Below are 576,716 nucleotides of genomic sequence, written 5' to 3'. Positions count from 1 at the left end.
CAATTATTACTTCAAGGCATATATGTGGATTCATGGAAATCATAAATTAAAACACTTAAGAAATCATATTTAGTTTAATAATTATATGCTATTACATTCTGATACTCTTTATATATGTTCAGTGGAGAATTTAAGACCCCATGAGAAATTTAGGTAGTTAATATTACTTATTTATGTACTTATTTGATCCATATTTAATGTTATTTTTAAAGCTCAGGTGCTGAGGAAATAGACAATGTTCTGCTTTTCAGTAGCAAAATATGCAAAAAGGGAATAAATATAGTTGGGCTAAGTTGTAGACACCTGTAATTCCATCAGCTTGGGGAGCTGAGACAGGAGGATCACAAGTTGGAGGCCAGCCTAAGCATCTTTGTAAGACCTTGTCTCAAAATGAAAGGGTGTTAGGTATGTAGCTCAGTGGTTTAGTTTAATAATTTAATATTTAGTTTAATAATTACATGCTATTACATTCTAATACTCTTTATATATGTACAGTTGAGAATTTAAGACCCCATCAGAACTTTAGGTAGTTAGTATTATTCATTTATCTGCTTATTTGATCCATGTATAGACTACAGGTTCTTTAGATTAGACAGAAGGGAGTGAAAGGAGGAGACAGTTATGGTCAATTACGGAAGGGTTGGAAAGGAAACAGAATGAATTGGACATTATTACCCTGTATGCATATATGATTACATGACCGGCATGATTCTACATCATGTACAACCAGAAGAATAATAAGTTATATTCTATTTATGATGATGTGTCAAAATGCATTCTAGTGTCATGTACAACTAATCAGAGAAAATTTTTTAAAATAATGATTTAAAAAAGATCTAGAGATGTGGTTCAATGGTAAAACATCCTTGGGTTCAGTCCCTGGTACCAAACAAAATAAATACAAATAAAAATAATGCATTGTATTTACATGAAAGTAGAGTTTTAAAAAGTCAAGTTATCTTTTTACTCCAATTCATTTAAATTCCAATTCCTTACTGAACTGAAAATATGTCAAAATTTTTATTCAACACAAACCAAACATTGTATTATATTTTAAGCGAATTATACACATAATTTCTTACTTTCTTCCAAGAATTTTGGCTTTTATTTTAATGAAAAAGACCTTAAACTTTCTCTATTTTTGTGCAACATGTCAGGTGTTTCAGTGTTATTCCTAGTTAATTTGAATATTGGACAACAGCAATTACTAGTCTTTTCCAAATGTTTATTTTTTAACCATAACATTTTTATTAACTTGTGCCGGTGCATTTTTATTTCATTGAAAATTCAAATATTTTTAATCTTTATTTAAGGGATAAGTCCAAACATTCCCACATGCTCACATTAACAGTAAAGAAGGAGAAATATTAATTGTGTTTATATGCCAAAGCAAACACTCTATGAGTAATTGGGGAAAAAAGAAAGCAAGGAACCAACAAAAAACTCCTACTTAATGTCTAAAAAAATCTGAGTCTAGTCTAAGAGCACGAGAATTTTGTTAGGCAAATTTAGATTTTTATTATAACTGATTTCCATTTTTGTTCATTTTGATATTCATAGTCCTTATTATCTACATTGAAAGCACCTCATTAATATCAACTTGTTAATTATTACTTTACAAAAAATTTAAAATACATTTTTCATTCAAATGTGGCTCTGTAACAAACTATTGAGAGAAAGTCAGTTTCTCAAAGGTTCTTCAACTCCATGTCAGGTACTGTTTTCCAGATCATGAATTAATTGTAAAACTATTTTTGAAACAATTTAGTATTCTTTTTTCTTTTTTTTTTTTTTTTTTTTGGTACTGGGGATTGAACCCAAGAGCACTTAACCACTGAGTCACATCCCCAGCTTCCTACTCCCCTGGCACTTTTTTTGTATTTAGAGACGGGGTCTCACTTAGTTTCTTAGTCTAGCTAAGTTGCTAAGGCTGTCCTTAAACTTGTAATTCTCCTGCCTCACCCTTCCAAATAATTTAGTTTTGTTAGAATTGTTTTTTAGTCAGATACTAAATTTCTCTAGTAAAGAATTTCAAACTTGCATTTTTGTTTTAAAAAATAAATTAGTACACATAAATATATTTTGAATCCCCAAGGTGGCATGTATTTATGCCATGAGTGAAAGCAGTCAAGGTTTTAAAATAATATTCCATTCTTTAATATAAATATCAATTACTTAAGTAATAAAATGATGTATGTGTATAGAAAACAAATAACAAAAAAAAATAAAAATAAAAACATATGTTAATATAAGGACCTAGAACCCCTAACATTCATCCTAAAATCTTTTGGTAGGATGAACATCTGATGTTTCAGAGATTTTTCTGTTTAACTTAATACTGGGTCAAATTCTTAGTTAAAATTTTCAGCTATTATAAAATAAACAAATGAAATTTGATTTCAGTGAATATCATCTCTTGACAATTGTCAAGCTGTTTGTTAGTTGTGGGACCTAATGTTCTACAGTCTTACTCATATTTAAGCATTCTCTATTGATTTATAAAGACTTATAAAGTGAATATCCATTATTCTAGTACACAAATATTAAGGTTTTCCTTTCATATATTTTAGCTTTGTTGAGGTTCATTTTAATATCAGTCTCTGCTGCATTTTTCTCTGTAACCCTGGTCTTCATGTATCCCTGGGAGATATTCCATTTTTTAAAAAAATTTGTTCTAATTAGTTATACATGATAGAATGCATTTTGACACACTGTATCACTGTACAGCACAATTTCTCTTTTCTATGGTTGAACATGGAGCACAGTAACACTGCTAGTGTAATCATAAATGTATATAGGGTAATAAGGTCAATCTCATTCCACCATCCCTCTGATCCCTAAACCCCTTCCCTTCTCACTCCCCTCTGTGCAATTCAAAGTACCTTCATTCTTCCCCCATTATATATTAACATCCAATTATCACAGAAACCATTTGGCCTTTGCTTTTTGGGGTTGGCTTATTTCATTTTGAATAATATTCTCTAACTCCATCCAGTTAACTGAAAATGACATGATTTCATTCTTCTTTATGGATGAGTAATATTCCATTGTATATATGTACCACATTTTTTTTTTATCCACTTCTCTGTTGAAGGGCATCTTAAGGGTTGGTTCCATAGTTTAGCTATTGTGAATTGAGCTGCTATAAACATTGATGTGGCTTAATCACTGTAGTATGCTGATTTTTAGTCCTTTGGATATAAACTGAGGGTTGGAAGATAAAAAGATTTCCCATGCTTTTGGATAGGAAGAATTAATATGGTCAAAATGGTCATCCTACCAAAACAGTTATACATATTTAATGCAATTCCTATTAAAATCTCAAAGACATTCTTCATGGAACTAGAAAAGGCAATCATGAAATTCATTTGGAAAAATAAGAGACCTAGAGTATCCAAAGCAATCCTTAGCAAGAATGATGCAGGAGGCATCACAGTACCAGACCTTAAACTACACAACAGAACTATAGTAACAAAAACAACATGGTATTGGCACTAAAATAAACATGTAGACCAATAGTACAGAACAGAAATAGAATAGCAGTTCAATTCACAATAGCTAAACTATGCAACAGTTTGTACAGTTTGTGTGATAGCTATCACAGAAGCTGTAGTAGCAGCAGCAGAATCAGCAACAGCTGTGATGATGGTAGCTGTGATGATGGTAGCTGTAATTCTGAAGTCTCCTTTGGTTCTCAGCAACACTGGAAATCCCTCCACCCTCATCCTCACTGGTACTGGGACGAAGGCAGGCACTCTGGCAATGATGGCTAAAGAAAATTGTGTAGCATTCTAGCAGGCACTAAGAAAACAATCTTCTGAACAATTTAGTACATTATCTCAAGGTTTTCTACATTTGAAATAGGCCTCAATGGTGCTCATTATTCATCAGCCCCCAGGTGTGGGAGAACCATTGTAGCTAAATTGGAGTTCTGGATATCAGCTGTTATGGTTTTAAGATATTGCTAGCCCTGCATTTATCCACAGGAATAGCCAGGAGTCCCACACCTGCAGCAAATAGGGAAAAACTGATGACTCATTAGTTATTGGCATTGGAAATGACCAAACTTCAGGGGCGCCAGGCGTGTCCTCTGCTGCCACAGCGTCCTTGGGCAGCCCCACGTGTGTGGGGGGAGGGTGGGAGGGGGGCTTGTGGCCACCACCACCAGCTGGAAAGTCCCTGCTGGGCCTGCAACCAGCTGGCGCACATGGCAGCCACCGCTGCAGCTTCATGCACCCTCTGGTGGGGAAAAAGAGATCAATAGCAGCCTTTTGTTGTAAATTTCCCCTGATAGTCCTTCCTCCTCTGAACTTTCTTTCTCTTTCTGACTAGAGTTCCTGGGTTTTTATCAACATATGCCCTAACTGCTCTTGGTTTTACTGGGGTGCCTCCTTCCCTTAGCCATTTACTAACACCCCCTCCGTCTGACCTTCACTAACTTCTGATCCCATATTTCCATAACAAAGACAATACAACACACCAAGACAGACCGAGACAAAAACATACTCTATCAATCTTCTCCATTTTCTTAAAATGGCCATCCTTCCTCTTGCCCTGTCTGCTTCTAGGGAGGAGCAGCTTTGCTCCTGTCCTATCTATTTCCGGAGACGGGCATCTTTCCTTGTCACTTACCCCCGGGGCTCCCCTTATGGGCCACCATTTGCCGCAGTCTGGCTGGGCAAAATAACCAGGGGGTGACAAGCAACTTGTGAAGATTGAAACAGCAGGAGCCGCTTCACTGCAGGACAGTAGAGGTATATATACCCAACTAATTACACACAGTTTAACTTGATTAACATCATCTAGATACAGCAGTCAGTCATTAAGGAATCCTCATCATCTTAATGGTTCACAAACCAGTCCTCCTGGCACACTGCCAGGCGCCATCTTAACTTGGTTGTGGCCCTCAACAGACCAATAAAGTAAAAGTGACAGATTTTCATTCCCTTGATTAGATTAGATTAGATCACAAAAGTTGGAATGTCACTCCCATGGCTATATTACATTATATAAATCTCCATTTTAGCAGCCTAGGGCAAGAAAAATAATCTATCTTGTTGGCCTTAAAGAAGCAAAATTATTTTATGAACTTCCTTGGGTAATTTCTTCATACAACTCTTATTACTCTGTATTATACTTGAGTTTGTAATATCAGTCTTATTTTGATCAAAACTGCTTCAAGATTTGTTGATACATAAAAGCCTAATCTTGCTTAAGTCAACTTGAGTGACTCAGTCAGCACAGTGTAATCCTATTAGTGAAGTTAAAACCTATTGATAACAAGCTTTAATTAACAGAACCTGAAATGTACAATGACCTATGTAGAGAAAGTATGAGCAGCAGGGATTTAGACACTGTAAATTGAAGAAGTGAAACCCCACCTTGTGCGGTGGCCAAGTGTTTGGATTCATTGTTGGTTTCCATGCTGTGATGCCTGGACTCAGGACAAATGGGAGCAAGCATTTGGAAGGTTGTATGCTAATTACTTCCTGTGAGTTTTCTATTTACTAAGTCCACATAGAAGATGGACTAACTGACAAAAGAGCAGACCAGTGTGTAAGTGAAAGATGGAAAAGAACATAGCTATACTTAGAGAATTATTTAATCCTATGGCCTACAATATAAATTGGAACAGAGAAATTAATTTTCATTGTTTTCCTAATCATCCAACAGGTTGTACTTTACACAAATAAAGAGATCTAGAGATAGATGGTGGGATGCTTTGAAAAATCCATGAAGAATTCAGATGCCTTTTATCTTCATGTGCTGATCTCCTTAGCATATGGATTCACTCCTGTTAGTTGCAAAGTCCTATGTTTGCTCTGAATTCCAGGCAGAAAAATAAGGATTGAAAAACACCAAAGGTCATATGCCAGCTGGGTCTATACCTCTTAACAAATTTCCCATTTCTTTTATTTCTGCTTAAATCATGCAGGCTAGAAATGCCTCACATTTCTACCGTACTTGATAGTGCAGCTAAATATACAGGTGCATCAACATGTGGATATTATCATCCCAGATAAATGTCAGATTCTGTGAAGGGGAAATGGTGAGAAGGATCATAGGGAACCACTTTCTGCCAAAACTTTACATTTTAGATTTATCTGTGTATCATAAAAGGGTCAAACTAGAAAAAAATATCTGAATACTCATTCATCACTAAATATTCTTCCTTAGTGGAATAGGTTATTGATGAAAGAAGAGTGTATAGAAATATGAAGAGATGTGATTGTAAATAACTGTACCTGACACCCTCTGCATTACTACTGTTTTCTGCACTTTGGCATACAACACTTCTTCATAGTTTTCCATGCAGTTCTCTAACTCCCTAAATCTAGTTACTTCCAACAGTTGCATTACATTTGTTTTAAATCCCAATTTTGATCCCTCACTTATTGATTGTCTCCTCCAAACTAGTGCTATTTCTCCAACAATTATTTTACACCATCAGCAACTTTTTAACCACTGACTTCACCAAATTATTGTTGCCCTTTTCTCAGGAGATCTCTTTTTTTCCTTCCCAAAGCCTAACATCATCATCCCTTGATTGCCTTCGCTCCTAACTTGCTTTCCCCTCCCTCCCTCACTCAGATTTACATGGAAAAATACCAAGTCTGGTTTAACCTTAGTCTCCATCTCCTCTGGGCCTCACTTTTTCCTAAACCCCAACAGTTACAAACACACTCAAAGAACCTCATCAGCATTCTGACCAGGCTGTTGTAATTTACTTTAGGCTATTTCCCTGGTGACTTGTCTTTGAAGATGATTATTTTAAATTTTTTCTTCTCTAAATCTTTTAACTACTTCTTCTCACTTTTAGCTGAGTACCTACCATCTTACTTCCATGAGAAAGGAGAATTAACACCATCCACAAATCTGCTTCTATACTACTATAAGTCAATTCTATTCAAATCTGCTGGAGATATTATGAAAATCTACAAGTTTGATAATGTTATGCTCAAAGCCCTGTAGTTATTCACAAATGGATTTGTAATTTCTCTCACTCTCAATGGCCAGGGTGGGTGAACAGCTGCTCTTGTAACCTCATCTCTGATCATCCATTGCTCATTCTGCCCTAGGCATATGAACCTGCTTTGTTGGTGCTAAGATAAGCCACATTTTTATAGCCTCAGAATGTTCACTTTTAGAACCCTTATGCCTGAAACACTTTTTTAAGTAATCTTTACATTGAAATGACCTTTTCTCATCATTCAGGTCTCTGTCAAAATGACATCTTTTAAAAGGAGTCTGCCTTGGCTTTGTAAATGACCCTACTTTCACTTGGCATTTTTAGTTCTCCAAATGCCATCGTTTTTCTTCAAAGAAATATCACTACCTTAATCAATTTTTGTTGTTTGTTTGTTTTCTTTCTCTTTCACCAGACTGGAAGTTCAATTGGTGCAGAGACTTTTCCCTCTGATTCAGCAATGTCCTTGGTAGTGCCTGACACATAGTTGGCACTTGATGTTTGTCAAATGAGTGGATAAGAGAGTGAACATTGATAGTAACAATGATGAAGATGACAGGCTGACCCCATAGCTCGGACTCTTCCAAAGGCTTTCCAGGCATCCGTTCACTTTATTCTCACCACTACTTCTGATACCACTAATGATTACTATTTTACACCTGAGAAATTGAGGCTTACAGAGTCTAAACAACTTCCCTCTGTCACATATAACATTAATTCAATAACTTGATACCTAGGAAAGCATTTTCATAAGCTTTGGAATACAAAACCAAATCCCCTGTAAACTGGTTCAATGAGGCAAAGAAGCAAAATAAGAATGCTCATCTCTTCAACTAACACCTGAAGACTTTTCCTGCTAGGAGAGGAAGTGGAGCTGATATTGGAACTTGGAGAAGGATCTTGACAGGGAAAAGCAACTACAAAAACATGTAATGGGATTTTTATCTCTGCACATGGATACCCCCCCCAAGAAAAAAGTAATAATATGTAAATTTATTTTTTCTCATGATAAAATAGATATAGCCTTCCTCTGCCTCTTCTAAAATTTATGAGAAAATGTTATACATTATAAATTTATATCAGTGGTGATCTAAACAATTGAGAAGTGGAACTTGACAAGTTCAGATGGAAGGCTAAGAAAAGTTTTTAGTTCTCTCTGCCACTCTGAGGCCTAAGGCCAATGAGACAAACTCTGGAACATATCCCTGGTTGGCAGCTGTCCTGGATTTTCAGAAGAATAAAAAGATGTATGAAGTAAAGCCAAGTATAGCAGAGGAGTGACATTGGTGCAGATACAAAAATCTTGCATTTCAAATGATTATAGATGCAGGTGACCTTAAAGGGCCATACTACATCATCAAAAGCCCTAACAAAGCTTGGGCTTGGGGTTACTGGTTATTTTTAAAATTTAAAAACTTTTTATTAAGTATGTCATACTTTATGACTTCTCTCATTTTTATAAGAAACATGAATTTGATTATTAAAATTTTGGCAAGGCAACAATTCATATGTAAGAGACTGCAATTTGTGTTAAAAATAACAGATGTGGGATGATGGTTTCCCGAATAGATATAACTTCTTAGAAGAAAAATATATAAAAATAGCAATGTCAGCATGTGAATTTTAGAGAAATAGTAATATTTCTCTCTTAGGTAGTCCATTAAAATTAATTGTACAGAGCTTAATTATTTTTAGCATAATATAAAAACATAAGAATATTTTCCAAGTGAGTTTTAAATATGTTTTTATCATTTTCCAGTCCTTCTTGCTTACTTTATACTAAAAATGTTATTATTTTAATTTAAAATATTTTATACTTATTTTTGATGATAAAATAAACTTTAAGATGATAAATTAATTGCAAAATATCACTTAATTAAAAACACCAAGATAAGATTTTTAAATCATTCCTCTATGCCACCATTTCACAAAATTATGTGAAGAGTGTTCTAGTTGATATTAAAAGAAATGCCTCAAGAAACATTGTTGTATGCAGTTTGGAGGAAAAAAATATACATTTTCTCCTTTTCTAAAGTTGAATATCAATAAAAATATAAAAGAGGCTCATTTGTCTCAGATTAGATATATTTAACAGTATTGACCTCGTATTTTCTCGTCTATCCATTACGTGAAACTGATAACTAAAAGACTCTGTAACTCCAGGTGGAAAAACACACCTCCTCTGTGCCATGCTATCAACAGACTGTAAACCCATCTGGTGATTTTATTTCAAAATCATATCTGCCACTTAATGCTAACTAATGAGCCAGAATCTATCTTTGTATTAACCTATTCTCCTTACCATAATAAAATGCCTGAAGCGGTAAGAATTGAAAATGAAAAAGGTTTATTTAGCTCACTGTTTTGGAAGTTGGAAATCTAAGATCAGGTGGCCTCATTGGTTTGGTCTCTGTTGATGGCCTAATAGCAGATGGCAACATAACAGAAGCATGTGGGGGAGTCAAGACATCACATCACCAGACAGAATACAAAGGAGGCAGTCAGAAAGTCACATTCCGACTTTTATAATAATTTCTTTGAGAAAAACTCAGGGTTCCACGTGAACCACCTTAAGCTGTTCTGAGGACAACTTCTCCAATGATCTCCCTGTAGGCTGTACCTCTTCAAGTTCCTCTCACTTCTATTGTTTCACTCTGAGAATCTAAGGCCTGAACCTTTGAAGAAAACAAAATTCAAACACCACAACTCTATTTTGCAAGAATTGCATCATTATCACGTACAGATATAACTAACCCCATTTAAAACATGGAAACCTGTGCCCTAGAGAGTTTTAGTCACTTACATAAGTGACACAGGTTATGATTGTTGCCTTAAACACAATTCTTATTTATTCTAAAGAAAATTCTCAAAGTGCAGTGTATGTATACTACTTCCTAAAATATGCCCTTTTCTTGTAGTTTGTAAGCATTTTCGTCTACCTGTATTTTCAGATTCATTGTTTCATTAATAACCCTTATCATTCTAATAGTGAGTTATTAGAAAAAAATATTCTGAAAATGTTTCATGTCATATAGACAGAACATGGCACTAGTTAAAAAGGGGAATTAATATTTTTTAATTTATTTTTTTCCAATTGTGTTTTGCCAAATTATATTTATGGGATTCAAAGTAATGTTTTGCTACAAAGCCTCAATTAGACAGAAGTCAATTTTGACCTTGTTTGCAAAATGCTAATTTGTGATATATTTTTCTCTCCAGTAAGTGCCTTCAATAGAAGTGTTTGGGTCTTTATTCCTAAAGTTACATTAATTGAGCTAGAAATTATGCATAATTATATTCTACCTACTAAATAAAGTATATTCAAAAAAGCATTAAATTGAAGGCTAATATAGAACACATTTTATGTATCTTTATTATAAAGATTAAACCTATTGCATACTATTTCTTTCAGGGAATCTTGGAGAGAGTTGTAAAGTTTAGGCTTATGAACCAGTCAAAATGAGGCTTGAGGCAGAACAGGGTGATGTGGGCACACTGGGATTGATACAGAGTTGTTGTGATACATCTATTCAGATACATTCAGGTTTTTACTAAGGACATTGTGAATGAGCCTAAATTTAGTTAAATGATGTAAGACTTTCAGTTTTTATTTCATTCATTTCTATCCTACTTGATTTTTGTAGATACATATGATGTTTATAATTTATGAAAAGTTAAGTGATTTTTTGAAAGATATTAAAACTGAATTAGCCATTGAAGGTAGACCACCATCACTCATGTACTGATAATCTGAAATGAAATTTATTGAAAAAAAATGAAGTAATATGTATATGTCTAAATATTGAGGAAAATATTTAAAATTTAAGAGATTTATTTTGTAATATGGAACTGGGCAAAGATGTTATATAGTAGATGATAGCGTTAAAACTTCTTAATTATCCACTAGTATATAAAACACATCCAATCTTGTAAGTACAATATAACCAAAGCTCTCAAAGAATAATGAGGTCCATCTTCCCTAATCTTGAATTGGGAACTAAATAAACTGTATTACTGAGCTGCCACACATATTGATTGATTCATAGCAATGAAAATAAGATTGGCAGCTTTGAGAAAAAATTTAGTTTTGGCAACTTTACTTTTTGAAATACTAGGTGTATTCTCAAACAATGAGAATATACTTTGTTTTGTTCTGTTGTTGATCTTTCTGAGATTTCCCCAAATACAGGATCTTCACTGAACCTTTGTTGGCCTCGTCCCTGTTCTTTCTGTAGTTACAAACCAAGAATAAAAATTGAATGATCATATATTTACTTATTGAAAATTATGAATAGAATGGTTTTAGATTCTTTCACGTGCACTTAGTAAAAACCTGAATATGTCTCAGTAGATGTGTCATAGCAGTTCTGTCATAATACCCGGGTACCCACATCAACCTGTTCTGCTTCAAACTGTAAGTGAAGCCCATCTTGACTAATCCATAGGCATAAACTGCACTACTCTCTCCAGAATTCTCTGAAAAGAACAGAGAAATCTAACATATAAAGGGTTAAACTTTATAATAAAGATAAATGAAATATGTCCTATGTTATACTGATTTAATGCTTTTTAAAATATGCTTCATTAATAGGTAGAATAACCATTCTGCATAACCTCTAGCTAAACAGATATAATTCAATAAGGTATAATATATAGTATAATAAGAACAGCATCATTATGTATATTTTTTATTTTTTAAACAGACACATTATGGATAGCTGCTATCTACCTGAAGCTGAAATATGTAGGTGTTATGTATGTAAAATATGAGTTAAAGAAATAATGTTGTAAATAAACTATTAGCCTGTATGGAGAAAATGAATGTTTAATTCCTGGACATGAAGACAAAGCAAAATATGTGTCAGATACTAGGGAGGAGGCATAGCATTTATTGTAAGTTGGAATCATTACAGGGATCCATGCTCAACATTTCCTTGAACAAGGAATGAATCTTAATTCTTGCATTGAAAATGAGATCACGTTCAATGAAATTCACAAATATAGACTTGAATGTGTCTAGGTGCATTAAGAAGGACAAGATTTTCACAACGCTGGCAGAGAGTATCATTTTTACAGAATCAAATGTTGAGTGGAACCCACTTATCGAGAACATTGCCTACAAAGATTAAATTCAAAAATCGAGGTAACTATAAAAAACTGGTTAGAAAATTTTATCTTAGACTTTACTAATTGTTTTCTAAATTTCTCTTTATCTTTAAAATAATATTCTTAAAAGATGAAAATTTATATCAGTTGAAAATTAATTCCAAAAACAGATCTATTTTCTGAATCTGGTGTTTACACAAAGTTAGGGGGGAAAAAGGGCTAACGTGATTTAAAACAAGGAAACAATTCTTTGGGTCATAAAAATATCTCTGCTCCTTAGTAAGAAGGTTTGAAAACCTAATTACTCTGTCACTTATGCCCAAGGCTGGAGATGAGATTTCTGTGGATTATTATAATTCTATATTTAGAATTATAAATAAGAGATCTCATCTGTCAGAAGCAGAAAATAAGCCTGACTTGGGGAATCATATGACCTCCTGGTAGTTTTAGTGCCTTCAAACAATGTGTTGTTTATAAAGAGAGACTACAAAAAATAATTGTATAGTTATATATGCTATAAAATTAGGTTTTTATAAAAATATTTTGTGCAATTTGCTGGGAAAAAAAAGTGGAAATGGCATAGGAAAAAAAATCATGTAAAAAGAGCTGCCTATGAGAAAAAGCAATCTGGATTGGATTGAAGGATTAAAATTAAAGACACAAGAGTAAAATAAAAATAGGAAGCAATGTAGACCCAAATTAGCCTATGGAAATTTTAATTACTGGTGCTAAGAGCACACTTGAGAGACTCTTCAAGAGTGTTCAGAAACAAACTGAAGAGCTGAAAATTATGAGTTAAGAGATGGAGGAACAAAGAGCCATCTGGAAATTACAGGTGTGTCAAAGGAGTAATTGAGATACAAAATAAAAACACACTCAAAGTTGAGGGAAATTTTACTGAAAATAGCAGTAAATAGCACCAGGTAAAGAAATTTAAGTGAAATGAAAATTAAAACAGAAAAAAAAGAAAGAAAAGAGAACAAGATATTCTGGTCACTTCTGTTATTTTAAACACAGTGAGCTCAACATCAAAAACTAAATGCTAAGAATGACCACGAAATGCTTAATAAAGTGTTACAAACCTCACTAAGACTCCACACTACAAGAAAAAGTGGAAGACAGGAGCCAGTGTGTGAGCTGCATTGAGAGTTCTGGTGTAGGATACCGAATAATTGCTGGGCAAAGAACCAAATGAAAATTTCAAAGGAGACATTTTTATTGAAGTATAGCATCCATAGAGAAAAAAGTACAAATCAACTTATTTTCTCAAGGCAAAATAAGCCAAATAACTACTAGAATGATCCAAAGAAGAATTTTATGAGCACAAGAGAAACATAGTCAACAACCCAGTCATTACAAACCACAAAGGAAACCTGAGTTGTAATTATCATTGATATTTATTCTTTGTTAAATAATAGAACTAAAAAAATAAACATTCTTTTGAGTTTGAATTTTTTTTCTTAATTTTAGATTTGGGTGATCCATACTTGTTATTACATGCATTTTAGTGTATATCATAAATTAATTATCTTTTGTTTGCTAACAATATTTGGTTTGGGACAAATTTTTGACTATTAATATAATACTGTTTTAAGCACTCTGTGTACCACTCTGTAAGCATGTGTATGCATTTCTGTTGAGTATGTTCATAAAAATAAATATGTGAGATCATCTGAATATGGATATTTTCAACTCTTGTACCTACTGACAATAAAGTGCTTGTATCCATTCACCTTTCTCTCAACAGCACAGGGACATTTCCATTGCTCTAAATTCCCAGCCCCCAATATTTGTTACCGTCATTTTTCCCTCTAGTGGCTGCACAAGACATTTCTTTTTAATTTAATCTGCATTTCATTGATACCTAAAAGTAATTGGAATTAACCATATTTTATGCTTTATAACCGATTTGTGCATTCAAAAGAAGAAATAATATAAGTATACATCCCTTTCTCATTGCATGTATTCTCAGCTTGGTCACTGTGAAAACTCCAATGGCCACAGAAACAACTTATATTCAATAAATCTTGGGTGCCTGTTGCTATTGCTGGGAAGTAGATCTTGAGACAGGACCTAATTTGTGGTACATATTAGCCAACTTGTTTGCATGCTTAATATGTCTGATGACGCTTCCATGGGAGTACTGAAAAACAGTTTTACCAGATCACAAGCTTGACAGACCGTCAACCTCTATGTTAGGGTTATGACCAAGCTACTTGGACACTTACCAAAGATGGTTGCTGTTTGGCATTTAAAATGGGCTTATTATTTGTACCAATTCACATTGCCTGAAATCATGCAGTATTGAATTAATGTCTCTGAATCTATTTCTATTCCAGAATCTCATTAATACAAAAGACATTTTGAAAGATTAGGCTTCAAAATACCCAGCACAATACTTGTGTTTTTAGTATTACACAAAACCAAACTTCCAGGAACTAAAATCACTGCAGACCTTATTTATCACTTCAGTCATTTCAAACGTTGTAAGACCTATAGGGTTATTTTCCTGCTCACTTTATATTCACGCTTTGTATACACACACAAGTATACATCAAGTTTGCTTTTCAGTCTTTGGTTTTATAAGGTTTTTTTTCCCCAATTTTTAACAAGTTTGATGGTGATTATTTAATGTCTTTCTATAAGTCTCATTTTATGGTGATATGGGAAATCTCTATTTGAAAAATCTCAGTTGCTACAGAAGCCCATCTTCAACATTTTCAGACCCCCACCCAAAGCCTTAAGGTTAATTTAATGTTTGCTCTAAGGTGAAACTTAGCAACTTAACCTGGAGGGCCTGAAAATAGAATGGGGGGGAAGAGTCATTATTTTTTTAGTAAAATATTACCTTTGTATATTGCATAACATGTAGGATATGCTCTTTAATTTGGTAAATGTTTTTAAGGGTAGAGATTCTATGTTATTGTAACTGAAACAATCCTTTAGTCATAAAATTTCTGAAATTCTTGCAATATTTTCATAACCACCAGAAGTTGTTTGCCAACTTAATTTTTATTTAGAGTATGATTTTTTTCCCTTCTCAACTTCTTGCAAAATAAGAAGTGGATTTCTGCTAGTGAGTTGAGAATCTATCTGATATTTTATATGGCTTTTAAGCTGTATAACTTAATATTTGAATACTTGATAATTTTCTTTTATTATGTAATTGATAAAATGGTGATGTGTATTAATGTTAGTTTAAATATATGTTTATACTCTCTGAGAATGTGTGGTTTAGTTCATCTAACAGTGTGGATGAACATAGGAGATACTATGCGAAGTGAAATAAGCCAGGAATTGAAAGACAAAGACTACATGATCTCACTTACATGTGGAGTATAAAAACTGTTGAGGTCCTAAAAGAGAATAAAATTATAGATACCAAAGGCAGGTAGAAAATGGTGGTGATGGGTGGCCAAAGAGAGTTGTCAGTCAAAGTATACTAAATTCTAATGATCACAGCATGTTAACTATAGTAAGTAGTAACAATGTGTATTTCAAATTTGATAAAAGAGAATAGTTAAAATATTTTTATCAAAAAGAAATTATGTGAACTGATGGGTGTGTTGATGAATCTTATTTAAATATTCCACAATGTACATGGTATCATAAAATCACATTGTAACCCATGGATAGATACTTATTATTTTTCAATTAAAATAATTTTTAACTAAGAATGAATTTCATTTTCATAATATTTCATTGCATCCTGATTTTGCCTTGTAGAAATAATTGTTTTTCATCTCATAAAATCTTGGATAGCACTTTTTCTATTAATAATTCAGAGGAAAAAATTAAGAAATAGAAATTCACCCTGCTATTGTATTTGGGAGTTGAGAGATAACCTTACACATAAGGAATAGTTTTAATATATTTGTTAATGTCATCTTTTAATAACACATTGTGTTAAATATCACTCAAGCTTGGCAAAGTAGTAGCTCTGAGAAATAAGAAAGTCAAACTACCTGGAAAGTGGTATATTATGGGATGAATAGAACAAAGATGACTTTCACTTTTTTATATTAGAGCTAATACATTTATCTCTCAATACCTGGGCAATAAGATGGTTACATACTTGTAAAATCATAAAATTTAAAATATATGCCAGACATCCCTTAAGAAAACAAATTTATTGAAAGTGAAGTTTGCAAATTGGCCCATATATAGAATTTCTGTGATTTGTTTTGATTTCACAGAAGTGCATGTACTCTTTTTCCATTAATAAATTTATTTTAACTGAGACATAAAAATCTAACATATTAATGCCGCACCATGTGTGGTTTCTATATAGGTAAACATTAAGTAATGTTTAAATCAAGTTAAGCATATATATATGTGTGTGTGTGTGTGTGTGTGTGTCCTCATTTTTCAATTTTTTATGATGAAAACTTTCAAAATTCTTTCTTCTAGTCTTTTGAAATATGCAGTATGTAATTATTTTAGAATGGTTGCTTTACTGTGCAATATCATGCCAGAACTTCTTATTCCAATCTAACTGCAACTTATCACACATATATCAACCTTTCCCCATCCATCCCTCCTTCTCCTCTCCCCAAAAGATAATTTTTCTTTTAAAAAGTAACAAAATTATTAATATTTTCTTTGACCATTGGACCAGATTGTGCTTGAGAACCTGGTTTTGTTTTGAACATTGCTCTTTCAATATATGTATCCTCATTATAGTAAAAGCAAAATAAATTGATTTTTAAAAGTGATAAAATCAGAATATTGGTTTTAATTTTTATATAAAATTCTGATCACAAAATTTTATATAAAATTCTGTTCACAAAATTACATGATTATTAAGAATATAAAACCATATCCCAGGCCATTTATATTACCAACTCTCTATCAGAGAGTTAAGGAAATTATTAACAAGAAACTTCAGAATAGGTGATTAATTTTCCTGGCTAAATGAATATTCAAACAGCAACAATATAACAATAAATGAGAAACTATCTCTTAGTTCAAGATTTGGAACTTAACTGTCCTCTGGCATTACATTCTAAAGAAGCTTGGTTACTATTGTGTGGAGCAAATGGGAAAAGGTGGAACCTTTAGGAGGTGGAGCCTGATGGAAGGAAGTTAGGTCATTGGGGGGATTTCTTGGAGAGGATATTAATATACCAGTCCCTCTTTCTCTCTTTCTTTGTTTCCTGGCCACTGTGAAGTAAAAAGCTTTGCTCTACCTGGTGCTCCCCACATGATGATCTGCAATACTACAAGCCCTAAGCAATGCAACTGACCAATCATAGACTGAAACCTCTGAAAGTATGATGCAAAAATAAATATTTTCCTCCTCCTAAGTTAATTATCTCAGGTATGTTGCACAGCAATAGAAAGTTGATTATCACAGTCACACCTAGTGATAGGGAATACATTTCTCTCCATATTTTTTTCTTAATATTTTTTGGGATACATAAAAGAAGTCAGACAATTTGTCTAAGAAGGGAAAATTGTTGAATATTAAGAAAATATAATGGGCATGAAAATTTATTTTTAGAAAATTTGACTTTGAATTTACAAAACTCCAGAAAATATTTATTGTAAGATGAGATGGAAATAATTGAATATAATTTAAAGGAGGACAACTGAAAGGAAGTAGAGACATTTGAAAAAGTGTGCAACTCCTTCCAATACGGGTAAAAGTGAAGATACAAGATATAATGCCATTATAAAAACTATGATTCATAACTGTAAAATACAAAACTGATAATTTATTACCCAATATTCCATCATTTTCACTATTTCAAATGACATTATGACCTATTTTTATTTGTTTTATTTATTTTATCATTACATTATACAGGTTTTGGTTGTTTTGCTTTTTAAGTTGCCAAGTTTATTTGAGAAATTCTATCTTTACTTAGAAAGTTCTAAATTTTACCAGAATGAAGCTCTATTTATTGAATTATGATTAATATTTTATATACTAAGTTGAAAAACTAGTTTTTGCATTCACAAAATGTATGAAATACATTTTTGAGAGAAAAAAATTGACTGGTAGATTTTCTATCATCAATTTTTGTTTATATATCATAGGAACAAACAAAATCTGAAATTAAGAATTTTACACATTGGGGTGGGTGTGTAGGTTCAGTGGTAAAGCACTTGCTTAGCACACATAAGGGCCTAGGTTTCCTGGTCATCATTGTTGTCCTCCTCCTCATCATCCTCATAATTGTCATCTTCCATATAAAAAAATAGTAAACGTGACAACTTCATTGTTTTTTGTTTGCACTGGTTGTAGGGCTGTGAGCATGTCACTGATACAGTACAGACTGCTTATTGAGAATAAAGTAGGGGCTGGGATTGTGGCTCAGAGGCTCTGTGTTCTATCTTCAGCACCACATAAAAATAAACAAAATAAAGGTATTGTGTCCAACTACAACTAATAAATAAATAAATAAACTAATATTTGTTAAACGTAATTCTAACATGACCATTCTTACCATAAAACTTTGTCTATATTATATAAATTATAATTATGTTTGTTTAACTTTTAAATTTTTTATTGTTTCACTTATGTCTTCTTATAATGTTTGTGTTTTTTTAAGAGCTGGGGATGTGGCTCAGCAGGGGAGCGCTTCCCTCACAGGTGTGTGGCACTGGCTCCAATCCTTAGCACCATATAAAAATAAATAAACAAAATAAAGGTATTGTGTCCATCTACAAGTAAAAAAAAAAGAATAAACTAATATTTGTAATTTTTAGCCCCTCACATTATTAAAAAAAATGATAAAATACTCCTTGTTCTCCTTGCTATAATTTCACAGTGATGTACTTTCTTTGTCATTTTTAATGTTTCTAAGGTCCATAATATTTGTAATACTCATAAGTAATTTTTCCAATTGTCCAAGAATATATTTAATTTTTCTTAAGCAATTAACTTAATTTTCTATAACCAAATGTTTCTGACAGTAGAATATCCATTCTCATTCAAGTAATATTTTGGTTATGTTAGGCTGAATTTATTACCACTTAATTTGTATCTGTTTGAAACAGATTGAATCTAACATCTCAGTGCTGTTATTAATTTAGTGACTGCTATATATAATTTTCAAGACTGCATAAAAATGTTACATAGAATTTTTCTTAGTTATGTCTTTTAAGAAATATATTGTTCTTATAGATTTCAGTAAAATTTTCTCTAAAGCCTTTCAGATTCCAGGTGTTCATCAGTGCTATATGTCTCAGAGGGGAAAATATGTAAGATTATTTTAATCTCCATGAGCAATCATTGAATAATTTACTATATGCTGACAGAATGCAATAATGGCCCATTTGCAAAATCATGCCACCTCACCTGAGTCTTTTTATGCTTGCTTTGCCAAGTTTATTTTCTTCTCTTAGTTTTTTTTTCTTCATTAAACATTTTTAAAACTTAATGGAGGTATAATGATATCTATTTAAAATATACTCAAAATAATGACTTCAATCATGCTACTCTTGCCTCTGCTTTTCACCAGTTTATTATTTTTAGCTCACTGTGGAGTAAGGCAGAGGAGTTCAAGAACACATCCTGAAATAGTCCCTTTTCACATCAAGCATGCCAGCTGCAACAGGGAGACATTCCCCCCACCCCCAAACACCCCTTCTTCTATCTTGCTCTAGTGAGGGCTTTGGGGCCTTCCTGTTTAAACTATTGCAATCTTAACTTTTGCTGGACCTTCATCATCTGTGAATAAAGTGCCCCTTCTGCAACATTCTTTAACTAGAAATGCTGTCACAAATCCTATGGAACTCAAGGCTTTGGAGTTGAATTTTATTGTTTTCCTTTTTGGCACTTTTTGATTGAAGATTCTTATCTTGACCCCAAGTGTTATTCAAAGTAATGTTGTGACCCACTGCCTATTTCTGTGGGTAATCTTCTGACATTAACTTTTATACTTGGTAATTATTTAAACTTTTTCATAGCATAAAAAGAAAATTATAAAATTTAGTAGGTTAATAAAGCAGTAGATAAGGCCTCAGAAAGGTTGCCAATGAGCCCTGGCTCTTCCCCTGGTACACTTTATCCCAAGGAAAACTTGGAATACTTTTTAAAATGTCTAAAATATGTATATATACACATATTTGTGTTTGTTATTGCTTAATTGGTATTATGCACATTGTCCATTTGTCTCTCATAATTTCTGCCCTTCATTTTTTTTTGGATGAAGAAATATTATCAGCATTCTTGGAATATATGAAAACACATTGACAAAACTTTACATTTGTTTAGAAATTTAAAGGATCAAAGCCATATACTATTCATCTTATTCATTTTCCAGAATATTTTAAGAAACATTGTTTTCACTCTGTTGCAGAAATACTCAGTTTTCACTTTAGAACAGTAAATAAAAAATAACATCTCTTTTTGTGAAACATCTGGATTTTTAGAATGTATTGCTTTCACTGTAATTGATAATATTTAGTACAATTCCTGGACTAATTTAAGTATAACTAACAACTACATATATACATATTTATTTATGGTATAGAATGTGATGTCTAGATATAAATATAAGTTGTCAAATGATTAAATCAACTCAAGTAACAAATGCATTACCCCACATACTTACATTTTTCTTTGCAGGGAGAACATTTAAGATCTATTCTCACTTATCTCACTTATATTTTTATTTGTTTTAATCTCGTTTTTTCGGCAAGTTACTTTATTAGTAAATAAAATTTATATTAAAAATAATAAAATATTTACATTTAAATAAAATATTTTGAAGTAATTATATCATTTTATTACATATTTTTATTTAATTAATGCATTGCTAATAAGATTCTCTGGTGTGTCTCTAACTCCATTTTTAAAAGGAATTTTTACATTGATTTTCTTTTATTTAATTATACACTGTCAAATTAGACAATCTCAAATGTTTTAAATTGGTTGTCACGAATTTTGTAAGTGAAAAAGAAAATAAATTTTATTTTTGGAAATGGAACATTTTTTCCCTAGAAATCATCTGTGGTATTTATGATATTAAAATATTATTATAATTATATTTTGTATGGACTGATTGACTCTGAAATTATTCATTCATTCTTCTACATGAATATAATCTAGCCAAAACAATTATTAATTTCTCAGACATTTCTAGCTTTATGTTAATATGTCTTCAATTATCTCTTATTCAAATTTAAAATTCTTGCATCTGTTCAGGAGAAAATTATGTGGATAGCAAAATAAAGACAGCTAACTTACTTCTAAATATTAATTTCAGTTAGTAATATTTCAACTTGAAAACTGTACTTTTTGAGTATCAATGAAGAAAACATTAACTAGAGATGCAAATATATAATTTTTAAATCCTGAAAAAAACATCAACAAAATACTCCAAATAAAAATGTATGAAGGGATAGAAATGTATTAATATTTTCAAAATTTCTAAGATTCCCTTATATACTTGGGTTAATAAATATGGTAAACATATCAAAGCTGCAGTCTTTTCATTATGACCACAGATTTGAAGAAAATTGTTTAAACTGTGGTTTTCTCATAAATGGCTATTCACCATTTTCCTTCTCATTCAATTATTGGTGACCTTTCCTGTTTTATTTTCCTTATAAAAACACAAGGGCAAAAAACACTAGGGCAATACAGACACTAGACTGATAGTGTTAATATTTAAATCTTTAAGCACTTTTATTCTGCTTGTAAATATTTACCAACAATTAAAAATATGTAAAATTAATAACGTATCCTTTAACACAAAGACAATAGATCAATGCAGTTAAGATAACATTTGAATTTCCCTTGTCCACTGAGTTTATTAATACCTAACTGATAACAGAGATAATGACTGATAAAAATTATGTGGAAATTTAGATTAGAATATATTTTAATATATTTGACTCTATAAAGAATTTGCCACTGTAATATTTTTTAAAAAAGGAAATAATACTTGAGATACATGAAATCATTTCTTGATCAAAGATACAAGTTGTCTAATAATTTTTGTTGAAGCTTCAGAAGTAACTTAATGGGGTTGGGGGTAGTTGCAGGAAGACCTGGGAGGTTATGGAGGAAACAAGCTGTGTCAGGGCAGTGATGAGCTCTATTGCAGCTCCAGCACACTGCTGAGAAACAACCTAATCCTGGTGAGGAGATGGGAGCCAGGCAAGTAACTTTCCAATATTGTGATGGAAACTGTTGTGTTTCAGGGCCTGTGGGATATACAGGCATTGAGATGTGTACCTGGCTTTAAAGTGTTAAGTACCTGATTTAGTAGTCCTACTATTGAAACAAAGCTCAGTGATTGAAAAGTTGTTGCAAGAAGTAGCTGTGTTGCCCTGTCAAGTTATAGCTAAGATCCAGGATAACTCAATCAATGAGAGCAGCATCAATGAGTGACCACACAAATCTTCCTAAAACTCAACTCTTTAGAAATTTTTAGAATGGCAAAATAAATAACTTATAAGTAATTGTACCTATAACTACAACTTATATCACAGGGCAAACATTTTGAGATAGAATTTGTTTTAGAGAATGAATGGAAATGCTTAACTTTTGATGTTTACATAATTTTATTTTGTTTCACAGATTTTCTTTCATACCTATAAATATGACTTGCCCATATGTAGACTAATTTTTTTTCTATTCTTTGTTTAAGTAAAAGCTACTGTCAGAATATAAAAGCATTGATTTTTTTTTTCTGTTCAATTGATGAATGGAAATGATGACAGAAAAAGGAAAAAAAAACAGGTCAAAGAAGAGAATATAGAATTATTTGTTGTTGCTCTTACTATATACCAGCCATGGAATCAAGTGTTAAATTCTTTTATACTTCATATCTAGTGTCAGAAAGTTTTATTTTTATGATAAAAAATTTTAAAATACACAGAGAAGAAATCACAACTAAGAAACAAAGACCAGTAAACCCATAATGTTAGCTGTTAAGAGAATGAAAAATTAGAAAGACCAAATAAATTGTAGTTCTACAGATCTACAAATGTTCACAAAATTCTGTCTAAGAGGAAATGACTTTCTTCCCTAACTAAATTCATTTGCTTCCGATTTCAATTTGTTTTTCTATTTATCAAAAAGAGCTGAAAGAAATGTCACTAAAAGTTGCTTTTCTCTGGCAATTAGAAAATGGTGGCTGATATTTTTTCAATTAAATGTTTTGTCTCCTTTCATCTCCTTTCTTTCATAGGCAGATGTGCAGTTTCATTGCTTTTGTTGTTGTTGAGGCTTTGTTTTTGTATTGAGAGTCCTGCTGGCCAGACTCAAGTGACAAAATTAGTATTTATTAGGTGAAAGTAGGGTGAGCTATAATGAGAAAAATAAAGTCTAGGGGAAGGACAATATGTGAATAAATGGGAAAAGTCAATTATGGATCTACCTTTGAGATTGCAAGTTCCCATTTGTATTATTAAGAGGTTATGTACTAAAAATGGAACTAGAGCAAATGAAATGTATTTTTCCTGTGGTGTAATGGTTATACAGTAATGAGAGGCAATAAACTTGAAAAATAATACTAAACAAATATAAAACTAAATGTAATTCAGCCCATGCACACTTTCTTTTTCTCCTTATATGTATTACTATTTCTAGAGATAACTGTATGATAAAGCCCTCCTTTGTTATATGGAAGGAACTTCCACACAAGTTTTATCTCAAAGAGAGAAGTAACTAATACTACTTGAATATGGGGTACAATACAACTACTATTTCATTCAATTTTATAGTAACTCAGAAATGTTCAAATTGACCCTATTTTACTGATAACAAGCCAGGTAGGAGTGATTAAATTATATTCAGGAGGTAACTCAGGAACATCTAGACTCTGAAACCAATTCTATTTTAAAACAGAATTTAAAATAGTGCAACACAGCAATGCTCTACTGAGAGTCAAAAAGGAAATGTGTCATTCATGATAGTTAAATTTCTAACTGTGTTTGCAACCAGTAATAATTTAAACTATTTTTTTCATAATTTGATACCTTCTCTTTCCTATCCATTCTAGAAATAAAATATGCTGTAAGAATAATTAAATGAAACACAGCATTGGTCATTTTTTGCCCTGAAGTAAATTACTTAGTTCTTCTTTCGTTAGTTCCAACACTTCATACTTGGCTTGGCATTTAATTAATCAACATCTGATCTCTATCATTCCAAAATATTTGCCACTGAACTCTACTACACCAACAGACATAAAATTCCAAGTACATCAATCCACTTGTAGTCAACTCTTTCTTTTCTTTCCAACTGTTCCATTTTTAATTAATTCCTTCCTTTCCCTGAAGTTCCCTACAAGCCATTTACATTTCTTAAAGTTCTTCCAGAATTTACAGGTCAATTCAACCTCACAAACTCAAAGAAAACATTCCAGGTTTCCATAAAAAATGACTTCTACTTTTGAAAATTTCAGAAATGGTAAGAATGAAACTTTATTTATGTCCGGTCCATCTGTTTAAACTCCTTCCCCCAAAGGAAGAGTTGTGAACAAATTTAATTATTCTCTATGGCAGCTAATACTCAACTATTTGAAATATTCAATCCAATAATTGTAATAGGACTTACATTGATAGATACTGTTATGGTTTAGATATGAGGTATCCATCAACAGCTCATGTGTAAGACAATGAAACAATTTTCAGAGGTGAAATGGTTAGATTATGAGAAGTATAATCTAACAAATGGATTAATCCACTAATATAAATTCAATTTGTGGTAACTTTAGGTAGGTAAGGTGTGCCTGGAAGAGGTAGGTTACCGAGGACATGTCTTTGTGGTTTATATTTTGACCCTGGTTAGCAGAGTATTCTCTCTCTCTCTCTCTCTCTCTCTCTCTCTCTCTCTCTCTCTCTCTCTCCTTCCTGGTTGCCATGTCTTGAGGTTTTTCCTTCTGCCATGCTATTCCTTCATGATGTTCTGTCTCACTTTGGGCCTATACCTATGAAATTGGGTTACCAAGAACAGAATCTATGAAATTGTGATCCAAAATTAACTTTTCCTCCTATGTATTATTCTTCTCAGGTCTTTGGTCAGAATGAAAAGAATGCTGACTAAAACAAATTTGTACTGCAAAGTGGGGCCATTACTGTAATTATCCTGACCATATGGCTCACAAGACATTTAAGCTGGTTTGTGAGGGGAGGAATTTTGAATAGTTTAGAGAATCAAGCTGGAAAAGCTTTCGAATGTCACCAGCAAAGCTTATTGGGTAATTCTGGTAGGAGATCAGAAGATCAGTAGGACTAGTAGGACTGTGGACAGTAAAGACTGAGTTTTTATTTTTTGTTTGTTTTTGTCTTTTGATTTTTGTTTGTTTTTATTGTTGATTTTATTTCTTTTGTTTTGTACTATGGATTGAACCCAAGGACAGTTAACCACCAAGTCATATCCCTTGCCCCTTTTATTTTTATTACTATTTTTATTATTTTTTGAGAAAAATTCTCACAAAATTGCCTAGGGCCTCACAAATTTGCAGAAGGTGGTTTTAAGTTTGCAATTCTCCTGTCACAGGCTCTGGGAAATAATATTATTTATAATATCTAAATAAAATAATACATTTGAGATTCACTGGTTAAATTTAAACATGATATGTTGCATAGTTCATTAATTTATGTCTGTCTATATTTATGCTTAAAATAAATATAGAAGAAAAATTATATAGTAGTGAAGAGATTCTAGCTAGGTTATATTAGAAATAAACAAGACAAAAACCTATGCATTATTTAAAGAAAAATAATTCCAATATAGTTACATGGTCATACTAGCAATTTTGAAGCAGAATTACTTGACAATTGTTTGGTGACAAATAAAAAGACAAAATCAAGTCTGTCTTGATTAAAATAAGGCACAATATAAATTTGAGTGGAAGACATGGAGTGTGTGGGAAATTATGAACCAGAAGTCATATTTAAGATATTCTATCTCTTTTCCTTTAGGCAAACATGAATATGGTATTATGTTTTCAAAATTATAGACATATCATGATAATGCTCATATATGTTTCAAATATTGGACACATTTCATGGGTAAAAATAGTTTCTATTCCATTTATTTTCATAACCAGGGTAAAATAAATCATTTCTCCTAAAATTATTACCTCATAGAATAAAAAAAATTATGACTACTCTTAATGCTTAGCATCTCATAGTTAGTTTACATCCAAATACTTATTATGGGAATTGACTTTGCAATATGAAATTCTGTTACTGTAGCAATTGAATTTCAAAATCACTGTTGCCTATGACAATTGTTATGTCTTGTGTTTAAACTGAGTTTAAAGTGGTTATTGTCTGAAAATATGTAGTTTGAGATAAAAAAATACAGATATATTTATTAGAATGTTTGAAAGTTGATTCACATTGTCATAAGTTTTAAACAATAGCACTGAGAAAAATTGACTTCTTTCTTGTGATTATTGTACACTTGGCAAAATATATCTGCAGAAATAAATAATAGATTACTTTCAAACATGAAATCTAAAAAAGCACTTTTGAATATGTTCTTGAAATTCCATAAATATGAAGTGTTCTTAGATGTTTTGATATATGCCTTTCATGCTTCCATATATACGAAGTTTCTTTTCTTGTTAAAATATACAAAAATAATACTTTAAAAGTAAAATAATTGGAAATCTTTTATTTAATTTCAATTTATGACATTGTGTGCAAAGAAAACTGTTTTGTGTTCCTGATTCAGAAATAATTTTCCACGTGCTGGACTAGAATTAAAAGCACACTATTTTATATTAGCACAAAAGCAAAATGTATCTGTTAAATTTTTCCTATAAAATATTTAAATTTAATTTTGTTTATAAAGAAATTGAGTATACTTCCAAGTGGTTTCTAAATAGCAGCTCACAAAGAAAGCTATATGAAATCCTTACAATATATTTAAAAGCATACAAGAAATTAGCATGAGTATTCAAAACAAACATATTTAACATCAGTTTGCTATTGTTTTTATTCTAGGACAGATACAATCATAGAAAGCTTTAATTCATTTCTGGGAGTCAGTATTATCTTAACAGAAAAAAAAAGTAGAGCAAAATTTAAAAATGAATTCAAAGCAGTGTTTCTAAGACTTCTATATTTTTCCCAACTAGAAAGAAGAAAAAGATTACTTTTAAAAAGTAGAATTTAGGGCTTAGGACGTGGCTCAGTGGCAAAATGCTTGCCTAGCAAGCGCAAGGCTTTGACTTCAATCTCTAGTAATGACCAAAAAAAAGTAAAATTTAATATTTTTTTCCCTGAAAATCAATAAGTTACTTCAAAGTTGTAAGTAAAACAAGAAATCTTAACTCTATCTTCTTATTTCTTTTGTTAGGTCCTCTCAAATTTTAAAGGCACTGTACACTAATCATTTATATATATTTTAAACACAACGTTGATTATTATGTTAGCAAACCAATTTGCCTATGTTTTTTGCTAAATGTTATTCCACTCATACTTTTCCATTTAATTTTGAGTTAAGTGAGTGAACTACAAAAATATTGATTCAGGTTTTAGGTTCATCATAAACAATATAAAAATTAAATTTAACATGCCATGGTAAATCTATGTATTTTCCTGTAAGCAATTATTATGCATATGTCCCTGAGAGCATTTGGACTTCAGGGATAAAATCAGAATTTAGGATAAGTTTAATTCCCAAAATGAATGAAAACCTAGATATTATTTTTCATTTTTAAATATCAATATGAGGTTAATTGTTTTCCCTGCACATTTAAATAAAATATTTCTTTCTTTTCCAAATTTACTATTTCTTTTTCAATCTCTAAGCCAGTAGGTATATAGTTTACATCTTTAGGTCAGGAGAATAAAAGAACCCTAATTTTCCAAAACATTTAGGAATAAAATCCCAAAACTATCTACTCAAAAAGTAATGAGGTAAGGGAGAAAAGAAGAAAAAAAATGGAAGAAAGAAAAATGTATGAATTTAATTCACAGTGAAATTACAGCAACCATGACAGCACCACAGAATATGACATTGAACTATGATAGGAATGTATCTTGACTTTGCATTTATCTACACCTGTTGCTCATAGTTTTGAATAAGGATACGTTTTCTGTTGCAGGTAGCACATAATATATATCCTTCAGCAAAGGAAATTGATGTTTTTATATTTGTGTGCAGATTACTTTTTAGGTATGTATAATATAAATTGTTTTACCTGATATATTTCAATTTAAAAATTGCCTTTTCTAAGATGAGAACCTAGGTAAAGATGATCATCATTTTTACTAATATTTAACAATTATATATTAGGTAAGAAAATTATTATGAATGTAAAATAGGGGGGAAAAGAAATAAAACTACAGTAATGTACCCCATACCATCATTTCAGTCAGTGGTGGACTACATATACAGCAGCAGTCGCATAAAGATTATAATGAAACTGATAACATAGGTGTAGTGACATTTAAGTGCAATGCATATTCAAGTATTAGTGATGATGCCTGTATAAATAAACCTACTCTGTGGACAGTCGTAAAAATGTAACACATACATATATGCACAGAATATAGTGCTTGATAATGATACTAAATGACTATATTACATCACAGTATCTTTAAGAGTTAAATTCAGGATTTACTCTCTTTTCTCTTACTCAACAATTCTATACGTGTGTCAATTTTGTGCTTCTGCTGATTCTTAGAGGAAAAAAATGAATAAATAGCTTTGCTTTCTGTTTATTGGCATTTTAAATAAAAGATGAAGTCACTTTTTTGAATGTAATTTCTTAAACTTGATATCTGGTATCATTTGTCTGATAATGTTAAGATGTTTCATGAATTCCATTATTTCCATTGTACAATTTTGTCATTAAGTTCCAATTTAGCTTTTTTAAGAATGTGAAAAAATATGGGATGATAGAAGCAAACAATTTTAATCTGACAGAATTGTGAAATTCAATATTTAAATTCTTCATTCAAAAATGAGCTTTTTATTAATAATATACTGAATTGTATGCATTTTGGTGATACAATATGCTATTTAGTTTTTGTTTTTTAAAATGTTGATCTCTAGACCAATTTCATAGCAAAATTCTATTATACTTATTTGAATTTTTCGTATGTTCTTGGGATAATTCTTTTGTAGACATAATCACTAAATTGGCCTTGAAAGAATTAATGGAATTTAATTTTCCTTAGCAGTTTATTCTGGTTATGAAAGTCTGATTAAGTGTTGAGGAATAAAATAAATCAAGTAGATAGTTTAGTCTTTTATAATTTCTGTGAATTACCCACCTGTGGACTGTCAGCTCTATAATAAATAGTTCCTCCCAAATTTTAGAACATAAAATTATTACCATCCAGGAAATGCCAATGCAATAAAAATAAATTTTTAATTATTTTAATGTTTTAAGTGTTCCTTCAATTAAAACCTGGAAATTAATAGTTGGCAAAACTCACGGATATTGAAAAAATGCAATATATTATGTGGAAATTAAAGCAATAATTTAAAGTATATGTTACTGAAGTTTTACACATAAAACCTTCTAAAGGTATTTTGCTTTTACAGAAAACAACTTTTGAAAAATTTTTAAACTTTGGTGTGGAGTGACTGTGTACTTCCTCTCCAGATTTATAATGTTGAAATGCTAATCCCATTACAACTACCAATATTATAGTATCTGGAGGTAAGGTCTTCAGGAAGTAATTAAAACAAGGTCATGAGGATGGAGCCCTCAAGATGTAATTAGCAGCCTAATAAGAAAAGGAACAGATCTCTTGAACTTTTTCTCTTTTTGTCTCCCTCACCCTGACTGTATCCACCAAGGAAAGGCTTATGAGGTCATAGTGAGAAGCTGCCATTTGCAAGCTAAGAAGAGACCCCTTACCAGACACACAAAATTTAAGAGCTATTTTAGTGAACAATTTGGTATGTCAGTCTAGGGATAGTTCTGATGATTTTATCTGTGCTCACTACCTATTCATGTATTTTCCCTCAAATATTTATTGAAAACCATATGCTTATCTGTATTATAGGTTTGGGACATAAATCAATAAATAAGAATAGCTCCATGCTGGTAGAGCACAGGAACAATAAACACTATCCTGATGAATTGATTCACATGGAGCTAAATTCTAGGAAGAACTTGAGAAATGATAGTTCATAATAAAAGGGTTTGGATTGGAGTATTAAAACTTAGTGTTTGTCATTAAAAGACTCTTAGAAAAATCATATTAAAATTGAAGCTTTGTCAATGAAATGTGGGGCTAGACAGTATTTTTAGTTTTGTGATACAATCATGTGCAAAGACCCTAGAGAGTTTCCTCTACCTGTATAGCCAGAAATTTCAGACTGTTTTGATCTTGCATTTGTGTTTGTTGTATTGAGAAACAAAAGTGACTCTTGTTATGCACAGTTCAACTTTAATCAAATTACCTAACTTAAGTCTTCATTTCTGAGTAAAGTAACATTTTTATTCCCTTTAAAGTCACTTCTCAGTTTACTGTGCCAGGATTACAGAGATAGCAAGCAGTCTCCACCCATAAGATCTCCAGCTAGTCCTCATCCCCAAGTTGAGATCAACATAACCTCTCTTTGCTAGAGAACACCTACACTGATAAGCTACCCAGCAATTATACAGATAACTTTCCTTTTTTGCACAAGGAATTTACTAATTTCATTTTCAAGATTTCAGTAAACTCCTTGACATAATTTGAGAAATTCTAGGGCACTGAAAAAAATCAGAGTCCTAAGATATCTTCCTCAAAGCATAGCTTTGTCTAGTATATACATTATATGTTATGCTTTAGGCAAAATAGCTCAACAAAGTCTTTCAATGAATGTGGCTATGGACAGCATACATTTTTTAAAAACTGAAAAATTTTTCAAGATAAAATACATTTGTGTTTTGAAGAAAATGCCATATTTGTCCAATTATAGATCTCTTCTTCCTTTAAACACATTTCAAAGAGACTTCATGGTCTTCAATCCTTACCAAAAAGAAAAATCCTTTGAGATCGGCAGAGTAAATATGCAAGCCAAACTTTATAAACTATAGCCTTTTATCATTCAGGAGAGTAAGAAGGTACAGATGCAGAAAAGAGTCTATTAAGACTCCTAAGTTTTTGTGACATTCCAGATTTGGCATTTGTATCAAACTTTGCCCATGTTAGTAATTAAGAAAAGTGATTCATTTTTCAGGTTCAGAAGGGAGGCAGACTACATTATAGACACTGTCAAATTTATTGGATTTATAAAATAAAATAGCTTATCCTCAGCTCTTTAAATAATTGCACACCTAATTTTACACTTTTTTATGAAAATGCTGCATTTGTTATATTTGAGAATCAAATCCATGTTTCACCTTTCCTGGTAAAGCTTATCAGGGTTTAGGTCACCCAAGTTCTACAGCTTCTTCTTGATACTCTGGAGTCTCTCAGTGCTTTTTTGAGTTTTATCACATTTAATGTAGCTTGTGTTCAATCGAATGTGCCATCTAGATATTTCATGTGCAATGATGTTCTGAAAGTTATCAGCTAAATATTAGAAGAAAATGAATTATATTAGAATGTAAATCATTTCCTTATGGCATAGATTTTCATGACACATAACTTTTTGTGATTTATTTTTCTTTTTAATTTTAGCAGATATTTGAAGGTATAAAAAATGGGGTTTTCTTAATTGTGTTTATTCTTGTGAGCCTAAGCTCTATAAAATATTTGTTATCAATGTCAACTAAGTAACGTTCTCAAACTTAGTGGACCTAAAGGAATAGTTGCTTTTCATGAATCTGTGGGTCAGCTGGGTCTTAGTGAGTATAGGCAAGACTCTAAAGTTAACTTTGAACCAGGCCACACAGGTTGATGTGGCTCTACTTCTCATTCTAGGTTGCTGGGACATCTAGGGCAACCCTGCTTCACTTGTTTGGACTCTTTGATCCATCAGGCTACTGATGTCACTGTTTTTCTTTTTCAAGGAAAGCTGAAACAGTCTTAAAGCCTACTATTAGTTCATTCACATGCCACCTCCAAAGTGGGACGCATGATCTAACCCTGTATCAACAAGGTGATGAAGACACACCTATTGTGAGACCACAGCAAAAATTTTGGTACAATAATCAGTGAAAAATCACAGCCAATCATTCAGTCTGTAAGAAAAATATTGTATTATGCTTAAATGCACATTCTTCTTTGCAAATTCTTTTTTATTGGTTCTTCTTAGTTATACATAACATTAGGATTCATTTTTACACAATTATAAAAGCATAAAATATAATTTGCTCTACTTCAATCCTCAGTTCTTTCCCTTTCTCTTCACTCCTCCCTCCCTCCATTTCCTTCCTTCTATTGATGTTTCTGGTATTAATTTATAGCTTTTTTTTCTTAAATTTGTGTCTTATGGATATAAATGGTGATGAGATTCACTGTGGTAAACTCATATATGTATGTAGGAAAGTTAGGTCAGATTCATTCTACCGTTTTTCCCTTATCCCTCCTCTCTCCCCCTCAACCAGCTTCATCTAGACCACCAATCTTCTATTTTGAGGGACTACCCTTCCCCATTCTTTTTCCTTATTTTGAACTGTCTTTGACTTTTTGCAACAGGCTTATTTTACTTAGCATAGTAATCTACAGTTCCATCCATTTACCAACAAATGCTGTAATTCCATTCTTCTTTGAGGCTAAGTAATACTCCATTGTGTATAAATACCACATTTTCTTTACTAATTAATCTATTGAAGGGCACCTAGTTTTGTTTAATAGCTCCACTATTGTGAATTGTGCTGCTATAATCATTGATGTGGCTGCATCCCCATAGTGTGCAGATTTTAGATCTTCTAGATAGAGATCTAGGAGAGGGACAGCTAGGTCATATAATGGTTCTATTCCTAGTTTTTTGAGTAATCTTCATACTGCTTTCCAGAGTGTTTGCACTAACTTGCAGTCCCACCAACAATATATGAGTATACATATATTTTCCTTATGTTCTCATCAACACTTATTATTTGTTTAAGTCACCTATTTTGCTGCTGTGACTAAAGGACCCAACCAGAACAATTATAGAGATGGGAAGGTTTATTTAGGGACTCATGGTTTTAGAGATCTCAATCCATAGACAGCAGGCTCCATTTCTTGGTGCTCAAGGTGAGGCAGGACATCATGGTGGAAGAGTGTTGCAAAGGGAACCAACTCACATGATGTTAAGAAAGCAGAGAGAGAGATTCCACTCTTCAGATACAAAATATATACCCCATAGTCACACCCCCAATGAACCACTTCCTCCAGCCACACCCTATCACTTCAGTTACTATTCAGTTAATCCTTACTAGGGGATTAGTCTACTGATTAGACCAATGCTATCACCCAATCATTTCTCCTCTAAACCTTATTGCATCATCTCACATGAGTTTTGGGGAGTGCCTCACATCCAAGCCATAACATTATTTTAATTCTTGATAATTACCATTCTGCTTAGTGTCAGAATCTCAGGGTAGTTTTGATTTGTATTCCCCTATTTGCTAGAGATGTTGACTTCTTTTTACATATTTATTGGCCACTCATACTTCTTCTTTTGAGAAGTATCTGTTTTATTTATTAATTGGGTTTTTTTGTTTGTTTGTTTCTTGATGTTACTTTTTTAAGTTCTTTATATACTCTGGATGTTAGTTAGCATCTTATCTGAGAAACAGATGGCCAAGATTTAACATTTTGTAGTCTCTCTCTTCATTCTTTTGTTTCCTTTGCTATGCAGAAGCTTTTCATTTTGATACTATCCCATTTATTGCTTTTTTAAAATTTATTGCACTTTAAAAATCTTGTTAAGGAAGTTGGATCCTCTGCCCACATGTTGGAATGTTGGGCCTACCTTGCCTTCTAGCAGTTGTCGAGTTCCTGGTCTAATTCCTAGGTATTTGGTCCTCTTTGATTTGACCTTTGCTATATTCACATTCTTAATAAAAAAAATGTAAAAACAAAGAAGTATAGCTGAATTTATTGTGAAATGGTATGCTCATAGACATAAATAGAATTTGCCTGTCATAATACAAGTATCTATTATGGAATACATGTGAAGTAGATTGAAACCTAACAGTGCATTTTGTTTATCACCACTGAACAAATAAACATTAAATAAGAATTATATTTCACAATTTCTTCCTGATTTTTAAAGTTCTATAATAGTATTTCTATAAAGCATACTATATACTAAGAATTGCGCTAAACATTTTCTTAGAAACCAAATTAATCTTCACATAAAATGTTATCTAGATATGATTATCTCTATTTTATGGTGGAGAAAACTGAGATGGAGAATTTAAGTAATGTGCCCAGTGGTAAAGATTTGTTTTTGGAAAATACTTTGGACTTCAGGTGCACTTTCTCATGTGTGATTTAGAATGTTCTGGAAGCCATCATAAAACAGTCAAGAAACAGGTGACACCTGTTTTTTTTTTTTTTTAAGACGCCTAGTTCATCACAGGGTCCAGAGCCCTCACCTTGGCCTGTGCAGCAGAAGTCCTAATACCCGAGCATAGGCTGGGGCACATTCCCTTCCCTGGAGCACAGACAGGGCTCGGCTGAGTTGGAGAGGATGTGGGCTGCCATGTTGGGCCAGGAAGCATGGGGTTTAGTCGTTTGGAAGGGGAAGTGGGTGGGGGTGATGTGACCAGTGCAACTTCAAGCCGCACCTCATTTTTTGCTTTTCGGGTGCTGGGGATTGAACCCAGGGCCTGGCACATGCTCCGAAGGCCCCCTACTGCAGCGGGGGTTTAAGAGCTTCCTATGCATGAACTGGGTAACATACAGTTGTGTGCTCATGAATTTTCACAAACTGAACACACATACACCTGTGTAGCTATAGCTCCATCAAAGCCCCAGAAGCACTTTCGTGCCTTCTTCCTGTCACTGTTCCGAAAATGCTTTTTCTTTTAAACATTTTATACTTTGAAGTGATTAGCAACCTACAGGGAGGTGCTGTGCAACTTCGCCCAGCATCCTCCAGGGCTAACACTGGTGCAGTGCCATATAGAAGCCATGTAACTGGCCTTCCGCCTGGATTATTCAGTTTTATGCATGTACTTGCAGTGTAGGAGGGTTCTAGTGGGTGGGTATCCTCACCAGAACTTAGCACTATCATATCATGACGATGATTTAAGGCATTCTGGTAGGTGTATAGTGGTGGCATGTCAGGGTAATTATAATTTTTGTCAATATGGATTAATTTTGACTACTTTAAAACATATATATATATATATATATAACTTGTTTTAAACTTATGAACTCTGCTCATATGAAACATACATTCTTTGCTTATTGATTTTTCTACCTGTAAATATGCTCTAATCTTGAAGCAGTTTTAAACTAATGCCAAATATAAACATTGTTTAAGATAGTACTGTGCACCTGAAACTCAAGAAAAAAAAATGTTTTGAGAAAAGCAGGCAAAATGTTTCCAATATTCAGTTCATAGAAACTACTATTAAAACTCTAGAACAGTTTAATTTCCTATTCAAAAATCAACTTGTTCTTCCCTTAGAAATTCATCTAATGTCTTTTTTCTTGAGTTTAGATATCAATTAAGGGAAATATAAATATCACAAAACCATTAAAGTACTTAGTTAATATGTATAAAGTACCTTCATTTATTTTCATCATATAAGTTCATATCGATATTAGTGAGTTTCATTGACAATGATATATGGATTTAATATTGATTTCCAACATAAAGACATTCTATATTATATATCCATACCAATTTTTTATGGAATTCAATAATATAATTCTGCAATATATCATAAGGAAACAAATAAATACACAGAACGCATAAAGCATTCCATTACATTTTTACATCCTCAGGGGACATAGCAACATCCCACAGTAATACTCAGAATTTTTGCAGAATAAATAGGAAATATTGCTTTCAAATGCTCTATGCATTCATTCACATGGGAGCGCTTTAATTCAAATCATAACTGAATGGGAGGCGTGGGTGAGCTAATGGACACATCTAAATTGTTATCAAATTGGCTTGAACAATTTCTGCAAGAAGCATTTTTAACACTCAATAGTATGTGGAGCTAATTTCAGTCTGACATCCTATTTTGAATTCAGAAGCTTCCATATCATCAAATCTGTCAAAAAAAAAAACCCACAAAGTCAACTCTCCTAGAATATTCTCCAAAGCTGCACTAAAAGTTCTGCTTCAAATTTATTGCTACCATGACAATTCCTATTCTGAAGGTCAGCATAGAGAGTTTGGGTGACTTCTTTAAGAAGACTCGTGCCTGTAATTTACAGAATGATGTGTCAATGCCTAGATTTTCCACTGTGACCCCAGTTTAAGGTGCCAGTGGAACATGCTGATTTTTCCAGGACCCTGAAGACTTTGTAATCCCCAAGAACAGAAGTGCAAATTTAAAAAGTTGAACTGACCTGGGAAAGGAGTAGAACTAGATGGCCCGGGTAAGGATGTCTGCCAATTATCTCCCCACAGACACACTAAGTTGAATACCTGTTCATTCACCAAGTAACCTTTCAAGAAGCAAGGGCACAAGGTGAGAAATCACAGGTTCTGACTTTGTTATAACAAGAACAACAACAAAAATACACAGAGAATAAGGCAGAAAGGGGAGTTGCCTCCACCACTGCTCCCTCAATTCCAAGCAGTACAGCCTGAGGAGGAAGAGACATCGCTTGTTTGGGGGAAGGAGAGGAAATCAGATCCCCGCCTCAATCTTGAAATCCATAACCAGCCATGCCATAGTGAAACCTGGAGCCAGACAGAGCTATATGATCCGCCCCCCCCAACCAGGCAAAGACCCATGGACTGAACCACTGGAACTGCATTAGCTAGGTGGCAAAAATTCGGCCACACCCCCAAATTTGCTGGGTACTTCATTCACTGAGACTTTAATCATTGAGGGAAAAGAACACAATAGTTGGCATAGGGCTGTTTTGGAGTTCAGTGCCAAGTTCACCACAGTTAGAACCAGCAATGTATGGAAACCAGTGTCACTGTATGCAAAATAGAATTCAGAGACAGAACCTCTCCACTGGCCCTACCATCATCAGGCAGAGACCTGCATACTGATGGGGAAGACTCAAGTTTTAGCCTGCATCATTGCTAGCCTTAGATTGGGCTTAGAACACAACCTCCCAACAAGGCCATATATAGATCCTGTAGTTGTGAGGCTCAGGTATCAAGTGTTGATGAGGATGTATAAAAAAAGATTACAAAAAAAAGAGGAATACTTGCATACTGTTGGTAGGAATGTAAATAGGTACAGCCATTACAGAAAATAAGATGAAGCTTCCTCAAAAATTTAAAACTACAACTACCATATGAACAAGCAGTCCCACTCCTGTGATTGAATCCAAAGGCAATGAAACTATGTGTCAGAGAGATATTTGCACTCTCCCACTTATTCCAGTACTATTTCCAATAGCTGAGAAATAGAAACAACCTGAGTTGTGAACCAGATAAAGAAACATGGTACACAGACACAATGAATACTGTTCAGCCATAATCAGGAATGAATTCTATCACTTGCAACAACAAGAATGGAACTGGAGATCATTATGAATGAAACAAGTCAGCCACAGAAAACAAATATCACATAATCTTAGTTATACATGGAATCTAAAAATGTTAATCTCATAGAAGTTGAAAATAGAGTGGTGTTTATCATAGTCTGTAAGGGTAGAAAGGAGGGAGGAATAGGAATGTAGATCAAAGATTACTAAGTTACATTTAGGATCAAGAAACTCTGTTGTGCTATTGCACATTATGGTAACTATAGATAATAATGAACTGTAAAAGATAGAAGAGGGCTAAGGCTATAGCTCAGCAGTAGATCACTTACCTAGCACACTTGAGGTCCTGGGTACAATCCCCAGTACCACAAAAAAATAAAATAAGCTAGAAGAAAATGTACTGAGAATTTTCATCACAAAATAACAAAAAGTTTTGAGAAGATATATATATTGTCACAGTGCATAACATAAAAAAATCATATGGTACTTCACTAATATATATATCTTAAAATAATTTAATGAAAACAAATAAAAAATGGGAAGGAGTATCTCTAACCAGAAGGTAATTCATTATATCCTTATGATCTATTCTGATGGTCTCTAAGGATTGAATCCTGAGATCTTTTTAATGCAAAAAAATAAGTAGAGTCCACTGCCTTAATTTTACACTATTAATTTTCATGATACATAACCAAAAGAGATTTTTGGAAATCAGATTTCTTGAACTACCTTATATATAGATAAGAAGCAGAGGTTCAGCAGAAAGTAGCCTACATGCCATCCCCTTGACATCCCTTAATATATATCAGGACTATTCTATATGAAATGTACATTTCAGTTAATAATACTTTCCCTTACAATCTCATGTTTTCATTATTGATAAAACAAACAGTTTTTCAAACTATAGCATAGCTAAATATTAATTTTAAAATGGGTAAACAAAAATGCTAACAAATTGACCTGCTGAATTTTTTTTTAAAAAAACTTGGATTTTTTTAACTGACAGATAAAATTTGTGTGTGTGTGTGTGTGTATATTTGTATATTTGGTTTGCAACATTATATACTGATGCATGTATGTATTGTGGGATGACTAAATCAAGCTATTTAATGGATGCATTACACACATCATTTTTGTAACAGCGAGAACACTTAAAATCTACATGTAAGCAATTTTCAAAGATTTGATATACTATTGCTATTAACTGTAATCACCATGACACACAGATTTCTTGAACATATTCCTTCCATCTACCTGATATTTTGCATTCTTTGTCAAACATCTCTCCAATGCTTTGCTCCATCCTTTGAATTTTATTCAATATTTTTTTTCAGTCCAAAATGTCTATGCCTTATTTAAATATATAAAATGCTTTTTAGAAAAAAAAACTTTTTGGTTAAAATTGTTAATGTATTATTTCTGACTGCAGCATTTCAAACACTCCATGCTTTGTCAAGTAGAAAACAAACCCAAGTATAGCCAATTTATTAAGCCAAGGATTTAAAAATAAAGGTAGTTTGGTGGCAACATAGTGGAGAAAAATATACTGATAAATGATGTTGCTTCTTCCTGAAAGCCATGTTCCCTAACTATGTGCACAGCTGCTTGAGAGAATTTTCCAGACCTGATAAAACACACAACTCTGTTTGCACCATGTCCTATTGTAATTAGGGCTTACAACACCCTATCAGAAGGAGTGACATTTATGGTTTATTCTATTTTCATTGAAAGATTTACCAACATCAGGTTTTCCTGCATCTGAAACTAATATAAGATCAGTAAGAGCACATTCTTATTCAGAAAAGCAAGCGAAGTCAGAGTCCAGATCACAAGACAGTATGTCTGTTTCCATTTTTCTAGTAACTCAGAAAGACATTTTTTTTTTTCTGATCATGATCTGACATTGGTTTAATTTCGCTTTGCAAGGTAGCAATGACTGTGAGTTTTGTCCTGGGACCCTAGTTACAAATTCCTTATACTATACATAGAAATAACCTGCCTTTAAGAAAGACCAAGTAAATATTGTTTTCATTTAAAGATGCAAAACAATTCCAGAGTATATAGTGATATACTTGAGGTCACAGAGCTAGTTGAAGGTACAACCAGGTCATACCAACTGGTCTATGTCCCTTTATTAGGTCAGATAACTCTTTTACAGTTCAAACTATTATTCTTATAAAGAGACTATAGCTATATAAGTAGTTCTGAGAAATGAAAAATAAAGTATAAAGCTCATAAAAATATATCAGAAAATAAACTAGCCATTACTACTTACCTAGTATATTTCTATAAGGTTAAAAGAAAGATTGGATTTACATACTTTCTGAGATATAATTATAAAATTAAATTTCTAAATTATTTGATTTATCAATTTTTGCTGGGTACCAGGAATCCATGGGAAAAACTTATATTTTGAAAGCATTGTAATCTTGGTATTAATTAAAATAGAGTATTATATTTCTGAAGTATTACAGTCTTCCTAATAGCAGTTACATAATACTAGCCTACTATTTTAATCTGCAAAAAAGTAGAGAGAATGTAGGAAAACAATTAAAAAATAAACAATAAGAGTTTTGACTGTCATCCTATTGGAGAGAGTAATGTAACACACACACTGTAATCACAAATGGGGTGATCAATAATTAAATATAAGACTGTTATATAACTGAATTGTACACAACACACTTTCTTTGAGGAACGTATATTACTATATTGAAGTGTAATGTGAGCTAGAATTCTCCCCACTAACAGAATTTAAGGTAGAGTAAGCAGTGCTTAGAGCACAGGATATAAGATGCTAGTAGCAGTATCCAAGAAAAGCCAATGGTAGCTTCATCCAGTCGTGAAGTTCACTGTTAATTTTGTCTTCTAAATTCCTCAGGGACATTGCTCTGTCAATTATCCCTTCTCTCCAGAGTATCTTGAGCTTCTTATCTGTCCAACTAAATCAGTTATTTCACTTAATAAATATTTTTGCATGCTCCTCTTATGATGAAAGAGACAGAAGGAGGAAAAGGAAAAAGAACAAAGGTGGGGGTGTAAAAAAACCTTCACCAAATATCATTTCCCATTTGTAATATTAAGGTTATTTTCTCTTTTCTGTTAGGACAAAGTCTCCTGAAACAATCTGTTCCCAGTAAGTCCTCTATCACCTTCATTTCCCCATTCAAACTGGTTTTCCTCACTCTTCCATCCTCTGAAATAATTCTGTCTAGTATTGCCAATGACAAAAATACGACATTCACAGCATCCAGAAAAGTCCTCAAGGATTCTGACTTCTGTAATGTATGCTGACCCTTTACTGGAGAGCACTTACTTGTAATCTGAACTTAACTGCATTCTATGTCACCTCTTGGGCTTCTCAATGTTATAGAAAGTCTGCCAATAAGACACACTTACATGATTTTAGAAAGCACAATAGGATGTGTTCCTCCCTCTGGCAATGGCAGCAACAGAGACACTGTGGGCTTTGGCAAACAGGGATATTGGCAAAATGGGCTAGATCCCCTGTCCCTGCACCAGTCAATAGCTTCACAATTATGCATCAGCTGTAATGAAAGCAGATGTTTTGTGCTGTTCTCTGAATTCCAGGGGTCAGGAGCTGCTTCCTGGTATCTTGCATACAGTTTGCAACATCATGACTTTAAGACCTACTGGCAGCTTTACCCAATTTCTATTCTTCTAGACCCTTCAGCAATATAGACAGCCCACTGTTTCCTGCATGATATTCCCTATTGATATAGAGACATACTGGAATTTCTCTTTTCCAATTCTAAATATTGATTATATGACATTTTCTTACCACAGTGGTTTTTAGAAAATATACCCTTAGTGATAGAAATTTGACAGTAGTCCTTATTTAATGTTGTTTTTATAAAACTCATACAAAAATATGAGATACAGATTATAAAATAATAATATAATCTGTATTTGTATCATCAGCACATCATTTTTTTAATTAGGAGAATGATAGGCAAAGGAATCTGATAACAAGAATTAGAATGTTGATAGAGCCACAAATTGCATTGAGCTTTTGAGCCATCAGAAACAACCCTCCACCTCACTTTGAGAAAATCAGCCCTCCTTAGCTTCAACATATATTTAATACTCTCACATTAATCATAATAAACCTTAGTCTTAAATAGATACAGTTCACTAAAGTTCTAATATGTGCTTTTATGCATAAATCTATCTTAAAAGTAGGGACTTGCACTGTATCAGCACATGAGGAATCTGCACCTCGTAAGGAGGCTCCAGTTCAAGCTGCTTCTCAGTCTCAGCTATCCTGAAAACAGAGGTGGCCCACATGCTTTTGTAAGAATATAGTAATATTATCAGAATATTATACTGTAAATATTTTTTATAGATTTCCCCCAAAGAGGCTCAGTCTATTTACTCTGGACAGTCTTCACCAATAAAGACAAATGTCTAGACTTTTCTGAAAACTAATTCTCTATTTTTGATGAGTTGTCAATCTCTCTCTCTCTCTCTCTCTCTCTCTCTCTCTCTCTCTCTCTCACACACACACACACACACACACACACACACAAACTGAAGTTGTGTCAAGATAGCTAACCCACAACTATGTTCATGTTTTCATTTTTATTTTAGAACTTCAGATTTAAGTTGGTGCAATATGATTAGTTCTGTATAATAGAACTAAAACCATATACATTTTTGGAGGACCTCTGTGCCTGATTCCACAGATTAAAGATGGCAGACAATTACTTGAATAAAATGTACCTATAATGTAAACAAGATAAACAGTTTCACCATGTTAGGTACTGATATCTCAAGTTTCACTGTTAGCACAGCATAGCTTCTACATGGCAATCTGCAGCAGGTTATCGATATTTTTAAAAAGCTTAATGGCTGTGACATCGACTAAATGATCAGCAGTGTATAATAACAAAAACAAATATTTGAAGCTGGAAAAAAGGAGATCCATTTATGGCATAGCAAAACCTTTGATCAAACACCACATGCAATAATTTAGAAGGCATATACTAGGTACTAAACTTCTAGAGCCTGTGAAAAAGAATGTAAAAATTAATATTCATTATGAATAAAACTGTTATGGAGGGTAATGGTTTCTAATGCTCATATTTACCAAATTACTATGACAATTTATGAAGGACAAGTTGACTGAATTCTAAGGCAGAAATGAACAGGATCTTACAGGGTTTCATAAATAGAACACTGTAAGATTTCAGGATTAAGAAAAGGTTTTGCTCTTTTATTTAAACATTTAATTCATATCGAGGTAACTTTTGTATATGATAGAAGATTCACGTCCAGTTTTTTTCTTTGCATATCGATATACAAGTTTTCCCACCACCATTTTTTTGAAGATACTCTCCTTTTTCCAATTGTATATTTTTGGCACCATTTTCGAGGATTATTTTAGCATATATTTGTGGTTTTATTTCAGAGCTCCCTGTCTCATTATATTGATCTCTACGTCTGTTTTTATGACAGTATCATATACTATTTTAATAATTATAGCTTTGTAGTATACTTTGAAGTCAGTTCTTTGTTCATTGTGTATAACATTGCTTTTGCTATTCAGTCTCTTCATGCCACACAAATTTTGGGATTGTTTTTCCTATTTCTGTGAAAATTTCTGTTGGAATCCCAATAAATTAGATAGATCTATAGGTCAGAATATTTATTATGGAGATTTTACCAATATTAATTCTTCCAATTATAAATATAGGCTCCCTTTTCATTTATCTTTATCTTTTTAAATTTCTTTTATCATTGCTTTATAGTTTTCAGTGCACAGATCTTTTTTTCACAACTTTAAATTTCTTTCTAAGTATTTCATTATTTGTATATTATCATAAATGGGATTATCTTCTCATTTCTATTTCATATAGTTTATTATTAGTGTAAGGAAATAATACTGAAGATGGCATACTGATTCTGTATCCTATCACTTTCCTCAATTTGTTTATTAGTTGTAACTCTTTTAGTGATGTCCCAAGCGCTTTCTATAGGTAAAATCATGTCATCTGCAAACAGAGATGATTACACTCCTTTATTTCCCATATGGATTCCTCATATTTCTCTTTCCCGCCTAATTTCCTGGCTAGGACTTAAAGAACATTGTAGAATAGAAAGGATGAGAGTGGCCAAAATTTATTTTATTCTTTATATGGATAGCTTCCAATTTTTCACCATTGAATAGGGGATTTGCTATAAGCTTATGATACTTGGGCTTCATGATGTTAAGGTACATACCTCTGTATCTAATTTGTAGATATTTTTGGTCATGTAAAAAATGCCAAATTTTGTCAAATACCTCTCTTTCCTCTATTAAGAAAATCACATGATTTTATATGTCCTTCAGCTAATATACTTCATGAAATTTGTCTCATGTAAAGCAAATAACACAATCAACAAAATGAAAAGGCACCCACAGAATGGGGGTTCTCTTGAATCTGCTGCACTAGAAAGTAGCCCAGCCTCTAATTGCCTTCTCAATTGATGAGTAAGAAGACTTTCTTATTCAAATAAGACTTCTTTATTTGAAACCTGCAAAGTATTCACATAAAGCCAACATCTTACTAGAAAAGCTTGCCTCCTTAATACCTGCCTCTATTTCCTCTGCAGGCCACCAAATTGGATAAAATGTCAGTGTGACTCATCTGGGAAAATGCTCAGCCAGGTAAGTTGACTGAGCACTGACTTTTGCAAACCCAGCGTCAAATTTTTTGAAATTTTCTCCTGAGCATCAAATCAATTGAAAGTAACTTTAACTAGATTTCTAAATTTTCCAAATCAGCTCAAATTCAGCAAATGTGAAATAAAATTTATCTTTACCCTACTGCTCCTCTTATGAATATTAACCAGAACATGGTAAGTTTTTTTTTCTACTTAAACATGAACTAGTTTTCAGCAGTTCATAAAAACGAAAACATGGGACTAAAAAATAAAACTCTGAGCCCAAACAACTTGAGTTCAAATTTTAGCTTTCAAGTCTTTTGGTCTACTTAATCATCTTGCTATGGTTCAGTGCTTAACCACTGAGCTGCATCCCTAATCTTATATTATTTTTCATTTTGAGACAAGGTCTTACTAAGTTGTTTAGGGCCTTGCTAAATTGCTGAGGCAGGCTTTGAATTCACAATCCTCCTGCATCAGACCAGAAGTCACTGGGATTACAGGTGTGTGCCATTATACCTGCATCTTATACCCAACATCTTATTGTAGATTTAAAATATAAATGTCTATAAGTTATTATATCTACTACTTAAAATCTAGTGCATAATATATTCCAACAATTACAACTATATTATTTATTTATTAAATTGGAGACATGAGAATCCATATCAGAACCACAATTATATATTTCAACTTTATTGGATATTTAATCATACTTAAATTAATTGGATAATTAAGTAATCTAAAATTATCTGAAGTATATTAATTAATGATAAAATGATTTTGTCATTTCCACTGATCCAACAGAGAAAATCCCATGACCAGATGGATTCTCAGCTGAATTCTACCAAATCTTTAAAGAACTAATGTCGATACTCCTCAAATTATCCCATGAAATAGAAAGGGATGGAACATTTTCAAATTCATTCTATGAATCCAGTATCACAGTCACACCAAAACCAGATAAGGACATGTCAAAGAAAGAAAATTAAGAACCACTATCTCTGATGAATTTAGACGAAAAATTACTTAACAAAATAATAGTAAATCCTGTTCAATAACATATTAAGAAGATTATGCACCACAGACAACTTGGTTTTATTCCAGAGATGCAATGATCATTTAATATATGCAAATCAATAAATGTAATTCATCATATAATAGAATTAAGGACAAAAATCACTTAATCCTCTCCATTGATGCAGGAAAGGCCTTCAAAAAATTCAGCACTCCTTCATGATAAAAACACTACTGAAACTAGGGAAAGAAGGAACCTACCTCAACTTCATAAAGGCATATATTAAAAAAAAACCCAAAGTCAAAGTTAGAGTCAATGGGGAAAAACTGAAAACATTTTCTAAAAATAATCTGGAACAAGGATGTCCACTATCACCACTCCTATTTAATGTAGTGCTGGGAATTGTTACAGCAATTAGTCAAGAGGAGGAAATAAAAGGCATAAAAGTAGGAAATGATAAAGTCAGATTACCAGTGCAGATGATCCTTTACCTAGACAGTCCAAAAACAAAACAAAACAAAACAAAAACTCCACCAAACAACCACTAAAAATAATTTTAAAATTTAGCAAAGTATCAGATTACAAGATCAAGGTACAAAAACCAATTACTTTTTCATATACCAACAATAAATCTGAGAAGAAAGAAATCAACAAAACAGTTCAATTCGTAATAAGCCCTAACAACAACAAAAAAACAAAACAAACAAAAAATGGAATAAATCTATCTAAGGTCGTGAAATAATCTACAATGAAAACTATAGAACATGGAAGACAGAAACTGAAGAAGACCTCAGAACCTTAGAAAATGGAAAGAAAGCCTCTTATGTTCACGGATAGGCAAAATTAATATTGTTAAAATGGCCATACTTACAAATGCAATATACAGATTCAATGCAGTCCTCATCAAAATACCATTCCTTCAGAGAACGAGAAAAAAAAAAGGTCCTAAAATGTATTTGGAAGAATGAAGAGCCCGGAATAGCCAAAGCAATTTTAAGCCAGAAAATCACTGCTAGAGGCATCAAAATACCAGATTTCAAATTATACTGCAGAGCTATAGCAACCATAACTGTATGATACTGGTATAAAAACAGACACATTGACCAAGTACAGAATAGAGGACACACAGACACACCCACACAGATAACAGTCATCTGCTCCTTGACAAAGGTGCAAAAAACTTACACTGGATAAATAACTGCCTTTTAAAGAAATCATACTTAGAAAACTGGTTATTCATATGTAGAAGAATAAAATTAGACCTTTATCTCTCATGCTGCACAAAAATCAACTCAAAATGGATGAAAGACCTAGGAATAAGACCCCAAACTAGGAAATGCCTAGAAGAAAACATAGAGTTAACACTCCAACTTTCAGACACAGGCAAAAACTTTCTCAATAGGACTTCTAAGTTCAGGAAATAATGCCAAGTGTTAGTAAATGGGTGGTATCATTAAAAAGTTTCTGCACAGCAAAGGAAATTAGGAATGTGAAGAGAGAATGTACAAATGGAAGAAAAATCTTTGCTAGCTACTTTTCTGGCAGAGGATTAATATCCAGAATATATAAAGACTTCATGAAAATCAAAGGGAGATAAGTAAAGGAAAGGAACCAAGAGGTGAGACATGGCAGCTGGGGAGTGATATTGGCCAAATTATATTGTCATATTGTGTGCCTGCGTGAATACGTAACAACAAATCTCATCATTATGTGCAAATATAATGCACCAAAAAATACCTTTATCTTACTAAATCAAGAATACTATTATTACTATTTAACATTTTTAAAGAAATCTTAAAAACAATGTAGTTATTTAATTTTTTTTAAATGGCAAAACTAATGTAGATAATTTAAGTATCTAAAACAAAACACAAAAATATTTGGAAAACAGGAAAAAAATTTTAAATATGAAATAATAAGTCACAAAAATGAAAAATAAAGCTAAATTTATGCAGAGAATATTCAAGTAGAAAAATAAAATGATGAACTCCCCTAATGGAAGCGCATCAGAAGTGACATGGCTCATAGGCTGCCAAGCTGTGCAGCTGACCTACTGGTCCCTGCTGAGCAATGGAGCAGTGAAGAGGCATCCCAAGCGGGTTGGAGAGAGTAGAAGGATGGCTTGAGACCCTGTGAAGCCCGCCATACAGGCTCAGTGGGCTGAGACCCAGGGAACCAGCGGGGAGGGTAGCCAAAGTGTACAGACCTGCCATCCTTCAGCATCCAGGCCTGGGCTCCATATGGGCGCCCCTGAAGAAGCCCTCTCCAGGAAGGGCTGCAGCTGCATCCAATCTCCCGCTTCTTAACCTGGGAAGACAGAATGGGAGCAAGGAAGATCTGAAGTTGGGACTCTGGAATTGACCAATAGCGATGTTCATTTTTAAACCCTAATTAGCATAAGTTCGGACCAGCAGTGAATTATTCTAGAGTTAGAACATAAAAGTAAATGTGAATAAACAGAAGTAATAATGTATAAATATGGAATAAAGGAGAATGTTAATTGCTCTATGTAAAACAGGTAATAAAACCACAAGCCTCAAAACAGAATGATACTGCTACAAAATTATTTGAGTAGAAAAAAATGGATATTTTTGGTAAAATATCTGATTATTGTAACAAAAACATCAGAGAGTGAAAATTATATAAAGATCATATATTTATACTTTTATTAAAAATTGTGAATTTTAGATAAAAATATATATGAATGTTTGTTATCTGAAGCTGTAAAATAGTCTTCCCAAAATAATGATGAAGGCATAAAGCAATAAAATGTACAAATCAGAATTGTGACTCTATATTTCAGTTGTTTATAAAATACATTATAAATGATTACTGAGATCACATAGTTCAGTGTCAGAACTTTTAATATGTGATTGAAACCTATAAAAAATCAGTAATGCAAAAGCACAAGTTTAAGTAATTCAGAAACACCAGCATATACACATAAAGCTAGGATGAAAAGATGAATCACAGAATAGAAAAAGTATGAGGAAATAGATATTGATAGTACTGAGGGAACCATCAGTTGTATTGAACTCTACATAGTGAAGTTTGTTAGTGTTTTATAGTCTAATCAAACAATATTTCTCAACCTCAAGGACTAATTGCTTTTAAAGATCATGATCTTCTATGTGAAATGGAATAGAAAACTGCTTTTGAAGTGATTATATGAGTTGTGCTTACAATTAGAGAGTACTTTTCACATCATATTGTTAATCAAAAATTACTTTCTAGCCAAAGATGAGCATAGTATAATCCTAGTTTATGTGAAAAAACAAATGTGCATATACAGAGGTTTGAAAAAAGTCTTTTTCATTAGAAATATAAACTTATTTGTCTCTGGCTGGTATGATTACTGTTGTTTAATTTTTTAATTTTTCTCTATATTTATTACTTCCTCTTCTAATCTGTTTTGTATGGTAAACCTAGCATACATCGATGAAAGTAAACCCATTTCTGTAGAAAATATGTCATTTTTTTCATTTTACAACGTCTATTTAGTCATTCTTCCATACCTGTTTGTTGTATTCTAAATTTCTTTATTAAAAATTATTTAATTATTATTACAGATTTTTTTTAAAGATCAGCACTATAAAAACTGTGGTTCCTGGTGTAAATGCACCTCTTTCTAATGGTTTTGTTTAGATGATTTGTTCTTCCTGGAATGCGACATGCTATGTCTCAACAGAAATCCAGCTTTAAAAAGCAGCTTGAATGTATTTGTAGAAGACATAAGGGAAATTTTTGTAACTGACACAGCATATTGCTGTCTTTAAAACCAATACCTCCCAAGTAGTTGATTACATACTTCATTAATACTTCATTACCGTGCTAGATTACAAATGGGATATTATCACAACAACTGGGAACTCTATGGGGGCAGAATATATATATGTATTTATATATATATAAAATTCTGTGTAATATATATTTATATACAGAATCCCGATGTTTCCACTAACTAGTACCTTGCCTAAAACACAATAAAAATAAATGAATTCATAACTTTGTAAAAATAATATAATCATTGTTCATCTGCTGGTTATGCAGATCATGGACTGGTAAAGTATTTCAAAGTACTTTCATATTACATTTTTAGAAAAGCCTTAATTAGGATTCTAGTATGAAATTACAAAAAAAAATTATTTTTTTCCTTAAAACATATGCAAGATCTAAAGTTCTCAATGACTAGAAAAAAACATAAACAATAAAAACTTATGGTAAATTTAAACAGTATGTCTTAAATATTCTTGTTGGAAGTATCACATAGTTACTGTCAGTGTTAACTCTTTCAGGTTATCTTTCTTGTAGTTGCTTAGACCAATCTACGTTACCCAGTGAATTGGTGCTTTAGGAATGTCAATAATATTGATTTCAATCCTTGATTATGGAGGACAAACTTTATGTAGGTCAAATATCTTTTTTCTACCAATGCAATATATTAAAAAAATGTTCTTTCTTACACATTTTCAGAGCTTGGAGTTGAGGCCACCAACTAGGCTCACAAATGTAGGTACAGTGCTACATGAAGAGTCAATTTTTGCTGATTAAGGGACCCAATGGATGAAGTTTGATAGTAATCCTTGCTACACATTTAAAAATTAAAAAAAAAACTCTTCCAACTCATTTCTCCATTTCTTCCATTATATATTAAACTAAAGTCAATAATTAGTAGTAGGGTTATTATAGGAAAAAATAAGATATATTTTAATAGAAATTTTGTATAATGGATGTTGTTGGTGCCCTCTTCCTCCTCTCCATGCCTCTGGATCACTTCTGAGAACAGAGCTCTTCCACCTGCTGCCATGTGCTTCATAGCCAAGAGCATACACTTGTAAATCTCTTTATATGATGCCCTTGAGCACTGGAGCTGCCTATTGAGGAACAGCCAGAAATGCTTGGGAATTTTCGTACTCATCTTCAACCTCCCAGAGTGGCTGTAGTCAATTGCTGACAGGTTTGGGATTATAAAAACTCATTTCCTTTTTCCTCTAGGCAGGATAAACTGTGTGATGTAATCTATTCTTTGGAGTTTCCTGATAGATTGGGTTGAATCTGGAATCTCATAAGAAATTACAACTTTGTTCAGCATCTTTCCTGAATCACAGTAATATAATGCTTAAATATTAAAAATATGGATAGCTTTATTTCTGCAAACTAAATCCATAGTACATATTTAATGTAAATGGCTTTCCTGAAAAAAATATTTAATTTAATACATCTTGGCAGTATTATTTTTAGTTTACTAGTGATTTAACAATAAACAATATATTTGTGAGTATTCCCATGTCCTGACTAATTCTTTAGAGCTTGCAGAATTTAGGATTATTATTATATCTTCAGACTTTTAGTCTTTATCTTTTCTTCACATTACAGCTCTTATGTATAAATAATATGTTTACTCAATAGTCAGTAGCCAATATGGTTGTGCTGAAGAGATAAGGTTTAATTTAAAAAAATATACTTCTGGAAGAAAGTGTTCATTCTCACCCTCATTATTTTGGAAAAAATATAAAAGCTCCTCTTGCTGTTTGCTTTCGTCTCTCTTTCAACTAGATTGGGCAGATTTATTTCTTGTTCTTTGACATGAAATAACCACACTAGTCAGCATGTTCAGACGTTTTAAAAGTCTTATCAATTTAAGTTCAATTGCTTTAAACATCTGAAAATTGTGTATGCAGTTATATGGAAACCAGCAGAAACTTGAAAAATCAGTAGTCAGTAGTAAAAAGTTTTACTCTGGGAAAAAAAAGAGATATTAACTTTTGATGATTGTTTTGAAATCCTGGCAAATAATCAAGAACAACTAGTAAAAGTGAGAAAAGCCTACAGCTTTCTCCAATCTATCATTTTAAATGTGACCACAATATTTTTATCGTAACCTGTTTTTCATGTGGGACTTTGATTCCATGTACTAATGGTGAACTCTCATTACCTGAAATGCTGCTGAAATTAACTAAGATGTTAGACTGTTCAAAACCAGTACAGCATTGTGGTTCAAAATGTACGCTCTAGACATTAGTGCTTATTCTAACTTAAAGGACTATGTGCAAGATACCCAACCCTTCTGTCTAGTGATAGAAAGCAATACTAGTCATTTCATAACTTTCATGAGAATTCATTATATTTAACAATATTACCTTTTCAGTATAACAAGGAGGTCTTTGGTGGGTATAGAAATATAGTTAAGGAAATTCTAACCAATCATTTATAGTCACATTTGCCTTTGCTCATTTATTTATGCCAAAATTGCTACTGATTGCATATTACACTTTATATACTCTTTAGGAATTGTGGACCCTATTTCTACACCTTCATGTGTTTAAATCCTAGGAGAGAAAAAAAATGTTAAAAAATAATTATGATTTTTGATTAATTATCTGAATTTTACTGAGTAAGAAAATAAGGAAAACAAGCTCATTTTAATTGGGGGTGTTCAGTAAATATTTCTTAAGAAGTATTTTTACTGTATAATTTATATATTTTTATAAGCATGTACCTAGTGAAATTATTACTATAATCAACCTAATTAACATATCCATGGTATTGCATATTTGTCTTTTTGTATGGGGGATAAGAAGCAGCTAAACTCAACAAATTTCAGGAGATAATACAATAGTGTTAACTATAATCGTCTCCAGAGTCCCTCATAACCACAGCATTACATCCTTGGATCTTTATCTCAACTTTTCCTATTTTGTTTTTCTTTCTGCTTCTATTCAATTGACTTTTAAAATTTTAACATATAAGGGACTATAAAACAGTATTTACTTCTTTGTGTGTGGCATATTTCACTTAGCATAGTGTCCTCTAGGACCATTCATGTTTTCATAAATACCAGGTTTTTATTCTTTTTTAAGACTGTAGGCTGGGATGTAGCTCAGTGGGAACATTTACCTGACATGTGTGTGACCCTCACTGTGATCCTCAGCACTACACAAGAAATGATTGAACGTTATCCCCTCGAATATACATATATTACAATATTTTTATCAATTCATCCCTATGGATGCTTAAGAGTTTTTCCATATCTTGGCTATTGTAAATGGTGGTGCAGTAACCAGGAAAGTGTAGACGTTCACTTAAGATATTAATTTCATCTATTTTGTATTTATACTCAGAAGTGTTTGGCATTTAAGTTTCAATTCAAAAAAATAATAAAGACTCAAAGTACACTAAAGACAATGGGAACAAAGAAGAAGATGAGATTATGCCAGATATGTGTGTCACATGGATAAGATGGTTGGTGATGAGCATAAGACAAAAGACTTCAATAAACTGGGAAATGCTCCTCTAATGCTTATACAAGATGTTTTCACTAAGATTACCTCATGAGCTTAGCAGCACCTCAGTAATATAGATATTATTCTGGTTTTAAGGGTGTGGCTAATGAGGTCTACACAGGCAAAGGATTTCCTCAAGGTTTTGTGATTAACAATCACCAGAACCAGTATTTGAACTTCTCTAATTGTTTCATTTTTTTCTCCTTAGCTTGCTTCTTTGAATTTTCTGACAATTTCAAGGAATCAAATCCTCAATGTCTAAATGCCACTGAAGGAGTACTTTCAACCCACTTTTAAGGAATAAAAGTATATTATTAGGTTCTGAAATGACAGAGTGCTCTGTTAGTAACTGTACAGTGGGCTGCAATATTTGGAAGAATAACATATGGATCGTTTTTACTTAAACCTGGCACAGCCTTGTAAAGAAGTGAGACAGATTCCAGATAAAGAAGGATTCTCTTCCTTGGTCTACTTCCCAGCTCTTTATAGTCTTCTTTATTAACTTCCCCATCTCAGCTCATCACCCTTGGATAGCAAATGATGCCTAGTTCAGCAATTTTCATGAAATTATCGAAACTGAGGGTTGACATACACTTTGAAGGTAAAAAAAAAAAAATCCAGTTTGCTATTTACAGATGGTGAAAATTTGACCTAAGCAATTCAACCATATTCACAAATTAATCTTAGATTGATGAATCTTCTCTATCTTTTTGACAATGTGTTCTATTTCTCTTTCATTATAAGCAAGTCTTGATTTTCTTTCAATAACATTATTAGCAAACTCTATAGTCTTTCTTCTACTGCATATTTGCCTCCTTAAGAAAGACAACTTGTGGGGCTGGAGTTGTGGCTTGGCAGTAGAGACCTTGCCTAGTACAAGCGAGGCACTGGGTTCAATTCTTAGCACCACTCAAAATAAAAATATTACCTGGGTATAATATTTATTGTGGAAAGTTTATTTTCTCTGATAGAGACTAAGAATGATTTACAGAGATTAAAATTTCTGGTCAATTCTTACACTTTTTAAGCATCTCTCTGATTTTTATAGTGTCCAACTACAATTAAAAAATATTTTAAAAATTTAAAGAAAAGCAAGACAACTCTCTTACTATATGAAACTAAATGATTTCATTTTGAATATAAACATTTTTTTCCAAAAAAATCAGCATTATTGTTTTGAATCATAAAAAGGTCCTATGTAATAATATGCTGGAAGGATTATAATACACTAATATTGTGAAGTGGTTGTCACCTAAGTCCAAGAAATATCAATTAGTTTACATGCCCTCCTTGGTTTCTATGGTAATTGTATTATTTTAATCTTTTATGTTTTTCACATTAGTTTTTTAAATTAGTTTAATTTAAGTTTATTGTTTGAGATGGTTTTTACAATATGTCAATCAAATTGAAAATGTTAATATGCATAATTTTCAACCAGATGAGATGACTATCAAAGTAGGTAAACTAATAAGAGAACCAAAATTTATAGTATTTAACATAACTATTCCATTTCTTATGAACAAAACTTTATTAGAGAATAACTTCCCAGGCTATAATTCTGTAGTTGTGTTTTTCTTGTTAGTATTTTTTTTTTTTTTTTTTTTTGTGGTACTGGGAATTGAATCCAGTGGCACTGAGTTACATCCCTGGAGTTTTTTATTTTTTTAAGACAGGACTTCACTAAATTGCTGAAGCTAGCCTGGAACTTGGAATCCACCTGCCTCAGTTTCCTGTGCTGGTGGAATTACAGATTTATGCCAGGCTCTCCATTTATTTATTTATTTTCAGTGTTGGGGGTTGAACTCAGGGCCTTGCACTTGCTATGGAAGTGCTGAGTTACACCCTCAGTTCTGATGTGTGTATTTGCAATTAAAAGGTAGCATTTTTCCTTTGCTTCTATTCATAACTGTTGATGTCTTCAAGGAACTATCACACCCCTTTCATATAGGTGGATTATAAGAAATAAGTTAATTTAGAAGCAATTCTTTACTTATCTGTCTCGCATTTAGCAACAGTCTCATTTTAAAAGTCCCACAGCTGATGAAAGAACCTGATAATGCCATCAAGAATCTAAAATATAATTGAAATTTTTAAAAACAAGAAGCATGTCCTTTATGAACTACTAAGTTAAACTGATTTACCATCGACTGGGTTTTTTTATGCAAAGATCAAAGTGGCCATAGCCAACGGAAAGAAGAGTAAAGAAGTACTATTCAGCAAACCCAGACAATAACTATTTAGAGAACCAAAGAGCAACAGAGAGGAAAAGTCTCAAGCAGCTCAAGAAGGTATGTTTTTTTATCTCATTAGAGACTTCAACCTAACAGGCCTGTGTGTGGGGGTGTGTGTGTGTGCGAGTATGAATTTCTTTCAAAAATAGCCTCCTTTGCGTGAAACTGGTTTTCATGAGTAGTTGTCAAATACGACATTTTCTGCCATTTTGCAAAAGCAGAAATTGCCCACTAGGGATGGAGGGATGCAAGTCTTTCGTAAGTTAAAGATCAGAAATTGGTGTTTTGAGAATTAGCCCTTCAAAACCTATCTTGTGAGATTAAGTTTGAGGATGTCTAAAAACTTCTCATGAAATAGGAAGATAAAAATGTGCCCAACATCCTTTCCTCTATCTTAGGTGACACACATATTTAAGTAGCTTCTTTCATTTATTTCTAAGAAGTGGGTCATCTAATAAATTACACAGATACTCTATCTTCCTGAAGCAGTAAACAGTCTACTCTCATCACCTTTGCTTATCTTGCTGAAAAGAGATTACTTTTCTTAATTTACAACACACAATTTTCTAGGTTGTGAATTTTTTGTTATTATTTAACACATTCTTCAAAATTACTGATCTGTATTTATGAACTATAATTTCAGAATTTCAGTATCAAAATATGCTATCAAAGTCTTGTGTTAATAACAGTGTGGGTAAGATTTTTTACTAAGATTATAAAATAATGTCATCATAAAATATGTAATTATGACTAAACAATATTTAAGAATTATTATTTCTATAAGGAAAGATAAAAGAGAAACATTGGCCAATGGGTTAAGTATTATATAACAAAATATTACTAAAGACAACATTTACATATAATTCAAAGCAAAATAATGAGCTAGAAAATTCATGTATTCTATGATTTTCAAGTCATTGAAAAAATGAAATGTATAGGAAAATGTTATTTTTAAATGCTAAATATTTAATATTATTTGTAACGAAACAGTAGAAATGTGACTTTCATGTCTTTTTATACATTATGGTAATTTCAAATTACTCTATTGGCCAATATGTTGAAAATCAATCAGAGTCAAAAGAAATTTCCAAAAATGGAAAATAACAATTAAAAATCCAAACTACCGGCTGGAGTGGTGGCACATGCCTATAATCCCAGTGGCTAGAGAGCTAAGGCAGGAGGATCACAAGTTTGAGGCCAGTCTGGATAATTTAGTAAGACCCTATCTTAAAATTTAAAAAGAAAAGTGAAATAGATATAGTGTAGAGCACCACTGGGTTCAATCCCTGTAAAAATATAAACAAATAAAGAAATAAATCCCAAATACCTCATTGTTTTCTTTGCCTTAACATTTTCTCATTCAGATTTAGAGCTTTAACTGTTATCTGTAGGCTGATGAATTTCAAGTGGCATTGCTCCCTTAATTTCAGACCTGTGAACCCAACCACCAATGATCTTGAGTGTACAGTCTCCAAAACCATAGGAAAGAAATTTCTCTTGCTTATGATGTTTATTAACCATCCAAACTATAGAATTTTTGTTATTGCAAGAAAAATTTTAAAAAAAACTGTTGGGTTAAACTAACTAAAATTCTAAACTAGACAAACCAAAATTTCTTTCAGGACACATGGCCTTCGTGTTCCAATAACAAACTATATGCCTGCTCCTTCAGGGCTTGTCACCCTTTCCTCTGACTAGATGTTCCCCCTAACACCACCACCGTGTGGCAGTGGATGTTGTACAACAATTTAGGGAGACTGTACTACCGAGTTAGCCAGTCAAACGTTAACGTAGGTGTTGCCGTGAACATATTTAGTAAATATGGCTAAAACTTACAATCAGCTCACTTTAAACAATATTCTTTTGGGGTATCATTCTCTCAGATGAAAACCTTGAGAGCAGAGCTAAGGCTTCGCAGAAGAACAAATTCGGATGTGAGTAGCAGTTTCAGCTCTTGACCAAGAGCTCTAGGTTGCCTTTTAAGATGGCCTGCTCTACCATTTTAGATCTTTGTAGCCAGAACCCCAGTCATGTAAACTAATGTCTTCCAATGACTATCTTAACATAGATCTCCTGCTGGTTGATATATCTTTAACTTCTCTGTTTGAACACAGACTTATTCATGCACTCTTCAGCAAGTATCTCTGCTTTCAAGTTTTACTCAAAACACACCCTTTATTAAGGTCTTGGTCACTTTTTATTATATTTAAGCTCTCCCTTCCCTGCATTATTATTGTCAATTTTGATCACAAAATACCATCTACCATAATAAAGGTCTCATTTTTTTTCCTTGTGCCTGATTCCTTCGTTAGAATACATAGTCTATGAAGTGGAGATTTGTATATATGATTTCTTCTCCTAACATTTCTGAAACCTGCATTGAAGTGAACACATATTTCCTTAATAAATAGTCTATGATGTAGAAATCAGGACAATGAATTGACCCCTGAAATTAAGCCGCTTTTCTCATGTTAATTTATTGATTTGCTTTCAGTCGAGAAGTACCAACGCTTTTTTGTATTTTGTCTAATATATGCTTAGTGATATTATCAATAGGTGTAATTGTTCAGTTTCGCGTGTGAGGTAGTATCAGGGCAATTCAAGTAGGTGGCAAAGCCAGACTGTGACCTAGCCTTAGAGCTATGAGATCTTGGACAAGTCAATGAACTTCCTGAAGACTGTTTCTCTGTTGTGAATACTTATTAAAGTTGTTACAATGAGTACATAAAAATGTATGGGAAATCTTATGGAATTGAAAGCATTGTTAAAAAGATAAAAATTTTGGATATGTTTATAAATATTTTGTTCAGTAATTAATTTCATAGTATAAATCATAGTGTAATAGTTAATAATATGATACATATGGTCTGTAAAGCTTGCAGTAATGAATATCTGTGATGAATACAAATAGATTTAGTACATACTTGTAATAAGATTGGTAGTAGAAAATACTTTAATGCAGTCTCTGAGGTTATTTTTAAGAAGCTTTCTATTTTAAGGATAATAAAATTTTGACACTAATGTCATCTGTGATCTGATAAAGTGTTTTCTATAAATTACAGGTGAGGAGATTTACCCCCAGGTGCTACATGGAAGTACTGGAGACAATGGTAACTCAGTGACTTCATCTGATGTGAAAATGCTTTCTTTGTTGTTATCTCATGAGACTCCTAAAATTGTTTCAAATCAACTTTGGTTCACTATCAGATATTATTTCAACCATTACCCTGGAAATTATTTCTCTTCTCTTCTCTTCTCCCCCGCAACCCCACACATTCCCAAGTCACAATTTTATGCATGTGATCATAGCACTTGCTGTGGTCCAGGAAAAAAATTCCAAGCTTAGATTCAGCTTAATGTCAGAATTTATAAATACATCTCACAACTCTATAATGGCTAAAGATTATTTTGTAAGCACAAGTAGTTGGTATGATTCCTGTAACTCTACTTTGAAAAAAAATCAAAAGTGATTTTGACTTTCTAATTGAAGACTAATATTCTACAATATCTTTATGTAGACAGAGGTTCTAAATCATGGGTAAAGTTTTATAAACACAAATTGATTTGGATTTTGAAGTAAATATTGCATTTTCTAATTACACAAAGAAAATGATGTTAATTTATTGCAACTATTTCAAAATACTCAGTTCTAATTCATAATACTTCCCAAATTTGTTGCCAAAATGTAAATCCCACAATCCCAAATAGTGTACAATAACAAAAGTATATACCTCTTAATGAGATCTGATATCATTGATATGTTTTATTTTCATAGAGAAATGCTTTCTGAAACAATTTTATTAGAGTTCCATAAGACAATTGCAGTTTTATTGTGTGATGTTGAATATACTATATTCTTAATTACTTTAAATCAATGTATTATGAGGAGCATATTTTATTCTTCTTTTAAAAGTTGCAATGATCTCCTTGATACCACAGCCTACCCCCTGCTAAATCTACATAAGTGATAGATTAGAATCTAAGTTGTCAGATCTAAGACAAACATTAGATTGCATTTACAACTAGGTACTATTACTTGTTCTGAAAGGACAAAATAGAATGGCAATATGTGGACAGGCCTTCTCGAGGTCTTGTCATCTCTCATAACATGGCAACCTATAGAATATAGGGAAGTCCATGAACAGACTATATCCGTAACAAAGATACAGTAATTCCATCTTTAGTCTTGAAACCTAAACCTGATGGAAAGATTTGATCAGACATTAATGTTTTTTAGGCCATCTCCTTTCTGCTATCTTTGTGCCAGTAGTAGGTGTGACTGTTAAGACATGATCTTCATCTTCCTAGCTCCATAGAAAGAATGGCATTGAGTAGCACCTGAACGTTAACCTAGCTAGTTTACCATAGTTTTCAATACTAATCATATTTTTAAACCTTGTTTCATTGATTGGTTGTTTGCAATTCTATTTTTCTTTTTTGATACTGGGTATCCAGCCTTGTGCATGCTAAACTCATGCACTATCCCTGGATTATACACTCTAGCCTATTTTCCCAATTTTGAAGAGAGTCCTACAAAATATAAATATATGTTCTAAATTTTTGAATCATAGCATGATTCATATAAACTATGTATATACATTAAAATATGGTTTTCATTTTATTTTTAAGCATATCATAGCTCTTTAAGCATATGTTCTACCAAAAGAGGGCCAAGTTCCTCAGAGTTATCAGTCCCTTCAAAGGCCAGGCTATAAAGATAATAGTGACATAAAAATCACAGGTGTCATAGAAAGTTTAGTGTGCTCAAATTTACTACCAGGAACTCTAAAGCAGAAATTTAACTCCTCTTTCTGAGTTATGATCACAGAGCTAAAAATATACTTTCTAGATAAAGAACAAATGTTGTTTAAAACCGACTGTAAAGGCTTTTCGTGACACTGTAGCCTACTGGTGAAAAACTCTTGAGTTGCTGCTTCCAGGGGAAAAGAAAGAGGGTTAGCCATTGAACAATGGGAAATCCATTCTTATTCGTACTCTGAGAAGAAAATTTATTCTTACATTCAAAGGAATTTTAAAATGACAGTCCCATCACCGGACTGAGCTGGCTCGGGTGATAACACAGATTCGGAGTCCTTGGGTGAGATAAAGAGAATTGCAGCATTAAGTGGCCTGTACGTTGAAACAGACTGCAAACAGGAAGAGTCCTCAAAGAAACCAAGTGATAAATACATCAGAAAAAGGAAAAAAAAATTCAAAGCACATAAATTAGAGGCAGAATCAAAAGGACCTCAATTTGAAGTACAATGTTCATGCCCTTTTCTTCCATGGTGTACCTTTAAAAGAGCCACATAGCATGGGTTAAATTCAGACTCTGACACTTGTTGGCTATTCAAGCCAGATTTCCATAGGGAGTCAGAAAGCTCTCTCAACAGGTTGAACTGAAGGATATTTAAAGAAATCATTTTTTTTTTCAGAGTTGTAGGCAAAGTTAGAAAAGCACCTGGAGATGAACACACATGGGAAGCAGTTATCACATTATATCTGAAGGAGAAAGTGGAGGGCCCAATATAAGATGTAGCCATAAGGCTGGATATTTGAACAAAGAACCACCCAAGAGGAGTGAGGTTGTAGAAAGACACAACCACTGCTAGACTGACTACCCAGCAGGAAAGATGTGGGAACAGTAAAGCATACCTGTGGCTCTTACCTCCACATCTCTTCCCAGTGACACCCACTAGTCAAATTGTAACCCATGGAGTTTCCTCCTGTGCAAGAAAGAACAAAAATGGGGATGGATGGGTGACTTCTGTTGGAAAGTGAAGCATACAACTACTAAAATCAAGGAAGAATTGTATATTATATAATATTAATATAATATAAAAATAAGTAAAACATACATTTGCAAATTTGGGCGGGGGGGAGGTGATGGATAATCAAAATCAGGGCCTCATGCATAGTTGGAAAGCACTCTACCACAGTGCCACACCTCCTGCCCATAATACATGTATTTGAATACTTGAATTCTTAATTAAAACCTATTTAAGCCGGGTGCAGTGGCACATGCTTGTAATCCCAGCAACTCAGGAGGCTGAGGTAGGAAGATCACAAGTTCAAAACTAGCCTCAGCAATGACAGAGCACTAAGCAACTCCGCAAGACCCTGTCACTAATAAAATATAAAAAATGGCTGGGGATGTGGATCGGTGGTTATGTGCTCCTGGGTTTAGGCCTTGATACTAAAACAAACAAACAAAATATATTTTAAAAGAAAATTACATAGCACAAATATACATTGGAGAAAAGATAGCCTCTTCAACAAATCGTGTTGGGAAAACTGGAAATCCATATGTAGCAGAATGAAATTGAACCTGTATCTCTCACCTGCACAAAACTCAAAGATCAAAGGTCTAGACTCTAGGCCAGAAATTCCACATTGACTAGAAGAAAATATACTCCCAACATTCTACCATTTCAGCTGAGGAAGTGACTTCCTCAGCAAGACTCTTAAAGTGCAAGAAGTAAAATTAAGAATCAATAAATAGGATGGTATCAAACTAAAAAGCATCTTTAAACAAAAAGAAAAGAATCAAGAGCAAGAAGAGAGAGCTTAAAAAATGGGAGAAAATCTTTGCTACTTGCTCCTCAGATTCAGCATTAATCTTCAAGAACTCAAAAAAACTGAATATCAAGAAAACAAAAAAAACTAATTAATAAATGGTCAAAGGAATTGAAAAGATGCTTCACAGTGAAGAAATAAGAATGGTCAACAAATATATGAAAAAAATGTTCAACATTGCTTGCAATTAGAGAAATGCAAATTAAAACTCATCTCATTCCAGTCAGAATGGCAACAATCAACATTACAAGTAATAAATGTTGGTGATGATGTGGGGCAAAAGGTACACTCATACATTGTTGGTGGGACTGCAAATTGGTACAACCACTCTGGACAGCAGTGTAGAAATTCCTGAGAAAACTTGGAATGGACCCACCATTTGACTCAGTTTTCCCACTTTTCAAAGTCCCAAAGGACTTAAGAACAGCACACTGCAGTGACTCAGCCACATTAATGTTTATAGCAGCTGAATTCACAATGTCAAAGCCATGGAACTAACCTAGGTGCTCTTCAATAGATGAATGGATAAAGAATATGTAATATACATTCAAAATATATATATTAAAAATGGAATATTACTCAGCCATAAAATATGATGACTTAATGGCATTTGCCAATAAATGGATGGATCTGGAGACTATTATGCTAAGTGAAATAAGCCTATCCCCCCAAAAATCAAAGGTTGAATGTTCTTTCTGATATGTGGATGCTAATGCACAATAAGGTGGGGAGGGGAAGAATAAAAGTTCAGTAAATTAAACAAAGGGGAATGAAGGGAAGGGAGGGGGAATAGATAAAGGAAAGTAGTAAATGAATCAGACTTATCTTTCATATGTACATATAAATATACTACAGTGAATCTCCACATCATGTTCAACCAGAACCCTAGGATTCTAATTATAATACGATGAAATCCATGTTTCTATAAATATGTAAAAATATATTCTACTGTCATGTGTAATTAAAAAAATGTGATGGAGTTAAAATTTGAAAAAATATAAGTTGCACAAAAATATAGCATTTATTTTAAATGTTACAAATTGCTTTAATGTTACAAATTGCTTATGGAGTTTTATGTTAATTAAATAAAAACTGGCATGAGGTCAATAAGCACCAAATTCAGTACAATTCTTGCCTATGGGAAGAAGGAAGATACAGTCAATATTTGATCTGGGAGAGGATATCTGGGAAACTTTGATATGGTTTAAAATATATATTCGAAAGCACGCATGGTAAAATGTTAGGATCTTTAAAACTGATTGGATGATGACTCCCTGGGTTTTTGTTGTCACTAAATATTCTGTGAGTTGTTAATAAAGTAATGTCTTCCAGAGAAAGAGAAAAAGAGAGAGAAGAAAAGGAAAGAAAAGAAAATTACAATGCTAGGGTTTTATTGAAGAATTCTACCAAACATTTAAGGAAGAAATCATTCCAATTGTATACAACCTCTTTCTAGAAAATAGGTATGGATGGACAACCCTCCCAATTGTTCGTGGATTTAGCATTCTCCTAATACCAAAATCAGATAAATACATTATAGAAGAACACTATCAATTGAAATCCATTATGAATACAGGTGCAAAAATCTTCACCAATGTGTTAGCATATCAAATCCTATAATATAAAAATGAGAATAACCCCAAACACATAGGATCATCTCCAAAGTTGAAGGCTTATTCAACATTTGAAAATTAATCAACATAATTCATTATGTTAACATGCTGATATATAATTATTTAAATAGGTGTAGAAAATAGCATTAACAAAGTTAAATATATGTTCATAATAAACAGTAAACTAGGAATAAAGAGAACTTTCTTACATTGGTAAATAGCTACCTATACACTACAACTGCCATCACGCCTGCAGGTGAAGAATTGAATGCTTTCCCCAGAAGACTGAGAACAGTGAAAGCAAAGATATACTCTCACATTATTTCTCTTAGCATAGCACTAGGAGTTCTAGCAAGTGTGACCATGAAAGGAAATGAGAGGTGTTTATATTAGAAAAGAAAAATTAAAAATACTTTTATTCATAGATGGAGTGATTGTTTCCGTAGAAAACCCTAAGAAACCTATAAAAGGGTTCTTAGAACTAATAAATGAATTTAGTAGGGTTATAGGACACAGTCACTGTATAACATCTATATTCCTATATGATAACAATGAATGTTAGCATTCAAATTTTTAAAATATGCTTTCCAATAGCACCAAAACTGAAATATTTGATGATAAATATACCAGATTTTTCTTTTCCTTTTCCCCTTTCTCTCTGAAGAAAATATATATTTTTTATATCTACTTAACTATATTTCTATAGTTTGCCTGCTATAGCTGATGATTTACTATTAAATACAGTTAGACCTTAGTATTAAAAAATGCAAACTCATGGGTCACTTATTTTTTAAGAACTCTAGTTAATTTCATAACAAGTCCTTATAAGGTGAAAACTGCAAACTATGGAGAAATGGAAAAGGTATTTTCAAAGGAACACAATAGGCTACCAGACAGTTCTTCTTGATGTCTTTGCACATATGGATTCTCATTTATTTCATCAGACTTATATTTTTTTCCCCATGGAGAAAAATAAAAACAGGATGGGGAATTTTTCCACGATGTTTGTGAAGCACAGCTATTTAAGACCTGCTAAAAAAAAAGAAAAAAAGAAAAAATTTGATTCAGTGTAGACAGAGTTCAGTTCTGAGCAACTGTTCACTTTGACCAATATCAGCTGTCAGGCTTTTATTGTCTCTCTTTTTACACATTTCTTCGAAACATTGTCAAATAGAACACACTGGGGGTTTTTTGGCTTCCTGATAGACTTCTGTTGAGAACAATGAAAAGGCTATCTCTAGAAGAGGAAATACAGGGAAAATGTTAGCTGCAGACTCAAAGTGTGGATTGCATTTTCTATATTGTAAATATAAAGTAAAACAGATTAAAATGTGTGTAAAACATCAGAGAATAATTACTCAACAAGCATCTACACATATTTATAGATGGACTGTGAAGACATTAATCATAAGGAATTCAAAACGAGAGGACAGATGTATAAATTATCCAAACAGGAATTAGGTTTAAAAATGCACTTAGCAATATATACTACTTCAAAGATTTTTTTTTTGAACCCTAAGAATTCTTAAGTTCAGATCCAGATAACAAATATAATGTAAAAAGTACAGGTAAGAAGCCATGCACAGTAGCCTATGCCTGGAATCCTAGCAGCTCGGGAGGTAGAGACTTGGGAGGAAGATGAAAGTTCAAAGCCAGTCTCAGCAATAGTGAGGTGCTAAGCAGCTCTGTAAGACCATCTCTAAACAAAATAGAAAATAGGGCTGGGGATGTGGCTCAGTGGTGGAGTGCCCCTGAGTTCAATTCCCAGTACCAAAAAACAAAACAACAACAACAACAACAAAAAAAAAAACCTCAAACAGGTAAGAAATAAAAGGCAGCAGAAGAAGAATTGTACAGAAAATAAGTAGAATGAGGAAGCAAGAATAAAAAAAATCTCAAGTGGAGAAAATCTAAAAAAAAAAAAAAGGCAAGGGAAAATTCCAAATGAGATGAAAGGAAGCATATCATAATGTAGACAAAATTAATCAATCTATAGAGAAAATACATTTCAAATAGCATGTTAATAAAGGGCATGTCTGTGTAAATGTTATTTTTGTCACATAACATTTTATTCAGAACAGGATTAAATCATAATTATCCTATTTTTTTCCCTATATGAGGAGTTAAACCCAGGTCTTCCCACATGCTACAGAAGTGCTCTATCACTGAGGTATTTTCTCAGCTCTGAAATGTATAATTATCTCAATAATTATTTTTATACTTATTAGTTATAATTAATCATTACTTAATCATTATTTTTATTAGTTATTTTAAATTACAAAACCAATAATGCTGAACAAAAAGCATTTATGGAAATAAAAACTACACTGTAATAGTACATTGTTAGAGAAAAGTGGAAAAAGTGTTTCATGACTAAATAAATAGAAACAGACTTAAAAAAAGGATTTCTCTTCTATGACCACCATCACCAAAAAAAAAAGTTAGAAACAATAACAAAACTCATGTAGTTTCTTCCTTTCTTGTTCAAAAAATGAAGCTGTCTTCTTTCTGTTTAATCTGGGTTCTTCCTGGTAAATTGAACAAAAGTCTCTCCCATCTTGCTTGTTCTTCCCTTCCTTGAGTTTCAGGAGAAGTGGCTAGAGTGATCACATACAGATTCAACCACACCTAGAGATGGTGTCATTTGAGCAATCCTTTCTAAGAAAAAGAAGACAAATTTAGGAATAAAAATCTATAAATAAGTACAAAAATTAGCATTGTTATTGAATAAGAAAATGTACAATAAATATTAAAAAATAAACTCTGATAAATATCAGAAAGAAAAAATTTGGTAAAACAACATTGTTTAATTCAAAAGTCCAGCCTACCTGCATCATGTACCCTCCATACATATAATTTTGGTGAAAATTTCTTACATCACTCCACTACATGATACTAGTTTTATGAAAAGATTATAGCAAGTCAGTCCAATATTTCTTTCTGGTGTTATATTTTGGTTTTAATAGTTCAGAAATATTCTTTTTGGTTTAACTCTACTGAATTGATATTATTTAAATTTAAAGTCTGGTTGTCAAATTTGTTAAATCTTCTATACATTTATCTTATATGAACTATGACAATGTTTTTGTAGTACTGCTCAAAAAGAAAGTACTGTGCCATCAAACACAAAAAGTTTGCATGATTTATATTTTACACAATTCCTGTATCGTTTTATGTGCTGTATAAATTAGATGTCAAAGCATGGTCAAATGTCTGAGGTATTTATATTGAAATGTCTATAGGAGAAAATAGGGATGGATTCAGTATCAGACAATATGTAGATTTCCTCTCACGTGAAGGTAAGAAGAAAGGACATAGTATGGGTGGATACAAGCCTTTAAGACTATATTGTATTCTGCTGTCAGTTCTATTCTCTACTATCCCCCTCCCCTCCCCTCCCCTCCCCTTTTCTCTCTCCGAAAGGCAATATGTCAATCAATGGAAGGGTAACTGATGTGATACAGCAATCTGTATACGGGGTAAAGTTGGGAGTTCATAACCCGCTTGAATCAAACTGTGAAATATGATGTATTAAGAACTATGTAATGTTTTGAACGACCAACAATAAAAAAGAAAAAAGACTATATTGTAGTTTTTAGGAAAGTTCTGTAAGATTAGGGAGTGTTCAAACCAATTTCCTTATCAGAGAGTCCTGCATTGTCAAGGAATTCTCCTGCCTTTCTGTCCCAGCCCCACACAATCACTGACTAAAAATGGCCTGGAATACTTGAGACCTTTAACTCTGAGATGGATTTCAAAGAGCAGCTTCTGACTCCTTCAGTCAATTTTGCTCACTCTGGTTAGAAACCTGCAGTGTTTTTACAGCCACCACAATTTCCATCAAGAAAAGGAAAACAGGCACATGTTTCATTGTTCTTTATCCTGTCCTTCTCTGTCCCTCTCTTTCCCCAGGCCCCTTCCCTGTATGCTACCTCTGAAATCAAAGAGTTTCTGTTTTATAATATATTAATTGGAAACCAAATAATAGTTAATAGAAATATTCCTAGAAGCAAATACTGCTAAATTGCTTTTTGGAAAAGTGGTAACTTTTAAATACATAATTACATGTGAAAGAGATGGATAAGAACAAATTATATTCCCTTATCCAAATTAAATGTGAACTAAACTTTCTATTGGCAACTTCCCCAAAAGTCCCAACATCAACTCAATGTGACAGAAAGAAAAACGAGTGGAAAGGTAAAACTCACTGAGATTCAAATATCTTACCAGTGTAAATTTTATAAAAATGTGACTATGTGAACACTTTGCTAAGATCCCTCAATAGGTATTGAAAATTAAGAGGCCTGAAGACTAAACTTTATTAAATTAATAGTTAATCCATGTCTGGAATTTGTTACATGTTTAAATTCTCTCTTAATTTTAATATTGAAATAATAAAATATAGGAACCAAAGACACCTAGGCAAACAGGGAGAAACCACTCAACCATTTCCACTTGGGAAATGACTTGAGATTCCCCATCACCTGTCTTGTGTTTAAGTGAAAGGAACCAACTATGATGTAACTTAGACAATTGTTGGAAGGACAAAATGATAAGCTATCATGAAGGAAGACAATGAGTTGTAATTGTGTGGGTGTGTTTGTGTGTGTGTGTGTGTGTGTGTGTGTGTGTAGTAATAGTAGTAGTAGTAGTAGTAGAATGTATAGTTTTTTCAAAGCTCCTGAAAAATGCAATAGGAATATAATCTTTTAAATTATTTATTTTTAAGCAAGTATTTTAAATGTTTGTATGAATTCCTTGATATTTCCCTAAAATGTTCATAGGTCAGTATCTGTATTACTTGTGTTGTTTTGACCTCATCTACTATATTCTACACATATGAAATATTGAAGAAATGGGAAAACTGTGATAGAAACACAAATATTGAAAGACTAAAAAGTAAAATTTAAAAGAAAATATGTGTCATTTGATGATAAAAGTATTTTAAAGTGTATAAATAATTAAAGATCACATTAAAATAAAGTACTTCTGTGGTCAACAGAAATTACATTGAACAAAATTTGATCAATTGGCAGAATTGTATTAAAATGGAATTTAGCAATATTCTGAACCAAACTCTCCCTTCATGCATCAAATATCCACTATTTTTTTCTTCATATTGATACAAACCTTGAGCTCAGAGCAACTTTTGCAATATAAGGGTCATCAGCTGCGATAGTAGTTTTAAGACTACTTTAGGGGAATCTAGAGTAAACCCTCAATAGTAACTGTTAAGGTGATATAAAACCATCTTCCTTTGAAAGTTTAAATAAACTCCCTCTTGGAGAAAGAAAAGTAAGGTGGCTGACCTTGTAAGGCCTCTTCTAACCTCAGGAAAGTACATGATAGAGGAAGAAAACAGTACAGAATTTTGAGCACAAATTCAGGAGCTTCACTTCTATTAGATATTTCCATGGATAGAGTTCAAAGTTCAGAAAACAAGTTGTATATTTAAAGAAGTCCATCTAACAAAATAAGATATTTTTAAAGGATTAAACCTATGTAAAGAAGGTAGATATGTCTCCATTTTTAATGAACAATAGAACAATACTGCACATATCTGTGGCTTATCATTGTCCCTTCTAACATAAGCTAAATGGATGGTTGGACATTTTTCCTAAATAATAATTCACGTTAAGATACTTTTTTTCTGAATATATCATAAAACAATTAAAAGATACAGCAAATTAAATTTCATAGCCTCTATGAATATTTGGTTATAGAAACTAAGGTTTACATTTCCATGAGGTAGATTTTTATTCCAGGAACAATATGCTGATGAGATTGAAAGACCATAGAGTATCCAGTGCATTGTTTACTCATTTTATTCCCGGGGTAATATTTGAAACACTGTTCAATGTACTCAAAACCATAATGGAAGACAGTTCATCTAGGGGACAAAGGATGAGCAAGAGTGATGTATTACTTTATCAAGCTCTGTAAATGCCATTTTGATGGATTAACAAAACCATTGACTACATTAAATAATCAAAACTCTGAAGTATTAAAGTGCAGGATTGCCAATACATGTAAATATTTGAAAATTACAACATACTCATGAGACATTTTGAGTTCCACTCTAGTCAAGGCTCATTTCTGTGGATATACAATTATGTCAGGCTCTTCTAGAGCAAGCAAATGCCTTGGATTAATTGTAATAATGAAATGTTGAGAAACTTTACATAAGATTTCTTAATATAAAATTATAACAATAGGTTGTTATAAATTTATAGAGTCATACTTAAATATATAGGCGGGTATAGAAGTAGATTATCAGTTACATGCATGTGCATGTATAGATACAGATACACACATGTTGTAAGTAATTTCTGGTTTAACATGAATAATGTCTGCCAATTTCAATTTTACTTCTTGTATTAAGGTATTTCAACTTTAAAAGCATTTAGTCATACCAGATATATTTATAAGTAGAAACAAAACTCATTTTCTTATTTCAGTGTAGAAGTAGTTCAAAATCTATGCAGCCATCATCAACATGAATGTATTTGGTTACCGCTGAATAATGATACCTCCTGGGCTCAGAATTTATTTATTTTTTTCTAAGCATCTTTTTTCCTCATTATTTTTACAGGAGATATGCACTGGGACTTAAAGTTGGTTCTCAAAACATGGACTAAACAAAAGAAAGTGTATGGCATATCCCATTTTATGCATTTTATTAAAACAATCCAAAGAGCATCTTTCTCAGAACCTATCCATTATACTCATACCATGCACACCCCAACATGTGCAACCTGCATCCCCTCAAGTATTACTCCCCTCGGTTATTTCATCAGAAGGGATTGTTTATTTTCCATTGGTTAAACTATTTTTTCTTACCTAGAAAGGAAGACTGGAAATATTTTTAAAATGCAGTATTTCTCTGAAAGATCATTCTGCCCAATACAAGCTTGTCTTTTTATCACTGCAATTTTATACCATTTTATATTTACTTCCTAAGCAGTGAAAACTGGTATGGTGTATGCTTTCTTTTTCAACATAGATGAGATGAGATGAAATTATATTCCTTAAATAAAATTCCCAACACATAGAGTAAAACTAGCTTTCCCTCTCCTGAGCTGAACTGAGGTTATATAATCACAAGAAAACTTTACCACATGTCTTCTCCAATGGAGAATTAGTCAAGTCTATTACCTTGGCAAAGAAAGTCTCAGAAGAGGAATGTGCAAAGTGGAGACCAAAATGTTCTGCTGAAACTGAGAGAAATGTCAATGAAATAAATTTGCTCTGAATGATTTCAGGCCAAATAGACAGTGGTTCCAATAGATGCAAAAATATTTAGAAAGTCTTTTCAGTGTAAAAGTTGGAAAATTCATATCTTGGTTTCAATTAACTGCTGACTATACAAAATTAAAAATAAAAAAAGAGGAGAGAAACACAACAAAAGAACTTTCTGTTATTTTCTATCCAAATCTAAACATTGCATGTGCCCAAATCCTTTGGCTTAAAGCAAATGTTTGTTTGGTGAGTTTTTATAGTAAGTTGTAGAATTTCCATATGTTTTAAAAGTTTCTAATATACAGTTAGATAACTAAGACATAAGGATTAAGTTCTACATAAATATAGTAACAAATAATTAGTAGAGTAACTAAATTCTACTAGAAGCACAGGAGCTATCTAACAACCTTGATGTGTGTGAAGAATCTACACATTTTAATAATAGTGTAAGTCTAAATTAAATGGGATTTTCTTTATAGATTCACATTCAGAATTGAACTAATTGTGTATTAATCCTTTAGAACAATAACAGAGACATGGCAAGCATTCAATAGATATTACCAATAATTGAATTTATTGTTATTCCAGTTTTGAACTCTATCTACTCATCATTCTTCTTCTTTTGGAAGAAGACAACTTTTTGGAATACATCTTTCTGTGTATCTAAACCTACTACAATTTTTTAAGCTAAAATCATTTATTTACTCATCCCTTTGCTACTTTCTTCTTCATTCAAATTATTGATCACTGTACTTTGTGGATGGCACTTTTCTGAAGTAATAAGAACATTAATGTAAATATGAGAGAAGAGTAGAGTGCTTGCCTGGCATGTATGAGGTGCTGGGTACAGTCCTTGGGTACCACATAAAAATAAATACATAAAATGAAAGTATTTTCTTCATCTATAACTAAAAATATTAAGTAATTTTTTGCATTAAATGATTTATGATAGAATGTAGAACCCATAAAAATATGGTTTCATAATATGAGACATAGTTTATTAACCATGCTTTTTCAATCAAGTTTTCCTCCTAATAGTAAATTATACATTGTATTATGTAATGGAAAATTTTTTTATCTTCCAATTCTTAACCTTTCTTTGTCTTTCAAGCACACATCCATATTACTGGAAAAAAAAAACAAATAAAATACTATCACCCCTTAAATGACATCATATACATTAGATGCTCTACATGACCATTTTAATTGCTTTGATTTGGATGAATAATCCCTGGAGCTTTCTCTTTCTTCCAATGCCTTGTGAAACTGACTCACAAATAAAACATCCTTTCAAATTAATAAGCACAAATTTAGATAATCTTTCAAGAGATTGATGAAAATATAAGTAAGAGCGTAATTGGAAACCACTGTTCATTAAACTATTAACTTTTTGTTGCTGAACAGTTCCTCATAAGCGTTGAGTTTGACTTACTTGGTTATGCTCAACACTAATCCCCCCACCCCCGGCATTATGTATTAGAGCACTCTCTGAATTATGAAAGACATGACTGTCAGTGGTCCTTGTTTAGTAACCAATAATTGAGCTTCACGTATTAATCATTCCTTATACAATTATACCACAGGATCAATAGAATGTAATGAACCTATCCAGTCAGTGAAATAGTTATAAATTATCCATGTCTGAAACTGAACTGTCTTAATTAAGCTACTAAGATCATTTTCTAAAATAATAAAGATAATATGTATTTTAAAAAATGAATGGCCTCTATAATAAGATCTAACACGGATATGTTCTCAGGGCCTTAAAAAAATAGGGAATTTTCAAATGTCATTTGAAGTGCCTCAGTTCATATCTATCACATAAATATATATTAAACTTCTTATTTAATATTTTATCAAGCATATTAATACATATTTTTATTCCACTTTACCAGATTTTAGAGTAAACTTATAGAAGGTAAGATTTTTATTTTTCCTACTTATATCCTATATATCTACAATATATCATCCAGATAATATTAAAGAAAGCGGAAAGAATAACTGTAAGATCAGTATTAAATACACTAAACAGTAATGTGATTATGCATTATATTTTGATATTATATGAAAGTTTTTTAAATAAGATTTTTTTAATAAGATTATTTTTAAATAAAATTTAAATAAGATTTTATTTTTGAAATAAAACCTATATGATCGTATATTTTCATTGCTCCTGGATAGCTGAATTCAATATAAAGTTCTATTATTTTGTTCATCACATTTTTATACTCAAAATTATCTTAGACCACATATTTAATATAGCTACAAAAATAACTCTGACAGAAATATCTTCATTTTTAAAATTTTCTCTTTACACCTACTTTAATAAAGCAGGTGTAAATATGAGAATTGCAAATGATAGAAGACAAATTTGTATCTGAAATTAAAAATTGAACATTTGAGTGTACCTTTTTCACCATATCCTTACCAAAATTTGTTATTGCCTGTACTCTTGATGATTGCCATTCTGACAGGAGTGAGATGAAATCTTAGGGTAGTTTTGATTTACATTTCTCTAATTGCTAGAGATCTTGAACACTTCTTTATATATTTGTTGATCAATTTTATTTCTTCTTCTGTGAAGTGTCTGTTCAGTTCCTTAGCCCATTTATTTTTGGGGGTTATTTGGTTTTTTTTTGGTGTTAAGTTTTTTTTTAGTTCTTTATATATCCTAGAGATTAACGCTTTACCAGAGGCGCATGTGGTAAAGATTTTCTCGCAGTCTGTAGGCTCTCTCCTCACTTTATTAAATTTTTATTTTACATCCTTTGGTAAGGTTTTCTATTTAAATATTTGTTTTAATTAGTTATACATGACTGTAGAATGTATTTATGCACTTTGATATATCATACTTAAGTAGGATATAATTTCTCATTTTTTTGAGTGCACATTGCAGAATCATATTGGTCATGTACTTCACAAATATACATACATTAATAATATCTGTTTCATTCTACTATATTCCTATCCCCACATCCCCTCTCCTTCCCTCTGCCTAATCTAAGGTAATGCTATTCTTCCCTAGTGTCTGCCTTGTTGTGAATTAACATTTGCACATTAGAGAAAACATTCGGCCTTTGGTTTTGTGGAATTGGCTTATTTTGCTTAGCATGATATTCTCCAACTTCAACCATTTACTGGCAAATGCCATAATTTTACTCTTCATTAAAGCTGAGTAATATTCCATTGTGTGTGTGTGTGTGTGTGTGTGTGTGTGTGTGTGTGTGTGAATGTATCCATTCATCTATTGAGGGACACCTAGGTTGGTTCCATAGTCTAGCTGTTGTGAACTGAGCTGCTAAAAATATTGATGTGGCTGTGTCACTATAGTATGCCAATTTTAAGTCCTTTAGCTGCATCAAATGGTGGTTTCATTCTCAATTTTCTGAGGAATCTCCATACTGCTTTCCTTATTGTGTGCACGTCCAGATATGTAACAACAAATTCCAGTCTTCTGTACTACTATAATGCATCAATAAAAATGTGGGGAAAAGTCCAATTAAAATAAAATTGGACACTTGAAAGTAAACTTAAAAGGAAGTAAATGTGGTTAATACTTAAGACTGTTAAATGCTAAGTGAAATTTAGCCATATTTTATTTAAGGAAATCTTTGGGTAAGCTCTTTATTTAGAAGAAAAAAAATAATTTAAAGATAAACCAGAGTTTTGCTAATATATTCACTGTGTTAGTCAACATTTAATTGTTGTGACCAAAACACCTAATGACAACAACTTAAAGGAGAAAAGGTTTATTTTGGGCTCCTGGTTTAATAGGTTCAGTCCAAGGTGGGCCAATTCCATCTCCCTGGGCCTGAGATGAGGCAGAACTTCATAAAAGAAGGGCATGGTAGAGGAAAGATGCTCAACTCAGGGCAGAGAGGTGGGGAGAAGGGGCTGAATATCCATCCAGAGCATCCCCCAGACACCTTCTTCCTCTAACTAGGTCCCACCTCCCACTACTCCATTCAGATATCAATGAATTTGGATGAGTCCCTCCCTTTCAAATCTTTGGAGTAGTTTGGAGTTTAGTTTTGGAGTACTTTGAAGTTCAGCTCTTCTTGAAAGTTTGGAAAAGGCAGCAATAAAAGTTTCAGTCCTGGACTTTTCTTTCTTGGGAAAATTTTATTATTGACATAATTATTTGAAATTTATTGGTTCAAGCTTTCACTGAGCCTTATGGCTCAGTGTTGCTAAGTTATATGTATCCAAAATTCTTTCATTTCTTCTAGGTTTTCCAAATTATTGGCATGTAATTGTTTATAATGGTCTTTAATATGATTCTTTGTATTTCTTTAGTATCAGGTGTACTATCTTCTTTTCAACTCTTATTTGAGACATTTCTTATGTTCCTTGGTTAGTCTAGCCAAAAGTTTACAAATTTTTAAATATTTTCAAAGAACTTTTTATTTTACTTTTTTTTATTTGCTTTAGTCAATATTTTATTTCTAATTCTGATCCTTGTCACTTCATTCTTTTTATTAATTTTGGCTTGTTTGTTTTCTTACTCCTTGAGTTACATCGTTACTTGAAATCTCCCCTCCCTCCTCCCCATCCCCATATATATGGGCATTTATTGCTCTTTTTTCTCTTAGTAATTGTTTTATTATATATCTTAGGTTTTGGTACATTTTGTTTTCATTTTTATCTTTCATGAAATATTTATATTACCTTGTTGATTTCTGCATTAACTCATTGATCATTCAAAAGAATTCTCCTTAATTTATATTTATTTGTAGAATTTCTTAAGTTCCTATTATTGCTGATTTTAAAATTTTATTTCATTGAGGTTAAAGGAGATATAAATGCTATGATTTTGGTTTTAAATTTTTTGGGCGGGGGTTGTTATTTGAGATTTATTTTGTGGCCTTTTGTTTCTTAAAATATTATGTAGTTTCATCGAAATATATCTAATGTAAGTGGTTTTTAAAGCAGATTACTACGAAATATGCTCGACATCCAAAATTATAAGACTTCTATGTTTAATATGTTATTCAATATAGCAGCTGTATAACAAGAAAAATATTCAGTATCAGAAGTGACAATTTCACATCACATTGTCATTTCATCAGAGATGTTTCATTTAGACTATAAAATAATTAGATCACATTCTGTTTAAATAATTCAGGGAATTTCATAAATGATTCTATAAAATATTTAGAAAATTGGATATGAATATCACGATGCTGACATGGCTACCAGCTGCCAAGGTTTCCAGCCAATCCACTGGTCCCTGCTGAGAAACAGCAGATAAACAACAGCGTGGAGAAACAGCAGGGAAATGGTGGCCCTGGCGGGTTGGAGCACAGGCAACGAACTTGGGTACGATATGTGGTGGGTCGGTGCTGCAGGCGAGCCTAGGGACACCAAAACGGCCATCATCGGCCAGCCCTGCAGACAAGGCTCTGCACAACGCTGCCGCTCTGGATCCCTCAACCCTGCCCCTCCACTGAGCATGCGCTAGTTCCTGCCTTTGGTCTCCCGCTTCCGGAGCAGCAGAGAAACCAACATGGCGGCCCTTCAGAAGGGTGAGTGACGTGAACCACTGTTTTCCCCCAGAGTTTTATACACCTTAAAAAAAAAAAAAAGCGCAATAACAACAACAACAACAACAAAAACCTCTTTGATTCAAAGTACCAGGCACCGTAGGGCAGTTAAAAGCAGTTAGTGTGGCTGCAGGCCTAAAGGCAGGTCTCCAGGCTTACTGGTTGAGGCTTATGCGACCCCCTTCCTCTCCGAGAGACGAATGTTTTTCAAGCTCTGCTTCAGCTTATCTTTATGGAACACGAACCCAGTTGACAGGTCAGTTCAACTGCCTAGTTCTTTTTTTAAATTTCACTGACTTGGCTGGAGGAGGAGGGCACGCTCACCTGTTGTATTTTGAATCCTGAGAGAAAAGTCTTAGTCAGATAGGTCTTTGGCAAGATGTGACTCACTAATCCCCATCTAATGAGGCAACCAGTTTCTGTTTCTCTCTACACTCTGTCTCTCATGAGTGTCACAGATCATGTAGACCCAGTCTTCTTATAGTCTTCGGAAACAAATTGTTTCAGTAGAACCCATGGATAGGGTTATTAGGAATTTTGAGTCCTCAAGTATCTTTTAAGACCCAAATTTCAATCTGGTCCCATCACAAGGAGGGTCTAATTTCCTAGGTTTCCAAAACCTGACAGTTTTCCTCTGTATAATTTTAAAATCCATCAAACAAATACAATCTGGACAAACTCTCAAGCAATTTAAGATAAAATATTTACATCAATCAAATGTATCATTTTTTTTTTCCAAACTGATATCATAAATAGAGACACTAGGAAAGGCTAGGATGTTGTCCAGGGCCCATGACCCTTAGGAACACGTTTTTCCCTTAGTACAACAACTGAGCTCTGAGATGCACAACCTGATCTATAGTACCTCTATGTTGGGGGTAAGCACAATACAAAAGAAACAGTTTCTCCTTTTTAGAGGGAATCACATAAAAGGGAATTTGTGTCATTCATTGGTAAGGGCAACTAATCCAACCAAACCAAATCAAAGATAGGCCTCAATACATGCTCACTCACATTTTTGGGAATCACAGGAGATGAAACTTTGAATACTTTGGGTTAGTAAGAGTAACTAATCTAGCAGGGTGTCATGGTATATGCCTATAATCTCAGTGTCTCAGGAAGCTGAGGCAGGAGAATTGCAAGTTCAAAGCCAGCCTCAGCAACTTAGTAAGGCTGGAAGCAACTTAGGGAAACCATGTCTTTAAATAAAATCTAAAAAGGGTCTGGGGATGTGGCTCAGTGGTTGGGCATTCCTGGGTTCAATCCCTGGTACCCCCAACCCCCCAAAAGAGTGACTAATCTAATCAGCAGGCCTCAATATGTAATTGGTCATGTTTTGAAGATCATAGGAAGCCTTAAGTACTTTGCATTGGTAAGAGCTACTAAATCAACTAGCAGGCCTCAAGGGGCGGTCACCAATGGCTTTAAGGTCCATGGGAAATTGAGGGATGCCTTATTATGGTTCAGACAATGGAGGAATGTCAAGGAACACCTTCTTCCCTTTTGTCTTTCAGATGCATAATGTCCCATTTGGGCACAAGAGTTCATATAATGAGATTCCTTTGATCCTCAATTCCTGAGAAGAAATGCCTAATATTTTTCTGTATTCAAATCTGACCCAAATACCAGTTTGAAGGAGGGGGATAGATGGCCCAGGGGAAACAAACTGTAACACCGTCTTGCAGCTAGATTTGCATGAGCAATTGCCCAAACTGACTTAAGGCCAAAACAGGCAGTGGTGGTGAGGGTGTCATTTTAAAATCCAAACCACTATGAAACTTTCTTGTAGTCTAGGATTCTGTAGAAAGGTGAAGACAAAGGGTAAGGTCTGACTCTTATCCAAAAGTGTACTCTGGTCTGATAGACATTCCAGCTGATACTTTATTAGAGTAATTATGGCCATTTGAATTTTTTGGAAAATTCTCTTGTCTGTTTTGAACTCAGTTTTTCCTGAGTTTTTCTCGGTTTTTGGTCCTAAGCACCTAAATTTATATATATATATATACACACACACACACACACACACACATAATTTATTAATAATATATATGTTAATTTATATTAATATATTTATATATTATAAAAATCCCCCCTATCAGTCTTACTTTATCTAAATGGAGATTTTATAACAGTGGTGATAGTGAAAGTGCATTTGGTGTCCATGAAGGACAAATGACCACCTATACCTTTGATTTCAGTGTCCGCCATGGCTGACAGACTCTACTCTGAATATCCACAATTGCACAGGTCCTCCCTATGTTTAAGGCATAATGTAAAAATCTGTGACAGGTTCTGTTTTAATTTCTAAAGGGTTAAATCTGATAGATAACTGCATAATCTCTGTTCTCTTTTACCTGCACAGATCTAATATCTGGTAAACAAAACTGCCAAACCTTTGTTGCCTGTCTGTTTTATGCACATTTCTGCATAACTGTGTTTCTTATATTGTATCTGTATACATGCTTGTATCCAATTACATGGTACCAGAATTGGCTTGTAGATACATAAGTGCTCATGAATTTAAAACAAAAAAGAGGATTCAAATGCCTTTATTTCGTGTGACTTAAATATAGTGCTAGCAAGCAGGTCAATTTGAATTGTTAAAAGCAAAGATGTCTTTGAAGTTCAATGTCCATTGCTTTAAAGGATTTTTCTTTGGTGGGAATAACTAGACTCGTTTGATATCTTAGTTTTTCATAACTTGGTTTGATATCTTGGTTTTCCTTAACTAAATGTTTTCTTCACAGTTATTAAAAAACATTCAATGCTTATCTACCAATATTTCTTGTTTCTGTTAGGTTTTTTTACTTAGGAAAACTAAGTCTTAAAAGTTAAAGTTTTATTTGTTTTAAGGTCTTTTAAACAATTACTCAGTGACTGGTTAAATAAACAACAGTTATTTTAGGTTATCACAATATAGTCGACACTCTAAATAAGGTAGAGATATGTATACATCTAAGAACTAAATGGTTGAGCTTTTTCTAAGTGTTATGTAAAAATTTGCAAAATTATATCTTGCATAGGTCTAAAACAGGCAAGGCAACCAATAAATGTTTTTTTTTAATATATTGTCCATTTTAAAACTTGGCTTACATCTATTTGCTTTGAGTAATTTTATTACCAACCAGTGCACGTTCTCTGAAGAGGACGGCCATTAGAAGGGGAAATGTCTCTGATGCTTGGAAAGAAAGCCACATATGGTTAGAAAGATCCTGTCCCATCTGGCAGATGGCAGGACTGGTTCCCTTGATCTAAAGGGAACCATGATTCTTATTACGTGTTCCAAAGAGTCACTCCTGACAGATTTCAGCTGACTCCTAACAGTAGATGGGAATAAGGTCAATTTTTGACCAACTTGGTTTTAAAAACTTGGCAGGAGAGTATAAACAAATTATAGTCATACAAGTAAGATAATGTTTTGTAACTTGAGACATACACTGGTGTCAGGTTTCTCAAGTAAGTAAAACTAGGAGGTTATAAATAAGGGTTCTTATATAGAAGTGTATAAAAAAACTCTGCCAGAGTTACAAATTTATTATAAGTCAACTCAAGACCTACAAATCTTCCTAACCTCCTATATAGGTATGATGGATGTATTTTTCACTGATATTGTTTAACCCCTGTATTTCTTCTTCTGAAAGATGTGATGTGGCACATGAAAACTGTAACCAACTTTTCCAAGGGAGCCCCATATTACACAGCTGAAAAAGATCATGCTACCAGTTAACACTAATTAATTCATGGCTCACCATTAACATTGTCAGCAATTCTCAGCTGCAGAGGCCAGAAGCTTGTGCAAAACGCACCTATAAGCAAAAGCAGAGAAACCCCGATTTCAATATTACACATCATGGAATTTAAAAAGTTTGAATAATGTTTTCTTTAGACACTTTTTGGAATAGTAGTAATTTTGGTTCCAGTAATTTTCAAAAATTGATTCCCTCATTTGTAGGAAAATATTACACTTCTCTGTGTATTTGTGTATAAAAGATATTTTAATATAAACTCTTAATATCCATATTGTGGGGAATAGTTGTGACACCATTTTATTAACACTTTAATTCAGGAGGTATTTTCAAACTGATATATAGAAACATAAAATTTGTACTTTTAATGGAGTACCATGTGATAATTTGACATATGTATGCATTGTTTAGTGTTAAAGTTGTATGAAATACATCTATCTCCTCAAAATTTATCATCTTTTTTATGATGAAATATTCAAAAATCTTTCTTCCAGCTCTCTGGAATATGCAGTACACTATTGTTATCTAATCATCCTACTGTGTAATAGCACATCGAATGTGTTACTGCATAATATTTTTGAAAAATAATTTGGTAATGATAATGGCTTTTAATTCTTTTTATATAAAATCTGAAATATTACTAAACCAGTTTGTACCCTTAATGATTTTCTAACAATAACAATTATTTTCTAAGCCCTAAAATATTTTGTATTTCCAGCTTTATTGTTATAATTATATATATATATATATATGTATATATATATATATTTTGTCATCAAATTGTACTACATATATATACATATATACATACTATAATATTCATATACATTTTGAAATGGTTACTGCCATCAAGCCAATTAACAGTTAACAATTCCATTATCTCATATACTTCCTTTTTTAATGTTTATGGTGCTAACACTAAATATCTATTGTTTTAGTAAATTTCAAGTATACCCTTCAGAGTTGTTAACTAATGCTGCACATTAAATCTCTATAACTTAGTTTTCCTAAGTTATGAAATTTGTACCTTTTGACATTTCTTTTTGTGAACCCCCTGTCCCTATTCAACACTTCTGGTTAAGCATTCAAACTTCATAGGGTCTATATATAAGTAAGATCTAACTGTACATCTTTATGTGTCCAACTTATTTTGCTTAGAATAATGTTCTCCAGTTCATGCATTTCATTTCTAAGGCAGAAATCCCTTTTATTTTGGGCATATATACATATATATATGTGTGTGTATACACAATAAATATATATATATATATATACACACACACCACACATTGCCATATATACATATATGTATAGATGTGCACAGATGTGTATGTATGTGTATATATTTATAAACATGTATGTATAGTACACACACAAAAAATGTACATATATACACACAAATATACAATATAACTTACTATATGTATGAATGTTAATGTAATTAATGGGCTTATATATATTAAGTTTTGTAACATTTTCAAATTAACTCATCCATCAATGGAGACAAAGATTATTTTCATATCTTTGCTATGATGAGTAGTGCTATAATGAGTGTATGAGTAAAAATATACTTTTCAATATATTGATTTCATTCCATTTTAATATACACCCAAAATGAATTTACTAAATGTTATGGTAATTTTTAATTTTTAAAAGATATACCACAAATTTATGTTCCACAAAAGAGTATATACTATGTCCCTTTCATTCACATCCTCAAAAATACTTACATTTTGACTTTCTTTATATTTTTCATGTTAACAAGTTTGGGATGATATAATAGTTTTAATATGTAGCTCTCTGATGATTAATTATGTTGAATGTCTTTTCAAACACCTATTGGTCATCTGTACTTCTTTTTTGGAAAAATTTCTATTCAGGTCCTTTGCCTTTTTAAAAATTTGGTTATTTGATTTTTTGGTACAGAGTTGTGTGAGTCCCTTACACATTTTGGCTATTAATTCCTTATCTGATGTATGGTGTGCACATATTTTATTCAACTTGGTGCATTGTCTTTTGGGATTATTTTCTTTAATGTGAAAAAGTCATTTAGTTTGACAAGTAATATAATTTTATTTTTGCCTTTGTTGTTTATGTTTTGACAATCTTTCCCAATGTTCATGATCCAACACAATGTCAAAATTTTCCCTATGTTTTTTTTTTTGAATTTTTACAGTTGAGGTCTTTTATTTAATTTTTAAATCCAATTTAATTCATACAGTGCATATAGTGTGAAACAGGGTTCTAATTTCATTTTTCTGCATGTGACTATCAAGTTTTCCCATTCCTATATATTGATGAGTCTATCCTATTATTGTGGTATGTTTTTGTCATCCTGTTGAAAATAAGTTGACTTGAAAGGTGGATTTATTTTGTGGCCCTCTACAATTTTTTGATAGTACAGCTTTTTATATATCTTTGTAATGTGTAACAAAGAAGTATTATGTTCTTGAACCTTGTTCTTGTTGTCCAAAATTGCTTTGGTGTTCAGGTCTTTTATAAGTCTGTGTGTATTTTAGAATTTTTTTTCCTGCTTCTTTGAAAATTACCATTTGAAGTTTCAATAGAGATTCAATTAAATCTGTTGAATCTGTAGATTGCTTTGGATAATTAATTTCTTTAATCCATGAACACAAGATATCTCTTCATTTATTTTTGTTTTCAATACCTTTCATCATTTTTTAATAGTTTTCAGTGTAATGATTTGGAAAATTACCTCCTTTGTCAAATTTATTTATTAGTATTTTATTGTTTTTGATGCTATTACATATGTGATTATTTTATAATTTGCATTTTAGATTGCTCATAAGGAAAACACTATTCTTGTAGTATGCCATTTTGACTTTGTTATGAGGGCAGTGCTGACTTGATAAATGAGTTAGAAGTGTTTCCTCTCCTTTAATTTTTTTGAAGACTTTAAGAATGATTAGTATTAATTCTTCAGTGTTCCATGGAATTCACATATGAGGATTTTTTTATTGGGAGGGTTTTTACCCAATCTCTATCTTTGCTCATTTTTGATCTGTTGAGATTTTCTCTTTATGATACAGTCTTGATATGTTTTGTCTGTTTCCAGAGATTTATCCATTTTTCTGAAATTATCCACTTTTTTGGATATTGCCAAATTTTTTATAGTAGTTTCTTATAATCCTTTTCATGTATATGCTATTGTTTGTCAACAACTTATCCTCTCCAATTAACAATTCTATTTATTTGGGTCTCTTTGCCATTATTTTTTTGTTTCTCTATCTAGTGGTTTGTCTATTATATCTTTCCAAAAAGCCAGCTCTTAATTTTGTTGATGTTTTCTAATGTTTTTCTAGTTTTTAGATCGTATATTTCTGCTGTATTGTTTTATATTTATGTATATATGTGTGTGTGTGTGTGTGTGTGTGTATATATATATATATATATATATATATTTATTTATTTATTTATTTCATTCTGCCAAGTTTGGACTCAGTGCTCTCTTTTTTTTTTTTATTTCTTGAGATACAAAGTTATGTTTGTTTCAGACTTAAAAATTTTTCACTTTGGCATTTATCACTCTAAACTTATCTCATACATATATAAGTTGTGGTATATTGAATTTCCATTTTGGTCTCAAGATATAGTTTTTTATTTCCCTTTTTCATATCTTATTAACTCAATTGTAGTTCAGGTCTGTATTGTTTAATTTATGGTTTTTCAGATTTTCCTGTTATTGATTACTAGTTTGTATCCTTCGATCAACAACTATATATCTCCTCCCCCATAGAGTCCAGTAAACATTATTCTACTCACTACTTTTATAAGTTTGAATTTTTTAGATTTAATGTGTGAGTGAGCTCATGTGTATTTGTCTTTCTGTGCATGGCATATTTCACTTAACACAATGACTTCTAGGTTAAGCCACATTGCACAGTGACAGTTTTCTTCTCTTTAAAGAGTCAATAACATTTCATTGCTTATGAGTCTTTTTTCAAATTTCCTTTCTATTAAAATTACTCCCTTTCTCAAAATTTATATTGGATGTATTTTAATTTTTATTTCACATTTTATGTAGTTATCTTTTATGAAGTTCCACATTTTATGTAGTTATCTGTAGTTTTGCTTATCCCATTTATTTACTGGCTCATTTGTAGTCTTAAATGTTTTATTTATTTCCTTTTTGTTTTATTTTAATGTTAGATTTTAAACTTATGATTGCTCACATTATCAATACTGTATCTGTTTTACATTCTTGAATATTTTTGCAAAATTATAACTCTGATTACATAACATGAATAGTGGAATAATAATGGAATAATCTGTTCTCATGAACTTGACATCAGGTTGATGTTGGAAACTCATTTACTTTTTTTAAAAATTTTGATTTTTTGTTGTTGGAAATTAAACCCAGAGTGTTTTACCACCAACCTATATACTTAGCCCTTTTAATTTATTATTTTGAGAAAATGCCTTATTAAGTTGCTGATGTTGACCTTGGACTTTCAATCTGCTTTCAATTTGTCTCAGCTTTCTGGGTCACTGAGATTCCAGGCATATGTCACTGAACCCAGAAAATTTATTTTTATTTGTTGGTACAATGCATAAAGAAACTAAAAAAGAGAAGTGTATATAATTGTTCCTTAATGAGCATTTATTTTATCATTCATAGTCTCATCAATATTATTGAAGAATTTCAGGACATGGTATTTTGTTATGTATTGATAGATAATGAAATACTTTCAGCACTATATAGCCATTATTGCTAATAAGGTAGGTTCCATTTCATCACTCACTGATATGAGTACCACATTAAACCCCAAACCAATATCAGTCAGTATGACTACTTTCAAACCAGGGCCTGTGATTGGTTTTCATCATATGGTGTATGATTTGAAAAGGAAGCCAAGCAAGTGTGGATCCTTACTTGTCATCAACTATTCCAAATTTGTTTTCATTGATTTCATGAGCATAGTCGCATTCTGAAGGGTACTATCCTTTTGGGATGAGCTTTGCCCTGAATACTCATATGACAACCAGGTCCTTGTGACTTACACTGTAGCTCCCTCACCACAGGCCTTTTCCTACACTACTATATTCAATACCACCCCTTCAATATTTTTCTTCCCCAAGACTCCCTTCATCTCCACCCTCATTTCAGTGGCATGGAGAGACTGAACTAACTACAACCACTACTGTTTTATTTCTCTGATAAATTAACTGTCTCTCTGTCACTTGCAAACTAATGCTGGACTTTGAATTTCTGATCTAAATACCTAATGTGCAATGTGCTATCAAAATCACAATTATACCAATCTGTGACAGTACAGATATAGATGCAATAGTGTGGTTTTGTCTTATTGAGTGCCCTTTTTCCCCACTTTATTTTATTTTTTCTCTGATGAAATTTTTGAAGTCTTAGCCAAGATTTTTTTACAAATTATTTTCACAAATGATAGTTAAAAAAATGATTTTTTAAAGTGTTTAGTTGAAATATCTGGTTATATTCCTCACATTGTTACCTCATAAGCAGTGGTTTTCACACTAGAATCAGTAATAGTGCATATGAATGATGATCTCCCTGGCATCCCATTAGTAATCTGTATATAAATCTATAATTTTAGGCCAATTTTCTTATTTTCCCTGTTGTGGTATCTTTACTCCTCCTTTAAAGTGTTCATTGCAGGGCAAATTGTGTTCTTTAGTAATCTTCTTGCATTAAGAAAAATCTTCAGAATTACTTAGGTGACAAAGAAATGAAATCCCTTCTTTAGATCACAGCGATGATTACTTCAGCAGTTAGTTTTATCCAAGGGGAAATGGCTCATGATTTATATGTGACATACTTCCTTTTTAATTCATATGTTTAAGACCAAACTAAAAACCCAACCCTGAGTGCAAAGTGAGAATGCGTGTGGTCATCTTTTCTTTGAGGAGGCTTTCTTTGCCTATCGTGGTTATTCCTGTGGTGCACTAAGCATGGATCCTAGACTATCACTAATCCCTCACCAGATTCAGATAGAGTTTGGGAACTTGGCCAAACTTGTCATCTAAAGGTCATCCAAACCTCTGTACTGTCTCATTTGGAGATGAGAGTGTTCTTACCACAAATTGTCCTGTCATGGAAATAAGAAATTTATTATCAGTCATCATCCCTTTTCTCAATGTAATCAAGCAGGTCTTCAAATAATTACATTGAGTTTCTCATTATGACAAGAAAATTGTCATTTGATGATCAGCTTTTATTTTCACTGAGTACCAGGACTATTTATAATTACCTTCCAGCTGCATCTTAACAGAATCCCTTTGTCAATTGACAGGTCCTTCAACTACTTTTGAAACACTGTTGTAATTCATTGCTCAAAGCAATATATATATGTGAATCTATTTAAGCATAGACGTAAATTAGAAGACACACATTTCCATCGAAACTTGGTTTTTTAAAAAATTTTAATTGCAACTTTTGATATTGCCTTTTTAATAATATTTCTTTTTTAAAAATACATCATTAGTAATTTAACATTTTTTAAAAGTTCCTGCCATTCACAAACTTTGATTTATATGCACTTATGAAATCAATTACAGCTATCGGTGGATTTGACTATTGGGGGACATGGGTCATCTCTCCTTATGTAATAATCTCAGATAAGGGTCAACATTTTATGTTTTCTATCAATCTCTTTAAATATCAGATTCTAATAGTGCTAGTTTTTTAATATCTCATTGGTGAATCCTGACTACTATAAAAAAATACATCCCTTCTGTCTTTGATGTTAACAGCTCCTAAGACTCTTTCTAGTATTTGAAAGAACATGCTTTCTCTAGGAGCTATAGCACTGAAGTTTTGCCCTTGCCTATTAGAGTATGAATATAAGTTTAGGTATTTTCTACATATGGAATAACAACGTAATTTTTTAAAATTTTAGTTTTTAGTTTTTAAATCTTTAGTTTTTAGGTGGACACAATATCTTTATTTCACATTTATGTGGTGCTGAGAATTGAACCCAGTGCCCCACGCACGCTAGGCGGGGGCGCTACCACTTGAGCCACATCCCCAGCCCCAATGTAATTTTAATAATTCAGTATTTCCTCATAGGAAACAAAAACAGAAGAATGACTGTTGCTTTGAACTGATCTCTCTCCAAGAATGCATGTTGAATAGTAGTCACCAATTTTTTTCACAATTTACGCTTCTTTCACTCAAGAAATCAGGTATTCTGAAACTAAACCCTCATATTCTGGACTTCAAATTCCAAAGAAATTTCATCAATTGACAAGATCATAGCAGAAACTCATCCTTGGACCATATGCCTAATTTGGATCTAACATTATAATTTACTTAATAAACTTCCTACTACAGTTACTGTAGTGTCCCATCTAGAGATATAGAAGAGTCACCATAAAAAGACCTGGAAGAACCTCTCACTAGTTAGAAACTATAGCTGATAGCTTAGTAGTTTTAATAATTTTCTTACTTCTGAGTATTTTTCAAAGAACCAACCATGATCCATTGAATATATCTTTCCTCAACTATCATACATATCTGTGACTTGACTGCTGAGATTTGCATGAATTCTCAATGCAGTGAAAATAAGCTCAATAGTTAGCTCAATAGTTAGGGAGATATTTCATTAGAATTTAGAAACTAATGTAAACAATTTAATGTGTTCTTTCCTATAAAAGCCTTTAAAAGCCAAACAAAATATCTAAAACTTACATAGAAAGTTATTTGGATATTTTCAATTTGGATATTTTGTACCATATAATTTTTGTTAGTTTAAAGAAATATTCAACAAAAGAAAAAAATCCAAAACTTAAAAAAAAAAGAAATCTGCTCCAATATTTTATTCCAGGAAAAGATAACTGTGACGAATATAATTCTAAAACCCATGTGTTCTGCCTAAAAGACAATTTATGTGTAGGTTAAGGAAAGCCTATGGGATCTGGAGATAGATTTTTAAGTTGAAATCCCAGACCAACACTTATTATCTGTGCAGATTTTAGGAAATGCCATAATCATTATAATGGAAAGAATGAGATAGCAATTACATATATATATATATATATGTAATTACATTTACATAACATATAGTCCCTCTCTCTCTCTCTCTCTCTCTCTCTCTCTCTATATATATATATATATATATATATATATATATATATATATATATTGAATTTACATAGGATTTTGGTGAAAATATAAATAAAAGGATAAAGAATTAAAAATTATAACTGGTGTGCAGAAAATATAAATGTTAGTAACTTTTCCAAGTACTGCAGTGAATCACAAATATATACATTTACTTAAGGCCCATATATATGACTTTCTGTCATTTCAAAATAACCCTCATATGTGAACTTATTTGTCTGCTTCCCCTAAGAAAGCTGTTTTTCTCAAAGAATCCTACCTTGTGTCTATCAGAACATTTCAAGCATCAGAGTCTTGTTGTGCCTCTTTCTTTGTTTTTTTGATCAAATCACAGGAATTCTTTGATTATTATAGTAATCTTAAATAGTACAAGTTATATTGCAGGTGATCAAGAAATATTTATTGAATTCATTAAGGAAATACCAAAAAATATCCTTCCTTAGTGTATCTTAATTTCAGGTTCTTAAAACAATCTTAAGTCTTAGCACTGACCCCATATAAATTAGTGATGTAAAGAGTAAGTTGTCCCCATTTCTGAGCACTGTGTAAAACATGAAGGCATTTCCAGTAACTTCATTTTGGTGATAATCAAAGTGTTAAGGGAAAATAGATAAGGGAGTGGGAACCTCTCTTTCCATCATTCACTCCATGAGCTCTGGTTTCCCACCCAGACAACAAAGGGGGTTGTCATTGTTCAGAATGTTGTGGTGATTACTTTATGGACTCTAATGAAAAACATGTGGACTGAGCAGTGTGTATTCTGTAATGAGGGTTTGTAGGTGGCAGTCATGCAGAGCCAAGAGTACCTGCAAAAAATGAGTGTCAGGAGGAAAAGTTTCTAAGAGTGGACACAAAATTCCCCTTTCATACCATTGCATTATGTGATTATAAAGCTCTGATTTTGGTAACATTTTTGTAGAATACAAAAAAATTAAGATGTTCATCACGTTTTATCCAAGAGCTATATTTTTTATTATGAATAATTGTATGTTTATAATATATATAACTAAGCTAAAGTGAAATATAGTTAAGTAAACTATAAATTTGTATCCTTTTATTATAAAAAATATTACTGAGTCTTTTTTTAATTATATGAACTTAACTACTCCAAAAATTCAAACATTGTTTTATGTAAGATCTTAAGTGATTTTAGGAAAAACAAATACATTATACAGGTAAGAGAATGAGACATTCTGGATCTGATATTGACTTTCTGGGAGCAGGGAGTAGCTGAGAAAGGAAATATTAACTGGAGAAATTTGTGTTTTATTATGAGAAACTAAAGATTAAATATCATGTTCTCTCCATTTCTGTTCCTATCTATATGTTCACATATATAACAGGATTTCTTTTTAAACACATCAAGTTTGTCATTTTGGGCTCTTTCTTTCTTTCTTTTCTTTCTTTCTTTCCTTCCTTCCTTCCCTCCCCCCCCCCTTTTTTCTTTCTCTCTTGATTTTGGTGGGAGGTGCTAGGGATCAAACCCAGGGCCTTATGCTTGGACTCTTGCCTCTGAGCTATACCTCCACCCCTTATTTCAGCCACAAAATAGGCGCTCTATAATGTCTTACATGTGATATTAGAGAAAGGACATCATACATATATAAACTTAACTTCAAAGATGGTTGCTGGTAAAATATCATCAAAGAAACATAAGCAATATAGAGATTTCAGCTGATTTTAGAATACAGGAATTTAATAGCATTCGGACAATTATCTGAAATTCAGTGATTTCCATGTATTATAAGAATAGAAATTATGTCAAATGGGTCTATGTAGATAAGAAATTTGACATGAGTTTAAAATATAGTTTTGTGGTAAAAATGAAGTTATTTCAGAATTTTGTCAAGTTATCAGAAAAGCTTCTTAAAGGATTTCTCCCTTTAAATGAAATAGTCCCACGAGGAAATAGACTCAGCAAACTCCTGACATTTCTTTCTCTTTTTATTTCCAAATGAGATTGCTTTCTTTAAAGGAAACAAAAAAACTAAACAAATAAATTCTACTTTGAGTGATTCACATTTGGAATTTCTTCTCTACTTCAAAAATACAAGTTTTAAAATGAGTCCACATGTTTGAATTCCTTCTGAACTACACTATACAAGAGTTAATGTTCCTTAGTAAGGTAATCATCAATTTTATTCCTCCTCTGTTAATGTATTGTAGGCAATGTAGAAGAAATGTAAAAATTGAGGTGCATTTGTTATTCTTTAAATTAGAAGTCACCACATTAGATTGTTACTCTACTAAAGATTTGCCAACATTGTTAAAAGCTGAAAAGTTTAAACATTCATATGAAGGATGGAAGTAATTAAGTTTACCTCACAATGAACACAGATCATCTCCCCCATATTCAGCTTAACAAAAGAAAAGTATATCCTTATACATTTATGTTCTCTTAAATGTTCAGTCACAACTAAGGTAAATTGTAACTGAGATGGCAGAAAACAATGAACCCTCTAGAAAGATTAATAATGTTTTAATTTATGTAGCCAATACAGACGTTTTATACTTTTATGATAATTTTTATAATTCCCCTTTCTGAGAATTAGTTAAATATAAATATAACATTATTTTCAATGCTGGATATTTGAGAACAAAAATTAATAAGCGTTTTTCTGTGAGATCAGGTTAATGAGAAATTTGAAGAAAACATGAGGATCTAATTTCTTAGGAGGAGAAAAGAGAAAGGCAAGTTGATTATAATGTTCGTTCAGTCCTTTAATGACTTCACTCTGATTAACGGACAAATATTCAGTGATATTTATGGAACAAAACACCTAGAGTATTCTTGTACTTGGTAATACCAAGTACAAGAGTACTCTTGTATTTGGTGATACCATACATGCAAAATATGTAAACATGGAGGCAACATTCGCATGAGACAAACAAAATTTAAATAAATATATAATATTTCAGTGGTGAAATGCTATCAAAATAAAACAAAGTTAAAAGAAGAGGGAGAAATGATGCCCTTTTCAATTGGAAAATCAAAGAAAGTATCTCAAAAGAATAATTAAATAGAAATCTATGGAAGGTAGGAGAGGATACAGCTGGTGCAAATGGGCATACTAAATACTCAAAAAACAGAGAACAGCAAAGGCCAAGAGACTGGACCATATAGAGCTGTTGAGTCTTGAACAACAGTGGCAGTAGATGAGGTGTTGAGGGTTGGATTATAGCAGACTCTCAGACTTCATAGATACAGTTCAGGATAAGAGACCACAGAAAACTAGTCAATTCCATTGGCAAATCCCCCTGCCCCCAGGATCTTACAATTAATCCCTCCTACATAGGTAATTTAATAAGAAATGTTTTCAAAACAATATTATATAAAGTTTTTAAAGGTATATAAATGAGAATGTTTATAAAGAAAGCTGAGCTCACCCCAGGGCTCAGTAAATTAAGTAAACCAGTTGAGGCTTCTGTCCTTTCATTTGGAGTTGTATTTCCAAATGGGTATTTGGCTTTATTACTTAGAAGGCTAGTAGAAACTATATGTATTTACCATTAAAAGAACACAGGGAACTCTAGATTTGCTTCACAGATCTGATTTTCTCTCAGGATTTTCTTTCTTCTCTCTTTTTAAAATTTTTTTTTCTTTTTCCAGGATGTGCTGCCTCTGAAATTGGTGGGATCCTTCCTTTAGAGATAAAAATAAATAAAACAGTGCTTATAAGGGGAAGGAGGAAATGGGAACTTTTAGGTCAAAGGTCACAAGGAAGCTAATATGTAGGATGAACAAGTCTAGAGATCTAATGAACAGCATGAGGATTATAACTAATAAAACTGTATTTAGAATTCCTGCTAAGGAGATTTTAGCTTGCCACAGAAAAATTGCTCAAAAACATCATGTGAGATGATGGACATGTTGATTTGCTTCATTATAATAACCATTTTACTCCCTCTATGTATCCCATAACATCATGTTGTACACATTAAATACACATAATTTATTTTTTAAAACATTGCATTATAAGTGAAAACTGTAAATATAGAATTCTGAAGTTTAATATTTTAAATCATAATTTTGGCTTGAAACAGACACCATTAATAGTTTGATCAAATGCTTTTTCCATAGCATTAGAAACAAGAGAAAATTGCCTTTAAAAAAATAGAACTATATCAAGACACCATAAAAAACTATTCCAGTTTGTGTCACTGCATTATAAATGGACAAAAAAAAATGACAGAATTTAGATAGAACAAGAACACTAATTTAGGAGCATAATACATTTTAAACTGTGAAACAGCTATGAAAGTGCCCTTGTTTGAAAATAGATGAGATTATGAATAAGAGTAATTTATTTATATGCTGTAATAAAGAGGTTATAATTCAGGATTTTTCACTAACTCTCTATAATGTACTTTTTCCCAGGTTTTTATGTTTACTAGTTTGTTTTAAATGATTATTGGCCTTTTTTTAAAGTTAACATAGCAATGATTCTATTATACATTGTTTCAATGCATTTAAACATAGTCAAGTACATTAACTATTTCACTAAATTAAATCTACCACAAATTCTATTAAAGTCAAATTAAATATCCAAATGAAATACAGTAGCAAATACACTAGTAAAAATATTTACTTAAGGTGTTTAGACTTTACATATATTTAAAAAGCAGCAAATTTTCTTAAAGATTGCTATTTTTCATAAAATGATTGGATTTTAATTTTCTGTTTTGTCTTGTCTATTTATTATAGACAGTGGAAATCTCTCAAAATATAACATGCACACATTCATCCACACACATTTTAAATAGAACAGAGCACTTTATATAATTTGTTTTCATTAAATTTTTCTTTCAAAACTAAAAATGCCTTAGCACTATTTTTGTTTATTAATTTATTTTTTATGTGGTGCCCAGGAATCAAACCCAGTGCCTGGTGCATGCTAGGCAAGCGCTGTACCACTGAGCCACAACCCTGGCCCCTTGAGCACTATTTTTGAAAATTTAGTACTTGGTAGGAGTCACAGGTTTGTGTTTTCTCTCATTTTATTTCCGTGTATATATTTTTTTATCTGGCAACTTGATTTGTGACAATTATTTATTAAATGGCTAATTGATGACACAAAGATGTCAATATAATCAAAATATTACTATGAAGCTAGGTGTAGTGTAGCACACCGATCATTCCAGCAGCTTGGGAGCCTGAGGCAGGAGGATGGCAAGTTCCAGGCCAGCTTCAGCAACTTAGCAAGGTCGAGAACCTGTTTTAAATTGAAAATAAAAAGGGATGGGAATGTAGCTCAGTGGTAAAATGACCTTAGGTTTAATCCCCAGTACCCCTGTATCCAAAAAATAATATATACACACACACACACACACACACACACACACACACACACACCCACCACATATTACTATGAGTATTTTATGTAAACACTTAAAATAATAAACCCCAACTAAAATTATTACTACATTATTTGTACTATTTAAATATTTTTTTTTATCTATATTTAAAGTGAAAGTGAACTAAGTGGTGAACAATATAGATTTGGGGGATTATAAAATTGCATTTTCAACTTTGTTTAATAATATTGTCTGAGTAAATCATTAACTATTTTGTCTCATTTTATTTCGGTAATATATTTTTATAGCAAAATTAAATTAAGAATTCTACCAACAATAATATAATAGGTATTTTAACAGTTTTATTAATATTAGCCTACAAACCATAAAAGTTTTATGAAATTCAGATAGAATAATATACAAGAAAGCATTTTCTCTATTGGGTACCAATTTTAAACGATGTGGCAAAAAATTCAGTGTGAATTGATTTCCAGAACCAAAATGGTCATTAATCATCACACATTGTTGGAAGCCAATTATAAGACTAGTATTGCTGGGAGTAACACATATTTGGGATGTCATTGTCACAGTATGCAGGTGCTTTGGTAATAGAGAGTAACTGTGGAATATTTTTTTGAGAAAATTCCCAGTTTTGCAATGTGTGTCACTTACATTGCATTTACCAGTTTTGTTTTAAAATTTTAAATTTTTTCACAAGTATTTTCTTATTTTATGTTCATGGGACTTTTTCAAGATAGATAAGGAAAATATGGTGTGATAGGATACAGATAATATTAGCAAATTTCTCTCATGTATTTCCAAAAATTAAGCTACATGTAGAGCTAACTAATGTGAAATATTGTTAAAGAGGTCCAAGAATTTGCAAAGTATCCATGTTGGCAAGATTTCTCCTGTCATATTAAATATGAGGAGAAACTTTTGATGTAGTCAATTTAAAGAATTTCTGTCTGTAGAAATACAGTGTTAAAGAAGTAAGCAGTATTCTAGAAAAGGGGAAATCAAACATGTCCTAAAATTTGAGAACTTGTTTTCAAGATTGAAGTAAAAAGACAATAAATGGTTTAATTTGGATCTTCTGGTCACTAAATTCTAGACTTCATTGTATGATAAGATGATCCACAAAGCATTTCCATAGCATTGAGGAAACCTTTAAGTTATACAATTCATTATCATAAATGACTTTTTAAAAAATGTGAGGTTCCTCGAAGACTTTCTCCTTTTGAAATTTATTGACAAGATTGAATTTGGGGACCAAGAGTATCATGGATATTCTCTATTTAATATTTATACACCAAGGACTTACCATGTTGAGTGTCTCACCCAAATGATACCCTGCATTTCTTGGTAGACCATTTTTCTCAAGACTGGAGAGGTTTTCCAAACTATAGGTTTTGTCTCGTCTTCTGTATCACACTGACTATTGTAATGTATCTGTTGTATCAATCATGTTGGAATTTCTTTTAACTTGTATTCATAGTACATAAACAAGTACATTTTGAAAGCTTGCTTGCTGTCCCAGAAATATATAAGACATTGATGCCAAAGATTCAAAGTGCCTTTAAAGAAATGCATGGGTTCTGTGCGTATTTTGCCCTCAATAAGAAAATTCCTTTTACAGATAATCAATACACTTATCACGAATGTTCAGTGTGCTTCGTACCTTTTTTAAATAATTATTGCTTAGTTTGCATTTATAATTGTTTTGACATTTTTTTCCTGGGTCATTCAGACCAAGAGTTCTAAATGTAGCAACCCTCTTCTTTTATCAAATGTGAAACTACTTCAATATATACAACTCATGTTGTCCCCAAAGTTGTAATTTTATCAAAGGTACTTTGATTTGTTTTGACATCTTAGGAGAAAAAGTAATCTTTCTTAGTAGGTATTTTATATAGAATTAGGATAAACTTTAAATTTTTGAAATGGTGTTTTTTCATTATAGCATTTTAATCTGAAAGTTCAGTTTATATCATAGATTTTAAAGAGACAACAGTCTTTACAGAAACAGATGAACAACATCATTAAATTATATTCTATGTTAAGCTAATTTATAATTGAATACAATTTAAGAGTGTTTTCCACAAATAGTTAAATTCTTTCTCACTAAGTGATAGTGATCAATTAATTTGTATAATGGAATGGATTACATGCCCGTTTTTAACACTCTGAATTGACATTTAAGAATCAATTTCTTCCTCATAATGACTGCAAGATTTTTAGGTTCATTTGAGTTTAGGTGTTGAAAATCCAGAGTATTCCACTATAATGCCACAGTAATGCTATATAACATTACCCACAGACCTAGAAGGTGATCACTGTTCTAGAATATTATCTATAGAAATTATATCAGACTCATTTTCTCACATAGGGAAGATCTTGTATTTCTCTTTCACGGAAAACTGTTCCTTGTAGATACTTAAACTGTTCGCTTAGAGTAGTGAAACCTTCTTAAAAACTACTTGAAATAGACTTCTTTGGATAAAGCTCTTCAAATCACACTTTATGAATATTTTTTAAACTTTGAATTAAATATAATTACCTCATATTGTAGAGGGTTTTTGGTCCAAAGTCCTGTTATTTTTGAACTTAAAATATTTGCCATTTCTCATTTTTATTATTATTTTGAGTGTAAAAATATTTCTAATTTTTAAAAAATTTTTGCACATTTATTTGCCAGTCATAGTATAGGTGTTCAATAAAATTTTTTGGTTGTAGTGTCTGCTGAATTAGATTTTTATTTCCTTGATAACACACCCTGAACTTCCTAAATTTCTCCTAATGTATGTGATGTTTTCATATTGCTTTAGGAATCCGTGATTTTAAGTTGTAATTTATATTACTTTTTAAATAATTATTATAATACCAGAATCCTGACATCCTATAGGCTTTGAAGACTCTGATATCAACCCATGTATATTTTGCTTCATTATACTACTCATATTTTGGTGAATGAGTAGATACTAAACAAATAAAAAATAGGAATACAACTTTGGATTGGTAAGTGCTACAAATAAATAACCATATTTACTTGACACAGGGTACTGGGGGTGAACCAGTTACTTTTAAATGGATTGTTAGGGAAAGCACTTGTGGGAAAGTGGTATTCAAGTTCAAACAAATAAAATGAGAAAATCCAGTAAGCAAAATTACTGGGAAGAAGGAAGAGGAGGGGATAAAGATAAGGAAAGAAGAAAAAAAAAGTACAAAGAGCTTGAATTAAGAATTATTTCAAAATTTAAAAAGAGTGATTGATACAAGAGTAATAGCTTTGAAGGGAATCAGTTGAGTCTGCTCTTGTAGAGTTTTGTAAACATTTATGTAATTTAACTTTACACTAAATTCACTGGAAAACTAAAAATCACTAGCTCAAAAATTCTCTCTCTCTCTCTCTCTCTCTCTCTCTCTCTCTCTCTCTCTCTCTCTCTCTCTCACACACACACACACACACACACACACACACACTCTCAATTAATTATTTACTTCCTTTCTGTAGTATTAAATGTAAGAGGGCCAGAATTGAGACAAGAAGAATGGTTATACATTGGTCATGTAGAAACTCCCAGGTAACTTGGGTTTTAAGTGTTTCAATGATGGTGCAGTGGACTTGCATGCAAATATATATATTTCTGCAAATAGTATGTTATTTCTTCAGGATAGATTCATGTAAGTAGAAGGTTTTGGTTCAAAGTCCTGTTATTTTTTGAACTTAAAATATTTGCCATTTCTCCTTTTTATTATTATTTTGTGAGTACAAATACTTCTAATTTTATTTTTTTTTAAATTTTTGCACATTTATTTGAATATTTGGTTTGATTAAGTGCGTATATATTCAATAAGCTTGTAGTAAGCAGAAAATTAATTCTTTTTTGGAGAATATATTGTAGAATTCAAAACATTATGATCACTTGACCTTTTCTATATTTAAAAATAATATCTGGCCTAGTTTACTTATTTTGTCATAAAGATAATAAATCTAAGGAGGTGAATATTAAGTCATGAACATATCCAAAAGGTAGGAAGGACATTTAGGCAATAGAATCTCTGAAATCAGTAATCATGATTCTTGTGATACATGTAAAGTATAATCAAAAGAACAAATCTTGCCTTTAATCTTCTCTACTATATAAATAGCAGCATGAAATTAGTACACTGGGAACTCAGACATCACTAATATGACCCTCAAATGACTATACACACTTCACAGAGAGTTGGAATTTTATTCTAATTGCTTTTTCAATGAGCAACATTATTAGAGAAGCATTGCCATTAATATTTCACCTTGAAGATCAAAACAGAAATTGTATTCACATAACACTTTCCCATAAGTGTTTGTATTTACATGGCATCCATTATTTTCTTTCTGAATAAGCAGATTTGCTGCCATTAGCTTGCCATAACTCTAAATATATTTCAACACAGTACATAGAAACAGGAAATAAGATTCCTGGAACTTAGCCATAGTTTGATTTGGGCTCTTGTTGGAAGTAACATTAATTTGAAAGAATAGATTGATTGCTGGCTTGGGGAAATATTGTATAGAGAAAAGTATTTGGATAGTAATGCAGCATTAAACTTTGCTGATAGTGTCCACTGAAAATTAAACTGTATAGAAACATGCAAAATTAATTGCTTAATTACAGCAATTTTCCTCATTTCCTATGCTGTTTTCAAATTATCTGGAGCATTTTAGTTATTTTGTATGTTTTTTTTTTATTGGTTACACATCCATATTTTTACGTAATGCCATATTAGTAACTGTTGTATTCTGCTACCTTTCCTATCCTCTACTATCCCCCCTCCCCTCCCCTCCCATCTTCTCTCTCTACCCCATCAACTGTAATTCATTTCCCTCCTTATTTATTATCCCATTCCCCTCACAGCCTCTGTTTTAACAAATAAATTGAACATACATTTCATAAGTGAAATTATATATGTTAAAATCCAATTGAAGTTTTCTTATGTAATATACTATAGGCCATGTGGTAGCTCCACTGTACATATGCAAAAAAAAAAAACTGTTCTCAGTAATATGAGACTTTAGGGGAATTTATAAAAATATAAATTTTATTCTAATTTTTACTTAAAATGTTTGAGATAAAATTTCATTTAACAGCAACCTATTTCCTATAAGCATAACCTTCAGTGTACCCATGTTGATTAAAATATACAATTGCAGCAAACTAATGATCTCCCAAATGTGTGCACATGGTGATCTCTGGAAACTTGAAATTACATTACACTACATGCAAAGTAAGTTAAGGGAGCAGATGGCATTACATTGCTGATCAGCTGACATTAAACTATGGAATTCATTCTTGATTTTCCTTTGTGTCTAAAGTAATAACAATGGCTCTGAAGTATGGAAGATGGAGCAGAAGAGTGAGTGTCAGAGTGATGCAAGTTCTGTGAGGAAAATTTCATTGGGCTTTGGAAAGGTTCTGTCCCCACACTAGTTAGGAGATGGAGAGTGGGTAGGAACTGAAAAAATGGCAACAACTGGAAAAGGCAAGAAAGTGGATCACAGGGAGGAGTGCAACCCTGCCAACACTTCAATTTTTGTGTTATTTTAGGCCCCCAAGTGGTTGGTGTTAATTCATTACAGCAGCAATAAGAAGCTAATATAGACATTGAAATAATTAATGAATAATTTTTAGGGAATAAATTTCTTATTTCTTCTTATTGGTAACATATGAGAAGATAATTGATACAGCACCACTTCATTAGATATCTTAAAGTAAAAATTCCTGAGGGGAAAATGCAATGAATAATCCCCAAACATTTTTCATGAATTCATCCTTAATTTAACACTACTTTTCTTGCAACCAGATTACCAAAACTAATATGAGATTTTAATAATGTAGCATCTTACGTGTAAATGTTTCTCAAAACTTAGAGGACAAACTCTGTGATTATATATTTTTTGAAGAGAAAACTCATCATAAAACATGTTAGCTATTTCTAAATGAAGATCCATAAATCCTAGATGAATTCAAGATCTTGAGTAGAAAAAAATGCTGTCAGTGTTTAGCACGTATGTGAAATAGGTTTTTCCATAAATAGATACTGTCCCTTCTTTTGACTAGCTTTTTTTATGTTTCAAAGTTAATCCTGATTTGGGGGTAGCATATTTGACCCTTTGTACTATATATAGTAAGTGGTCTTAGAGAAATTTTGCTATTTTTATATTAGAATGATAAAAGTAGGGCGGAAATGTGCATTTTTCTTATTTCCACTTCACAGATAAGAAGTTTAGGACTATTTATACAGCAAATATTTTTATACAAAGTATTTTTATTTATAGAAGTATACTCTCTATACCAATAATTCAGTTATATCTACCTGAATGAAAAGCTGGATTCCTTTATTGAATATTTTTTTAAAATAAAGAAGAAATATAAAAAGATTGGACAAATGACCTACAAAATTGTTGAACTTATCCAAATATAGACCAGCAATAAAGACTTCTATATTTAGCTAACATCAATAGTTTCACACTGAAATAATTTCTCAAGTGCCTTTGAATCCCAAGCAAGGCAATTAGTGATTGGTCTGTATTACCTACAGAGTCAATCTTCCAGAATCCAAGTAACAGAGTATATTTATATAGAAATGGATTGTATTGTTTTGGCAGGAATATCATCTGCGATAAAAAGAAACAGACAAAATGCAGTTTTAAAAAAGCAAATTAGATATTGAGCCTATGGAGCTATATATCTTTAAAATTATGGAAAGCTGGATACCATTTATGTCCAAATATGAATTTAATCTATATTCATATGACATTAGTAGCCTGAAACTAATTACTACTAACTCTACTTGTTTCTCAGGTTAGGTGTAGAAAATAAAAAGGATAGTCTTTATGAACTTAATTTCACTTATATATATTTCCATTTCTCTTCCAAAATCTCTTCAACATTTGTATTTAATAAGGCAAGGGGGAATAAATTAAAGACATTATAGGACAAAATTAAAAATTTATGTTAAAAATTCTTTTAAACAGATTTTTATTTTGGAAATTATTTTAAACATTAATTAATTTTGAGTATTATGTAACATTTCCAAAGGAAAAAATATTAAACATTTCCTGATGATTAAAAGGTAAAATTGTTGGCCAACCATTTAAAAATAGATAATGTATTGATAAAAGAGAAGAAAAATTGTTTGACAAACCTCAAAAGGTAAAAATACAGATGCACTGTGATCAATTTAAAGACTTCCACCTAAAGCCCTGGATGTGGTTCAGTGGTGCATTGCTTACCTAGCATGCCTGAGGTCCTGGTTCCAGTCCTCAGCACCACAAGAGAAAGAAAGAAAAAAAAAAAAACAAAGACTTCCACCTTTGTGGACAAAGAGATGTACTGCAGCATGCTAGAACCTTGGAGAGTGTCCATCTCCACTAAAAATCCATGACTATATGTGATTTGGGGAATAAATAAAAATAAGATAAAAACCACATTATTTTAAGAGTATGGATGCAAATTGATTTCCATCTGTTAACCTTGTTTGTTAGCCAATGAACTGGTTTCTTATTTTATTTCTATTGTCTTTCTCATGCAAAGCATATTTTAGGCTGTCAAGAATTTCCATAAAATCTCTGTGTTTAAAAAGAAACTAAACTAAAATTAAATTTCTGTATATATGACTGATTTTAGATTGGCACAGAGAAGGCAAGTCAAGCTTGATCAGTCACATGAATGTGTTTTTATCTTTATCAAAATTATTCTTTAGTGTCATCATTATTATTCATCTATCTATGTACAGCTATGTAGTCTTCCTTGTTTCTGTCTCCTGCCTTTCTCAGTATATTCAAATCAATTACATACATCCTTATCTAGTGCCAGATACACTTCCAAATATCGAGGCTATAGAAATAAACAGAATGGCCAAGTATCATTTCTTAGAAGAAAAGGAGTTTAAATGTTACTGTAGATAAATATAATAGTAAATTTAAAATACATATATTTTAGATTTGTGTTAGAATTATAAGTAAGCAAGGTAGGAGATCAAGGAGTGTTGAGATGGGCAAAAAGTTTCAGTTTTACCATATAAGTAGTAAGTGAAAACTTCCTTAAAAGTTTCAATCTATCACCATAAAACTTAGTGACTAAAAAAAGGTGTTTTATTACATCTTTGTTTCTGTGAGTTAGAAATTTGGGAAGGACTCCTATGGGATGTTCTGACTTAAAATCTCTCATGCAGTTGCAATCAGACAGTGGCTGGAGTAAGAATGCATCACCTCATCTCATATTATCTGACCTGTCTTTGTGGTCTCTCTGTATTTGCCTTTTGGAAGGTTTTCACAGCACAGTGGTCTTGGGATGGCTTACACTATGGATCAGTACTATAAGTTTTCTTGGGAAGAGGCAGATATCAGAAAGTCTTTTATGACCTTATCTTGAAAGTCACATAGACTTCCTTCTGTCATAGGCAAATCCACGCGGATTGAAGGAGATTAAAACTAGACCACAATTCTTAATGCAAGGAGTGTCAAAGTTACCTTCCAAGAATATGTATGGTGTTAGAGCTATTGTCACTATTGCAGTAAGTGGTTCACCCCTGCATGTGACAGGGCTATGTTTTAAGACCCCTAGTGAATGCCTGGCACTGAAAATAGTACTAAATCTGGTATTTACTATATTTATTTCTGTACATACATATTAACAATAAAGCTTAATTTATAAATTAGGCACAGTAATAAATTAACAACACTATCAGTTATTAGAATAGAATATTTACTCAAGTATTGTATATGAAAGTGCCAGTATCACTACTCTTGCACTTTAGAGCCATTATTAAGTAACTAAGGATTACTGAAACGAAAGCACTGTGATACTCTGATATTTAATCTGATACTGGAAAAAGCCACTAAGTGCTTGACAGGCAAATAGCCTGTATCGTGTGGATACACTGGGCAAAGTGGTGATTCATGTCTTGCGTGGGAAAAATCAAGACATTACACGTTTTCATCACGCTACTCAGGAAGACATATAGTTTAAAATTTACAAATTGTTAAGTTTTGGAACTTTTGATATAGTATTTTCAGACTAACTGACCATGAGTAACTTAAATCACAGAAAGCAAAACTATGGATAAAGAAGGACTTTATAGTCTGCTTTAACAGTAACCTATTTTTTTTTTCTGTTAAAATGCTTTGACATGAAGAGGTAGTTAAAATTTGTATCTTCATTTCCTGATGTAAAAGACTATGATACTACAATTTCAACTTCATAGGCTTTTTTTTAATGACTGATACATGCAAGTAATTAATAAATAATGACTTTGTTACATATATTTTCTATGCAAGAGTAGTCATACCTTATATGTTACTCTTACTTTAATTTCTGTATATGTGTATCATTCATTATATATTTATTTATTTGATAGAATGCGTATTTGAATTAACTTCTGGTATAGATATATCAAATTGATATTGTTTGATCATTTCTTCAGCAGATATTTATCAAACTTCTAGTTAGTGTCTTGTACAGTTTTTCTTTTAATATCTGGAAAACACTGAAAAGTAAAAACAGTTCTTACCATAATGTATGATAGAGTCTATTAGTCATAATAGGGGGGGTGACGAACAACTTGTGTACGTTGATATTGCAGGAGTAGGAGCCTTTATTGTAGGGCAACAGAGGTATTTATACATTCCACACAGCTTATCTTAATTAGCATAAACTAGATACATCAGTCAACCAATAAGGAATCTCCACACTTAATGGCTTGCTTTTGTTACTTCTCAAACCACTCCCTCTGGCATTTTGCCAGGCACCAATCAGACTTGTTTACGAACTCTAACATTCCCCTGGCAAAATACCAGGTGTTATTTTGACTTGTTTACAGACCTTAACAGAGATAGTTCCCATTTCTCCACTTTCAGTGCAGGGACAGGAACAGAACTTCCAGAGGGACAGTTAATTAATAAGCACAATAGCCTTAATAACATTCAGTAATTCCCTCCTAATGTTCTCCAGTATTTTTCACTAGCTTGTTTCAGGGAATTTTATTTTCCCCGATTGTAATAATTTTTAATAAAGTCATCCTTGCTGGTTTAACTTGTCTCTACAACTATCCTTTGACAGTATGCAAAATAACTACTGAGCCTCTTTTTATTGAATCATGATTTCATATGATTTGGGGTTCTTAAGAGACAATAGTTATTGAGTCAACAGGTCAATAAACACAGTTGTCCAATGCTATCTGTGAAGAATTGATTCCCAGAACTCCCATGCCTTACAAAAATCTGTGGCTGTGAATCCTTCATAATAAATGGCATAGTATTTCCATTTACCCTAACATCCTCCATATACTTTAAATCATCTCCAAATTACTTACAATGACTAATATAATATAAATGCTATTTAAAAAGTTGTTATACATATTGCTTAAGGAATAACAACAAAGGATAAAGTCTGTACATTTTCAGTACAGTTGTAATTGTTTCTCAAATCTTGCTGATTCACGGTTGAATCTAAGAGCCAGGATTATGAAGAGCCAACTATAACAACTTATAAAACCTGAGAAAATATGACGTTTAATCTGTTTTATTCTTGTATTAGGATCATTGCAAGTAGGCTCTTGGGAACTTAATCATGCCTCACCATTTACACAAAATACCCAAGTATATTTAGATTTTGCATCAATCATTTTAGATATACACATAGAAAACATAGACACTGAAATCATGATTCATCATCATTATTAACTGGGAAATGATGTATGCTATTTTAAAACTCAGTTTTCTTCATTTGTAAAAGGAAATAATGCTTATGTTATATATATTTTTTAAATTACTTAAGTAAATATAGCCCAATGCCAATTGTGCATTGTTTTAATTAATGATTCTTTTCTTGACTCCATTAGAAGACATCCAAGAAATTTAGTAAATGCCCTTTGGTAACTGCTATTTCCTGTAAAAAATCTGTTTAATTAATTAATCAATTTAGTATTTATGTCAGGTAATGGTGGAATGGAACTTCAAAATTTTTGAAAAAAAAATCAGTGAATGAATATGTTTCCACAATGCTATGGAAATAAATCTGGAAAAAATGATAGAATTATTAAACTTTTAGGAAAAAAATAATACACTAGTGAAACAATAGCTTCACCATTCACATAAAACACCCAAATATATTTGGATTTTGGATTATTCCTTACAGGTAATTCTCGAAACATGCTTATTTCAATGCAATACTCTTAAAGTTTTATTAAACTCATTATAAATTGATTCTAGCAGTAGTAAGTGATAAAGTTTATTTGTGATTGACTTTAATTTGAAGTAATTGATGCCTCACGGTATAGCATGACTTTTTAGGGAAATGCTATGTTATGTACAGCACATTGATTCCCTTAGATGGTTATGGTTGTTAGAATAAGAAATATGCTATTAAGTCAAATAAATATGAACAAATAATGTAAATGAGCTTGTATTTGGGATTGAAGAATTGATTTGTATTTCTAAGATAGCATAGCACATATCATACATTAATTTCATTAAATTATTATAAAATTTGTGTATAATCAAACAATGGGTATATGAGGAAAAGAAACCATCTATTCCTAAGAATATATTTCTGAAAATTACTTTGCTTTAAAAAATATATCACATGAAATCCACAAGTTTAGCACTAGAAGAAACATTTTCATATGTGTATTCACTCGTGACACCCATGGGTGTGAGGTCAGAATATTTTCAATCTTGGAATTGGTAAGTTTCAACATGGGAAGATTTGCTCAAATCAGAACAAAGTCCAAACTTTTATATTCTTATTACAGCTGTGGCATACAAGAACTTAAAAAAACATCTTTTTCAGTAAAACTAGAATGAAAATATAATAAAAAAAACACAAAAGTTTGGCTTAAAGAGAAGGTGGTTCTGATTGGTTCAGGGAAGGATGGCTTTCTGGCCCATGTTGCATGAGATCCTGGGGATGAAAGAATGTACATAGCCTTCCAGTCTTCCTTCACTTTCTACTTTTCAGATTGGCTTCTGATGATGAAATAAACTTCATTCCAGAGTGGTCATATTTATCCCTTGATCTGACCACTATTCATATGGGATATTAAAATGTAGGAATTGCTTTAAATTTATGTTAGGTGAAATTTCTACTTAACAACACTGTTCTTAAAACACACATATTTATGCCACAACCAACTCCTGTATATGGAGGATCTGATTATGAAATGATGAAGTTGAATGAGGTTCAGGAAAGGTTCCCATACTTGCCTTTATTCATTTTCTCTGATATTTGATATTTTCTGTGTCAGATTTTTTCCATTGTCAAAATAGTACAGTATTAAAAAAATACACAATACATTCTATTTACAATTATTTTCCTTTAAGTTTTGCTATATGTGCTTTACTCAGTGTGAAAATGATCATGCTAAGAGAATGGGGAAAGTGTAATAGAAGACAGAAATTATATACCAAGAAAATAATAAATAGTTGCCTCTTCAAAAGAACTAAGTGAGCATAAACAGAAGTGGGTACTGAGGGAAGAAAAATACAGAATATTTATTAATTATGAAGCATCATCTTGATAAAGTAAAAATAACAAAACACCATAAGGAAAACTACAAATCATCACAATTATTTACATAAATATTTTTTTTTATTTCCCAAATGACATAGTTTTATACACACTCATATGCAATCGGCTCTTTTTTATTTACTGCAATGTCATATATTGCTGATATCTTTCTAAAGTTAATTACTATAAAACCATGTCAATTTGTAACTGCCATTTTTATTCTATGCTATATAAGAAGCATTGTATAAGTTAACATTATTTGGGGGAGTACATTATTTTCATTTTTATTACAATCAATAAATTTTTGTGCAAATAGTATTCCATATATTTGAGTAGACAAAAATAGCTGTGGTAATCTGCTGCACTAAAAACTATGAATTTGGATACAATGGGACTGGAAAGTTGATTCCAACTTAATTTCTTTCTTGAACTGGTCTACATTTTCAATCTTCATCAATCTTACTAGGTTGATAAAGTACACAGTAACTGCTTTGATATTCCTGCAACTACTGCCACCTTCAGTGTTTACAACTAATAACAGCCAAACCACATTTAGGGCTTAGAGGGATTTAGATTGGGCAGCTGGATCACCAAACTATTGGCCTACCAGTTGGGCATATTTGCACTGGCTATTTTATTGACTACACAGTTAAACTGCTCCTTACATTTATAAATATGACTTGTTCTGTGAGGATGAAGTTTTATTTTCTTTCTGAAAGACATATTTGTAGAAATAGGATTTTAGAGTAAAATGATGAACACAAATTTAGATAAATGCTGACAAATTGTTTTCGAAATGTGGGTACACATCCCTCCTCCTCTTCTGCCAATAAATGTATTTCTCAGTTTACTTTGCCTTGATCAGGCAAACCATGTCACAGGGTTCTAATTTGTGTACAAAAAGAAAAAAAGAGAAAACAAAAACATGCAGTGTAAGCAGAAATTCATAGGTGACTACCAGACATTGCCAACTCAGATTTAGGGAGGAGACAAATCATGTAAGAACATAGAAGCCAAGAAAAGAATCTTGGCCTTTATTATCTATTTCCTTTCCTATTTTACATTTTTTATTTGTTCATATCTTAGTTCTATAAGCTGTTTATTCTATTTAAAGTCAGCCTCATTAAAATGCTGCATAAATTTTATAGGACTATACATAATTTGACAGTTTTCATTTGATGGTCCTATATTTTTCTTAAGAATGTAACTTCCAAATGATTGGTATTTACTGCAATTGCACAAATATATATATATATATATATATATATATATATATATATATATATATATATATATATATATATTTATAACCTTTATGCAACATAAACAGTTTATATAAGTGATCATATTGAATAGGGACTGGCAGTATTTGTCTCTTAAAATATTTTTAGATCTCCACCATACTCCATAGATGCACATACTCCCCCATACCCATTATACACATATACATTTGTGTCATTTACATGAGTTCATAGAAAACAAATATAACATTCAAATAAATCACAGAAATACCCATAGATTTTATTACCTACATACCTTCTATAGAATGCATTATATTACTTTTATTTGGAATAAAACTAGCTTGAAAAGCTGAGCTATACCATTTAAGTGCAGCAGACTTTAGATTTCAGGCCTGTGGATGGAAATGATGAAGTGTGTTATAAAAAGGATTTAGTGAGTTTCTAAGCAAAAGGATGACTGGCTATACAATGCACTGATATCTCTTACTGACTGTTCCATGCACCACTATCCAAATGTTCTGAGAGAAACATCACAAGGAATCCTGACAGGTGCTATAAAGCTAAGCTACTCTTTACCAGAGAATAAAAATAAGCCAAAGTGAAAAATAGAAAGCAAATTATAAAATGTAACATAATAGTGAAAATCAGTGAAATTTATATTTGTTTAACAAATAAGTGTAAAAATAATATATGTTAAATTCATAGGCTAGAAAACTTCATAGGATAAATATTTAGAATGATTGTGATGTGTTTACTGGTGATATTTTCTATATTTTTCTGAGAAATATTAAAAATACATTTATATACAATGAATCAAAATGCACTCTGCTGCCATATATACCTAATTAGAATAAATAAAAAATAAAATTTTAAAAATATACTTACATTGCACAAAAGCTTCTTGTATGATGGCTAAGCATGAGCCAATTAGTAGTTTCTCTATATTAAAAATTGTGTCTATGGGATAAAAAAAGGATCAAAATTTAAAGTGGTTCATAACTATTGTTCTACATAGGAGTTTGGCAATATATATTTAAAATGTTAACCTTCTTAAATAATTCTATTTGCAGCATAAATATACCATTCTATAATCATTGTATTGGGGGTAATATGTATGGCCACTATTGAATTTCTTAGAAATTCTTATTGAATATGAGAGTAGAGCAGTAAATTGAAAGAAATTTTGATTGGTGTCAAAGATTCCAGGTTTCATTTATTTCACAGTCTTCAAAGAGAATTTGAAATACTCTTTACCCCTAGAAGAAAAGTACAAAATTATCTCTAAGAAGTTTATTTAAAATGGAGACAAGATTTCTTTCTATCAAAGTCAATATTCCCCCAGAAAAACAATATTTACCGCTAACTACAAGTACTTATGCAATATCTATGTTAAAATCACACAAATGAATTAGAAAATAAATATAAATATTGACAAAGACGTAGTTAAAATAATTATAGGCCAGAGGAATGCAGTTCGTGAAAGATGCAAGTATTTATCCATAACTGTGTAGAAGTAAGGTTAGAGGATATCAAGTTCCAAAACTGGACAATCACATTGTCAATCATAGTGCTCAGCCTAGGCAGTTTCATTTAGAAGAGTAGGACACCCAGATAGTGTAGTAATTGCTTTTGTTTGTTCAAGATTTTGAATTCACAGAATGTCCAAAAATAAATTCAAGATTATCATTATCTTGTTTTAGGGAAACTATTTCAGTTATTAAATAGGAAGCATGGTTCTATAAATGACATAGATAATTAGTTTAATTTCAGTGTCATTTTATGAGGTGATCTTTGTCCCCAAAGTTAAATTGATACATGAAATGCAAATGTCACTGACTAAAAATTGTTATATAAAAAGAACTTCCTAATTTTACTATAATTTTAGAATCATAACTCTCAGCATGAAATTTATCAAGAATGCTTTTAATCCAAAATTCAAAGAAGTGTAAATTAAATATTAAATTAACATTTTTAAGAAAAATATCTTAAGTGAAAACTCATTTGATTGCCATGAAACAAGACAAATTTACTTTTTATCATTACATATTAACCTATTCATATTTTTAAAAACTTAGAAAAATGTTCTATTTTGCATATCTTACAGGGTGAACTCTAAAGCCTTTCCATGGAAAACATAAAGTTTCAAAGTCTTTATCCTAGAATCAGTAGTTTTGATCTGTTTGAGTCCCAGAGTCTAGAGGCTTAGCCAAGAGGCAGTTGGATCAAAGCCTGTCTCCGTGAGCTGTGTCAAAAAGAGAATGGTTAATCGTGTTTATTATAAACGAGGGAGTAAGACACCAAAAGCATATCTGCAGCTGATGAATATGAAATTTCTATATGAACATGGAGAGAAAGGATATCTTTTCATACTTTTAAATGAAAGTTCCTTAATACATTATATTTTTGCATTGTTAACAAAGGATAAGAATGATTAAGGGGTTTGTACTTATTTGAATTAAACAAAGAATAAAATGTCCATCTGTATACGAGTATTATAAATATTGTCCAATTTAAAAAACTGTCTTTAAAACAAAACTAAGAGAAAATATTTTTCTTTTTTTATTAGTTTCTCAAAACATTACAATGATCTTGACATATCATACATTTGATTCAAATTGGGTATGAATTCTTATTTTTCCACATGTACAGATTGCAGGATCACATTGGTTATAGAGCCATGTTTATACATACTGCCATACTAGTGTCTGTTGTATTCTACTGCCCTTCCTATCCTTCCCCTCCTCACCCCTCCCCTCCCATCACCTCTCTCTACCCCATCTACTGTAACACATTTCTCTCTCTCTTTTTTTCTTCCCCCTCACACCATCTTACATGTAATTTAACGATGAGAAAATGGTTTTCTAATAAAATGTTTAATTAAATAATTGAAAGGGATACCAACAATTATAAATAAAACATTTAATTTGAAATAATGTATCATTTCCTTATTTAGTTAGCAATAAATATCCCATGCACGTTTAAATTTAAGTAGCTCTTATTTACAATCCTAGTGTGTTTATGGAGAATGATATCATTTCATAGGAGCAAGTGAAGCAATTAATTGGTTTCTATTTACTAATTTGCTCTAGATGTAATAAAAACATAACAGCAAGCAAAATGTATTTTTACGTATCTATGATTAATGCCCATATGACTGTTATCTCATATTTAAAGTTGCTTCTTATTTCCAATAAATGCATATGAATATATAACAATAATTTGATATAAGTTTAAATTTAATTACTAGAGAAATAGAAATGGCCTATTATGTGTATTCATTTGTTTAGTCAGAATTAATTGAGCACATACTCTCATGTTGATCTTGGAATAACTCTCAAATAAAATGGTTGACAAGATATCTAATTTCTTAGGACTTTGGAATTTCTATTGTGGCAACAGTTTCATAACTATCTTGATCCATCTATGGACATGAAATTATTTTCAGAATGGCCTCTGAAAAAACGATTATAGGTTTTGTTTTTGTGTTAGCATTTTCATCAAATGTTACATTTGGAAAATATCCAGAATGTTCTTTGCTTTTTTCTCCTAGTCACTCATTTGTTTCAGAAAGTATTTTTATTTTTATTTGTATGAATGTTTTTATTCTTAAAATAACAATTGCAGGAAAATTTACATTCTATAGCATTTATTTGTTCATTTCATTGTTATTTTCACTCATGTTAATGTTCATTTCAATGAAATTTAATTAATTTATAATTAGGTAACCATCATGACAGTCTAGCTTTAGGTCATCCTCTTCACTCCAGAAAGATCCCTTGTAATCCCCTCACCCCAAGTCACCACTAATCTGATTCTGATTTTTAGAATTTTTACTTCTCATAAATTTCATATACATCGAATTGGGTGATATATATATGTATATTTTTTCCTTATGTGTAATCCTCATTTTTGAAGTTTGTTCATGTTGTTGTATGTATAAATTGTTAATTACTTCTTATTGTGAAGTAGTATTTTATTTTGTTTCAGTGATATTTTATTGTTTTCTGTGTACAGAATTTGCATTTCCTTTGCTAAAGCTTTTGTTAACATTTTAAAATTATTTCTAAATATTACATTCATTTTAATATTGATGTAAAAGAAATCTTAATTTCTCTTTTGGAAACTGTATTTATTTATTTATTTTATTTATTTTTTCTTTTTTTATTGTTGGTTGTTCAAAACATTACATAGTTCTTGATATATCATATTTCACACTTTGATTCAAGTGGGTTATGAACTCCCATTTTTACCCCATATACAGATTGCAGAATCACGTCAGTTACACTTCCATTGATTTACATATTGCCATACTAGTGTCTGTTGTATTCTGCTGCCTTTCCTATCCTCTACTATCCCCCTGGAAACTGTATTTATATAGAATTATGATTGAATTTAATGAAATTATCATGTAAATTGTTGCCTTGATTATGAATTATAGTGTTACCTAAATCCTTCCTAAAACCTTAGGAATCTATATATATGTGATCATATGAACATTGAGAAAGATAGTTTCACATCATCCTTTCCCATCCATATGCCATTAATTTCTGTTCCATGCCATAAAACATTGTCTAAAACCTCCAATGAAATGGTGGCAAGAAAGAATATCTTTGCACTTTTTCCCAATCCTGAAAGTATTTAGACTTTTGTCATTAAGTATAACTGTATTTTGCATAGATGATATATGTAAAGTTACAGAATGTCCTTTCTACTCCTAAATTGTTGATACAACCTAAAAATCATGAGTGAATGTTGAATTTCTTCAAATATAAAATCTGCATTTATTGTTAAAAATCGTATGATTTTGGTATTTTATTCCTTTTCTCTTTTTTTCCTAACACAAAATTTTATTTTATTGAAGATATACAGAATACAATATACACAATCACTTGCTGTGAATAAAATAATAATTTACTGTATGAATAAGAAATATAGCACATAGTAAGCAAGAAAAAACATACTAGATAGTAATAAAAATTACAGGGCTTGAGATTTTATTGCAATTGAAATATGGTTTGAATTCAACTCATTTGTGAATGAAATGTCAAATGCTCAATTTAAAATTAGTTTCTATGTCCCTGACTATTAGTATGTTGAGCATTTTTTCATATACTTTTAACATATACATATCTCTTCTGAGAAATGAATATTCATCTTCTTTGCTGATTTTTTAGTAGGGTCATTTGCATTCTTATTGAGTTATTTGAACTTTTTTTATATTTTGTGTATGAACCACTTATTAGAGGCATCATTTACAAATAATTTTCCCCATTCCATTGGTTATCTCCTCTCTCTTGATTGTTTTCTTTGCAGTACAAAATATTCAATATTACTCATTATCAGGAAAACGCTATCCAAACCACTGTGGGCTACCACCTCACACCTGTTGGAATTGCTATTAATAATAATGCCAAAGATGATAAGTATTTGTGAGGTTATAGAGAAAAAGGAAATCTTTCACACTGTTGGTGGGAATGTAAATTAGTACCAATGTTTTGGAAAAGAGTATGGAGATTCCTCAAAAAATTAAAAATAAAACTATCTTGAGAGCCCACAATCCCATAGATCCAAAGGAAGAGGTATGTCAAAGAAACATCTTTGCACACCAATGCAATAAAGCATCAATAATCATAATAGCCAAAATATGAAATCAACCAAGTGCCCATTAGCAGATGAATGGATAAGGAAAATCTGTTATATGCATATAGGAATACTATACTATATGGTATACTAGTTTTAGTATACCAGTATTAGTATATAATTATAGTTATACTTGTAGGTACATATAGGAATACTACATAAACTGAAAATCTTGTTATTTTTGACAGCATGGATGAACCTAAAGGAAATTATGCTAAGTGAAAAATGTCAGGCATTGAATGATAAATATTGCATAATCTACTCATATGTATAATCTAAACAAACTGTTCTCATTTAAAGAGAGTAGACTGGGTTGATTATGGGCTGTCAATTCAGTTAGATGGAAGAAATAGTTCAAGAAATGTACTGTACAACATGATGACTATAAGTTAATAATACATTACGTGCATGAAAATTGTTAAAAGAAGCGACATAAAGTGCATTGACAAAATAGCTAACCCTGTGGGTCCACACATATGTTAACTAGCTAGATTTAGTCATTGTGCAATGTACTGTATGAATACATACTTCAAAACATCATCATAGAGCTGTGGATGTGGCTCAAGCGGTAGCACTTGCCTGGCATGCGTGCGGCCCGGGTTGGATCCTCAGCACCAGATAGAAACAAAGATGTTGTGTCCGCCGAAAACTAAAAAATAAATATTAAAAAATATTCTCTCTCTCTCTCTCTCTCTCTCTCTCTCTCTCTCTCTCTCTCTCTCTGTGTGTGTGTGTGTGTGTCTCTTTCTCTCTTTAAAAACAAAACAAAACAAAAAAATCATCAAACATATACCATAGAATCCTAGTTATCAATTTCTTTAATTAAATTATAGGTTTTGTTCATTTCATTTGTCAGAATGGTCTCTAGTTGAACAAAGCCATTTTTATCTCTCTTGTACCTTTCTTCTTTTATAAATACTTTTTTTACATTTTATTTTTACTTGACAAAAATGGTTGTCATTTGTTCTTTATTTTAATAGAGTATTACATTAACTGATTTTGAAAATCAAAACGGCTATGCATTTCTGAAATTGTTCATGACACATGATTATTCTTATATTTTGCTTAATTGCTAGTATTTCATTAAGGAATTTTATGTCTGTGAAAGACAATATTCTGTAATATCCTTTCCAAATTATATCTTCATTTAGTTTGAAATCAGTGTGTCATGGGTCTTGCAAAATTAGTATAGAGGCAATTCCTCCTCTCCCCTTTTCTGTCTTTATATGGACATGTATTGTTTATTCTTTAAAAAGTTTGATTAAATTCACAAGTGAAGTCATCTGGGTTTGAACTTTTTTTGTGGAAAGTTTTTTCTTTACTACACCAATTACTTTCCTTGATAAACAGTTAATAAAACTTTCATTTTACCTAGTAAATCCATAAGGATTATGCTTTCCTAAAATTTTGTCTACTTTATTATATTTGTTGGCATAAAGTTATCTATAATAGTACCATCCAATCCTTTTAATTGCACTGGGATTTCTAGTGATAAATCCTCTTTCATTGGTGATTTTTGAAATCTCTCTCTGACTTACACGGCACCTGCCCCCCCCCTTTCTCTCTCTCAATGTGGGTGGATATGTCTTTCCTCTTTGGTTCATTCTTTGAATTTTATCAGTGTTCTTAATCTTTTCAAAGAACTAATGTGGTTTCATTGATTTTTTTTCTATTTTATTTCACTGATTTTTACTCTGATAACCCCCTGTACACATTCTACTTGTTTTGCATCTGACTTTCTTTTCAGTTTCTAGATTAATAAATGTAGAAGAATCTTAGATTAATAGTTTTGATTCATACTTTATCATGTGTTCACAGCTGTAAATATTTTCCTGTAAGCATTGCTTTGATAGTACTTTTTAATGTGTTTACATATTGTTATTTTTCATTTTCATTCATAAAAAATATTTTCTCATTTTCTTTGTGACTTCTACTATTTAGTACAATGTTTTTAATTTCCAGATAATTGGAGATTTCTTTTGCTAGAGGTTTCTAATTAAAATCCATTGAAATGGGAGATATACTTTGCCTAGTTTTAAAGTGAAATAAGGTTTATGACTTCTCTGTTTTATCCTGAGTAATGTGCCATATGTATTTGATAAGAAAGTGCATCCTGCTGTAGTTGGTTAGAGTTTTACAGATGGCAGTTAAAATTAGCTGATAAAGTTATTCAAGTATATAAAATATATTTTATAAGTATATTTTATATACTTTCTGGTTTCTATCTAGGTGTTCTATCAATTATTGAGAAATTACTATCAAAATCTTTAAGATTTAGTACACTTTATTTTTTTCAGTTCTACAGAGAATGTGTGTGTGTGTGTGTGTGTGCGCACACACACATGCGCATGTGTTCCTGCATGTGTGGGCAAATAACTTCAAGTACTCATGGGTTGTTAGGAACAAACCTATTTATAAATGTTATATTGATGTGGAATACTCGTGTTCATTTAATGAACTGTCCTTTTTGGTCTCTTGTAATATTTGTTGTCATAGAATTCATTTTGTCTGAGAAGATATAACTATCCAATCTCTTTTAGAGTTATGGTTATAATGTCTCTCTACATTATTTTACCCTGAACCTAGTTGAGTCTTTGAATCTAAAAATGATTTTGTATTGCCAGCATATAGCTTGATCATTCTTTTTATTTGATCTTGTTACACAATCTCTGATTAATGTTTAGTACAGACATTTATTATAATTATTTACATGCTTGAATTTATTTTTTATGTTTTCCTTTTTCCTGCACCTTTTTTACAATCTTCTTTGTAAAACAAGTATTTTTAAAGTATCATTTTACTTTCATTGTTGAGATTAGCTATATTTTTAAATTTTGATTTTTTTATTATAAAATTTATAATAAGCAGCTTTAATATTATTTCTGATAAGACATAGCAACTATGTATCCCCCATTGCTCTATCCTCCTATTTAGTACTAACTCATATGTCTAAATATTTCATAAACTTCATAATATTGTGTTATAATTACTGATTGAGTCTATATTATATTTCTTTTAAATAAATTAGGCAAAAGAGATAGGGAAAAAACTACATACACATGCACATATAGTTTTCTGTATCTTCCCAGACATTACTATTTGGGGCATTTTTGTTTTTCTGTGGATCAAAGTTACTACATCTGATGTTACTTGCTCTCATGGTTAGGCCTTCCCTTAGTATTTCTGTATGGTCAGTCTGTTTAAAAAATATTTTCTCAGTATTTTATTTGTCTGAGAATGATTGTATTTCACCTTACTACCTGAGGCTACTAAGTTACTTTTAATGAATAGAGAAATTTTGTCAGATTATTTTTCTTTCAACATTTTTGTGGTGGTTGAACTCAGGGATACTTGACCTATTTTGTGTTTTATTTAGAAAGAGGGTCTCACTGAGTTGCTTAGTGCCTGGCTTTTGCTGAGGCTGGCTTTGAACTCGCTATCCTCCTACCTCAGCCCCATGAGCTGCTGGAATTACAGGTGTGTGCCACTGCATCAGGGTTTTTTCAACATTTTCAATATGTAATTCCACTACTTTCATTTTTTAAAAGACGCCAGCTGTTTTGAATCTTATTGATGCTTCCTGAGCACTAGGAGTTGCAGTACTTTACTTGTTTCTCTGGCAATACAAAATAATTTTTTAGACTGAAAGACACAACTAGGTTCAGGGTAAAATAATTTACAAAACCATCTTTATGCTGGGAAGAAGAGTTCATGCCAAGAAGTTAGACAGTTTAGTTTAGTTAGTTTTAGTTATTTCTTGGAGGTGATTCTCTTTGTGTTTTTTGAGCTTCTGGAATTAGTGGATTAATGTTCCATAATAAATTTTAGGTATTTTGGCCATTATTTCTTCAAGTAATTTTTGTCATGTTTAACACTGTCTCTCCTTCTTGGACTTGCATTAAACATGTCAGAATTCTAGATTGTCTCTCATAGATTGCTGACCCCTTATGCACTGTGCTTTTTTCCCCAATCTGTTTTTCCGATTGAATAATTTCTAATAATATAGTCTCATGTTTGCTCATGGTTTCTTATGTCATTTCAAGTCTGCTGTTGAGTGTATTAGTGAATTTTTCATTTTTCTGCACTTTGAAGCTACAGAATTCTATTTGATTCTGTATTAAAATTTGTATTTTGAATTTCTGCATATGTTGGCTCATTGTTCACACAGTTTCTTCACTTTCTGAACACATATATAACTACTATGAAGCCTTCCCCACCCCCTTCTTTTTCTTAAATACTTGGAATTCCTTATGAGCAGCTTCTTGTGATCTTTTATCCTCCTTGATTATGGGTCACATTTTCTTGTTTCTTTGTATGGTCTAGTAATTTTTCATTGAACACTGAACACTTTAGCAACTCCTGAATTTCAATAATATTTTTCTGAAGGTTCCTGCTTTCTGTAAGTTGTCAGGACTTAAAACGCAGAACTCGTCTTTCTCATTGTGTTCAGGCACTTGTTTAACTGCTTCAAATTTTTTCAATATATTATGATTTTTGTTCTGCCTATCCCATTAAAGGTTGCTCTGTATCTTTATATCTCACTGATAGACAATGATTTATTCAGAAAGTGTGCTCAGACACCCCAAGTACATAAAAATATCTATCCTGTTAATCAATCAGCTTGTGGGGTGGAGAACACATTTAAAGTTTTGGAGCATTCTCAGGGTTGATTTGGCTTTCATTTTTCATCTAGTTATCTATTGTCTCCACTGACCAGTCTGCTAAGGGTGTATGGAGAACTTTGTTCAGCCCTTTGATGGTTTTCTTTTCTGGGCTCATCCATTTAAAGTCATAGCTAGGACTGAACACTTTAGCTACCAAAATAACTGGTTGATTGCATGTTTTCCTAAATAAACAACAGTTTTAGCTGGCAAAGTTTTGGAGTTCTCTTTCTCAGTCCAAATCAAGATTTCTTTCCTCTGGAAAGAAAGCTACTAATTTTCAGAACCATCTTCATGCTGGGAAGAAGAGTTCATGCCAAGAAGTTAGTGAAGAAAACAATCCCATATGCACATCATTCTTCCCCAAAGCTCTAAAAAGTTTACAAAATAAAATGTTTATTGATTTTTTGTCTGCCTTAGAAAATAGTCATTCAATATCAGTACCTCAATGAATTGGTTTTTAGGAATTTTGTTCACATTTAGACTTACATATCTTCAGAGGAAAATGACCAATTTCATACCACCATTATTGGCTATCTTCTGAGCTGTGTGCTTCTGGGTCTTTTCTTTGTTGTGTTAATATCTACAGTGGAAAAAAAACACAAAAGCATATCTATTTTATTTTTATTTTTTTTAATTTTTGATATAAGTACTATTGGAAATTTTTCTTAAAATGCTATTGAAGTAATTGATCATTCATCTCTAGGTTCTACTGTTGCAACATCAAAATACATGTAAGAAATTATTTGTAAACAAATCTTAATTATATTTTCAATATATATTTTGCTATTAAAAGTGTATATGATATCACATTAGTAGTCAAATTTTTAGGCTTCTTTGAAAATAGGTATAGTTATATTATACAGATAAAAAAGTGTTTTTGTTAGCTGACTATAATTTCACAAATGTTTATTCTTATTGAAACTCAGAAAATGTCAGAGAATAAACAATAGATACCAATTTATGTTATCCATTATGCAAAGTCGTGTGTTTTTTTTTCATAAAAAAATAAACTTGAACTTTCTGTAGATAAAAGTATGTTAGAATATTTACCCACAATGAACTACATTTAGTTGATGCATAAACAGATAGTACAATGAAAGGAGTGAATTCAGAGTGGAATCAGACTAAATATGAGCTTCTCAAGCTTCCATTACATAACAAGAAACAACAGCCTCTAAATTTGAGAGATCTTTACAATTTATTTATTGTTACATACTAATTGTACACATTTTTGTTGTACATCATGAAAACTCAACACATATGTAAACACACACACACAAACACACACACACACACACACATACATGCAGATATATATAACCTGAAATCATGAAACTACTAGAAGAAAATATGAGGGAAACACTGACATTGATATAGGCAGTAATTTATTGGATAAGACACAAAATCACAGGAAACAAAAGCAAAAATAGACAAATGGGATTGTGTCAATCTGAGTAACCTCTGCATAGCACAGAAAACAAGAGTGAAGAGAAAATTGACAATTTGGGGTAAAATATTTGAAAACTATACATCAGACATATGGCTAATATTCTGAATGTTAAAAGAACTAAAAAAACTGAACATTAAAAAAAACAATGATTTGATTGAAAATGAGAGTTTTAAATAAATTCTCCTTTTATGGAAGAATTGTGGCAAGGAGGCATTCAATTTAATTGTAATAAAATGCTGAGCAGGAGAGCAAGGAGGTCACAGCTTTACTCAAGTGAAGGAAGAACAGCTCATTTAAATAGCCTTAATTAAATGAAGAAGAAAACTGTGATTCCTGATGGGCTGGAATTCAATCAAGCTGTGATAACCAGCTGGGCAAAAACGAAGCAAGGACTTATATGCAAGGCAGAGAAATGCTCACAAGAAGTCAAGCCAGGAAGAACAATGTCATTGTGTATCAGAAGCACACTCCTGAGAGAGATCAGTATGTGAGGGATTCAGTCATTCCCATTCCCATAGATTTGTATATCTGTATGTGTTCTCTATTTTTAAATCATATTATAGACAATGATACTGATTAAAAATTAAATGTTAGTTTAAATATAACATATTATATATGTTATATTTAATATGTTATATTATCTATATATATATATATATATATATATAACATAATAGTTTCCCTATTCCCTATTTTCAAGGCATTTTGGGAATTTTTAAAATTAACCTTCAGAAAATAAACTTTAAAATACATTTATGCTACCACATATGTAAGACTTTCATGCATCAGCAACTCATTCCAAAAGTAAGGTCTACTAATCTTTACAAAAATTGAGAAATAAGTGGAAACAACTTTTAAATTTATATTAAACAATAAAATGGCAGGACTCATGTCCAAGTAATGAAAACAATATTGTGTTAACTGGTCCCCATATCCAACCAAATCATATGGTTTTAGACTCTTCTCAATATAAATGATAAAATAATAGAGTACATAAAATAGTAGGTGAAAATCCATAGCATCAGCAACTAATTACAATTAATAGTCCACATAGAGTATAAGAAATAGTAATTTAGATAGTGGGCTAGCTAGGGGGAGACAAAGATCCCAAAACAGTAGACAACACAGGAGCAGACATATGTGTATGTGTACACTGAAGAGGGCTGGCAGGCAGATCTATTGGGAAAGGAGAGACTTTTAAAGTAGTGCTGGGGCAGTAGGATACAGCTAGAGAAATAAATGATTGTGCATGCTTTCCTAACACAAATTATGTATTAGTATCAAATGGAGTACTCAAAATGTGAATGGTAAAATTGTATGACTTATGAAAATAACTGAAAAGAGAAGATTTATGAATTTGGGATAGGCCAAGCTTTCTCAAATATATCCAAAAAAATGCATACTAGAAAAAAAAGGCAGTCATTAGACCAACAGTAAAATTAAGAACTTTATCATATGCATGAACAATATAAAAATAATACAGCAAACTACACAGTCTCAAACATTGTCTACTAATTATGTAAATGACAAAGATTGTATAACTATTGAAAACTAATAACAATAAGGTAAATGACAACAAAAATATAAGGATATAAACAGATTTCACAGAAGGAGAGCAAGAATGAACAATATATTTATAAAAACAAACTCATCACATCAATAACCAGAAATATGTCATCACTTATTCACCAGTAGATGTTTATGTGAATAAAAATATATACCTACATATACAAAAACATGCACATGCCACATATTTCTGTGTATATATTTATAAAAAATACTTTTTATAATAACATGTTTAGTATAAAGTTGTGCAGTATCAAAAAGTTCTCAGAGAAAAGCATAATAGTGAAATTAACCTTAGAAATATATCTCCCTTTCTTATAAAAATGAAAATTAAAGATTAATGTACTCCATATCCTCACAGAGCCAATTTTAGATGTATACCCTATGGAAACTTTTGCATATATGTACCAAGTCATGTACAAGGAAATTTACATCAACTTAGTTTATAATAGCAAAATGCTAAAACAATCCACAGGCTCATCAACAATAGAATTGATAAATAAATGTGATATATTCATAAAATGAAATGCAATGTAGCATAAATGTACTATATGAATGTACAGATATGCATGGCTAAATCCCATAATTATATTTCCCTGAAAAAACAGGTCATAAAAATTAAATATGGCATGATGCAAATTTTGTTATTGAAAATAAATAAAATAATATCCTTACTAGGAGATATTTACACACACACAGACACACACACACACACACACACACACACACACATTTTTTATGTACACCAGCATTTGGCTATTTCAGTGTAAGGAATTTGGGGTATTGTTTTTCTATCATTTAATGTCTCTCACCTTACAAATCAGTTATTATTTTAGTTCCACCATTGGGTTGGCAATATAATTATTGTTGTGATTTTAATGGAAGAGTTCCCCATAAAAGCTCCTGCATAAGCTCATGTGTGAAACAATGCAAGAATGTTCTGAGGTGAAATAATGATATTATAAAATCTGTAACCTAATCAGTGGATGAATTGCTTGTATGAATTAACTGAGTGGTAATGTAAGCAGGTAAGTTGTGGTTGGAGGTAGTAGTTTACTGAGGTATATCTCTGGGATTTATATTTTTTCCAAATAAGCAATCTCTCTCAATTCTTGGCTGTCATAAACTGAGCAGCTTTCCTCTCTCACACCCTCTGCCATGATGATATTACTTACCTTAGGCACAGAGCTATGGAGTACACCAACTATGGATTGAACCTCTGAAACCATAAGCCAAAATAAACATTTTCTACTCTCTGCTGTTCATGTTTGGTATCATGCTAACAGCAATGCAAAGCCAATACCACTGTGTTAAACACATCTACGTTCTCCCAGTATGTTTGGTGCTAATTTTAACTACAGTAGTCAGCAAAGCTTTTGACTTTAATTGGGCAGCTCTGTACTCCTTTGGACATATAGTTGTGGTTTTCAAATTGGTTTGAAGTGCCTTGAAAAAAATTGACTTTAAGTCCCTTATCCATTGTTTTCCTAACAAAACTTTATAGCCATCTGTCACCTTGGTACCTAGCAATGGATTAGTCTGTTTTACTCAATCCAAAAATTATGTTAAGGCATTGGAGAAATAGGTTGGTGGTTAAGTGTTTACCTGGCATGTGAGATCCCACTAATTAGATCTATAGCACTGAAAACAAAACAAAACAGAACAAAATGCTAATTTTGAATTTACTGAATTCTTACAAGAAGATCACATTTGTGCAGGATAGACTCTTCATGTTTATCACATTGAAATTGCGGGCATTTTGGGGGGGGTGTTTCCTTTCAATAAAATTTTTAATCTTTAGAACCAGTCTAGTGAATTTCAGAGATTGAGAATAGTTGTCCTCAAATCCTTATTTATTTATTAGTATGACTGTAGTACATGAACTTTATATCAAATAAAAACTATCATTGAACGTGATATTCTAAGAGGCTAACCATTTTATTAATTTGTAGCTTCTCTGAGATCTGAAACCAACAAATATCTACCTATCACTGCCAACTAATATGATGATTCTCATAAAAGAACTATCAAGATCTTTGAGATCCCTGCAGATACAAAGCACTGAGATAGTAATGCTTTGCTGCTGTAGTTCACTCATGGGTTGTCTCTTCGTGAAAAGAGTCTAAGGTTACACTTGTTAATTATAATTAGATAAAAACATAAGAGCAACGTTCATTTTACTTCCAATGTCTTATACACTCTAAAGGTCATCTAAGTTTTAGTAATCAGTCTCTACTGAATTTACATAATATAGTTTAGGATGTATTCAGACAGATATTGTGCTTTGCTAAGCCCTTTTATAAAGAAAAGGGGTTTACCAGAATTAGTTCTCTCTGAAGATTGTGATCTATAGGTACACAACAATCTATATTTCAAAACACTTCTGGATTCATTTGACTCAGAACTGTGTAAAAATGACAACATAGTTTTCTGAAAACTACTTACCATACAATATGTAGCTTTTTAAATTTTTATCGTTAGCTATAGTATGCAGTATAGCATGGAATAATGTTAACATCAGCTATATGAGTCATAAGTGATTTTAGCAGACTTTTTCAATACACCATCAAAATGCTCTGTGTCTGGTGTGTTTTGCTTCCAATACCTACACATATTGTGGGATCTGCTCTTGGGCTCCAAAGTGCTCCGAAGATGCAGTTCCCCTGAGTTTCTTTAGCCTAAAACTCTCTTGTATTTAAAAACTCTGAAAGATAAGAGAGGTTTGTTTGGAATCACATTTGCATGACTTCCTCTTCCTTGTCTGGCTTTACCCTCCAATCTTCAAGGATATAATGTTTCTTTATAAATCAGGGGCACTTGTGCTTCTCCATGGTTGGTTTTTAGAAAATGACAATGATATTTCCTTGCTTATAATATGTAGCTACTGAGATGTTTTATCAACTCCAATTCAGCTTCATCTGGAGTCTGGTGATCATGCATAACCAGGAAATTTAAGAGTAAACTATTGAATTCTCAGTGAAACATCACTTTTCCCTTAACCTGACTTACCACTGTTCATCAGGCTGAGCAACTGTTCTTCCTTTATATGCCTTGTTACTTCATTATTTTTCAACAATACTTAGTGAAAAACATGTATTTTCTTTGAGTACAGAATCTGTTTTTTGCAAGGCATTGTTTTCACCACTGTACCAGACCAAGTGCACATCAATAGCTTATGTGGCAGAATGATTGTCATACTATATTTCTGTCTCTAACCAAAGGAGCCAATACTTTTGCCTGAAATCCTTTTTATCACAGTTAGATTGTCTTGTATCAGTGAAGTGGAGTTTTAAGTTCATTTTTTTGTAAAGTAGTTTACTGAGTTTAGTAATGTTAGAGAGGAGAGGTTTCACTGTTTAGAACCATATTACATCTCTTGTAGTACTCTTGTGCATCTTCTTGGCATCCTTTGTTCATGAACATCTATTGCTGCATCACATATTCAATATTTGAAATTATAATAACATTATACTCTTGATCCATCAAAACATTCTGGAAAACCCAATCCTCTATCATTACTAAAGTTAATTTTTATTCACGTGCAGCTTTGATTCTCTTTTGTAATAAAGTCTGGATAGTCTATATAGGAAAGTCATTATAATTATATGTTTTCCCTACAGATTTGGATGTAGTTTCATCTAATTCTATGTCATATATCTAAGGTAATTTTTAGGTTAAAACATTGGTAGTTGTTTTGGTTGTTCACTCTGAGATGATGATGTTGAAGTTCTCAATTAACTTCTGTTCTCATAAGACCTTCTCAGTATGGCTTCTCATTTGTCTCTTCTCATTCTTGTTATTATGTCTATCATTTGACATTTAATTACTATAATGTTCTCCTCAATTAAATGTGTAGTATCTGGAAAAGATATAAAAATTTAGAAATTTTAGTGAGATATAAATACTTACATTGATGTACATTACCTTGTCCAAGATGATCAGAAGTCAAATTATGTCTTCATTTTCAGAAACAAGCTGAAAGTGAGGTATTTAAGATTACCATGGTTAACAGAATTGCCTCAAATATATAATTTAAGAGGTGGTATCTTTGGAGGTAACGTACTGAAACAAAAAATACAAAATAAAATATTTATAAGACAAAATTTTAAAATTAGACATTTAAAGATGTCTTCAGTTCTTTCGGCTAGGAGAAAATACAAATCTTACAAGTTTTAATTGATTTATTTACATATATATCTATATCTATTACATTAAATATTTCAAAATGTACATGAAGTGGCTTACAATTTTTTAAAAGTAGAACCACCCAAGTATTTATAAAATAACAAGTATCCATGTAACTATTGTGTATGTAGATGCATCAAAAATATAGATAAATTATCTTATGTTATAGATATTATACTGTTGTGATTTTATTTAAAAAAAAATTTAGAAATCAGATAACTTCAATTGAAACTTTTTGTACATGTAAAGCATTTTTTTCTGATGGTTTAGATCATTTCTCAAGATTGTTTTTATATAATAGATAGGATGCCTTTTATAGAATGATATGAATTATCCAAAGATAGTGAAAATGTAGACTATAGGAGAAAAAAAATTATCAGGTTTTAGAATTCCTCAGTGTCCCATTTTTTTATCCACCAACTACTCAGATACGCAAACTAACCTCCCACCACATATACACATAAATCAAGACTTAAATGTACTAAATTTTTATATTTAACTATCAAGAATTTTTAAAATATAGGATGTTTTGGAAATTAAAATTTCAAATTCAATAGATATTTGACAAAACTTTCAGAAAATCTGTATGAGAGAAATATCTGGCTTTAATGCTTAGCTAAGAAGCCAGACTAGATTATAAAAATCTATCTGAAGTAACTCTGAAACTACAGATTGTATATCATATTGTCAATAAAAGGTGTGTAAAATCCCCCTTTTTTGTTTTTCTTTCATATTTATTTCTATTCCTTGTAAATATACCCATAATGTGTTTTTCAATAAATATCATAATGTGCAAATGAAAATAACTTATCCTAGAAATTCCTTCACTACTACAGTAAAACTAGGTAAATACCATCAATGGGATTAAAATTGAAATCCATGAGACAGGTTCCCACCCACACATCAGAGAGCAATGAGGTACAACATACACAGAGCTCTCAAAATGGCTTAATGTTGAAATACTTTAATACATCACAGAAAGATTTTTCTTATTTTTGTTTTTCTCACTGATTTAATAAAGATCTTCATTTTAATGTTTTATTCTTTGCACGAAAGTTTAGGAAAAGCAGGAACGTTAGGTTTTACTTCTGTTTAAAATATATTTGGAAGAATAGTGAGATTTCATAAATATTTACCTAGTGGAAGATTAAAATTATGAGGAAAAACTTAAAAGAAAGATTGAAAGGAAAAAAATGAAGGGAAAATACATTCAAATTATTTGGCAAGTGGTGAATTTTAGGGCAATTCCAGATGCCTCCAAATATATAATCTCTTTCATTCTGTATTGATCATATGAGATAAGTATCACTATTTTATTTTTAGTCTTAAGAAACTTGAAACTCAAGGTTTAAGTATTTTTAACATCTCAGAGAGAGATAATGCTGATGAAATCAACTCTTGAACCTATTTCTGTTTTTACAAAAAAAAAAAAAAAGAAGAAGAAGAAGAAGGAGGAGAGATGGAGAGTCTTTCTGGCTTCCAGTACATTGAAAATAAAATGTATGTAGATTTTTCAGTTATGTACTTAATCTACAAAAAAGTAAATTCATATAATGAATGAAGTCTACTCAGAATTGCTAAAGAAAAATATAGAGAAATAAGTATTCACAAATGATTACAACGACTGAAGGAATGGTTTCTAGAATGGTCCATTATAAGTGACTGCCAATAAAATACAGGATAGACACAAAAAGAGAGTTGCCATGTCTGAGGGTGACTCTAGATCTGACTTAAAAATCACTCCTGCTCTGAAGAATATGTGATTCCAGGAAACTTCTGTGTTGCCTAAACTGACACTCTACACCCAAGAAGCTAAAAATAGACATACGTTTATGCTGCAGACAATCACCATATTTCTAAAACATTGCTCAGTAACAAAGGAAAAAGGAAAAAAAATAAAGACAAAAAAGAAGACAAGAGAAAACTTATATGGGAGGGAAGAGAAGTCTAAAGATGTATCCATCTTGTCACATCTTCTTAATGTTATATACATGCATCCAAATGACAGAATCTAATTGTTATCCTGATTTCTAACTTTAAAATAACCTAGACAACCTTTCCAAAGAGAAGGACAATGAACAAGATGCTCAGTGAGCTAATCAATGATAGTCTCCAGACACAGAAGAAGGAAGAGTAAAGTCACACTTTTAATGTATAACAGGAGAAACAGATACCAGTGTGAAGTACATGTAAAATACGAGAAGAAAAAACCTGAAAATAAGTGTAATGCTATTAAGAGTAGTATTTTTTTCTTTCCAAAAAGTTACTGTTTTTGAGAACATGAGAAATAGATTCAATAATTTTTAAAACTTGAGAGAAAATAAGATAAATACAACTGAAAAATGTTCTATAACATTTTACTTAAAACATATTTTACATGTTTACTTAAAAATAATTTTAATGGTCTATTAAAAGTAGCATGTAGTTTTAGAACTTTTTAATAAATAACTAAAATCCCAAACTAAAGAATTGTGGAGGGTTTTTGGTGTCTTTTTTTATTAAAAATGTAATTGAGAAAATTTCTAGGAAAAAGAAAAATAGCTATTAGAGACTTCCAGGAAGCAATGAGAAGTCAAGTAATTGCTAGAATGGCAGCCTAGTAAAGGGAGAACAATTTCAAATAAATGAAAGTAAATAGAAAGATTTTAAGAAAGAGAAAAAAAGAGACATCTTTTTTTTAATGAAGATGGAGGTCAGAAAAAATAAAAGAGATAATAAGACATAAAAGTGTCGAGATGTAGGAAAGAACAAGTGAAAATTAGATAGGATTTGTGGAAATGAGGATTTGAAGATAATGGAAAAGCAGGGACGGGGGCCACTGCTGAAAAGTCCACTGAAAACAATACAGAAAAAAATTACTAGAAAACATTGGGTTGAGGCTAGATAAAATAGGTTTCATGATGATTGAAACAAAACTGGTCATTCTAGTACATGGCTGAAAATAAAGTAAAATCTCAGGCTAATCAAAAAACTAGAAAGATACAGTAATGGCAATAGATTTTCACAATAGATACAACATTTCTAAAATGTGTATGAAATAAAACTATGAAATTGGAGTTAAAAATCACTAAGGAAGTTCATATAAAGTCACACACCTCACTGAGTATGAAGACTCAGTTAAGGTAGGGCTCATTGTGAGTAAACAACATCCTCTGGAGTAGTGCATTTTGAAAATCTAATTCTAACATATATTTAAAAATTTCAAATAATAGGTCAAAATCAGTATTAATTTTCTGTTAATATTCATTGTTGTGCTGTTACATTTAATTCAATACAATTAGGAAATTGCTATAGCAAAGACTGTAGAGAGGGGGCTGGGGTTATAGCTCAGAAGTAGAGTGCTTGCCTCACACTTGTGAGGAGCTGGGTACCATCCTTATCACCACATAAAAATAAATAAAGATTTTTAAAAAGACTACTGAGAATTACAACCAGATAGCATGATAAATCAACCAATTAAAATTCTATAAAATATATTTCTATTTTTTTCTCTAAAATACTAAGATTGATTAGACATTTTCACATACACTTATTAAGTTAGCTATATCCTCACTTTCAAAAAGAACACAAATCTTTCCCTGAGATTTCTCCAGTGTCTGGAAATAAATTTAATTTTTGCTGTTAATGTAATCATCTGTAGTTATTCTTCAGGTGATTACAACATTATTTTAGACTGGTAATTCATAACATTCTCAAGCTTATGTGAATTTAAAGACATTATTCTATCTAGGTCACTTTCTTCAAATAAGAATATATTTAAATTAATATTGTATCTGATTTCATTATAAAAATATTTTTCATTTTTCTTTATCTATACTCCAAAGAGTAGGGTCTTAGTATATAATTCAGATTCTCCAACACACATTTGGGATCATGGATATGTCTATTGTCTAAAATATATACTTTAGAAACAAGAGATATATATTAAAGTCTTGGAGAAATTATAAAAGAATTGAGAAAATATTATTGGATGTATATAGAATTTTGCTGGCTTAAGACAAAAATAATTCATTCAGAAATTTTTCCATAATAAGTTATATATATTTCATAGTTTTCTTATATTTTAGACTACAGAAAATCATGGATGGAGCTTGATTTACTTTGTTAATGCAGCAGTGTCAGAACAAGCGGTAGGTATCTCCTTGTATTTTAAATTCCATGTATGCCTCAGTTAGAATATGTATATTTATGTGAGGTGGGAGTATCTGGCTTTCCTTCTTAACCATCAGATCAAGCTAGACCAACTGGTTGCATAATATATTATTTCTCAATGAATGGCAGTTTCCAGAAATTTCTGTTATTCAAAATTAAGAGGATTATTTTTTTAAAGTATACAAATCAGCAAATATTATCTATCAGGTTTTGCTTAGTGTTAAAATGAGCAATAAATCAGTAAAGGCCATATAATGATAAAAAGAGAAGATCTTCATTTTGTTTTCTTTATTCAGAAACAGCCTCAAAGAAGCAGAGATCTGAATAAAGTGCAGGAGTGAGTCAGTTAGACACCTGGAAGTGAATCCTCAAGTCAGAGAGTTGAAAATGCAGTAATTGAAGGTGCCGAAGTATCAGCAAGCTTGTTCCCAGGAAGGAGATCAGTGCATGTGACAGAAAAAGGCCAGAGCTAGGATAGAGGGACAGAGGCAGACTTGCATGGCGTTGCAGAGCTTGGAAAAGACTTTAGATTTAAGCCATTAGAGCATTTTTACCAAAAGGTAGGTAAAGTGTGGCTTAGACTTATTCAGTACCAAACAAACAAATGATGAACAAACATATGAAATGTGTTACTACATCTGTATTAAAATGTGCAAGAAAACAAACATAATCCTTCCAAATGTGCTTGTTAATACATGCAGGGAAAGGTGAGCAGGACATAATAAGATGCTGATATTTGATGAAAAATTCTATGGGCACAGAGTTTGATAAAGGGTACACCACCTGTAATACACATGGTATTATCTGTTACAGTGAGACCATACTGTTTTTGTGATTTCAGAATCATCAAAGAATAATTGTAAAGACATTGAATAAATAATACAAAAAAGCACAAAATATTAAAAGGGCAGTTAGTTCATAGTCTTGGATATAATTTGAAAGAACAATACAGTGAAATAGTTTTTATAACTGGAAGCTAATCAATTAGATTTTTATTTTAAGTATTTATATAATATTAATTACAGTGTCCCAATATTTAGGAATAATGTATTTCATCTCTAAAAACCAAATCATGTTCAAAATTCTTAATTTGCAATTGAGTCTAAAAGACTTGAATTACTGAGAACAGCAGTACAAAAACCAACAATTTTTTGTTCTGTGACTTGGGAATTGCATATAACATTCATTATTCCACAGTCAGTAAAAAAAAAAAAAATGACATTTATCTGTCTCATGGGATTGATACAAGGATTAATTATATAACCACACTGGGATTGATACAAGGATTAATTATATAATGTTTATAAAATGTTTTGAAGATTAGGAGTGCTAAGTATTATTATGCTTATTACTTCACCACTGACTCAAAGGTGTTCCTAAAGGACTTAATCTATTACTTGGCTAGCAATCAACATTTTAAATCATCAAGCACTGAAAATAGCTTCAGTTCTTTAGCAGACTTGGCCTAAAATAGTTTCCTTTGAAATGATCTCACTAATAGCAAGAAGTCCTTTTCCTATCTTTCACTCAATCTAATATCTCCCTTAAAGATTATTCAATCAGATCTCAAGTATCCTAAATTATTTCTCTAGTGATCAATTCATTTTATTAATAATTATTGCTTTAACATAATGCCTATGGATGCATAAACAAATGTTTCAAAGGGTGTTCAAGGAAACCTGTCAATTTTAAAGCTTGCATTTAAGAAAATAACGTAATTTTGAATTGTATTTCTATAGATATGTTTTAGATAAACTTAATTCAGACACATCTGTCTGCATTCCCAATGATAACTTTATTCTAAAATAACTTCCTCACTAATTCTTTTAACTATTCAAACATAAATCCTAACTTCATCCCACTGTTTCTTAGATTATGACTTTAGGTAATTCTTTAGAGTCCATATTAATTACAAGAGACTACAAACTTTAGAAATCATATTTTAAAAACTGTAAAAATAACCATATTGATAATATTCCATAATCTCTCATGTTATGCAATAAAATGTGGTAAAAATTGCTATACATTTATATTAGCTGAAATTAAAAATTGAATAAATGTCAAAAATAAATCCAGATTCAAGATACTTGGAGACTTTTTCCTTCCAAGATGATTAACATTTAACATAATTGTGCTAATTACAATCTGCAATTCTGCTATCTTCCTGTTATAGTTAGATATGACATAGACCTAAAAAGTTCATGTGTTAGAGAATGCAAGAAATTTCAGAGGTTAAATGATTGGATTATAAGAGCCTTAACCTAATCAGTGAATTGATCCACTGATATGGGTTAAGTGGGTGGTAGCTATAAGGTAGGTAGAAGTGAGTTACTAAAGGGCAGTGCCTTTGGGGGTTATATTTGGGTCCTGATGAACTGAGCTTTCTCCCTGCTTCTTGCCATGTCTGGAGCTGCTTTCCTCTGCCTCATTCTTCTGCCATGATGTTGTACTTCACCTCAGGCACAAAGCAGTGGGGTCAGCCATCTATGTAATAAGACCTCTGAAACTCTGAGCCCCAAGTAACCTTTTTCTCCTCTACATTATTCTTTTGGGGATTTTAGGTAATAGTGATGACAAAATCTGACTTAAAAAATTCCCCAATATAGTTTCTTTTTTTTTTTTAAGAAAGAGTGGGAGAGAGAGAGAGAGAGAGAGAGAGAGAGAGAGAGAGAGAGAGAATTTTTTAATATTTATTTTTTAGTTCTCCGCGGACACAACATCTTTGTTTGTATGTGGTGCTGAGGATCGAACCTTGGCCGCACGCACGCCAGGCGAGCGCGCTACCGCTTGAGCCACATCCCCAGCCCTATAGTTTCAATTTGAATGGTATACTCTAATATTTTATTTGAACTGACAGGTTTTACAATTAAAAATACTATTAAAGAGACAAATTTTTGATAGTTTCTTCAATATTATCACTTTACATTCAGCACATTATAATTTTGTTAGACATTTAATTGAAAACTGCATTAAAGTGTGTAAAATGCATATCTGTTAAAAGAATATTTGCTCATCAGCAGATACCATTTGTTCTCTCATGTTCCATTGTACTCAGATTTGTTAGTGAAGTTCATAGAACGAGTGTTAATACTTTTGTAATGCAATATAGTTTGACAGACACTACATAGTAAATAAATATACAGCCTGTTTTTAACAAAGACAGTATCTGTTAATATAATTTAGTTCTATACCGGCATATAAAGTAATATAGAATTTACATCTACTTTTTATGTTAATTGAAAGTATTATGTATATTGATTATTGAATTTCTAATATGGAAAGGAAAAACAACAAGCATATAAGATTAGAAAATATTTTGATCCTTATTAGAGTGTATATATTACAAATACTTGAGAATAAAAAAAGACATGTTTAGAGGACCGTCTTGGCTTTTAGAGAACTTTATAAATACTTCAACTATATTTTAATTTTATTTTTGAGATGAGAATAGAGAGAGAACCTTGGGAATATTGAACAAGAGTCAGACATTTTAGGGAGTGGTATTAAGGTATTAAAATATACTAAAGATTTGCTTAAAATACATTCAGCATAAAATATATTATAGAACACTTCAACATGTAAGGAAGAATTGTAGTAGAAAAACTAATAAAATCAACTGAGAAATAAAGGTCTTTAAGATAGCATAAAATTAGGTTATACAAAAAGCATGAAAAGGAGGTAATTTGAAGAAGTCATGGTTAGCAGTACCTAACGTTACAGAAGAGTCCAGTCACATGATTGGATTGTTTATGTTCCTCCCAAATTTATATGTTGATATCCTGCCCCCTAATGAAATGATATTAAGACACAATGCTGTTGGAAGAAATTAAAATCCATGGAAGTGGGTTGTCCTTAAGAAGGATTAATACCCTAAAAAAAGAGACCCCAGACTGCCCTACCCTTTCACATGGGGACACCACCCACAGTCTGCAGTTCATATCCCAGAACAGGGCCCTATCAGAACCCAATCAGGAAGACACCATGCTCTTCCAGCTCCAAAATAGTGAGATATAAATGTGTTTTATTTGTTTGTTTTTATGGGACTGGAGATTTGATCTTGGGCTGTTCATCAACAACTCTGGGTCAAAGAAGAGTATAAGAGAAAAGTCCAATCTATCAGTAGCTAATAGACAAAGTTGTAAATTTATCACAGGTGAAGCTGGTAGAGCAGTGGCAATGTTCAAATTTGGGTCAAGGGGCTCATACAGAAAAAAACAGTGTGAACTATTCAATGATGTAGATTTGAGGAAAACAAGGCTGCATTCTGGATTATTTCAGTGAAATAGGAAATTGCTCAGGGATGAAATAGATATATTCATATACAATCAAGAAAAATCGGTAAGGTAATAATTCTTCTATATTCCCTTTCTCACATGTAAGCTTAGCATGTAATGTAGAGGGCTGAGACATCAACGTAGAAATATTACTGAATCCGATTAGAGTTTTAATCTAACATGACTTAGAGATAACTGAAAATAACACAAATAAATTATAAATAATTTTTTTCTGTTGCTGTACATCAGTCAAAATCACATACACAAGATATAAAATGAATTCAATTATGAAGAAATACAATTACAGTATTTAAGGCATCTGGGTTTGTAACTGAAAAATATCCACCTAAATTTACTTCACAATTCCATCAAAATTATTTTAGAAAAACACTTTCATAACAGTGGTAAGGAAATTACAGGAACAGTTGATTAGAACCTAGATATAGCAAAGAGGCCTTAGTTCCAAACTTGAAGGACAAGATAGTCACAATAGAAAAAATATGATCAGTTAATAAATATATGAAAAATATTCAGTACCTGTAACAATTAGCAAAATGTAAATTAAAACTACACTGAGAATTTATCTCACTCCACTTAGAATGGCAATTATCAAGAATACAAGCAACAGTAAATGTTGGCGAGGATGTGGAGGGAAAGGTACACTCATACACTGCTGTTGGAAATGCAAATTGGTGCAATCACTCAGGAAAGCAGTATGGTGATTCCTTAGAAAACTTGTAATGGAATCACTATTTGACCAAGTTCTCACTCCTCGATTTATACCTAAAGAACTTAAAATCAGCATACTACAGTGACTCAGCCACATCAATTTTTATAACAGATCAATTCATAATAGCTAAACTATAAAACCAACCTAGGTATCCTTCAACAGATGAATGGATAAAGAAAATGTGGTATACCTCCCCCCCACACACACACAGTGGAATATCACTGAGCTATGAAAAAGAATGAAATTATGGTATTTGTAGGTAAATAAATGAATGGACTAGAGAATATCATTCTAAGTGAAATAAGCCTATCCCAAAAAAACTCAGTGCCAAATGTTTTCTCTGATATGACTATTGTTAATTCACCATAAGGGCTGGGTGTTAGAGAAGAATAGAAGTTATGTGAATTAGACCAAGTGGAATGAAGGGAAGGGGGAGGGGCAATGAGAGTAGGATAGTAGAATGACATTACTATCCTATGTGCATATATGATTACACAACTAATGTAATTCTACATCATATACAACCAGAAGAATGAGAAGTTATACTTCGTATATGTATGTCAAAATACATTCTACTATCATGTGTGTCTAATTAGAACAAATAATTTTTTAAAAAATGAAAAGAGCCTTATAGTTTTAGTTTTGGTCACATGACAGTTTCAATTCATGTACAATTGAATTATTTACCTTTTTTGGTCATAGTTAATCCTAATAGGAGAAAGAGTCATATTGAAATCTACCAAATACAAAATATAGTATATGATTTAGCAATGTTGAAGCACCACAGCACTTAGTATTCCAAACTAGTGTCAGAACCCAAGGGTTTAATTAAGGTTATGTATAATTTTGTATAATAAATTTGTACCTTTAAATAATCATCTATTCTTTATTAGCCTACAATAACAAAGAAACAGAGCCTCCATGGCCTTAAGCCCTGTACAAGATAACAATAATACATGAACATACTCTGTGGCTTTCGTCTTTCTCTTCTGTGTTTATGCTACCTGGGCACAAAAGGTAAAATTTAGTGTTTTACTGCAGCCACTAATTTTATGTGGTGTTTATCACATTTCCTTGCATCCTTTCCTTGTGAACCATTTGTTCCTCTATGTATTATATATCTCACAATTTTCATCACTTCCCACTTTTCATTTGTTCAAAATATAATTTGACGGTTGCATTTTACCCTAATAAAGATCTATTACATTAATCTAAACTCACTTCTACTTCAATTTTTCTGTGATATCCCTAGTTGTGTGCTATTATCAAATATGTATTACTGTAAAATTTAAGCCCCTACAAGGCACAGACTTACTGCTATGACATTTGCAATAATCCATTTATTTACTCTTCAATTTCTTAAGTATCAAAATAACCCTAAGATTTATGGGGAAAAGAAATAAAATTGGGTTATTTTCACTTATTTTTCCCAGAGAAATGAAAAACTAACCACTTAGAAACAGCATGTAGGCTAGCTTATCTATACTTCAAAATTCGTACTGGTTTTTATCTTTTTTAAACACTGCTTCAAACCCTTATTATTTCTGTAGATTTCAAACTATATATGACCGAAATTGCCAGGCCAATTTATCTGAATGATCCTTAGGTAGTCAGTTCTGCAGATTATCAAAGAAGAATGAGAAGAGAAATAAAATACACCACACAATTTAGGCAGACCTGACTGCAATTTTAGAAATTCATGCTGGAACCTCTAATCTAAATCAAGCCCTGTACTCCTCATCTTGTTGAAATATTCACCACATTTTGGGCAGCAAACAGGGTTGTTTTGTTTTTGTTTCTGTTTTACAAACAGTTCTGTATTTATGAAGAAAGTGCATAGAAGTGGATGTTCTCTGGTGCTTCTAGAGAGTAAAGTTGGGAAACTCTCTTCAGCTCAAATACTCACACATCCTTATCAGTTCTTCACCCTACAGGTGTGGACTCCTCTATCTACAGTGTCATATATCTCTGACCCCTCTGAAACATAGATATCAAAATCTAGAAACCAATAACTCTGTGCTCTGGAAGTGCAAAGAAAGGCAACAAGAAAAAGAGATGTTTGGGACAGAATCTGAATGCGAAGTCCCCTCTCAGATACTGTAATAAAGCCAACAATTGGATGGTCAGAGATGAGTGTTTCCACAACCAGCCCAGTTTTTGATGCTACAGCAGTGAACTGAAATAGTGTCTGTAGTTCAATTTTAACAGCCATTAATAACATATTAGTTATTTTATGGATCTCAGAAATGCCACTTTAAATGTGTTTGCTTTAATTGAGCTATAGTGTATTGAATAGCAAAATGTGTTACACTTTTTATTCATAAATGCATAAAGAGGTAGTATTTATACATCTATAATATAAAACATGTAGATTTTTATATAGTTTTTTTTCTGTTTTTTTAAGTGTATTAAACACCAGTATAAGAATATGTATTTAACCTTGCAGTGTACTAATGAAAGAACCCATTGTTTTATAAGTATAATATAAACCAAAATTTATCTTTTACCAAAGCAATAAAAGGAAAGCATTGGGGCTGGAGTTGGGGCTCAGTGGTAGAGCACTCGTCTGGCACGTGTGGGGCCCTAGGTTTGATCCTCAGCACCACATATAAATAAATAAAATAAATATATTGTGTCTAACTACAACTAAAAAAAATATTAAAAGGGAAAAAAGGAAAGCATTGCTAAAAATTACATGTGAAATGAAGCAAGCAATGAGATTAAGAAATGTTCTGACTATATAGTCATTTATGTTGAAAAATGTGCACTTAGCAATTGAGAATATATTGAATTTGGATACACAATTTGAACATTTGAAATGGGAAGCAATTTTTAAGTTCAAATGTAAATAACCTACACTGAAAGATAAATTTTAATTTTTAAATATATAAATTTTAATGTATACATTTTGTCTTTGAGACTCCGTCTTTGAATGGTCCAACCTTTCACAAAAAAATGGGTATACAATGCATCCTCCTATAAGATCACTTTAGGGACTTACCCACTTCTGATCTGTGGAATCTGCAGAACAGAGCACCTCCTGGAGACATCTTTTGCCTCCTTTTCTCCCCAGGAGCCTTATCTCTTTTGATTCTTGTTCCATCGTAGATTTGAATAAGAAATTGCTGGGCTAGAGATGTGGCTCAAACAGTAACACAGGGTGCTGGGTTCGATCCTCAGTACCACATAAAAATAAAATAAAGATGTTGTGTCCATCGAAAACTAAAAAAAAAAAAAAAAAAAAAAAAAATCAAAAAATTCTTTCTCTCTCTCTCTCAAAAAAAAAAAAATTGCCAAAGCCTCCACATTAATATATTTTTTCAAAATGTTCTAAGTATTCATTCTTGTAGGAAAACTTATAGTATACTTGGAAAATATGTATTTAATATTCTTTAAAAAAATTCTTCTTACCTCTAGGTAGCATTGAAAGCAACAGAACATAGAGTTCACATTTGTTTGTATAATTTCAGAACTTATTTAACACATCATACAGATAAGGGCATTGACAGTAGTTACTGCAGCATCATATGTGTGATACATACTCTATAGCTTATGTAAAGCACAAAGCATGCAAATAAAATAAGCGCTAGTGCTGACTACGTGTAAGCCTGTGTGTATAGTGGAAAATGGAGATGAAAATCATCATTTTGAGCATGTTTAATGCCACATATAAAACTCTATAGGTAAACCAGGGTTATTAAAAAAGATTCAAGCATAGAGAGTCATGATTATATTTTCACATAGTCCCATACATGGTGGAAGGAAGGAAGGAAGGAAGGAAGGAAGGAAGGAAGGAAGGAAGGAAGGAAGGGAGGGAGGGAGGGAGGGAGGGAGGGAGGGAGGGAGGGAGGGAGGAAGGAAGGAAAAGAATTTTCTGAACTAGGCTTGAAAATGTGCAGGTACACAGAGAATAAAGGGTCAGAATAATAGTCAAAACTATTTTTTAACTATCAGCAGGGATAAAGGACAGCCTTTTTAACAAATGGTGCTTGGAAAACTGGATATTCATATGTCAAGGATTGAAACTAGATTTCTATCTCTCACTCTGCAGAAGTCAAGTCAAAATGGATCAATGGCTAGAATTAGATCAGAAAATGTGCAAGTGCTAGAAGAAAACATAGGGGCAATAACCCATCACATAGGCTCAAGCAATGACTTTCTCAATAGGACTTCTAAAGTTCAGGAAATAATTCCAAGAATTAATAAAGGAAATAGTATCAAATTAAAAACCTTCTACACAGCAAAGGAAGCAAAATTATGAAGAGAGAGCCTACAGAATGGGAGAAAATCTTGCCAGCTACCCCTCTAACAGAGGATTAATATCCAGAATATATAAAGAACTCAAAAAATTTAACACCAAAAACCAAATTACCCAATTAGCAAATGGGCAAATGAATGAGTAGACATTTCTCAAAACAAGAAATGCAATGGCCAACAAGTATAGAAAAAAAATTTAACATCTTTAGCAATCAGGAATGCAAATAAAAACTTTGCTGAGATTTTTATCTCACTGCAGTCAGAATGAGACAATCATTAACAATTCAAGTAGTAATTAAATGCTGATGAGGATGTGAAGAAAAAAGAACACTTTAGACTGTTGGTAGAAATGTAAATTGTTATAACTATTGTGGAAATCACTATGGATATTCCTCAAAAGAATAGGCATGGAACCACCATATGACCCAACTATAACACTCCTTGGTATTTATCCAAAAGAACTAAAATCACAGTACATGCATACCAGTGTTTATGGTAGGACAATTTACAATAGCCAAGTTATGCGACCAGCCTAGATATCTGTCAAAAGACAAATGAATAAAGAAAATGTAGAGTATATACACAGTGGAGCCTTATCCAGCCATAAAGAAGAACAAAATTTTGTCATTTTCGAGAAAATGGATGAAACTGGAGAGTGTTACATTGATTGAAATAAGTCAGACTCAGGAAGTCAAGGTCTGAATGTCCTTTAATATGTGGACATTAGAAAAAATTATAGAAGAGATCTCATGAAAGTAGGAGAGAGAATAGTATAGAGAAGAAAAGGATGAGTGGAGGAAAAGGGAAGGTATTAGGGAATGAAATTGATCAAATAATATTGTGTACAAGTGCAAATATGTCACAAAATCCCATTATTATGTGTAATCATGATGCACCAATATATGAAGAAAATTCAAATGATATTTTTTTTACAAAGGAACTTGGCATTTGGTGGAAATAATTTGAATTTTTCACTAAGCTTTGTTGATTTTGATGCATTATTTTCTATCACATATATGTAACACACACACACACACACACACACACATACACACATACACATATAGTGGTAGTTCTACTTCTCAATAATTATCCTAAATATGCAAAACTAATTGAACTGGATGATCACTATATCTGTATTATTTGACTTGTACTAAACTATTTCTTCTGTCAATTTGAAAATAACCAAGTGCCATATTTTATTTATAATAACATGCTTTTTTGCAAAAGATTTTATTCTAGGTGATTTATTTCAGATCAAGAAAGAGATTATTGTAGTAAACATAAAAAGAAGTTATTTATATAAGTATCTCTAATTTTGATCCATGCATATTAATAGGCTAAAATTTCTATTCATTACCAATAATTTGATTTATTTAATTGATATGTGATATAATGCCATTTAGATATATAAATAGGTTTTACATAAATTATATCAATGATTATCTTAATAACCCTATTTAATTGTCACAGTAAATCCCAGACACTCTGAGAGGGGTTTCTTAACCTATTTAAGGCCAACTTTCCTATGTGAATTTACTCTAGTAAAAATATTTTCTTCTGTGACTTCAGCATCCAGTTTCATTCTAACAGGATGGGTCTTCTGATCATTATATGAAGGAGTTTCTGTTATGCTTGATCTCACTAGTTGTTATAATTTGGACCAGGAGTGTCCCCCAATGTCTCAAATATTAAATGTTTGGTCACCAGCTTGTCATGTTATTTGGAGGTGGTAGAATCTTTAGAATGTGGGGCATAGTGGAAGGAAGTTAAGTCACTGGGGTGCATCTTTGAAGGGAATGTTGAGACAGAACCCAATCTTTTCTCTCTGTGTGCTTCCTGGCTGCCATAAGTGAGCAGCATTGCTCCATCATGTACTCACTCTCTACCACAATGTTTCACAGTCCTAATAACAATGGAACCAAGTAACCAAGGAATGAAATCATGAGTCAAACGTAACATTTTTCTCTTTCCAAATAGTTTATCTCTGATCTTTGTCATAGCAACAAGAAACTGACTAACAAAGTGACTCGAGAATTAGACTGCCTCTGCATGAATCTGTTTTTCTTTCTGTCATCAGGGTCCCTTTGGCTAGGTTAATTAAGTTTAATTAAGAGTTCCCAGGCCTCAGTTTTTCTTTTTCCATAAAATTAGGAAAACAGAACCTACCACCACAGGATTTTTTTTTAAGAAAGAGAGGATTTTTAATATTTATTTTTTACTTTTCGGCGGACACAACATCTTTGTTTGTATATGGTGCTGAGGATCGAACCTCGGCCGCACGCATGCCAGGCAAGCGCGCTACCGCTTGAGCCACATCCCCAGCCCCACCACAGGATTTTTTTATGGATTAAATGAATTTATCTTTAAAAAGCATTTGGAAAACTGTCAACAGAGGAAAGTATGCAAATGATGATTAAAAGTTATTATCCACTTATTTAATAATACCTCAATTTTCTTTCATTTAACTATCATTCTCATTCCTTTCCTTCAAAAATAAATTTTAAAAATATTAATGTATACTTACCATCTCTATTTATTTGTCTTAATTTCTCCTAAATTTATTTTGTAATAATTTCAGACTTAGAGTGACAAGAATATTACTGAGAACATTAATAAATCCCTCACTCAAATTCACTAGTTGTTAACACTTTGCTGTGTTTAACACTCATTGTCACCGTAACACACACTGGTACATTTTGGCCAAGTTTTATGCTATTATAAACTATCTAATTCTAATTTAGTTGATCAAGACAAAAAATTTTTATTTTTTCCTGTCTTTGTGCAGTAAAAGAGCCTGATAGCAATGATTACCCAGTAGTAATGAGCAAATATAATCCTATGTGAAATAATCTGTTACTTTTTTGTTGCTGTGAAAAAAATACCTGACAAGAACAATTTAGAGGAGGAAAAGTTAATTTGGCTCACAATTCCAGAGATCTAGTCCATGGTAGGTTGAGTCCATTGGTCTGGGCCCATGGTGAGGAACTTAATGGAGGAAGAACATGGTGGAGGAATGCTCCATTTTTGGAAGCCAGGAAAGAGAGAGGAGGGAGGAAGGGCTACAGGGAAGACATTTCCATGGCATGCTCCCACTAGCCCATCTCCTCTCCCTACACCCCAATTGCCTATAATTATAACCCAGTCTTTCCATTCAAACTAGGATGGATTTATTAGGTTATAGTTCTAGAAATCCAGGAGCTTCTTCTTCAAACCTTCCTGCATTAGCAGGAGCTTTGAGGGAACATCTCATATCTAAACCATAACAAATGTATTCAGGAATCTCCCATGTTTTATCCCAATATATTTTTATCATTCTTTTTCCACATAAGGGATCACATATTAACTCTATGAGTATGTGATACATTGAACTATATATAGATACTTGTTTCATATTGGAATATATTGAATTCATAAATTTATATTGATATTTCTGATTGCAATTTAATACCATAGGATCTTTTCCTCCTTTTTCCACAAATTTTACTCCCTTTTATAGTGAGAATACTGGTTTCCAATATCAGGGTTTTAATTTTCATTTTCTCAGTTATAAATGGCTATAGCAATTATACACCAAATGCCATGAAAACAACACCATTAAAGAGAATTCAAGATTATTTGTTAATTTTAATTTTTTGAGTAAACATAGCAAGTCAAAATATTGCATTAAAATTTACTTACATTAGATAGTCACTATTTTTAACCTTTTTATGTTGAAATAATTATAGACCCACAGAAAGGTACAGTAATGTAGATTTTTGTATACCTTTCATACAGCTTCTTTTAAGCATATCATCATATATAACTATGCATGATGTCACAACAAAAAATTTATATTCATGCAACACTGTTAACTACACAAGGTACCTTACTCAGATTTACCATTTTTTTGCATGCATTTTTTATATATTCCCTTTTAACCAAAAAGTAGTCTGATTTTTGTCCAGACTGCTTTTTTGTTGAAAAAAATATACAATTAACTCACCCCAGTCATGTCCATTTCTGCTCTGTCATATAGAGATGGATAAGGTGAATGAATAATTTTTTGGGGGGGTACTGGGCATTGAACCCAGGAACACTGAGCTATTGACCCACAATCCTTGTGTTTCTTGTACTTTTTTTTTTTTTTTTTTTTTGTATTTTGAGACAGGGTCTCCCTGCATTGCTTAGGGCCTCCATAGTTGCCGTGTCTAGCTTTGAACTCATGATCCTCCTGCCTCAAACTCCTGTGCCACTGGAATTACAGACATGCGCCAAACAGATGTATATTTTCAAACCTGGTTTAACTGATATTTATGAAACCTTAAGACATCTTCCTCCTTTTGATCCCTCTTTCCTTGATTTCTGACACATTGTTCCTCTTCTTCTAAGACCTTTTCTAAATTTTTCTTCCTTCATCTATCTCTCAGGAAATTTCGAGTTTATACCTCTGGTCTTTTTTCCCTTTCCTCACATTACTTACAAAAGCAGGAATTCAATATATTATTATTAAATTAATAAATTAAAATTTTTACCTTTGTAGAAAACTATTTTGGAATATTTATAGTTGCTACCAAGTCTGAAATAGGCTTTTCAATCACTATCAATTAATATTCTCAATATTAAAATTCAGTACTTAAAATTAGAGGTGAAAAGACAAAGGCAAACTGAAAGAGATTTTTTCCCTACAACAATTACTTTAATTTTGAGCTTTTATCATGAAAACAATCATAAAGCATTCTGAAAAGGTTTGAATTATTTCAAGATCACTGTATTATTAAGATTCCTATTACTCTGATTACATAAAGCCACTAGTTTCCAATCATTATCTATCTGATTTCTGTATTTTTAAATTTATAGTACTATGAAAAAGACTACATAAAAGAAATAAGCAAGGTGAAGAGGTAAGAAAGGTGGTAAAGAAAAAAAAGAGTTCAAAAGCCATTTTTGAGATTAGTTAAGAGGTGGAATCATTTTTTAATGTATCTGCTCTTGAAATATGTGGTAAATTACATAATTATGCAAGTGCTTAGAGCAAGTACTATACATATTATCATCTAGCTCATGTAATAAAAGTGCTATTTCTTAAATATTAGAGCATATTTCTACAATGCAAAAATAGAAATTAGCTGTTGCTGGTATGAAATACATCATATGTTGATTTGCCAGCATATTAGAATTAGACAATTTGTGCTTATAGATTATTATCATCATTATTGTTATTTATTATTTTTTAAAATTTTTTTGGTACTGGGGAATGGACTCAGGGACACTCAGCCACTGAACCACATCCCCAGCGGGGTTTTTTTTTTGTTGTTGTTGTTTTTGTTTTTTTTAAGAGACAGGGTCTCACTGAGTTGCTTAGCACCTTACTTTTGCTGAGGCTGGTTTTGCACTTATGATCCTTCTGCCTCAGCTTCCCGGGCTGCTGAATTACAGGTGTGCGCCATGGCATCCAGCTCAGAATATTATATTTTTAAGAAAATATTTTGTTACTGAAGTTCTTTATACAAATATTAAAGGATACCATTATATTTAATCATTCAAGGAGAAATAAAATCACGTATGTCAAAATTGATATATTTATTCTATATAAGAAAACATAAATATGAGTTTAAAGACTTTTATAAAGCTGAATGCAAATGTGAAGCTATTAATTAAAGGTCACTATTAATTACAAAGTTTGAAAGTTGAGCAATGAAAGCTAGCAAATGATACAAGTAAGCATTAATTGTGAATGTTGCATATAAAAATGTGTTAGAAATGTACTTAAGAACTCAAAGTAAGAGGGTTTATAAGCTCAAAATTCCAAATACAAGTGACTCTGGAAAAGCATACATCCACAAAAATTGATAAAAATCTACTAGGAAAAAGAAAAAAAATATTATGCACTATGTTCTGTAGCATGTTTGCTTTTAAATATGAATTTGATCATATATGTTGAGTAAGTAGAATAATATCTGTATGAACAAGCTTGTTTGCATGCATTTAGTTCCAATGAGTTAATGTTTGAAGTGGTGCTTCAAAATACTGCAAATGCCACAGAAACACTTTCCTTTGGAGTAAAAAGTTAATAACTGACAATCTATTGGATCTATTAAAGTTTTGAATTTATTAATCTATCTCTGTAAGGTTCAGGAGTAGGTGGGAAGCTCTAAGGGTATCTTATCATTTACTAAAAAATAAATAGTAATAATGAAATTGCCTCCGTCCTGGATGATATTTATTAACTTTGATTAAACTTTTCCTTATTTGAAAACAAAAGTCATTTTAAATCCTCATTTCACAGAATCACACTCTCTGACTTTCGCACAGAAACACACTTTTTCTGACTCAAAGCTACAAAAGATGGACTCTCCCATTCCAGTTCAAACTTTCAGGAGAGATTTAACTATACTATTATTATTATTGATATATTTATTATTTTTATTAATTTTCTGCTGACAGAGTCCTTGGAATTTGAGCAATTGTCATTATTATATAGCCTCATTTTTTTGGTGTATGATTTTGTAGCATAAAAGTTTTTTTTTAGGAATACATGTTTTGTTACCCTGTTCATGGATAGGCAGAACCAACATCATCAAAATGGCGATATTACCCAAAGTTCTCTACAGGTTCAACACAATGCCAATCAAAATCCCAACGGCATTTCTTGTAGAAATAGATAAAGCTGTCATGAAATTCATATGGAAAAACAAAAGACCCAGAATAGCAAAAGCAATTCTAAGCAGGAAGTGTGAATCTGGAGATATAGCAATACCAGATTTCAAACTGTACTACAGAGCAATAGTAACAAAAACAGCATGGTACTGGTACCAAAACAGGCAGGTGGACCAGTGGTACAGAATAGAGGACACAGAGACCAATCCACAAAATTACAACTTTCTTATATTTGATAAAGGGGCTAAAAGCATGCAATGGAGGAAGGATAGCATCTTCAACAAATGGTGCTGGGGAAACTAGAAATCCATATGCAACAAAATGAAGCTGAACCCCTTTCTCTCTCCATGCACAAAAGTTAATTCAAAATGGATCAAGGAGCTTGATATCAAATCAGAGACTCTGCACCTGATAGAAGAAAAAGTTGGCTCCCATCTACATATTGTGGGGTTGGGCTCCAAATTCCTTAATAGGACGCCGATAGCCCAAGAGTTAAATACAAGAATAAACAAATGGGACTTACTTAAACTAAAAAGTTTTTTCTTAGCAAGAGAAACAATAAGAGAGGTAAATAGGGAACCTACAACCTGGGAACAAATTTTTACTCCTCACACTTCAGATAGAGCCCTAATATCCAGAATATACAAAGAACTCAAAAAATTAAACAACAGGATAACAAATAACCCTATCAACAAATGGGCCAAGGACCTGAACAGACACTTCTCAGAGGAGGACATACAATTAATCAATAAGTACATGAAAAAATGCTCACCATCTCTAGCAATCAGAGAAATGCAAATCAAAACCACCCTAAGATACCATCTCACTCCAGTAAGATTGGCAGCCATTATGAAGTCAAACAACAATAAGTGCTGGTGAGGATTTGGGGAAAAGGGTACACTTGTACATTGCTGGTGGGACTGCAAATTGGTGCGGCCAATATGGAAAGCAGTATGGAGATTCCTGGGAAAGCTGGGAATGGAACCACCATTTGACCCAGCTATCGCCCTTCTCGGTCTATTCCCTGAGGACCTTAAAAGAGCATACTATAGGGATACTGCCACATCAATGATCATAGCAGCACAATTCACAATAGGTAGACTCTGGAATCAACCTAGATGCCCTTCAATAGATGAATGGATAAAAAAAATGTGGTATTTATACACAATGGAGTATTACGCAGCACTAAAAAATGACAAAATCATGGATTTTGCAGGGAAATGGATGGTATTAGAGCAGATTATGCTAAGTGAAGCTAGCCAATCCTTAAAAAACAAATGCAAAATGTCTTCTTTGATATAAAGAGAGCAACTAAGAACAGAACAGGGAGGAAGAGCAGGAGGAAAAGCTTAACATTAAACAGAGACGAGTGGGGGGAGAGAAAGGGAGAGAGAAGGGAAACTGTGTGGAAGTGGAAGGAGACCCTCATTGTTACACAAAATTACATATAAAAGTTTGTGAGGGGAAAGGGGAAAAAAACAAGGGAGAGAATTGAATAACAGCAGATGGGGTAGAGAGGGAAGATGAGAGGGAAGGGGAGGGGGGATAGTAGGGGATAGGAAAGGTAGCAGAATACAACAGTCACTAACATGGTATTATGTAAAAATGTGGATGTGTAACTGATGTGATTCTGCAACTTGTATTTGGGGTAAAAATGGGAGTTCATAACCCACTTGAATCAAATGTATGAAAGATGATATGTCATGAGCTTTGTAATGTTTTGAACAACTAATAAAAAATAAATAAAAAAAAGATTAACTCCAAAAAAAAAGGAATACATGTTTTGTGTAAACTCCTGTACCATCTTATGATTGTTGTATGTCTTAAATTACTTACAAATGAAGATAAGATGAAGTTCCACAAAAAAACTTATAATATAAACATATAAATATTCCAAGAAACTTGTTAAGTAAAATCAAAATATTATTATTAATTTGAAAGCAATTCGACAACTTCAGAAAGTGAAACATCAGAAATTGTCATGTAATTCTAGCACTTAAGGGAAGTAGATAAAATTATGTATTTGAGCTGCAGGGTTCTAGTGAACTAAGTAAATACATCCTTCAATGGCAATAGCCATAGGTTTTCTTTCTTTCTTATCCTTGAACACTTTTTCATTCTAGAGATGACTAGCTCAAGTATCAGTTTACTTGTTATGAAAAAAAATACTACCACTTTCAGAAAATTATAAAATAATAAGGATCATATTTTATAATTCTGTAACTCAATTCTCCCATATTTATAGATTTTCCTTAGAAACATATTACCAAAATAGAGAAAAAAATTCTAATATCTAATTGTAATTTTATTTCCCTAGCAAATGAAAATGTCTTAGAATGTGTTAACTATTTATTCCCATCATAACTTATATATTCTTGGTTTTTATTTTTATACACATCCAAAATAAGCAAACATAGTTATAATTTTCACAACCAATATATATTGATTCACTTGTTTCTGTTTCAATTGTCCTTTATTTTATCTGCATTTTCAAGCTTTCATTTGTTGGCATTTCCTGTTGCTAGAGAAGACATTTCAGACTCTGTTGGTCAAATGTTTATTGTCTCTTTGTGTGGAGGATATTTTTAATTAAGTGTATATGTCATGATTGATCATTTACTCTGGCTCAGTAGTTTTATCAGATTCATTTTTTTTTCTCTTTCTCCTTCTCCTCCTTTATCTTCCTCTTCTCCTTTACTCTTTCCTTCTCTCTCTTTCTCCTTTTGTGGTAGACTCTGAAATTCTAGTTTTTTACTCCCAAAGACTTTAATGATGTAAAATCTCTGGGAAGTTTCTCAGGTTATCTCTGTCTTAATCTAGAATTGGCACATACTTTTACAGAGAAGAGATCCCAAATATTAGGCTCACTTTCATTTTATTTATTTATTTGATTTTATGTTTTGTGAATTGTATCCTTATAATTTCTACTTTAGTTCTTAGAGGTTCTCAAGCAGATGATTATAACTGTTTATGAAATTTTTCTAGCGGTTCTCAGCAGGAGCTTTTGTCTGATTATCAAGTCTGAGTTGCTGAGAGAAGTCTTCACTACTCACAGTATTACACTGGTACATTGGTAATGTTCAGTCATGTTGATGGATGTATGTAGGTTAATTTTCATTGTTATATAATTGATCACTATTTATTTTTCAATTGTTTTGGCAAAATCCATTCTTAATGGTGTTTCTTTTTTTCTTTTTTTTTTTTTTTACAAAGTGTCACTGTAAATATTTATGGATGTTTACTAGTGCAATTGGGCAACATTTTTTTCCTTATGTTTTCTTATGTTTATTGCCTCTTTGTGTGGATGATATTTTTAATTACAAGGCTTTTTAATCTGTGGGAGCATGTCTGACTCTTCCTGCCGAAATAATTCTCTTTAGCTAACTCCAGCAACCACAATGTGCTCCCAAACAGGATCCAGGTAGGTATCAGAGGGAGTTTCAGGTTCAAGCTCTCTATGCTAGTGTTGCTCAAGTCTTTCAATACATGCTGCAATGTTCTATGTCCAGGAAAGATCTGCCTTTTTGGACTCCTGCTGTTCCAGGATGTTTGCTTGTAGTGACCCACTTCTTCAACAGCTTCCTTTTTCTTAGGGCTCTTATTCCACTTTATAAGATGCCAGATTCAAAGCACTTATTTCCCCTAGTTTCTGCCTCTGCTTCTAGTTACTAAACTTTGGTCTTACCATGAAGGTCTCACTTCAACCATTTTTTCGTGATCTCACTATTGTGTCTAATCCAGGGTTGGATGTTGCAGAGGAAGAGAATTCCTTAGATTTTTTCCCTCTACTAGAATATTGCAATAATAAATCACACATAGTCCATTGAAAGGTTAATTTTATATTTCAATTATTCTTGTATTCATTATACATCTCAACACCACGCACATAACATTCAATGACTAAGTCATGCAACTGATAATTGGAAGAATCGTCTTTTATACTTGATTGTCCAGATATCTATACTCAATCCTTTCTACTTCATAAATAAACCTCACATTAAGTTTCTCAAACATAAGTTGAAAAGAAAGTTGTACAAGACAGGTCAATATAGCCAATGCCTTAAAAGAGTTGATTGAATTACCCTTTTATATTCCTCAAAGCATTTTCAACCCTGCTAAACCCAGATACCTCAGGGCCTTAAATTATTCAACTGACTTTTACAAAATGTTTTATATTGTAACATTTGAATCACTTAAGTTGCTAAAAATTTCCTGGACAAATTCTGAGATATTGGATGAATAAACTGAACTATTGTAGGGTAAAATGATCTATTTCACTTAAAGGACCAATTTGTAAATAGGAGAGTGCATTTGTACAGATAATGTTTTATAAAATAAGAAAATATATAGTATCTTGCTGTATTTTTTTGTTCCATGTTCTTTGACTATCTTTGTACAATTTCTTATTATATCAGTCTTGAATGTATAAAAAATCATTGCCTTATCATATACAAGATAAATGTATTAGTTATATTATCATAGTTTATGTTTGATATTTATTTACCTTAAAAAGTTTGCTAATTTAAGGACTTTCTAGTCTTCACACTAAACTTTTAAGATATAAGAAGTATCATGAAATAATAACTGTTATCTGCTTCAAGAACAAAAATCCAGAATTTGGAACATGGGACATTTATAAAGAAACCTATTATGATTAAATGATACATTCTTTCTCTTTATAAGACTCTGTGTGCATCTATTACTATTAAATCCTTCATAGGTGATAAACTCAGGAGACACAGCAGAGAGTGAGGAGACCCCACAGTGCTTCAACCAACTCTGGCCATTAATTGTATACTCTAAGTGGCATATTAGGAATCTTAGGAAGTGTCTTTGCTACATGGGCAAAAAAAAGATGATTGGAAAGATGAGATGCAAGATGAGAAACACTGCTACCCCGTGAAGTCAAGTGACAAGAACATTGTGATTGACTGTGTGCAAGACCACAGTTAAATTGAGCAGAATCAAGACTGACAGAAAACTCTGGGGTTGGCAATCAGTAAGTCACATTTTGTTACATGCACAAGGATCAGAATACATTTTATGAAAAATACAGGAAAAAATTGAGAAGCACAGCAGGGAAGAAAGAAAAAACTATTTTAAAAGGTTCTTTGGAGTTTAGCCTAATATAATTTTGAGAAGAAAATAAATAGAAAAGAATATTAAAGTTAATAGGAAATTTTCTTATGATTGCAAAAAAAAATAGAGATTAATATTCTCAAATAACATAATATGTGGTATAAAATAAATCTGAATCAATTCTTGTTTTGAGTAATGAAGTTATCAAAAAAAATTAACGTACAATTTAATAATTCATATTTTAAAGCAAGAAAATAAAGTTTAAAAGCAATAATAAATAACAAGTATAACTTTTATAATAATGTTATTCTAAATAGGTTATAGAAAATTTTCAGATGATAGAAACTATAGTTTATAATAACAAAATTATTTTAGACATTGAAATTCCTGTAGAAAATGTTACAACAAGAATTTCATAAGTGTTTGGGTCAAATAAATTTAAAATATAATTGTACATTTATGTGAACAACACAATTAACATATCAGAAGCATTTTAACATCCTGAAGTCATATTAATGTCATTTCCACATGTGCTTACCAGATAAATTTTGATATTCTTTATAATTGAAAACAGTCTTAAGATTTGTGAGGCTGAAGGTATAACTCAATGGTAAAGTGCATGCTTAGCTTGTTCAAGAAGCTGGGTTCAATCCTCAGGATTAGAAAAGAAGAAGAGAGAAAGAAAGAAAGAATTTTTTTAGATTTATATTGAATTAAATTCTCCTGCCAATCCCCATAAAAAATGTAACTCCCAAGTTTTGCATTTATTTATTCATTTCCAACACCATCTTCTTGCCCCACTGCTTATATAACCATGAATAGGTTCTTGTTAGAGTCTGTAAACAAGTCTGGATGGCGCCTGGCATTTTGCCAGAGGGAGTGGTTAATGTTAAGGTCTGTAAACAAGTCTGGATGGCCGCCTGGCATTTTGCAGAGGGAGTGGTTTGTGAAGTAACACCAGAGAGCTATTAAGTGTGGAGATTCCTTATTGGTTGACTGCTGTATCTAGTTTATGTTAACTAGATAAGCTGTGTGGAATGTATAAATACCCCTCCTGTCCTACAATAAAGGGCTCCCACTCCTGCTGTATCAATCTACTCAAGTTGTTCGTCACCCCCCCCCCCCAGTTTGCTGCAGCCGGACTGCGGCAGGTTCTATTCCATACTCTCAAGATCTCAGGTACTAGTGAGTTAGAGTAGGCACAAACAGTCACATGGGCAATGATAGCAAGAGAGAGCGGTGAAATATAAAAAAGAATACAGACTTTGAGATGATCTTGAATGGGAAAGATTAAGAAAAGTTTCATAGTATCTACAAATAAGCCAAGGGAAAAATAAGTGAGGGCATTTCAGCAAAAAGAATGCCATGATACAAGAAAAATCAATGATAAATACCATATGGTGCTCAAAATATCATAAGGGATTGTTGTTAGTGAAGGGCAAAGGACTGAACATTACATAGCAAGATGATATTATTCTGTATTTTAGTCAGCCTTTTCACTGCTATGACCAAAAGATCCAACAAAAACAATTTTCTTTTAAAGAGAGAGAGAGAATTTTTTTTAATATTCACTTATTTTTTTTTTTTTTTTTTTAGTTTTCGGCGGACACAACATCTTTGTATATGGTGCTGAGGATAGAACCTGAGCCGCACACATGCCAGGCGAGCATGCTACCACTTGAACCATATCCCCAGCCCCCAACAAAAACAATTTTAAAGGAAGAAAAATTTATTTGTGGCTCAGTTTCAGAGTTCTCAGTCCATAGATGGCAAACTCCATTGCTCTGGGCCAGAGATAAGACAGACCATCTTTATGGAAGACTGTGGTAGAGGAACAGCTCAGGACATGGGCACTAAGAAACAAAGAGAGAGATTTGCTTGCAGGGATAAAATATAAACCCCAAAGTCATGCTCCCAGTGACCCGCCTCCTCCAGCCACACACTGCCTATCTACAGTTACTACCCAGTTAATCCATTCAAGTGAATTAAATCACAGATTAGCTGAAAGTTCTCATAACACAATCATTTCACCTTTAAACTATCTTGCATTGTGTCACAAATGAGTTTTTGAGGGACCCCTCATATCTAAACCATAACATCCTGATACTAATAAAATTACAGACATCTGATATCCATTATGGATATAGATGCAAAACTTTAATAGGGTTTTAATAAAGAGAATCCAGAAATGTAAAAAAAAAAAAGTAACAAAAATAATGACAATCTATAATCCACAGATTCTTATTCTTGGAATAAGTAGTTTAATATTTGAAAATAAGTGTAAATCACTATAAAAAGAGAATGTAGGGAATAAAAGAATATAGGAGAAATCATGTAACATATAAATAGATATAGAAAATCACTTGATCCAATTGGGCATCATATTATAGTATAATCTCCTGGTACTATAGCAATATGAAATCTTCACCTCGATCTGTCATTATGAAAATTCTATTGCTAACAACTAACAACATTTTTCTAAGACTGGCAACAAGTCAAAAATGACTGCTCTTACAATTTCTGTATAGTACTGAAGATAGGACTAGAAATCATGAATTGTACAATAAGACAAGAAAAATAAAGATTTACAAATAGAAAAGCAAGAAATAAAGCTTACTATTCAGAGATAATATATTGTATATGGAGAAAATACTGATAATTCTACAAAAAATGTAATAGAATTAATAGTTTCATAACATTACAGGCTACGGAGTAAAACACAAAAATCAATGATACTGCTATATATAAATAATGAAACACTGAAAATCAAAAATTTTAAATGCCACTTAGAGTAACACTAAGATAAATAATGAAACACTAGAAACCAAAAAAATTTAAATGTCACCTAGAGTGGCACTAAACTCATGAAAAATTTAACAGTTTAAAATAAATCTATAGTATATCAGTATATGTTTTTATTACCATACACTATATACAAAAATTAAGTGAAAGAAATATATAAGAAAAGGCAAGGATGGCTGTCTAGAGGTGCCTAGCACACTTGACTCAAGAACAAATGACTACCACCAACAACAACAACAATAAAAATAGAACAGCTGTTTCACAGGGTATTTAAGGAAGAGCATCAGAATAGTGGGTATGTGGCAAAGATCTTGCAGAGCACAGAGATATAAGATTATATGTAGATAAGAGAAGTAAATACACCATGTCTGCCCTTCTATTTTGCAAGATCAACTCTGAGCCAAGTAGTAGTCTTCTCAGTGGAAAAACAGCAAGCAAGAGGTCTCCCCCAACTTATACCACAGACACAGTTATCTACAGCATTTACAGGTGGAGAACCCTGCAGTAGTTTCAGTCCTTGAGTCCAGTTGGTTTAATCTTCCTGGCATCTCTTTCTGGCATCTCTATTGCAGCTTCCTTTTCACTCCAATTTCACAAACTGGCTGGAGCTGTCGACAGTGATTCCTCCATACACTACCTGTCCTCCATGCCTTTCCTTTGAAATCTCAGAGGAAACCCCTTGTGACCCCAGTTCTCTTGAATTCTTTATGCAAAATCTGCATCACTTGGACAATACCAAAGTCTGTCACAGCAGGAGTAATATCTGGGACCCCTTGGGTTATGGCTGCAGCAGCCTCTGCATGCTGGGATGACTAAACATAGTGAACCGGGCTCAAGAAACAACAACTTCTAAGGCAGCCCTATGGGAGCAGGGCACCTAGATGCTCTCTTGTCAAAAAAGATTTTTCAAAGGAGTTTATACTTTATATCATGGAGCCTGACTTGGGTGGGGGCTTATTCCTGAGATACCCTCAAGTTATGTTTGCTAACATCCTGGTGGCAAAGTACCAGACTTCTTTTTAATGGTATTAATCCTTTCGGCAACCACATCTTCCATAGCCCAAACATTACACCAGCCTTGTTTTTATTGGCTTAACAAGAATTTTTTCAAACCTTTTTCCTCTGCTTTTTGCTCCCAATTCTCATTGCAAACCTTGATAGAAGCAGCTAGCAATGCCACATACTGAATGTTGTGCAGACTTGAAATTTTCTATTATAAAAATTAGTCTATCATTGTTAAAATCAGCCTCAAAATTCTCAGGGTATGGAGAAATATAGAAAGTTCTTTGCCAGAATGCAATACATAGGGCTTCTACTCCAATTCCTAGTACAGTCCTTACTCCCACTTGAAACCTCATGAGCAGTCTTTACTACCCAGATTCCTGTCAGCATTTGGGTTTTCTAAGCTCCCACAGAAATCATCAATTAAGCTTCACTTAAAATATTCTAGGACTTTTCTAGCCCGCATCTCCAAATCTTTCCAAGCTCCTTCAACAAACTCATTCCAAAGTCTTCTAAATCACACGGTCAGGAATAGTCACAGCAAATACAATACTTCTCAATACAAATTTTCTGTGTTAGTTTTTAAACACTATTACAAAATACTGAGAAAAACAACTTTAAATTTGTGACCCTCATCACACTGAGGGGACACACATTACTACTCAAGTAGCTCAGAGAATCATGCAAGTGAAGGATTGATATCTCTCTGCTTGAAAGTGGCATCATACCTGCTGCAGGTCCTATCACAGTATCACTCTTTCCAAAGGAGTCTAGCATTCAGCATACTGATCATTTGCCTTTATGAGATACGTAGTGCCACAGTCCCAAATTTGTGAGAGAAGTGTAAGAATAAACTATGCAATATTCTTTGAGAACACTTAAGGAGTTGACAATATCAATAGCAATAGTATTATTGTGCCTTGTTGGTTTTTTCCCCTTAATATTTACAGATATTTGGAGAACATTTCTTATTTATTTGATTATATTTGTCTTACCATGGGTACATTGATCTTCTATATTAGAATATTAATATCTAAGAGTAGGTAACTCATTTACAGATTTACATTAACTTGAAAACCTAATTCATTTTCTTATATGATAAATAGTTGGTGAATGATTGCTTCATGAAATCTTACTACCATAGTTACAAATCTTAGGACTACAGTAAAAATTCTGCTTGGTTGGGAATATCAGATTTCCACCAGAGAATGGAATGTAACCTATGATATGACAGCTAAGTAAAAATCAAGCTACTACAGCTGAGAGATATCTTGTTCCAGGCAGACAAATAATAAGTGTAAAAGACATGAAGGAGGTGGAAAGCATGGAAGAAAGAAAAGAATAGAAGTGTGTCTTAAGTAAAGAAATCAATATTTAATAAAACTAGTAGCTGGAGACCAGGGTTGGGCCAGGCTATGTGATTTATAAATCATGTAAAGGAACTGAGAATTAATTTTAATAATGGTGAAAATTATTCTAAGATCAGAGAGTCATAAGTAGGGGTATGTTATATGAGATTTGAAAATATATCTGGATATATTTGCTTTAAATATTACAAGGAAAAATAATGACAGCAAGGGACTGGGGTTGTAGCTTAGTATTAGACTGCTTGCCTAGCATGTGTGAGGCACTGGGTTCAATTCCCAGCACTGCATATGAATAAATAAATAAAGGTAATCAATAATGAAAACCCATATTTAAAAAATAATTAATTCTAGCTGATGCAAGGAATATTGGGATTCACCGAGAAAGAAGTAATCAGAGTTGAGTTATCATTGATGGTGTTATAAGTACTTACTGATGATGAAATATGGGAGAGGGGTAAGAAAGTTCTTCAAAGTTGATTTACCCAGTTGGATGTATTTATGGTGGTACCAATCACTTAAATTGGGAATACTGAAAAACAATTATGGATTGAGCCAAAACAATGGTGAGTTCAGTTTTGAGTTTATTGATTTGGACTTCTTTGTGACATTCTCTTAATAGGATATATTGCATGGCCATTACCTGCATTAATCAGAAGCTCAGAAGAGAGGTCTGGGATGGTATGATACATTTCTTAGTTACTTGTAAATAGGTTTTCTATGAATAGGCAATAGAAACAAGTATGGTTTATTGAAGCTGAAGAGTGAGTTTATTCAAATTACTTTTATTAGCTCATTAAAGGATTATTTAATGTGGCCATAGAACTAGGCTCAGAAAACAAGAATAAAGAAACAAAATGACCAAATCAAAGATTAAAATCATGCCACAGAGCTCATGTGGTGAGAACACTGACATGATGATGCCCTCTCACCTCAGATACCTCTACGACACAGGATGATGGGTGTGGTTGCAGGCATTGCAGGTGCTGCTGCTGCTGCTGCTCCTGGAAGTGCAAATGAGATATTGCTGTGTCTGCTGCTATCACAGGAATAAACCCCTTATTCTGTGATTGTGTTTCTAGCTGGAGGTTTAAATTGCTAGGTGTGTACACCTGATTATGGAACCTAAAACATATCCTTTTTTGGGAAAAGCACATTTCTGTAGCTTACCTGAGCCTGAATCAGTATCGTTAAGGGGAGCATACATCCCCATAGGAATAGGTTCCAGACAATTAGCAACCAGTATTAAAAATGGCAACTCTGTTCATTATAGTACCTACATGAGAGATTTTTAAAAATTTTTATGGATACAGAATATAGTCAAAAAATAAGAATACATATATTAAGAATTAATGTTTACTAATTCCTATATGGCAGAAAATATTTCAGAGCAGCTCAATTGGGACTGTCCCTGATTTTTGTCCCTACATGTCCTTGTGGGATTTCTTGACTGATTGAATACCCTGTGTCTTTTTGTGTATGTTTTCCTCAGATTGGAATATAATAAAAAGTTTGACTTTTTCCAGTTTATTTCCTAAGCACTCTCTTTTGAGAATCTCTGCATATGATCATTACTGTGTCTGATAAGGCAGAAAGTAGGTGGTGAAATTCTATAGTGATGTTGTAATGGAATCAAAGACTGACTTTAAAGATGAGTTAGTATTATTCAGGTAAATTATTTGGGGGGAGACTCTATACTATGAAATGCATGTCTCCATAAGACTTATATGTTGAGTTCTAGCTCCCTAACTGACTATATTGGAGATAAGGCTTTCAAAAGCTGATTAAATAAGGTCACAAAGCTCAACTTCTAATCAAATAGAACCATGCCCTCATATGAAAAGAAAAAAACAAAAACAAATACATCAGAGCTCTCTCTCTAACATGTAAGCATAAAGCAAGCCTGTAGCCTATATCTTGGACATTACAGTCTCCAGAATTTTTATTTTGTTTAAGCCATCCAATATACGGTATTTTGTTGTGGCGTCTGAAATAGACTAACACACTAAGATATTTTCTGACTTCTAATAATTTGTACTTTATAGTTTCAGAAATATATAAAAAGATGTATTCCAACTTTGAATATTGAGGGCTACCAGAATTATTACTCATGTTATTAATGATCCTTGCAGTATCATGATAATGTGTGAAGACTCTATTTGTATACCTAGAATATAAATGACCTATATTAAACATTTCATTATGGCAACATTTACATATAACATAAAAAATAAAAGATTTTCCTGAATTCTAAAGCAACAACACAATGTATTAACTATTTGCATATGAACAGACTGTTTCTATAATAGATACTTTTTATTTGATTTGATTTGATTATACTTATTTATTTATTTTTGTGGTACTTTATGTTGTGGTTTTGTGGAACTCAGGGCCTGTGCAGGGTAGGCAATCACCTTACCACTGGGCTACATCCCTAGTCCAATAGGCAGAATTTTTTACTGAGAATATTTAGGAAGAACTTTATTACATATCCTATCAATAAGGAGATCATTAAAATTTGTTAATATGTGGCATATGCAGGATTATTACTATGTTTTAAGATTCATTACTTGCAGTATCTTTTCTGCTTTTAAGTGATTATATTTCTGTTTTTCTGTTACATATAAACAAAATACAAAAAAGGGAAGAAATGTAATACATATATTATTTAACTTATCTGTGAAATTTTGGGAGCTGCCAATGTTGTCATTAAAATTCTTCATGTCATGTGTCTAAGGAATATCAATTGATTTCTGAGAAGGTACGCATTTTTGTTAGCATCCTCATGGTCTCCCCAGAATCTACTTTGAGATCTTGAGGACATGGTCTTCAATGTTTCAAGGTGGGGCTTTGGGAAAGTAATTGAATTTTGAGGGATCTGACCTCATCAATGGATTAATCCATTGGTAGCTGAAGGAGCTAGCTACTGGAAGGTGGTAGAAACTATAGGTGATGGAAACTATAGTTGGAGGAAGTAAGTCCATTGGGGACATGTTCTGGAAGGACATTCCCTTTGCCTGGCTCTTTCAACTCTCTCTTTGCTTCTTGGCTATCTTGGCAGGAATGAAAGTCCTCCACCATGCTTTTCCACCATGATGTTTTGCCTCACTTCAGTCCCAAAGCAATGGATCCGTCTGCTCAGGACTAAAACCTTCAAAACTGTGAGACAAAATAAATCATTCCTGCTTAAGTTGTTAAGAAGGTATTTTGGCTACAAAAAGTTGACTAACACAATGCAAATATATTGAGGAAATATAATACATGTACATATAAAGCATGGTATTTTAAATATTATTAATGCAAATTTATAATACTTAAGAAAATGTTCTTACTTTAAACTTTTTAGATATTTTCTTCAACAATCTAGATTAAAAGGGCTTGTCCTCATAATTTAAAGTATTTAATTATGTGTTTTAATATGTTATTATACAATAATGTGGGCAAAAGCATGAACAGTTACATTAGCTCAATTATAATTCTTCCTAGAATTTCTCAAAGTGAATAATTAAACTAGAAAATGATTGTGAATATTTCTTACTTGAATATTTGATTTGAAAGTTGAAGAAAAACTAAAAGAATTTATGTGACAAAGGGAAAAATAAGACCATTACAATGCAAACCTCTTTCAAACACATCTGCATGTTAGTCCTAATCAACTATCTGTTGAGAGTTTTCTTCTAGAATTCCAGAAGAAAAATATATGAGAAAACTTTTTCCTTAGATTTTTAGTCATTTATTTATTTATTTAAATTTTTACCTTCATCTTCCTATTGACTATGAAAGTTATAACATTCCAATTATAGAACCTATACACAAATCCTTAGATAGTTTCAATGTATTGTGGCTTCCCTGCACCTTATTTACATACTTAAGAAAATTCCAGCCTCAGGTTTAACTTTCTTCTTTTGCTTCCCTTTTGTAATAGAGATATGTGAAATATGCCCCAAATTCAGACACAATTTGAGATGTGATTTTTAAGAAAATAAATTATGGAAGCAGATATTTAGTGAAGTAAATATTCTGAACAAGTGTTGGAGTGGTGACATTTGGCTCTTGTGGGCAGAAATTGTTCTGAGTCACATATTAAGCATTGCACATTAAATAGCATAATGGGAAGAAGAATAAAGAATTCCAAGTTGGAATATTTGTGCTAAAATAAATATATTCTTGTACTAAATTATTTTGTACTGAAGTAAATAAATATATTCTTGCAGATAGATGGATTCAAACTAATCACTTCATGTTTCTCTTTCTTGTAAATGTTTACTTAAGTTTATCTTTGGTTTAATGCACTTGGGTAATATTTGGACATTGTAATGGGTGGGGATAATTTGCTGTTCTCCCAATAGGGGTAAACAATGTCAGAACTAATGTTTCTTCATTTCCAACTTATGAAGGTACACTTTGTTTGTAAAAGCTAGAACTTAAAATAAAATTAATTGTTAAAAGTTCTCTCTGGGAGGCACATCTCAGTGGATTCACAGAAGAGTCTTTTAATTCTAATAGAAAACTTCTATTATAGAGGATTTTTACTAGTGTGTTTAGAACATTGAATATGAGGGCAGTTTGTTTACTTACAGAAAGTTAATAAAAGTCCTTGTAGTCCAAGGCAAAAAATTACAGAGAAGAAGAGGGGGGCAAAATGAAAGTTGGGTGTGAAACACAATGACTAAAAATCTAAAGACAGAGTTTTCTCATATGCTTTTCTCCTGAAATTTTGGAAGAAAACTCTCAACAGGTACTATCAACAGTACAGTAAAAATTATAGTATGGTATTTTAGAAGGAAAGTATCCTGAAATTGTACTACCTTGTTTCTGCTGGACCAATACTTCCAGAGGGAGAACATACCAAATAGCATTTGGAGATCCAATGAGACCTAGGACTTTACAAATGTAAAATAGAAATTTCTCTCAACTTGATGGCTTCAAAAAAGGAGTTTATTTCTGTTAAAAGGCCCAGGTCATTGGAAGAAAAAAGAGTGACTAGGAGGATGCAGTTATAAACTATGGAGTAATAATAATAATAATTAAATGTTTTAGGTCCTTGAGAGTCAAGGTAAACACTGGTGTTTTTTCTACATAAATGGGATCCCATTGTACATTTTGACCAGAGGAATTACAAGATTAGTTTAACAGGATTATATTGTTTTCTGGGTTAAGGATTGAAAGAGAGATGAAGAGATAGGCAGAACAGACTAACAAAGAGATTATTGAAATAAACGTGGTGAGCGATAACAGTGACTTGGACGACTATGTTAGCAATGAAAGTAGTGAGAAGTAGCCAGATGCAAGGTGTATTTTGTAGTTAGCATCAAGAGCATTCATTGATCAATCTGGTAAGAGCCCTGACAGAAGCAAAAATAACTGCAGAGTTTTATTTTTCCTGATCATCAGCAAAGATGAGTTTTCATTAATTGAGCTAGGGAATAATGGAGGTGGAACAAGTTGGGAATGGATTGAGGAATAGCAGCTGAATTTTGTGACATATTAAAACTAGGATGGCTATGATACTTTCTAGTGAAGTTGTTAGTAAATAAGTTTGATAGACTGGAAAATTCAAAGGGGAGGACCAGCCTGAAGGAGAAATTTGGACACTTAAAGTGTCACTTAGAGAACTGAAATTTAATTTTAAATAAAGTTTGACTAATTATTTTCTTTCATGAATTATTCTTTTTGTATTGAATCAAAACTTCATCTCAATACTCAGGGTCATCTATATTGTTTTATCTACTTTTATATGTAAATCAGTGATACATTTTTGGTTAATTTTTTGTCTTCAATTTCTAATTTATTTATTTATTGTATTTGCTTATTATTATTATTATTTTTTGCACATAGACATCCAGTTGAATGTCACATTTGGACACAGTAAAATTTCATGGAACACTCAATGGCCATAAATATTCATTCATTTAAAAATATTTATTAAAAACTAATTATGTACACTGTCCCTTTTAGTTACTGGCAAGGAGCACAACTTACCAAATTTCCTGAGTTGATTCTTTCACAAAAGTGAAGTTAAATCTCCCAGCCTACATTAACTGTGCTGCCTGATGCTTTAGTCATGTATAAGAATGATTTAGTCTGAGGCTACCAATGCAGCATATTGCTATCCATGCAGCTTATTGCATATTTTCTTATATGCAAAGCATGATTCCACTTTATAGTATTCTTTCAAGTGAGACATGTTCCAGTCAACAGAGTGTAAATAGAAGTGATTGGGCCACTTCTAGATCTGGTCCACAAAGTCTCTTAAGTGACCTTCACAATCTCTTTTTCTCCCATTTACCAAATGCATACAAAAAAACATAAGGACTTCATGGAGGCTTGGGTCAAGAGATGAAAGGCTACTGGTCCTGCATCACTGTGATTCAGATCACCACACATGTTCTGTGTAGTCAACTGAACTTAAGCATTAAACTAAATTTTCTTTTAAGGAGTTGAAATGGCAACATTTAATTTATGTGGTCTAAAATATGCATCCTACTCAATTGCTGCCTCTTGAACTCTAAGCAAATTTTTCTTGCCAAAAAGCTCAAGCTAACTTACATGGTTACAGGAGCTAGTAAGAAATGCTAATGAGTGAAGTATGCTAGATGTATTGAAGAGATCTTAAGCCTAAGCAAAATGAAGTAGTACTATATAAATTTAATTATAATTATAAATTATAATAAATTATAAATTTAAATTATATAAAATTTAATTCTAGGTTTAATATTTTCTTTCACTGTTGTTGTTTTCTTCTTGGTAATATTTGTTAGATATTCATGATCTTTTCTCTTGGTTTTATGCAGGACATTATTCTTGGAAGTGGTTGGCCTATAGATGACAATCAATACATTTGTTTTTCTTTGTAATAAAAGTATGATTGATGATGTGGATGAAATATAGGATGGAGTAAAAAATACCTTTATATTTATCAGCTTACACCCCTTATCCTCCAACTAGGACATAAAGACTGTAACTTACTTATTTTTATATCCTTATAACATTTAAAATCTTGCTGTTTACATAAAATACTATCAATGAAAGATTGTTGAATAAATGCTCAATAAATATTTGTTGAATTGACTTTTAGACTCATTCTCTTTTCACAAATATGAAATGAATTCATGTTATATAGTCTTTTAAAATTACTTTTGTCTATAAATTCATATTTTATCTTCAGAGCCAGAGCTCCATGATCAATGTGAAGGATTGTTTTTCATACTCCTACAAGGTCTATATTTCTTCTGAATAGAAAGTACACACATTAGAGAGACTGAGAGATACCAAGAGGATAGACAATCAAGTAATTTAGTTTCTCTTTATTTTCATTATAGAGGTGAAAGTCCCTCAGAGTTCATGAGACACTAAAATTAATGATGCATCCTAATTAAGTAAATGTTCAGTTTCTCTTCTTGAGTGCTATACTGTATAAAATGTAGGGAGAAAAATATCAAATTTCTTCATATCAATCTCTTCATGGAAATAAAAAATTGTCCCACTCCCTGTCATTCTTCTGTGGTTTCATTTTAAATATCAAACTTCTTTTAATATCATTCTAATTGTCAACAGCTTTTGTACGTAATAATTTTGTCCTTAGCATTTTTTTTCTTCATATTACGGTTAGTACTTTTCACAAAGTCTTCAAATTTAGGAACATTGCCCACTTTCTCACACCTACATTAATATGTTACACCTATCACTATATCAGTATGTGTTGATGCTAGTATGTGTAAGACTGTATGCTAAGTAATACAGTCTAAGCAAATGAAATTATGCTGTATTATATACCCTTAGTTTATTTGCTTGTTTCTGGAAATTAGTGCTATGTTTAATCCTCCCTACTCTTGTTTCTATCTATCTCTTGAGTAACCAATTTAGAAGAATTAACTCAGTTCTTAGGTCATGAAACCAATGTGTTTGTCCTCACAACTCTGTTTCTTATCCTCTGTCTCTGTCTTGGAAGCTTATTTATGATTACAGTAGTTACACACAAATAATCTATGGTAGTCATATCATCCCCAGGTGCTTAATATTATAACCTTTACAAAATCCCTTTTGCTATAAAAGGTAAAACAGTCACAAATTTAGGTAATTAGGCATGGGCACTATGGAAGTCATTATTATTCCTACTACATCCATACTGGTTAATCACAGAAATTCATATATAAGAAAGGATTTTGGGAAAGTTGTTTGCTATTAATTCCTTGAATATTTTCAATTTTTTATGTTTCTTCAAATATTGTGTGAGTATGTACATGCCAATTTATACTCATAAATCCATATCTCGATATGCAAGGAATATATTTTATTGCTATACAAATTATTACATTTTGGTAGTAAAATAATTAATAAACTAATCTTTATCAACATAAGAAAACTTAATTCCAAAAACCTTGAATGGAAAAATATTATTAGTTTTATAATTTAGCTCATAACACTGCAAACATTTCATTCTTATCTGAATGCATTTCACTTGTAAAAAATTAACACATGAATAATTTATATAACTTTTTGAAATTAACAAATTCATTAAAACAAACAATGTTTGTTATTTTTATCCCTCTTCCTTGATATTTTCATCCCTCTTTCTTCCTTCGACAAAGGAGGGTATGGTGAATAAAAGGAACTCGGATCATCTTTTAGTAATTTTTTTTTTAGACTGATTGTTTACCTCCCCCATATGCATATGTTGAATTTTTATTTCCCAATGTGATGGTATTTTGAGGTGTGGGCTTATGCAGATAATTAGCTATAAAGTAGATCTTGAGGGAGAGACCCCCTGGATTGCATCAGGGCCCTTAAGAGAGATCTCTCACTCTTTCTGCCCCCCCCACTCCTTCTTCTCTTCCTCTTCACTTTCACATACATAGGACAGGCTATGTGAGAACATAATGAAAATGAGAAGTCTACAACCATAAAACAGAAAGCAGGCCCTCAACATGAAACAAATCTGCTGGCCCTTGATCTTGGAATTCTTATCCTCTAGATAAAAAACAAATGTCTTTCGTTTAAGCCACCTCATCTATGGTATTTTATTGTAGGAACCTAAACAAGCAGACTAAGAAAAAAATCATAACTCTTCTTCAGTTTCCTTATAACACGTCTCTCATTTTCAAGTAAACATTGTGAGAGGATCAAATTAATATCAGTAAAGTATTTATAAAATATAGAATCTTAAGCAAAGGGCCATTGTTTTTAACTTGATTTGGTTTATGTGATCAAACATATGCAAAATTCTCTGAAAATATCTTGAATAATGCTATTATTTAATAACACTATTTTTAAATAATTGGATAAATTTACATATAACAAGCTTTGTTGAGAATGTTAAAGAGAGGCCAGGTACAAGGTGCATGCCTGTAATCCCAGTGACTCAGGAGGCAAAGACAGGAGGATCACAAGTTTGAGGCCAAGCTCAGCCACATAGAAAAGGGCTGGGGATGCAGCTCAGTTGTAAAGAAGCATCGGTTCAATCCCTAGTACCAAAAAAAAAAAAAAAAAAAAAAAAAAAAGGTCATGTTAAAGAGGGAAAAAGTACTTAGTTTCATCCATTAAATGTTTATAAAGCTTCTGCTCTATGTAGAGTTCTGTGCTAGATAGCTAGAATATAAAGTGAGGGAGTTGAGATCAAATATGGAAAAACTATAATTATATTTTATTCTTCATTGAACCAGTAGTTGACAGTGAGTGCTTCAAAATGGGTAAAGCTATGTACTTCATTACATGTGTGAAAAGTTACTATTAAGCACACAAAATACACTCAGTCGTGCAAACACTACTTAAATGCTCCCAGAAATGCTTCTATAAAGCATTAGTGCTTTCATAAAACAATAACTTTTTAGGTTAGTTCAAAAATTGTAAATTTATAAGAACACACTACAGACATTTAAAAATGATTAAATTGATTCCTCTGTTCTTATATTGTTTAATGTAGGAACAAAAACTGCCAAATGGATTTTGGTGTTAGTGTTTGCCTTTAGGTTTGCCATTCTTTAATTATATATATATATATATATATATATATATATATATATATATATATATATATATATATATATGAAAACTATTATGGCTCCAAGCACTCCAGAAAACTAAATAACTTTTAATGGCTGTTTTTATTAATAGAACATGAACTTTTTAATATCATATAATGTTTCCGCCACAAGACATTGTCCTAGTCTCTGTCTTTCACTGTGTGTGTGTATGTGTGTGTGTGTGTGTGTGTGTGTGTGTGTGTGTGTGTGGTTTCATAAATATGTTGGGGTCTAATTCAATATCTGATGATATGTATGTAGCTCATTAAATAATCCTACTTTCTACACTGCAGGGAACTTAAGAAGTAGAACAGTGAGGTGATATGATGGAATATAATTACAGGTGGTTGGAATTATCTAAAGTTCATATTGAGTAGGGAAGATATTCTGTGGAGCAACTCAATGCATATACAAGAGGAACACTTAGGCCATTTCTTGAGAAATCAGTATTATATTGTAAAATACTGCCCAATCTTCTGAGGGCAGTGGTGTGGCGAATGGGCTGTAGGGGACAAAATACAGCAGGGAAATAACTTTCTACATGAAGAGTATTAGTTTATCAACAATAAAACTCTAAGAAGGCTGGATATATTACTTTTTCATTCTTTCTCTTACTCCTTATCTCAGTCTCAAATAGTGCTTTTCTTAGCAACTAATAATAATTTGATTTAGAATGTTCAGTAACTAAGAAGTTAGGAGAACTCTACTTAAAGATTGTTGGTTACAGTTTGGTGTATGATTACACTAATTGTTTAACATCTAGTTTTCAAGTTCTAGCATACTTTCCTTGAGCTTCAAATGCTTTTTAGCATATTCATTTTATAATGTAAGAAGTAAAGATGTCTACAAACATAGGTACTTAATAAATCTTATATACTTTCAAATAGAAAGCTCTAGAAAGAAAATAAGCACATAACAAAGAAAGTAAATTTCAATATTTTTAATGAGGTAAATTATATATAAATAACTGTGGGTCATGTATAAGGGTCTTTTGTATGCAAAGGACAATCTAAATTGACTCATATCACTTTTGTTAAAAATTAGATTTAAAATTAAAAATATTAAGTATATGGACATCTTGCTTCATGAGCAAATCACATCACAATTTCTGTAATACAATATGTCTTTCTTTCTTTTGTTTTGGCTGTACTGGGGATCAAACCCAGGGCCTGACTCATGGCTAAGGACAAATTATTCCACTGAGCTATATCCACAGCCCTAATATTTCTTGAATGTTGCTATCAATTAGAAATTGCAGTGAGTTAATAGGTAAAAAATATATTAGTTTTTACTCACACATGTAAAAGAAGCTACCAGGATAGCAAAAAAAAATGTTACCAATCATGTAAAATGTACTAAATTACCAAATGCAGATGTGCATTTTGATCATTTAGGATAAAATAATCTCAACATAAAGCAGAAATGTGTAATTTTTGAGAGCAGTGCAAGTACAAACCAGATTTGTTCAGAAGATAAAAGGCAGCTATTTTGGAGTTGATTAAGTGTAAACATATTATTTAATATAATGCTTAAATACTTAAATTGTTTAATAAAACTTTAAATGCTACAAACTATTTTTTAAAGTTTAGGAACTGTAGATTATAAAATTAGTATTTTTCTTATGTGGTTCTTTTGCCCCAAATATTTAAGAATAGCAGTCTTACATTTGTTTTTTATATAAAAAAAATCAAAGTTAACATTTTTTCTAATTTAAGTCATGTTGGATTTCTTTGAATAGCAAATTAGGTCAAGTAGAGTTAGGCAGTATATTGAGGTCTTATATGAAAAGTACATTTTCTATGTATCAGAATTGATAAGGTTTATTTGAAATGAATGTAATTCAGGATATTGATCCTCTTTAGGTGGACCTCAGAGCCTCTTAGCAACATTTGTCATTCTCTGTAAAGCAGAAACACACAGAAGCCATCCATCCTTATGGTAAAATGAGTCAACTGAAGAAAAACTTCTGTTCTACGACATCATTAAGGATGGAATATAGCCTGCAGAAAGGAAGAAAAAATGAATAGAAAAAATGTTATATCAACATGTCCTTATTGAAATATTTTCCCTTTACAATTGTGATAGTAATAAAAACTGCAGGTCCTTGAGCACATGTATATTTTCCCTTGGTTTTGTAAAATGCCACTTATCTATCTTCCTTCTGGCATTTTATATTAGTGACTTCTAGAATATTGATTACTAAAATGAAACTTTATCAATGGAATTTTACTAGCATATATTTTTATAAGATTCAGGTCATCCTGTTTGCATCAGGAATCAATTTTGCACCACTTAACTTATCCCTTATTATTAAAACTTGAGGATAAAGGGTCATAGTGGGACTGACAACAATAAAGGAAAAAATTAATGTATTTAATGTAAAATTAATGTAAAATGTTACTGGTAAGGATATATTAATTCAAAATTGCAGTGATTTTTCTTGGAAGAAGCCTCTTAATTTTTCACATCCAGAATGGTCAGCTTACACTTGAAAACCAAGTTCACACAATTTACAAGACTTGTTACTCTTCACACTTAGTGATCTATAAGCACAATCAAAAGCTGTTTGGTTTCTTCCCTCTCCTAAACATACCCACTCTTCACACTATGAGCATGTACAGGCTGGGGGTGCTATAGACTCATGGAAAACCATAGGGCTTTATGAATTTATAGTATTATCACAACATGCAAATAGCCACTTGGGATATTACTAGTTCGTAATTGGTATAAGGATTAGATCCACGTTGCACATTTATGAAGAGATTTCTGTAGTTTTAACTTACCTGCAAAATATGAAAAAATACTCTTCATTACTGTTACTGAAAGAATAATATATTTTAGAATATGATCAAAGTATACTAAAAGCATAAATACGGGGCTACTAACTCAAAACTATTTTATTTTCAGAAAGGAAAAAGACTTAGCAGGAATTAAGGGAGATCCTTAAATATCCCTTTAGCAAGCAAACAAGGATCTGCTTTGCCTGCCTTTGCGTTTTTAATGTAGGATAAGAAGGACCTTAAAGCGTTTCTATTGACTCCTTAAAAATCCCTACTTCAAATTCACCCTTACATTCTACCACTCTCCTAGGAAAGAGGAAAAGAAAATTTCCACTGACCCAGCTCGTGATTTACATACAGAGAACAAATAAATGAATGGAGTGGGGGATGGGGCCGTGACAAGCAATGTGTTTCCTTTTCAACTGCAGAAAATAAGATTACTTACCAAGAACATTTCTATCCAGGGCAAATGTTTATTCCCTCTATCATCCGGCGACTCAGTCTCTGCAAGAAATCAATTTCCACTCTACCTTTCCCTCCTATTCTAAAAAAAAAAAAAGAGAGAGAGAGAATAATTCTTAAGCTTCGGTCGGAGGAAGACCCAGCTAGAGCAGAGGGCAGAAGACTCCCACAGCGCTCTTTATACAGATCCCAGCTCCGAGAGCGAACCCGTGGAGTGGGGGAGGACCCTCTCTAGGGAGAGTACTCTGCGTGGGGAGGGGGATTCATTCCACCCCAAAATATAAATCATCTACAAACAGAATTACCAGCCTCTCGGTCACACAGGCAATTCCCTAGGCGAAGTGGGTTTCCAAGAGGAGAAAAGACCAGGAGAGGGCGGGGGGGGGGGGGTTATGCTTAGGAGAGGTAGTGGGACCAGGAGAGGAAAAGGGAGAAAGAATAAAGCTAATCTTACCCGATCGATCAGGTGATTGTTTATGCAGTATCGGGACATGAAAATGGCAAGATAATGCATTCGACAGCAAAGCCATTTATAGCACACTACCCCTCGGTAACTGTGCAGGAAATCAGAGGGGAGGCGGACGCCTCTCAGGCTGCCACTTGCTCCCCCAGGGATGGCCCTCGAACGGTCAAAGCTCCAGCTGCTTAAAGCAAAGCCTTTGGAGCTGAGACTTCTGATGCAAGTCACTTGCCTGGAGTCCCAGGCAGGAGGATTCGCCACGGAAGTGGGACCCGGGAGGGCTGCCGCCGCCGCCGCTGCCTCATCTAACCAGGATTCCCAGTCCCCTTGCCTGAGCCTCTAAAGAGCAGCGCCCCGGAGAGCGCCCAGAGACTCGGCTTCATCCCCATCTTCAGCCCTTGGATACCCGCCCCCACATCCCCCACCCGGCCAATGCAAATCGCTGATGATTTGGTTATCACAGTGTGACTGATCCGTAGTGTTTTATTTGGGGTGCTGGTTGTGTCGGGCAGCCTCACTACGCCTCCCTCAGTTGCGGCAAGTGAAAGAGTTCAAGGGAAATCCTTGCGAAATGTACTGATGGAATACTATTAATCCTGATAATAAAGCTCCCAGCGCAGGTAACTCTTAAAGAACTGAGAGTGGGAAGATCAGAACAGGATTTCGGAAGCAGTGCCCTCTTGAATTCTCATTGGATCCTCCCCAGCAGCCTAAATCATTCTTGCTGCTATATCTATCAGGATGACTACAGCCTTGCTCACTAGTTCTCTCTTTATCTCCTTGACTTCAACACATCTTTTTACTTCTCTTTGCAGATTTATCTGTGTTCCACCTCCTGTTCTCTAAGGTTACACAGCTTCTGTTTTTCTCCACTGTATGGGGATGTGCCGTCTATAAATTTTCACTTTGCCTAAGTGTGAGCACCCCCTCACTTCTCCCTTACACACACACACACACACACACACACACACACACACACAAACACACACAAAGCTCCTCTTTCACATCTTGCTTCCTTTCCTTGGGGGTTTGTGGCTCTCTTTGTAACTGGTTTTCACTTGGTTACATGCCACCAGAAACTGCTGATTATTTCAAAGTCCTACCATCCAGCAGCTCACTAATTTACCTTGATTTGGAAGACCATGGAGTATCTGCTTGAATCTTGGAAGTATTTTTCTTACAGTCATCTTGCTTCCTGAAATTTCCTCTGGTAAGTTATTCTCTTTATATGATATTAGTAAGTTATTATTAGTGTTATTTTAATTAAGGCTCTTTAAGGTGTTCTTTCTCCTTTTCTTAATTTTTTTTTCTTTTGTGCTAATTTTAAGAACTATTTTAAGATCTATCTGACCATATGCATTAGTTAGTATGCTGATTGCAGTTAACTGCTAAGATGTAATCCATGTAAAGAGCTACCCTAATATGTCTTACATTCTTTCTTTCTTTTTTTGGCTTCTGTTATCATTTGCATTACATGTTACATGGATATTTATCCCTCCCCCATTAACCCTTCTGGACGCACATTCTTGTGCCATTTGATAGGTTGGAATTTTATGTTTATCTAAGAGAGATCTGAGTATTACAGGGTTTGGGATAGTTCACTACTCCCTGTGATCTTCAGAAGGTTGTTTAGGTCAGTGAGTGTTCATCTCATAGTAAGCAATTGCATGTCTGAGGGAGGACTTTTTATAAAGTGTGTATTTATGAATTTAGCAGAACCGTAAGAACTAACATGCCACTATGTGGTCAGAGGAGGAGTGGGAGTTTCGAGGGCACCATTTTTTTTCTTACAACATCCAAATCACATATGAACACATTATTTGGGGCATTGTATTTCAATTCAGGCATAGTATTTGGCTGTGCATTTCTGATTTTGTGAATTAGCTGGTGAACAGTTAATTGAACAGGGAGTGCTCACATCACAGGAAGAGAGAAATCTGAAGAAAGCATTATTTATTTTGGTTCTAAAAAATTAAAATTCAGGGACTGATCTTACATGAAAAATTTAATTGCCTCACTCTTCACACTTGCCCACCTCCACCCTCAATTTTTAATAAGTATGTAATATGGTCATTGCTTTACCCACTGAATAGTTCTAGGAGCTTAACTGACAAGAGCATCACCCCCCGCCCCAGTATAGTTCTGTTCAGAAACATTAAAATGTTTGCTTTTACTTCATATATTGGTAAGCTCATCCAATGCCAAACCTGCATGTGTCAGTAGTCTCTAACACATTCTAAGGGTTTCCTCTGTGAACCCTGTCACCTGTCACCCTCATCCCCATGAGGACAAGTTTCTGGTTTCTGCAACATTGGGATGGATAGAGGTGAGAACCTATTGTTCAAGCTTTTCCTTCTCCCCCCCTCCCCCGCCCCCCCTGCTTTTTTCCCTAATTTCTGTGACAGAACTATCCTGTCGTCATTGATGGCTGACGCGACAGCCTAAGCATTTTTTTTTTTCTAAATTTCAAAAGCCCTTTTGGCTTTCAGACATAAAAGTACTCCAACTGCAGCGTCACCCCATCCCCAGTCTCACATTCAAGGGCTTTTCCCCCTTGGTTCCTACCGAGAGACTCCTATTGATGCTGGTTCACACCACTTGGCGCCCCTCACCCTTCACTAGTTTCTACCTGGTCTCTTTGCCAGTCCGGTCGTCCTGCCTGACAAGCCAGTGCCATCAGCGTCCGTGACTTCATTTGAAGAAACGAGGGCTTAGTGTAATTCGCCAATTCAAACATCCTCTTTGGAGGACTGCTGCTGTTGCGCAGGGGTGGGGGGAAAAAAAAGCAACTTTCAGTGCAGTCGGATCTTTTCTTCTTAATCTAGCCTACTCCAGTAAGGCACAGACATTCGGTGTTTAGGTAAGTGCGTTTTGCTGTGTTCTAATCTGAGGATCGCGCTGGTGAAAGGGAAATTTACATCTGAGAGCCTCCGCAGCCAAGAACGTTTTAACCAGAGGGCTATCAACAGGCGACTCTGCCTGGGGATTTGTCCGCAGCTCCTGGCGACACCTGAGCCACCTGGGCAGAGGGAGCGTGGAGGGCAAAGTACCTGGTTGACTGGCTGGCCCTAGGCTTGGTGCTGGGGTGGGAATGACCCGCGCGGGGAGGAGCCGTGTCCCTGGCGCTGACCAGCTACCGCAGGCTCCGCACTCAGCCCCTGCGGCGAACGTCGGCTGGGTTCTGGGCATTTGCAGCCCTGGAGAGTGGGGCTGGCAGGGGTTTTCATGCTTCCAGAGTGGAACCTACCTCTGGCCACAACCTTTTTTTTTTTTTTTTTTTCCGGAGAGGACAGACTTGGTGATTCCTGGAATCTCTCAATACCTTTCTGCGTTAATATTTATTTATTATTTTTAATGAGCTGTGTCTAAGAAATGACGCTTTGTAGTATGTATGTTTTACAAAACCTTAATCGTTGTCTTCATCCAACTTCATCCGATCGCTTAGTAGGACTTAAAATTGCTGAAGACTTCCCAGGATTAGTGTTGAATTGCTGACGATCGGCACTCCTCGCCTTCCTCCATCAACTCCCAAGAATCTGGAGGGTGGCCGGGTGAGGGAAAGAGTTAGATTTCAACTTGGAGCTGGGGCTTGGAAAATCAGGTTGAAGTTAAAAGCAAAAAAAAAGTGAGGGTTTGGGAGCTGCCTAGTGTATATTATATGCACTTTAAAGTTGGTCTTTTACCGCCTCCTCGCCTTTCTGGAGGGGGTGCGAGAGGTGGGAGGACCTGGGTCTGGCGTCCACTGGAGAGGGGGTGGTGCTTCTTGGCCGAGGGTTTCTGCCGGTTCTGTAGCCAAACGGTGGTAGAGTTGAAGTCTCCGATGGCTGTTCTCCTAGTCCCTAAGAGTTGAACCAGAGAGCCTTTTACTTTGCTCCAGGTCCAGACCGTGATCAGTCCTTTAAAGCAGGGACCTCTTTCTAATGGGAGTCTGGCAGGGAAACGCAGGGTAGGCTCTACTTCCGAAGATAAAATGCATGGTTCCAGCTGTGTGAGACACCAACCGGCTGTTTGAAAAGAGGAAGAGGTGACCAGGGTTACAAATTAACCCTAGGATTGCTTACAAATATCCTAGCGAGTCAAACGTATATAAGCAAGGAAGAAAGCATCAGGATATAAAACTGTCACAGCAGCGTGGAAGACTGATGATTCAGATTCTGGGGACTTTTCCTTTTACGTGCTATTTAGATTTGTTTGCCATCATGCAGTTAAGCAGGTAAGGAATAAATGTCTCTGTATTTTATCAACAACCATAGAACCTGTGTTTGACCCATCCTGTGATGATTTTTCCCTGTTTCATGTGATGGACTATATATTTATTTCCAGATGGTTCTGCTGTGATGTATAACTTCTTAATATTAACATTCATAAATCCCTTTAAAATCATTTAAACGCTTACCATGGACTCATTTAAGTTTTAACATGCACTTATTTAAATGTTTATCAGTGTTACAAAAATCATAAGCTAGACCGAGATGAGAGGAAGAGATAGGAAAAGTAGAGTTAGTGGAAGAGATGTATAAACCCTAATGAAATATGGAAGATGTAAGTTCAAGAAACGCCTTAAAACGTTGCTTCTTACTAAGGTCACAGGCCTTAATATATAAAGGACAATTGGATAACTACTAAGGGCATCTTGAACTGGAAAAATAATTTTGACTACCTTAGAGAAATGTTTTATGACTATTTTTGTGTTACCTTCTCCATCTTGAAAAAAAAAATTCATGGGGTTAGGGGTGGGTTTGATTGTCAAACAGTATGAGAAAAGAAGAGCTCCCCCAAGGGCAGTGTTCTATATGACCCCAATATAGACATCTGTTTTAGAAGAGTTGGAAAATTGAAAAAAATTAAATCAAATTAGAAAACTATGTGAACTCTTCCCCAAATAAACCTTTTTAAACTCAAAGTTTTGTATATTTGTCAATTGAACAGCCTGTAAGTTTCTTCTAGTATCCAGAATTAAAAGAATGTTTTTTTTTAACGTTTAATAAGTTTTGTTAATGCTATTGATATTGTTTTGTTATGTTTGGCTTACATGTTAAGGGAATCTGGAGTTTCCACAAAGTGAAGCAAAAATATATTGCCAAGACACAATCCTAAAACTGTTCAATTTGGTAATAATACTTTCTATTTTCAAAAAAAATCTGTTTTTTAAAATTTTTCCTGAAAACATTTTTAGTGCTTACATTTGTTAATCAATAATTATTGATCTCTGATCAATATTTTTTCTGCTTGTTAAAGCTCATTGATAAAATTTTGAGCAATAAGAAAGGTAATATTAACTTTAGGTTGCAGAATTGCAAAGTTATAGTGCTCTTTTTAGCTTGATGCAAAAAGTAGTTTTTACTTTAATAGAGAAAATAATTCATCAATGCATTCCAGTTTCTTAATTCTTCTTTATTTTGTCCTCTGGAATTAATTTTAGTAAATATGATTGTGTGTGTGTGTGTGTGTGTGTGTGTGTGTGTTTGTGTATGTGTTCTTTATTTTGTCCTCTGGAATTAATTTTAGTAAATATGATTGTGTGTGTGTTTGTGTATGTGTGTGTGTATAGACACATGTGTGTAAACATATACTCATTTTTGGATTGATGGAGATGTTTATTTTAAATCTATATTGCTTTACTATTGTTTTCAAATGAAATAGACAAGATATTGTATGATGATCAATTTCATTTATCTTTTAATCAGATAATACTATGTGATTCCATTTTCTCATGGAAACTTTTCTTTAAAAAACTCAACATTCTAATAGGAAAGTGTTTTTCTTAAATAAACTACAGTATATATTGATTTTCAGGAAAAAAATTGATATATTGTAGTTAAGTAAATAAAACCTGAGCAGGAAGAAACCATTGAACTCAAAGTGGGTGTGTGTCATATACATATTACATGGGTACAAAGATTCACAAGTTCTACCATTAGCTGTGCTCCTAGATTTCTGTTCTTAATAAAAGTGGAATTTCTTTTTACAATAGTTGCTTTGCGTGTTTTTCTCTACAAGTGCAAAGAACACAACTGGTGTGTTTTCCACACTTTGATGTTCATTATCAAAATATGCATATTTCCTGCTGTTGTTTTTTAATATTATCTTTAAAATGAAAACTAGTGATTAGCTTAAGCATCTAAAACTTTCAGTAATTTAGAAAATTGGATATTAATATTTATAGAGTTCTGACACTAATGGGAATGTAATAGCAATCTGTAACAAGTTTACCACAAACTTAACTTTCTTAAAAACTATGCCTAAGGTATTTGTGTATTCAAGTTATGACTTATGATTAATGAAGCACTCTTTCATGTGCTATAATGGGTTATTGTGAGAACAAGAGTGCTGGTCGATTATAATTTTTCCTGAATTTCAGTTCTAGTTCTGAGAGTTCCTAGTAAGACTTCCTGACCACTTTTCATTTACTTTCCTCATGCCTTGTGGAGAAAATGAACTGTACTTCAGAGAGTTGTGGATGAAATGATATAAAAGGAGAGGATGCTTTGAAAGGGAAAGCCAAGCAAAGGGGGGGGGATACATTTTATGAAAACAAAAGACAAAAAGATATTTTTCAAAAGATACTATTTAGGTTTTATGTAATGGTATATCTTCACATAAAGTTAATATTATCTAAACATTTTTCTAATGTTAGTATCAAGTATAAGGTTCAGCAGTATCTTTTGTTTTGATACTATGTAATTAAAAACTTGAACTAATACTCTTCCTGAGACACATTAGTTATTTTTGACAGTATAATTATCTGACTTCAATGTCCTTCTGGAAGAATAGTCACTTTTACAGGATAGTTGCTCTTGATTGACTTCTTAGTGTCATTTAATTGGAGGAAAATCTCATTTCTTAGCAGATAAATATAATCAACTTGGTGATCTCTGTTCTTAATTTAAAAAGAACATGGAAATATACTCATAATAACATCAAAATGGTGAAACTTGAAAAAAGGTAGACTTTAATTTTTAACAATTCTTATAAACTCACATTAAGATTATCCTAATTAACTAGGGTAACATCTGACATCTTTGGTGTTTTAATTTCATAACTACTTGGATAATTTCATTTAAACACTTAGCAATGTGATTGACCCATTTCTGCATGCACCACCATTGCACGATGCCATTTTACTACTTAAATGTCTACAATTCCTAAGTTCTTAAGGAGAACAAAAAAAATGTGACTGAATATTATGGATTACTAGTGGATGATCTTACTTGTAAAAGTAAGGGATAGTGCAAAATGTTTATTCTATCCTTTAAAAAGGAACCCAAGTCTCTGAAGATGAAATTTAATCATGAACACTAATGGCCTTTCTACTGAGGAAATCTACCTGGAAGTTCAGGCCTGTCCCACCCTTCCTTCCTTCCTTCCTTCCTTCCTTCCTTCCTTCCTTCCTTCCTTCCTTCCTTCCTTCCTTCTTTCTTTCTTTCTTTCTTTCTTTCTTTCTTTCTTTGTATCAAATAGCCACTGTAACCATTTCATACTGGTCATTAAATATCCTCATCAATAGTACTGTAAGGCTTTTATAACTATTATTTCCAAGAATATTTGATGAGCTATCAAGGATATTTATCTCCAGTTACTCACTTGGATACCTATATAGTTATAGTCTCCATATATACCTATTTTATAAGCTATGAATCCACTTCTCTATTCATCATGTTTGAAATAAAGTATTAAATGCTTATTTTTAACCCAAAAATATAAATTGCGATGTGGCATAATGATATGCAGTCTACTAAATCCAGAAACTTTATAAATTCTCATTCTTCTATATTCAATGTTATTTCATAATAACCATAATTCATTATTCCACAAAACATTTATTTTACTTATTTTAGAGTTAAAAGGGTATTCATCTTCAGTAAGACCTATTTTTACTTTTAATTTTATTGTAAGTATTTCTTTTAATGTCTGAGCCCTAATTTATTTAGATGTAGATGCCTTTAGGAGCACCCAAAGCATAACAGATTCCCTTTAATAGCTAATAAAGTAACCACCACATTATAGTTCCGGCAAATTAAATCTATAAAATACACTTTTATTGATTAAATTAATAAATATGTGAACATTACATTCAAATGTATTTCTCTGCTGTGTAAGAATTATTCTCTCATAATGGTGTGTTTCATTTAAATTCCATTATAGATTTATTGTGAAAGAATACTTATAGATGGACTTATTCTTCCTGAATTCTGTGAATATCAGCCAACCTCATCAGGATTGAGCTATTTTTTATTAACTTTTCTGGACTCTTGCATTTTGTTAATTTTCAAAGCTATTTCTAGAATATTACACTATTAAAAAACAATCTAGTGTTGGGAAGACCAGAATCGAGTAATCACGCATTTGTGATTTCTCTGTGTCAACTAGTGGCTAGTATATAAGCACATTGTTAATTTATAGGTGCATTAAACACTGTCACACACATAAAATTTTTCTATAAAATGTTTCAGATAATGTCTATAATAAACATGACAGTCTGGAAAAGTAAATTGAAGAATAGATTTGAACATTTATGTGTTTACTCAACTATCATATTTAAAAGTCACATATGTTATTCAAGTTGAGTCTTATTAGGTTCTGTGTAATATTTTGATACATATCTAATTTTAAGATATAAGTTCTACTGCTTTTAAATATGCAATTTACTACTGTGTGTACCAGCCCTTCTGTTATAGCTAAAGTAAATATAGAAAAAAAATTAATGCAATCAGGAAGTTCCTGGGGTAGATAATATAATTCAAATGCCTTTCATGTCTTTGGTGTGCTCTTTCTTATGGTTTGAAATCTGAGCTCTGTAGATGTTTACACAGACATGAAGAACTCTATACAGAAGTGCATACCTCTTAAATAGTAATAATCACTCTACATAGTAATATACACACTCTAAATCATGCTGACAAGTTGTACAAAATACTGCCTTAAGATAATTAAAGCATACTTTTCTCAACTTTTGTTTTGTAGATAACAGCATATGTAAAATATAGACTAACTCTATATAATATAATTGAAACTGGAACTTCCTATTTAAAGTTAGTATGTATCTAATTATATAGACTATTCTATATAAACTGAATGATGTAACTTTTTAGTAGTAGAATTTCTTAGCATCCATCCAGCTCAGAGTACATTTGATAAATATGACAGTATTATTTTCAAGACTGTACTATGAAAAAATAAGAAGACTAAAGCTTCCAGTACAAAAGGAGTTACCAATTAACAACAGCAGCTGCAATTAGAATTTTTATTCCTTAACACTAATTTTACTTGAAACAAACTCAACTTTTTAAACAACTAATTATCTAAAACAAAATATATTATTAAAAAGTAATGATGGGCTTGGGTTGTGATTCTGTGTTGGAGAGCGTGCCTTGCACATGGGAGGCACTGGGTTCAATCCTCAGCACCTCACAAAATAAATAATGGTGTTGTGTTTATGAATTTAAAAAAAACAATGATGATGGAATATGTGTTTTCCAGAATCATAAGATATACTTATTGAAGGTACAGCCTGTCATCCATAGACACTTGAAGACAGCATTATTTATTTATTTAATGACAATTAAGTCAAATGAATCATATTCTGTAAGAATTGAAACAGGAACTTCCTATTTAAATATGAGTGATACCTGAGGAATTTGTTAAAGGACACTAACTCTTAGAATTAGTTTTAAGACTTTTGTTTTTATTAATATAATTGTTTTAGCCTTTTCACCTTTGAGTGAGAAATCCATAGCTATGGATTTACAGAATTCCCCAACTCCCTCCTTCTCCCTCCCCTGGCCACACACATGCATTTGTGCTACAATACTCCTTGTTTCAGAACATATGTATGAAGGAGATACTATTGGCATTTAAGCATAAAGCAATCTTTATTGTGACAACAAAGTAGTGTACAACACTGAATTTGAATTCTAACATAACTGTGGGAATATAATCCCCAGAATCCGAGTTTACTCTTAAAGTAAACTCTAGTAGGCTTTTATTTGATTCTTTTATCCAGCCATGAAATTCAGAAACTTTAACATATCTCTTTTTTTTCAGCCCATTTGAAAGACCAAATAATAAGTTTCATTCATTTAAAGACAGGCCAGGATGAATATGAAAGATCACTCCCTTCATTATTGCTTTGTAAACCTGTCCTTGACAGCTGCTATTTAAGAAAATCAGTTCTGATTTAAGAAGCCAACAACTCTAATATAAACTGCTGTGATTAACTATGAAAAATATTTCTCTCTCTTCAATAATCTTGACTACATAAGATAAACAAAGGGTAATCTATTCCCTCTTGATTCTTTCATTACAGAACTGACAAAACTTGACATGTTTTATTACTGTTTAGCTATTGATTTTGCTGAAATCTGAAGCTGATAATTTCTTTGCTCAGAATTTGAAACCAAATAATTATTAACTGTTCATTAAAATGTATCTTTAATATAATTTTTGGCTAAGATAAGTCTACTAACAGTAATTCCTGTGATTATTTTTCAGAAGATATCTTAGGACAAGTTCAGATAAGATGATTTTAAATTTTATCATTTAGTATGTACATTATGTGGTGGTTATAGCTAATATTCAATAGTCTCGGTATTCAGACATACTAATTCCCATTTATTCTTTTTTTATAATTTCCTTCAAAATTTTATATAAAAACTGTCTTTCAACATATATATTTCATATATGTTATTTTCATATGCATTTGCCTTGCTTTTCTTAAGAAATTTGAATCTTATCACCTTCCAGTTAGAAAACAGTGTGGGTTAAATTGAGTTGTCAGTTTACTTGAACCAATATAAGAGAGGTCCTTGGAAATACCAAGTGTTCTCAAAATCATATGTTGAAGAACAATGATGCAAATTAATGCTTATCATTAGAAAAAAATACTTAGACTATCCAGAATATATTACCAACATCAGGAATTATAAGGCTAACTACCCTGAGAAAATAAGGACTATACGAGCATCTCTGAACTAAAATGTGCTAAGGTACATGGCTAAAGAGAAATATGCACACTCTGATATGCTTTATTAGAGGAGGGTTCAGAGAGCATTGGAAACTGGCAGATAAAGTTTTAAATACTTGATGTTGAATTGGTGTGCTTGTAGATTACCTGTTCTGTTACTCTGGATCCTTTAAAAATTATGTATTGGATATCCAATGAATTGTGCACACTGGTGAAAATGTTGGGAATACAACAATGAAAATATAGCTATTGCTCATAAGGTACTGTGGGATATTTTTGTTGTTATTTGGAACATACTTAGTTTTAATTAATCCACTAAAGCAAATGTAATGCTCCATCACTCATATTATTTTCACACATGTTCGATTTTGATTTTGTCAGAATCAGACATGTCATTAGACTACCTTTCTACGTGAAAGAAGAAGAGTTATTCCCCAGTATAGAGAAAGGTCAATAAAGACTGAATTTTCTATCTATGTTATTAAACAATAACTATGAACATGAAGGGGAGTAATCAAGACGATTCTGAGAATGAAGTCATGAAAACTCTGAGGACGATTTAGTTATTTTCTTACTGTGTATTTTTTAATTTAAAAAAGTTAGCTTTTTTTCTAACAAACATTTTTAATGGATTACTCCTTTTGATTTTAGCGATTAAAATTAGAAAATATCAGATTACTACTCTAAAGATTTACTTTAAAAATGTAATTTTTCTTCTTCTATCCATTCAACAATAACTTCCTTTTTGGGGAGGGCGGGAAGCTTCCATATGCCAGTAATCTTGTTTGTGCATGAGATGCATTGGGAGCAAAACAGACATAAATCCCTGCCTTGTGTTGCCTAAACAGCAAAGGAATTATTATTCTGACATGTAAATGATATTCTTAACCAGGAAGAGGACAAGTTGAGGAGTTACTAACAATATTAATAATCACAGACTCCTGGATTAGAAAATTTGAACTTTTAATTTTTCATATACAGGATGAAAACGATCTAAGTCCATTATTTTGAAATTTTAAATTTTTCCCATGGTCTAAATAATTAAAAAGAAATTTTAAAGTTTTCTGAATCTTCTTTAAAATTTCCTTAAATATAGTATTTTATTGGTTTGTGATTTTATATAACATACTCTTATTTATGCTTCTTAGAAAAATAACTCCTAACTTATGTAGCTTACTTCACCTTGTAGCTTTGGTAAACTCAAGGGTAAATTTTGGTTTCATTATAAATCAAGAGTATTGTTTGGTTAGTGACAAAATTCTAAGGTTTTCTAAGTCTATGTCAGTATTGAATCTTTCTCCTAGACTGCGGGTAAGCCTTTAATTCGAGCAATATGAATATCTTTGCTGAACAAGTGTAAGACTTTCAGGCTTTATCCAGTATTACCTTAAAAAAAATTCCCAAAGCTTAGCAAAACTGAAACTGAGAACACTGTCCAGAAATGCAGACAAGACGATAATTGTCTTTTTTTGTGTGTGTACTTGCATAGATTTGCACATAGTATGTTGCTGAATAATACTTTTTAAAATTAACTATATTTCTCAAATTTCCTTCAAATTGACATTCATGTGACAAAATTAATGACAAGAAATATTTTATTCTCACCAACTAGAATGCATTCTGTTATCAGAATCTGAGAAAAAAGACAGAATGGTATTTGGTATTGCCTATTAAATTTTGACATCTGCAACCATTATTTCTTTCCCATGCTTGTATGTAGATTCTTGTAATCTTTATTTTTAAACTGTCTTCTATTTCACTATTTTGTAAAATATATTACTTACAATAATAATTTTCTCCTGCTCTGTCATATCCTGAGACTTGTTAAAGAATAATAAAATAGACTTTATTCAAGAGGGGCATTAAAATGGGGTTTTATTTATTCTGTGGTACTGGGGATCAAACCTAGGACCTCATGCATGCTTAGGCAATTAATCTACCACTGAGCTCCGGAATCCCCAGCCTTTTTTTGTTTGTTTTGTTTTGAGAATAGGTCTTCTTAAATTTCCAGGTTGGCCTCACACTTGCAGTTTTACTACTTCAGCCTCCCAAGTAGCTGGGATTATAGCCATTCACCACCACCCAGCTTAAAATAGACTATTATAGTTGGAAAGCGAAATTTGACAAAATTGTGAGAACAATAAGCAAAATGGGGAGTGTATATCCAAATGTTAATATGGGAGTCAAGTCATTAGAACATGATCAAGAGGAGACATCAGGGGTAAGGAGGATTCTGATTAACCCCACCCATCAGGACTCTTGCTAAAGACAGGGCGGAGCTATTAGATAGTACCTGGAGTACTGAGAATGAGGAACCCAATCAGATAAAGAGTATGTCCATATATGGAAGGTGAGTAAGTAAATCTTACTTAGCTGAGCCATTAGGAAAGGAGAATTAAGAGGAGACTAGGTAGTCAAATCAAGGAGAGATCTTTGTCAATTTACTTATCATTTTAAATTAGATTTTTCCAATCTAAACATGTTCTCTAAACATTTTTTACTTTACTTTTTCTATTTGCAATGCTGGAGATGGAATGGAACCCAGGGCTTTTTTTGATACTAAGCAAGCTCTCTACCCCTGAGCTACACCACAGCCCTACCTTTGCTCTTTAGTGCCTGCCCATTTTCCTTTTGAATTAAACCGAGGTACAACCCAAAATCTTATAAACATTTTTGTTGTATGACCACTTACTTATATAAAAACACTGTGATATTTTATATTTATTAGATAACCCAAGTGACTTATACTGTGGTCTTTTTTTTTTTTTTACTTTTTTTTTATTAGTTTTAATTAGTTATACCTGACAATAGAATGCACTTGTATACTTTGATGGAATATAATTTCTCATTTTTCTGAAATACATGTTGTGGAATTATATTGGTCATACAATCACGTATATACATAAAGTAATAGTGTCTGTTTCATTCTACTATGTTTCTTATCTCCACATCCCCTGCCTTCCCCTCTTTCACTTCCCTCTACCTAATCTAAGGTAATGCTATTTTCTATTTTTTTTTGCCTTTATACATGTTGGTGTTTTTCTTAATTTGTTTTAATTAGTTACACATGACAGTACAATGATCTTGACATATCATACATTTGAATCAGATGGGGTATAATTTCTCATTTTTCTGAGTGTACAGTTTGCAGAATCATATTGGTCATACAGTCATGAATGTCTTTTAAGAATCATTTCTTCTGTTTGCTGGACAGGATTAGGAAATAGAACTCACCTTCTCTTCATTTTTTCTAATCAGTTCTACCATTAGGTAGCAGCATTTAACTTCTTCTTTTTTGGTAGGACAAGATCATATTGACAGGATCAAGTAGGAGATTAGTTCTCTTTGCAGTATATACTCCTCAGAGGAATACTCATCCTCATTAAGATGGAAAACACTTAAAGCTGTAATTCAGAGGCACTGTATTGCTGGTGCAGTTAAAATAAATAAGGAGAGAGACCCTCTGGAATACAGGTTTAACACAGTAAAATGGCTAAAAGGATGCCCTTCTAAGGCCAGCCTTACCTAGCATAATGTGATTTAAAACAAGGAAGATCAGGTCTTTTAAGGGACAAAAAACAGAAAAAAAAAAGCAAAAAATGTACAATAATAATACATTGCTAATAGATAAATATAATGGTTATCTGTGAGGGTAAGCAGGTATAATGAAGTTGTTCATAAAATTAATAATGGACATTTTTTAAAAAATTAAAAAGTAGGTGCAATTCAGTATATGTTCCAAAAACTTACTATGTGCAAAAAATGGTATACTGTGTATTAGGGGCAAAAGGATTCCAGCAATTCCCTGTACCCTAGTCATGAAAAAGGATATTAAAGAGGACAGATAGAAGCAGTAATATTGTAAAATTTTAGTAGACTCATGAATGGAAGTCTATCTAATATATACTTAATTTTAATAATTCCCCACCTACAATCTTCTAAGGATTATAAGGTAGTTATTAACCCATCAGGATATTTATTTTTAAAATTGAAAAGGAATAGCTAATTCAAATAAGTGTCTATTCCATTTATTTTATTGTACTAGTCCATGACTGGATAAATTCAGGTAGCTGTGATGCCTGGAGTTGAAGGATATCTTTCTGCTTCAGGAATTATTAGTATTTATAATTATGTTTCTTTTTTACAAATTCATTTGAATTTCTGAAAGAATTATCAATGCATAAGAAGAAACAATTTTTGTTATAACTCCTAGATATAACCAATAATAATTTGTATAACTAAAAGAGTAATTGACTTTTCTGGCTATCACCCTTTATTTAAATAGAAGCTCAGACATCAAGCAACCATTCCTCCATATTCCTGGTGAAATACAGAAAAAAAATACTACCTATTTTTAGTATATTAGGCTATTTTGAAGTTCATTAGCTCTAAGTAATCAATGTCTAGATTAAGAAAGAACAAGTTTAGGCCATTTTGAATTTAACATTGTGGACCATAATCATTATTTCACTAAAACAATAAAGTAATGCATAATAAAGTGATCATGGAAATCATTGAATAAAGAAGCTCTTATTTTTTATCTAGCTATAGATTATATGCAAGTCATGAACACTCAAAAATAAAAATCAATATGTATATATATATTGCCCACATAGGTTTGAATGTGTTCTTCAAATTTAATGTTTCAGCATTACTGTTGTTCCAGAAAATCGGTGCCTTTAATTTTTCTTTCTTTTCTTTCTTTTAAACCTTCAGGGGTGTTTCTTGCCAACAATGTTACAAGTATACATGTTTTGGCTACAGTCCTGAGTTTTCACAATATTGTTCCTTAAAATTAACAAACAACCACCTCTTCAAAATGGCCTATAGATGTGTCATTTTCTGGTATGTGTGAGAACATAAAAAAACTGACCTTATTCAAAATTTATGATTGCATTTCACCAAAATACTACAAGTCATCTCATTTATTGAAATGTTATTATGTGCCCAATTGAGACACACCTACTAATATTATGAGATAACTGTATATGAATATTGGGTAATTTTCTCTTTTAGTAGTACTATAAAATAATATATGGTAAGGTTTGAGTAATCAAAGCCTATTGCATTAATCTTGCAATTTCTCTGAACAGATTAAATTTGACTGATCATGGCTATACTTTTCAACCTAAAAAGTAACAGATATAATCTGAACAACATATTTTTATAATTTTTGAGTTTATAGTATGTTTAAAAGTATTAAATCATATTAGCTGATTTAAATTATTACCCTCAGAGAAAGCATTAAATTATACAAAGCATATACTTCATGAAAATCCCTATGTAATTAATCAGATCACTTGCTTATAATAACATAATATTCTTATATTTAAAATGTCATTTTAATTTTCATTTATATTTTTTATATTTTAAGTTTTATTGTCCTCTGAAATGGCAAAAAATGCTAATAAGTAACTTCCTATCTGCAATCAGATCTAACTAGGTAGTGGTATGGTATACAACAGGAAGAATATAGTATTCAGTTTGAATTCAAGAATAGTACCATAGAATCCTAATTCTGTGGCATGTTTATTTACTTTGTACCTCATTTTTAGAAAAACTAATATCTACCACATTGTATATATAAAAATGTGAAATAAGGAATTATTAATAAAATGCTTGGCATATGTGAAACTCTCAACTCATGTTGACTTTGTGTATGTGTGTGAAAATAGTGTAAGCATCATGCTAGTTTATACCCATATGAACTTAGGGGACTTCACTCAAGTTCTTGTCAGTATTATGACCTTCCAATATGGGACAAAGTATTCAAATGCTATCTCTATATTATTATTCTTTCAATTTAAGAGTGACAACATGGTGAAAAATATACTGTGCTTCTCAACAAAAAGATTTTTGTCTCTTTTTTGACTAGAACCTATGTTAAACTTTCTTAAACATATGCTTGACTTTTCATAACTTTAGAACTTATAGTGCAGAGTGAAAAAGTTCTTTTGTCTACAATTATATACATAATCACAATAAAACCTCATTGTGCCTAATGCCACTAATTTATTTTGATGCATTATATCCTTGTCTTTCATAACTTAATATTAAGAATGTTTTGCCTTGATACTAGTTGAACATGTCATTTATGCTTCCAATGTGGACATAAAAATCATTGTCTCAAAATGACATTTTCTCAATATCTTCAACTCTCAAAAGTATTGTCCTCCTCTAGTTTAGTTCAGATGTCATCCAAAATGCTCATTATACTTCACTGTAGCACTTAATCACCATTTCATCATTCACTCAACCAATACTATTAAGCCACTTTATGTCAGGAACATTGCTAACCAATGTTCAATTCCTATTAAAATAAGAAAAAAAAAGTTTTACCCTGAAATGTCTGTAATTATTGGGAAGAAAGATATGCATGTGAATAAACAAAACATAGAAATAAACATTCAGTGTAAATGTGCCATAATAAGTGACTGGGGAATGACCAGACAACCCAGCAGGGTTGTAAAAAGCTTTGTGGATGAAGTAGCAATCTAGACTAAGGATTCCAGGGTAAGTCAAGTTTGTGAGGAGAAAGTGTCCAAGTAGAAATGGTATTTCCCACAGAAGAAACAGCATAAGCAAAGATTCTGAGAGAGAAAGGTGAATTTGAGAAATTGTGACTGAGGCAAGTTGGTGTTTGGTTGATGGTGGTAACAATGCACTCACATAGGGAAGCTGCAGATAACGAATTAAGCAAAGGAAGAGAGTTTCATGAATTATTTCAAAATGTAGATGTGGTCCAGAAGGCAAAGTCTGCAGTTACCTAGGTGGGGTAAAGAAATGATATATTCAGATTTAACTGTTTAGTAAGAAAACTTTAAGTGTAGTAAAAAGAACAGATTAGAGTAAGCCATATTAGATGTTCAGAAGATTGCCTCTGAAGCTGTCACAATCAACCAGTTTGGAGGTGATGGTGGTAGTGTTGGAGCACAGGATGAGTCAGTCAAATGAAGTGAAGGTAGGGAAAAAGTCACAGGTTTATTCACAGAATGAAAAATGAAGAACACCTTGAGATTCAATGGAGTGTAATGAATGAAAGAGGTGAAAGTAGTATTTAGATCTAAAGATTTGAGTATATATCACAAAAAGAAAAAAAAAGTTAGAATACTATTGAATTTTTGCAAATAAAGATATGAGTATCTAACATGTATGATCATAGTCAGTGCATGCTAAGTATGGCCTTCCTCACTTGGCAGTAAGTTAGTATGTATTATTCATACATGTGGTCCACCTCCAACTCAAAACTTCTCACGGGAATTTGCACATTACAGGTGATTAATAAGTGCATTTTTTAATGGTGGTAGGAATCAAACCCAGCACCTCCTGCAAACTTTTCCATTGAGATACATTGTCAGCCAGTTCTACTCTTTTATTCTCATTTTCTATATTATATGTTCTGTCAAGTTGGAATCGAGATGATGGCTAACTACCTGGAAAACCTATTGAAAAATTATAGTTAAGAACTTATTTTAGCTGGGTGCAATGGAGGAGGCAGAGGATCACAAGTTCAGAAGCAGCCTTGGCAACTTAGTGAGGCCCTTGTCTCAAAATAAGAAATGAAAGGCTGGGGATGTGGCTCTGTAATTAGCACTCTTGAATTCAATTTCTGGCATCAAAAAAAACAGACAAGGATTTTGAAAATTGTTGTATGACCATGTGCAAGTCAATTTTCTTTAGTCCTTTGCCTAACTTATAAAAAATTTATACAGGTTAGGGAGAGAGAAAATTGTGCAATAAAACATAACCAATTGGTGAATATAGCTGGAGAATATGTGTTTACTGCATCTTTTAACTTTTCCATGTGTTTTATGTTATTTGAAATAAAAAAGAAATACATTTGATGCAGTTATTTTTTGAAACTTTTTTTTATATTCAAGTTCTTCAGTGGTTTTTATTTCCTGAGGAAAAAATCTAGATATGAGCAAAAATTATTCTAAACACAAACATAAAAGAAGAAATAGTTTGCCATGTTAATTATATAACTAATCCTCCCCCATGCTCCCCCTCCCCCGCCCCACCAATCACATTATGAAGCAGCATTCTTAAATCAGAGAAAACATTCTGTCATTTGGTTTTTAAGGATCAGATAACTACACTTAGCATTATACTCTCCAACTCCATCCATTTACCCGCAGATGCCATAATTTTATTCTCTTTTAATGCTGAATAATATTTCATTGTGTAAGTATACCACATTTTCTTTATCCCTTCATCTACTGAAGGGCATTAGGTTGGTTTCACAGTTTAGCTATTGTGAATGATGCTGCTGTAAACATTGATGTGGCCTTGTAGTATGCTGTTTTTAAGTCCTTTGAAGCTGTCACAATCAACCAGTTTGGAGGTGATGGTGGTAGTGTTGGAGCACAGGATGAGTCAATCAAGTGAAGTGGGGGTAGAGAAAAAGTCACAGGTTTTATTCTCAGAATGAAAATGCAGAGCACCTGGAGATTTAGTGGACATGTGTAATGAGTGAAGGAGGTGAAAGTAGTATTTAGATCTAAAGATCTGAGTATATATCACACACACTCACACACACACACAAAAAAAGCCCTGTCACAATCAGCCAGTTTTATCCCAGAGTGGGATACTCAGGTCAAATGGTAGTTCCATTCTTAGTTTTGCAAGGATTCTCCATACTGCTTTCCTTATTGGCAATTGTGCTGTGAAAACTGGAAGTCCATATACAAGAAAATAAAATTAAACTCCTATCTCTCATCATGTACAAAACCCAATTCAAAGTGGATCACCAGAGACACTGTGCCTATTAGAAGAAAAAAAAAAGAGGCCCAAGTCGCCATTATATTGGATTAGGCACCAACTTCCTTAGAAAGACTCTTATAGTGCAAAACTTAAAATCAAGAATCAATAAATGGGATGGGTTAAAATTCAAAAAGCTTCTCCTCAGCAAAAGAAACAATCAGTGTGGTGAATAGTGAGCCTAGAATTTGGGAACAAATTTTTACCACAAGCACATCAGATAGAGCAGTAATCTCTAGGATATATAAAGAACTCAAAAATCTTAACACCAAAATACCAAATAACCCAATCAATAAATGGGTCAAGGAACTGAACAGACACTTCTCAGAAGAAAATATACAACCAATTAACAAAATATGAAAAAATGTTCAACATCTTTAGCAATTAGAGAAATGCAAATCAATACTACTCTAAGATTTCATCTCACTCCAATTAGAATGACAGTTATTAAGAATACAAACAACAATAAGTGTTGGCGAGGATGTGGGGAAAAAAGCACACTCATACATTGCTGGTGGGACTGCAAATTGGTGATTGCTTTTTAATCCTTACCAATATATCTCTTTTAGCTGTTTACCCAATGGTGACCTCCAAATATTCAGACACTCTGCTAGGCACTAATGAATTCTAATCCCTACTTTCATCATTGGCAAGTATATTAGAAAACTATTTCTCACATAAGGATTAGTATATTTATTAACTCAGGCCAAATGCAGAAACTAACATTATTCAGCAATAATTTAGAGTTTAGTGCTCACACATGTTTGATTCAAGTGTATATTTCCTTTCTTTTGTAGCAGGCCAGGTAATTAAGCCATTTGTTAATGAAAACTGAGTCCATTTGTCCTTTGGATGGCTAGAAGCCTACATCCTTCCCTTATGAATTCCATCTCCTTGCTTTGTAATTCAAAAAGAACTCTCAAAGCCTACTTTAGTAGAACTATTGTGAGATATCTTATTTTGGTTGTTACAATTTTTTTTTCTCCTTTTCCTGGCTACTGGTGGTTTAATCAAGGAGCACTTTACCACTGAGCTACATCACCAGCCCTTTTTGGTGTTGATTTTGAGACAGGGTCTTTCTAAATTGCCAAGGCTCTCCTAGAACTGGGAGTCCTCCTCCTCACCATCCTGAATATCTGGGATTATAGGCATTGTGCCCAGATTGTAGATCTCTTTTACAAAACTTTATACACAAATATTAAAACATGCCAAAAATTACCTTATATTTGAGCAGGATTGATATTTCCATGTATTAGGGAATATTCCTTTCAGAAAGATTCATTTCTGAACCAAAGTGACAACATGTACCTACATCAGAAATACAAAAAACAGAAATAATGAAAAACGGATACTAATAGTCTTATTAGTTGTATTTTTAGGTAGTTCCTAACACATAATTTAAGAAGATGGAAAGCCACCGTCCATATGTTAAAATGGGTAACTATAGGAGATGATACATGTTATTCATTCCTAGTAACCATGTTACTATATGTTTGTACTGTACAACATCATGTTGTGTACCCTAAATATACAAAAATAAAAGTTACTTAGAAATATAAGGAAATTTGAACACCATGAAACATGGTCAACACAATTGATAATGAAAGCAACAGATGTGGGATTGCAGTTAATTATATGTAGAAAAATTACAGAATTTTAGGTAAATTGTATCCTATTTTTATACACTGTATGTATTCTAAAATCATGAGGTTCAGTAGAAAGAGCTGTGTTCAATTTTATGGCGTGTAATTGTGTGGCTTCATACCAATATGAAATTTTCTTTGAAACACCACATGTTTTTACCACATGCTAGATAACAGTCTAGATGCTTTATAAATATTAAAATATTTAATCTTTGTAACAGACTGATGACTTGATCCTCTCTGACAGCTGAGGAATCTGAGTCACAAAAGAAGTTAAGCAACTGTTGGAGGTAAAACATCTAGTTGATAGTGGGCTGGGTCCTTAATACAGGCAGTCTGACTCTAGAGCTCAATCTCTTAATCACTAGGTAAACCATCTCTTGATGTTATACTTGCTATACTGTTTGTTGATGTATTTGAAAAAAATAGATTTGTTTTTAAAAAAATTAAAATTAAGTAATTCTTTTTTTTTCAGTAATATCCTTATGCACAATTATATTTGCCAATAAAAAAGCTGTATTTAGATAGCATGGTTTTCTTTCAGTTAAAAAGTATTTTCTTTAAGACTAAGTATGAAATAGAAACTTAAAACAAGTAGAGTATGAAAAAATTATTTTGCCTTTCTTTGTGAAATAAAAATGATTCTTACTGGAAACAAGGAAATATAACTTTTTGTAACAGTGATTAAATTTTGCTAGCTTGAATGTATTTGATTAGCAAAATAGAAATGTGTGTGTGCTTAAGAAAGACGAGCAATATTAATTGGCTATGGGTAGATTATGATATGCCATTACACATATGAATAATTCTTGATTTGTAAGTGTAAAAAAACTAGCATTTTTAAAGTTAAATGATATAGTTCCCATATAAGAATGATATGTTGAAAAATCGATTTTCTTCTGCAGAATTGAAAATTGAAACTTGACTCATTTGATAGTGCCATGTACACCATGAAGGCAGTCCAAACACTCACAACTCCTATTCCAAAATCTTAATGATAAATCGCTCTTTACAATGTCTTTGAGTATAAGACGTCCTATGTTGTTTCCAAAAGAAGGTATTCCTTAATTGCCACATCAGAGTAATTCATGAGACTGGGGAACTCATATATATTGTGGATATTATTCCTTTAATTTTGTAGTTGGTAAGATTATGAATCTGATGACCTAAGTCACTCATATGGTTATTCTGGAATATAGTATATTACAAAATTATTGCCGCATAACTCTCATATCAAAAAATTACAAGAATACAGTAGAAAATTAAAACTATCAGTATCCTTACCTGAACATTAGAGAATCTTGGTAGCTACTGTAGCTAAAATATTTCTTAATTTTTGTGAATTTGTTTGTATTGTAAAGATCATGCTAAAACTATCCCAATTAGAACTTTCCTACTAGGCAGAATCTATATACTCCATAATTGTATCTGTTATTAATGATGTTATTTTAAATGATTGATGAGGAAGGAAAGTAAAATTGAATTCAGATATTTCTAGCATCTTTCATGTGTATAGACATTGCATTGACAACTTTGCATAAATTTATTTATACCATTTCACACTGGGATTATACACTGCCATCATACTTCTTGCTACTTTATTTTTGGATGGTTGTAATACAATGTATCTGGTTTTATAGTTTATGAACAATTTGCATTGTTTTAATTTATGTATGCTTAAGAAATTTTCAGGTACTACCACTTATTTTATGACTAAGAGACTGTGCACACTTAAATCTGTTAAAGGACCTAGGAATAATTTAATTATTTAATTATGATTCCGTTTAAATAATCAGGGAAATAGTTTGTTCCAATGAGAATAATGAACAAGAATTTCTATGCAAATATCTTCCACCAGCTTCATCCACTCTCACACATTCATACATTTATCTATTTATCTATCTAAATCTATTTATATCTGTATCTATATTGATAGATAAACATATATGTGAACACACACATAATGCATAATAATGTATTCTTAGAATCAAGTTTATTCCATGTTTATCTCGATACTGAATAATATTAAATAATTTCTAATGTATTTCCCTAAAATAACTGTAAAATGAACAATTAAACATAACTATCACAATTTACAATAAAATTAATTAGGTATTTAAATGTATTATTTCCAAGGAACCCAATTTTATAAAACATTTATGCAGAAAAATGAATATTAGTTGAAAGTTCTGATTGTTGCTCAATAGATTTTAATGAGCCGCTGGATGGCATTGCTATGGATCTGTTATGATGCAATGACTTATTTTTTCATTAGTATAAAAAAGGAAAAAATGTATTCAAATATATAGCTCTGAAAAAATAAGTTGTTTTAGTTTTCTTCTTATTCAGTTGTTTATTATCTAATTTAAAACAATTACATTAGACTAAAAAAAAAAAAGAATAAACTAGTCACTTCAGCACCTTAACTGATAGAAAAGAACCTTCCAGGGGCTAACTAATTGCCTGTGTATTTTGTCTAGGTGTTGAGGGAAAGCTAAGAGAATGAAGGCTCTAAATCCCCAGTGGAAGCATGATATGGCGGAGCAGAGCTGGTGCTGAATTGTTCTCTCTGATGGCTCTATGGGAGTGGATAGCACTGAGTCTTCATTGCTGGGTTTTAGCGGTTGCTGCTGTTTCGGATCAGCATGCCACAAGCCCCTTCGACTGGCTCCTCTCTGATAAGGGACCCTTCCATCGCTCACAGGAATACACAGATTTTGTGGACAGAAGCCGGCAGGGATTTAGCACAAGATACAAGATATACAGGTATGAAGCAAAGGGAAAGCAATTACAGAGATATCATCCTTGAAGGTTGTGTGTAAATAAGTTTCTCTAAGGGAAAGTTTCAGAAGGATTATTATTGACTATGCACCATAGTAATGCTTTCTGACCATTTAAAATATTTCTTTTAGATGTGACATCTATGAGAAAAAAAAATAGGTAATGGTGACCACTTGTGTATCACTCCCAAATTTTAGAAGGCTGTCTTAAAGTAAATGCCAATATACTTTAATGCAGAGTTTCTCATTTTAACTATCCAAAAAATTGAGAATGAATTTTCTTGTATTGCTTTTCCTTTCTACCTTACAACATTCTGTGTTATCTATGTGAGTCAAATGATAATCTTTTACTAGTCATTCATTTGTTTCCTGAAAAATAGTTGTTCATTTAGAATTCGTAGGAAACAGTAATGGAACAAATGAAAAGAAATAGATGAATAGTCTATGATAGCAAAGATGAAAGGAAAAAAAGGGATTAAGTCATTTTTAACTTTTATTACTCCTCCATATTTGAAATCTAAATAAGTTTTACAGAAGAAATCGGATATTAAATCAAACAAAGACTACCTGCTTCTGCAAAGCCCAGTGAATCCATTAAGTAGAGGAGTGTACAAGTGGTTGCCTCAGTGAATTAGATTGTATTGATCTTTGCCATAAAGAATGTTTTATTTCCAGTTATAGCTTTGAATTGGTTCTTAGTGGTAGAAGTTTACAATTCCCAGTTACCGGTTGGCATTTATAGAGAAGGAAATTTTGTTTTGCATTTTTTTGTATGCTTGTATCTATGGATATACTGCTACATAATCTTTTATTTTATGTTATATGCGCACCAGAGGGCACTGTGCTTCAGTCTGTATGTCGTCTTTTATTCATCACTGTGAGAAATTTATCAATCCTATTATCAATTGATATTTACAGATGACACTCAATGTGTTGAACCATTTCCATGAAGCATCAAGCAATAATTGCCATCCTTTTTAAAAATAAGAAATTTCTTATTACATGTGTCTAAAGCACTTTTGCATGTCTAACAAGGAAAAAAATACTTAATCAAATTTTTTAAAATTTAAATGACAAATACTAAAGTTTTTTCACCTAAATTTAGCAGAAATAGTAAATATATCATGATTTGTGTTTCCTTCATTTGTGTATGTGTTTAGTGGGTTAGTCAGTGTCTCTTTACAGATTGTATAAAGTTACTTGAATTTAAGATTGCATGAATGTCTTATATTTCAGCATTCTGCAAGAGTATTTTTAACAATCTGTCAAACAGAGCAAGTCTTCATGATTTATTGGCATCTCTTTCTGAGGTCTGAGGTGTTGTCTTATGTGTGATGGCTAAAGCTTGGCTTATTGGTCTATCAGCTGTGAGTTGCAAACATGGTTTGACATGTTTCTAGAAGTTATGGGCTGAATAGAAAAGAGGCATTATTTGAATCACAGTAGAAAAGGTAATGAAAAAAAAAAAAAGATTTGGGATTTGTCTGCAAGGTTCATCTATCCTGTTTAGCCCCAGTGGGACTCTATTTCTAAAGCCCTCATTAGCTCTGCACTCCCTATCCTTCCTCTCTTCACCCAGGGAGCTTGACCAAACATGTATGGATGTTAAATACAATTGTAAACAGTGGATTGAGATATTCCCTTCTACACCCAGCTGGGCTATAACTTCTAATGAAGGCTTTTAAACATTTCTAATGATATTATGATCACTGGTGGTTGCTATAAAATGAATAATATAATCTATTTAATAGGGTTAATTTAGACTTGATAAAAATGAAGTATTTCATTTGTCCAACTGATATTTTCTTAAGTTTCAGAGATGGCTATATGCATAACTATAAAATAAAATGAGTTCAAATTTTTCTTCAGGCAGTTAACCTTATTTTGAATGGCTACAGAGTCTTAAATCCTGGATTAGTGTACCTTTCTAGCTTTGTTTTCATTTTTGACTTTTTTTATTCTTCAAAAAATTATCAGAGACTATCTTTCGTAAATGTGTGCCTTCAGGTACAGTTATGGAATTTGTAAATAATTAAGACACATAGATGGAAATGATATTTTTCCACATTTAAGTGCTTGGCTTACCATTTAAAAAAATAATGTGTAATCTCCTAAACTGACCATCCAAATTCTGCTAGTGCTTGTTATTACTATCATAAAACCGTCCTGTGGCATATTAAATTGAGATAATATCTGAAAGACATTATTTATGACTATGAAACATATTAAGCCTTTTAAAATAATTAGGTCAAATCTCTTTCAGCTGTCTTTCTTCATTCATTACATTTTCCAGCAAATATTTTACTTTTTATCACAAACAGAACAATAAGATAACAATTATCAAAGATTACTAGGAACATAGGTAGGTATAATATTCAAACCATTTTTTGTCTTTTTCAAGAAAGTACATTTTGGTCAACAAATAGGGCTTACGTTTGTATTTTTGAAGTAATTCGTATGTAAAGTATTTTCAGGTTTGCTTCTGAAACTGCATAATCACTAAGATCTTGGCAGATCACAGAATTGAAGGATATATAGTGTGAATATTAATATTTCTGTTGTTATTGGGTTTCATATATCTATTCCTCTTACCTACAAACTGATAATAGAACCTAAGAATCAGGCACTCAAAGGTAAAGGGAAAGTATTCTCATTTTTAGCTATGCTTGGAGAAATTTTGTCACTCAGAAGCATCATATAGGACTACTTTTGATTTACAGTTACAGTATAGAAACACACTTGGACAGTGAGCCTAACTAGTATAGGCTAGGAAAAATAATAATTTTGAGTGACACAAATTTAGATACAGATATCTTAAACCAATAATATGAATGTTTAGGTCATAGCCTTGCAATTTTTATTACCATAAAATAAATATTCACATATGTAAATCTTTAAAGATATGGTCACACAATTTTTTTCTTCTACATCCTTTGTTTAATCACTCATGTAAGTAAATCATGAAAATAAGGTGATGATTTTCTTACTATATTTCAAAATAACTACAAATATATGGTATTACTACAATTTAGCTTGTTTTCTCAGAGTAATTTTTTGAAGAATTCTGCCTACTTAGGTAAAAATAGAAGACAGTTGAAAGAAATGTTATGCTTTATTGATCTTTGTAATTATTTTCTCTGAAAAAAAGTACTTACAAGATGATTTGGTAAGGATAGGATATACTAAAAGCCTAGAAAAGATATTTAGATATATGACCACTTCATATATGATGTGAATTTTGCTTCTTTCTTATGGGTATCTACATAAAGGAAAACAGAAATTGCATTTATTACTCATACCATATATGTAAATCTGTTTTGTCTGAAAGAAGGATGTAAAGAGGGAAGATGGAAAGGAAAATATTGTTTCCAGAAAAAAACAGAATACCATTATAACATTGGGATACTTAAGGATTTTCTGAAACATAAGGCATTAAGCATTAAAAAGCAGCAGTCAATTCAGATATATTTATATGGATATAGCTACCAGTAGCAGCATGTTGAATCTCTGAAACAGAAAGTCAAGTGAAGAAAAACTCACACGTGAACAAAATTATATATGATTTTATTTATTTCAGGTTTCCAAAACAGACAGAACTAAATTATATCATTTAGATATGTATAGTAAAAGATGCTTAATAAAACTTAAAGGAAAGCAAGGAAATACATATGACCAAAATCAATATTGTGGTTATTTATGGGGAAGGGAGAATTATGGGATTTTATGGGAAAGATGAGGGACTTCTATGGTAATAACAATATTCAGTTCCTTAAATGGGCGATGCTTATGCTGGTATTCTTTGTGATATAGCCACAGCACAAGTGATCCGTCTCTCTCACCATGTTTGGAGATAGTAGTACATTAGAATAATATGGTAAAAAGAAGAGTGGTCCAAAAAATATGGGCCTGCAAAATGTGGGATGTACTTAACTAAAAAAACCGTAGAATAGTCAAAATTCAACTTAACTTAAATTTTTAACAGAGGAAGTAGAAAAAGATTAGTATATAATGTTATTGCAAATCATAAGGGAGTAACTGCTAGATATTGGAAGGTGTCATATATATCTTAAAGTTTTCTGTCACAAATAAAAACTAACATTTAAGAGATCTAAAATAATGAAAATGACAAAAAAATATAAAACTTGGAAAAAGGTGACTTCAAGGAAAGCCAAAAGTATAATTAATGCAATAAATGTATTTTAAGCTCCAAGTATTATAAATAGATTCACATTTTTTGAATATGCTACATATACCAATGTTACCTAAAACAAAATTATACATAACATAAAAGTAAAAAGATGATTAATTTTCTTAAATGCCATATAATACTATGTACTGAATAATAAATTATACAAGATGTCACATGAAACTGCAATTTACCATTCTTATTCTTCCTGAATGATGTAGACTACAACAAAATCAGTGTAGCAGTGCTAAGACAGATAATTGGATTGTGGAATTTAGTACCATTGTATTAATTTGTAGAATATTGTATAAGTAACATGAGTTATTCTTATTAAAATAATACTTGAATATTTATGTAATTTGTTTTTCTTCTAACCCCCCAAATTTTAAAATTCTTAATTAAATCAATATATGCCTACATTTTGGAATTCTCAAAAATCTTAATTTCATAGCTTTAAATTGATATATTCAGAATATAAAATTAAGGAACTTAATTAATTTGCTCATAAAATTTAAAATCCAAAGAATTTTAGGGGAATTAAATGTGATTTTATTTAAAAAAATACCCTATTGTGAAAAATTGCTTCAGCGATTCTTCAAAGTTTAGTAAAAAGAAAAAGCAACAACAACAAAAGAAATATCAAACAATGCATGAAAAGAGAAACATGAAAAGAGAAAATAAGAATCAAACTATTTTGATTTATTTTACATTTCAGCATATACACATGTATAATCTGAAGACTAGAAGTAACACATCTAAATATTTGCATTACCTCCAATGGAAATTTTTATGGATTTTCTATAATGAGTATGTGTAATTCCCATGATCAGATAAAATAATAACTGCTATTTATTTTATAAATAAATAGTATGTCACAAGTTATTTAAAAAAAACACTTTAAATAACTTATGACATAATAATTTAAAAAATATTTATGTCGTAAGTTATTTGAAAAGCACTTCCAAATAATTACCAATGAGATTTTTGAGAATTTACCAGAATTATTTAAATAAAAATCAAAAATAAAATTTAAATAAATGAAATTTGTCTGAGTCTAGCACTTTTAAAATAATTATAATAAAGCAGATTTATGTAAGAGGATATATATATATATATGTATATATAAAAATATATGAACATGTATAAATGTGTATATATACATATATAAATACTTTTATATGTATAAATATATATATTTACAATACTCTCTGTGTGTGTGTGTGTGTGTGTATATATATATATTTTTTTTTATAACACTTCAGCTGATTTCACCTATGATGGTGCCGAAAAGATAAAAGGAGACTGTTAAATACTGTGTCTTCAATTTTTTTTAATAATTATTTTTTAGTTGTAGTTGGACACAATACCTTTATTTTTATTTATTTATTCTTATGTGGTGCTGAGGATCGAACCCAGGGCCTGGCACATGATAGGCAAGCGCTCTACCACTGAGCCACGACCCCAGACCCTGTCTTCAATATTTTATTGGTTCTTTCACATATTATGTCATTGAGATCTCCCAACAACTCTAATAATTCACATTCTAATGATTCTCATCCCAACGAAATAGCAAGGCAGTATGAATATTTTTGCTCTTTTCCATTAATGAACTGTGTTAACTCAGGTTGTGACAAAATTTCTCAGTCTTTGACATCCTCATTTGTAAAAGTATGGATGTACTATCCGCTGAACTGTAAAGTTCAATTCTAACACTAACAGCAAAATGATAACTAACATATTGGAACAAATAGATAAGCTTTTTTTTTTTAACAAAAATTAACTGTGATTTTTTTTATATCTACATTTGTCTCTTTTTTTGCAAAAGTCATTTATAAATACTCGTCTAAACATAATATCTAACAATCTCTTACTCTCTCTTTCATGTACATTTGAAAATAAGCTTTGTGATTACTTCTCTTTCATGCCACTCTTTTTTCTCTTTTTTATGTTATACTGAAAAGGCTATTTATCCTGATTTGTTTAGTTACTATACATCATTCCATTAGTCTGTTAGTACAGTTTACAGTCATTGATAAATGAAGTAGAATATTCTATGTAATGATTTCACATAGAAAAAAATCAAAATTGTTTCAATATATTCATTCAACAACTCTAGTAGTTCATCTAGTTTTGAGACTAAACAACATAATTAATATTAAATTTTGTGTTTAATTCTAATTAACAATTGAAATGTACATATGACTTCACATCTTATCTATCCCTTAAGTTAACAATAGAAAACTTTCATTTAGGAATAAAAACATTAATTTGAGAATTTAGGAACTGTTATTATATGTGGTTATCAATAATCTCATGATTGTATATGAAAATGTGTTTATAATAATTATTATATAAATAATAAGTTTCAGTTTAATAAAGTATGCACATTTATTGCTATTACAGTGAGGAAATGAACTGGACTGCCAGTTGATACAACTATTCACAGAAGGAAATTAATAATTATGAGTTTCTGGCATTTAAACAAATACTTTATTTGATTATCTTCTCTATCTAGTTCCATCTTACCAAGCATTGTAATTTTTCACTGTCTTTATCCCTGTGGTCTTCTTCCAACTAAAATTGCTGAAATCATCAATGTTGTCTTCCTTTGTTGTCACTCCTCTCTGGCTTTTGAATAGCTAACATGTATTTTCTTTAATGTTCTATTCCAAAAATTCAAAGTTTAAAAACAACAGGAAGAAATTGAGCAATAGAGTTTCTTTGGGAGTTTCCTTGGTTCTATTCATGTATGTATATATGCGTGTATGTATGTGTATGTGTTTGTTTATGTGTGTATTTGAGTTGATTCCAATGAGAAAAGCCATGTATTATTTGTCACTCTAAACAAAAAGTGGAACTAAATCACCTTTATTATAACTCTTATTTTATATAAAATAATTAAGGTAATACTGCTATTTGCTTTATTTAAAAAATTTTCAAGGTATAAAAATTAGTTGAAATATTCAGATTTAGATACTACTTCTTTTATTTTATACAAATAACAATAGAAGATTAGATGCTCGCCTTCATATTTTACTTTACAAAATTAATGCAGAAGTTTTATGAAGTGTTTTTTGTTTAGAATAGATTTTATTTATTCAATAGACCACTATTTTACAGAACTATATTAATTTTTTTGAAGATTTTTTTTCCATAAATTTAAAAATTAGTCTATTATTTTAGTAGGAATATAAATTCCATAATCTACATTGGAATATAAGAAATTTCCAGTAAATTTTACTTAATGAGAGGGGTCTTCCATCAACTAATTTGCAATGTTTATTCATAGAAGTTTGTCTTCAGATAAAAGAAGATATATAATAATACACAGATGCTCAATGAATACTTGTTAATAAAAGTTACAAAATGTGTACATATATTTCTAAATATTTCCTTTATTTCTTCAATATCCTGATAAATGCCATATAAAATGTATACCAACAAATTAGGAAAATATTAATAAACTGTTTTAGTTTAAGGATAAAAGTTAATAACTCTGATTATAAAGTAAAATAAATATTTTATGCTCCAATTCTTACTAAAGAGCTATCAAAAGCTTTCTGAATATTAATATTCAAGATATTTTACAGTATTTGGAAACAGTTCTCTCGAAAATTTATTGTTAAAGCACCAGTTCACAACACCACAAAGTACTGTATGGATGGATAGTATCATATTTTTTGAGTCTGTCCCCACTTATTTTTTTAAAGGCATCTTCCTTTCTTTGTCATAATATGTACAATCTCCCTATTTTTTTTTCCTTTTGAAACAGTTCACAGAGGCACAGACAATGACCTGGCCATGAGTCTAGACTGCATGTCCTTTTTCAAGCAGACATTTCTCTGGCTCCTCACTTAAATAGATATTAGCAGCTAACTAATTAAACTACCTCTGCTGTCAGCCTGAAATTAGCAAAGGCTTAAAAAAATTAGGAAAATCAGTGCTTTGCTGTGGCCTTGTGAGCTGACTGTCTTATCTTAAAGACACACACAATTATTATCCCAAAACATAATAGAAAATTAGATTTAAATAAACACACTCAATTAAAATTTATAAAGTACTTTCACAAATGTAATCTTTCAGTGTTATTTTTAAAAATTGAATACTAAATTCAAAACTCATAAGAATACTTTTCCAAGTTTATTATTTGAAAAAAGCTATGATAAATTTTATTAAAATTATCAAGAATAATGATTTTTTTTGGTTGTAGTTTTGTTTCATTTTTCTTCTCATAAAATGAAAGCTTCTAAGAGTTGAACACAACCAATAATTGGTCTACTTAAACCAATGGTCTTTATCTCATGCTTTCTAATTCTCATCTATAATGTTAATATCAAGTGATCTTACAGCTTTTATAAAAGTGTTTCAAATGTCTGGAAACGACACACCAGGATACCTAAAACCATATATGAACACACATGACTGTTAGTAATGTCTTCCTTAAGAATAACCTGACTCTGTGAGCTTGTTCCTAACCACTTTCTCAATTATACCTTTTTACTCTTCATTCAAATGCTAGCACTCAGACCTCACATTAATCATTTTTTATAGAAATAATAGCTTGGTTTTATTGAATGTTTTTCCTCTAGTTTTGGTTTCTATGGCTTGGTTTTCCTACTGCTCAGAACATTGTGTCCATTAAAATGAATAATGCCCATTATTCATTTAAAATTATGTAAAATGTATATATAGTCCCATTCACAAATCTGTCCAAAAATTTCTTGTCTTGCTCATCATAATCCAACATATTGGTTTATTTAAAATCTGTACATTTAAAAAGAATATGCTTATGTATTTGTGTTACTGACTAAAGTTTTAGCAGAATAATAGTTAAAAAAAGAACTCTCAATCACAACATGAGAAACCTACTAACAATTAGATAAACTGTAGCTTTTCATAGGATTCAAATTACTTTATCAAAGACTGCAAAAATCCTAAACCTCTGAATATAAACCATTTTTTTCAGCAGAGTTAGCTTCAAACCCCACCCTGACCTGAATAGATGTGAGATTATAGGTTTTCATTTTTGTATTTAGTGCAAATATTCAGTATTATATAGCAAATATACTGGTCTTCCTTAATTATAGACTGCTGTCTCAGACTCCACTCAGGATTTCAGATACTATATGCAACACATAACTTACTTACCTCTAAAGTCTGAAAAACTCTGACCTCTGAAACACAGTTGATCTTGCACTTACAGCACAGTGTCAATACTAACTTCCAGGATGTTCTGTAGCTTCTTCAAAAGGATATTATATTTGGCCACATTAAATATTTCAGCAACATGTAAGAATTTTATAGACTGATTTTCTTGATCTGTAAGTCTAATATTCCCATCTAAAAAGAAATGAAGCACATTGAAATATTTTTTCTCAGCATTATTTTCTAGCTTTTGAGCATATATAATAACAATCTAGGGCACTTTTAAAAATCTTAAACAGAAGTTACATTCCAAAAGATTTCAAATATTATTATTTTTTTCATCAAACATGTTTTCTCATCAGTACTTCCCAAATCTTTACTTGGGTATACTACCTTAGAATACTTAAACTCACTGAAGAGATTTTCAGACCCTTTTTTTTCTTTCAGTTGACCTTGAATGTAATAGGTAAATTGATCATTTTTGGCATTATATTAATTTAATCTAGCTACTTTAGAATGGAGAAGCACAGGCAACCCATACTAGCATAGAGATAAGCTGAGCTGGCATTATAGAACTGAGGTTTTGTATATGTATCTATCATTTACTCAATGCAAGGATCTAAAATTTTATCATCTCCCTGTGCCTTTGAGTCTTCTACTGGTAAATAAGGAAAACAGGAAAGGTTCTAAGTTTTGAGGGTTTTTTTAAACAAATTTCTCTGGTCATCTTTCTGAAAGAATTTATTTTATAATGTTGGTATTTAGGAAAACATCACTGCATAGGTGTGTTAGTCACAAAATCCTTGCTGTGACACAATACCTGGGAAAAACAGCATAAGGGAGGAAAGATTTATTTCAATCAAAGGTTTCAGTTGATAATCAGCTGGCCACATTGATTCTGGGCCTGTGGTGAGAAGGAGCCCTGTACTCACTTGGCCCCATCCCTGTGTGCTTGTGGTGAGGCAGGGAGGGTGTGGTGCAATAAAACTCTTCATCTTATGGTTTGGTGGAAAGGTGAAGGGAAGGGACTGGGAACAAGATAAAGTCCCCAAGGGTACACCCCAAGAACTGACTCCCTTCAGTGAGATCTCTCTTCCTACTGGTTTCACTATTTCCCAATATTCCATTTAGCTATCAATGGATTAATCTATTGAGGTCAGGACTCTCATGATCCAATGATTTCCTAAAAAGCCCATCTCTGAATATTGCTGCAAAAGGGACCAAACTTTCAATACATGAGCCTTTGGGGACATTCTAGATCTAAATTATAATAATATTAAAATCAAATGTTAATATGAAATAAAAGTTATTTTTGCAATATTTTCTTTAGGGTATGTGTGTATTTTGTGATTTAAAGAATCTGTTGAATGAACTATGTAGCTGAAAATAAACATCTCAGATTTGTCTAGGAAACTTCTAAAACTAATAAGTAATTTCATTCAAGTTGAGTAACCTTAGTTGTTTTTCAAAGGATAACTGCAATCTACAGGAACAAAAATTAAATCTATTGAATAGTAAAGAAATTCTCTTTTTTAGTGTTGCTATAATTATGTTTTAACAAATCAAGACAATTTAGGTTGAGATTCATTTTTTTGTATGCATCAATTGCTTATTCTTTTCTAATGGTAAATAATATTCCACATGTGAATATTCTACAATTTTCTTATCCATTTACCTATTTATAGATATATGAGTTAAGAAACATATTTTGAGTATTGTTTTTCTCCTCATGTTCATGCATGAATGGCTAACTAGAAGATGCTGGATTTATTGTTGATAAAATAAACATTTAATATTCTATTTCTTTGTTTCTGTGTGCGTGCGCCTGTGTGTGCGTGCGTGTATGCTGCTAGGGATGGAACCAAAGTCCTCAGACATACTAGACAAGTGTTTCACCACTAAGCTAGATCTCCAACCAAATATTCTATTTCTTAAAGATAGACTCTTCATTTCTGTTTCTGGTTTCCTAACCACAAACTTCTGCAGTGTCTTTCTTGGCACTGATCACATCGTGAGCTTTACTGTTTAGGTTTATCAGGTTATCTCTGTCTTCTGTCCTCAGCAATGCTTCTAAATTTAATCAAGACACAGCTCAATATCATTCTACTGTTAATTCATTCAGAACACACATGTGCATATATAAAAAGCTCACAGATCTTATTATTAAAAAAAATAGTGAATTGGCATTTCTCCTGCCTCAGATAAAGTGTTGACCAGTTTTTAAATGTGCCATTTTTAGTTAAACTTAGAGTTTAACTTAAGAGTCTCATTCCTTGCCAGTGTGATTTGAAACTTTAAAATCAATTAAAACTGGAGACCCAAACCAAATTAGGGTAGAGGGTTGTATAAAAACACTTTAAATTAATGGATCCAATTTCAGTTATTTCTTCTTTCACTATTTATTTCCTCTTCATTATGCTGTTCATGCAAGCATAATGTCTCCTTATGAACAACATCTCTTCCTCTTCAAGAAAGAGTGGACCAGAAGAGTGGACCAGAGTACCAAATAACTGGCTTTTGGCTTTCTGTCTGGTAGTCTGCCTTGTGTTAGTGTCTACAGAAAAGAAGCACACTCACCTGCTTGCCCTCCTCCCTCTCTGTATCCTTTCCTGCACGTGTGCACAGCTCTGGAAAGGACAGTGTCTGACAGATTAGAGAGAAGGAAATAATTAAATCAAGAAAGGACTATTAATTCCTAGTCTGCCATAAGCAACCAAGTCACAAAAATAAATGTGGGGAATCCCAAAAGACCAGTGGAGTTCCTCTCTAGAATTTGAAATTAAGGGACCCTTTGAAGGAAAATAAGTAAGTATCTTCCACAAGAGAGGTAGCATTAACTTGTCCTCTCCTTATGCTGTCATTTAACTTACCTTTATAGTTGGGAGTACTTCCCTGTTCTGATATCTTGAAAGAAAACTGTCCCTTTCCTTGGTTAGGGCCGTACTGCTCAACAGCAGGAGTAACTATTCATCTGAGTAACTTTACCAAACCCAGCATATACTTCAGGCAATACTTGTATACACCAATTACTGAAGGTGCTGAATTTAGTACGCATCAGCATTTTCTGAATATGAGCACTTTGTGAAAATCATCCAAGTTGCTTTAATATTAAAGATTTGATATTAAGGATTTCATGTAAAAGGACCTTAAACTTAGCATGGGCTACCAGTTTAAACTAATAATGGATTTCCATACTAAAATATAAGTTTCCCCAAAGTCAGAAAGTTCATCTTTTTGATAATAAAATTCTGGAAATATTGTTAACACAGAATAAAAAGTCACGTGGTCAAGATTTTGACAATTTATGTACTGAGAAAGGAAAAGTTAGAGGAGTGGTTAGAGAGGGAGAATGTTGAGGCTGATCACAGGTTCATCTGGCATTAAGTAAATTTTGTAATAAATCTATAATATTTAGTTATTTTTATACCTTTTTTCCAAAGCACTTAAAGGTTTTTATTTTTTAAAATATTACACAATGATCAAACAGTGATTCTACATTAACTCTTGGATCAGAAAATAATCTTAGGGAATATTAATTTTAAATTCCTCATTTTATAGTTTTGATTTTTCTGTGAAACGTTGAGAAGTGAAGGTTATAATTTTGTACAATTACCTGTGAATTATCCTCATCTGCTGATATTGGTTTAACCTTGCTTCCATACTTGTGTTGTATAACATAAGGAAACAATGCATGAAAATGTAGAACATTATTCCTTGAAATAGTCTCTCCTTCTCAATATATCTTGTTATTTATAATTGTACAAATATAAAAGTAAAAGTAAATGGATTATTTACATTTCTATATATTTTAAGCAGTCAAATTGCATCCTGTTAAACATTTTGAAAGATGAGTATAAAAATAACTTAAACAAATTTTGAAACCATCAAATGTTGGCTACCCCATATAGTACCAACAAAATCTGTTGATGAGCACAAAGCTAATTTTATTCTTACTGCTATATATGAGTGCATATTTATTGAGATATTACACATTTATTTTATGTGGATCTCTCAATGCAGGAAGTGTGAGGTTTGATTGAGATTATATAAAAATCTACACCTCATGCCATTACTTAATTATCTGACAGTATTAATGACATCTGTAGGCTTCCTGAGAGCAAAGATCATGTTTTGTTTATTATTATAGTTCTAGGATGTAGCATAAGGTCTTGTGCATAACATATGCTCAATAAATACACTAATAATCCACTAAAAGTTTCCAGCAGATGGCATTGAGTGTCTGGAGTTCATGCCATTTCATCTGCTTGTTTTCCCCCATCACCATTGAACCAACAGAGTCTCATGATTCTATTTGCTTAATATGATTTCTAACAGAACATACTTTTCTACATTGAATTATTTATTGTATTATATGAGATGAATTATTCTGATATTTTGTCTTAGAATCAGAAAATTCTATTTAACATCATTTTAAAAAATGGGTCATTAGACAGTCCCACATAATTGCCATTTATAATTTAAAAATGTTAAGAGATACAAATTTGCTGTGTTTTAAATGTTATAACTTGGTTTCCGTAAGTTAATTCCATAGGGTGTATATAATTTTTTTCTAAGACAGACAAAATATTTGGGATTGGGTTTGTAATTGTTTACTTACAGGTTTGTGCAACTACACTGATTCTGCCCTCCTTGATCTTTGGCTAATCCACCTAAAATCTAACCAGAACAAGAAAATAAAATTATGTTTCTCCTTTTTAATGATTTTTTTTTCTTTCTTTCTTTTTTATTTTTATTTTTTTGTGTGCTAGAGATCAAATTTAGGACCTTGTGCATGCTAGGCAAGCTCTGTCACTGAGTTATGCCCTAGGCCAGATTCAATACTTTAATTCCCATTTGTCTATATTTAACTAGGATAAATAATTTTTTGCAATACATACATGTGTTGAAAGATAGTCTTAAAGTGGGTATAATCATAGAAATACAGGAGAAGCACATTAGAATTTTTATTTAACTAATTAATTGGGAAACAATAAAAAGTCATAACTGGTTCAAAGGAAAACTCAATCAAGGATACTGAAATGAATTTGCAAATAAATGTATAATTATTTTATGCCATGATGAGAAGAAAAATTAATTGTTCCTCTAGCTTACCAAATCTACTTGCATATCTATGAACAAAAAAAATGTCTTCATTGTTATCAACTATCTAAAGAAGTAAGAAATCTCTATAGAAAGAGAATGGTGGTAGATGATGTTAGAGAAAGAGGCAGAATGTAGATCCTGTGGGCTCTGAATGCCAAAGTTTAGGTATTATATCAAACGCAAGGGAAAGGCATAAAGTTTATAATGGGATGATATGATTTATTTCTTAAAAGGTTCCTTGTACTATCTAGAGAATGAGTTATGGAGCATATAAGAACAGAAACAATGAGAACAGCTGTGAGATTTGCCCTAGTGTATGAAGAGGACATGAAGGTGTAGAAAAGGACAGAATAAGTTAAAATTAAGTTTCACCATCTGCTTTTGCTCTTATATCAATAAGATTATGAAAATATATACTACTAACATAGTCTTTTAAAAACAGTATTACTAACTTCTTAGTGCAGTAAGAGTGCCCCTATTAGCAAAATATCATATTTTAAAGCTTGTTAGTCTGTATTTCCTATTTTTAGTAAATACAGATTTATTATTGATCCACTTATTAAATACATCATATTCAATGTGTGTTTTTATAAAAGCAAACATAAAATATATTTATAAATTGATTAATATAAATTGTCTTGCTATAATCTCAAGTACAAGTTGTGACCATAATCTGGATCTTTGGTAAACCAATTTCAGCTTCTGGGAGGTTAATGCTGAACTGTGGTAGATCCACTCTTTTTCTTGACCACCCACTGCAAATATAGAAATTTCCACTTATGGATTAAACTGAACTTTGGCTGATAAACAAAATAAAGTCATGGCTCTATTTTGTCCTGTGGAGAAAGAAGATTTTATTCAGTCCCACCTTTTAAAATGGGTAGTGGAATTGCAAGCAAAATGGATTTTCGCTTTAAAATCATGTATTTGACTTTTTTTTTTTTTCCTGTTTGTGTGGTAGGGAATCTAAATGCCACCAATTTTGAAGGGCCCAGAAGGATGGGTGGAATTTTTCAGTTAATAAATTGTCAGGTGCATTGTCAGGTTCTTACAGTATCTATTTTTGTTATAGATGAAAAAATGTCTCTAAATGGCAACTAGAAAGTTCTATTGTTTTCAATTGCAGAAGAATTCTGTTACTCTACTAATATGCTTAAGACATTAGTTCTAGGTTTTAATGATCAGAGCTATCTGTAGTGAGTTATAATTTGTCTCGTGAATGAGGCTAGTAAAAGAGGTATGCATCTAAAGATTTTGTTTCATAGAAAATTGTGGGGAATTTATACATTTCAGCTTTGAAGTTTTGGCTATTTCCATGTATTCCTCTTCCTGTTTGTGTGTATGTTTGAGCATGTTTTGTTACTAGGTCTCCTGTTACCTTCACTATTTTCCTAATAGCATTATTTGGTTCTTAGTTTCACTAAAAGTTAATGTCTATTAGAGATCCTACATCTGTGAGCAAATTGTTATTTTTTCTTTTCATTTCTTTCAGCAAAGCAGATAAGCATTTGAATTATATTTCAGAAGAAGATGCATAATACTGCTGATTAATATTCATTTAATTTGCATTATCTGTCAGAAAATCAGATACTGTTATGCAGTAAGAAATGTTTGAAAGAAGCTCTGATTTCTTTGTAGAGTTTATGACTATGTATTTATTTTCCATTTCTTATATTTCATTGAAAACAATATCCTCATTTATTTGTTTAAAAATGTACTTCCAGAGTAAAATTCTGATATTAAGTGTTACCTTTTAAACTGGCTTACAAACATTGAAGGTAATCCACACATATAGTAAATCCAATGCATTTGAAGTCAATTAGACTGTTGTCATAAAAGTATTGTTTAGACAATAGTTTTCCTTAAATTTCCAAAGTTACTTTTATTTAAATATAATCATGCTATGAGAAGTCAGGAATGTATTGTATTTTCCAATAGCATTTAAAACTAGCATTCCAGTGGAGAACTCATATGTGTACTTCATAAATTACCCTTTCCTGAGACTGTCCAGTAATTATTACATTTTCCTATAGTTCTGCGAGACATTTTATTACTCAGAAATAAGTTTCCTGTTGGGGGAAAAGTACCATAAAGTTATAATTTGAATAGGATAAATAGGTTTGAGTAGTTTACAGCATCATTAATTTGATTTCTTATAAATTATATGGTGAGATTGAACTATTTCATTTTATAGATTGACTCCAACAGTGTGAGCCACAACAAATTTCTTTTTTCATAAAGTTGAATTATTGCTTTTCATCAATATTGTAACATTCTATAATAATAAAATATGATATGCTATGACTGTTTTTGAATTTGATGGTCTTTAAATGTCGTGAAAACTGAAAATTATCCCTATATAATGATTGTTTTCAAAGTTTTGATAAGACAAACTCACATGCAATTCTAAAATATATTTTAATTATACAATTTAGCAATGAGATTCTAATCTATTCCTCATGTCTTCTTTCTTTCTCTCCTCTAAAAATGTCCTGGGGCCTTTTGACCTTCATTATCTTACCTAGGCACACAAAGCCCCTAGTGTAAATCTTGCCTGAATTCAAAGAAATGTAAATGCAGATGGCCCAACATTGCAAAACTGAGCCATTTTCCTCCTCATGTTTTGCTAGTTCAGATTGAAATCAATTCCTTAGTCCTGGTAACTTAGATGCCACCTGTTTCCAACAATAAGTAATGGCTTGTAAATGCTGTTGATGATCTTCCTGCCATGGTTATCTGTTTTAGTTACAGTGTTGATATCTCTGTTTCCCTATTACTCTTTTCCTTCTTTTTCTCTTGTTTTCTTAAATCTGATATCTGACAAATGACTAATGAAGAGCAAAAGTGACTGACTGTACATGGTTGAAATTTTTTTGCTCCATAATTTACCTACTTATATTGATTAATGCTGACATTGTTCATTATGAAGCAAAGCAAGATCAGGCTAAAGTCAGTTTTTATTAGCAATGTCCCCAAACCTTCTGAACTATAGGAGTGTATCCATACATATAAATATCTCTAGAATCCCATGCAACACAGGTTGTGTTGTAATTGTTCCTTAGACATATCGATAAGATTATGAAAATATATACTACTAACATAGTATTTTAAAAACTAGGCAGAAAAAAAATAAAAGTACTTGCAAAGCTCTAGATAAATTGCTATAATGGAAACAGTAACATTTAAACTTCATAATTTATGTCTAGAAAACAGTCAAGATCCTTCAGTAAAGTAAGGTATTACCACAATTCCACTATTATTGACACATGTCCAACGTATCATGCTACTCCTGACCATATCTTAAGATCTGAAAACTTTTCTCCATTATAGTTATATACTTGGTTTTCCTATTTCTCTGATAATTCTTTTAATTTCTTTTATGTACTCTTTTCCTTCATTTTTAAAATGAATGTCTCATTTTGGGAGATAATAATTTTACATAAATATGAATGTTTTCTCTAATTCTCATCATGTTGTCACCTGATTAAAATCTTCAACAGTTCTTCATAACCAGTAAAATTACATTGACACCTTTGTATAAACAATTAGGAAGCTAAAATTTAGGGTAGGACTGAATAAAAAGAACACCAAATTTAAAGTTGAGAGATTGGATTTTGACTTGTCAATTAAAGTAGATACGATTTTTTTTAAAAAAATGTATTACTTATTGATGGACCTTTATTTATTTATTTATTTGTTTATATGTGGTACTGAGAATTGAACCCAGGGCCTCACACTTGCTAGGCAAGCGCTCTACCACTGAGCCACAACCCCAGCCTTTTTTTTTTTTTTTTTCATCACAAACTGCATCTTTTTAGAAAGCAGTTTTCTGAGGAAGTCATAAAAAAATCAAGGTGTGTGAAAGATAATACTCTATCAATATATCTAATTTAAAAGCTTTTACTTTTCTATTGTCATTTCATTAAAATTTTAGAAAATCCACATAAGCTTACTTATCTAAATTGCCTCGTTATAAATATGTGACCATATTGACAATTTTTTTCATGCCACCTAACACTGATGCCACTTATGTATATTTGGTATAATTTAGATAAAATAGAACAAAAATAAACAGAAGCAAATGGTGCACATAATACTTTAAAATATGTAATATAACTGATGAATTCAGAATCATCAAATCTAGACAATTATGCATACATATATGTATACACACACTACATACATACATATATATATATATGTATCTATATAAATATGTTTATATTGTGTGTTGTTTGCTGCTGGGAATCAAACAGAGAAATTTGTGCATAATAGGCAAGTACTCTACTACCGACTCATGTCCCTAACCCACTATTCTATTTTTATAGCCCCTGTGGGTGTTGTGATTCAACACTTGACTCGTCCTAATGACACCTTACTTTGTTTCTGTTTCTACTTTTGTCTCCTTTCAGCGTATATTTGGCCCAGCATCCAAAAAGATTCTCTTCCCTTATAAGGAGAATTAGGCCATTCTTTTCCTGTAGTGTCTCCAATATTTTTCAATGTCATTCGCAGCAAAAGTGAGACCTATTTCATTACTGGGTGAGTCTTCAGTGAGCTGGTAACCAGTCAACTTACCTATTTCCCCTCACTTGTTAAGTTCCAGTCCTTTTGCTCTTCCTGGTTTTCCTAGTACCATACAAAGCACGCAGCCACTTTAGGGGTTTTGCCTGTTCCTTTTCCTTTCTCTGGAATTCCCTTTAACCAGATACCCAACTGGGTGGGTTTATTTTACCTCTTCCTGTAAAAATCTTTTTGGGACACATTTTCACTTTCTCAGTGAAAATTTTCTGATCAGTTTACTAAAGTTAGGTACCACTTTAAAACTGTATCACCCTTTCCTGACTCATTTTTCTCAGTAGCATATGTCTGTCTTCCCCATTGTAATGCATGCCCCTTCTTTGAGTGAAGCATCCATAAATAGCAATGATTATTTTCTAGTTTTTAATCCTATATATATTAAAAAGTTAATATGCCACTGTTAATGTAGGTTGATTGAATGGATACATGTAAGTTAGCTAAAATTATGTCTAAATTACAGCAAGTATCCAACATATTTTTCTCTTTTTAATTTTAGAATGAGATGAATTTTGAGTTGCTATTTGATTTCCAGGGAAATGCTTTAGATTGTGCTTTTAGATTTGGAAAATACTAAGGTTCAGTAAAGAAAATGAAAGTAGAGAAATACGATTTTAATCACATATGTAGGAAAAAATAGTAGCAAAACAAAGGAGAGAACAAATCAGGTATAAGAAATTTTTTCAGAGGGAGAACTTACATCTTATTTTTGGAGTAGGGAAATGAAGGAGTCGATAGTTTTTATATTATGTGGTTATTAAGATGATGGTTTTATATTTAACAGAATGAAACAAATTATATTCAGTACTTTGATTTTTAATAATAAGTTTGATGTAACAAGACAGCAAATGGACTGCAAGCACTTACAATTTCATATTGGGATTTGGGATAGAGATCAAAAGTGAAATAATATTATATATGACATTACTGTAATAACTGATGCCAAATTAGATGAACTTATCATAATATAGGTGAACAAGACTTTGAATAAAAGCATGGAGAATATCTACATAGTTATTAAAAGACAGAAGCAGGACAAGAAGTTTGGGGAGGGGGAATTAAGGCAATCTCAAATAGATAAAAAGAAAATTGGAAAATTAGAATGCTGGAGAAAATTTCAAGAGTTTGAAGGTCAGTAATGGCAAAGGCTGCAATAACTTTAATATGTATTTTGTAATATGAAGGAAGAGTGAATAATGAAAAAATAATTTGTAGAAGTAAAAAAGAAGAAAACTTTGATTATCTTCGAAAGAACACCTAGGGTTGAGGTATAAAAACTAATGGAAAGATGTTGAAAATTCAGACAACCTTTACAAGTATAAAAGCAGACAGAATAAGACAAGGTAAATAGTTTTTTTTTTTTTTTTTAATAATACTATCTTTTGGTGTGTGGTCGAAACATGGAAGAGAATGTGACAAAACTAGAAGGCATCCTTTTCCAGAATGAAAAACACAAAAATATCCCATTCTTAATATATTTCAATATAATATACAAATTAGCTTCCTGTTGATGGTGTAATAAATTAAAACATTGTGGTTTGAGACAGCTCCATTTTTATCCTACACCCCTAAAGAAAAGATATCTAAATATGAATCAGAGGGCTGCATTACTTCTTGAGGTTAGGAAGAATGTTTCCTTGCAGCCTCACCTTTTTTATAAAAGAAAAAAATTGAACAAATATTTTGTAAAATTAATTCATGAATGATTACTAGCTTTAATAATAAATCTTTTGAAAAGCAGACTTCACCAAGTACTTAAAAATGAAGTTATTTTAGAAATGTAGTTTAAATTCCACTATATTATAAACATTGTAAAGAGTAGTTGTTGAAAGCAGATTTCAAAGTTGATTTTACCAGTATCATTTATTTCTTCACTGTTACATGTAATTCTTCAGTATGTCTTATCTGCAGTACTCTATGTTTAACTGTAAATGGGTTCACACAGATATTTTTAAATAGCTGAAACTTATAATATTTTAAATAACAAGAGTTATCTGGCCTTTTCCTCTACCTAGTCAGAAGGCAACACCACAATTCCCATCTTATATGAAGACAGTTTTATATTGGCTAGCTACTTAGAAGTATGGCTGGATATCCAAACTCATAATACTTAGAAGTATGAACGCATTTTTTTAAAAAAAAATATATATTCTGTGTAACAGACAAAAAGTCTTGACATTTTAGAGGTATAAATAGAAAAGTGCATAGCTCAAATGTAGGAACAATGGAGCCAAATGACAGGAAATTCAACATTTATAGAGTATCCTTTAATATTGCAGGCAGAATGAGGCATTTCATATCTGTTGTCTCTTTTTTTTTTTTAAGGAGAGAGTGACAGAGAGAGAGAATTCTTTTTTTAATATTTATTTTTTTAGTTCTCGGCGGACACAACATCTTTGTTTGTATGTGGTGCTGAGGCTCGAACCCAGCTGAATGCATGCCAGGGGAGCTCGCTACCGCTTGAGCCACAGCCCCAGGCCTCTGTTGTCTCTTGATTCCTTTACTAAAACCTCAAAGTGACTATTACTTAGACCTCTCTAAAGAAGATAAAAGAAAGTTAAATAAGTGACTTCCAAAACACTGCTCTAAACACTAATCCAGAGTGCAAAATTATCTCTCTCATGGCATGATTTTCTACTTTTTAAATTTTCAATTAATGAATATTTATGTCCACAGTCATCAATTTAGAAAAGTTATGAAGAAAACAAAATGATTTGATTGCCTGGAAGAGAGTTTGGTCTAAACATCGACATCATAGTATTTCTATAAAAGTTATCACCAAAAACAACCAAACATTTGGTATATTTTCCTCTAGTATTTTTTATGGATATCTCCATATAATTGAAATTGAATATTCTTAACTATTTGCCTAAATTTTATAAATGAATAGTTCTGTTATTATTTATCTCTTTACAGCCCTGTATTTAATAAATGCACTAAATAATTAGGTCACATGATGTTTCATTAAGCATGAGATATTGGTATACTAAAAACTATAATATATGAAATACAGTTACACATATATTATTAATTTAAATTTGTCACAGCAATGCTTCTACTTTTTAGTTTTTAAGTGGGGATTTGGGGTGAGAGGTTGAGACAGAGTATATTTTATTTATTCCTTCAGAAATAATGCTGGAAACTATCCAATGGCTTTGAAACATGTCTCCACTACATACTTCCAAAATAAATAATATATACAAACTTTTATAATCCTCAGACTCTTTTGTAATTCTGAAGATATGTGTGCTTCTTCATTTTTCAAGTTGTGTATTATACATACAATATATTATTGCAGGACTTTCTTGCAATCCTGACATTGTATATGCCAATGCATTTAAATTTTTGCTGATTAAAAATAAAATGCTGTGCTTTTCATTATTTATTGGCTTTTTGTGAAAGTCAGATTTATTGGCTTCCTGTTGAAATGAATACTGTTAGGAAGATTTTATTGCAATGATTTTGTTTGAGCCATTTACCTTTCAGAAAGGCACAAATCAACATTGTTTGGGTCTAATGGTTATTGATTTGGAAATAATTCTAACAAGTATAGTTCTTTAAGGTCAAGCAAAGGTTTTGCCAACTTAGCTGTTGTACGGTACTATGCATTGCTTAAAGCTCTTTTATAGGAAACATTTTACTTTATTTGGCTTATAGTTCATGTTTCTGATACAAGTAGTAAAATGGAAGCCTTATTCATAGTGTTCATGATTGCATAGTTAAATATATAGATGATCTTGACTCATAGTAGAAGGAATTGTCATTCTTTGCAAATTGAAAATGCAAGCTTCTTTGAAACAGGTAATTAGGCACTTCCTCAGCTCTAACACACTGGGAATTCTCCACTGTTTAAATAGATTGGCCACTACAAGATGTGAAATCCCATTTATGTATTGTTAGAAGGTGCACTATGCTTATTTCAAGACAGTATCTGTGCTTTTGTCAGTATATGTCGATTGAGTTTTTAACTGATTGGTGTTGCATTGCAGTTGTTAAATCATTTCAGTCTACAAGTATGCATCTCTTCCAACTCATCTAATTCTTTTCATTTGTTTTTAATTATTTTCTACCTATATAGACTTTCCTGCAGTCCTTTTAATTCATAGGTTTTGTAAATTTTTTTGCAGAACCTGTAATTCATAGGTATCTTATTCTTTTTTTGTCCTTCAGACTGCCACCTTGCCTCTCATTATTTTGATTTTTTCTTTTTTTTCTTTCCATTCTAAGATACGTATCTCAAGATTTCCTCCATAATGTTCTGATGCAGTTATTTGAAGTGTCAGTTCTGTTTGAGTTTGTCTTCAATCTGATTTTCATTTTATTATTTCAGTTCTTGTTCCCTTGAAGTCTCCTCTCCTCTCATCAATCTTTCTTTTAATCGCATCCTGTTTTGTCCCGTTAGCTCTTCTTTCTCCCAGAGGGTGCTGCTTTAAAGTTGCCATGTCAATTTAGTATTTTTGGCATACAATTGACACAGAGCTGAAATTTCTTTCTGATGTTAGAAAGGAAAATTTTTTCTAAAAGTGACTTTCTAAAGATAATTTTCCTGAGATTTGTAGATTTAGTTTTCTATAATCTATGGTAAATTTTAAAGCCCCTCTGTAAATTTTTGTATATGACCTAATTATGGACAGCAAGATGCATGGGCAGAGCTTCTAACCAGAGTTCCTATGAGGCATGTGCTGAGGCTGCAGAGTTGAGATGTTATATTAAGCTGCTGTGGGGTTCTTTGACAATCTGAACTAGAGAGATTCTGGTGTGCTATTGATTGTAGATAATGATAATGTATTAAATCATTCAAAAAAGTTAGAAGAAAAAAATTTGAATATTTTCACTATAAAGAAATCATAAATGTTTGTTTTCACTATAAAGAAATCATAAATGTTTGAGGATATAGATATGTTTAATCTATTTAAACAATGTACAACATGTACATTTATTAAAATATCACATGACACCCCATAAATATGTCCATTTTAATGTACATTTTAAATAAATTGAATAATAATATATTGCCAATAAAATTTATCCTCTTTTTCTCTGACTGTATTGCCCTTCATATAATGACTCTACTTCCTGTTCTAAAATGCCCCTCTATCAACATTGGGTTGTTTTTCAAGGCTTAATGACTTTGAGTAGACATAGAAAGGTTAGGAAAGAGAAGTACTTAATATTATTAATGACTGGAAAGCAGCAATATGTCATATATTTTATGCTGTGCTTTTTCTTTTCAAATCACCAAATCTATAAACGTGAAATAATTTGTTGCCTGGCAAGAATAATTGATCTATCTGCCATCAGTAACATGATAGTTATGGAGGGAAAATTTCATGTTGATATATGTGTAAATTTAAAAATTATAATGACTATAGAATAATATATTCCAGAAAATAGTGAATATCTATAGTACAATTGTAAAAAGGTTAGAACTCAAGACAGACAAGTTGTCCTTTTTGGAAAGAGGCAGGAAATATATGTTCTTAAATCTTTACTAAGTTGGAAAACATTGAAAAACAGAATGCATGTTTATATGCTTAAGTAAAAGGAAATACTGAATATGAAATCCCATAAACTAAAACATAAAATATAATAAAATATTCAAGAATGCAAAATCAATAAAGGGACAGATTGTGAGCAACAGTGAAATTAGGTTAACATAAATTTATTTCATATTTCTCAAAACTGAGCTACATTGATAGAGAATTATAAAATCCCTTTGAAAGAAAATAATGTTTTAAAATAAAGCTATTGTAGTAATAATAAAAAACAAAAGCCTTGCATCTAGTGGAGTGGTGGGAGGTGTTTGTGCATCTATTCTGTTTAGGGATGGGAGGATCCAGGAGGCTGGTGTGAAGTTAAGTTTGGTAGATATAGTTCTGAATAGGAAAATATCACAGACAATATTTCACTTTTTTAGTAAAAGATTAACTAAAAAGTTTTTAATTGTACCAGAGTGGGTGCATAAATATAAAATACAGACAACTTCAAAGGTTTGCAAAATTTTTTCATTTCAAATCGCCAAATATATTAATGTGCAACAATTTTTGGCCTGGTAGGACTAATTGATCAATCAAGTAGTGACATAATAGTTATGAAGGGAAAATGTCACACTATATATGTATATTCTTAAATATTTATAATGTTTGACCATTATTTTTTCTATAACTTTATGCTAAGTAAACAAACAAAAGTTTAAGTCTACATTGTGGCCTGTGCTGCCTGAGAAGGGGTCTGTTCCTCTCCCAGTGTGCAGAAACGTGGGATGAATTTTTTGTGGTGTTATAGATGAATTGAAAAAAAAGATGATGTGCTTCCGGAAATGAATAGGCCAATTCCCAAATAGGAGAATAGGAACCACCCAGTCCTTCCTGGTTGGCACTCTGACACTTTCCCAGGGAGAAGACAAGCCTCACATCCTCCCTGTCCCTGGGGGACCAAGAACACCATAAATCTAAGTACCACTCACCTTAAGGAGCATTAAGAGAGGTCTGGGGTGAGTGTGGGTGAGTAAAGAGTCTAGTAAAATTTCTCCCTTTCTTTCAACTAGAAAAGACCCATAGAATTTTTCTGGCCACCTAGCTTATGAATGCACATCTCTCCCTTTTCAAAACTCAGATTAAAAACCTAGTTTTTCAAAGATTGCTTTCTATATACAAAATGCAATTGAAACATCATAACAATGTGTAGGATTTTAAATTTTTTTGTATTTACTTGTTTTTGTAAATGGTAGGAAATGTCAATATAAATTTGTAATATGAAACAACTCTTTTAATTGTGTCAAAATTTGCAAACCTAAAACAAATGTTTAATACTAAAAATATTCAACATCCTGTTTAGTTTTTAAATGAAACTCGAGACTTAACATTTGCTTCTCATAGACTCACTTTTCAAAACTGAACTTGAGCTTTTATTTCTGGAAGCCTGGCTTAGTGATAAATCAGTGTATTCTACTTATCAAGAAATGAAATTGCAAAGGAATTCTAAAAATCCTCCAGATGCTCTGGTGATCAGTATGTTTCTAGTTGCCTATCACACTGGAGAACATTTGTAATGAATTTGTAGTATATGTCCTAAATGTGTCATTTCTCATTTTGACTTTCCCTAGAGCATGTGTCATTTTTCATCAACAGTTACTTTTATAATTAGAGAATGTTTAAATAATTTAAAAATACAGAATCAAATATTTGATGTTTGAGTTTCATAAAGAATCAAACAAGTGATTTTCCAGTTCTAGATTATTCAATATATTCAAAATATGTCCCCCATCTCTATGCTTATGACTAAACAATTGGATTCTAAAGAGAGCAAGAATACACATTCATTAATGTCACATTAGTCCCAGTTAAGGCTGCAGGCATAGTTTTAAATATTTCATGCAAAATCTAATTTAAACCTTGTATTGTGCAACTAGTAAAACCACAATTTTTTTCTCTTCACATTAGAGGGCTGATGTGTAAAAAAGTTAAGCAATTCTCCTCAGGTTGTAGAAGGAGTAACTAACTCACAGAGCTGGTACATAATCCATTTATCTGATGAGCCCTATTACAAAGGGCTCAGTAACATAATAGTTACTGAGAGGGACACTTTCTTGAAATAAGTGGTAGTTATAAAAGGATAAAGGATAAAATGATTAAAAATAAACAAATAAGAAGAAATGAATGTAAGTAACATCCATAAAATAAATGTGAGTAGTTAATCTGGAGAATCCAAAATATTTTAATATTTATATGAAGCACTTTGAGTATCTAAAAAACTATAGCTAGTACATTTTTTTCAGATGAGAAAACTGGAACTTAGTGAAATTAAATAATATTTTTAGGACATGGTATTAGTCAGTAATAAGGACTGGATGCAAATTTACATACCATGTCAGTCACTCTATGCTTAGAAATTATTCTCAGGCTACTGTAAAAGAGTACAACAACTATTGTTTGAAAGACTTTGAGTGAGTAATCTGACTCGTATTTAAGAATCTTACATTTTTAATACCTCAGGATTTAGGAAATAGAGTTTGTGCTTATAGATTTAATAACTGAATATTTTTCCCTTGAAACTAGATTAATTCTATTTGTGGTTGAAGATTCAATTTAATAACTGTATTAAGTTTTGTATTAACCCAGGATTTTATGCACATAAATGGCATCCTATGTTTGCTAAAGTTTTAGAAACAACTTGCAAATATTATTAAATCTTATATTTTAAAGAACCATTTTTCCCCAAATGACTGTGACATTTACCTTCTCCTCAAAATCCATATTTTATCACATTTAAGCAAATTAGACATATCTATTATCTGATGATATTATATTAGTTGATTGTTGAAGAAGTGAATTTTATGTATTTCTATCAGTAAATCATTCAACCTTTAATATTCCAAAGCAAACATCCTCAAAAACATATTAAGCATATTTATCATTAGACTTCTAAGAGATTTTTAATTTAGTACTTTCATGGACTGAACTTGAATGTGAAGATAACAGTGAACAAATCAGAAAAAAATGTTCTGGTTGTTTCTTTCTCCAATCATTAAAACTGAAAATTATCTGTGTTATTATGAACATAATAACACAATCAAGAAGATCAAGTATACATATATTTATGAAATGCACATTCACTAAATTCATTCACATAGAAAAACCTGTGTCAAATCTTAATATGTTATTGAGTCACATAGGCAAAGACATAAAAACTTTCAATATTTAAAATAAATACTGTTATAAATAATAAATATTTACCTAAATGTGGCAATGTGCATATCCTTTGATTTAAATGAAAAACAGATTGCATCTGAGGTAAGGTGTTTACAGACATGGTGAGAATGTGTGTCTAAGTCTTAGAATCTTCATATTATGGTTTGGAAATTTTACGTGAATGTTTTCCAAAAATGTTATTTTTATAAGTACATATGTGTATAAAGCAATAACCAAATTTCACATTAAGACAGTACTTGTTAAATCATGTTGATTTTTCATGGTACTCATGCTTAAAATGTATTTTCATGATGCTTGCAATGGATTCCTCTGATTCCTACTTTACTAGACCTAACATTTTAATATATTTAATGCATGGTCTTATAGTGCCAATGTTTTATATAGCTATCTTTCCTTTATCCTTAAATTCATAAATGGCAACCAATAAAATGTGTAAAAATGTATAAATAACTATTAATAAGTATGTATGTATATCGGAAGCTGTTTTATTCACTCTAATGATAAAATTGCCTCCTGTGCTTCCCCAGTTATTATCTCATGGCCCTAACTTAGTTCTTTATAGAAATGATATAATATCCTTTTTGTTCTCATTTAGTGTTTAATGTCTTCTCCTTTTTTTATAAGAAAGCACTGCTCTGTGTCTGCAGGGACCATGCTGGTTTTGTTCAGTACAATAACCCCAGTGGAGTGCCAACACTTAGTAGGAGCTCAAAACATATTTTTAGAAAAAACAAGGCTGAATAACTAACTCTAAGAAATTTTAAAACTTTGAAAATTATTAACATTAAACACAAACCACAATATTTGTTGAAAGACATAGAGTATGATTATAGAAATATTTCATTTTTAATGACCTTTGAAATGCTAATGATACATTAAGCAAAAATAACTATAATGACATTACTAATGGAGTTTGAGTTCTACTATGTGTTAAAAGCCTGAATTGATAAATCTATACATTAAAATGTTAAGTGTGACTCGTTTTAATATATGGTATAATGTGGGATTATTTTTCTAACACATTTGTACTTTCTACTAGTATTAGTTTTTATTATTACACATTAGGATAATAGAACATAATATAAATAATAAATTTATTTCATGACTTACAATTATTTAAAATTAAATGTCTTTTAGGTTTAACTTTAATCTAGTGGAAGTATGTAGTTCCACAACACCTGCATAAAAAATAAACATACCCCTCAGAGGATTAAAAATCTCCTGATTATAACATGGATATTTTGAAAGTATTTACATAGTACATAATTTAGATCTTTTGGGATATAGTTATTGCACATTTTTTTCATAATATGGAATTCAAACATTTCTCTCTTTTCAATTATCAAATAATGCTTATAGTTATTGAACAACTATCATTTGTGGTTCACTTTGTGCTTGAAGAAAATTCTGGTCTCTGGGATTACACTTGTGGGGAAAGCAAAGATGAAAGTGCCTGTCTTCACTGTACCCACACTCCAACTGCAGTTATGCATTGAACAAATGTATGGACATATGTGTGGACCACACTGTATGATTAGTATTCTGGAGAAAAAATGCAGCAGAGAATCTGGATTGGGTATGTGCATGTATTTGTATGTTGGAGGAAGGATTTGCAATTTGAAGTGGATTACTAGACAAGAACTCATTAAGAATGTCATATAAAAGTTGAAGAAGTTTTATAACCTTTGTCCAATCTATTCCTCATTGAAATCTCATAATGGACTTCTTGAAATTGCTTTTTTTCAATTGAGCAATACCTATCAGTCTATTCACAATAAAAATATAGTCTTCCCTTTAATTGCCTAAATAATTTGGCTTTATGTTATGTAAGTGTGGTTTTCACATTGCTCTTTCTTTTTATCCAGCCAAGTTTGACTTTCAACCTGCTTTACTCTCATTTTAAATGTCATGATTCCCTTTGCAAATTTCTTCATATGACAGGAGCATTATAGATTGTTTTGGAAAAATTGTAACCTATTATCTTCATATGAACAAAATAAAAAAAACTTTAAAAATTCTAGTCATCTCTAAACAGCATTTTGAAAATAAAGCTTAAAGGATTTCTCAGTCCACTGTGTAAAAAATCTTGAAAATATTGCATGCATTTATAATGTAAGGAAATATGAAATGCTGCAGAACAGACTATGAGAAAAATAAGACAAATTGCCTAAGTTTTCATGTGAGGATAAACTGAAATTCTGAAGATTAAAAATAAATTACAAAGATTATTGGCACAATGATTTCATCAAATCCACTGATTAAAACTTACCCTTTATGTTGTATGGCACTTAAAGCAAATAAAATGATTTTATTTACATGGTCACATATATAATTTATTTCAAGAAAAAATGCTATGATTCGTATCATAGAAATTCAATTAAACATTTCATCATTTTCTATGCTGTATCATAGTCATAGGATCTCCTTTAATTTGATATATTTTACATATAGTGATAAGATTCGTGCATAAGATTAAACAAGATGATGTGCAGCTCATTTTCAGTGCAATTTTTTAAAGATTAGATCTCCACAATTTAATAGTCATGGAAGGAGTAAGTCATCCAGATTTCCTTAAATTATTATTTGCCCTTATGACATGTCAAATTGCAATAATAAAAAAATCTTACATATTCTTCAGATTTTTTGGTGATAAGACATAGGACAATTGGTGGGAATACATATGAAGAATCCAATTTATTGGAGACAGTATGAATCATTTTCTTTTTAATTTCAATTAACATTGGGTTAAAAAGTTTGAGCAATTGCAAGCAGAATAGTAAGCACCCAGATGATATTTGTATCATTCTCTTCATACTAAGAGAATCATGCAGCTATTATATTTGTTAAGGTTATAGGGCAGGAAACTGACACCTCCCCCCCACAAGAGATTTCACTGAAGAAGCTCATTCTGACCTCCTCTGGTAACCAAAATGGAAGATTTTAAATGGTGAAAGGCCTGGAATCCCTTTGGAAGCACTGTTCTTGCTAATATCCTCATTTAGGAGTAGGCATAGCAATCTGTAAAATGTAAAAAAAAAATTTTCTGTCTTTGCCATACCTTTGAATGAGACAGCCAGTACTCCCTGACAGGATTTGTCATGCTTTACTTTTCAAGAATGGCAAGATTGATTTCAGGGATAATGGTTCAAAGACATTTTCTAAAATTGTAGGACTTAAGTTGCCATTTTTCTAACTAGAAATTTTTCAAAACCTAACATTTTACTGAAGTTGTATGGAAAATTCATTCATTAATAAGAGATGATTTTGTCCTAAAATTGTAACCATTTTGTGGAATGTGAATTTTTTTTTCAGAGAGAAAGGAATGGATCATTTTAGTTAACTGAGGGTTACAAATGGAATGAATTTTAAATATTTAATTTTAAGATACTCTTATGATGACAGTGGGAAATCTGATCAAACTGCATCACTTCATAAATCAATTACTTCCTTTTTCCATTTAAGTATTCAGATACTGTGTCCTTCCAAACTCTGACAATCTGTATACATATTACTGAAGTTATATGGAAGTTATATGTACACCTGTTTAAGGTGTACATTCACTGATGGCAACTCAGCGACTACCAGAGAATGTGACATGTTGGAACTATTGGAGATATAATTGTGGTCAAATTATTGGCAGAAGATGTCAACTTAACAGACTGAAGAGTTCTGAGAACAGCTGAACATGTCCATCGTTGCTTCAAGACACTAACACATGCTCCTTCTGAAATAGCTTTAGTTTTGAAGACATGACCACCTGCAAAGCCATCTGTTTGCTTATTGAATCTTACTTAAAATTCATATATAGACTCATTATAAAAATGAATCTACTTTGGCCTTCAAATTTGGTTTGCTTGCAAACAACATTATACCAACACAGCTGATATTTACATAACCTCTCAAAAGAAACAAATATTATTTTAAAAGACAGATTGGTTTCAAATGCCATTGGCATATTGACCTAGAAATATTTTCTAAACAAGGAGTTTTTCTCCTTCTACAAGCATTTAAGGTATACCAGTACTTTGCACTAACTTTTGACCCTTTTGTGACCATATTCTTTTCTTAGGACCCTAATGGGTGTGTGTGTGTGTGTGTGTGTGTGTGTGTGTGTTTGATTAAATGCAGGTATGAATGTAACCATTAAGACTAGGAACTATACAGGGAAAACGTATGAAAATTAGGTTGAAGAGATAGAGTTTTCCTTCTTTGTTAACAATATATCAGATATCACAACTTGGTATAGAGACTCTGCCTATAGTTTTATTCCATTCACTAGAATAAGATATGCTTAGAACTAGATCTATGTGAACCAGGTACTTGCTACTGAGCTTTAAACTCAATTACAGCAACCCCTTATTATTGCAGTCTAGATTTCCATGGTTTCAGTTACTTCTGGCCAACTACAACTAGCAGTACCAAGTCCTAGCTAAACACTACAATAACATATTTTGAGAGAGAGAGACCACATTTACATAAGTTTTATTATAGTTTATTATTATAATTGTTCCATCTTATTATTGATATTGTTATTAAAAACTTACTGTGCTTAATTTATAAGTCAAACTTTATCATTGTTATATGTGTATAGGAATAAAATTATAGTTAGGGTTTGGAACTATTTGCATTTCAGACACACTGGAAGTCTTGAAATCCTAAAAATAAGATGGGACTACTGTACAAATATTACTGAGTCAATTTCTATTTTGCAAAACTAATTAATGATTTAAAGTTAAATGACATATAAATCTCGTCTTTTGTACCTATAGAACAAAAGAATCAGAAAGAAATACACTGGGCTTACGGATTTCTTATCTCTATTAAATGAATCACAGAATTAGTGGTCATGCAATGACTGAGTTCTTTTGGAAAATTAGTTTCAGAGTTTTTAGATTAATTTTAATTTTCTAAAAATAATGCTGTTAACATATACAGTTTTGACATTTTCTTTGTTGGATAAAAAAAAGATGCTTAAAAGTAGTTTTCTTATATTTGAAGTTTTAAAAGTTGAATATTGAGTTTTAGATCTGCTTTTTCTCTAAGACAGACTAAGTATAGACTAATTCTAATTTTCCAAAAAATTCTCTAATATTAGGAACACAAAAACTTTAGAAACACACACACATACACACATACACACACACACACACACACACACACACACACACACACACGGTAAAAAGAAATCATGATTTAATTTCCTCAGAAAAAGCAAACTCTCAGTAAGGATCTGTCATTCATCCATCAGTTTGGGGTTTAGAACAACATGAGTGTGTTGAGGATACATTTTGTTTTATCATCACTGGGTTGTAAAGCCACAGATGTTCAGGGTCACAATATTCCACATCTCATACAACTCCTCTCTGACTTACTTCTGACAAAGATGTATTTAGCATTCTGTAGTCAAAACCAATCTCAGGTGTTTTTTTGTTGTTGTTTTTTGTTTGTTTTTTGCTACTGTTTTCCAGTTTTGTGAATTTTTGCATAAAAATAGAGGTATGTTTTATTTTAGTATTATTTATATCTAAAAGGATTTATCTTTTGACATTTTAAAATTGGCTATTTTAATTAATTTTTGGATGACCAGAGCAGAATATTTAATAAGTGTTCATATATGTACATACATATATATGTATACATATATTTATATATGTACACACACATACACACACATATATATGCAATAAAAAGGAAAATAAAAATTCTTTAGGAAATAAAAGAAAATTGTGAAAGATATGGAAAAATAGTCTTAAGCAATGTGAAGAAATTATTTTGAAGTTATATTGGACAATAAATTTTGACATTGACTAATATTTTTAAGAAAGAATGAAAAAACAGTGGATAACAGAATATTTTGTCTACCTCAGGTTTTATTTAGAGACATTTTCTGATAAATAGCTCTAATATTTGAAAGATATGTAAGCTACATTTAAAATGTCATTATTGGCAAAGTTGTTTGTTGTAATTCCTAAACCTTACTTCCGGAAATTTGTAGTCTAATGAAGAATCCACATGCGCACCCACAGAATCTGTAAGCAATATGGACATGGGGCTTTGCCTTGAAATTATTTGAAGGATGTAATATAACATCACATTTTAGAATTGTGAAATGTATGGAGAGGATTGAAAATCCAGGAGAGAGTAATGGTCACATCTTGGAGACAGTTTATAGACCAAGCACTAAAATACCTATATTAGGGTAACTGCAGTGTAGGTAATAGATATGGAACATATGGAGTTTTCTAGTTTGGAAAAAGGGCCAAACTATAGCAGCCTTGACATTTTTAAATATAGTGAGGTCATTTGTGTTAAAGGCATTGGAAAGTCAGAAGTAATAAGAGCTTCCATGCTATATCCCTAGCCTAAGATGGTTTAGAAATTAGATATATGTACTTCTCCTAGGAAGCAGATGTCTGATGAAGGGTCTAGATTGCAATTCTGTTATTCAAAATTTGTTATACTTAAAAATTATCCAAATTCATAGAAGAAACTTACCTGGTTTTTACACTATTTATATTAACTGACTGTTTTTCGGTGGCTCAGAACCAATTTGAATTCTAGCTATTAACTTGCTTTCCAAAAGGAGAAAATCATTTTTTCAGTTATTATACAGAATGACATGCACCTCCCAGTATTTCTTTCTCCCTCATCATCCTCTTCATGTCATCAAATGTGTCAATTTTATACTCAAGGAGAAGAAGTTAGCTTATCCCATATTAAAATAACTTTTGCATTTAAAACAAGTATATGTTACTGCTTTATTATTTTATATTTTTGCATTGTTTTTTGCTCAAACACATCTATTTTAAATTTAGCATTAAAAATATTATGCTATAGGAATGGCCAAATGTGTTTACATAAAATGTTAAAACAATAAATATATATTTAAATTTTGCTATATAACTTTTCAGTGATTTTTAAAACAATAGCAAAAATATTGGCCCTTAGTGAGAAGCATTAATATTTAAATATCTATGCATTGCAGAATAAAGTTGCTAAAGAATGTTGAAAGGCATGGGTCATGTATAAATCAACCCCAGGTAAGTTCTACTAAAACCTAAGTGTACGCTCACGGTAATACAAATGCACAAAATATATATTTCTGTACTTGATTTTTTTCATAGAGAATAAGATCTAATGATGAAAATTTGACTTACTGCCTCCTTTTATGGCAAAGGTCTTTTGTTAAAAGCCAATAATCAGTAATGTCTAATATATTTTAAAATTACCTCTCAAATGTGTTTTATTTATTTAATTTGTTATTTCATTTTAGCAAATTTTTTACTGTATTTTAGAAAATTGTTGTTCTCCATTTGAATTTAAAGCATTTTACACAATTTTGAAGTGTCAGTTTCCTAGCAACTGGAAAAATGGGGAGCATGATGAAACTAATTTTAGTTTCCAAAATAAGCATAAATGAACCTTATACTTAATAGCTTTCTCCGGTTTAGATATGATGATGAATCTAGAGAAAAAAGATAATTCCAATGGCTTTGATCCAGAAAGCTCTACACATGTCTCTACTGACTGTGTTTCATGCTCTCAAGTACAGGTTATCACAGTCGCTAAAGACTCAGTTCATGAGTAAGACTTGTCAGTACTTATAAAAATGTTGAACAAAAGGAGCAATACTCTCTAAGCCTTAATTTCTTTAATTGCAAATGATAGATTATGATAATCATGTTGTTTAGATTACATGGGATAATGAGTATAAGGTACTGTACAGAGACTAGTACAAGATTACAGAAATAATTGTCTATTCTTTATATGGCAATTAAAATCTGTCACATACTTAGGCATTTTATTACCAAGTAATGTGATACATAAACCTCATCCCACCCCTTGATCCTTTTCCAAATCCTTATTCAGTTTTTCTTGTTCTCTGTTCATTTTTTTTTTCTTTTAATGAATTCTACTATGTTAGGGTCACAGGGAAGTTGCCAGTGTTATTTCAATTAATAATTAAAACCCAGATTTTATGGACAAACTCCAGCAGTAGGGGGAGCATGCAGGGCCCAAGGTGGGGCAAGTAGTGATTTTGGGCTATGGGGTGGAGAAATAAAAAATGAGGCTGGGTTCTGACATGTCAGACCCCTACTTCTTTCTGTCCCCATTTCTAGCGCATCTGATGAGTCTATAAGCAAACTGATTTGCTTGTCCTACATTTATCCTCTGGTTTTCAATTTATCTGCTTTCCAATTCCAAAATATGTTTTAATATTTGGTATTCTTTTATTATATTGTCTACCTTTGGTCTCACACTTTTCAATTTATACCTCTTTAAAATTCTTACTGTCATTTTAGCAAACTGTCAGGGAGAAAAATAGACACTTGTTCAATAGATCACATTTCCAGAAAGTCTCCATTATTTTTGTAAAACCACTCCAATCATGCTCTTCTCCCTTCAATTTAAAAAAGAAAAAGATTTAATAGGCATAAAATTATGCTGTCAGACTGTTACAAACATTTCCAGATGTTGCCTACTAGTGACACAAAGTTTGCAGACACAGACAATTAAGAGAAGCATAGTTTTATATAGTGGTTCCGTCTTTTCTCTTGTACTACCTAGCTCTGTAGTGTTGTTGTTTTTTCTGTCTTAAAAATACTTTCCAATCTTAAAGTCATGATCATTTTCTCCATATTATCTTCTAGAATCTTTGTGTTTTTACTTTTCTCACAGAGTACACTTTCTTCTCTCTGATGTGATGCAGGAGTTTAATTTTATTTTTTTCTTATTTATGAGTATCTAATTGTCTCTTGATTATCAACTAACAACATTATTGACTACTGCTTCCTAGTCCCACCTCTGTCATATATCAAAGATGAGTTAATGCATGGTGTGGTTTTAGACTCTTTTTTCTGTTGTTGGCCTATGTATCTTTGTATCGATAATATGCTGATTAATCACTATTTTACCGAAATATGTCTAGATATTTGGTCAGGCATATTGTTCTACCTGTTTCATTATCAAGTGTCTCTTGGCTTTTATTGCCTTTTCCATGAAATTCTAAAATGAGATTTCAGATTTCTTCATGAAATTTCTTTTGAGATTTTAATAAAGTTGCATTAAATTCATAAAAGTTTAGGGGAACAACTATCCTCTGTACAACACTGAACTTGCTAATGTGAGTATTTCACTGAGATTATTTACTCTAGGCACTCCATGGAAATAACTCTTGGTAAAGTCATGAGAATCTGTTCTTTTACTATATTCAGTTGTTAATTCTCTGTGTTCTCTTCACTTCCCCTTCTTCATCATTAGTATGTGTGAACAGACCCTTTCTCTTAAAGCTTTATTTCACAACAATATATTTTATTGGTTTTCTGTATAAAACCAAGTCCTTTTCTGATTCACATCCTATTCATGATTTCTAAAGCTTTGAAAGTTTTAAAGCACTTTTTTTTAAAAGATATGATATATTCTGCAAGGGATTTCATCCAATTTAATACTACCTATATTCTATATGCTGATTACATCCAAATTTATAACCTAGTTGTTACAGTTTGGATATGTGTCCCCCAAAAGACAATACAAGAAAGTTTAGAAGTAAATGGTTGGGTTATGAGAGCCTTGACCCAATCAGTAAATTAATCTCCTGATAGGAATTAACTGAGTCATACTGTAGCCAAGTAAGTTGTGGCTACAGGAAGTGAGTCTCTGGAGGGTGCCTTTGGTGTATGTATTTTGTCTTTGTTGTGTAGATTTCTCTCTCTGATTCCTGGTGTGATTTCTTGAGGCACTTCCCTCAGTCATACTTTTCTTCCCTGATGTTCAACCTCACCTTCAGCCCTAAGGAATAGAGTTGACCATCTATGGATTGAGACCTCTGAAACCATGAGCCCCCAAATAACCTTTTTATCCTCTGTGATTGTTCTTGTCAGGTCTTTAGTCACAGCAGTGAAAATGCTAACTAAAACTTTCCCCTAAATGCCAAATATTTTCTTATTCTATAGGTACAGTAATGCTTTTTTTTAAATCTAAAAACCGAACCCACCAAACAAAAACATTGTGTTCCTCAGTCTCCATATGCATGTGGTAGGCAATACTACTTACCATTTGATCAGGCCAAAAATATGAGAGCCATCTCTCCCTTACTTCCCTCTCTTTTCTGATCCATAACCAAAGCCTTACAGAGTTAACATTTATTACATTCATGAGCAAAACCTTATGGGATTAACATTTATACAACATTCGGGTCCTGACAAGGTTTTTTTTTTAATGTCTAACAGAACTAACCTAGTCATGTTTATTATTTCTCATTTCTTCAGTTTAATCTCTTCTTAAAAGCAGGAAAGAAGGAAGGGAGGAAGAAAAAAAGGAAGGAAGGAAGGAGCAAGCAGATGGAAGAAAAAAAAGGAGGAAGAGTTAAAAGAAGGAACTATGTTCTTGCTTTTTAAATGCTTAAAACATCCCATTGTTGCCTATGATATGGCTCACCATGTCCTCCATGATTTTAGCTCCTGATTGCCTCTCTGCTCTCATTTTCTATCACTTTTTCTTCTCATTACTCTCTACCCACAAAAAGCTAGATTTTCCCCTAGATGCATCCAGATATTTCTTCCTTAGTCCCTTATATTATCATTTCCCTCTTTATTTCTCAAGTTGTTCTTATGTTTCTTTTTTCCTTTCACATTATTCAGGCACGTGATAGGTCCGCAATAATATGTGTCACATACATCATATTCACATAATTTTCTTTAAAAATGTTTAAAGTGAAATTACTTTCATCCTCTCTGCCAAGAATTATCAGTTTGTAAAAGAGAATGCCAGATTCACTTAAAATTTTCTACTCCATTTATTACTTATGTAAGATATGCAAAAATAACTTTTAATTACTAGGTCAAGAAAAAAAAGAAGCTAAAATATTAGACTGTAATTTTGGAGGAAATACAGATCTAGAAATTCAAAGGTAATGAGTTGTTTTTAAAATTTTTCTCTCAAGTAGGTTGTGTTCATAATATTATTTAATCTTAGATGTTAATGTTTATCTCAAAAGGAAGTCAAGTAAACACAGAAAGGCTTTTTCCATCTAATGAATGGTTTCTCAGCTTCAGCACCAAACCATCTAGATTATGGGCTTATAATTCTCTACTGTGGGTGCTGACCACTGTCAATTGGTCAGCAACTTCAGTGACTTCTATTTACTCAGGACTAGTATTAACCACTCTACCTCTTCCACGTTGATATAATAAAAAAACTCTCCAGATACTGCCAAATGTCATTGACAAGTGAGACTTCCCTACCCTCCTGAGCTGCTGGTTTAGTCAAATGAGTTCTTCAAATCTCTTCCAGTATTGTACAGTTCCTGCCCATATGGTAATACTGGGCATTGTTGCTTAAAAAGATATCATGACAATTAAACATAGTGCCAGAGACTCCACATATCCTCTGGAGGGAAAAATCATCCTCAGTTGAGATTCCCGTAATCTAATACATGTTATTGTGTTTACATATAAAAGTAAATGAAAATGTCAAAATATACGCACATGATTCACTGACCCAACCGCATTGAATTCATTCATTCACTCATTGCACTGATCTCTTCTGTTATTACTGTGTCCTGGTTTGTTTGGGGCACTTTCCTCCCTTGTTTTTTCATGTTTTCTATGTGCCTTCCTTTCTTGCAGTGTGGATCTGAGATATTCCAGTTTCTTCCTGATATTCTTATTTAAAATATTTATTTTATTATTTAATTTTAAGTGGATGCAATGTCTTTATTTTGCATTTATGTGGTACTGAGGATCAAACTCAGTGCCTCAAACATGCTAGGCGAGCGCTCTACCACGGAGCCACAACCCCAGCCCTCTTCCCTATATTCTTCTAGTACCTGTGCAGATTGTCTGTACCTCACCTTGATGTTGAGCTTCCAGACCCTGCTGGGGTCCCTCAATGGATGCTACTGCATCCTATGTCTGGGACCTGTGAAAGTTGGAGTGGGTGTATCTAGGCTGCATGGCTTGACCACCTGTGGTAGTCTGCTGATAGGAAAGGGAGGTCCTGCACCAAAGGCTAGGCTCTGGCAGTGTCTGCCCTGCCTGGGGAGGAGTGAACCAGGCCTAGTGAAATCCTGGATCCCCTGTGGTCTGTTGTGAGCCCTCTGGTCTCAATCTGGGCTCTCACGGTAGTTCCTGCACTGATATTTTCTAATAATCACTCTTTTTGGATTTTTAGATCAGAGTTTCAAAGCTGAAAGGAGCATGTAGTTCTTATTTTATGGGTGAAGAAAATGAAATAATGCCAATAAAATATTATGTACGTTTTCTATGATCGCATGAAGAACTATTCATAAAGATAATTTATAACCAATATGATTTAAAGAAGATAATTTTATTCATAAAAAGTAAAAATAAATATATATTTATAGAAAACATAAAAAATTGTAATGAGGAAGATGTAAATATATCAAGGACTAAAGTATTTTAAACTTTTAATTTGGAAATTCTTTTAAACTTTTAATTTGGAAATTCCTTTCAAAGTAATGAGTTCTTATCAAATAAAAGTTCATTAGTGTTTAGGGATATTTTCTTTTTTATTAACATTTTACAAGAGTAATTTGTTACATGTATGCAATATTTTCCATTCTATTATATAAATGCTTTTTCTGAATATAAAAGTAGAGGCATAAAATTAGGACATTATATAATTTGTGAGAAGTCAAATTAATGATGCTAATGATTCCTTTGTCAGGTATCAAACTTTATATAAATTAAGGTTTGAATACTTTAGATAAATGCATTGCATAGTACATAAATCTCTTTTTCACTTGTGTATTAGTTCTTTCTGATAGGCTTTACCCAAACATAAAAAGAGCAAAGCCTGTTAATGCAATTCCCTAGACAGTGCTTGCAGCTTCAGGATCATTTATGACTGTACAGGAATTCAGATAACTTAGATAGCAAGTTTACTGTAAGTAGGTTTGATAATTTGTTGGGTAAGGTGGCAAGCCAAAACTGTATTGTACAATTGAAAGAAGGCCATTTAGCATGATTGTGTCCCCAAGGGTCACCTTCTTTAATTAAAGAAATTTCTAATTTTGTCTCAATAATTTTCTTTGCCACTGATAAAAAGCTTGTTCTATAATGATTAAAAATTCTGATGAAGGATCAAGGCTAACATAGTAGACTAAAATACTTTAACATCAATTTTAATTTAGCAACTAACTTAAAGCTTCAATAATGTTCATGTGTAGTAGTCTCCCTTTACTTGTAATACTTTAATAAAAGTGAAATGGTGATAAAAGGTAACTAATTTCTATATGGAATTATTTTGTAATTTCCATCTGAATTTTAGAAAATATCTGCCAATGTCAATTATCTTCTTTTGGTAGATGTTACACATAATGTTTTTTCCCCTAACACAAATTATACAAGGGTGTTTACACTTACTTTTTTTTAGGTATAATGTGGTTCATGACAATATAACTATGTTTTCAGCATTCAGGATGCTTGCCTATTTTAAATTAACTTGATATATGTCATAGTACACAGTATAGAATATATCCCTGTCATCTAAAAGCTGTGTGAAGTTCTTGAAAAATAAGAAAGAGGAAAATTGAGCTAAAATTCACTCTATTTTATATCACTTGAGATTAAAATCTGATCTGTCAGGAAACTCAACCAGATAGTTCTGACTCTTTCAGTAGTATGAAAATATAGGCTTAGCAGAAAATAGTGATATTATGTGATTTGTGTTAAGCTTATAAAACAAGTTCCATAGCATATTAAAGGATGATGATGGATATATGATATATGTGAAACTTATACTATTTTGTGCTGATTTCTTAGCATGATGAAAGTTAAGCAGATGCACCTAAAAAATTGTTAGCACAAAGAATTGGTGGTAAAGCTTAGAAATCTTGAATATACAATATGTTTAATCATTGCTGTGGTTTGACTTACATAACTGTGCATAAAAATAATAACACTAGTAAAGCATAAACTATTAAATACTTTTACAGTATTTAATAGTTTATACTTTACAAAGAAATCCTTAGCTCTTTCTAACATGGTTAATAACTTCAAGTCAAAATTAAAATATACAAATGAAGAAATGGCAAATTAAGGCTGCTTCAATACCATGAATCATTGTGTATTTGTTAAATTTTATGAAATGCCCTGAAACATCCTGCCTAAGTAACATGATGAAAAGGACACATTAATTTGGATGACTAATCTTCAGCCTTATTACCTGAATACATTTGGATTAATTTTGTTACTTGTCTATCCTTCTTATTCCGTTACTGCAGTATACCTAGTATGGTAAATGATGATTGCAAATGAAATCCCCAAATCCACCTTCAGAATCCCAAAAGCTTAAGTTGAAGAGTAAAATAATATTATTGCTTTATTTTAGAATATTGTATCTTCAATTCCTTTCCTTCAGTTTGAATTCATTCCACTGTGTCTCGCTTGCAGATGTGGTATTGCATTAATTTATATGATAAGCCTCCGAGCTTTATTCCCTATGATCATGCAGCATCCTCCGAGCTCAAAACTGCTCATCATTATTCATGCTAAAAAATGATGTGACATATCTGTGATTCTTTGAAAACATTTTTTATTATTAAAAACTAAGAAAATGTAGTATTATTAATCCTTAGGTTCAGGAACTCTTGGTGCAGGGGATGGATGTACTTTTTAGCCACTGCAGTAAATGGAAGAACAATGGCCACCTTCTCGGTTCCTTGTTTGTTTGGTTTTCTGTATTAGAAATATATTAATTTCCATGCAGAAATTATAAAATCTTTCATAGGGAATTATTTCATGGCAGCCATTCACTTGTGTGTTTTAAATTGAAACCATTTGAAAACTGAGGAGCAATTTGTAAACTATCCCATATGGTAAAATCATTGCTGTTCAGAGAGAGAAACACCAGAAATGACAGAAAGAAATCTGACATAATACATAAATGCCACCATAAAAACTATGTGTATTATTAGGCAAGACACTCAATCTTTCTGAGCCTTAATCAGCTCACCCATAAAGTTGGGTTAATAATTTATCTTCCTTGGCAAACTCACAGGGCTTTTCTAGGGCTAAGTGATATAGTGTGTATGAAAGAGCCCTGAAAATTATAAAGTGCTTTATAAATGTAAGGTAATATCATTGTTAATTGTTTTTTTTTTTTTTTACTAAACATCATGCTTAATCCCATTAGGTAACTTTATGCTGTTTTGTTGCTGTGCTAATATTAAAACATTTTTAGTAATCGCTATTCTTCTCAAAGTGAAGGGAAGTAAATATGTCTATAACTAACAGATTTTCTGAAGTTTTGTGACTTTCTTAAGATATAACAACCACATCTTTTTAGTTTGCTTTCATTTATCTACCCAAACAAAATTATTCTAGAAATTATAATATATCTTTTTATTAAATTGCTCAGTCCTGGGTCATAGAATTTTTTCAATGATTAATTTTTATTCTTTCAGTAATAACTATTCAAGTATGTCAGATTTTGCTATGGTATAATATTGCAATTGATTTTGGTTGCTATAACTGATATGTTTCCCATTAAATTTAGTATTTTCAAATAGCAAAATCATTATGCAAGAAAACAAGTAGTTTCCAAAATCACCAGTGATTTGATTTAAAGAACAAAGATTTGAGGGTCAAATAATATTTAAATAATATTTAACACTTTTAAATAATATTTAACACTTTTCTCCTGCTTAGAATTATTTATCTGTAAAATTGCAGAAGTATCACTACCTCTTAGGGTTTTTCTGAAGATTTAAAGACATGCATTATCTGTAGATTTCACATGAATGCAGTGTACACAATGTCTTCAGAAAATCTACTTAAATAACAACAAACAAACCAAAACCTTGCTTTGAGCCTAGAATCTTGTGTCCCCTTAATTTTCACTTTGTGTTGGAATCATTTATCTGATTATTTGAGAGGATGGAAAATTTGATTGAAAATAAGAATGTGGAGTGATGAGAAGCATTAAATTAAAGGGAAAAAAAGAAAATTTGTATCAAATATCTGATTTGGGGGAATATTCCAAACTATGTAAGAAAGCCAAAATACTCAGAACTTTAAAATTCATCTACTGAATTACTCATTTGTCCTCAGATTTCTTTAGAAAATACGTTCCTTATTTATACTCTGATCCATTGATATATTGATGTGTCACTCATGCAATCATTGTCTTTCATGAACACAGGTAATATTCAGAGCAAGACTATCCAGCAGATATGGAATGAAATTGTTGGTTCCTGTATCTTTAGGTGATCCAACATAAAGATATATGTCCCCTCTCCCTGCACCAAGGGTTTGTCAGCCATTTTGTTTGCACTGATTTGTATTCACCCTTTTAGAAAATTGCGATAAGACTTGGGCTATGCATCTGTTTCACCTCTCTTTGCAGAATTCAAGTGGTCTGTGCAGCCAACAGAGCTTAATGGGTTAATTGATCACAAATTGAATGCCATTCCTATTGAAACCAGAGTATCATATTTTGACACACCAAATTAGATCTTAGCTTATTAACTTTCATTTGTTTATGCTCTTATTTTTCTTATATTTCTCTGGGTCAATTAAAAAAACAGAATAAGTTTCAAATGATTTTTTGTCTAATTTGTCGATTCATAAGTTTATGTTTTCAGGGTAGTATATATAAAAATGTTCCAGAAATAAAATGAAAGAAAAACCTAATCTTTGAAAACTATTTAATATAAATATACATTTTGAGAAATAATGGCAGAAAACATATTCTTTTCATTTTGTAAATGTAGTGACTCTTTTAAAACTAGAAGTTTTAAAATTTTTCTTTTGGGCTGTTTCATAGAGTGGTCAAACTTAAGCAATGAACTCTATGTATTTTCTGTTGAGTGTGAAGCTTAATTTTAATTGTCTAACAAACTCAGCACAAGCATATAAACATAGGACTTTTTAATCTGCCCTGTAAATAGACTGAATGGATTAAATGGCAAAGCATTTTCCTCTGGAGGCACCTGCTAAGAGATTTTAGCATAGAGCCTAAAAGGATATTTTTAAAACTATATTGGATTTCTAAATTGATAGTTGCTATTAAGTATAAAGATGATGCAGCTAATTTTAATTTACAGTAAGAAGGAACTAGTATGAACCATTAATATTTAAAAGTTCATGGATCTAAAAGTATTCCAATTCCAGTTAATGGCTAAAGAAACTATCAATTACATTTTTTCTATAATTTTGAAATGTCCTATACTTTGACAGGTAAACCTAGAATCAACTATACAATTTTTAAATATAAAATACATTACTTCAATTTATTTAAGTTAAACTCCCTTTTTAGGAATCAATGCCATGCAAGTTAACCTTTATTGCCATATTCCTATACATATCAGTGACCATTTTGGAATGTTTTAAAAGGATTTATTCTTAAGAATAAAAGGGACTGCTATTCTTCTAATGGTGATTATGATAATGTATATTTACTGTTAACTGCCCCATTTAGGTTATACTACTCTAGATGTATATTAGACTAGTAAGAAGTAAACTTGCGTACTGCAATTTAATGATGTACATATGGAAATATATACACACTCACGTAAAGTTATAGATATATTATTTGTGTTTATTTATAAAAGGAATATTTTTGGATTGAAAAATTAGAATAAATAATTTTGATTTTAAAAAGTTTGCATTTGCATGAACTTTTTATATTTATATTTCTAATTTAACTTACATAAATTATTAATCTGTTTGATAATCTCTAAGTTCCCTTCCTGATTTCACATTCTAGAAAGCTCCCATATGTGCTGGAAATCAGGGTCTGTTCTAAAGTGGGATAACAAAATTTTCTTTTCAGTTATCATTTCTGTATCATAGCAGATATTTTCAGTCAAATTTTCACATGGGTTTAAAATGTCTTGACTCAGTGATGTCTTACATCTCTACATTTCAGAAGTTAGGTGTCAAAGGTCCTGGATAGTTCACAGATGCTTTCTGAGACAGCGAATACATTTTTTTCTTGCGGGAGGGGAGGAGTACCAGAATTTAGGGCACTCGGCCATTGAGCCACATCCCCAATCCTATTTTGTATTTTATTTAGAGACAAGGGCCAAAGCTTTTTTTGATGAGACATGAAAGAGAAACTATGTTATGCATAAGGAGTAGTGGCATGAACATGATGGAACTACTGTCAGTGGGCTGTATATATTCAAGCTGGGTACTTAAGTTGGAGCCTCAGTATAACCAGGGCGTAGCTAAGTTGAGATGACTGCAGACATGCTTTAACAGTTCTAAAAGTTAATAGTCCTAATTTTGGCTTTGTTTCTGATCCCAGGGATCCTGACAGGATTAATTTCATATAAACTAGGGGAGGGTCTTTATAGAAAGCCTTTAATTATGTTGTACCTAGGTAGCACACATTCTGTGCCAGTTTTAGTACATGGTGCTCAAAACAGGAAAATAGGTATTTATTTTTCTGTTTCATTTGTATGAACCAAGAAATTGGTTATGAACAGATGTGTACTATGTACACATTTAATTTTTTAGCTATTAAAAACCCATGGGAAATTCTAAATGAGAACTATTTATTGTGCTTTATAAAGAAATACTTCAATTTCATGCCCAAGTATTGTCACTTTCATTTTTAGCTTGAAGCCATTGTAATTTGATGAAAAGACAACAGAGGATCACAAATGAGCTCCCCTGGGATGATTTTCTATTTTTATTCAGGTACTTTAGTAAATAAAAAAAACCAAAAAGGCCTGTTTGGATTTTTTTTTTTTAGAAATGTTTCCCATTGTAGAAATAGTAATGGTGTTTTTTCTTCATTGTTTGGGGTGGGTAAATAGTTGTTTTTCATGTGAGTGTAAGTTTTAAATTAAAAATACTAAGTGACTTTTTGATTCACACACATTTAACACATCTTCAGAGCATTTCAGAATTCAGTTTATATTGTTTTACATTTGTTTATGAGTGTTCCAATTAGCTTTAAAGATATTACTAAGATAAAGTAAGATCATTTCTTGCCCAGAAAGAATCTGTCATCTCTTGAGGAAGCACACAAAACAAATATTAACAATGCTGCCTTCCCCAATGATGGATGTATGACTACTTTTTAGAAAAAAAGATGAATGACAAGAGACACTGACCAGAGGTGGACCATAAGTGCTTCTTGAAAGTGTCATTTTCAAGGAGAGTAAGTATTTAATTAAGTGAGAAGCAGGGAAGAAGTTGGTAGCAGAGGTGTGCAAGGGAGAGGGAACAATTCTGTCAATGTGATTATCCTATTTCCTCACCTACTAATGCAGTATTAATAATACCAACTTCATATGCATAATGAAACACTGAAATTCAATAAATGCAAGCTTTTTAAATTTTTATACTTACTATATACTGTAGGAGATTATAGGATGACTTTTTTTTTTAATCAAATGTCTCTGTCTGTTGGGCTCTTTGTTAACACAAATTATCTCTCTCATGTTTCTTCAAAAGATGGGATTATAAACCAAAAACTTGTATGTTGACTCGAGGAATGGATCAACCACCTACTTAGTTAATTGTCTCATATAAAATGTTTAGTTGAGAAAGAAAGTCTCAAACTCCAGATTGCAATAAGAATTGCTTCATCTAGAACAGTGCAAACTGATGGGCCCTTTGAAGTCTGATTTTCTAGTTCTTGCCCACAACCGGGGAATGTGGGCTTTTCAGTAATCTCACTTCTGGAGAGTGTGGCACAAGTACTCAGTGAACCATATTTAGAGAAGCACTTTCACCAGACGTATTTTCATCTCATTTTTAACCCAAAGTTCTGCATTGATCTGTAAAATGAAGCATCTCACAGAGAGTGCTTCTTGGATGGCAATCAATAGTATAATATGATAGAAACTAGAACTTTTACATTTAGTTGATTCAGAACATCACAATGAACATTCGTTGCTTTTTCAGTATCCTACTTGGTAGATGAGATATTCATCTATATGAAGTAAACTCCCTATAAAATGAGGTTGTCCTCTTTTACCCAAAACTTTGCATCATCTCTCCTATAAACTTAGCTGTTCCAAGTACGTGATATTTAAACACAGTCAATTCCCTGTTAATCACATATGGATTACCGGTAAAGATTTTAAAATTTAAGTTTGTCTCTTTTATAAATGTATTTATGATTTTTCACACTCTTCACCCCTAAGGAAATGGTACAACCCTTGTATATTCTAAAAACAGAAAATAGTGTTGATGTTAACGTATGTGGAACATTAGTTATAGGATAATTTGGCCATCCTCATTTGCATGATGCATAACAAAGTAATAATAAATTTTAGGTTGTTTAATTATTTATGCTACTTGCAAAATTACAACTTGATTAGTAGAGTTATTTCAAAAGTAAGGCAACTGCTATTTATTTTTGCTAAAACAAAATACTTTTGTTAAAAAAAATGTGCCCCAAGTGAATTTTTTTTTTATAAAAATAAAATCTGTACTGTACAGGATATTAATCTTTAGTACAATTTTACAACATTTGACAGATTAATATATTCATTTTATTTATTTGGAAGAAGATTATAGGAATAAATTTCATGCATACAAATTACATTTCAGAAAAATAGTTCTTTTATGTATTATTCAAGTATTAAAATATCTTCTGTTTCATTTTATATATAATTTTCTTAATAAAGTGAGAAAAATTTTAGTAATTAAGTTCACTTAATTAAAGTACTCATATATATAATAAATTATACTTCAATTTCATCATTATATTCAAACTCTAAAGGAAATTCAATTGTGTTCCATGGTTGACAGGGAGGTTATATCTAAGTCACACATATTAAATGCTCTGATTCAGGAAATGCAAAATTGAGAATATAATTAGATGAGAGGGTTTCACAGAATTCTCAGTGTAGGGAGAATTAGGACATTGCACAAAGAAAGGATAAAGTATAAAATTCATTGTTTCTAGCCTAGGGAGTGAGAAATAAATAAGGTGGAGTAGAGGAAGGAAGTCCAATTCCTGACACTACATATGTAGGAAGAATGGAGTGGAAGCCTTCTAAAAATACAGAATGTGGAGAGCTGGAGATCAGCAGCTGTGGTGACACACTTCACTGATGACTGGCCCGTGGAGCAATGTCCATTGTGAATAATTCCGACAAGAATTCATCTGGTTGAAACTGTGGCACCATTCTTGTTTGTGGTGGCTTCTATGTGGTCTGCAAGGGTCCAAAAATGCCAGTTTGTCATGTTGTCCAGAGGGGTTGCAGAGAGGTAGGAAATATACAGACAAAAGTTCAGAATCAAATGAAGAAACCAAGAGGCAGAAGGTAAAGACTGTGGTCTCCTATGGGAATACACAGAACCAGAAAATATGTTCATTCATAGTGGCTCCTCGGTCTCTTTTTTTTTTTTTTTTTTTTTTGAGAGAGAGAGAGAATTAATATTTATTTTTTAGTTTTCGGCGGTCACAACATCTTTGTTTGTGGTGCTGAGGATGGAACCTGGGACCCATGCATGCCAGGCGAGCGCGCTACCGCTTAAGCCACATCCCAAGCCCTCTCCCTGATCTTGAAAAGGAATTAAAGACAATGGATAAATGTGAAAGTTTAAGTGCTGAAATGAATTGTGTTTACCTGACTAGGTATCAATTTTGTTCTTTCCTTCACTATTCAAAACCCTTCCCCATTTCCAGCTTAGTAGATGAGCAAAATTGATGGGGAAATTAATTAGGTACTAGAAATACATACATATATATATATATATATATATATATTTCTCCTCTTTTAAGTGTTTTCAAGTTGCATTTTAATATCATTGAAACTTTAATGTAAAAGAGAATGCCTTATTTAGAAAAAATATGACTAACACATTTGGATGGGTTTTAACAATTGGTGACTGGTAAGGTTCTATTTATTTATTTATTTATTTATTTATTTATTTACTTACTTACTTACTTACTTACTTACTGAACAATAGATACCTAGTTGTGGCATGCTAAGTAAGAAGGAAGTATTTGAATCCACTCTGGCTGATCTAGTTTCAGAAAAGAGATGAAGACTAGGTCAGGAAGCATGTTCTTGGGTACAGTGGTTGAAAATGACAAATATTTTGATGTTTTAGTATAAAATTATATATTGTAAATTGTATGACTTTCTTATTAAAACTTCACAATTTAATTTAAATAAAACTGAAAGCTGGCAATTATTACTTGATGGAAGGCTCTACTTCCTTGAGATGTAATTTCAGCTATGGGTTTCCATGCCAGCATTATCAATTTATAAGCTGTGTGAGGTTGAGCCATCCACTTAACTGTGTTTTCCCCAGGTTCTCTCTATCTATAAAATGATAACGTTCTATATTTGTTAGGAAAATGACATGGTGAATATTGAGAACCTGCTCCATACCAGGTTCATTATAAACATTTCAAACATTCCTCCTTTTCCACTTCTTTTTCCTTGCCACTTATCTTGTGTTGTGTTGAAAGAGAAGGTGTAAAGATGTTATAAGGGATATAGTGTGTCTGAAACAGCACTAGGAAGGGACATGAATGACATTCTTTTTATTATTACCAAAAAACTAAAGAAAATCAGTGGACCCCTGAGAATTTTTAGAGGAACATCCCATAACTGATTAAACTGAGGCAACAACACTGGTGACAGAGTGATTGGAAGAGTCCAGGCTGCATCTTTCTATAAAGGTTGATACTATAGTTGAATGACAGTTGGTTTTGCAGTCAAATCCACAATTATCAGATGTACTTCTGAGTCATAGTTAAGTAATAATTAAATATTTACATTGAATTTAATTATATACCATACATGAATCAATTATATAATATAAATGATCTCAATTAAAATTAGGTGTTAATTTAACATATATCTGTTGAGTGTTTATTAGTTGTAAGAATAAGCACAGAGGATGAAAGCAAGTATATTCAATTGAAACATGTTAGAATAACTGGAAAAGTTTAATAGTTTAATAAAGAAATGAATTATGTAAAAAGCACAGTTAAATGGAAGCAGTGTTTTTCTCTGTTAAATTCCATTTTTCTTTTGCATATAAAGCTTTTGCTATTTCAATTCATAATGCATGACAAATAGCAAATTCTCAATACTTGTTCCTTTTTTACATTAATTGATTGAATTTAGAAAACCATACACATAAAGTCACATTTTCTCTTACTTAATTGTTCCCTAATGAAATCATGTTTTTAGAAGAACAATTCAAAGTATACTTTTGATTACATTCATGGCAACACAGTTAAATAATAATCTGAGGCAAATGATGGGAGAAATAACTACTTGAATTGAAGCCATTGATACATAAGATGTACTATTACCACAAAAAACAAAACATGCTTTTATAAAGTCTGGTACATACAGGACTTCCTTAGAGGATTTACTAAATGTCCACTTGAAAAATAACTTTTAACACACTACACATATGCCTCTTTGAAACTCTACAATTCTTTATGAATTCAGGAGAATTTTTTCCCTTTTCCTTCCAGAAAGTAAACGTTCTTTTGCACACTGGGTGCTGTGTACTCTCCAGAAACTTGATCTCTTCATTTAAACAGAAGACCGTAGAATGCACATTGTAAATATGTGCATCATTGCATAAAATAGATTTTTAAATAAATATAACATATTAAAAACAGTGGAAATTGATAGTGAATACAGAATATTTGGTAAAAAGAAATTTAGATAGCAAAATTGAGTTTTTTCTTAGCTATAATTAAGGTTTGTTTCCTAACTTTTTTGGCTGTTTTAATTTTAATATCTCTCCCAATAGTAAATTATGGTACTTTAACTACCTTATTTAAAGGTAGAATAGGGCCCCTGGGATTCCTGTTTGAAATAGGCTGAATGAAGAAACCAGCACAGTTTGCAATAACACAGATTTAGAGGCTTTGCTTTTTTTGGTGTACTCACATGAACATTCTCTTTAGAAAAGACAATTAGTAATGTGAAAAACAGTGCAAGGAACCCATTACCAACCAGAATCAGTATTATTAGAAATAATGACATCTTAATTGTGCTGTTTAATAATTACTTTTTTATTAAAAAGGAAATTATATTTTGTTCTTAGAACTCATTAAATACTCCACAATAATGAAGCTAAATAATTGTAAGTAAAGACAGCAAGAGATATCTTAAAAGTATTGCAAAATATTACAGAAGTGAAAGGCTTGACACTTTTTTAAATCATGTGCATGTTCCTGGTTTAATTTGTGACTCTGAATCAAGTGCCAAACTAATTATGATGAGTAATTTACCTACAGTACTTCACTCACTTAACTGATAGGACATTCAAAATGCAGCATAATTGACATTAAATATTTCATATGAATTCAAGTTGAGTATACGAGAATAAAATACTTGCAATTTTATGATTTCTCAAGGAAAATAGTTATAATGCAAAGCAAAATTTTAAAGTAAAACACTTAAAATACATTTCCTACAGGTATTTCTTAATTCCTTGGCTTAGCTTTAGGGCATGTGCATACATTAAAACACTTCTTTTTTTTTTTTTTTAAAGAGAGAGTGAGAGAGGAGAGAGAGAGAGAGAGAGAGAGAGAGAGAATTTTTTTTAATATTTACTTTTTAGTTCTCGGCGGACACAACATCTTTGTTGGTATGTGGTGCTGAGGATCGAACCCGGGCCACACGCATGCCAGGCGAGCGCGCTACCGCTTGAGCCACATCCCCAGCCCTAAAACACTTCTTAAAACTGAAATTCTGTAGTGGGTGCACAAAACTGGCCTTAACATCCATTTTAGCATAATCAAATGCAAATTTTAGCAACCATTTTCATAGTGATATATTCACTCAAGGTTTTTCAATGTGCTTTTAAATTTAATAGTTTTAGATGGGATCTATATATAAAAATGATCAAAAATATATTTTGAATTACTCATTTATGTATGTGATTTTATTAGTCAATTACAAGATAGTACAGAAGGATGTGATGTTTTATGTTTATAACATGTTTATATATGTACATATACATATAGATATATATACACATATGTTAAACCTGCTGTTTTTATGCATTGTTATATGTATCACAAAGGTAGCTCCATAAGTACTTTATATTTGAGATTCTATTCATATATATATTGCGAATATATCAATATGTCAGCTAGAATTCTGCTGAAATCTAAAAGAATAAAACCTGCCCACTAATTAAGACATACTATTATGTTCTTCCCTTCTCTACAGGGTCTATTTTTCTGGTAAACCTAGTATCATCACTTTAGCATACCTTTCAGAATTGTACCAAAGATTGAACCAATATAAATTAATAAATTAGGTTGGCATAAGTAGTACCTGTTTCCTCTTCTGATCTTAAGAGAATTTTCAAATCTTTGTATTTCTACTTGTCAGTTCTGGGCAGACACTATGTAAACAAATGTATAAATGCAAACATGTATATGTAGATATATAATACACATTTTACATAATGCATTTAATGCTTGCCACATTCCCTGTTAATGTTTAACTAAATATTATACAAACACAAAAAATGAAATCTTGTATAATATGTATTTGTGTATTATCACAAATGATAGAAGTTTGAGGAATTCAATGGTATATACTCAGGTCCTGAACTAAAGAACATTCACACAAATAGCTTTTTATTCACACATATTTTATTTCTAGTCTGGTGATTCAACTCTGGCCACAACTACAAAGAAAGTACCATAAATATTATGACCATACCAAGAAATCTAATGTAATTAAATCATACATAAACATTTCATTTTGATAACATTTTCCAGACTATCAAATAATTAAAGAATACAAAACAGATTAAAATAATTCTTAATTACTTTTTCCCTGAGGCTTAATTTACTTTTATTTTTTTCATGGGATTGTTTTTGCTTTTTGCTTTTTTTTTTTTATTTTTACTTTTACTTTTCCTGCAATGTACTCAGGTATTTATGGAAAGGCTGTGAGTCTAGGAAAACCTTGTTGGGGATGGAGATCTAAATTTTTTCATTCTTATCCTTATTAAAAAAATATAGAAAATGTGAAATTGGAAAAGGAATGTGAATTGTTAAGACTTGGGAATATCCTAGTATTTCCTTTAAATAACTTTTGTATCAGAAAGCTATTACATAAGTTCTTTAAGACCTTTTCACAGCATTCTTGTCATCATGCACCATCTACTCTGCACTACAATTTAATGTATCCTGATTACAAAAAATACATTGCTTGAGATTCCCAATCACACCAAATTTTACAAACAGAATAGACTAAGTCATGTTACCTCACTTTTGTTAGTCTTATTTTTTCCCCCAGTTAGAATGATAAGAGTATATGCCTCACAGAAAAGTCATTAGAATTAAAAGCAATAAACTCTTTATATACCATGTAGTTTCTGGCCAGTTTAAATTTTAAATATTATTATTATTATTATTATTATTACCATCATTAATGCTGTAGCAGTCCAGGTTGACATTATTTATTAATATTTTTATTACTTTAATTACATGTTTGTATTATTAAATGGAGTATAGAGATCACAATATAACTTTAAAGCCCATTTTAAGGGGAATATTAATCATTAGTCACTAAAATATTTTGGAAGCTGATATACAAAGGAGGCTTTCAGTTCTATAGTTTGGGTATTTGATCAACCTAATTCCTTGTTCTATTTTAACTTTCTATAGTCTTCTGTGATCACCAAGTAAAAAAGCAATGCCTCAAAGCTGAGGGTTATGAACAGATTAACATTCTCAGTAACATATTGTGGAACTGAAGAGGACAGAATCTTAAAACCATTTAGTGAGGGCTGGCTCACTTTAGAAATCTCATGTAAAGTGACAAAGTCAACTACACTTAATGCTAGAAAAAGTGGTGGAGACAGGCATGCTTTGGTCTCTATCATTGATGATAATAATCTAGCAAACTTTGTTTTGTAATATAAGCTGATTCAATTTGAGTTCAAGTGTGATTATAACTTAGTCATTTCCCTTAAACTACTTCAGGAATCCCTAGTTACTGGAGAAAAAGAGACTGAAATAATAATTTCGCATTCCCTAAGAAACCTATACAAATTCTTAAAAATGTAAATTGATCTTTGCAAGTATCATTTTAAAAAAGCTCTTTTTAATTCTATTTTCTATATGAAATATAACTTTATTTTCTAATAATGAATCTAAATAGCTACAGTGGTAACAAGTTGCTGTTGATAGTTCTGTTGACATATATTCTCTTTCAATTCAAATGCTAATGAAACTAAGAATGGACTAACAGTTTTATACCAGCCAATGGAACCCAATATATTTCATCAGGAACCATGAGGCACTACCATAATGCACTATGAAATACTATTAGAAATGAATAATTTGTATCCCTTTTCTAATAAAAGTGGGCTCCTTGTTTCATTTTGACACTTTCAGAAGTAGTAGAGAAGCAGGAGTCACACAGCAACTTCTGGGACAAAAGGTAAGAGGAGAGCCCCAAAGTTTGTGGTGTTTCAGATAAAATTGCCTCTGCCAGATATCACAGATTTATTGGTTTGAATAACAATGGACCAGGGGAATCCTACTCAACATCAAACCAAGCCTTACCATGACTGGGGTAATAAAGGGAGTCCCTGAACCCTGAACATCTCATTTCTCCTGGTCAACAATCGTAGCTGTGTCCCAGCTATCTAATCTTGAGAACTTCAAGATTAGTCTTAAGTATATATATTTTATCCTTTGTTTATATTAATTACAAAAAGTCCAGGACTTTCAGGTCCTCTATAAGCCAAATGACCATCCTATTTTCTGACCCCTTTAGGCTTCTTTATAACTCAAGGTCACTTCTCAGCATAGTTCCTCAGTACTTACCCTTTACTCTGTACATTCCCTTTGGCATTTTGCAACCTATTCTGCCCTGAATACAGTGTTTCCTCAGCGGTCTCCATTGGTATGGTTGTTTTACTGGTTTGTTGTTGTTGTTGTTGGTTTGTTTGTTTTTCCTCAAAACACATTACTAATATCACTGGGTTAGAAGGCAGGCCAGGTGACCATCTTTTTCTTCTCTGTTTTATATAAAACTTCCTCTAATTTGAGTGTCATTATTAGAGTCCCCCTCCCTATCATGCTTTCCCCTAGGTCCGTGAGTTTACCTGCCCCTTCCCTATCACCTCTGTATCATTTTGTTTCTGTCATGATCATGGATGCTGTACTAAATTTATATGAAAGACTTTTCTAACACTCAAATCTCTAATTTCCTCATCTATATTTCCTCCAGTAACCAGGAGATGGATGTTGTCTTCCTTTCTTTCCAGGTACCTATTGCCATGGCCATGCCTCAAACATCATTATTAAATTCTTCATAATTTCAATTTTGAGAATTTCACCTTTATTCTACCACGTTTAATTTCTCTAAAGCCCAGAAACTAGTGCCATTTATTTATTCAAATCTCTTAGCACCTGCCTCCCCACCTAGTTCCCTTTCTCATAAGACATCCTTAGGATGTTTTTCATGGGGTTAAACATGAAGCCATTAGGGATTTCATGCACTGCAACTATCTCCTCATCTCATGTACTATTGCTTTCTCAAGCTTATTACTACAGCACTACACTTCTCCTTCTGTATCAAGGAAACTTTCTTACAACTCTACAGGAATTTTTTTATCTGTGTATAAACGTGCCTTTATCAGTTTTATCAATTTCAAAGATGATTGCCTTGACCCATTACTGCCCACCTCTCTATACTTCTGGACAATAGAACTCATCAATAGCAATTTTAAGTCTTATATTTTCAGGTCTTCTTCCACTTATTTTAGTATCCTTCTCAATGAGGGTTTTGACTGTATGCACCTGCCTTCTTATGAAGATTGTCAGAATATTCCATGTTTCGAAAATCAAATGGTCAATTGATTTACTTTGGTTCTAAAACAACAACAACAACAACAACAATAATTTCTATTTCAATTTTCTGAGGGATTTTCAATGCTCCAAAGCAAAAGAAATGATCAAATGTGCCAAAAGATATCATTTCATTTTTCCCTATGCCCCATAAGACAGAAAAGTATTTCCCAGGATATGAAATATAGTCAGTCCTTCACTTCAATATGGTTGGATCAATTTAGTTCCTGTAAACATATGCACTTAGACATATTGAGTCACAAGTGAGTCAGACTAAACTTTAGTTTCCAAATCATCTATTTATGATAGAATATACTGATGTTATTTTATTAAAACAAATTCTTGTCTCCCTCCTCTCTTTCCCTCCCTCCCTCCCTCTCTCCCTCCCTAACTTCCTTCCTTCCTTCCTTCCTTCCTTCCTTCCTTCCTTCCTTCCTTCATCTTTTTCTATTATTTAATTCCTTTCTTTTTTTTTGTTTTTTGGGACTTATGAGCCTTTTGGTATAGGGTTGGAAATTTAATAAACATTAGCTTTGTGTTAGGAAGAAAAAATGGGGAAAAGTAAGGGATGGGTGATAGGAAGTGATCAGGCCTGAAGAGCATTTTTCTCTTTGACAGTAAGGATGATCCCTGTACAAACTTGTCAAATCTTGGTGACTTATATAAAATTTCTAACTAATAAACAATATAATGCAATATTTATTCTAATACTTCAATTGTTATACTATGTGTTTTGTATGGTACATGATGTTCTTTCTTTCTAGAATGGTTATTTAGATATAGTTTTTCTTACAGTAACTCCATACTTTAAAGAATCCATTCAGCAGTCATTAAAATAATGTATAAGTGCTTAATACCTTACTTAATCTAATAAAAAAGTAAAACTTGCCCAATACCTCAAGTGAGGGAAGCCAAAAATTTACATATTCTGATATGTAATCTCAAATACTGTCACATTAAAATGGCAGGACTGTGATTGTTAGCTTAGTTATAATTACATAATTAATAAATTTTCTCATTAGATTCTAAGTGTATTCACCATGACAATTATCACTGAGTGCCATAATTCAATATGAAGTTATCAGAGCACAGAGCTAGAGTCTAGAAGTTCAAAATCAAGGTGACTGTGGAGTTAAACTCTTTAGGAAGGATCTTACAATACAGGAGAAGATCATTTCTTATCCTTCATAAATTTAGATGCATGCCAAAAACCATGGCTTGGAGTTACATTATTCCAGTCTTAGCCTTTGTTATCATCTGATAATCTTCCTGTGTGTATGTGTTTCCAAATTTCCCTGTTGAGAAACCAGTCATTGGATTATGGCCCACATTAACCTAGTATGAGCTTATTTTCAAAGATTCTTTTGCCAAATAAGGTCACAATCATAGTTATTGGGGATTAGAACTTAAACATTTATTTTTAGAGGGAGCAATTGAATTTAGTTCTCTCTAGTATCTGGAACATGGTAGAAACTCAAATATTCATGCTTAACAGATTTATTAACTTGTTTTTATTTCATCTTTTCAATGCTGGAATCATGAAGTAATTTCTACAATCTGAAATATTAGGGTTTTGTAATTGGATGGCAATTTACTTTTTTTTTCTGGTACTAAGGTTTTACCATGTAGCTACATCCCCAGACCTTTTTATATTTTATTTTGAGACAGTTTCTTTGAATTATTAGGGATTTGCTAAATTGCTGAGGTTGGCCAGCCTCGAACTTGGGATCTTCCTTCCTCAGCGTACTGAGATATTGGGATTACAGACATGGACCACTGAGTCCAACTACTATTCACTTTTAATGGCAACCCCGAGAAGAAATTCCATAACCATTCATGCTAAAATAGGATTACTCAGTCTCTATTTGAACATTTAAGATGAAGGAGAATTTACTTTGAATATTATTTGCTATTTTGTCAGTTTTTAATATCATAGTTACATGTATAATTTTGTATTATGTATATAATTAATGTGCATACATGAGGAATCAGAATTTGGGGGGGGTACTAGGGATTGAACTCAGGGACAGTTGACCACTGAGCTACATCCCCAGCCCTATTTTGTATTTTATGTAGAGATTGGGTCTCAATGAGTTGTTTAGCACCTTGCTAAATTGCTGAGGCTGGCTTTGAACTTGGGATCCTTCTGCCTCTGCCTATTGAAGTGCTGGGATTACAGGCATGTGTAGATTTTTTTTTTTCAAATCCTCTGCTGCCCATTGTGTTGAGATTAGAATGAATTTAGGCAAAGTCCAGAGTAGCAAGTCCACTGTGTTGCATTTATTCAGGTCAGAGATGAAGATGATTTATACGATGTCTTAGAGAAAGTGAGAAGTGTCCGTTCCTACACACAACTAAAGATCTTGATGAATTGGAGGTGGATTGAGGAGAAGGGAAGTGTCAAGGATGACACTAGATACTTTGTTTGATTGACAGCAAAGATAGAGTTCTCATTTATTTAGAATAGGAGGAATTTAGAAAAAAAAATGTTTTGAAGAAGAATATTAAAGTGTAATTTTAGATTTGTTAAATTTAAAATGTATTAGACTTCCAAGTACAGATGCTGAGAAAGTGGTGAGGTATTCCAACATAAAGTTCTGCAAAGAAGCCCAGTGCAGTGACACAGATCTTTTTCTGTGACCATGAAAGTGATGATAATAGTTGGCTTCCTCCTGTGCAGAGGCAGGACAGGTTTTTTGGTGTTGATTTTACTTGGGATTTCATAGTTTGAGTTTCCTAAACTAGAATAAACTAAGCATTTTGCAGCATTAACATGAAATTCTCACATGCTTCTGTTCAACTTACTGGGCAAGGGGAACCAATGCCAATATGAAGTTTGAGTTTCCTGCCCATGCCATGATTAATAAAGTCCTTTGCAATAGACCCCATAGAGTCATGTTTTGTGCAAGTATCTTCAAAGCTGTTGGCAGATTGACTACTTAGTTTGCAAGACAAGTACAATCCCAGACACTTTACAGTTCTTGATGTAGATAAGTTTAAGTAGAAAGCCAACTTGCTAAAAATTATAAGTGCAAAATATAGAAAGCTTCTCCTGAGAAACTGCACCAGAACTGGAATATCTACCTCTAGATACTTATGATTTTTAATGAACAATAACTATTATCATAATGAGATGATGAATACATTCTATCTAAAAAATGAACCAACTTTATGGAATTCATATATATACATGACTAATTTGAGAACCACTTTGAGCATGGCTGATTTGAGCACCAATAAAAATGGGTCTTATGTAAAAATCCATGATTCCTCAGTTTCAGCTCTAATACATTCAGGAAAAATAATAAATAAATAAATAGATAGATAGATAAATAAATGCTGACCAATTACATTTAGTTGTCTAATATGCCTTAAAGATTTACCATTTTGCCTCTGAGTATTTTTCATTCACAAAACTCAGCTTCCTCTTCTATGTCCTCTGTACACTAGCCACATTTGAATTCTTGAAATTTCCCGAAGACACTTGTGCTTGTGCAACTTTATAAATATGGAAACACCGTTTTCTATTACTAGGATATTCTTATTCCACCTTGCTTTCTTGTTTTTTTCTTCTTCTTTATTCTTTTAAGAGTTAGGTAATTTTTTTGTTCTCAAATTGCAATCAGAATTACCTCCTCTTTCTCCTTTATTTGATTTTATTTTATACCAGAATTTGCTTCTTACCACATTTTACTTTGTTTCAGGATTATATCTGTTTCCTACATATCTATGTACTTCTGTTCATCTATTCATTAAATAATTATTTATTGAGGATCTCCCAATTGCTAGTTACTTTCTTGGTAACAGAAATATAAATGTACAGAAGTCAGATTTATACACTTCCCTGTGAATCTTACATTTTAGTGATAGAAGCAAGATAAAAATAATAAATAAACAAAAACATGTACCGAGAAATTAATTATAGATTGAAATCACTACTATGAATGGAAAAAAAAAAGACCAGCAAGTAACAAAGTGACTTAAAAATAAAAAGAAACTGGAGGATTCCATTTTGGATATATAGGATAAAAAATACAGACATCAGGTGCTGACCAGTAGGAAAGCATAAGACAATCATGTGGAAGGCCAGGGAAGCATATCCTGGATGAAATTAACAAATAAACAGGCTTGGAAAGAGTGCTTGGAGAACAAGGTAGCTAGAAGATGATAAGGAGGGGCAGAGTGGTAGAAGCAAAACTACTAGAGAGGAGGGAAGAGCCAGTTTTTAAAGAAATTTGTAGGTAACAGAAAAGGATGTAGTTTTTGTTCAAGTGGAACATAAAAATCATTGGACATTCTTATTCAAGGTATTGATGGGATCCCATTTACATGGTTGAGAATTCACTCTGGCTGTTCTGAGGTGAATTCACTTAGCTCTGTTGGGTGCCTGGAACAATGATGCAGGTCAATATGAAGGTATCTTAGACTCCAGTTTGAGAATAGAGCAAACTAATGGATTTGAGACTTAAAAATATTATTAATAAATAGCACAAGGTTTATGAAGGAAAAAGGTTCTGGTAATGACCCATAAGTTTTCAGTTTGGTTGAGTGATAGTGAGGGAATGGGGTAAGGGGGCTGAATTTTTGGAAAAATATCAAAGTCACTATTTTCATTGTATTAATTTAGATGTAACTATATAATAATAAAAAAAAAGATGTCAGCAATTTAGATGGATTTTAGAATGGACTTCTGAAGAGAGATCTGAATTAAAAAAATAAATTGCATAGATTTGTAGCACAAAACACTTGCATCTCACACTATGGGACTGAAAGAGATTCCTTACAGGAACATTTTAGTTTCAAAAGGTATACCAGGGCTGGGGATGTGGCTCAAAGGATAATGTGCTCGCCTGGCATGCGCGGGGCACTGGGTTTGATCCTCAGCACCACATAAAAATAAAATAAAGATGGTGTGTCCACCGAAAACTAAAAAATAAATATTAAAACTTCTCTCTCTCTCTCTCTCTCTCTCTCTCTTTAAAAAAAAGGTATACCAAACTAAGGTTTGAGGAAAGTAAACACATAAATGATAGGTATTTGATCAGTTATGACCAGTAAAATTGCCCATAATTCAAACTTAATTCAGAAAAAAATTATCAAATAACTTGTATGTAAATCTTGAGGTATAATGAACTTCAGAGTTTGCAGATTTACCATGACAATTTCATTGACAATCCATAAAGACAGGTGTGATCACAGGGTAAAGCGATGTACATTATAATCCCAGCCACTTGGTACTCTGGGACAGGAGGATAGCAAATTCAAGACCAGTCTGGATAACTTAACAAGACCCTATGTCAAAATAAAATATAAAAAAAGGTTTGGGGACGAAGCTCATTGGTGGAACATGCCTGCATTCAAACCCTGTATGGTGTTATAGAGTAACTTCTTTACAGATGATGGAATATTTATCATAGTAGAGAAAAGGCTACCTGCTCAAACTTACAAAATGAGTAAATAGAAGACTCAGGTATTAAAGTCTAAAGTAATTTCTATGATATCATTCTATCTCTCAAAAATAATATAAAAACTCAATTCTTCTCATTATAATAGTTAGACAGCTATACAGTTCAGATGATAAATCCAGAGAAATTGCAGCCTAGAAGATATTTGATAATTTGTTCAAAATCAAACTATCATGATAGCAGTAATGGTGGAGCTCCAGTCTGAACTCCTGCAGGAGCCATAGCAGCGCCCTACCCCCGGCATCACCTGCCTGCCTAGCGGTGTCTACTATGAAAGATTTATATTTCTTTATTTGTTTTCTTACATTTATCATTTTAAAAATTAGGTATGTTGTTCCTACTTTTTCATTTTGCTTTCTTGACCTGTTACTGTACCAATAAAGCAAAAATGATAGATGTGACCTTCTTAGTGGAGGCTTTCAGTGAGCATAGGCCAAGCGGCCTGGCTACTTAGTGTATGTGAGGAGCCAGCCAGACCATCAGGGGTAGTGTCCACATTACTGTTATGATGGAGAATGATTTTCATTCACTATTCTAGAGGACTATAAAATGAATTAAATGTAAACATGTATTTATGTCTTCTTTGCACTTTCATAAATTCATTTGTCTAATATTTTAATTGGTCAAATATTTTTAATTTTAATATTTTTAATTATACAAATTAATTTGAATTTTACTTGCTTTTTTTAGTCTAAATAATATGAATATTTTTATAAAATTCTGCCAGTGCTTCATTAAATACCAAATAATAATGTAAATGATTAGTAGTGAATAGTATATTTTTCATTGACTCCATCAACTTATTCTCGTTCATGTCAGAGCACAATTTCATTCAGCATACACTGATATTTTGAAGGTACCAGCCATATGGATCAGTACCTATTTCCAAGTCTATTTCAATGTTCTTTTTCCTCTTCATACTGATAATTTGTGGAAAGTAACTTCTTCATATTTTACATGGCAACATAGGTGTCAAAAAAATTTTATGTTACACTTAAGTCTTCCAGATAAAGCTTAAGATCTGTAAAATTTTAGTTAAAAGGTTCAAATAATTAGTGAAAGAAAATTGTGTGTATACATGAGATACATACATTGCATACAACTACTTGTTAAAAATGTTAAGTGTTAATAGATTTTCTCTATAAATATTGAAAGTTTTGTTTTCAAATATAATATTTCTACTTCTGAAACTCTGACAATTTGCAATAAATATTACTTCCATTTCCATTTACCCCTTTCTATGATATGAAATATATAAATCAGGGGAAAAAATCCCAAATGCATGTGTACACTTCTAGAGAATATTAAGTTATTTGTATTTTTCTTTCAATTCTCACAAGTTTTCCTAATTACTTCATACTTAGAAATCCTGTCACATCTTTCCTTGTCACACAACTGGGATTTACATTCTTCCTCTTAAAACATCACTACAAATGAAAACATTGTTTGTGGTTTCCACTGCATATTCAATAGCTGTTGAGAAAATTAGAAATGTGGACTCAACAAGTCTTAACAAACTCATACTTCAGCTAAGTGATGTAAAGTTAAGAAAATCCCAAACTATAAATTTTGCAAAGATCACACTGAACCAACATTTAATTTATCTAAAGTGGAGGGGAATGTAGCATTCATTCCTTAATCTTCCTGAGAAAAGGACAGCTTACCTTTGACAAATGCCAAAGCAAAGTACATATTTATTAAACTTTTTGTCCTTTCAGAACATGCCATTCAAAATTGTCCTTTATTTGACAATCCAAATGCCTAATGAATTTCAATTGCTTTCAAATATTAAAAATGTCCTATGATTATATATTTTCTTTCACAAAAAAATTATCACAGGCACCAAATTGTCCAAATCACAGTGCCAACAGGTCTGTCTAGATTATAAGATCTAAATGAAGGTGCCTAGTTATGAGCCTTGAGGTTCAAGCTGTGTAAAACAGGCACACCAACCTGATCCAGGAAAAGCAAATGCTGCAGTCATTTCAATTCACTGCAGTCATGTAGACCCAGCCTCATTCTAAATTTCAAGTGCTTTCACCACTTTGGTTTGGCAAATTGACAACCCAGAATAGATACAGTATTGATTTGTGTCTTCTCAGTGGTGCAGGTGGAAGTGGGATATGAAAGAAGGCCCTTGAAATTGGTATTTTGGCACCCATCCATTCCTGGTGTATTTTTTCCTCCCTATTCATCTTGTTTTGATCAAGAAAATATCTAACTGGGTGCTTTGTATGAGGTCATGAACAAAGTAGTGCCCCTTGTTTCTTAATTTTGGGGTAAGCTATTAGATTCAGGAGAACCTAAATTTTGTCGTGTAGTATTAAAAGAACAATACAGCCAGATTTATTATTTGTGAGACTTTATTTCAGATTGTAACAATATAGCAGTTGTTAACTGTGACCACACACAGAAACAAGAAAACCATCATAATTAAATTCCAACACATATTTTCATGTTACAACATGTAAACAGGACAGCTATCTCCCACCTGGCAAGAACCACTGCCTAAGTCCTGGATATTTTGCCCAGCCTCCCTACAAATTTCCAGAAGGTAATGAAGTATGGATCACTTATATAAGGTTTATACCAGTTAGTACTTTTAGCATACATCTTATAATGTGAGAGATTAAGTGAATAAAAGTATACATAGTGAATGAATTAAATCAGAAGCCCTGGGAATGAAATTCTTTCTGCCATTTGGCAATCTAGTTGACTTGGTAAAGTTACTTAATATTTCCAAACTTTATTTGAATTCCTGTATGATGACAATGACACTGATTTCAAAGGATTAGATGACACAATAATGTTTTAGAAAGGTGTGTAAGTATTATACAGATTCTAAATATCATTAGTTCTTATAGTCAAGTCTTTTCACATCCTTTCAAATTATACAGACTCATAAAAAGATAAATATTATTGATAATTAAGTGATTATTAGGTGCTACTTCCTGTCCTATATATCCTGTGGGTTAAGGATATCAATATTTTGGGCCCCTTCAAGAAGGAAAATCATGTTACTGATACATGAGATCCAAGTTATTTAAGGGGACAACATTTTCCCCTTAAAGGACACATTTTTCATCAGTATTTTTTAAAATTTGTTATTTTTAATTGTACATGATCTTAGAATGCATTTTGGCATATTATACATACATGGAGTATAACTTATTCTAATTAGAGTCCTATTTTTGTGGATGTACATGATGTGGAGTGACCCTGGTCATGAATTCAAATACAAGGCTAGGAAAGTTATGTCCAGTTAATTCTACTGTCCTTCCTATTCCCCTCCTGACCCTGTTCCCTTCATTCACCTTTGTCTAATCCAGGGACTTCTGTTCTCCTCTCCTCCCTCCCATGTTGTGGGTTATCATCCACATATCAGAGAGAACATTCGGCCTTCGATTTTTGGGGATTGGCATATTTCACTTAGTGTGATATTCTCCAGTTTCATCTATTCATCAGCAAATGTCACTGACAATTAAATTCTTTTTTATGGCTGAATATTATTCCGTGTGTACAGATATACCATTTTTCTTTATTTATCCACTGAAGGACACCTAGGTTGTTCCCATAGCTTGGCTATTATGAATTGAATTGCTATAAACATTGATGTGGCTGCATCATTGTAGTCTGCTGATTTTAAATCTTTGGGATACAGAGGGAGGAACGTAATTACTGGGTCAAATGGTGGTTTCATTTCAGATTTTCTAAGAAATCTCCATACTGCTTTCCATTAGGGTCGCACCAATTTGCAGGCCCACCAGCACTGTATTAAAGTAACTTTCTTTCCACATCCTCACCAACATTTATTGTTACTTGTATTCTTCATAATTACCAAGTATTGGTTTCTTGACCTCTAACATTCTGATAAATTCAACTCTTGGATTTCATGTAATCATTAACATGACTTTCCTTCTCTAAGGGACCAGAAATACTGATATCCTTTTTTTTTTTTTTAAGAGAGAGAGAGAGAGAGGAGAGAGAGAGAGAGAGAGAGAGAGAGAGAGAGAGAGAGAGAGAGAGAGAGAGAGAGAGAGAATTTTTAAATATTTATTTCTTAGTTTTCAACAGACACAACATCTTTGTTTGTATGTGATGCTAGGATCCAACCCAGGCTGCACGCATGCCAGGGGAGCGCGCTACCGCTTGAGCCACATCCCCAGCCCAAAATATTGATATCCTTAACCAGAAGGTGGGAATATAATGGCCAGCAAGTCTCCAGTCATATCTCAGCACTAAAGTGGTTACCACATTTTTATAAGAAAAGATGAAAATTTCATAAAATTCCTCATTATTTAGTACTGCCTTTCTAATCCCCATACCATTACTTTATTTTTTTCTTAAAACTTTCATTTTTTAGAAATTTTATTAGTATAGGTTTATGTATATGTAGTCATCCAAATGGAGTTTAAAATAAATGTATTGTTTTACATGAAATAAAAGGAAGTAAACTTTTTGAAAGGAAAACTTAGGACATGAGTGAATTCTATATATTTCACAGGAAGATAAATTTATACATATAATTTTTTATTTTAAATTATGAAAATTCTAAAGCTGATTTATATCAAAGTAGTTAAATATGTTTTGCTCTTAAAGTTTTAATGAGATCCAGTAAAATTTATCTGAAAAGAAACTTTATATATATATATATATATATATATATATATATATATATATATATATCAACAAACTAAAACCTATAAATATAACATGTTACCAAATTTTACTTTCAGTACCTTAGTCCATAAAAATAATGATAAAATTTGTACAAATAAAAGTATAATAATAATAGATCTTATTACTTACCAAAAATTGTTCTAGTATATTTCTGACACTCTTTTACTTTATCCATACCTTGACTCTATGAAGCTTATGTTGTTATTACACATTTAAAAAATAGGTAATGTGAAGGTTACAGAATTTAAGTAATTAACTCAATATTATATCACTATTTCATGGAGAACCCTGAATTAAAATTTAAGCAATGTGATTATAAGCCACTACATCATGATTATTCTAATATAATGGAATTTTTCAACTATTTTTAAAAATATAAAAAGTATTTATAAATAAAGTTAGATGATAGAATATTGATTTAAAAAATGATCCTTTCTTTAAGTAGGAGCTATGTGTTCACTGAAATTAATGCATTAGGTCTTTATTCTTTGATGTGGGCATGTATCCATGGCCTGTTTTTAAGTAAAGAAAAGTAAAATTAGGTGGTAATGTGGGCATGTATCCATGGCCTGTTTTTAAGTAAAGAAAAGTAAAATTAGGTGGTAATGCCACAATAAGAACTTTTTTTTTCAAACTTCTAAACAAAGGAATATATTGAATTGTGAAATATGGCATTGAAAATATTTATAATAATTATCTGGTGATAAGAATACTCTTAAATTTGATTTTATAATGAATTCTTCAGAACCACTTTTGTAACGATTCAACACACTTTCAGCAAAAGTGTCCCACTCTAGAGTCAGATGGCTTGGGTCATACTCCATCTTTTGAGTTTTGTTGGGTAAGTAACTCGTTACTTAACTAACTTATCTAAGCCTAAGCATCCTTTGCTTCCAATGGAGTTGGTAATTTATAGAGTGATGTAAGAATTAATGATTATCCAGGAGAAGGGCTTATAAATCTGATTGGTAAAAAAAAATGATAGGGTAGAAATGCTTTTATTATGTCTTTATTTCTTCTATAGTTTTACTAAATAAAATTTTATATTCTTTTTAATTTTTTTTAAAGAGAGAGAGAGAGAATTTTTTAATATTTATTTTTCAGTTTTGGGCAGACACAACATCTTTATTTTCCTTTATGTGGGGCTGAGGATTGAACCCAGCGCCCCACGCATGCCAGGTGAGCGAGTCACCCTTTGAGCCACATCCCCAGCCCTAATTTTTATATTCTTTTAAAGTAAAGAAAAAAAGTTTTTAGAACCTTAACTGTTAAAATGCTTTGCCAACATTTTCACCACCAAGAAATATCTTTTAGTGATATGAATCACCAAGAATTCATTCTTAAATGAAGCAGTGTTATGGGGTAGAGGTATCTACCAGGTGGCCACAGACCTCCACTCTTCTGATCATTGTTATAAACAAATTGGACAAGGCAATTAGCATATGTTTCTCATGTGTGCATATATCTAGTTAAAACCATAGCTATTTTATCTGAGTTCTGAATTAAGAATGAGAATAATTTGAAAGGCAAAATCAGCTAATGCCAAATTGTGACATTTAATAAGGTTAAATGCAAATTTCTGGATATAATTTCTAGAAATCAAAAATAAAAGTTAGAGAAGATGGAGGAAACTTGACTGAAAAACAGTTCATATTGCCAAAGATCTGGGGATTTTCATTTAACCAAAGAAAATAATATGACAAGCTAGAAGAAGCTAATTTAATCCTAGGCAGCATTAATAGAGTTATACTGTGTTTATCATGGGAATTGATAGACCCACTGCACTCTGCACTGTCAAAATGAATTTGAAACACTGTTTAATTTTGGATGCTGCAATTCAGGAAGAGCAAAGAAAACTAAAAACCATCATAAGATGTTAGAAATGGGGAAAGTTCTAAAGTTTGATTTGTGTGGGATTTCCTGACATCACTGTGTATGGTTAGATTGAGCTCAATTGCAAGACACCATATTCTTCTACTTATTGTAGTTAAAGATGGCTTTTCTTTAATCCATTGTGTTTGATTATCTAAGCATTGTAGTATGGAAAGGCTCAGTCTCTTTTTATTGTAAATTGAAAATTTATACTAGTGTAAATTTATGGTTTACAAGTGGCTTGATGATTCATGAATACAATATGAAAGAACTAAATCCTGCTAGTTAATGTGCCCATCTCCTCACATGCTTGAAATATATTGTAATGAGAATATTTGAAATGTTCTCTCTTAGCATTTATGAACAGTATTCTATGTTAACTATATTTACCACATTGAGCAGAAGTGAAAAAAGAATTCCTTCTGTCCAACCAAGAAAGGACCATCATCTCCCCACTCCTCCCAGTTACCAGCTTCTAACCACCATTCTACTCACTGCTTCTACTGTGAGTGTGAATGTTTTTCAATCCACATATAAGTGAGATCTTGCAGTATTTTTCTGTGTGGCTTATTTTGATTGGCATAACATTCTATACTTTATTCCATGTAGTAGAAAATAATAGAATTTCCTTCTTTCTTAAGGCTGAGTAGTATTCCGTTGTGGGTATACCCCATATTCTCTTTATCCCTTCATCTGTTGATTGACACTTGTTTCTATATCATGGCAATTATGAATAGGGTTACAGTAAACATAAAAGTATCAACATTACTTCAAAACACTAATTTCAAATATTTTTAGTCAGTACTCAGAAGCAGAATTTCTGGATCATAAGGTAATTCTATTTTTAGTTTTTTTGTAAAAGCTTCATACAGTTTTACATAAAAGGCTGTACTAATTTTCATTGCCACTAGCAGCATATAAAGACTTCTGTTTTCTCTGTGTCCTTGCCAACACTTGGTATCTTTCATCTTTTTGATCAAAGTCATTCTGAGAAGTGTGAGGTTGTATCTCATTGTGACTTTAATTTGCATTTCTCTAATGATCATTGATAATTAGCACTTTTTTCATTTATCTGTTGGCCATTTGTATGTTTTCTTCAACAAAATGACTATTTGAGTCCTTTGTCCATTTTTTCAGGTGTTTGTCTTGTTTTCTATTTATTAAGTTGTTTGATCTCTTTATGTATTTTAGATATTAATTTATCACCAGATATATGACTTGCAAATATTTTCTCCCAAAATGTAAGTTGTGTGTATCTCTTTTTTGTTTCCTGTGCTGTTCAATGTTTTTTAGATTTTTTTATTGTTTTTGTTTTTGTTGTTGTGTAGCCTGTGCATTTAAATCTAAAAAATCATTGCCTAGTTACATGCTGCATATTTTTTCTTCATTTTTCCTTCTAGTAGTTATACATTTTGAGGTCTTAAGTCTTTAATTCATTTCTTTTTTTTATTTTTTTTAATTTTTTTTATTGGTTGTTCACAACATTACAAAGCTCTTGACATATCATATTTCATACATTAGATTGAAGTGGGTTATGAAGTTGACTTTTGTGTTTTGTGTGAGATAAGGCTCCAATTTCATTCTTCTAAATGTGGATATCAAGTTTTCCCAATAACATTTATTTGAAAGACTGTTCTTTTCATGGTGTGCATTCTTGGCACATTGTCAAAAGATCGATTGACCTCATATGTATGGGTTCATTTCTGGCCTGTCTATTCTGTTCCATTGGGTGTTGTGTTTATTTTTTCTCTCAGTACCCTGCTGTTTAATTACTATGACTTTGTAATATAGATTGAAATAAGGTTTCATGATGCCTCCAGCTTTGTTCTTTATGTTCAAGTTAGCTTTAGAAATTCAGGACCTTTTAAAATTTCACAGTTTTTTTTTTAATAGCTCTGTGAGGAATGTCATTAGTATTTTGATTAAGTTGCATTGAATCTGTGTGTTAGTCAGATTTTCTTTGCTCTAACAAATACTTAAGATAAACACCTTAGAAAAGTATATTTTGGCTTATAGTTTAGGATTTTTAGGACTACAGGAGCATGTAGTACAGCAAAACCACTCTCCTCATGCCCAGGAAGTGGGGATAGCATCACCTTCATTGACTCGAAGACATATATGAATGAGGCCTCAATTCTGAAAGTTTCTACCAACTCTCAGTAGTGCCTAGCTGGGGACCAAGCCTTCAACACATAGGGCTTTCGTAGCTACTCCAGATCCAAACTGTAGAAATTTGTGAATCACACTGGCTAGCTTGGGCATTTTAGCTATGCTAATTCTTTGAATTCAGAGACATGTAATATCTTTATATTTACTGGTATATTCATCATTTTTTTTGTCAGTGTAAAGATATTTCACCTTCTTGGTTACGTTTATTCCTAAATATTTGAGTCAATTTTTGTAATCATTATAGATAGGATTGTTTTTATTTATTTATTTATTTTTGGATTATTAATTGTCAGTGAATGGAATCACCACTGGTTTTGTGTGTTAATATGGTATCTTGGAACTTAACAGTATTTGTTCATTAGTTCAATAGTTTTTTGAAGGGATGTCATCAGTCATGACAATTCACTTCTTCCTTTTCTATTTGGAAGCCATTTTTTTTTTTGCTTTTGCTTTTCTCTTACCTAATTGTTCTGGTAAGGACTTCCAATACCATGTTGAATGGAAGTAGTTAGAGTGGGCATCTTTGATCTTTGTCTTTTTTAAGATCTTAGTATACTTTTTTTTTTTTTTTGTCGAGTGTAATGTTGGCTGTGGGATTCTCAAAAACAATCTATATACATTAAGGTTACATGCCTAGTTTGGCAAAAGTCTTTATCATGGAAGAGTGTTAAATTTTATCACATACTCAGTCCTAATCTCTTTTTTTCCTATGTTGACAACAAACTTCTTTAATGATCTCACCTAACACCATTGATTCATATGTTAATTTTGTTGACAGTGACTCGAATTTTTAACTTCTGGATTTCTTTACTCAACTGTGTGTGTGTTTGTGTGTGTGTGTGTGTATGTGTGCGCGCAAGCACGTGTGCTAGACAGAGAAAGAAAGAGAATATGAGTGTACAGGGGATTGAACCCAGGAATGCTCTGCCTCTGAGCTATATGCCCATTCCTTTTAATTTTGTTTTGGATCAGTCTCCCTATGTTGCCCAGGATGGCCTCCAACTTGTGATCTTCTTGCCTTAGTCTCCTGAGTAGCTGGGATTGCAGGCCCCTATTTTCCAAGGAAAGTATTCTTCCTAAGTTTCTAGATTGTTTGTCCTGTAAACATCCTTCAATGGATATTCTAGATGAAAAACATTCGTAAGAGGAATAGAAGCATTAGGGATAAGTACCTCTCAAAAATCGTCCCACAATTCTGTTCATACAGAAAGAATAGAGAAATGTAAAAGGATGCTTTTTTCCTGAAATTTTTGTTCTTTTTCCTATTAGTAATGCAAATCTTTCCTAGAGAGGTGCCAGGATACTTTCTATTAACTCATTAGCCAGAATTGGATCACATATTTACCTCTGGACAAAAAACTGTCAAGGAGAAAGGAAATTCTCATGACTAATTTAGTTTTACAGTAGATTTTGAAATGAAGAAACGTGAGACTCTTTGTTTAACACAAAGGTATTTTTTTTTAAATGCTTTTGTATTTGGTCTCTTGAGATCTCATTATGAATTTTAGGATGGGCTTTTACATTTCTACAAAAGTTCTATTGGAATTTTGATGAGGATGCCTTGAATGAATATAATATTTAGGGTAATATCATCATAAATATTAATTTTTTCAATCCATGCACACAGAATGTCTTTCCACTTATTTAGGTCTTTAATTTCTTTTAGCAATATTTGCTTTTTATTAGTGAACAAGTTTTATGCTTCTTTGGTTAAATTTACTTCTAAGCTTATTTTTTTTTCTTTTTGATGCTGTTGTATATGGAGTTATTTTCCTATTATTTTTGGATTATGTATTGCTAGTATATAGAAACCCAATTTATTTTTATGTGCGGATTTTGAGTCCTGCACTTTGCTGAGTTTATTAAATCTAATGGCTTGTTGTGAGTGTGTGTGTGTGTGTGTGTGTGTGCGCACATGCATATGTATTCTTCAGTGTTTAATCCATATAAAATCATTTCATCAGCAAATGTAGCTTTACTTCTTAAATTCCAATTTGGATGCCACTTATTCATTTTTAAAGCTTGAAACCTCTGGCTGTAACTTCCAATATCGTGTTCAATATTGTGGTGAAAGAAAGTACCCTGGCCTTATTCCTGATATTAAGGAGAAATCTTTCATTCTTTCACCATTGAATATTGCATTATATTGATTTTATTTTTAAATGACATACTGTTATTGCTTTCTAGAAAAGGGTCTGAAGGGAGTAGAAGCAGGTGTTCCAATTAGAAAGGAATTGCAGAATTTGTTAGTATGGTGGTTTCAGAGAAATTAAAAAGACAAATTAGGACTATGTTTGGATGTAGGGTGAAGGACTTCTAGCATACACAGTAGTAGTTTGTCCTGGACTTAACAGGTACTGTGGGTGTGACATAGACACTGTGAACATAAAGATTAAGTTTAAATTGTAAAAGTTAAAAATTCAGTTTCTATATTGTACTAGCACTTGCCCTGAATGCAGTAGATATGTGTAGGTAATGGCTAATAGAGAGTAGAGTTATACAACAATTCCATAATTGTATAAAATTCTGGACATCAGTGCTCTGGAGCCTGCTTAGAAATCTGCATTTGTCTTTCTTCCCTTTTCATAGACACATAAGAGAAAAGGAATTTAGAAAGAAAAACAAACATGAACTAAAAATATGTGGCTTTTTCCAATGCTGAGAATGTGATTCAGGACTTTGAGCATGGTAGACCCATACTAGCTACATGCATTTCTGTCCAAAATTTAAAAAAAAAATAAGTTTCTATAAATGAATATTTATAGTAGTACTTATTAAGAGATACTGCTATCCATGTTATGCAAATTATGCTATGGTGTCAGGCTTTCAATTTGTTTTCTTCTGCAGAATAAGTTAACACATGCTTATAATCATTCACTTCTTCATAGATGTAATGGGGAAATGATATTTTTGACTACTTTGATCATTATGAGAATGAAATGAAGTTCATAGCACAGTGTCTGGCACATTTTAAATGCCTACTGAATCACAAAGAGATATCCATGAAAACCAGTTTTAAATAGACAAATACTTGATAACATGATTTTATTTCACAGCTCTGATTTATTTATGTCTGCTTCAAATTCTAAGTGAAGTTCACAGATTTAATATATAATTTGTTAATATGTGTTTCTTAGAGTATACTGAACATTCTAGATGGGATACTAATTCTAGAAAACATTTAATCAAAACAGTGATTGAGTGAAAAGCCTCAGAACACCCAAAGGTAACAGTTACTAAGTCTGTTTAGGGTTTGTTTCTCAGCCAGCTGCTACCATATTAAAAGAAGCAATGTGAGACAAAGTATTATGCACATAAAACACTGCAGGGACAGGATTAGCTCTGTAGTTATACTTCTTTGTAATTTTGACAAGTTATGAGTTCTTTAATATTTAAAGATGCTTACAGTCATCAGAAGGGTTATTTTGATTAAAATTTTAAAATATTTTTGTTGCGAGAAAAATTTGTGGTAGGTATTGTGCCTAGTGAAATTCTTATTCTTCTTATGATTCATTATATATTTTATTTAAAACCTAGAATGCCATAAAGGATAATTTAAATTTTCATCATACAGTATGGAAAAACCAAAATCATTCACTTATTTATTTTCTTTTATATTAAAATTGTAACACTTTTAGGTATCAAATATTTGAGTACATTTTAAATTATTCTTGATTATTATAGGGATGAAACTTGAAGTAACTTTTAAAGTGAATATTTATGAATGCATATGGACAAATATTACTACTTTAGTAACAAAAATTGATTCTTCAGACTTCATCTATATAAGGTGATGAACTTATTACTCAACTTGCATGATTCCTGTTCATATTATTGCCCACTTTCTTCTACTGGGTGGTTTTTGGTTGTTGATACATAGAGATTTATATAATTTAAATACACTAGCATTTTATCTATAATATTATTTGCACTTTTTCTCAATTTCTTATGTCTTTTGGCTTTGGTTTAGTAGTTGAGGGGAGTGCTGAGGCGTCTATTATTACTTATATAAAGCAGAGGTAAATACTCTCTTTTATAATTTCCATGCATTGAAGTGAGATTAGAATCATCTTTTCCATTATATGATTTTAAATGACTTAGCCATGTCTTTTGCACTATTGGTGGATATGCACACAAGGATATGTACACACACGTGAAAATGTGTGTGTGTGTATGTGTGTGTATGTCTATAATGCTATCTTTAATTCATTTGGATTTTATCTTAGTATCAATTCAAATCCATTATTTCCCCAATTGCTACCCATTTGTCACAATACCATTTATTTACAATGTCACCCTACCAAATTCATTTTAAATGCTACCTTAATTGTTTAATAAATTTTCTCTATGTTTGGGCCTATTTCTGAAAATCTAGCTTATTCTATGGATCTTTTTATCCAGATGCCATCAACTCAGTTTTAAAATAATTAAGTATTTGTAACATGTAGCATGCCTTCTAGAAGGCATAATGTCCCTTTGTTGTTCTTCTTTCCCAAGTTTTTCTGGATAATCATAGCTGTGCATTTTTCTATTACTTCTGCTTATGACACATTTAGGGTTTCAATACTTTTATGGCATATATTATTTTTTCTACTTTGTGATTATTAAAAATGTTTAAATTTTTTCCTCAAGTAGACCTTTCTCATTTTTCATTGTTCATTGTCATTTCTTGTTTTTGTTGTTGATAATGAAGTCTGCTCTCATCTTACATCTTCAACTGGTCATTGTGTATACACATGAAGGCTATTGATTTTTACATTTAATTTTACACTCCACTGCTTTACTAAATTATTTTATTTGTAGAATTTTTTCCAGTTTATTCTAATGGAATTGCCAACATTAAATTATATTATTTACAAATATTGGTATTTTTAGTATTCCAAATTAATTGCTTAAAGTTATAATTTCCCATTTTTGACCAATTATATTGGTATGAGAATCTGCTATCACGTCCACTAGTAATGGTAATTATCTGACTTTCATGTTCTTTAACAATGATCTGAATATGGTTTGTCCCCATAGAAGGTCATATTGGAATCTAATCCCATTGTGAGGTGTTTTGCTTTATCCTTTTTTGTTTTTTCCACGTTAGACTGGGGATTGAACCCAAGGACACTCTAACACTGAGCCACACCCCTAACTAACTAATATATATATATATATATATATATATATATATATATATATATTAACTGTCTCATTAAATTGCTGAGACCATCCTTAAATTGGGAGCCTCTTGCCTCAGCATCTGGAGTCTCTGAGATTACAGTCATGTGCCCCTATGTCCATCTCACTATTTTCTTCAGGAGTGGGGTCTTTGGAAGATAATTAACATTAGATATGGTCATCAAAATGCATTCCCCATAACTAAACATTAGTGGCTTTATAAGAAGGGAAAAAGAGATCAGAACACATATGCAAACTTCCTGTTTCATGATGTGATCTATCTGTCTCTCACATGCTCCTGCCATGGTGCTATTCATCATGAGATGAAGTACCTAAGGGGACCTCCCCAAGGGTGGTACCATGCTACATGGTCTATAAGCCTCCCAAAGTGTGAGCTAAATAAACTCTTTTCTTTCTTTATAACTTAGCCAGTGTGTGGTATTATGTTATTAGAAACACAAAGAGTACGACAGAAAATTGTCTAGATATAGGATCATTGCTATAACTGTACTTGAAAATGTAGATGCTGCTTCATAACATGGTAATAGGCTAATAAAAAGCCTAGAATACTGATGCAAATGAGGATTACTCTCTTGGGAATTGGAATAAAGGCCACTTTTATCATACCGTTGCCAAGAATTTAGCTGACCTGTGTTCATGTCCTAGAGACTTATGGAACACCAAATTTAAAAGTGTTTAACTAGGATATCTGATGGAAGACATTTCTAAACAACAAAGCATTCAGGCTAGTGTTTAATTATTTTTAACTGCATACAGTAGGGTTTGGGAGTAATAGAGTGGCCTAAAGGCAGATTGTATTAAAAAGGAAGCAAATTTGAAAAGATTTGGAAAATCTGCGCACTCTTCAGAGAAGGCTGAAGAAAAACATGTAAGAAACTAGCATGGAAAAAAGAAGTCTAGAGTCTTGCATCAGTACAATGTTCAAAATCCCTGACAGAATCTTGGAAATGTGTGTGGCCCTCTCTCCCATCACAGGCCCAGGAGCATAGGGCACAATTGTTTCAGGAAACAAGTGCAGATGCTTTCCATGGGTTTATTGCTAAGGGCTACTTTGGAATTATGTTTTTGTATTCTGGGAAAATACTAATTGGTCTCTCCAGACATAGTTCAAGCAAATCCAGAGGCTGCTTGGGTAGTTGCTCCAAAGGGAGCAAGAGTCAGAACTGAGCATCCACGTGGTGCTAATTCCACAGGCACATAGAATAAAAGAGATAAGGGTCCTGGTAGCTTCGGGTGAAGAAAATGAGCCCAACAAATCCAGGGATGGGACTTCCTGAGACATAGAGCGACCAAACCCCAAACCAGTGTGCCTAGCATACTATTTTTAGAGCCCTGTTGGATTTTAGGCTTTTGGGGGCCAGTTACTCCTTTTTACTCCTATTCCTCAATTTTGAAATGGGAATATATACCCTGTGCTTATTTCACCACCATATATTAGAAGTAGATAATTTGTTTTCATTTTTTAGGCTTACAACAGAAGGGAATGTATCATTATTTATAGATGAGCCTTTGAACTTTTGAATTAATGATGGAAGATATTAAGGCTTTAGGACTATTTTGGAAGATTGTGTGTTGTATGTGAGAAAATATGAGCTTTGAGGCCAGGGAAGAATGCTATTTTGAATACTGTTTGTCAACTCCAAAATTCATGTTGGAGATTAATCTTTATGGTATTAAAAAGTAGAAATTTAATCTACCTTTGGGAATTAAATAAGATTAGCTAAGGTTATCAGCAGAGCTCTCATGATTAGATATGATGGCTTCATAAGAAGAGGAAGAGAGACCAGAAAACAGACATACACACACACATTTTCTTTCTTACCATATGATCTCCTTCTCACATATATTACTGCCAATCATTCAATCTGCCAGAAGTGACATAGCCAGGGGTGCCCTTGCAAGACATCACACCACGCTGTTTCATCTTACTTGAAAATTACAAGCTAAATAAACATCTTTGCAAAGCACTCAGTCTATTATTTCTTTATAGTAATGGAAAAGAGATTAATACACTGACTTACTTTTAAGTTTCTAATACTAGCTCAAGACATATACATGATGATTGCTTTCAGGCTTGTTAGAAAAGAGTCCTCCAAATCTACACATTCACCCTCAATTGAGTTTGGATAAAGATGCCAAAAGCACACTTGCAGAAAAAAAGCATCTCTTCAATAAATACTGTTGGTAAAACTATATACCCATATGTAGAACAATGAAGCTGGACTCCTATCTCACACTGTATAAAATTGTCAAAATTGATTAAAAATTTGACATAAAACCCGAAACTATACAACTACTAGATAAAAACATGGGAGAAAACATTCATGATAACAAAAGCAAAAATACACAAATAGGATTACATCAAAGTAAAACACTCTTGCACAGCCAAGAAAACAACAAAGTAAGTAAACAAATCCATGAATTGGGATAAAACATTTGATAAAAGGTTAGCATTCAAAATATATAAGGAACTCAACCAAATTAAAAACTGGTAAGCTGATTTACATATGGTCTAAGGACATGAATAGGCATTTTCCAAAGAAGACATACAAATAGCCACTAGCATATAGAAAAAAAAAAGTTGCTGAACCTCAGTAATCATCAGGGAAATGTAAATTAAAACTACAATGATATTTGACCTCATGCATGTTAAAATGCCCATGCTTAAAATTAAGAAACATGTAAAGTATGGGTGATATGGATAAAAGGGATCCCTGTGGACTTAATTATTGCTTAAAAGGACTGAGTAGCTGTGAAGGTCAGTGGTTGGTTGTAGCTCTGTGGCAAAAGGCAGGTTATCACACCTATTTCAGTAGACCACCTTCTTATTCTGGACCCAAACATCCTCCAATCTAGTTTTCCCACAAATTCAGCTATTTAAACATAATCACAATCCTCATTGTGAGATATTAAGCAATTTTTTCTTTGTGATATCTTTATGAAAATGCAAATGTAGAACTTCTATATTTCATAATGATTCCCTCCCAGTCCATTGTGCATTTTTTCCAGGTAAGATTTTTTTTCCTTATCCTCAAATTTTTACTTTCTCTGTGGTTCGTATAGTTATGTCACTACATGGAGTTGGCTTTGATAATTTTTTAAAAATTATCCACTTATCCAAGCTTTCAAATTTATTTGAATAGGGCTGTGTAAAGTGGTCTCCTAACACTTTTAAAGATAGTTTGTTTTTATGGCTATTTTCTTCTTTCTGTGGTTTTTGTTTCCTTGATTAGGTTAGCTGATGGTTAGCCTAATTTATTTTCAAAGAAGCAGCATAGCGTTAAGTGCACTAGTATATGTGCCTGTGAATGCATCTGGTATGATTTGTCTATGAGGTGTCCCCCAAAAGCTCATATGTGAGACAATGCAAGGAGATTCAGAGGAGAAATGATCGGGCTGCTAGAGTCTTAATCCAATCAGTGAATTGATTCTTGATGGCGTTAACTGGGTGGTGGCTGTACGAAGGTGGGATGTGGCTGGAGGACGTGGTTCATTGGGGGTATGGCTTTAGGGTATACATTTGTATTAGGCAAGTGAAGACTCTCTCTGCTCCTGATCACCATGTAAGTTGCTTCTCTCTGCTGTACTCTTCTGCCATGTTGTTCTTTCTCACCTTGAGTGATGAGGAATGGAGCAGGCCTTCTATGGACTAACCTTGGAAATTGTGAGTGCTCTAATAAACCTTTCCTCCTCTACAATTGCTATGGTCAGATATTTTAGTCACAGCAGAGAAATAGCTGACTAAAACAGCATCTACTAAACCAAATATTGTGAAGAGGTTAAGGGTGGGACTTCTTGCCGTTTCTTCCATTCTTCCCACCATACTTTTGCAATCTATTCCCTGAGATAATTGAGAATGGTGTATGTTGGCAGGGTAAGTGCTATAATACCAGATAGGAGTTGAACTAGAATTCTTAACAATCTACTATAGCATCAGTGAAACATACTTAATAGATCAGCTTGTTTATATGAATGGAAATGTATAAATTTCTCTTTTTATGATGATCAGTGACTCTTTACTAGTACAAACATTGTCATAAAATCATGATGTATTTACTGAAATGAATTATTACTCTAGAATTTAGAGCTGAAAAATTTTCAGATATCCTGCTCAATAAGTTTATAACTCATGTAAAATTTTTCTTGAATTAAAATAAATTCAAGCAAGTTATTTACAAAGTACCCATACTTTTCTATTTCTTGGTCTACACAAGCTAATGTGACTGATTAAAAACTATTTAAAAAACAAGCCATCTTTTTTGTCAAAGTGTTCTGTCTTTGATACTCAAGTTATGCATTTAATATTAATTTGGGAACATTTTGAGACTCCAAAAATTTAACATTGACTTATGAACATTTTCTATTGTTTTTGAAGAGTATTTTTCTTTAACCACGTTTTTTAAAATTGTAAAGCATATTTACTTCAATTTAAAACTTAATAATTACATGAAATCTGGTTTTCAAAGTTACATTTTGGACACTGAGTAGACTTGTTTGACATTTCAATTGTTGTCTCGTGGTTGATTAAAGCATTTCTATCATAGTAATACTATATTATAGTTCAGATACATTAACTGTATCAGAACTCTGCAGGAAGTACCCTATGATCCTAAAATATGATTCTGGAAACCTAATTATAATAGCAAAACAACATTTTGTATGTATTTGAAATTTTGTGTATTAAACTTTTAACTCATTTGTATGTAGTTTTACCACTATTGAAAATATTATATGAATGAGAAATATAACTTTGTAAAAATACCAAAATATAAAAATTTTCAATTATTTCATCTGATCCCTTCTGGAATAATTTCTGTGGACTGATAGTTTTGTATCTTGATGTTGCAAGATAGCATTCGCTATGATTCTCTTCATTCCTCAGGGCAATTTAGGCATTCTTTGATTAGAAAAACATTATAATTCTTTTCCTAGTTATTTTGTTTTTTACAGGCTCATCAACATTTTTTCAAAGAGGATTTCCCTCATCTTTCAAATTTGGACAGGAGAAAGACAAATAGAGATGTGAATACACACATATATACAGACATTCATCACTGAACAACAGGGATACGTTCTGAAAATGTGCCATTTGGTGATTGTTGTCATAGTATGAATATCATGTAATGAATGTACACAAAGTAAGATTCTAGGACATTATGAGACTATGTAATTATATGAGACCACCATCTCATATGCAGTCAGTCCTTCATTGACTGAAATACCAATGCAATGCAAGACTCTCTCTCCCCCTCTCTATATATACACATTATTATTCTCTATTGTAATATCTATTATGGAATTATGATATTTTACTATAAATATTAATTTTATATCATTACAATATTTATTAAACATCTACCTCCCCTTGGATAAAAATTTAAGTTTCATGAAGACATGGATTTGGGCTGGTTTGTTCACCACTGAGTTCTTAGGATATAGCATAGTAAAGGCATACGTGGAAATTAAATCAATGTTTGAAAGAATGGGAATGCAAATGATGGATGAAGAACTGAAAGCAAAGCTTCCCTCTTCACAATTACCAGAATTTCCTTCAAAGTAGTCATTTCTTTTTTAAGAGGAAGAGTGGTCATCTCAGCTTCTGCTATGAAGTGGGGTTATTTCATTCTTAGGAATCAGGCAGGAGTCTGATTTGTTTTAGACCTTTAAAATAAATTAATATTCACTGAAGATGATAACTAACAAAATCAGAAATAATTTTATAGTTATAATCTTCTGGTAATTTTATGTTTCACATGAAAGTTTCAGTTTTCCTGGAATAAATATACAACCTCTCCTCCAAAGACACTTTAGATTAGATTGAGGCAAAAGTCCTAGTGGTCAACTGGTTCCAGACCAAATTCGATTCTTATCCATCAATACAATCTTCAGCCAGTAACTTTTGGGCAATTCTATGCACAGACAAAGCACCTCTCTCGATAGTTTCTCTGTAATTCAGCTATTCCTTCTGTTACAGAAAGTTTGGTCCTAGTCCCTGACTCTAATCCAATAATGAGATCACAGTTTTGAGAAAAACAAAAAAGAAGTTTCATTGCTTTGCATGCAAGGGAAAAATGCAGGGGAACTCTGTCCCAGAGGCTGTGATTCTGCCCATCCCAGGGGAAAAGGGGTTTTAAAGAAGTGATTCAAAGGCTACATTCTATGTGTTCTGTCTGGAGTTGTAATTCTTTTGTTAATTTGGGAGATCTTCTGGTGCCATACCCAGAACTGAATCACTTTGTTCCAGTGGTGGGTGTATGCTCAAGGATAGATAACTCTGCCTTGGATGCGGAAGAAGGGTAATCCTGTTTCCCCTTAGATTAGGGAGGAGCAGGGAGAGAGGATGATAAAGAAACATGTCTGTTATAAAAATAAATCACAGAGAGATTTATTCTGTATTCACAGGGCTGTATTCACAGCATAAAGTTATAAAGCGGACCACTGTTATACTTCTTTGTCTCTTCTTTTAAATTATTTCATGAAAGTCAACTCATCTAGTAGCCCAATTCCAGTTTCTACATTTTACCATAAAAGAGATTTGCAAAAACACTTTTACAAGTATAAAACTTGCTGTATGTGTTCAATTGTATTTTCTTGTAGTTTATTTAAGATCGCTCAAGATATCTTAGAGTTACCCAACTTGTATTGGAAGAATGATTGTTAGATTATTATAGTTTATTATAATTTTACATAAACATACTGTACAATATACCTTGACATAATTGGCATCGTTTATAATTATAATTGTCACAAAATGTAATCGTTACATTTTGATCCACAATTTCAGAGAATAAGATTGCACCAGGTTTTTTGGTTGTTAGTTTTCTTTCTTTCTTTCTTTCTTTTTTTTGGTACTAGAGTTGGAACCTAGGATGTCACTCTATCACTGAGTAATATCCCAGACTTTTTATTTTTTATTTTGAGATTGTGCATTGCTATATTTCCCAGACTGCCTTGAATTTGTTCTCCTCCTGCCTCTCAATTCCTGGGGATCATAGGCAAGTGCAGTTCCATTCAGCTCTTTGTTAACTGTTTGATTTGTCATATTTCATTCTCCTTGTTGGGCATTGCTATCTTTATCTTATGGACTGATATTTTCCATGATATGGAAGCTAAAATAATTAACTTCTTACCAGGAGTGTTTATTGGTATTGTTTAACATCCAGAACATTTTAGATAAAATCATATGGTCAAGTATTCTTTCAAATATAGTACAAGTACATATTCCTAAAACAGGTCAGTTCAAATTTACACTTAAGAGAGATAACTGTAGGCAAAAAGAATAGTCATAAAATACCCATCAGAACTAAGACTCAAAAAACATTATATCATTAGACTATGACTGACATTTGAGTGGGAGGAGGATTATTTTTCCAGAAGCATTTGAATACCATTAAAAGTTTATCTTAAGACTGCTTGAACATTTTATCAGAAATGTTAATTTCTTCCAAGAAGGGGGCTGTGAATTACATTTCACATAAAGGCACATACTTAATTTGAGACATTGTGTTTTCTTCAGATTTTGTTCTATAGACATTTCGAACACACATTACATGTCCAAATTCTCCTTCATCAACCCTAACCTGAACCTTTTCCTGTATTCCCATTGAATGCTCTAGTCACTATTCATCTAGACATTCTAGGTAAATATCTGGGAGTCATTCTAGACAATTTCCTTTCCTTCATCTTCCACATCTGAATAATTGTCTGCCACTTGACATCCTAATTTTTTTAATACGTTCACTTTTCACTGTATTTCAACTATTACTACTCTAGTCCAAACTCTCCATGTCTATCAAACAGATAATCACAGTGGCCTCATATAATCTACATGAACCATCTCATATCTCTCCTCTCAACTGCAATGAAAGCAATCTTTCTTAAATGAAATCTGACTTATCACACCCCTACTTGCAATCACTCAGAGGATTCCCATAAATTATATAATGGAGTCCAGATGTCTTAAAAGATACCAGGATATTACTGAAAATTTTACCTATCTGGCCTCTTAATTACATTTTTATGATCTCTAATAATGTATTAGATTTTTATTGCTAACAAACTACTACCAAGTTATTTGCTCTATACAACCATAAATTACTGTTTCTCTGAATCAGAAGTCTAGGCATAACTGAATTGGGTTCTCCACTCAGATTTTACCAAGGCCGAAATGAAGATGTGGATGGGCTATGTATGCCTTTCTAAAGCTCAGAATTGTATTGTAAAAATTGTTTACTTGGCACAGGCTTTTCTTGGTGAATCCGGGAGATACTATCAGATTCCATCATATCCTTAGGTCCCCCTTAGTTCCATGCCTTAAGACTCCCTCCAAAGTCCCTCTGGTAGGTCAGCTGCTCTAACTTCAGAGAGAATCCACTCTTTGACAAAAACTTCTCTATTTAAATTAAAGTATACTCAGATTAATTAATTAAATTAATAACTTTTGATTAAATAAAAGGCAACTGTTTAATAATGACCTAATCAGAAAAATGACATCCTGTTATGTTGAAACTTCTTTCTGAAGTCACCAAAGGAATTTGAAATCTTGGAAGTTTCAGAAGACAAAAGTAAAACAATTTAAAGATCTTAATTGGTTTTAATTTTGATGCTAAATCAGGCAATATCTCATTCCAGTGTGCTGAGCAGAAAAAGTTTGGTTTTATAGGCTACAGGAAAACTAAAATGGCAGAAACAAGGAACAAAAAGCAGATTTGTCATTCCAAAGTTACCTTCATGGTGGAAAAATGAGATAAATACCTTTTATTTGCAACATTTCAGAGTAACCACCTAAAGAGAAAGATATAAAATGTTGCAATTTTAAGTAAAAATATTGACCTAGAGAAATATGTTTTCATTATATCATTTGTTTTATATCTAGCCCCTACCCTGTCACATACACTTAGAATCCTGTGTTTTATTCACCTATTTGTCCCTGGAAACTAACAAATTGTGGACACAGAATAAACATTGAAAAAAAAATTATTGTTTTTATTATATTGACTGAGACAAAGTGGATAGATATAAAATATAAAAAAGCTGTTAGCAACATAAATTTATATACCTATTGGCATCTTTTACAGCTATTGCATAATACTAAGTATCAAATACCTTACAGAAAATTTAGAGTAAGTTTAACTATGAATGGAATTATAAAAATAAATTTACTTTTGGATACAAGTGAGCTTCAACATTTCCTATACTCCTTCTATTACAGGGCACAGGCTGGTAGCCAAGCTGAGGGAACCATGGCAGTCCTTTCAGACCCCTCTTCTTGTGATTGTGCTAGAAAGATTGTGATATGTAACTCAGTAACAGACATCAGTTTATTGAAGGGATGGGAAAAGGGGAAAGGAGATGTTCCTTATCTCCTGGTTCTGGGTACCAGTCTTGGTAAAGGTCATAAAAATCCCATCCTATAGGGTGATTTATGTTCTTTTTGATTGACATTTTATACGTACATTTCTCCTGCAGATAAATGGTTGTTTGCTGAAGAATGCAACATATCCTATTGACTTAAGCCAGGCAAGGCTGCAAGTAAATTGATGAAAGAAGGAAGGAAAGAAGGGAAGGGGGGAGGGAGAGAGAGCGAAAGGGGCCAGCACAGTGGCCCCAGTGGATCGAATTATTACTTTATCCTCATCCTTCTACCACTCAAGCTTGTATAGTCCCTATAAATTCTAATAATAGGAAGTTTTCTCCTTTCCAAATCTTTTCAACATACCTCATGTGGTCATATAGTCTAATTTTATTAAGTGGGCTGAGTGCATTGCCATTTTTTAACTCTGACCATTTTCCTTGCCTATAACACAAAAGGAGGCTTTCTAGAACCCAAATGAGAATTCTGGTAATTCTAAAGAACTGAGGCTTCAGCTCTAACAGTCAGAAGAAAATAGAGATATAGTTTAGTAGGAATGAGCAATTATTGTCCTAACATTGAATAATTTATGTGTATGGTATGAGTTGTATTGCCTCTATGTTCTCCCTTTTTATCATCTCCTAAAGAGGCTACTTATGTTCTTGCTGTGAGGCTCATGGATTTATTTAACCATATTTTCTTTTGAAAGAAAGAATAATACCTTACTTAGATTATCTCAGCAGGATTTACCAGAAGAACAGAAATAATTAATGATCTCAAGTGAATTTTCTTATTTTGTTCCTTAGGTTAAATAATGTGTGTGTGTGTATAATTGTGTGTGTGTGTCTGTGTGTTTATATCTTTTAGGTAGTAGTGATTTTTCTGAACTAAACAAATAGGCAGAGCATTTTCCTTTATTTGGAAACAAAATAGAAAAGAAACTGTCAGGTATAAATATCCATACATCAATTTAACAAATATTTGTTAAGTGACATACATACACACACATACACACATATATAACAACATGAGGTATATCTCACACTGTTCTAGAACATGTATTTAGAATTGTGAGCAAGAAAGACAGTCTCTTTTCCAAGGCTTACTCTTAATTTGCCTATAGGCTGTCTCCATATTGATTCCAGCTGCCTAAGAGAGGGGTGCTTTTGCTCCTTTCTGAGACAAACTCTCCTCTACTCCATTGTGATCCTGTTTCCTCAAGAGCTATATCTACCACATTTTTCTTTTGATATTCTGAACATTTTCCTTTATCCTTGACTTTTTAAAAATCCTGACAAAGGCCAGGTATGGTGGCAGATACCTGTATCCTACTGGCTCAGGAGGCTGAGGCAGGAGGACCACAAGTTCAAAAGTCAGCCTCAGCAACTTAGTGAGACCCTATCTCAAAAAAATAAATAAATAAACAAATAAAAAGGGCTTGTAATGTGGCTCAGTTGTTTAAGCATCCCTGGATTCAATCCCTGGCATGGATAAATAGATAGATAGATAGATAGATAGATAGATAGGTAGATAGATAGATAGATAAATAAATAAATAAGATCCTGACAAAGATTCAAGCACTTGAGGCATGAAAGCAAGTTTTATACATTATTTTCTCTTGTGAAATAGAGCAGTGCCCCGCATATTAAACATTTGTTGAATTTTGAGCAAATGTCTCTCTTTCCATGATATTCTTTGCCTACCTGACTCATACATCCTTCATTGTTACCTAACATAAGGTATGTTTCCAATCTTTCTTTTCTCCTAAGCACCAATCTTTTATTTCTATTAGAAATCACACAGAACATATGCAAATCAAACTGAATATACACAAAATCTAAGTCGTCTTATTTCCCTCTCTCTTGATTACCTATGTACAGTTCATCTGGCTATCCCTACAAGGCAGAAATTGGAAATCACTGTTGACTCTTCTTTTACATCTAATTAGGTTCATTGGGCAGGAGAAGAGAAAATGGTACCTGTTTCATCACTTGTGATTCTCTATTTTCATTTTGAAAATTTTATCACAATCCTGTTACTGGTTTCATTAGAACAAGGTGCTTTACTGTTATCCGTCATGCTATAAGACATATATGAAATCTATTATGTCTATTTGGCCAATGATAGCCTTTGGATGAAGCCCTCTAGTACACAGAAGGCAGATTTCTGTTGATTCTATTTTTTCCCATTTTTAAATTTGTTTTAATTAGTTATACATGACAGTACAATGATCTTGACATATCATACATTTGAATCAGATGGGATATAATTTCTCATTTTTCTGAATGTACAGGGTACAGAATTACATTGGTCATGCAGTCATATATATACCTACAACAATAATAATGTCTATTTTATTCTGCTGTCCTTCCATTTCCCCCTTACCCTCCCCTCCCCTCCCATCACTTCTCTCTACCCAATCTAATGTGACCCACTTCTTTTTTTTTTCTTTCCTCACATCTTCATACCTGTATTCTGTATAACGAAGGGGGTCTCCTTCCCTCTTCCATGCAATTCCCTTTCTCCCTCTCTTTCCCTCCCACCTCTCTTCCCTATCTAGAGGTAATTTTCTTCTCATGCTCCTCCTCCCTACCCCATTTTGAGTCACCTCCCTTATATCAGAGAAGACATTTGTTTTTTGGGGATTGGCTAACTTTACTTAGCATAATCTGTTCTAATGACATCCATTTCCCTGCATACATACAGCATGATTTGGTCACTATATTCCCATGTTCTTACTCTCCCTCCTTCCCTACCCTACTTTGATCCTCTACCTCTACTCTACTGATATCTTTTTGGTTTTTGTTGTTACTGTTTGTTTGGTTGGTTGTTTCTGTGAGAGTTCCCACTTTTTTTTTTTTTTTAAATCTTACTTCTCTGTAGCTTCCACATATGAAGGAAAACATTCAAACCTTCACTTTCTGAGTTTGGTTTATTTCTCTTACTATGATGTTCTCAAGTTCCATCCATTTACCAGAAAATGACATAACTTCAGTCTTTATGGCTGAGTAGAGCTCCTCTCTGTTTGTATAGATACCACATTTTCTTTATACATATATGTAGATGGGCATATAAATGTGGTTCCAGAACTTGACTATTGTGATTTATGTTACTATAAACACTGGAATCATGTATTACTATAATATGCTGATTTTAGTTCTTTGGAATAAATGCTAAGAAATGAAATTGCTAGGTTGTATAATAGTTTCATTCCTAGTCTTTTGGGGGAATTTCCAACTGATTCCCAAAGTGGTTACACTAATTTGTAGTTTCATCCATAATGTATAAGTCTTCCTTTCTACATATATCCTTGACAGCATTTATTATTTATATTCTTGATGAATGCTTTTCTTTCTAGGGTGAGATAAAATTTCAGCATAGTTTTAATTTGCATTTCCTTGATTACTAATGATGTGGAATAATTTCTTTTTATTTGTTGGTCATTGCATTTCTTCTTTTGAGAAATCTCTGTTTAACTCTTCTGTCCATTTATTGATTGAGATTTTTTTGGTATTACATTTATTTTAAATATGTTAAAGACATAAAATATCTTTTGAAATAGTTTGAGTAATAACATTGAGTAAATTCATATTTACATTTGATTTACATAGTGAGAAAGATAAATAATTTTAAAACTGTGTCACCAGTTTTTAAAAATGTAATTCTTTATGGACTTACGTGTGTGATATTTTCTGTAAAATAAAAAATACTATTTTTCTAATTTAAATATCTTTACATATCACCTATGCAAAATATCATGAAGAAGAGATTACCCAAATATGTACCCAATTTTCTATCAAACATATACATCTAAAGAAATGAAATGTTAGTGACACAATGCTACAATCCTCTAGAACTTACTTTTAAAATATCATTTGTTTTAAAATAAAAACTTTATAATCATAAGAATCAGTTAAGTGAAAATCTAGGATAAGTTAGTTGACTCAATGAGGTCAGTTTCAAAATACAAAAGATGGATAGGGCTCTTTTTTTTTTTTAAGTAATTGATCTGGGAAGAAAGTAAATTTACCGTAACACATCAGCCCTAACTTGAGTGATACAAAATTGGAGTTTGATCATTAAAGTGAATTATAATTCTTAGAGATAAAAAAATGAGAGAAGGAATTGGGGAAGAATATATGAACAGTATGAAAAATAGCATTAATCATTCTTAATGATGGTCCCATGCCTCTATAAAAGCATTTGTCACTCTGTTGTTATGGAGGGTAACTATTGCCCTAGGTGTCTGTCCTGTAATCTTTCTCCTTTCAACTTCTTAAAGGAACCATATCTAGTGCAGTTACACATATTTATTAAATGAGAAAGAAACCAATGGGTGATTACTTTCCATTCAAACAGAAGAACCGGATTTCTTAGTATGTAGGCAGAATAATGACTTTCAAAAATACCCACCTCTTCAGCTCCTGAACCTGGGAATATATTATGCTACATGCAAGAAGAGTTTTCACAGGTATAATTGAGATATTGAGATTTTCTCGGATTATCTGGATGATCCCATTTTCATCATAACTCTCTTTATAAGAGAGAGCAGGAGGATCAGAATCAGAGAATAAGATGTGACAACAAAAGCAAAGATGAGAGGGAAACATGCTGTAGATAGAGATTAAAGACTCTGGACTTTGAAGACAGAGAAAAGGATGATGAGCAAATGAATGGGGTCACTTTCTAAAAGTTAGAAAATGTGAGGTGTTTTAAATATTGTCCACCATGAGTCCTAAGAAGGAACACAGTTTTTTTATAATTGATTTTATTTTTTAAAATACATGACAGAGGAATGTGTTACAATTCTTATTACCCCTATAGAGCACAATTTTTTATATATTTGCATATAAAGTATGTTCATGCCATAAAGATACATGAACTTTTTTGCATTACAATTCTTATTAGACATATATACCACAATTTTTCATATCTCTGTTTGTATATAAAGTTTGTTGACACCCAATTCATGTCTTCATACATGTACTTTGGATAATGATGTCTATCACATCCACCATCGTTACTAATCCCCTGAAGTTTTACTGACCCATTTTAAACTTTTGATCTTCAGAACCATAAGGCAACACGTTTGTTTTAAGTCACCAAGAATCTGGTGATTTGTTACAGAGGCAATAGGGAACTCATATATTAATTCATCCACTTCTCATACAGTCTGAATGAATGAACTGTTATGTGAAGTCATTTCTAGTAAACCTCCAACTACTTTTTAGGCCACAGGCAGCAAATAAAAATATTTGATTTCATGTATTTTGTTAAAGACCTTACAAAAGAGGATGAATGAGTATGTATGATTTATTTGTTTGAAGTATTTATATACTACATCTTATGTTCCAGGAATTAGGGTCAAATCTAAAGATAAAGCTAACCAAAAAAATCATGGAAGTGCTCCTTATTTCAGTTAAATTTTCGTGTGATTGAGAAAATTAGTAAAATATTATAGTAATCAAAGCTTAATTGGAAATCATTTCAGCTGACGAATACGTTGAATGTCTGCCACCTATTGAATAAATGTTGAATAAGTAAACATGTAATTAAAATATACTTTATGTTGTTGTGAGACACAATATACAAATATATGACTAATAATAAATATATAGAAATGGTTATAAGTAGTGACTTGGCTTTGAAAGGCATTTCTGTATACTGTTTCTAAAGATAATATGTTATATCTGAGGCCTAGCAGGAAGTCTCTGATTCTGGGAATAACTTGGTATCTATGAACTATAAATCCAATAATTGCATGGCTTAATATTCCCCTATGGGAAAAATTTTGGAGAATTCCTCGGGAAATTCAAATGCTTTTCTGAGTTTTAATTTTGAGAACAATCAGTTGGGAAATCAGAAAAATTCATAAAAATGAACAGGAAATGCTGACATGGAATGGAAGCTTAAGGTCAACATTTTTTTTTTTTGGAACCAAGGCTGTAACAGGTAGAAATGTCATGGTTTGATGTCACTCTTGGTTCAAACCCTTGCCATACTATAATGTGTATTTGTGGCTGTGTCTTTCTTTTAGGTAGAACATTCTTGCAAATAAAATACATGGAAAGAAATTTCTGTAAATACCATATACAAATACTGTGAGTGGTATTTAAAGAGATATCAGGTTTTGGATATAAAATAAATCCTCAACATGGCAAGTTTGCTAGTGATTCTATGCACTGCTGTGTACCTTGCCAGGACATATGAATGTCAGGTTAGTCAAATGCTGTCAAACACTGTTCCTGCTGTTTGCCACTATTTGAATATTTACTATAGTTCTTTGTAAGTACTATAAAATTTAATCTTTCTTTTTTCAGTCATTAAGTATTATTTCCATATTAATGGTATGGAGGATAGAGAATAGTAGGTAATTATTTAGGATTTTTGGAATTCCTGAGTATTACTGAGAATTCTGATGTCTCATTCATAAACTCTGGAAAACTAACAAAGACCAGTATGGATACAGCTGAAATAGATAAGGCAGAAATAACCAGAAACCAGAACACATGAAGTCTTGAATGTTATATTATGGTTTTAAAATATTGTTTATTATTAAAGTTTTTTGATTTTGTTACTTATTTTGTTATGTACTATTTAAATTGACATATAAAATTATACATATTCTTGGGGTTTCATGTGATGTTTTTATGCATGCATACATTGTGTAGTTTTCAAATAAGATAAACAGATTTATTTATTCAAGCACTATTATTTCTTTGTGGTGAAAATCTTTAAAATTCCTCCTCCTAGCTTTTTTGAAATACACATTTCCTTAAAGTCATCCTACTGTGCAATAGAACACAAAATTATTTTTCCCACTAGTTGTAACTTAGTGGATATTGACCAATTTTCCCTCATCTCTGCTCCCCTTTATCTTTCTAACCCCAGCTAATCACTATTCTTTTCTCACCTTCTGTGAAATCATCTTCTTTCAGTTCAAAATATGAGTAAGATCATGCACTGTTTGCTTCTGTATATAGCTTATGTCGCTTTACATGATATTTTCTAGTTGCATTTATGTTAGATACAAATGACAGGATTGTATCTTTTGTATGACTAAATAGTATCCCATTATGTTTATATTCTACAATTTCTTTATTCATTCATCAGTTGAGGTACACTGCAGTTGTTTCCATTTCTTGGCAGTTGTGAATAGTGCTACAGTAAACATAGGAATACAGATATATCTTCAACATACTTATTTCATTTCCTTTGGATACACACCTAACTATGGGATCACTGGATCACATGTTATTTCTACTTTTAAATTTGGGGGAAACTTCCATACTGTTTTCATAATGGCTATACTAATTTACATTCCTACCAAAAGTGTATAACATTTCTCTTTTTTGTACATCCCAAAGTTAAATGAGAAAAAATGCCAAATTTTAAGCAGAGGAGTAATATCATCAGGATTATTATTTTTTGTTTAATTATCTCTGACTTCTCTATAAAAATGAATGGAAAACAGTGCAAGACTGTAAATAGGATCAAAACACTTAGAATACTTTAGCATTAGAGGTATTGGTGGTATAGAGGATAAGTGGGCAGATTTGTGATATATTTTAAAGGTAGAGGAAGCAATATTTAGAAGACTATTAGAAATATGGAAGGCAGTAGCAAGGTATCTAAGCAAAGGAAACATTTTGTATTTAAGAACAGAGGAAAGAATGAATTATAGCAAATTAGCTTTTAAATCTTAGCAACTCACCCACTTTAATATTTAATTTTCATATTACAGAGACCATAACTTTTTGTATATTCACTTAAAATGTGTTTATTAGCATCCCTATGTCAGCCTTTCTGCTAGGTGGCATGAAAGATGTCTTTCTTGCTCTAAAATGTAGTTTCATAATCTCTGCACCACATTTCAGGCTGGATAATTCTGTGTTATGGATGATGACCTGTGAGTCATAGAATGTCAAGCAAAATCCCTGGCCTCTACCTATTAATTGCCATTGACTCTCCCTTCTCCTGTTTTAATAACCAAACTTTTAACATTACTAAATAGCCTCAAACCACATCTGTAAAGGAAAAGCATTAGGAAAGACAAACAGAAAAACTGTAGCTTGGTGTTCCTAACTTCTGAAGCCTACTGTGAGAGCATGGAAACGCAGCTTCATGAAATTAAGAGTGGAGGTTAGAGAGGACCTGGACATCATGGTGGCAGGGAAGTGAGAACGGTTCAGTAGGTAAAACTGGGTGTGCAAGTAACTTTCATGTTAAGAAATGTGGATTTTGTTGTGATGGTAGTGAGGAGCCATTGAAGGATTTCAAGAAAGAGTGATATGATCACTCTGTGTTCTAGAACTTATAACAAGACTAGTGAAGACAAGATTATTTAGAGGGGATAAAACAAAGACATTTTCCCCAACAAATTGAGAAAATGTGAGTGGGAGATGGAGAAAAAAGGCCATTTGAGAGCTACTGATATCAGTTGAGCTACATTGGATTTAGTGACAAATTAGGAATGGTGGGGGATTGGAAAAAAAGTTGAAGTTTCTTGGTAAGGTGATGGAATGGTTGGATGTGTCATCCACTTTCTTTTAGAAGAGAATGTGATGTAAATGGCTGCAGAAGCGGACGCACAATTACACACATACATCCAAGGAGAAACAAAGCACTTTGAGAGTCAATTTTTCTTGTCACACTGAATTCATGTTTCAGTTACTGTTTAATCAGAGGTTAATTTGGAATAAGTCTCTATGATCGTCATTTTACAGCAGTAATAGTCAAATTTTATTCAATCCCAGTTGTGTCATTTAATATGCAGTGATGTGACATGTTGCTGCTTCCGTGTTTCCAGTGCTCATCCACTTCCAAACCCCATGGTTGCCCTTGGCCACTGATCAGGGCAGTGTTCATGATGAACTCTTGGCGTCTGGTATTACCATGCCCATGCTTTAAATCATGCTGAAGAATGTTATGAAATAGTAACCTTTGTGCTCTTCATTTTGTGAATTTTGTATTACTAATTACTGGCAGTTTTTATTCTTTTATCATTACGCATTTTTCCCCAGCCTAATTAACCATGTGTTTTATTATGCAAAGCCCAGAAATATGTAAAATGTGCAATAGATTTAAAGCAAATTATGTTCTCTGGCAGGAGTCTGCATATACCACTTTCATTAAAATGTTTACTAAAAAGACTTTTTTTCCTGGTGTTTATTCTTTTTGGTCATGAACAGTAAAGATAATATGTCTTCTTGAATAATAACCACTAGTATGTCCACTAGAAGATGTAGTTGTTTTTTTTTTCCACAGAAAATGTTCTGCCTACAGAGTTCTAAATTTCCTTTCTTCAAATACATGTGAAATGTGAATTCAAATGTGTGTGTGTGTGTGTGTGTGTGTGTGTGTGTGTGTGTTTGTGAGAGAGAGAGAGAGAGAGAGAGAGGGGAGAGAATATCTGGCTTGGTATACATACCCTTCAAATCATGAATGTAATGAAGAAGAAGTTTTTGTAGCAAAGTAGTGGGGGTGGCATAGAAAGATTTAAAAATAAGACAGGATAAAAAATGTGTTTTAAGTGGCACAAAGGGTAGAGATTATGTTAAGAAGTTTTGTTACATTGCATAAAAACATGTCTTATTATTTAAAAAATGTTTCTATACCACCTTACCTTCCACTGTAAGAGAATATAAAGTAATTTTTTTAGTAAGAGTTCCAATTTGTATTTTTAACATTTGAATTTAGCTACTCTTATTATATGTAATACCTAGATCATTACTTTTTCAGCAGAATGGATATCTTACAGGAAAACATTTCTTTGTATGATACCATTGAAGAATATTTAACATCTATAGGTCAAACATTAAATACCTCTATTATTCACCCTTTAGTATTTGGAACTCAGAAATGCTTTCATACATTTCTAAGCTTCCTGAAGGAAATGGCATTATCCAAACAGAACTTAAGTATACTGGTTTTTGAGAACAGTATTTTTGTTTTTGAAAGGCTAAATCAAAGTTCCTTCAGCCAACAAGATACATGAACCATATTATTTGAGCACTCTGACCATCTAAAATTTTTTGGTTTCCACAAAAGATATAATTTGGGGGGGTTGGGGGGTGAAGATGGTTTATTGCTTCGCTAGCAAAGGAGAAACACAGGTCCCAAGGGTTTTTACTCTCATTATCAGGAGGGACAGGGGGGGTTAAAGGAAAACTCTCTAAAGGTTACATTCCAGGTGTGCTTTCTAGCCAAACTTTCTTTTTTCTTTTTCACTTATCACCCTAATAAATGATCACAGAATTTTGGAGCAAAGTAAAATTATTTTTACTACTGGGAATATTCTATTAGTAGGTTATAGAAGAATAAAGGTTAAAATTTCACATTTTAAAAGAAAGAAAATTTCCTGTGTAAAATATAAAATGTTTGGAACCTGTACCTCTGGCATATTTAAAGCAGATTCAAATCACTCTTTCTACAGAACTTTATACCATAGTAACATATTCAAGGTAATTTCCTTTCATTTTTTACCAAAATATTTACCTATATTGATCTGTGGATCTGATCAATGTTGAAAATTGAATTGCTATTGAATTGGTATTAAATTGATAAAGAATTTTATTTCAAAGTTCATATCCATATCACGAAAATATTATTTCATCGAGCTATATGAATCTGTTAGCCTACGTGGGGATAGAAATCAGGAGCTTATGTCTGTGTTTTTGTTATTTTATTTTTTTGGAAATGGATGCAAACAGGTTAAAAAGTCTAAAGTGCCAATTTCAACAGGGCTAAAAGCATATTTTCCTCTAATTTGCGTTTTTTGGTGTTTTTTATTTTTTGCCACATACTAAGATTTGTTTTTTCCCACATAGTAAGATATTTTGCAGTGGTGCTCAGTAAATAGAAATTTTACAAATTTTACTTCTATGTTATAAAGCACTTCTCTTCCAAATTTTGCTTTATCGGGATTTCATTCTTAGAATTTGTGAATGTAAATTATTGATAACATCCATTAGTAAAATAAACTACTACAGAAATTATAACCATTTTTATATTGTAAGCAAAATAACTGTCACAATAACATTTCAACGTACTGGTAGTGTTTCTAGTATAAATTGTTGTGCTTATGTGTGTATAATTATTTGGACTGAAAATGTGAAATGTGACATGTGATGGAAATGTCTTAAAACTTACCTACACATGTGCATGTACACATTTGGAAGATATGTAAAATAAGAAAGGTTTTTTATTCTCTAAGAGACTTCCTTACCTACTTTGCCATTGTAGGGCAAACTAAGATGCCAAAAGTGGAAGACCTTCAATTTAATCTACTGTGGCTAGAGAAGCCCCTTGATCTTTCTGCCTCTTGGTAAAATCAGGAAATCCAGGTGTGGGTATGTGTGGTGTGGTCATTTGTGAACTAGTTCCTTTTGTTTCTGTTAGTTGACATTCTAGTTCTTGTTCTTAGATGTCATTTTATTGTTCTTTGTACTGCTAAAGCTATGGTCACTATGATATTATTTCAGGCATTAAAAAAAGAAAGTCACTTGAGAAGGACAAAAGAGGCATTGCTAGTGGTTTAAACTTTTTATGAGAGTCCAACTTTTCTGGAGAGTTCAACTTATCAACTTTTATGTGTATTGGGGTCCCCAGTTGGAAACTGCGATTTTTTTTTTTTAGTTGTACATGTTGCCATCAGAATATAGCTGTAGCTCAATATCTAAGGATGCTTGTGAAGTACTGAATGAGTGTAAGGTTGTCATTCTGTCTCCTTGTATCCTTTAACCTTATGTTCTAGTGACCTTGTAAGTTCCAATGCCTAATTAACTCACTGCTTCTTATTAAGGCTATGGTTCTATTTGTTCCCCTTTTCATTTCATCTGCAAACCTAGGGTTGCCTAGTCAGGTTCTAATATTAATTCTGGCCACCTCCTTTTTCTTTCTGACTGCACCTTTCCCCACCCTAAGTCATGACAGAACAAATGCTTCTCTAAAGAAGCTTTTCTGTTGGCTACACCTGAGAGAACTTGCCTTTGGTTCTACAATTATGGAACTACAAAAGAAAGGCAACTTTGGTTGTGATAAACCTTTTCTTTCTCCATTTCCCTTTAGTAAGTGGCATGTGCACATTTTTCTCATTTATTTTCCTATATAACATGGAGTCCTCACATTTCATTTAAGAAATGCCATTGCTCACCTATAGGCAAACAGTTTCACAGCAAGTAGATTATGTGAAGAATACAAAGTCCTAGGTCATGTATTTTAATATGATGAACTTAGTAAGAAATTAACATTAGCCCTATTAGTCTATGCTTCCCCAAAGCCTCTGATGTATCTAAATGACACTATGTATATTTTCAACCCAGCCAGATGGAGATTTGTATCTTTAAAGTCTCACTGCTCTTTTCTCCAAACTTTGTCATATCAGTTGGGAATTCTTCACCTTAATACAACATAGAAAATTAACCTTCCTAATCAGGGCTTCCAGTTTCCTCTTCCTCTCTTCCCTATTGTCCCACACTTTCTCTTATCCCTATCTGGAACCTCTAGAACTGGTCTAGAAATAATAAATTAAAAATAGGTGAAATTAAGTAGCTCATAAAAATAGGGAAAGAGAATTTTGATGTGTGTGTTTTTGATTTTAAAATGGAGGAATTTGAACAAGCTCAAAACCTGGAGTAAGATGGCAGTCATATTTTAATGGGTTGTTCATCACATATCAATCCTATCTCTTAGAACTGCTTAAGGCATCTCATTTACGATTATCCTTGCAATGATCAATCTACATGCCCTATCACCAAAGACTTATACCTGCATAACCTCAGCTATCAAATTTTATGAACTAACCCTATAAGTTCCTCATAATTTTTAAGTATGCCTTGGCATACAATAAGAATAAAAGTTAACAAAACATAATGTGTAATCTCTTGAATCATAAATTGTAATACATTATGAAATCTTATATTTTATCTTCTGAAGTTAGACTGAATGAACACTAAGCCTGATTTGAGTCCCAGTTCCCCTAAAGTAGCCATGTTTGGTAAGAAGAACATGAATTCCAAAAAGGTTTGTCAGCTATTCTTGGACAGACACAAATAGACTAAATCTTGGAGTAGTTGCAGATAGAAGCTAAATGTGGACCTACAATATAATAGTACACTTGTGGCAAGCAAGTCAGAATAGTAGACCCTTTGTAACATAAAAATATGTAGTTCATTGTCAGGGACATATAAGTAAAAAAGAAAAAAAAAAGATGGAGCTGTAAGTAGCACATGGTTAACAGAACAATAATTTCAGAAGATACTTCCCAGTAGTCTTTATAGAGCTATTCAGAATATTTCAGCATAATTTTTAACATACTAGCCATGGATGCAGAGTGTCGTGACCCCTCGCCAGCAAGGAAGACACAACTCAGGAATCTTCTCTCAGCAGTTTATTCAGGCCTTTACTCAGACATGTCTTCAAGCATTCTCTCCCCGCTCGCGCCTCCCACACTTAATAAAGCACACCAAGCCCCAATGCAAAGCCGCCACGTGGACCTTTCTCATAGGGTGTTAAACAATGACGTGCCAACTCTCCCTAATAAGGAGTTGTTTGTCTCAGACCACGATGGAAGCCGGCGCCATCTTGTAATGGCGGCCACGGTCCGCTGAAACGGCTCACCACAGCAGAGTAGATTTAAGAACTTGTGAGGTCTTATTTATTTCATGGAAAAGTATCTGACCAGAGAGCTGAGTTATCTGGAGGTGAGTGGATTTCTCTTCAGATTTCTTAGCTCCTAGTAGAGCATTTTGAGAGTGAACAAATAGTATTTATTAGAACTCACATAGAGCACAACACTCAATTTACAGCATTTTAAGACATATGGCCCAAACATTTATAAGGTCTAGCTGCCTAAAAGAACTAAGGCAATAACATCTTGATTCAAGGTAAAAATCCTAACTTTCCTTCTACTTTCTAGATTTTAGGTCCTTGAAAGGCTATTTGTCTCCTTTCTAAGTGTTGTCTTACTGAATGGCTACTTGTCCTTTTATTTATCTGTTGTATACAATCTTATCTTTCCTTATTGAATTATTTTGAAAACTTTATAAAAAGCAGAGAGGCAAAAATATTATCTTGGATGTACTTCCTAGGTCTAAGTCCACAATTTGGCTAAATACATTTTCTTTATTAAAATATCAGTGTTTAAAGATATTTTCCTGCCTGATTGCATTCCTATCTTATATAGAAAGTTTTCATTGCATAGCCTATAACTCACTTTCGGTGTTGTCCGACTATAAGGAAACCTGCTCTAAAAGATAAATGGAATTTGTAAATAAAAAGCTGTATTTGTAAATAAAAAGCTCAAATAATTACTAAATAAATTAAGCCAAATATACTTCAGGAATCCATTGATCATCCAATGGGTAAGATGGCAGTTATAAGCTTTCAGTAGTCCTTCAATTTGCTAGAGAGTGCAATAGGAATAAAATTTTGTAGTGTCTGAAGTATAATGAGGAGTTCCCTACTTTATCAGTTTCTGGAAATTGTGAATTTTTAGAAAAAATATACTTCTGCATTTTTAAAACAAATATTTATTGAAAGCCTTTTGTATGTTAATACATGAAGACTAGAAGTAAAAGATAAACAAGATTTGTTTTCTTTTTTCCAAAAATTTAGTCCGCTCAGAAGCTTAGGCTTCAACACATTTTATTTTTATGTTTAGTGGGAAGTTATCAACCCATGTTAAGACATTTCCATAATCAATTTTTATAAGCTGTTTTGTTTATTTTGCTTGGTTTCCTGGCTGTTTGGTGGGTGTGAGGGATGAAGTTAAGGATGGATAGCTAGCTAGCTAGTCAGCTAGAATAGATGTGCAGACAGACAGACACACCTATGCAACTTTCAAAATATTAACTTTAAATGTCTGCTCTCAAGGACCTAGAAGTAAATATAAATTTCTAACCTACAAATGAATTAGAAAGACTGAAGTTAGAAGAGGATCATATAATCTGCAAAACTATTTTTCTCCCCACTTCAGCTAATTTATTGCATGGAACTTCTTAATTTTTAGCATATATCATTAATTTCAGCCACCTCAAAATTTGTGCTAGAGATTCTATTAGAGCTGGCCTGTTTCAGGTTATCTTTCCTTTCTTGTTTGCTTACTTTCTCTAAGACTTGTGATTCCAATTTCTGTTGTCCGACCATAATGGGCAATCAATAATTACTTTTAAATAAATGAAAATGCTTAGCATATAGGAAGCTGAATTAGTATATCGTAATGACTAAGAGGCAGAGTCAAGAACCCTAAATTCAAGATCCTGGTAAATGATTGTACATTTATAGTGGAATATTATGAACATATTAGAACAGTATGATATCTTGCCATAAATCTCAGTAGGGAAAATACTACAGAACATTGTGCTAAAGTGAAATAAACAAGGCACAGAAAGAAAAATACTGCATAATTTTACTTGCATGTAGAATCTGAAAAATAATATTCAAATACACATTAAGGTAAAACCAAACAGTGGCCAACAGTGGTGGGATGGGAAGATGTATTTCAAGCATACAAAGTAGAAGATGTGCAATATGAACAAGTGTAGAAATCATTGCACAACACAAGGACTTAATAATGTTGCATTGATGTGAAGTTCATGCTAAATGACCATATTATATTTGCTCTTGCCACAAAAGCAAAAGATGGTAACTATGTAAAAGGATGGGTATGTTAATCTGCTTCACCAGAGTAACCATTTTATTTTCTACATGTATGCCATAATATTGTGTGATATAGTTTAAATATACTCAATAAACCATTAATATAGATAAATAAGAAAATATCCTGGGCATATTGAATAGTTCCTTGTGGCCTCAATCTCTTGAGATATACAATTTTGACTTTGCATAATGTTTCTAAGGATTAAAAATTATAGCATCTATATATTTTGGCAAATAGCAAGCCCCCAAATATATACTATTATAATTACTACTGCTTTTAGCATGTGAGGAAGAAGAGGACTGCTGTCTATACATAACTGTTTTCCTACCTTCCTTATTCTTCTCTTATTAGTGGTTCACTGTGAAAATCATTTAATAAATTTAATTTATTTTTGAGAACCTTCTGAGTGCTATTACTAAGAATGGAACTGTAGAAATATAGGACAATTTCTAACCTTGAGGTATTTACTTTGTCTGTGGAAGATGTCCAAGTCAACAAGCTATAATAAAACTGTGATAAATGCTACAGTAAGTGGTAAGAGTTTGCACAAAGTTTTTGGTTAGCCAAGGAGATGTAAGTGACTTACTCTGGAGCATTTGAAAGATTGTTGCTATTGAGAGTGACCTCTTAACCAAGTTGTCAAGAATGAGGAGAGATTGTGGCAGGCCATGGGAGAAAAATGAAAATGGGTATTCTGAAAAGATTAAAGAAATTAACTGTAATTTTTAGATTCTTTCCAACAACAATTGTATTATATAGAAATTGACAAGTAATGAGCATCTCTTGGCTGTGGAAAAAGCATAGGAACACATGACCTTTGACTGTCAAACAGTTAAAATTATCTGGGAAGAAAGTAGAGATATTAAAGATATTCAAAGACATGCATTGTAACCTAAAGAGAAAAAAAAAAGTTTAAGAATTGAATTGCACAATACCAAATATATCTTCATACACTTCCTGACTTCTTCCCAATATTTTCCTACAGTAGTTACACTTTAAATATGAACAAATCTGCATATGTTCTGCTTATTATGAATGCTGGAAATATCTTCTTACCTTTTGACCAAAATATTGCCTTTGTAATTCTTTTTCCTAGGATATCTCCTTATAGGCCTTAAAAAATTGCTCTGTTTGATCACTTTAGTAAATTTGATGGTTATTCTCAGCAAAATATGAATATTTATACTTGCATTGAATCAAATTAAGAAGACAGACATTCTAGAAATGCCTGTTTTCTTAACTATGTCTGATACTCTGAAATATCACTGTTTTCCATTTTATTTGATCTTCTACATATCCCCATCATGATTATTACAATTTATTTAAATATGGATATTCTTTGAAATAGACTGGCTACTTCTGCTATCTTTGATTTTCCAAATTTCCAGAGAATATATATGTTTCCTGATTTATTTTTAGAATCAACTCTAAGACTGAAACATATTTGACAATAATTTCCAATGAATGTTTAAAAAAATGTTATTTTTCTTAGGTTAATGGGTTATACTTTCATATTTTCTGTTTGAGAGGACAGATGATAAAAAGTTTTACCAATTTTAAATATTATTGGTTTTTCTGAAGGCAAATGGCTATTGTATGCTTGATTCAGGAGTTTAATTCCTTTCATGACAGAAATCCCAAGCTAAGCTACTTTGTTTTAGCACTAATCTTCTAAACAAATTGACTTGCAAATTTTACATAGACATTTTCATGTCTTAATTTTAATAATATAATTTTCTATTTTAAACTATATAAAATATAAATGAATAAAACTACATATATACAGCTAACAATACTATTAATGTTGTATTTATAATCAAAAGTAGACTTAAGACTGCAAGAAAAGAAAGGAAGAAATAAGAATTTCTCAATCAATTTTCCTAATTCCAATTCTTGGCTTTCATTTTGTTCTGACCTATGAATGATTGGTTTTAATTTAATGGGCAAATTGACATGTTTAGAATTTTTACCTTTAGAGTCTGGACTTGAAATACTTCACATCCCTTCTCCATAGGAAACCCAAATGTCTCTTTTGTGAAATGAATAATATGCAGAACTGACTAGTGAGCAGTGTAGGAACTACTAGACTTGCTGAGGTCCCTACCTGACCTGAAGTACACGCTGATGACTTTGACAGTGTGTTTGAAATTGAATAATGTATGTGAGGATTGTAACTAAAGTAGTGTTTTTTTTTTATTATTATACTTGTAGATGGACAGAATGCCTTTATTTTATTTATTTTTATGTAATGCTAAGGATCTAACCCAGTGCCTCACATGTGCTTCACAAGTACTATGACTCTGGAGCTACAGCCCCAGCCCCAATCATGTGGTTTTTTAAAAATATTTTTTTAGTTGTAGATGGACACAATACCTTTATTTTATTTATTTATCATTTTTATGTGGTGCTGAGGATAAAACCCAATGCCTCACACATGCAGACGAGTGCACTACCACTGAGCCACAACCCCAGTCCCCAATCATGTGTTTTAATAGACTTAATAAAATGTTCTGAAATTCCTGACTAAAACTTTTAACTCATTTATGGCAGTTTTTGTGACAATGTATGTTGCATATGTTCAAAACAATTATTTTAAATATATGTCATGAAATTCTTATAGTGCTTGTTGCTTCTACTTTAAAATAGCTTTTATTATTCTTCAGTAAGGATTTATTTAGTCCCTTAAGATCATCTAAGGGAAGTTAAAATAATGCTAAATTGGGCAAATATTTGAACTTTAAGTTATAGCTAGCAATATTTTTGTACTATGCCTTTTCAATTTCATAGCTAAGAAGTTCACACATGATTGATTATCAGTGAAGATTTTATATTATGCATATTCTCTTATTTGTGATCTGATCTTTATCAGCTTTTTAAAGATGAACAGGGAGAAACCATTATTATCAGGAAAATTATTCTTTTTTTGGGGGGGTGCCAAGGATTGAACTCAGGGGCACTTGGTCACTGAGCCACATCCCCAGCCTTATTTTATATTTTATTTACAGACAGTGTCTCACTGAGTTGCTTAGTACCCTGCTGTTGCTGAGGCTGACTTTGAACTCAGTCCTCTTGCCTCCCGAGCTGCTGGGATTACAGGCATGAGTCAACTGTGCCCTGTAGGAAAAATTATTCTTTAAGAATTCCATGATGATGATACTAAGTTTTTTTTCTAATGAGTCAAAACTGCACTGTGTAAAAGCAAGTAATCTGAAGATAGTAAAAGAGAACGAAATATTTGCTACTTAAATTTTCATTGAAAGGTTTTGGAATGGTACTGTTGGAAATTAATTCAGCCATAGTAGTTGAGATATAAGCTCTGCAATGTCAAGCAGGTAATAATCAATTTTATTACAAAGTAAAATATTTCACTTTCTAACTATGTGACTTTAAAAAATCCAACCATCTTTATTTATAATTTTACTCAATTCAAAACTAGGAATATTTAAGTAACAAACTCAAAGGAGAAATAATTTAATGTACATAAAACATTTGTCATAGTACCTGTCATAGACAGTTATCAAAATATAATAGGTACTATCTATTGATGTTTCTAAAATATCTGTAAAGGATAAAGATTTTTTATAATTAATACTGAAAAGTACCATATTTTAGCATAGTTAACATAGTTTATTGTAATTTTTTGACAAAAGTTCTCCACTAATATTTATTATTATGAATCTGCTCATGAACATGAGATATACTTATTATATTGTGTACTGTTAGTTTTTGTCACTTTACAAATACCCAAGAAAATCAACTTGAAGGAAGAGAGATTTATCTTGGCTATGGTTTCAGTGTCTGGTTAATTGACTCCAGGGCAGAAACTTCATGGAAGTTAGGTGTTAGGTGTGATGGAAGAAAGCTGACCACTTCATGAAAGCCAGGGAGGAGAGAGAGAGAGAGAGAGAGAGAGAGAGAGAGAGAGAGAGAGAGAGAGAGAGAGAGAGAGAGAGAGAGAGGAAGAGAGAGAGAGGAGAGAGAGAGAGAGAGAGAGAGAGAGAGAGAGAGAGAGAGAGAGGGGAAGGGTCAGAGTATAAGATATACCCTTGTCCTCAGTGACCAACTTCCTCCAACTAGGCCCCACTTTCTAAAGTTTCCACCTGCCATCACATTATTAATCCATGAATGCATTAATCAACTGATAAGGTCAGAGCCCTCAAGATCCAATCATTTTCTAAAAGCTCCACCTCTGAACACTGGTGCATTAGAGACTGTTTTAGTCGGTTTTTCATCACTGTGACCAAATATCTGTCAAGAACAAATAAGAGGAAGAAACATTTATTTGGGGCTCATGGTTTCAGAGTTATCAGTCCACGGTTGGCTAAATCTATTGCTCTGGGCCTGAAGTGAGGCAGAAAACCATGGAAAAGTTTCTCAGTTCCTGGCAGCCAGGAAGCAGAGATAAGAAGGGACCAGGGACAGATATCAGGGACAGATACAGTCCAAGGGTACTTCCCCCTGTTTCCTCCAACCACACCCTAGTTGCCTGTAGTTATGACACAATAGTCTATTTAAGTAATTAATCCATGAAATTTTTTAACATACTGATAAAGGTTACTGCCCTCAGCCTCCAATCTTTTCACTTCTGAGCATCACTGCATTCCCTAGCACATGAACATAGCAGGGGACATTGTATTCCTAGATACAAACCATAACATGGACCAAGACTTCAACACATGAGCCTTTGAAAGGCATTAAAAATCAAATCCAAACTACAACATGTATCACACTGCTGAATGCTTTGTACATTGTAATTAAGTTATTGCAACAAATTTTTAGGGAGACAAATCCATTGGACAATACAGACTTAGTGAAAGTCTATGAGAAAAAAAGATTATACCTATAGATATTTAAAAGGGGTAATATAATCTTTATTTTCTACTTGAGTACATATTTCTTTCTATTTTAATTTTTGAGTAAATTTCATTAGGTTCTCTTTTGATAATATAATTAGACAGAGTGGCAGTTTATTTATTGATAGTAGAAGCACTTTTGATTTGTAGTTCATCCATATATTTACATTTATCACTCAAATATACTGAGTATTAAATATACAAATAATTATAGTGATAATAATATTGGTTCTTACTTTTATAATGATAAAACAAAAATTATTGTTAAACAAGAGATACAAGACAATAAACTGAGCACTTTATTTGCATTATTTGCCAGACTTATTTTTAGATAACTATACAGAGTGCTTTTTGCCCATTTTACATCTGAGTAGTCTGAAGATCAAAGAGGTTAACTGACGTCCTCTGTTGTCTTGCTATAGTAGGTAGCAGAATTGAGACTCAAAATCCGGTTAAACTGATTTTGTTTACTTTCTACTGTTCAGAGTTCGTTTTCATTCATCTCTCATCTTATCTCTAAACTTGTAGCCTCAGAAGTTCGAATTCTTTCTATTTATATCTGTCACGGACACCTAAATATTTGCTTCTGCAAATCACCCTACCTTTTCTCACAATCACTTTCTGCTCCTGAAATTTAATGCTGGTGCTTCTTCCTCATCCTTAGTTCAGTCAGTAAATGATTAATGAACCCACCTGTTTGTCTTAAATTGAAGCCATCCCTGATGGATGATAGATTTTTCCCCTAAAATACAATTTAAAAAGCAAGTCACAGCAGGTGGGCAATGGGAATGAGAAAGACAGTAGAATGAATTGGACATAACTTTCCTATGTTCATGTGTGAATACACAACCAGTTTAACTTCACATCGTGTACAACCACAAGAATGGGAAACTGTACACCATATATGTATGATAATGCCAAAATACATTCTACTGTCATGTATAGTAAAGAAGAACAAACAAAATAAAGCATGTCACAGTTCTGAAAGAGCCCCAGAGCACTCCAAATCCTACTGAATAAAGTCCACAAGCCCAAAAATGTATTCAAAGCCTTTCATAGCTTGATCCTAACACAAGACCATTCTATTTTTCATTCTAGGCTCCAATCAAATATAAGCATTTATCATTTGGGACATGATCTATAAATTTTTAATATTTACATTTATTCTTTATTATCCTGAAAACAAACACATGGTTTCTGGAACAAAGATCAGAATTAATAATTACACGAATAAATATACCCATTGATTCTCTCTACCGCAGCCATGAGACTGTTGTTCTCAGGAGGGATGGCATACGCACGGAAGTGTTCTTTACTGCGTTAGAAGATTTCCAAAATTATTAATCTGGAAGCTTATATAAGATACATGCTGTCTAGTTACACCCATATCCCTCCTTACAGAGGACACAAAACCTTACTTCCCTACTTAATAGAATAAGCTTTTTGGAATAGCAGAAGGAAAAGCACTCCTAGGAAGATAAAGGGGAAAGTGCCAACATGGAAAGCAAAACTTGACCCTGGGAAAATAGTTTAATGCTGTTGAATGGAGCCCATGGTTCTAGGTTGGATACCCATGGGATGTTAGAAGTAAATGAATCTGAGGGAAAAGTACTCATTAGCTCTATAGCTTGTTGGCCTCTTTTTCAAGGAAAGCTTGAAAGTGATGTGCAGGCAAGATCATGACTTGCAGTGTCCATATTCTAATCCCTGGAGGCTGTATGTTACGCTACTTGGTAAAGAAGTGTTAAGGCTGAAGATGGAATGAGGTTTAATTAAAAGTCTGACAGTCTCTCTAATGATGGACTGTTCTGAATTATCCACATAACCTCAGTGTAATCATAGGGGTTCTAATAATCCAGAGGGGGAGTGGAAGATAGAGAAAAAGAGAAATGGCTTGGAAAGGACTCATTCTGACCTTGCTGGCTTTTGGAGGCATATGGATGGAGGGGCAAATCAAGGAATGTGGGTCTCTCTAGATACTGGGGCGGGGGGCGGGGGAGCAAATTTCCACAAAATGATTCCTCCTTTGTAGTCTCTAGAGAGAATGGACATCTTAATTTTAGCCAAGTGTGACCCATTTATTTTAGAGTTCTGATCTGCAAACTCTATGATAGTAGATTTTTAATTTTATAAGCCCCCAATTTGATGATAATTTCTTTCATCAGAAACAGCGAACAAATACAATGCAGAAAGATGAAACGGTCAATATTGCTTCCTGTCACTGGCACAAGGTTTGTGTATTTTCTTTGTGTGCGTGTTTATGTGTGAGTGTTTGCATATGGTCTTCTTCCAACTTTGTATCTTTGCTGCATTTGCATCTGTTCCCCATCTCTGTAACTGTCCTCAATGGTAATAATGTATAGCCTGGTGAAATATAACTGTTTGAAATCTAGAGTGAGAAAATTCCCTTCTGTGAATACATTTAAGCTTTCAAAAATTGACTTTTTGTTGTGGTGACCATTACAAGTGTTGTGCTACATGTGCTTATAAACTCAGTATCATTAATTAATCATTAAAGAAAAGATTGTAGTGGAGGGTATTGTACCAAGGAACATGCTTAAAAGAATAGCATATTTTAAGGGATTTTGCAAATCAAACATTATATATATATATATATACATATATATATATCATAATATGTATAATAAAGGTAATTATAGATTATGTGCTAATCAAATAAAAGAAATATTAAGAGAGATAATTTTCTCTCTTAGTAATTTTGTATATAAAATGCCTTCAAGTATGCTCCATGGATGGGTTCATGTAAAAAGAGAACATGAACAGCTAACCAACATACAGATTAACAATGGCTAACTAGAAGCTAATAACTTTCTTGTGACGTGTAATGGCAATTAGTTTTCTGAGATGACTATAAATGCACATGGGACCTTGAACTACTTAATGTTAATTTTCCCTAGTATCTGTAATATCATAAATATAAGTTCTATTCAATGGAGTATAAACTACATGAGAGCAGAGATTTGTCTTTCCTCATAATTGATTTATCTTCAGAATTACACATTCAAAACTAATTGTTGAACTAATGAATAAGAATAAGAAGAATATTTTATTCATGTCTACTCACTTGGAATCTCTAAGGCAGAATCCAGATACTCTTTTACCTTTTTTTTTAAAGAACAGAGACCAAACTAAGGACATACCTGGCATTGAGAAAAGCATCTGACAATGTATTCCACACTTATATTTTGACATCTTCTCCACAAGAATTATTTTATTTCAGTACATATGTGTGGAAATGAATAAGAACTTTCAAGATGTTACCCATTACAATTTCTATAGCTCAAGTAAATAGGCTTCTATTTTTGAAAACTGCATGTCAGGAATATTTAGTCTTAATTAGGCAATCTTATATATTAGAAGGGTGAGATAAGTTGTTCATACTTCTAGAAAAATTAGGCTATCTCCTCTTGAGTCCTAGAGACCTATGATACTTCTTTCAATAGAAAACCCAATCAAGGGCTGGGGTTGTGGCTGAAGTGGTAGAACATTTGCCTAACATGTGTGAGACACTGGGTTTGATCTTCAGTGCCACATAAAAATAAATAAATAAAACAAAGGTATTGTGTCCATCTACAACTAAAAAAAAATTTAAAAAAGAAATCCCAATTAATAGTTAAGTAGAGTATATGCCAAACAAGGAGGTCAAAACAGTGCCTTTTGAAAGAGGCAGGATCTTCAACGACTTGATGAGACAGACTCTGAGTTTTTGGGTGGGCAGGTAGAAATAAGAAAGACTCCAAAACTCCATGTAATTTGACAAAATGTTAGAAAAATATCCTTCACTTTTTAATTCTTAATCACTTCTTAAGTCGATCAATCCTCTACTTGCTGGCTATCAGCAGATATCTGAACCATACATAGGTCACTCATCACTCCCACAGCAGATTGAATTGAAAGCTTTTCTTATTTAAGAATTTGTTTATCTTTAATTTATCCATATTATCCAGAACAAGCATAAAATACTATAATGACTCACATTTTTAAATGTGGTTATCGAATTAGTCATTTTTATTTCTTTTTTGATATCCACTAATGGATAGTAACTCCAGCTAATCAAATTTCACTAGTGTGGTCATAAAACAGCAGCCTAGTAAATCTAGTAAACTGGACAAATGGACATACAAGTCTAGTTTGAAAAAATATGTCTTTTCATAGAAGGATAATTTCATGTCATTTGCTATTTTAAATTACATTTCACAGACAAAATATCAGAATGTCTATAAATATTGACCTATAATGTGCCTTTACTGTTAAAAATACTTTTGAAGATAAGGAATAATTTGTAAATAGGATAATTTAGAACAAATTATCAACCAAATTATATTTTAAATAAAATATTTGGTTGATTTTCATATTCCTTGGAAGTATTGGGGAGGTTAGCTGGTGTGCGTCAGGCAGGATTAACATGGATATGTAACTTTGGATGAACCACTGTGAATGAAATCATTATGCTAAAAAAAATATTTCCACCATTTTTACTACATAGCTGGAAAAAGAAAGGAGTTAACAGATTTTCATTTACTCTTTTTTTAACATTATCCATTCTCCTTGCCTTTTTTTATATTTAAGAGGTGCAACCTTCTTATTTTCCCATAGGTCACTATCACAATGCATTGAGGTGTGATTCTAGTGCAATTTGTATAGATATTATTGACAGATGTTTTAGAATTTTCACTGTTATCAGGGTTTCTTTCAGATACACAGGAAAGAATTTTTTTGAGTCTAGGATTACAATCCATTTCCAAAGATATTTTCAATTTTAATGAAGCTTTAGGGTATCTGCAGTGCACCTGCTACTTCATAAAGTGTCCTGTGAAGCTTTAAGAGGAGCTTGGACAAAAGCAGATTAACCGTTTTGTGAAGCTTTTGAAAGTCCACTGCTCTGAAGAGAGTAAGACAAATTGGTTTGTTGCTGAGCATTCTTTCAAGTTTATAGGCATGCTGCCTATTTCTGCAGCGCAAACTAAAGATAACTTTTCATTTTTTTCCCATTCAGGTTTTGCTCTACTCTGCTTCATAAAATAAAAATACATGGAGAAAAAAAAACAAACAAGCCTCCATTTCCTACTTGCTTACACTATTGCACCTTGAAACTGTGTAAAAGAACTGTTCACTTTTAGATGCAGGAATCTGTTACAAGCTGTGACTTACTCTTTGTGAAAAGAAGGTGCTATACTATGCAGTTCTTCTTAGTTACAGCTCCTCGCTAACCATGTCTATGTTTAAAATTACATTACTTTGCATCAAAAATTGATTAACTGTCATTATTTGTGCAGAATTCTTGGAAAATACTTGTAAAACAGTACAGGTAAACAAGAAACAGCTAACCAAAAAGCAGTAATATTACTGCATATTTATTATAAACATATAGATAAGACCAAGTATATGTCTAGAATTTGTTCAGCTTATTTTACTTAAATATTACATATGTTTTGATGTACATCTTTATTTTCTCTGCATAATCTCATCTTGCACATAGTTGTTAATAAAACATATGCACTAATTATCGAAAGCAGGAACAGTGTTGGTATAAATACATTATTCTCTCTACTGATTTTGGTACCTGAAAACATAAGCAACCTCAGCTTTCTATGTATTTAAAGTTTGTCCCATCAACTTCATAGTCAATATATAGTATTTAGATGACTAAAAAATTGCATTTCTGTCAATATCTAAGAAATAAAATCCTTTGCTTCCTCTAATTAATCCTTAACACTTTTGAAAACTAAACAATGTGACATGCTACCTCTAGAGCTATCCATAGACAATATGCTCTCTCTAGTTTTCTATTAGCCTTATATACTAGAGAAAAAGATGAGAAATTGTTTCTACTAAATGCTGAGGTTTGAATTGATTTAACGCTACTTCGTTACTTAAATCACTGACATACTTGAGTGCTGCTTTATTACTTAAATCACCTAAGTATCAAGCTTAGATTTATAATATTCTTATTAATACATATCAACTGTTCATATTCATTAACTCACTGTAGTGTTTCCATACATGGATACATATATGGAAATTGATTATATTTATTCACTCTTCCTTTACCCTTGTCTTACGCCCAGATACTCTATCTAGCCCCTATTGGTCACTATTCTACTTTCAATTTAATTTTTTTCTCATATGACAGAGAACATGTGATACTTTCCTTTGAGAAAGAACATGTGATACTTTCCTTTGTGATTAGCTTATTTTGCTTAACATGACCTCCTCCATTTGCATCCATTTTCCTGAAAATTATAAGATTTCATTTTTCTATATGGCTGAATAATACTTCATTGTGTGCCACATTTTCTGTATCCATTCATCCATTACCGGGCACCTAGGTTGTTTCCATATCCTAGCTATTGTGAATAGTACACATAAATATTTATATTTATGCATGAAATTCTTTTATATGCTCAATTCATTTCCTTGTGATGTATATCCAGGAATGGGGTAGCTGAATCATGTGATAGTTCCACTTTTAGTCTTTGAGGAACTTGCACTGTTTTCCACAGTGGCAGTTCTAATTTATGTTTCTACCTATAGTGTACAGGGTTCCTTTAGCTCTCCATACTCTCTAGAATATGTTATTGATTTATGTTTATATAGTAGTCATTCTAACTGTGGTGAGATGGTCTCTCATTGTAGTTTTAACTTACATTTCCCACTGGTCTATGTCTATTTTCATGGCAATACCATGTTGTCTTGAAATCAGATATTGTAATGGCTCCAGATTTGCTCTTTTTCCTCAAGATTGCTTTGGTTATTTGGGTCTTTTATACTTCCATAAGAACTTGAGGATGATTTCATATAGTTCTTCAAAGAATGCCATTCGTGTTTTGCAGCAGATTGCATTGCATTGTAGATTGCTTTGGGTAGAAAGGATAATAATATTAATTCTCCCATTCCATAACCATAGGAGGTCTTTTCACCTTTTAGTGTTTTCCTCAATTTCTTTTACCAGTGCTTTGTAATTATAATTGTAGAGGTCTTTCATTTCTTTTGTTAAATTTATTTCTAGGTGTTCAGTTTATTTGGGTGTGTCTGTGTGACTGGCTATTGTGAACAGGTCCTGTTCATGATTTCTTTTTTGGCAGCTTTCATATTGGCAAATAGAGAACCTATGGATCGTGTTTGATTTTTTCCTGCTTCTTTACTAAATTTGTTTACCAGTTCTCACAGTCTTTTAGTGTAGTCTTTAGGTTTTTCTTTGTATGAAATACTATCATCTCTAAGCAAGGATAATTTGAGTTTTTCCTTTTCTGTTTGTTTGGCTTTTGTTTCCTTCACTTGTCTAATTTCACTGGCTAACATTTTGCTAACATATTGAATAAGAACTATGAGAGTGGACACCTGGGTCTTGTTTCTGATTTTAGGGTAAATGCTTTCATTTTATTGCTATTCAGTAAAATAATGGCAGTGAATTTGTTGTATATAGTTTTTATTGGGTTGAAGTGTGCTCCCACTATACTTAATTTGTTTAGGCTTTTATACTGAAGGGATATTAAATTTTAAATGCATATGTTGAAATTATTACATGATTTTTAACCTTCATTATGTTTATCAGATGTATTACATTTGATCCCTAATGACTTATTGACATTACTGCTCATGCTTGGTGTTAGGACAAGGGATAGTGGGAACCACATGGTTGGCTTTCTTCAGACCCAACACCTCAAGAATCTTCACAACTAGCCACGCCCTTAGTCATCAAGGCCATGATCCCCAGTTCCCCCAATTCTTAAGGGTGAGGCCCTCCACCATCCTCCATGTTGTAATACCATCCCCTATGGTTCTATGTAATCCATGGATCAGAGTCAAAGTCATTCTGGTTAACCAAGTTTGGTTCATAAGTTAGCAACCTGTTCAGTCATGCAGCTGGATGTCCATGGAGTCCCAGAGAGGGGAATATGTGTAGGCTAGAGCTTTCCAATTCAGGTAGTAAATCCCTCTTTAAGGTTGTTCCTTGCTGTAATATACTGGTGGTTGATGTGAGATGTGAAATCATTTTCCAAGGCAAAGCTACTGTGCAGGTTATAGGTTACTTTAGTTGTGAATATTTCCGATAGCAAGGATTGCCAGGATCTGTAGTGATAGAGTTTTCTGGGACTCATTCTTTCACTATTATACTTGCAGAGTGAAATTTCCCTTCCCCCATCTGTGGAGCAGGGGTGCTTGGATAATTATTTTTTTTCTTACTAGGCTGCTGTCTCAGGTCTCTGAATCTAACAAAGTTTACATTTTTATCCTACTGATTTCCACTGTTGACTCACACTCTCCTCAAAATGCAGCTAGACACTTGTTGCTTTGGTTCTTCTATACAGAGAAGCAGGTGAGTTCTGGATGTATTCATCCATCTTGCTGTCCCTTTCTATAATTGTTTTTTCCTAGATATCAGATCATATTTTTCAGGGTTATCATTTAAATTATCAGATGACACATGTATAAGCTAGAACTAAACATAGTGAATCCACTCTGAAATATAAAGGCAGTGTTAAATAACTGAAACCAAACCTAGGCACTTTTGCAAATGTGGTCATACAGAAGTATGACCAGAAGTAGATACAGATATAATAATAAAATACACACACAATCAAAAGAAAAATCTGAACATAGTCTTGGATAGTGTCCCAGTCTGTGTCCAAACTCAGCATCAACAGAAGGCTGCAAAAGCTAACAGGTTGACAATCCATAGGAAACCAGAATGTACTACTCAGTTTAGATTAAATCCTTTTTCTTTGGTAGGAATATTGGCTTTCTTTGATAGTCTACAAATCTACCAGTAGGCATACTGTCTTGGATTTTTTCTTCCTCCTTAGCTGTATGATATTATTAATAGTATTATATAATATTATGTGACCCTTGCTTTTTCCTGATATAGATGAAATTCTAAAGTCCTTTCATCAAATATTCACTGTCTTCTTGGTGGATATTTTTCTAGGTAAAATCATTTAGGTACTAAGGAGGTTAAAGGAACGAGGGAAAGAGAGCCTTCTCTCTAAGGGGGTAGTATAAAAAATTATTATTCAATTTAGATGAATATCATTTATTATTCTCTTTAAGAAAATTGTCTTAGAGGTGTAGAATAAGCATATTTGTAATGATTGTTATTCATTAATTTGTGTTCACATGTTTACATTTATTCTCATATTTTCAGTAACCCATCCTCCACAAAAAAAAGAAAAAAAAATTTCTTGTGTAAGTAACATACACAGAGATTTTTTTTTTTCTGAGTAAACAATCTAATTAGATGTGTTTGGCATTGATAAGATTTACATTTTCTTAAGTGGAAAAGCAGGCATTTCAATACCAAATGCGATAACTTGATATTTAGATTTTTCCTTTTGACATTTTAATTTCCTTGATGTTAATGCAGGTCTATGTACCTTTCTTTCCTAATAAACTATTTAATCTATACTGTAGCTAATTATAAAATGGGTAACTATCTCACCTTTGTTTTTTAAAGAAATTAAATGTGGAAACCTTGTTTAGAAACCCTCAATGGCATTCACTCATTTAAGTCCCAAGTTTTCAATTCTGTATATATTCCAACAAAATTGACACAGGTATATTAAAATAGGTTGGAATAATTATTTAGAACTTATATATATTTCATTACTTAATATTATAATTAATATAATGAATATATTATAATATATTATCATTATATAATTGTACAATAGATTATATTCTATACATTTTATAGGTTTCCATATCTGTGATGGTGGGACAAAATGAGATAAAAGGATCTAAGTAAAACACAGGTAAATTTTTTAAATAGCCCTTGGCCACAACTTCAGTATACTCTTCAAGGCAACCATTAAACATTTGTATTCTACTACTAGATTTCAGGACTTTCAATTCAAAGTATGAGAGAAATTAATTATGTAACTAAGATGTTGTAACTTGGAGGAATCTCAGTAGTTACTTGTTTTAACCATTTTATTTTATGATGAAAACCAGAAATAAACCATTTGTTTTAATATATTCTAAGAGACTGGAACACTGGATTTTTTTTTTATTTAGAAGAATTCAGAAATGAGTTTCATACAAGGTGTGTGTGCTGTAAGAAGCAGGTACTTGGGGATCTCTACTTTACTACTGAGGATCACCACAGAATTCTACGAGTTAACAGAAGTTCCATGTGAGAAGAAGAAAAGTTTTCATCTCACAGTATTCATAGTTTTCTACCAAAATTAAAGAGTGAAGCCCTTAAATATTGAAAGTATGTGTTACAGATTGTTTAGTTAGCTTTTTCATGCATGTGGCCAAAAGTCTTGATAAAAATAACATAGAGGAGGAAAAGTTTACAGTTTCAGAGGTCTCAGTCCACAGATGGCTTTTTCCAAAGCTCTGGGCCCCAAATGAAGCAAAACATCTGGTCAAAAAGGCATGGAGGAGGAAAGCTGCTCAGGAAATGGCAATAGGAAGCAGAGAGGGAGAGAGAGAGAGAGAGCTCCAATCATCAGGAATAAAATATAAACCCCAAGGAGATCCCCCAGGTACCTGCTTCTTACAGCACACACTACCTGCATTGAGTTACCACTCAGTTAATTCATGTCAGTGGATAGATGTACTGAATAGGTTAAGTTTCTTAAAACACAATCATTTCACCTCTAAACTTTCTTACATTTTCTCACACATGAGTTTTTGGGAATACCTCATATCTAAACATAACACAGATGATGCCAAGCAAATATGAATATATTAACATCCTGCAGCTTTTGGATTTCACATATAATATTTCTCTCAAATAAGAGTATGATTTTCAAGTGTAGAAATTATTGTCCTGAAAATATTTGGAGTTCATTTGGAAAACATTTGATAGTTTTAATTCAAATAAATAATAAGATTTTAATTAATCATATGTCCTTTTAGAAATTTCAAAACATTAATTTGAGAATAAAATTTTAAACAGGTTTCAGAACACGAAATGTACATTTAGTATAGTATAAATATACTATCACATTCTAAATATTCATCCAACCTAAATGTCTCTAACTTTCTGACGTTAGAGCCTATCAATAACATAAATATTAATTTTAAGCATCTATGACTTAGAAGTTTCACTCTTCTGGAGTTACTTCATCTTTTGAGGGATAATATAATTTTGGCCTTCATCCATTATATAACTGATTAAATACCCTAAAATTTGCCTTGGAAGTGTTTGGTTGTCCTACTTGTTTTATCTTCATTACATTAATTCCTTATCCTGGTTTTGCTTCAGGTTATCTTATTATGACTTGCAAATAATGATCCAGATCTTTCTGTTTCACTTTGCTCAATTTGACATCTTATCATTCCCTATTTTACTAGTACCAAGTGATAATTATGGTTACCTAAATTTACCTGAAGATTTATACATATGGAGAGAAATAATAGGGAGAGATTCAAATATAAAAGAGGAAATGTCTTCAAACTTGATGCTAAACATCAAAACTTAACAAGCCCCTTGGCCCTACCTAAATAAAATTACCTCCTAAATAAAATACAATTCATCACAGACATTAATTTTGCTTAAAGGTAGAAAGTTACAAATCAATTTTCAGGACAATTTCTTTCCAAAACATGTAAAAGTTAGAATGTCACATTTTTCAAGAGGAGAATAGTTACATACCTACAGCAAAGAAGAGGAAAACTGAGTATGGTTGTGTATGCCTGTAATCCCAATGGCTTGGGAAGCTGAGGCAAGAGGATTTCAAATTCAAAGCCATCTGCAGCAAAAGGGAGGCACGAAGCAACTCAGTGAAACTCTGTCTCTAAATAAAATGCAAAATAGGGCTGGGGATATGGTTTAGTGGTCGAGTGTCCCTGAGTTCAATCTGTGGTACCTGCCAAAATGAAGAGATACACCCATCTTCTTCTGAAGGTGACATAAAATTAAGCCCACAAATTATGATGAAATTAGAAAAATGACATTTCTCTTAGATGATTTGCTATTGCCTTACTTATTTATGTGCACTTAGAAAGAAAGTGATGATTCTGAACTCATAGTAGAGAAATCCAAAATAAAAACTTAATAACATATTTTTGACCCTAGGTTTAAATAGATGAGAATAGAGAGTACAACCTTGAAAACAACTTTGGCAGGGGGCCTTTGACAACAAAAAAATCAGAGGGAAAACGAAGGCAGAGGATTAAATCAAGCTGCTTTATTTTTTTTAATCTCATAATGAACTTAGTAAACAACTTGAAGTTTCAAAGATTGTATATTTTTTGTTATTTTTAAATTTTAATTTTATTATTTTTAAAACACTGGCTGTCATTATTCGTGTCTATATAAAATAGGTGGTGTGATTGAATGGTATTCCCTTTAATATTCTAATTTTGATACAGTGAGTTTTTACTAAGGATTAATTCTGTGACTGAGAAACTTATTGGGGCCATTATAGAGCCCTATAAACATTTGATGAGCTGTCAAGTAGAATCAGTGAGTAAATTAATTATGTGTTGCTTAGAGGACAAAACCCAGATCAATGCGTTAAGTTAGAGAGAAGCTGGATAGATTTCAGAAAGATAGTACAGTATAGATTGGGCTCTGTAATAAGGAATTGAACTTATTCCCCAGGAAATGTTTAAATAAACAGTTATGATCAGTTAACGTAAATGTTGTTAAGGTACTTTTGAACACAATAATTTTGAAGGTATAACTTATTTTATTCGTTATTTTATTTTTTTGCAGTGCAGGGAATTGAATCCAGGGTCTTGTAACTGCTAGGCAAGCACTCTACCACTGAGGTAAACCTCAGTCCTTTAAGTCTATTTTTACCCCTAAGCATTTCATAAGCAGAATGTAAAAACCAGTGTGAGTTTTAGAATTTCACCTTTAAAATATAATGCTGAAGTTTAATCATTAGTATTATGTATTTGGTGCAACTTTATTACAATGTGCAATTATCTTGCTAATTTGATCTTTATTTTGATTCTTTATCCTCTTAATGTCATAAAAAATTAAGAATTGGCCACTCATTACATCAGATACCCCACTAAGGTTGGGATGATTAGCAATTATGATCACTACACATATGCTATTCATGAGTTTACTTTGGAGAAGGGCTTCAGAAAAATATCTGCTTGGATCATACGTAGCTGTGTACCTGAGATAATTTTTAAACCTTCTTGTACTTGGGGTTTCTCATCTATAAATTATAGGAAGACATGTAACTTAGCTGTTTGTAACAGTGAAAAGATATAGTTTGTTCAAGTCAATTATCATGGGATCAGACACATAATGAGTATCCAAAAATGGTGGTAATAACATTTGATAATAGCTATAACTATCACCAATAAATATATTTAAGTGCTGCTTAAAAATAAGAACAGGATTTTTATCTTTGTTTTCAGTTTTTTTTTCATGATTCTATATAGAAAAGAAAATGTGAAATTCGTGTTGAAAATGGGCATATATATACATGGATGCATGAAAAAGAAAAATGGAGTAGCTGGAAAATCCCATAACACCAAAACATGCCTCAATTAATGATATACCCTTCATTGAGTATCTTACTAAATCAAGAAGTAAATATTTCATAGGGCTTCTATTATGCATATATTCAGAGAATAATTATTAAATTTGCTTTTTTTGAAAAACTAAAATAATAACAGTGGAATAATAATGGTCCTTGGTGAAATAATAATAGTTTAAATAATCACAGTGAAAATATTACTTGTCCTTGATGTATATAAAAAAATTACGATATTTCCAGTCAGTCAGGGATTACCCTCCAAACAATGTGAAAGATATTAAGAGGCAAAGCAAAAAGAAGAGCCTGTTATTTTCAGAGATTTTCAGTCTTCCTGGTGGCATTCTACCAGAATATATTCCTGAGTGCCAAGAACCATAGCTTTGAGCTTGGCCACTCCAATCACTGATGACAACACATTGGAAAGAAGACCAGGTAGCCTAGAGTTCTCACATGAAGCACACTGGGGGAAGTTATCATAATGGACAGATATGGTGGTTGATATGAGACAAGCATAGTTTTTGTCTAAGATATCACTTCAGCCAAATACAATTTCTGTGGCAATGACCTTGAATATCCTTGACAATGGGCTTCTTAGTTGGGCTAATTTGCTCCCTGACACCCATATACCATACTTATTCCTCTTGCCCAGAAGTAAAAATTATATGAAGCTGGCATGATGGTACATGTCTGTAATCCCAGTTAATTGGAAAGCTAAAGCAGGAGGATTGAAAGCTCAAGTGCAGCTTGAGTAATACATGGAAATCCTGCTTCAAAAATATATGAAAAATTTATTTAAAAAAATGCCTGGATATGTGAGGATGTAGCCCAGTGGTAGAACACTTACTTATATAGTGTGTATAAGACCCTCAGTTCAATCACCATTACTGAAAATTAATTAATAAATTGATAATTAATTAATTAATTGCTTATAAAAGATGAATTTTATAAGCAAATTCTTTTAGGAAATTCACAATTTATGTATTTCTTGTTTGACATTTGTTCATCTAAAAATACTTTATTTGTGAACAGAAAAGCACATATAATTAAAAGTGTAGCTTTTAGAAAATTATAAATTTAATTTGACATAATTGTTAAATCATAGCTCAAAATAGGGATGATATAAATTTATACTGCCATAAATAGTAGTAAATAAGTTATAATAAAATACCTATAATTTAAAATAAAGTTATTATTAGTAAATAAAAATAAATAATCATAACACATAAAAATGTTAATAATGCACTAATATCAAATGGATTTTTCTTGAATTTACAAGGTTTTCACTATTAACATGTTGTTATTGTTTGGATTTGAGGTGTCCCACAAAAACGATGGATTTGGAAAGCTATAACTTAATCCGTTCATCATAGTATGCACAAACTATAACTATAGGCAAAATGGGTATGAATGGAAGAACTGGATCTTTGGGAGCTTGCCTTGGAATGGTGCATCTTCCTATTGCCCTTTATCTCTCTCTCTGCTTTCTGATCCCACCATAAACTGGGTAGTATTCCTCTGCTGGGCCCTTTCCCCATTCTGTGTTGTTTGCCCTTTGCCTATAGCAATGAAGTCATCATCCTTCTATAGTCTGAGAGCTCTGATATCATGAACCCCAAATAAACTTTTCCTCCTCTAAGTTGTTCTTGTCAGGTATTTTGGTTCACAGCAATGCAAAAGCTGACTAAAAGACATGCCTACAAAATGAAAGTAGCTTAGTGAAATTTTTAAATGCTTTATTAGTTTTTGTACAAAAATTGATGCACATATAAACCCCCAAATTAATGACTCAAATATTTATGTGTGGATTATTTCTTGTTCATGTAATAGAACTTCGCTGATAATCTGCTACCTTCCATATGTGGCCCCCATTTTTGCCTTGGATGTTAATTGTTTCTATAAGCTAGAAGTGGACATGAAGATATAATTAAAAATGGAGATGAATGTTTTCACACTCCAGGTCTCAAAGGGACAAACATTACTTCTTTCAGCAATTGATGGGGAAAATTAGTCAGATGGACACTTCTCCCTAAAAAAGATTTTACATTTATGTTCAAGATAAACAAAACATAATTATTGGCTTGAAATAATTTAACAGACTCTACCAAACATTGCATAAGAATCAATTTCTTAAAAGCACAACTAAAATCCTCAGTAAGCTATTGTTCTACCATACTAATGAACTTGTAAAATCTAGATAAAAGCATTTTGACAGTTAAGATGCTTTCAATTGGTTTTTATGTATAGGTAAGCAAAACCTGGGTATGAACATCATTCAATCAAGAAAACTTGGTAGTATTTTTAATGAGTTTTTGTTCTTCAGAGAACTCACACAAGATGGAATTTTATAAGTCAGTTCAGTTTTTATTTGCTTTTTAAATTTGCATGTAATAGGACCTTCAAAGAATTGTAAATGAGATAGCCCTGAACATGTGGAAATGATGAATCAAATACAGGACTTTTAACACACACACAGAAATGATAAAATTTTTTTTCAAATGACAGCATAACAAATGACAACAGATCAACATCAGGTTATTGTTTTTGGTCTGCTAGTTCTATAGGCAAGCCATACAGTGGCTTCAGAACAGACATGTTCTTATTTGAACATTTTCAAGTATCTCACAATAACTTTCTTAGGAGATCCAGACTCTATTTCAGCTCCTGATGATTTTTTATGTATATTATATATAATATAAAATATATTTTATATATATTATTGTTATATATCAATAATCAGTTTACAGTGTTGTTTTATAAGTTTTTATAAGTACTTTCTTCACATTTTCTTTTGCATTTTTTCTGTCATTATTTTTCCACATTTGCTGTCGTTTTAACTTTATGTCAATCAGTTTATTACCAGCACGGGCACAGAAGTCTAGCTCTGGAAATTAGGGCAGCTAAGTTCATATTTAATATGGTTCATTTTTATGAGCCTTGTTCCCTCTTAAATCATCAAACTCATTTGTTAAAATATTACCTTAAGGAAATTATAATCAAATTATGAATTTTGATATCTAAAACACTGTTGGGGTTTTTAGCCCCCTCCCCTTTCCTTCTGACCTGCAGGAGAGATGGGGAAAGCACGCCCTGACCAGGAGGAGCCAAGAAAGGCAAAGCTGGCCACCTAGCCCTCCCTCCTGGAGGACAATTAGACATGTCAGGGAGACCAGTCAAAGCAGGATCTCAGTTTATTGAGAAAACACACACAGCTAATATAATGTACAGGAGCCAATCAGGGTAAAGGTCAGCAGGGTGGGGAGAGTTCACATGTACACCCATCCTACAGGCAGTAATGGGAGACATGAGCTGTCCATTAGTGTGGAAGGGTTCTGAGCCTATCCTAGAGGTCGTCTGATTTTTCGTCACCACCCACAGCATCGCCTCTTGGCTGATTGCCAGGCACCATCTTAGCTACAAGTGGCCCCAGGATGGGGAAGCCGGTAGGTTTCCTCTTTTCTGATGCAACATGCCCACATGTTACATCATGCCCTACAAAACATGAAGCTTATACATTCATTAAAATTTTTTAAATTTACTTTCATTCCTATTAGCATTTTATGTAAACTTTTTCTGGTTATCATTTTTTCAAACCTCAATGCTAGATATTTGTAACCTTCTTACCCTGATTGTACAGAAATAATTTTTATTTAAGTTCTTATATTTTATTTGAAAATCCGTGAGCACTGAAAAATACCAATTTATTCACATAATAATCTTTTGCTTTCATCACCTGAAAACTTTATTTTCAGATATTGTTTATCGAGCTTGATGCATTTTTAAAAAACTGATTCTCTCAAGGAAGCATGATGTTTTTAAGATACTACAATTTTGAAAAGCCATCAGTGCTTCTATTTTTTTTTCTTTCTTGCATCTCTTCTATCCCCAAGTAGAAGTGACTTATTTCATTAAAGTTATGACAAAAATCATCAAGCTAATAATGGCCTTGTGGTTACAAAACATTTCTATATATTCTTACTGCATACACATTAGAACCTATTACTTAAAATATTATAAATTATATTTTATAAATATCTGATCATAACAGCAGTAACATTATTGATGAAACTATTCAAATAAGGTCCCTATTCCATTCCTCAAAGAGTAACATTTATCAAATTTAGGCAGATGTTTCCAGAATAATATTTGGGATAATGTTGTAGAAATGAAGTACTATAGTTTTCAATGACTTATCAAAGCTGTATTTTTCCCCAATATAATTTCTTGTTTATTACTCATAACATTCAGGAATTTTTTAGGAGCTTGGGATGAGGTAAGTAGCTCTTGATTATGCTTGCATTATGTAGAGGGGAAAGGCCAAGTGATCTTAATCTCTAAAAGTATGATAGAGCATAATTTTGGAAATTTCTATATTATTTTTCACCTTGTTCATCTTTAAACTTCTTAAAGTCCTCTTTCTGATTCTACTTTTCAGTTTTGAGACATTACATAAATTGTATAACTATATATCATAAAAATGTTCTTCCCTCCTTGCTACCTACTAGAGTAAGACAATAGTTTGTATTATAAGGAAGAACAGATTTGACTAGATCTAGCAACTTCTTCCAAATGTCTAATATTCTTTCCACTTTTTGCACTGTAGAACAGGTTGGAAACGATTTCAATTGCTCTTAACCTGTCAATAGTCATAAGCAGTCATTTGTACTTATTTATTGTTGTGTAGAGTTTCTAGCTTTAATGCCAGAAGCCTGCTCTTCCGATAGTATATTTGACTTCCTTCAACAACAATTTATTTATTGTTGGAGGAATTCAGGTTGTATAACTGTAGATATTTCTTTCAAAAAGCTAAGAATTTATCACTCAGCACTCTTAAGCATTCAAGCTGAGAAGCTCCAAAGGGATTTTTCTCTTACAATATCTTATGTGTAACCAAAGGCTTTTTATTTTCAATAATTATGCAGCTGCCTCATGATTCTGTCATGCTTGTCATGTTTGTCTTGCTTTCTTGTGTAATCTCGGTGACATGAATTATAATATTCAACCACACAAAACTGTTAAATAACCAGTCTTCATGCAGAGGGGAAAAATTCTCATATAAATATTCCACGTTCTCTTAAGCATTCATCTGAAGTGCATACTATTTTAACTGCTAAGTATTAAATCATTTATTATTATTTTTATTTACACAGTTCAGTAACTATCATCACATAAAAAAATCAAAGTACCACAACATATTCCTACACTCAAGAAAAGAACTGCAATAGTTAGTTTTTTTTTTCCTTTATTTTATAAGTGTTATGGTTCTTAAAAAGCATTTCCCATTCTCCCATGTGAGGTCTGAATATATCAACTTTGAAAATAAATTAATCAATTTGATATCCAACATAGCTGAGACTTAAAAATTTACATAATAAACTTTCTTTGGTCTATCCAGTTATACTAAACAGAAAAAAAAGTAAAAAATATTTAAAAAGGGTCAGTGACTTGAGAAACAAATTTGTGTTGGAAAATAGCTTTTCTCCTTATCTTTACTCCTTATTCAATTTTCAGTGTCTAGGCCAGATATATGAAAGAGATGTAATTATCATACATCACTATCTCAGTATCTCTGTGCACTTTATATGGCCCATAATCCATTCACCTATGTTTAACTTATATATTAAGTAAGAAACTATTAATATATCATACATTTTTGAATTAATACACCCCCTATTGGACCTAGAATCTTCAAAGTATGATTTAGGAAAGTTATTTAATCCTTTTTTGTGTGTGTGTGAACAGAATCGAATTAAATCACATATTATTTAAAGGATCTGATCAGATTAAATGGGTCCATCAATGTGAATGGATTTATTACAGCTTGCATCACAACAAACAAGGCATTTGGGGTATTATCACAATCACACAATTGCAGAAGAAATCAACTTTATTTGAAAATTCATTGTCCATTGGGTTGGATCGCACAAATTTAAATTCCATCAATTCAAGGTTCTTTTTTCCTTTCTTCGGAGTTGACTGAGAAGACTGTCATTACATCTTGTGACAGATGATGTGGCTAACCATGTCATCCTAGGGATCACCATTTATTCAAGCTGGAATCTAAGAGGAGTCTTCTTCATCCTTCTGTCTTAGCTGATAAAAATTTTTCCAGGACATTCATCTTTTTCAACCATACTTCTTCAGGTCATCTTAAGTCAGTCACAACCATATTCCCAACCATGAATAAGAAATATTCTGCATCTTATGGAGTACAATAAGGGTTATCTGCCTTAACACAAGAAAGAATATATTATTTGTTACCAGGAAAGATAGGAGCAAAGACATTATATATATATATAATAGAGTAATATATAATTCTATTTTGAAACAGTCCTCTTTTTTGAATCTGAAACCTATCATGAGTTTCTTTATTTACCTTTCTGTGCTTCTCAAATTTGTCTCAGACGTAAAAGGTACAGGGCAAATTTTCAATTACTATATATACTAGAAATACATATTCTCCAGCATATTGGTCCATTATATTATTACATTATGTAAAATTATTTCTTTTTTGGGGGGGCATACTAAGGATTGAACTCAGGGGCACTTAACCACTGAATTACATTCCCATCCCTATTTTCTATTTTATTTAGAGACAGGGTCTCACTGAGTTGTTTAGTGCCTCACTGTTGCTGAGACTGGCTTTGAACTTGTGATCCTCTTGCTGCAGCCTCCCAAACTGCTGGTATTAGAGGTATGTGCCACTACACCCAGCTATGTAAAATACTTTCTAGATAAAGAGTGAGTCCCATGAAATTTAGTCATATTACTCACAATATGGCCAAAATGACTTTTCAATAGTTAGAGTTTTTAAAAAAATCATCCTTTAATTAATTTCAAGGAAAACTATTTAATAATTGTAGACCTTATTTTTTTCCTGCCTATAACTTCACTCAGTAAGATAAAGTAATGAAAGCTGTTTCTTTAAGCAAATGAGTGAGATATGGAATGACACAAATGGCTTTATATTTGATGTAATCATTATAGGGAAGAATGGCCAAAGTTCAACTGGAGGAAACACCTTTGCAAAAGATTTGATCCTGATATATTCTTTGTTTGTAATTTTTTAAACAATAAAAAGAAGACCAGGGCCTATTATAACAAGTACAACTTTTATCTACTTTCACACCTGTCACCAGACACAGTAGAAAGCTTCAACCCATGGGTACAGTTCCCTGAAAATCAGATTGGGATTGGATTACATGGGTATGCCAATAAGTAAGCACCTATCTAATAAGAATTTGACAGAATAAACACTTGAGATAAATTGCTTTCCCTAGTCAAATTCCTCTAAGCAAGTGAAGGGGAAATTAGAACAAGTCAAAATATTGAGACTGAGGTAAGGACATTTTAGAAATGAAAGACTCAAACCATGGGTATTAGCATTCTCATTACATGTTTAAAATACTGACAATATTAAATAAAGCTGAATAAAATGAGAATGGAAATGGGAGTTGAGTAGGAAATGAAGAAAGGTGATTCTTAGGAAGTGATGCATGAACATATATTAATTACAAATCTGAAAGGTAAGGTCATTTTACCTAGGTTTAAGGTTAAACTTTAAAAAGTCAATTTGTGCATACCTTCCTTTGTTCAATTTATTACAAATAGAACAAGGAAATATGTACCTTCTTTGTTTCTTTTCTCTGAATACTATTATCATTAATTCATGCAAATATATATTGAAGAATTACATGCCAATCTCTGTCCTCAGGACCAATTATGCTTACACATGAATTCTGCATTCAGCTAGGAGGGAAATCAATATGTGACAGATAAACCATTTTTAACACAAGTAACATGAGTAGAGAGGTATCAATCAGTTGTAGCAACACATTTTAGAGATGAGTAATTTTGCCCAATGAAACCCCATAACGATGTCACCGAAAAACAGTTAAGGTTAAAATCTCACTAGAGGTGTGAGGTAATTATCCAAAAATAATAAACAGGGAATTCAGGTTGGGGAACAACTCAGGTAAAAGGATTCATCACGGAAAACAAAAGTGCTATATCTGCCAAATGACAATAGTTCAATGTGAAAAATAAATCACTTTTTTTTTCAATGTGATTTTTTTAAGAATTGTGAAACTAACAAATAAGAGAGGGCACAATTAAAAATTTCACTGGAAAGGAAATCCTGACAATGAGATGGGTTATTGGATATTACACCTGGTGTACAAAATAAAGGTATAGCAGCATTTTTCCTGAGGCAAGAGAGAAGAAAGAATACATGGAATCTATTGCAGACAATTTGAGATTCAGAGATAAGGAATTTGAAGAACTTTATTATTAATGTCTCAATTTCTACCCTGAAGTTAAAGATAAGGCCCATATGTGGACAGTGTGGAAGCTTTGTGGAACTTAAATGGCAAAACTTTGGCATAGCTTCCCCTGGGAATGGGTTGGTCTGGGACTAAATTTAACTAAATTTAAACCATTTTTTTAAAGATAAAAGATGCTTCAAGAGCAAGTGTTTTCTGGAAAACAAGATATTTTAGACATATTCAGCATAATAAAAAATTAACAAAAAGGCTGGGGCTGTAGCTCAGTGGTAGAATCCTCGCCTGGCATGTGTAAGGCACTTGGTTCGATCCTGAGCACCATATAAACATAAATAAATAAAATAAAGGTATTGTGTCCTTCTATAACTAAAAATATGTAAAAAATTAACCATTCCATTACAAAAACTAGTAATGTTTATAACTGCCCTTTATTTGCTTAGCTTCCAAATATTTAAGAATGCTTAAATTGGTGTATTCAAAACTCATTTGGTATAAGTCCAATGATTCTTTCACAACTTACATTCAGGAAGAATATTACCATCGATGTATTTTTGCCAAGAAGTGCAATGGAGTTTGGATTTTAGAGGTCTGACAAGTATCTGCAACCCTTAAGCTTTATATCACTGAGGTTGTCAGAATTTATGAAAATTATTGATCTTAGGTGGGAGATTCAGTGAAACAGTTTATATTCACTATCTTCATGTTCTCTGTACACAATCACAACTTATCCTGACTGCTGCTTTTGAAATAATAAATCTCTCCAGGGTCACCAGTGCCTTACTCTTGTTCAAACCCAATGACTTTGTATCACAGAATAACAAGTAAAAAAAACCAGCCTCTGTAGCCAAACTGCTTTGGCTCAATTCTGACTCAACCAAATAATAATCAGTGTAACCTTGGGCAAAAAATGGAATTACTTCATTCCTAGTTTGCTCATCTATAAAGCAAAATGAATAATTAAATCTACCTCCTCACTGGATTGTAAGCATGTCTATGATACATTAGCTATTGTAATAAAATCCTCAAGTTTCAGTGACCAATGCAGTCAACCATTTTTGGCATTTATGACAAAACAGTGTTCATTTTGATGGTCTGCAGAGCTATGGATGATAGGCCAATCACTATTTAAAGTTTTAAATAGTTGAAAGTTTTCTCAACTTGGATTTCCAAGTTGCTGATAGCTTTGTTATCTTCAGTTGTGTTGTTGCCCAGGTATTGGCTGGGATTAATTATGGAAGATAAATCATGAGAAGTTTTCATGCAGCATGCTTGGGATTGTTCTCATTGTTTCCAAATCAGTCATTTTCAACAATATGGTGGCTGGAAAATGTTGTTTTCCTTTGTGTTAAAAAAGAAGAGGGAATGAGATTTATGTTATTTACTTATTTCTATATAAGTTGACCCTGCTGGACATCAAGACACTCTCCTTTTTAAAATACAAAATGTACTTACATTACTCCATTGGAGATAAAACTATGTTCTATCCATCTATTGTATCCAAGATCTCTGGGTCTATCAATGTTCTTTCCATTAATTCTGGATTAGTTTCTCACAGCCTGGAAGCCAGTGAACTGAAGTACATGTTCTCCAACATGGAAATAGGAAAACAACAATGAAATCTTTCATGTAGAAGAGGGAAAAATAGAAGATGTACAATAATTATCAATCAAAATATACTAGATAATCCTGGTAGACATGATGAAAATTTCCTACCTTAGGGAAGAGGAGACTCCTTGATTAGACTAGCTCTGCTCTCTGTGTGGAAATTAAATTGTCTGGTGTTCTCTGTGGTCTTTGGCTTCTCCCCCTTGGGGATTTTTCTTATCTATTGCTATCATGGCCACATCTGCAATGGACATTAGGCAGAGTTTGCTCCTTAGAAAAATCTCAGCTTCTTGTTTATTCTGGTTTGGATTTGGAGGATTGTTTTAAGGCTTAAGCTGTTAAAGATTTTAAAGTTTTAAATAGTTAAAAGTTTTCTCATGATTATTGTTTTCTTTGATCTGAGTTTATGGCTTCTTTGTCTATTGTGTTTTTATCACATTTCCATCCAGTGCTATGTTTATCTCCCTAAACTTTTTTTCTCCCTCACTATCTACTCTATTTGTGGTTTTGCCCCACACCTTTCTATTTCTCAAATGATCAAACTTTCTAGAGGCTGCCTTTAAGAGCAGTGCATGGAAGATTGTTTTGGACTTTCACTAATCAATACTGGGAATTGTGGACTGTTTCCATTCATATTCAGTTAGCTAGGACTCCATTATGTAGCCACATTTATTCCAAGAGAGATGGAGAAATGATGCCTATATGTGTGCTCAGAGAAAACAAAAACAAAAAGGAGATGGTTTTGATGATCCGTTAGCGACTGGTGCCACAAAGACGCGGTTAATTAAAATATTTATCATATTTGGAAAAGTACATGGAATGGAGTCTTTAATTAATATTTCCAGTTATCATTTTGCTACATTGTGATATATGACCAAGGTTAATAGCTATCTTCAAAGGTTTCATTACCAGTTTCCAACTAAGCCTTTGACAATTTTATAGCTTTCTTTCCATTGTTTTAGCTGTCTACACCTTTAATGGACAATGTTATTACTGCTTTGTTTTTCTTAGTCACTTTTCTTCTTAATTTTTTCTCTTTTTAGGTCATCATTTATCTCAAATAACTTTTGCTACCACTCATAGTACTGAAGAATGTAGATTAATCCCTCACTTAAACTCTAAATTCCAGAAAAAATTCCAGATTAGGTGGTGGCTATGTCTTCTGTGATTTTCTCAACCTCTTAGACTTACTATATGACAAAATCTACACATTGCAAATTTACATTCTTTTGGGTGTAGTAGTGCATATCTGTAATCCCTGTGACTTAGGAGGCTAAGGCAGGAGGATTGCAAGTTCAAAGCTAGCCTCAGCAAAAGCAAGATGCTAAGCAATTTAGTGAGACCCTGTCTCTAAATAAAATACAAAATAGAACAGGAATGTGGCTAAGTGGTTAAGGCCTCTGAGTTCAATCCCTAGCACTCATCTAAAAAAAAAAAAAAACAAAGAAAAAAACCTTACATTCTGTCTTGTCTGTTCCTATATTAACATTATCTTCATAAATTCTTAAAATAGTACATCAGAATTTTCTCCTATTCCTTTTTTAATATCTCCAGGTTATTGTTGGTAAACTTGATAGAGTCAAATATGTAATGATTCTCCTTTTCTATTCAAAGAAAGAATATAGGAATCAGTGATAATATCAGCTTTATACCAGCACAGCTTACATTCACACTCAGAGGACATACTCCCTGAGAAAGTAAGATGATAGTGATGTAGTGGAGAGAATTTATTCTCTTATTGACTTTCTCTCACTTTACATAGTCATTTATTTCCTTTTCCCCCTCTATTCCACATATGACTTTATTTTACTTATCTATCAGTTGGTTTATTTAAAGAGTTCCTAGCAAGTCTTCCTTCCTATACTGTCTAGACTTTGTGTTGCATCCTTCAAAAGCCACTGTGAGCCAGTGCTGTCCATCTCAATATACTCAAGTCACTTTATCTCTGCTCTTCTCTTAGATGTTAATGTGCTACTTCTTTCCTACAGCAATGTCTCTTTAATCTCATCCTTCCTCAACTTTCCCCCAATGCCTTCTGGATTTGAAATTCATAATAAATAAACTTCCCCTGTAGTAATTTTTTTTCTCTCAATGATCTTTACTCCCTAGTATTGCACTTGACCTCTAGCTTTCCACTGAAGCTATTTGCACCCAAACAAAAAGAAAAAGCTATTCTTACACACCATTACTTTCCTTAAATTCACTACCATATTATTACTTCTTCAGTGAGAGATCCTCTGTCCTTAAATGAAATGCTCGGCTGGCATAAAAAAATTTAATTCTAATTCTACTGTCTGTGTACTCCTCAACACTATAATCCACTGTCCTACAGATTATTTTATGACATTTCCTGAAGATGTGTTTCTTGGCCCTCTACAGTCAAGTCTTACCTATTATCTGAAGCTATTTCAAGAATCCATTATGTGACACATATCATATACTAGTCTCTTAGTTTCTCTGCATTTTCATGTTCAGTAACTTATGCACTTCTTTTTACTTGAACAGTCATTTTCTAGGTTACACTCTTCATTTTGTCATGACCTACACATGCTTTCCATTTAAAATATAAAATATTGTCACCAACTTTGTTCTGAAAACATAAACCTTTTATTATGGTGAATATTTGTGCTCTATACTAGAGTCTTTCTTCCTCTTATTTACACCACTCCAGAAAAATCTTAACTCCTCTTAGTCTCTCTACTTCCAGATCAAACATCACTTTTTCTCACAGACCCTTCATGATATCTCACCTTAATTTCAATCATCCCCTTGATTTTTCCATGACTGTTTATTGTTTTTAAACTTTACTCAAATTCATTATATTTGTGTGTGAAATTTTTCATTCCATCAAAATCTTCAGTAACTTTCCTTATAGCGAATTCACTGTTAATACTTCCATCACAGTTTACCTTCTCCCTTCACTCCGAACTTCTAAACGTTTATCTTGATGCTACTGTGACCTTTCTTCAATGCAATCCTTATATTATTTCCCTGATTATAACTTCTAAATGCTTTTGCACTGAAATCAAGATGAAATCCATCAACTTTATTAGGTTTTAGAGGTCAGTACAGGATCTGCTCCTTGCCATTTGTTTTATCTTTTGCCTTTTTATATTCTGACTGTGTTTTGTTGATCATTTTCCTCCTTTTAATTCTAATGATCTTAATAACAATTAGCATACTCTCAGCTCTGAGTCTTCTACGTGTATGAGTCCTTCTATGGGTAATATTGTTTCCATATTGCATAATTCTTATTCTTATATTGAAGTTCCTTATTTAGGAATTGATATCAGTTTTCTGTTGTTGTTTTGATATCAGTTTTCTATTTCTTGTTAGAGTTTGGTAACTTTCTAATAAGTTACCAAAACTTAATGTGTTAACATAACACTAATTTGATTGTCTTACTCTTCTGTAGGTCAGGTCAGTATGGGTCTTACTGGACTAAAATTAACACACCATTAGTATTGCATTACTTCTGGAGGCTGCAGGAGAGGATAAAGCCTAAATATTTCATTCTCTCTGCTGCTATTCTATAAACTGTATCATGGCATGGACTGTGACTGTATCACTGACAATAATTACATTCATGCACCAAGTAGTTACTAAAGAAAGAAGTGAAATAAATGAATATATAATTCAGAGAGTCTAGATGTAAAGTTAGATGACTGGGTTAAATGCTGGCTCTACCATATAAGAGCTTATTGGTATGAAAACCAGCTAATACCTTAAGGTTTCCATTTCCTTATCTACAAAGTGTATGAAATATTATGGATCCTTTTTACTTTTCCAAGATTATCAAATTAATACTATGAACTAAAACATATAAAACATACCATTAATTGTTAAGTATATTCATAAAAATATAAAATAAGTGCTTTTAAAACAAAAATTCAATCTCTTTTCTTCCTCTCCCAAAGCCTTGTCATTAATCCAGAAAATAAATTTTATATTCTATAGTATTATATTAAGATCCTCCATCATATGGCCTAGATTAATCTTTCTAAAACAATCACAGATCATATCTCATAGTGATATCTCCTTTTCCACTCCATTTAGATTATACTCTATCCTTAAATCATACCACATTTTATTGTTCACTATAGAGACTTATGTTATTAAATTTTCTTGTTAAGTATATTTTCCAAGTATACTAGAATAGTTACAACATCATCCCATTACTTTCTCTAACTGTAGCAACTATAGTATCAACAGTAGGTACACCTCTATGTTTTTTTGAACATTACATTCATATTCAGCACTCGTTTTGATCATTATAGTTCTCTGAGTTTTTCTCACCATGGTGCAAGTAAGAAAACTGATGTGATGACATTTCTAATGTCTATGTTTTTCCCTCCTTCCCAGAATTTTTCATTTCTCACTGTTTTTGCAAAATTGATAACACTTTAGTGCCTTCAAATGTTACTTACTTTTTAAAGATGTAATTTCCTTAGTTACTATTAATTATATCTTTCTCTGCATTTCTACAATGTGTCATTTGTGATTATTTTCCACAAGTTTTGTTTTTCATCAAAAATTAGTTTTCTTTTCTTTTTTTTAATACAGTTTGATCCTCTAGGGCTTTGGATGTAGTTCATGGCTCAGTGCTTACCTAGCATGTGTGCCCTGAGATTTGATCCCTAGCTCCAGTACTGCAAAATAACAATGATGATGATGATAATAATAATAATAATGTATATAACAACAATCTCCAGTGGTTTTATCCCATAGTACGGTTCTTAGTCCTTAAAATATTCTTTTTTAAGTATCAAAATGTCTGTCACGGTGCTTTATGTATACAAGTCACCCATTGTAGTTAAAAATAAATGAGCTAACTTAGTGAAAAGCACAGTCTTTAAGTGGTCTTAGGAGGCTCCTAGCAAAGCTTCCAGTCATATTTTATTTTATATAATATCATTTGATGGACAAAAGTTCAGACAATACATTAAGATGTCTAGCTCCAGTTTCTCTGATTTTGATATAATTTGAAAAGTATTTTACCAATTTTTTCATCAAGTAGCCACACAATAAAAGCAAACAGCTGAAACAATAACAGGCCATAGAATGAGAAGAATCTTTCGAATCTTGCTATTCTCAGTAGCTGTATACCTATGTAAAACATTTTCTTCTTTAAACCTTAGTTTTCTCATGTTTTATAGGAAGAGTCCACATAGCTACCCGCAAGAGTTGTTATGAAGATTAGAAAGCACTCACCAGAGTATTTGCAGTGTACATAGGTCTCCTTTGATGTTCATTACTGTGGATAATGTCATTATAAGAATAAGAAAATTACACACACACAAAACTGAATACCCAAACTATACATCACATAATCTGCAGTTTTCCTTTGTAATTCTATATACTTATCTTCCCTTGCTGAATAAAAAAGGTAATGCTCCAGCTAATGTTTGGGGCATCTTCTCTTACCACCTGTCCACTTTCACACCACTCTCCCCTCACTTCCTACTGACTTCTGTTTCCTTTTCTGGGTCCTACTTCATCTATGCTATCTATCACTTTAACTGTCATTTTAACTATCAACATGATATAAATACATCAGCATGTGACTCTACCTAAATGATTTGGCCTGATTTACTCAGTATTTTGTCAGCTTCTTTTGAAGGAGACATGAAAACCTACCCATATTTACCTGGGTAATATGTCAGTCAGCTCTTTCTTCTTATTTAATTATAATGTACCCAAATAGGTCCACCATGTTTTCCTTTTACTTCTTTTCTATGTTCTTGATGTAAAATATTTGTAATTTGTGGGCCTCATTTTAAAATGAGAATCTATATTAAACTAATTTATAAATTAAAAACCATTGTGCAGTGTAGAATTTGTATTTAATAACATTAATGATAGTTATTACAAGGATGCACCACTGAATTTGCAATGCATGCTTAAATTCAAATTTAATAAAATGATTGTTTGGGGAATCTTTTCTTAACACCTGACCATTTTCACATCGCCTACCACTCTCTTCTCACTTCTGCTTCACTTTCTCCATCCTGCTTCATCTATGCTATTGCTTTAACTGTCATTTTTATGAATATAAATACATCAGAATATGACTCTACCTAAATGTGTTTCATGATTTACTCAGCATAGTCCCAGAATAGGTTACTGCAATTCCAAGTTGGCAAAGATTTCCAAATAAATATTAAAGACTACAAAAGGAATAGCCCCTCACATATGATGTGGCATTTTAAAAAAAAAATCAGTTATATCCTATTATGTGATGATACAAAATGAGATTTAATATAAGATTTGAGCTCAATATTTCCCATCTTTCATTTTAGAAATTTTATCTGGCTCTTCTTTTCAAAACCATTGTACCTCTTGCCTTTGAAAGATCTCAGTAAATTTGGAAAGAATCTTTTCAGAAGAAAGACTGAGAATATTGAGGGAGGGGGACAGAAAAAAAGTTCAATAAAGGGAACCAAAGAGCATACCTTAAGGTCTATTTCATTTCCTAGTTTGAGGAACAAGGACAATTTAGGATATAACTGGATCCACAAATGAGTTGCTGTGAACGCTTGGGCAAGGCTGCCTTCTCTATTTCAACAATATAGGGAAGAGTGGTTATATTTAGGAGTCACTCTGAAGCAAAAAGTGCCTTTTTTCCCCCCAAATACCTCTAGGGATCATATAAATGTATTGTTAGAAATTCTATATTTTGACTTCTCTTCACTCTTTGATGCCATTTCAAGATTTATTTTAGTTCTTCAAGATACACCCCCTTTACAATGTCTTTAAATATAGTTAATTTTCAACTATGTAGGAGTTCTTAGGATTATCATTATATTCAACTTTGTAATAACACAGTTTATGACAGATCATCCTTTTAGGGGTTGGCACCACTTCAAATGTGGTTATTTACTTACACATAAAGGCATTTTCATTATTGTTTTCATCTACAATGTGACCTTGAAAATATATCTTGGATTTGTCTGGATAGTCTTCATTTTAAATATTCTGTTCAATTAAGAGAATATATGCTTGGAATTTATTTTCAGGAAATATGATTAACATGCTTCTAGGCATATGAGTATTCATTGTACAGACACCTCCAAAAAATTGGGTTGTTTTTAGTGTTTATAAACTTATTTTGATCTTTGGGAATAAAATACATTTATTTTATCCCTCTAATTTCTTTATAGTCCCAACTTCAATCTATCATCTGGCTATCTGATTTATCTACTTAATCTATGCCTATTAATCTGCTTTTCTAGTATCTATCTATCATCTCTTTTATTGCCACCAAGTTTTTCCTATTATTTAACATAATAGAACACATTAAATTCTTTGTATATAGAGAAAGTTTCTCTTTTGTTTGTATAAAACTTTCACGATATAAACTTTCATAAAGAATAAATCTTTAGTCATAAAATAAAAGTAAAGTAAATATATGGCATTTGGTGAGGTCTTTTTTACTAGATTCTGTAATCAACCTTTCATTAATATATTCAGTGAATCCTTCCAACAGGTGTTATTCTTTTTATTTTACTTATATTCTTTTTGTTTCCAAACCTCGAACTCTCAATCATTATATTCTTCTGCCAAAAGCTGTCATTTCCAAATTTTATCATGAACCTTCTTACATTCAACCTTTTAGTCAACTAAAATTAATCTTTGTTACATTGACACTCTCTATATTTTCATTTATCCATGTCTGTGCCCATGTCTTCCTCTTAGCCTTGAATGCTTTTCTGATATTTCTCACTTACTAAAATCCTTGTCAGGTCTCAAGGCAAAGATCAGAAGCCATATCTTCCACGAAGCTTTTCTTGATAATCAAGATTAAAATAAATGTCCTACCTTTTCAAACCACAGAAATTTATGAAACAAGCAGATGGGACTTTGTACTTACTGTTTTAGTTCATTGTCAGTATCCCTGGAATTCTGCCTCAAGCCAAGAATCAGGAGACAAGTGCAAAATAAATGAAATTCTTGGGTTCTAAATGCAAAGTTATGAAGGTTTAAAATCAAGTGCTAGAATTAAAAATGAACTTACAAGATTACAAGGAAATGTGAGGGACCATGATAGAAGTGCTTTCCTTACTTACCCATTTCTTTAAACTATTCAACTCCTCGGTATGACTAAGGAATTAACATGCACCAGCAGATATTCATAGAGCATTTATTTGCTTAAATTACATTGTGTTGAACATAACACTGCTGCTATGTGGTGCATTTTGGGGGTAATCTATTAATTTATTCTAGCTCTGTGCATTTTAGATGTTGTAAAGAGAAAATATATGTAAAATAAGTGATATTGACTTAGGGAGAAGGTGAACAATAAACATCTTTAGGGTGGAAGTTCTATGTATTATCAAAAAGGACTGTTCTATGATTCTTATATTAATGAGATAGTGATGCTGGAGAAAGGAAATATAAATAAATACATAGTAACAAAGGGAAAATGTTTTAATAAATAGATATGACAAGGCCATAGTATTGCAAGAGGTTGGCCATAACTGGTGATCCTGATTTTGCAGGCAGTTCATTTACTAAATAATAAAATGCCAAGTGCTATGCTGGACATTTTAATATTCTTTATATTTTACTTCAGAAAAGGATTCTAGGTGTATAAAAAATATACTAACATTCATTATACCAGAAAAGTTTGCATTTTAATTTTGTTATAGTTGACTAGTCCTTGATTTACTGTCTTGATCACAAATTAATGCTCTCAGAAAGTTTGTATGCCTTATGGTGTGAGATTTTCTATAAACATGAAAATGACATATCAAAAGTTTTTTCTTGGTAAACCTAAAGTCTAAATACTATGGAAAATTTTCCATGTAATTAACTGCAAATATTTACATTCAATAAATCATTCTCTTTCTTATTAATTCTTCCCATTGTGGGACTTTTTCTTGGTGTTTTTAACAAGGAATGATTCCATCTGTTAGAACAGCAGTTTTATTAAAAAAAAAAAAACACTAAGGAGAAGCTGAGTCCCAATATAGTAAAATACTATAGAACAAAAATGACAAGTAGGAAACAATATACAAACACTTAGAGATTGGCTACCACTCCATGGCTCCCAGCTGCCCAGCTGAAGTCCCCGAGGAAACTTTCACAAAGCCTAGTAGTCAAAAATTTGAAAACCATCTGTCTGTATCTCATTTTTATTCTGAAGATTTATTTGGGGATTTGTCACCAACTGGATGGGCTGGCAACTAGAAAACCACACACACACACACACACACACACACACACACACACACACACACACACATACAGAAATACCTGTTTTGGTGTTCAGGGCCGGTTCTGAGACCTCAGCTCCCACACTGGAAGGTAAGGGGAGCAAGGGAGGCGAGAGGCAAGAGAGAAAGCATACCTGAAATCCCCGTATTTATTGGGGAAAATCCACCCAAATAAGGCAAGAGATTGGGTTTTGAAGGGTGGAGCCTTGCTTGGTGATGTCTTGTGGTCAGCAGGTTGGACATCTTGGAAAGCCACACCCATCCCAGGTGCTGTATGAAATCACAGGCAGAGTGAGAGAAAAGGCACACATAGGTCACACAGCCCCCAAAGTACTTAATGCCAGACCAGTCCCCTCATATACTCAAATGAGCATAGCTAACACACACAGCCCATGGATGGCTCATGACAGGGATTTACATATTAAATATTACTCTCCTAAACTATGATTAATATTTTCCAATTAGCATATAAGTTAGAGTAAAAGTAAACTACCATAGGAATAATAATTTTCTAAGTGAAATGGAGTAAATTCTTATATAAATAACCTGGGAAATGAAAATGGATTTTATTTCAAATAATTCTTTGACAATTGGATTCTATTTCAAACAGATTTCCTACCCTATGTATATTATTCTATAGTGCAATGGACAGTGAAACACAGAATGAAATTTGTGAAATTAAAGTCTTTAATGAGATTAATATTAGTCACATAAAACTCTTTTCCTCAATTCTTTTGGTAACTAAACATAACATATATCATATTTCTCTGAAAATATTGGTTTGTATCATATACTTTTAAATTAAAAAAATAATTAAAATACACAGCTTTACTTTCTAAACCATATTTAAGTATACAATTCAGTGGTATTAAGTAACTTTATATTATATAACCATAACCACTATCTATCTCCAGAAGCCTGTTCATCTTGCAAAGCTCTGTATTCATTAAATAATAATTCTACAATCCCCAACTACCCAGCTTCTGGTGATCACCATTCAACATTCTGCCTAAAATCATAATTTTGACTATTTTAGGTAGTTCACATAAGTAGAACCACACAGTATTTTTCATTTGTGAAAGGTTTATTTCACTTTGCATAATAGCCTCAGGATTCATTTATACAACAGAATATATTAAGCCTGAATGATATTTTGCTGTTTATGTATATGACGTTTTGTTTATCCACTCATCTGTTGAAGGATATGTGATTAATTAATTATAGTGTTCCACTATAAGGGTATTTTGAACAATGCTGTTATGAATTCGGATGTATATATATTTTGTTGAGAACATGATTTCTATTATTTTGGATGTATATACAGAAGTAGAATTACTAGATCACATGGTAATTTTTAGAGCAATTTCTGCAATGGAACAACCAGTTTACATCCCCATAGAGCACAAAAGTTCCAATTTCTTTATACCCTTATCAATACTTGATATTTTCTGGTTTTTATTTTGTTTTGTTTGATGTTGTTCTTTTAGGATTTGGTCATCTAAACTGTTATTATGTGGTAAAACTTAGTTTTGACTTTCCATTTCCTTAATGATTAGTGATGTTTAATTTCATTTTATGTGCTTGCTAGTTCTTTGAATATCTTCTTAGGAGATAAGTCAATTCAAGACCTTTTCCCATTTTAAATCTGGGTCATTGGTTTACTGTTTGTTTTCATTTTTTGCTGTTTTTGTTAAATGGTGGGAATTCTTAGCATATTTTTTATATTAATTCCTTGTTATATTTGATTTGCTAATATTTTCTCAAAATAAATAGGATGTTTTTCACTCTATTAATTTTGTTATATGATGCACAGAAGTTTTAATTTTGGTATAGTTCATCATATCAAGTTTTACTCTTCTTTCCTTTGTCTAATTATCAATTTTTGTCTTTATCAATTCTATTATATTTTTTCTTTGTTATGACTTTTTCCTTTCTTGACTTTGTTTTGTGATTCATTTCACACATTTATTACAGATTTATATCTAACTCCTTCTCAGTCTTTTGGGGTACCTTCCAATATAAACATTTGAGACTATAAATTCCATGCTTAGCAATACTTTATTTGTATCTAACAGTCATAGATACATAGCATTGTACAATTCTAAACATTTTTTTTTAATTTCTATTGTGGTTCCTTTGGATTTCTAAAATTAGTCCATTGGCCCATGCATCTCTTAGAAGTGTGTTTCTAAATAAATCTATTTAAAATATACATAATTTGCCTGAATTTATACGGCACATTTGTAATTTGTCAAATGTCTTATTTTGTGCATTTTTGTCACTGTTCTATTATTTCTTTTCTCTTAAGTGCTTTCATTTTAAAAAATTAGCTTATTTATACTTCAGAAAATTTAACACAGAAGCACATATAAATTTTAACACATATAGTAATGTTTTAAAACTTAACTCTTATTAATACTCTTCGTCTGAAAATTCAAAGACCTTAGAATTTTTAAATTTTATTTAATCTCCTTCTAAATTGTGAGTCAACTGTTTATATCTTATTCTTTATTAACAAAAACATATTTATATAACCAAAAATTGTTAAAGCTTATACTTTTGCCATTCATGTGAGATTTTATTTTATTCAGTGCTAAAATTCAGGACAGACAGTTTTTCTTTTGTCTCCTCACAAGCATTGATGTTTCTAGATTGCCCTTAAAGGATAGTTCAGGTTACTGAGGACAGTTTTATGTATCAGTGAGCATATGGGAGAAGTTAGGGGTCTCCAGGTCCTTGTTCCCTTCAGTGTTTCCTGGATTTCTTCCTCTTTCCCCAGAGACATTTAAGGTCATAAAACTGATATTCAAGTTTATCTAAGTTAGGCAGGTATCATCAGAACAAGTTTTCTGTTTTCTGTGCTTTAATTTTCTTGGATTTTTTTTTCCTCAAGAATCCTAATGTTCTTGCCAGTGTAAAATACTTTAAAGGGGTTATTTTAGTCCAGCATTTAATTATTTCTATGAAAGAGATAATCTACCATCCAGATTTAAATGGAAGCTTTGTTTATTATTTTTGTCTTTTTTGTTACTGTTTCAAAGTGCAGATCTAAGGACAAGAGAAAAAAGGAAGCAACTTAAAAATACAGAAGCTTTTAAAAATTGTTTTGTTATGTTTTAGAGATAAGCAGTGCTTAGCATTATCAATGAATAAAATCTACACTTTGAAAAATAAATTAAAAAGGAAAAATGAGACTTTATCTCTGTAAAAATACCATTACACTTGGATAAAATTCAACATACTTGTATAAAAATATGGCATTTCTTTCTATTCACTAACATTTATTAAGTGCATGTATGTACAAGGCTATTCATGTACACAGAGGGATCTAGGAGCATAAAATATGAATAGTCCAAACTGCTGCAAGTTTGGCTTATAATATTCTTATTTTTAGGGAAAAATAATATAAAATGTAGCTCAATTCTTTATAGTACATATCATTAAAAAAATTTAAAATGTTTTGATATCATGGCATGTTTTATTTTTTGTTTTAAAATTAGACTTATTTTAACTGAAATATAGAAACAAATTTTTTTAAAAAAAATTTAAATTAATATAAAAATTAATTGGATTCCATGTGATGTTCAAAATATGTATACATTGAGTAATGTACAAATTAGGTTAAATGTGTCAATCTCCTCAAACATTTATTATTTAATCCATGTTGCTTATTATGATTTAACATTGGCCATTTAAGCATGCCCAATTACAAGCTATAAAATGACAAAATGCATTATCCCATACAGAAATTTTTGCACTCACAAGAATTTAAGGAATCTGTGCTCTTCAGGACTCTTCAATTCTCATATAAATTACTGTTTGGGAAACTAGTAGCGTAAATTGAAATTTTTACTGTTAACCAAAACTATAAAATTGAAACAATGGTAAAGACTGAGGTGAAATTTTATAGTAGTCATTTACTTAAATACACCGTATTTTATGAATTTTATGCATAGGAATTGCCCTATCTACCTCTGCAATGCAACATTTATGTAAATAACTATCCCAACCTGTTCTCTTTAATCTTATTCTTGTGTCTAACTGTATATGCAATGGCTTTTCAGTAAATTTGATTTTCTGTGCTAAAATGGATGAGCTCTAGCACAAAGAATAAAGAAAAAAAATCTTCCCAACTAGACTATAGATAAGTTTATTATTATTGTAAATTTTATTTGTAATCAAATAGGTCAAGGTCACTAAAATCATACCCTATTTCCCACCCTCAGCTTTGTCTTTAGTCCTACAAAGAATGCTGTTATCTTAAACAGGTAATATGTGTTTGTCACCAGGTCAGATTACAAATACATATTGAAATCATATATTTTTGTTATTGTTCTCTGAGATGCTTGCTTTCTTGTCTTTTTGATTCTTGGCCACCCTCCTCCTAAAACCAGATTATCTCATTATCCTCCAAGATGGTTTATGTAAATTCAGAGTCTCTTTTCCAATCTCAGAGCCACCTCTCTGCCTTCTCTTAAACCCCTTTAGATTATGTCTTCTTCTTGCTATAGGACAAAAGAATATTTTTGGTTCACAAAATATTTCTGTTGGGCAGTACTGATTTATAAAATGTTTCCAATTGGGCAAGTATCCTAACCTATATTTAGTTTCATCATCTGTATAAGGGTAATGATAATAATTACACATGCCTTAAAGAGTTATTGTGAATCTTCAATAAGAAAGGAGTTAAGCAGTTGTGATTGATTACAGTATCATTGTTTTCACAAGGTATCAGTTGAATATTGTCAAAAAAATAAAAAAAAACAAATTCATTTTATTTCTTAACTATATACATATGATACAATGATAGAGGACAATTTTCAATATGTAGTTTTTTGTAAAATAGTGAGTCACATACTAGCTATATTGAAATATGCTGACTTCTTAGTTTATTATTTAAATTTTCTTCTAGAGTTATATAATTTAAAGAAGGCACTCTGAAAATTGATATTTTTATGTATAAACACTTGGTTTTGTAACATAGAAAATTAAAAATCTAATGATAAATGATTTTTTAAATATCTAATGATAAATGATTTTTCAAGTTTATAAAGCAAATTTGTAGATAAAATTCTCCCTCTGCTTATATTTCTACTTTTTAAACTTTTAAAACTTCTTTAATTTAATATGTAGTGTTTCTTCTACAGTAGATGACTACTTGCTAACTTTATATGAATGGTGACTGAAATTATTAACTCAAGAAAAATTATTTATGCTTTTCTGTTGATTGTTAAATTTACTATTGTAAGTCAGTTGCTTTTTAAAATACCTAGAGAGGAAAAGAAGATGCTTATTTTATCTAAGTCTATAATTAGAACTGAGTCTTCTTACATTGACGGGGCAAATTACCGGCAATTTTCCAATTTGCCAGATTTTCACATATATCACATGAATAATTGAATAATGAGAATGAGCCAAATCTAGGGTGGTTAATTTTAGTTGGGTGAATTCAGTGCCATCTGGACTTCTGGCTTTACTAACTTTTAATTGACCTAGTTCTTTCAGATGTGTCCTAATACCTAATGTATAAAATAGTTATTTGAGCTCTAATGAGAATGAGTAAAGTCATTTGTTATAATATGTAACTGCAATTTATTAAAACCTGAATAAATAAAATAAGTAACTGATGTTAAAGCTCATTTACGGGCTGGGGTTGTGACTCAGTTGTAGAGAGCATGCCTAGCAGATTCGAAGCCCTGGGTTCGTTCCTCACCACCACATAAAAATAAATAAAATAAAGGTACTGTATTCCAACTACAACTAAAAAATAAATATTTAAAAAATTATTTACTTCAGTTTCAATTAAAATTAAGCAACAATGTAGCTTGATATCTTAATCTTCAATTTATACTTCTCTATTCATTCCTTTTATCAGTCTTAATTGATTAGCATTTCTGTTATCATCTGTTGTCAGCTATCTGATTAGAATATCATTTATAAAAAGCATGGTTACCTTCAGCTTTACAGCCACCCCACCACCATTGGAATTATTGCTTTCTTATGAAATACATTAGTTAAATTACCATCAGAAGAGTCATACCATTCAACTTATGTTTATGTGGATATCAAAATATTAATGTTTCTAAAAATTTAATTTTAATTGCTCTTTGGAGAACATCTTGGCATGATCTTCTTATTAAATTAAAAATAAAAGTTAATTTCCATCTGCTGCTATATGCTCAAAGTTGGAAAATTAAAATATGCTATCTAATTATAAGTGTTATCCTTATGTCCTCTATAACTATAAAATAATGCCTTGGGATCCCAAAACCCATTTTGATGGTGATATGCCAATTTATTTTAGATGCTAAATTTTAACTTAATATTTTTCTGCATTAAATATTTCTTACAGCACTAAAAATTACAGATAAAATTCTGTACATTTAAAATTGTTTTATTTGCAACGTTCATTGTATATTCTAGTAAGCACTTATAAGAGTATTCAGCAGATAGAAGCTGAGCAATATTTTCTGAATTGTGAAGAATGCTTACATGAGAGTTGAATGTTTTTACTACTAAAAAGTATTCTTAATTAAAGCAACTCGGTAATCCTGTGTCTCTTGTCTATTTTTCACATTTATGGCTTGGACAACTTCCAGTGGCCAGCCTCATGTGTGAGAGGCATGGGAATCTTTAAAATGTGAAAAGAAGTAAGTAAGCATGGTAACATGTGTTGCAGAAAATATTTACAAGGAGCAATGTAGGAAAAGGTGGAATGAATTGGAAAGTTTGGCAAAATACAAATAATTGTGTGTCACTGAAAGGCTCTGAGCACTCTAAAGTGACAGCTAACAGGAACCCAAAATCATTATACTAAACAGGGCAGGCACCTGGTTTTATTTTTATTTTTTCATTAGTTGTAATTGGTTTTTGGATTATTCTTCGTCAAAGACTTAATTTTTTATTATAAAATGGGTTTATTTTTTCTTTTGGAAGATAAATTCTATAATACTACATCATTTAAAAAACAACTTATTCTTCAGATAAATAAAATATCCAACCCCAAGTGAACCCTCATGTAAACAGTGTTCTTTCAGGTGATAATGATGTGTCAATGTAGGTTTATGAGTTACAATAAATGTGCCATTCTGGTAGGAGAAACTGATGGTGTGGGAGCTGTATATATATGGGGACAGGATGCACATGTGCTATTTCTGCACCTTCTTCTCTATATTACTTTGAGCTCAAAACTGCTATGAAAAGTAAAAATCTATTGCATAAAACAAAACAATAACAATAGCAACCAAAATAAATCTATAACAAAATGGATCTATGTGTATTAAGATATTATCAAACATTTTAAACATTTGGTTGTATTTATAGAGGGATTAATATAGTATATAATATACTTGTGATTGTACCATGAGTCTATAGGGAGAAAATACATTTATATATCTATGTATCTCTATCAGTGTTATATATAATTAAATTATAAATTTTATTAGAAAAAAATTTGATTTTGCTTTTCAAATTCTACCCCACCAAATAACATTTTCTATACAACCAGGTGATGTTTCTGTATATTCTCAAAAAAATCCCTAACCTTTCTCTTAAATCACACCCATTGTCCTTACTACATTAAATTTTATATGTATATGTAATCAAAAAAGAGTTTTCCTCTTGACTTCATTTTCTCATCAATTTCTAAATGTAAAACCCTTAGAATAAAACATAGGAGAAAATGTTCTCAACATTAATCTTGACAATGACTATTTTAAATTTGACACCAAAGCTTGGGATAGCCAAAGCAAAAATAGGATAATGATATTGAATCAAATTAATATATTCTTCATTGAAAAGGAAACAACAAAATTAAAAAATCAGCATACATAATTCCTAGGAAATATTTGCAAGCCATATATCTGCTAAGGGACTGTTATTGTTAAGAATGCCTAATACTCAATAGTAAAATATTAATAATAATTTATTTAAAAGTTAGGAAAAGGGCATAAATTGATATTTTTCCAAAGATGACATACATTTGGACTAACAGGTATATTAAAAGGTATTCAACAACATAAAATTAGAAAGTATAAATAAAATATCACATTGAAATAATACTTTTCTCCTCTTAAAATGACTATTATAAAAATACCAGAAACATAAATTGTTAGGGAGGATGGAAATAAAAGAGATCCCTTGTACATCTTAGAGTGAATGAATATTTGTGTAGCCACTATAGAAAGTAAAAATAGAATTACTATAATAACTAATAATTCAAATTCTGAGTGATATAGTCTAAGAAATGAAAACTGTATCTCAAAGAGATACCAGTCTTCATTGCCATTTTCATTGTAGCATTTTTTATGATGGCCAAAATGTGGAATCCTCTAAGTGTCCATGTAGAAATGAATGGATAAAGAAAATGTGATATATACACATAATAAAATGTTATTTGGCTATGAAAAACAAGGGGATCCTACCATTTGTAGCAACACAAATGAACCAGAGAATATGGTGTTTAATGACATAAGACAGACACAAAAGACTAATGTTTTGTGGTCTCACTATTTGTGAAATCTACAAAAGTGAAATATTTGGAAACAGAAGGTCAAATCACTGATTTTCTGAGTCCAAGGGGGGAGAAAGTGGTAAATTTCATCAAAGTGTAAATGCTTTTCCTTACAAGATGAGCATGTTCTAGGATTCTGTTGAAGAGCACAGGCAGTAGAAAAGTGTCTAAAAAATGATAGAAGAAGGCTGGACTCAGTGGCTTATGGCTCAGGAGGCTGAGACAGGAGGATCTTGAATTCAAAGCCAGCCTTAACAATAGTGAGTGCTAAGCAACTCAGTGAAACCCTGTCTCTAAATGAACTACAAAATAGGGCTGGAGATGTGGCAATGGTTGAGCATCCCTGAGTTCAATCCCCAGTAACCAAAACAGATAAACAAACAAACAAACAAAAAGAAGACAGACACTGAGCATTGCTAGGGAAATAAGAAAAATAAATTAAATGTTACAGATGATAAAAAAGATATAAAATTCTCCCTGATTGCAGAAGACTTGACTTATTTACAACCATATATGAATGACTCTACAAAATACTAATAAATGTCTAGCATATTTTTTTAAGAATCTCAGCATCAATTTTTTTTCTAAATATAAGGAGTATTATTCTAAAGCTATATGAAGAGTCAAAGAAATTTAGAAGTCCTGGACAATTTTGCAAAAGAATAAAATAAGAGATATCAGTCTACCCAATTTTTAAGTATTGTTAAGGTAATGCAATCAAACTACAGAACATATTTGCAGCATATATATTCAGGAAGATTACTGTTTCGAGGTGTACATGTGTTTAAGTATAAATACTTACTAGTTTAAAAGACCCAAATATAAAAAATAGTCAAAAAATTGACCAGATATTTTTCCAAATACATATAAAGAGTAAAAGGAACATAAAAATTTAAGCAATGCCATTAAACATTTATACTAAATTAAAATCAATCACAAGATATCACTTTCAGAATGCCAGATGTAATAGTAATATAAAAACATCACAAAATGCTAATAAGGATGAGGATTGGGAGACACAGAATCATGCAGGCATTGTTTCTGTGAATGCACAACACTATAGTTATTCTGAAAACAGTTTCTAAAAAAATAAAATAAAATAAACATACAGTCATCATAAAATCCAGCAATTGCACACCTGTATATTAATCATACAGAAATGAAAAGTTGTGACCACAAAACCTATACTTGTATTTTCATGGAAGTTATATTTGAAATACTTGAAATCTGGAAACAACACTAATATCCTTCAATAGGTAAAACAATCAGGGGTACATTCATAGCCTGGAGGACTACTCAGTAATAAATGTGAACAAATGGTTGGTGTAAATTACAACTTGGTTGAATCTCCAGGAAATTATTTGAAGTGATAGAAGTCAATGCTGATGGCTTATATGTTATATCATTTGTATGTTATATCATTAGTGTAACTGTTAGAGTTTAGATGTGGTGTTCCCTGAAAGCTTATGTGTGACACAATGCAAGAACCTTTGTAGGAGAAATGATTGGGTTGTAGTCTTAACCCATTCAGTGGATCAATCCCTTTTGGGATTAACTGAATGGTAACTGGAGGCAAGTGAGATTTGGCTGGAGGAAGTGGTTCATTAGGGGCGTGGCTATGGGGTATATATTTTGTATCTAGAGAATGGAGTCTCTCTCTCTGCTTGCTGATCACCATGTGAGCTGCTTCTCTCTGCCACAATCTTCAGTCATGTTGTTCTGCCTAGAGACCTGAGGAATAAAGCAGGCTCTCTCTGTGGATTGAGACCTCTGTAACTGTGAGCCCTCAAAGAGACTTTTCCTCCTCTATCACTGATCTGGTTGGGTCCCATAGTCACAGCAGTGAAAAAACTGACTAAAACAGAAATACTATTAATAAAACAAAATCATAGGAACGAGAAAGGATTGTTGGTTGTCAGGAGTTAAGAAGGGGCAAAAGGGAAGTGTCTTATAAAAAGTAACAGGAAGAACTTTTGTGGTGACAGAAATATTCTATAACTTAGCTGTGTCAATGCCAATTATTCTGGTTGTGATTATTTACTAAAGTTTTATAAGATGCTACCATTGGGTAAAACTGGTAAAAACATGCATGGATTTTCTCTGTATTTTTAAAATTACATATGAATTTACCATAATCTCAAAATGAATAAAAAGCTCAATACAACCATTATACCAGTCAATTTGAATGAAATTTAATTAAGAACTTTGTTCAAATATTAATCCAAGGGGTATTCATTGAATGCCTGTTTCATAGTAAATTCTTAGAATTAATGTTAATATAATATATTATATTAATATATAATATATTAATTAATATATTGATTAATTATATTAATATATAATATATCAATATATAATGTTAATATAATATATTATATTAATATAATTAATGTTAATATAAAAGAACAAAATTCATATTTTCCCTTTGACCAAAAGTTTACCTAAGGACATCAAGATCAAACGAGCTCTGTGGCAGTCTACTGATGAAATTTCTCTCTCTGACTAGGTTTGCTACTTGTATTTTGTGATTATGGTGTGTAACAACAGTTCTAATATATAAGTATGCATAAATATCTTATTAATGAATGAATCAGTTCCAAGATGAAAATCACCATCTGTCAAGTATAAACTTCCTCAGAGAAGTATTGATCTATAGGAGAAAAGGCAATCAAAGAGATCCAAGCAACATTTATGGACTCAGGAAAGAGGTCTGAGGACAAAATCACTTGTGGAGCTGAAGCTGCCTGCCAGAGAATCATCAACCATGGGTTTAGTCACTGAATTTCCTCTGCAGAATAGCAAGAGCCAGTGTAACTAGATTAGCTTAATGATAAATCAATTGAAAATATATACTATCATGTTGATGTAAGTGCTTTTTCATAAATCTTCCTATCCTAAATTTTGCACATGTAAATATAGCATTAGCCATTATTATTTGACCTTTATGCCATAATGCACTTACTTCAAAGTCCTGTGAAAGATATGATAGAGGTTAAGAAAAACATTTTACAAATATCAATTACTATTATGGATACTTTGGACATCACTGTCGGCATAACACAGTGTCCATGAATATAAATTGATTACATAAAACTAACTACATATTGATACATTGTTACTATAGCTATTCATTTTATTTGTTAACATGAATCTCATCTTTCTTAGCAATGTTGTAGACACTCATTAATAACATCTCTGTCAGGTTTTTATTGTGCCATGTAATAATAATGGAATTTCAGAATATTGGGTATTTTTAAACTGCATTCATATCATTTAAAGTTCTTTTGTATTCTAAAGAAAACTCAAATTTATTGTGGTGATTTGACCAACACTGTAAATTCAAAATTATTAGCTTTTATTTGTTTCTTTCAGTATTTCAGAAGTAAGTTTGCATTTTAAAAATTATTTTTGTTTTCTCCTTTCAAAAAGATACAAATATTTTAATTTTCTCTCTTTTTTGTCCTCCTGTTGTGTCCTTTAAATTCAAGTGTATTCTACCTACACTTCATCTGCACTCCATTTAGGGAAGTTTTTTTTAGGTACTTCCTTGCTCATTTATTTTACCTTTCAATTTTCTATTTTCCCTTGTCATATGGAGTGACTGCCTTGATTAATTCTTCAGGTTCATCAGTACATTAGGCTTGGAATTCCATTTCCTTTCCAATTTCAATAATGAAGTAATAATACAAACTTCCAAAGTTGTTTTTAGTAATTCTTATCTTTACCAGCACCCCATCTTTCACTATCATCACACATGTTTTTGTTATACCCTTTCATCTCTTTTAACTCAGCATTCTGCTATGTTTTAATATTTTTTGTTCTCTGATGCTTCAGTAGTTTGTTCTTTCACTACATTTTTGTCCTCTGAATACTACATAATTGTTCTGCCTCAAGATATGTTAATTTTTAAACTAGATATTATTTATTTATTTGCTTTGAATATTATTTAGGTAGCTAATGTGATTGGCTATTTTGGTGTGATTAATCTTTCTTTCTAGATATTTCCATTATTTGTATGCATTTTCTCAAATGTGTTTTGTACTGAAAATATTCTAGCAACCTTTTAAAGCATACTTTTTAATAGGAAATAGCATGTAGTGTTTTTGATTCAGCACATTATTTTCATGAGTTAGTTTCTTCTACATGACTATTTTTCATTATAAGCAGCTTTAATAAAATTAACAGAAATGCTATCCCCTGGCAGAAATCATGCTGTTTTAATCATGGCAGGATAATTTCTGTGTGCTTAATGATGTTAACCTTTATTTTGGAATCCAAGTTTGTGAATATATTTATTTATTTATATAGCCCTCTTTGGAGGCTTTCTCATGCATTAGATTCCTATTTTAAACCTTCATCTTAGTGGTTGATGTAACAGATTTCCCCATCAGATTCTCAATTTCATCCTTGAATTCCCTCAATAATGTTGGATGATCCTGTCTAAGAATCTGTTTTCTTTCTCAGCATTCTGTTTCTTCCTCTCGGAGGCTTTTATTCTTTGCTCCCTGAGCCTGGAGTTTGGACTGTACAATATCACTTTTAAAAGTAATTGAACATAAACTTGTTTAGCCATTCAGCCCCTATAATTCCTCTTCCAAGAAATGCAATAAGTTTCAAAAGCTCCTTTAATTCCTTCCGCCAAGTACAAATTTACGTTTTCTGTTTCTTGATGACTAGTCAATATAATATAGGATTAATCTATGGTCTGCTTTTTATTTCTGATCAGTTTATATTAATATTTCTCACATTCCTCTGCATTTGAAGAAAAAAACCTTCCTACACTGTTTCTATTTCTCTATCTATCCATCTTTGTCTTTCTGTTTTTCTGTCTCTGCAAAATTCCCCCTTATGCACCTCTCTCTCTCTCTCTCTCTCTCTCTCTCTCTCTCTCTCTCTCTCTCTCTCTCTTTCACACACACACACACACACACACACACACACACACACCACACTCATCAATGTCAGGCACTATTATAAAATTATACCTTTCAATCAAAGTTACAATCAAATCTATAAAGAAGTTAAGGGTACTAGTGTTTATGTTAAGCCCCTCAGAATTAAACTGTTGCTAAGTCTATAGTCCTCAGTATTTATTTATACCAAAGCTATCTCATTTATCAGAAGGAGATTAAATTAAAAAAAGAGCACACACCTCATAATTCAATACCATAGGTTAATTACTGTACCAACAAGTCTAATGAAATTATCATTTCAAATTCCATGTTGGGATAAAATGGATTTGCTATATTTTCATTTACCATTGATATGAAAATGTTGCTTATGCCTATTAAATTTTGAACTTGTTGATAGCAGTGGGGGAAATATTTTCTAAAGTCTTTAGGAGAATACTACTATATTTTTCCTAGTGGGAGAAATAAATATTTTTTTCCTAAACTGAGAACTAAGTTAGTGTAATTTTTTTTCCTTTTTCTGCCATATGGTTGACATATATGTGAATTTAAAGATTCTCTTGAAACTGAAATAACAGGATTGTTCTCCTCAAAGTGCATTAACTCACAGAAGCTCAGAGTACCACCACTAAACATTTTATTACATAACTTGGCAAAGCTAACATTTTGCTCATAGTTCAAATGTTTCCCCCAGTCACTAGAATATTCAAAGAGGGTAATTAAGAAACATATTCTTCCAATGGGCTTGGTTTTCTATGAATTTGAGGTAGATATATGCAAAAAAGTCAGTAATCACCTTTCTCTCTACTTAGGGGTTTATTTATTTTAGCTCATATGAAAACATTTGCTCATTTTTGATTCAGCATATATGTAGTGATTGAATACTGAATGTCATATATCTGAATCTTAAGAATGCAATTGCCATAAAATAATAAATAACCCATATGTATGTGGAGTTTATCAAATAATGGAAGAAACAGACATAAAACAAAAGAATCACATAAATAAATACAGTATGTACCCAGTGGGAAAAGAACATTATGCTGTGGGTACATAGAGGAGGACCTGATTTAGTTATGGATAGGGCTGTGGAACAGAAAAAAGCAGCTGCCATATATTATGGGGTTTTTGAAGTCTGTACAAATTAGGTGATATTTAAAAAATTATTTTATATAAATCTCAAATGTACAAGAAGAGAAAATTAGGTACCTACTAAGTAATAGATTTGATTTGTAATTTATAGGTGACAATAATATTCAGAGTAGGTGATGTTACTAGTTTATATTTCATAAGCTGTTTATGTATAAAATGGTATTCTAACAACTCAAGCCTAATTCAAACTGAAAGGTTATAATTTGGGGGACAGATAATTTATACCTTGTAAAATTAAGGACACACATTTTTTTTAAATTTATTTTTGTCCAACTATACCATATCCAGTCTCCCTATCAAAGTATATAGGAAACACACAAAGTTAAGAGAAAGTTACAATAAATTATTCATCTTAAAACCTATGACCAACCACATGTTTTTATTTGTCTGAATGATGGGGGAAAAATCAGATAACACTTTAAAGAAGTTTTCTTAAGATATTTTAAGACTTATTTTAGAAAAAAATGTTCTGCTTAATTTAGTTACTCTTCCAAAGTAACCTTATTATGAATATATTAAAAAGATTAACAAATTATGTCAGGCGCAGTGACATATGCCTGTAATCTCAGCAGCTCAGGAGGCTGAGGCAGGAGGATGGCTTTTGCCAGATTCAGCAAAAGCCAGGTGCTAAGCAACTCAGAGAGACCCTGTCTCTAAATAAAATACAAAGTAGGGCTGAGCTGGGATACGGCTGGGTGGTCGACTGCCCCTGAGTTTAATCCACACTATTGAAAAAAAAAGAAAGAAACAAAAGAAAATTAACAAGTTATGTTTATTGTCTCTAAAATTTCTATTACTCTAAAAATATCTTTGATTTAGCTTTTTTTACCTCATGCTACTTGAAATGAACCTTATAATTGATTTGAAGCTCAGATGTTTGTTTGGCTAGTTACTTTGACATAATCCATGGTTTATAAAAATTTAATGCAATATTATAGGAAAAGGCTGTACAATCAAAAAATCTCAGTGAAAATAACTTTTAAGTGTTTGAAGAAATTACCAAAAACACATTAATTTTTATCAGTAGGTATCTATTCTATGGCATTTATCTTTTTTAAATGAACATATAACTTATTAGTCTATGCTAAGACAAAACAAAAGTGATTTGCAGATTCTTTGAGTCCTTTTACTTAAAAATTTAAAAATAATTTTCTTATTAATTTCTTTATCAAAAATATTTGTGCATATACTAAAAATTTACATAGAGAATAAAACTATGACTTTGCAAATGTATATATATCATAATTTATTCAAAGGTAAACAATACTTTCATACCATTTTGGTTAATTTTTACAAATTTTACTTCAGAAACTAGAGACCATATTACCAGACTTACAATTCTAGATGAGGCTTCTTTGCATCAGTGAATTTAAGAACATACAAAAAGGCAAAGAGATTGAAGTTGTGAATTGAATTGTTAAGAAAAAGATAAGTAAATTCACCTGAATCCTAAATCAAATCACCTTTGAAAAACTCATATTGCCTGTGTAAAATATTTTACTTCTTGGATGAAATGCAAACATTTTTCTTTTATGAACAGCATAATAATTGTTTCTGTAGCTATAAATGTAAAAAAAAGTTCATATTTCTTTATTACTTTTTCTGAAAAAAATCAAAGTAGATATTTTATTTTTAGCTGAATTATATCTGTGCTATAGGTTTGTCTAAACTGATCAGCAACTATCAAATCTATATAATTTTATAAATGTGATGAAAGAATAATTGTGACAAGTTAGTATAATACTTGTGATAAATGTTAAGCTATACTTTCACAATTTAAGAAGAAAAAGTGCAGACAATATTATTACTTATTCCCCTCTTTCTTTAACTTAGAATCATTAATTGGCAGCATGTATATTTATCTTTTAGAAAAAATGCTAACATCTGAAAATACATGGATAATAACTATTTATATTATGAAATATTATCATGTGTGCATTAGTGTAGATATATATGTGGTACTAATATACAGATATAGCATGTAGTATTGTTATGTTACTATTAAATGAATTACCTTTGGAATTAATGGCCAATGACTGAGATAATTGAATTCTGTGTTGTTTCCCTTAAAGTTGGAATAAAAATTTAGCCTATAAAACTACACAAAATGATTAACAACTGTGTAACATAAAATAAAATAATGTTTAGTCATTTTATGACCCCACAAATTAAGCCATCCTTTTAAAACTTCTAACACCACCCCTATCTTTGATTCAGTAATATAGTCAAGAGGTCATAACAACAGTGAATCCTTGTTGTTTTACTGGGCCTGATAAATGTTTTGTTATGTTAATTGTCTACTCTGAGCTTGGCAGCTCATAGGAAATATATCAGTCATTAATTGCTACTTCTTGAAACTCAAAACTCTTACATATCAACATTGTATATCAGTCATACTTGCGATTATGTTTTTTCTTCTGGTGTTTAATTTTCATAAATTCCTTCTGATAAATGTCCAGATTCATCTAAAATGCTTCCCTGGCTTTTAAAAAACCTACTACTGTTAAGTTAAAAATGAAAATGAAGAAGTTGGGTGCATCCAGGGAAAGGAGGGTGAAAGAAAGTAGATAGTTTATACTGCCAACTGCTCAGTATTTAGCTGCTTTAAAAGCACTACTTCAGTGCTATGATCATTGAGGCCATTAGGGACATTTCACTTTTACCAGCCAAATGGAAAATAGTGTCATTTGTGAAATGTGGAAGCTATACAGCAAGAGTGTTAAAGAAGGTAATTTTATATATAACACTTAAACACAATCAAGTTATGGGGAAGTAGTATGGATTATGTTTTACACACATTTTTTAAGATCAGTATGATTTTACAGAAGCAATTAGAAGGTTATTACTACTAAAAATCCGAAAGTCGATTTATGATACTCATGTTGGATTTATTTTCAGATTAGTGTTTGGGTAATATATTTAGTTTTAATATTGTTATGTCTGCAAAATTTAATGAATAATGACAGAATTAAATTTATAAGCCAACAAATGTACTAATGTGAAAAACTAACACAAAAATAGCCTTTAGGAGTCTAGACAAACAACTTCATTTAGAGTAATTTAGTAGTTAGAGATGAATCTTTTCAGTAACTGCATTATCTTGTTTTGTTAATATTTTAGGCTGTTTGTCCTATTATATTGAGTACAAAATTTTCTGTGCCAACAGTGGCTATTTATGTGGGGGGAACTGAATTCATACATGTGCATTTTTTAAAAAATCAAGGAAATTAATTTATTTAAAATACATTCAGTACATTTGTGTATTCACATAGAATTTAAATGCTAATATGAAAGGTCAGTGGCAATGTGGCAATTATGTGAGCATTATTTGAATGAAATTTGATGATGTCATTCTTGTTTTCCAACCTTTTTTATTAGATGGGTAGGAATAAAATCATAATAAACATTGTAGAAAAGTAAACATTATGTGAATGCACATAATAGATGCTTGCAAGTCAGAATTTTTAGCAGGCAAACATACAGCCCTAATAAACTAATAGAGGCTCCTTAGAGCCAAAAAAGCCATTTTTAAAGTAATGTGCTGGCTGAACTGGCAAGAGCCCATTTGTGTGCTCTACAAAATAGTGGTGCCCCTAGAGGAGCTGAGTTACATTAGACTCTAATGACTGTGACTATTTCATTTAAAGACTTCCAAAGGTTATGATAGGAAGATATTTATGTTCTGGAAGGCTCCAAGTAGAAAGTAAAATTTAGGTAGATACAACAATGCTCTTATTTAATATAAACATAAAGCATCTGGATTGAATCCTGAGAAGCCTTTAGGTAAAATGTTCTCATTATGATTATCAAACCCAATAGCATGTTTTCAATTCAGCAGTCTACTACTTTGTTTTTCCAAAATTTAAAATGAATTCAAGGTCTAGTTGCAACTGAGGTGAATCTCATCTTCATGACAAGGGGAAAAAAATCTGTACCAATAAGGTTCCAATTTTATGTAGGAAACATTAGCTCTTATTGTTTTCCTAAGTTTCCCCAAAGTCAAAATACATCAGTCATGAGGTACTATATTATATTGCTAGAAAAGAAGCAAGCCAAGCAAACAATAGCCACATGATCTTGGTGATTTCCTATAATTATATTTTGTCCTGCACTTGTGAATACTGGTAAACCGCAAGGATATATTTAGGGGATTGGGATTCTCACCATACTTGTTGATCAGCCTCCCAGACTGAATGATGAGATTTGTCTTACATGCTCAAATGTCATTGGTCAAAGTAAACCAAATTACCACAGTGACTTTAAAGTGTGCTAGTAATGTCAGCTTGTCTTGTGTTCAGAAGAAGAGACACTGAATATTTATATTTATATCTAATATCTTCTATCTGTGTTGTGCTTCCTAGCTTCCCAGAGATTTTTTTTTCTTAATGTGTTCTTGTAACTACTTCTAATGATTATTTCAATACCTCTCATCAGAGTTTCCACCAAAAAAAAGGTTATAGCAGTGATTCTGTGTCACTATATTACAAAAGAAATACATTAAATAGAAAAGAGAAACCTCTTACATCTCAATTCAACATTTATTTTCTCTATACAAACTGAACATGTTGAATATACACTGTGAAAAGGGTCATGTTTTACTTGATTCCTTATAGGAAAATATGGGGGGAAACTGGGAAAATTTCCAATAAAGATCTGGAAATTAACACTTTCCTATAATTATTAACATTACTGGGGATTTATTTACTTACAACTTAGTTATTTTGTTAAGTGAGCAATTTCTCCAGAGTTGGCTCTTTCCTTTTGGTTGCTGCATGACAGAGAAAATAAATTGATCATATGATGTGGAAAAGTTTTTTATGTATGTGAAATGATAGAAGTTGAAACTATAAATGTAGCAGAGTTTAGCAGATTGAGGTAATCAAAATCACCTGATAACTACAGAAAGCTCCCTGAAAGGTTGTCCACAGTCAGAGGCCCTTCATATTTAAGGTGTGTGCATTGGCAGATGAAAATGCACCCAAATCAAGTTAGGTGAGGTACATTTTTATGAGAAAATAGTCATGAATTATTTAATCTGATTTAAATATCACACAATGTACACATGAATCTGAATGTCCCATAGTTCTCCATAAGTATACAAAATTTTTCTTTTTATGGATCAGATAAAATCAATTTAATTTTAAAAAGAAAGCCTCAGACCCCAAAAGTTAAATGATTATGCTAAAGTATGAATGAATAAATTATAATTAGAAGACCTCAAAATATTTTTTGTGTAAAAAGGCAAGTGTACAGCATTTTGTTTAGCATGATCTCTCTGTGCAGTTCATGACCATGACTTCATAATAAAGTGAATGGAGAAAGAATCATTTGGATGATGAGTATAAGTTTGTTTTCTGTTTTTCATACAACATGATTCCCTTAATTTTTTCTTTTCTTTTTCATGCTTTTTCTTTGGGGAGTGGTAAAATCCATATTTATATTCTATGCATAACAAAATCATTTTTATGGCTACATTTCTATTTGGGAAAAGTATGTTAGTGGAAGCTGTTCACTTTAAGTGGTTTGTTTTTCCTACACATACTTGGGTTTGAGCATTCATTCCAGTTACATAAATTATAAATATTGTTTCTCCTACTCAGAGACTGTGACATATCATTACAAGCTAAAGTCATTGTAATCGAGTGACCTTACCTAAACTACCAAGTGAAGTTTTCAAATGAGAGCATTCAGATAGATTATGCATTTATGAATAAAAATAAATTTGCTTTTCAGGGAGTTTGGCCGCTGGAAAGTAAATAATCTTGCAGTTGAAAGAAGAAATTTCCTTGGCTCCCCTCTGCCTCTTGCCCCTGAATTCTTCCGCAACATAAGACTTTTGGGACGGCGACCTACCCTTCAGCAAATTACAGAAAACCTTATCAAGAAATATGGAACTCATTTCTTGCTATCTGCTACTCTGGGAGGTACGATTCTTTGAAAATATTTGTGCCTGTGTGTGCTTGTTCATAAAATTATATAATCACTTAAAAGTTCGAATTAATCCAGATAGCTGCAGTTTGAGTAATTATATAATATATCCATTCATTTATCCCTCACATTGAGTGTGTTAAATGCCATTACAGTATTCATATTCACAACATAGATGAATATCACTTACTCTATCCAAAAAGCTATTAAAAACCTAATATACATTAAATACAGGCATAGTGACTATATTCTGTGATATAAATGTTATGGCAAATTTTGTTTAAAAAATGTCACTGGTAGGAGTCATTGCTTCTAGAAAGCAGGAAGTATTTACAAGAGGTAAATAGTAAAGATCTACAATTAGATTCTTTCCATTATTGTATTATTTCTGGTTGTGTTTGACATATGATATAGTAAAAGAGAAATAAATGCCAAGAAGTATGATGCATAATATAAAGAATAGAGATTAATAATTTCACTTATTCCCAATTTGTAAATTTTTTAAAAATTAAGAAAGTCTTAATTTAATATTGCTAAGTATAGAATTATCACAGTGATATATTATCCAGCACTTTGGAGACACTAAAATGATATTTGGGAGGTATTGTATAATAAGTGAATTATGACATTTTCCTAAGATTTAAAAATATCCCATATTTCTATATGTGCAATTTTGTATATGACTTGAAATAATATCTACATATTCCATGGTTCCTAAAATGAGTAATTTCCATAATTCCTATAATGAAGAACACCAAATAAAGCTGGATAGGAAAGTTCTGGAAATAAAAAGTCCTGTTTCCTTTTCAGTTGCTTGATAACTTTAATAGAAAACTGGTGAGCTCATTCATGCAATTTTTCAATGTTGTGAAAGACTCTTCCTTAAAGTCATTTCTTTCCCTTCCCTGCCTTTTAAATCTGTATGAAGTCATCCGTTTATAACCTCAGAATGTTTCCTGGGTCTTACTCTTTCCTAGTTCTCAAAAAACCAAGTCACTATTACTTTTTCTCCTACAATATTTCTATGGTTTGTTCTCCACAGAGAACTTTTAAAAACCTGAGTGTGGTCATCTTCCTTGCTTTATCTAAAACCAGGAACTGCCCACTGTAAATGAAACCTAAATATCTTGCTCTGATTTATGAGGGCCCTACTATGTGACCTAGAGGGAGGTTTCATCTGAGCCCCCTCAACTGTCTCTTCCTCATACTCAATTGTTTTTTTTATCACAATGGGCTTCACATATTTTAACCAAGTCTTACTTTCTCAGAGAATCCCTTTATTCTCTGCTCTTTCATGATCTTACTTTTCTTTCTTCAAAGTATTTATTGTTATGAAAAAGTATTTTACCTGTTACCGGTTTATAATCTCTTTTTTGCATATTTTGGTGGAAACAGGGTCCTTGTCTGTATTTGTCATCCCTTCACATAGTATCTGTAATGGTGCTTGGTATACAGTAGGTTTTTCTAACTATTTGTTTAATGAGTAAATAGTGGAACTATGCTTTTCTAAGGGACCAAAGTTGCCCAGTTTCCTAGATAAATGTAAAAGTTTCAAATATTTAGTGAGGGCAGTTGAGTTCAAATTCAGGAAGAATACTGAAAGAAGGAAGCAAACCCAGCAAGTCAAATGGTTCAGTTTCACAAATATTTAGAGTTGGAGAGAATGAGAACCCAGGCGAGGGCAGATGAAGAGAGGAAGGACGGGTTAGAGAAGGAGTAGATCCTCCTCACATTTTGAAAATATTGACTGTGGCATAACCTTGAGGATTTAAAGGGGAAGTGGTAGGTTGTGGGCAGAAAGAAAAGGCTGCTCTGTCCTTTGTTATTCCTCCATTCCATTCTCTCACTAATGAATTATAATAAAATAATAAAACAAAGATATCAAACCTGAGGTTGAGTCCTTATCTCCACCCTCCCCCCAACAAGCAGCCCAATTTTAATCAGTTGAGTCTTTAAAAACCATTAACTTCTCTGAATTTTAGAAAGCTAGAAAGTAGCACCTATGTGATAAAAATATGAAAAAATAGTGTAAATATATGGAAATATCTTGAACACAGTGTTTGGCATACTTGAAACATAGTGCATTTACATTTTTGTTATGAAAGTAATGTAGGTAGTCAAAAATGTATAAATACTTTCAATAATTGTGGAATTCTATAAAGAGTGGAGAGATTTTGAAATAATATTAGTCTTCATTATTTTTTATTATTACTACAATACTGTTGTATGAAAAAGCACCTAAAAGAATTTTATAACCTAAAATTCATTTTCTGAAAGAAAAAGAGAGAAAAGAAAAATAGGAGAGAAAGAGCAAAAGGTACATATGGCTCTCATGGACAATTCTTTTCCTGAATATCAAAATTTTGTTAAATTTTATTTATTTTACTTATTCTGTTATTTTGGTATTGTGAATGCCATGCTTTGGCTTTTATGTTAGTTTTTGTTTTGTAATTTTTAAAATAAAACATGTTTCAAAACCTTATGGGATTAAGTCACTTTTTCACTTTGACTGTTCCAATGATGGCAAACAGCTTGCACATGACATCATTTTAAATATAGAAAATCTCAGATGCCACTAAAAATGTCCAAAATAGTAAAAAATACAGCAGTTTCAGGATACAAATTCAACATAGAAACATAATGTTACTTATTCAGATAACAGCGGTTTATCTGAATAAGAAATCAAGAGAGCAGTCCCACTTCAGTAGCTACAGTAAACAAACAAAAAGCAACACTAAAATAAAACCCTATCACATTTGTATCCAAAAAGGTGAAAATGTCTGTAATGAGTTCTATAAAACATTCATGAGAAAACTGAAAATAACACCAAAAAAAAAAAAAAGGGAAATACATCTTGTGTTCAGCAATTGGAAGAATCAGTATTGATAAAATCACTCTACTACCCAAAGTGATCCATTGATTCAGTGCAATCCTTGTCACAGGCTGAATGGCGATCATCTTGGGGGAAAAAGAACAAAACAGGATCATACTATCTGACTTCAAAATACACTTCAAAACTGCAGTAATCGATGATGAAAATATATATTCTCAAAATTGTTTTGCTTGAGTTATTTAAAAGTCTTGTTCAAGCATATCTTTAAGGGGATTGGTTTCAAATGAACACACTCAATCACTTCCAATTTTTTGTATATTTCTTGGATTTAGTGTTCATTTTATTTTTTATTTAATTTTTTTCTTCAAATGTTACTTGTATTTTTCTTCATGAATCTCTATTGGGTAATGATAATAATTTAGCATAATGAATGAAATCATTAAATGGTTTAAGGATATAAACTACCTATAATTATACTATGAATGTTTTCAGATAATTTTTGAAATTATTGCTGTTGTAATTGCACCAAAACTGTTTTGTTGGTGTGAGTCTGTCATTCCTATGCTTTACCTGGTTGAATACAAATTTGAATTACTTCACTTTTTTTATAAAACATAAGTTTTTTGGGTTTTAATTTGAGATAATTCTTTCTTTTACTCTTTCCCATATTTCCTCTCTCTGGCTGCCCTCCTAAATGACTAAGACCAAGACATAATAATACTAGTATATATTTTGTAAATAATAATATTAATAATGATAGCATATAATAATGTGTCATAAAAACAAGCTAACATTTTAAGCAAAAAAACTTGACTTGTTAGTTTTTAACTATATGCTTTCTAAGTACCTAAGTCTTTAGCTATGTTTAGATATTTTTTCAAAATAAGTTGAGTGTAAAATACTATCAATAAAAGAAGTGCAAAGGAAATAAATGAAAAATGACTTTTTCCCAAAGAGTTATTTAGTGTATAATATTATTGACATAGACATAAAACTCTGGATAGCATATTTGAAACCTTTAATAGGATATTTTATGATAGATAAAGCTGGTGATTGAATTATCTTCCTATAAGGAAAAATATGTATAATAAAAAACCTTCTTCAATATAAATCATTTTCCCCATTTATTTCATTTTATAGCTTCTAGACTATTTATCAATATAGTAATTCTTCTTGCTGCTATTTTGGATAATGATATCCAAACTCTATCACTGTTTAAATGTCTAAAATAAGCTCCACAATTTAAAGAATCAATCTTGAAAAAGATCGCACTCCTGGGACATATTGATTTCTAGCTATGAAGTATATTTCATGACTGTTTTTGTAATATATTTCATTATAATTCAATATGCAACAAATATTGAAATAGAAGTGTGTCTGTGTGCTGAAGACAGAAATACAAAAACAATGAATGAATAGGAAAAAAAAAGATGCCTATAAAATTATTGGTCTTTGGAGCATGAGGAAGGAAGTGTTCACTTAAAGTGCTGGATCCAAATTCTGGATCAGCTTAAAGATAGAGAACTATAAAAGATGGAGACTAAAATTTTCGCTAAAGTTTTTATCAAAATATTTATAAAGTAGTTTTAAGTGTGCCTGAACCTTACCTCTGGAACTATACAGACTTACTCATCCAGTTCCCACCTAGTCACACTAGCACTGAAAACCTGTGGGTGCCTCTGGTATTCTTGCCTCCCTCAATTCTAAGATAGTGAGGAGAAGGCTGAAGTACAGGTTCTCTCCTGACCAGATCATCCTGTCTAGCACAAGAAAACCAAGGGAAGTTTCCTCTCATCAAGCTGCATTCCTACACTGAGTCTCTTTGATAATGCACACAGCTTTTTGGGCAGAGTCAGAAAAATAGTGACCATGAGGACCATTTGGGTAAAATACCTTCCCATTTAGAGTATTAGACATAACACTTTTTTCTAATAATATCTTTCAAAATTGGGTCAAAATTAATTCTAGTACCAAACAGATAAATTTTAAATTTGTTAGTTTAAAACAACTTTAAATAATAAATTTTGTCTTACCCTAGAGTAAATCCAAATTCACCACTGTTTTTGAAGGCACAGATTTTAAGAGCCAAATTAAATATTTAGCTTAGTTGACTTGTTTTCCTTTGAGAGTCCATATGATTTCTTTTCCTGAATGTGTTTCTTATGACAATGTATATTTTGGTTACCATATTAATAAATTTAAGCATTTTTTCAGATATTCAAATTTATTTAAATATAGAAAATATTTTGTACATTGTTGGAATGTAAACATGCATGATTGATATCCAGAATAATACTAACTTACTAGAATAAGTATTTAAAATAATGACTTCTACTACTACCACCACTACTACTATTTGAAATAATCACCACATAATGTGTAGGGTCATTGTAGCTTGAAAATATTTCACATAGCTTGATAATATTGCAAAATAGTTTTCCTCTGTGTATCTCATGCAAAGAAAGAATGAAACTCAGAAGTTAAACAATAAGACACAAATGGAAAGAATATCAATTATATTTCTCAATATTGTTACATCCTTAAAAGAATTTCAAATATTCTCATTTAATTTTACAAATAGTCAATTCTCACTTTTCTCTACGTGAATTATGTTCTATATAGTGTTTTCACAGATTGTTTTAATTCTCTGCCATATACCACCTTTTTAAAAATCAATTAACAGCTGTCATTCTCATTTTCACTTTTTCTCTTCTTTACAAGTACAAATTTACTTTAAGTAATTGAGTAAATCACTGAATATATGTAAATTCATGTCTTAAATATGAATAATCACTTGAAAATGTAGATAATTGTTTATTCTTTTGGAATACATATTTCATTTTAACTCTTTTTTGTCTTATCATCTTGGGTGTGGAACACCTATAAAACTTAAATTGAGGCTGGGCATGGTGGCTCACTACTGTAATCTCTGCAGCTATGGAGGCTGAGGAGGGAGGATGGCTAGTTCAAAGCCAGCCTCAGCAAAAGTGAGGTGCTAAGCAACTCAGTGAGACCCTGTTTCTAAATAAAACACAAAATAGGGTGGGTATGTGCCTCAGTGGTCAAGTACCCCTGAGTTCAATCCTGGTACCCTTCCAAAAAAATTAAATTGAGCAACAAGTATACCACTTTGAATTTATTATTATGTTTATAGACATCTATTCTTTTGAAAAAATTAATAGGTGTGTGATTAGAGCATTTTAAAATATATGTTTATGCACATATCTTTTGGTCAGCTTTTTTGCTGTGAAGACCAAAAGACCTAACAAGAACAGTTAGACAAAGAAGAAGATTATTTTGGGCCACACTGTTTAGGGTCTCAGTCTATAGATAGCTGACTCCATTGCTCTGGGCCAGAAGTGAAGCAAAACAATATGGTTCAAGGGTGTAGCAGGAACATAGTTCAGGGCATGGCACCAAGAAGCAGGAAGAGACTAAGTTCAGTTCATAAAATATATACTCAAAAGGTATGCTCCTCATTGACCTACCTCCTCTAGTCACAGCCTACTGACCTACCGGTACCACCCAGCTAATCTCATCAGGGGACTAATGCACTAATTAGGTTAAGGCTCTCATAACCTGATCATCCCACCTCCAAATTTTCTTGCACTGTCTCACACATGAGCTTTTGGGGAAGACCTAATACATAAATCATGACATACATATACTTTCATGGAGTCTATTCACACACACACACACACACACACACACACACACACACACACACATACTGTCATGGTTTATATATACACACACACACGTATGTAAAAAATATATAAGCTCTAGATTACTGTATTCAACCTATTTTCATATACCTGTGTCAATTTCATTGGCATAATCATAGAAATGAAAACTTGGGAATTAATGGGTTAAGAAAAAACTTTAAAGAAAGGAAAATAAATATTTTCTGAAGTTTGCTATCCTAGAGAATCATGAAATAAATGGCAATGAAGGGGAAAATGACTACTATACTTATATTTAAAACTAAAGGCATACTCGTATTTCTTAAGATTAATTTTATCAGTTTTCTCCCTCTCTTTTGCAAGCACCTGTGTTCTCTCTCTCTCTCTCTCTCTCTCTCTCTCTCTCTCTCTCTCTCTCTGTCTCTCTCCTTCTCTCTCTCTCTCTCTCTCTCTCTCTCTCTCCTTCTCCTTTCCTTTCTCCCTCCCTTCCTCCCTCTCTCCCTCTCTATCTCTTTCTCTGGTAAAGAAATTGAAAGATCTGAAGTTAAAGCACTGTTGCTAATTACTTGTAGTAGATTACATGATCATTATTTACTAAAATGATTTAAAACCTTTTGTGTCAATAATAATGAAAGAGAGAAAAACTAAGATTAAATTTGCTAGTTTAGCTGATCTTTGTAATAGTGTTTCCAGCAAACAAGAGAAAAGATAAATGTTAAGTTGCAGAGTATCGGACATGTGATTGTATTTTATTTTCTATTTCTTTTATGTAGCACATTGATGAGGCAGATAAATCATGTATCCACACTTTGACATATATGCACCGAGTTTTCTATGACAGTTCAAATGCCCAAAATCTCCCTTATAGAACAACTCAGGTCACTGACAAAGACAAATGTTTAAATTGGTAATAAATTTTATTGTGGTTTAGAGCCTTAGTACTTGAGTGTGGTCCATGAGCTTACAGCACCAATATCATCTCGGAACTTGTTAGAAAGGTAGCATCTCAGATTTTGTCACAGATTAATGAATCTGAATCAAAATTTCAAGAAAATGGATAGGTGATTTATATGCACATTAAGTTTGAACAGCACTTTGTACGATCTATATAAATTTCAAGTACACTCTACTGTTCCAGAAATCTCACTTCTGAAAATTAATCTCTCCAAAATAGTAGTAGAACTTTGTAACTATACATGCCAAAATATTTTAAAAATCCACTTAACATTGTTTGTAAACAGCTTCAAAATTAAAGAAATTTTAATATTTTACTCAGGGTAGATTCATTGACACCTAATCTTAGATGTAGTTCTAATGCTTTTCTTTTCCCCACAGAATAACACTATCTGTAGTGTTATAGGCCTCTGGGCAAATTTATTCAGAAAACAAAAATTCAGTCTTTTCTTGGAGGTAACTGCTAGTAATCATAGGTCCATTGCTTTCTCTCAGGATGCTTTTCAAAACATGTTTTAGTATAAATTTAGCTGTTTCTTCCCATATTACCTTGCAGATGGCAATTGGTGTTAAGCCAACGTGTCTATTCTTTTTTAGCTATCTTTATATATTTGGTTCTGAATCATTCCAAAAACCTATTTTTTTCTAAGACTGCTTGTTCTGTAAGTCTATTTGCTCCTAAAATATAATATTTTCCTCTACAACACTCTATTAGTAGAATGATACCAGAATTGATACCTTTAACGTGTGGAAGGATGATGATGAGTTGGGAGTGACAAAGTAAAAAAGGAAACTGAATATGATGTCAAAAAGATAATACCCCAAATTTCATGGACTTTAACACAAGGAATAATGTAGTCTCTCATTGTCCAAACTGGGACAACATTTTAAGGTAAAATGTTTTATCAAATATAAGATCTACAATTACATTTAAGACATATTTGTAAGGTTTATTCATGTGAGAAAGATATTATCTCAAATAGCAGTTTTGACAATAAGTAAAACTCACTAAAGCAAAACAGGCATCACAATAAGATTTTCAAGTGTGAAAAAGTTGAATGACAAAGTGATATCTACCATAAACGCACACTTTTTTTTCTGGGTGAAATGTATATGTGATTGATAAATACAAACACAAAGGCAGTAGAAATCAGAAAATAAATAAAATAAAATACAGCCAACCCATAAGAGTTAGCTTTGTTATAGGAGAATAAAAAAGGCCCCTCAGTGTATCATAACAATAGTAATTGCTATGATGTTATATATCAGTGGTTGTAAGTACCCTGTGTTTCTACTCTGTATGACTTCTCATTCTGGAAATCAAATGGAAGGAGATGTCCCTTTGGAACATGCAATCCTCCTGGCAGAGGAAAAAACCAAGAGAAATGCCACTGTGATGCCTGTCAAAACTTATACTAGATGGAGATGCACATCTGGTACACTTGTATTCCACTGAACAACACATTTTCCCTTCCAAAACCAGAACGAAGGAAACACATTCATGAACTGACATAGTTCTTTATGGACATGAATCCATGTGTGTTTGTCTGTATCCATGATGGAGCAGTGAATAATTACAAAGAATAATACAGGCTACCACATCATTCTTATAGATTTAACCCTAGACTTATGTAATCATTATATTGTGCATCATTTTAAAACTGTTTTTAGAATGTTATTCATATCCTTAAAAATATATATAAGTTCTGCAAATTATGATTCTCATAGACTCAAACAGATGATGTCCCCAGGACAAGGGGAAAAAAAAGACATTTTAGTAAGAGTCACAGCATAACAGAAGTATCTAGTCCAATAAGCTAATAAGGACATAACAGTAAATCTCTGATTCCATTTGTTTTAAAGTCCTGTGATTCTCATTCTCTATGAAGTATACTCAAATACGTGTTTTTATGTCCATAAACCTCACAGTTTTACTTGGATAAGACACAGCTGCATGATTTCTGTATAGAAAAATCACAGCTTTTTATATCCATAATCATTAATCCTTTTCACATTTTAACAGACTCAGAATATTGAATTGTTTTCAAAATCACATTTGATTTTTATAAAATGTATGAATATCCTTTAAACCCATGTCATACTTATGATCTACAGCTATTTTTTTAATTACCTTGAAAACGATTTTTTAGTTGATTGAGATGTTAAATTTGAGTGTTGCATGCCATTTACATAGAATTCTAATTAAATTTTATAATTGAATACTTTTGAGAAATTTACAGTAAAAGCTGAGAATATACTCTGTCTCAAGACTGGAAAAAGGGGAGTGGGTGGAGCTGGGGATATAACTTAGTTTGTAGAGTGCTTGCCTTGCTTGCACAAGCTGTGGGTTCAATCCCCAGAACCATAAAAAAAAAAAAATCAAAAAACAGATCTCTTAGAGAGAGAGAAAAACCAAACCTATTCTCCATGTAGATTGAGAGGATTTTCAAAGAAATCTTACATATTTAACAATCCATGATTTCCTATATGCTTGTACTTCAGCACAAGTTAGCCAGCTTACATCAGCCAGTTGTCTTGTCTGTTATAAGTAAGGGCTTAAAACAGGGCATCCATAAAAGAACAATTGCAGTAATTTAAGCTGCAGCTTTAAGCTGCCTCACATGCTTCACTGCAGGGCACAAGGGAAGCTTTTCCATACATGGATTAATGTTCCACTACGGAAAAGAATCATGAGCAATTTTGGAATGGATTCTCCTTATGAGGCTATTGGAAATGATAATTCACTACTCTCTTTAATAATCCCATGTATCTTGATTATAAAATCTCCTAAAAAACAATTTTGATAAAGACTAGATTCCTGAAATGAAACTATGTAATCTGAAGTTCTTGCCTATGAAAAATTCAAACCTCCTTGTTAACTGAGAGGTCCCAATAAAAGTAGGAAAAAAGATGAAATCAACATTTATTGTACACCTGTGTCCTGCTAGGTTCTATAGAGCAAATATACTGCTTAATTTTCCCAATTAATTGAGAGAAGGCTATTCCCTCTGTTTTGGAGACAGGGATGTTAAGAGCACATGCATCATGTTTTGCACGATGATGATTTTAGATCACCATTTCCCTTTGCTCATCTTTGCTTAAACGCATACTTGTTTTTCTTTCATATTGTTACAGTGAGTTCATTTCTGAAACAGTGATCACTGGCTCTTGCTACATATCACTTGACAATTTTGTCATAGAACAGACTAATATTTGAAAAAAACAATCTTAAATCAAGTCAATTTTTACTGACACTTAAAAAATAAGGGTTTGATGCTTTCTTCCACTGGAGTGAAGTATGACTCACCTGGAGTCATGAAAAAGTTCAGAGAACTGTACTGGGAGAGCTTTACTCTTGATATGGCTACAGATCATTGAATTTGTAAAATGAGTGGAAAGGCAGGCTTCCATTCATCACAAAGGAGACAAAAGAGCTAAAATTACTAGAAATGTCTAGGTATGCAAAGAGTTGCTTTATATGATTCTAAAGAATTGTGGTGAATAAAACAGAGTGATAGCATGCTGACAACTTTTGAATTCATACTGAGTTTGAATCGGAATCTGGACTCTTTACAAATATCTGTTCCACACAAGCTGCTCTTGAGGAGAGAATTACTATGCTTAAGTTACATAAGAGGAAACTGACTCTTAAGTAGTAACATTCAAGATCATTCAATCACTAAATTGAAGCAAGCATGAGAACCCAAATCCATTTGATGATAAAAATTGGAACAATTACGTCTAAACTATAATAACTAATTTTACATTTTTCTGTCTTCCAGGATTTGTAATCCAATGAAAGAATCTCTTCTAGTGGTTTAATTATCTCTTCTGCTCAACGACATATAGTTTTCAATTAATGTTTGAACATCTCCAGTAATGAGAAAATTCACTACCATACAAAGGGAGACTTAGTAAAAATGAATTTCTTCACATATTTAAATGGCCTTCTTGCATCTTCAGAAGGCAAAACTAATGTCTACTTAGTCAATTGAGACAATGTTTTGAACGTAATACATTACTGAGTTGAAGAAGACATTACATATAATTTCTAAAAAGGACCGGTAAGCTTTCTTTCAAATACTGAAATCTGTAGAAAACAATGAGAATGCAGCAAAATTGTACTTGGATGCTTTCTCAAAATTTTAACTATATTTTCCACATAGAATCATCTGGGAACTGAGTAAATCATGTAGAATTGCATTTTAGCCATAATATTAGTCATGAACTTACCAAGTAAGAAATTTTATTGTTAATTAATGTGTTTTGAACCTGGGCACAATGTGCAATGAGAGTTGTGGACACTCATGCCACTACACTTTTTTTTTCCTAAATGAATATTCAAACACCCAAAATAGAGAGACTTCTACAATGATTTCTGATACACTCATTTGTAAACAAACATATACTGTGGAAAACCAGACCTACCACTTTTACTATACCTACTCATACTCTAAAGGACACTGTTTGTATTTTTTTTATAGTTTTGTATGTCTTTAGAATATTTCCCCTAAACTGATTTGCATTTAAAAGTCTATGTTCTTACATAACTTGATTATTTTATGAACTCAATACACAATTAGGGACGATTAATTTTTGTGTGTGGCTTTCTCTATTTATTTATTTATTTTTAATTTAAGATTATCTTCTTAAAAGACTTTCAGTGCTTAAACCCCATGGCAAGGTATATCCAAAGGCATTACTTCATCCTATTTCCTTCCTCTCCGTTTAGGTGAATATTTATAAAAATATTTGGTTAATCTTTCCAGTGTTTGTTATTTTTTAACAAAAAGGAGTGAGCACATATATTTCTATCTTTCTGTTTTCTTTTGCTATTTAAAAAGACCTCTTGTGAAACATTTTATTCATTTGACTTTCTTCATGTCAATGTGTAGATATTTGTCCTTGCTTCTTTTTCCTGGCTGCACAATATTTTTCCAGATGGCTGTAACATGCTTTATTCCTTCTGGTAGGTGTTTGTATTGTTTCCAAATGCTAAAGACAAAACCATAGTGAGAAAACTATTTGAGTATTTTCTACAGTTTCTTTGAAGTAGATTTTGAAAAGTGGGATTGCTGAGTCAATTATTACAAACTATCACCAATTTTCCCTTCTTCTGAACTCTACTATTTTGCTATCCTACTGGCAATGTATCAGAGGGCTTGATTGCTTGCCATTTTCCTATATCTTTGTTTAGGTTGTCAAAATTTGGGGTGTTGGAAAATTCCAGAATAGTGAAATAATCTATAAATCTTTTGATTTATGTTTATTTTTATCTTTTCTTACCTGAGCATTTTTTCCCTTTTTATGTTTTCCTTTCTTAATATTGTTTTTCTTTTCTTTGAGTTTTTAGAAGCTCTTACAGTTATGCAGAGATTAACGCTTTGATATTGTGTGTTTTAAATATACTTTACAAGTGTAAAATTTGTATTATTTATAGTGTTTTGTGATACAAAACATTCTGGTTTTACTGATTTAATTAACTTTTTGTTACTTTTGGATTCTTAAATATGAATGTTTTTCTCAATCTGTGTTTTCATATTTTTTTTTCTAGTAATTGAATGGTTTCTTTTCATTAAAAGTTTGTATCTTTTATATCTTGGGTATTTATCTTGTATACAATCATACAGTTTATTTTTCAAATGACTATTTAAGATGTCACAGTGTCATTTAGTAAGTTTACCTTTCCCTAGTCAATTACTCCCCAGACTTATTTTATGCTAATTTTACTTATGTATTTGTTATTTTAAGGATTGTTTCCATTACATTTGTCTATTTATTCATATATTAATACTCACTGCTTTATGTACATAGATCTTTTAATACATATTCATATATGATGAGATGTTCTCACTCTCACTTTTAGAAATTTTTTCCAGTAAATTTACTTAAGGAATTTTCCACTTATAATTTAGAACTCACCCAAGTAGTTCCAGGAAATAAAAACGACCTGCTTGTTTGTTAATCAGATTACAATTATATATTAACTGAAAAGAATTTGACATAATTTAATGTTGAGTATGGCTGTTAAAAAAAAGTCATAGTATCTGTTAAGGACTATTTTGCAAATTTCAGGTTTGGTTGACAATTTTTCTAATATATGTTTTGTATTTTCCTGCTGTTTTAGTGTGTCTTTATTCATTAGTACTTATAATTTGTTAACAGTTGTATATTTAATTTGTAGTATTTTAATTTTGACTTTTGCCTTAGTAAGTTCTGTTATAGTGTACAGTTCTTTGTTCATTGATTTCTCTGACTTTTACACATGTGTAAACATATTGCCTGCAAAGAATCAAAATTCTAAGTATTGTTTCCTTACTTTATTGCTCTAATTTGCAATAAGTTTATATTATTTATAAAATTATATTTCCATTTTAGTATACTTACTTTATTTAAAACAAGAGTTCCATTTGGGGATATGTTTGTCTGGTTCTGATTTCTATTGGAGTACTTCCAGGATTCTACCATCAAGTGAGATGTTGGCTCTAAAGCTGAGGATCACATTTTATCATTTTAAAGATAATTTATTAAGTCCTAATTAGTCAGTCAGGAATAGTTATAATTATCCATCAAATACAGTTAAGCATCATGGCGGTCAGGATTTTTTTATTTTTAACTATATTATTATGTTGAATTGATAAATATTAATAGTTTCCTAATATTGAACCATGTGTGTACTCACTGGGATGATCCTACTGGATCATAACATAAGAATTTCAAATTTAAATTGGATGCTATTTGCTTTTGCTTTATTTATGAATTGGAATACTCACAAATTATAATATAATCTGTTGTATATGTTTGTGATCTTTTAATGAATTTGTGCCAATTTTACAATGTTTATAAAAATGAAGTTGGAGCCTGGGCCAGGTAGTGCATGCCTGTAATTCCCAAAGCATGGGAAACTGAGACGGGAATCTTGAGTTCAAAGCAAGCCTCAGAGACTCAGTGAGACCCTATGCAACTCAGTGTGATCGTGTTTCTAAATAAAATAAAAAATAGGGATGGGGATGTGGCTCAGTGTTTGAGTGCCTCTGAGTTCAATCCCTTGAAATTTTGGCAAAATTTCTGTGTGAAGTCATTTGGGTTTTTGGCATTTTGTGTTGGTGTTTGTTTGTCTGCAGGGGTTCGGTGACGCCTTATTTGTAAAATGTTTTACACAATTGTTCTTTTCATATTTTTTTTTTAAAAAAGGTTTGTTTTATTATGTGATTACTGTGTCAACTCTTTATTGTCTTTTCTCTCCTACTGAAAAAAAAATAGGTTTACTAGTTGTCATATTTTCTTGTTTTTCTTCTGAAACATGCTACTTTGGGATTTATAATTTCTATTTTTTAAAAAAACTCATTAACACATGCTTTATTTCTTTAGCAATTGATTTTTATTTTACATAGTCTTGTTTTTGTCATATTTCCTTTAGTTTTAGTTATGTAGTTAATATTTTATTTTCACAATGTATGTAATGTGCAGTTCAGGTTATGGATATTTCTCTGAGCACTGCCTTAGCTTAATCCTTTATATTCTGGTGTAATGATTTTCTTGAAAATTTATAATTGCACTTTTATTTATTCCATATTAAAATATTATATGGATTCTATCTACATAGTAATCTTATTTTTTATCAAATTTTAGTTTTATATTATGGTAGTTGGTGAATGATACTATATTTGCTTTTCAAATTTTTCTAATTTACAAAGAATTTATTTGTAATAAAGTTTACCATCATCTTGCACATGTTCTGTGTGCTCTTGAAACTCATATTCTTGAACATCAACTTATGAAAATGAGCTTTTTTACTTCAACATAACTACTTTAAAGTAAGTTTTTGCCTCTACTATTAATATAATGTTCAATATTTACCTATAAGTTCTTAAGGACCAGGTTGTATAGAGCTCTTTTATCAGTTTTTGTTTGCTTATTGTTTTTTTTTTTAGCCACCTCAAGATAAGATAGGTGTATTAAAGTCTCAAATATTAGCAGTGCACATCTATTGTCCCTGTATTTTCTGCTCTATGAAATGTGTTATTAAAGCAGTTTCTCAGGTCTCAAGGAAATTTACACTTAGAACTTTTCTTTTTCCTCATTTAATAATTTTTGGCCTGAAGATCTCAGGTCAGAATTATGAGCTTTGTTTCCTTTTTATTTAGATTTTCCTTTTAATTTTAATCTTTCTGAGACACCCTTCCTACATTAGTGATAGAACTGTGTTAGGAGTTTTTGGATCCACACAACCCTGTGATGTGTATTTGTTTTGGAATTATCTCAAAATGTGGCATAAGGGTGAATTTTTCTCATATTCCATGGTCATCCAATTTCCACACTATTTGGTCCTTTACTGGTAATGAATGATTGTTGGGGCTTTTTGTTTCTATAGCATTTTATATATACATCCTTTCATACTCTGAAGCTCCCACCCCAAAACTGTTCATTGTGCACATGAACTAATGCTGTCACAGTTAGACTCCCTTATTTCATATTCTTGACAATTTTCTTTGGCTATTCTATTTGGCGTGTTTGACTTCTAGTGTGCATGTTAGGGTCCGCATAAAAAACTGGGAATGTAATTTTCATGAATGTTTGTTGACATCTTACTCTGATATGGATTGACCTCATCTCTTATAGAGACACAGATGCTCTTAGAACTGGCTTTATCACCTGAGCTATGTCATTTTACAAGTGGTACCTTTTGTAAGATAGAGGGGAAGTGTTAACTACTCAAATAGATGATCTTATTTGGCCTTTTATAAACTAGCTTGTCAATTTGTATATTGGCATAATGCCAGTGGAACAGATGGGCTCCCGAGAGAGAAGCAAGCTTGACAATTACATGCAAGATGAATATCCAATAGTATAAAGTCTAAGGATTGTGAGTTCTTCTTATCTAACTTAAGTGACATGGATATTTTTTGTTAACATTTGAACACTGAAAAATGTAGCTGAATTGTAACATACTTTAAGTTTCACAATTGAGAATTCATTGCCAGTATCTACATTTTTCATGGAGTTTAGTGATTTCCATAGAGCTTATTTAATGTACTATATTTTAATACATCATATCGAAGAAACTTCTGAATTCTTTCATATATTTTATAACTATATATATGAATAAATAGTTTCTGTACACTTTAAAGGTGCAATTGAAAACTTCTGTTTCTTCATGTTTCTGTTTTGATTGGTTGTTCAGCGGTAAAATATTTCTGGATTTATACAGTTCCACACAACTCTACCCAAGTTCATTTTGTAAAATCTTAATTTGCTTTTGTGCCATATGAAAGTTAGGTAAGTTTTACTACATGAGGATTTCAGCAAAATCCAGAGATTTTTTTTTATATTCTGTAAATTTATATTTATACTTGTGTATTTAAAACCTTTAACATCCCTGCCTCTTTTCTAGGTATTTGGAAATATTCATAAATTTTTTAAAAAATTACAAAAGTTTTTGCCTTCTAAGCATGCTCATTCATTTGCAGATAAATGAAATAGTGGTTTTATGTGGAAATGGAAATAATTTGAACTATTATTAATGCAGGAGAGGAGTCACTCACAATTTTTGTGGACAAGCGGAAGCTGAGCAAGCGATCGGAAGGAAGCGATACCAGCACCAACAGCTCTTCTGTCACCCTGGAGACCCTCCATCAACTTGCTGCTTCCTACTTCATTGACAGGGACAGCACTCTTCGGAGACTTCACCACATTCAAATTGCATCCACTGCCATAAAGGTATGAATGAGTTCATTCTAGCTTTGTCTTATTCCCTTTTTCCCCATCTCCAAAATGCATTTCTAAATATTTGCTTAAATCACTGTTTTAAACAATCACATTACAAAAATATATTTTGCTTTTCCTTTTGGTCCAAGTTATGTAATTATTTAAGATGAAATCACATGCACTTTGACATAATTTCCTACTTCATTATTGAGTACTGGTTTTTCATGCTCAAGAATAATTGAAATAAATATATTTGAATTTTCTAAGCTTACCCTGAGGTACACAGACTCATTCACAAAGTATATTTGGAAACACACTTATTGTAATGATATCAATTTTTTTGTATTTTTATGGATTTTAAGATTTAAAAAGATGGGATTTATTAGGCCCAAGGTTGTCAATGGCAAAAAATAACATCAGGAAATCCTGGTTTGATGTTTTTGAGATACAGTCAAGAAATTAAGTACTTGGTTGTAAATTTCTAAAAGTAAAATATATCTAAAACGAGTCACTAATGCCATATGCTTACAAAACTCATTTGACTTTATCTATACTAAAGCTACATTTACTAAATGTGAAAAAGGGGAAAATAACTATAGATCTAATTCTGAAACAAACAAATAACAAAAGAAAAGATGAGAGGCAGAAGGGAAGATAGAGGAAAGGGAAGAGAGAAACAGAGAAGGGAATGTGTGGTCTCTCAAACTGGAACAATAAATTTTTAAATATAAAAAACATTTATCTGGAAGTTTAGGTCAAATGTTATTTTGTGTAGCCAATAGTCATTGTTAAAACTATCTAAGCAAGACCCAGCACAGTGTGATCATAGACTAAGGTAACAATGGCAAAATAAAATATAAAGAGCATTCCTAAGATCTTCAAATCTAACATTTTATAGTTAATGCTAAAAACAGACCTTAAATAGAACATTTTGGGTTTTTTTTAAAGTTAAAATTAATGTATGCATACTTTTCTCAGTTGGTTGAAAAGTTGCTTCAATATCTTCAAAAAGATACACACTGAGGTATAACTTTTGTCCTGGATATACTGGAAAAGGTGTTATGGAAACATCTTTAGCTTAAGGGTTATACAAACAATAATTCAAAGTTCTGACATGTGTGACTTCAATATTATTAGTAGACAGGACTGGGGAAAAGATTTCTGTGAGTGTAAATTACACAATATACTTAGTCTGCTTCTGACTCTAGGACTTTGTTGTACTGAGCAACCAAGTACATAAATAACATTTATGCTGTATAGATAAAAATATAACCAGCACAAATTTGGGTGTCTTAGTTAATTTAAAAATGTTGTAAGGTAGGATATTGTTAGGGATATTTAGCTTGAGGATGCTGAGAAGAAATAGACTTTCTCAGAAATCAATTTTAATGATATTAAAGTAACTTAAACTGTATTTTCTAATAGAAGAAAGCATTGTTGTAAGTGCAGTTTATTATATGGTTATTGATTTTTTTATTCAACACCAAGTAGAATTATAGAATAGAGTTTCTATACTAATACTAAGCAAGAAATATCCATGCACATTTCATGTCTAAACTTATGATTTGCAAAGGCACATTTTAAGGAGGCATGTTATTGCATAAAAGCATTGTTCTTAGACACTGGTGACACAACTGGCGGTAGGAATTCATAGAGTTGATGCTCTACCTTGTAGAAATGAGCCTCCTAAGGGAAGGAACTTTAATAGGAAGTGTATTATTAGGATCAGCTCTGAAAAAAGACAAAGGAGTAGCTTGGAATGGGAGTCAACAGCCTTACCTTGACAGGCACCAAAGAATGCCCTTTCTCTACTAACTGTGGAAATGAGATCCTAGGCATTCAGAGGAGGTATCTGAAGGTGTGTATTGAGTGCTGTAGATGGCAAGAAAGGAGGTGAGGTGGGCTTTAAATCAGGGGGAAGAAACAGAACAGAATGGGAATGATGTGGTGAGAAATTATTAACAGAGGTTCATATTTGTCTTTAATGGAGGAAAACAGGAAATGAGATGTGTGCTAGCTGGCAACAACTTGGCTATGAATATAGGCATGAAAGTGCTCAGATGGGAAAGGGTGAGGAAGTGGTAATGGGATGGACAGGAGGTCACTAGATCTCTATGGATTTAATTTAGGTGTGAAGGGAATTCCTTTCTGAGACAGTTGTAATCACCAGACAGAACAGTTGACTGATGATCCTCCAGGTCAGGTTTAGCTGCAATCCGAGTTAACCTGAAGCATCCTAGAGAAGACCTCTTGCTGGTGTGCTGTGTTAAAGGAGGAACAGAGTTGACTGGTGTGCTCCCACACTGCAGGTTTACACACCTCTTAATCTGTGTGCACACTCATGTTTGTGTGTTTTTCTAGGGAGAATGTTTCCTTTTCTTTAAGGGGTAAATTAGCAAATATATCTCTACACAGATATATGATTTGCTATTATAAAATTCTAATATTCCAAGTGGTTCAATATAATTTAACAGGATATAAAGGACCGAGAAGGTGTGGAAGCAGGGGCCATGCTGAATCTAAGGGCATCCCACTAAGAAAATTCTTCACAGTCAAATAAATATTCCAATGCAAAGTACCTAAGCAGTGTCTCTGAAACCTAGAGCTGAATTCCATTATGTAATCCCTAAAGGCTCAATTTATTGCCTTTATATTTTAAAGAATCAATCTAACTGTAGCAAGATCCACAATTTCTTTCATTTGGTGATTTAATTTGCATTTTTTACTGCCATGTACTGGACACTTAATTTCTTGAATAAATGTGAATGATGTTGTCCCTTGATTCACAGAATTCAAGAGACCAAGTATTGCTAAAAAATAGAGTAAAATATAATTGTTTCCAGACAACAGCAAAAATATAATCTAATCTGCAAAATCATGCAAGCTTTTATCATGTGCATTCTTGCAAAATGTAAAAGAGTTGAGCAATTAGTGTTAATTATGAGCAAGTTTCTAAGAATGGAATAGAGCACTTTGTTGTCTTTATTGCTCATAATTATGAAAGTAGATGTGAAATGAGGCTCAATAACACATCTGTAAATTAGAAAACAGAGGCTCAAATACCCATGTAACTTAATTAATTGTCACACTAGGGCAATTATTGACATATATTTAGAATATTATTTCTCAATATTATTTATAGTCTGGTAGCATGTCAAATATAATTTATAGAATTGAATATTATTTCTAGAAGATTCAATTCAATGGATTCAGGTTATCTAAATACATCTTACTAATTTATACTTTATCTTGAGATAGCCTAATAAATTTTTATATTATATAATTGACAATAATGAGAAAATTAAAATATATTTTATATGGGGGAAAATTGAATATGTCACCTGAGTTCAAGTATAGCATAAGCATTTTAAAAAAGTGTTTCCACAATGCATTATGTTATAAAAATTCTGCATGAGTAAAATTAAATTATTTTAACTCTTTTAAAAGTTTTAAAATAGTAATTTTTATTTTTCTTAAATAATTATTGATAACATTCACTGTGCTGCCATTTTTTAACATAGAAAAAAATAATATTTTTTTAAAAATAACACTATTTAGAAAATTTTGATAAACATATCTAGGAAAAAGTAGAAACAATACTAAAATTAACTTTGAAAGACAATATTCTAGCTTAAGAAAATACATTTTCAAATAATATACACACACAATATGACATTTTGATATATGTTGTGAAATGGGTACTACAGTTAAGCAAATTAACATATCCATAATCTCATTATTGCACATAGTTTTACAACTAGGGAAAGCCCCTAAATCTATTCTTTTTGCAAATTTCATTGGTACTTCACAATATTATTAACTAGAGTCTTCATGGTATTTATTACTGCTATACTTTTTCATCTTTCATAGCTACAAATTTATACTTTTTGAACCACACCTTTCTTTTCCCCAAACCAACTGTCCCTCTATTCTGTTTGTATGTATCAACTTTTTTTAAAAGATTATATATGAGAGAGAATATGCAGTATATTTCTTTTTTGTCTGGCATATTTCACTAAGCATAAAGTCTCTAGATTCATCAATGTTGTCACAAAGACAGGGTTTTCTTCTTTTTTCAAAGCTGAATAACATTCTATTGTAGATACATCCACCCATGTATGTGCAATGTATATGTATATATGATAATTTCTTTATGTATTTATCCATCAACAAGATAGTTATGTTGTATCCTTACCTTAGCTATTATGAGTAGTGCTGTAATAAACATGGGAGCACAGATATTTCTGTAATATTCTGATTTCATTCTTTGGGTTATGTACCCAGAAACAAAATTGCTGAATCAGATGATAGTTATATATTTAATTTGTTGGAAAGTCTCCATAATCTTCCATGATGGCTATACCAGTTTATAATCCCCCTAATTGTATATAACATTGCTTTTCTCAACAACCTGGTCAATACCTGTTATCTCTTGATTTTTTTAATAGCAAATGCCCTTAGGACTTTAAAAAATAATTTAACTCTAATATAAATTTAAGTATCCAATTACTTTGCAGAATAAATAAGACTTAACAAATTGTAAACCTTTGATAAATTTGACCAAAAGTTTTTCTATCTTTTTTACATACACATGCTTAACTGTTTCAATGTCTTGGAAAGAAAGGGATATTGTTTCTCTCCAATTATTGCATGTAAATATAGTGTCATTATTAAATTCTTAAAAATACTGCTTTGCAGTTTTAGATATTTGTTCTTTTGTCCCTTCTTTGCTTTTATTCACAGTTCTAAATTCTAGAGAGGAAAAGCAGAATCTATTTTTTATTTGTGTTTTGTTTCTAATCAAAGTGGTTTACATATAATAGCTACGAAATGGTAGCTTCTTTGCTCTTTACAATAAATCATAGGTAGAGAAATCATGGGAAAAGATAAAAACTGGATGATATAATTTCTAGTGTTTTTCACATCAGGCATTATTGCACTCTGTTTCTTCCAGCTCTGTTCTAATTGAACCTGTTATCTCCTTGGAAGGAAACCATATACTCATTGAGGCCATCACATATCTCAGTTATCAAACTATCAAAGATCAAAGCATTATTTCTAATGTTTCATATGTTGTAATTGGGTGATAATTATATTTTTTCCATTTCCAGAGAATATTTGAAGTAAGTTTCCTAAAATATAAAATTAAGGCAAATAATTGACATTAAAGCAAAAACCTCTCTAAATAGACATATCTCCTTCTATGCAAGGGTAAGCTAACACATGGGATTCACTCTTCTATCTGACAATTGAAAGATATTTAGGTTTCCATATGAAAATGTATTAATAAAATAGAATTGATGTTATTTTGCATCCAGAGTTCAGAGCTAAGTGTGGCTTAACTACTTCCTCCAATCAGTGCCACCAGAGCTGTTTACACTTTGGTCCCAACTTGAGAAGGATTCATTTCCATATTTGTGTTGTTAAATAGCATTGATTTCCCTGCAGGTTTCCACACTAAGGGATTTAATTTCCTGAGGACTGCTGATGGGAAGTAACCTTTAATTCTTTGCCAACTGGCCCTCTCCATAATTTATACCAGTTAATTTATTTCTTCAATTTCATCAAAGAAAAGAGTCTATTAACAAGATATTACAATCTCATATGTTATCAACACATATACATAATCACATACATCAATCACTTTTCTGTTGCTAAAACAAGCCTAAGATCTCTGTGACAATGGGAGAGAATGATATGGGATGTGCATCCTCTGAGGATTGCATCATGGGACCAACTTAGAAGCCATATGCTAAAGATAACATATAAAATATTTGTAGAATTAAATGTAGACAAAGTCTTTAAAATTTGAAGAAGACTGTAAAACCACCAAAAACTCTCAGAAAACATTAAGAAAGTGGAAACCACCCCAAGCATGAGAAAACTATAAAGTTACAGCATGGCATATTGTAGTCAAATAAAGCCAAACCAATATGGGGGGAAATAAGTTAATTTTAATTAGCTATCACAAATTTTCCTGTTTGGAGTTCACTGTCTATCTAAATGGTTCAAAAAGAAAAGAAAATATATTCAAATGTGCACAAAAACTATAAAAATTTCAACAGCAAATGCCAGGCATTTGCAGGTAAATGGGTGGAGTTAGAGAAAATAATGCTAAGTGAAGTTAGCCAATCCCAAATAATCAAATGCTGAATGTTTTCTTTGATATAAGGAAGCTGATTCATACTGGGATAGGAAGAGGGAACATGGGAGTAATAGACAAACTCTAGATAACGCAGAGGGGTAGGAGGGGAAGGGAGAGGGGATGGGGTTATAAATGACATGGAACGTGATGATTATTATTATCCAAAGTACATGTATGAAGACACGAATTGGTGTGAATATACTTTGTATACAACCAGAGATATAAAAAATTGTGCTCTATATGTGTAATAAGAATTGTAATGCATTCAACTGTCTTATGTAAATTTAAAATAAATAAATAAATAGAATTTCAACAGCAGGCCTGACTTAAGAAAAAGGCAGGAGAGGTTTACACTTTCTTTGTTTCCTAAGAAGAAAAGTGATTCTAGGTCTATATAAGGAAATTAAGAAAACTGGGAAGCTTACCTACATAGATCATTGTATTGTTATCATGGGTAGTTCAGACACTTTAAAAGAGAATCAACTCTTTAAACAAACCCAATCAATGTATAATAAGATTTATAACACATGTAGAAAGAATTAAACAATATTCCAAATGTAGCATGAAGACTTAGATGGGGAACTGGAGGAATACATTGGTAGGGTCTCATATTATCAAATGAGATGGTATAATATCATTTGAAAGTGAGCTCATGAGAATGAATACCATGAATCTTAACCAACCAGTAAAATACCAAAGTTATAATTAATAAGACAAAGGGGTGGTGATAGAATTATATTTAAAAAATTCAAGACAAAACAAGATAATTGGAAAAGAAGAGCAAATGAGAAAAATGTAAAATAAATGTCAAGTACATGGAACCAAATCTTACCTTATCAATATTCACATGAAATACCAATAGTGTAAATGTCCTATTAAAAGACACAGATTGCTACACTGGACTAAAAATATTAGCAAGTTCATACTTAATCTTGCCTAAAAGGAAATTTCTTGGAATGTAAAAAAGAGGTTAAAAGTAAATGGATGGGAGTAGTATATATTATACTGACACAGATGGCCATTTCACATAAGGAAACTAGGTTTCAGAATAGATTACTACCCAGGTAAAGTTGCTTCCTAAAGATAAACTTGTCAATCCACAGGAAATTGTAGTCCTAAATATTTATGCTATCAATAGGAGAACTTCAACACATATGAAGCTCTCAGCTCTACTGCTGAGAGCAAAAAGTAACAAGATGGAGAGAAATGTTATTAATAACAGATGTTTTAACAGTATTCTCTTAAACATTGCCAAACCAAAAGACAAAAAATCAGCAAGAATATAATAGAATTAAACAACAGTTTCATTCAAACCACATAAAACAAATACTAATACCAGAAAGGTATACAGAGACATCATCAAATATTCAAAAACTAAATAATATACTTCTAAAATGTCCATAGATCACACAGCAAATCAAAAGGAGTATGAAATGCCATGAAATCATGAAGTACAACGTAAATAAAAATCTTTTCAATGTTTCCCAAACAGTATATAATGGGAAATTTGTAGCAAACAATATTTATATTAAGAAAAAGTAATAAAAGGAAAAGATGATCCAATTAAAAATCTAAAGAAAGCAATCAAAAAAATCAAAATGGAATCAATGATATTTTTGATGGTATTCATGGTCACTCTACTGCTGAGCTACATTTCCTACCCTTTTTCTTCTTATTAATTTTGTTTTGAGACAAATTCTCACTGAATTACTCAGGTGGCCTCAAACTTGTCATCCTCCTGCCTCAGACTCCTGAGTAGCTGGGAAAATAGGCATGTGACACTGCACTTGCTTGGAAATTTACAATTTAACAAAAACCATAGGGAAAACATCAAAGAAACAAAAGCCTTTTAAAAAATAAATAAAATTGATAACTATCTAGCCAGAATTATCAGGAAACAAAATAGGGAAGAGACAAATTACCAAAATAAGAAATGAGAGAGATGACATTATTATAAATGACAAAAATATGTAAATATTAATGATACATACCATGAACAAATTTGTGCTGTTGATTTGAGATCTAGTGGACACAGTCTTTGAAAGACCCAAATTTCACAAGCTCATTCAAGACTGAATAACCTGAATTACCATATATTTATTAGACAAATTGATGTTTAGTTAAATACATTTCCTGCAGAGAAAACTTCTTGCCAAGATGGTTTCACTGTTGATTTATAACAAATATTTTAAGGCAGAAATAATATTAATCTACACAAACTCTTCTAAAATGTTCAAGGGAGATGAATGCTACGTATTTATTGTAATCCAGCATTGCATCCATACCAAAATGAGACAAAGATATTACAAGAAATAGAACTATAAATATTACCTATTAATATGAATACAAAAATTCTAAGCAAGATTAAAGCAATTTGAACTCAACAATACATACAAATAATTACACATTATTATTTGGGATTTATTCCAAAAGTACAGTTGGAATAACATTAAAAATCAAATAGTGTAAATTAACACATCAATAAACTAAAGATAGCATAGATAGATGATACAGAGTTAAATATATACAGAGATGACAAATAGAACATTTTCAAGAGACATAAAAACTTTAAACAAAGACTGAGTTGTGTTTCTTATTTAAATAAATGAAAACAAGGGAGATAAAGTACTTTTTTCAACCTGAAAATGGACTTTTATATAAAGCCTTGCAGCTACCATCACACTTACTCATGAAAGATGAATGTTTTTATTCTAAGCTGAGGAACAAGACAAGGATATCTACTACTCCTGCTTTTATTAAACATTATTCTTAAGATTTAGCTAGTGCACTCAGGCATGAAAAGAACTAAATCATTCAGATTTCTTAAAATAAGTAAAACTGTCTATTCACAGATGACACAAGTGGCTCTGTTGAAAATCCAGTGGAGTTATTAAAAGGTACAAAAACTAAAAAAGGAAATTTGCTGAGGTTGCAAAGTACAATATAATCTGAAATTGAAATTGAAATTGATTCTCTTTTTATAGCATCAAAACTATTAATATTAAATCATCAGTGATAAATGTGACAAAAATATTTCACTGAAAACCATACAAATATTCAATTAAATCTAGTTCATTATTTCAGTATTTCCATTATTGTATTTTACATGCACATATCCATATTTTTATACCATTCTTACTGTATTTTGTAAGTACCAATTCATCTATCACTATATAGTACACATGTCCAGCCATCTATGATCTATCTGTAGTAGCCCATCCTTCTTGTCCTGCCCCTTTCTATCATACTTTTATCTTCTGATCACCATTTTCCTGATGATAACAGTTAATCATGATTACTGCCATTGTTTTGTTTTGTTTTGTTTTATTTTCTCTTGATAGTGAGACTTTACTGTCTCTGGTTCTTTTTGAAGTTCCTTTTGCTTTGGGTTTTCAAAAGTTTTACTTTCACATGCTTTGATGTGGTCTTCTTTTTATTTATCTTTTCTAAAATTCTTACACCTGGTGGCTAATAACTTCTATCACTTTTGAACTATCCTAGGATATTATATTTTATCCTCTATATTATTCTTCCTCTTCTCTGGAACTGTTAGGCTATTTTACAGGGTGCTTTAAAATCTTAGACTGTTTCACATTGGTGTTCTTTTTTCTCCTGTTTTTTTCAGTTTCATTAATAACTCATGATTTGTCTTTTAAATTATTCATTCTCTTTTCTTATCAGTCCAGTCCAATTCAAAACCAATCAAATAAATTCTAATCTCTTATTTTTATCTGAATCTGCTTCTAATGATTTCTTTTGTCTTACACATTAAGTTTGCATTCTTTTTGTCTTTTCACATTTTCTTTTTATATTATGTGTAAAATAAAAGAAAGTCAAAACAAATCCAAAAAAAATCAGAAAATATTGAAATGAATGTTTACTCTGAAAATGTGTCAGGGCTTCAATGTATCTGACTTACTTTATCAATACACGGCTTTAAAGGTTTTGTAATTATCACTCATAGTTTTCTTTCAACAAGACTCAGAATGTGGCCAGCAGTGAAATTCAAGAGATGGCCACCTGTTTTACAACACAATTGCCAACTCTGAATCACAGAGAATCCATTTCTGTTTTGTAGTTTGGCTACCAGTCTCTGAGGTTGTGGGAAATTAGCTTTGCTTTACAGTAGTCCTAAATATTTATACTCTCAAAAGGAGAACTTCAGCACATATGAACTCTCAACTCTACTGCTGAAAGCAAAAAGCAACAAGATCGAAAGAAATGTTATTAATAACAGACATTTTAACAGTCTTAATCATTGACAAACCAAAAGACAAAATATCAACAAGAATGTAATTGACTTAAACAACAGTTTCATTCAAACCACATAAAAAAAATATTTGTACCAAAATTTACCTCCTTTGCCTTTATGGTACTCCTTGCCACCTTGCTACAATGTCTTAGGATTTGAAATGTCAAAGATCAATGCTGTGTACTTGGTGAAAGCCTAGGATACTTAGTCATCTTTTTCAGCTTTTTGTTCTCTTTGTTCTTTTTCTTAACTATTCTGGGTCCTGTACTGATGAAGGCCAAAAGTACCTTATACGGTTTTTCAGTTCATTTGTCCGTCCTAAACTTTCTATTGCCATAGGGCTTGTACATGGATAAGACTCCTGTGCTTTAGAGAATATTTCTTTCAGGTCTTCTGCTTTGTACATAGCTGCTCATATACTTGCTGCCATGAGCCCATAGAAAGGTAACGGTTGCCCACTTTGTGGGTAGGGGTAGGGGCATGCTCACCTTGGGGCTGCCCAGTATTTTAATCTATCATATCAATTTAAAAAATGGCCATTACATTTTATTTCAAGTTCTCCTTTACCTTACCATGGGCAGATTCATACTCCTGCCTCTCTTGTTTGTGATGAAAGCCCTTTGTCCATTCTTTCCCATGAAGTCTTCCATCATTTTCTGGATTATAGTTTATTTGCAATGTCCTTTATTCTCTTTTACTAAATAAATAAAGAAGAAGAAAAGAAAACAACAAACAAAAACCTTTGCATTTGAATTTATCTGACTTATTTTCTTTGTTAGGATGAAAGTAATAGCCTGCTGTGATTTTTTAATTTTATTTTATTTTTACATCCCACTCAGAATTGAAAGTCCTTGTTTTTAGCCTCTGATATTTCATTGCTAATATCCTGCTCTATACCATAATAAGTAATGTGCTTTTTCAAGACAGTATATTAGCTTCTTTCCCACATGAGGTCATGGATACTTCCTGGAGGTAGTAAGAATTCAAGAATTTTTTGTATGCTCTTCTGTATTTCTATCATCACTCTCTATTGTCATGCAAGGACTCCAGAATTGTGCATTACCCCACCCTGCAAGAGACTTTAGAAAAATTTCAGAAGTTCGATTTCAAGGCCTGATTCAGTCTCAACAGGCTTCAAAACTGTTTTCTCCATATAAAACTTAAATAACTAGCACCCTCCCTTAGGCAAAATGTGCTTTTATTAGTGTAACCTGAACAAAAATAGACAAAATTACACATTCTCTAATGGATCCAATCAAGTGTCATCACCGAAGTGGCAGAAGTGAACACTCATAATCCCTTCCTTCAAGATCCTTTATCAGGTGTCCTTTTGTTTTTGATGGAATGCATTGGACTTGGAGGAAGTTGGGCTAAGAGAGCATCAGCAAGACAATGCCCATAAAATTACTCTCAAAGAAACTTTGAAAGAAAAGACAGTTTCCTCTCTAATGTCACTCAGGGCAGCTTTCTTAGATTCTGTATGGTCAGTGCCTCAAGCTTTTGAAGTTTACTATCTATTGTGAAAATGTTCTTATTCTGATAGTGTTACTGTTTGTTTGACTTGTTAGTACATCATTTTCTTCATAAAAAGCAATTAGATGCTGAACAGAAGACTCAATGATGATCATCATCACCTACTTTTAAACAGGAAAATAAAGCTGTTTGTTTCACTTTATTGTTTCAGTCTAAGAATCTAGATTAGGTCTCTAAATTCATGTAGATTTCTTTTTTGGCCTTTAACCTTCATTTAGAGATGAGAGGCAGGACTCAGTAACCTTGTGTCAGAGGTCTTGGATTTCTACTAGAACTCTGGGTGGTTTATTAGAAACAGTGATCTGGAAAAAAGACTCTCACAGGCAATCCTTTAAGTCAATAAACTCTTGAACTCTATTTCTCCCCACATATAAATTAAACTTATGGTTTCTAAAGTAATATCAAAGGGGCAAATGTCAAGTAATAAAACTAGTAAAGGGTCCCACTGTTTTACTAAGCCCATATGCCTGTCTCACATTATGCTTACATTGATCACACTGGAAGACAAAAACAGAAAACAAAAGGCTGGCCTACAGACCTCCCAGAGAATCTAGATTATTTGACTTCCCTTCATGCTCTTTGTTATATCCTCATTCTGCACCATGTGCCCAGCTATCTGTGTGTATAGGCATTTGTAATGCATGGGTATTTTTCCATGTGACTGTATAATTTGACAGTATTATATGTATTTAAAGAGCTCTGAATTTTAACTGATACTTCACCAAATTCCTCAATGAGAGCTTCCCCACCCAAATCAAGCTGATTTGATCTACGAAATTCAAGCTGCCCCAAAATATTGATGTAAAAACCCATGTGTAGTTGGGCACAGTCTGTAATCTCATTCAGGAAGCTAATGCAAGTGGGACTGAGAGTTTCAAGCCAACTGTGACAACGTTGCAAGGCCCTGTTTCAAAATAAAAAATGAAAAGGGCTGAAGATGTAGCTCAGTGTTAAAAGTGTTCCTGGGTTCAATCTAGTACCAAGAAAGAAAAAAAAAAAGAGTAAAAATGCATATTCTAAATGTTTTAAATACATTTTAAAAACAAAATATAAACAAAAATATAAATTTTTATAAGCGTGGATCAAATATTTTGTTGGTTACTCAAAAAGCACTGACTTAATGTTTCAAGTATTTTTGTTTTAAAGAGAATGTAAATGACCTTACAAATAGGGTCACATTCAGAAAATAGAAGTTCTATATTCCTTGAGCTTCTTTTTAATTTAGTCTATTACAGTAAAATGACACAAGAACATTATAATACTTATGGCATGCTCTTATGTAAATTGTCATTTAATGATCATTTTAAAAACATCAGCTTTATTTAGAAAGTTGTCTTACAGTTCACTTATTTAAAATGTCCATTTCAGTGGTTTTTAGTATGTTTTTACAGCCATAACACAGTGACCTTTAGAACATTTTCATCACTTTACAAAGAAACCAAGAAAGTTGATCTTGATTCCTCTTATCTACCACCCACAGATGTCTAGCCCTAAGTAGCTGTTAATCTATCTTCTATCTCAATAGATTTTCTTATTCTAAATGTTCATAAGAATGATATCATAAGAATCATATCATACCGGACTATCATGACTGCCCTCTTTCACTTGGCAAAATATTTCTTAGGTTCTTCCAATTTGTATATAAATCAGGTACTCTTTGTTTTCCATTTTATGAATGAATAAAATTCCATTGTATGGGTATACTCACATGGATTTTCCATTCATCTATTAATGGACACTTAAGTTATTTCTACTATTCGGTAATATGAATTATGTAACAATAAACATTTGTGAAAGTTTTTTGTGTGGACAAATGTTTCTCCCAAGTTATATACTTGAGAGTTGAAATTATGAGTCAGGTGATTGATCTGTTTTTAATCATTTGAGGAACTGAGGGATTGCTTCCAAAGTACCTGCCTATGTTGCATTTCCACCCCAATGTCTGAGGATTACAATGTCACCATTGCCTTTCCAATGACTATTAATACCTGACTTGCTTCCTTCTGGTCACATGAATGGCTGTAAAGTGACTTTGATTTGCATTTTCTGCAAAAGTAATGATGTTGGGCATATTTTCATGTGTTTACTGGTCATTTGTGTATCTTCCTTAGAAAATGCCTTTTAAGATCTTCTGCTCATTTCTTAATTTTTATGGTTGAGACCTCTATATATTCTAGATTGGATTACCTTACCAGATATATAAATTTGCAAACATTTTTCTCACATTCTGTGAGTTGCCCTTCAATGTCTTGATTATGTTCTTTAAAGGACATTTATTTTTTAAAATTATTGGGTTTATAAGATCTTGAAAATCTACCCTTATATTTTCTTCAAAAAGTTATATAATTATAATTTTCACATTTAGATCTTTGATTCATTTTGAGTTAATTTGTATATGTTATGGTAGAAAAGGGTCCAACTTTGTTCTTTGGCATTCGACTGATCAGTCTTCCTAGTGTAATTGTTTGAAAAGACTTGTTTCTATTGAATGATATGACATCCTGGTCAAAACTAGGTGATTATAGATTTATAAGTTTAATTCTGGACTTTAAATTTTATTCCATTGACCTATAAGTATGTTCTTATTTTAATACTAGTTTCTTAATAACCTTTATTTTGTGGTTAAATTCTAAAGTGAGGAAGTATGAGTCCTTCTTTATCAGGATTGATTTAGTTTTTTGGAACACCTTATAATTCCTATGAAGTAAACTTGTCAATTTCCACTAAGGTGTAATCTGAGATTCTGATAAGGATTTCAATCATGAGATTAATATGGGGAATATTGCCACTGTAACATGTTAAATCTTTCAATCTTTAAAGAAATCTTTAGCGTTTCTTTAATTTTTTAAAAAAATTAATATTTTTAATATAAAATTTTGGACCTTTTTAAAATTACTTCCTAAGAATTTTATTCTTTTTGATGCTTTATAAATGGGAATTTTTTATAGTTGCATTTTTAGATTGTTCATAGCAATTATGAAAAAATATAAATGGAGATTTTGTACTAATTTTGTGTCCTGAAACTTGGGAATTTGTTTTAGTTCAGTTTATTTTTAGTGATTCTTTGGAAATTTTTCTTTATAAGCTCGTGTTTTCTGCAGATAGATAATTTTACTTTTTCCTCTCCAATCAGTATGCCTTTCACTTATTTTTCTTGTCTAATTGCCTTGGCTAGAATCTCGAAAAGAAAAATGAATAGACTTGGTAAGAATGAAAATCATTGCTTTGCTCCTGATCTTAGAAATAAATCGTCCATTCTGTTTCTATTATGTTTGATAATTTGATATTATTTGTGGGTAAGGTGCTTATTAATATGTAAATGAAGTTTTTCTTCAATTTATAGTTTGGTTAGTCTGTTTATCAAGAAAGAGTGGTATTGCTGGTTTTGTCCTATGCCTTTTCTCTATTGATATGAGCAGATCACTTTAATTTTTATTCTGTTTATATGATGTGCTGCTACATTAATTGATTTTCAGATGTTGAAGCAACCTTATGCTTACCATAGGATTAGTTTCTCTTTGTTTTTCCATTATCTTATCAACAGAGGAATTTATGACTATTGATTTCTTCTTGTCTTTTACATTTGCATTTTTACTATATCATATCTCTTTGTAGATTTCTTTGTGCTCATTTTCATATCATTCATTGAGCTTTCTCCATGTATAGGTTACTGTTTTTAAACAAATTTGAGATTTTTTTTGTCATTATACCTTCAATTTTTTTTCTTCTTTATCTCCTCCCCTCACTTTCTGTTATTCCTAGTCCATATATATCGGTATGCTGGATGTCATCTCGTATTTCTCTAAGTCTCTTCATTTTATTTATTAGTTTTACTCTTTGTTTCTTGGCTTGTATGATATCTATTCACCAATATTTAGTTTCAGTGTTTCAAAAGTTAATGTCTACTGCTGAGATTTTAAAAGTTTCTAGTTATATTTTTCAACTACAGAATTTCCATTTAGTTTATAATTTCTACATATTTATTTGTATTTGATAAGAAATTATTATTATTTCTTCCTTTACTTCTTTAAACTCGCTTTCCTTTATTTCTGTGAAGATTTTTATAATGGCTAATTTGATGTCTTTTTGGTAAAAACTCATACCTACTTGTCTCAGTCAAGTGATTGATATTGCCCCTTCTTTTCTAGTACATGAGTCATAGTTTTCTGTTTCTTATGATTTCTCATTTTTGGTAGGAAACTGAAAATTTTGGATAATATATGTAGCTAGTCTAGGCGCTATTTACCACTGCCTCACCCACTTCCTAGTGATTACTACTGCTATTTGCTTATTTATTTTTTAGTGACTGCTGGACATTTTTAGTGGTGTCTCCTCCTCCCCCCCAGAGTAGTAAGCCTGTGGTCTAATCCTCACAGATTTGAAACTTAGCATTCACTTGCATACAGTTATCTTGGAATCACAGTGGGCTCATCAGATGTTTTATTCCTCTTTTTTTTTTTTTCCTGGAAAACTCATCTAATGAACTGTAGTTATTATTGACTGTGTGCTCTATTGCTTTCAATCAATCTGTGTCTCCTTTGAAGAGATACTTTGTGTAGTTGATATGAGATATTTGTGCTAATTCTAGGAGAATTCTAGCTTTTTGTTTTATTTACTGTTTCTCTCTTGAAAATGAACTAAATCACAGTTTAATTTGTATCTTCATAAAATCCATAAAATTCTTCCCATGTATTACAACCTGTGCTGAGACCACCTTTAATTTAAACTTGTTTCTTTCAATAATGAAGTCAGTTCCTTTTGGGAAAGATTAGAGGTTATCTGCATTATTTCATGTTTCTTCCACCATGCAAAAATCTTTAACACAGGGCTGTGCATATGGGAAGGTAAAAAAGTTTCACTTTGAGATACAGCCCCACTTCAGGACCTGAGTGCCTGGCAGAGGGGGAAAGAAACCTGATGTGAAAAACAGATTTTGCTCCACTTGCTCATGACTACATCTTAACACTTGATACCTTCCAAACTTCCATTGGTGTAGAAATGACAGCATTTAAAATGTATATTGTGGAAAGAAATAGATTTTCAAATTCAATAAATGGTCTCCTATTGCAGGATGCTGCTTTCCAAAACCATTAATTTTCACACAGTGTCTTGTAAAAGAGATTTTCTAGAAGCTAAGTACAAAACAAATCTGCCAGGTATATAGGTCAGCCACAGAGGAAAGAACTTTGATAGCATTTATCATCCTCATAATTATGGTGTTTGTATTCTATATAAGGAGGCATTCTGCTCAGAGGCAGACAAGGAGATCAAAAAGAATCATTGCTAATGATTGGTCTAGGAAAATCATTATCCTTAGTGTTGCAAATATTTCCTGTAATCTTAAAAACTTTGCAGTTATGAAAACATTTACTCAAATGCTAGGAAAAATGCTCTATTATCAATGGGAAAATTTCAAAAATCTTGAGGTAACATTCATAAAGCAAACTTTGGGAAGAAAAAGAAAGAAAAAGAAAGTTAAAATTAGAAAAATCTACTGAAGAAAAATAAAATATTCCCATTGTGAATATATAGATTGCTTCTTACTAGGTAGTAAAATACAAATGCCAGATTATACTGTACATTAACTGAAATTTCAATTTCATTCATCATATTACAGTCAGAAAACACAGGTAAGATCCTTTCCTAAATTATCATAAAAGTTTATTGTAATAAAGTTCTCTGTCCTATTATAGCTAGATAAGGGGAAAGATATACACCAAGATTAAAATAATGATGAAGTCAAAGGTCAGGGCATGAAGTGAGGATTATAATGTATTGAAGAATTTTTTTATCCATCTTTGAAAGTTTTAGCAACCCCCAATTCTAGACTAGAATACTTTGATATCAGATCTAGTTGGAAATCAGAAAATATGCACAATGCTTGGTCAGGAATTCTTTCGTTGGTTTGTCAGCTTCTTTTTCTTATGACCTTCCAAGATTTCTATTAATGAATCCCTAGTATTTCTGTACCAATTTCACTGCTTATTTTGTCCTTTCTTATAGGTATTCCCACTTGTACTGTCTTAAACAGAATTCATTTTACTCATCCCTGGAAAGTCTCTGTATTCAACACCTTTATTCATTTAAAAATGTGCACATTCCTCATCTGAACCATTCAATCACTCCTTCAAATATTTAACAACATGGATTCTAGAGCCAGGATATCTGAGTACAAATCACAGCCATGCCAGTCAGTAGCCAAGTGCAACATTCATGTCTCCTTTTCTTCATCGTCTTCTCTAGAATAAGGGGAAAATGGCTTTGTTGAGGGAACAAAGGAATTAATATTTTAAAAAACCTCTTAGAGCAATATTTAGCATGTAAAAATGATGAAATGTCTTAGTGGTTTCTATACAAAATATTGTTGTAGATCAATTGTTTTATTCCAAGAGATAGCTTAATTATCTTCTGATGTCTCTACCCAGAGCTTTGTACTACATAGTTCAATAAATGCTATAAAATTAAATGGATCTAACTCAGCATGAGCAGAATTGGTATGCTAGTAATTAGAGAAGCAGAAACACCAGAGTCTCAGAATACTAAACTGAGTTAAGGGATTACAATGATTGCATGGATGATCAAATAGCTTTGAAAAATTTCATAGGAATCTCCAATAGACCTTTATCTTTGTACATTCTCATATTTCTTCTGCCTAGTAACAGCTCATCTGATGAAGAGAGAAAAACTCAACAACACTTTTTGGAGAGAGCTTACTTTTATTAAGAACACAAAATTGTTATTTTCTTTTATATTTCTTCTGTATATTCTATTTTATGTTCTCCAAAGCATCAAGTTACAGCCCAGCTAAACTAGGAAATCCATCACTGGAACTGATGAAAACCTCTTTGGGAGATTCATCCTTGTCTTTGAAATGCCTATTAGCATCAAGTGTAGAACATGTAGCATGATGACTAGTAATACTCAGCAAATATTTGTTGCATGTATTTTGTTGAATTTGTGAAATATCAGTTCAGTAAGACAGATGTTTAGAAGGAAAATCTATGTACAAAGTAACTATTTATTAAATCTCTTTACAATATATCAGATAACCGTTCTATAAAGTGATGCGTGTTCTCTCATTGATTAAATTAGTAGGAATTTAATTCTTTCAAAATTATCATTTCTTTAATCACCACTATCTGAATATAAGAAAGGCTGAATTGCTTTGCTTACATTTGATAATAGCTCTGGGAAACTGTTATTTAGAATTGGAATATATTTGCATAGTTATGAAATGTCTGTTTTTATGATGTTTTAAAGGATACTGTTAAATATCATCTTAAGTGAAACAGAAATTAATTTTGTACTCTACCTCTTCCACACTGTTGTGATATTGGTGCAACTACTTCTCAACAGATGATAAAGCAGGTATTGTTAGACATGTTCTTCTCAATTTCTTCGATTGCATTCCTGGAATAGAATTAAGTACTTGAGAAAGAAATTAGTTCTTTATCTCTCTTTCATCTACACATTTGTACATACCCAACATTTCAGCATGTCCCACAATATAAGAAAGAGGCAGGTGAGTAGAACAAGGAAGAATTTTAATTCTAGGTTGTGTCCCAGTGTCACTACTTATTGATTATGTGATCTTGCTCAATTAACTATCTTCTCTATGTGTCAGTTTAATCATCTTTAAAAGAAAGATAATGATAGCCCTGTTTAGAACAGTGGCTGACTTACTAAGTACTTTATAAATGTTAACTCTATTAATTATACTGAAGATTTTAAGTTCAAGTTTAGGCAGATGAGTGTAACAGAAGAACAAGCTCTAACAAAATAAATTTGATTAGAGAGTAGACATAAGTCAGAATTCTATTACTCTTTTAAAAGAAATCAGGTTATTAGAGAGGGCACCAAAAATTAAACTATGATATAGTAATCCTTTCTTTGGTATTTATGAAAATTCACTGAATTAGAGATGGATGCTAGACCTTCTGGTGAATTTATGTACTTCACCCATAACTACTGGAGGGCAAATGGAGAAAGTAGTTCTGGAACATTCTAAAATTCAGCTTCCCAAATTTCAAGGAATAAAAAGAATTTTAGGGACCCCAAATTTTGACAACTTTCCTTTTGAGTGATCAGTTTCAATTTTTGCCTAGATTTGTGTCATTAAGTATTGATACTACTGGGACTGTTATCTATAGGTCTATTTATTCCCCTTTGGCTTGCGTTTTACCTATTTAACAAAGAACTTTATTTTTATTATTTAAAGGAGATAAGAGAAAGTTTGATACCTCACCCCAATTTATAGCAGTTTTTATCTGGTTGGGAAAGTGAGGAAAATCTCAGGAAAGTTCCTCTTTTATTGACTTTAATATTTATCAGTTTGTAGAAAAGTGTATTGGAAAAAATTGTACAAGGGAATAAATGATCTGTATGCAATTTACCCTTAGTTTTAGCATAAGAGAGGACAATCTCAACATTTGTCCAAGATTATATTACTTAAACAAAGCTAGTTAGTTTGATATCATTAAAAAGTAATTCCAGCCCTGCATGGTGGCTCATTCCTGTAATTTCAGCAACTGGAGAGGCTGAGGGAAGAGGATCACAAATTTGAGGCCAATCTCAAATTAGAAGCTTAGCAGCTTGAGCTTGTCTCAAAAAAATGAAATGATATAAAATAAAATGGCTGGGAATGTAGCCAGTGGTAAAGTAAACCTGGTTCAATCCCAGGTACCAAAAATAAAAAACAACAATAAAATTTCACTATAGGGGTCTTATTAAGGAAGTTGGGTCCTAATCTGACATGATGGAGATTTGGGTCTACTTTTTCTTTCATTAAGCCCAAGGTCTCTGGGTTAATTCCTAGATCTGATCCATTTTGAGTTTTTTGCAGGGTAAGAGATAGAGGTTTAATTTCATTTTGTTACATGTGGATTTCCAGTTTTCCAGCACCATTTGTTGAAGAGAATATCTTTTCTCCAATATGTGTTTTTGGTGCCTTTGTATAATATGAGATAATTGTAATTATGTGAGTTTGTCTCTGTGGTCTCTGTTCTGTACCATTGATCTACAGCTCTATTTTGGTACCAATACCATGCTGTTTTTGTTACTATTGCTCTGTAGTATAGTTTATTACAGGGATACAGCCACATCAATGTTTATAGCACCACAATTAACAACAGCTAAATTGTGAAACCAATCCAGATGACCTTAACTAGATAAATTGATAGGGAAACTTTGATATGTATATACAATGGAGATTATACACACATACACATACACACACACACACAGCATTAAAGGAGATTGAAATCATGGCATTCACAGGTAAATGAATGGAGTTGGAGAATATAATGCTACCAATTCCAAAAAAACAAAGGCTGAATTTTTTATATATATATATATAAAATCCATTTTATATATATATATATAAAATCCATATATATATGGATGCTGACTCATAATGGCCTGGGGGAGAGGTGAGGAATGGAGGAACTTTAGATAGGGCAAAGGGGAGGGACTTGAAGGGAGGAGCCATGGGGGCAGGAAACACAGTGGAATGAGTTAGATGTCATTACCCTAAGTACATGAGTAAAGACACAAATGATATGAAAATAGTTTGTATACAACCAGAGACGTAAAAAGTTGTGCTCAATATGTATAATATGAAATGAATTGCATTCTGCCATCATATATAACAAATTAGAATAAATACATAATTTAATAAAAAATAAATAATTAAAACATTTTTAAAAAAGAAAAACAAACTATTATTTCAGTGGTTTAATACAGAAAGGCTTATTTTTGTATATATTGGTACAGCATCATGTATTTTTGCATTTTATGTATGGTTACTAAAAGAATCAGCTCTAATTGTACTTCTTTGACTCCTTACCAATACAGAGAAAAATGAAGATACATGATGGCTTTTAAAGCTTGTCTTTAGAAGTGGCATTTGTTATATAAGTCAAGTTCCAGTGGTTGAAGCTTGTCATGTAGTCAACCTGGAGGTCAGATGGTGAGATTACAACATAAAGAAGGTGGGGCAGTGAAAGAAGTCTGTCCTGATGGCAAGCAATTCATTAGAACTTAGAGGAACTAACAATAGTGGACTATCTTATCCCTGACAATTGTTCAAAATTGCCAAGACATGATGACGATGGAGACCAGGTTTTTGTTTTGAATTATTACTATACTTTTAAGACTGCAGACAGTGCACTCTTATATCCTATGTACTGGGTGGCTGGCTGTCATTACCCTGCTCTTGATAATTCAGTGGACAGAAGATTTCTTTTCCCTAGAGGGAGGTATCCCAAAGGTGAGATTATAAGGGAGCAAAAACTAATTTGCCACCAATAAAGTCTACCACAGTGGCTGGGGAAAAAAAAAGTAAAACTGGAAATAGTGGCAATAGAGACATGTCAATTAAGTTTCAGGAACATTGGCAAAACTCTACTGGAGACTGGAGGTGAAGAAAGGGAGTAAATTAGGTGATAATTTATATTTAGTAGAAATGACAATTGAGAATAGCATGAGAAAGAATAAAAGGAACAAGAATTTGCAAATATGTATCTGAAAAAATGAAACTTCTTCTACTCCACTGATCCTCCCTTCTGTTTTTATGGGGTACCCACTCCTGTCTTTTCCTTTATTTTGCTCTAGGATCTACCTATGAGAGGAAACATTCAACCCTTGATTTTCTGAATCTGTCCTATTACACTTAGCATGATGTTCTCTAGTTCCATCCATTTACCAGACATTGTTATAACTGCATTCTTCTTTATGGCTGAGTACAATTCCATTGTGGATACTTACCACATTTTCTTTATTCATTCATATTTTTATGGATGCTTAAGTTGATTATAAAACTTGGCTTTGTAATTGTGTTGCCATAAATATTTGTATGCCTGTATCACTATAATATGCTGATTTTAGATATTTTGGATATGAATACCAAAACGTGAAATATCAGAGTCTTATGGTTTAAGTCTTATTCCTTAAGTTTTGAGGAATTGCCATTCTTCTTTCCTAACTTGTTGTATAAATTTGCAATCTTACCAACAATGTATTTTTATGGGGTACCCACTTCCTTTTTCTCCACATCCTATTTTTATTATTATTTGTCTTCTGATGCTCACATTCTAACTGGAATGAGATGCTGATTGTTTGGGATATTGAACATGAAGGAGAACAAAAAAACAGGAAAAGGGAGCAAGTATTCCATGAAATTGACCAAATTAAACTACATAGATATATAATATACCATAGTGAATTCAACCTTTATGTTGAATAAAGCACAAATTTAAAAACAATAAATACATGGAGGTAAAGATCAGTAGAATACAGGAAGTGGAAAATGGAGAGGGAGTAAGAAAGGGGAGAGGAAGTACTGGGTACTGAAATGGAGCAAATTATGTCCCATGCATGTATGATTATGTCACAATGAACCCACTATTATATATTGCCGCAGTCTGGCTGGGCACAAAATCACGAGCCACTCAAGCAGGAACAAACTTTACTTTTGAAACTGCTGCCAATGCCCCATGCACTCCCAGGACGATTGCCGGCCAACCCACATGGTGTTCTCCTGGACCCCAACAGGAAGTCCCTCCTCCGGAATTCCCTCCTACCGCACTTCCTCAACCAATGGGAACTCTCCAGAAGTCCCTAGCAGGCTGAGGTGGACAGCAGGAGTCCAATATCCATATGAATGCAGATCTTAACATAATCATATCATCTCAATGGTTTGCTGGTGTCACCTTTCAACCAAAATGCCATGCATCATATTACTTGGCTGTGGCTCTTAGCAATATATGACTATAATACACTAATACAAACATTAAAAGAAAGGGAAAAAGAAAACTATTATTCATAGTTACCACACATGACATTTGAAAATAAATTGTGATTCAAATTTCCTCCTTCTCCCCAAAAGTGAGGCTTCTTAAAGTCCAATTTGAATCAGAGAATGTTTTCTTAACTGCCAATAAGTAATGCTTCATTTCAGATGTTTTTTTTTGTTGTTGTTGTTGTTAATGTAGTATGACATCAAAAATTATGTGAAAAAGGGCAACTGTTTTGTCTTTCATATTATCAACCACCAACTCTAAATTGACAACTTCGAATCTATATTTCATTTCCATTCTTAAACCAAGTTCTTCTCTACTATTACCAATAACAAAAAAATATTCTATTTATTATATATTTACATCAAATTCTAAATGTCTACAAATAATTTCTTTGTAAGCCATTCTTTTATTTCCATACCTAATCATCAGTCAAAGGGGTCTGCAGATGTCTCTGGTTTCCATCACTTTGTCTTCATTACTGACACAAACCTGGTTCAGGTACTTCTCATTAAATGGCTTCCTGGCAGTTCTACCTAAGTACATTCATTATCTTTCAGATGCAGCCTGCAAGCCTTCCCAAGATAAATTCTCAATAGTGATTTCTTAAACTTTACTACATAACTGCTCAACACCTAGAAGCTTTCTTATTTCCTATTATCTCTACTGCCCTACAGATACTCATCTCTAGAATTAAATGATATACTGCCGCCATCTTTCTAATTCAACTGCTTCATCACTGACTTGAGTAGTGATATAAGGATGGGCTTATAAATTGTAGAAACTGAAAAGGAAGTGAATAAAGATTAAAAACCATCCTAGTAGGCTGAAGCAAAAATGAATTTAAAACTATAATGTATCCTTGACATGAATGTAAAATTTAAAACCAGAGAGTTCATATGCCCCTTTAACATTATAAATATCCATTGTATCGTTCCTTTATTTGTTCCTTTATTTTAAAACTTGAAAAAAAATTAATAGGAAATTAAAGAACATTTAGCAAGGTTTAAGAAATAATTTCTGATGTGGCATATAACAGCAAGTGTATTTTAAACTATTTAATGAATATTTTTCTCATTATACTACTTAAGTGGTCCTCAGGATTTACTTGATCAAAACTCAGTAGAGGACTTGCTGGGCACAGAATTTATATATTTGGATTGCTACTTTTCTCTCTAGTTGGATTATAAAAGGTCGAGGTTAAATTACTTTTACATTTTAAAGTGCATTTAAAGTGCCTGAATGTCCTAACATTTCTACCCTGAAATGATACACTAATTTGATATTTGTCCTATATCCTTTTTCTATCTAATTTAGACAGAAATCTGAGTTGACCTTAATCGTGTTTTCTTTACTTTTAAACTACAGTTGTCTGTTTGCAATTTTTGGACTCATAAATGGGATATTTTGCTTTTAAAAATAATATTTTCTCTTAAATTTAAAAGTTTCTCTGAGAAATATAATAAAACTTGTCAACTTTAAAATATATACCATTAGTCATTTGGGACTTACGTCACTAGAAATGGTTGGAGACCTTTTTAGTTAGGTGCCATGAAAAATGTACTCTCACCTTTCCATAATTCAAAAATGGCTAAAGAACTTTAGTCCAAACTCTCAAAAACAGTCATATCTGGTCTAAGTTAAAGTTTGGAAACCTCAATCAAAATGAAATCGCAGCCAGAGAAAATTATGATCTGAAAATGAGAAAAGACATAGAAATTATGCAATCATCCTCCTTCTTTTTTTCTTAATGCTCAATTTTGAGTTAAACCATTTAACTTTTATTGATGCCTAGTTTAATAGAAACTAGTTGCTAGATTTTTTTAAATTTAATTCATCTAATAATAAAAATGAAATTTTATTTTAATAATAGTGAAAACATGTAGTTACTCTTAGTTTAATGAATAATATTACTTAAAAAGACCTAATGTATACATAAAATATAATCCTATAACTGCTAATAATTATCAAATATTTAGTACCCTACATGGAAGTATAAGGTTATTAAAGATCTACAATTTAATTTGCTTATTGGTGAGTGTTTAGTATCTGTGATACACTCAGCACTGCTACATATTATGCCTACATAAATTAAAATGATATAATTCTTGCCCTAGAGGTATTTATTCTGCTGAGACAGATACCTAAATAGATAAAGGCAGTATTGCAAATTAGGGTTTTTTTATTGCAAGAATAATGATTGATTTTTGCCTGAGGTATTCAATCAAAGTGCTCAGAAATACTCAATCTAGGTCTTGAAAAATATGTAGCAGAGTGGAAGCATAGAAAGGAAAACCCAGACAGACTTCAAAGGCTTTGCAAGGTTAAAGAGCATGGCATGTGCATGTATGTGCAGGAAGAAGGGAAGTCTGAAGGTCTTGTATATCACCTCACAAATTAATTCTTAAACCTAGCTAAGTGCTCTGAAAGCAAAAGACCCTCGCCCGCTCACCCCGCAAAGTAGCTAAAATGATAGATGGAATAGTGAAAAAAAATTCGGTGAATCCATAAATTGAAGAAAAAAGAATTCTGGAACCAGAGTGGCAAAAGAAACATTGCAGAAAAGAGACACCAGGGACTTGATGGCATTTGATGTACTGGATAATATTTTATTTCTTCTAACTTATTCTTATAGGGTTCAAGGTACAAACGGTAAATTTCAAATTCTATACCAGATAGAGGGTCTATAATAGATAATTCTACACATTTAAATCCCAAAGGTCTACAACCTTGAAATACACTGGAAATATGTATTGAAAGTATGAGTGGGTTTTTTTAATTAAAAAGAAAACCTCATAGAATCATATCAATAAAAAGGTACATGACAACATTTAACATCTAAAATGTAAATGACAACATTCAACAGCTAACATTCTTAAAACTCATAAGATTTCAATGGGAAAATTACCTAGATTTGGAGGAAGTCATCTGCTTAATATTTTGAAGTCAGTGATTTTCAATACCAGCAGCACAATAAAATATTCTGGATAGCTTTTTAAAACTACCAACAGCTAGGCTCCTGCTGCAGACAGATTATATCACAATTTCTAAGGATAATGTTTTTCTATAACATATCAGGTAACTCACATGTGCAGCCAAGGTTGAAAACCTGAATAATGAAAGACAAAAATTAATTTAATTAAACCAGAATCCACAGAGGATGCAAATTTTTTATTGTTGTTAAGGATATATGTGTGTTGGAGGGTATGCAACACTTCATAAAATGGCTAGATGAAGAAAAATATACAGAAAATAACAATGTATCTAATACTAAGTGAAGTTATTAGCAAATATATGTTAACTCATTCAGAAAGGAATACTGATAATTAAGTTTCAATTTATATTGTGTAGAAGGAAGCTGTGGAAATTAAAATATGACTATCTTAAGAACAAAGGAGAGGACAAAGTAGAAGGGAAAAGACCAAACAAACTTCCACCCCACCACCATTTGAAAATGAGGAGGCCACTAAGACAACCAGGAAAAATAGCTAATGAACTGAAAAGTCAAATGAGGAAAACTAGAGAAAAATAGAGTAAAGAAAGGCTCTTCTACAAGAACTTCTGGCAATGGCTGTGTTGTTTTTATTTTCTTTCTTCTTTAAACTTATTAATTTGTTACAGTATTTACTTATCCGTGCATTTATTTTAAATTTACAATAAAATTGTATGCATTTCCATGCTTTATCATATACAATATGATGTTTTCAGTGTGTACACACACACACATTATTAGATAATCAAATATGTATATATACATACATATTGTACACATATACACTGTTAGATAATCAAATGAATTTAGAGACTACCTTAAATTGTTTTCTTTTACATGAAAGAAAGTTAAGTACTCTTAAATTTGAATTATTTTTTCTAAGAAAGGCTAAGAATAGTTATAGAAATAGAACATAGTTTTTTTTAAATTCAAATTCTAAAATTATAGAAATATTAATGAGGACATAAAATGGTAGGAAATCATTTGCATAATGTACAGGATCAGAAAACCAGTCACATTAATGCTATACTATTAAAAAGATCTCAACTTTAGAATAACTTTTATATCTTTGTATCTACATTATTAGGTCTTAAAATTGTACTTTTATATAAATCATCATTTGAAGTTTTCCAAATTCAAAATGTAACATTTTCTTTTTGAAGGCTGTCAATTTGATACACATTTTTAAAAGCTGCAAAATATCCCAAAAGCAATGTTATGTATTAGAACATATCTGAAATAACAGCTCATACATCATCCGGTCCTATTTAGCCCATGGAAATAACCAACAGTTCAATGTATCCTCAGAAGTTTCCCTAAACTATGCTGCATAAATAAACTCTGGATGAATAGAAATTTGGTTTGTGAATTTTTTTAATAGAAAAAGGGGAAAGATATACACTGGAATTAAATCCCATCCAAGGAATCATTTTCTTCTTTATTATTTTTCTTCATAAGCTTGGTGGATTTTGGGGTTTAGTCTGAATAAAAACCTCCTGGTTGTATGGTTAAAGACCACTTGTAGAGATTCATAGTTCACAGACTTTACAAACGTGGGTGACTCTAAAGCTTTGTGAAATCCCAGAGATATTATGGAGGTAGAGAACTCTTGGATCTCCAGTTTCTAGAGGGGATATGTGGTAAGAAAGACAATGAAGTAAGAGATAAAGGTATGGAAAAAGGTAATAGAAGAGAAACACAAGATTTGCAGTAAGATTTCACATTGGACCTATTATTTGTTTTCTAAATTTGTTCTAGAAAAGACTCAAATATATCCCCTGTGTGTATATTGACTAAGTGGGTATTTTTCATTTTTGTTTTGCTTCCATTACTGTTTTAAAGATAAATAGTTAACATAATCCTCAGGATATACTTCAACTTAAAAAATATGTGAGGAAAAGGCAACACTGCATAGTATGATTAAAATATTACAGAGAGATTTGGGCATTTTGTTGATTTTTTTTCATTACCCTTAGAATTTTAATGACACATATGTAATTCATACAGACCATAAGATTCCTCTTTCTCCTGTATAATTAAGTTTTTTTCTTTTGAAGTCATCTTAGTCTGACTTTTAGTGATAATCAGTTGCAAAAGAATTTGGATTTCTCCTAACTTCTTTTTGTGAGCAAAGCCAATTTATTTTTCAGAAAAAAAATAAGTAAGAAAGAAATGACAGAACTGTCTCTGTAATGGCCAGTTGAAACAAGAAATCCACTTCTGTCTTTCTAATTATGCTCAACTCTGTTGAGTTTTAGTATGCTGTGCTTATCAGTTCTCTCGGGCGCTTGTTTAATTGGGTGACAAATGGAAGAATATGACAATCTCAGTATGAAAGTTCAGCTAGTCTGTGCATAGGCATTAGCTGTCCTATTATAAGAAGATAACTGAAGTCAGAAGCTATTGATATGCTTAAGGGATTCAGAAATATTCAGCACTGTTGAAACTTCAAAAGGACATAATAAAAAGTTTTAAAGTTTTTAATCATAAGCAATGAGAGATGTTTTAATAAATATTTCAGAAGAGTGATATTAAATATGGAATTTCAGAGGAGTAATACAATTTCTGGTAAAAGTTTTTTTTTGTTGTTGTTTTAATAAAATCGAAGGCAGTTTTTGAATTGTTTGGATACAGTATACTGATTCCTAACTTGAGGAGAAATTTTTTTTAATTATAAAATGTTTTTATTAAATGTTAGATATACACACAAAGCCTATTTCTAACCAGGTGTCCTGCTTTAGTATCTTAATATGACACAACACTTTATGGAAGTGCTGTTGTTGCGTTTTGACAATGATGGATTGTCTCTGGTGTGCTTGGTGTAAACTATTATCGGTGATGGACTGGCAGTATTCTTGACACCAGTGCCATTGTCTTCTAATGTCATGATAGTTTCTCTAATCCAGCATTTGACATTTGCACATACATCAGTTTTGATTATTCTGTCAAAGAAAGCAAATAGATAATTTAATTTTATATCATCAGGACTATCAACTCCCACTTCACTGCTTGACTGAGAGGCCAGGTGAGTTCCAACTGGGTAAATAGACTGTATTTAGAAACATACTGATGAAATAAGTTACACGATAGGGATTAATGAAAAGGGTGGATCTGTTTTCTGTAACACTGCTTTCTGGTCTTGGCAACAGATATGTTTTCAATCTTAGTAGAATTTGCTCAATTGTAGGTTAGAGTCTGTTCCATCTATGATATGTTCATTCCAACAGCTTTCTTGCTTATTCCATCAAAGAAATAGTGCAACTCAAGGTAGAGGAATGATTTGAAATGGGTTGATCTGTAGTTTACATTATCAGTTTTGTCTGATGAATTCTAATAGCTCCAAAGAAACCAGTATTTGTGTTCTGAACTTTTCCTCTTGCACTTTAAAGCTCATGGTCATTTTAAGTACATTCAAAAATTAAAAGGCAATGGGACTGCAATTCATAGAACAAACAAAAAAGAAAGGAAAAGAATTTGTTCATTTTACTCCTTCAGCTTGTTTCAATTTCTAAAATAAATCCGATACATGCTGATTTGGATCACATTTTATTTTTTATGTGAAGCAACAGAAAAGAGCGTCTGCCCCTGAGTTCTCTAAAACATAATTTTTCTGGTCCAGGAGTAGTGGCATTCGGGCCTGACACTGGCAGTAACAACTGCAGGGGCTTCCTAATAACTCACCAAACACAGAAGGCAAACCGTGGCCCTGAACCAGGTCGCAAGCTGTGTCTGTTGTTTGTAACTGCCCTGTGGCAGTGAAGCTTTCCCTTTTTTTCATTATTCATATTGAGAACATGTGAAAATTCTTAGCCAACTGTTGTGTAATAACAATATCCCTTTAGATTTTGTATAATGAAGTACAAGGTTACCATTTATGTAGCACCATCAGTTATAGCTAACACAAATGTAGCTCAAAGAAAAATGTCAGTTCTCTAAATGTATATCCATGTGGTTATGGAACTTAATGAAAGCTGTTTTTGCTCTATAGATTCTTATGATTGCTATGATTGTAAACTCTGTTTTATTTTAAAAATAAATCAAAATAGCATCTATAGGAGTGAGACTGAGGTTTGGCTTCTCCATGACCAATCAAGTGCTAAGCATTTAAGTTCCCTGGTAACCATGGTTTTAACACAAAGGGGTCCTGATGTTATTTGGAAACCTTGTTCTGACTGAATTGTGTCCAGTTTACCTTATTCCATATCACATTAAATAGACACTTCAAGAACCTGAGAAAACTTCTCTTTTCTGGCCTGGTGTGTAATTTTATATTTTAATGTGTTCTCAAAGGCCATACATAGTTTCTCTCAGTAGGTTTACATGTGTTTGCTTGTGGGTGGTATACTTGTGTATTATTTTGATGGAGGATAATTTATGGGGTATGAAAAAGTAGGACAATCATTGTAGCCATGCCTGGACTCATAGTGGCAAATACAAGAGAAAATTACACCAAAGCAATTGCTCTCTAAAAGGACATATTCCACGTTGTTTCCAAAATTCGATGTTACACCCTGCCTTTTGTATTACCTTCCTTGAACCATAATAGTTTACTTCACATAAATTGTTTTTGTTCTGTATGTTTTATAATCTGTAATTATATTGTTTATTTTTATATTTTAACATACACGATAGTGTTTATAATCATACTTTAGTCTCATGTTTTAAGTACAACTGCTTCTCATGGAAAAGAACCACTAAATAGGTATTAAAAAGAAATTCCTTAAATGATGAATCTAATATCTTTAATTATTTTATCTATTGAAAATATGGAGAGTGTAGAATTAAATAGTTATCAGCATGCAATCATTTGCACAGAAAAATGATTCAATGTTAGTATGTTAAATTTTCATTTAATTCAATGTTCTTTATGTTAAATTTTCATTTAATTCACATTTGTTATTTACATGTGAAAATGTGAGGGATCTGGGAATTGAATATATATATATATATATATACTATTTTGAACTGCTACCAAATGTTGGTAGAATGTACAAGAAAACACTGATATTCTCAAATGTATTTTTAAATCACAACATATATATATATTAGTTATCTATTACACACTAAGAATTATGCTCATTATTGCATAGAGATGCAAGACAATTTTGTATCAACATACTATACTCATATTTTTCATTTGGTAGCATTTTATATGTGAATTTTCACTTTTATTTTTTGGTACCAGGGAATGAACCAAGGGCACTTAGCCACAGAGTCACCTCCCCAAGCCCTTTTTTATATTTTATCAGAAACAGGGTCTTGTTGAGTTGCTTAGGATCTTGCTAAGTTGCTGAGGCTAGCTTTTAATTTGAAATCCTCTTGCCTCAGCCTCCTGAGTCGCTGGGATTATAGGTGTGAGTCACTAGGTTCAACTGAATTTGTATTTTTCCCACAAAACACACTAAAAGTAAAAAAAAAAAAAAGTAGAAATTAAATTAAAAATCTCTTTACTGAGATGTTTATTCCAATATGAATTTTTAGTTTTACATGCATCTTATAATTAACAGTAAGTCTGAAAATTCATTTCTTAATTAAACAATGAAACAATGAGTTCCGGAAATATTGCAGCAGAATGAAGAACTAGGATCTCATTGAATTGCAGTCTGACTTTTAAGTGCTTGATAAAATGCTGAACTAAGAATAAATTATTGGTAGAGAAAAAAAAACAAATGGTAAAACTATTTTAAACTCAATATTCACTTTGGCAAGAAACAAAAATTATCATAAAACACTATTTTCAGCTAAGAAAATAGGAATTTTTTCTTTTTAGTTATCAGCATTTTCTTAAGCTTTGTGATAGTTTGATAGATTTAACAATATGAAATTCTAAAACATCCTTTGTGTGTGGTAACAGAAAATTTCACACTCTGTTATGACAAAATAGAAGCTAATCAATGCTTACTTTTTACTTTTCAAAACTCCAGTGTGGAGTGATATGAGGATATGTAGAAAGTTATATTTCAAAGCATTAATGAATTATTATCATAAAGGCTAATTAATTCATCCTTCAATCAAATTTATATTAACCAACACATTCATAGTAGTATTTATTGTGCTTGAGAATTATCCAAGATATTCTGGACATTCTGACTTCTATGCCAATCTAGACCTGTTAAATTGTGCTTTCTCATAACTTTATTTTAAGAGAGAGAGAATGAACAAATTAGATGGATGAAACCAAGCAAAGTTTCAAAAGCTTGTTAACTACTGAGTTTAGAAAGCCAGTATGATGTTTGGAGTGGGTATCTGATTTATGTATGAGTCAGGGCCTCCAAGTCCCAGAAATAACCCTCATTTTACTCACATGACACACATGACACTGAATTTGTTCAATGACCTACCTGTCTTCAGAATCGTCTTGTATAATGAGATGGTGATTTTACATGATTTCTAAGACTCCTGATAGCTCTAAAATTTTATATATGCTGCCACTGATGCATTTTCTTCAAGAGGCTCTCAAAAATGTTTAATAAATTAAGTATCCTTTGTAATAAGAATTGCTAACTAGAAGTAAAATAATGTTTAATAAATTAAGTATCCTTTGTAATAAGGATTTCTAACTAGAAGTAAAATATTTGCTTACCAACTTGCTCACAGTTATTGAAGTAACTCCACAGTCAGAATTACTATAATGTGGCAGACACTATGTGCAATTATGAAAAGGAAGATATATTGTTAAATATATAGGGAAGATAATGGGAAGAGATGACTGCATTGTAATTTTATAATTACCATAATAAAATATAAAGGAAACATTGTGGTAAGAAAAAGGAATAAGATATAACTATATCTTGGGAGTATTAATCTTCTTATTCTTTGCACGTTTACCCTTAAAGAATCTTCTACCTGTCAGCAACACAGCTTTAATTTTGTTCTTAAACATCATTGCTTTTAAAAAAATTTTCCAGATGTACCTCTGGAGTCTTTCCTGAGCCTCTTGTAATTATTATGGTATGTGTTTTGAATAACTATATGAATTTAATAAACTCTTGTCTTATTAATATTAAATATAATGATTTATTTGCAATAATTTAAAAACATAATCAAAGGAAAACTGGAAAGTAATTATCATTAGGTTAAATAGAATATTTAAATAGCTTGCTTATTTATTCATATTTCTTTTTATTGCTACATATAGGTGAGTTTATTAGGAAAAAACGAATTTCTTTTTATCAATGAGAAGAGTATTGTTTGGAATCATGGGTACCTATAAAATAAAAGAGTAGTAAGGATTATTAATCTGTAAGTTAGTTAATTATAAAAAATGATTTATCGGGGGATAGTAGGGGATAGGAAAGGTAGCAGAATACAACAATTACTAATAGGGCATTATGTAAAATTGTGGATGTGTAACCAACGTGATTCTGCAATCTGCATTTGGGGTAAAAATTGGGAGTTCATAACCCACTTCAATCTAATGTATAAAATATGATATGTCAAGAGCTTTGTTATGTTGTAAACAATCAATTAAAAAAATGACTTATCATCTATGTATCTATAACTTGAGAACAGTAATAATTACTCCTTGAAGAAAATAAGATAAATAAAACAAAATAAATATGACATGATTAAATTATTAAATATAGATTGAATATTATATTTAGATATCAAATTCAGATTTAGTCAATTTTTATTTTAATAACCTTAAAATGAATCCTTTGTTTTTCATAGTCTTTTACATTATGAGATTTTATTATTTTCTTTTTGCATAACCATTTTTAAATAATAATTAATTTGAAAGGATGTAGGTAGAAAGATCCAAATTTGAATTGTAATATACATACAGGATCAACAGTTAAATACATAGATAGGCAGATAAATATATAGATATCCATAAACATGTAGACTTGGTACATGCCCTGATTTTATTCACAATAGAAATAAATATTAATTGGCTTGGTAGTAAATGTTAATATACACACTGTGTTCAGATTTGAGAACATTTCAGCAAGCATCTTATACATCCTCACTATCACTATCTTCCTATGAATCCTGTATATAATGTCAATCAATCCTCATACTGGCTTTAATAAATATTATTTTTTTCCTAATTTTGATATTAATGGTAGCATTAAGGATTTTACTCACATTATACTTGTGAGATTCATTCATATTATTCCTTGATATTGCCTTTACATCATTGATTCTGTGCTACAGTATTCAAATCCTCAATATATTTATGCATTACATTGGTGACCACTATTGTGATATGTTTCTATTTGAAATTATTAGGAATGATATTGCTGTGAACCACTTTGCATATCCAGGTGCAAAGTGCATACCCATTTTTGTTGACTACATACTTAGCTCTTAAGATATGCCTATCTCCTCTGATGCAAGTAATTTCAAAGAATTTTCTGAAGTGGTTGTTCCAATTTATAGGCCACGAAGCAGTGTAAGAGAATTCCAGTTCCTTCACAGTACTGAAATCACCTGGTATTTTCTGACTTTATATTCTTATAAGTCACCTAATGAACATCATCTGATAGTGGTATCTCATTATGCCTAATTTCAGCTCCCTGAGATGAAAGTTTAATGCAATTTCATGAATGTTGGTTATATAGATATCCTCTTTTTGTCAAGTGCCTTTTTAAGATTACCCTTGTTGTTTTATAATTTGTCTGTACAATATTTTTACATATTCTGCATATGAGACCTTCATTGTTTATATGGATTGCAATAAAGTTTATAATATTTTAATAAATAAAATGTCATATAATTAATGACTCCTTGAGGAAAAATTTATGCAAGAATACATCATTCTTTATATTTGAAAAATAAATCTCAGATCTCATTTTAGATGTCATCATCTGAAATACAGTGAGCCAAATATAGTTTATGTCCTTTAGTATAATCTTCTGAAAACATAGTGTTTCTGATAATTAAAGAATTGAAGGACACTTCTGAAGGAATGGACAGGAAGACACTGTGTGGTAGGATGAATCTTAGGAAAATGTTGTCAAGATGTGGGCAATATTGACAAATGTAAGCAATGAATGGAATGGAAGTTTGTCTGAATCTGGGTACTACTACCAGTTCTTCCCCACCCCAGTCCAAAATATTTAGATGAACTTCACTTGCTACCATACAGAAAAGGCAAAATAATCAATATTAGGTTTTTGTAGTTACTTAGTTAAGATGCGATATTTAGAAGAGAACATTGAACTGGGAAGGACTATCCTAGGTCCACTCTTTGTTCATAATTCTTTTGTGAATAAGCTAGGTTGTTCCAGTATTTGACATGGGTAATCAATGGTGTATGCAATGACTTAAAAGTTACATTGATATAACCAAATGTAACTCTAACAATATAAATTTTTTAATGAGAAAAAAGCTGAAAAAAGATAGAACCTACAAATTTTAGTGTTATGAATAAAGAATAATCCTGAACAAGAATTGACCTAGTCACAGCTATTTTCACGTGTAGAAAAATGATGACATTAAACAAGTAAAAATAGAAAAATATATTAGCTGTTGTTCCTCTGGGATAGTAATTTATTTCATTTCTTGAATTTCCAACATGAGCATTTATTACTTTTGTTATTAGAAATGGCAGGTTGGAACAAGAAAGAATATTGCTACTCTCTGTGTTTTCTTGTCTTATAACCAATAAAAAGTTGATAGATGACAAGTCATTATAAGGGGGGACACCTATCTATGTCTCTGTGGAAACTTAAAAGATAAAAAGTTACTTCTCCTTAAACATCAGAAAAAGTTCCTAAGAGCATTATAAGCTTTAAAATGTAGATTTTAAATAGACTATATATTTTATAGATTTGTATTAAGTATATAGTATATAGCATTTATATGATCATGCATTTTATTGAATTGCTGAGGAAACAATAATCAATTTATCATTTTGACAACAATGAACAAGTATTTTGCTTCATGTTGAAAGAAGTCTAGAACAATAAGTCACAGGTCTCAATAAAATATATGTGTGTATGTATAATTTTACAAAGCACATAAACATTTTCTCTTACCCTTTTCATTCAATATGAAAAACATTTTCTCATGTACTTATATATTTTTGGATAGACTCCTCAAGTGTATTCTATAACAAAGGATGACAAACTTTTTCTGGTTTTATATTAACGCTGTTTTTCTTTTCTGTCCTATGGACTTGAATAGCTCATTTTTCCTTAAGCAATATTTCTCACTTAGTGTCAGTATGGAATATTCTTTCTGTATTAGGCATTGACTACATATTAATGTGACTTTGGGGAAAAATTTTGCATAGTTTGATTCAAGGCTGAACTTGATTTGGTATGATTAAAAATGAAGCATCCTGTCTCTGTCTAAAACTAAACATAGTAGCATCCAGGATTGATATCAGAAAAAGTATTATAATGCAACCTTGATTGGGTGCTAGAAGAGGAATAATTCTGGGATATTCCTACCAGAGTTATTTTTGTGCCTTGGTGTTTTTATAGTAAACACTTAATTCTTCACCCATATTTTGAAGTAATTGCTATGGGACAAGACCACAGTAAAGTCTTTTCATAAACTATCTCATTTCATATTCACCAAATTTTAAGCATTTTGTCTGGGATAAATTCTTCTCCAGTGAGTATTTGGAGCTAGGACCCAGGTGTGTTCTTTTCATCTATTTATAAAAATTATATATCATTATAAGAATTTTGCAAGGAAATATTTTTAATATATAATATGTAAATTTGAAGACAGTTGGCTCTAATAATACTATTTTTGTTTGGGAATAATATTTGTTGTTTTACTCTTCTTTTGTTTGTCCTCTTTTCATTGTTTTCTTTTTTCACTTAAGATTGTTTTTCTTCAACTAATCTTTCATGAATTAATTCCATAACCCCAATACATTACTATGCCATGATAATCATCATGAGGAAATCATCATATTTTGAACATATAATACTGTAGGGAAGTTTGATATGAAGTAGCCAAGATTGTTTATTTCCAAGTAAATTATCTGTACACATTTTATTTTACTGTAAGCACACTTGAATCTGTACTTTGTTTATATAATTACTTATAAGCCATCTCTTTGAATAAGGAAGATTATTTTTCTATTACTCCTTTTCAAATTCTCCAAGTGTGAGATTATAGGTAATAATTCAATGAAACTACATAGAAAACTTTGAAACAAATAATTGAAAATGACGTACATTGCTTTTTCTTAAATTTACTACACTTCACATCCTTATTGACTTCTACAATATAATTTAAACACAGTTCACAAATATATTCTTTTATAGAACCAAAATCGTGTTTGACATATTTTCAAGACAACTTTCTCAAATATGATTTTGGAAATGTTCAACGTCACATGCTGTAGCTGGGTAAGCCATATCCTCCTTGCTCTGAACTCCCCAGTGTACCCCTTAACCTCCCAATCGTTCAGGCACTTGTTACAACCACAACCCAATTTGACACTGTAGAGAGGACATGCTTTATGTATTCTAATCTCTGTGTTTTCTTAATCTCAACATATTCTTTATAACATGCACTAAATAAATTAAAATGTGTTTCTTAAAACATTTCTTAGAATGTTTTTCATTTTAATTTATTCATTGCTTGTTTTTCTGGGACGATATATTGAAATCAAGGAAACACAGAGATTAGAATAAATTAAAATGAAAAACATTCTAAGAAATGTTTTAAGAAACACATTTTAATTTATGTATTGCATGTTTTTCTCACTCTGCATGCCATTTCTCAAAACCTTGACTATAATCAATAATGATTGTAATATCAGTGTCAACTCCTTTTGTGTTTATCTATTGAATGAACACATTTTTTTCTATAAATGAAGATCCCTAAATTAGAGTTTCATCTGTCACCTGATGATCAAAACTTCAAACTATCAGTGATACATCTACACAGTTCATTTTTGTCAGACTTAGAATCTCTACAGAAATATCTATCATAATTTCATATTCATTTTTTTCTTTTCATTTATATTTCACTTCATTATTAGTTTGAAACTAAAATATATGCACATTTAAAAACATAGACACATTTATTAGAGTTGACATTAATAAGATATATAGGATCCTTAAATATAAAATAATTGAAGAAATAGTTTTGTTTGTTTCATAGAATGTGCTGGAGTTTGTACATTTTTATTTTAACACATGAAGTCCGAAGTTTTCAATTGCGTGAATGTCATCAAAATTGAATTAAAATATCTTGAAAATTAAAATATAGAGCTTATATATTCTTAATATATATTTTCATATGTATGAAATATATATTTGTAGATATATATGTGTATATATATATAAATATATACATATACCTCTACAAACATAACAGTTCTTTCAAATGTGCCATAATTGGTATACTTGTTGTTCGATTTAAGATCCTATAGGCATTCCACATCTGGAAAACTGGGACACAAAGAGTTAAATTAGACAATGATTAATAAATTTATCTGTGAAAAAAATAAAATTATAACTAATAATAGAGTTTTATTACCATTCATGGTGAATGAGAAATTAAAGCATCATGGATATAGATACAGAGATATGGCAATCTCTAAATTCAACAGTTTATTATTTTTTCATACATTTATTCTCAATAACACAGTAACAGAAACAAACAAACAAAAAAGATTCTCTGTAATGAAATAAAATGACCTTACTTACTCAGTAGTGACATTGCCACTTTCTTGCTTTGGTTTCCCCTATGTTGCATATGTTTCTTTCTCTTCGCCATTATCTGTGCATTTACACAAGAACTTCTCTAACCCAGGAAGGGTTGAGGTGGGGATATGGAAACAAAGGCATAGAACTGAGGTTGTTTTGTAGGACAGGGAGATAAATTTGCTGTTGAGGAGATATAGTACAGACACAAGCCAGATGGTTTAGACTTTGATGCTAACATAAGTAGAAGAATAAAATAATGAAATAAGTTTATTAAAAAGTAGCTTTCGAATGGCTCTGATTTATTCAGAAAACAAACAAAAGGCAATTTTCATGAGTTAAATTTTTTTTCTAGCACAAGTGGTGGCACATTCCTATAATTCCAGTGATTCAAAAGGCTGAGGCAGGAGGTAGCAAGTTCAAATCTAGCCTGAGCAATTTAGCAAGGCTCTAAGGAACTTAGCAAGACCCTGTCTCAAAATTAAAAAAATATATATATATATCGGCTAGGGATGTTGCTTAGTGGTTAAGCACCTCTAGGTTCAATTCCCAGTACAAAACAAAAAAAAAATATTTCTATCCTAAAAACACTTGCTCTATATTTGATAAAATATGAGACCTAATGTGAGTTTTGCTTCCATTATTTTCCCAGAAGATTTATCCCTGACCAAATGAGAGAAAGTGGAAATATATTTATTACTAGTATATATCAGATCCTAGACCTTTTAGTGATGTTTACCATCAAATGAATAATGTGGGTATGTGACAACTACACTGATCTGAAAGAACATTGCAAAATCTGATCTATATAATAAGGTTGATTCTTTGTTTGTCAGGTAACAGAAACACGGACGGGTCCTCTTGGCTGCAGTAATTATGACAACCTAGATTCTGTGAGTTCTGTTCTGGTTCAAAGTCCTGAGAATAAGATTCAGTTGCAAGGTACGTAGGTAAAATTTTTATTAATGCTCCATGATTCTGGATGGAAAGTTACCCTGTTGTGATTTCTTTTATATTTTTAAAAGAAGCCATAAATATCATACAATGTGTATTTTTGAACATTTATAAAAGACTAATATCATAATTTTTGGCCTATATGAACATTCTAGGCCAGATAAAGAAAATGTCAAAACTTGACTTTCTTCCCTGATTAATATTATAGCCATTGAAAATATATCTTAGGAATATTATTCTTGTATATGATAATCGTCTCAATAAACAATGATTTCTGGATGGGCTTGCCTGATATATGACTTTTTTACGAATAGATTCTTGTGAAATTTAAAACCATATTTGTTTACAGTGTAAAATGAACTGTTGGCATTTAAAATTTAACTTAGTATGTCAGCCAATGCTGAATTTTTTCAGATAAATAGAAATGTACTTGATACTATGTTAAGAAAATACCTGTATTCATATTATTTCCATTGTAGAGATTTGTTTTGTGATAATGGTGATGATTTGCAATGTTTTCTTTTATCATATTTTGGTAAATGTTTCAATATAGACTGTTACTCATGACAGCATTAATCATATTCCAAAAGTTCATATGGATATGGATATTTCCTCATTTTTAAAAGCAAAAAAGTTAATGAATACATATGTTTACACATTTATTAGTTGAACTAGCTCAGAAAAATATTTATGTTGACATTCATTGCTCAAAATAAGTTGAGTGATCCAAGTGGAAATCTTGACTTATTATTCTTTCATATACATCTTGAATTTTGCATATTAGAGTTTTATGTACTGTATTCAGTTTTCTATAAAAGCTATCTGACTTATTAATGTTAATTTTAGATTTAAGTTATTGAAATATTTTCTCTAATTTAAATAAAAATGCAATATTACTTGTAATCTCTACTTCTTACTCCTTTCCGATGTATGGATTAACTTTCAATCAGAATTATTAAGTTTGATAAAAAATGACAATACATGCTTAAACTATTTTTCTTGGTTATTTTATTGGTTTGTTTAAAATATATATTAATGAGACATTGGATTTTATTGTCTATAAATCATCACAGTTTCAAAATAATTTTATATCATGAAACTAAAACCTCAATATCCTCTCCTAAAAAAGAAGAAAAGGTAGGAACACTTTCCTTTTGTATAGATATTATTTCTATGCTTCTAATTTATATGATTCAGAAACTCTCATTTATAATATTCACATTTTTTTTTTACTTGCTGGACCTGTGTTTTCAATTGTTTATTCTAATTCTGTTTATACATGTGAGGGTAAAGAATCTTTCCAGGATTATTTTTGGAAACCAATCTCAAGATCCTCAACATCCTCTGTATTCTTTGCTAAATTTGATTTGTATTAGAGTCCCGGTATCATCTTGATTTATCTTGTCATCTTTATTTTATAAAAGAATTCAAACTCTTTAGCAATGCAGGATCAATGCTACCATCATGCATTCCTTTGAAGGGGAAAAGAAAATCCTAAACCTGGGTCACTGCATAAGTCATTTGAAAAATTTGATATTGCTAAGAATCCATTTTAGATCTTTGTCTTTATAACACTTTGTTAGTGACTTGGTTGAATGGATAGATTGTTATGGATACATATGTAGATGATAAACATAAATAGAGATAATTTGTTGTTGTGTGTATTTTTGTGTGATTAGTAGAAGATGAAGTTCTACAATGTTAATGAGATTGGGGATGTTTAGAATGCATGCATATTTATCATTGACAAGAGTCTAGATGTGTGAGTTTTTCTGTAAAGATCATCTTCTAAAACTCTACTGTTATAGAAGAAAAACAATTGCTTGTAAAGTAGAATTTTAACAGAGCAAAGCAAAGGATGCATTAATAACTACTGATGGCAATAACATTAGGCAATACATTCAGAACAAAAATCCATGACCTATCTACTAATATAAGAAGTTGTTAATTATTTTGTCAATAATAACTCCACATATAAAAAGAGTAAAAATATTAATTTTCACTAAAATTAATGAAAATGAAATCAAATGTTTGCTGCTAGTGAGAAAGCTTGATGTTTTTGCTTGTTTGACCTTGCAATTAGACTTTGCCAATAGAGTTTCTGAGCAGATGTTTTTTGAGAATTGATAAAACCATATCTATAACTCCAAACTATTGATGAAAATATATTTAAGATATATGATAAAAAGTCTTAGTATTGGAAAATATATATTGCAATTAATATTTCAAGTTTCTCAACCTCTTATGATTGTATCTTATGAAACAAAGTACCTCTAAGTGAAAGGATAACAGTAGTAATTAAAAGTTGCTTAAGTCTTGATAGTAACTTTTTAGTAAAATTCTCAGAAATTGAGAAAGTGAATGATCCATATAACTGAATTACAAATAATTTTCAGGTTAGTTGGTTTCCAATTTATTTCAACAGGAATAAATAGGTTACTATTAGATAATTAAATATAATTTTAAAAGATGAAACACTATGCAACTTTTTAATTACAACAATAATTGAATGATACTTCTTTATAACACTATTTTTATCACCATTGGTAAAAATTATTTATCAATATTTAAAGTTAATTCTAGAGAATTATATGTTATTAGTGATTCCTATGATAATCCCATAAGGATTTCTTTAATATTAAAATTTTTATTGTCATGAAATTATGTATGGTATAATCTATAATGTAAAACTTTACATAATTTATTTTAAATTTCTCAGGAAATATACATGCATACATGTATTTTAGGTCATCTCCCTTTATAATAGAAAAGTATGACTATGAATAAGGTGAGATGTTTATGAATAAAATATTTGAGGAGAATATTAGATATGTTGTAATGAAATGACTTCAGGAGAGAATATATGTGTGTGTATCTCTATATTACACATACTATTATTGTTTATGTATTATTTTTTGAAAGAATTATTAAATGTTGATCACCAGGATTAAATTCCATTTGGTGCATACATAGATATGCCATAACATTTTAATATACATATATTTATAATATAATAGAAATGACCTACTATGGACATATTTAATGAAGGCTAGAAAAATTTTATGGCAACTTAATTATGTCCTTTTTCATCATCTTGTTTAAATACATTCTTCTGACACAGCTTACTATCTTTCAGCTGTACCTATTCTGCTATTAATCAATGCTTCTTAATTCCAATTGATGTATTTTCACTCACAGAATATACACTTGATTGTTATTTATAATTTCTAGTAACTTACCAAATTTGTCTGTTTTCTTATTTAATTTTTGAGCATGTGATTATAATTAACTTTTAGTTTTATGGTTGAGAGTCTTTAGATCATTGTTGTTGTGTTTTAGATTTGTAAAAGTGATTCAACAATATTAATGTTCTTTTTTTCCTTCAGAGAAGATTTCCAAAAGTATTGTAATCCATTTTAAATTGAGCCCATTGAAATTATGCTTCAGATCTGGTGAAAGCTAATATGTTTGGCTTGTCTTGTTCCGTTTGTCTTTTCTCTTTGGGTTTATAGTTCATCTTGGTTTTAGAAACCCCTACGTATTTACTATATCTGGCATGGCTAGTTCAAAGCAACAATTTTTGCCTTGTTACTGGGAAAAATTCTAAGGAAAAAAAATGTATGTTCAATGTTTGACTCACTCCCATGGAGTTTGATTCCCTTCTCACCATGTTAGCCCCACAAATTCTTACTGCCTAGGTAACCTTTTAATGCCTTGAACCAGATTATCTTAAATATTTATAAGCTTTCCACTTGCTCTCAATGAGAACTTTATTTCAAAACAAACATGTCCTCCAACACTGGAAGCATCCATGTGTCACTTCATGCCATGTATACCTGCCCTGCTTCTCCCATCCTGGTTTTCACAGTCAACTCCCAGGCTTTGTGCTCAGTTTCCTAAAGAGTATCAGTAGACCTTCCCTAATGACAGTGTGGTCACTATTTCTATTCTCTTGTTTCTGAACATTTAAAAATTTTTCCCTTGGGCAACACTAAGTTACTTTGAGTTGACTTCCAAGGCAGTTACCTCTCTGGTATTGTTTGTAAATTTTGCTAAAGGTACAGTTATAAAATAACAAAGTTTTAAATGCTTTATCTCTAAACCTATTTCCCCCATTTTTATTTTTAGTTTGATATTTCAGAATCGTACATGCATGCTTGTGTGTATGAGCACAAACACACACAAATGTTTATATATATATATGTATATGTGTGTGTGTGTATGTGTATATATATATATATATATATATATAAAACAAGAGCAGATAACTTGTATGTTTAAAAACTGAACTCTTTATTTTTTTGCTGCCAATCATTCCTCCCCCGATAACTTCATTCTTTTCTGTTTCTACAAGTATCCTACACAATTGTAATGCAATTCTGTAAATTTCTTATTTCCTTCCTTCCTTCCTTTCTTTCTTTTTATAAAATCAAAACTGAAACAGACCAATAGCTTGCAAATATCTGATCCACACACAATTAATGTTTTAGTAAGTGTATCCTAATTCTTGAGTCTGGCAACACACACTCAGACTTATTAAGTCTATTTTTAGCTCTTAAAGGAATATTTTCAGAAGAAATCCCAAGGTATTTCTGCAGTGCACTAATGAGAGAGTTGAAATATTTTTTACTTTACTACTTGATGCCTCTGAGTCATCTGACACATTTCACCTACAAAAAATAAAATATTGTCTAGTACATTCTCATTTTCCCATTCCATCATTATTTGTCTGGTTTAAATTTTGTAAAACCTTCTGGGGAAATTAATCATTTTTTATTTATACCTTTCACTTCCAGATAAGTACTACTCAGAGTATCCTATAGGATTAAGTCACTTAAATCCAAGTGAATTAATTTCATGCCTTTGCCATCATACAAGAATACCAATTACATTACTCCAAATGTTTTTTCTTAACAACTCACTTATTTCATTGTTATAGACCTTGTCCATTGAAACAATACTATTAATTGCTATTTAAAGAATGTATTCTTCTATTTGTGTGTGATGCTGTTAATGTGTTCTCCTTTGACATGGATAACTAACCTCTCAATATTGAGAACTATCTATGAAAAATGGTTTTAGCCTTCCTTAGCCCTATATTAATTGCTTATCCAATTAATTATATCTACTCAATTACATGTATCCTATTGTAAGAGTTATTATGTAGCTATAATATTATTATATAGTCAATCATTATTTTTCTTAAACATATTACAAATACTTTGTCATCTTCAAATTTGTTCCTTACATAACAATTACCTTTCAAATGACGGGTATTAAATATTTTTTGAGACAGAATAAAAATTAATAAAAATGTGAATTTATAAGTGCATAAAGTAATTTTCTGGCTAATAAAGACAGAGTTTATCTGAAAGAATGATATAAGTATAGTTCATAATGCATTTACAAAATAGACTTTTTTCTTAAATATTAATTGGTGATATTTAATAAATCAAATTCATAGATAATAGTCAAGGGTACAGAAATTATGTTTTTTGAAGGAAACACAAAAAATTATAAAGATCCATTTCATCATAAATATTAATTTAGTGTGGGCCAAATTGTCCTTTAGTTTTGAATTCATTTTTATCCTTCTAATTAAATTTTCTATGTAGCAAGAAATACTGATAGTGAAACCCTGTTTTTTCTTAATATATCATAATAATTGTGAAGCCCCAATATTAATTTTTAGCTTTTTTAAAATTTTTGATACTTTTCTAAAGAGATAGTAACTTTATAAAACTTGAATCCAGAAAAGTAATGAGCTATGTCACTGGGGCTGTCTTTGTACGTGCCAAGGAAATGAACTGTGAAATAACTAAATCAGTCCATCTGCTCCTCTGTAGTCAATTGTTGCTACTCCTAAACAATACAAGCATATAAGTCCTGCATTGTTGAAAAAAAATGGAATAAGCTTTACCAGGAACTTTCCAGAACTCTTTCACTAAAACCCATTGTATCATATGTGTGTTGCTGTAGGCTGATACTCTGAAAGGAAAATGAAGGTATTAAAAATCATTTGAAATCAAACAGTGGAAAATAAATGCATACATATATTTTCAATGTTACAAAAGAAAAGGCTTTATCTACATTGCATAAAACTAACTAAATATTGTGATTAATTGCAACAAAGATCCAGTCAAATACATTTGAAAAGGTCATAGAGTCAGCATACGTGTTGAAAGAACTATAAATGTTTACAATTTTATAGATAACTTTATAATAATAATTTTAAATTATACATACATTCATAATGTACTAAAATTTGTACTGTTTTTACTTAATGTTATAAATACATACTTTGCACTTTTTTCTTTATAAAGTAAACTTGTTTGATGACTTTGCTTATTCTTCAAGGGCTTCAAGTACTCCTTCCAGACTATCTTCAGGAACGTTTTGTACAAGCAGCTTTGAGCTACATTGCTTGCAATTCAGAGGGAGAATTTATCTGCAAGGATAATGACTGCTGGTGTCAGTGCGGTCCCAAATTTCCAGAATGTAACTGCCCTTCTATGGACATCCAAGCCATGGAAGAGAATCTTCTTCGAATAACTGAAACCTGGAAAGCCTACAACAGTGACTTTGAGGAATCAGGTATGATATATATTTTATACATTTTATTGTTGACCAAAAGATGTTGAAAAGACTCTTTTATCCTATTGAAAGAATCTGCTGCATAGTTTGAAAGTTTTTTGTTTGTTATTATTTCAAATGGACATTCACATTGCTTTTATTAGTGGTTATTTAGTTTTCTCCTGGAAGAATATATTGTCCTTTGTGTATTTATATGTGCTATTGGCACTATCCATGAGTGGATCTATTAGTCACTTATTAAAAGTTCTTGAGTTATCAACACAATAATTTATCAACTGATCCCTTTCATGCTTATTTCGACTTTTCTAGTTGACTTTGAGTTTCACTTGTGACATGAAATGTAGGCAGCATTTGTTCTGCACCTTTACAGGAAAACAATTTTCATGTGTGCTCACCTTCAATTAACTACTCATGTTATCAAATTTAGATGAATGTCATGTTGATAGTCTGGATTTTTGTTTGTTATTTCTAAATTTTTGTGAGTGCATGCATATGTCTTCAAAATTCTTACTGGCTGCATAAACTTGAACAGTCTACCATTTACCTTTAACAGTCTACATTTTATAAAGCATTGAATATTAAACAATATGATTAAAGGATTTCTCAAAACAAAAATAAAATATTGATAGGACGATATGTAATATTCATGATAAAAGAACTAAAAATTTCCATAGTATGGTGAATATAATTGTGTAGAATTTGGTCAAAATTGTTAGGCATGATTAACTTTCAAATGAACAATGAGAACAATCAAATTATAAATAAATGGGTAGTAAATAGATTTAGGAAAAGTTAACAGATTTAGATTTATGTAAAATATATTTTGATTTAAATAGTGCATTAAAACAGTTGAATTCATAGAAGCAGAGATAAGAATGGTAGTTATCAGAGGCTGGGTATAGGAAAAACTGAGAAATGGTGGACTAACTACAAAATTTTAGTTTAATAGGAGTATTAAGGTTTTGAGAGATAGTTGCACAACTTGATGACTACAGTTAAATAATATCAAATTATACACTTAAAATTGCAATGAGAATAATTATTAAAATATTCTCACTACAAAAGATAGGTATTTGAAGTGATAGGTTCTTTATTTACCTAGGTTTAGTCATTTCATGTTATATATATACATCATAATATCAAATTATTCACCTAATAAATGCAATTATAATTTGTCAATTTACAGTAAAATAACTAAAAAAAAAACTGTTACAGAAGGGGCTTGATAACCAAACAGACAAGGTTGGAGAACTCTGGAGAAAATGATGAATTGACACTAAGTTTCTACAACTGCTTTTCTTAGGCCACATTTATCAACTCATGGCAGATTTCCAAGCGGCAAATCTATTAGCCCATGGAAAATCCTTCTACTCTAAGATAGAGAAACCAGAAGAAATATTTTTGGTCACATCAGGTTAAAGAAAACTTTTGGGGGGCTTACATTGTCTTAAGTGTGAAGCTGGTCTCTATTTTAGACATTTCCCTTATTTTCCATTAAAATGTAGAAGGTGACTTCACCATTAAACTAAAAAATTTTCAGTGGTAGAATTGTATGTTCTGAAGTCTTACAGGCCTGAAGATGCAAGTAATTCACCAGGTCTGAAATTGAAAGTGCTCAAGGGCCACACCCAAAGCAAAAAAGAACCAAGTCCAGTTCATATCCTGAGGATATAATCCTAAAATGATCATCTCTGAATAGTGTCTTCTGAAAAAAAATCATTAAGTAGTTGAAAGGATGATGTCTTGTGCATTGAAACATTTTCTTAAACACTTCAGCTCATTTATATATAATGGACACAAAGTCCTCATTAACTTATAGGAGTATAGATAACAAACCATTATTTGTTGACTATAAATTTGTCTATCTGGGCTTTCTGTTCTAGTCCATCAGTCTATATGTCTTTTTTTTTAAGGACAGTACAATGCTCTTTTTATTATAAAAGATTTGTAGTGTATTTGGAAGTTAGGTAGTAAAATGTCTTTCATTTTCTTGTTTTTGCTCAAGATTGCTTTGGCTATATGGAGATTTTATATCCCACACAGATTTTAAAATTGTTTTCTAGTTCTGTGAAGAATGTCATTGATATTTTGATAGTGATTTGAATAGTGATTGAATCTATAGATTGCTTCTAGTAGTGTGGACATTTTAATCAGATTTATTTGGTCAGCCATGAGCAGAGAATGTTTTAAAACTTTTGTGCCCTCTACAAAATTTCATCAATATTTTACAGTTACCATTATAGAGATATTTCATCTTGATAGTTAAATTTATTCCTAGGTACTTCTTTTGGTCACTCTTGTAAATGGATTTTTTTTAAATTTCTACTTCAAATAATTCTCCATTGGAGTATAGTAACACTACTGATTTCTATACTGCAACTTTGCTGAAATTGTTTGTTAATTCTTATAGTTTTTGATGAAGTTTTAATAATTTTATATGTATGAAACTATGTCAACTACAAATTTCCAAATTGGATGTCTTATTTCTCCTGCCTGAATGTTCTGGCTAGGATTCCATCATAATTTTGAATATAAATAGTTAAAGTGGACATCCTTTTCTTATTCCAATCCTTAGACAGGGAGCCTTCAGCTTCTCTCTATTCAGTATGAAGCTCCTGTATAGATGGCTTTTATTATTTTGAAATGCATGTCTCCTATATCTAATTTGTTCAGAGTTTTTAATCATGAAGGGATACTGAGTTTTATCAAGTGAATGTTCTATTGAAATTTGGTTTTATTCTTAATTCTGTTGTATCACAGCATAAATTGGAAAAAGTGAAGCCTTTTTAATAAATGGTGCTGGGAAAATTGGATATCTAAATGCACAAGAATGCAACTAGATTTTTATCTTTTACCAGCTTAAAAATCAACTTGAAATATGCATAAGAATCTAATATGAGACCAGAAATTATGAAAATACCACGGTAGGGTGACAGGAGAAATGCTTCAGGACATTGGAATGAGAAAATATCTTTTGAAAAACATTGCAAATACAGAGGAACAAAAGCAAAAATAGATGGTATTGTGTCAAACTGAAAAAAAAAAAAAGACTTCAGCACAGCAAATGAAAACAATCAGCAAAGTAGTAAGGAAACCTACATATTTGCAAACTATATATATCTAATTAGGGGATAGCATTGAGAATATATAAGGAACTTCAAAAACTCAATAGCATATAAATAACTTGATTTTAAAATGGCCAATAGACCTAAATAGACATTTCTCAAATGAAGATTTTAAATGACTGACAGATACATGAAAAAAAAAATGCTCAACATCCCTAATCATCAAGTAAATGCAAAGCAAAACCACAATGGGATTTCACCTCACTCTAGTAAGAATTGCTAGGGTCAAAATGGCAAAAAAATACCAAGTGCTTTAAAAATGTGAAGAAAAAGAATCCTGTTTTGGTGGGAATATAAATTACTACAGCCATAATGGAAAGCAAGATGGAGGTTCCACAAAAAAATTAACAGAACTGCCAGATGATCCAGAATTCCAAATTCTAGGTGTATGTCCAAAGAAAACAAAGCATGTTAAAGAGACCTCTGCCCTCTTCTGTTTAATTCAGTACTATTCACAATAGCTAATAAGTAGAAACAACCTCGTGTCCATTGACTGATTGATAAATAAAATTTTATACATCTACACAATGGAAAACTATCCCACTATAAAATATTTAAATACTGTCATATGCAAAATGTATGGAGCCGAAGGTCATTATGTTAAGTGAAATAAGCCAGGCACAAAAAAACAAGCACCACATGGTCTCACTTATATATGGAACATAAAACATATTGATATTATATAGGTGAAAGAAGATCAGTGGTTATTAGAGGTTGTGGAGAGCAGAAGAAAAAGAGAATATGAAAGGTTGATCAATGGGTGTTAACTTACAGTTAGACAGGAGTCAGAAGTTCTGGTGTGCTGTTGCACAGCAGGTGACTATAGATAATATTTACATTCTGCAACTTTCAAAAAGCTAAAAGAAGGGTTTTGAAAGTTTTCACCATAGTAAAATGAAAAATGTTGGAGAACAGATATGCCTACCCTCATCTGGATATTTCACAATGTATACATGCATGAAAACATCACAGGCAATTTCTTAGATATGTAGAAATTGTATGTTTTTAAATATCTGTTTAAAATAAATTTAAATTGAAGAATAGTAAGCAGATAGTGGAAGTAAGATGATCGCAGTGTTAAAACGAGTAAAAAATAGTTTCAGAAAACTGTTACTGAAATGTTAAAGAAATGAAGGAAAGGAAAGATAAAGTGAGTAAAGATATTAGAAAGTTAACCAGAGATTTGGAATCAATAAAACTGGATTCAGGAACACTCCAAACAGAAAAATGCAGTATTGAAAACCAATTACTTAGGCTGGGCTTTGTAGTTCAGTGGTAGAGTGCTTGCCTAGCACTGGGTTCAATCCCCAGCAACACACAAAATAAATAAAATAAAGGTCCATCAACAACTTTAAAAAAAATGACTTGGTTTTGTTTTAATGGGAGTTTTGACACAGGACGTGGCAGGATTAGTGAGCATGGAGACACAGAAATGGAATATATGAAAATAAAAGCAGCAAGGAAGGCCACAGCAAAATATCCTACCTATGGGACGCATGCAGGAAAGTTCTAATGTGTTTTAAATTTCAGGCATTTTAGTAGTGGGGGTCTGGCATAAAAAAAAATGCAATGACATAATGGATACAATTTACAAAAATCTGAAAAACATTCAAACTGTGAATTTCATAAATTCAGCAAAACAAAAGTAAAATAAATTTAAAGAAAATTACAAGTACAGAAAAAATACTTCAATATATCTAGAGGAAAAAAATGATTGCTTTCAACAAATAATTGTAAGGCTATGCACTAGATTATTTCACTTCCTTTATAGAATGGAAAGTAATAATACTATGTTCAAGTGCATTCTTCAAATGTTTCTCCTGTGATTTCTTGAATTTTAGTTACAAGAGATAATAATTTGTGTCTACTTGCCTATATGTCAAAGTTTCAAATTCTATTATATACGTTATGTAGATGTACAAATCATGTGGTGTGGGGTTACTTTCAAGTACTTAATGCAACTGATCTTGAAAAATTAGACAAATGCAAATTATTAACATACCAAAGGATATTTTAATTGAAGCAGAAAAATCAGTTTACTTTTGTTATTTTCTTACAAAAGATAATAATCTAAATTTAGAAGATTTTTTCTTAAGCATAAATAGTAATGTGAGGTAGATCATAGTAATATAGAATGCTAATTACAATTACCACATAAAAAGGAAGAAAATAAGTTTTGCTTTATTAGGTCAAGATAATTTTTTGTAACTGTTTGGTGTGTTTCCTGTTTTTATCAAGTGTAAAATTTAATCAGTAGGTCTGATTAGCATATAATGTTAAGCTGCTTTTATATTTGATTACATTTGAGTCATTTTTCCTTTGTAATCTGCAAGTCCTAGAAAATACACTTTTTATAGAGTGTAAACAAAAGTACCAGGGAGTTTAAAATACAATTTTTCTGTCATATCTTGAAACTGGAGAAAATTTCCAACAGTAAAAAAAATTATAAAAATATATTCATTCTTTACCTTGGTATTCTCAGAAAAAAAATAGTGTTGTCTAATAAAAAATAATGGTGGCATAAATGTAACATCAGTTAGAATGAAAATATGGAAGATAAAAACATAGAGGAATATGGAATAAAAAAATTAAACACAATATACCTCACAATTGTAATCACTGTCAAAACCTAATTTATATGTTATATTTTATTGAACAAAAATAACAATTTTGTAGGCAATTATGTAAGGACAGTGTCTACCTAGATCAGTATCAAGGAATCAACTTAATGATAAAACTGGAAGTACTTAACATCTTACACAAACACAGAGACATACACACATAAATGTCTAAAACCAAAATTTATTTTGCTTTGCATTATGCAACCATTTATCAGAATTGCCAGAAGAACAAATACCTACTAAAGCTCTAAAGAAATGTCAATATATTGTCTTTTTCAAATAGTTTTCTAAGTCAACTTCACCTACCTTCTGGATGAATGAGAAATGTAATTATTTAAGCTATAATTATGGAAAATTGTGATATTCTTGCAAGTAATCATTTTAAGAAAAAACAAAAAGCTTAGCTGATATGAAGTGCAAATAGTTTTAGAAATGTTTTAACATGACACTTTGGAAAAATTGTGTTATCACTTGATGTGTAGGAGATCTGAGGTGTATATTTGTTGTCAACAAATATCTTTATCAGGATCATGTCCTGTTAAATGGAAGTATATATATTTGATGATCTAAGAATAGCAGTTATAGGCCACCTTGTAATGGGGATTGTTGAGGTGTCAATTTTCTTAGAACAGTGTTCATTTTGACAGTTCAACTGAAAGGAAATAAACTTTCTAATACTGTAAACATAAAATGTATCGCATGCTTTAGTGCTATAAAGGTAGAATTAGCTTGATTTCAAAAATTTTAATTCATCTGTTACCTCTTTTTATTTTTATGTAGACTATTATTAATTTTCTTTATCAAAAACAGTTTTTTCTTAAGATGATACTTTACTATAAGCTCATGCATAAAGAACATTTTCCAAGGAAAATCATTATCTCTGTAAACAATATTTGAAATTTATCATTCTACTTCACTCATTATAATATTTAATAAAATACTACTAGTTGCTGCTCATTGTTCATTCTTCTTCCCTGATAGTAAATTCTCCTAAATTTTCTTTGAGGAATCCGCATTCCATTCTTACTATTGTACAGTGTATGGGAATGAGCTCCATATTGAGCACCAGAATGGTCTCTGATTAATGCAAGCTAATCATAAGAATCTGTTTTCCTGGCTACAGAGATCAGTTCAAGACACATGAAAAAAAATGGTGAATGAGAACCAGAAGTAAAATTCCCAAGAATAGCTGGGAGGAAGAAAAGATTCCTTGTCTTCTCCCAGTAGCTACACGGAGTACTATTAGTTTGTTAGATGTGAAGGAACATATTCATAAGAACATTAGAGGACCATCTTGCCACCAGAAGAGTCGCCTCAACCTCACAAGATATGAAAATGCTTGGTTAAGTCAATGAACAGTTGAACACTTTTGCTTCAAGCTTAACTTGCTCCTGGAGATTCAGTTGCATGAGGTGATTAATTTTTCAACTGTTGAGTCAGTTTGAGATGGACTATTTATTCAGGACAGCACAGGCAATTCTGTAGTGATAAAGAATCCTCAAATCTTTGAGTTATAAAATTAGTCTATTTCTTTATCACTTCTTCATTGCAAGTTTATTGTGGATTTTGTTCTGTCTTCTTCCAAAACTCAGGTTGGCAGTTTAGCCCCTGTGTAGAGAAGCTATCACCATGGAGTCTGTAGCTATAGCTCAGTGGTGGAGTGCCTGCATGGCACATGTGAGGCACTGGGTTTGATCCTCAGCACCACATAAAATTAAATAGATAAAGATATTGTGTCTATCAATAACTAAAAAATATTTAAAAAAAAGAAAATGAGACATGCTATACCTGATAAGATTCTGTTGCTAAATTATCTAACCCTACCTCAAGGAGGAATTTTTCCTTGGAAAAAAAAGTCTGAATATGTGTGAGAAGTTCTAATGACTCCACAATGTATTGTTATTACCAGATATTCAACTTACTTCTTTATTCAGATTCACAACAGATTTAACTCATCTCCATGGGAAACAAAAGTCACATCTAGTACAGTGCAATGCAATGAGTGAGGCTTCTCAGTCTCTTTACCATTCAGGTGTGGTATCTTCTGATACCAGACACAAACCAAAAATCAAGTCACCTAACCCAGTCACAGTATATACCAGTCAGAACTGTTCAGCAGAACTAAAATGAGCATTTCCAGTCAGAAGAAGAAGAACAAGGGACAAAAAACTAACTCTAGTTGGAGCAATTCTGAAATTCCTCTGGAAGATATTTTGAGAGCTTGAACCTGCAAGTAATAAATGTTTCCTGGAGAGTTTTTGGTGTCTCTTTCTCTGAATAGCTCTCTTGCCTACTGTTTTCAGTGCAGCCAAGATCCAACATATGAGTGATTTTCCTGTTGCATTATCCTTCCATACCACATCTGAGATGAGAATTGGGTGATTCTGGGGTACAGCTTTCTTAGCCTTTGTTCTGCCAAAACAGTGTCAGTCAAATGTCATTTTAAATTTTAAACTTTACATGATATTTGTCAAGAGTAATTTTTTGGCAGGACAACTCAATACAAATAAATTGCTCTTTGTCTATTTAAGTTGTCAATTCCATGGGTCATTAGCCATACCATAGTTTTTCCAAGATATGTTTTCTGTATTTGCTATTTTCATTTTATTTTCGATACTATTCATCCCTCCTTCCTCTATCATTGATTTTATTAGATTTTATTAGACTTTCTTACTTGTTCTTTGGTGTCCAATTGAAAGTATTTATGAGGTGCACTTTTTCTTAGGTTTATACTATAAGACAATTATTAAATGAGTTATTTTCATATTGGAGTTGAGAAGTGGTTGCTTTTAAAATTTTCTGAGTTTGATCTTTTCCTCTGTGTCATATATCACACAAGAAAAGTTGTTAATTATGTAGAAATGCACAGTACAAGATTTCCCTTATGATATTGCAGTTTATTTCCCACTATATCACTTGTCCATTGCAAGTTGGCTGTGGGATTTTCTCCATGTCTTCTCACTCCAGGATATGGGCTTGCAGTGAAGCCACCATCTGGAGTAATGTGTCACTGTGACAGAGAGTGATACCTTGCCATACTTTGCCTGAAAGTGTTATCAGCAACAGAACTAACATCCTATTTTCCAACATCTCATTTTATGAAACATATGATTTTCTTTTCCAGTTACTACAGGCAACATTTTTACCAGCTGTTTCCTCACTGCTTAACACAGATTGTAATTATTTCCATTATAGTCTCTGCTAAGTGTCCTTGGTGCCTCTATGATACACCAGGACAGTGTCATAATTATGAACTTCTGATTTTTTTTTCAGCACTATCCCTGCAACCCCTGCTTTCATTTATGGATCCAAATGCTTTAAAAATCAATATCAGCTTGGTAACGCTGCAGTGGTAAAAAAAAATTCTAAATACAATCCTATAAACAATTGCAATTTCTTGCTCACTTTGCATGTCTACCACAGGATAACTGGAATCTCTGGGCTGGTCTCCATATTTCTCCTTCTTGGACTCAGGCTCAAGGAATCATTACTGTTGAGTAATTCAGCTATGGTGGCAGTAGGAAAATTGCAGTCAATCATCACTGGTTCTTATGTGAACCACTTTTCACAGTATTTATGATTATATTTATCACCAAGTCTAATTTCAAAGGAAACAGAAAAAATGTCATTTGACCATGTGCTTGCTTAGAAGAGAATAAAATCCCAAATATTTCTGAATTGCCAACATGTCAGACACAGTAGCTTTTTAAAATCAAAAAAACTGAAAGCATCATAATCTGTATCATCAAGCCATGTAGCCTCACACAGGAATATATACATTTTATTCTTGCCTTCTGACATTCCTTAATCTTCTATATTAGTAAGAAAATGAGGTATATCTGTAGTTAAGTGAACTTTAATGCACTCCACTCCACTGTATCCTTCATTGTGTCCAAACTAAGTACTTGAAAGTCGGATAAATAATCTCTATCCATAACAAACTATGTGAACATCAGTAAGTCACATAGTCTCTTATAACATGTGCAACTTCATTTGTCAATAAATTTATTTAGACTTGATGAACTAGAAAAAAGATTCTTCTCCTAAATTAATCATCACATATAGTATTGCCTTCTCATAGGTAAAGCTTTATGGAAATCAAATGCTTGCATTTAACAGTTAACTCTTGAATGAATTGTAGCTGGAATATAAGAGCAAGGGAAAGAAAACAGCTTTTCATAATACCAAGTCTCAATCTTGATTCTGAGCGTAACAATGCATTTTTAATTGATTGTGATGATTGTTTCATTGTCTGTATTGCAAATTATACACGATTTCAGCACCAAGGACAGTATTCAGCTCCAAAACTGATAGACCCAAACCAATTTGGTTTCCATTGCTGTTTTGTTTGACTGGTCAGTGTTTCCAGTTTGATTTGTCACTGCCTGACTGTACCATATTTAATATATTATGAAAATCACCTTTGCCATTACCAAATTTTATTTTGTACTTCAATTAATGTTTTAACAGCATCTGAAATAAGATGGCTATGGGATGCCAAGCAAGTGTTTTATGTGATGATTCCTGATTTAGATCCCAAAAGGCTTACTGCCAAATGCCTTCTACCTGTTCCAGTTGGCTCTGGTGCATTTCCATGCCTAGATCAATGCCATCATTCCAACCATCTGAGAAGAGTTTGACATTTCTTCATAGCAGAGAACAACATATTTCTTTACAACATTGCACAAAAAAACTAGTACAGTGTACTATGTATAGGAAACACATTACATATTACAATACATGTTGATTGATGATGAATGAGATAACAAAATATATATGTGCCCATATATTGCTAACGCATTTGATTTTGTCTACTTCATTTGTTTTCTTAGGGAATGTCACAGTAACTATAATATCATTCATCTTTTCAGTAGATATGTGCTAAAAATATTCTTTAAAAATACAGGTTATTTTGAATATTTTCAGTAGGTATTTTGAGGTTTTGTTCTTTTTTGCTTCTTGTTGCTTTTTTTTTGTATTCTTCCCTCTCACTCAAATCTTAATAAAAGCATGAACAATAAAAAGTTTTTACATTTGCTTGAATTTGCTTATCATAAAATAATGTCTGTCAAAAGATGTATATGTATTTGTTCTAAAGTTATTACCACCTATATTTACTTAAAGTCATAATTCACTCAAGTATCCAGTTTAATCTGAAAAAAGATCATTCAAGGCTTTGACTGAGTACCATAAAAAAAATGTGATGTTCATTAAGTGTTTTATTGTTTGTTTGTTTTTTTTTTAATTTTGTCATGGATTCTGCTGAGAGAGATTAATCAATAATATTGTGTGTTTAGTATATTTTTATTTGATCCTCAATTGTAAGTCTTATAAAATTATATGTAATGTATAAGTGTGTGCAATTTATGCCAGCATTTGGGTCATTTTGATAAAAATAGTTATTCATTTAAAGTACAAATTCTTAGAAGCCATGCTTAAGACTGTCACCATTCAGTCCATTCACTGCTTTCATAAAAACCTCATAAGGGTGACAGAGATTTTATTAAAATCATATAATGTAACATAATTGGAAGTTTGTGGTTGTATAATCAAATAACTTATAAATTTAATATTTAGACAGTATCTTATACTGGAAAACTAATAAGTTGTTCTATTCATTTATTTTAAGAGAGAGATCTATTTATTTTCAAATTGATTGTGCTTCATTCTGCTAATGCATATAAGTAAACTCCATGTAGATGCAGAGGTAAATTTCATGTATTTTTACATGACTCACTTTGTCAATTACTTTATTGATAAATAAGGATAGTAGAATATGGAATTTTGTACGCATTTTGGATACTTGAAGATAGATATGATAATATTGCATGATACACTAATGCAAAGTTGTGGTGTGTCATCTTAAAATATTTTATATTTGATCATCAAACCATTCAAATATATATTTAAAATATAACACAAAAATTTCAAGATACTCAAATATTATCAATGTGTAATTACAGTTATCATTCATGCTCTTCACTATATTTTTTTGGTTTTCATTCTTAAGAATATTGACTTTATAGCACATTGAAGCGAGGTATGGCCATGTGAATTATTTTGATAAAGTAAATATGAGAGTAACAGTGCTTATTAGTGTCTTAAAGCAAGAGTCTTGCACTTACCAGGCTTACTTTTTCAGCCAAACAATTGATGATTTTCTAGATGATAAAAAAAGGTAGAAAGCCTAGACTTCAGTCATCTGTTAGTGGATATGTGATGTGGCTTGAAACCTACAAATTTTATTGAAACCTAGAAATACTTTGATGATGTTCATTACTTGGGTAAAGTTTGGTCCATGCTTTCTTATACATAAGGTAAGCTTTCTGTGTCACTATGAGTGAAAGAAAGTTTGGTGATAATTACTTATTTATCCAATAAAAAGTAAATATGAGATTTAAGATTGATTATTTTTTCTAACATTAATGATAAATGTTTACTATAGTTTCTGAATTTTGTAATATAATGAGTGTAACAAGAGTGCTCTGAGACATTTATAATATACCATGCTTAGTGGACATTTCAGGCCTTACAACATTAACTCTTTAATATTTCAAAGTACCACTATGATGATTGTATTTTTTACTTTACAGAAAAGAGAACCTGACACAACACATGCTAAGTAGCTTTCACTGCATCAAATAAAGTGGTGATGCTAAGATTCATGCTCAAACAAAAGTGCATAGCTCTTGTACTACATAAACTTCTTTTCTGAACAAATGCTATTTTTTCATAAGAAGGCCTCAGATCTTCTCATCAGAGCTCATATTATCTTTACATGCATTAGCTTAAACAGTGACTCGCTATGATCCAGAGGTTGTAATAGGACAGAGGGTGTAGCTCAATGCAGAATGCTTAACTAGCATGAGGGAGCCCCTGGTTTTGATCCCCTCCAACACTGTTAAACAAAAGCAAAAACAAAACTCCAAGGTTACAAAAACCCCTAATGAATATTGAAGTGAATATTGAAGGCAACAAAAAATTGCATAATATATGCATTTATATGATATATAACATATATATTTATATACATGATAGTGTTAATAACCAATTGATGCATATTTTAGATTGCCTTGAATATTGACAATGAGGTTTATATGACATCATTTACTTATTTCATTAGAAGTAATGAAAAATCTGCAGAGCCAAAGTAGATACTATTTAATAGAGTGATTTGAACTACTTGAAAGATGCTTTAGTCCCTGATAATATTTTTTAATCTACTTTTACTAAAGCTTGAAATTACTTCTTAAGATCCTGGTCCACACCATAACACAATTTTAATAATAATATATGTAGAGCCCTGACTTTTCTTTTAAAAAAGTTTGTTCATTACTGTTGTAATTCAATATTTTATATGCACTGATATTTCCAACTTTGTGGAGCATAGCCAGATGACTTATAGCAATTAGTAAATGTGCTTGTGAAATATATCTTTTTTTTTTGAACTATGCCCTTTCACTTTCTTATGGGACACCTATAGAGCAAGCACATAGCATCTGCCATACAGCTAAATGGTCTGTCACCAAGAGTCTCATTTGATTTTTGTTATCTTGCTAGTATGATCTTAACAGCTTGCTTTAAAGAAGAAATAACCCTCTGTTGGCAAAAGTCAGTGCTACATTTAAGAAGTTGACAAAGTGTTAGTGGAAAGATGTTGAAGTTAATTGGCAGCAAAACAAATGTGTGGTGTTATGTCAGGTTGTCAGGTAGCTGTGTTGTGTGAACTCTGAACAAGTATCATTCTAGGAAGGTTGTCCGAATTTGTTGCACAAGCTATGTGAGACATCACAGAGAATAGCAAGATAAATTTTCTCAAACAATGCTGAAGCATAAAGTCATGCCTCAACTCTTAAAACTGACAAGCCTGTTAGTGGCCAGCTTGTCAGATCTACCGGATGAAGAATCCTCTACTTTTTCCAATTTCCTATTGGGTTATTTAACTTCTATTTCCAGTGTATCACAAAGCTAAAGAGTATAGTTTAAACATTTCTCTAAATTTAAGATCACTCTTACTTATGTTTGAAATGAAATTCTTATGTATTTCCCACTTTTCTGCCAAAAAATAAATGGGATAATATTACCTTGAGCTTAATTATATACAATTCTAACGTATGCCCAGTAGTCTTAGTCTTCCTCTATAGACTGATGCATGTCCACTCCCAATTCCAGAGGGAAGGCTTTGAGTATCTATAAACCACTATCACATCTTCCTTGCATATTTATTCTTGCAAATTTAATATTCCCACTCTTTTATATTACTCTTACTTTGCAATATTTCTAAACCATTAATCAGTGTTTTCATCATCTTGCAGTAATCTCAGTTTATTGGTGGAATTCTGACAACAGAAGCTCAGGAGTTATTTAAAAAAGGAAAGTTTATTTGTCCTTTCCACTACCTGTGCACTGTAGTTCAGCTGTGCTTGCCCTTTACTCTTCAGAGATCCAGGTTAAAGGAACAATTTCTCACTTGAATGTGGGAACATTTCCAATTATGGCAGGTAGAAAAGAGACTGAGAAGAACTACCACTGCCGCACAAAGCTTCTGCTTAGAAGTGGTATATGTCATTGAGGCTCACATTTTATTTTTCAAAGGAAGCACATACGACATCTAGAATTCAATAGGGAAGGAATGTGTCATTCTTCCATAGGGAAGCATGACAAAGAAGGAACCAACCATGACTAACCACTCATAAAATCTATCAAAATTTATCACAGTTCCTATTAAAAAACTTGATTCAATATATGAGCTTGTCACAGTGTTTAAAAAGGAATAACAGTTGAATTGAATCAATGTATGCATAATGTACACAGGACTTAACAAGTTCTTAAATATTGTCAGAATATTTTCAACAATTCTGAATCATCCCCATGATATCACAATATTTCAGTGTCAGAAAGATATACTATACCTTAAATTGTCCTATTTATTCACTATTTAAATTTCTCCCATGTAATACTCAAAGTATTGATGGATAAGTATACTTGGTTACCAGATTATTCGTGCCCTCTGAAGGTAACAACCACTTTTTTAGAATGCTACAATAGTTTTTCCTTAAATTCCACCAATACCTGTGTCTTAAATTTCTATACACTCCTGTTAGTTTTGACCTTTTAAGCGACACACAGTGCATCCTATCAAGTCTAATTCTCTTCTATCTAGTTTTATATTTTAGTTACATACTTTGCTAACACAGAGATTTTGTACCAAACTATTCTTTGCTATTCGAACTTCTTTCCATTATATGATTTATCCTGTCTATCTCTATTTTCAACTTTCCTCCTCAAATTTATTTACAGACACTCCAGGTACAACAAACGTAACATATAAATGATGAAAATCAGCCCAGATCTTCACTTATTCTTCCAACTTTTGTTCCTTATCAAGTGTATTTTGAATAATTTTATTTAAAACTGGAAAACATATATAATATAAACATAAATAACATAATAGTTTATTTTTAGAAGGATTGATATTATGTTAATGCTTTGCAACTGTATATATAACAGTATATATCACAAATGCTAATCTGTGTTATACTGTGCTATTTATGATTAAATATTCTTTATATTTGTGAAACCTTTTTCACCATTGTTTCTGTTTAATATATTTAAATTGTGCAATAAAAATGGCAACAGACAAATGCTAACATTCTCTTAGTTTGATCTTATATTTTTTTATTTCCTCATATCTTACTTTCTTCTAAAATGTGTACTTATATTTTGAAGTTCTTAGATGAAATACAATGTATTTACTATCAAGGAAATCTCCTAGGGGAAACTACATCTGTTCAACAATCTTTAAAACAATGCTTGAACTTCTCAGCATTTTAAAATTCTGAGCCAGCTTTGATGATAACATTCTAGGATATGAAAATCCTTCCCAAGAGCATAGAAGGCTGTAGCGGCATCTAGTTAGTTGGAGTTACAAGAAATAGATTTCTTTCTAAAAGGAGAAATACATTTGTAATGTGTGTCTTTTAAAAATGCTATTTGTTCTTTTTTCATTCCATTTCCATGCCGTGTTCCCTTAGACAATTGCAGTTTTTTAAAAATAATAATGAATCATTCTTAATAAATATGTATTACATTTAATGAATTATACATCATTTAACAATACGATATCCTCATATAACATGACAATTATAATTTCATTTTGCATCAAAATCTCTATATATCTAATAATATTTGATGAAAGAGTATGACACATCAATTGGGTTCTAGGATTTCACAGAAATCATTGTGGTACAGAAGAGTGAGTGCAAGTCAATATGACAACATATTTTTCAGGAATTAAGTCCATAAGAATGTAACCTGTACAAACCACAGCTTCTCATGACTGTTTACTATCATACTGACCTAAATAGACTAGAAGTATTGTAGATCTACTTGTCCATGCATTTTGTAAATAGTACATTTTGCTAAGCAATGATTTTTATGGTTAATTATTCTTTTCTTTCATTGTCGCATCTCTAATTGATCAATATCTGTAGGTATTTAGCATTTGGGAACTATCTCTGTATCTCAGGTGACACATCTAACTTTCTAAGACACACGCACACATATGTACACATATATGAATGTGTGTATTTACATATATATGTAAATTTTTTATGAAATTATACATGCTAGGAAGTGATTGACCAGTAGTTCCCCCCTTTGTGCATTGTGCTTACTCTGGATAGAGAATAAAATGCAGACTCTCTGATCTATGAATTCATGTTCTGCATGTTCTATTACAGTTCAAATTTGAAATTATTTCCAAGTCTAAAATTATCTCAAGATGAATTTTTATTGCTTGTACCTAAGCACCAGAAATTGAAGGGACTTTACCACATTCACAAATAGTCTCCTTTTATCCAGGAATATGCATTAGAGTGGTAAGAAGGGATATATAAATTATCAAAACTGTGTCCTTCGAGAGCTCAAAATTTGTCTGTGAAGATAAAGTTTAACAGCTTATTCCAAATATAAATGGAAAAGGTAGCCTCTGGTTTTGCAAAGATGAGAAATAAAACTTGGTGTATTAAAGAGTAATGATTAAGAAGAGCTTCCAGAGAAGTGGACACTTGAGCTGTAACTGGAAGAACCATTAGTATTGGTATATCCACTTCCTGTCATGATCAGGCTGCTTCAATTGTAAAACAGTAAGGAAAATTGTAGCTAATAATAATATTGAGACTAGCAATTTAGACAGTTGTCACATGGAAATGATGGTATTCTTTGTTTTGGCTTCTTGCCAAATTAATATATATCACATATAATACATATGCGCACATACACACAGAAGAATTTTCAAAAGAAGGAAGGGATATTGTTTGATTTCATAGTAAGCACAATGCTTTGAGAAAAACAGAATCATTAGGAATCTGTCATTTTTAATTATTGTCTCCTTTCCTCACCTTGACTTTCATCTTGACCCCTTTTACCTTGATTTGTGATAAAGGTGATTACCAACATTGTCAAAAATTCATCCTACCACCATAGCCTAAGAGAGAGAGAATATTTTTTTAATGTTGCAGAAAAAGTAATGGACAGGAACCTTATTGTTCTGGTTTGGGCAAGTGTATTAAATAAAAAGTGTGGGGGTTGGAGATGAGATGTTCTGGTCTGACAAACCTGGAGCTTTTAGTTCACTTTTTCCTCCGTTTCAGTTTTGTGATGAATAGGGTAACATTTCAGAATTATCCTTCAATTCATTGCCCCTTTAGGAATATTGGCATGAGGAGTAATTGGATATACTACAAGGTTAAATAGTTGCCTGTTTGAAAATATGCAATTTGTAGTTCAGTTTATTATAACAATGGGCCAATTTTAAACCCAAATTTATTTTATTAATTTGTAAGAAGAATTTCACGATTGTGTCCATAACTGTGCTATGATTATGTGAAATCCATTCATGAATGACCTTCATTAAACTAGTTAAAATATGGCTCTAGGAAGAATGGTGGCTAAAATACAAATTTTGATTCTGAAACACAGAGTTGTTACAATAAGGAAAAAATCTTGAAATTATGTATCTTCAGGATACACACACACAGGCAAACACACACACAAAACAATACCTATCAGTTAATATGGCCAACCACTTTGGAAATATAAAGAAATAAGAACTGAAGTACCTGAATTCCTGATTATGTTTATCCATAACTTTCTTTTCATGTCTCAGTATCAATGCTAAATACGTTCGTCTCTTAGTTCTGGCTTAAGAAACTGTTTTCATAACAGTTATTCTGGAATACAATCATATGTTTTTTTGAAGGAAAACTTTATATTATAGTTTCAAATCCCCATAAAATATCAGTTAAATGTCCAGAAAGTTATTAAATCCCAAATATCTGAACAGCTATCTAATGTTGGGCAAGAGATTTAACTATTTGATTTATACTCTCAAGAGGACTAAATCTATCTGTCATAGCTGGTGATGTACCTAAGTAAAGATGACACACTGATAGCAGAAGTCAGGATATCATTGGTAGGTGAATAGAAATGTAGTGGTCTTGAAGGAACAAAATCTGATGTTCAAAGAAGCATGACTGAATCTTGGAAGCCAGCACTGGGATAATCTTTTAGTGATTTATGGTGATGTCTGCTGTATAGGGACAGACACTGTCACACTTATAAATCTTAGTTTTGAAAATGCTATATGAGAGTTTCCAGAGAAAATATGAGAGCTTCTGTTCAAGGTAGGGCAGAAAGCTCGTACTTACAGAATCCTGGCAACTGCCGAGAGTTACTTGACATGAAAAGTTTTGGACTGAGAAGATATGTCAAATATGAAGTTATTGATGATGTGTAGCTGGACATGAGCTTTATAAAACTTGAGTGGAAAGAGACTAGGAATAGAAAGTTTATTTTCAAAATAAGTGTAATTATGTAAAGAAGAAAAACCTAAGAGTATTGACTTGAGAAAAATGTAGCATTTAGTAAAAATTATTTGATTGGGAAATGAGTAAGCATATATTTACACTGAAGGGAAGGAAAAATGAAGAGGAGACAGATTAGAGTTATCAGTACTTGGAGTTATGGATGAACTCAGGAGTGTGTCATTTTTTTTTTTTGTTTAGTTTTTGGTGGACACAACATCTTTATTTTATTTTATTTTATGTGGTGCTGAGGACCCAACCCAGCTCCCCGTGCATGCCAGGCGAGCACTCTACCACTTGAGTCACATCCCCAGCCCAGTGTGTGTGTCTTTCTATGAGAGAGGAGGATAGGAAAATTTTTTGGTGGTGCTGGGGATCCAACCTCAGTCTCATCCATTTGAGCTACACCTGCAGCCTAAAAAGGAATTCTTCATAGATGTATTATGTAAGAAACTCTGAAGTCCAAGTAGTGAAATCTAACAATATTAAAATCTCTCACAAAGATTAAGAAAAATAAAATTATTTGATAAGGAATATATTTTTAAAATACTATAAAATGTAAGTTAACAGTATTGCAAAATTACAGGGCTAGTATTATGTTTTTGTTTTTTGCTTTTAGTGAGGGATTTGTTTCAGAGATTTTTTCTGGAAATTGATGATCAAATAAGCAGAACTAGATAGAAAAATACTTGTATACTATGAAATACTGAGCAAAAGTTGGTTTTATTCATTTATTTTTAACTAATATAAAAATTGACTTTATTTTGTAGATGTAACCAAAACTACATGTGAATTAAAAAAGTTTAACATTAGCAACACTTACACTGGAGGCCTAGATATATTTAATTATGATTGTACATATGAATATTGTACATATAGTGATGGTATAATCATGTATGTGATCGTACATTTCGAATGATTTTATATAATGCATGTGATGTTGTGGCAACTCGTGATTTTCAAAGACTAACAAATAACTAAAGCTTTTGTTTTTAAACTTGTGTTGAAAGTAAACATATAAACGAAATAGAAGTAGTTTTGTTTACCAAAAGTTCCAAGTAACCTTGTAAACATAGTTCAACATATTGTTTGTCCCTAAAGAAGTGACTGGAAAGCTCTTTTGAATTATTTATGCTAACCATCTGTTCGTTGCTTATCATATCTTCCAGAACAGACAAATCTCATGGCCTTCAGACTTTAGCTACTACTACTTCTAGATGAGCAGCTGTTTTCTTATCAAAAATCCATACTGAAGCTGTTTATCCTAAATTGGTAAATTTCATTATTATCTCCAGGGCTCTGGCAGAATTAATCTATTTAAACAGCATTCTCCTTAAAAACAGGTGCTTAAGTGGCTTATCCCAATTCTATCATTTTAACAATAGTACTCAGAAAAAAAAAAGGGCTCCACATTTTCTCCTAAAACAAAATAATATGATTGCTTTCTTTTACTACTACTTTTTTGTTAGGAAAACAATGCAGAGTCGTCAACATACGGTATGGTGCCACCATAGTCAACAAGAGGTCTCGCTCTGGAAGGTTTTAAGGTTTTAGTGGAACCAATGTTTTTACAATAACGTATTACAATTTAAGATAATGCACTTAAATAAAAATGTTTGCCGATCACTAAATTTCTTCTCTGTCTGGTATAATAAAGTATCACAAACTTTGTGACTTAAAACAATAGAAATGTACTGTGTCACAGTTCTGGCCACCATAGGTGCAAAATCAAGGTGTCAATAGGAACACTCTCTTTCTGGATGTTCTCGAGTATACTAGAAAAAACACTAAGAACAGTATTGAGGAAAACACAAATTAGGGGAAAAGTTTTCTGTGTTCATGGGTTGGAAGAATTAATATTGTTAAAATATTTGTGCATACAAAGTGAGATACAGATTGAATGCAATTCATATTTCAAAACACCAGTGGTGTTCTTCATAGAAATAGAAAATTATAACCCTAAAATTCACAATGGAACAACAAAATACACCAAATAGACAAGCAATCTTGAGCAAAAATAACCAAAACTGAATTATCAAACTATTTGACTTGAAAATAAATAATTTATAGTAACCCAAACAATATGGCATTAGCATGAAAACAAACATATAAAATGTTGGTTAAAAAAAGAGAAAGGATAAATCCAAACAATAAATCAATTCATTTTTAACCAACATTATGGAGAAGTTACTGCCACTCAATGGAGAAAAGACAGTCCCTTCAATAATTGGCCCTAAGAAAACTGGATACCACATATGGAAAAATGAGATTAGAATCTTATCACATAAGTCAACTTAGAATGGATTAAAGACTCAATATAAAAATGAATATAATGAAGTTACTAGAAGAAAACAGGAGAAACCTTTATTATATTGGTATAGGTAATAAATTTTGGATAAACTCTTGAAACACAGAAAACAAAAGAAAAAAGGAGACAAATGGGATTACTTATAACTGAAAAGTTTCTGTGAAGCAAAAGAAACAATAAAGTGAAGAGACAACCTATAGACTCTGAGAAACTATTTGCAAACTATAAATCTGGTAAGGGATTAATATTCATAATGTATAAGGAATTCAGACAACTCAATAGCAAGAAAACAGCCTGATTAAAAAATGAGCAAAGGACTTGAAAACATATTTTACAAAGAAGACATACAAATGGCTAATAGATATGTGAAAAAAAGTTAAGCATCACTAAATGTCATTGTTTGAATCTTGAATGTCTCTCAAGTCTCATGTGTTGAAGACAATGCAGCAATGTTCAGAGGTACCATTTTTGGTAACTGACTGGATCATGAGGACTCTGATCTTATCAGTGGATTAATAAAGTGATGGATTAGTAATTTGGTGGCATTATGAGAGGTGGAAGAAATGTTATGAGGCCCAGCTTTGGTTGAAAAAACAGGTCACTGGAGGCTTGCCCCTGAAGGGAATTTCTTGCCCCTTGCCGCTTCTGCTTATGTGCTCTCTTTCTCTCTCTCTTTTGACTGACATGAGCTGAGCAACTTTCTTCCTCCATGATGTTCTACCATGATGTACTTCCACCATTCCTTCTATAATGCCTTGCCTCAGGTCCTACCCAATGAAACTGGCAGATCATGTACTGAAAATCTGAGAAAAATAATATTTCCTCCTTCAAATTGTTCAACTCAGGTGTTTGTCACAGCAACACAACATTAACACACTAAGCATTTTAATGTAAATTAGAAACACAAGGAGGCTCACCTCATGCAGGGTTGAATAGCCAATATCAAAAATTTTTAAAATAAGGGATATTGGTGAGGAAGTTAAGAAAATGGAACCTTTGCAATGTTTTGGTGGGAATATAAATTAATGCTTCCATTATAGAAAAAAGCTTGGAGGTTTCTCCAAACTTGAAAGGGAATTACCAGCTGGGCATGGTGGCAAATACCTGAAATCCCAGTCACTGAGGCAGAAGGATCACAAGTTCAAAGCTAGCCTCAGCAATTTAGTGAGATCCTGAGACCCTGTCTCAAAACAAAAACTAAAAAAGAAAAAAAAAAAAACGGTCTGGGAATATGGCTAAGTGGCTATGTGTCCCTTGGTTTAATCCTAGGTAACAAAATAAAAAATAAAAATAAAAAAAGAAAGAAAAGAAAAGAAAAACAAAAGTAGAATGACCATGTAATCCAACAATTCCACATAAATGAAATTTATGTGGAAGATATACTATATTCCTATGTTTATTGCAGCCTTATTTAAAATTGCCCAGACATAGAATCAGCCTAAGTATCTATGAAGAGTTGAATGGAATGAGAAAATGTGGCATGTATGCACAACCATGGAATATTCTTTGCCTATAAAAAAATAAGGAAACTCTATCATTTATGACAGCATGGATGAATCTGGTAGTTAACATATCAAGTGAAATAAAGCAACACAGAAGGTCAAATATTGAGACATCTTACTTATATAAGGAGTCTTGAAATATTTAACTCATAGAAATAGAGAGGATGGCAAGGGCCAGGGGTATGGGACTTGATGTTTGGAAAATGAAGTTAACATTCACTTAAGGATATAAAATTTTAGTTAGGAAAATTGTTCTCAAAAGATCTATTGTGCAACATTGTGACTATAACTAAATATGTTCTTAAAAAATTCTGGCGGCTGGGGATGTGGCTCAAGTGTAAGTGCGCTCGCCTGGCATGTGCGCAGCGGTGGGTTCGACCCTCAGCACCACAAATAAAGATGTTGTGTCCGCCAAAAACAAAATAAATATATTAAAAAATTCTCTCTCTCTCTCTTTTTGAAAAAAATTCTGGGAGTTAATGTAAAGTGTTCTTATCACAAAAATGATATCTATGGTAGGGTAATGCATATGATATTTACTAAGTTTAGTCATTCCATGTGATTCAGACCACCATGTTATATATGGAATGTGCATGCAATTTTATCTATCAAGTGGGTATTATATATGCATACATATATGTATATATATATAATATTTCAACAAGGTGTTTGAAAAGCCTTTGTCCTAAGAATCCTAAATCTTAGAAGCTGTGACCTAAAAGCAGCTCTATTTTTCACTGTTAATTCCTGAACACATAATTTTACACTGGTTAATGACCTGTAATAGGAATAGACTGATCTGTTTTTGATCAGATTCATCTGGGGATTTGCTCAAATAACCAGAATCCTGGTTCCCTAGGCACAGTGAATTCTGAAATTGGGAGGATCTCATTTTCTAAAACAGGATATTCTTTCCTATTTATCATGCTACTTCCCATAAATGACCACTCTTTTAAAAAAGAGAAGAAAATATACCATACTGCTTCATGAAGGACCATTTAAACAGAGAAAAAAAAATAAATTGCTAATAAAATGTGAAATTCTAACAATGCATTTTTATTTGGTGAAATTGTTTTAATCACTTGTTTTAGTTTGGAAATATGAGGTAGTGATAATTAAATTATAAAATAAATGGTTTGTTTTTGAGAGTCAGTCAAGAGAGTGTTGGTGAAGGAAACAGAATAAATAAGTACTATGGAAATACCAGGAAGCAACAGTTATGCTTACTTACCCTTCCCCCCCCCCCCCCCCCGCTTTGAAGACTGTATTCCTACTTTTGTGACCTTATTTTACTATTTTAAACTCACAGAATACATTTTTCCTGAGTCTGGGACAAGAATAGCTATACCAGAAATTTATTTTAAATAATTTTACTGTAAAATGTTTTTAAAGGATATGTAATTGTGGACATTTCTATTATATTCATTGCATCCCTGAATAACTGCATTATATGCAAGTCTTTGGAGCAACATTTTTCTATCAGATATTTAGATTTGAATATTATAAAGTAATAGATGGTATAAAATAAGTTTAAAATAGTAAATAAATGTAGGGTGCATTCATTTATTTCTATATTATTTCTATGAATTTTACATCTTTAGTCTCTGTAATTGCACTTTAGAATCTGGTAGGCAGAATGTTGTGCCAGCTCATCTGACTTTCCACCTATTTTGATTTACACACAAGGTGATACATCAGAAATTCTCTTTCTTTTTTTCTTTAAATATGGGATTTTGATAATTAATCAAGAAAAAATAATTGGTTATATTTTAAAACATTTTTGATACTGGCCATCCTGAAAAGTATGAAATGATGTCTCATGTTTCTCATTTGCATTTTCTTGGTGACAATTTGTATTTTTTCTTTGGAAAAATGTTTATTCAAATTCTTAGCACATTTTTCAATTGGGTAATTAGTTTTTTGCCTATTGAGTTTTTTGAGTTTTTTATATATTAAAAATTAACCACTTGTTATGTATATGATTTGTGAATATTTTCTTTTGCTTAGGCTGCTTTTGTATTCTGTTGGTTATTTTTTTTGATGAATTCTTTTTTTATTATTTGATATAGTCCTAGTTTTAAAAATGATTAGGGTTGTCATTTTTTGTGTGTGTGCTTTTGGTGTCATAAAATTGTCAAGACCAATGTCAAAAGTTTTTCTCTTTTTGTGCTCTATGGGTAATACAACTTAAGCTCTTACATTGAAGTCTTTATTCCATGTTGAGTTGACAAATTGTTTGTGGAACAAGTTAAGCATGTAGTTTTATCATTTTGCACTTGATTGTTATTCCAGTATCACCATTTAAATGGAATCCTTTTCTCATTGCATATTCTTGAAACTTTGATGAATGTTAGCTAACTGTATGTGAATGGATTTATTTATGTGCTTTTTATGCAACTGGTTTATGTGTTAGCAAGGATGAGGGGAAACTTGAACCTTTTCACACTGTTGGTGGGAGTTCTGCATGATGCAGTTCGCTGTAAAAATCATTATGGAAGTTCTTACAAAAATTTACAAGTGAAGCTTCCATATGATCCAGCAGTCCCACCTCCAGTTACTTGTACAAAATAATTGAAATCAGATCTTGAAAAGATATTATTATGCCCATGTTCATTGTAGCACTATTCATAATAGCTAACATGTGGAAGCAATCTAAATGTCCACCAACAGTTGAATGGATAAAGAAAATGTTTTATATTCATACAGTGGGACATCATTCAGCTTTAAAGATGAAAGAAATTCTATGAAATATGTGACAACATAGATAATGCCCTCTCTTGCCAAATACCTCATATAAAAACTGCAGCCCTAATCTACCCATGCAGTCAAATCCAAGTAGGGACCCTGGATTTTGGCCCTAACCAGGTTACTATAAAGTGCTCCCAAACCCCTTCTGAGGTTGTGTGATAGAGGGCTGAGTGGAGAGCCTGAACTTTCTTGCCTACTAGAAAATAACAATTCTCCCATGCCCATTGTGTCAGAGAATGCCTAGTTCAAGACTCAGGACTTCTGTCATCAAGGGAGTAGCAGGATCAAGCCATGCAGTGTCAGTGGAGGAAAAGTGCAGAGTATGAGTGAGCTACTCATTTCCAGGATGGCATCAGCAGAAGCATTAAGGGAAACTGAGCTCCTGCCCTTTCTAGGCTATAACAAGGAGTTCTTCTTCCTAGGGATTCAGTGGAGGCACACTAGGAACTTAGACCTCCACCACAACCTGGCATTAATCACATTTTATCCTTCTTTTCTCTTTGAATAGTTTACAAGTGACCTGCAAAAAATACACTTGAATAAGATACAGTGGTTCCGAACATAATACATAAAATGTTCAGGTTTCAGTTGAAAGTACAAACATGAAGGCCTAGGAAAACCTCAAACTGAATGAGAAAAAAAACATACCTAGATGCCATTATAAATATTGTGGAGTTGCTAGAATTTTGTGGCAAAGATTTTAAAGAAGTTTTTACAAAAATGCTTCAATGAACAAGCAGAGATATGCTTAAAACTAGGTAGAAATGCAAAGCCTCAAGATAAGTTAGTCCAACTGTAAGGCAGAGGTTACAGTTTTCAGTTATTGTAATAACACTCATTTTCCCTTAGTGTAATACTACACCATTCAAAAACTCAGGAGTTTCCCAAAACCACTCTCAGTTTTGAAATTTTCCCAGAAGGACTCAAAGACCTCACTGAAATCTATTTTACTCGCAATTACAGATAATTATAAGACATGAATACCAAGTAAACTCAGCTTAGGAAAGAAGTTCATAGATTGGAGTCTGAGAAGTTCCTGACCCCAGAGTTTCTCCCTACGGAGATGTTTTACTTTCCCAGCATTGATTTTGTGAGGGTATGTGAAGTGTATCTCTAAAAAGTCATGCTCATTTGTGCCTCAGTGAACTGAGATATTTTTTGAGACTCATTACAAAGTCATGGTTGACTGACTGCAAATATGATTGATCTCAATCCCTGAGTTTACTGATACAGTATGACCCCAAGTCCCCACACTAAATCATCTTGTTGGCCTTCCTGGTATGGTCATTCCCCATCCTAAATATTACATGGGAGGGCCAGCCTCCTGCCCAAGTAATACTACCTGGCATAACCCTAACCCTCTAAACAAACAAAGACAATCCTATCAGCTGTGATGAAGATTACTTTTCAGAAACTGAGTACAAAGCCCCTACCTCTTTGGGGGCAAGGTTTAATTTCCTGTCAAATATCAAACAAATGAATGTTATAAAGAAGACAAAATGGAGATCTTGAAAATAAAAATTATAGCCAAAACAAAATAATCAATGAATGGCCTCAGTAGCGTAAAAAGACAAAGAAAAGAGCCAGTGAACTAAAAGGCTGAACAATCTAAACAACAGGGAGAAAACGTACTAAAAAAAAAAAAGATGATAAAAGTCTCAGGGGCCTGAAGAACTCTAATATAATCTGACTTTCTTCTCATCCGAGACTGGCCTTGGGAGAGGAAAGAAGAAAAAATTTAAAATTATTCAAAGACATAATGCCTGGTAACTTGCAAAATTTGTAAAAGACATAAACTTACAAGTTTAAAAAGTTAAAAGTATCACAAACAGGATAAATAAGAAGAAATCTGCACCCAGCCCAACTTCCAAAAAGAGAGATAATGAAAAATAATCTTGAAAACAAAGAGAAAGATATGTCAAAAATCACTCAAATGATTTATTATCAAATATTATGGAGAACAGAAAAAAATAACAGAATATTGTTCAAGCACAGATAGAAAAGAATACTGTTAGGTAGGATTCAATAACAGGTAAAAATACCCTTCTGGATTCAAAGGGATTCCAATACATTTTCAGATGAAGAGAAACCAAGACAATTTTTTCCACAAAGACTTACTATAAAATAAAGGCTAAAGGAAATTCTCTAAACAGAAATGGAATGGGAATAGAAGGTAACAGAATATTCAGTAAGAATAAAACAACAAAATAAAAAGAATGGTAAAATACGGTCTACACATTTGACTTTCCATTTCCTCTTGAGTTTTATAAATTATGTATGATGGATGAAGCAAAAATTACAATATAGTCTACCATGATTCTTAATAACTGTAGAGGAACTATTAAGGAATTTTTATTACAAGTGATTTATGGTAGAGTAACTCAAAACAGAGATAAGGCTTTTTATTTTATTCAGTCCATTAAAAAAAACTGCACTAATACACTGTGAAGTTATGTTTATACAATATAATACCTAAAGCAACCATTTCAAGCTAAATCTGTACAACAGAAACACGCTAAATACTACAGATAAATAAAACGGGATTCTAGGAAAATTCATGTAATGCACAAAAGGACAGAAAAGAAGAAGACAGAAAGTAAATGCAGGAACAACATGAAAACCAAAAATGAGTGGAAAACTCAAGTCCTAGGATATCAACAATTACACTAAATGCTTTATCTTATTTATATTAGCCACAAAGTAGAAACAACCAAAATTTTCCTCAGTAGGTAAATGGTTAAAATGCTATAGTATATTAATACCATGAAATTCTGCTAACCAATAATCAGGGAGAGTAGTTTATGAAGATAGCTAACTTATAAACCCTTATGATAAAATGATATAGAACTATACACATACATTCTACCTGTATGGATTTCTTCATTTGATATTGTGCTATCTTGATATAAAATTCGATCATTCAGTGAATCTAAGTGAAGGGTACACAGGATTCTGTCTGTACTATTTTTGTAACTTCCCATGGATATTTATTATTTTGAAATAAAATGTTAAAGAAAGGCAGCTTAACACCAAATAACTGTGTTAAGTTTATCTAATAATTAAATAATATAGCTAATACCTTGACTAATAAAGCATTTGGAAAGTCAGTTGGAGCCAGACTTTTTTGAATAGCTAATTATAAGTGATCTATTAAGACATTTTATGTAATCATTCAATTAAACCCATAAATCCTCTCAGGTGGGTATTGTTTTGACTTCTGAGAATATATTGCTTCCTTGGATTTCTTACTTTTCCTATAAAATGTCTTTGTCTCCTAGAAACATTTTCACGTATCATAAGGATTAGATTTATAGCATTTGTTTCCCTGATGTGGAACTACTTGTTCTGACCTGAAAGGATAATAAAACTCCTTTTATCACTCCAAGAAGGCTAAATAGTAGCTGTCAGTATCAGGTTTCTTGCTTCAGCCCTAAAGTGCTGGAAAGACTGGAACACTCATATCCACAGGTTTGTGCATTTCCAGGAGGAATGAAGATTCTGAATTAGAAAACACCTCTAGCCTTCAATTCTGCAATGTACAATGTGAGACATACAGGTTCCTGGAGAGATTTTACTCAAAACCAAAAGGTTGAAGTTAGGATTCAGGCCGATTAGTTTCTCCAATGACCCTTTCAGGTAGAAATAGGGACAGCTGTCTCTTTTTCCTTTACAGGCAGAAAAAAAAATTTTCTTACTGGCCTCTGGCCAATTGGATATTGGGTTGTCTGTGGAGGAAATGAAATATCATTGGCTGTCCTGATGTCACTCAAGGGCAAAAGAGCAATGACACATTATTTTCTGGAGGTATTTAATAATCTCTGAACTAAAATACCTCTGTGCTCATTCAGGGAAAAAAAATATTAACAATGAAGACTACAAACCCAGCCTTACTTTACTTTATAGAACAGAAAAGTTTGTTGCAGAGAAAAGAAATAACCTTCCCCAAGGTCACATGGTTTCGCAAAGAATCTGGCGCCTACATGGCCTGCTCCAGAGTGTATTCATTGAGACACTATCCTATAATGGACCTAGGGAGGAAATGAATTCTACCAGCTAATATGATCACTAGCCAATATTAAAGTATCTTTACTCTTTTCAAATCAGGTATAGGTTACCAGAAAGATGATTCACTTCATATGCAAAGCAAATTTTATCTTGTTTCCATAGAGAGATTCTTCGTGGGGTAGTTAATTAGTTTAATGAAAACTGAGTGTTCTTTTTAATAATTTAAAATAAGAAAACAGAGCATTAATAATTACTGATTTTTGTTAGGGTTGGAGAAGGTGTTGACAAAAAGGACTTGAAGAACTGGGTTGCTACAGCTATTCAAAGAGAGCTGGGAATATCACATTTAAGATTACAAACAGTCTCTGGGGTTCTCAATATAATTATGTTTTCTTCATTATTTTGCAAGGGTGTTAATTGCCTACTAGTAATTAACTTCCCATGTGACTGTCAAGAAATGTAATCAATATTAAGAGCAGAGGGACCAAGCTGTCATGGTTTCTGTGACCGATATCCTTTTCTCACCCCTGGCAAGGTGTTTCTGTTTTAATAAAATGAACAGGTGCAAATGTACAAGGTTTCTCCAGAAAGCCACCAGCTAAATCAGTTCATCTCATAGTTGTGAAATTAAAATGTAGCCAATCAGAACTTTGAAATATAATTGCCTCATTTTCAAACTTAAATACATTATGGGCCTCCTGCTAGTGCTGCACCTGGCAAATCTACTTATTAAAGTTATGAAGGGAAGAGTTTGCTGAGACATTTTAAATATTATGCTGACATTGTAATAAAAGAAAGGAGAAAGGTAGGCATGATCTAATTCTACTGATGTCTGCTCAGTTTAGTATATACTGTTATTCCTGCAGAGCTGATAATCGAATTTCACTTATGGAAATACTTCAAATAATTTTGTACAAACTAAAATCCCCTGAACTTAAATATATCATCTCTGTTATAATTCTTTAATTCATTTTATGTTATTAGTTACTCAAATACTGCTTTATCATTTCACCCAATTTGTTTAATATTTCTTTTTTTTAAGTCTGGTTTCTTAAGTCACTACCATAGTTCCTATACATTTATAAATACTTATGTAAGTAAAGAGTAGAAGCAATAAGAAAGATGAGATTAAATTTCTGTCACTGTGCTAGCAAAATTATTATGTGTGTTCTGACATCTGACCAATTTTCATTATCAAACAATGAAGATACTGAACCAGGATTCAGATTTTTGGCATCAATATTTTAAACAAAATGTTTCACAATTTTTCTTTACTCTCTCCTAGATGTCATAAATAATAATAAAATGTCAATTTTTGATTAACAAAAAATGTACACTTGTAAAATAGTATTGTAACTATCTTATACAGAAAGTCATTATACTGGATAAATATTTTTAAATTGTAGATGGTTCTCATACTAATTACAACAATATAAAGTAATATTCAAAAATTAAAAAAGTATTTACATTGAGTATGGGGAAAGTTACACAAAAATACAGAGACTTTGTATGCCAAAGTCACTTATGACATTCCAGTGTTCCACATGACTTAGGAATTACGGGTCCAGAGTATTATTGGCAAAACTCTTATAGAAAATGTGGTACAAAACCTAAAATATATTTTCTTTTAGAAAGACAGTATGTAAGAGCCACATAGTCTATCACATTCCAACTTGTCTACAATTGATTTGTAAGATTTTTTTTCCCAAAATAACTTAGGTCAACTCAGGCTTGCTTGTCATATTAATGATCAATTTTTGTTCAGGTTTTAATATTGTGGATTTTAATATTTTAAATATTGGACTATAGCATTTATTACAGATATTTATTTTTTCAGTTACATGATTTATCATTTTCATTAAAATTATTCATTGAAGACAGGTGATTTTTAATCTATTTATAAAAATAGTAAATCCCAAAATGATATCCAGGATACACAAAACAAGTTGTCTTTGGGTTCACCATCACTTCAAAACCTTATCCTTCTGACTAATACAGAAACTGTACACTAGCAATGAGATACTTCCATGACAAGCAACCAAACCAAATAATCTTGGCCACGTAGCCAGTTGGTGCAATAGCAAGCAAAAGTGTGTCAGCTCATGCCATACTTTGGTAAAATTCTTTCATGTGCAAAATTATTTGTAAGTAAGCCCAATTGTCTTATATAATTTTAGTTCTATGAAAGAGGTTCAAAAGCAAAGCCTTTGAGGTCTGTTTGATGGCTTATGTCTGTGTTGAACCATGCCTTTAAGAAACATCTAAGCTCTTTAAGGGACATGAAAGGGCAAAGGTTCACAATTTTCAGACTTCTAAATAGTGTCTAAAGCTATGTTTCTTGAATCCAAGCATTAAAAGAATGAGAATGTCTAAGGGATACCTATTCCATTAAAGTTTAGAGTAAGAGTGTGGTCTTCCATTAAAATCCTGATAGCTTAAAGGTGGCCCATCTCCTCTTAATCTAAGAGAAGCAGAGAGGAAAAATGTAAAGAACTATAACAATTCTGAACCAACTCTGGGGAAGAACTGAGGGTGAGGTTTCTAGCAATGGTTGATAATTAAAAGAATGAAATTTTCAGAAAATAAAACTAGGGTCTAACCCAGAAACACTTTCCACTTCCAAAGTAAAGGGCTTTCACTATGCCATAGAAGGTTTAGGATACCTTCAAACAGTGGCTCATTTGCTTCTCCCGTTCTTGCCCTGTAAAGATAGTATTGTCTGTTGTCCTTATTTGGTCATGCTTACACCACTGATATTGGTGTAAGCATGATATCACCACTGATATTGGGTGTGAGAGGAAGATAGCTCATCATTTTAGTTTATTGACTTGTAGACCAATGGGCAACATATTGACTTATAGACTACCTTAGATCTCTCAGAAAACTTGGCCTCTTCCCTTGATAGATGGTGGAGCATTTGGATCATCTCCACCAGGGAAACAGAATATATTCTATAATTAAGAATAGAGAAAATGGACAATTGCAGGACAGACTGCAGAGAGCAGCACTCAATGTTTATCCCATTTGTATCCTTAATTTTCCTAATGTTCTTTATTTAGATGGTGCAATGTGATAAGTTCTGACAAATGAAGGGTATGGGTAAGTAAAGGATGTAGTTTTGGGGCCAAAGCAGTAAAACAAAACAAAACAAACAAGTAAAACAGTCACTTTGTCTTTCTCTACTGTGAAAACCAGGAAGGCCTTAAGTTCCATGGTGTTCCTTCAGGTGATGGAGCCTCCATCACTGAGCTCCTGAAAAGCCTACCACATAGCCCCCGGGCATGTAACCACTGCAGGATATAAACTGCTTTTTTTAAAGCATTTAGGGCTAGGGAAATATTTTTGTCATATCAGGGAAATGTAGCATCTTCTAGTAATTACAAGACATAACAGATATAGAATAGAATGGTGATAGCAGACATTACAGACAAGATACATAATTGGGTGTGAATAATAAATTAATATGTCTGTTTATTACTCTCTCCCTATAAGAAGTAAAAATTGGGTAGTAATCCATTTTATGTGTCCTTAGTATATAATAGAATGAAGTAAGCAGTAATTTAGAATACTAAATGAGCCATTTCTTGGCTTTTCTTGAACAATCACCTTGACTGTATTGGTTTGTACAGTGAAGCAACAACACTTCTGATTAAAGTATATTGTTCCATGTGTTCCAATGTACAAAGACAACAACAACAACAACAAAACCCCCAAATAGTCCTTAAAACCTAGTCTTGTTTTTAGGATGAGTTAAGTAATGTTATTGTGAACAAATAAAATCAATTGGAACATAAAAATAAGCACATTTTTATATATTTCTCTGTGTTTTGTGCCAGCATATGAAATGAGGCATAATCTTTTTAGGTAATATGTCTTTGGTAAATCACTATCATAATGCTTGCGTGATGGTGAAGCATCATTTTATTGAACATTTGTTTGAGAGCTTGAGATATTGGTTCTATTGTAGATCAATCCCTCTGATAACAATTTCACTAGCTTTGCAATTTGCTATTTCAATTCAATATTGCCAGTGGTGTTAGACCTGCTATTACTTTTATTGCTTAGATTACTATTGAAAATATTGTTGTGAGAAAAAGTAATATTGCCATGATTTTATTATTAGACCACTTTTCTTACACACAATGCCAGGACTCTACAAAAGCATCAGGCTCTCAGGCCATATGGTATCATTTATATCTTTTATGACTGGCTCACAGCGTTTTCCACTACGAATAGTAATGGTGATTTTCAGAGCTGTAGCTATGGTCAGAGCAGTTCACCTCTGCAGCAGCCAGAATGAATATGATGCTCCAGTTTTAAAATTTGGCAGCCTATTTCAGGAAAAAGAAAAATTCCAGTGTTAACTGTCACAATATTGTGCCGTTGCCCTATAAAATTCCAAGACAATCTACTATGCAAAAGAGCAAGATTATTGAAAGATGCAGCAACTGTTAAGTATAAACTAACATATGATTTTCTCTTTTATTATTATGTTTGGATAATGCAAACCATGAAACATACGTCTAATGGTAACAAATATCACAATTTTTCTTTCCTTCAAATAGTGTACTCACTACTATGAAATTGGCCCAATTTATTATTTTATTTTTGTACCTACTGTGTAGGATACATTTCACACAGGAGCACTACCTTGGCAGAATAAAAAAAAAAATTTTAAAGACCGGTCAGAACATGGATAAATTTTGATGTTGGAGAAAAAATGTTACCACTCTGATGACCAATTCAGTTGTCTATAAGTGGGAGTCAATGTAGTTGAGATACCTTGGGCTCACAGTTTTTATAGGGCTAATGAAGATGTTAATTGAAATAAAATATAACTTATCAAGTGTTTTAAAATGTAAGATATGACCATTATAATATACTTTGCAGCAGCAATTCTCAAAGTCTAGTCAGAGAAACCCAGTGATCTCTGAGATACATTCAGGAGGTCCATGAGACCAACAATATTGAGATGTTATGTGCTTAATTTCCCACTTTCTCTTGTGAGGGTGCAGGGGACATGTGTAGAAGTGTCTCAGTGTTCGGCAACACACAGTGGCAACACATCAAATGCAAAAGCAGGTATGAGAATCCTGGTATTTCTTCTTTGGTCAGACATTAAGGAAGTTCACAAATAATGAAACAGTGCCCATTTTCTATAAAATATTCTTTTTTTGAAGAAAATATTTTCATTAAAAAAATGATCGTTAATATGTGAAGGATATATGGTTTCCATTTTATGTGAGTTGATAAATATATCTTTAATTTAATATAAATACCTATAAATTACCCAAACCAAAGCTCCTTGGAGTCCTCAATAATTTCTAAAAATGTAAAGGGCTCTTGAGATAAGATATTTGGGAGCTATTGATTTGAAAAGGCATTCACTGCTCCTTCTTTCCCAAGTTGGGTGACAGCAGTCTGCATGTGACAGCACTGAGGTTGCAGTTTACTGCTGCTCCAAGGGCCTTTCTCCTGACTTTTGCCTCATGATCCCAATATGGCTACTGCTGCTGTAGTTCAATAATTCACTAGGGAAGATGCAAAAAAGTCAAGAAGGGCAAATCCTAAATCTGAAAAACAAAATTCTAAACACACAGAAACCTTCAATGCCACACTGCTTTTGTGACACTGGCCAGCATATTGTCACATTTCTACAAGAGGCTGGAAGTAGTTTTGTATCTGGATCAATGACAGTCCAAAACAAAAGTCAGTGTCCTGGTAGTTAATGATAAAAGGAGAATGAAAATGTTAAGTAAACTAGCCTTGCCTACATTAATTGTTTTCTTCATCTGAGCTTAGATAGGAATATAAAGCCACTTAAAAGTATAGGAAAAAATATCATTCTTTTGTTACTTAGTTTGAAGTTAGCTTTTAAACTGACACATATAATAATTATACATATTTATACATAATTATATATATTTATGGAGTACCTTGTGATGTTTTGATTCTTGTATACATTGGTTAATTTTTAAATCAGTTTATACGTGTGTGTGTGTGTGTGTGTGTGTGTGTGTGTGTTTTCTCTGGATCTGGAATGTCCCCAAAAGGCTCCAATGTGGAAGGTTTTCTCTCTACTGTGGTATTGTTCAGAGGAAATGATTGCATCATGAGAGCTCTGATACCATCAGTGGATTTATTCATTTGGTGGATGAATCATTTAAATGGACTATTGGGAGGAGGGATCAATTTAATGAAAATAGGACAGTTGGAGTGTATCCTGGAGGGGCATTTCTCCTGCCTGGCTCCTTCTTCTCTGTCTGCTCCCTGCATGGCATGATCTGAGCATCTGTCCTCTGTTATACATCTGCCATGATGTTCTGCCTCACCTCAGCCCAAAGCAATGGAGCCACCTGACCATGGACTAAAACCTCAGAAACTGTGAGCAGAAATAAATCGTCCTTCATGTTGTTTTCCTTGGGTGTTTGTGACAAAAAGATGACTAACACAATTTATCTGTCTTCTCATACATTTACCATTTCTTCATAGTGAAAGCATTCAAAACACTTCCTTCTAGATTTTTGAAATATATTTTTGAAATATAAAGTGCGTTACATTATCGGTAGTCACTGTACTGCAGAACAACATGCCAAACTTTTTACTCTAACATAGTACCCAGTCATCAAACTTTTCTATATTTTCTTCCCACCTACCCTTCCCAGATTGTGAATCACCATTCTGAGCACAATTCCTATGAGCTTAATGTTGTTTAATTCTATGTATGAGTGAGATAATCTGTTTCTTTGGATTTTCCACTGAATATAATGTCCTTTGGTTTCCTCTGTTCTGTAGCAAATGATAGGATTTAACTGATTTTTGTGACTGAATAGTATTCCCTTGTGTGTATGTGACACATTTTCTTTATCCACTCATTAGTTGATGTACACTCAGGTTTTTTCCATTTCATTGTTATTCTGAATGGTGCTGTTATTCTGAATGATACTGCAGATGTCTCTTCAACATACATATTACACATACTGGTTACAAATCCAGTAGTGGGATAGCTGAATCATGTGGTAGTTACATATTTAATTTTTTTGAGGTACCACCATACTCTTTTCCATGATAGTGGTCTAATTAGCATTCCCACCCACAGTGTGCAAGGATTTCTTCTTCTCTACATCCTAGCCCTGTTATCCTTTGTTATTTATGAGTAGCCTTTCTTACAGGAGGGCCATGATATTTCATTTTGGTTTTGATTTGCATTCTCTGATGATTAGAGATGCTGAACGTTTTCCATATATCTGTTGAAAATTTGTATGTCTTCTTTTGAGAAATGTCTATTTAGATCTACTGTCCATTCATAAATTGGGTTATTTATTTTCATGCTATTGTGTTTTTCCCCTTAAATATGGTGGATATTAGCCTTTTATCAGATATACAGCTAGCAAATATTTTCCAACATTTTAGACTGTGTATTTACCCTTTTGATTTTTTTCATTTGCTGTTTAGAAACTTTTCAGTTTGACATAACTGTTTATTTTTGCTGTTGTTTTTCTGCTTTGGGGGATAAGAAAGAGAGAGTGAGAGAGCAAGATGAGAGAAAGGGGGGTGGGGGGGAGAGAAAATTTTTGCCAATTTTCTGAAGAATCTTACCTAAGATTTTTTAAGTAGTTTCATAGTTTTGTTATTTACATTTAAGTCCTTAATCCATCTTAGGTTGATTGTAAGTTGATTTTTTGATTGACAAAGAATAAAAAATCTAATTTCATTTATCTATGTATGTTATTCAATTTTTTCGACACTGTTTATTGAAAACACTGTCCTTTCTCCAATGTATGTTTTTAGTACCATTTTAAATGATAGGTGACTATAGATGTGTGGGTACTCTAGCTTTTTTATTCTTTTTTTTTAAAATGCCTCTGTATATAAAAGCACCATGCCATTTTGATTATGACTGCTTTGTACTGTGTTTTGAAGATAGGTTATGTAATGTCTCTTGATTTGTAGTTTTGTTCAACATTGCTTTTACTCTTCAGGGGGGAGAGGGTTTTAACATTGGAATTATTGCTTATATGAGGGATAAGAAAGACATGGAAGGAATGAAAGAGAACTTGAGAAACATCCATAATCACCTATTTTCAAAACCTGGAAGGGCTGGAATGCCAGCACCTGTGTCCAGGTGCAAGAGGTTCTACTCTGACCCCTGTGAAGGGGTCTGTGAAGTCAGAGTCTATGAAAAGGCATCTGGAAATTGCTGTTTCTGGGTATGATGTCACTTGCATGGATGCTGCTTTTTATCTGGAAGCTACCATGCATTTGGAAAAGGACAGAGCCTCATAGTCACATATTCATGGCCATATAATTTCAGAAGATGATGCTTCTATTTCATGTCACATTACACATGAGCTTCTGTTCTGACAAACTTTAACCTAGAACTGTCTAAAAGAGAGGGTTTGAGGAAAGAGTTTCCAGCTGTAGACTGGTGACAATGGTGCCAATTTATGATAAACAAGTTAGCAGATCTACCAATAAGGCATGAAGTATAAATGAGGTAGCCTCAGATGTTCTACTTGGGAATTAATAGACTAAGCATGATTAGTCAGAAGCATAACATATTGTTTTTATTCATAAAATACTGGGGAATGAAACGCACCAAATATATATTACCAAACTGGGATAATTTTGAAAGTGAAAATGAGCTTTGTTAAAATTTATTCTGGTTCAACATGTATAAGCTAGGGCCTTTAAACAGCATGACAATAAAAGATGATGAAAGATTATATTCCAATGCAAATAATAATAAATACAAATTCAAGTTTGTGACAATGTTAACTAATATTGTAAAAAATGTATTGGAGGAGCACAATACATATATAATATATAATTTATTTGCTAAATTCAAACAAGAGGGGAAAAAAGCCTTCAACAACCAAGGATTTGAGGAATTACCTGGAATCATAAAATTAAAGAGCATGATATCTCTTAATTGTACACAAAACAAATATTCGAAAGTTTGAGGAAGGAATTAATTCATTCATAGGGATTAGGTACTTATTTGTCACCATAGGCACTGATTCTCTTGGAAAAAAATCTTACCATATTGTTTTTTCTGTTCTAGTAAGTACTTCTATTTTATGTAAACCTGCTGCAAGAAAGGTTAGAAACAATTTTAAAAGGCAGATCTCAACTCATATGGAATGAATAATTTTCTGGCTCTCCATTCTTTCCAGCTGTATGGAGAGAGAACTGATGTGGCTGGTGGAGAGAGAACCTTTTTGTCTAGATGTGGTTTCCCTGTTGTTTCTGTGCAGGATTTAACTTGCTTTCATTTCTCAGAGTTTTAAATATTTGAAAAATGTTAATCTTGGTTAAAGTTTGGTCTTCCAACATTCCAAAATAATTATTTAAGGTTATATCAAAATGACCAAGAACTCAGGGGATTTCTATACCTGAGAGTTCTCACTATATTTGGAACTACACTTAGAATAAGCTATATTAGAATATTTTATCCAGGCACATGCTTGTAATTTCCGCAGCTTGGGAGGCTGAGGCAGGAGAATTTAAGTTCAAGGCAGCCTCAACAACTTAGCAAAACCCTAATCAATTTAGGAAGACCCTACCTCAAAAAAAAAAAAAAGTGCTTGGGATGTATCTCAGTGGTAAAGTGCCCCTGGGTGCAATCCCAACTACCTCCACCCAGATTAAAAAAAAAAAAAAAGATGATGTTTTATGCTTACTCTTAATGATAAATATTTCGATGTGAACATTTAAAAGTATTTTGATTCTATTTAAATAGTGTTTTAAATTTTCCTACTTGGAAGTATGTCCTAATAGTTAATATGGATTTAGTATTAATTTAGCAATTATTCCTATACACAATCATGCATTACATTAAACTTAAAATTACAATATAATATAAAAGACAAACTGTGGATAATATTTCTCAGTCTGAAGTACCAATTCCACTTTTTTGTAGAACTGTGTTCACAGGGAAATCACTAACCTTCTTTGGCTTCCATTTTTACTGACTGTTGAAAAAGAATAAAAACTGCAGCACAAATTGACATCTGATTTACAAGGGTGGGTGGTGCCAGGAAGGTTTTACTGTTTAAAGAGGAAGGCAATTCCCTTGGAGATTGCTTGTGCTCTAGGATGTGAAGCAAAATATCTGAATTCTCGATGCCTTCACTCTATTCCAGGAATTTCTATCTATTCCCTGGTACATGGTTTCAAAAGAGTTTAATCTCATAGGCAAATTCAGTAAAGCTGGGGGGCGGGGCGGTGTTCAGTAGTTTTTCTTTAGTCATTACTAAGGAGTGTTATCCCTGGAGAAATTTACAAAATATCCCTAAGTCATGTTGTAGCAAAAGTTACTCTGTAGAATTAAAACAGCTAAGGGACCAGAACGAAGAGTAATAGTTAAAAGGAACTGAAGGTAAATATCCCTTATGCAACCATTGAAACGTACTTTGTTCTCGTTTCTCTTATGACCAATGATCACATGCCATTGCTGAATATTTTGATCATTTATCAATCTGAATTTTACATGCCCTATTTTATTACCTGAAACCCACTTACTATTTTCCTATCCATAAGTTAAGACACATATCTATGGTTTTGCCTTGCAGGTTTACTTTCAATTCCCTTTTTTTCCTGTAGTATTACGGCTTAGAACTGCAATACATGTCTTACTTCAAATTTCTTTCCCCATCTGGGTCATTTGGGCATCATGTTTTATATGAAAAAACTCCAGCTCTGCTTTTCTAGATGAATCACTCCATTATATTTATAGCAAGGATCAACTATTTCTTCCCAAATCTTGTCAAATGGTTAAGCCATTTAAGAAATATATAACTAATTGATAGTATAATAATGTGTTTTATTAGGCTTTGGGAAAGGGAAAATAAAAAAAGAACATTGCCCTGACCCTCACAGAAATATAAAATTATTTTTTTTCTATTTCCATGAGTCTATTATTTTTTTCATCTTTCTCTCATACTTGGCTCTGTGCAATGATCCTATAATTCAAATTAGTTTCACATCACATCTCAACAAAACCAGTCTGTCCTACTGCATGGTTATTATGAGATTGGATGTGATAATGTTTATGAAAATTCTACCAAACAAAAGAAGTCTTCAAGTATAGGGAAAAACAATTTTATTTTTCTCTCAACTCTCAGAAAATGTTTGCTTTTGTTTTTTTAGATGAGGTTTTTTCTGGGCTTTCATTATTAGCAACATCATTTTGAATATTTGCTGAAATTCAAAAAGGCACATTTTATTATCAACAAAATGCGGATTATAATAGTACCCACCTCCTAAGACTTATGTGAGGATTAAATGAGATAATGCTTGTAAAGTGCTCAGAACAGCACACATAGAAACACTGATTAAATTATAACAAGAAAAAGAAAGCTAGTATTTATCACTAATCATGTAAAAGGCACTTTATTAAATTTTCATAGCAATTATCTAATCTGCATGGAAATCCTATGGGGAAAGTACCATTTTATATCTATAACAGTAATTATTATTGTTGTCTCAGTTCTTAACTAGCACAGTGATTGGCACACTGTAGACACTCAATAAATATTTGTTAAACTCTTGTTGAACTACAGACTATAATTTCCCTTGAGGCCTCAATTAACTGTATCAGTCAGCATTCTTCTAAGAATAGAATCTGACTGCAGCAGAAAAGGAATTTATTTAAAGACATTGAATTGGATAACTCAGTATCAACTTGAGAATTGGAGATGCTGGCTCAGAGGCTATGCCAAGAACAATCTTGAACTCACACAGCAGGGGAAATCTCTTGAGGACATCAAGAAGCACAATAGTCTGCAGCTGGCACATCTGCCACCCCAGTACAGATCATTGAAGTCATCATTATCAATAATGTTACTAGAGAAAGCATTCAATGCAATTTCAGAGATTTGTACATCTTTCTAATTTAAGGGAGATAAAGTTGCAGGTACCTGTTCTTCATTTTGAAGGGGATATCCAGATACACTCAGAATCACTGGACTTTCAGAACAAATAAGATTTATTTGCAGTTATTATACACAACTACATTATAGATCAGCAGTTAGATACCTGCTACTCATGTTTATTTTTAAATTTTTAATTGATTTTTTAAAATAAATGACAGCACAATGCATTACAATTCTTATTATATGTATACAGTGCAATTTTTCATATCTCTGGTTGTATATAAAATATACACTAATTCATGTCTTCATACATGTACTTTGGATAATGATGTCCATCACATTTCATCATCCTTGCCAACCCTTGTCCCCTCTCTTTTCCTCCCTCCCCTCTGTGCTGTCTAGAGTTTGTCTATTCCTCTCTTGCTCTCCCCTCCCTACCCGACTTTGAATCAGCCTCTTTATGTCAGAGGAAACATTCGGCATTTGTTTTTTGGGGGATTGGCTAACTTCACTTAACATTATCTTCTCCAGCACCATCCATTTACCTGCAAATGACATGATTTTATTCTCTTTTATTGCTGAGTAATATTCCACTGTGTATATATACCACATTTTTTATCCATTCATCTACTGTTTTCCACACCTTTTCAGTATCATGTCATTAGCAAATTGTGTTCTGTAGCATGCAGATGATCTATATCCCTAGGCAGTGAACTGTAGTAGAGAGGCTGAGGATTTGTTTGACCCTAGAACACAATGAGAATGTTGAACTTTTTTCTCAAATTCCTATAGGTTAGACCTTTCTAAATAGAAAGGAAGGTGTTTCTGGTATTCTATTTCTAATGATAGAGGAAACAAAAATGTGCCAAGAAAGAAATGTTATCCCTTCTGCCATCAGGAAAAATAAAAGAGGTAACTACAATTACCATATGATTAAGAGAACTCAGCAACATGGTAAGTTATTTACAGGTGGAAAATGAATACCACCTTCACCACTTCCAAGTATTAAGTGGATCTCTTGCAATGTGTCAAGCAAAAAATGCAAGCAATATGACTGTATTTGTAATTTTCATAGAAGGGGAAGGTTTCACTCTATCTTTTGACCTTACTTTATCTTACTCCATAATATATTAGCTGATAGTCTTCTAATTCTTTAAGGAATAGGAAAATAAACATAACATGGTTTATGGTCCAAACAGATAAAATAAAAGGAATACAGGGAAAATCAATTTATTTTACTATGTTTCTAAAAGGCTATACTCGGAATCATGAAATATTGTGGCACTCAGAGCTCCAGGAATTAAGCGTTAACTCACAAGTCAGCAATCCAAAGGGAAGATTTCCCCTATTTAAACTGTGGTACAAGACACCTGTGTCTTTGAAATAACTCAGGGCTAGGGATTTGATAGGACAGATTTTTGTTTTCTCCTTGACTCTCACCTTTCATTTCTTTCTTCTTCTTTTCTGACTCAAGTCAGGACTTTTTTGACAGACCTAGATCTTATTTACTTACTTACTTACTTACTTATATGTTTGTTTTTAGCTATACAAATCAAATAGGGCCTCAAGACATGGCCCTGTATTTAAATCCCTAGGGACAATTATCTAATTAGTAAACTCTCAAATTCCTACAGGTTAGACCTTTCTAAATAGCCTACTATTCTTGTGCAATACAATGTGTGTATTGTGCCTCTGGGGCTCACAGCTGTTGTGAGGCCCTAGTCACAGTGGAGTAAATATGTCTTCATTGAAATCAGAGAGATCATCTGATTTCACTTTGGTATCCCAGCCTTCAGAAAACAGTGATTATAATTGCTCATCAGAGATGCTGACGCTCTTTTCACCAGTGAATTTAATGCTTTTTCTCAAATAAAAATGATAAAATTACTGACAATCTATTACAAAATTAGGTCAAATGTAGAATAATTTCAGTAAGCTCTCTGGGTCACGATGGGTGGTGAAACTGGGGCATGGTAAGCCCTGGCTTCACGATGCGATGGTCATCACCTTTTTTGATTAAGATTATTGCAGTGTCTGAAAGCAAGACAAAGATAATACCTGAAAGAAAAAATGTGCAAGGAAAAAATATTCATGCTTTGGATTTTTCTAAGTCAATGTCCACCTATCTGACTTCCAGTTCCCAGGTCCCCACAAATTTCCAATCAGTGTTCTGTATAACTTTAACGTAAAAGATCTGGAGGAATTTAAATTAAATCTTGGGAAAAAAAAGTTTGTCTTGAAGTCATGCAACTATAAGAGAGAAAAGATTCATTTAGCACAGTTTGAAAGTCTCTAACATTTATTCTGTACTTTGAGAAGAAAGTGTATATATTTGAGTTCTTTAAGCAAGCTGTAACTGTTGGTAGCAACAGTCTTTGAATTCTCAGGTGCCTCACTCAGCTCCTGGTCAGCACATGGTCCCTAATACCATTCCTGAAACAAGCACGTCATTCAAGATGAATGCATGTGGTGCTTCTGTGGCCGAAGTTCCACCCTTAATACTCTATGGACTTACAAATCTTTCTGCTCCATTTGGTCCATGCAACCAGTCATACATTCAGCCAATTGTCTTTGGAATCTATTGTCAAAAATAACTTTCAATACCTGTACCTCTATCATCCCAGATATTTTTCTGTATGTAAGAAAAAAAATTTAGCTGACATACATGGATAAATTCATGAAAGGTTTCTGTATAGCACATAAAATCACCAAGAAGGGTAGAGAAACACACTCTTCTCTCTAGTCAGGAAATAGTAAAAAAAAAAAAAAAAAAAAAAAAGAATTTTGGATAAGACTTAGTTAGTGAGGTCATCATTGCTAACTGCAAGGAGTAACAGATTGAAATAAAGACTACCATTGCTGCTATTGCCATTCCCTCCTGAAAGAATGTCTCTAGGCCTCCTCTTCAAACTCTGCGTGGCTACAGCTGACTTCTGTAATTTAGATGATGCACCCACCCTGTGCTGCAAAGGCACTGGGAATATGAGGATCTTTTTTTTTCAGATTCTGTAATAAGGGATAAGCTACATTTAGGTAGTTTTCTCAAATATTTGGGGTAATAAAAAAGGAAACCCAATGTAGGCTAGATTGCTCTGATTGACCTAATGTATTAAAATATTGTAACATAAAGTATGCTGCATCTTTCAGAGAAAAATAAAAGTCAGGAAAAACTTATTTCTAGGCAGCTACTAAAGAATGAGAATCTGTTCCTGATTTATACCCTTGTGTACCCATCGCTTTGTAGCCTCATAAAATTGGCCAGTTCACAAGCTATTGAGCAGTCTTGCCATTTAGTTTATGCAGCATTATAGTATTTTGTCAATTTCATTATAAACTCTCTACCCATGGCTGATAGAATGGCTTGAATAGACACATATCGGTGGCACTGATATACAGCCACTCACAGTTGTATCCGTGATTTACTGTAGAAGCTGGAAAAATTCTAAACTGGTTCAAATCATTCAAATAGTTTCTTAGAAAGGCTTGGAGAAAAGAAGTTTGTAAAAATGTAAATTGGCCAATTCTAGTTAGAATTATAGAGCGGGTCAAGGTTCATATATCAGCAACACTTGCTCAAAGATTGATTGTCATCTTTCTGCCATTCAGGATGCCCATATCGGCTGGGCTGTCTGTCTCAGCTTTTCTTGCTAGATCCTTCTTGCCTCTCACATTCCCACTACTTTCCCCTTTTGACAATTTTATATCTTACTTACATAAGGGCAGTTTTTATGTAGCGTCAAAGTTCTCATTTAATTGATTTACTAGAAAAACCTTTGCCACTAAAAATCAGGAAACTTGTACTATCATCTGTGAAAAGTGTGACTGTGAAAAGGAATAAGAAATAATTTCATTAGAGTGTGTTCAGGTGTGTCAAATAACGTTGAAAGTCAGTGGCAGAAATAGTTTGACCTTTGTCAACTTTATATGTTGGACTTATAAGTCTAGATCTCTTGTAGATTAATAAATAAATAAATAAATAAAAATACACTCAAAGAAGCAGAGCATATCTGACAAGTATTCAAGATAGTAATGCAGTCACTATAAGGAAGTAAACTTGTTAGCTTACTTCTTATAGAATTTTTCCACTAGTGTATGTTATTAACATGTCATTATTTCAAAAATTTATACACACATATAAAAGTAGTAATGATGAGTGGAAGATATCAAATTGGAAATAGCATAAAATCATACATGGCCTTTCTTTCTGCTTAAAAATAAATGTTTGCATGTATTCTTCACATTTTCTACACAGCTTCATTTTCCTTTTATAACTTTCCTGTGTCTGTTTCTTTACAGATTTTTTAGGATATTGTGTATATTTTATTAACACTGTAAAAATAATATTGTTATATATTTATAATAATTAAAAATACTTCTGTATTGCTTTACCCCACACACTGAAAAGATACTTTAATTGTGCCAATATGTTAGTTGATTTAAAACACACACACACACACACACACACATAAAATATGAACCAGTGAGGCTTTATTCTTTTTTAAATATTTTTGTTTTAGTTGCAGTTGGACACAATACCTTTATTTTATTTTTATGTGGTGCTGAGGATCAAACCCAGCTCCCCCCATGTGCTAGGCAAGCACTCTACTGCTGAGGTACAATCCCAGCCCTGAGGTTTTATGCTTGTATTAACAAGTAATTAAATAATGTCAACTAATTTACATTTATTTTTAAAATTTATTTATTAATTTTAATTAGGTATATATGACAGAAGAATGCATTTTGATTGATTTTACACAATTGCAGCACAACTTTTCATTTTTCTGTATATGATGTAGTTCCATACCATATGTGCAATCATACATGTACCTAGGGTAAAGATGTCCATCTCATTCCACCATCTTTCTTGTCCTCATGCCACTGTGTATATATAACAGTCTTTATCCATTCCTCTATTGAAGGACATCTAGGTTGTTTCCACAATTTAGCTATTGTGAATTGAGCTGCTGTAAACATTGATGTGATTGTGTTACTATCATATGTTGATTTTAAGTCCTTTGGGTATAGACTGAGGAATGGGATAGCTGGGTCAAATGGTGGTTCTATTCCAAGTTTTCTAAGGAATCTCCATACTGCTTTCCAGATAGGTTGCAACAATTTGCAGTCTCACCAGCAATGTATGAGTGTGCCTTTTCCCCCTTTATCCTCCCCCAAATTTATTGTTATCCCTATTCTTGATAACTGCCATTTTGATTGGGATGAGATGAAATCTTAGAGTACTTTTGATTTGCATTTCTTAATTAAAGAAATAATAGAGATGTTGATCATTTTTTCACTTATTTGCTGATTGAATATATATCTTCTTCTGAGAAGTGTCTCTTCAGCTTCTTAAATCAATTATTATTATTATTATTATTATTATTATTATTATTATTATTATTTTGGTGGTAAGTTTTTGAGTTCTTTATATATGCTGACATGTGTATGGCAAAATTTGTTCCCAAAATGTAGGCTCTCTCTTCACCTCACTGATTCTTTTTGAGAGAAGAAGCTTTTTTAGTTTGGGTTCATCCCATTTATTAATTCTTGATTTTATTTCTTGTATTTTAGGAATCTTGTTAAGGAAGTCGAGGCCTACTTTTTCCTCTATTAGGAGCAGGATTTCTGGACTAATTCCTAGATCCTTGATCCACTTTCAGTTGAGTTTTGTTGCATAATGAGAGGGATTGATTTTCATTTTGCTGCATATGGATTTTCAGTTCTCCCAGCACCATTTCTTGAAGAGGCTATCTTTTCTCCCATGTATGTTCTTGGCTCCTTTGTCTAATATGAGATAATTGTATTTATGCAGGTTTGTATCTGTGTCTTTTATTCTGTAACATTGGTCTACATGTCTATTTTGGTGCCAACACCATGTCATTTTTGTTATTATAGCATTGTATTATAGTTTAAGGTCTGGTATTGTGATGCCTCTTGCTTCACTCATCTTGCTAAGGATTTCTTTGGCTCTTCTGGGTCTCTTATTTTTCCAAATGAATTTCATGATTGCTTTTGCTATTTCTATACAGAATGACATTGGGATTTTAATTGGAACTGCATTGAATCTGTATAGCGCTTTGGGTAGTATGGTCATTTTGTCAATATTAATTTTGTCTATCCAAGAACATGGGCAATCTTTCCATCTTCTAAGGTCTTCTTTAATTTTTTTCTTTAGTGTTCTGTAGTTTTTATTGTAGAGGTCTTTCACTTCTCTTGTTAGATTGGTTTCCACATATTTTTTGAGGCTACTGTGAATTGGGTAATTTTCCTAATTTCTCTTTCAGAGGACTCATCACTAATGTATAGTAATGCATTTGATTTATGGGTATTGACTTTATATCCTGCTACTTTGCTGAATTCCTTTATTAATTCTAGAAGTTTTCTGGTAGAGTTTTTTGGATGCTCTTAAGTACAGAATAATGTTGTCAGCAAATAATGATAATTTGAGTTCTTCTTTCCCTATCCATATCCCTTTAATTTCTTTTGTCTAATTTCTCTGGCTAGAATTTCAAGGACTATATTGAATACACATGGTGAATGAAGGCATCCCTGTCTGGTTCCAGGTTTTTGAGGGAATGCTTCCAATTTTTCTTCATTTTGAATGATGCTGGCCTTGAGTTTGGCATAGATAGTTTTTACAATGTTGAGCTTTGATCCTGCTATCCCTAGTTCTTCTATTGTTTTGAACATGAAAGGGTGCTGTATTTTGTCAAATGGTTTCTCTGCATCAATTGACATAATCATATGATTTTTATCTTTAAGTCTATTGATGTGATTAATTATATTTATTGATTTCTTTATGTTGAACTAATCTTGCATTCATTCCGTGAGTGAACCCCACTTGATCATAGTGCACAATTTTTTTTAAATATTTTTTTATGTGATTTGCCAGAATTTTATTGATAAGTTTTGCATCAATGTTCATCAGGGATATTGGTCGGAAATTTTCTTTCCTTGATATGTCTCTGCCTGGTTTTGGTATCAGGATGATACTAGATCCATAGAATAAGTTTGGAAGGGTTCCCTCCTTTTCTACTTCATGGAATAACTTGAGGAATATTAATTCTTTTTAGGTCTTGTAGAACTCAGCTGTGAATCCTTCTGGTCTCAGGCTTTTCTTGTTTGGTAGGCTTTTGATGGCATCTTCTATTTTCATGCTTGAAATTGATCTGTTTAAATTGTGTATGTCCTCTTGACTCAGTTTGGGTTGATAGTTTGCCTCTAGAAATTTGTTGGTGTCTTTGAGGTTTTCTATTTTACTAGAATATACATTTTCAAAATACTTTCTAATTGTCTTCTGCATTTCAATAATATAGATCATGGTATTTCCTATTTTTATCACAAATTTTAGTAATTTGAATTTTTTTTCTTTCCTTCTTTTTGTTAGGGTGACTAAGAGTTGGTCAGTTTTATTTATTTTTTCAAAGAACCAGCTTCTTTTTTTGTCAATATTTTGAGTTGTTTATTTAGTTTCAATTTTGTTGATTTCTGCCCTAATTTTAATTTGCCACAGTCTGGCTGGGCAAAGTAAATGGGGGCGGGGGGGCGGGGGTGGGGGGGACTAGCAACTTGTGAAGATTGATACAGCACGAGTGGGAGCCGCTTTATTGCCAGATAGCAAGGGTGTATATACATAATTAAGATAAGCTGTGTTTAATTAGTTATCATAAACTAGATACAGCAATCAACCAATAAGGAATCCTCATCATCTTAATGATTACACACAGCTTAACTTAATTGACATAATCTAGACACAGCAGTCAGTCATTAAGGAATCTCTATTATCTTAATGGCTCACTGGCGTTACTTCTCAAACTATTCCCTCTGGCAAAGTGCCAGGCGCCATCCTGACTTGTTTACGGACCCTAACATTAATTGTTATGGGAAGAACTCTCAGCTTACAGCCAGCAGCTAGCAGCTCAAGGAGTTATGAAGACCAATGCTTATACAGGGCTTACGGGCACACCTGCAGGATGGGGTGCTCTGCTCTGGTGAGCCTTTGAGGTAAAACCACCTCCTCAGTGATTGACCTCAATGTTGCTAGGCAACTGAGAGGCAAGAGCCTCAGGGTCTGAGCTGCCTTAATTTAAGGACCCCTTTCATAGGAGTAAAGACCCTTCCTGACAGCCTTCCACTATGTGGCAGATTTTAGAGCTTCCTCATAGTGCAGTTACATTGATCATAAGATGATTGGTTTCTAAATGTTAGGTAACCTGCTTGCTTATGTATGATTGGAGGATGAGCCCTATATCAGTTGTAACCTCTTCCATAATAAATGAGCTGGCTGGAGGTCTGCCACCTGCCTGCTCTCACCAGCTCCTGGTGTCTGTGTCTTGACTCCGGGTCCCTGCCCCAGGGACATTTGGTGTTCTTTAAACCTCTTGTATTTAGTTTTCCAATTCATTCCTCATGTTTGTAAATTTTCTAATATTATTTCATTGAAGAGATTTGTGTGTTCCTTTGGTTTGAATCTCTGTGCTTTCCTCTATTCCCATAAATCTTATATTTGGTCTTTTGATGTTATCCCATAATTCTTGGATGTTCTTTTCATGGTTTCTTACCATCTTCACTGTGTGGTAAACTTTATTTTCAAGATTGTATATTTGTCTTCATTATCTGATGTTCTGTCTTCCAAGTGATCTAGTCTGTTGGTGATGCTTTCTATTGGATTTTTTATTTCATTTTTGTTTCCTTCATTTCCAGGATTTCTGAATTGCTTTTTTTTTTTTTAAGAATCTTTTTCTTGAAGTAATCTTTTGCTACTTGCATTTGTTCCCTTATCTCTTTGTTGGTGTTATCAATGGTTGTCCATATGTGCTCTCTTATCTCTTTATTGGACTGATCAGTTTTTGCCTGTATTTGCTCACTTAGGTCATTCTTTAATTTGTGGACCATTTTAATTGTGAATATTCTGAACTCCTTCTCTAACATTTCATCAACTGCCCTGTCCATGGATTCTATTATTGTAGTATCTTGGTTTGTTTGGGGCACTTTCCTCCCTTGGTTTTTCATATTTTCTATATGTCTTCCTTTCTTGCAGTGCAGATCTGAGGTAATACAGTTTCTAACCTATAATTTTATGGTGTCCCTGCAAATCACCTGTACCTCACCTTGTGTTTGCCTTCTAGACCCTGGTCAATGACCCAGGATAAATGCTACTGCAAGTAAAGGTGGTAGTGGCAATAGTGGAGGTAACTCGAGATATCAGTGGCAGTGTCCCAAGGCGGATGCAACCCCTTTCAGAGATGGGGCTGAAAGGCTGGGCTGTCTGTTCTGAGATGCAGCTCCCTCCAGGCTGTATCTATTGTCCTGAGGTGGAGGTTACTGCATGGGGAGGGCTATGGTGATGGCTACAGTGTCCCAAGATGGAGGTGAGTTAGGCCTCAGCTCTGGCATGTGACAGCTGGTTGGCGGGGTTGGTCCTGGGCCTAACCTTGGCCTAGCCTCCTGCATAGGTCAGCGGGATGGTCCTTAGCTGGGGCCTGGGCCTAGACCTTATTTACATTTCTTAAACATAACATGTATATAGTGTGCTGAAAATTCAATATTATTTGGGGTGAGTTTTTATATTTATTTGCAACATCTATTTGAATTTAATTGATAACACATTGAAGTGAATTAATAAAAATCATTAAAACACAAATTTCCTCCTTCCATCCCTCCTATCCATAGGCCTACTTTTCAATGTCAGCAGCTTCTGTTTGGGTGGAATTATAACTGAAGAAATTATTTTTAAATAACAAATTTTCCTGATTACTCAAGTTTTCAGGAAATAAATTAAAAGCTCTCAAAACTCTGGAAATTTTAAGATGTCTAAGTGCTTTAAAACATTTTGAAAAAATGTTTTAAAGTAATTTTACAGATTCTGAACATTTTAAGATACACAATCAATTCTATGGGTTAATGTTTTGATGTATAAGCAGAAATACTCATCAGAATATGTATTCATAGCTGATCCTTTCACACCCTAACAATGTTTATTTTTCTGCTTTCAGACATTTAATTCAACTATAAGCCATGACAATAAAGAGCATAATGGTATAAATACATGAAATTGTTATATAAACATTGTAGTTTTAATAAAACTTTTTGCTGACATTAAAATTCTGAAACCGAGGATTATCTGTATTCTGCATATGAAATTCTCTAATAAAATTTGCATGAAGGATTATTGGAGAGATAATTGAGTTAATATTTAAAGCACCTTTTTAAAGTACCTTCCTTAGCTAGAACTCATAATAGCAGAGAGAGAAATTCAAAATTAACAGATGAAATTACACAGCAAGTGATAACTAGTGCTTTTATCAAGGAAATGGGATGAAAAGCAACCCATTCCTATTTAGCTGTTTTTAAAACACTTCATCTTAATGGAGAAACACTAGAAGTCTAGAGAGTTAAACCTTATGTCTAAGTAGTCATTTGTAATTTATGGGAAAGTTGTCACCTAACCTATTTCTCTGTGCCCCCAAAGAATTCATTAATATAATATATTTCCCTGTGTTTTATTTTTTGCTTCATGCAAATTAGTTTCAAGGAGACAGAGACTGACTATAAATTTCTACCAGCATAGAGTTTTACTAGCATATTACTGTCATTGTTTCTGTTTTGTTTCTCTGTAGTCCTCAAAACTATGCTGTGCAAAAAATACTCAATTGACACACACTTAACAAGTATTTCTAGAATAACGTCTCTAATAAAATACATACAAATTTAGTTTTTCTTGGTGACTTTTACATAATTTTGACATTTCTCTTTTATAAATTCATCTCTACACCCCCCAAAATATGGCTGGTCATTCTTGTTTTTCATTTTAAGTGCAAATAGTACTCTATCTTCTACATAGCTGCAGAAATTACTATATGATAAAATATTAACTGTAACCTCAAATTATTGTATTTTGTCTTTGTGCTGATACATATCATTGATCTATACAATAGAAATTCTAATGTGTCTTTCAAATTTGTAAACTTTAAATATACATTTTATTAATTTCCAAAAGTAGCTAAAACATATCCACAGGAATAATTTTCAAGATTCTATTGACTTCTGAGTAGAATGAATTTCAGACACTAAAGATATTATTTTAACACTTGAATATATGGCATATCATTAATTAGTCATTTTTTAAAGTAAGATTAAAGGTTTATCCATACTTGCTGTCATAGTCTGAAACATCTGTATGTTCTGTTCACAACAGGTGTTCAATAAATGTTTTGGGTGACTGTCAGTAGTGACTCTTAATGACTTCATAATGAAGTAATTATTCAAGTGTCATGTTAAAGTCCTATTTCATAGAAAGTTTTGTATATAGAAAATTATAACTTTTTGTGTTTGGTTTATTTCATCTCTGGTTTATTTCAAAGTTTATCTCTGTTTAAGCATCTACCATAACTTCATTATTATGGCTGAATAAAATTCTCTTGTATATATTTATCACGTTTTATGTATTCATTCAACTGTTAATGGACAGTTTTGTTGTTTCCATGTTTTGACTATTGCCTTGATTTATCTTCTGTGTTGAGATTACTAATAGGTCTTTTAGACTATTTATTTATTTTAGCATAGCATCAACTTTTAATTTTATTATTGATTAATTAAGCATTTGAAAATAAAGCTATTTCAGGTATGATAATTATTGATACAAAAATAAAAGCTAATATTGGAGATTTTAAATTCCCTTAATTTTTTTTTTACTCTTCAGGATACACTTTTATTTTAAATTAAATGCCATGACATTTTGGAACATGGTCAGTTACAGAGAACAGATGCCTAGCTGAAAGTTATAATTTTCTATATACAAAACTTTCTCTCCTTAAACATTTATTAAATTATTAATGATTTTCTGTATTTTCTATATTTTTATACTGACTTAGTGAACACTTCTTAATATATAAATATAAAATGCTTAAGAGAATTATTTACACTAATTCTGGAAATGAAAGTTAGATTTAATCTACAATGCATTGGAGAAACACTATCAAAAGGAGAATATAGAAAATTTAAGTTAAACTTTCTGTCTAAACTGTTTAATTATTTCATAAATTATTCTAACTTTCTTCCACACAATTTCTATTTTATGGAAATCAAAAGGAAAACAATTCCAAAACACCTAAATATCTCATCTTCTACTAATCTGTTACCTATACATGGTGGATTGTATTTATTTGTTTTCAATTTTCATATTATACGTGTTTGGAAATGTTTCATAATCAAAATGTTGAATTTTAACATTTTTTTCAGATGAATTCAAGTTCTTCATGAAAAGGCTACCCATGAATTATTTCCTCAACACATCAACTATAATGCATTTGTGGACAATGGATTCTAATTTTCAGCGCCGCTATGAGCAACTGGAGAACAGCATGAAACAACTTTTCCTCAAGGCACAGAAAATTGTACACAAGCTCTTTAGCCTTAGCAAGAGGTGTCATAAACAACCCCTCATCAGCCTGCCGAGACAAAGGTAAGACCTGGCAATGTAGACAACTGAAGGTATTGTTTCCACAGATTTCTCTTTATTTTTGTGAATGTAGTTGTTATAAGTTATTTATTATCATTAGATAGAGATAATTTGAAAACAGCATATTCTCTTAAGTGCCCAAATAATAAATTGCAGTAATTTTCCAAAGAAATAGTACAAGGGGAACACATATGCTAATTCTCCTCTGCTTTTTTTTTTCTTTTTCTATCATAATCAAGAAATCATTCTTACTCCATGAGGTAGTCAACTAACTGGAATAGAAAAACACAAAGCTCTAGAGTTAAATTGTAGCATACAGAGTAAGCAGGGGTACAAAATGAAATTCTTTATATAATTTTCAACTAAAATAATTCAAGGTTTAGTTTTTATGATCAGTATTTAAAAAACCATGAATATCATTCTACAGCAACTTCTAAGAATTACTGTGAATGTTGCTAACATTACATATGAATAATGAGAGACTATTAAAATATTTATATCTGATCTGATTTGAGAAAACACGTTTTAGATTTGTGACTTTAAGATCTACTGAAAAGTGAGTGTAATAAAAAGTCGTACCTTATCTATTGGAGGTCTAGTTAAAAAATTCATGAATGACAAAAGCTACAGAAAAAACAAAGAAGATTATTACAAAATGATACATTTGTATCAGTATCTTGCTTTATAACCGTAGAATTTTAATATGATGTTCAAATCATTGAAATTTATTTCAGTGAAAATAAAACAGATTAATATCCATTAAAATTTTTAATTTAAAAATAACTCATTTGAATTTTTATTGTTTCATTGGAATTTTAATATATTCAGAATTTGTGCAGTCACCTCCATAATCTAAGTGGAGTATGTCTTCCTTATCCCCCACCCCTAAACTAATTATCAACTAGAAATTGCTGCTCATAATCCCCAATCTATTCCTAGGCTATAGATTTGCATAATTCGACATTTGTCTCCATAGATTTGCCTACTCTAAACATTTTATTTAATGGGATCATGCAATATGTAGTCTTTTGTAATTGGCTTCTTTCACTTGTCATACTGCTTGCAGGTACATCAATGCCATAACATCAGTAGTGTGCATGTTTACCCATTCATCATTTGATGGTCATTTCAGTTGCTCTTAAAAGTACTATGAATAATGTTTCTAATGTTTCTGTGAACGTTAGTGTACATTCTTTGTGGACATGTGTTTTCTATTCCCTTTGGTATATTCTGAAGTAGGGATTGCTGAGTCAGACGGTAATCCATATTTAAAGATTTTTAGGAGCTACCAAACTGTTTTACAAAATGGCTGCACCATTTTATATTTCTACCAGTCATCTTCACTAACATTATTTTCTGTCTTTTTGATTATAGTCATCCAAGTGGTTGTGAAGTGGCATCTTGTGGGTTTGATTTACATTTGAGTTTTGACTAACAGTGTTGAACATCTTTTCATGTGCTTATTGTACATTGAACAGATGTCTATTCTAAGCCTTCATCTACTTCTACATTGTTTATTACTGAGTCCATGAATATTCCATATATAGTTAATGCCAGTCTGTAAACAGTAGTTATGTGATATACAAATATACCCTTCCATTCTCTTCCATTTTCCTGGTCAGATATGTGTCTCCCACCACCACCACCACACATACACTGTCAATCAGACTTTTGCCAAATTTCTTGATATTTTCAAAGAACTTTTAATTTTTTTATATTTTTGTCTCTTGACTTTTTCATTCCAATCATTTATTCATTCTTTTTTTTAATATGTTTTTTTTTCTCTGTTTTCTTAGAGTGAAAAGCTAGGTTATTAATTTGGAAAGATTCATCTTTTTTAATGCAGGCTTTACAGCAATAAATTTTCCTCAAAGGACTGCTATAGTTTTGTTATTTTATGCATCTCATAAGTATTTTTAAATTTTCTTTATGAATAAGACATTTCAGTATGTCTATGTATGCCCTTGGGAACATTTTCTATTTAGGAATTGTAGCTAGAGGATGACACTGCTATTTGATTATTGTGAACTTATTGCTTTATGTGAGTTAAAAGTAGATTTAAAATTACTGAAATAGATAATTTTAACACAAATAGGAAATGTAAGACAAGTGGACTAGAAAATAAATTGATAAGTCTGGTTATAAACATGCTGACTTTAGGGTTTTATTTAGCAAATTTAATTGAAACTGAATATATACATGTAAATATATATCTATCTGTCTATCAATCTGTGTAGCTATTTGAAACACAGGAAAGATTTGAAAAAGTGAGGTGACAATCCCAGTGCATACAAATGAAGGAAATCTGAGTATAATACCATAGTAAATAGGTAGATGGCATCTTCAGACGTACATAAGGAGTGAATAGAGAAACAAATTACAAAAAAAAAAAAATAAGGGAAAGTATATCATAGAAGTAACATTAATTTTTAAATGGAAATACAAATATGCTGTAACTATGCAGAATTTTAAAGGAAAATATAGGAAACTGATACCAAATATAAGTTGGGTACATACAAAATAAATAATTTAGATGAGATAAAGATGTATTATTTGGAGCAGAATTTAATAGAGTATAGAGAAATCTCTATTTTCCAAAACTTTTAAAGTTTAAAAGATAGCCACAGCCATTTCTTGACTTTCTTTTTTAAATATTTTGCAAAACTCCTATGTTGACTGTCACTGATCACACACACAAAACAATGTCAACTTCTTTCTGTATGTACAATTTTACTTAATTTGAGTATTTTTCTATTAGTTTCTTTTTTACTACCAATATGAGATTTTGTTTCTGTTTATTGTGGGGTTTTTTTTCAATCTTAATAGAATAAAATGAAATGGCAAGAGGAATACAAAATATATGTACTAGCTTAGTGGAGTAAAGTATAAAAAGGAGGTTGAATATTTGCAGGGTAGGTTTTTAGAAATATTTGAAAGAGAAGCAAATGAATAATACCAATAATTCGCTTGCATTGGAAATTCTACTTTTTATCCTGTATTAATGGAATTTTTTCTCGGTCTTTCTCTGAAACTCTTCCCATCCTAAGCATGTTCTATTTTTGATATTCAAAAATATTCAAAAATATTAAATATTAAAATATGAACATTAAATTAAAAATATTTAAAAATCAGCATAAACAAAATGAGACTCACAAAGTAAATTTTCACTATTAAGATGGTTTCTATACACTTTGTGGACAGGATAAAATCACCCCTTGTAATGCAGAGTGTAGTTCTTCCTTTTAAATAAAACTTGACACTCATATTAAGCAATACTCACTGTTGCTCTCAGGTATTCGTGTGCACAACATGTCTTCATACTTGAGTAAACTGAAGCCTTGATAATCTGATTTCCTGGAATAAGTTATTTTTGTTGCTATTCTAAAACATTTCAGATAAGTAATAACATTATCTCGATAATATTAACTCAACTACACCAATCCATATTATAAGAGGGCAGCAAGAATCCATATATATTTTACGTTTAATAATGTGTTAGTAAAGGTTTATCAACCAGCTTTCTAAGAGAGCAAACCTCTGATTTATAGTATTTTCTCTATTGGATGGTATAAAATTTCTCATCATGGTCAATTTTAAGTTACTGAAATGCTGTCACTGAACAGAGTTGCATGTTAGACATACAAAATAGGCTCACCTGAGCCAGTATATTAATACCACAGTAAGCAACTAAAAATGGTTTAAAACCATTAAAAATATTTGAATGCAGCTATATCTTCTTCATTAACAAAGAAAAGTTATGTATTGAAATTCTCTAACATCACAGACAAGAATGAATTCTGTTCTCACCTAAGAGCCATGTCACACACTCTCTATATGTGCTCTAAAACAGAGGTTAACAAATGGATACACGAGCCAAATCTGAATCTAAAACTTGTTTCTGTATCAACCTGCATCAACCTGCATGATTGTTTTTTCATATTTTAAGTCACAGAAAAAAAAAATAAAAGGAATAATAATATTTTTTGTTGATGAAAATTATAAGTTCAAATTTGAATGCATGTAAATAAAACAACCACCACTCTATGTTTACATGTTGTCTGTGGACAGTTACACACTATAATATCTAGAAGTTGCCACAGAAAGATGATATAGTCCTTCAGGCCTACAACATTTGCTTTCTTGGTCTCTAAAGAAAGAGTCTACCAATGCCTGCTCTACTATATTATGTACTCTATCATTTAAAAATATGTTCATGAGTATTCATATATCATTGATGTATTTTAAATTATAAATGTATTTTATATCAAAAACAGAATATTTTAAGAGTTTTAATTCTCCATCCATATGGAAACCTCATACAACCAGATTGTTCAATTCTGAATCCTGAGTATTATGGCAGTGATACCAAGTATTTTATTAACAATTTCTCTCTCTCTTTTTCTCTCTGTGTGTTTGTGTGTGTGTGTGTATATATACACACACATAACTTTTATAGGAATGCTCTAAAATTCCATTATGTCAACCTGAGTTTTATTCAATAGGCAGTTGTGATCGATATTTAAATACAGAATGAATTATTTAGTAGATCTCAAAGTTTTGGGCTTCATGATCCTTTCATAGCCCTAAAAAATTATTGAGCAATCTAATAAGTTTTGTGTATGGGATTTGTTGGATAGATATATGGATAGTACACACACATATTTATATTTACATGTATCATAACAAAAATTAAAGCTCAGAGATATTTAAACATGTATCTATTAATAAAATTAAAATAACAATATTAGGTTCATTATTTCTTGACATATTTAATACAAAAAGCTGATTTTTGCACGTTTCCTTGATAATTTGCTGGTGATGAATTCTCATAGCTACTTCTGAATGCAATCATTGCAATCTGAAGTTTGTAGCCTAATATAAGTTTATTGTTGGAGAGGTGAGTATTATAATAGTTTTTTTTAGATAATTGTGAATAATATTATTTGATACTATACTGAAATTCAACAGGTATAAGTTGTGGTATAAAATATAAACTACACACAACATTTTGAAATCAGTTTCATTAAACTTGTTGGTCTACCTTGTTCTTTGGATGGATCATCTACTATCAAACAAAAGCACACACTAGTAATTTGAGAGATATTTGTCCCCTTAGTTATGAAAATATTGCAAATGATGACACTCATTATTATACAATGACAAAAGATCTCATCCTTCAGTAACATCACTGAAAATATGAGAATAGTTTGTCTACCTAAGAAAGCTGTCAGGCTCATAATGGCAGACACAAATTTTTCTTTTTTTTTTTCACTTGAAAGCTAGAATTTATTGTTGACTTTAAATATGTCAGTTGATTTTTCTTGAAGTGATTATTATTATAACTTTAATACTAAATGTGCAATAAATTAGAGTTTGAATAATCACAGTTGTTCTGTTAAATTATGTCACACAAAATTAAAAATTGGTTTGCCATGGGAAAATGGCTATTTAAGCTTGTAACAAACAATTGCACAAGTGCTTTTCTTCAAGGGAACTACTATAGTTCTCTCTGTGGCACAGGTATCTTCTTTATATGTTTTATTTTGGCATATAGATTTGTGACAAAGATTGAGATAGACTAATCTTAATTGTTACCAATTAATAATTGATAAATTAGTAATTTATCAATTATTAAGAAGTTATCAAGAAAATTCTCTAATTATGAAACTTTCTTTATATTTTATGTGTATGCTTCCAAAAGATGTACTTAATAGTGCAGTTTGATATAATTTCCTCCCTCCAACACTAGTTTACTCACTATTGCTTTTGGAACAATAAATGCAAATGTCAACATGATATAAAAGAAAAATAACATCTTGTTTTTTATATGAAAATAATTTTTGCCTTGTGCCTTCCTACTAGGATCTTGTCTCCCTTCTGCACTTTCCACCCACCTAAACAAATAGACGTTATTTATTCTTTGAGAATGATGCTTTACATCAATCTCATCTCCTTGTAAGGACTTAATGAATCTAGATGATAAATCATTCTTCCTCTTCATCCTTCTCTATTTTAATAAAACAATCCTAATTCTATTTGGGTATATGCTTCATCATGCTTGTAGAATTCATTTGCACCTAGAATCCATACATGTCTAATTCTATTGAATTGGACGTTATGAAAGGGAATTATTAAAGTTTTAAATTGGGTCCTTCAAAGATTTAGAATCCATTTCATCTCCCTTCTTTCCTTGCCTACATGAAATACAAATATGATGGCTGGAACTGAAACTTATGATGTGAAGAAAAACCTTAATAATGTTAATGCCCATTTCCTTGAAGCCATTGTATTAGTTCCACATTGTTTATGTTTGTACTGTTATTTCAGAGAAGAATAAAATTTCATTTTGTCTAGGTCACTGTTATTTGGCTTATATTACTGCAGCCAAACTTGCATTCTAACTATTAAAGTGGCCTTACAGAATGGCCTCTAAATTCTTTAATATTACAGAGTCTGTAATTTAATTAAAATAACATTTATATATTAAAATAAGGAGCTTCTGCTGAGAGCAATTTTATAAGAAACTGCATGAAGAAGCTAAGACATTAATTTTCCTTAGACTTATATGTTACAAAATAATATTTAATTTTTTTTAGTTCTAGCCACTCCATGATGATTCACAGGCATATTCTAAAGAATGAACAATAAATTTGAAGACTTTAATATTTAGATATTTTCAGCTTGTTATTGAGAAATTTAAATTATACAGTGATGATAAAGTACCTAGTACAATACAAAAGTCTTAAATAATTACTATTTCCAAAAGAAAATTCCATTTCTTATATATAAATAATTTTTCATGCATTATTGACTTTTCTGCAACAAGTTTTCTATGAGTTTCATACTCAATATTTGTAACAAAAATAATGGCGTAAGAGCTATAAGAAACATACTGTTTCATGTACAGAATGTCATAGAAGACTGGATTCTAATTCCAAGAGGATAAACTTTCCTAGGAGAGCAGAAAAAAAAATTAGTGATTTACTCTATCCTTGGTACTTCTAAATAAATTTTAAAGTAGGTAAAATTTGTTCTTTTATTTATGGCACTTCTTGGCATTCAGTTTCTGGTATAGCTTAAACTTTAAAACCAAGGCCTTAAAATGGGCTTAGCTCTTCTATATAATATTCCTACTTTTACCTTCTATTCCATAATCCTTTCATGATCTTTTACTTTATTAGCTATTTGATAGCTATTAGCTAAAATTCTCTTAGTTCATATTCAAGTATAAAACCTATTCATAATTTTAAAATACATTATGTGTTAACCATAACAGTCATTAATATGAGGACTTTCAGGCAAAGTAAAAAATAATAAAATGAAATGAAGGTATGTGGGCTTATAGTACGTTTTTTTGTTCTTTCACTTTTGTTCATGGATAAAAGATTATGTATAGCAACCAAATAATTTGCCTCCTTACTATTTTGTGCAATAAACCCTGTCTAGAGCCCACAATACAAGTTCTTGCTTGGAAATTCTGTGATCTAGTCTGTATGCATGTGTGTGTGCATGCCCATGCACAGGCATAATAGTATAAAATGACAAATCATCATCTCATTATATATAAATAGTAACCTCACAGCATTGTCTTATTTTTTCTTCAAATTCATTCATTCTGTCATCTTAGGAAAAGGAAGCTAAGAGCCCAAAAGGAATAGTTTTGAACATAATACATTTTCCAAATAAGAGAGATATTTTTTTGTATTCACATGGTTAGTTATGTAAATGTCATTTCAACACTTCCTGCCATGTCTTCTTCATACTAAACAGTCTTCTAAGATTCAGTGTCACATCCAAATGCTCCCCACTCCCATAAGTTAAAGGAGTAGCTTGCCAAACTAATCAGATTTGATTTGTAGGAGAAAAATTGAGGACAGAAACAATACAGACATCTCCAGACTACTTTCCTAATATTCACACTTACTTCATTGAAAGAAACAAATGTATATTTATGATAATCTTAGAAATGAAGTTTATAATGATTGAGGCTAAGAACTCCCCCTTTTCCATGATATTTAAAGTGAGAAACACTTGTTTGAACACCCAGAATTACTTTCTTTTTGTCAGTGACGACAGGGCTGCAAATGAGGGTTCTATAATCAATCTTAACTTTTCTTCATTAAGAATTTATGATTTTCCTTCATTATATTCCACTAAATGACTTGGAAAATATGAATGCCTGTTTTTAAGTACATAAATGCATACTGAATTAATCAGTTTGCATTGCTATAACCAAAAAGCCACACAAGAATAACTTAGAGGAGGAAAAGTTTATTTGGGCTCATGGTTAGCTGATTGACTACTGTGGGCCCAAGTTAAGGCAGAACATATGGCAGAAGGACATGGTGAATGAAAGCTGGTCACTTCATGGCAGACAGAAACTTACCTGTTGGGGATAAAATATAAAAACCAAAAATATGCCCCCAAAGATCTAGTCACACATTACCTGCAAACAGTTATCACCTAGTGCAGTTGTCCTTTCAAATTATTAACACACCAAATGGGTTAATTCACAGATTATGGTCTAACTTTCATAATGCAATCATGAGCTTTCAGGCGACACCTCATATCTAAATCATAATAACTTATTTGTTTCAAAAAAAGCCAAAAAAAGATTTCACATTCAGGTATATTTGGAGACAGTTATAAATGATAAACTTTTCTTGGAAATCTGCAATGTTTTCATGTTAAATAATGTAGTCTATCATTTTAAAATTAGGAAAAAAGCTATATTAATTTAAGTAAGGAATTTCCAATGCAAAAATTCTTTTTTCCTAAAACCCTGTTAACTCCCCAAAATATGTACTTAGGAAGCATAGTCCCATTGCTATTTTTACCTAAATTTTCAGATTCTGGTATTGTAATATAGTACATAGGTTACCATTAAATATCTGAATATTATCTTGAACTGAAAATGATTTTTGCAAGACCTTTATTTTCTCAATGCTTTAGTTGTGTTCTTAATGCTGGATACCAATTCTTGGCAAATGATTCTTTTAATTACATTCTCAGTCAGACCCACAGACCATGCTATCTCAGACTTTAAAAGCTACAACTCAATATAGGCCTGAAAATTAAGTGTCGATTCATTACTAAAACGTATCTTGTCACTTTTCTTTTTTATAACCTTCAGCTCTGAAATTTTCATTCCATTATTCTGCCTGAGAGAGACAGGGTTGCTTTAAGTGCAACTCTTACTTTCATTGTTAATTGGTACGTGAAATTACATCTGAGAGAAAAATAATATGGAGTATAAGGAAGTAAACTGATATCATATTAACCATCAATGGTTTGTGTGTGAGCCATGAAGTATGAATCCTTTCAGTGTATATCTGAGGGCACTAATATTCCTACACAGCCTGCAATATTATTGACAATAAATCTTTATATTTTGAAACACTTCTAAATAATTGTTTTTATGATTTGGAAAAAAAAAACAACCTTTAAATCTCCAAAATAAAGAGAAAGCCAGGGATCCTGTATTTCAGTGAAGTGGGAGCTTCATTATCTCAAAACAGAATCCTATGTTATATGTTGGAATTAAAATGTTAGCCAAGACCTTTTCTCCTGAGAACTCCCCACTAAAATATTGTGGCAGAGAAAAACATAGTGTTGGGGGTGGTCTGACTAATGAGATTAAAACAGGATTTAAAATCTCTTATTCTTTAAAAAATATAATTGTTTATTTATAGTAGAAGACTAACTCAAAGTGTTTTCTCATATGAAATGCCCTTTTTATATCAGCTTTAATATGAAGGCTATTTTAGTTTTCAGTATGTATAGATAAAATTGGTTACATAATATAAAAATTATCACTGTTAGATATATATGTAGGTATATAGATAAAACAATGTTTGTTCTAAACCTCGTCCCATTCTAAATAGTAGAAATAATTTGATATTGTTCTGAAAACCAAAGTCATGTTGACCTTTAAATAATGCCCTTTTCCAAACTCTCTTATGATTCAATGACAAAAATCTCATGAGTTTAATTTGTAATCAATCTAATGCTTATTTTAACACCGTATATATGTAGTATAAAATATTTAATCCCTCATAGTGTATCTTATAATCCTCATGAAAAATACAAAAAAAAAGTCCAAAATAAGCTTCATTTATTCCCTCCTTTCATTTCTTGTATTTATCTGTAAACACACAAATACACATCCAAGACATTTTAATGACATGTGACTCAAATAAATTATTTTTCCTTGAGTTTTAAGCCAAGACACACTATTTTCTAAAGGCAAGTGGCTTCATGAATCAGGAATGTAAATTCCAAATATTACCAAGATACATATGACCATAAATCCCTACCCCTGATAAAAAGTCTTTGAAGCACTTCATTTAAGGCAGCCACAAGTTATAAAGTGAGTGAATACATTTCAAAAATCAATGCCAATTGAAATAAAAATCCTCTATCTCACAATCTAGATGCACTTCAGTCAGCAACAAATAGAACTGCACAAAAGAACATTGATGTGACAAAAGAACACAGGAGAAAATGAAGGTCAGCTTGTTGTGGTTGTTCTATTAAACCCAGCAGGAAGACTTCATGTAGTCTTCTCAAAGGAAACAAAAAAGATCAAGTCTGAGGTAATACCTTTTATTGAACTGAAACAAAATTAGTTCACAAAAGCAGGAAGGTTAGCTATAAACAAATCCCAAAACAAAATGCTAAGAATCTAAAGAAAGCCTACCAGTTTTAAGGTAGATATATATGTTTGTATGCATGTGTGTGTGTGTGTGTGTGTGTGTGTGTGTGTGTGTGTATATATATATGTGTGTGTGTGTGTGTGTGTGTGTTTATAATATATTCCTCTACATTTTTCTAAATACACACAAATATATATATACACACCCCTCAGCTACATGTTAAAGTATAAGAATGACATATGATTATGATCTAAACACATGATTTTTCTTTCATTACCTCCTCTAAATTTCCCTTAAAATGAGTCAAATCATAACACTATCTGAAGTTATTAAACTATTCAATCAATAAGCAGAACTGTGTAGACAACTTTTGAAAAATATGCTGTGGCAAACAGAATGAAAGAAAAGCTTAATTCACAATTTATCACGTGTGAGTGAAATAACTATATAAATGGCAGATAGAGGAGACATTCAATGGAATCATCCAAATCCCTTGATGAGGAGCCACACACATGACATGATAAAAACCGATAATTTTGTTGACTCCCTCATGAGAACTATCAGAGTTCCTTAGGATTAACTAACATGTATTCAGCACAAACCATGTATCAAACAGTGTTACAAACACTTTCCCTCTTTTTCCTCATTTAATAGAGTGTTACAAGGTGGGTAGCATCATTACACAATTGAGGACACTGGAGTTTAGGTAAATAATCTAAACTTACTCAGGGTTAATCAGCTGGTTTTAGCAAAGCTAAGATACTCCCTTGATTTAGCTGCAGAGCTTGGATTCTCAGTCTCTACACCATGGCCCTTCCCAGGTTTACCATGTCTGCTGGACAAGGGTTCTTAGCTCCTGCTAATCCTTCAGCACTGTAAGTTTGAGAGGCTGATGATTTCATGAAAACACATTGAGTCATGGAATGGAATAATCAAGTAAGTGTTTAGGGAGAAAAACGGGATTACTAAATTTAAAACTGAAATAGATTAAGTAAAATGTTGTAGAAAGATGAAATGGTTTATTCAAACAAAATAATAATAACTGATCTAATAATATAAATAATGTGAGGATGTAATTTATACATAAAGATCTAAAATTCAGGACGGCGGATAGTAAAGATATACAATATGCATAAAATAATTTCTCTAAGGCAAAAACTTAGATCTAATAGAGAAGAAGAAGAAGAGAAAACTGAGAAAACAGAAAGAGACAGAGACATACTGCGCTTGGTTTGAAAGATTTGATTCAGTTGAAAAGAAACTGGGCACCAAGCAAAACTGATGGAAAAGGGTTGTATTGTGTATTGGTTTTTCAGTTAGTCTCAATCATTTTAAATTAGTCTATTTCATTTTTTTTTTCCCAGTGCACTGGTTTTGGTCAGCTTTTTGCTGCTGTGACCAAAAGACCTAATGAGAAAAGTTATAAGAGGAAAAGTTTCTCTGGGGCTCATGATTTCAGAGGTGTCAGTCCATAGATGGGCAACTCCATTGTTCTGTGCTGGAGATGATGCACAACATCATGGAGGAAGGGTGTTGTGAATAAGAAAAGCAGTTCAGAACATGACAATTAGAAAGCAGAAAGAGACTAAGCTTGACTCACCAGGGACTAAATATATACCCCAAATGGATACCTCTCAGCCACATACTTCCTTCAACCTCACCCTACCTCCTACAGTTATCTCCCAAATAATGCATTGAATTAGAAGAAAAAAAAAGTGACTAAAGAATTTTATTGATGCCAATGATGTTCTATGTAAGAGGAAAACAAAAGTATATTTTTACAAACACAGTGACTCTAGCCAAATGGCTTTGATTTATTGAGGAAACCCAGGAGAGCAATTTTCATGAGTCAAAAAGGTTTTTTAGCTAGTCATGGTGGCACATAACTCTAATTCCAGAGTCTCGGGAAGCTGAGGCAGGAGGATCATGAGTTCAGCCTCAGCAACTTAGCAAGGTCCTAGGCCACATATTGAGACCCTATCTCTAATTAAAATATAAAAAATGGATGGGAATGGGGATCAGTGGTTTAATGTACCTGAGTTCAAACTCTGGTATAAAACAAAATGAAACAAAACACTCTGATAATAATGATGTTGTTTCATATTCATTGAAATAGTAGGAAATATTACAATGAGTAGTAATAGACAAGCAGATGTTACTATTTGTTTTGTGGTCATAGAAATCAACTAAGGTATATACTGTAAAGGACAGAGCATACAAACATACCAATTGTGAAGTTAAACTAATTTTGTGATACTAAAAATGTTTTTTTTTCCTTAAGTAGATATTAAAACATTTTCCTTTATAATAATCTAGTAGGGTTTCATATTTTAAGTGAATTTTTTGAAGTGCAAATTTTGAAAATAAAATGCTTACCTTACTGGAAATTAAATTAAATTAAATTAAATCAACCATAACTAGTTAATCTTTGTATCAAAGAAAACCCAAAGGAAAATTTCAAGCTCTAGAAAAAGCAATTAAAGAGAATACTTTATAATAATACCTTTGAGAACAAAACAAATTCTAGAATTGGAACAAAATTTGTAAATTTAAATGCCTTAATCATGAAGAAATAATAAAAATATTATTTTTAATTTTTTTTAGTTGTGGATGGACACAATATCTTTATTTATTTATTTATTTTTATGTGGTGCTTAGGATCGAACCCAGTGCCTCATACATTTGAGACAAGTACTCTACCAATGAGCTATAGCCCCAGCCCCATTACCTTATCTTACCCTCCTCCCCAATAATAGTCTCCCTTCGACAAAAAATAAAATTATTTAGAGCTTATAACCATTTATTCTTTCACTCAGAAAAGTTTAATGTCATTTATAGGCATCGGAGGTTCATCAGCTGTGTGTGTATAGGTGTTTGTGTGTGTGTGTGTGTGTGTGTGTGTGTGTCTGTATAGATATATAGATATACATAATTTTTATTAAATTTATTTTTAACTGATACATAAAAAAACAAAGATTGTACATATCTTTCTCTTAATAACAGTATTTTGATACATGTATATATTTTGGTAATGTTTGAATTTATAATTTTTTCAATTTTTGTGAGGGGCACAATACGTTTATTTATTTTATTTATTTATTTTTATGTGGTGCTGAGAATCAAACCCATTACTTTTCATGTGCTAGGCAAGAGCTCTACTACTGAGCCACAACTGCAGCCCCAAATTTATCATTTTTTAATGTCGAAAATTTTTAAAGCCCTTCTAGCTTTTTGAAATGTACAGTACATTATTGTTATCTATATACTATGCAGTAGCACATCAGAGCTTCTTGAATCCAACTGTGACTTACTGCTTATTGATCCTACCCCCATCCCTTCCTCCTCCCTACTCTCTTTTCTCTGTGTCCTCTAGAAGCCAACATTCTACTGTCCACTTCAATGAGATTCCACATGTGAGTGAGATTATGTAGTACTGATTTTTGTGTACCTGGTTTATTTTACTCAATGCAGTGATCTTCAGTTCTGTCCATGCTATCACAAATGACAAGAGTTCATTCTTTTTATGACTGAATAGCATTCTACTGCTTATATGTACCCCATTTTCTTCATCTGTTCATTAGCTTATAAACAATCTAGTTGTTTCCATTTTTTTGGCTATTGAGAATAAACATGAAATGCAGATAACTCTTTGACATGCTCATTCCATTTTCTTTAGATATACTCCTAGAAGTGGAATTGCTGAATCATATTCATATTATAAGCCAAGACTTTAAGGAGATGAGGAGGCACTAATCCAGTTAGAACAGCATGTTCATTAAGAACTCTATTCCTTGTGAAGTGTATCAAGATAGGAAATGTAGTCTTAGAGGTTCAACAAGTTACAGAGAAAGGAGGTAAAATACCCACTTTCAAAATTATCAGGATATGATTGGTTTCACAGATAAAATTTTTCTTAATATTTGAAAGGGCAGAAATGTTCTTTAAATTTTTTCCAGGATACAGGAAACTATGGAAAGCAATCTGTTTTTATAAAACCAATATAACTCCAGTCTTAAAAGAATTAATACAAAAATGAAATCTAAAAATGACTAGATTTAATTTTTAAAATTTCATTACCAAAGAATAAAGTATCTTATTCAAAGTCAAATGACACATAAAGTACAGGCTATGGCATCTTGGATGGGACTTTTAAATTACCTACCTGTTTTAGGGACTGGTAATTCTAAATTTTATAGTAGAGTTAACACTTGATAAAGGGATATTACCTAGTAATTTGACATTTGGCTATAATGGCTTAAAATAGCCACAGATATATGTCAGTATTATATCAGTTAGATCCATAACATAGTGGCGTAATAGTGGTGTCCAGTCTGTTCATGCTAAGTGTTCATTCTGGTGTTTTATTTATCATTCAGTAGTATTCATTCAGTATTTTTAATTTCTACTCTAGCGTATCATAATAATGTACGTGGCCAGCAGAAGAAGACCTCAGGGTTAAGATGTTATCTGTTGAAGCAACAATGGATCTAAAGATGAATATACTTAATGTTTTAGATTTAATTGCCAAAAAATAAAGTGTCTTGTTAGAAGTGAAATGTCATTTATACAATTGTTTGTATATTCATAAAGGACTACTGGTCCCACAGGAACAAGTGGTCAAGGTATTCCCTCAGCCTTTCTTGGGAAAAGGTGAAACTGCTTCCTCAATTTGAACTAGGAGGCTTGACTTCAGAGTAGCTCCACTGGTGAACTAGTTTCCCTCTCCTTTCAGAAACTGGAGAGCATCACATTTTATTCATTTGTTACCATTTGTCTCCCCCTGTATTTTATTATTTGCCTTGGCTTAACCAAACTACACAGAGGATCCATGTGAATTGAATACCCGTAATCACAGGGTGCTAAAGGTAGTCTGACAGGAGCCAGAAAAGTTTCCCTATGCTCCTTGAGGCAAAAAGCTTTGGAACGATAACCGAGTGAGCCAATAAACTCTGCATCTTTTATCTTCCTCCATCTCAACCTGAGGTACATTTCCATGGCTGTTGGATACATTTGAAAGTTTTGTTTTTCTTTAAGAGGCATCAAATGTATAAAATGTGTTAATAGTTTAGTTACAAAGTTTGCACAAGAGAACAAATCAATTGGCATTTGATATTTTCATAAATATATTTAATACATTTAAATTGAAAGACCTATGAAAAGCAGGCCTCATTTAAAGAAACATGGCATTAAAATGCTAAAGCGAAGGGGTTCTTTGAATAATATTTATAAGGGAGTCAGTGTATCATTCTGCACCTGTTATTAAAAGTGCTCAAGTTCTGCTCAAGTTCCAGATTGAATTGGCTTCAAAGATTAAAAAAAAAAAAAATAGCCTCTCTGTTTGTAAGTTTTTCTCTCTTGTGAATAGAGATTTGTCTTTTCTAAGGGAGGAGTGGCAGACTATTGGGGCATTCTCCACAGGCAGCACCTGTGAAACTTGGCAAACTTGAGCATCTTAAGCTGCTGGTATGAATAGCATTGCACTATGTGAGTAAAGAGGCCACCAGTACTTTCTAATGAATGAAACCATGGAATGCTAATTTTGGAATCTGAATTGTATGACTAGTTCAGCATTTAAGTGTTATTTTGAAATAGAGTTCACTTCATCTCACCAAGTTTGAAAACATGTCCTCTGGCAATAATTTCAGCTTTTTATTGTATAAATGGTTTGTTTTGATGTTGAGAAAATGCATCAAAATTAAGTTATGATTCAGCTAAAATTTCTGGTTTTAGGAAATAAGATTAACTACTTGATTAACATTAGTTTATATGATTTTGATAGAATCAATGGTTAATAATAGGTTTATGTGCATAAAGACAGACCTGTGCATGTCAGATTTTTACACAATGTGATGAGGGGAACAGGCATCCCAGATAAACTACTTTTTCATGGCAGATGATCCCATTTGCCAGCAGTAAGCATATAAAACTGGTGATGGTATCACATCATCAGTGTGATATGAAATGTATAGATTTTCTCCTTTTTTTATCTCTTTAAGACTATTTATATTTAGACCCAAAATACAGTATATTTGAAAGAGAAAAAAATCAAAATGTTTCTGAACATTGCTGAAGAATATTTATGTAGGGTCACCTTCAGCAAAAAACAATATTTGGAAGAAATAAAGCTGAAATTAAAAAGTGTCATGGTGATATAGAACAAAATAGAAAATTCTCAAATCAATACAGCCTGGCTATTCTTTTCTTAAAATGTTTTTTTTTATCCTATTTCCTGTCCTTTTTTGCTAGGAATTCAGTTGGTATGTCTTTTTCTTTCCTAAAAATTTTTCTTAACCTCCTTTCTCTCCTGCAAAGTTAAGAAACATCTTCTGTATTCCTTTGTTATGACTTATTACATTTAATCTGCTTATGTGTCTGTCTTTCCAATAGAGGGCCCCTCAAAGACAAGGGTTTGTACTTTTCTCATTATGTCAGCCCTTTGGCTTTACATATATAATATACAAAACATGTTTACAACAGATATCATGTCAGGCCTGCTAAAATAAAGAGAGATAACATAAAACATTGCCTGGAGAAAACGTAACTCTATGGATTTATGCCATTTACAGTAGAGTTGTAAACCTTTCTTTCTAATGCTATTTACTACCAGTAGATCCAGTATGGTTTTCTTTAAATATTACCATAAATGAAATAAGATATAATCAGTATCATTTTGAAATTACATCCTCAGAGGCAGTCTTTTGACACCGACCCATCTATTTTTGGTGCAGATATTTAACCTGTATTCTATAAGATATATTTGTGTTGAATTTTAAGTGGTTTGTAGTTAAAATGCATTTTGTTATAAAAATCCCGTTTGTTAGTTTTTTCTTCTCCTTCTTCTTCTTTTTTTTTTTTTTTCTGTCTCTCTTGTGACTGGTCTTTGGTTGAACTCCAGATTTGCTTCTTTGGGTTGATAAGCTGCTCTCATTGAAGTGTCTGTAATCTGGAATCAGGCTCTAATTACAAATCTACACCAGCCATTCTGCATCTTCCCAATCTTTAGGTCACTTTCCTAATCTTTTAGGTCACAGAGATCTCTGTCCTTCCTTTCATGATCTGTACCCAAGGAAGTACTTGACTGTCCTTCTAATCCTTCTGAGTCCCACTTTTTTCTGTTTTGCAAAGTTGCTTATAACCTCAGTTCTGTATGAGGGCAAGAGGGCTGCTGGCTCCCTTTTGCACTGATCCTACCATGGATGCCACTTACACTCAGGCTTGACACAGAACAAAGCACAGGAACCAATTATCACTTGAACCCTCTGAGTTTCCCCACACTTATCTGGGACGGGCTACAAATTGTTTCTGAAACACATCTGCATCCTTGTGTTTTTTGTTCCACAGTTGGAAGGTGATTTTTGAAATAAGACATAAATACTTCAGTGCTTTGCTTCTTAAATTAGCAGTAACATCTTCACTCCAAATGGTATGTGATTACTACTTAGCTATTTCCATTGAGAGAAAGAGTCACAAAATATTAATAAGGAAGATGGTTTGGTGATGGCAAGGGTCTAGCTTTCAATAACTGTAAAGTACATTTTTTAGTTTCCCTGAGTCTGGTTGCATCCTTGGTCGAATGGGAGATGACAAGAGAATTGTGGTGGTTGGAAGAAACAGGATATATAAAGTGTCCAGCACATACTAGACAACACATTTTATAAACACTGCTTTTCATTCTCCTGTAGAGTAGCTCCCCTTCCCTTATCTATTGATGATCTGGACTTCAAGATATTGTAATGTTGCTGTCTCTCCCCTGTTGCTATCATCTTCATCATTCTTAAAGAATGCCAATTGCCAGGGCTAGCTAAATCTTCATTTTATTTATACTTCCTCATCTATTTATACTCACTGGCCTTTGTCTCACTTTCATATCAAGCCAAGGCATCTGTACTCTGCCTGGAATACATAGCCTTTGCATAGCTTTGCCCAAATAGCCAACAATAATCATTTGGCTCTCGCTTCAAATATCACGTCCAGAGAGGGACTTTCCCACAGTGGTCCTCACACATTATTCACCACAACATTATGCTTTTAGCGGTTTCATAGCCCTTATGCTTATTTAATATTTTCCTGTTTATGTGTTATTTCACTTATTTGTTGAGAATAAATGTTCCAATGGGACCATTTCTTTTTTTCATTATTGTATTCCTAATCCCCAGTATAAGAGATTTTTGTTTGTTTGTTTTGTTTTTATCTTCCAATTTTGTTTTTATTGAATTAAGGTACAAAAATTTCAGTTAATGGTACACATGAGTTTATAGTTATTATTTTCTATGTCAAGGCACTCTCATTTTATGCATGAATGGGTTTTCTTTTTTAATCCTTTATTTTGTCTTCTATTCTCATTCCTAACAGATGTAGATACTCTATGGACTTGATATATATTCATAAATGTGTATGTGTCATAGTAAAATAGATAGAAATGATGTTTAGCATACATATTTAGTTTTTACTAATTTGAATATTTTAGGACCCATGCATTTTTCTGTACTTAATATAACTTTTAACTATTGCAGAATGTTGTAGTCTGCATTCACTATATTTTCCATCCAGTCCCTAATGTTCTGCCTCAAACACTCTCTAATCCCACCAATCTATACTGTGCTACAATGGATATGTTGCTCAATGTTCTGCTTTTTATTTATGGAGATTCTTCTGTAATGTATGCTCAGAAGTGGGATTTCTGAATCATAACATATACTTATTTTTAATAAGACACAGTACTTAGTAAATATTTCTTGAATTAATTATTTTAGCACTGCATAATAGCCATCTTCCATTATGATTTTAGATTGTGGATAAGTTAAATTTCTGACACAAATCTAAGCTTTTAGAGAATAAATTTATAGCTATACTATAAAACCCTAGACTATTACTTATCTGTAGTTGCATAACAAATTTTACTTGACAACTTAGGACAACATATATTTATCATCTCATAATTTCTCTGGGTCAGGATCTGGGAAGTAGCTTATATTGGTGTTTTTAGTTAGAGTTGCTCATGAAGTTACACTCAAGCTATCAGCCAGGCTACATGCATATGAAGACTAGACTGGGCCGGCAGATATCATGAAACCTTCCACATGCGGGACCCTTGGCAGAAGTTCTAAGGTCCTTAAGTTGTCCAAGTGCTCTTTGAATGTCTTCATGTTAACTTGCTTCTCCCAGAGTTAATGATCCAATGATAGGAGTTAAAAAAACAAACAAACACACACAAAGGCTTTATGATTTATTCTCAGAAGTTACAGTCATCACAGTTTTCTCTCTGTAAATACAATTCTCACCTACATTCAGGGAGGGTAATTAAACTCTGCCTTTTGGAGGACATATGTCAACTTATGGAAATATATCAAACTCACCATAAAAGTCATAAGATATAAAAAAGTGCTCTAAGTTTTGAATAATTGCACATTTGTGATATCCTGTTTTTGAGTCCTTAAACATTAAATATCAACATCATACTAAACATATTCCTAAGTAATATGAAGAGAAAATGAATATCTAGGATTTATGCTATGAAGGAACTTACAATTGTATCACAAATGACAGAAAATTTAATTCAATGCAGATCCATTAAAAGAGGTTCCACTACAACCCAATATGATATCCATATTCAGGATAACAATCTATAAGAAATAATATATTATAAATGCTATAAGTGAAGTTATCCTAACTCTGCTTGTGAATAAAACTTTCAGAACAAACTTATAATTACAGGTAAGATTTAAAGAGTGATTGATTAGGCACTTCCTAAATAAATCACCCATCCTAAAGAGGCAGAAAGACCATCATAAGTAAACATACAGATGTACATACACCAGAAGTATGTTTAGGAGTCTTTGGTGGTCATTGGTAAATTTGATATGTAGGTCTTAAATAATTCATACATTTCATATCATAGAAGACTACCAATTATTTTTTAGATCATGGAAAACTGATGAGTTTTCCTTGGAAAAATGAATTTAATTCTCCAAATTAGCCAAAATAGACAGATCCAACTTTGCTGCACATTTTGTAAAGGTCTTATTAGCATCCAAATAACTTCATATTGTATGTACTATTAGACCTATGCCTTTCCAAGGTCAATTGCAATTGATCTATGCAGAATATTAAATCCAATCCTGTCCCAATCTACTACAGGTTAAAGTTGCAAGCTCCACAATTTAAGAAGAAGAATGGGGATAAATGAAAATGAATTTGTAAATAGGAGCAAGATTATGTAGAGCTTGATAAGCCTGTGATATATAAACACTGATTATTTGAGAAGAGGGAGGGTAATACCAGATTTACTTTTTAGGCATTTCCCTTTGTTGCTAGTATTCCAATTAGATAAGAAAGGTTGACATTAGAAAGAGTAGGTTTCTAGAAAATTGATGACAAGGGTACTCATAGAAGAGGGGAGGACAATTATATGGGATATATTTAGGGAATAGAATAAACAGATATTGGAGATTGAATGGATGTGGAAGTCTGAAGTGTTTACAAAGAGGTGAGTTGCTAGCCTGGAATCAAGACTGACAGAGGTATTATATACTGGATTGTGTGGCAGATTTGTTATTAGCCTTCTCACAGACCCAGTGGTAGAATACAGGCGGTACCTTCTGTTGTTATATTTACTATTTTCCATTATTTAATTCGATTATAGATTTTTAGTTCACCTCAAAACATCAGCTTATAAATGTCCAGTGTAGTTGACATTCTCAATAGCCTCCTTTCACTTCACTGTCAATGCAGACTCTGCACACAGCTTTTGGTAAACACAGTTTGGAGTTACACAACTTTCCTCACTTTTCCTCTGTACCATTAGCGAAATCTTACCTCTCTTGTTCTAATAATAGTCATCCGTATCAGTTAGTCCACATTAGCAGTTATAACAAATAGACTCACAATAGGTCATGAACAAACACAATAGAGATTGTTTTCCTTTGTTAAAGACTCTAAGATGGTTCCAGGTTAGCAAGGGACAGGGAACAGGATTATATTAATATGAAAAGATTGTCCCAGAAATCCTGGCTCTAAGGGAAATATGAAGCCAGGACAAAAAAAAAAGAGAGAAGACTTGAGAAAGAGAAGAGTTTTGGGGGTTTTGTTTTGTTTTGAAGATGCAGGGGAAAAAAGTTATGCATACAAGTCAAATTATTGTTCCAAGATCTATCAACTCTCCTATTTGCTCAGAAAAACTTGCAGACTAGAGAGATGAATGATTCTAAAGTAAAACAAAAATCTTCATGGCAAAGCAGAGTTGATAATCTATATACATTTCCAGAATTCTTTCCTGAGCATATACTTTGCTATTGCATCATTTTTCCTTGCCTGGCAAAATCTTAACTTGTGGGTACTACACATTGAGATATATATTCAGAAATTCAGAAGATAAATCCATGACTACAGAATAAATATATGAATTTTAAAGGATTTTTTTCTCTGAAGAATGGATTTTTGTTCACTAAGATGTTTTAAAATTAGAACTGACAGATTTATTCTTATGCTTGCCATCATTTCCCTATTCTAGCTTGATTTTAGATGTATATTGTGAACAGAATTTTCTGTGTTCTTCATTACAGTATATAGAATTAATATAACCATTTCTTTATGAATTCTATGACTTCAGGAAGAAACTGCTAGAGGAGTAAGAAAGGCTGCTAACTAAGCAGCTAAAAACAACCTTTTGTTTCCTAGCATCATCTACAGTTTAAAAGTCTCCATCACGTCAATAGCATTCTCATTCTTCACGCTCGGCATGCTGCTCTAAACACAGATTGGCTTATTGTCCTTAGTGTTCAGAAACTGCACCTGTTCTTTTTTAATGGTATTTAAAAGAGCATAATGCTGTAATTATCTACTGCATGAATTGCAAGTATCCCCAGAACTGGTAAATAATATAGCACTACAAACTAAAATTATGGCTCAATGCTTATTTGCATGTAGATGACCAAAAATATGTCTCTCCATGCACTCTTCATCTAGTAGACAATAAAATTACTATCGTTTCACTTTGAAAAGACAGTTCTGTTTTTTAATTATTGGCTGAGCTGGATAAATTTTAGAATTGGTTTATATAGACGAAACAATCAGGAAGAAGGAATAGAATGAAAGAGTGGGATTTGTTATTAGCCTTCTCACAATCTGTCCCTGATCTTGATCCTTACTTAGATGATGATAATAGAGTAGTTTTGTGTAAATGAGATGATTAAATAAAATAGAATGTGACTTACTTATGCTTTGACAAGAAATTGAAATATGTATTCCACCATGCGGCCAGCGCAATGGTTTCATTAATGAGGTTCTTGGCATAAAAGTTAGCTAGCAGAGATCAAAATAAAACACACAGACTCAGTTACCTTATTTCTATTGCCAGGTCTGAGACGGCTCCCCTCTCTGGTTCCTACCTCTAACCACCTGGCAGGGCAGCAAGGATTACTCAGGGCTAGCAGAAGAGAGAGAGAGGGAGCACGCCAGGGAGTAGCCTTTTATTGGGGAACAAGAAATTCAGGGGAGAATCCCATCCAATGAAGGTTGAGGGGGGCCGCACTCCAAGGTCAGGGGCAGTGATTGGGCCCCCGGGGTCAGTGGTCAGTCACACCCCCACATGGACGGGTTCTCTCATCAGGAGAGGGCAGGGAAAGTTCCGACACAGCCAGAACACCTCAGACCCAAACCGGGAGTCGCCCACTCACGTGTGAGAATGGCTCCCCACAATGTATAAATGAAAACACTGAAAACTCTATTCCTACTGCTCTGAATAAACATGGCAGACTCATCCAATCAGATCAGAACTTTCCAGTTAGGAAGCAATAACCAGACACATTCCAAAAGATTTAAAAATTATTTTGTATTTATACTTTCTGATGTAGAACTGATATGGGCATAAAGATTCCCTCTAATCCAATATATGTCAAGAAGCCTTCTTGAATAAATAGACTCAGCAAGGATTTCCAACTGCTAGCTGTATTTAAAATGTATTTTACCCAATATCCCTTTGCATTACATATGTCAGCAAGTTGGTTTGCATGGTTTAGTGTTTTTCTTGATCTTCTGTGCACCTGCAGGCACAGGCCAAGGCATTCCATTTATCTGTTAACCTGGTAAAACACAGTAAATATCATATTAGAGTTAGTACTATCAAATTAGAGTTAGTACTATCTTAATAGATAATGTGCATTGTGTATAGGGCACTATCAGGCATCAGGAAAATTTCGAAGAAATTAAATTCTGGATCAAGTGATATTTAAATTCTGTTAAAACATCAGAGAATGATAAACTATTTGCCACTAATCAACATTCACTATCTATTTGGTATAGATGAATCAGATTATCCATAAGAAGCTTCAAAAAAGTAGTGTGTGACACATTAAAATGAATGGTCAGTTATATAATACATAGTAATTGCCAGATAAAAATTATAGAATAAACACATGAATTTGTAAAATCATAAAAGAATGTGAAGAAAGCCATTTTTAAGTTTAGGAAAGTGCTTAATTACTTTCTGGGGACTTACTAAGTGATGATCATTTACATAAAAACAGACTATAATTCTTAACTCAACCATGAGTTTTTTTTAATTTGTCCATTAATTAAAGAAAGAAGCCAAGTTCAAAGAACTAATTTATACATGTTGAATTTTATATAAAAATTATTTAAAATATTTTCAAATACTTTAATGTTTTATAATTAAATTATTAATATATGTTATATATTTTTTTAATTAGATATTCTTTACTTAGATAACCATAGAAGAATGTAGTGCCTAATTTCAAAGACAAAAATTAGAATAACTATTCAAATATATTACTGACACTTGATTTTGGATTAAATAAATATAAATTATTGTAAATGACATAAAATATATCAATTTGTATTATGTAGTTATATACAGTTCATTTTTAAAGATTCCTAGTACAATTAACTAATGTATTCACATTTTAAGTTTAATTCCATACTGTGAAAACAATGCTGAGATTCACTGTGCTTATGACTAATATATTTAAAAGATAAATGAGTACTGTTTGTAATAAAATATTTCATTTTTGTAAGAGCTACATTACTCTTTCACTGGTTACCTGAATGATCATTTGTTAAAGGATTTTTTCCTTCACTGGCCTTAAATCCAATGAAGGTAGAAACTGTGCACTTCTTGTAGTGTGAAGAATCCCAGCTCCCCTTCTCTTAGGTAATGTTCATTCTAAATGATTGCATGGAGAGGGGCTGGGGTTAAAGCTCAGTGATAGAGTGCTTGCCTGGCATATGGAAGCATTGGGTTCCATCTCAGCACCACATTAAAATAAATAAGTAAATAAATAAAGTTATTGTGTTCATCTACATCTAAAAAAGAAAAAGAAAAAGTTAAAAAAAAAGATTGCGTGGAGAAGACAGGGGATAGACAAACAATAGTCAGGTCACTGGATATTAAAATACATGAAGGAAATAAATACATTGATTTGATAGTGATTAGGGAGAAGAGTGCCATTTTACATAGGGAAATCTTTCGGAAGAAGTAAAATTTGAAAAAAAGTTGTAAAGCACGAGCCAGAACTAGTCAACGACAGTACTGTGTGAGAGATGAGCTGAAAAAAGTCATCTAATGCCAATGTGAACTGTTTGGATGTAAAACAAATATAAATAAATACAATTATAACACCAGGGGATAAGTGTTATGTTAACTGGCTATCCAGAAGAGCACAGAGGAAAGGTGTTCAAGGCAGACTATGTTGAAAATGAATATGTGGAATTAATTTCTCTGGAATTTGGAAGATAGTTTCATGAGTTTAAGTTCATCATGTAGAAAGTGCAGAAACATAATTTAATAAAAGTATTTGTTTTTAAAAATCTAGGTTTACTTGTTGGATCATTAAATGTATGATTATATGTTTTTGCTGTCAGTATGAAGTAAGGCTAAAGCTCATTGTTGAATCCAATGTTGCCCAATATTCTGCTCATCCAATTGTCTATTAATTCTGTGTCAATTTCCCAGTTAAATTAATCCCAGTTGTGTTAGTCACACTACATGGTTAGCTGCTATGAAGAAAAAGACTTCTATATTGGTATGCACAAAACAGAACTATTTTTTTCCCTTATGTAAATTCCTGAGTGAAATTTTGAGGGCTGGCATAGTAGCTTCAGAGTGTCAGAGAGCCTGGCTCTTCCCACATCTGGGAAGTTTTCATCTCAAGGTAAAGACAATTCCTTCAGCTATCACTGCAGTGTCTTCATTCCAGTAGCAGTGAGGGAGAAATGAAAAAAAAAAAAAAAAAGAACACACATCTTTCCTATGAATACATGACCTCAACAGTGAACATATCATACCTATCATAATTCAGAGACCAGGTCTTAGGTCATTTTTGCTGCAAACCATGCTAGGTTTGGACTTTGTCTAGCTGGCCATGTGCTTTGTTAAAAAGTATATTACTGTGCAAAGAAAGGAAGATGAACATTAAAAAACAAATTTTAGTCTCTGCTAGATCATCCTATTGTGATTTAATTTTCAAGTGTTAGATTAATTTTTGGAAATGTAGCAAATTCTTTAATACATAATCAAATGAACTGTGCAGAAAATCAATTACATATTCTGAATAGCTAGCTCAGTCTCACTGATTCTGCCTTCATCATTATCAACAAAGTACTCATGTTAATAATTGCTAAAATGTAATGTATAACTTATTTTTCAAGGAGAAGAAGATAGATTTCAAAGCATTTTCAAAAGAAAACAAAAATATATGCACATATTTATATATTTTCCTCATAAAAATTAAATATAATGATATATATGCATATATAAATGTGTTCACTTTTATCTCATTAGAATGTGCTTGATGACAGAGCTTTTTATTCTATTTTATTTTTTAATGCTTTGGAACAGCATGACCTTTATTCAGTTAAAAGGACCCTAGTTAGGAGTTTGAACACTTATGTTTGAGGCCTTGTTCGACTTCTAATTATCTGTGCGACCTTGGGAAATTATCCTTACCAATCTGGTTTCAATTTCCTCATCTGCCAAATGAAGGTGTTGAACAAGGTGATCTCCAAGGTCCTATCCTGCTCTAATTTCCATGATTGTCTGACTCATGGTACATTGTGAATTCTGATCTAATTAATTTTCTTAGTCACCTTCATGACACTCTATGGAATATATTTTCTCATGATGCTCAAGAAACTGATTCGTATATCTGTAAAGATTTAAGTTAAATACAAACACTAATTGTGGCTTTCCTAAGAGGCACAGAGTTGAGTTTGTAAAAATGCTTGCTAATTGCCTGAGAAAACTACCGTCCCTCTTCTTACATTGCTTTTGCACATCTCCTCTATCTCCTCTGATAAGCTTTGAAATGGTGTCAATTTAACTTGTATACTCAGTATTACATATAATGCTTTATATTTCAAAACTGTTTTGAAATGTACAGTATAGATAAATGGAATTTCTAAAATAGTTTTAAGGTGTGTGAATTGGAATGATTTATTTAAATGTCATCATATATCACTGTTTTATTTTCATTGTCGATAAACATTTACCAAGCAGTTTATATATGCTGTAAATTTTTCTGTATTTCAAGAATAAAAACATAAGTTATTACCATCAGATCCCAAAAGTTTAAGTTTATGTCTCTAGACACAAAGGGATGTACTACATATCATATAGAGATATTTTACATGAGCAAAAAGTAGGGGAATTGAAGAAAATTTGTAGATGCTGTATCTACTCAACTTGCCCATTAATATAAGAGCAGAGCTTAAGAAAAATTTATACAGCTTATCCAAAGAAGTAAAATGACTTCAACAAAGTTCTGGAAGTAACCATGTGTAAAAATTAGGAGAATACTCAGAGATGAACTATATGATATAAATTTCAGCATTCATGAAATCTGATTGTAAGTGCCATGAATACTTCCCTGGGAGCTTAGCACTAGGAGATATATATATATATGTATATATATATATATACATATATATATATATATATTTTCACATACACACATATATATTAGTTTTTTTTTATTTTGACTGAATGGATGGCTGTTTTGTAGGAAACAATTCAGCAAATTAATTTCAATCATCCAATTTACAGTTTGGTGGCATTATAAGTCATATTTAGAACTACTTAGTACTACTTATACTAAGTATATATTACATATAAGTATTATTAATATTACTGTTGGTACTACTTAGTGCTAAATAGTACTTAGTATTCACAGACTTTAAAATAGGAAACAGTAATATTTAGTAACTGAATGGTAGGAAGGGAAGTGTTCAGGATTCTGATATTTTGCCATATTTTCAAGCTAATATGTTAGGTTGTTACCTCTCAAGGATGTTGACAGAAGCCACAAAACTCCTGAGTTCCAGACAAAGGACTTTATTATTCACAGTACAGCAAGCAATGTAATCATTAGTATATTTCATTAATTACACTTGCCACCAGTTCATACAAGGTTTTCTAGTTAGATGCCTTACATGATACAGGTTTTCACCACAGCTGAGAAACCCAGAGCCAAGAGTCCAACATTTTTATGCGCAAATAAGCAGCATTATAAAAAGCAGCAAATAAAACAGTCTCCTCCCCCTGGGGGTGAAAAATATAATAGTCATTGTCAGGTTGTGGTTGCCTTGACCCACTTGCCTGTTTGACTAGCTATGGAATCTGCTGAGTGTCAGGACACAGATAAGACTTGCAGTCTGGCACATGCAGCAATGATGCTGAAAGCTCAGGTCCCATGGTGACTGACCCAAAAGAGGGAGATTCCAAAAGCGATTCCCAGCTTCTCTACACTTGACTTGGCTTCTGAAGGATATGGTTTCAGATTACCCATTTTTATAGTCTTAGTAGCTGAAATACATAAAGCCTTATATTTCTACACTTAAACCTGTATCCTTACTAATTTCTAGAGCTGCTGTAATAAATTATCACAAACTGAGTGGCTTAAAATAACAAACATGTATTATCTTAATATTCTGAAGGTTAAAAATCTGAAATTGAAGTCTCAGCAGGATCCAATTCCCTTAGGCTCAAGGGAAGAATCCTTCACTGCCTCTTCCTGACTACTACTGGTTGCTGATGATAATAGGTGTCCCTTGCCTCATAAGGGCACCATTTCAATCTCTACATTGTCACTTGACTTTCTTTCACAGGTATTTCTGACTCTGTCATCTTTTTCTCTTGTGAAGATAGTAGTATTTGGATGAAGAGTATACCCTAATTCAATTTGAATGTATTGATGCTTAGCTCATTACATCAATAAAGACTCTAATTCTAAATAAAGAGAGTCAAACTCTGGGTAGACATAAATTTGGAAGGAAACACTGTTCAACCCAGGATAGTATATATATCTATGTGTACTTAATGGATATTTGAATAAATGAACACATGAATGAATTCAAGACTATGTAATTTAACAGTGGATCCACTGGTAGAAAAGGATAAAGAAAAAGAGAGAATGATTCCAAATTACACATGCTGAATGTAAGTCAATGAAGAGATATACAAATGGGGAGTCCCTCGGGCAGTAGGACACATGAACTAGAACATTGCTGTCACTCCACTGCTCGATACACATATAATATTCTCCACAATAGTATTAGCCTACTGTCACCTTCCACGTAACCATATCATATTCATGAACCCATTTATGCACCATCTCCTTTGATTATTTCAACCTACAGTATACTTATCTTTTTAAATCAAAACTCTTGGTGCACTTATTAGCACACCCACAATTTTTTAAATTTTATATAATTTATTATTTATAAATCTATAATATAATAGGCACTTGGAATTCACCAAGACTATCTATGATTCATTTAATAATCTTCATGTTTTTTTAATTTTCCTCATATAATATTATCTAAAATTATGTTAGACATAGAATTAGAAGTCACCTACAAAATTTGCAAGTTTTCCAAAAACTACTAATTCATATTTTTTGTCTCTTGTTTTATATATTTCAAATTAGAGGAACCAAGATAATATGAATTTTAGCTTTTATTTTTAGAAATATTATTTCTATAAATACACCCATTTCAGTGGAATTTTCTGTGCAAACTGATTTTAGACATTATTTGATATTCATTCATTTATTTTTTTTTTTTTGGCAGAGGGCCAATGGGGATTAAATCCAGAGGCACTTAACCACTGAGCCACATCCCCAGCCCTTTGTATTTTATTTTGAGATAGGGTCTTGCTATTTGCTTAGGGCCTCCCTAAATTCCTGAGGTTGGCCTTGAATTTGCAATCCTCCTGCCTCAAAATCTAGTCCCTGGGGTTACAGGTGTGCACCAAAATGCCCAACTTCAAATTTGGTTTTAACACTATACATTCTCTTTCTATTTAGGTTCCCTTGATGAGTGTTTTGCCTCTTTTTTTTTTTTTTTTTTTTTTTTTTTTTTAATACGGTGGTACTGGGGATTGAACCCAGAGCCAGAGACTCCTTTAAGTCAAATAAGCACTTTGCCTGCTGAGCTATTGTTCTGTGTTTTTGCTTCTATAGTTATATAACTTGTTTTGTTTTAATATTTATAAAATATATTTGCTTTCCCTCCTATTAATATATATTATTTTCATTTTCATCATATCCTCAAGTAATGAAACATATTTTGCTCTGTTCTTGATGATTATGTTAGCACCAAACTTCCACTAACAAAGCAAACCACAGCTCCTACATTTTTTATTTTAGATGCAGTAGGCAGTGCCTTTTGGGACTTCTTTTTAGCATTGGCAGCTCACCTGATTTATACATGATTTTGTATATAATTTCATTTCATGGCATTTTCACCTTAGCCAACAACATGGTGTGCTATGCTAAAGGTTGTCTTGTTTTCATTTTCCCAGGTTTAATTTCAGTTCTGTCTGATATATCATAGTTTACATAGTTCATGCATTTTTTTCCTTTTCATTCACAGACCTAGAAATGCATTTCTGTAGGCATTATGTATGTTTAATCCAAACATTAATTTGAAAAGTTGCCATATTTTGTTTACAATCAACCAGCTTTTGGAAAATTCTACAGTTAGTAAAACCTAGGTTTGTAAAATTCTACTTAAATTTTGGCATTATAAGAAAATTTTGTCAGTGTGACACTATTTGCATGTCATAATTGATGAACATCTTTCTAATGTTACGTTTTCTAATACATATATCTCCTACAACAAGTATTGTTTAGTTCTTTTTCATAGCACAGAAATGTTGTATTATGAACTAGTTCACTGTGCATCAACTATAATGAAATATGATTGTAGTAGAGGAAAGATAATGCTAGCATGGAATGAGGAAGAACTGAGCTCAGAATTTTATGTTGTTAGAATTCAGAATGACTAGTTGTTGCTGACTCACTTTTGAATTGTTTCAAATTTCCTATTCCTTATGACCAAAGAAAGCAGTTAACTGCCTTTTTCCTCAAATGATAAAATAAATTAAGAAGTAAAAATAACTTTTAGTAGTTTGAAAGAAGAGAAGAGAATGCAGTGGTGTGATATCTGCTTGTCAATTGTGAAGGATTTCAAATAACTACTTAGTTCATTGCAAAATGATGAAGCAAACAAAGAGCTGCTGTTTGAGGAGCAGTAGACACTGAGTGCAGTGGCACTGACCAGCACTGAAGAGTAGCCCACAGACATCCTCAGCTGGGTGGAGTCCTGCATAGCACTGTAGAATTCCATCTTGAATGCTGCCCACCAGGAGAATCTGGGACTCTCAACTAGGAGAACTTATATCACAGAAGTACACATGCAAAACTTTATTCAATCAATCAAAGTAAACTGCAAGGAAATCTTGTCATGCTTCTTTGCCTGTTTCCTATCTGATTTCTTCCTCGTAGTATCTCTTAACAAATTAGTAAAATATTTATTGAAATACAGACACCTATACTCAGCATAAGTGAGTGAGCCTTATTGAAACAAATGACTAAAGAAAAAGAAAGATTTTTAAAAGATGTTTAATCTAATGCAATGTCTTCAAAATTTGGAAACTCTTGGGAAGTCATGATATGTAAAAATGTGAATGTTTTTATGTTAATTCTGATAACATAACACAGAAATTAATGTTAAGTGAATTTTTTTTGTTTGTTTAGGTACAAACCAGGAAATCAAAAAAAAATGATAGAGAACAATTACAATTTGATTCTGTTTTATCTAAAATACACTAAAGGATCGGACTTTAATTCTTATGATTACTATAGAAACATAGCTTTTCTCATGGGCAAGCAAACCCAGAAGACCATGAAGTGACCCGATTAAAAAAACTTGAATTCATTAATATGTCTGAAATTTTAAAATATTAGCCTACTAAAGTTTATTGAAAGATTTTATAAGTGAATGAATAGTATAAGTTTTCTCTATTAAAATTTTTTCTATCTGAAGGATATGGAAAATGACAATCCCTAGGACAGGAAAATTACAATTCCCCAAAACTGTCTGACCCAGAGGAAGAGGGAGGAGGAAGGCCATCATTAATCCTCTCCAGTAAATCCTTTCCCAGTAACAATGGTCCCTGAGAGAAAGAAGCAAACTTTCATCCCTTCCTGGTTCAACCCCACCACAAGCAACTGTTCATCCTGAAGGGAGGAGGTGGGTACTAAAATGCTGGGCTCTGGACTTTTACCCTTTCCCATTGCCAATGAGTCCTGGAAGGAGAAAGGCAAATAGTAAAGCTCTGGGAAACAGTGGATCCCCAGGAAAGAGATAAGCAGTAAACACCAAGTTCTGAGTTTTTCCCAATGAAAATGAATTCTGGGCTCTTTACAACTTCTTTCCCGACTTTGACTTTCCAAATCAGTCTCCAATAATTAAACTACCCTCATTGTAAACTATACAACTCAGACTCCTTCTGTAATGGGCAGCCATTTTCCTACCCAGAAAATGAAGCCCCCCAGTGCCAGATTGATTGACTCCACTGCAGAATAAAGGAAACCCAGTTGATCCATTTGAGGTCTGCTTCCATCCCAGTTTTTATTTGTGTTTCCATAATGAGGCCGAAACGGTGTTGGTCATTTTTGCTTACACTATTTTCTCCTCCTCTTACCACTTTCATGTATCTAAGGATCTTTGCAAATTGATTGCTGTGTTAAATTACCTGAGGAAAATATCATTATCTTTTATTTGCGCCTTTAAGAAGGAGCTGGTTTTATGGGAAGGAAGTATTAAGTAGTGCATGATAGTATCATGTTGCCTGTTCAAATCCCAGCTTAGTCACTTCAGTGCTCATGTTCAGTTATTTCATTGTGTGTGTGGGTGTGGGTGGGTGTGGGTGTGTTGTTTTCCTTTAGATGCCAACTCAATAGTCACAGGTCCATCATTAAAGCTAGCATAACCTTGATTTTGTTCAACACGATGTACTAAAATTAAGCTACTTTCCTAATTTCCCTTGAAATTAGAATGGCTATGTGACACAATGCTGCCACAGACTCAAGTCTATGTAGGGGACTCTGAGATTGCTTCTGTTTACTGAAGGAAAGTCCGCAGCTTTGGCTAACTCTGTCTTCCTCTGCTTATCCTGAGAATGGACAGTGGGTCTCAAGCAGCAGGGCCTATTTTGTGATTTTGAGATGACAAGAAATGTAAAGTAAGGAAAGTAAAATATGGGGAGCTGGCTCTGAAATTGAGTGATCATGGGCAATCATGGGTAGTAATTTCTTTCTATAGAATTCCTGTTATTTGAAAAAACAATTGAGAAATCTGCCGTGCCTGGAGGTGGAAGAGATATCCTAGGGTGGAACAACTTGAATGGATTTGCATACTAAATCTAAAACAAGTTTGGGTGGGAAATAGCTCAAGAAATATATATATATATTTAGCAACTACAAAATGAATGCTAAGTTCCAAAATCTTGGAAATTTTGTAGAATAAAAATACATAAAGTCTGATGATCTGAAATAGGAAAATTGAACCAATTGGCTTAATAGGCAAGTAATTGTATTTCACCAAACAAGGTGAAACAATTAACTGAGTGCAACAAAAGTATTACAAACTTGGAGTAGAATATGGAGTCTTCTAGCATTATTAGACACAACTGGAAACTTTTCAGAGTTTGCTGAAATTAAAGCCTGGAGGCATATAAAGGTCTTTTATCTTTTCTTTTTCTTTTAAGATTCAGTTAGCAATACACTCATAATGCCATTGATTTTGAAACAATGCCAAATTGTTGTTGAGAGTATGATTTTTGGCTTATAAACAATAATGGGACATTCTCTGAAATGACATTGAAATCATTGGCTGTTTCTATGTATTAGTATATGGTGAATTCTTTGTTTGATGTGATAAACCAAGTAGCACATCCTATATATTTTACACTGTCTAATCCTTGCACTGAAATGTTTATAGGAATCTACCTACAGATATGAGAAGAATCCAAGTATCTCTTTAATTGTTTCCGAAGAGTGTTTGGATTTTTTATAAGAAATATTTTACTTCTTGTTTTTAGTTTCCCCACATATATGTCAGCCCTGCATATAATCTAAAGTACAACCTCTTCCTGTTCCTCTAAATTGGAAAAAGACCTGTCACCATATATCAATGCTGTAAGTTGTTTTGGTGAGAATTACAGGGAAACACTATATTTCTCAGGAAAAAGAAAAAAACAGGGATTAAATCAAACATACAACTCTCAGTTCAGTAGTCAAAGCACAGTGTTTTATGTCAAAAAACAAAGAAAAAAACCCCACAATATTCTTTCTTCATAAAAGTATTATCAAAGGGTATAAGCTTTCTGTTAAAAGATGAACAAGTTGTGAAAACCTAATGTATAATGTGGGTGGTATTAGACAATTTGTGAAAATTATTGCACAATGACAATTATATTGAATATCATGTGTTTTTTATTGAAGGTATATAAACTTTGTCAATTTGATATTGTAAAATTTAAAAAACATGAACATCAGTTGAACATCAGTTGAGTCTTCCTTCTTCTCCAACTCCTCCTTATCCTCCCTCATCCCAGCCTTCTCCTCATAATCCTCCTTTTTCTGTTTAATCATCTTTGTATGCTTATGTAAAGTGCCTTAGATTTTACTATCTTCATATGCAGTGTTTATAAATTGAGGTTGTGCATTCTGTGCCCATAAATGCAAAGTTATGAAACAATCAGTCAATCTCACCACCTCAAAGTCAATCCCTTTAAAATACCTGTGGAAAGGAAAGAAAATGAAATCTGTCATGGAATTATGTTATTTCATTAAATCAACCACATATTTTACTTTTTATTGAGAGACATTTAATAACATTTTATGCATTAACTCATTTCCTGACTGCTAGAATTCCAGGAAAATAGAGTTGAGTGAAAATTTGTGGGATTTAAGTAAGTAGAACTACTTTCTCATTTACTAATGAGAAAATGGAAATAACAGTAGCAGATTACTCAAATCCTACACACACACACACACACACATACACACAAAGGGTGAAAAGGTGCAGATCTCTACTATGTAATGGCACAATAATGGATGGATGGATGGATGGAGGTGAAATCTGAAAGGGTCCTGTCCAGGCCTTTATATGACGATTTAAAAGCTGTAATATTTGAGGCTATATCGCTAATCTCCCCCACAAAGTAGCTCATTTATAGCACAAACTAGGTTTTACTAGAATACTTAAAAATTTATTTCTAGCTTAAAAACTTAATGTTCTACCTAAAAACTAAAATTCTGCCAGAAAATACTGACATAATACCCTTAAAATTCAGTACTTATCAATTAGGTTGTACCGACTATTAAAAGTCTGTTTATAAGAGCTTGGTAATACCATTCAAAAGAGAACAACCATTTTCTATTCAAATATTTTAGAAATAAGTTTGCCCAGTGTGTGTGGACACACACACACACACACACACACACACACACACACACACACACACTTATATTCGACTTTTCTGAATACATCAGCATTCCGCTTACACCAAAGTAGGATCACAACACTCCTTAGCTCAATCTTCTAATCATCTCCTATGACACAGTAGTGCAGATCCTTGGAGTGACTTCTAAAGGTGCTGCATAACCCCTCCTGCTACATTCAGTTCACCTGATTTCCTTCCCTCTCATTCTGAACCAGCTTCTCCTCCCTTTTTTGGATCAAGACATTTTAGCTGTTGTCTCTGACATTCAGCTAAATACCTATTCATGGAACTCCCTTGCTCAGAAATCATAGAGTGTCTTCCTTCACCACGTCCATATCTTCAAACTGGCTTTTTCTTAGTGAGGTTTTCCATGGATGGCCTATTTAGCATTGCTGCCTGCTCCAGCCCTTGCTCCCTCCTTTCTGTTTTTAAATGTCTCTCTTCACTAGAATGTTATCTTTAATGATGGCAGGAATTTCTGTCTCGATTGTTCATGGTTGTGGTCCATAGCATGCGCTTGATAAATTGTGTTGAAGAATGCACAAATTTATTTAGAAAATTTGTGAAATAGGCCTATGTGTCAGACACATATAAGTAGAGTCTATTCAGTTTGCTCCTATTCAACTTACAGAAGATGCTGAGATATAGAAGAAACAGTTCTTAGCAAATAGCAACAACTTCACTTAAAAATTATGACCCATTCCTCGTCCTACTTTCCATCCCTAGATTCTACATGTGGACTACCAAATATCCACTCCATTCCACTTTCTCTTTTTAACCACTATGCCATTTAGAATGAAAGGTTTATTCAGGAGGAAATTTTAGAATAAAGCAAATGTGATGAGTTAAGAGTGGATACTTGAAGATATTTCTCACCTTAAAATTTCAAGATCACATTCTTTTTTTTAGAGAGAGAGAATTTTTAAATATTTATTATTTTAGTTTTCGGTGGATACAACATCTTTGTATGTAGTGCTGAGGATCGAACCCGGGCCGCACGCATGCCAGGCAAGCACGCTACCGCTTGAGCCACATCCCCAGCCCCATCAAGATCACATTCTTAGTACATAATCTTCCTTTCCCCTGGAAATTAAACAATATTACTCCCTTTTAGTACTGCCAAAGTCTCTTGTTCTACTATCATTATCTGAGTTTATTATTTTCCACAAGCATCATAAAAAAGAACATAGAAAAGAACCATCTCTGCTTTTTACACGCTATTAATGAAAGATGATGAGAGATGAAGAGTGAAAAATTATATCAAGAAGCAGTTAGGAACGTCCCACCTCTATGCTCAGTGCCCTTGGGACAGAGATGCAGAAAAGCTCTCAGATGGTATTCTCCTGGGACTTTTAAGAGGAGCTCCTAAGTGGTCAGGTTACGAGAACTGTGGGGAAGCGAAGGTGACAGATATTTCTTAGTGTAGTTTTAGTGTATGTTTGGTTAAGAATAATTTGCTTCCTGGTCTTGTTAATATATATAGAATGTGTTAGATGAAATTGAATTTCTGACTATGCCATGTATCTATCTTTTTGGATTTCTTAGACATTAACAGGATAGCAAGATTTGAAGTATGTATGCTTCCCTGGGAATCACCTGAGAAAGCAAGCAAATGTGCTGGCTCACAATTTGTCAGCCATTGGGGAAGCTTTACTATGCATGGTAGTGTTGTTAATCCATTCATTCTATTTCTATTTTTAATCCATGCCATTAAGGATAGTTACCTTCACCATTTCTTGTGTAGTGTAAAATCAGAGGACAAATGAAGTTGATCTCAAAAGCTGAGTATAGGGCTGTTTATACTTGGTAATTTTTATCTAAATGATCTTATGCAACAATAGATTTTGGCAGCCTTAAATTCCTCCTCAGAATAAATGTCATGTAGCTCTGGAAAAATACTAATTGAAAGTATTTGCCATTCACAAATGTAGTTAAAAGCTACCATTAATAACTGAAAATTGATTGAAGTAGACAGCATCTGCTTTAAGAACCAAAGGCTCTGACAAAAAAAAAATGTGTTATTCTGGCAAGAGGGAATACACACGTTTCAGATATGCTATGGCATGTCACACACACAAGAAAATGAGCTTTCAAAGTGGTATGTCAACATTAATTTTCATAGTTTTGTAATATCTCTAATCATAACCAATAGGGTTAGACAAAAACACCTGCTGTCCTTTCTGCAATTTGTTTGGAAAATTAGATTTAAAGTAGCATGACTACTATGTAACTTGATATCCACCCTGGGGTAAAGTGTCCTCAAGTGTCCTTGCAATGTCAGCGGTTGGTATAAACATAACATTCTGAAGGGACTAAATACAGTTTCAAAAGAACACATTTGCATTACTTCTCTTAATAGATGTTCTGATTCAAAACTCAAGTGAGATAAATGAATTTTTACTTATGAAGGAGTTACCTGAAGAGAAATCGAAGGATGAGTTGAAGCTACAAAATATTCAGCTATTTGCATATGAAATACTTTTGATTACATCATGTTCTCTTTTGCTTAATGAATTTGAATGTTGCACGTTTCCTGAAATTTCTGTACAAAAATTTTTTTTAATGACTGTAAGAAAGTAGGTCTTTGGTCATAGGAATACTATAATCTTAACAGTAATTCTCAAATTTAAAAAAGACTATTATGTGTTTAAATTTTACAGTTGGTAAAAAGGGAGCAATTGCCAATACTTTTTGTACTTAAACTACTACTTTATGCAAAATATAGTTGACCTTCCAGTATAATGCCTTTGCGGTGTATTAAAAAATGCCTATTTTTTTAAAAAAATAATCTAGTTGTTCCATGTTACAGTTTTCTCATTGTTATTACCAAAGAAATAATTTAACACGCATCTTGTTAAAGATTTAACAGTTGCAGTATGAATTCTTCAACACTTGGGTTTAATAAATTTGTATAGGAATCTTGTGTCAGGGTAATTGAAAATATGTATATAACAACACAATGTTTCAATACATGCAATTGAGCAAGTATTAAGTTCCTCCTCTAGAAATAATTGTTGAAAATTTTAAAAGACATGAGCTAATCTTCAAGAGACCACATTCAATCTTTTTTAATTAACAACTTTTCCTGTGAAATTTTCAAACACACTTAAAGAGTTTTCACCAGATGCCCCAGGTGTTAATTAGCTAGAATCAACCACTACCCTCATTCTTAAACATGTTTAATCTACCCTTTCCACTTTTTTAGAGGGAAGGATGTTTTGGAACAAAATTCTTTTTTGTAGTTGTTTGTGTAAAATTCTGTGTGTATTTCAGAAATTAAGATGCTAAAAGAACATTACTGTTTAGTCAGCTTTTTCGCTGATCTGACTAATGGACCCAATCAGAATAATTTTAAGGGAGGAAAAGTTTAATTTGAGAGCTCACTGTTTCAGAGGTCTCAGTTCATTCCTCAGGGCTCCAGATGAGGCAGGACATCATGGCAGAAAGTGTGGCAGAGGGAACCAGCTCACAGGATGATCAGATACAGATATATACCCCATAGCTATGCCCCGGATGAATCCCTTCCTCCAGCCTCACCTCAGCTGCCTCCAATTACTACTCATTTAATCCCATCAGAGATCAATCCACTGATTGGGTTAAGGCAATGACCCAATCATTTCTCCTCTCAAACTTCTTACATTGTCTCACACGTGAGCTTTTGGGTATACCTCATATCCAAACCATAACTATTACCTTATGCAATCACAGTAACTATTATCCCACAATATAATTAACCATATCTTATTAACCCAGGCAATATTAACTGTTCCCTGGTAGTCTAAAAATTCCTTTTAATTCTTAAAGTCCAGTATCCAAAGAGATTTCTTAATGTCCAGTATCCAAAGAGATTCATTTCACTAGTAGTTATATCCCATAAGAATTTTCAGTCCATCTCTTTTTCTTCTGATGCCATTGGATATTTTGAAGAAATGACATTGGTTTTGTAAAATATCCCACTCTTTGGATTTGAAAGATATATTACCCATGGTGCAATTTAATTTGCCCCTATATTGCTAATTAATAACCAGTAAAGTAGATATTGGCTTTAAGGTTTTGATGAGAGACAAGCACATTGTTTTTCTCTATTTATTTATTTTTATTTATTTATTTTTATGTGGTGCTGAGGATCGAACCTAGGGCCTCACATGAAACACACTGTATTTAATGAGGGCAAAGGGTACAAAGAAAGTAATTTGGAATCTTTACTATTTACATTTAATATTCTGTCCACAAATTGTGCACACACACTTACACAAACAAGATAAACAAGTCTGATTTTAAATCAAGCACTATGGTTGTTTTACAAAATTTTATAAAGAAACAATTTATGGGGCTATGGTTATAGCTCAGTGGTGGAGTGCTTGCCTAGCATGTGTGACGCACTGGATTTGATCCTCAGCACCAAATAAGAACATATAAATAAAATAAATATATAAAAATATAATAACATTAAAAATTTGGTCATGTTCAGCATGTATTATTAGCTTGTAGTTAAATAATGAGCTTGAGTCTAATTGGTTGGACAGCACATGAAGAAGTACTACATAATATGTCTATAAGAAACTTTAAATTTTAGAAGTTAGAGAGTAGGAGATGCTCTAACAAAAGAGACTACTTAAGGACTGTCAGTGAGAGATGAGTTGATGGGGAAAACACTAAGAGCATATTGTCCAAGAAGCCAAATGAAGGGAATATTTCAAGAAGAAAGTAAGCAGCTCTGCCAAAATGTTAGTTTTGTTGAGGTCAATTATTGCTGAGATGTTGGTAACACTGAAGTTCAGCCAAGACATTTTTATAATAAACTAGGGAGGAAAGCAAGCCTGTGGGAATATATAATACTTTTGATGAATTTTTCTAGGAAAAGTGAAAAGAAAAATTAAATGATACCTGGAAGATGACTTTCAATTAAAGAAGGGTACCTTTAAGGATGCTCCCATGTAACAGACTATAATGCAGAGAGAGATTCTAAGATGGTTAGGGAAAGGGAATTGTAACAGCAGTAAAATCCTGAGAAGGCATTGGAAGATGGAACAGATATTTCTTAGTGTAGTTTTAGTGTATGTTTGGTTAAGAATAATTTGCTTCCTGGTCTTGTTAATATATATAGAATGTGTTAGATGAAATTGAATTTCTGACTATGCCATGTATCTATCTTTTTGGATTTCTTAGACATTAACAGGATAGCAAGATTTGAAGTATGTATGCTTCCCTGGGAATCACCTGAGAAAGCAAGCAAATGTGCTGGCTCACAATTTGTCAGCCATTGGGGAAGCTTTACTATGCATGGTAGTGTTGTTAATCCATTCATTCTATTTCTATTTTTAATCCATGCCATTAAGGATAGTTACCTTCACCATTTCTTGTGTAGTGTAAAATCAGAGGACAAATGAAGTTGATCTCAAAAGCTGAGTATAGGGCTGTTTATACTTGGTAATTTTTATCTAAATGATCTTATGCAACAATAGATTTTGGCAGCCTTAAATTCCTCCTCAGAATAAATGTCATGTAGCTCTGGAAAAATACTAATTGAAAGTATTTGCCATTCACAAATGTAGTTAAAAGCTACCATTAATAACTGAAAATTGATTGAAGTAGACAGCATCTGCTTTAAGAACCAAAGGCTCTGACAAAAAAAAAATGTGTTATTCTGGCAAGAGGGAATACACACGTTTCAGATATGCTATGGCATGTCACACACACAAGAAAATGAGCTTTCAAAGTGGTATGTCAACATTAATTTTCATAGTTTTGTAATATCTCTAATCATAACCAATAGGGTTAGACAAAAACACCTGCTGTCCTTTCTGCAATTTGTTTGGAAAATTAGATTTAAAGTAGCATGACTACTATGTAACTTGATATCCACCCTGGGGTAAAGTGTCCTCAAGTGTCCTTGCAATGTCAGCGGTTGGTATAAACATAACATTCTGAAGGGACTAAATACAGTTTCAAAAGAACACATTTGCATTACTTCTCTTAATAGATGTTCTGATTCAAAACTCAAGTGAGATAAATGAATTTTTACTTATGAAGGAGTTACCTGAAGAGAAATCGAAGGATGAGTTGAAGCTACAAAATATTCAGCTATTTGCATATGAAATACTTTTGATTACATCATGTTCTCTTTTGCTTAATGAATTTGAATGTTGCACGTTTCCTGAAATTTCTGTACAAAAATTTTTTTTAATGACTGTAAGAAAGTAGGTCTTTGGTCATAGGAATACTATAATCTTAACAGTAATTCTCAAATTTAAAAAAGACTATTATGTGTTTAAATTTTACAGTTGGTAAAAAGGGAGCAATTGCCAATACTTTTTGTACTTAAACTACTACTTTATGCAAAATATAGTTGACCTTCCAGTATAATGCCTTTGCGGTGTATTAAAAAATGCCTATTTTTTTAAAAAAATAATCTAGTTGTTCCATGTTACAGTTTTCTCATTGTTATTACCAAAGAAATAATTTAACACGCATCTTGTTAAAGATTTAACAGTTGCAGTATGAATTCTTCAACACTTGGGTTTAATAAATTTGTATAGGAATCTTGTGTCAGGGTAATTGAAAATATGTATATAACAACACAATGTTTCAATACATGCAATTGAGCAAGTATTAAGTTCCTCCTCTAGAAATAATTGTTGAAAATTTTAAAAGACATGAGCTAATCTTCAAGAGACCACATTCAATCTTTTTTAATTAACAACTTTTCCTGTGAAATTTTCAAACACACTTAAAGAGTTTTCACCAGATGCCCCAGGTGTTAATTAGCTAGAATCAACCACTACCCTCATTCTTAAACATGTTTAATCTACCCTTTCCACTTTTTTAGAGGGAAGGATGTTTTGGAACAAAATTCTTTTTTGTAGTTGTTTGTGTAAAATTCTGTGTGTATTTCAGAAATTAAGATGCTAAAAGAACATTACTGTTTAGTCAGCTTTTTCGCTGATCTGACTAATGGACCCAATCAGAATAATTTTAAGGGAGGAAAAGTTTAATTTGAGAGCTCACTGTTTCAGAGGTCTCAGTTCATTCCTCAGGGCTCCAGATGAGGCAGGACATCATGGCAGAAAGTGTGGCAGAGGGAACCAGCTCACAGGATGATCAGATACAGATATATACCCCATAGCTATGCCCCGGATGAATCCCTTCCTCCAGCCTCACCTCAGCTGCCTCCAATTACTACTCATTTAATCCCATCAGAGATCAATCCACTGATTGGGTTAAGGCAATGACCCAATCATTTCTCCTCTCAAACTTCTTACATTGTCTCACACGTGAGCTTTTGGGTATACCTCATATCCAAACCATAACTATTACCTTATGCAATCACAGTAACTATTATCCCACAATATAATTAACCATATCTTATTAACCCAGGCAATATTAACTGTTCCCTGGTAGTCTAAAAATTCCTTTTAATTCTTAAAGTCCAGTATCCAAAGAGATTTCTTAATGTCCAGTATCCAAAGAGATTCATTTCACTAGTAGTTATATCCCATAAGAATTTTCAGTCCATCTCTTTTTCTTCTGATGCCATTGGATATTTTGAAGAAATGACATTGGTTTTGTAAAATATCCCACTCTTTGGATTTGAAAGATATATTACCCATGGTGCAATTTAATTTGCCCCTATATTGCTAATTAATAACCAGTAAAGTAGATATTGGCTTTAAGGTTTTGATGAGAGACAAGCACATTGTTTTTCTCTATTTATTTATTTTTATTTATTTATTTTTATGTGGTGCTGAGGATCGAACCTAGGGCCTCACATGAAACACACTGTATTTAATGAGGGCAAAGGGTACAAAGAAAGTAATTTGGAATCTTTACTATTTACATTTAATATTCTGTCCACAAATTGTGCACACACACTTACACAAACAAGATAAACAAGTCTGATTTTAAATCAAGCACTATGGTTGTTTTACAAAATTTTATAAAGAAACAATTTATGGGGCTATGGTTATAGCTCAGTGGTGGAGTGCTTGCCTAGCATGTGTGACGCACTGGATTTGATCCTCAGCACCAAATAAGAACATATAAATAAAATAAATATATAAAAATATAATAACATTAAAAATTTGGTCATGTTCAGCATGTATTATTAGCTTGTAGTTAAATAATGAGCTTGAGTCTAATTGGTTGGACAGCACATGAAGAAGTACTACATAATATGTCTATAAGAAACTTTAAATTTTAGAAGTTAGAGAGTAGGAGATGCTCTAACAAAAGAGACTACTTAAGGACTGTCAGTGAGAGATGAGTTGATGGGGAAAACACTAAGAGCATATTGTCCAAGAAGCCAAATGAAGGGAATATTTCAAGAAGAAAGTAAGCAGCTCTGCCAAAATGTTAGTTTTGTTGAGGTCAATTATTGCTGAGATGTTGGTAACACTGAAGTTCAGCCAAGACATTTTTATAATAAACTAGGGAGGAAAGCAAGCCTGTGGGAATATATAATACTTTTGATGAATTTTTCTAGGAAAAGTGAAAAGAAAAATTAAATGATACCTGGAAGATGACTTTCAATTAAAGAAGGGTACCTTTAAGGATGCTCCCATGTAACAGACTATAATGCAGAGAGAGATTCTAAGATGGTTAGGGAAAGGGAATTGTAACAGCAGTAAAATCCTGAGAAGGCATTGGAAGATGGAAATCAATGCAAGGTTGATATGAAGAGATCAGGAATTTGTTAAGTTAGACTATGCATATAGTTTAGGAAGAGAAAGTTTGGTAGTTTTACTGGTAAAGGAAAAAAGAAATTTACTTCTAATTGTCCTTTTTGCTTGGTTAAATCAGAAGTAAATTTAACTCAGTTGGAAGTGATGAAGTGTGGCTGTATGAGAATTAATTATGTGTAAAATACTCATTCTGTAGATTGGGAGACCAAAATGAATGGAGAACAAGAGAACTAACAAGTAAACTAACACTGAAACATCTCTTGAGGTTTGTGAGTCCAATCAACATGGGATCGTGTTTTCTTACATTCATTTTTAGCTGTTTCATGTTTGGCCATGGAGTTGGCCAAGATTTGGGTTTAATTAGGGTTATACTTTTCTCAAATTAAAACAGGAAGTTGAAAATATATGTGAAAGTACTATGATTATGAGTCATGAAATCTAACATGGATGAGTGTTAAATAAAAGTACAAGTGGCAGTTATTAAGGATGATTTTGGGACAGTCAGTGGACAGACACCAGGGTGTTAGATACAATTTCTGACTGGATATGGAGTTAGACCACATAATAGCATGAATAATTATGAATAAAAAGACAAAGGGAATGATCCTTAATGTGTATTATTACTTTTGAATATATGAATGTATTCCTTTGTTTGTGTGTGAGTCAGCTTTTCATCACTGGTTTCAAAATACCTGATCAGAACAAATTAGAGAAGTAAAAGTTTAATTTGACTCACAGTTTCAGAGGTTTAGTCCATGGTGGGATGAACTCACTGATTGCTCTGAGCCCAAGATAAGGCAGAACATCATGTGCAAGGGTCTGGTGGAGCAGTGCTTCTCCATTTGTGGCAGCCAGGTAGCAGAGAGAAGGAAAGGGGCCACACGGAAGATGAACCCTTCCAGGTATATTCCCAGTGACCCACAGTTAACACCCAGTTAGTTCATCCAAATTACAATGGACTTATTAGCTTTCAGTTCTCATAACCCAATCATTTTACTTCTACACCCTATTCCAAATGTTAAACTGAGATTAAATTCCAGTGCTTTAAGTACGTCCCAAAACTCTTCCCATTTATCTATGGAAGTACATCTTTTTTTGTCATTCCCCAGAATCTATATTAGGATTGGTTTATAATCCCTCCCACTGACAATAATTCACACAGCATGTAGAAAATTTGTAATACTGAGTAACCTGATTCCTATCTACCAGTTCACTGGGGAAAATGTAATAATCATGCACTTACGTCATCACTTCCACTCATTTCCCCCCACTGGGAAACATGTGCAATGACTAATATTTATAGATACTAGGAAAACAAATATGATCACATCAGAGTTTTAGAATTTGGCAAGAGAAATATTAAAACAAATAATTAAAGCATTAGGTTTTATTTTAATGGGTACAAATTGCAAGTTGAGCACAGAGGAAATGCTTAATCCTCCTTAGGTAATTCAGGAAATGCTTTGTAATGGCAACACTTTAAATACATTTAAAAATAGACAGCTGAAAGTGGAAATTGCATAAACTAGAAAGTAGTACAGAGGTATAAAAATTCTAAAGGGGTTTCACATTTATTGATGTTCTCAAGTTCAGAGAAAATACAGTTGTGATTTTTTGGTTGTTGTTGTATAGAGGTGGACATTTTTAATTTTTCATCTAAAAAATTTAAAAAATTTTTTTAAAATTTTGGCCTAAGTCAACAATGGCCCGTTTAAGCAATTCCTATTATATTCAAATAAAAATATTTCTTCTCAGTATTTTCAGAGCTTTTTTCTCAACACTCAGCATTCCATCCTGAATGCTGTACATGAACGAGCTTATATATTCTTGCAGTTCTCAATTACAGGCTTTTTACCATTTCTCAGGTATGTGCTGCCTAGCATTTCCTGAGGTTTGCCTGGGCTGGTCATCTTCCTGCACTCTTAATAAATGCTGCTGACTTCCACAGGAAATGGTATTTATAATTTTTTGTCTTGATCAGGATCAAGTGGTTACCCTCATGCTCTAGTTAGCTTTTGCTTTGCTATGACCAAAAGAACTGAAAAGAACAACTTAGAGGAGGAAACATTTATTTGCCTCATAGTTTCAGAGGTTCATTCCATGATTGGCTGGTTGCATGGCTCTGGGCCCAACAGGGGGCAGAACATCAGGGTGGAAGGTTGTGGCAGAGGGAATCAGCTCAGATACGGTAATCAGGAGGTGGAGATAAAACTCTGCTCACTAGTGACAAATTATAAATCCCAAAGGTCTGTCCCCAGTGACCCAACTACTTCTCCTTACTCCTTTCTTCTTACTTGTATTGGTTAGAAAAAAGGAACAAAATTGGACAGCACATATTGAGTTCTCTACCATAAATATCTGTATTCTTTAACATTGTGACTACAACAGGGTTATGAGCAATATAGAAGAAGTAAAGAGGGGTAAAATAATTTACTTGAGACCCACTGAATTTGAGATACATATGGAATATTCTGTGCATCAGTAGTCTGTAATGTAATTTGGGGATCTCAAGAAGGAGACCTGAGCTGGAGATATATTGGCAGACTTCCCATTGTCCATGGGAAGGAATGGAAATGAGAAGCTAGATGAGGTCAGATAGAGACAAGATTATAAAATGAAATCTTAATGAAAGAATGAACACTTGAGACTGTGTTTAGAGTCACAAGAGAAGTCCAGGATTTTCTATGTTAGTCTATTCCAGGATCATTAGAGCTGGGTAATGACATCATTCAAAATGCTAGCACCTCATTCTATGCATAATTTTAGGAGAGTATGGAATTCTAATTTCTCTGAAAACAAATATAAGATCTATTCAAATTTGACTAAAATAGATGATAGTACAATGCTATTCATGGACTATCCTGCAATTAAAAGAGCAGGAAAAAAAACATTTGTACACTGTTTTTAGACATTACCCCTAAACATTTCTCTTCTACTTGGGGGTGGGGAGGGTTCCTAATATATATATTTAAAGTTGTATTAATTGAGTGGCTTGGAATGAAACAAATACTAAATTGTTATAAAACTTAAGATTTTTATTGCCAGAATATTATTATATATTTGTGTAACACATTTTAATAAATGCAAGAATACTATCAATGAATCACAACAGATTTTTCTTAAACTTTGGCGCAAACCATCCCCAAACACTCACTCTCATCATTTTATCATTCCTGAGCCCCTTCCTTCCTCTGTGTTTCACCCATGTATCCCAGCATATGATAGTCACTCTCTTTGCTACTTGACTTTTGTTTAAACTGGCCATATCTCTTCAGAAGACTCATGAACCGTTTTGTACTAGTATACCTGTTCAAATCTGTGTTCCACAGCATAGAAAGGTAGAAGTCAGCCCTGTGACAAATTACAGCTTCTCCTTTAATTACCAGCTACTGTATAGGGTTTTCCTTTTATTCAAAGCCAGTGATATTATCCCAGTTTCCCCACCTCTCCTTTTAATAAGAAAACAGCTACAAAAATAAGACTGTAGTCTGTTATTGTACAAGGTCCATTCCCACTCTCTCCACAGACTGGAAGAATTAAACCAAATCAGAGCTCAGTTGTGCTTTGTCTCAGGCAGCTCAGATAAATCCTTCAATTACATTATTTAAAAATTTTCTTCACCTAATATAAAAGTAAGTGCTAACTATTCATTGTGTAAAGTCATCTGGAAGTATTTTCTGGTGGATAGTTAAACCACTTTTATTCGATTATAGAAATTCTTCTCTTTCTTATCCCTCAAATACATATAAACACAAAAACTTATACTTTTTGCCTTACTTTTTTGAATTGTCAGCTTGTCATACATTATATATGTGGTTCTGTTTCTAGGTTTTGCATTCAATTTTGTGGTTTGAGGATGTTTTGTTTTATTTTTAATTTGCTTTTGGTTTTATCCACATGTTGATATATCAAGGCTATATACCTAATAGGGCACATATCTATCCTTTCATTTTTTTAAATGTTATTTATTTCTTTTTAATGAATTTTTACTTTTATTTTTCATTTACTATTCCATTTAATATTCAATTTACTATATTCCTTAGAAAGTTTAGAATCAGACTTTTAGATTTTGAAAAATAAATATATACTGAAATGAACAATTCTTGATTGTGACAATTGATACACCCACATACTATGACCATAATCAAGATAGGATCATTTCATTACCCCAGGAGTTTGCTCATGACCAATTACAACGTTCATACCCACAGGCAATATTCTTTCCACCATAAGTTTACATTTGGCATCTTCATCAGCTTCATAAAAACAGTTTTATACAGTTCATACCCTTTTGTATCTTGTTCTTGTTTTTGATATTCATCTATATTTTTATTTGTGTCAGTAATTCATTCTTTAAATGCAGAACAATCTGTGAAGGATGAAATAAAATAACTTCTTCATGAGTAATATTGAAAGAAACCTAGATTTTATTGTTTATATTTTCAAATTTAGATCCATAATGCACAGCTCCTTATGGAGGTTGAAAAGACTGTAACAAAGAGCCTTATCAGTTACATAAATAGACACTGCTATTAACTGGTTTACATATTTTATGATTGTAAACTTGTGAAGTAAACATACATCGTTTTCCTCACAGGCTGTATAATGTGAGATGAGATGTTTTGATATTATATATTATTTAACATTATTTGCATTTGTGTCAATATTTCTCATTTACACTGACTGTTTAACAGCCTGAAATTACACATCAGAATACTTTTTAAACTTTTTTATCTTAATATTTAAAGTGATGTAGTGGAAAATACTCCAATATGATGATATTTGGAAGAGAACTAAAGGTGAACTCTAATAGAAGATATTTGGGGAACATTTTATGTGCTTACAGTAAAATAATTGGTTTATGTTTATGTGCCTTTCATATCTGATACTGAACGTCCATCTGTTTAGTTCATACTTTGTAAGGAGAAGAAAGACATATCTAATTGGTTTGTCTTGACCTATATTTTTAAATACATCGTTAGAAGTAAGATTTTTCTATGAACACCATTCTACCAAATGAATTAACAAATTATTTGGAATGTGTGTGTTTACAATGATAAGAAGTTGTGATTCTGGATAATACATACCAGGAATATATTTTATGTTCTGGAACTTACTAGCTCTTTGATCTGGGGCAATTTATTTTGTAATTATTTTCTGACTTATGACATTATCTATAAATTGGGGTAATAGGCACCCTTATATCAAGGAGTAGTGAGAGAATGTGAGGATATAATGAAATAATGCTTGTAATATTACTGCGCATTTGAAAAAGCTCAATTAAAACGTGTACAACTGTGTGTGTGTGTGTGTGTGTGTGTGTGTTTATGTGTGCACTTCCCTGGGAGACTCACAGTCCAGGGTACTTTGAAAGAGAATTTTTTTTCTCTCATGGGTGTAAAATTATTTACAAGAGTGGAACTGTGCTGTGTCAAGAGTATCAACATGAGGCCCAGATAACGTTGCCAAGACTGAGATGGCCAGAGAAGCAGAGTCAGAGAAGGGAGAGTGACAGAGTATTACTTGGTTTTATCTGTTGGTGACTGAGCTAATAATCAGCTTATGATTGTTTAAATGGCTATGGTTGCTTAATCCCCCAAATTTATATTTAGTTTAAAGTATTAGGGTCTGAGAAGAACAAATCTATGAAAGCTAAAATGAAATGGCCAACTCAAAAGAATAATCCTTTACTTCAAAAAGATACTGAATTTATATTGTTTAGGTTTAAAAATTTGGAAGCACAGATTTGGAAAGCAATAAAGGATTAGAAGGTTGGAATAAGGGGCCTTTGAAATACGATTATTAGTGCTCAGAGAGGATTTAACTGTGAGATGAAGTAATTGTTTTGTATCAACATATGTTCTAATACTTTGGTGCAAACAGCATCTAGAATATACATTCTGAATTTGAAAAGTATTGTTTTTGCAGATACAGGAGTCCTTCAAAACTATCACAAAGAGGCCACACTTGTACTTTTAAATAGTCTCAATCAGGTTATCAAAATGGTGTCTATTTTGATAAAGGTGAAATGCAGGGACATGATGTAATATCATGTATACACACATGAGTTCTTGAAGAGAAAATGAAATGCTTCATCCTCTGGGAAGAAAAATCAGTTATAAAAAAGAAACTGTCTACAATGACAGTTCTTTAAGAGATGACAGGAGCAATAACAATGATAATAATAAGAATAAAAATTTACATTTATTTCCCATTTATTCTGTGCATAGGCACTGTTTAAAGTGCTTTACTTGCAATTGTGCCTTAATTTTTAAAACAGCCTTGTGAAATATTTTATTCCCACTTTTCAGATGAGATAAATGAAAGAATATTTAAAGTTGACACTTTGGCTCCTGAGAAAATTGTTGACAGCATATATACCCTATTATGGTTCAAAAATCTAACCATTATATCACAAATAGAAGTTATTTTATTTTAAATGTTGTCATGCTATGAAAATAAATGTATATTTTCCCTGAGGTCATTTCTTAAGTGCTTTTCTTCTCTATCTAGTGGAACAACACTTTCAACACTTTTAAAAAATAATATTTTAAAAAGTTTTTTAAATAATATTTTTTAAATTTTTAAAAAAACAATATTTACATTGGCTTCTTTGAGTTTGTCTTTAGTGCTTAAGAGAGATGTCACTGAATCACTAAAACTTATGAGGCTCAGTGGTTTTCACATTTTAAACTGGGTTTCACATTTTTAAACTCCTTTGAGAACTTTTTAAATAAAATGAATACAGAGTGTCTGGCCCACAGAGTGATGTGCACTAGATGATAAAATGCTACTGGAAAGTATCAGAAATTATTTTTTTAAGCCAGGCTTTAGTGTTTGCTTTATTTTTCTTGTGTGTATACATACCAAAAGTTTTCAGTGTAAAGTTTGCAAATTTTATTGTACATAGTGGCTACAGACTCCAATGCATGTAAATTAAAAGTAGAACACTGCTGTTCCCTTCTCTACAGAAATTTCAACTTTACTTTCTCTGAACGAGTTGTTCCATTTTAATGTCTACATGGAATTGAAGGATAGCCAACTGGCAGTTTTGGGTTGTTACATACATAGGAACCTTGTAATATCTGTGCGTACATAGCTTTTATCTAGAGCTGTGCAGTTTAACAAGACATTCCTGGTCCTAGAAATTCTTCAAATATATCTAGGGTAGTGCACAGAAATCTGATTCAGTACTCACACCTGATATATTAAACTAAAAGTATAAGACTATATCATGATATTCTTAATAACTGAAAAATTTTAAGACAAGCATTTCATGCATATTGTTTCATAAGAAACAGCAACCAACTGTGAGATTCATAGATTTATGTTCTATGACTTGAATTTGGGTGTCCTGCGATGGTCTATGTGTTAGAAGATTGGTCCCTAGGCTATTGAAAGATGGTGTGGACCTTTAAGTGATAAGGTCTACTGGGGGGTCCTTTCATCATTAGGGCTGTTTCCCTTGAAAAGGATTACAATATTTTCTCATGGACTCTCTTAGTTCTCTCAAGAGTTTTTATACAAGGAACAAGCCTGTACTCACCCAGATCTCTCTGCTTCCTGATTTGAGACATAATACTTTTGCAATGGGGTCCTTACCCAAGCCTGCACTATGCTGCTTAGACTTTGAGTCTCCAAACTTTTCAGCTAAATAAACCTCTTTACTTCATAGAGTTAGGCTGTGCCAGGTGTTTTCCTATAACATCAAATAGTGGATAATACAATATGTTACATCTTTGCATACTACCATCATATCAAGTGAACTCACAGATAAACACATCAAGCCCTTTTGTATGTGTGTGTGTGTGCGCGCGCGCGTGCATATGTGTGTATCCCCCCCACCCAGTGTTATGCAGAATCAAAATTTGAACCTACATTTGTCTGAACTCCAAAAGATTTGCTGAAGGTTAAAGAGACTTAAGTACTTGTCCAGTTCAGAGGATATGGTATTGGCTTTGGGAATAAGGCATGCAGACTTCCAGTCTAATACTTTTTTGATGCTTACAAAATATGTATCGCATAGAGAAGAGTAGATCTTATAACACATAGAGACTATTATAAGTTAAACAGAGACACTGGGACTACCCACTCCTCTAATTTCTCAAAATAGTATGCAACATGATTCCTTGATGATTTAAATGCTATTGACATTTTAGCTAATGATTTTTTCCAAATTAATTTTAGATTAACTCAGGAAAGTGTTTTCCTTCTTTGTAATTATAGCCCCTAAAATGCTTTCAAGAAATTATTTACAAAATGCAAACTCTCTTCCTAATAGGTAAGGGATTTCTTTAACCTTTCATTGGTCCGTAGCATGTATCATATCAATTGCTTTTCTTTAAGTCTTGAATTATTCTGATTTTTTCTTCTGTTATTCCATAATGCATATTTCGTTAACCATAATGTTTTTCGCCCTCCCATAAACTTACTCCCTCTTTTTCTCCCTTTTCCCTTCCCTTACTCCTTCCTTTATTCTATGAAGTGCTGTTAAGTAAATGTCTAGAACAATGCCACATGTTCAATAAAAAGCAAACAAACAAAAATACCTGCCTGTCCTCATTTACTTTACAGTTTATCATTCAGAACTGCATTCTCAATTCTTAGCCCTAGTAGATCTTCAACAATCTGTCTGAATCAAGGTGAGACACCCGACACACATGCACAAACCACACACGTACAAATGAGCACATGCACATACCATACACATGTACTTATGGGCATGACATCCACAAGATATGCATGCATGGGTCACACATGCGCATGCAGATCATGCACAGACACATACATATCACACACATGATATATGTATATGCCAATAAAATGCAATGTTATTTATTTGTTTTAATATTAAAAAGTTAATGGAAATTGAAAAAATACAACCTAACTGAAAATTTTGAAGACTTTTCTCTCCAAAAACCTTTAAAGTTACAAAATAAAATAAGAATAGCTAAATTTGACTTTGTAGAGGAAAAAAATTAACTATGTGAACTTTGGGTAAGTGAAAAATCCATTATACAATCTTGACACTTGCTTATCAATATTTTTGACTACTGTTTGCACTAAGATTTTACCAAGAATGAAGAAAAGACAGATTATTGAATTTTTTCTTGAACAATCTATTCCTACATTGTGAAATACAGTAAAATGGTCAAAAGATAGGTATTAAGGGGAAAAGGACAAGAAGCAGCAAGAAAATCTGCATGCCAACTTTTCCATTCTGGGTGCCAAGGTTTGACTATGTGCTGAGTAATCAGTATTCATAGATGATAGGCTGAAACCCAAGAAGCTGAATCATATTCCTGCACTAATGCATCTGTGGAAACGTAGAAAGGATTGAAAAAGACTAAAGGCTGGAAAAATCATTGCTTTTCTAAAATGTCCACACCATTCTTTCCACCGTGTCCTAGTTTTGTGAGTGCTGCCTTTAGCCTTAGGTCTATTTATTTCATTTTTTGTTTTGTCCTTATGATTTCAAAACATGATTAGAGCTTACAGTGAAAGATGAGTTGGCTCAGAGAATTTTATGCTTTGGTTTCAGGGAAGAAAATATAATTTTCAATCCAGATGGGATATATATTTTATATACTTTATATTAGACAGAAATACAACTAGAGATGAAGCAAAAAGAAGGAGAGTGGGAGGAAAACCAAAAGGAAGTTAGGAAGGAAAAAATGGGTAGGAAGGAAGGAGAAGAAATTGATTGAGAAAGAGAATGAAATGGAATAAACAAGCCAGTAAATATAGATTATAAATCAGTGATATGAATTTCTGTATTCTGAGTCTGAATACAGAAATCATTAATCAAGCTTCTTCATAAACTAAAAGCAGGAAGTTTCTCATACATATATTCTGGGGTGAAAAATAAGGAATCACAGTAAGAGTAGCAGAGATACTTATAAATACACATATGGCTCAAAAAGTACCAGAAAGTCTTTAATATTTGTTATTCTATAACCTTGCCCATACTCCTGGGAGAGGATTTTAGAGAACTTATTTTAAAAGTATGTAGAGAAACTTAGGAATTAATTGTTTTAGTCCACTTTTTCCTGCTAAAATAGAATACCCTAATCTGGTAAAATGTAATGAACAAAAATTTATTGACTAACAGTTCTGGAAGCAGAGGCCAGCATCTGGTGTGGTCATTGAATATCAGAAGTCAAAGAGACTGTGAGAGAGAGCTAAAGCTAAATAGGGGGATGAACTTGTCCCATTATAAGAAAATTACTCCAATAACAATGGCATTAATTCAGTCATGAGGATGGCAGTCCCATGACCCAAACACCTCCAGTTAGGTCCCAAGTTCCAATATTGCACACTGGGGATCATATTTCCAACATAACAATTTTGGGGAACATGTTCAAAATATAGAGTGAATCAAACTGATTTAGGAAGTCAGTCAGTGATTTTCAGTGTGAGAAATAAAGAAGAGGTTTTTTAATGTCCTGTTCTTTCCTTCTTGGACTACAAGATGAAATTGCATTCTTAGAAGTTAAGCAAAGATGAATTTTGTATATATTTCCTAGTGCAAATATCAAAGCATAGGTTGTATAACTCTGCTACCTGCAACTTGGAAGCCAGGACTTCCCTATTATATTAAATGATCTGTTTAAAGCTTAAATTTCATTTAAAATTATACTTATTGAACACGATTTTTTAATTCCATGCATATTATGCAATATTTAGTAAATATTAACAGCCTATTATCTGGCACTCTAGTGTGTGCTTGAAATGTAGCTACAAAGAAAACATAAGGGTTCTGGTAAATTGGGTATTATATTTAATGAGAGAAACAGTATAAAGAGGTAAGTACAGAAAAATATAAGATTGTAAGTGGAAAAAGACACTATGAAGTAAAATAAGTAGATGGTATGGAGAAAATAAAGGATAAATTATTTGAGAAAACAGGGAAGCACTTACATTAAAAAATGTGTTGGACATTTCAAGAGGATGATGGGCAGAGATCTAAATTTCATATAACATAAATACCTGTCTCGAATATCATTAATTGTTTTTAATGATTGAATAAATAGATTAAAACCTGTTTTAACAGCATTATATAGAAATTATTTAAACCAGTAGTGATATAATAAATTTTAAAGATCTGAGTGCATTATAACTATACTAACTACTATACTAAATAATAACACCAGAAATGCATAATACCAAAAATATAATCAATTTTTGCTTTTCTACTATGAAACAGACAGTGCATACAATTCTAAATACATTTATACAATTTGAATCTGACTTATCTGTCACAAATATTCAAAATGGAAGACATTACTATTTGCATTTCTCACATGAGAGAACTGTATTTAGTACAGTTCATGCAACTTTTCCCATAATCATTAAGCTAGTATGAAAAAGCAACATAGTAAAAACAAGGAATTATCTGATTACAAGGCCACCACTTTTCCTTCACTATTTTACTGAGATCTTCAATAAGCCAAAAGAGTTTGAATAATTCAGTAAAATAGGGAAAGTGAGATGTTAAATTGGCTTCCTGATTAGCCTGATAGGAAAAAAATGTTAATGACTAAAATCAAACACATTAAACTAACATGCTTTTCCCTTATTAGAAGAGCTTGTTGCTTTTAATGAGATATTTTCAACTATTTTCTTGAGCAGCCTGTAAGAGTAAAATCAAAGATGTTTTAATAATATTTTCCCTCTCAGGGCACTTGTTCTTTCAATGTTGGTAAAACTCTAGGATCTAAGTACGTTGATTGACAATTTAAAGTTGTTTATGTTTCTTCTCTTTTATTTTATATTCATGCTTCCTGCAACATTTGCTTTATGAAAATAAGAACGAATGAATGAAAAACGGTTATTTATATGCTCTAATGTTGCTATAGATATTTTATGATAACACTACTTTTATTTCCTGCTGTTGGTTATCATTTCAAAACAATGTTCAACCTATTGTACTTACAATCACCTTCCAAGTACACTGAGATGTGGTATAATCTCTTCAGAAGTCATGTCATGTTTAAAATGCACACACACACGTTTGTATTTATGTAGATTCCTTTTGTTTTGTATTTCTAGAACCTCAACCTACTGGCTTACTCGCATCCAGTCTTTTCTCTACTGCAATGAGAATGGCCTCCTGGGCAGCTTTTCAGAAGAGACGCACTCCTGCACATGTCCGAACGACCAGGTTGTCTGCACTTCATTCCTGCCCTGCACTGTGGGCGACGCCTCGGCCTGCCTGACCTGTGCACCTGACAACCGCACCCGCTGTGGCACCTGCAATACTGGTTACATGCTGAGCCAGGGGCTCTGCAAGCCTGAAGTCGCAGAGTCTACAGATCACTATATTGGCTTTGAGACTGACCTGCAAGACCTTGAGATGAAATACTTGTTGCAAAAGACAGACAGACGAATAGAAGTCCATGCCATTTTTATCAGCAATGACATGCGCCTCAACAGCTGGTTTGACCCCTCCTGGCGGAAACGGATGCTCCTCACCTTGAAGAGTAACAAATACAAGTCAAGCCTGGTGCACATGATCTTGGGTCTCTCTTTACAGATTTGCCTAACTAAAAACAGCACCTTGGAGCCAGTGTTGGCTGTTTACATCAATCCTTTTGGAGGCAGCCACTCAGAGAGCTGGTTTATGCCTGTGAATGAAAACAGCTTTCCAGACTGGGAGCGGACTAAGTTGGACCTCCCTCTGCAGTGTTATAACTGGACACTGACTCTGGGGAACAAATGGAAGACATTTTTTGAGACAGTACACATCTACCTGAGGAGTCGCATCAAGTCAAATGGCCCCAATGGCAATGAGAGCATTTACTACGAACCTTTGGAGTTTATTGATCCTTCCCGGAACCTGGGCTACATGAAAATCAACAACATCCAAGTGTTTGGCTACAGCATGCACTTCGACCCTGAAGCAATTCGGGACCTGATTTTGCAGCTGGACTACCCCTATACTCAGGGATCCCAGGACTCAGCACTTTTGCAACTACTAGAGATAAGAGACCGTGTAAATAAACTCTCCCCACCTGGTCAGCGTCGTCTAGATCTTTTCTCTTGCTTGCTTCGTCATAGACTCAAGCTGTCTACTAGTGAGGTGGTGAGGATCCAATCTGCTCTGCAGGCGTTTAATGCCAAATTGCCAAACACAATGGATTATGACACGACCAAATTATGTAGTTAACCATAAATGTCAAGCACAACCCAAAATCTTGAAGGAGTTTTTACAGTGCTTTTGTGGAACAGTTTATGTTTGGAAGAGTAAATTTAAATTGTCTTTTCAATATCTGTCTTATATCAGTCAATAACATTGGATGGCAATTTACACACATGAACTTGCTGACAATGAATATATTATACTGCAGTTTTGGTTTATGAATGAAATAAATACTGACCAGTCTAGAAGACATTCTACTTTTTACAATAAATTTCATTTGTAATTTTATATGTTCCGTGGCAATGCTTTTGTGCATTACATCCTCTAGAGGGAACATAAAAAGACACCAATAAAATTTTGTAGCTGAACAGTTATTAAAAAGAAGTGCTGTGGGATTCCTTTTTTCCATGAAATGAGTTCTATTTTGATATAGTTTGTTAGAACCTGGGGAGAATTCACCAAGATTTTTAATGGAAACATTTGAAGGTCCCTTGCAATTAACTTTATGGAAAACCCAATTCGGTAGAATGCTTAGTATTCAGTTGTTATTTTATGGGTCATAGCATAATGGCAGTGATATGTTTACTACCTGTGTTGAGAAACCAATCCTAGAGACACCATTATTATCAAAATAGTCAAATAAACTAATTCCCAAGCAAATATCAAACCATTTAGGCAAACATAGAGGAAAAGCAGTGTGATTCTAAGACACATCATGGAGAAAGTAAACCCTTAATTTCCTTAGCAACTTGCTTTATCGTTTTTTCTTTATATTCTGATAAACAATAATCAGCATACTCTGCACAATCATTTTCATTTCAAGTACTGAAAAGCTACTTTCCAGCACTTTACCAACATCAATAAAATAGCACTTCCAGAATTCTCAAATTGTAATGTAATGGTGTAAAATAAATGCTCAAATAACTAGCTCAAATGACAATTTTTTTCCTCACAGAAAAGCTACTGTTACAAAAAGATATTTTGAGAAGAAAACCCCTTCATTAGAAAATGAATTTTAATTCATATTTTAGGTCTGAAAGTTACAATGAGTTTTTATATTATTTGCAATGTAATATTTGATATATAATTCTTTTGTTTTATAGAGTTAAATTTAATTTTTTCTTAGGTACATGGCTGCTTCGGTAAAATGTGTTTATGCCATTTATCACTCAATTATTTCTAGATAATTTATAAACGTGTTCTTATTTAACAAATGCACTGTCTAGGCCAACTTTTTGGTTCAGGTCATGAAGGCATTTCTTAGGGCACAAAAGGAACTCATGACATGGATGAAAAAAGAAATGACTACTAATAAAAATGCCACAGACCTTCTGGATTCTTGTGCTATTTGTTTCCAATTCCAAAACACCTTAAAAAATAAACCAGCAGTTCATACAACAAACTTATCCAATCTGTCATGAGCAAAGCATCATTTTCCCACCTAATATCTGAGTAGCTGAATTTCTTAATTTAGTTGCTTAATTTTTGTTTTTAGTGTACTTCCTGTCCTAGTAGTAATTCAATAGAAATTTCATATAATTATTTGACACTCACCACCTTTCTGGTATCATCACAAAAACTCTCTTTATTTCATGCTGAAGACAACTTCAAGTTAGGAACAATTATTTTCATTTTCCTGATGGAGAAAAGCAAAGAATCAGAATAGTTTGTCAAATTTCCTAAGAGCACACACCAAGAAGTTGAAAGATAAGTTTCCAAAACAGATATTTCTGGAACGAATCTGTCTGTCCTTTTTTCATTTACACCACGGAACTTTAAATGAACCATCTTACTTATTTAATTTCATTACATGTCAAACTTTTAGTGAAACAATAATCACCTAATAAATTGAGCTCTAAATCATTTACTATTGTAAAATACACACACTTATACTATACTTGAAAAATAAAATAAGCATTGATCAACAGATAATCATCCACAGAATGACCAAGCTTATCAATCATAGACAATATGCTTGAAATGACTTTGGCTATAAAAGTCAAGAGTTGTCTTTAGGACCTTTCCCAGAAGAGTTTTGCAGCTGTCTATAGTCTCTGATACCCAGAAACCATCTGAGCAAGATGTACAATTGCCAAAGGACTCTGAAAAGCAATATTTCATTGTCCCCAACAAAAATTGTCAGCAATGCTACTTTCGTTGCGAAGCTCACTCTACCCTGGACTGAATATAAGAAAGAAGATGCAACCAGCACAGGTAAGAAAGGGGTAAACCAGGGTTTTATCTTGGGGCTTATTGTGTCTAGCAAGTGTTGGCACAAAGGTCATATAGTGCGAGATGAAATTATGTTATATCCAACTCTCCTGGTAGAACTCTGCCAGTGAGTCTTTCATATCTCTGAGACGAGATTCCCATAAAAGACAAGAGGAAATATGAACGCCTTTCTTTGAATGCTGCATCTAAGATAACATGAATACAATGCATGTTGACATACCAAGAAAACTCTAAAATGAAATATAGATTTAAAGGAGAAATGATCAACACATGAACATTATTTTAAGGTTTCTATTTTTTGCAAATTATACTCAGTAATGTTCAGTAAGCAATAAACAAAATAATACAACTTGTATCTATCAACATATGGAATAATGAGACCCATAAACATTTATTCTTCCCAAATAGGTCTAAATGCACAAGCATGTTAGTGCACTTTTGTTTAGTAATTTAAGAACTTCGATGAAAATTACCTTACTGTCACAATCTTATTTAAATACGAAATCATCTTTTTAAATAAGGAGTTTGACTTTTTTTAATTATTGACTTCTACATATCCTATTCATATCTCTAAATTTATCTTGAACTTAATAAAGTCAATAGAACTTGAAGTTCTGAAGATCAAAAATGTATTGAGAATACTTTTTCTCCAGGAATATCTTGTACTGCTCCATCTATTTTGATGACCCTCAGAGTTTGGGCATACATTGCTATATCTGTAGATTCAAGTTGAATTTTAGCAAGTTAAATCAGAATCCAAATATTCACAGTAAGTTAAAAAAAAAAAAGCTAAAATAACTGTTATAACTGTTTGTTCTTCTGCTTTTAAATACATCTCATCACAGGTTGCTGATGATCCATTTTCTCCCCGGACCCCAACCTGTGCTTTCTTTTGCATGTGAAAACTATCTTGGAAGTAACCAGGGCTGTGCACAACCTGTACATATCATACACAATCTTTTTCTAAAAACAAAACCCCCCTTGTCTTTTATTTTATCATTATGCATGTTGAAAATCTTTTCATTTATAACAGACATAAATTAATTCATTTGAAGAAAATAATACATTTGAAACTTCTTGAGAATAAAATAAACTATTTAATATGGGAGTAACATAAACTATATATTGTGGGAATATAGAAATTCAGCCAAAAGCAAAATAAAAAGTTTTAGAAACCAAGTAGAAGAAACAAATTTTAAATAACAAACTTATTTAAAGATGATAAGAGGCTACAGATAGGTTTTCCAATTCACATAACAACTGAAAACAATATATTAAATGTATCAAGATTAGAGAAACTATGACAATCTTGCTCTAGCTGGTGCCTGAATCAATTTATTAGAATAATAATCCTTTATCAAAATTGAGTTTCCCCTCTAGTCATAGTGTATACAGTTTAAGGTACAGATGTTAAACCATAGTTTAACATTAAGAACTATAATCAGTTGAATTTTTAAAACTTGAGAAGCTATATTGTGTCATATCTACTCATTTTACCAATAAATATTCTATTATTTTGACATTACGCTTTCTTCTCCTCAACCTACATGATAAGATTTATATTTATATTTACATTTATATTTATATTTATATTCTCATTATTTTCCTAGCCTAATAATTTCAAGAAATACAATTCAATCAACCCATAATATTCAATATTTTGTAAATGCATCTTGGTTATAATTTTTGTGCTTATTAGTAAATGGGAATTTTTACAAACATCCTCATTTCTTTGACAGGAAAGCAACATTAGTTATTTCATTAAACTGTGAATGGCTGGTGAATGAGAATATTTACATCAAATCATTTGATACTTAGGACATGACAGCTGAGTATGATAATTATTATAAGCAAATGAAATTCAAACTAAAGCAAAAATCCCATACTTGAAATTACCTCATATGCTGGCAATCAAACCAATTGATGACTACCTCAGGATTCTGTCTGGTGATTATGTGACATAGTTATCACATAATAACATAATAGTGCATGCTATTTGATTGATCAAAGGTCTCTGTCATATTGAACATGATCAGGACACTGCCCTGATGGCATAGTGAGTACCAGAATTCTGTGTGGTAGTGATCTCATCACAGGTTGCTGATTCCTTTCTCCCATTTCAATAAGCATGATTATGGACTTTAAAAAAAAAAGAACAGGATCTTCTAAAGTGAAAGATTAATAAATAGGGGGGAAATGGAGTACACAAAAAGGATCTGTAGCACTAACAGAAGACATAACACTCAAAACGACAATAAGGTCTAGCAAATTGCTTTGGGCCTCGCTAAGTTTCTGAGACTGGTTTTGGACATGCAGTCCTCCTGGGGTTATAGGTGTGTACCATTGAGCCTGGCTGTAGTATACATTTTTGAAGTATTATTGTCGTTTTGAGACCTTATCCAAAATTTAAAAAATAAATAAATAAAAATAAAAAGGACTGGAGATGTAATTAAATGGTAAAGCGATCCTGGGTTTAGTCCCTGATGCCAAAAACAAAACAAAACAAAAAAAAAACACCTATACAACAGAAAACTGAAATCAATTTCATCATTTTACACAGAATTTTTAGAACACATCTCCTACATTCTTGAATTTGAAATAATATTTTGTTTGCTTTTTTCACAACAGATTCTTGAAAACATTCATTTCAAATAATTTAAATAAGGAAAACAAGCAAAAGCAATTCTTTAGATATATCAATGTACTATAAATTTATGCATATTATATACTTGAATAGAAAATTTTTATAGTAACAAACAAAATATTACATCCATTTTTCTACTACAGTTGGATATGTCTGCCATTATAAATTGGAAACCCTTAATAAAAAGAAGAAATCATGAACTAAAGAACAATGAGCTTTGGGCTGGGGTGGTGGCTCAGTGGTAGAGCACTCGCCTAGCATGTGTGAGGCACTAGTTCCATCCTCAGCACCAAATAAAAGAAAGTAAAATAAAGGTATTGTGTCCATGTACAATTAAAAAAAATTAACACAATACCTCAAAATATAATAATACCAAACTAAATAGTTCTGAGAATAACTGTTACATTGTTTGAGGATCAATAGTGCAAATAATGTCCGTTCTAACCAGAATGATTTTTAAGTTTTCTTTTAAATAAAACTCTAATAGAATCTTTTATTGTGAATAAAACACAAAAATTTTAAGTATGTTTGAAAAACCCAGTAGATAGTTTTGAACAAACAAATCAATTCAAAAATAATACCAATTCCTAGGAACTTCCATCAATAGATATCAAAATGTTTAAGTAGGTAGTGTGAAAAATAATACAAAAATAGAGTGATACTGCTGAAAAAGATGGTGATATCATTTTAAAGGGAAAAGAGTTCATATGGACTGGGACTTTGAATTTCTACTTAAAAAAACATTAAAAATCAGATTTGTGTTTTAAAACAAAAAGAATGGGCAAATAAAATTCTAATAGCTTAAAGAGTTAACACCATCAGTAAAAAACAAACAAACAAACAAAAAAAAAAAAACAGTATGGGTGTGAGCTGAAGAAATCCCCAGTATCACAAAATTATTTCCCAGAAAACAACTTTCCAATAGAAATATATTCGCCATTGATGCAAGCTGCATGCATAATTTTAAATTTTTAAAAATTATTTATTCATTCTAATTTGTTATATACAATGGCAGAATGCAATTCATTTCATATTACACACATAGAGCACAATTTTTCAAGTCACTGATTGCACACAAAGTATTTTCACACCATGCAAGTCTTCATACGTGTACTTAGGATAATGATGCCTAACTCATTCCACCATCCTTCTTACCCCCTACCCCCTCTCCCCCTCTCTCCCCTTTCCCCTATCTAAAGTTCCTCCATTCCTCCCATGCTCCCCCTCCATCACCATTATGAGTCAGCATCATCATATCAAAGAGAACATTTGGCCTTTTTTGGGGGGGGGATTGTCTTACTTCACTTAGCATTATATTCTCCAACTCCATTCATTTACCTGCAAATGCCATGATTTTATTCTCTCTTAATGCTGAATAATGTTCCATTGTGTATATACACCAAAGTTTCCCTTTCTTGAAGCTACACTTTTTTAAAAGGTAGAGTAACAGGATTAATACTTCTTAGTAGTTTCAAATGCAATCAATATAAAACATTATTAATTGGATTACTTTATAAACATTTTTAACCAAATCTTGGAAATAGGGCATGTATTTTATACTTACCTCTATCTTGATTTGAACTGGCTACAGTTAACGCCTCAGCAGTCCCAAACAGCTAGTGGATACTGTTTTGGCAGTAAGCTGTAAGGTGCATTTTTTCTTGTTTCACCTGACCAGCCTCACCTGTCAAGTGACATTTTCTGGGTTTGAGACTGTTCTGCCATCCCAAGTCAATGTTATTACTTGCATTTTCTGTTTCTGTTCATACCTTTTAATTAGTGTTATTACATATTTAAGCATTTTTAAGACTTCATATATCCTGCATGTGTTTAGAACCTAAACTCCTGGGTTAGCAGGACTGTGCTGGTTTCAACTTTATTCCCTTCCATCTTTATTCTACCCACATCTCAGTAATCTAAAGATTGTTAGCAGCCTCTGCCTTCCAATTTCTGCTTTATTTGGGGGATGTAATAATTTCTGTTTCTTACTTGTTAGCCCTTGGTAAAAGGATAGTTGTTTACTCTGTGGGTTTCAAGTATTTATTAGGGAACTTTTGTGTTTTTCAAACTATGGATTCTGCTGTACTGCTAGAAATCCATATTTTCCCTCCAATTCTCCTGGATACTTTTCTAATCCTTCCTCTACACAGTAACCAGAGTGACCTTTGAAAATAGGATCCTTTAAAAATACAAATTTGTTACACATCCTCTAAAGAATGGGAATCTAACTTTAAATGTTAGATTATTTTCTTGTTGTAGTCCTTGGGTATTTCCTTGTCTTGTTCTTCCATTGAACTTATTTCCCAAATAAACCTATCTACATAAAACCATTTTCAGAGGAGAGACACCCATTCTTTTATGCTTCTGTACTTTTTTCTCATGCAGCATCGTGCCTGCAAATGCTCTCACATTCTTCAACCTCAATTGCCTTCCAAACATAATAGCACTAATAATAATTCTCATTCATGGGTCAAATGAAATATTACTTCAATTTGAATTTTTTCTTCATCTTTACTTTAGTAACACCACTTTATACTTCCATTATAACAAGATCAAAGTGGTAGCAAAGCCTTCTTAATATTATATTATAACTAATGATTATGTAAATATTTCTGTTAGACTGTTAGTTCTTAGAAGGCAGAAACCACACACACACACACACACACACACACATATATACAAACACACATATACATAGTTACATATATATGGTATATAAATTATTTATACTATATTATATATATCATATTTTTATTAATAAATATGATTTTGGTAAGCATGAAATTAAAGGTTTTAATACTCTAAATAATTTTGAAGTCCAATAAATGTTGGTTGATTAATAAATGACATGACATGGAAAGGTGGTTCTGAATTTAAAGATTCAATAAAAATAGCTTCTAACTATAAAAATTTTAAATGTGTACCTTCTTTATATTACAGTAAATTTGAAATTAACATACCTAAGGGTCAACACCATAAAATAAGTTATAATTTTTTGGAATTTAAGGAACATAATTTAATGGTTTGACGTATCCACAATATGATTCCACTGCTAGAGCTTAGCATTTTTCACCTGAGATACTTTATTTTAATATTCAGTAAAGGATGATCATCCATACATCTATTTCAAATCCAGATTTAAATGTCCTTCCTTTAGGAAGCCATCCATAGTGGCCCTCCTCCCAAAAAAAAGTGAGGATGGGAAATGAGCAACTCTCCAGAAATGCACTTTCACAGGATTCATATAGTATAGTCAAGGTATTTCATTTTCTAAGAAAACATTTTAGGTTAAACCACAATTACCATAATAGTTATTAAGCATTATTTTATGTCTTTTTAAAAAGCAAGTGGTTGGGATTGGTATTTACTATTTTCTGTTTTAGTATCCTTGGATAAAAGACAGACATGGTGTGTAAAGATTTTAACAAACACACAAGCATATTTTAAGTTTTTAAAAATAAAATTTCACAATTACAAAGGACTCAAAATTTTGAGTATTTATATGATGAATACATATAGTTACAGATGACATCAAAGCATATTTTTGTTAAAAAATATTTTAAACCTAAGACTAATAAAAATATTTTAAACCTTTGACTCAGAGGTAGAGCACTCACCTAGCATGCATGAGGCACTGGGTTTGATGCTCAGCACCATGTAAAAATAAAATGAAGATATTGTGTCCACCTAGAAATAAAAAATAAATATTTTCAAAAATGTCATGCTCAAATATTTAAGTGCAGAAAATTTTAGTTGCAATATGTGTAATTTAAATTTTAAAACATAAAATTGTTTTACTTATGGTTTAGAGAAGTATTTGAAATGTCTTACCTCAGTTATGTCAATGAAAATCCCATGATCATTCTGAATTAAAGAAATCAACTCTAGTGGGCTGTGTGGTATTGTTTCACTTGTGAAGAAAAAAATCTAGTAAGAACATAATTTATAAAATACATATATATTGAATAATGTCTACTATATAATTGATTTTTATTTTCTCTGTACCACTCCCCCAAAATTTCCAGAGTAGTCTATTATCCTTTGTGCCAAACTCACAATTTAGTAAATGTTTCTTTCTAATAAATTTTTTCTCATCAGTTTGCATTATATGCAATCATTATTTTCTTTGGAAACTACATGAATTATACTAATAAAAAAAACTCATTCAGTTTTACCAAAAAATGAAAACTTATGAGGCAGTAGAGAAGAAAAAAAAAAAAAGATTATACAGTGATGCCCCACAAAATGAATAAAAAATTTGTTATTGGTTTATATGAGAGTGGGTTAACAAATGAAAACAGATGAAAAAAATATTATTATAAATTTCTACTCTCCAGTTTGTTTAAGTACCATCTGCAAATATTATTTTCCCTAGAAAAATATCATAACAAATTTTGATTATATATATTCAGTTTAAAATTAAAACATTTATTTTTTTGAATTTAACAATAAACGCTAACACCTATTCCTTATTATAAAAATGATTTAATTTTTAATTTTAACTTATCTTTATAGAACATTTCCTGTTCACTCACTATCCAGAATTTTGCTATTTATTTTTTGTTCCTTCTAAGTCCTTCTATTTTTATCAGGATTTGCCCAATAATTTCTTCATTTATCCAATGAACATTTGCAATGTTTTAAAGAATATGTTGGGCACTGGATGTACAAAGAATTTTTAATGCAATTACTGCTCTTGAGGATCTCAGTATGGTTAAGAAAAAAAGTAAGAAAGAAAATAAAAAATTAGCTGGAGGACTTATTCTCTTTTACTTTGGTATCTATAAGAAAAAAATTAATGAAATTTTATCAATAAGATTTGGCCATAAGTCATAAATTTTTTATTCTGTGCTTTGATTTCATCCTTTTCACTTTATAAAATTAAAATGGCAGCTTTGTAATTTTAATGAATCCTGTATCCAGCCTTGAATTCAAATTTTGGTTGTGTGAATGGTGCCTCTTGATACCGTCCTGTTCACTTTAATGATCAGAACACCTAAACAATAACAAAAAGCAAACAAAAAAAATGATATTTTTTGTGGCCACTTTTATAAACAAAATAGCCCATTTCAGAATTTGTGCTAAGACTTGCTCTTATTTACAATAAAAAAACAACATATTTGCTATAATAAACATCTAATTTTATGTAGAAAGCTGATGTGATCTTCAAAACTCTTCTAAAACAAAAATTTGTAATATCATTTTAATCAAATATGATCATAGTTAAATATTATATGTTATTTAATAGCAAAATGATAAGCGATGAAAATAATGTATGAAATATACAAAAAAAATCATACAACCTCCAGTTACAAAATTGACATATAAAGAGATTGGAAGTTATGCTTCCCTTACCAGCAATAAGAAAAAATGCAAATTAACTGATAATTAATGATTTCTATTAAAATCACTGAACAACTGAATTTGCACATCAAAACAACCCCAAAATCTGGGAATCAGTTGACTCTGGAGATGAAATGTCAAGATACAATTTTCTGCTGCTTGAGTCATAAACGTACAGGAACACTTAAATAGTAATCTTAACAAATTGCTGAAAATTGAATGTGAAATAATAAATCAGTAAGAACAGTGTTAGCTCCTAGAACAGTGTTAGCTCCTCTTGAAATTTTGTGAACACTAATAATTTTTTCATGGTGAAGATCCAAAAATGACAGCTTTATAATTCTGGCAGAAAAGAAGGAAATCACTGTGATGTATATCCAGAGCTTTCTGCATAACAGATTACTTTCCAGGTAAAAAGACTTTACAAGAACTGATCCCATCCAGAAGGAGGGATAGCCCCTTACCAATAGCCCCCTTGGCTTTTCTATCTTACTTAATGGGATTTGGGTGGTAGAAAAAAGCTTTCACTAGTGTAAAACTTTTGGTCACAGTCAAAGTTCAATAAAAGTCTGATATTTGATTATAAGATTTCATTATGTTTCTTTACCCCACACAGTTTACTACCACAGCAAGGGAGCTACAGATTTCAGACTCTTTCAGAGAGACAATACTAAGGATAAAACAAAATTCATCTGGGAGATAAATTCCGGTACAATAGGTCTGGATCCTTATCCAATATGAAGATACACTTATACAAACAGGAAGTTAGAACATACATATAGAGAAAAATAAAATGAAGACAGAGAATACATTCATCTATAAATCAAGGAGACAGTCCTCAAAAGAAAACACTCTTTCCAACAATTTGATCTCAGACATCTACCTTCCAGAAATGTGACAAGCTGGTTTGAGTACATTGTGCTAGTTTGTATTACCACAGTTTATAGAACTGTCTTATGGCAGACCTAAAAAACAATGAAACTGTGGGAAATTTTCAAAAATTATATAGATAATCAGAATAACAGGTAAGAGTATACTATATGAAGTAATGGGACAAAGAACTCAACAATGTTACTAACAGACACCATATTGTGATTCAGAAAGCTCAGAGAATACTAAATAGGATAATTACAAAAGTTTCTAGAGTGCTATAATCTAATGTTTGTATGCCACCAGTCTAAATTCAAGTGTTAAAACCTAATCACCAAGGCGATGATATTAGGAATGTGGGATACTTGGTAAATAAATAAGATTAATGCACTTATGAAAAGAATCAGAAAAATCCTTTAAGGTCTATGGATGCCTTTTCCTATGAGATGAGTCTCCTGGAGATACAATATTTTGGGGTTTTTGTTTGTTTTTAATCCAATCTGCTAGCCTATATCTTTTGATTGGTAAGTTTAGGCCATTAACATTCAGGTTATTATTGAGATGTGATTTGTATTCCCAGCAATTTTTGTTTATTTTTGTTATTTAAATTGACTTTGATTAGTTTTTCCTTTAGTGTAATAATTCCTTCTGCTGATTTTAATTGTTGTTTTTCATTTCCTCTTCATGGATATTTTGCCAAGGATGTTCTGTAGTGCAGGCTTTCTAGCTGTAAATTCTCTTAACTTTTGTTTATCATGGAAAGATTTTATTTCATCATCAAATCTAAAGCTTAATTTTGCTGGATACAAGATTCTTGGTTGGCATCCATTTTCTTTCAGAGTTTGATCTATGTTTTTTAAGGATCTTCTAGCTTTCAGGGTCTGGGTTGCAAAATCTGCACATAATCTAATTGGTTTCCCCCTATATGTAATCTGATTCCCTTTTATGTAGCTTTTAATATTCTCTCCTTATTTTGTATGTTAGGCATTTTCATTATGATGTGCCTTGGTATTGATCTGTTGTGATTTTGTACAATTGGTGTCCTATAAGCCTCTTGAATTTGGTTTTTCAATTCTTTATTCATATTTGGGGAATTTTCTGGTATTATTTCATTGAATAGATTGTTAATTCCTTTGGTTTGGGACTCTATGCTTTCCTCTATCACAATAACTCCTAAATTTGATCTTTTAATCCTATTCCATATTTCTTGAATGTTCTGTTCATGATTTCTTACCATTTTCACTTTGTGCTCTACATTCTTTTCAAGATTATAAATTGTGTCTTCATTGTCTGAGGTCCTGTCTTCCAAGGGGTCTAATCTGTTGGTGATGCTTTCAATTGATTTTTAAATTTGGTTTATTATTTCTTTCATTTCAAAGATTTTTGGTTTTATTTTTTAGAACCTTTTTCTCCCTACTGAATTAATCTTTTGCTTTCTGTATTTTTTTATGTAGCTCTTTGTTGAAATGATCTTTTGCTGCCAGTATTGGTTCTCTTATATCATCCTTTAATTCACAGAACACTTTAATTATGTACATCCTGAATTCCTTCTCTGTCATTTCTTCTGCTGTACTGGACATGGATTTTAATAAAATGGTATATTGATTTGTTTGGGACACTTTCTTCCTCTGTCTTTTCATATTGCTCATGAGTCTTCCTTTCTTGGAAGTAGATCTGACGCATTACTATTTTTACCCTATACTCTTATAGTGCCCCTGTAGAGTTCCAATACCTTTGCTTTTAGGCAATAGACAATGTTAACAGATCAAAATATAAACAATATACAACCTGAAAACAAATAGTTACTAATAAGATGTTTACAGTTTGGTCACAATGTACAGAAATTGTGAATTCAATTATTTTCTACAATACAATCATAGGTTTGTAAAAGAGTTTACAATTTCTGATGATGGACAAAGCACCAGTGGGTGGGGTGTAGGATGCTATGCTGAGAAAGTAGGAGGTGATATATAATTATTATATCTTAGGAAGTGTGGAAGAGAAATCTAAAGAAGAAAGTTAGTAGCAGGAGAATAGAGAGGAAGTAATTTGGGGTTGACAGGTAAGTGGGAGGACAATAGAGTACATAAAACAAACACACATATACATTACAAAAAAATTTAAAAATGTTAAAATAGTAAAAATCTGAAGAGAAAAAAAAAGAATATACAACACAACTGTAATATACTCTTCAGACCTCCCAGTCCTCAAAGTCCTAATTCACACAAAGTACTTGGTTTCACATATGTTGGGGATGTGAGGGCAGGAAATTTTTTTGGTTGGAGATCAGTACCTTTCCTGCTTCCTTTCTCATCCAGTAGGTGGGGTTTTGTGTTGTAAGCTGGTATCTCCGCCCTCAGGATGGTGAAGGTAACCAGGGTGTGACTATGCTGGGGTAGTCTCTGATGGGGAGAGAGGGGAGTTAGACACTGGGTACCTGGCCAGCCAGAGTTCCAAACTGGGAGTTGCCCCTACTAAAGATGGTGATGAAGATAATCCAAGATGGAGGCAGCTGCTTTCAGTGATGGGATGTCAGGGGAGCCAAATGATGGCACTGGACCTGGACGATGTGTTCAGAGACAGCTCTGTGGCATGCAGTGTATGGTTTCAGCTGTCTTCAGAGCCTGTGTGAAGTTCCCAGGTGCAGGTGGGCTAGCTTGCATAGGGGACTATCTCCATTTCTGCAGAGTTCCAAGAAGGAGTCGACTGGGGGAGCCCGTTGTTGGTAGATGGGGATCCACACAGGAGTGGTGGCTAGAGTTCCTGCATGTGGGTAAATGCTGGGGGTCCTGCATCGATGAGTAGTTGGGAGACCTATTCTGAACCTGAGGGGCGCAACCCTGGATGGGCACGGTGGCCATGATTCCTGCATGGGAGCAGGAATATCACTCTCAGAGAAGCATATTCTCACTACCTGAGTCCCAGGTCACAGAGCAACACAGAATGCTGCCTCCCTCTGGCCCGCCATCTTGGATCCAAATATTTATTAATTGTTACAAAAGTACTGTAGTAACATAAGAACTGGGAGTGGGGTATTCAGGAACTCTGTCTAATCTATAAGATCTTTTTGTAAAATTAAATATATTTTTAAAATGTCATTTTAGAAGTAGTATTTTCACGGGACATTCAGTTTGTTGCTAGTAATTTTACATGTACAAATCATTTTCAAACAAAAACATAAACTCTTAATGTACCCTGGGAAGTATTGTTACAACAATATTTATTTATTCCCTTAATTTAATAATCTTTGTTTCCCTAGGTACAAAGATTCCCAGCTAAGGAGGTGTGACTCTGTGTCTAAATTATCACCATTGAAATGTTAGTGGAAATCCAGTCACCAACTTCCATCTTACTTGCTTAGAAGAGACTAGGCCTAGCCTCATTCTTCTTTTCCTCATGACTGAGAATGACTATGGAAGGAACAAATTTGAAAATAATGTTTTAAGGAAAGCAGAGCCCCTAACTATTCTTGAAATGACTACTTTGGGAGGTTCCCAAATACTCATTGTGTACTTTACCTAGGAGAGAAATAAATTTGTCTCTTGTTTGAGTCATTCCCATTTGGTTCTTTTTTTCATTTTGTTCTACCTTACCTCAAACAAACATAATAATGTCTTCTATGAATTACTTTTTCCTAATGCAATTCCAGTTGGATGTCTAACTACTTTAATGTATTTTTATGTTTATGAACAAAAATTTACAATTTATAAATTATAGAAGTTCTTCATTTATTCCATAATTTAACAGGTACTAAATAGTATTTTATAAGGATTTTTTTTTTAGAAATGCAAATCTGGTACTCTTTTTATGGCTTCAAACTGTTTTGCTGTAATTCATTTAATGTGTTTTTTTCTAAATTCCTTATACAAGTATACAGAGTAATCAAAATAACCATCAGTTACTTTCTGCTGTTGTAATAACATATAACAGTGAGTATTTTGGCACATAAGCTTGTTTTACTCTACACTAAATGACTCCATATTGCTACAATTTTTGTGTTTATGTCACTTTCACAAGCACTAGTCTATTATTTGGGTACATAGATTCACATGTAATTGTTCTAACACTTTTTTTTTTAATGTATCACTCTTAGCTAAGGTTACTGACAAATTTGTGACACAAAAATGTGCCTGAATTAAGGTTATTTTTACGAGAATTGACTTGATACACTCACTGATAATTAAAAGGAGATTTTATACCTCTATAACAATCCTTTAATCAAATATTATTTATCTTTCTGAAAATAGAGCTCCCTGGGAATAATACTTATCTGCTTTTGACTATTTTCAACCAATTATTTTGAAAGTATATTTTCACCTTAAAAATGTTCACAATATTAAATGGTACTAAATTGGTTCAATCTCATTTTCTAAATGGACTTCTGATGATATATGTGCAACTAAAATAGAAATATTTAAAATTGCTTTCTTTCATTGGCACAGTTATTGAACTACACACCCATTTCTTCAAAAAGTGTAGCAGCTGTAAACAATGTGCTTGTCATAGTGCCTGTTCTGGTGGCAAAACAATGGAAAACCTGGAGATTGATAATATGATTGGGTACAAGCCAATATTTATTCTTTCTTATTTTAATATTAAACTCCTAAGATTTAACTGGAAATGCTGCCAACAAGATATTACATTTCTTAGCAGTTCTTATGACCCAGCTATGGCCATGTGATCAAATTCTGGCCAATAAGAAAAGAAGGAATAAGTGTCTGGGTCTTTCTCTCAGAGATAGTGATATAATTTGTAGGGTTCACTGCAAATTAAAAAGGCACATTCTTGTTCGAGAATTATTAAGAACTTTAACATGGTAACACATGAGTATCAAAACAAGCATATGTCCTTTCTAAGTACAGGGTCCCTGATCACCACGTAGGTGACACATCTATGAAGTTGATCTTGCATGCTTTAAATTGGAACATGGACATTCCTTCTTTGTACATTTATGCATTTCTTGTAGGCTGGGTTACAAAAATTATGCAAGGATCTGGAGGAGTCATGGAGCAAAACATAAAAGCCATATGCTGAGTGTGTAAGAGTAGCCTATTATCCCTTGGCTCAGTGGACTAATGGCCATTTTCTGCATGATTACATAGGATAGAAATACAGTTTTATCTTCCATAGGCTATTGTAATTTTTATTCTTTGCTGTAAGATATTGTCAGTTGCCAAATGTTACAAAGGTACATTTTCAAAAGGCCGTCTTGGAAATGTGACTCAATATTATTTCAATGCCCACACAATTCAATATTCATTATCTTTATACCAAATTTATATAGAGCTATAGATTAAAACTGAATAGATATTCCAGTAGAAAGTTATTTACTTCAAAGATCTTAAACTACTCTTCATGTGAAGAGCTTATTCTTCCTTGAACCCTTTTTGTAAATGTTTCACTTATATTTTATTCAATTTAATAATACACTGATTTCATTAATTGATGTTGATGTCAGTTATGACAAACTATTGACATATGTAAAATTTACATACCATTTACAGTTCAGCTGATACAAAATATGTAGAATATTCTTGGTGGTGAAGGATAAACTGAGGCAGAAATAGGATAAAGGACATTTCATCCCACTAAAATTATAATCTGAAAGGAAACACATTCTTTCTTATCTACTCAGATGAATGAATGGATGGAAAGAAAGAAATGTCTTTTTTGTCTACCTATGATAGATAAGTAGAAAAAACAAATTTGAAATGTGGAGGTTTAAAATTTTTAATAGAATTGAAATGATCCCTTCTTCCAAAGAAATCCCACATTTAATAATAGTAATTAACAATAATAATAATTAAAATGATGTCCTCACTCTGGCTGAATTTGTTTTTTTTTTTTTTAATATTTATTTTTTAGTTCTCGGCAGACACAGCATCTTTGTTGGTATGTGGTGCTGAGGATCGAACCCGGGCCGCACGCATGCCAGGCGAGCGCGCTACCGCTTGAGCCACATCCCCAGCCCACTCTGGCTGAATTTGGATTGAAGTACCATGTGGGTGGCTAAGCAATAGTCAGTACCATTGAATTCTTGTTGGTGCCTGATTGATTTTCCTGAATTCCTAAAATAGAAACACACAATCTAAAATCTACTATTTTAATAATAAATGGCAATCCGAAACTCTACTTTTATATGCCACACTTTGTTTGTCAGTACTATGAAAGGATATTCCAGGTAGAATAAAACTCCATATATTTTGCAATGCAAGTGAATATCCTGGTGAACATGAATATATGTTTCTCATTGCTTGAAATCTAATTCTCACTTTTGATCCACAATTTGTTTTGAGGAGAGAATGCCTTTTAAAACACATTGAACACAATGAGTTACTAAGTTGCTCAACGAAATTTAAAAAATAATGTTTTTTTTTAAATTGGCAAGTTTCCAGTATACAATCCAGATGTATTTGGCATTTTAAGTAACAAAATCACATTTAAATTTGCCCTTATTGGTTGCTCCAACTATAAAGTCTATAGTCATCTGATGACTAAAGTGTGAGATGGAATAGAAAGTGGGCACAGTGAATGATTCACTATACAAACCATCTTTGTAAAATCAATTATATTCCTGAATATTTATGTTACTTCTGTTGAATACAAGAGTTTCAGAAAAGTATACCTAAAATTTGAGAAAAGATAACTTTAAAAAAATTAATCATTAAAATTGGCACATAACTGATGCAACTTTCCATTCATAAATTTTTGTTTTAAAAAAGAAAGTGGTAGTATTTGAAGTATTTTTTGACAAAAGTAGTTACTTACATGTATTCTGAAAAGGAAATTCTAAGAGTCATAACTTCTACAATTCTTCAGTTCCAACCAGAGACATGCTTGCTATTTCTTCTTTTCAGCACTTATTTTCCATTTTATCACTTGTGAAAAAACTGACAAGACTTCTTAAAACCAGTGGTTTCTTAAAATGCTATAAATGACAGTTGAATTCTTCATTCTGTCCTTGTTGACTCATTAATAAACCTTAATATATATAAATATATAAAAAGCCTTCATATATATACATTCTGTAAATGTCAGGATGTCAGGGGTGGCAAATGAGTTATTATTCTTGAACTGCCCAGAGACAAGAGGAGATAGCTTTTTGGGGAATTTCTTCGTTCAAAGGTGCCAATTGAAGATTGCTCAGATGCTATAATGATGCCCTGTTCAAAGGAAAATTCTATGCCAGCCTCAGAATTTTATTAGTTCTCAACCTTGGGTTCAAACACAGTCTGCCCAAAGATAGAGAATTCTGGGTGCAAGTTGACAGTCCTAATTGAGCAGCTTTTACCCTCAACTTTGGTTTTGTTTATCTTGAAGAAACTTTCTCACAATAAATTCTTTTGATGTTAAAACCTATATAATAAATGTGCTAAGCTAGCTCATGGTCACTGCTTTCCTTTCCCATCAGATTTGCCAGTGATCCACCAAGTCCCGCTTTTTCTGTGTTTGTGTGTATTTGCCTTTTCTTAATCCCCTCAATTCCTGGTCCAGTCAGCCCTGAATAAACTGTCCTGTAGGTCAAGACATCTGGAACAGTTGTTAACTGCTACACATGTAACTTGGAGTAACCTAATAAAGTCTACTTATATGACTAGTTTACAGATTGAATAAACCTAAGGCACAGAAAGTGAAATAACTCATCCCAGGGAAAACAGCTAGTAAAAAATATAACAAGAACTTAATGGAAGAATTATACTTATAGACTCCATGCTTCTGTTAAAAATCACAATTTGATATGTCATTTGAATTTATACTTTATCCTATTTAGCAACTTCATTTATTGTCTCAATATTAAAAAATAAAATCTAGGGACCGTTTATTACTCATGTGTTAGGCACATTGCAATCATTTTAACAGACTTTGAAATGTATTCATAGTTATCCTTTCACTTAAATTAGTTCAGTTTTTGCACCTGTATTTTGAAAAAAAGTGATAATTGATAGTTTAAATCTGATGGCATCAAAAATCCTAGAAATTAATTCTCCTTTAGTTCCTGGTAAAATTACTGAATCTTTAAAACTATAATCCAATTATTTTCTTAGATACTTACCATGTACTTTAGGCACTTAGTTCTTAATTTCATTCTTTGCCAGCTCTGTATATTCCATCTGTGTCATTCATTCCATGGTTGACATTTGTTTGCACTCAAAACAGAACCAATGTTCATGGGAAGTTAGTAACTACATTATTTTCCTATGACTGTTACAACAGATGACCACAAATAGGGTGGCTTCAAACAATTTAAATTTATTTTGTTACATTTTGGAAACTAGAAGTAAGAATACGGAATTTCTGCACTGAAATCAAGGTGTACCCCTTCTGAAAGCTCTAGGGGACAATCCGTTTCTTATTTCCTATTTCTGGTGGCCACAGAACATCAGACTTATGTTTGACTTGATGTGATCTTTTCCTTATTGCACAGTCAAACCTCCCTTTGTTCCATTCTGAAATGAACATACATGATCCCATGTAGGTTTCCTAGAATTAACATCATCTCAGCTCCTTTATCCAAAAATATAACATTTATAGGGATTAGGACTTAATATCTTGGCAAGCTATTATTTAAGCTATTACAATACCAAAGGGAAGTTGCTAGAGAATCAGTGTGCATTTTCTTGATAAACTGAAAGGGGGAATGTAGAAATATAGGTGTAAGGGTTAGCATTTCTTACTCAATTAAAATTTAAATATTCAAATACTATTAGGTTGATGGTTGCTTGGTTGTACTTTGAAGTTCTTGGACAAGTATAATATATGTGTAAATATGCTTTTAATAATTGAATTAAAATTACTCAGATATTGTTATTCAACCAAACTTTTTTATTATGTTAGAAAGCCCATTATATTTACCATCTTCATCATTTTCAAATGCAGTTCTGCAGTGAAAAGTATATTCACATTGATGTGCAACACACTCCTAGAACTTTTTCGTCTTGAAAAACCAAAACTTGATACACAAACACTAATTTTTCCTATCAGAATTTTTGTCAAGTGCTTTTTATTTTATATTTCTATGGTTTTCAACTATTTTAGATTATGAATATGAGTGCAGTAACACAGCATTTATTCTTCTGGATTATTTTCTTTAGCACAATATCCTTAATAGTCATTCATTTGTTAACGTGAATATAACATGTGTGACATGAGGGAAATTCATTATTGTTGTTGCTGTTATTTTTCATTATTATTACTACTGAAGATGAAATCCAGGGATTTTGACATGTTATGCATGTGGTTTACCACTAATCTGTATCCAAGGCCACAGAACTTTCTATATTTTTATGGTGTGATATTATTAATTGATATTTATACACACATTTTCTCTTTCCATTCATCTATTGATAGATATTTGAAAAGCTTTTGCACCTTGGCTATTTTAAATAGTGCTTCAATGAACATGTATGTACAAATATTGTTCTGGGAAACTGCTCTTAATTTTTTTTAATTTATACACAGAAATGGGATTACTGGGTCATATGTTAATTCCAATTTTTAAGTAATATTTTATTTAATGGCTATACCACCTACATTTTCCTCCAATATGCACAAGTTTTCCAATTTCTTTGCATACTAGACAACATTAACTTATGTTTATATGAACATGGTCATTCTGTTGGATCCAATATGATATCTCATTATGATTTAATTTTCCATTTCTCCTAGGAGTAGTGATGTTGAAATCATATGGATTTGGCTATTTATATAGGTTCTTTGGAGAGATTTGTCTTTTCAATCCTTTGCTATTTGTTTATCATTTGATGTGGTTGAGTCCTAAAAGTTCATTATGTGCATTGAATATCATCTGCTTATAAGGAATATGATTTGTAAATATTTTCTCCCATTCTAGTCTAGATAGTAGAGATCTCTGTGTGTGAGAGAGTGTGTGACATTGTCTTTTTAGCTTTTTGATGCCTTTGATGTGTAGAATTTTTCTTAAGTGAGGTATACTCCCATTTATCTTTTTCTTTTTCTTTTTATCATTTTATGTCTGTGCTTTTGGTGTCATAGTCAAGAAATGTTTGGTAAATTCAATGATCTGGATCTTTCCTCAAATTTTCTATGAGTTTTATAGTTTTAGTTTTACATTAACATTTTCAATTAATTTTGAGTTAAATTTTTGAATTGATGTGGCATAAGGTAAGTATCTACCTTTATTATTTTGTATGTGCATATACAGTTCTTCTTAAAGTGATTGTCCTTTACTCATGTAAAAGGTTTTAGTATCGAATATCATTTGACCATTCATGTGAGATTTTATTTAATCATTGGTGTTCTATTTTATTCAATATTAGGTGTTTATATCTGACTTTATGTTCTTTGGATGTCTTTAAATTATATTTTGAACTGAGGATGTTTGAGGCCTCTTATTTTATTTTTATCCAAGATTGTTTATCTATTCAACAAGAAATTCTGTATGAATTCAAAGTGACCTTTTTACATTGGTAAAAATTGCTATTGAGATTTTGATAAGAATCACATTGATCCTGTAGATAACTTTGTTAAGTGTGGACATTTTAATATTAATTTTTCCAATTGAAGAATATAGAAATATTTCTATTTATTTGTGTCTTCTCTTATTTCTTATTGAAATATTTTATAATTTTCATTGCATAAGTCTCTTTCCCCTTGGTTTATTCCTAAGTGCTTTACACATTTTAATACTATTATAAAATGGGATCATTTTCTTAATTTTCTTTTCAAATTGGTCATTGTTACTATATAAAAATACAACAGATGCTTTGAATTGATTTTTTTTCTAAAGTCATACTGAAAAAAATTGTTGATTTTTAATGGAATCTTTAGGATTTTCTACATATAAAACCATGAACCATGAACAAGGAAAAGACAACTGAAAACCACTGGAACCCTTCTCTGACAGATATGCACCTGGAACATGGAGACTTAAAATAATAATAATAATAACAACAACAACAATAACAAAAACAACAAAAATAAAGGGGAAAACCCTTTTTCCAGCCTTAATTACATTTCCTTAAGAAAAACTACTATTATTTCAAGATCAAGTCACAACACCTCAGGTGGCCTGGACCATCCCTTATCACTGAAACTATCACAACTCCTAATCACTCTGGCAACCAAAATACTTAGACCTCACAAAGAAAGTTTGCTGAGTGCTATTTAAAGGGTAATAAATTAATTAAGAGGGGGATGGAAAAAAAAGGCAAAAGCAAGCAACTCAATTTCCTTTAACTTCCTTCTCTGTGAGCAACACACCCACATCTCTTGGAGGTGATTCATGCTGTTCCTATGCTGTGATTCAAAAGTCAAAAGGCAGACCTAGGCAGGACTGTGGAAACTTCCCTGGGAAGGCAGAGAGACACTCAGTCCTTCTTCTTTCTGAGAGGACCCACTTATTCCCTTTTACAGTGTCCCTTTTTTCTCTTTTCTGTCCCTTCTAATAAACTCTTGCCTGGTAGTCTGAGGGACATGTCTGAACTCATTCTGGCATGAGAGCAAGAATCCAGGTTTGAAGGAAGCCCCCTCTGTTGTCTCAGTTTCTCAAAAGTCCAGTGTCTATAACATCTGATCCCTAGATATTTTTTTATTGGTGTTTTTAAAATTACTGATTCAATGTCCTCTCTAGTTGTATATATGTGGGTTTGCATGTTTTTCTTCATCATTCAGTTATGATTCTAGGAATTTGCAGATTTCATTTAGGTCTTTCAATTTGTTGTTATATAATGAATATATTCTTACCCTATAATACTTTTTATTATTTTGGCTTTAGTTACAATGCTCCCTTTCATTGCAAATTTGAGCATTCTCTCTTTTTTCCTTCTGAGTTTGAAAATTAATTTGCCAATTTTGTTAGTCTATTAAAGAATGAAATTATACTTTATAGTTATTTTTTTCTATTGTTTTTCTCTTCTTGAATTTATTCTATGGCCTAATGTTCTTTTTTTTTTTTCTTGTGGTAATTTTTTATTTGTTCTTCTTCTACTTCTTTGAGAAGTAAAGTAAGTTTTCTTATTAAAATATGTCTTCACTTTAAGAGTTTATGGCTATAGCCTTTCCTCTTGATATTGTTTTTGCTGTTTTGATATATAGTGTTATAAATTTTTGTTTGACGATATCTCCTAAGTTTCTTTGACTCATTTCTTCTTTGACCCACTGATTGTTTATGTGAGTAGTTTAATTATCATAAATACATGGATTTTCCTGTTTTACTTCTGATATTAACCCGTAATTTCATTCAAATGCTGTTGGAAGTGATATTTTGTATGATTTCAATATTCTGAAATTTACCATTGTTGAATATTCATTCGTGAATAGACTAACAAAATTGAATTCTTGATCTAGAATTCATATATTTTCATTTATTTAAGGCTCATTATGTAGATTTAATTAATTCCTTTGTGCCAATTTTCTTGTTTCATTATATGCCTTGTTATCTCTTTGTTGGGCCTTGGGCATAAAATTACAGGCACAGGCATGAGTCTCAGTGTTTCTTGTCTGACTTTATACAAAGAAGACTTTCTCCAATTAACTTTGGTAGATACTGTAAATATCTCAAAAGCCTTTTCTCTTTACACACATTTTCTGGGCGTGTGTATGTATGCAATCCCCTGTATATGTATGCAACTTAGAGAAGTTTGCCTGATTCTACTCAGGGTCTACTCCATGTCTGCCTGTGAATGTCAGGTATTCTGATTGTTAACCAACTGACTATAAGGTCATTTATTCTCAATGGCCCACAACTTGGAAATCTTTCTGTCAGTGTTTTGCTGCAAGAAAAATAGAAATTCTTTACATAACCCCAGAAAAAAATTCAGAACATATATTTGGTTTATTATTCTCTTTTGCATTTTAGAGAAAAGCTGGGAGTTGAACCGTGCCCCACAGTTCTGGAGGGAGAAGCTGTGGTGAGAGACTGCCACTAATGTTCCTTAAAGAATAACATTGTTGTTCTTGGCTAAACTTCACCTGGGGTGCAGAAACCACTTAAGTACCTTCTAGATTTCTCACAAGGAAAATTGGTTCATTTATTGTTGAGTTACTAGAAGGAGAGTCAGACACTTTGTATTCTACCATTTTGCTGATGTCACTCACCAACCAAAAATTTTAAGTCATATTTTAAAACCCTGTGATTAAGGTTGGGGACAAAATGTTGAAGTGACATAATTCTAGTCTTCAAGTAATTCCAAAACTAATAAAATAAATGAATTTGAATTCAAATGGTACTACATTATATTCAGCACAGTGGTAGAGAAATTGTATTCATAGGTAATAGTATTATGAGTGAAGAAAAAAAAAGAGTTCAATATCAAAGTCTTCATAGAAAAGAAAATACCTAATCTGGGTCTTGAATAATCAACATAAATTTTCTAGTTCTTTGAATAGCAAATAGTATAGGAAATACTATATAAAAAGAATACAGACATCAAGTCACATTAGAAATTAAAAAAAAACATAGTTCATTGGGTACATGGAAGGAAATTAGTTTATTAAATGAAGGGGATTTTATACAGGGAAATACAGTAATTGGTATCTTTTCAGTCAAGAGGGATAGATAACATGTAGGTACTAGATTAGGAAGAAATGCAACAGACAGTTTAAAAGGATAAGAGCGGTTAGGATTAGATTATTTAAATCAGTGATCTGAGGACATTTAGATTTAATTACAGGTTTCCATCTTGTATTAGACGATCCAAAGTTAATATCATCCATAGCATAAGTAATAACGTATTAGGAGCAGGTTTAGCACAAAAGATGAGAAATTTAGTTTGAAGTATATATTGATGGTAAAATTCTAAGAAAGCCTTCAAAAGAAATTGTCTAAGAATCATCATCACATATGAATCTGTAGTCCAAACTCTGTTAGAAATATATACTAGCTATCATCTCTATATTACTGATGGTAGAATCAAGGGTCTGGATAAAAAATTCAGAATGAGCACTTATTATCAGAAATGTACCATGAAACAAGTATATATAGGAAGAGAATCAAGCAGAAGGAACAAACAAATGGTACTATACTATAAATAAAATCAACAAAAGTAGAGAGTATTCACTAGGGCCAAAGACTGTGAATAGCACCTAGAACAAAGAATGTGATGTTCAATGACCTTGACAATGAAAATTCCATAGCATAATCAGATACAATCACGTTCTTTAGTTATTTAAGGAGCGGATGGAAGATGGCAAAGTAAAGGTTACAGGGATAGAATTGTTTTTAAGTAACTTGGCTGACCTTTCTGGGCTAGAGCTGATCTATATTGACCTCCTTCTTCATGGACTATGAGTAATGTTTAATGCAGGTTGAAAGTACTTGTCTAAGAAATGAAGAACTGGAACGGGACTTAGGGTGAAGTATGCAAGAAAGTCTGCTTCTTCAAATTTCATTTCACTTACATATCTTCTGCTTCCATTTCATAAGAACATGAATGCCTTTTTAGGTCTGTGGCTTTCATTGAACAGGCTCTTTGCCCTTGAAAGCACTGAAAGTAGAGTCCAAAGAGGAATCTTTGCCCTTAAAAAAATTTTAGGAAGGACTGAGACGGATCTTTTAAATAAAATAGGAGCCAGTCATGGTAAAATCGTTGTTATAAATTGTATATTATATTGGAAAGACTACAGTCATGTACTGAAATTATTTCCCGGCTATACTAGTACCACCAAGAGAAATAGGCTGTGTTCTACCACTTGGTGTTCCACAAATAACTGAAGTCAAATTGGTAGGCATATTGATTTTATTCAAAATCAATCCTTTTTAAAGTCTTTTTATTAGTACACTATAGTTACTTATAATAGTGGGGTTCATTTTGACATAAACATACATGCATGGAATATAATTTATTCCATTTCAGTCACCAGGGCTTCCTCTTTCTTCTCCTTCCATCTTCTGCACCCCACTTCCCAAAACTCTATAGGTCTTTTCATTTGTTGCTTTAAAACAAATGTTGCTTTATAGGTATACATAAATGTGGAATTCACTGTGGAATATTCATACACAGTATAATTTGTCAATTTCCTTCCACAGTTTCTTCCTTTTTCTGTGTCTCCTGCATCCCACTCAATTCTTTTTCCTCCACTTATCTCCCCTCTATCTTCATGGAACCTGGTATCTTCATGGAACCTGCTTCCACCTTTTCACCCATGTGCTCTAGCTTCTGCACATGAGCAAAAACATTCAACTTTGACTTTCTGAATCTGGTTTATTTCACTTCAACACCATTCATTTACCAATTAAATGTCATAATTTCATTTTTCTTTATGGCCAAGCAAATCTTTATTGTATACACAGGCGCGCGTGCACGAGCACACACACACACACACACACACACACACACACACACACTACATTTTCTTAATCCACTCATCTGTTGATGGGCACTTGGATTGATTCCAAACTGGGCCATTGTGAATTTGACTGCTATAAACATGGAATTCCCTGTATTGCTATAGTATGCTGATTTACTTCTTTTGGATAAATGGAATAAGGAATGGCTTAGCTGGGTCCTGCAGTGGTTCCACTCCTAGTTTCTTGAGGAATCTCCATACTGTTTTCCAGAGTGGTTGTATTAATCGGAAGTCCCACCAACAAGGTATAAGTTTATCTTTTTTCCCACATTATTACTTGTATTCTTGATGATTGCCATTCTAACTGGAGTGGAATGAGATCGCAATGTAGTTTTGATTTTCAGTTCCCCAAAAGATAGGGATATTGAACACTTTTCATATGTTTGTGTTTAAAGCCAGCATTGAAGAAAGGTAAGAAAGAAACTCTTATTTTTTTTCTCCTCCACCTTCTGGAGGCGGTAGGTTGAGAAAAACTTTTTTTTTTCCCTGTGATTTTGTTTTTTATTTATAACATAAAAGAAATCACAGAGATACCACCCCAGCGGCGGGCTTGGGCATCGTCACACCTACCCCCCAGGAAAGCCCTCTGTTCTGCCGTCACTAAGGTAATGTGGGCAGGGAATGTCCAGGGAGAAGCAGGTCCTGTTGCTGCTCCGGTGGCCCAGCTGGTCCCCTCAGGGCTTCTTGTAGCCCCTCCAGGCCCCTCGCTTCCTTCAGCTTTCTGTGACATCCTTCCACAGGTTTAAAGTAGGGTCATCTCTTTTTTTTTTTATTGTTGGTTGTTCAAAACATTACATAGTTCTTGATATATCATATTTCACACTTTGATTCAAGTGGGTTCTGAACTCCCATTTTTACCCCGTATACAGATTGCAGCATCACATCAGTTACACTTCCATTGATTTACATATTGCCATTCTAGTGTCTGTTGTATTCTGCTGCCTTTCCTTTCCTCTACTATCCCCCCTCCCCTCCCCTCCCCCTCCCCTCTTCTCTCTCTACCCCCTCTACTGTAATTCATTTCTCCCCCTTGTATTATTTTTCCCTTTCCCCTCACTTCCTCTTGTATGTAATTTTGTATAACCCTGAGGGTCTCCTTCCATTTCCATGCAATTTCCCTTCTCTCTCGCTCTCCCTCCTAACTCTCATCGCTGTTTAATATTAATCTTCTTCTCATGCTCTTCGTCCCTACTCTGTTCTTAGTTACTCTCCTTATATCAAAGAAGACATTTGGCATTTGTTTTTTAGGGATTGGCTGGTTTCACTTAGCATAATCTGCTCTAATGCCATCCATTTCCCTCCAAATTCTATGATTTTGTCATTTTTTAATGCAGAGTAATACTCCATTGTGTATAAATGCCACATGTTTTTTTTATCTATTCATCTATTGAAGGGTATCTAGGTTGGTTCCACAGTCTTGCTATTGTGAATTGTGCTGCTATGAACATCAATGTAGCAGTGTCCCTGTAGCATGCTCTTTTTAGGTCTTTAGGGAATAGACGGAGAAGGGGAATAGCTGGGTCAAATGGTGGTTCCATTCCAAGCTTTCCAAGAAATCTCCATACTGCTTTCCAAATTGGCTGCACCAAATTGCAGTCCCACCAACAATTAACAAGTGTACCCTTTTCCCCACATCCTCGCCAGCACTTGTTGTTCTTTGACTTCATAATGGCTGCCAATCTTACTGGAGTGAGATGGTATCTTAGGGTGGTTTTGATTTGCATTTCTCTGACTGCTAGAGATGGTGAGCATTTTTTCATGTACTTGTTGATTGACTGTATGTCCTCCTCTGAGAAGTGTCTGTTCAGGTCCTGGCCAATTTGTTGATTGGGTTATTTGTTATCTTATTGTCTAATTTTTTGAGTTCTTTGTATACTCTGGATATTAGGGCTCTATCTGAAGTGTGAGGAGTAAAGATTTGTTCCCAGGATGTAGGCTCCCTATTTACCTCTCTTATTGTTTCTTTTGCTGAGAAAAAAACTTTTTAGTTTGAGTAAGTCCCATTTGTTGATTCTAGTTATTAACTCTTGTGCTATGGGTGTCTTATTGAGGAAAACTTTTAAAGAATAAAATGAGGAGAAATGGGACAAAAGGCAGGAAATATACATATGCAGATTTAGTCTGTGCTTGAGAGGCTTGGGGCTGGGGAAATCTCCACTTTCAGCTTCATTACTATCCCCCAGGCTGAAGGTAACAGGGAGTATTCTTTCACCATGAGGTACTTATCCTCAGTTTCATTGGGATCTTAATTTCAGTCTGTTTCAAAATAAGGAACTATTGAAAAAGGATACAGGAAAAATAAACAGTTAGCTTAGAGACTGGTGGAGATGAAATGGTTAAAAAAAATCCAGTTTAATTAAAGTTACATGACAGAATATAGTTACCATTGAACAAAAGTAATTGAACAAAGACTAGAATCACATTTCTTTAAAGTCAAGGATTATATGATGATATGCCTACACATCAATACTTTAAATATTAAAAAAAAGTTGCATGAATTTCAAAATGAATAAAAATTAGAAAAAGAATTACACTTTGGGCTAAAAAGACTAAATTTATGTTCCTAGAAGCATTACAAATGTCTTTATGTTCACAAAATCTACTGAAAATTCCGAAATCCTAATGAGTATCATATGTCATATTCAAATAAGATATGACAAATGATAGTTTCATGTTACTTGTTTAGGAAGCTTTTTTTTTTTCCCTTTCAAAATCTCACCAATTTTTTAAGTTCCTATTAAACAACATGACTCTAAAAAAGAATAATAAAAAGTAGATTGTCAATTTTCATTGGTACATAGTGCTTATTATCTTTTAAGTTTAAAAAAAATATTATACCATCAAGTGAATGGCCATCTGTTGGTAATTTTGAAATAATTTTTACATGAACATACCAGAACAAAACACATTCATAACTCTAACTGCAGATTAAATAATTCCTCTCCTCTTTGTTATCATCTTGTAATAGCCTGTATTTCCTATAAAATTTTGAAATGGGATAAGAGAATGACATTCTTTGTCCATATTAATTTTAAAACATTTAGATGGTTCTGCATGAAAAGAGATATAATCTTCTCTGCAGATTTTGATGAGATAACATTCAAAATTACTAGAAATCAAGCTAAATAGTCCCCTTATTCAAGTTAAGGACACTCTGATGTCTCACAGCCTGTGACATTGATATTTGAACCACTGTTGGCTCTGTGGAAGTAAATATTAAAGTCTGTGCTTCAATAGATAGAACATTTCAGAGGGAATTCAATAGATATGATGAAAAAATACAGTAAATAGCATAGAAATTATGTAGGTTGAAATAATGAAATAATTATATTGAATGGAAATAATGGAATAATTAAATTCTAAGTTGCAAATTAGTAGGTTTCTTTAAGTAAGGGTCAACATACCATGTTCTTTTAAAATAATTTGTGAAAATTGTGAAGTAATAATTTGTACTCATTCATATTATAGTTTAATACAGAGACTCAGAATTTAAAAAAATATTAAGAGATAAGGAGTATAGTTTTACTTGGGATGAGAGCAGTTGTTACCAACAACATAAATATCTTTGTAACTCAAAATACTTCTAATAGCATCTACTTGAACTGTAGTATGTACAGGAAACAACCGTATATATAGGGTTTGGTTCTATTTTCAGTTTCAGATATTCTCTGGGGGACTTGGAAGTTATTACCTGTGAATAAAGGAGAACCACTATGTTTTGCCAAAAGGGAAGATCAATCAAGGCATTGTGTAGCTTTTATTAGGGCTTGCTCACATCAACCTGATTTACCACCCACATGGCTAACCTACATCTTTACACCCTCTGAAAGTAAGATGATACCATGTGACACAAAGACCCCATTCTGTGTTACACTGTTAGCCTATCTATATGGCCCAGGTAAACAAACTTACATTTATCAAACAGACTGTTCCAAGGGTTTAGCAACTGCCCCTCAGGAGACCAGGGGAAAGGCCAGACCTGTCCTTGGGCATGGTAAAATTTTTGAATACAATGTGATTTACATTATTTCTACAGATATTTATTTGATGAGAAAGAGTCACAGAATATCACCCAATTATGACAATGTTGGAATATAGTGTTCTTCGCTAAGTGAACTATTCCCAGAAAATACTGTCTATAGTAGAAAAGGGAGCAGAGACCTCCCTGTCATTCCTGGAATGGAGAGTCATCTCTAGGAAAAGGTGCCTTTCTATGTGCCAGTGATCCTCAAGTTAGAATCTGTACAAGCCTGAGGTGGCTTACATAAATTCTTTGTAAAAATATCCTTTAATTATTATCCTTCATTTTCTGTGATATTCTTAATGAGGTTTAATTCACGATCTCTGTAATCATAAAAATAGCCAATATTTAATGATTGTATACGACATGGTGGACAATGTTCTAAGCACTTTACAGGTATTACTTCATTTAATCTTCAGACTATATTAAGTTCTGTGGGTTATACAAAGGGGAATGAAGGCAAGGGAGGGGAAATAGGAATAGGAATGATAGTGGAATGATTCTGACACGTTTCCTAGATATGAATATGTATATCAATACACCACAATTAATCTCCACATCATGTGCATTCACAAGACTGGGATCTTAATTAGAATAAGATATACTCCATGTTTATATAAATATGTCAATATATACTCTACATATACATCTAAAATGAACAAATAAAATTTAAAAAAAGAGAGAGCTGAGAGAGAGCTAATTATTTAATAATAATTAAAACAACCTGAATTGCAACCCAGACATTTGTTCCATGAATTCTTTATAAGAAGGGAAATTCATTTTGGTCTGAAAGAGTATGTTTTGACAAAGATCCAAAAGATTATTTATATGTTCAGATTTATCTATGTTTTCCTTCATATGCAATTTAAATATAATAGAAATAAGACTTGTAAATACTTAACTCATTTTTATTCTCAGAAATCATATTGCCCTGCATCACCTATTAGGATCATTTTAGGTACACACATGTTTTTGAGTAATAAACCAATTTTCTAGGTGACTTACCAGGAATTACAGTGTGATGTGGATTCAGGACCATGTTAATCCCATGGTTTTGATTCCATTTCCTTGTCAATTGTTCCTCAAGGTTTTAGCCCATCCTCAGGCTACCAGTAAAATGACTATAGCAATTTCAAATCTCACCACTATAAGTAGCAAGGCCCATAAAGAGTGAGAGTCACTCCTGAATCTTTCACTAAGTACAAAACACAATATGTAGTATTAAATTCACTTATTTTTTTTATCTTCCTGGATTATTTTAAATAGCAATTTTTATACAGTACTCTCTAATCACATTTTTTTATGGCTCAGTCATTCCTGAACACAAGTACTAAGTACTCTGAGAAAATGTATAATTTGCATATTTCACATATATATGAAAAGTATTTATTAAAAGAGTGATAATTATGAAATCAACAGTATTCCCAGAACCTGGGCTTTTCCATGATGCTTTTTATCACTTTGACTGGAGATGCCTTGTACAAATGTTTTTTGTTCAGTTTTGAAATCTGACTATATAACAACCACTCTAAAGAACTTTAGAAAATTGGGATTTGATTTATATATAATTTTTATGATTTCCAAAGCTTTCCTCACATTCACTCAAGTAAGGAATATTTCTAATATGTTTGTTGAATCAATTAATTAATTTTGAATTACAGTTTCAGTCATTACATAAGTAGCCATGAAGAAAACAATTGAGGTTTAGTTATCACCCATTATATTTTATATTTGCTCTATTTACACCTTAGTGCTCTTAAATATTATATTATCTTGTGTAGTATGGATCTTTTTGACCTCTTTTCAAAAATTCATTTTATAGAGAAGAGGGAATCTAGAACCAGTCCTAACTAATTTTTCCCAAGGCTGGACATAAAGTTAGAACAGGGTCATGGATATCCTGGCAATTAATATTGATATTTAATTTGTTAAATACGGGATGACTAGAAATTCTTGGAGAAGGATTTGGACAGATGGATTTCTTGCAAGTACTTGCAGAAATCGTTATTCATTGAGAATCAAGTAAACCAATTTTCTGACTGTACCCTTTGGACATCCCAAAGTACCTGGATAGATATGGATAATTGTGAACATTGGGACCTATTAGGGTCTGAATTGTGTCCTCCCCAAATTCCTATGTTTAAACCCTAATCCAACATGTCTTCCATTTAAAGAGGCAATTATTGCTGAAGGGGTGAAGGCCTAGTCCCATGTGCCTGATGTCTTCAAAGAACAGGAAGAACACCAGAAATGCATGTGCACAGAGAAAAGCCCATGTGAGGATTTCTAAGGAAGGCATGCATCTGCAAGCCAAAGAGAAGGACCTCAGAAGAAATTAAACCAACTGACAAGTTGGTCTTAGGCTTTTAATCTCCAAAATGAAAAATAAATTTCTGCTGTCACTGAGCCTGCAGTGTTTTACTATGGCAAACCTAGAAAACTAATATAGGATCCCTCCCTTCATCCCTTGATATAAACTTTGGAAGCTTAATGTTCTTCAGAGATGTCCTAAATGTATAGGAGGATAGCCAGATTAGGGTAGAAAACAACTAGAGAATGTCTAAAGCAGAGAAGGCTCAGTCTAACACTCTCCGTATTCCTTCTTGTGCATCAGACTGAAAGATACATTAACTCTGAAATAACCCTGTCAGAAAGTACTGACGTGGCTGAGGAGTCAATTCAGTGTGACTGCCAAGTTTCTCTGAGGTGTGGAGCTGGAGTCAGTGAGATAAAGAACCTGGATATGTCTCTCCTGTTCAGAAGCAGCAGCTAGAACACAGATGGGAAGAACACAAATGGGAAGCCTCATTCCTAAGACAAAAAGGTGCATAAGTCACCTTGAAGTCCTGCACCTTAAGGAAAAACCCTCTAATGATAGCAGTCAACACCCAAACCCTAGTCAAGATAATCTCTCCCACCTATATCAGCAAAACAATTAGAATAACAGAAATAGCTATCAAAAGAATAAATAATACCATGTGGAATAACATAGGACTCCACATTTCCTGTAGAGCTGTTATAATGCAATTGGATGCTACTTCACCATACTTAGTCGAGGACTTAAATTCAAAATTAATTATTTGAACAATTGCTTAAATAAATTCCCTTGCTTGAGTGGCCATCATCTCCAAGAAATCAGTTCAAAAGAAATATTATAATAGTTTTTCCACTGTGCAACCCACTTCAGTGCCAGCATCCTACAGGCAGAGGCCAGGCAACTATTCAGGGCCACAGTTTGCTGTGGCATGGGACACCCAGGGGAACAGGCCTGCCATTCAATTTTTTTTTTAATCTGAAATGAAGCCAAATATTAAACCATCTAAAATATATCTTTACATTTGACAGTATCCAAAGCATTGTGACCATGGCATTTTTTGAATCCACCAGAAGATTCATAAGAAGTATGAATGAAATTTGCCATCACATAATAATTATAATAGTTTAAATTTACCCATATTTATAGATACAAGTATACTCACACACATGAGCCCTCAATCACTATGTCAGGTAGTTCAATTATCAGTTCAAAATAGCTATTTTTTTTTAGTAATTTGTGTCCAGATATTCTGCTGCTAGGCATAGGTTTCTCTGATCCTGTTTGGTCTTCATGAAGGTTTATTTAGCAATTACTTCTAACTGATTGGTTCATAGCAAGTCTAAAGAATTCGATCTCCACATCTGAAGTTGATTAAAGCTGAAAATTTTTCCTGAAGAAAATTTTTTTCAATAAACTGTTAACTTTTATTATGATGATTTTCTCTTATTTTATGGGGGTTAGTTTGTAAGTCTTTGTGTTGAACTTTTGTAGCAACATTTTTTGCCACGGCATGCTGTACACATGAAGAAATTTTATAATATGTAGAAGGTCTTATGTGTGATATCCAGAGCTAGATTTCCATAGAACAGAATGGGTATGAGGTAAGTGATACAATCAATCTTCAAGGAATTTACAATCTATGTCTTGATGTATACATGTGCTACTAATTATAATAAAATTAAATCTCTTCCTTTGCAATGTTTTTAAAAAATAAAACAATGTTATTATAGTAAAATAGTATAATATAATAATATAATAATCATTGAGTGTGTAATGGGACTTGGGTGCTTAATTTGCAACATTATCAAATTTTCTAACATAAAAAAATACTGAAAATGGCTGGTTAGGTTGAGAGGTTGGAGCTAAATCAGCGTACAAATACAGACAGAGGTTTTCTACGAAGTAGGTAATGGAAATAATAGTGGCCATGATGGGACAAGTATTACTGAAAAAAAAAATCAGTTTGATAGAATAATTTCTAAGTGTTTTGTGGGGGTATTTTAATGATTTCTTTCCCAGATGCTACCTGATATTTTCTAAATTTAGGTACACAAAAGATTATTGCTTTTTTTTTCAAATTAACAATTAGAAAAACATTCCTCTGAATTGAGAGCTACTTCACTGATAAACATTTATTGTTAAAAATGTTTATTTTGTTTTTATACTTAAAAATATTCTGTTAATGGATCCATGTTATTCTGTCAAGTAAATGTCATATCGTTTTTTTCCTATATAATGTGGTAAAAATTCTGGAAGAAAATTTCGGTGCATTTCTATTTATTTTTTCACTTTGATACATCTAAATGTCTGAGTATTCTAAAGACTTTTCAGGCATGTAACAAAAAATAGACTCAGAAAATATAATGTCATTTTATTCACACAGTAAAATGTATAAAAAATGTTAATAAGACAAACTATTATTTTGTAATTAAAATGTGAAATTCAATAAAAACAAACATGTTGAAAGAGTTAAATGCTAGCTTAATAAATATTTAATAGGATCTTTTAATTTTTTGAAAAGGTAACTGGATTCAAAATCAATTAATTGAAACCAGTAGTTATAAATTACTGAAGACTTAGAGACAGACCTAAAATCTAGATTTTCTGATAAACTTTGTGTTCTGGTATTTTCTTGATATCAATCTTTTATAGCATTACAAATGCCAAGTGATATCTTGCACATATCTTACAATTACAAATGAAGTAAATGATATTCTAGATCACTGCCAAGATAAAGCTGTATTTTCACAGCTAAAATTGATTTCTTATTATATCTATCCTAGCTGACAACTTGAGTGAACATCTTTTTCAAGCTGAGAAAACAATGGAGCTATTTTTCCAAGGGTGACTGATAGTTGGGAATAGGGTGCACTCAAAAGACAAACCCAGTTAGAAAAAATTTACTACAATTTTTAACAGATGGAACTATTTGAGCAGTATAATATGTTATATATGAATAATATGAGAATTAATTTGACTATTTAAAAGTAAGTAATATTCATACAGACATTATGTTAACATGAAAAAAATCCAATACTAGTCTTATGCTCACATTCGACATTCATGTGTTTCTTAACATTTTAGTATTCTTTTCAGCGAATATTAGTATAGATTCACTTTTATATCTGCTATGATCTCTTTTTTCCTTTTCCTTCTTGACAGTTGTCTTTCTGTCTATCTCCTGTCACTCCAAATCATTGATACATTTCATGCTTGTGCACAGGTTCACATGTACATTCACACAGACATACATGTACATTCACACAGACATGCATCATTGTTTCCTTTATTCCTTTATCTTACATTTTGGATATTCCCATATACAATTTTATGTTTCTCAACAAAAAATGTAACATGAAAATTCTTGTCATTTAATAAATGATAACCTATTGCATTCTTTTTAATAGATGTAGCTGATCTTTCCTCAACATTGCACATATTATCCTGGAATTATATTAAGGATATATTTTGTGTTTTTTAACTACAGAGTTAAAATTGTTTAGATTTTGTGTATATAAACTTTTAATTTTGATATATATTGAAATTCTTTGACAAGCAAAAATGTTGGACACATCATTAACATGTATGTTGCCGTGCTTATTTTGTGAATTATGTCATCTGATCACCTTAACCCACTGGTACTTTGGCATGATTGTCTGTAACAATCAATAGATGATTTTTCAATACATTAGGCAAGAAATCTTTATTTTTAGTCCATGTTTGAAATAGTCTCTTTTTCGTGTGGTTTGCATTTGCTTATTTTTAAATTGCCACTTACAAGGCTTAAAAAAAAAATCCATGTAAATTCAGCAAAAAGCCTAAGTTGAAGCCTAAGTTATACTGTTCCTCCCAACAAATATTATTAAACAATGAAAAAAATAACTAGATTTTGAGCAAAATACCTAAAGGAAAACTCCAAAAAGAAGAAAAAAGCTACAGAAATCCTGTAAAGTACTGAAATCCAGGATGGCAAAACAGCAAAGAAACTTTGCTTTTAATACCTCATTCACTGGTCTAGATCAATTCAGAAACAGGAAGGATTCTTCTTGCAAGGAAAAGAAATCAGAAGCTTCATCAGCTCAAACAGTTATGAGGCCTCTAGGCTGAAAAGACACACCTCTCCACATACCTACCCCTCATAGTATGAGTGGCTGAGTCCTCTTACTTTTTGGAGGTTAAAAGTTATTGTAGTGCTGCTTCCTTCCCCCTGGAGCCCAAGCCATAGGGGCATCTTGTCATTTCTTGTCATTACTTCTACTGCTGAATAAAGTCTCCTAGTACTTGGGAGCAAAGTCAACACTGCATGGTACCCATTCCCTCAAGCTTGAGATGCTGCTGTGCCTGTTGATTCTGGATCACAGACTGAAGTTGTGCCCTGTTTCCCAGAGCCTGAGCATTCACAGTACTTTTTCCCAAGAGGTGAGCCAGGGTCCTACTCTTGATTGGCAGAACCACAGCTCCATCCCAGAGCCTGGGCACAAGTGGCAGGGTATGACTCCCAACAACAGTGCCTGGCTTACTGGTGTAACTTTATGTACTTGTGCTTTGGAAAATGAACCTATGCCTCAAGTTTGAGGTGCTGCTCTACTGGGTACTGTTCAAGATTCTAAACTCAAGAACCCAGCTCCACAAAAGCTCTGAGCACTGACATCTGTTTTAAACAGCCTTCTCATCACTGTGATCAAAACACTTGGAAAAAAAAAAAAAACAGCTTAGAGGAGAAAATGCTTATGGGGGGCTCATGGTTTTAGAGGTTTTAATACATAAATGGCCAATTCCATTGCCCTGAGTCTAAGATGAGGCAGCAAAGGAAAGCTACTCAACACATGGTGTTCAGAAAGTGTGTGTGTGTGTATGTATGTGTCTGTGCAAGCACATGTGTGTGCAGGCAGGGAGAATGGGACACAGGAAAGATGTTCCCTTCCAGAACATGCAGCCAATGACCCACCTCTTTAAGTTATGTGTTGTCAGGAGCTGCCACATAGGAGCTGAGTACCCCCCAGCTTTGAGCGATGGAAATGTGGAGACTGCCTTCCCTGACTAGGAAGCAGGTGGATCCTCATCTCCACTCAGCAGCGGAACAAAGCTTTGGGAGTGGGTGAGACCCAGTGGGAGTGGACTGCCCCTTGTAATATTACCCCTCTGCATTGTATGAATGTAATGTTCTTTTGAATGGCCTCCCCCAATAAAACCAAAGTTCAAGGGGTGCTCTCTCTCTTTCCAATAGACCCCTGAGGTCAAGAGTTATCACAGAACCCAAAGAAAAAGGTATTTTCTGTCTGGGTTTAATTATTCAGTGCCAACCTAAAATCACCTGGTGTGACCCTGACTGATTTAGTCATGTGCTGCAGCAATGTGCCTCACCACCCTAAAGTTACCACCCAGTCAGTCCATTCAAATTTGGGTGGACCGATTAGGTTACAGCTCTCACAATCCAATCACTTTACCTCCAAACATTCCTGCATTAACACAGGAACTTTTCCAGAGACACCTCAAATGCAAACCATACAGGATGCCAGTGTTATTACAGGTTCTTTTGGCCACATTAGATCCAACATCAGGAAAGACTCCTTCAGGTAAGAGTCTCCACTATGGGAGAGAAAAATCAAAAGAATTCTTGATGCTTTGCTCTAATAACCTATACATTTTCCATCAATGTTATAAACTAGTGCACAATGCTATAAACTAGACCACAGAGTAAAACAGTTCATTGTTGAGATTTTTTTGTAACTAGAGAAACAGCATGCCACCCTGCCCTCATAGGACCAGAGCTGCCAAGCTGGTGCCCTCAGGCACAGGTGAAAGTCTTTGGTGAAAACCACTATGTAAAGTCTGGAGTAATTGACTGTTCTACCAAATGGGTAGTTATCAATGCAGAGACCTAAGAAAAGTAAAAAAGGAAGAAAACATGACATTGCCAGAGGAGATGAGATTTCTCCATTCACTGAACCAATGAACCAGAATTTTACAAATTTCCTGGAAACAAATTCAATATAACGTTTCTAATGTTATTAAGAGATCCAAGAGAAAAGAGACCATTCAATTAAACCAGGAAAATAATTCATGATCGGAAATTAACAACTCAAGAAAGAAACAGAATTTGTAAAACCAACAAATATTATAGTTGTAAAAGTTAAACAATGAAATGAAAATTACAATAGAAAGCAGACTAGATCAAACAGAGAAAAGAATATAGGAACTTATAGACTGATCTTTTGAAATGACTCTTTCAGAGGGAAAAGATATCAGATAAGAATAAAAGAGTGAAGGCAGCCTACAGGGCATAGCAGGGCATCATTAAGTGAATATATAGTCACAGTGTGGGGATTTGAGTAGAAGAAGAGATAGAAAAGGGGAAAGAAATATTATTACTGAAACAATTGCTGAAAACTTTACAAGTCTTGGAAGAGACATGGATATTTATATTCGTGGAGCTCTAAGTTCCCCAAACAGGTAAAACCCTAACATGTCGTCTCCAGGGCACATCATAATCAAACTGTCAAAAGTCGAAGATGAAGAAACAACTTTTAAATAGCAAAGAAAGGTAACAAGTCATAGAAAAGGAAATCCCACTGGATTCTCCATGTATTTTGTATTAAAACTTTGCAAGCCAGGACAGAATGGGATGATGCATTAAAAGTGCTCAAAGAAAAAAAAAATCTGGCAGCTGGAAATACACTAAACAGTCAAGTTGTCCTTCAAACATGAAGTAGAATTATTTTGTACAAATAAAAGTTGTGAGAATTCATCACCATTGGACCTGCCCTACAAGAAATGCTTAGAGTTCTTGAAAGGGAAAAAAAAGGGACAATAATTATTGTTATGAATTTATATTAAAGTATAAAATTATTGGTGAAGTAAATAATCATCAAATCCAGAATCCTCTAATATTATACTATAATCTATATTATACATATCTCTAGGATGAATATTTAAAGTCAAATTGCTCAAAAATAACTCAAATATAATAATAAGTCAAGGTATGCAGTATTCAAAAAGAAATAACGTTAAAATGACATTAAAAACATAAACTAAGGATGGCAGGGTCCAAGTCAAAGTTTTTGGGTACAAAAGAAGTGGTTATTAGTTTAAACTACTTGACCGTAACTATGATTCTTGTAATCGTTCTGGCACCCCCAACGCATACACAAATACAGCAAATGTGCAAACAATAAAGAGAAAGAAGTCAAAGCTTACATAAAATTATCAAACTATAAAGGTAGAAAATAGTAGAGTAATATAGAAACAAAATAACTAAAAATAATCATAAATAATAAAATGGTAGTAATGCTCCTAACGTATCAATAATAATCTTGATTATAAATAGAATGAAGTTTCCAATCTCTAGAAATTAGAGAAATGTGAATCAAAACTACTTTAAGATTTTATCTTACTCAAGTCAGAATGGCCGTTATCAAGAATACAAGCAATAATGAGCATTGGTTGACCAGGATGTAGGGAAAAAAGTACACTTGTACATTTAGTGGGACTGCAAATTGGTACTACCACTATGGAAAGCAGGATGGAGATTCCTCATAAAACTTGGAATGGACCCAGTTATACCACTCCTCAGTTGATACCCAAAGGACTTAAAAATCATTATATTACAGTGACTCAGCCACATCGATATTTGTAGCATCTCAATTCAAACAGCTAAACAATAAAACTGATCTAGATGCCCTTCAACAGATGAATGGATAAAGAAAATGTGGTACATATACACAATGGAATATTACTCAGCCTTAAATAAGAATGAAATTATGGCATTTGGAGGTAAATGGATAGAACTAGAGAATATCATGGTAAGTGAAATAAGCCAATCCCCCAAAACCAAAGGCCAAATGTTTTCTCCATAGTGGTGGGTGGGGAGGGGAGGGAAGAACAAAGAAACTTTGGATTGTGCAGAGGAGAGTCAGGGCAGGGGTGAGGCTGTGGGGATGGGAAGGACAGTGGAATGAGACAGACATTATTACCTTATGTATATTATATATGCATTGTTATTGGAGTGACTATACACCATGTTCAGCCAGAGGAATGAGAAGTTGTGCTACATATATGTACAATGTGTCAAAATGCATTCTACTGTCATGTATAACTAATTAGAACAAATTAAAATAAGAAAGTCAAAGGGAGATCAGCAGAATAGATGGAAGAGACCAGCAGGTGGGAGGAAGAATGGGAAAGAAGAAGTGCTGGGAAAGGTATTAACAAAATAATATTGTTATATTGTGTGCATGTACGACTAAAATGTGCCAATAAAAAATGTGGGGGAAAAAAGTCATAGAATGGTTGAATGGACAAAAAATAATTATAAAAAAAGATCCAACTATATGTTGCCTATGCAAGACCCAGTTAAGCTTGTAGGACACACAAAGGCTGAAAGTGAAGATCTGGAAAAGATTTTCCATGTATGAGGTAGCCAAAAGAGAACAGGGTTGGTTATACTTATATCCCATAAAAGAGACCTCAAGTCAAAAATTGTCATGGGAAACAAAGAAGACCATCATTTAATGATAAAGGGATTCATTCACCAGCAGAACCTACAATTAATTATATGTGCACTTTACATGAGAATATCTAAATATATAAAATATATTAATAAAAAGGGAGAAATAAATAGCAATACAATAATAGAGGACGTCAATGCTCTATTGTCAAGATGCCTAGATCAAACAGAGAATTAGTAAGGAAATACTGGACTTGAATTTCATTTTTGAGCAAATGAACCTAAAGCAGACATAAATAAGAGTTTCATGCAAAAATTTTTATCATGTAAAATTCATAAATACGTCTAAATTCAATAATGTGGGTTGAAAAACCAATCCAAAGGGAAAAACATCACTTCTTGAGACACAGGCTGGAACTGGGACCTCTTACAAGTAACTCCTTTTTCACCCACAGAGTAATCTCCAGCAATGACACTAGGACAATAGGCAGATATTTTATAGCTCTTTTTCTGGCACCTACACAAATGCTTGCCTTCAGATTCATTTCTGTGACCTTGACTGTGGTTTCCATGATAGTATTACCACCAGGACCATCATATGTGGCATCAGATCTTCAATTTGTGGAATAAACAGTAGCAATTTCTAATAATTTCTCTGGTGCTATCTAGCTGTTAATTGTTGATATTCAGAACATTTTATTTCTTGTACAAACTTGTGTATTTATTTACTGCACATGGCATTTCTATTTGTTTGGAGATAGAAATGTGGGTAGCTACATCTTTTCAGCCATCTTATCCAAAAAATTTTTACTAACAATCTCAAGATGGAGGTACTCAGTGCATAAGATATAGTTTGACTTAAATATCATTAAATCTTCAAATATTAACTATTTTATTTCAGTTCAAAGAGTTTATATGAAGAAAAATTAACTAGAATATTTTTGGTTATTTTTTAACATTTATTTTCCAATTTAAAATTTTCTATATGGAATTAAAAGAAAATAGGGAGATATTGACATTTGAAAGCCCTGTGCTGGTCTGTTTATGGTGTACTTCTATAGAAACATACAGATAGACAAAGGTTTTTAAGTTGTATCCTCCTTTTTAACAGTTAATGTAATTTCTAAAAGTTTTAAAGATTTGAAAGGACATACAAGAGAAATCTAGCTATTAACTAGAGATATTTTGTATTCAAATTTACACAGTCTAAACATTATTTAATATTTTAAATACTATAAATGTATATTCCTTTGCAATAATACCTTAAAAGACTCATAGTTAATATAACAATACAATTTTCATTTTAATTTTGAAATCTTATAGCTCTTGAGTATTTTTTTAGCAACTCATTTATAGAGGAAAGGGTTAAGATTTAAAATTTGTTTCAGTTTTTCCAATCATGATATATATATTTTCAAAAGTAGTGCTATTGCCAGAAACTACTGCAATTCCCCAGTCCCTACTGGATGTCAAACAAGTTTGAGTTCAAAATTAGGCTATTATCCCAGAGGCACCCCAAAGTCTGGCAGTGCAGAATCAACAAGAACATCCAGGTTTCCCTAGCTCAGAATAAACAGTTCTTGTGGATATAAATTAATCAGGTCATATTACTTTGGTGGAATAATACACAGTCATTAAAATATTTAATCTCTCCTTTTTCTAACCTCATGAATGCATGTTTTTCTCAGCAAAATAAGATTTAAGGTGCATCATGGATTTGTAAATACCATATTAAAAGGAAAAGACTTAGAAAATGCAAAAGTGTACTAGTTTTCACAAGGAGATAAATATTTTATAAATAAATATGGATTTAGTTCATACTTGCCATAAACCAAAGGAAAACATACTAAGTTTAGTTTTGAAAAATATGAAGTATAGCATCACTGAATTAAAAGGTGTTACTGTGAAAAATAAACAGAATGAGGAGGAGAATATTTACAGGGTTTTCATAGTGCCATTGGATGAATGAAGTGATCTGTGAGCCAGGAATGTATCTAAATGGTACCAAGTGTCCACATAAGATTGAACTTTGCAGTCCTTACTTTTGATTGTTCAGGTCCCAGATACTTATCAAATATTAACTAACTATAATTAAAAAAAATCATCAAAATGAAGTAGGTAATACTTAAAGAAGAAGCACACCTTATTGGGGGAAATTCTTGTAGAAATTTAGAAGGCATTTGTATAATGCACAAAGAATAAGATGGTAAGACAAAGACCTTAGATAAAATAAAGGTGAACCTTCTCACTAAAAGAAAATAAACAAGGGCTGGGGTTGTGGCTCATTGGTAGAGTGCTGGTCTCACAAGTGCGGAGTCCTGAGTTCAATCCTCAGCATCACATAAAAATAAATAAAATAAAGGTAAAAGAAAATAAATATCCTTTGCCAGAATGGAAAAAAAATTGACAAATAATTTGGTGGATGCTGCGTACATAACTTTATTTTTTTTACTCCCTAAAAAAAAGCAGTAATGGTAATAGGCTTAATTTGTCCCCTAGTAAAATGTCTCTGTGACTTGCTTCTGTGTAAAGCAGCGCACACTCTCTCAGCTTAATGAGTTTAATAAAACTTAATGAAACATCTTCAAAACTAATGAAGCACTTTAAAATGCAAAACAAAGGGGGAAGGAAGATTGGCCTACCACTACAGACCACAAAGAAAAGAAGTTTACAGGGTAAGATGTCAACAGAGCATAAACTTATCAGAATGAATATTTAGAAGAAAAGTGTAGCTTACTTTATACACTACATTGGGTATTCTTCCCTGAATTAAAAGAAAAGATTTCTTCAATTTGAATTATGTGTGCACAGATATGTAAATAAATAAGCATTTAAATTTCATTTAACAATGCTGCTTCATTTAAAAATTATGTTGCATAAAATTACACTGAATAAATGATATTTTGTGATGTATTATGGCAAGGAAAAAAAAGGTTAAGCTCTAAGATGCTTATGTATAGCAGGATGTTAGGTGTTCCAGAATATTAAAGAAGGCAAGGCTAAGCTAAAAGTGACTGACTCATTATAGAACTTAAAATCCAATTGCATGGACTTTTCTGAAGTTCAGATTCTCACTTTATGAAAGTACATCTATTAAATATAACTTAAGAACATATTTAATACCACATTAAAAATAAATAAATATGGTGAACAGTAACAATAAAACTAAATTAAAATAAAATGTATCATAAACATCATTTAATTCATAAAAAACACTGATAAATCAACATAAGCTCAAAATAAAAATTTGATTTCATCTAAACTACAGATTTTTTCTTAATATTTATTTTTTGGTTCTAGTTGGACACAATACCTCCATTTTATTTACTTTTATGTGGTGCTGAGGAGTGACCCACGGCCTGGCACATGCTAGGTGAGCGCTCTACCACTGAGCCACAACCCCAGCCCCTAAACTACAGATTTTTGAATAAGAGTAGATCTTAAGTCAACAAGCAAGATTAACAATGTGTCTGAGAGTTGAATATATTGTTTTAATAAAAGATGAAAGTTATATTTCATAACATCATGTTAAATTTTTAATGTTAATTACTTGATGAGGTTCAGAAGGTAAGTGATTAAGCCCCAGGTTTGCCACTAATAGGCAATAAAAGAATGGTAGATAATTTTCAAATCTTGGTATCCTCATTGGAAAAAAAAAAAGAGAACTATCAATGCTATGGCTTCCATGTACATTATTATTTGGAGGAGAAGATGAGATTATATATGTACAATATTTTTATACTGAAAATTCACATATACAATTTTGTTTTTTCTATTTTCCCCACTTATGGATAGTATCCAAATATCTGTGATGATATTGTGGAACTATTATCAGCATATCTTGTTCGCTGGTTTCTTAACACATCATCTCTTTATGAAGACAGAGAGACTGAGATGTGGCTGTACTTACCTACATAATACATTACCCTCCGTTTTCATTGACTTTTAAATTAGGCTGTTAGCAAGTGCCAACAACCTATGTCTATATTCTTTCTCTCTCTGTCAAAGATAGTTAACAAATAAAAACTAGAACCACATTCATGAAGAATGGGAAAGAACTTTAATGAAAGTTAGGATTGATTGGAGTATTGTTCAAAAATCACCTCTCAACCTCTTCTCTCTGTTGGAGGGAAATTTATTTCCCTGTCGACATGACCGTGGGCTTGACTGTGTGACTTGTGTTGAATAATAGAATGAGAAGGAACATGATGTGAGCAAAGGATCAAAGTACACTTGAGTGATTCAGCTAGCTTTTGGGGTCTGGTCATCAACTATGAGACAGAAATATCCTCCTGGCAATTGGTTGTTGCCTCCGCCTAGGATCCAGATGTAGACATGTGGAAAAGAACTTAACCCCACCACAGCCTGGAGCAATCCCAGCTGACTCACAGCCTCAAGCAGAGCATGCGGCCAAGCCTAGCACACGCCTGTCAAAGTGCAGCAGTTGACCTGCAGACACACATGCAAGAAGTAAATGTCTGATATTTGAAGACACTGAGTTTTAAAACAGTTGTTATTCTACATCGCTGCAATAATAGCTGCTTGACACAAACAACTAAATTCCTAACTGGATTAAAGTTTAACATGTAGAATGCAAAGGCTATGTGTTGGAAGATAATTATTTATAGGTATAATATTTTTTGCACACCTTGTGAGCAGAAGCACCCACAGCTTTTAATCTAGATTAGATTTCCAAAGATGTTTCTATAGCAAATATACAAAAAATCCAAGATACAGATAAAAGTTTTATTTCAAAACAGAAGGCAGATTTGTCTGCTGCCAGTAAAATTAAAATATCTTCTTGGAGGAAAAGGTTAGGCAGGCTTTTTGCACAATTAAAAAGAAAAAAAAAAAAAAAAAGGTTTTCCTTAGCTCAAGTTGTTCCCAGACAAAAGCCATTGTGTATACAAGCCTTCCAAGGCCCTTGTCAAGAATTCTTATGGGAAACTGGCTCCCCAAACCAGCTCATGAGTATAAGAGTATGTTGGCTACTGCTCTTGCTTTGAGTAATAAACTGCCTGTTGTTCCTGACTGAGAGTCTTGTCTTCTGACAGCGTCTTAAGAAACTGTGGCAGGCTAACTTGTTAGCTTGCAAGTAGAATAAAATCTTTGTGTCTTGACAGCATGACCAGGATTCAATAGTTAAAGAAAAGTGCTGCTTCCAGACACTAGACTTTGTAAACCTTACTAACTCCAGAAGAATACACAATTGCCATTGTTCTTTGTCTGCAATTAATCACAGTTTAAGAATAACTAAAAGGCTGATAAATTACAGCAAATTAAATATTAAATGTAAGTATATGTATAGACACACACACACACACATGAGTTTATCACAAAGCCTTGAAAACAGTTTGAAATTTTACTAAACCTAACAACCTTTATATCAAGAACTCATTAAGAAGAATCCCAAAGTGAACTTGTTTAATTACTTAATATTTCATATTCATAAATTTTCCAAGAGTAAGGATTTCTTGTATTTTAAAATTTATAAACAATTGATTATTTTAAAATTTGTATATATTTGCTGGAATTTGTATTTAATCAAAATACAAATTTTAACAGTAATTTACAAATTATGTACCACAGTATTATATTTCATTAAAAAAAAGTCTCAAACGTTTCACATGTCATACACTGAAAGGGAACACAGTGAAAATATCATGTGCCTGTGTATATTTACTGACAAAATAAGAGCATTATGTAGTTGGCATTGCCAGCTAAAGATTTCCTCTTTTATCTAATTTAATTCTACATTTTAAGTTTATTTTTTGGCCTGTACTTTGTGTTGAAACATAGTTTTGCTACACATGGAGTGCTGTATTTGACAACTTAGAGTTCTGTTGAGGCAACTGCTCCATATTTTGTGTTAGACACAACAAAAGTGCTATTACTCTGCATGATAAATGACTTGTACAGCCGATGCTATCAAGTAAAAGATACGGGCACACTGTGTATGTTCAAAGACCCACAGATGAAAAACATGATGGTTTTTTTGATGCACTGCTTATAAAAACAACTATATACTCTCACTGATTATGGCTATATTAAGACAAATATAGGCCTGGAGTTCAGCTCAGTGGTAGAGCATACTCAAGGCCTTGGGTTCCATCCCCAGCACCATAAAATAGGAAAAAAAAGATTAAGAAAAAAATATTAATTTGATCATTTTATCATCACTATATCTAAATCCCTTAGTCAACCTCTCACCCATCAGTTTCCATATTATTTATAAAAGACATAAATAATATTGATATCAACGGTTTAAAATATACCTTGATTTCAACAATGCCAAGGCTGAAGTAAATATTCTTAGGAACAATATCAAGAAAATAGAAGAGAACAAGGAGAGGAGAGTAAGCACAAGTTTTGTTGAGAACTGAAATGCATGTATCAAATAATTTATTACTATGATTAAGTGATATCATTCACTGCCTTAAATTTTTTACCTCAAGAAGAAAGAATATTGCACAGCATCTTGAATATCTTCCTTCGTTCATATATTTGTTGACATATTTATCTGTCCATATATTCATTCATTAAAAATTTATTGTTTTAATTAGTTATCAGAGACTATTTTTTTCTTTTAGCTTCTTAGTTTATTAATAAAATATTTGTAATACATACATGAAAACAAAAGAAACAAATATTAATGTGTTCTATGTAATGTTTCAATACATGTAAATATTGTGTGTTTAAACTGGTCAAACATATCTATCTCCTTAAGTATTTGTCATATCTTTATGATGAAAATATTCAAATTCCTTTCTTCTAGTTTTATATATATATAATTCTTATAATTATAATTATTATAATTATAAGAATTATATATATAATTATTTGACAATGGACCTTTATTTTTATTTATTTGTATGCAATGTTGAGAATCAAACCCAGTGCCTCACATGTGCTAGGCAAGCATTCTACCAACCCCAGCCTCTTCTAGCTTTTTAAAGTGTATGGTACATTATGGTTGTCTAAATCCACCCTACTGTACAATGGCACACTAGAATTTCCTGTTCTGATCTAACTATAATTTAGCACCTAGAAATCACTCTTTCCCATCTTTCTCCCAAACTAATCTCTTAGCCTCTCGTAACTATCTCTCTCAACATTATTGAAATCAACTTTTTGAGATTTTTATGTATGAGTGAGATCCTCTGCTACTTGTCCTTCTGTGCAGGGGAAATTCTGCTCACAGATGATTCCCAGTTTTATCCATGTTGTAGAAAAAAAACAGGATCTCATTCTTTTTGTGGAGGAATAGTATTTCAGTGAATATGTAGCATATTTTCTTTATCCATGCATCAGTTGATGGACACTTTGGTTGTTTCCATTTCTTGGCTACTTTGAATAGTGCTGCAATAAACATGAGAGTGCAGATGTCTCTTGAACAGACTGGTGCATTTCCTTTGGATCCGCACACAGGAGTGGGATTGTTGGATGACATGGTAGTACTATGTTTAACGTGTGAGGCAACTTCACACTGTTCTCCATCATGGCTCAAAGATTATTTTTATTCCTGAAGAAATAGCTATGAATAAGATAAAAATGTTCTTGTTCTTATAGTTTGCTATCTAGTGAAATAGAGACAGAAACAGCAATTATACTGAATATTTTAAAGTTTATTAAGACACATAAGACAATTCTAAGCAAAGTACAAGGTTACAGTGTGACAGAGGAATTTATTAATGGCCAAACTTGGTGGTGATATTTAGTGCAGATCTAAATTTGGCAATGAGGCAAGTCAGAGAAACTGTGGATTAAGAGTATTTTCCAGGCAAACTCTCTGGGAGGAAATTGTTGACATGCTTGAAGAAGAGCAAGAAGACTGGATGGGGACTGCAATGGAGCACACGCCAGAGACAAGGTCATAATAGCTGTCATTTGCTCAAAAAAACAATATTTTGGGGAAAATTTAAATAGATTAATATTAAAAAAACTGTTTGGTGCTTTTTGTTTTTATTGTGGATATTCTTACAATGTCATATGCAAAATTTGTCCAGTTTGAAAGTCAAGAGATGTTGGTTGTGTCTCTCCTATGTCATAGCCTAAAGAAATGTGAATACTCAATGCATTCTATTTTAGTGACTAAGTGAATATATAAATGAGCTAAATGGAAAAGTGAATAGGTGACAAAGATTAGCTTTAAAATATTGCTTTATAATAACCTCAGCACCTATTTTTGCATAAGAATAAGATGTTTGTTAATTTATGAACAGATTAATGAATAAATGCATATTCATATATATGAAAAATGTTCAACACCTTTAGCAATCAAGGAAATGCAAATCAAAAGTATACTGAGATTTCGTCTGACTCCAATTAGAATGGCAATCATTTAGAATACAAATAATAATAGATTCTCATGTGGACATGAAGGAAAAGAACACGTATGCATTGTTTGTGGGACTGTCAGTACAACCGCTATGGAAATCAGTATGAAGATTCCTCAAAAGACTAGTCATGGAACCATCATATTGACCCAGCTATACCAATCTTCAGCATTTATCCCAAAGAATTAAAGTCAGCATACTATATCGATACATGCATAACCATGTTTATTGCAGAGCAATTCACATGAGTCAAGTGATTCTACCAGATTATGTGTTTGTCCACAGATAAATGGATACAGAACATCTGATAATTATGGAGTTTTATTCAGCCATAAAGAAGAACGGAATTATGTCATTTATAAGAAGACACAGGGCACTGGAAAAGCATCATATTAACTAAAATAAGTCAGACTGAGAAAGTTACGGGTCATATGCTTTCTCTCATATGTAGAAGATAGACAGCAAAAAAGGATCATATGAAAATAAAAGAGAACAAGGAGAGGCAGGTAAGTGGATGAGGGGAAGAAAGAGAGGATTGAAAGAAGCATTACTAGTAAATGAAACATCAAACTGTGTCACAAGCACTAATATGTCTCAATGAATCTAATACTATGTGTAATTATAATGCATCAATAAAAACTTTTAAAAGAATATCGATGCATAATAAACACAGCACCTTCTTATGTATTTTATACTAAATTAATGTCTATCAATTTGTGACTATATTAATGAATAAATGCTTATTCATAAATACTTATTAAGTATCATTTGTTGAGTCTTCACTTTTATTTTTATTTGGTGAAGTCTGTAAAGGCTAGTGGTAAGCACTCTAGGAGTAAAATTCATGTATTAACATATATGCCCTCTGGAGACCTAAGTATCCATAACCTTCAGGAGGCCAAAAAGATGTCTCTGCTTGATTAGTTAATACAATGTATTACCTTCCCCTTATTCTCCTTTCTTTCTAACCTAAACAATCAAAATATTATTTTAGGATAATAGAAAAGGACTAAAAGCATTATTCAACAAATACTTTTATTGGTAAATATAATCATTATAAAACTGGATCATTTATATATTTTCTCAGAATGCTTTGGAATCCATTATCCATCACTATGAGCAAAACAGTGGACTATAAAGAGGGAATCAATTTTAGTCCCCCACTTACATAGGAACACAGCCGAGTTCAGAGA

General features: G+C 32.3%; 1 protein-coding gene and 1 long non-coding RNA gene across 5 annotated transcripts; one reads left to right on the top strand and one right to left on the bottom strand.

Annotated features, from left to right (window-relative positions):
• Positions 1 to 165,382: 165,382 nt before the first annotated feature.
• On the bottom strand, positions 165,383 to 168,590 carry LOC110597613 (uncharacterized). 2 transcript variants are annotated; one of them, XR_002483354.3, is made up of 3 exons: positions 168,154 to 168,590; positions 167,683 to 167,781; positions 165,383 to 166,457 (listed from the first exon to the last, which is right to left on the bottom strand). It is a non-coding gene; the product is annotated as an uncharacterized LOC110597613 (long non-coding RNA). The 2 variants fall into 2 exon arrangements; XR_002483355.3 differs by having other exon boundaries at positions 167,683 to 167,776; positions 168,154 to 168,587.
• Positions 168,145 to 526,278, top strand: Brinp3 (BMP/retinoic acid inducible neural specific 3). Of its 3 annotated transcripts, none has more exons than XM_005319679.4 (8): positions 168,145 to 169,369; positions 192,006 to 192,291; positions 350,943 to 351,133; positions 368,137 to 368,327; positions 408,489 to 408,594; positions 414,964 to 415,200; positions 468,489 to 468,711; positions 524,901 to 526,278. In XM_005319679.4, the coding sequence occupies exons 2-8, from the start codon at positions 192,056 to 192,058 to the stop codon at positions 526,015 to 526,017; spliced, it is 2,301 nt and encodes a 766-aa protein (XP_005319736.1). In that variant the 5' UTR covers positions 168,145 to 169,369; positions 192,006 to 192,055; the 3' UTR covers positions 526,018 to 526,278. The 3 variants fall into 3 exon arrangements, with proteins under 3 accessions (XP_005319736.1, XP_021578218.1, XP_021578217.1); XM_021722543.3 differs by lacking the exon at positions 168,145 to 169,369 and adding an exon at positions 170,650 to 171,019; XM_021722542.3 differs by lacking the exon at positions 168,145 to 169,369 and adding an exon at positions 171,462 to 172,372.
• Positions 526,279 to 576,716: the final 50,438 nt, after the last annotated feature.

Source organism: Ictidomys tridecemlineatus, chromosome 10 (assembly GCF_052094955.1).
Source record: "Ictidomys tridecemlineatus isolate mIctTri1 chromosome 10, mIctTri1.hap1, whole genome shotgun sequence".
Lineage (NCBI taxonomy): Eukaryota > Metazoa > Chordata > Mammalia > Rodentia > Sciuridae > Ictidomys > Ictidomys tridecemlineatus.
This window is presented reverse-complemented; position numbering and strand designations above follow the sequence as displayed.

Excerpts from the sequence above, each read along its gene's own strand:
- Brinp3 (XM_005319679.4), top strand. The coding sequence starts at position 192,056 with ATGATATGGCGGAGCAGAGCTGGTGCTGAATTGTTCTCTCTGATGGCT. Across the intron at positions 351,134-368,136 it reads GCTATCTGCTACTCTGGGAG|GAGAGGAGTCACTCACAATT; the intron begins GTACGATTCTTT and ends TTATTAATGCAG. Across the intron at positions 468,712-524,900 it reads ATCAGCCTGCCGAGACAAAG|AACCTCAACCTACTGGCTTA; the intron begins GTAAGACCTGGC and ends TTGTATTTCTAG.